This window comes from Mastigoproctus giganteus, chromosome 10, assembly GCF_048544385.1.
Source record: "Mastigoproctus giganteus isolate SK-2022 chromosome 10, ASM4854438v1, whole genome shotgun sequence".
Taxonomy (NCBI): domain Eukaryota; kingdom Metazoa; phylum Arthropoda; class Arachnida; order Uropygi; family Thelyphonidae; genus Mastigoproctus; species Mastigoproctus giganteus.
In genome coordinates this window covers 78737956-79314671 of record NC_143584.1, presented here as the reverse complement: position 1 = coordinate 79314671, position 576716 = coordinate 78737956, and the positions used below count along the sequence as shown (strand labels likewise).

General features: G+C 37.2%; 4 protein-coding genes across 4 annotated transcripts in view; 2 read left to right on the top strand and 2 right to left on the bottom strand.

Annotated features, from left to right (window-relative positions):
• Positions 1-41420: 41420 nt before the first annotated feature.
• On the bottom strand, positions 41421-51383 carry Clp (Cleavage and polyadenylation specificity factor subunit 4). Its single transcript, XM_090383348.1, has 2 exons — positions 50451-51383; positions 41421-41528 (listed from the first exon to the last, which is right to left on the bottom strand). Exons 1-2 carry the CDS (start codon positions 51290-51292, stop codon positions 41501-41503), a joined length of 870 nt encoding a protein of 289 aa, XP_090239474.1. The 5' UTR covers positions 51293-51383; the 3' UTR covers positions 41421-41500.
• Positions 51384-65899: 14516 nt separating this feature from the next.
• LOC150079107 (transmembrane protein 208) lies at positions 65900-130040 on the top strand. The gene is made up of 6 exons (XM_090383125.1): positions 65900-66000; positions 88151-88249; positions 109112-109171; positions 117963-118099; positions 123552-123636; positions 129804-130040. The coding sequence occupies exons 1-6, from the start codon at positions 65995-65997 to the stop codon at positions 129924-129926; spliced, it is 510 nt and encodes a 169-aa protein (XP_090239251.1). The 5' UTR covers positions 65900-65994; the 3' UTR covers positions 129927-130040.
• A 39033-nt stretch (positions 130041-169073) lies between these two features.
• On the top strand, positions 169074-510767 carry LOC150079106 (sodium-dependent neutral amino acid transporter B(0)AT3-like). The gene is made up of 12 exons (XM_090383850.1): positions 169074-169257; positions 289053-289124; positions 328173-328556; positions 328780-329087; positions 353690-353851; positions 374019-374129; positions 394308-394509; positions 419135-419316; positions 439645-439846; positions 462434-462593; positions 488483-488645; positions 510231-510767. Exons 3-12 carry the CDS (start codon positions 328208-328210, stop codon positions 510486-510488), a joined length of 2097 nt encoding a protein of 698 aa, XP_090239976.1. The 5' UTR covers positions 169074-169257; positions 289053-289124; positions 328173-328207; the 3' UTR covers positions 510489-510767.
• Positions 510768-532431: 21664 nt separating this feature from the next.
• The window catches only part of Cog7 (conserved oligomeric Golgi complex subunit 7), a 335222-nt gene continuing 290937 nt past the window's right edge, over positions 532432-576716 (bottom strand). The window contains exons 21-24 of the mRNA XM_090382401.1: positions 575561-575644; positions 558576-558690; positions 552058-552189; positions 532432-532631 (exon numbers count right to left, since the gene is read on the bottom strand). Coding sequence (XP_090238527.1) covers positions 532468-532631; positions 552058-552189; positions 558576-558690; positions 575561-575644 — 495 coding nt within the window. The 3' untranslated portion in view covers positions 532432-532467. The remainder of the gene's footprint in view (positions 532632-552057; positions 552190-558575; positions 558691-575560; positions 575645-576716) is intronic.

The following is a 576716-nucleotide window of genomic DNA, read 5'->3' as shown; positions in this document are numbered from 1 at the left end:
ATGGATATTGATTGTTGGAACAAACTTTCACCTGGTGGGCTGGAAATCAATACTTCGAAAAAATTTAACTAGACAAATTATGCTGATTTTTTTTTTTAATTTTTGGTTGGCGCTGTATAAGCTTGCTTCCTCACATCATTTGCCATTACTACTAATTGGTACTTTCAGCACTAATTGTTCTATTCTTAGCATCGATAGCTGTATTTCAAACCATGATTCTCATGCTTTGTTAGGGTGTTTCAATGGATGATCAACATGTTATTTTTAAATGCTTATGAAGTTATATATAATTGCAATTTTAGATCGAAATACAAGAACGTACAAAATAATGGATACCTAATATTAAATTAATTTTTGTAATGGCTGTACGACGTATTTATGAACTGCAGTGATTTTTTTCTTGCAAGTAGTACTGTGAAATACGATAAAAGCTAAGATAAGTTTAGGTGATATAAAAAAGTTACATGAAGAAAATGACACAACTTAAATTCCAAATAATTTGAATTGTTGGTGCACATTTAGCAGACATGGTGACTAAACTGCGTTATTTAAATGCATCCAGGGTAACTGTATCAAAAGTGATGCCTGCGTTCACTAAATATGTAAAAACAAAATCTGATACAACAAATTGTGACGGAAAATTGAAACTGACAGAAAGACTACTGGACACCAAAAAGGATAACATAAAACTACTACCGCCTCAAAAATAAGTGCAGAACTTAATGTGAGTCTCAGCAACCCAGCTTCTAGCAAAACATTTCAGCAAGAACTTCAAGCTGAAATTTATGGAGATGCCAATACCAAACCACTCGTTACTGATGGCAATGCCAGAAACAGGATACAATGGCGCAAGGAGCAAAAAACTGGATACTTAGAAACATATTTTCAGACAAATCATCCACACCTGGCTTCAGGCAGTTTATGTTTTGCAAAGGAAACAATATCCTGGTGGTCTTTTTCCAACCATCAAGCATGGAAGAACAAATTAGTGCGTGATTATCTTGATATTTTGAGTGACCACGTTTGTCCCATGGTGCAAACATTGTTCCCACAATGAAATTTCATGATAATGCAATATATACAGCAATGTCCAATCTTGGTTTGAGAAGTATGAAACTGAGGCTAAGCACTTCCCTTAGCCTGCATTCACCAACTTAAATGTTGCTGAGCCACTGTAGGTATATTTGGAGAGGAAATCACCTTCATTAAAAGGAGCTTGAAACATTCCTCCATGAGGAATGACATACTTTTGCCTTGTAAAAAATTCAAAACTGTCATAACAAAAGGAATTTGATGCTTGTTTAAATTTCAAGATTTTTGAAAGAAATTTTTGCCGTTCCTGCTGCTCCTGCCCACCTGGCTACGGAGGCACCTTAATTTCATGTGAAGAATATCTTTTATTGTAATCAAGGTTTGTCCACCAGGCAAAACACAATTAAATCAGAACATGTCTTACACACTATATACTCTTATATTCTACACACATACTTTTGCCTTGTAAAAAATTCAAAACTGTCATAACAAAAGGAATTTGATGCTTGTTTAAATTTCAAGATTTTTGAAAGAAATTTTTGCCGTTCCTGCTGCTCCTGCCCACCTGGCTACGGAGGCACCTTAATTTCATGTGAAGAATATCTTTTATTGTAATCAAGGTTTGTCCACCAGGCAAAACACAATTAAATCAGAACATGTCTTACACACTATATACTCTTATATTCTACACACATACTTTTGCCTTGTAAAAAATTCAAAACTGTCATAACAAAAGGAATTTGATGCTTGTTTAAATTTCAAGATTTTTGAAAGAAATTTTTGCCGTTCCCCCCCCCCATATCTTTACAGGATAAACCTAAAACACAATTCTGATGTATCCATTAGTACTAGTAACACCAGAGATAAACTGATCTATAATTTATGTATCCCTTTTGATAAATGGAACAAAGAAACAAATCTAGATGTTAAGATTTACTGGCAACTTAGTAACCAGAAGAAATGTTGAACTAGCAGTTAACTTAAAAAGGAAAATAAATACAACCAGCAGAAAATATACATTACTTTGAATGTCCAGATGAGAACATACATGATTATGCATAGAAGTGTGCCCTCGTGGGCAGCACAATTCGTAGGATCACCGTCCTCCCAAAACCAGGGGGAAAAGACCTTTGTTCAAATCCTGTCAATGACTTAAGGAATTTTTATGGGCATTTTTCAAAATGTGGCTGAGTTAGTCGGTTTCAGCCGAGGGTAGCATGGTTTTTTTCTCCCAGAAATTCTGGTTTTCTGTCTAGCAGAGAGAAAATCAACGCAAGAACACACACAATTTACAGAAAATACAAACGGAGCAACATGGTCTTAGTTGCCGATGTTCCTAAAACCCTTCTACTGCATAAAAGGTTCACATGAAGATACATTATTCCATGTTCTACTTTGGCTCATTCCATTTTGGGGAGAACTTGTTTGTTTTGTTTTTGACGCATCTGTGGCCATAATGCATCGGCTTCTGTGGCCATAATGCACCTCCAAAAGTTTTTGCATTTTACTCTGATCCAAGCCCGAGGCAGGATTCGAACCCGCGACCTTTGGGTTGCCAGACAGGCACTTTACCCACCTGGCTAGCCCTGTCAGCTTCCATTTTGGAGAAATAAGCTGTCTGCACGACACATTGCCATTTGCCTTAGTCGCTAATGCGCCAATAAAACCCAAGCAACAACAACAACCAAGCCATTTGCCACATCTGTAGAAATCTGAGATCGGTTCCGATGGAGGTTCTTTAGATCTCTTCAATTGGAGTATATTTAGCCAAACTCAGGTGTGGAAACCAGCATTTGAACACAGGTACAACCAATAAAACTACATGGCCCATATTAGAATGCACCCAACATAGTGAAGTGGGAGATGACCACAAAAGCAAACAAAGTAGGATATTTTTAAAAAATTTCAAGTCATTCAGCCTTGGTGAAACATTTTGGGTGAAAGTTCCACAATTTTAACAACGGTAAAACATTAAGTATAAGGTACAGTTTGGAAATGCTATAACTAAAACTACATATCCTGTTGCTTTAGTGAACAAGAAGTGGCCAATGCTAGGATCAGTAGCCAAAAGTAGGAGATTTCTACAAACAGAAACAGAGGTGCTTCTCTACCTACGGTCATGGTTAGCTGGTAACCCTACTGTGAATGATACAATGCTGTTCAAGAAAATCATCTTCATAAAAGAAGAAAACTATATCCACCCTTGGCTAGAGGTAGTCTTCCTTCCCTATTATCAGTAAGAATTAAGTGCTAACTTTCTTAAAATTTGGCACATAACACTAGTGAGCTGATAGAGATGTCTTATGTTACAGAAATACCATCCAACAGCTGTTAGAAATGTCTTTTGACATCACAGAACAAGCAACAGTTCCAGAAACAATAAGATCATAGAACACCATTCCTTCCTCCACAAATAGGCATATTGATAGGCCTTTTGCTGGGTCAGAAATGAAAGCTGCAGAAAAGGCTGGCAGCCACTTCTAAATGGAATCCAACTAACAGCCACTGTATTTTAAAATTACAACCACTATTGATACAACTGTAACGATACCTAATCACAGAATATACACGAAGCTCTTTGCATTCTTTACTGTGGACTGTATAACAAATAGTTTGCATGGTGGCTCACTGGACAAAATGTATTATGAACCCTATAGATATGTTATTACAACAAAGTCCATTTTGAGCTACATGTTAAAAAGAGACTGAAAAAAACCATATTACACAATATTCAAATCTACCTACAAATTCTTATTATAAGCTCTTCAGAGCAGTTATTTACAAATATAAATTTCAAGCTATCTCATTTCAAGAATGGTAATATTCTTTATTTTAGCAGTATTCCCTACATGTATGTAATATGCTCTTCTAACCAAACTGATCATGCCAATAAACTGTACTGTATATGTATAAACCCCTTTATTGCCAAAACTAAATAAATGAAAATTACATGAGATATTCCACTATACTGACAATCCAGCAGAATCTACAATGTAAAAAAGAATTAAAAACCATCACTGAGAACATTAAAGCACTTTCACAATAAGTAGTTAAACAATGCATTAAATAATCAACTGCAAAAGAATGGCAATGGTTTTTGAAAATGAACAGTAAAGGAAATTAAAGTGTAAGTTCACATTGCTTTCATTTTATAGGTTAAAGGAGTGCTTTTCAAACTGATTTTGATCACGACACATTATTTAAGTGCCATTTTTACTGTTCATTTTTGAAAATGAACAGTAAAGGAAATTAAAGTGTAAGTTCACATTGCTTTCATTTTATAGGTTAAAGGAGTGCTTTTCAAACTGATTTTGATCACGACACATTATTTAAGTGCCAAAAATAATTTAACACCCCACCCAGAATTTTGAAATTATTCAACATCTCACTGTTTTTATATTTTATCTGTAAGTTAATGTATGCAGCTTTGTTTTGGGCTATAAACATGCAAACAAGAACAATAAAGAGAGAAACTCTGTGGAATTAAACACAAGGTTAACTACAGACATCTGAAATTGACATAAATTATTAGCTTTCAGAGAGAATGTGTCCAAAATGCACTGGCTGTGAAGTATGAAGCACAAGAAAAAAAAGAAGTCAAATTTTCAATGCATTAATCAATACTTGTATCTTAATCAATCAGTTACACTAACATATGCAGTGAACTGAAGTCAGAGTAAAAACAATACTGATCATGATTCCAAAATTTGAAACACTCTTCAGGACACAATGCAATAACGAGAGGTTTCAACAATAACCACTTTGGAAGGCTCTGCATTAAGTTACATAATAAATAAGTCTAAAGGAAGTTTTATAACCAGCACCCATAAATTAACTTGTAGAAATACCCAGAAGCAGTAAAAATAGAATGAGTCCCTTGCCAGCCCTACAAACTAAGCATAAGTAGAATTCCTTTTAACAAATTCAATATCTTACTGTTATACCTCTTAAATAAAGAAAGCACAAATTTTGAAATAAACAGAGTAGTTGATAATTACAGTAATTTTCAAGGTGTATCTTAGTAACACAACTACACAGATTCTGAAGTAAATTACAAACCTATACAAAAATACCAACACACACACACACAGTTTCCTGCACATAACTTTCAGTTATGTCCTAGAACTCGGTTTTGGTTTCTAAACATTTTTGCATTACTAGATCTGTTAGTTAAAGGAACAAAAAAAAAAAAAAAAAAAAAAAAAAAAACACTACTAATATAGCATGTAAAATGCCTCAAATTATTTAATTATTGCTGCTTATGTAACCAAATATAAAATTTTAAAAAATCCAACAAAATTAAAACAAGAAAAAAATAAAATAATAATTCCAATTAAAAGAAATCCAACACAAATATAACATGCAACATTTCTTAAAATGTCAAATCATATGCAAAATTCAGACATTTCTTTGACATCCCCACTGTTTTTATATTTTATCTAAAAATTTTTTTGATTTTTATATTTTATCTAAAAATCAAAAAAAAGAGCAGACTAAACGCTTTGCTTTTTTTGATTTTTCAATTTTCTCTTTTATCCTAATGTAATCTTTAGTTCTATTAGTAATGTAACCACCCTCATCCTTTCACTTTAAGCAGGCATTTTAACAGGAAATATTTTTACTTATCTAGCCAGGGGATGGGATGGCTTTTGCAGTGCTTTAAATGTATGCTTTTTTTGTTCATCTTCCTTTGGTGGTTGTTATTATGATTTATAAAGTACATAATAATAATCTAATACTAAATAATAATTTTTATCATCTTCATTAGGAATCATTCACTAAAATGGCTGGCTTCCTGCTGAAAAGGTGCCAATTACTACTGAAAACCCCACCTGGAAAGTGGAAAAAAAAATGTTCATAATCTGTTAATTATGCTCAGACAACTAAATGGGTAAGCTGTTTTTTTTTTTTTTTTAATGAAACCCTAAACATGAAAGGTAGAACCTATAGCTTTTTTTTTTTTTTTTTTTTTAGTTGTTGGCACATCAGCTTCTATGGCCATAATGCACCAAAGTTTTTGCAATTTACTGTGATCCAAGCCCAAGGCGGGAATTGAACTCGCAACCTTTGGGTTGAGAACCTATAGTACTTAGTATGTTTGTGGGCTGACCGTTAAGATATTGTTCACATCAGACATGAATTTTTGTAGATCGCAATTTTCAAGAAACAAAAAACAAAAATTTTCACATGTAGTGAAGACAGGTTGTTGCAGAAAACAGAAATTGAAGGAATAAACAAGGAAGAAGAAGAAAAGCTGATTTTGTTAGTTTGAAGTTGGATAGTAAAAGGTTTGGTTTGGTTTAAAATTTTAATGGCGCATTAGCAGCAGTGGCTATTATGCACCAAGAAAAGCAGTAAAAGGATGCTGACTGGATGAAGCATGTGTTCAGACCAGTTTGAAGAGAGAGCAGGAATTATAGAAGCCAATTCAGAAGAATAGTGCCCAAGGAAGTATCTAAAGAAAAGGTATGCAGCAGAAACAGAATGTCTATGAGAGAATCTCTTAAGAGATGGGTCATTAACTAACTTAACTGCCCTTTGAATGGAATCAAGAAGGCAGAGAGGTTACAGGAGCACTGTTCCAGATGTAGGAACAACATTCCACAGTAGAGTACATTTGAGATTTGTATAGAGTGAGTAGCTGCTTAGAAGAAAAATTAACACTGAGAGCAAAAGGAAAAACGTTTTTTTTTTTGATGCAGAGGAAGCAATATTTGTGATATGCTTATGCCAAGAGAGATTAGAAATCAGCATAATCCCTAACAGAGATATGTGATCTTGTTTAGAAATCTGAGTGTCATCTAAGATAAGCATAGATTCCTTTTGGTGAGATACAAGACTTGACTGAGGTTTAGAAGGACTGAAATTAACTAAGTCAACTTTGCACCATTGGAGAATTACCTGGAGATCAGCATTTAAGGAACTAGTAGTGGATATTCAAGAAGTCAAAGTTATCTGTGCATAACACGGTTTCTCAAACTGGAAAGTGAAATGCAATGTACTATCATTGGCAAAATTATGGAAAGGATTTCCAGTCAATGGAAGAAAGCCATTAACATACAAGAGGAAAAGAGTGTGAGAAAGAACCTGAACCTTGGGAATCACCAGCATTTGTGGAGACATTAAAAGACAGAGAGCCATCTACCATCACCCACACTGAGTGATTAGAAAACATTCAGCAATCCATAAGACTGAAGTTCATTTAGAAGACCTTTATGTAAAACACAATCAAGAACCGTTGAAATGTCAAGAGCAACTGCTTGAATTTCACCAAACTTTTCCACTGGATTTGTCCATAGATGGGTAACATAAGCCAAGATATCACAAGTGGATCGACACTGACGGAATTCATATTGGCAATCACTGATTAGATGGACAATAGTTTAGGAGTTGGCAGTTAATGGATTTCTCCACTATTTTAGAAAGAGGAGAAGTGCAATGGGGCATTCATTTGATGAGAGGGATTTGTCAACCTTTTTAGGAACTGGCTGGTTATCAGCAAATTTCCAAGCAGAAGGAAAAACATCAGTGGAATAAGAAATTGATTACCAGAACAAACTTCCATCTGTCGTTGTGGAAATTGATAGCTTACATAAATTCAAGGAAAAACTGGACACACTTTGAGTGAATGGATGGGTGAAATGAGAAGAGTGGTTTTTTTGTTGTTTTTTTTTTGGCTGATACTGTATAAGCTTGCTTTCTTGCATCATATGCCTCTATTAATACCAATATACTATAATGCTAACTGTAAAAATGCAACATAGAACAGTAGTAAGCTCAAGAGCACAGGTTTTGAGAACAAGTAAAGAATATAATCACGACCTGGCTCTTTCTTGGCATCAAGACTGTTCAAATTCTTCTGACATCCTTTTGACAGAACACAAGGGCACTGAATGGAGAGTAATGGGAATCGTAGGAGGTGGTTTATCACAAACTACAATACAAGACTTAGAAGAGAAGTAGGGTGCAAGTAGGTCAGCTTTGTCTTTAGCTGAGGTGGCAATAGAAATCTGGGTTTCACAGAGATATGAGTACAGATGAGCAAAAGCTGTGGTTAATATCTTTGGCAAGAGACTAGAATGTTCAACTACTGTTTTAATAATAAGCAAGTTTTCTACTCTTAGCATGTTCAAAATCTAGTTTGGACTGATTAATAACTGCTTTACAATTGTTGCAAGCTTTGGTTCCTTAATATATATGTGTGTATGTAAATATACATAGAAACTGTACATATGCACTACTACTATATGCAATAATTACTGAACATGTGTAATTTACTAAGTAATCTTACTATGCCATGCAATCAATGCAAAATGTAATCTTCATTTTCTTGCTTAAAACTATAGTATATATTCTGAATTAGATTATGCTATACTGTATTTGTAGAATTACATTAAATGTTCAGACTTTTCTTTTGTTCTTTTGCTGATTTTGTGAACTATCAATAAAACATCCACTTTTCTCATTCTCCTGGGGTTGCTATAAAGAGCTTCGACTGTAGTTTCAATTCATTAAATGCACTTTTTTTAACAATTTATAATTATAAATTAAAATCGAATAGAGCAGTGATGGTTTCTGTTGTGATCAGCTTCAATTCTTACCATGCAGATTGTATTTTTTAACATCACACTTTCTATTATCTGCTGTAAACTCTAATCAATTCGGCCATAGAATTTAAGTTAACTCATGAAATTCTCTAACATGAGGATTAAAGTGATATTTATTTATTTTGTGAAATATTAAATATTAAACAAAGGGTTAATTTTTCTCCCTCCTTGCAATTAACTATAAAATGCAAATTATATAATATCCAAAGGTTTCCGTGAAGTGAATCTGCATATCCTATTTTCATGGTCTAAACTGCTGTGTGTGCAAACTGGTGAATAACATATTTTAGAAGGGTCACAAAAAAAAGTAATACTTTTTATATTAATATAAATCAATTTTTTTATTATTGGCTTTCATATTTAGCAAAATGACCATTGTCTGCAAAAAAGAAAAAAAATAAAAATACACAACCTCACACAAATCAAATGTAATGGCAATAAATATGAAATAAGGATCTAAATAAGTATACCAGTTAATTTGTGAGTTTTGACAAATATAACTATCATTTTAGGACAGCAGCACAAGTGTTAAAATGTTAAGTAATTGAAATGCTCAATGATCAAGGGTGAAATTCAGGATCACTTAGATAGAAATGGAATTCTGAAGGATACTCAGCATGGTTTTATAAAGAGAAAATCATGCTCAACTAATCTGGTAAACTATTTTGACTGGTTCACTCAAGAGCTAGACTTAGGGAATAATTTCAACATTGTTTATTTGAATTTCAGCAAAGTGTTTGACTCAGTCCCACATAGGCAGTTACTTTATAAGCTGGAACAGGTTGGAATCACAGGGAAAATCCTTAGATGGATAGTAGAATCACTTCAGGGCAGGAGGCAGACGGTTGTGATAAATGGTTATTCCTCAGACTGGGTTGATGCAAGAAGTTGGGTTCCCCAAGGATCAGTATTAGGACCATTGTTGTTTTTGATTTTTATAAATGACATTGATGAAGAGATAGAGGGTGTAAAGATTGGTAGAGTAGTTAATGATTGCCGCCAAGCAGAGCTTCTTCAGAATGACCTATAGACTTCAGAGATGGTCAGAAAAATGGCAGGTATGCTTTAATCCAAAGTGTAAGGTATTGCACCTGGGAAACAGTAACCCCAAAACAACTTATACACTTGGTAGAGTTGAACAAAAGCCGGTAGCGGAGGAAAGGGGCTTGGGTATTATGATACAGTCAGATATGAAGTTCTCCGAGCATTGTAGACTGGTTGCAAGGAGGTCCTATGGTGTCCTATCGATGATTTATTGAACAATCGCTAGTAGAGATAAGGATGTCATAATCCCATTATATAAGGCTATTGTTAGGCCAAACTTGGAATACTGTGTTCAAGTATGGAGATCGCACCTAAAGAAAGATATTGTTCTTCTTGGAAGGGTCCAAAGGCAGTTAACTAACTCGCCTGGTGAGATTAGCAAAAGGGCTTCCATATGAAGAAAGACTTCGAATATGTGGGTTGCAGAGCTTGGAAACTAGGCACCTTAGAGGAGACTTGATTGAGGTGTTTAAGGCTCTGAGGGGCATAAGCAAAATGAACAAGGACGAAATTTTCACGGTTATAAATGATTCTAGAACTAGGGACCATAATTTCAAGTTGGGGTGGGGGGGAGTTGTTTAGACTGGATTGCAGCAAGTTTTATTTTAGCCAGCGAGTTACCTACATGGGTGGTAGAGGCTGACAGTCTGGGAAAATTCAAAGGTCAGCTGGATAATTTCCTTTTCTCTTATTAATTTTTATTATTTTTTTTTTTTTAATTTTCTTCTTATTATTATTTTGTTTTTATTCTTATTATTTTATTTTATGTATTTTTTGTTATTTTCTTTTATTATTATTTTTTTTTTTTGGCTGGTGCCACGTAAGCCATAGGCTTCCTTGCACCATGTGGTCATTACTAATACTAATGTGCAGAATTCTTGACTGCATTCAAAATCTGTTTCATTTTCCATTAATTTATGGGAGAATATTCTCCTGGAAAATACAATAATATCCCACGTAGCACAAGGACCACACTTCAGGAAATGCACTATACAACTGTTTGTGAACAAGGTAAGCCACCTCACCAAGAACCAAATACAGACTATGCATTCAGGTGATCGACAAAGGGTCAATGCTTAGAGAACTGATGGACATGCATTTTATTTTTAATGTATACACACATCATAGTAAAATATTTATAGAATATTATGAGTATCTCATAAAATGAGCTATGCCTATGTTCTTATAACGTAAAATGGTGGTGCGATGACACTGATTTATAAACATATGACAAAATTGGCTTAATGTTTCGTTCAAGAGATGCATGATGAGAAAGTTCTCCATTTTGAATTATCAATTAGTTTTTAATCTTGCTTTTGAACAACAAACATATCACAACCTTCTAAGAAAGCCTTCCTCTTTTACATAAATTAATTGTTGTGTCAAATAAAATGAAATGTAATAAGAACTTCTTTCTAATGTGAAATGTCTATCCTGTGCACCATAAGTTTCCTTGAAGTATATACTGTTTAATAATAAATTCATTTTTATTGGGTTTTTTTGTTTAATTACTGACATCATAACAGTATTGTTCCTACTATTTTTCATTACAAATGTATAGTATATCAGCTGCATTATGAGTTAAGTACACTTTTGGTGTGCTAGACTAGGAACCTAATCATTATTTATAATATTGTTTCTATAGGAAATTGATCCTGCCTTACAAACAAACTTTTAGAACAAACCATAAGGCGAGAAGTTCTGTATTAAGAGTTATATATTAAAAAATGAGCCCTTTTCTGTAATGGCTTTCTACTTTTTTTTTTTTAAATAAAATTTTAAAAATACTTCATCTGGCTGTACTTTAAAAAAATAGAAATTAATGGCAGTTATTTATAATGCCAAAAAATTTTAATAGCAAAATCATAAGCCACATAAGCATTCAAATAACATCAATCACTGTTCCTAGAATTGGCATTTGTAAAAAAGTAACTCTTAAGGAATTTATATAAAATGCCACTGCAGAAAATGCACTTGACTAAAAACAATAATACCAATACTTTTACAAACCAAATAGAAAACAAAATTGATATTCTGGAAGAAACCACTGTCTAGAACTTATCACTCTTGAAGAATTCTGTTTATCACCTGACAAACAAAAACTTCTTTATTCTACTGTCTGCAGAATATTGATCTTCATCCAGTTCAAAAAAAGACATGTGATGCTATTACTATCTATGTGAAAGATTCACCTGTTATAGTTAAAGTAGAAGTATGTTCCAAGTGCATTTGAAGTATGCTAGCTTACAGTTATATGCAATGAAATCATTTTTTTCACTACATTTAACTAAGTTCATTATTTTTGAAATTCTAACTCAACAGATTGCATGGATTTTAACAGTGATAGCACTTAATAAAATTTAAATATGCGGGGACTTCAGTTTCCTGGCTTAATCTACAGCAGTGGTTCTCAACCACAAATGTATCATGGACTGGTGGAGTTTATTTTTCTGACATGGAAAGGTAAAATAATTGTAATTATAACTGTAGTAGTAATAATAATGGCAATAAAAATTTTGCAACCTGGCAACCTTGAGGTCATTGTGACAACCTCAAGGCCCATGGTCCTTGAGGTAGTCACAGATTCTCCCAGATATGCCAGACAAGCTGTACTTGCTACCTGAGAGATTAAAACGCTGATGGAACTGATATTCGGGTGACACTCAAGTCAAGTGGACCCAATTTCGGCGAAGTCCGGACTGTCTGTGACAGCCAAATCCTCTGCTTTCACCTTCACGATGGGGGGACTGTTAGTAATCCTGGGTATAACCTCCATGCACAAGTACATGGTGGGTGACCACCCTGGTGTGAAGTAATGTAAGCAGGGGGTCAAGGTGTGGCATCCACACCACATGGAGGAATGCTGCCCCTCTGTGTTACCAGGCAGTACTAGGTGGTAGATGACTCTCATCAACTGGTGCAATACCACCACTTTGCTTATTTGAGGCTTGAAGGGGTGGAACCCATGTATAGTCTCCAGAGCTAAGTTGAAGTCAACTCTTCCCCATCTCTTCCATCATGCAGTATGAGTGATGACTTTTGAGGTTATGATGAACATCTGGTGAGATCCAATATTCCTTACATTTCGAGGGTACAACTCTAAAACGGTGTTCGCAGGCTGGCCGCTAGTTAGTACACCGGAACGAACCTATTGGTAACTCACTAGGAGGCTTCCAGATCAGTTAGTGTATAATCTTGCTACCTCTACTCTGCCAGATAGTGACTGGAGGGAGTCCGAGTAATGTGCATGCTGGAGAGCATTGTCGAGACCACGTTATGTTAAGGATCTGGGTACATTCTTACCATGTGTACGCCATATCCAAAAATTTCATTACTTCATACAGCACGTCCCACCCACTTTTTCTTACTATTGAATACACCATGAATTGTCAAACTAATAGAGCAAGCTTATCTGCGAAAAGAACTAAACCTCCCAAACACTTCCTAAATTCATTTCACAAATATATGAGGTCTCAATTCTAATCTCAACCATGTCCATTTCCACTTGCAGTCTGCCAAACCCCATATACTTTTTCTGACAGAATCTCAGTTATCGGTTGATTCGACTACTGCTTATCTCAGTTGCCCAAATTATTTGTTGTATGATTCCTTTCGCCTCAAAGGTGGTACACCTGTGCATATGTCCGTTCTGATATTCCCTGTCAAACACTTGGTAATTTGGAATCTCCTCTTTTCGATCTTCTCCGGCTTAAAATCTCTCTACTTCATTGTGTCAAATTCATCTGTTGTCTCTACCATTCTCCCAACTCCACTAATCACTTGGAGCTCTTTGACTTCCTCTCTTTGCAACTTGACTTTCTCCAGTCCAACTTTCCTAACAATGAGGCAATTTTTCTTGGCGATTTTAATGTTCACAACTCCGTTTTCTGTTTTCTTGTCACACCGACCCAGCTGGTCAAAATGCTGAGGCTTTTGCAATTACTAATGACCTTGCACAGATTGTTCATTTACCTACAAGAATATCGGACAATCCTAAACATACAGCCAACACGCTTGATCTTTTTCTCACAAACAACCCTTCTAAGTACATGGGTCAAAGAGAGAGAGAGAGATCCTTCAGGCATCTCAGATCACAACTTGTTGATTGTCTCTTTTCCAATGGAGCCTTTATCTCATGCCTACTCCCAACCTCGTATTGTTTGGCATTACAAGAATGCAAAATGGGATGACCTGCGAGATTTATTTTCTTCTTTTCCTTGGTCGGATTACTGTTTCAAAACTTCTCATGTCAACGTTTGCTCAGATCGTGGCAGTGAAATTATTCTTGCAGGGGAATGGAATCCTTTATCCCACACTCCACTTTAATATCTCGTCCTTTATCTAAACCTTGGTTTTCCAATAAATGTGCTAAGGCTGTTCAAGAGAAGAATGTTGCATACCGTAATTGGCTAGTTTCTAATTATTCAGTTTCATTTTCTGCCTACACCAAAGCTCGCAACAATTGTAAAGCAATTATTAATCAGTCCAAACTACAGTTTGAACAGGCTAAGGGTAGAAAACTTGCTTCTTGCCTAATGGTAGCCGAGCATTCAGGTCTCTTGACAAATCTATTGGCCGCAACTTTTGCCCATCTCTTCTCCCACCTCTGTCCAAACCAGATGGTTCTGTTGTCACTTCAGCAAAGGATAAAGCTGACCTGCTAGATTCCCATTTTTCTTCCAACTCGTATTAATGATCTTGGTAAAATACCTCCCACCATTCCCAACACTCTCCATTCAATGCCTCCTGTTGTCTTCTGTCAAAAGGATATCAAAAGGATTTTGACGAATCTTGATGCTAAGAAAGCTCTAGATCCTGATGATATTTCTCCACTTGTTCTCAAAACCTGTGCTCCTGAACTTACTCCTATTCTTTGCCACCTTTTTTCACTTTCTTATTCCACAGGTGTTTTTCCTTCTGCTTGGAAATTTGCTCATATCCAGCCAGTTCCTAAAAAGGGTGACAAATCCCTCCCATCCAATTATCATCCCATTGCAATTACTTCTACTCTTTCTAAAGTAATGGAGAAATCAATTAACTGCCAACTCTTAAACTACCTAGAAACCTTCCGTCTGATCAACGATCACCAGTATGGATTCCGTCAGTGTCGATCCACTGGTGATATTCTGGCTTATGTTACCCATTTATGGACTAATTCAATGGAAAGGTTCGGTGAAACACAAGTAGTTGCTCTTGACATCTCAAAGGCTTTTGATCGTGTTTGGCATAAAGGTCTTCTAAACAAGCTTCCATCTTATGGTTTGTCAACTGTTTTTAGTAATTGGTTATCCAGTTTTCTCTCTGATCGCTCACTGAGGGTGATGGTAGATGGCTCTCTGTCTTCTAACTTCTCCACTAATGCGGTGTCCCCCAAGGTTCAGTTCTTTCCCCCACTCTTTTCCTCTTGTATATCAATGACCTTCTTCCATTGACTGGAAATCCTATCCATAGTTTTGCCGATGATAGCACATTGCATTCAACTTTCCATTTAGAGAAACCTTGTCCTGCTCAATCAGCTTCAACTTCTCGAAAATCTGCTACCAATTCCTTAAATGCCGATCTTCAGGTAATTCTCCAGTGGGGCAAGGACAACTTAGTTGATTTCAACCCTTCTAAAACTCAATCTTGTCTTATATCTCGCAAAAAAGGATTCTTCTGCTCCTATGCTTATCTTTAGTGACACTCCGATTTTTAGGCAAAATGATATATCTTTCGGGGATTACCCTGACTTCTAATCTCTCTTGGCACAAGCACATTACAAATATTGCTTCCTCTGCATCTAAAAAACTTGGTTTTCTCTTTCGCTCTCGGCGTTACATTTCTTCCAAACAGCTGCTCACTCTGTACAAATCGCAAATTCGCCCTACCATGGAATATTGTTCCCACATCTGGGGTAGTCCCCCAAAACCTCTCTCAGGCTTCTTGATTCCATTCAGAAGTGGGTAGTTAGGTTAATTAATGATTCATCTCTAACAGAGTCTCTCCTCTCGCTGTCTCATAGACGTACTGTGTCTGCTGCATGCCTCTTTTACAGATATTTCCATGGGCACTGTCCTTCTGAATCGGGTTCTATAATTCCCGCTCTCTCTTTCAAAACAGTCCGAACCAGTGCTGCCACCAGCCAACATCCATTTACTGTCCAACTTCAAACTCACAGAACCAACTTTTCATCTTCCTCATTTAATCATTCAGCTGCCATTTTCCGGAACAACCTTCCTTCATATGTATTTCCTGAAAATTACAGTCTACAGAAGTTCAAGTCTGATGTCAACAAATATCTTCTTTAGTCTTCCCAACTTCCAACCCAAGCACGGTACTAAGTACTATAGGTTCTAATACCTCTCGTGTTTGGGGTCTACATAAAAAAAAAAAAAAAAAAAACCTGAGAAAACTTCTCTAGCTTATCCATTTAACAGATCAATTTAGTATTTTTTTTCTTGAACCTTACTGTTGTAGATTCCAACAAGATTCTGGATCAAATTTTTTTTTTTTTTTTTTAATGCATGCTGCAAAGTTGATCTTCAACTTTTTTTTTGGTTTCAGTTCAGAGCACTCACCTACCTGTAACTAAAACTATTATCTTTGATATATCTGTTAAATTTACATATTCAAAATCAGTGAAAGATAATTCATATTCTTTCTTTCATAGGAGAAAGACAATAAGTATGTAAAACTATTAAAAAACGGTCAATTGGGCATTTAAAGTATTTTGTTTATATTTAGAGATCAACTAATTTAGAGATAGAGATTCAGATATATTCACTTCTTGTGTCAAGTGATCTCTAGAGAATACTTCATCATCAAAAGTGATTATAAGATAACAATATTCACATACAAGGGCTATTCAATAAAGAATGGTCATAATTTTTTTTTTCATAACATACCTTTGTTAATCATCCATATTTTGATGGTCCCTTTTTAACGTAGTCCCCATTTGTTGAAATGCACTTACTCCAATATTTCTGCCATTATTCAAAAACATGGCAGAAGCCAATTTTGGAGAATTGCCTCCGATGTCTTCACTACTTCTGATGACTGAAAACATTTTCCTTGCAGCTCCTTTAATTTTGGAAAAAATCAAAAAAAAAAATCACAGAGTGCAAGGTCAGGGCTGTAAGGCAGATGAGGAACACATTTAACATTAATGCTGGTTAAGTACTCAATGACAATATGAGCAATGTGAGATCTCGCATCGTCATGATGTAGCATTCACTCATGTGTGCAGTTCTGGTCATTTGCGATGAATGTGAGCCCACAAAGTGTGCAGTACAATATAGTCCTGTAGTAAGGCCCTGTAACAGTCATATAACATGGCACAACATGCTGGTAAACCATTTCTTGAATGTCAAAAAAAAAAAAAAAAAAAAAAAAGATGACCATAACCTTTCCACCTTTTCTGCCAGAAGCCACAGCTTTTGCTTTTTTTAGTGTTGGCAATAACACAGGTTTTTTGCTTACTGGTTGAAATGATGAAGCCATTATCATCTTTTGCAGAACCTCACCATCTTCAGTAACCATCCATTGCAACTCCTAACAAGCATCCATGCAAACTTGCTGTTGCTCAGGTGTGAGTAGTCTCAGAACCCAGCATGCATAAGCACATGTCATATTCAAATGGTCATGGAGAATACCATGTACTTCCTACTGATATTCTCAACATCTCTGCCAGTTGTCTTACTGTTATACGATGATCTCTAATGATTACCGAGGCAGTTTTTATGGTTTCTGTGGCGACAGCAGTGGTTGGAGCTCCGGAGCCGCTGATTTTTGTAATTGAATCACATCCATCTTTCAACATTCTAAACTGTCTGCTGTTGTTGTTATTTGGTTTTTTAGGAGCATTAGCAACTAAGGCCATATTGCTCCGGGACATGCGGTGGTCATTCCCTGACCTTTCCGCATCCTCTGTATTTGGTGGTCTAAACTGTCTGCAAGCTGTGCTATATATGGAAGCATAGATTCACCATATGGTACTCTGAAATGGAAACAAAATTTCAGAGTACCACACTATTTCTCGCATGTCATGTTTGAACGGGTATAAACTTGAAAAATTTGACAAACTGCCAAAGTCACATGTGCAAAAGTCAATTGTGCAGTTGCTATGTGATACAGCCTGCTTTGGTCAAATTCCACAGCTCACAAATAGCAAGTGGTATGGTTTTTCATGAAAAATTGATCGTCCTTTGTGTATTTGGTGGTCAAATAATCTTTCACAACTCTTTAATCCTCTAGCAAGCATGCCAAATTCAAATCCATCAGCAGGTGCTGGTGAATTTTATATACCATTGGGGGGGGGGGGGGGAGAAAGCCAGAAGCAGTATAAAGTGGGAAACTAAATTTTATTCTTTCTAACATTAAATTGTATAATAAAAAAAATTCCAAAGTCACCAAATCTCACAGGATAGCAAAGTGATAAATACATAAAAAAAAAAACTCCAAACTCCACAAGAAAATAACATAGAAACAGGTGTTTTGATATTCATCTCTAATATTATATACATACAGTCTGTCCTCCTATAGCACGATAGTTGTGTTCCTAGAAACCCTCGTGCAATGCAAAATCATGCAATATAAACAACAGGCTCTATGGGAAAAGTGGGGTTATGTGCCGACCACCCAAGATTGAACACACATTTGGAACCAAACACAATAAATAATCGGGTAATTTTAATCGTTATAAAATACGTAAGTATTTTATAACGATTAAAATACATAATAAAAAATATAATATATTTTTTTATTATAATATAATAAATAATAAAAAATATTTTTATTATTTATTATATTATAATAAAGTATTTTTAGTATTTTTAATACTAAAAAAGTATTTTTTACGAATAAAATACGTATTTTATTCGTAAAAAATTTATTATATTAAATAAAATAGTCGTAATAAAATACTTACGTATTATAAAATACGTAAGTATAAATTATAATACATAAGTCGTAATAAAATGCTTACGTATTTAATTACGACTATTACGTAATAAAATATTGCTAACGCTTTTGCTTCTATCGTAAGCAAACTTGTTTTTTGTTTGATTTTCTATCAAAACAGATGACAGCCGTTCCATCTCTTCCAATTCTTGTTTGTTGTTTGTTTGTTATTTGGTTTTTAGGAACATTAGCAACTAAGGCCATATTGCTCCGGGATATGCAGTGGTCATTCCCTGACCTTTCCACATCCTCCGTATTTGGTGGTGACGGGCTAGAACCCCGGTCTAATCAAGAAGCGTGTGCTACGCACTGCTGCTCCTTCCCACCTGGCTACGGAGGCGCTTCCAATTCTTGTGTCTTAATCTAATGGTTTTTAATTACACTTTGAATTGTTCCTGCTATGAAAGTTGTTTTTATTTTCTCCGCATTCTTTCTAATTCTCTGCATTGCCTCATTTAGGTCTGTAGCACGTGCAATATCACATGGTCTTTCATTTCGCTCAAAGCGTTTCACAATTTCATATTTCTTCTCTATAGACAGAGGGGGACTGGCCATAAGCCTTACCGGGGAAACCCCGGTGGGCCAGAGGCCAGTGTGATTTTGGCCATAAACCGTAGTATGAGGCCACTATAAATTTTCCCGGGTAAGAATTTTTGACCCAGTCCGCCTCTGTTTATCGATATTGCTTTTTTTTTTCTCTCTCTGAATCTGCAGTGTCTTCACCAGGACGCTTCCTTTTCAGACCTTTTAAGTATTTTACTAATTTTTAGGGAATAAAGTACAATTACAAAACGAGGAGGCACGCTTAAACATAAACAAAGCTGCGTGCGTATAGCAACTGAATAAACAACACCGTAAAGGCCGAGATACACTATTAACACCCCACATTTTACTAAAGCACATTTCTGGGGGTTACTACCATAAAACAATAAAAACAATTTCCAGTTTCGTTTCTGCTAGTGGAATCTGTTATAAACTGGTAGTAAACTCCATCTAATTGCATTTGCGATTATATCGATAGCTGGAATTGTGTTGATTTTTACGTTATTATGGTGAAATGTGTTTCCCCTTCTCTGATATAAAAAACCATAAATACATTTTCTGAATCTTCTTCATTCCTATCGTGTTGCGTTCGGTTGGGGTGATTCCGCGTTCAACTGCCATTTCTTGTAAACACAAAGGCGAATCGTGCATAAGCGAATTCGGTTCGTGTTATATAAGATAACGTTCCCCTATTTATAAATCGTGTATGATCGAATTCGTGTAATGTAAACACGTGTTATACGAGGACCGACTGTACATACAAAGTTTGCAATTTCTTTTTACTATTTATAATTTATATAAATCGTGATGACATTAAATTCACTTTATTAAATTGTAATATCTGTATATATCTAAATAAAATTCTAAACTCATGTTGTTCATTTTGCTCTTTTTCCTCTTTCCTCCTTTTTTGGCTGAATTGCACCAATTTCAAATGCATAAAAGCTCTATCCCTTCTGGTTATAAAAACACCACCACAAAAATAATGCAAAGCTGTTTACCAATTTCTGAATCCTGATCTTTGTATTCTGTTAAGTCCATGACTTGGAATTCTTTGCCACCACAATTTGGATAAATGAAATCGCACCCTATTATTAGATTTCTGAATTGGCATTTGTAATTGACTCACTCTTTTCCAAGTCAGTCTGAACACATGCTGCATTTAGTCTGTATCCATTCACTAACTCTAAACTCAGAGAACCAACTTTTCCTCATTTAACTCCTTTACTTCTGTTCTCAGGCACCTCCGTAGCCAGGTGGGAAGGAGCAGCAGTGTGTAGCACACGCTTCTTGATTAGACCGGGGTTCAAGCCCGTCACCACCAAATACGGAGGATGCGGAAAGGTCAAGGGAATGACCACCGCATATTCCCAGAGCAATATGGCCTTAGTTGCTAATGCTCCTAAAAACCAAACAACGAACAAACTTCTGTTCTCTGGGACAACCTTTGTTCATATGCATTTTCTGAAAGACGGGGGTAATTGTTAGTCTGGCATGAAAATTTCTTAGCAGTGCAGACAGACTACTATAACAGCTAATCGGAGTTCTGCTAATGACATACAGGAATTTTTTCAGCAGGGTCAAAGAGGAAATTATCCCATTGTATAAGGCAATGGCTTGGCTGCATCTTGATTACTAAACACGGGCCTGGTACTATCATTTTAAGAAAGATGAAATGGGTGCAGAGAACAGCAACACGATTATTCAAGGACACAAAAAGGGTAATCTTATCACGAAAGACTTCAGTTTTGAAGCTGTTAAGGCTTTAAATGGGTTGAGTAAACTAAATGCTGATGCACTCTTACTGTTCCTTAGACAACACATATAAGAGGACATAAAATAAAAAAAGGATGACCAGAGGACAGATGTGCAAAAATTGGCTTCCAGCCAGAGAGTAACTGATTGTTGGAACAAACTTCTATCTGGTGTTGTGGAAGTGGGCAGTTTAAATAAATTTAAGGAAGAATTAGGCAAATTACTAGATGAGGTGGGCGTATTTTTTTGTTTTTTTTTTGTTGATACTGTATAAACTTGCTATTTTATATCATTTACCGTTATTACTAATGTCAACAAACATCTTTTGTCTTCTAGGCTTCAACCCATGCATGTTACTAAGTAGTATAGATTCTAATACCTTTCGTTTTTGGGGGGTTCTTTAAAAAAAAAAAAAAAAGCAAGCACAAATGGCGGTATGCCAAATAAAGGGATTAAAATTTTAATCTGCACATAACTGGCATAATGCCCAAATGCAATACTCCACTCCATAACAAACAGCATCTTGGAATGCAAACAAGGCATATCACAAGGGATCTAATTGTGGTGTAAACAATGAGAAGGTGGAGCAAAGTGAATGACAGTGGAAATTTCACACTGTAATGAATTACAAAAATCCAGAGTGCATCAATATAAACTCTTTGGAAAAATAATAAACCAGACCTCAGGATGTTTGTATTTGGTCAGTGTGTTGTCAACTATTGGAATAAACTGCCTTTTAAACTTACCACAGACTGTAAATGGCGGTTATATTTACAAAAAAAAAAAAAAAAAAAAATAGATCAGTACTCACTGAGAGTATAAAATAAGATAGATACAGGTTGTATACATGAGGATTTTCCCCAATCCAACAGATATATCATGCATTTGCAAACATTGCTAACACGAATCAAATAAAAAAATACTGCATTTCTATATTGCAATGCATTATACTGTGTATGGTGTACCCTACATAGAAAAAAAAAGTTACATATGGTACATGGAAAAGTATTAAACATATTATATCATGGCCTGTGTAACTGTTGATAGCTACAGTGATGCTTCTCTCAAGTTCTTCACATCAATTATCAAGGGAAGCTTTATGTTTAATCCTTAACATAATCCCATGAAAAGAAGTCCAATGGCATAAAATCCAGTGAGTGAGCTAACTGCAGAACTGAACCTATACATCCTACCTGTAAATCTAGAAAGGGGAAATCCAAACAGCCCTGAACATCCTTATGAAAGTGAGAAGGTGCACTACCTTACTGGAAGATCACAATGTTACTGGATCAAATAATTCACCAAAACATCCTGATACACATTTCTGAAACTTGTGGTACAAAACATGTTAACTTTCTCACTACCCCACTATGTTCTGGTTTACCTTACCTGTGACATGGAACACAGTTTGAATAATGAGGGGTTGTTTGAATAAATTTAAAGAAGAATTAAAAATTATTATTATTTGGAATAAACAGATGTGGTGGTAGTGTTTTTATTATTTTTATTTTTTGGCTGATGCTGTGTAAATTTACTTCATCACATCATTTACTGCTACTACATGCACTCGTCAGTAAACACAAGATATTTAAACAGCGCTTCATCTTCTGCCATCTAATCTTATCATCAGCTGTAGCGTAATGTACCATCTGCAACTAATATGGTTTTAGATGTAATTGCTTATGCAACACTCTCCACACTGTTTTTCACAGTACACCAGATTTTGGCATTTCTTTCATCCAAAAACAGCATTGCACTCTTTCTATAGCAGCACCACAGCAACCAATAACAACCAAACATGAAAAATCAGACTTTAATTCTATTCATACTAGTCAGCACGGTGACTGTAGTCACATTTACAAACATCTAAAGTTACAAAGCTACTTTTTAATTTACCCTGCATCATAAAAGTACTATTATTTCTCCTCAAAATATAATGTATATGGTTGGTCAACCAAGGGCAAAAGTTTCACCATGCTGCATCACTTTAGTCCCACTGTCAAGTTTCTTTAAGTCTCTGATGGGCATGAAAATTTGCTACTCACTGAAAGAAGCACCTTGGGATCAGGTATGCCATTTTATAACCTTAAAATTGGCATGAAAAAATTTTAAACTGCTCACTATTTTTGGTGCCACTTTTTATCTTCAATCTATTATAAACACAGTTGTGAATCAGCCGTATTTTAAATTAAACCCCCTTTTCTGTGCTTTAGGCAGGTGCTATAAACATGCTTTTTCACATATTAAAAAACACCTGAATTTGGGCTTTAGCGAGCAAAATTTGAAAGAAATCAAAACAATTGTATTAGTGGCTCATCACTGTGAGATGTAAACAGCTAGCGTCAACCTTTGACCTATGCATCTCTCCCAGGACTTCTGTTAGGAGATGCATGAGTCAACGGTGTGATCATAGCATGCTTCAGTAATTGGACAGGAAAGATTGATCTAATTTTAAACTCTTGTTTTTCAAAACAAGATAATTAATATGCATGAATGGCTTAAAAAAGGCTTGGTTTTTATTAAGGTAAAAAAATTTCTTCAATAAAACAATTAATGATACTTCAGAAATTTATAAATTGGCATTGATGTCACTCATACAGATTTTGTTTAAATTGGGAAGAAAAAAAAAAAAAAAAAAAAAAACAGCTCTGGCATACTTTATCCAGAGGCACTCTGATAACAGGGTTAACAATACAATCTTTTTTCACATGGATAATGACCTCTATTTGCTTTTGAAAAATTACCTCAATCCCCTGGACAACTTGCTTTTTTTTTTGGCAGTATATTTAAGGGAAAACTCAAGCTAACCACATGATATTATTTTATCACAGAATAATCTCAAAATAATATACTTTTTTTCTTCTCCATGTCAAATACAAATGAATGAAAGTTAAGTCAAAACAAGCCAATGTAAAAACTGTTTAGAATATCTGGTGAATATTCTAAACCCATTTTCTTAAAATTAGCCAGCCAATGTGAGGATGGCACTGATAAAAATCAGTCAGATTTCACATTAGGATTATGAAGAATAATTTTTGTTATGCAAGAATATTTCTAAGGCACACTGCATTTTTAACAATATTAAGTTGTTCGTCTTAAGAGAGGTTTGATTACGAACAATAATAAAAAAATTTAATGTAAATACATTAAAAGATTAGCCATACTTAGCAGTACTTCTAACATAACAAAGTAGAGTGTATCCTAGTTCATTTCATAAAGAATTTAGAGGCTAAATGAGTCCATTTAGAGGCTAAATGGACTCATTTAGCCTCTAAATTCTCAACTGTCAGTTTCTTCTTGACTCTTAGTTCATATAGGATGGTGATTCTTTCTAGTATCTCCCCCCCCACCCACCTCTCACGAATAGAATGTTGTTGTTTTTTTTTTTTTTTTTAGGAGCATTAGCAACTAAGGCCATATTGCTCCGGGAATATACGGTTGTCATTCCCTGACCTTTCCTCCACATCCTCCATATTTGGTGGTGACAGGCTCGAACCCCGGTCTAATCAAGAAGCATGTGCTACGCACTGCTGCTCCTTCCCACCTGGCTACGGAGGGGCCGAATGTTGTTGGTAGCCTAATCTACAAACAGAGAACTTTAATTCTCAAAATCATTTCTTCATTACTTTGCAGGCTGGAAACCCACATCAAAAGTCCAAAAAAACAATATTAATCAGAACTGTAATTAGTGTTATCTGAATTTTTGGTATCAAAAAATAAACTATATTACATGAACCAGTATTATAGAGCCAAGTGTACTGGTGAATACTGTACAGTGCCAATTTAAGAGAGAAGAATCCTCTCATCAAATTACCGATTTTAGTAAGCCAAATGTAGCGGATTTGAGACTTGGTTATTAGATATTCTTCTGTTAGTTAATACAAGTACTGAGCAAAACATTCAAAGTAAAGGTTTTATAAAAAATGTATATTTTTTATACTCTACAAGCAATGAATGTATGAGTATAGAGAAACAAATGCTTTTCAAAAATTAATACAAACAACAAATTAAACTAGAACCAATTTATTTATCCACTCTTTACAGATCTTCAGACAAGTATTTCATAAGAAAGAACTGCTGAAATGCAAGATGAAAATAAGTTAGGCCAGTAGATTCTCTACTAGTTCCTATTCCATTCTCTGTCTGAAAACCTGAATAGAACAGATAAAGAAATTAGTTATAGTATAACAAGTACTATAATAATAACTCTTGTGAACAAAATACATGCAACAATTATAAGAAAATGTGAAAACAAATATTAAGTATATTTAAAAATATATATACTAATTACATTTATTAAGATCTAAATTAAAATAAACAGCAAATTTAAGATGAAATTAAATTTAAAAAATCAGTATATGGTTGAAATAAATGAAAAGTTGCTATTTAAATCCACTCACCTAACAGACTTTGCACTTGACTGCAAAGCTTACCAATATCATAAACTGGACTTTTCCAACGCACTATTATTTTTCTTTTTATCTGAAATGGCACTTAAAACTGATGAAAAATCTTTTACATTATTGTACTATGATGGAGAAATTTTGCAAGACTTTCTTTTATGAAGTAGATAATCAACATAAAAAACAAGTGTTCCATTAGCTAGCTATGGAAAGGTGGTTCAAAGCATATATACAACCAGTTGCATTAAAAAAAATCAACTTCTTCAAAAAATGCTTCATGTAGCCCACAAAAGTAAAAAATAAGAAAAATGTTCATTCATTTAACAGAACAAATGCAAACCTGAATGCATTTTAACATTTTCATAAGCAATAATGAAGATTACGAAAAAAAAAAAAAAAAAAAATATATATATATATGGTAATACATGAAATATTATTCCTAAAACTCTCAAGAACTAAATGCTGAACTCAACATAAGGTAATTGATACCCCCATCCATTCTACTTCCCTTAAGCAAAAAATTATGAACTTATAATATTCAAGCATAAGGAGACTGAAATTTCAAATCAGTTTAAAGACAATTCTACTTGATATCCTTAGCCTCTTTACTAATACCAATTAGACCATTTCACAATCAACATCAAAATTAATGTGCAGATACACTCAGTAATCACTGAATTATGACCACCCCATCCATAAGACTTTGATATATAGCTGGCAGTATAAAAGGCTGAACAGCTTCATATGCCAGAGCAGTGGTAATTTGAATCTAGTAATGTAAGTCAAAGTAACAATTATGGGACATAGTAAAGATATCATGAAGTTTTAAAATGGCATGCCTGCAGGAGCTCATGCACTGGGTGCCTCCATATAAGAAATGGCAAGTCTTGTCAGTTGCTCACGGCCCAAGCCACCTTCTGTCAACAAAACTGTAAAGGATTACACCAAGGTGGACGCTCATGGTGAGCAAAGGGTTCAGCATCAGGTCAGTGTGCAACAGTTGACATTGCAATACAATATGGGGAATGCAAAAACAATATCCCAAATGATGATGCATTGCACACTCCAATATATAGGGGTTCCTTGGCAGATGACCCAAAAGACACCCTCTCCTCACTACTGATCACTGTCAACAGTGAATTCTGTGGTGCCAACAACATGCTGGTTTAGCACTGGAGAACTGGAAACGAGTGTGCTGGTTAGGCAAATCCAATTACATGGTACAATATGCTGACAGACACCTTCATATGTGGCACAAGCAACGCAAGTTCATAGATCCATCTTGCAGAGTGCTGACTATCCAGGCATGTGGCAGTGGTTGTTTAATATGGGGCATGTTTTGCTGGCAAGAACTAGGACCCTTGGTACATATGGACCAATGTTTCACTGGTGAGGTCTATCAGCAGCTCTTAGGAGACCATGAAATGGTTCATGGTCTCCTAAGAAACGCTAGTAAAAAATGCACCCTGCCAAGCTGCATTTTTTCAAACAGAAATGGGATCTTCCAAGAGGATAATGCACCTTGTCATCAGGTCTGCACTGGCACGAGTGATTTGAGGAACACAATATAGATATCATCCAGACCGGGCTCCAAATTCACCTGACTGTACTCCAATTGAACACTTGTGGGATGTTTTGGAATGGGAGGTGAGGCATACGGACACAACCACCATCTATTCCAATACTGTGGAAAAGCCTTGCAGGCAGCATGGCTACCGATTGCTACAGACATCTAGTGGAGTCAGTGCCTTGGCAAATAGCTGACTTTTATCTGTGTGAACGGTGATCCAACACAGTATTAGATAGGTTGTCACAATTCAATGACCACTGAGTGTACATATATATACATACAGGATGTTTCGTAATATGTGGACTGTACTTTCAGGGCTGATTTGGGACCTGAAAAAATGAAAAAGTTTATATAAACATATGCCTGAAACTGCATTGTTTCTGAGCTAGACCCGTTTCTGTTGCATAAATTATCCAGTAAAAAATGCCTGTTGGTCTCTGTGTAGGAAAATCACATTACCACTGCATTGGTAGGTAAGTACCGTATTTTCCGGCTTATAAGACGCGGTTTTTTTCGCGAAGAAATACTCAGCAAATCACCCTCCGTCTTATATGATCAATGTCAGATTAGACCTAAAGACTACCGGCAATGCATTTTCGATGACACAGTGCCGGTAAACTGAGTTCTGAAAACTTCCCTTTGAAATTCACACCAATTTTACTTAAGATTTATCTGTTTAAATATATTTTTTAAATTACCAGTGGTTACAATCTATGGCAACAATACATACCAGTAATCTTTTTTTCGTGGAAAATTTGTTGAAATCTGCATGATATGAATCTCACAATCAGATGTAAGTAAAAACTTGTTTCATTTTCCCACGTGTTTTCTTCCTCTATAATATGATCTTGCGCTTTTATGGTATTCCTCTATGATCTTGCGCTTTTATGGTATGGCAGGCTAATTAGACTGGATCGGGATTTTTCAATTCCAAGCATCTTTTACGAAGAGAAAGTGACGCCCGTATTTGTCTTAGGGTGAGTAAGAATTTCTGTTACGTTACTTCTGCCACCTTTTTTCAGAAACAAACATTTCATTATTGGTTGAACATTTACCCAAGCATATACCATTATTTTGAGAAAAATATATTACATTTAATTTTATTATTATTATTATATTGGAGAAATATTTATTTTTTTATTATTTTTTCCAAAATATGTGGCCAAAACTAGGGTGTGTCTTATAAGCCGGAAAATACGGTAGGTGTAAAAGGTGATTACATTCCAGCATGCATAATCTGAATTTATTTTGAAATTATTTACTAGTTTTTGTAATTATAACCACTTACCATTAAAAACAGTTATAGTATTATTTTTTCTTAAAGCATTTAAGTTTCCACAAAAACTTCAGTTTTAAGTGATAGTGTGCATTTGAAATGAGAATAGAAGCTTTATTCAAACAAAGCTTTATGCAAACTTTATGCTTTATGCAAAGAAATGAAAACATGCATTTTGTGTATGGACTTGCTGAATGTAACATAGCCAATGCAAGATGCCTGTATGCAGAAGTTTCCAAATCATCACCTGTAGATAAGACCTTTCAGAGAAAAGATGAGCTGACTGCTTTAGAGAAAACAGATCATTCAACAACTATGTTTCATATGGTGACAGACCAATCAGCACCACAACTGTTAGGTTGGAGGAGAAGGTCCTGAATCACATGGATATAAATCCACATGACATCACCTGAAGGATGACAGCAGCAGCAGTGACCACATAACTGTGCAAAGAATTTTACCGAAATAACAACTTTATCCTTATCACATTCAAAGATTACAAGGCCTCACTGAAGCTTATTTCTTACCAAGAGAAGCACTTATGATTCTCATTTTCTAAGCTTTGTGTTGGTTTTTTATGAGGCTATTTTTGCAAGAAATGGTGTGATCAATTTCACACTACTTGTGAGTGAGCATAACAGAATCTGCATGCCATCCTCTAGTTAAGACCCAAGCAACTATTTGGTATTAATATGTGGGCAGAAATTATTGCAACTGCTGAACTGGTCCTTTTGTTTTAACTGGAATATTAACCAGAAAAATCTTATTTTGACTTTTTGAAGAATGCACTATTTCCTGTCCAACATTGCATGTGGGTTTTAATCAAGTCGCCAGAGACTATTTTTATGAGCATTTCCAATAAATGGATATGTTGTGAAGGTGCCACTGCATTGTCTTCTTTCTCCCCAAACTATTTTTACGCATAGGATCAATTGAAATCAATTTTTTACATAACACCCACCACATTAAAATGCTTTGCCAATGTTTAGAACAAGGATGCTAGAAAATCTGAATAATACCTAGATTTGAATGTATCATGTAGTCCACAGTGAGATGTGTTGAGGTGTGTATCCAAGCACAAAGGCAGTCATTTTGGGCACGTCTTTTACAGGCAAAGCAGATAACTGCTGGAAGACAAAAAGACTCAGAAACAAAGTAATTTCAGTAATATGTTTATATAAACTTATTTCACTGTTTTCAGGTCCTAAATCAATCCCAAATGTATAGCTCACCCTAGGAAATACCTTGCATACACAAGGGGCAGTTACTTACAGCAGAGCGCATCTTCTCAGTAGAAATATGCTGATGTATAGAAAAAAACATGATTCAACAACTGTAAGTCACGTCCACAAATGTACAAATGGGTAAATCATTACTATAAAGGAAGAAAAGATCTGAAGGATGGCTGTTACCCAAGTCAAATTCACACAAGTGTCACAGAAAAAATGCTGTTTTGGTACACAGTATTATCAAGTTACAGATAACAGCTGATGATGAAGGTAAAGAGCTGGATATCAGTCAAGGGTCTGTCTGCATCACCACCATCAGTAACTTGTAACAACCAAAAACTTTTATGAGCAGAATATATAAAAAAAAAAAAAAAAAAAAAAATTAAAAAAAAAACAGGTGTACAAATGGCAAAATTGCCAAAACTGTGGATAACTGTTTATGTACTTTTTAGTGTTTAGATTTTTTTTAGTTGTTGGTTAAAATTTTTTTTTTTTCGCCCCATGAAGCTTGGCCATGCATTTTTTGTTTATACTCCACAGACACAGATGATTCCTATTAAAATGAACCAAGGTCAATCTTGCTAAGCTATCTGTTTAGGCTGTTTTTCATCTGGATTTTTTTTTTCTTCAAAAATGGGTTTAAAACTGGACAAAAGTATTATTGTTGTGGCCTAATCAATCAGTTTTTTCCAATGGGAAAGTTTCTCTTCTTATTTAGCCTAAAAATGTCACTTCTGTCTTCTTAAATGAAGATAAACCAATTTTATATGAAAGAGGAAAAAAAAAATAATGAAACAAAGAATGGTTGTATGATGTTTGTCCTTCAGTATGTACATTCAGCTGTGAATGGCTGGAAATTTTCATGTCTCCTCATGCTACAACCATTATTATTTGTTTTTGTAAAAAAGGTAAACTCAGTTTGTTTCTAAAGCATCTCATCATCTCTCTTCTGTTCCTCTTGGATTCAAGAGGAACTGAAGAGATGATGAACAGCATCATAAAGGTATTAAATTACATATTAGCTAAAGAATGTTCAAAACATTATTTTCCCTATGCTTAAGCTGTTATAAAAAGGTGAAGTAGGAAGGGAACTATCAATACAAAATACTGATTATACTTTTATTAGTTATATTTGATTATATTAAATAGGATTATTAATTTAAAACAATAATACAAAAGAGTTAAAATAGTAGAAATCTAAGAATACTTATTTTATATGAGTATTCCCATGTGAGAATTGACATTGCTATTTCAATTTACATATTGACTTCCACAGAGAATTGTAAAATGCAATGTGAACTTGAGGATTCTCTAACTCTGCTAACAATCTCATTGAGAGATAGAGAGAGAGAGAGAGAGAGAGAGAGAGAGAGAGAGAGAGAGAAAGAGAGAGAGAGAGAGAGAGAGAGAGAGAGAAAGTGTGTGTTTATCACAAACATCTGTCTCTTCAAAATGACTAATCAAATGGACATAGTTGCAAACATTTTGACTTTCACAAAGCTGGGGATCGGGTAACTGAAAACGGAGATTTTTTGGAAAAAAACAGGAGGCTTTTAAAGTCCACACTGCACTAGAAATTAAGTTTCACTGACAACTACACAATTCATATTGAAAATAGCCATTGATTTTTTTACCAATACAGTGTGCTTTCAAAAATTAACCTTTTTTTACCAGTATAGCAGGCTTTCAAACTAGGAATTTTCTTTGTGGATTTCTGTTTGGAGTTTCTGCTAGACACTGACTGATTATGATTGCTTCAAGAAAGATCCTATTGCAGACTTAGCCCTCTTCAGAGTTGAGTTAAAGTTTAACTTACAACAATGGTACTGCTGTTTTAACTTGGCTATTAAGTGCATTTCTAAAGCTTCACCAGAAAGAGAAGATCTAAACTTAAGTTTATTGTTTTCTCCCTGGCTGAATATTCTCTCATGCTCAGCACTACTATGAAGCACTCAAGAATTACTTTGGATAATTTGTAATATTTCAAGCTTCCTTGTGCACATGCCAGTTCCCCAACCAAGAACTACTGTACATCAATTCCTTCTTTCATAAAAGCATTTTGTAATTTGTTATGGCAATAGATGCCATAACAAATTGGTAGAATTGATAACAATTTATGAACAATACTATTTCTTTATCTTCAGTGATACAGAGGTATTGGAAAGCTCATATTTTTTTCTTTTCTTTGTTTATTCATTTCAACTTGGTTCAAAACATTTGCTCAGTAAATAGTGCTACTGGATGAAGAATTGGTTCTCCAAATTTATATTTAAGTTAAATAATATTATAATTACATTAATTTAACTTAATGCTAAATAACATTATTTCAGAAATGTACTGACAGAAGGCATAATCCCTGGGCCATAACATATGCATTTTTATGTGGGAAAAAAATAGCAGAATAAATTTGCTTTTTTATGGCTAAATGAATAATTATTGGAAAACTGTTCTCGGGTACTTTTCATGACCATATTTGCAGAATTTTTATAATTTTTTTTATTTAATGTAGTTTTAATATTTTGTACGAAGGGAAAAAGATGGAAAAAAATGTCACAATGGTACAATGGTAAGATGAAGGGATCAAACAGAGTCAAAAGAGAGAGTCATAAACCTCAAAAGTTTGGCAGCTATCAATGATGAATTGTAGGGTTAACAGGCATTTCTTGTTTGGAAAGGTTTCTTGGAATGCACAACAGCACTTCCTTTAAGAATGAAATTTTAAAATAAGTTCCACAATGAATATATGCTATTCTTGGCTACAATTTGAAATACTCCATTTCAAATTAAAATGGCAATAACAATCAGCATATAAATGCAGGACTGTTTTCGAGGCTTAACTGCACTCCTAGTAGAAGAGTGACTCACTTCACATATTTCACAGTTAAAATTTTCAAATTTTTTAACTCCTAAATACAAGATTTCATTTTAAATGAACAATCCTGTATATTGATATTTGCCTCATAAGAATATTACACATTTCTCTCTAAAATATTGATCATATTTCTTTCATTTACTCTTGCTCATGAGAATGTTCCCATGCACACCTATCTCTTACTTTTATTCCTACATTAACTCAAAAGAATGCAAGGGTTCAAGCATTGGTACACTTTTTTCTACATTCTTAGCAGAAATATCTTAATAGATATTAAGATATTTCTGCTAATAATTCTGCTTAGCAGAAATATCTTAATAGATATTTCTGCTAAGAACAAAATATCACTACAATGACAGAAAATATCCAGGAAATATATTATAGCTAGGAAACATATTTGGAAAGTTACTACTGTACATAAAAATTTATAATTTATTCCTTCTAAAATGACAAATACAAAAAATTTAAAGCAACCACAAAGCTAGAATGACAATATCAATATGAAATAATTATCCTGATATGTCACTTTCCTCCTTTTTAAGTCTAAATTAACGGTTTGGAAGAAATATGAATGCCTCAATGCTGGAAAATAAAACTTTCTCTTGCACAATGTGCAAGATTTGCCACTACCACTATGAAACTGAATGAAAAAGGAATGGAAATAACTTAATGTGATGGAGAGAAAATGATTGAGAGCTCTTGTTGCCATCAGGGATGGACCAAAGTATTTCAGCAGCCCCAGCATAAAGATTTTTCGCATCCTTTACTAAAGATTTTTATATTTTTTTGCCTCATCATTCTGTTTTTGGCACCCCGGGCAAGTGCCCTGCTAGCCCATACTTTAATCCGGCACTGGATGCCATAACAACTGAAAGGAAATGTTTCCATCTGCAGGCTATGCCCTAAGAAATTAAGAAAAACTAGATAATGTAAAATGTCCAGTCTGCGCACAGGCATTTTCTGGAATTTTTGTGTAGATATCACAAAAATTGTAGTAATTTTTGTGATATCTACACATATAATTTTTTTCTTTTGGTGTCAGATAAAATTAGATTAGCTATGGTCGAATAACATATGCAGATTGACAGCCTGAGCACGTATGCTTCCCCAAAAAATGAAAAGTACAGTGATAACTACCGTGATGCTTGTACTAACCACCTCAAGGTTGTGGAGTACAAAGAGAAATATTATATTATTATTTAGTGATAGAAAATTGGTGATTTAAACACTATTATAAGCAAATTTCTTTTACAATAATTTTTCTGAAGAAACCTAAGTGGCCAGATTCAGAAACCAGTAAAGAGATAGTGGTTGAATATCCAACAATTTCCGACTGCACAAACTTGGAAGGGCTGAATGATGCACAAGATTCTTTAACAGGTTGAATATGGTATTGACATTTCATCATGAATAAAAATTGTTCATAAAAAAAAAAAAAAAAAAAATTTTACTTATGAAAAAGTTTAAGGCAATAACAACCAGTTTTTACTGGAAGTTGAAGAAATATACAAGAAAGAAGGAATGTTGGTTCTGTGAGTTTGAAATTGAACAATAAAAGGACGCTGACCAGTTGCCACCCATGTTCAGATTAGTTTGGAAGAGAATAGGGAATTATAAGAGATAGGTCAATAAATAACCTAACTGCCCTCTTTTGAATAATCTAAAAGAAGACCATTCAAAGTCTAGAAGCCTGAGAGAGGTTATCTGGACACTACCCCATATGTGGGAACAACATTCTAGGGTAGGGCAGATTTGAAATTTGTAGAGTAAGTAGCTGTTGAACAGAAAAGTAATGTCGAGAGTGAAAGAGAAAACCCAGTTTTTTTAGATGCGGAGGAAGCAATATTTGCGATATGCTTATGCAGAGAGAGAGAGAGAGAGAGAGAGAGAGATTAGTTGTCAAGGTAATCCCTAATAGAGATATATGATCCCGAAGAGAGTTATACTGTGTTGTGTATTTATACCATATAAACGCTTTTTAACATTATTAAGCAGAACTCATTGTCATTTTAATAATAATAATATTAAGTAACTTATACTATTCATGAACTGATTGTTGTTTGTTTTTAGGAATATCAGTGACTTAGACCATATTGCAGCATCGTTGTGTGTTACGTCTGGAAAAGTGTGTTCACAGGCTGATTTGCAAGTTTGGTGAGCTGAAAAATCTGGACTAACTTGTGGGGAAAAATCCTTAGTTCCTCCACCAAAGATTGGCTAACTACAGCCCTAATTGAAGAAGCCTTCAGAAATTCCACCTGTCATTGATGGGACTCAAACCCAGACCTCTTTAAATGAGCAAAAAGTGGCAAAGCTACTACACTAACACAAAGGACCATGAACTGATTAAACGACTTGATAGTAATAATAAATTGCAAGATGCTCTATACCACAGAATTTTAAAGTTTAGTTTATTGTCAGGCTAAAATAAAAAGATCAATATATGTTACTAAACCAATTGGCTATGTTTCCAAATTCTAATTTCATCATGAAATTCTTTTGTTAAGCTAAAGATCTGTTATCCCCACAACAAATACTAAGACCATTTTAGTCTTCAATATTTATCATGGAGGTTACAGGGAGCATTACTATTGTTGCTGGCTGGCACCCAACTCCCTGTAATATTATGGCTTAGAATTAGGTAACTCCTTATGTAAGTTAATATGCAGTGCATTATAAAGAACAACAAATATGACTTAGTGAAGAAACAAAGTTTCTGGAATGCCTTTATAGCAATTGCTAATACGCTTGTTTTGCAACTACAAACAAGCTCATTGGAAGCAGTCACATCAATGCTAAGAATGTTTCTAGTTCCCCATCCCAAAAGACAGAAACTGTGAACAACAATTGCTTTGATATTTGTTCTGATTTTTCTCATCAGTTGACAGTGGAAACAACTTTTTTTAGATAAAGAATTTCAGTAAAGAAGTTATTACTGGGATTGAAATATAGTGCTTTCAAAAGAATCCTGAGAATGCAATGGAAAGAATAATTATTCCTTAAGACTGAAAAAACCACACAGCCTGAGAGCCCAAATAAAGACAATGTTATGCTAATTTTTTTTTTAAATTATTATAAGAGTTTCATTACACAAGGTCACAAACAGAAAACCAGCATTATTGCGTGGAAATATGAAAAAGCTACGCATCTAGTTGTCAGAAAATTTGGTCTGGCATGTGGATCTTACACCACATTAATGCTCCTACTTGTGAAATTTCTGGGAAAAATAATAATAATAATAATAATAAATTAAAAAAAAATAAAAAAAACATCACAAATCTGAACTGTTCAATCTTACTCACCAGATTTGGACCCTCATGATTGCCTGGCTTTTCCAAAAACTGAAAACTGCTTTGCAGACTTGCACATTCAAAAAAAAATGTGACAATGTATTTTTCCAAGGGATTCCAACAGTGGCTACACCGTTAGGATAAGTGTAATATTGCTCACGGAAATTACTTTGAGTTACAGCCATTCCCCTGTAAGAATATATATATGATGCTTCTACAGGAATTTTGTGGAAAATTAATACTGTCATACCTCATAAGGTGTTGATTCTTTATGACAAAAAATTAATCTTGGTTGCAGCAATTCTGCTTGAACCAAAATAAACAATCTTTATACTAGAAAATATAAATGCAGAAAATAGAATACAGAAAACAAGAGGAAGCTAAAGGATATTTTATATAGCAATACGACAGCTCTAAACAGATGTAATGGCATACAAATAACTAAAATCTGATTCAGATTTATTTGTGAAAGTAAAGTGAAATAATTCTGATATTAATCTGTCCAAGCTAATAGGTGCATTCTTCACAATCAACCAAAATACTCACGAATAAATTTAACTACTGTTGCCCCACCCTCATGATAGCCCAGAAGCTTGAAATTAACAAAAAGGCAGTTTGAAAAATTTTGGTGGAAAAATTGGCAAGAGAAAGATAGTGGCTAAGTGGTACCATGACTTCTGAAAAACAAACAGAAAGGGAGGAAAGATGACTGAATGTGTGCAAAGATTTTTTGAACAAACTGAAGATGACAACTTTATGCAAGTGACAACAACAGGGGATGAAACTTGGTGCTACCAATACAACCCTGAAACTAAACATCTGTCAATGTAGTGGCAAATAGCACACTTGCCCAGTAAAAGCAAGACAAAGCCACAAAGAGCAAAGTCAAAAATCAAAACCATGTTGATCTGTTTCTTGACGTTAGTGGCAATGTTCATGTGGAATTAGTGGCAAGGAAAAACTGAATCACACATTTTACGTGGAGGTTTAAAAAAGTTAGACAATGCTATGAAAATGAAATGAAACGATCTGTGGAGAAAAATCATTCCTGGATTCTTCATCATGATGGAGAAACCAGGAATGATTTTCCCCATACATCTCCCACTCATGTTTCAATCTGCATAACCACATTTTTTTGCAAAGAAACAAATCATCATGATGGACCATCTGCCCTATTCCCCTGATCTAACCCCAACTTCTGGATGTTCCTTAAATTGAAAACTTTTCAATTTAGGAAACACCCAGGGAACTTTTCTAATATGTAAATGTTTTTCACATTAGAAATACATTTTTTGAGTTGTCCCAAAATTTAACTGCCTGCCCTTGTACTTTACCAGTACATGGAAGGCTAAACCTTAGGCTAAACATGAACAGAATCACCTCATATCAACTTAAGTGTATAAACACCAAGGAAACTAAACATCAGAAAATGAAAAGTCACACCCCATCATTGGAAAACTCTGACTTAAAGTTCGATGGCAGGTATACACCAGGACAGGTAGTGTTGTGCATTTCTGCTAAACACCTTTGGCTAACAAGCAGCTACAGCCATTTTTGCAAGTGTTTTTCTACTTGGCCCTACACCTATCCTAGTTCTACCAAGTAGCTCCAAAGTCAGCTCTCAATGGTGCTTTTGCAATTTTCTCTCGCTATCCGTTAACACATTCTGGAGTCATTAATGACTGCACTGCCTTCCACTGGTGTATGGTGTTTCCAAAACTTTAATTTGGATGTCTCACTTTTTTCTGCATTTGGCAACAGTTATCCCACTACATAACCTACTGTCTCACTAATTGTCCTGTTCCATCTAATTGCCATTGAGTGTACATGCTTTTAATATCTTATTTTTAATTTGCACTTCACCTAGAATTATTTTGGAAGTTATGATCCTAATTCACATTAAATAGTATTATTAAAAATTAAGTCTATTGATTTAACTTTTAAAGAGAAACTAGGAATCAAATTTCAGGCAGTATCCTCCATTAACAACAGATGTCCCATTTGTTGGAAATCTAAGGTTGGAAGTCTAATGTACTAAATGATTTTTTTTTTTTTTTTTTAATTTAGAATGGCATAGTAGCAATCACTTCAACAGCAACATGAGATTTAGTTGTAGGCATGTAACAGGCAAAGACAAAGTCATCAAATTAATCATTAGATGAGAGATACCCTCACCATGAATTTCATCTATCTGGGGGATTTCATTTCATATTTCATTAATATTCAAAATAGTGAAACAGAATGGAATATAACAATTTTTCTGCTCATCTGAACTTTTCACTGTACTGACATTTCACTGTATTAAGATGACAAATACCTTCAAGACTAGCTTTAAAATAGCCTTCAATTGTAGAAATTCTGGAATAGAAATACAACTAACATATAACAAGTATGAGGGTTGTCCAAGAAGTAAAGTAACAAACAATTGTAAGAAGACTTAACCATACCATTATGAAACCTTTTGATATTCAATATACATAGCTGCATTGTTTTGCAACGTATTCACCTTGCTTATGCTTCTAACAGAAACCCTTTTAAAATTATTTCTTTTTAATTTAGAAATAAATCAAATCCTCTCATGTACGTTTCCCAACCAATATTCTCTAAATGATTATGAAATATTTTGTTTTCATTTCAATACACTTTGAATTACAAAAGTTTTTTTTTTTTTGAAATGCCAGCAAGAGCTATCAGATCTTGCCAGAGTTTTGATTTCATCAGCTTCATAGAAAACAAATGCAGACAGCTGTCAAACTGTGGTGGCGGCCAAATGTCACACAAGCATCTGTTTCAATTTCAATATTCTGCAATTGAGTTCAGCAATCATAATAATTATTTAATGTCAACAGAACACAGTTCATCATTCAAATTCAGTAAAAAAAAAAAAAAAAAAAAGAAAAAAAAAAAAGGCAATTTTTTTTATAATAAAAACAAAAACCATATCTTGCCGATACCATACAAGCAAATTCGGTTCATTTAGTGCATGAATGATGGAAGGTTAAAGCACTTGTCCCATTGTGAGACGATTCATCTATACTCTTCCAGAAAGTCTGAAGCTCAACCCTTAAAGCCAATGTGCATTTCACACTGAATGTGCACATCAGTGCCAAAGTGTCCGCAGATAGATACTGCTGTAAAGACACAAATGACCAATCGTGAATTCCTTACACCAAAAACAGGCCTGTTTCTTTTATATCACATTCTTTCCACAGATAGACCATAAGTTCTCAGCAACCAGGTTTAGTCCCTTTTGCAAGCAGAAATCAAATTACGGAATACATTTATGCGATGAGTCATGTCACTGTCATTTTTCTTTAACTGCAATTAAACGGTGAAAAACATGCAATTTCTATAAGTTTTCAGAAACATTATATTCATACCTTGATTGTCATGTAATTTCATAATGGATGATTAGGTTTCCTCACTTACACTTGTTACCTTACTTTTTAGATCACAGTTGTATTAATTAATCATGATTAATGTACTGAAACCTACTTCAGAAACCTGCCTGTGCATATTTTATGTATGCATAAGCATTTGCATAAATGAATTATAGTTTGTTTATTAATCAAAAGAAGACCTGTGAAATTTAATTATTTTGCCGATTTTCCACTGCCACTATCAATAACCTACTATATATAGAAGTCGTTTTCCCATTTTAAAACAGTGGGAAGGGGGGGATAAACACCCTAAGACTGAGGCAGTCTGGAGGGTGTACCCATAAGAAAATTTCAGCCGCAGAAACACTCACGAACTCCAATAATATGCTTTTAATAATGAGAAAAACTAATCAATACATCGTTATCGACTTCTACTGCCGCTACTGATAACACACACCGCCTTTCTACCAAGAATGTAGGGAGAAACTGCGGTAGCGGGAAACCAGTTTGTCCAGTAAGTTTCCCAAAGTTCTCATGTTGGCTTTCTTTACTTTCGCCGAATAAAGTTTCTAGTGGGTTTGTAATACTTCTAATACATATGACCATGCTTCTGAGAGAAACTTGGGCAAAATCCAAAAGGTTAGTACACTAGTATAATTATCACTGTAAAGAAGCCTGCAATGTGAGGACCCATTGCACAGCCCAAAGGGAAGACCAGAAAATAATTTGAAACTGTTATGAAACCCCTTTTAGAATTTTGTGAAGCGAAAATAAAAAAAAAAAAAAAAAAAAAACACGAGGATGCACTTCTACATGAGCACACTGTCAAATGGAAGTCGAAGTCCAACTACCGTAGATCACTGAACATGTCAACAAATGCAATTACCTACTATTTTCACTTGACAACCTGGATGAATTGCAAATATAATTAAATCCTCTTGTGTTTATTTCAGTGGCAAGCCACACATTTCGTCAGTGTAATTGTAATCAATCATTATATATGGCAATGGGGATTTGAAGAACAAAAAACATGAACTGTGATGTTTCTGAAAGTTCAAAAGTAAATGTCTGTTATAGCATAATGTGTAGAGGATTATTCCTGAGCCATTTTTGTTTTTTTTTGTAGAAAGCTCTAAGTAGATCAGTTTATTTGGACACGTTAAGAGTCTAATGCCCTTAAACTGAATACCACCCCCAATCCTTGACAATTCAGCAGTCACCTTATCTTCTGATTGCCACCATGCAACTTTGAAACAGATTGATCCCACAATCACTTGTCAAAATAGCAATTTTTTTACTATGAAGTTACAACTCACCTGTCTAGAAACCAAGTGGTGTACTGAGCTCACATTACCAAGAGGTGTGCTAAACTGGGTAAAAAAAAAAACCCTTACAGGTTATGCTTTTTAAACATTAAACTATACATGTATATCTTCCTACCTATAACTACAGGCATACAAAGCTGACCCAATAACTGGATAATGTTTCATAGTTGTTCGTTTTAGAACTGTCATACCAAATTGAAAGAAAATATGCTAGGAATAAATTCAAAGTACAATTATATGAGGAATAACATATGAATATTACATGCTGCATATTCTCCATTTTTTTTAATTTCATAACATAATTATATAATTTTAATATATATTCCATTTTAAGTGAAATATACATTTAAAAAAATTATGTAATTATATTTAACTATTGTTTTTCTTTGCACAAATTCTGAAAATTGTTAAAAAACATCTTATTCCACTCATAATATAAAGAGATTTCAATGCAACACAGAAGCTCAAAAAGTAAAACTAAATGAATTTTTGCTATTTCTTACTACAAGATAATTCATATTTATTGTTTCACATGCCACTGAATATTTTATTAGTTATCATAATGTGAATAAAAATAATACTTACCTATACCAGCCAATTAAAGATTTAAAAATATCAACTTAAAAGCAAATTATTACTTACCTGTTTCCATTATTGAAAAGTATAGCAATTTTATTATCTGTTGATCTGCACACAATCATATTAAAACAAGTATTTGATTACAGAACCACTCACATAGTACAGTTTGTTTTAATGGCTATAGGCTTGGATATAACAACATACTATCCAGTTGTCTGTGTGGTGTAGTTTCTTTTAGAAAACATTCTGTAGAATGCACTTCAAAGAACAGGGTTCTGAACAGTATTGTGTTATGCTGAATTTGTCATTTTTTATGAGTAACTTACAATCTTTATCTTCAGAAAAAAATCCATCCAAATCACAAAAGAAACATGCAAATATGAGGTTACATCCATTCTTTTTCTTTTTTTTTTTTTGGTAAATATTTTGTGTGTTTAATACAAGTGATAAATATAGAGGCCTACAAATTTTTGAGCAAATAAAATGGTATATATACATGCATGCATGACTACACATTCATAGTATACCATACACAAATTCAAATCAGTCAGTTATTTGCCTGTATACAATTATCCCTAATAAACATTAAAGTTGTAAAGCCCCCAATGTTCTTTATTATATCATAATACATGTATCATAGATGATAATTTACAAAGGTTCAGGTCTGGACATGAACTGGTGGGTAACTGCAATACATAAAAACATAAATAAACATTAATAATGGAAAGATGAACAAATTATTATCAAATATGGATGTCATATGAAATGAAATAAATAGCAAGTTTTTCCTGTGATTTAAAATGAATATTTCAATATGCTAGCATCAATAATTATTTTTACACTAATAATATCAATTATCAGAAATATGGGATATTCATAATGAAATAAACTGCCTTCTGATTAAATTATCTTGCATTTTTCAACAATTCTTTATTTCTAAAGCAATACAGAATAAGACTGCTTGCAGTTTGACTTGATTATGACAGAAATTGTAGACTTGTAGCACAAAATGAGTAGCCTAAATCATGTCAAATGCATGCTTATCCAATCTGTACTACCTTAACAAAGAATAAAATGTAATTTTTTTTTCAATATAATTTAATTAAACTTTTATGTAAATCTGAAATTTACATTAATATAAATATAAAATTAATATAAAATTAATTTTTTTAAAATAATTATACTTTGTTTTTTACAAATTTAATCATATATTTTTTTTTAAATTTAATTCAGCAGCAGACTTGCTGTCAAGCCTACCTCAACATAACAAATTAAATTTATATATTACAATACTCACACCTATTAGCATTTAAGGAATGTGAATTTTAATATGCTTCCAACAAATATTCAATTTTCATCTGCATCAGTAATTTTTTTTTTTTTTATATACTTATATATACTTCTTATACTTTTTAATGATATACACTTCGAATATCATTTATAAATGCCACAAATAAATCACCTGCATCTCATCTTGATCACTTTCCAGCAAAAGTGATCAAGATGAGATTGAAAAAGCTTACTATTAATGCCTCTCATTTTCTTTAGAATAGGTGTTTTGGAATCCAACTATGACCATTCAATCGCTTGCATGTTGCCTCCTGTAACTGGATCCACAATTTTCTTGATGGTTCACCGTAAAATTGCGGTAACCCGTGACATTTAGACTGCTATACACAGGCCATTCATTGGAATGAATCACTGAACCAGATTCACATTCCCATTTAATGATGGGAATCAAGGTGCCTCTGTCATGCCGTTGCACATAAAAATATCGACAGTCTTGCTTGAAACCAAAAACCCAAAGCCCATCAATTCTTGGTCCATAGTGCCTGTTGTTTTGTACTACTGCATACTTTTGTACTACTACCTTCAGAGAGAGGAGCTTAGTCACCATTTAGCATGCTCTGTTCCAACCATCTTACCTCATGCATTGTGAGAAATAGTGGCTCCACACACTTCTCTGCAGATGTTATACCAGTCAGTTATAGTGTGCTATGTCCGTGGCTATTTCGAGTACTAAAAAGAACACCAGTTCTAAAATTTCGCACAAACTCAGACTGCAGTGTAATTTGTTGTTCATGTCTGTTTAATGGAAGAATGCATTGCCTTTCCAGACAGAACATGAAGTTTGGCACACTTTTACACGGACAACAAAGTATAGACCTATATTCTCCACCTCTGTTGTGTTTTCTTTTTTTCTTGCACAATGCTACCACATTGATGACAAGGCTATAAGTTTTGGGGTATGTCCAGAAGATGGTGTTCACACTGAAATGCATTGCAGTGCCTTCTGTCAAGGTGACACTTCAGAAATGTTTCAACAGCACTGCATAGGGTAAAATTTTTAGACTTCTATTCTCGAACTTCAGGTTTCTTATTTTTAACTGAAGGTAGACCACACATTATAGTGTAAATGTCGTATCAAAAATCATTCAGCACATAATTTTTCAGTTTTTATCATAATACTGCACTACATAAAATTAGAGTAGCTAATATTTAGTCTTTATTAAAAATCAATTAGCACATAATTTTGTGTTTTTATCACATTCATATTTTTCATATTTATTCATATATCATATTTTTAGCATCCACTATCTGGTAGATGCGGTAGACCACACGTTATAGTAGCACCAATTTTAGTTATTATTTCCTTAAATATATCAAAGGAAATCAATGTTTTTTGTTCTTCTCTAACTTGTCTTTGTTAAACCAATGTTTCTAGTTAATCACACAACTTAAATTGACCGAATCCAGATATTTGTTTTCAGACAAAAAAAACAATAAATAAATCAAAAATAATAAAATTTGCCGAACAATACCATAAATTAATCTTCCTGCATTAAGATGTACAATCTAATATTAAAACATCAAAAGTAGCATACAACACATACAAAGTATCTAATTAAGAGTTTCTACAAATGGTTACATTCCAAACAGGAATGTAACAATTTGTAGAAACAAATTTATCCCAAAGATTAAATAAAAACAAAGAAAAAAAATTAAATTCCTAAAAAGTTATGATAACAAATGATCTAAATGTCCAAAATACCACATCTTAAAAAATATTTTAGACGTAAATCCAAATCGAAGGTGTATTCAAGTAATTATGCCCTTAATCAAGAAAGAAATCTTAAATGCACACAGGCTTGATTTATTTAAAAGCATATAAATCATTAACATAATGGAATTTACATAAAATTGTAATTAATAATGGACTTTTACCCTAAATTTGCTTGGTACTTTCCCTTAATTTTAGGTTCATTATTTTAAATTCTTTATAAATCATTATGATTATGCATTTTGAAACATTTTATATATACTCTGCGACTGTAACTAAATATCTAGTGATATAACTAAACAAAATAACCTGCTCTACATACAAAATGAACAAATAAATTTGCAATAAAAGCAATATTTCATAAATACTCAGTATCACTAATTCATTCTTAATGTATGCTAAAAAAAGACATTGCAATCATTTGGTCATCCAGCAAACTTTTGGAAAATGTGAGCAAATTGAAGCTAGAAAACTATTTAGAAGAATAAAAAAATGTTGAAAAAAGAGAGAGAAAACAAATGCAAAATACTAGCTCACAAGTTACTAGCACCCAAATTTTAATTTTCTTGGTACTGACATTGTGAAGAAAAGTTTGTTTCTGACAGTTAATTTTACTGAAAAAATGAAGATATCTTGTTAATAAAATAGATAAAGAATATCATACCACAAATTCGAGGTTTTTTTCTCAATTCTTTGAAAAACAGCATTAAACACTATTTTATCTGAGTGAATGCCTACTCACCTCATTTGCATGTATACATAAACATGGAATCTTTTGAAAGCTATTAAATGTAAGGAGTGGTGGCTAAGCAGATTTAAAATTAAATACAAACACCAATGACAAATGTGAGCAACCAGTAGAAACTGAAAAAGATCTTTAAAAATGAGTGGAAGATAACAAATATTATTATTTTTTTTAATTAAAAAAAAACTCAATTCAACAATAAAAGCAGACTAGTAGCGAGTACTGTATACATAGAGGCAAAAAATTACACACACAGCTGGACGTTGATTTTCGTTAAACTGGCAGATAGTGCTTCCCCACATTTACTAAACATAAATATTTATTTTATATTGGTTAAAATATTTTAATAATATAGAAAATGCTTACAAGTTAGTGTAAATGCATCAGATCTCTTTGCAGCTAACTACTAAATAGTTATAAAATTGGCATCATTATGTATATCTCATATTATGAATACCTTCACAAACTGTCACTGTCATTTGGTTTTTAGGAGCATTAACAACTAAGGCCATATTGCTCCAGGAATAATGCGGTGGTCATTCCCTCACCTTTCCGCATCCTCCGTATTTGGTGGTCACGGGTTCGAACCCCGGTCTAATCAAGAAGTATGTGCTACACACTGCTGCTCCTGCCCACCTGGCTATGGAGGCACTTTACCTTCACAAAGAGTTGCCATGATATTGCACTACCTCGAATAACTCTTCATAGGAGAAGACTATTATTACTTATTCTCAGCGGATGCCACCACCCAGACAGCACCGTTTTGGAGCTGATTGGCTTCTTTTTGGTGGGTGTGCAGGCACCCTGGTGTTGCAATGATGGCAAGGTAGTTGAAGTATAACTACACAATATGAGAGATGCCTGATGGTGTGTAGTAATTTGAATTACATCGCATTTTAGGGCAAAAGCCTCAAGTTGCATAATGAGTTAACATGCTTACTAGTTAGTGCAAATGCATCATATAGAAAATTTAATTACCAGCTAATAAGAAGGCAAAATTTCCTTTTGTTTAGCAATACATGTTAAAACTAAACTGCAAAGTATTTTTATTTTTTTAAAACCAACGCTATAACTATTTTTTTGAAATACTATACCATAAGTCATGTATACAGCTTCTGCTGATTTTATTATATAAATTGATTTATAACACAGGGCCTGGATCATCTCTAGGCCCTTTGCCACCACTAGACAAGGAATGAAAATGCAACCTTTTTGCTTTATACACATTATGTGTATAAATTGCTTTATACACATAATGCAATCGCAAGGTGTCCTTACAATAAAGTATACAAATATCAAAATAGATTCTAAACGTTTAAAGGAAACAGGTCACAGTAATTATTTACAAAGGTTTTCTTAAGAATATTCTGCCACTGAGAAGGACATTTAGTGAAGTTCATGCAACATTTCTCCAATCAAAAACAATACATCTTTTGATTGTTGCAACTGCTAGCCTTCTGACTTACGTTGCTGAGTGGCAGAAAAGAAATAGAGGGGCAGGGTTTTCATGTGCAACTTTTATCCTGGTGACTGATGCCTCTATTTATAAAACCTATTCTAGAAATTAATTTAAAATTTTGTTTTAATATTATTGACTTTATATAAAAAAGATTCACTATTTTCATGAATAACAGCAGATGTGACTGTTTTCATTCAGTTTATCTTCAAAATTACATAATTTGTTTAGGGCAATAGCCTCAGGTTACGAAGAAGTTATCTAACGTATAGGTTTGTGCTATAGCATCATATTTATACATAGCCAACTACTAAGTACAGTAGTTACAAAATTGGCATCATTTAAGTATATCTTATATTGTGAATGCCTTCACAATGAGTTGCCGTGGTATTGCACTACCTCGAATAAGTAATGCTTCTCTAATAGAGAAGACTACTGTTACTTATTCCCAGCAGATACCACCACCCAGGTGGCACCGTTTCAGAGCTTGTTAGCTCTTCATCAGTGGGTGGGCAGGCAGGTACCCTGGTGTTGCAATGATGACAATCCAGTTGCGAAGTATAACTCCACAGTATGAGAGATCCCTGATGGTGTACAGTAATGGAAAATTACACAATTTGTTTAGGGAAATGGCCTCAGGTTACGAAGTTAACTAACACATAGGTTTGTGCTATAGCATCATGTTTATACGTAGCCAACTACTAAGTAGTTACAAAATTGACGTCACTTAAGTATATCTCATATTGTGAATGCCTTCATGAGTTGCCATGATATTGCAAACTATCTGGAATAAGTAGCACTTCTCTAATAGAGAAGACTACTGTTACTTACTCTTGGCAGATACCAGTGCAGTTATTGAGGAGGACTGGTAGTTGTTGGTGCATAGGCTTCTGTGGCCATAATGCACCTCCCAAGGTTTTTGCAGTACTTTGATCCAAGCCCAAGGCGGGAATCGAACCCGCGACCTTTGGGTTGCCAGGCAGGAACTTTACCCACCTGGCTAGCCCGGTCGGCCAGTGCAGTTATACTTTGCAACTGGATTGTCATCATTGCAACGCCAAGGGTACCTGCCCACCCACAGATGAAGAGCAAATAAGTCTGAAACAGTGTCATCTGGGTGGTGGTATCTGCTGAGAATAAGTAACAGTAGTCTTCTCTATTAGAGAAGCGTTACTCATCCGAGCTATCGCATTACCATTGCAACTTGTTGTGAAGGCATTCACAATATGAGATATACTTAAATGATGCCAATTTTGTAACTACTAAGTAGTTGGCTACGTATAAACATGACGCTATAGCACAAACCTATTCGTTAATCTTCAAAATTACATATTTTAGGTATGGCAATTAATTGTGGCCTCCATATACTGTAGTGTGTTTATATACAGGGTGGCCGGGCTAAAGGTATCCAAAAATACATACATATATCTCAGCTCTATACGGTGTATTAAAATAATTTTTTTGTTATTATACAGAGTAACTCACCAAGTTTTTATGAAGGTTGATAAAAGTTCAATGTGGGCACCTTTTGCAGCTTGGCAGATGTCAAAATGATAATCGAGCTCTTGCCAAGTGTTTTCCAGCATCTGAGGCATTATTAGAGCAACTACTTCAATGATATGCCCAAATCCCAAACTGTTCTCTGGTACACAGTCTTTAATAAAGCCCCATGCAAAAAAGTCCAATGGAGTCATATCCAGAGATCTATGCAGCCAGGCAGTTGGGCTTCCTTGTCCGATCCAACATCCAGGAAGCGTCTTGTTCAAAGTGGTAACATCTCGATGGAAGTGTGGTGGAGCACCATCTTGCTGAATCCTTAAACCTGGGGGGAATCTGTGGAACAGCAAAGATCTGCAGCATGTTGAGTAAAGTGTGTCCCATCACTGTGGGGTCTATGAAAAAAAAAATGGACTGATGATGCCATTTTTGTACACTCCTAACCAGGCAACAGCCATTCTTATGCCATTTTTGCGGATGCGTGACTACTGGTGGCGCACCTGCACTAGTGACCTTGACAGTGTGACGAAACAAATCTTGGAGAGATTTCCTATCAACTGTACTTTCATTTGAGAAAATATAATGAGTGGTTCTCGCATTATAAGCTGTCATTTTTGGATACCTCTAGCCCAGACACCCTGTACTTGAACTGTATTATATCAAGTCATCTACTGTACTTTAAAAATGGCTAAAACATAAATTGAAATGCTACTCAATACTGATCAAGGAAAAAGGTAATACTTAAAAACTGAAGATAAGTATTGTAATCATATACCAGTCTGGTAACAAAATAAACTAAAGAAATCAATTTTTGACATAAAAAAGTAATAATAAAATAAATAAGGAGTAAGTTTTTACAATTTGCTTATGAACAAATAGATTATCTGGACTGGACATGACCCTATTAGTTTAGATAATCAACATCCGAATGTGTGTGTGTGTGTGTGTATATATATTATTTAATAAGCAACTGCAGTAGTAGTAGTAGTAATTTGAACATAACATTTGAAATTTCAGCTGTACTTTTTGTTAAATAAATTTCTTTGTTAAACATTTATGCATTAACTATAGAATTCTAATGATTTCTACATACATAATGCTACAGAAATTATCAATGGCAAGCAGGTTCACATAAAACATTACATGCCTCTTTTAAAATGATTTTATTTCAAACAATGTAATTAATACTGCTTCTTCATTTGAGTGATACATCTAAATCACAGTAAACCTTGGAATCCCTTCCCTACCAGAATTGTTTAAAAAAAAAAAAAAAAAAGCTAAGAAAACCCTAACAAAATTTAATAAGTATATATTATGTTAATTTTTCTTTTATTTAAATAATAAAGAACGTACTATTTAAAGAAAACAAGAATGTGCATTACATCCCAAGTGGAATTTCTGATGTACACGGCAAAAGCAGAAAAAGTTTGTTTAATTTAGTTTTTATAGCCTGCTCAGACACTAATTTATTCAATGGTGTTTTTAACAAAATCCTCAAGAGAGAAGGTATGGCACTATATAATAGTAACTGCAATGTATTCAAAAAGAAAACAATCAAATTAACAAAGATCTGGCTAGATCTTTGTTAATTTGATTAATTTGATTATTTAAATGTTAATTTGATTATTTAAACAGAGACCCATGAAAATACTTGCATTAAAAAAAAGTACTCCCATTCACATTAACACCTGACAAAGAGCAATTATACTCAAAAATGGAAAAATATATGGTACAGTTACTTCAATATTGTGCAAAGAATACTGAATTATGGTAGTAATGAACTACTACACATGTTGAAAATTTAAATAAAAGAAATGTGCCTCAAAAAGAATTTATATGAACTTAAAAAAAAAAAAACCCTGTAAATATGAAATTTTATCATCAAAAGAAAAAATACATGCCACTAAGTGGAATTCTTAAGCACTAAGTTTTATAATTAAGAAATAAGAGAATGGGTTGGGGCAGATTATCAAAGCTAGTTTCTTCAAAACAATTTAAATTTTGTAACATTAATCTCATTTTATCTATTCATTGCAATGTTTACATGCATTTGAGTTCTTTAAAAAATAAAATGTCCATCTCCTAACAGCATAAATCAACTGAGCAGTTTGCAAAATGGAAAATTAGCAGATTTAAAATTCCAATAAATAAATTTCAATTATGCTTCCTTTGTAACCGAAATAACTTTCAGTAATATTAAAATATTCAACTACATGGCTACCGATCTCTGTTTCAAAAGCCTTAATACAATTAGTTTGCACTTAATATAATAATCAACTATAAACACAATTTCCATATTTCAGAATGCATGAAAATTTCTTCACTATACAGTTTAGCATTACTGACCACTTTTAAATTCAAATGTGCTCTAATTAAATATAATAAAAATTTAGCCGTATTTTTCATTACTATGCCAACCAGTAAGTCAGCTGTAATAAAAGAATTTGTTCTATCTTCTCCACTAAAATCCACAAAAAGAAAACAAGATGCACACTATTTTCCACACCAAATGTTTTAAAAATACATTAATTGAGAGGGGGGGGGGCAAGCCTAACTTTTCAAACTAAACAAAACTTCTAAATTTAAATAAGGTACTATTATACTTGTAAATTATAAATGCAAAAAAAGTTAAGCATCCTTTCTCACAAATAAAATCAATATGTTTAATATTATAAGATTCCTATGTGAGTAATTATGAAAACCTAACAATGATGCTGGTGATGATGATAATGACCATTTTGATGACCACTTGTCTTTCTCTGCAAGAAAGGCAAACTTTATTCATAAAAATATTAATTTTTGAAATTTTTAAGTTAATGTAGTGTTTGCCAAATTAAAATTATCCTTACTGTGGAACAAGAGGTGGTGGATTTGAATGAAGTGCACTGCTAAGAAATGCTAAATGTCCTTTTGGACATTTATTTGCATAATGCCCCTTTTCTCCGCATTTGTAGCAGGTGACCTGTTCCAACGGACGGAACCCAGATTTCAAGTCCTGAATTGCCAACTGGTTAGCTTGTGCTTGAATATTATGGATTACTTGCAGTCGATTGTGATGTTGCTCATCTCGTAATTCTGCAGGCATCTTCTGGCACGCTGCTGCCTTATGGCCAGGTTCGCCACAGTAATGGCAGACTATTGTAGCTTTTTTAGCTTGCTGGTTTGGATCCTGAATAGGCAAATCAAATTTAGGGTGCATAAATTTACAATCAGGACCATCCAAACAAAATCCACATACATAATTAACACAGATAACCCGTCTTGTATGTCGATGTCTACAATTTGGTCCATGTCTGCAAAATCCTCTATCATACCACGGGCAGTCCTTAATTTTAGCCTCTGGATCAATGTGTAAAAATGGACATTCCTTGTTACTGCAAGCATTAAAACGGGAATAAAAGTAGCATTCGGGCATCTTAGTCATATCGTACTCGTGAAGAAACTCACACTGATCGCCTTTCTTGCACAGGCCTCTCAACCAATGCTTACACACTACTGTTCGATCACCTTTAACATGACGAAAAGGACAAGCTGCACCTTTACTACACATTCCTTGTAAGAAAAACTCGCAAATCGCGGCTCCAGATTTGTCCATGCCGGGGAAAGGTAAAGGAAGAGCGCCAAGCTGCTGCTCTAACGAATACTCAATGTCAAATTTCATATCTTCGGCGTTTGCCACTATCTCCTCCATTTCGAGCACGTGTTTATATGTATAGGTATATATAAATACAGACTAGGAAGAACAAACACACAAAAATGCTTACTGCGAGTCCCTTGACATTTGAGGCATTATATAAAACTAACAATGAGGAACACTACAACCACCAGATAACGCAAAACACGAACCCTAACTGTAGAATACGCGGATTGAAGCCAGTTGTAGAAGATGAATGCCACCTGGTGCCGTAAAAATGTTAATATTTTATGAAAATAACTTCTGCAATAAGTCAGTTTTTAATGAAAAGACACTTTCTTAAGATTTAAAAACACAGAACTCCACCTGATATAATTTGTTATTAGATTATTTATCTAATAACAAATTAGATAAAAGTAGAAGGGAATCACTAAGAAAGAAAAAAATGATGATATACAGCTCAGCCCATACTCACCAAATAGGCACATCAGCAACTTTGGCCATATTGCTCTGTATATAATATGTCTGTAAATTACTTGTGTTCTGTGGTCGATTTACTGTTCACCAGACGTTGTGAAAAAGACCCATCAAAATTCCTCACATCATTAGTCCTCTGGTCTTTTTCATCTGGTGCGCAGAGGATGGTGATTACACTAGCTATGCTTCCCACAACAGTTTTCTTATAATATAGTGCCCCTGCTTCTATAGCAATTCAGTCCCCTGCTATCTCCCAAGGACTATGATTCTTAAATTAGTGGAAAATGAAAAATAAACCTGTGGTAATTATGCAGTAAGTTATGAAGTTCTCTGAGCAGTGCAGACAGGCTCAAAGCCCAGCTTATGGTGTTTTGTAAATAATATATAGGAACTTTGCTAGCAGAGATAAGAAGGTAATTGTCCCTTTGTACAAGGCCATGGTTAGGCTGCATATTCAATACTGTATACAGGTCTAGAGGCCTCATTATAGGAAGGATCTAGCTCTGCCAGAATCAAATTGGCAACGGTAACAAAAGGATGCTCTTACCAATGAAGGCTATAATTCTGCAAATTCAGCGTATGGAGACTAGGCACCTGCAAAGAGAACTTATTGATGTGTTTAAAGCCTTGAATGGATTGAGTAATCTCAATGATGATGATGGCATTATTCCTCTTGCTGAGACTACAAACATGAGGGGAAAAAATTCAAATTGAGGAAAGATAGATAGATGTGCAGAAGTTTGCCTTCAGCCAGCAGGTGGTTGATTGTTGGAACAAACTTCCATTTGTTGTTGTTCGGGTAGTTTGAATAAATTCAAGAAAAAACTAAATAAATTTTAATGGTGATGGACGGTAGTAGCGGGTATTTTATTTTATTTTATTTATTATTTTTTTTATTTATTAGTTGATGCTCTATAAGCTTGCACATTGAATCCTTTGCCACTAGAAAATACTAATACTATTTGTTTTTGTCGTTGTATTAGGCTTTTAGGAGTTGTCATATAGTAGGGTTTTAAGAACATATGACTAAAGCCATATTACTCTGTGCATACTGTCTGTCAATTGCGTGTATTTTGCACTTGATTTTCTGTTTGCTGGACGAAAAATCCGAGTTTCGGGGGGGGGGGGAGAACCATGCTACGCTCGCCTGAAGCCACTAATTCAGCCACGTAGTGAAAAAAAAAAGGCGCATACAAATTCCTCCCATCATCGACGGGACTCGAACTCAGGTGGGGGAGACAGTGGTTCTGCCAACTGTGCTACTCGCGAGGGCCACTAGTTGGGGATAAGCAGTGGTGAGCTATAGTGGGCTCGCATGGACTCGTGAGAGCCCATTGTTATCATTATTATTATTTTTTTTTTTTTTAACATTTTCGAGCTCATTGTTGAGACGATCATTTATTTTACAAATGAAATCCTGAATGCAATTATTGAGTATCCGAAGCCGTAACTACGGTGGGACGAGCGGGGAACCATCCTTAGCATTCGATCGGTTATGTATTTTAAAATAGCTTCATTTTTGATTTAATTACAGTCAGACCTCTGTTCAACGAACTTCTTTATAGCGAATTTTTTGATTGCCCTTGGTAATTACATTTAAAATAGTTTCCGTTGAACGAAGAAAATTTCCATGTAACGAACGCATTAGGAGAGACAACTGTGTATGCACCGTTCTCACCTTTGGCCTTTAGGCAATTTAGGTAATTAGAAAGCGCGAAAGTGATTACCGTGTCACAATGTTAGTGGTGTCCCTAAAACCTGCAGCCATATGCCGAAAAATCGTGCTCGTCAATCTGCTTTCCATAGTACTCTCAGGATTAAGCAGATTCCCGACACGGATTATAGCCTCGGGTCAAGCTGTGTTGTGGTTCCCCTTTACTCCGACAAATGGGCGTATGTTTTTTCGGAGAAGTTGTTGTTGTTATTTGGTTTTTAGGAGCATTAGCAACTAAGGTCATATTGTTCCGGGATATGCGGTGGTCATTCCTGACCTTTCCGCATTCTCCGTATTTGGTGGTGACGGGCTCGAACCCCGGTCTAATCAAGAAACGTGTGCTACGCGCTGCTGCTCCTTCCCATCTGGCTACGGAGGCGCCAATTTCGGAGAAGTGAGTGATCCACGCTTTCCAGTAAATTTCTCCTGTCTATGTTTACATGGTCACAGTAGCTGAATATCCGAGTGATTCCAACATTTTGCACAATATTCAAAGAACTAGTGACAAACTGACAGTAGCAACGTAGAGGGGGGGGAGGGGTTGAGTCAACTAAAATATTACATGAACTTTGCGAAGAAGAAATGTTGATATTTTGAAACTTCGTCAAGGCTTTCACTGTGTAGGAAATGTTCTAAAATATAATGGTATAGGGGCAATAATAAAAATAAAAAAAAAAAAAACTGTATGAATTATATCACCAATCTCCAAAAAACCTGCGCGAATTAAGGATGATTGCTAAAGAACTTGATGTGGAAACTATAAAGATCGGTCATGTGTTTGGGCCACGATGAGAAGCTTGTTGCTGGCGGATGGCAATTGCGGGTTGAAGGAATTATCCCGCTTTGTGTCAAACATTTTGAATCAAAAGTTAAATATTTGGGATTATTAAACTGACTTTTCAATGTGGAATTTCTTAACGATTTAGTACTAATGATCGACATCCTGCAGCACAGAGTAGTAAGATATCTTACTACCCTGTGTCCTGCAGGAGCTCTCTTACCTTTCAGAAGCTTTATAGAATCACTGTGGTAAAAGCAGATAAATTAATTATTCGAACTATCAATGCTATTGCTAATTTGAAAAATTCTGAAGGAAATTATGAAGCTAAAATTGAGAGCATGTTGAAGTGGAAAGAATTTGGAGGAATCAAAATCGAAAGTAAAAAAAATTACCTCGTGACAAGTTATTAAATGCATTGTTTTATCCTTAAAGAATAAGTTAGTAATGCAAAAGAGCGATTTTAAATTAAATAATGATTCCACTGACGATGAGGAACTGAAAGAAATTTTAAACATATGCTACTCGGAATCGTGGAATATGAAAGAACTTTCGTCTCGGTGGCCAGACAGTGAAAACCGGATAAGAAATTTTTCGGTTTTCAAAGAAATTTTAAACTTTTCTGATAAAATATGAAATAAAAATTTATGATTTTAGAGGTTTTGTCAAAGACCTCTAAAATCATTAATTTTGACACCTCTAAAAAAGTTTATATTTAAAATCGAGTGAAATTCCCTCTTTAATTAAGAAAGCCAGAAAAAAGATATTTTTTTCTGGTTTCAAAGATATTTCTGAGCCAGCTTTCAGCGTAATGAATAATATTGATTAATGCTTGAATAGAGTTGACAATTAGAGACGTTGCAGATTATTATGATCTAAATGGAAAACCATTGCTTCAATTTGATCTGGATCGTTACTCATCAAATCATCGCTCAGCTATTGAGCAGATCGACAACAAATATTAATAAAGAAGTAAATTGTATGCGGAAATTTTTAGAATAAATTTTTTCTTGAATATTTGTATAATAATTTTTTTTCATGTAATATTTGTTTTTATATTGTGGGATGCTTTCTGATAGTTTTTATGTTATTTGTGATATGGGAAATATTTTATGTTATTTTTTATTCGCAATATTAGAATTTTATCATGAAAAAAATATATCCATTATATTTCCCTAGTTGTTTAAAAAAAAGACGAATAAAAAAGTTGCGTATGTGCCGGGCACGCGCGGTAGATGATTTATGTGAAACATCCTTCGCATTTCTTTTAGGTGTTTTGATTTGTTTATTGATTACGAAATAAAAGAGCTTTTGCATTGTAAATATTTTATTGAACATTCGCAAATTTTCATGATTTCTGGAAGACAAGATACAATGGATTTATGATAACTAAAGTAAGAGATGTATACTTGCGAGTGCAAGCATACATCTAAATGTCTGTAGAAAACAGCGTCGATTGAAGTACCGATTTTGTAGTTGAAACGACATAAGCAGCTGTTAGGGGCACCTAACAATGAATGGAATGTAACGAAATTGCGAGACGAAAAAAATAAATTGTTGACAAATATTTGTATTGTTACAGTCATACGATAAACACTTATATTCTCGCAGTCATGTGACAAATAGTTGTATTGTTGTAATCATACCTACTGCAGTAGTAACTTCAGAAAGTATGATTGTGACGTCATACTATTCAAAAATTCTAAAAATAACTCCAGATTCTGTCGTATCCAGATATCATTGTAAGGGGAGGCATGACGACCAGGCTTTTACGTTTTTTTTTTTTAGATAGACCTTATACACATACACTTATACGCATGGTTAAGGGGGTAACAAGCCACCCCCCCCCGAATCCGCTCCTGACTCGAGATATCATCATACTGGCAGTCACGAAAAATGCCTCACTCGCACTAATCGCACTACTAGAAGTGTAAGCGTGGGAAGCGTCTCTGGTGGAAACCGCCGATAAAATTACTCGGTAGAAAGTCTGAAAAACTGCGAGCCCATCGTTAAAATATTCACAGCTCACCACTGGGGGTAAGGATATATAAGAGTAAAGGAGACAGCTAAGGGAGTGGTGGGAACTGCCAAAATGGCCCTCCTGCACATGATCCTATCATTAAGAAGGGATTAGCAGTGGACTGAAAACCAGAGCAACTTCAATCCCACGCTGTAAATACACCATCAGTAAGAGGTCAGAATTGTGGTGTAATTAATGTAGAAATGGTTCCTAGGTTGCATCTATGAGTGACCAGCCGGTTTAATGAGGAGGTGAAGCTGCAGTTGCAAGAAGATGTCTGCGTCTCTGAAATAAACTGGTGGCATAGTTCGGGAGGGCAGTAACCGTTTCTTCGCTGCTTACCAGAAAATTAGCATTAGTATTAGCATAGGCATATGACGCAAGAAAGCAAGCTTATATAGCATCAGGCAAAAAAAAAAAAAAACCTTCCCATTTCACCCATCCGATCACTCCAAATGGTTGTTTAGTTCAGCCTTAAATTTATTTAAGCCATCAACTTCCACAACAACAGATGGAAGTCTATTCCAGCAATCAACTACCCGCTGGCTAAAGGAAAACCTCCACACATCTATTCTAGAACTGTCTTTCCTCAATTTGAATCTTAATACCCCTTCAGGTTCTTAATCTGAGCAAGCGGGAGTATCCCATCAGCATTGAGCCTGCTCAAACCATTCAAGGCCTTATACATCTCAATCAGATCACCTTGCAGGTGCCTGGTCTCCAGATGCTGCAACCTTTCTTCGTAAGAGCACCCCTCTGTTCCTCTCACCAACCTTGTTGCTCTTCTCTGTACTCGTTCTAGCAACTCTAAATCCTTCCTAAAATGAGTCCACCAGACCTGTACGCAGATAATCAGGTTCCCAAAAAATTTGGGCTGGTTGTACGGGGACACAATCGCAATCGTTGAAGGCGTGAACTCGTCTTTGCGTTATTAGAGGAAGGGTAAGATGTAAATGAATAAAGTCTTGGTGGTTATAAGTGAAGTATAATTTTATTTATCAAAGGCCGATGATAGGAGAAGTAAGATACATATGGCATAGTATTTTCATCGATGTTTCTTACAAAGGTTCAAGCTATACAAGTGTTCCCCAGAGTAGTGGGCGATGTAGAAATGTACTTCAAGTTAAAGCTTTGAATTTTTCTTTTCCTTCGAAATTTTTTCGACATTATGAAAATTTTCTTCAACTCAGCACACTACAAATCGACACCAATTTCAACGTCCTATTTCTTTGCAATCCACAGTTACACTGCCCAAAGAGAATGGCACATATACAACGTTACAGGTTGCCAGACGTACCCCTTTTGGAATTATAATAAAATTTCCAAGATACCCCTTTTTTAACATTTGAAATGGAGAATTAGAAAAAAGCAGAAATCATAAAACAACCTGTTGAGATGATTATTTAGGAAGAAAGAATTAACTGATGATAAAGTTGTTGTTGAAATGGACCCTTAATTAAAGACTCGAAAAACGACATTCTATCCTATTTACAAAGAGTATATTTATATTATGCTTACTTTGTAACCTTTTACATTCTACTTGACTTCTTTTTTATTTCGTTGTAATGGTTTAAGGCTCAGGCAACAAACTTTTTTTATTTAAAATTCCCAATATCAATATCGATTTGCTGTATGAAGAATATGTTCTGTTGAAATCATTCCGTAGAAATATTGAGACAAAAGACCACAAAAATACCATAGATGTTTGGATAAAAATTTTAAATGCGTATGAAGTACGTAATAGAGAAAAAATATATTAATTTTGCCTCACTCAAATGCAATGAGTGAGCGAGTATTTAGCTCAGTGTTTAACGCATGGAAAAAGGATAGAAATAAATTAGACCTAAAGAATGTTGAAGGAGAACTGTTGGTGAAAACAAACCACAATATGTCATGCAAAGGATTTTAGGCAAATGCACTAAAAAATGAAAAACTGTTAAAGAAAATTCGCTCAAATGAAAAGTATTGCTAGGTAAATGTTTTCTTTTTGATAAAATAAATCAGGTTTATTGAATGTGTATTGTAAACAGTTATGTAAAATATTTGATGTTTAATATTTATAAAAAGTTTCCTTTAGTGTTTATAATTCTTGTAATACAATTTTCCGAATTAAACGAATTAAAGCACGGGCTATAATTCGGTTAATTTTATTAAACTTTGACTAATTTTGCATTCCACGAACTTTTAAAAATCAACAAAATATAGAAATAAAATGGTTGTTATAAAAATTGTTCGGTTTTCTTAAGATATAATGCGAGTACCCCTAAACGAGGAATGAATACCCCAAACATAAGCATAAGTATCCCGAGATCAAATTTTTAATCTGATCACCCTACGTTACAGTGACGCTTCTTCTCCGACCGACTTCACAGTTTATTTTCTCTTAGTCGGCACCATGATAACGGTTAAAATGAATTTTCTGTAAAGAACTTCACAGGGTTAAGGCGAAAACTCACTATATCACCCCGCGCGAGCTCACATTTTACTAAAGCACATTTCTGGAGGTCACTACCAAAAAACAATAAATACAATTTGTACTTTCCCTGTTATTGGGCTTTTCTGTTCGTACATCTAATTATAAATGGTAGTAAACTCATCTTATTGCAATTGCGAAAATGCCGATAACTGCAATTCTGTGGATTTTTACGTTATTATGGTGAAATGTGTGCCCCCTTCACTGAAATCTTCAGTCATATAAAAAAACCATAAATAAATTGTAAGAATCTTCTCTTCTTTCCTATTTTTTTGCTTGTTGCTCCGTATCTCATTTGTGCGTGCCGTGATCGAAAAAAAAATTGAGTGAAAAACAATTTACGTAAGTCCGAAATTGCGTAAGAGGGGTCTAATTGTATCGAAAAATGTTCAGCAACGTACGTAAAAAATATGGCGATAGATAAAAAACGAAAAAACTTACCACGTACTACTCGCGTGTCCAATACGATGCTTCCATTTATTTTTTGCGATGTCGATATTAAATCTAATAGCATCCCTTTATTTTTTACGATGTTGCGTATGGTTTGGTTACCAACCTTATAATGGTTCATCATTAAAGATTTAACGAATGCACCGTTTTCAAACTTTTGAATAATTTCAAGTTTTTGTTTAACTGAAAGCGCAACTCCTTTGCGTTTACCCATCATTTTCGCAATTTCTAAACAAAAAAAAAAAAAAAAAAAATTTCGACATCCCTGACATAAAGGTTGACGTAGGTTTATGTATATTGGACAGTCGCATGAGAACGAGTCCATTCTTCAGTGTCGCCGCACAGGCATTTGTCGTCGTTAGTCAGGCCTAGTTCTTTGAGCTTGGTGTTGATCAATCCATGGCCCGTGATAAGGTATGTAGTTTCAAGGTTCGGTGTGAACAAGGTCAGAGTGCGTTTAGAAAGGTGTGTGATATCTTGAAAGAATTTCTTGGTAATCATTCCTTTAGATTCCTGGGTCCACCTCGTCTGACAAAGTTTGTGTAGTTAATCCCAGAGTCGTTTCCGCTCCAGCTTGATGTCTTAATCTATTCTTGTAGCAATTCCTTGAAATTCTTTGTTATTTTTTAAATAATGGGGAAAGGCATTGAACGAAAAACGCGCAACTCGGGTTTTTCGTCCAGAAAAACAATCGACCATAGAACACACGCAATTTATAGACATAATACACAATGCACAGCAGATGAATTTAATTATTCGGATAGCCTAAAAATAATAGTTTGGTTTAGTTTTTTTTTACTCCCCTTGAAGCCGCAATCACTTCTGGTGACCGTGGCCATGGACAATTGTTATATGTGAACGGCCAGCCGTTCCATTGTTTTCCTTCTATCAGCTTGATGAGATATGGATGCTCGCCATTGGCCCAGGACTGTTGCTATGTCCACAATTCTTCCAATCTTGGAACACCATAACTGCAGCACTTCGCGAACAGTACGACATTCTCAGTTTCCGTAATATTGTCACCTTCAACCGGTACCTGACAATGATCCCTTTTTCCAGGTCCATCAGATCACCTCCTTTGTCCATGTCGATAAAATACTTCTTATGGAATCCATGGCACGAACCTGCGTATCACATTTACCGGTTCTCATCGCGACACATGCACCACCAGGCCGGGAGAACGGCTGATTGCTAACAGACTAGACAGTGTATTTTGTAGTTATTATTAATGTTTTTAAAGTTATGTGCAGTGAATTATAACTCACTCCACTTTATGTCAGCCAGAAATGCATACATTTAGTGTTAACTAATTGGATTTTTGGTGAGTCAACAAGTTAGCAATACAATATGGCTTAAGTTGCTGTACAGAATGGTGCTATGTAACGCATATTGCACCATTTGTGCATTATGTTTGTGTTCACGGGCAGCTTTGCATGTCGTGCAAACTGTAAAACCTAGAATAACTCATAGGGAAAATCCATACTTCAACCTAGGATCGACTAACTACATCTGAGATGGTTAAACAGGATCACTATGCAGCCATTTACAATCTCAAGAGCCATTTTATATGCCAACTTGGATGTCACGCCTTGGTCTCACATAACTGTCACCAAGAACATTCTCACGCTTGCAAAACTGCTGACCGGGAGACTCGACTCGCCGAAAACTGACTAGCGTTACTAGAGGCATATGATGCAAGAAAGCAAGCTTAAGCAGCATCAGCCAAAAAAAAAAACCGCTCCCATTTCACCCCTCCGTTCATTCCAAATACCTGTCCAGCTGAGCCTTAAATTTATTTAGGCTATCAACTTCCACAAGGTATGGAAGTCTGTTCCATCAACCAACTACCTGCTGGCTAAAGGCAAATTTCCGCACATCTATCCTACATCTGTCTTTCTTCAAATTGAATTTATGCCCTCCCAGGTGATTATTCTGAGCAAAAGGAAAAATCCCATCAGCATTGAGCATGCTCAAACCATTCAAGGCTTTATACACCTCTATCAGATCACCTCGCCGGTGCCTAGTCTCCAGACACAGTAATTTGCAAAATTTAAGCCTTTCTTCGTAAGAGCAACACTTTGTTCTATTCACTAATCTTGTTGCCCTTCTCTGTACTCGTTCCAGCAGCTCTACATCCTTCTTGAAATGAGACCTCCAGACCTGTATACAGTACTCAAGGTGTAGCCTGACCATTGCCTTATACAAGGGAATAATCACCTCCTTATCCCTGCTAGAAAAATTCCTGTATATCATTGACAAGACACCATGAGCTACTCTTGCAGCCCGTCTGCACTACTCAGAGAACTTCATATCTGCCTGCACAATTACCCCCAGGTCCTTTTCATTCTCGACCACTGTCAGTGTAGTACCACAGAGTTAATACGTTGCTCTGGGGTTGCTGTTTCCCATGTGTAGTACTTTACATTTGTCAATGTTAAACTTCATTTGCCACCTCTCAGCCCATCTGCGCAACCTTTCCAGATCCTGTTGCAGCAGCATAGCGTCACTAGTGTCCTTAACAACCCTGCCAACTTGGCCATTAAGCTTGATATACCATCATCAACATTATTTATAAATACAGAAAACAACAATGGACCCAACACTGAATCCTGAGAGACTCCACTAATAACATTAGTCCACGATGAGCAGTGTCCATTGATTACCACTCTCTGTTTTCTCCCCTTTATTCATAGCAGCAATTTGTCTCCAATGCCCCACTGCTCCAATTTGCGCAGAAGTCTTCCATGTGCAACAGTATCAAAAGCCTTTCTATGATCCAAGTATATAATATCAAAGTTATTCCCTGCTGACTCGGCCCCGTATGACGCAAAGGTGTGCGAATAGGACACCATCCCCTCCACTCAGTAGCGAGCTCACACAGCTGGGAAGCCTTCAGCGATTTTTTCCTTTTAACACCATTAAGATCTACAACGATCTTCAAGCAGACCCAGAAAAGCTTTGCACACTGAAATGTTTCAAAATGCATTACTCCACCTATAAATGTTGAGTAAAGCTCCCAGATGAAAACAAAAGAGAATGCAGGAAATGAAGAATGAACTGGTCGGGACTGTTTATGCTCTTGTTATGTTTACATTATACGTCTTATCTTTCTGTGAACTCGCTGTAAATAGTGGTGTAGATGTGAACATTCTTTAATTCCTTGTAAAATTACAAATTATGCTTGTGCTCTCTTTCTATCTGCCGGTCATGTAAAATAAGGCAATGATATGTATAATATAATTAATTAGACAATGTATATTTTGTATAATTACGATATGTATAAATTATAAATGGATAATTATGTATATAACTTATATTTGTATATATGAATGTGCACCCCCCGGTTAATAGCCGTAAGCAGGTGGCTCTTGGGAGAAAATAAAGATAATAATAATAATCTCCGATAGAAGACGCCTTTAGGAATTCACCCAGTCTCTGACAAGACTCTATCCCAGACCACCTGAGTGGAAAGTGGAAAAACCAGTTCTTTTTTCCGCAGGCTTTCCAGTTGTAGTGTGCTTGCTGGACAACCTTCGTCATATAACGATTAAGACAATCAATTCATACGATTAATCAACCTTCAATGTGCTAAAAAAAAGGTTACCTGGCCAGTTCTATCACTAATATTAGCATTTTAGGAAACTTGGGTTTCATATGATCGGCTAGTGCTTATAATAGGACAAAGTCTTGTGTCCTGAAGACAAGACTGCGTTGTGATTTCCACTAAGGGGTCCTCCCAGATGATTGGACTCCAGAACGGCCGCAAATAGTGGTTCTTTTCTATGAATAATTCTGTGGGTAGTGTGTGGCAAGAGAATGACTACGAGGCAAAAGTGAACAAACAGAACACGGTTTATTGAATATATTTTACAGGATAATGGGAATCATTCACTTAATGACTCACAGTAAGAGAAAGGGAGATCACACTACTTTTCTACAAATTACAATGTGTAGGTTACATGTGTTTAATTCGGTTCGTGGTCTTCATGTGGCCCTTGGTAGACAATTGCTCATACTCAAAGGGATCGGCAGGCGTCTCGCTGTCCGAATATTTATGTACCTGTGTAGAGTTGACCTGTAAGTATGACAATGACTGATAGTACCATACTCAATAGTGTGTAGTATTGACAATGCATTCTAGTACCTATGCACAACAAGATAGACACTTATTAGGATGTGTGTCTTGGAGGAGAGATGTATGTAGGTGATGACAATGCAGAGGGAGGGGTAGGTTTTATTGTTGGACAATTCTATTTAATTTGCTATTAAGATGCGGGCGAACTTACCAGAAAAACTCCTGGGCGACTTGAGGGGGTTCGAGGATTTTCTAGAGCGGTCAATCGAGAGCGATTTCAGATCTTCTCTTTCCTTTACCACTTTTTCTGCTTCTTCGACAACTCCTTAACAACCGTCAGCACAATCGCCAAGCCAGCAACGACTCCCCTTTCCTTTTCCTATTCAACTTAGGTCCCCCCCCCCTTTTTTTTTGGATTTAGAATCCTCGTATTTGTCAAAAGGCTACTTTTGTGGGGAAAAGAAATCACAGGTTCTCTTGTCGCCGAGATCTGACACAATTAAAAAGGAATTTGAGAGGAGAAAGAGAAACTTGAAATCTGCATGGGGTGGCATTTTAAGAGGTAATCACTAGATCTTAAGTCTGTTCATTTCTACGAATTACCAGACAACAATCACCCCGTAGTTATCAAGTTCAGATTTCACCCCAAAGGTATGTTCCTTACCTGGCATTACTCTGATTTCTCCGCTAAGAATCACAGGCTTTCCCATCGTTTTCATGAAATCTAAATCCATGACGTTTATTCAACTCGATCGAGTGACGATCTCTTGCTGTGAATTAACCGAACTCATGACGGTGGGATAGCGTCTCAACTGCTGCTTTCTGTAGCCCAACGTCAAGGGGCGCCTGCTACAGCAGACAAAAATAGCCTTCTTCAGAAAAGGGATCGTTATTCTCCAAACACAGTAGTGGCAAAAACATAGGGTGACATGGAGAGGTTACTGCTTCTCAAAGGCAAGCCAAAAGGTAAAAATGAAGGCAATTTTACATCTTTCATGGACCTCTGTGGCCTTGGTCATATAATGTAGGTATTTAGCGGTGTGTTCACTTGAAATAAACACGAGGTTCGCTTAATAAGTGATATTTATTAATCTATTTAAAATGGACTTACTCAGGTCGGCCAACTAAGGGCGAGTACCCACCACAGGGTGAATTAACACAACGGTACCCCTACTAGTTTAAAATATAATTTTCAGATTGCATTTTGCTGTCCTGCTTTTGAATCGAAGCTTTTGAATGAGCCACATAAAAGCATTTTCGCCTAGAACCCCAAAGTGTGAAGTGCTCCACTGCAGACGAGTTCCTTGCGTGTAGCAGAGTTGGTAGACTCTGCTACACCCAAGGTGTATTGCTAAAAAAAATTGTACTGGAACGCTCGTCGTAAAAAAAATAGTACCGGAACCCTCGTTCTCCAGAAGACTATGATAACGCCACATCGACTGTACAGTAACTGAATCAGACTTGAGACTCACGGTTCATAGAACCAGTTCTAGCGTTCAGCTGATGGCGAATCAAAATGCAGTGTTCGCACGCATCACAGTATATATCTCATTCGTTGGATCTCTTTATCTAACACATTGTCCTTTAGTAAGAAACGTTCGAGTTTCATTACGAAATTTATATTTTTGTTTTTAAATAAAATTTTAAAGAAATCTATTAATTTTAAAGATTACTATTAATATGTGTTTTTAGTAGCAATGGGTAAAATAGATATTTCTCCCTCTCCTTTGATTATACCATTGTTTCATAATATTAGGTGTATAAATTTAATGATTTTCTATTATGACATATAGAAAAAGTACCGGAACGTCGTTTCTGCCAGAATACACTGCTGGTAGAATCCCCACACCCGATGGAAAAGACCTAAGTTCGAGTTCCGTTGATGACTTGAGGAATTATAATGGACCTTTTCGCAACGTGGCTGAGTTAGTCGGTCTTAGGTGATGGTTTTTCTCCCAGAAACTCGGGTTTTTCGTCCAGCAAACAGAAAATCGACCACAGAACACACGCTGTTGTCGTACGGTTTTAAGATATTCAGAGACTAAGGCCATATTGCTCCGTGTATATTATCTGTAAATTGCACTGTTCTGAGGTCGATTCCTGACTAATTCAGCCACGCCTTGCTCCATTCCTCGCCTCACTAATTCAGAAACGTTGTTAAAATGGCCCATAAAACTTTCTCCCGTCATCGATGGGACTCGAACTCAGTCTCTCACAGGAGACTGAGTTCGAGGTCTTTTCTCCCCTGTTTTGGGGGAGGATAACAGGTCTTTTCTCCCCTGTTTTCGGAGGGTTTAACAGCGATCCTACCAGCTGTGCTACACACGCGGATCAGAACACGCAATTTGCAAAAGTATATCTCCCTGTATGACCTTAGTCGTTAATACTCCTAAAACTCCACTACAACAACAGACGAATTGAAAATTATTAGTTTTATATCCTTTTTCCTTAAATATTAATAATGTTAAATTATTAACAAAATTTAACAAAATTTAAACGAATAACATTGACAGAACAAAATAAAGAAAAGAGAAGCTTGCAGATGTCGCGCTGGCACGAGAACCGTGTGTTACAGGTGATTTTCAAAATTTTCGTTTCGTGGATCATGAAATTGTTAGCTCACATTACATGATAGCAATTCCGGAATTCATTTCAATTTTAATATCTGACTGCTATATATATATATATTTTTTTTTTGTTTTGTTTTTTCGGGCGAACTTTGTCTTATACAGACGTGACATTTTATAAAGTCCTTATCCGAACAGACTTGAAATGCCGGTAAGTAGACCTTATTAAATAATGTTTATCTTCTTTTAATATTTCTTTTTGTCCTGCAGTTTCTGCTTAACCTTTCTCCCATTCCGTACACGTGTTGGATTGATTTAAGCTAATGTTTTTTAGTTACAGGAAGGAAACAGATCGTTCTTAACACGTGTCCAGTGCAAAGCTATTTCAGAACTGTACGTGAGCTGGCAGCATCTTTAATTGATTTTGTTTTTAAAGTGGTTTACTAAATTTATTTTGCAGCGATGGTTTCATAATTTGATTGCCATATAATTTTGGTTCCCTTAACATAAGTTGATTTATTACCAAAATGTCTCTGTACTTTAAGAATTGGTGTTCCCTGCACCTATGATGTACGCCTTGAGCTGGCCCCATCTGTTTGTTAGAGTTGAGGTATAATTTCAGCACATGGTCTGTGACTTGTAGAAATTGCACAAGACATAATTTTGTTCAGTGGAAGCTCAGTGGTTACTGAAGGCGCCTCCGTAGCCAAGTGGGAAGGAGCAGCAGTGCGTAGCACTCGCTTTTTTATTAGACCGGGGTTCGAGCCAGTCACCACCAAATACGGAGGATGTGGAAAGGTCAGGGAATGATCACCGCATATCCCGGAGCAATATGGCCTTAGTTGCTAATGCTCCTAAAAACCAAATAACAACAAAAATAACAGTGGTTACTGTATAGCAACATAAGTTGAGGGGCAGATTTATACTTAGGTGCATGAGGCTCTAGCTGTGGGGCATAAATCAAAGAAGATATGGGAAGTGTTTCAGAGGATTCACCCCTCTTGCGAACATGCTTGTAATGGGAAGGCCAACCTGTTCCCTTTGCACTTCAGTTTCCTGACAGTTTAAATCTGTCACTGCATAAGAATTGGATATCAGCATTATTTGTGAAACTTAATACAGAACACTTCATACTAGAAGTGAATCATTACATTGTGGTTTGTGTAATAACTAGCAGAACTACATGATTGCATTGGTAAAGTTAGGTTTACTGACTTTAATTGGATTGAGCTGCCATTTTCAGTTCACAATATTTGTATTGGTGGGCAATGGTGGATGGGAAGCTATGGAATTGGGGTTGAGCATAAAGCCTGCCCAAGGATGTACAGAACATTTGCTGAAAATCTGATGTTTATCCAACTTTTTTGTTTGAAGTGAAGTGTGAAAACTACCTAAGTACATATCTAAAATTACATATATAAAAGAAGTATATGAAAGCATAACACTTCCTTTTATGAAAGACACCTCAGTTTAACATTACTAACTCAACATAAGAGTAAAACAGTTTAAAAATAGATACAAATATGAAATATGAATGCTTTCAAGCATCATTTACTACACTGATCCAGAAATAGGATTAATGAATCAAGTACCTCCTGTATTGCAAATAAAGTAGGATTTAATTGAAAAAGGATGGCTGCAGAAAAGATCTATGAAAATTTGCTTTCAGCCAGAGAGTAATTGATTGTTAGAATAAACTGCTATTTAGTGTTGTGAAAAATGTAGTTGGAATAAATAAATTTAAGGAAGAAATAAACATATTGTTAGATGGGATGGACAGATGTGTTGTGGGTACATTTTTTTTTTTTTTTTTTTTTTTGGCTTATGCTGTATAAACTTGCCTCATTTGGCAGTTCCACCACTATTACTACTTAGCCAGATGGGTAAAGTGCCTGCCTGGCAACCCAAAGGTCGCGGGTTCAAATCCCGCCTTGGGGTTTGGATCAAAGTACTGCAAAAACCTTGGGAAGTGCATTATGGCCACAGAAGCCGATGTGCCAACAACTACAAAAAAAAAAAAAAACTATTACTACTAATAATAATAATGTGATTGGGAACTGGGATTTGTGTGATTCTACCTCTTGAGGCGCTAGAGAATAGGGTGAATGTGTTAACCCAGTTTATTATTAGGTACATTAGCAACTTAGACCATATTGCTCTACCGAGTGTTATGCATATACAAGCAGGATTTTTTTGCCTGCCAAAAAAAGCATTCTAGAATTTAAAAAATTTAAAAATCATATATTTAAAACAAAAACATAATTATTTTAAAATAATTATTTATAGTTAGTAATGCTGTTGGTACATTGGCTTAGAGTTAAGCTAGATGCACAGCTTGACTTTGTTAAAGCTCATCTGTTGAAGCATACACCAGTCAATGCTTAATTAATAAATAAAATGCTTAATAAATGCCAATCACAATGCTTAACAAACCCACAGCTTATTCAGAGCCATCATGCAGCCTTAGGTATGAACAGCAATAACAGAAATTGTAATAAGAAATATGATAATGCTTTTACTGTGGAAATCTTTATAAAAATGTTTTGAATAATAAATAAATAAATTAATTTTGTCCAATTTACTATACTTAAATTTAGTAACTTGATGTCAAATCAGTGCTTATAATGCTATTATTTAAAAGCATCACAGGGAATGAGAACGTGTACATTTATTGTGTAAATGCAATATTATTGAAGTATCAAATAAAACGAAAGGTGACAAACACACTGCAACAAAGAAGTGAGAGGCAAAAGTAACAAGCAGCCAAAATGATAAAAATTATTTTATTGAAATCTTGGGAAAAAAAAAATCATTCAAAACTGTTTAAGACCTTTTAAAAATCTCCCAAATTTGAAACTTGGTGCATTTGGCACCATAATTTTCTAAAAATTTTCTGGAGAGGAACTCCCAGATCCACCCACCCTCCTTTTCCTAGAGGGGACTTCCTCAGCATTGAGTAATTTTTTTTTTACAAACAAAAAACAAAAAACTCTGTAGTGGGGGAGCAATATGTTGTGCCAGCTAAAAAAATCCTGAATAACTCGTGAGGTGAACATCCCTACTCTTTCTGCTTGAGATCAGCTAACTACAGCCTCAACTGAAGACACTTTTAGAAAGTCCTCCAGTCATTGATAGGATTTTTAACTCAGACCTCTCCAGATTAGTCACAAGTAATGAAACTACTATACTGTCATGGAGGACCTGAACTTAGTAGCATAAGGTTTGGTCCAAATGTCACTACAAACATTCTAAGTCCTGAAATTTTGAAATGGATTGGAGTGGCTGATTCAGATATATAGAAGTGACTCTGAGCCAAAGGAACAAGGGGATATAGAATTGAGGTGGGATATTAAGTATTCCCAGCAACCCCCAGAAGTTTAATGTTGATTTAATTTTTCATTCTTCAGTGCCTGAACGTCTGAAAAAACAAATTATTTTTGTGGTATGATAAAAAAAAAAAGTTCTAAAACTTCATTTATTATAAAAGAAGCAGTTTAGGTTGAGGGTCAGAATGATGAGTAAGTATAGGAGAGCATTAGCATTTAGCATTTGTAGAGGCACATGATGCAAGAAAGCAAGCTTATGAAGCATCAGCCAAAAAAAAAAAAAAAAAAAAAACCCACTCCCATTTCACCCCTCCGTTCATTCCAAATACCTGTCTAGCTGAGCCTTAAATTTATTTAGGCTATCAACTTCCATAAAAAAGGTGACAGTCTGTTCCACATCAACTACCCGCTGGCTAAAGGCAAACTTCCGCACATCTATCCTACAATTATCTTTCCTCAATTTGAATCTGTGCCCTCTCAGGTTCTTAATCTGAGGAAGAATCCCATCAGCATTGAGCATGCTCAAACCATTCAAGGATTTATACACCTCAATCAGATCACCTCGCAGGTGCCTAGTCTCCAGACACTGTAATTTGCAAAACTTAAGCCTTTCTTCGTAAGAGCACCCCTTTGTTCCATTCACTAATCTTGTTGCCCTTCTCTGTACTCGTTCCAGCAGCTCTACATCCTTCTTGAAATGAGGCCTCCAGACCTGTATACAGTACTCTAGGTGTGGCCTGACCATTGCCTTATACAATGGAATAATCACCTCCTTATCCCTGCTGGAAAAATTCCTGTATATCATTGACAATACTCCATGAGCTACTCTTGCAGCCCGTCTGCACTGCTCAGAGAACTTCATATCTGCCTGCACAACCACCCCCAAGTCCCTTTCATTCTCTACCACTGTCAGTGTAGTACCACAGAGTTGATACGTTGCTCTGGGGTTGCTGTTTCCCATGTGTAGTACTTTACATTTGTCAATGTTAAACTTCATTTGCCACCTCTCAGCCCATCTGCTCAACCTTTCCAGATCCTGTTGCAGCAGCATAGTGTCAGTAGTGTCCTTGATAACCCTGCCAACCTTTGTATCGTCTGCAAACTTGGACATTAAGCTTGATATACCATCATCAATATCATTTATAAATACAGAAAACAATAATGGACCCAACACTGAGCCCTGAGGGACTCCACTAATAACATTAGTCCACGATGAGCAGTGTCCATTGATTACCACTCTCTGTCTTCTCCCCCTCAACCACCCCTTTATCCATAGCAGCAATTTGCCTCCAATGTCACACTGCTCCAATTTGTGTAGCAGTCTTCCATGTGCAACAGTATCAAAAGCCTTTCTTCGTAAGAGCAACCCTTTGTTTCATTCACTAATCTTGTTGCCCTTCACTGTACTCATTCCAACAGTTCTACATCCTTCTTAAAATGAGGCCTCAAGACCTGTATACAGTACTCAAGGTGTGGCCTTACCATTGCCTTATACAAGGGGATAATCACCTCCTTATCCCTGCTAGAAAAATTCCTGTATATCATTGACAAGACACCATGAGCTACTCCTGCAGACAGTCTGCACCACTCAGAAAACTTCATATCTGCCTGCACAATTACTCCCATGTTCTTTTTGTTCTCTACCACTGTCAGTGTAGTACCACAGAGTTGATACATTACTCTGGGGTTACTGCTTCCCATATGTAGTACTTTGTATTTGTCAATGTTAAACTTCATTTGCCATCTCTCAGCCCATCTGCTCAACTTTCCTAGATACTGTTGCAGCAGTGTACTGTCATTAGTGTCCTTAACAACCCTTCCAACCTTCATATCGTCTGCAAACTTGGACATTAAGCTTGATATAACATCATCAATATCATTTATAAATACAGAAAACAGCAATGGACCCAACACTGAACCCTGAGGGACCCACTAATAACATTAATCCATGATGAGCAATGACCATTGATTACCACCGCTGTCTTCTCCCACTCAACCATCCCTTTATCTATAGCAGCAATTTGCCTGCAATGCCACACTGCTCCAATTTGTTCAGCAGTCTTCCATGTGCAACAGTATCAAAAGCCTTTCTAAGATCTAAATATATGATATCAAAGTTATTTCCTGCATCCAGTTCCTTTGTGACCACATCATAGTATCCAATCAAATTGGTCAGGCAAGACTTTCCCTTAACAAAACCATGCTATGTCCGAGCTATAACTGAAATCTTGTCTAGATGGTCCTGCAGTACTTCTTTTACCAGTGCCTACATTAATTTTCCTGGAACAGAAGTTAAACTAACAGTTCTATAATTACTTGTGTCGCCCTTTTGATGGAAGAATCCCATCAGCATTGAGCATGCTCAAACCATTCAAGGATTTATACACCTCAATCAGATCACCTCGTAGGTGCCTAGTCTCCAGACCTAGCCCCTCCCTAAATAAGTCCTCATGTGTGAATGTAGATGCAAAATACTCATTTAGTTTGTTATCCATCTGAGCAGGATCATCAACAGTTGAACCATCAATATCCAGTGGACCAATCTGATTCACCCCTTTCCTTCTAGAGTTTAGATAGATAAAGAACTCTTTGCTGTTTTTCTTTGCATCCTTTGCCAAAGATTTCTCATAATCTGCCTTTGCCTGCCTAATCTCCTTTGTGCCTTGGTTACAGACCAGCTTATATCTATCATAAGCTTCCATGTCACCCATTAATTTATATGTATCACATGCATTTTTCTTCTCTGCCATATGTCTCATTAGTTCATCTGACATCCATTTAGGCCTAAACCTTGAACAATATTTCTTAGTTGGTATGTAAAGTCTAGTAGCTTCCAAGATTAATTCTTTGAATGCTTCCCATTTTGAATTTGTTGTTGGTAACATCATCAGTTGGTCCCACCGTATAGAATTTAAATACTCTCACAGACCACCGTAGTCGCTTTTATGAAAGCAAAAACCCTTCCCTTTACCCCTGATGGTAGTTCTCTTTGAGTAAATCCCACTTCAGCACACTGTGATCACTGCCACCTAGTGGTTCCTTTATGTGCAGATTCTTAATGCATGAATAATCACTACTGATAATCAGATCAAGAGTATTACTCCCTCTAGTTGTCTCCCGAACATGCTGATGTAGAAAACAATCATCCAATAAATCCACAGAAGCGTTGCTAGTGTATGAGTGACCAACCCACAAATTCCAGTCAATATCTGGGAAATTAAAATCCCCCATTATAAGACTCTCTGATATACTGGCCCACTATTTCCCTGTACAGTTTCTTATTATACTCATCAGAGTCATTAGGCCTATAACACACTCCTACTCTCAATTTTTATCTTCCAATGCTTATGTCACACCAAACTGACTCGACACTGCACTGTCCAGCGATGTCGACTGGCTTCACTTCCTTGGATTTTATGTGTTTCTTAACTAATAGCATAACCCCTCCTCCCTTCCTATCCTGTCTATCCTTCCTGTACACATTGTACTCCCCAAATTCCAGTTCTGCATTCCTTATATCTGTGTGACACCATGTCTCTGATATCCCAACAATATCTGCCTTTGATGTTTTGAGCAATACCTCAAATTGATCAAATTTATTTACCAAACTCCTAGCATTGGTGTAAACGAAGTATACATGCACCTGTTCCTATTCTTAGCTACCCTAACACAACTCGTGTTTATTTATACTGCAATGACTCCCAGCAGTCTCTGAAATACCCTGCATCTTGTTTTCCAGGCTACTGCTTATTCCAATAGGAGCAGTGCAAGAATCACTTTCACCTCTGTCAGTGGCTACTGTTAATCTATTAGTCCTTATATCTCCCCAAGCTAGCAGATTTCCGACCCACCTATGCCTCGATAGCATCAGCAAATATTCTTGCACCCTTTCTATTTAAGTGTATCCCATCCCTGTAGAAGCAGTCTCTCCTGTTAACAAATATAGACCAGGCTGAAAAAAATTCTACCCCTTGAGCCTTGCACAATCCTTCCAGGGCCGAATTGATCGACAAGGCTCTCATCATATTGTGTCTGGGCAGAATTGCAGACACTTTCAAATTCAACCCTAATTCACGGCTTTTTTCCAACAGTAACCTGTACTTGTTAAGTAATTCCACCAGTCTCCTTCTCTTAATATCATTAGTGCCAACATGTACAACATCACCTTTTGTGCCCTTAAAAGATGATATCTGCTCTACAAAGTTATCAACCTTTGCCCCCTGGAAGACATACCCTGGTCCTGTTCCACCTATCCTTTTTACATACCATGTTCCCCATTTCCCTGACAATAGTCATCAACAACTACTAGTTCCTGTGGAACCAGCACATTCTGCCTTAGGGGGTTGCCGCTGTGTTGCACGATGATCAAGTGCAAGCTCTGGTGTTGATGTGGGCAGCTGAGAGCTTGATGGGCCCCTCAGTTTAGACCCTTCGAGGACACCTGTCCTTCAAGCTCTCATATAGGCCCATAACAACACTGAGTTGTTGCCTCATTTCCTCACACTCCTTACATTGCGCACCCACAAAGACATCCCCTTGGCAAATCATGTCCCATACCTGATTGCTCCACAAACATCAAGCAAGCAGTGCATTTTAAAAGGCTGTGATTCAGAGGGCAACTGCCCCCCATATTCTCCTCCTCAGCCACAGCACTCCCATTAACTTGAGCCTTTTGCTTTGCTGCTCTGGTCTGAGTCATGATTTCGATTCAATTTCAATAAAATTTCAATTCCAGTACAAAATTATAACCCTAAACTTGTATCCCAACGCAGTTATAACATTATATCTATATATTTTTTTCATTATCAAGTATTATCTCAGAGTTCCAATATAATTTCCATATCAAGTTATGTATTAATTAATTGTTATGTTTGTAAAATCTAAGTCGTTATATGTATTTAGTTAAAAAGTACAATTTAATTGACAGTGAAGTTTAACAGAATTAATAAATTTTACTGATTAATTGATAATATTAAATACTATACTAATCTAACGCTATCTAGTTCGGGATATAATGCTGTATCGTATAACAATGGTGGCAAGTTACGAACAGTAAATCTATGGACACTTAAGTATTAACTTCCAAAATCTTGCTGTCTGAATTCAGAATAAACCAAGGATCTTGACTAGGTCTATAAGCTACTTATAGAAAATAATTTAATATAACAATTAGTCAATTAAGCGGCTAAATATAGCTAAAAAACTTTCCGTTCGTCGGAGCTGCAAAACTTTAAAAGATGTAGATTGGATACCCTTACCGATACTAAGTAATAACCTACAAAATCTCTAAGTTAAAATTTAAACTAAGTATTGTAACTAGGAATATAAAGCTACTCTAGAAAATAAGTTAATATGCCAATTTAAGTTAATAAAACAGAAAAAACTTCTCTAGGGATAAAAAAATTATTGATTCAAGTTGCATCCTGCTTTATCATCAGTAATGAGTGGCTCATGTTGAAATATAAACAGATCTTAGGCCTGTGTGGCAATTGTAATGGATACAAAAGCAGAGCAGGTGTATATGCATCAAGTTTTTCTGAAGAATGGGAAATATAGAGTGGAAATCCTTCCAGTGTTAAAAACTGCATTTAGTGATGCTTATTTTAGAAGGGCTGTTATGTAACAGTTGACAAAATGTTTCTAAAATAGCTGAGAATTTGTTGAAGATGACCAACATACAGGTTATTCTTCAACTTCAAGCTGTGATGAAATGGTGTGAAGTGTGCTGTAATGTGTGAAAAAATTTGTTCCAACTGTTGATTAACCATCTGAGGAATTTCTGATGAACTGGAAATATCCCATGAATAATATCAGACGATCTTAACTGAAAATGCATCAAGTAACAGCAAAATTTGTTCAAAGTTAGGAGGAAATACGATTTTTTGAATGATGATTGAAAGGCTCACTCTAACAGAACTATGTAAGAAGTTGAAAGGGTGAAGCGGAACCAGATTGCATTGTTACTGGTGATGAAACATGTGTAAACAAATTAACCCCAAAACAAAATCCAGCTACTCCATTTGAAGCTTGAAACTTATCCCACCCCAAACCCATCTCATCTCATGAAAAGTTTGAGGTTTGGTTAAATATGAAAAAAACAACATGCTTCCCCTGAAGCCTGAACAAAGCATTAAGGGAATTGCTCATTTTGAATTTCTTCAGCCGTCAGTAAACTTAAAAGATTTGTTGCAGGATCATCTTGAGGAATGCAGTATACAGAAATCACAACATGGACATATTAAGAGGAAAGCTTTTCTGACCAACCTGATTAATTACTATAAACCATTAACAAAGGAACTGAATAAAAAAAATAATTTTAACATCAAATCCTTATATCTCAGTAAAGGTGTAGACACTTCTAAATGAGAGACTGCTGTACAAATGGGAGCAGTTTGCCAGTTAACACAAGTTACTGCTATGAATAAAGGATTGTTGAGTGGCAGAATATAGAGAGGGTTGATATAAATGGGCACTGCTCTTCTTGGACTGATGTTATTAGTGGAATCCCTCAGGGTTCAGTGCTGATCCTTACGTATGGATTAATGATATTTATGATGGCATATCAAGCTTATTGTATAAGTTTGCAGATGATACAGAGGGTGGTTAATGATAGTTTGTTTGTTTTGTTTATTATTTGGTTTTTAGTAGCATTAGCAACTAAGGCCATATTGCTCCGGGGATATGGGGTGGTTATTTCCTGACCTTTCCGCATCCTCCATATTTGGTGGTCCCGGGCTCGAACCCCGGTCTAATCAAGAAGCATGTGCTATGGTTAATGACAGGAATCAAGGCATACTACTACAGTAAGACTTTAAAAGAATTGAAAAAATGGGCTGAGAGGTGACAGTTGCTATTTAACTGGTAAATGTAGTAGTAAAATATCTAAAAGAAATGCAAAGGATGTTTTGCATAAAACCTTCTACTGTGCATACTTGGCAGACGCACGACTTTTTTTATTCTTTTTTTTTTTTTTTTTACAACTAGGGAAATATAATGGATACATTTTCTCATGATAAAATTTTAATATTGGGAATAAAAAAATAACATGAAATATTTCCCATATCACAAATAACAAAAACTATGACAAAACATTCCACAATATAAAAAATATTACATGAAAAAAAAATTATTACACAATATTCAAGAAAAATTTATTCTAAAAATTGCCATATACAATTTTTTTATTAATATTTGTTGTCGAGCTTTGCTCAATATCTGAGCAGTGATTACAGAGGAATGATTTGACATAATGCTCTGGATCAAATTGAAGCAGTAGTTTTCCATTTAGATGTATGATTATCATAATCTGCAATGTGTTTAATTGTCAACACTATTCATTCATTCACACAATATTATTCATTGCGCTGGAAGCTTGCTCAGCTTCAGCACTGCTAATGGCAATGGTTTCAAAGATATTTTTGGCTTTCTTAATTGAAAAAGGAATTTCACTCGATTTTAAAGATAAACTGTCTTTGACAAACTCTCTAAAATCATTAATTTTTATTTCATATATTATCAGAAAACAAATTCCTTGTTCAGTTTTCACCGTCTTGCCGCCGAGACGAAAGTTCTTTCATATTCCACGATTTCCGGTAGCATATGTTTAAAATTTCTTTCAATGATATCATTATTTTCTTTATTTGATTTAACTTCTGATTCAAAATGTTTGCACAATGCAGGATAATTCCTTAACCCACAATTGCCATCTGCAAGCTACAAGCTGCTCATTGTAGCCCGAACACACGACCAAATCTTTATAGTTTCCACATCAAGTTCTTTAGCAATCATCCCCGATTCGTGCTGGTTTTTTGGAGATTGGCAATATAATGCATGCAGTTTTTCTTTATTTTTTTTATTATTGCCTGCATGCCATTATATTTTAGAACATTTTCTGTACAGTGAAAGCCTCGACAAAATTTCAAAATCTGCCAACATTTCATCTTTGTAAAGTTTATATATTTTAGTTGCCTCAATCCCCCACTCCCCCTCTACGTTGCTACTGTCACTAGTTCTTTGAATATTGTGCAAAATATAGGAATCACGCGAATATTCAGCTACTGTGACCACATACACATAGACAGGAGAAATTTACTGGAAGGCGTAGATCCTCTTGTGGAGTATAGGGGAACCCCAACACAGGTTGACCAGAGGCTATTATCCATGTTGGGAATCTTCTTAATCCTCTGACATATTGACTAGTGTGACTTTTCGGTATATGACTGTATAGGTTTTAGGGTTTAGCATAGGTTTCATTAACATTGTGAAACGGTAATCCCTTTCACCCTTAATTTGCGCTTTCTAATTGCCTAAAGACCAGAGGTAAGAGCAATGCATACAAAGTTGTCTCTCGTAATCCATCGTTATATGAAAATTTTCTTTGTTCAACGGAAACTATTTTAAATATAATTACCAAGAGGAATTTTAAAAAATTTGCTATAAAGAAATTGGTTAAACAGAGGTCCGACTGTAATTAAATCAAAAATGAAGCAATTTTAAAATACATAACTGATCGATTGCACCATTAAAATGCTGGGGATGGGGCCCCGCTTACCCCACCGTAGTTTCGGCTCTGGGTACTCAATAATTGCATTCAGGATTTCATTTGTAAAATAAATAATCGTCTCAACAATGGGCTCGCAAATTTTCAAAAAAATAACAATGGGCTCTCGCAAGCCCACCATAACTCACCACTGGGTAGTACTCTTACCATTAAAGATTTCATTTATACAAATTGGAGACTAACACCTGCTGGGACACTTGATTCAAGTGTTTAGGGTTCTAAATGGACTGAGTAAACTAAATGCTGATGGCACTCGTTCTTAGACAACACACATAAGAGGACAAATTCAAATCAAAAAAGGATGGTTGCAGAAAATTTTTAGTGAATCCTCGCTGAAAATTTTCTTTCAGTAGAAAGATTGTTGAAACAAATTTTCATCTGGTGCTATAGACATCAGTAGTTTAAACAAATTTTAAGAAGAATTAGACAAATTATTAGAGGGGATGGACAGATAAAGGTGGGTAGTTTTTGATGTTAAAAACGTTTTTACCAGCATTATTTGGAAAAAAGCGTTACGTTACCTAGAAATTGTCACGAAACCTGATGCGCATGCGTTGCACTTGTTGCATCACTGCAGCAACAAGTACAGCGCATATGCCCAAAAAACCTCAATTGTACGCAACAAGTTGCAGTGACACAACAAGTACAATTGAGCAGTGACGTCCCACATTATACTGTTATATCAGCATAATCATTAATACACAAGTGACTGTGCCAAAATCTACAGTCCAGCATTGGAAGGAATATCATGAAAGAAAGGGAAGTTGGACAGAAATGTGAATCCAGATGAAATTCAACAAGTGTTTCATTATGCCTGGGAGTTCTCAAACTACACCCAAAAAAACTTGAGCTGAAATAATGAAATTCAACCACAAAGTTCTATGCCTGATACTTATCAGGAATCTTAAACTCCAGCTGAAACTCTGTGGCTGAATTTCATTATTGTGCACGAAAAAAAGCGAAATTGGAAATGGCTAATAATGAGATTCCTGATTACATCCCTATAGTGTCTACACAAACTGGCAGTGAGTTTGAAAAACTAGTGTACAAAAACCCATTTGGATTTAGTTGTAATGTTTGTGATCGTTTATGGTTTTAATTAGATTTGAAACCATTTTCAACAACTTCATACGAATTACTTGAAAATGTATTTCATTTACGAGAAATGAGTACTTTCATGACGTGTAATACATGTCATACTTCATTAAAAGAGGGACGGATACCAACTATGGCCACATCAAATGGATTTATATATCCAACATATCCTACTCATTTGTCTCCACTGGATGTTGTAACTGAGCATTTGATATCACCACGATTACCCTTCATGCAAATTCGTCGTTAAGCTATGAACATGGACAATATGGGATCGTTGGACAAGTAATAAATGTACCAGTTAACATAAATACGATGGTTCATCAGTTACATAGAGAATTAGATGACAATTATACCATTAATGTACATATAAAACAAAGACTCATACATAAATCATCATATCTACAAGGATGTGTGCAGAAGAAAATAGTGAAAATATCGTTACAGTATTTGATAAATTCACCTTTGTATAAATTCTACAGGATGATATGTGTGGATGATGATAGTGAACAGGAACAATCAGATGAAATTGTGGAACCTGTCAACAATGATGATGAACTATTGTTAATTCAACAACAAACATTATTATGGTCTGAAGATAAATATTTATGTATAGCACTGGGTCAGAAATCATCTCCAACAAGTTTCATATTCGATATACATATAGAAGAACTTTCTTTTCCAGCTATATATTTGGGACATGCACGAAAATTTAAAAATGGATTGAAAATTACTCCTTTTATGATGGCATCGAGTGAAATTCGTAGATCTGATCATTATGGAGTAACTCCCCAACATTTGCTATATGTGGCAATGAAAATTATGCGAATGCGTACTGCAGAAAATTTGCAAATTGCATTTAGATCGTTAGGAATAACAGCTAACATTACTCGTTCTATATTGGAATCGAAAGAATTTATAAACAAGTCATTAGATTGCTGCAGAATTACGGCATTCACTAAAATTTCATTAATTAGTACAAGTTGTTCGGGCGCCTCCGTAGCCAGGTGGGCAGGAGCAGCAGTGCTTAGCACACACTTCTTGATTAGACCGTGGTTCGAGCCCGTGACCACCAAATACGGAGGATGCAGAAAGGTTAGGGAATGACTACCACATATCCCCGGAGCAATATGGCCTTAGTTGTTAATGCTCCAAAAAACCAAATAACAAGTTGTTCGACAGCGTGATAGTACATTTTCTAAAATTCTTCCAAAAATGGGCAATGGAGAAGCGTTATTACCAGATGAACTTAAAATTATAGAATCGAGATTTGTTACCAAAGAAGATGCTACTAATTTATGTCCGCAAGGGATTCAACTATTTTAAAGAAATAGTGATGTAAATGCCTATAATACAAATGCTTTAGTTGCAGATGAAACCCATGAAGTGGTTGCACAAGATTTATACCACGGATATCATTCTGAAGAACAATTAACAAGTATGCGAAATAAAATTCATAAAATGTCAGTGACTGAAACTGCAGGACTTTCATACATTCCATATATTAAAAGGAAAACCGTACATGATTACTACAAATATAGATGTGGTCGATGGATTGGTAAACAGTGCAATCGATACTCTAGTACATTTCGAATTCGAGGACAACGAAACAGTTAAACGAATGGATGAAATTTTCTGAGTCAAAAACAGGACATAACCTTCAATCTCGTTATAAACAATATGTGAAAGATACACATTTATCTAGTTAATCTGTACCTATTATAAAACGATTCCATTCAAGAACAATAGGAAATTAACATGTTGACGTACACAATTTCCTTTAGTTTGTGCTTTGACTATACATAAATCTCAAGGATGGACCTTCAACAAAGTTGTATATAATTATGAGAAAGGTCATCAACAGCAACTTGTATATGTGGCGTTATCCCAAGTGACCTTATTGTAAGGTTTATATATTACAAATCCCCATGACTATTTCACCACGGCAAAGCTGCTAGTAATATAGAACTTCGTGCTGAACTATATCGCTTGAAAAATAATAAGCTACCATCTCTACAGAATGAACTGCAAGATTTCATACAAAGTGGTATATCTATATCGTCAATGAACGTACAAAGTTTACGGGCCCATGTTCGAGATAGCAAAAAGGACACAATCTTACAGCAATCCAAAATATTGATATTAAGTGAAACATGGTTGGATAATAATGAACATATATTACTTAAACCATTCCAATGTGACTCTATTTAAAAGGTTGGATGTTTGTAGTGGTGATTTTTGCGATATATCAACGTGAAGGTTCAACTATCATCAGTACATCACATATCTTTGTACAACATAATAGCAGCAATGTGACAATGGTATCAGATGAAATTGGAGAAATTTGTGGATCTTTGTGCAAATTCAATAGTGAATCTATTTTCATTGTTGCCATATACATCACTCCAGGGATGTCGTTATATATAGTTAAAAAATTTATAAACAATAATTTTATGCCATATTCCATTGAAGGTGCAAAATTATTGGAAGAGCCACTGGATCGTATACTTATAGTTCTCGCTGGTGATTTCAGTCTAGGATTAAATTCTGAGGCTGGAAAGAAGTTTTGTAAATTTATGAAAGATGTCTTCAATTTAGATATCAAGTCAAATACTTTAGTAAATACTACATGTAATGGAACAACAATCGATAAAGTATTCACTCAGGAATTAAAATCATTTGAGTGTCAAAATTATATATAATTTCAGTTACCATAGACCGATAATTTTACTGTTATTATAATATATTTTATACGAATTATTTCATTGTACACTAGTACAATGAACGGTCAGAGGAGTTCACAAGATAGACAGAATACATAAACAGCACCATATTTAGCAGTCACGGGATTGAACCCAGGTCATTCAAGGCACGTGTACTTATGCACCTGCATGCATGACCACTCAGCTGCGGCGGCCTCTTTACTGTACCAGTTTCATAATGAGTTCCTGCAGTAAAGATGTTTTTAACAGCTGCCGCTGTCACACTATCAGTCTGAGTAGAGCGGCAACAACTCATTATGTTCCTGGTACATAATTTTTATTTTATTTTTGACTGCTGCTGTATAAGCTTGTATAAGGTATGTTCATGTCAGACAGCACCTAAGCTTGTATTATTTGGTTGGTTGGTGTCGTGTCCATTTGAAGTCAAATTGAACCATGCGCTGATATCACTGCTTTAGCTAAGTCCACGATCTTTTCGTTATAAAGTTCTCCCTGAAAAGGGGATTCGTCCATGCTTTGCAAAGTCGCCTGAATTGCAGGACAGCTGAAGATGTGTTCCGGAGTAAGCTGTTCTTTCGGACAGTTTCTGCAAAGTTTATAAGTTCTGGTACCATCCGCACTAATTTTCATACCTGCCATGTGTCGAGTTCTCAGTCTGGCAATGGTCTTAGTGATGTTCCTATTTGCATTAATCTCGCAGATTTGGTGATCAGTTTCTATATGTTTCTGTCTGAGTCTGTGTCTGGCGATGGCATTAGCATCATCTAGAGTTATGGTTTTTGAGGTGTTGTGATTTAAGTTTCTTGCCTCTTTTGCCAGTTTATCGGCCGCCTCATTTCCTTCTATACCCACATGCGCAGGCATCCACTGTAGTGTGCAGCTCTTTCCCAATTGATGAACTGTCTCCAAATGTCGGTGAATGTCCTGTGTGAGTCCTGTGCGTCCATGTTTTATTGCCAGCAGGGCCGCTCTTGAGTCGCAGAAGATTACAAGCCCTCTGGCTCTGTCTATGTCTCTTAGTGAAATATAACTATTTAGGGCCTCAAGGATTGCCCTTAGCTCACATGTAAAGTTAGAGGCGATGCTGCCTGCACCTATGCTTTGTTGCATTTTTGTAGTATTTGTCAGGGTGGTGTGTATGCCTGCTCCGCCCTTGAGGATAGTCTCGTCAGAGGATCCATCGGTATACATCTGTACTGTCACGCCTCGAATAAGTCTCAATTGTTTTGATTCCTATAGCTTTGACAATGGTCTCAATTTCTTTTTTTGTACAGTGTTCCATGAGATCCAAATTTATTGTGGTATTTTGGGGGATGCAAGATGGTAAGGTAGGCTCTTGAAGTATGTCATATTTTGTGAGTTCAAGATCAAGACTTTCTCTGATTTCCTTATCGTATTTCATGGTAGATGACCTTTTGAGTCTTGACCTGCAGTTCCAATTTATAAAGGTCCTACGGGAGATACGATCAATGTCTCTGCTGTTAGCCTTATTAGTGAATTTAATTGTGTGATATCTTCTTCTTTGATTGAGTGTCTGAAGGCCGCATTCCCGCTCTGCTTTGGTGTTGTTCGTAGACGAAACAGCCCCGATGATTATTTTGGCTGCTCTTGCTTGGATCCTGTCCAGTTTTCCAAGTGCAGACTCAGAAGCATGCGCCCATATTGGTGCTGCATATTCCAAATTAGCCCTGATAAGTGAGGTATAAGTTGTTTTAAGTGTTTTCGGATTTGCTCCCCAGTTCGTACCACATAAGCTTTTTAGGATGTTTAACTTCTTCAGTGCTCTGTTGGAGCTGTTTTCAATGTGTTTGGTGAAACGTAGTTCTGTGTCGAGGGTTATACCCAGATATTTTGGGTTATCCATTTTTGAAGTGGGCACGCCGTCTATAGCGATAGCTGGGTTAAAGTTCTTTCTGCGGCTTCTGTCTGTGGTAAAAACTGTGTGGTTAGTTTTATGGGGATTTATCTGTAATTTCAGTTCTCTTGCCCAGTCCACAATTCCTTTTAGTGATCTGTTTATGGATATTTCTGATTTTGCCATGTCTCTGCTGGTATGCCATATTGCTATGTCATCTGCATAGCATGCAATCTTGTATTATTTGCTACTTCTAATACAATGCCAGTGTTATTATAAAGAGGTGCTGATTTGATTCAGAGAAAATGGTAGGAGGAAACAACCAGCCATTTAGAAATGCTTAGCTACCAACTTTTGACTTTCAAAAAGCTGGTCAGGCAATTGTAAGTAGGAGAAAATCAGGTTTTTTTGCAAAAAGGATACTCTGTTACAAAAAAAAAAAAAAAAAAAGAAAGGAAAATAGGATACTTTTCAAGAATGCAGGAGATTTTTTGTAATGGTTGCTTTATATTAAAATACAGCCATAGATTGTTTGCTAGTTGAGCATTCTGGCAAAAGTTCCAAAGCTGTTGGAACTTTTGTCCATCTCTATTCCCACCTGTCAAAACTGGATTGCCACTTCAACCAAATATAAAGCTGACCTACTAGCATCCTACTTTTCTTCCAACTCATCTAATGATGATCTTGGTAAACCACGTCCTACCATTCCCAGTACACTATATTCAATGCTTCCTGTGGTCTTCCATCAAAAGGATGTCAGAAGGATTTTGAACAATCTTGATGCAAAGGAGCTCCAGGTCCTGATGGTATTTCTCCACTTGTTCTCAAAACCTGTGCTCTTGAACTTCTGTTCTGTGTTGCCTTTTTATCATTGCACTTACTTCTACTCTTTCTAAAGTAATGGAGAAATCATTTAACCACCAACTCAAACTATCTAGAAACCTTCCATCTGGTCAGTGATTGTCAGTATGGATTCTGTTAGTGTCGATCCACTAGTGATATTCTGGCACATGTTACCCATCTATGAACAAATTCAATGGAACATTTGGAAAAGTGAAACTGAAGCAGTTGCTCTTGATATTTCAAAATTTCAATGGCTTTTGATTGTGTTTGGCATAAAGGTCTTATAAATAAGTTTCCATCTTATGGTTTGTCAAATTGTGTTGCCCCGAAAATCTGTTTTCTTCCTGCTTAAAAATGCCTGATCTCTAGTTTTTTGAGAGCCAAATGTTGGCAGCTGTGCATTGAATCATTTATAACATTAGTTTATAAATATGAAATAAATATAAATCAGTAATAAATACAAAATAAAAAAAAATCGTTGACTTCTATTTTTTATTATTATTTTTTTTTTCCAGTTTACTGTGGCAGTGCCATGGCTCAATGGTACTTCATAACCAGCTGCTACTGATCTAGATACATCCATATTATGTTTTAATTATCATATTCACCACCAAAGTCAGACTGGCTGTTCTATAGTTATTCGTTTTGTGCTTAGAACCACCTTTATGAATTGGAGATATATTGGTACTTCTACAATCCAAAGAAATAATGTCCTCATAATTCATTAGCAAGGAGTAGCCAGGTTATATGGTGCCTGGGGATAATGCAATATATTTATGCCCCTAAATAAATAAATAGTGCCATCTGATTCTCTCATAGCACTCCAGTAGACTTTCAACAAGACAGAGCAACACCGCACACTTAGTGTGGCCATTTTGAGGAGATGTTTCCTGAGCACTTAGTTTCAAAGTTTTGTGACATCCACTGGCTGTCAAGATCTCTTGACCTGACTACCACTGACGTTTTTGTTTTTTTTTTTTGGGGGGGGGGAATATCTAATGGCTAAAGTTAATGAAAAAGACCACTCTTAATTCAAGAACTAAGGACTGGATTAGAGAAGAAATTGGAAAAATTTATATAAATTTGTTACAGCGAGTAATGCATAGTTTTGTGCAAAGCCTACAACAATGTATTAAATGTGCCAGAGGTCATTTGGAATGTTATTTTTAAAACTTAAAATTTGATCTAAACTGCACTTGTTAATTTTATTATTTCCTTAAATAAAGATTCTCAATTTATATCTCATCTTTTAACAAAATTTACCAAAAAACGTCCAATCCTACTGGATTGGACGTTTTTTGAATTGAATTGAATCCTACAGGTCTGGAAGTATTATGTTAAGGATTTTGGAACAGATGCAAAGAAGAGAACAAGATTAGGCAATAATATAAAGGGTACTCTTACATAAGACCTCAGTTCTGCAAATTGCAGCACCACCTGTAAGGAGACCTGATTGAAGTGGTTTGAAGCTTTAAATGGATTGACTAAACTATGCTGATGGTATTCTTATTCTTCTCAGACAACATGCATAAGGGGACATACATTTCAATTGAAAAAGGATCGTTGGACCGAACTTCCATCTGGTGTTGTGGAACTGAGTAGTTTGAATAAATTTAAGAAAGAATTAGAGAAACTGTAAGATGGAAAGATGAGATGGGGTAGTTTTTTTTTTTTTTTTTTTCTGGTAGATATCGAATAAGCCTGCTTCCTTGCATCATTTTAAAATACTAATACTAATTTCAATGTTTGTTTTTGTAAGCAGCATTAATTAACTATATTGACTCTTTTGTGAACTCATAAAAGAGTCTACATATATATTTACAGGGTCTTTTCTTTTTCTACTAAAAAAAAAAAAAAAAAAAAAGTTCAGAAAAAATTTTTACAATTGAAACTGTAATTGCACAAAACAATTTGTTGCAGAAGGGGAGAAATTAATAAAAAAATAAAGCACTTTTTGAACATCATGAACAATTGAAATAATTTTTAGATAATAATTTTAAAAGTTTAATGTATTTAGTGAAGGCATTCATAATTATCCACCTTATGTCATATATCACTGTTTTAAATTACTGAATACACCAGAAATATAGGCATGGATTGGAAGAACAGAAGAATGATTAGATTATCCAGGGAACAAAAAACAATAGTTAGTTTAGGACATGGTGATACTGACAGTGATAAGAAGTGGTGTGCGATGGATTTTTCTCTCCCCAACTTCCTTTAATACATATGTGGAAGAAATGTTTAAAAAGGCATTTGATAAAGACAATATGGATGAGGGAGAATTGTATGGGGTGAAGATGGAGGAAAGGTTATTGAGAGTGTTACATTTGCAGATAATATGGAACTGATGGCAGATTCTAGAAATTGATTAATAGGCTAAAGGAAAGTTGTGATAGCTGGAAGATTAGGAATTGGTTTACAGAAAATATTGGTGCAGTGTTCGGTATGGAGTGTGGTACTAAATGGAGCAGAGGTATGGACATTTTTAGAAGATTTGAAAATTTTTAAATGTGGCTATGGAGGTGGATGGAAAAGATAAAGATGGGTTGATAAAGAAAGAAATGAGGTTTTCAGAAGGATGGGTGAGAAGAGATATCTGGCTGAAATAATCAGAAGATGAAAGAGAAATTGGATTGGACATGTGTTGCAAGGTGAGAGATTGATGGAGGGAAAAGTTGAGAGAAAGAGGCTCGGAAGGAAGATTAAGGAAAAATTAATTGAGAGGGGATGGTGGATGTGGAGAGATGAAGAGGATGGTTGAGGATAGGGAGATATGGTTGTTGAATGTTGTCAGTGGATCTGCCCTTTGGCAGAACACTGACATCATATATCATGTTGAGGGTTTAGTGTCAAACAACATTAACTACAAAATCATTTGTAGTAAATGTTTTTGTAATTAACCAAGAAAAAGTCATTTGATATTTTCTTGGTTAACTGGAAATGTGCTTATAGTCCAAACTAACTTGTAAAGTACTAGAGGGATACAGCTGTGTGACATGATATGCATTGTTATTCATTAAAGTAAAATTAAAATTGTCTCAAAACAAAAATTAAATTTTGTAGTTAATGTTGACACTAAACCCTTGATGTGAGACATTAATTTTTTCAAATTATCATTAATGCTCTAGAATGTAGGTCTCTTACATTCCATTTATAAGATAACTATATATTTTAGCTGGACTGCAATAGACCTGCAATTCTAGATGTTAAAAATGTTGTGAATTCCAGTTTCTAAAAGTTGGCAAGTGGGTCATTGTAACTGATTTCATATGTGCCAATACCTTGCTAACAGTGGGCCATGTATTGTTTGTAGTGGCTTATGAATTAAATTGTGCAAAATACATATCAATGAAAACATATGGCTGTAAGCAGACACCTAGTGATATCACACATGTAACCACCACTTTCCATAAATTTGTTCAGCTGTCATGTTTTCTATAATGAAAAACAAAACTGGTTAATCAGAATTCATAATTAAATCAGATGACAAACAGAACTGCAGAATTGGATCAACATTTAGAAAAACTAATAAACAAGCTAATGAAATGTAGTTAATAAAAAATAGCTTTGTACCATCTAAGCAAATTATGAATAATGGAAATCATTTTCTCAAGTTAAAAAAAAAAAAAGCTATTTCATAATTCAAATTATATCACTGTTTCTCTTTTTTTGTACATTTCTTGCCAGTTTTATCATTTTTCTTGATTCTGTTATTTTATTCTTCTTACTCCTTGGGACAGTCATCCTTAATATTTCCCTACTAAGGACTACTTTATATATTTCTTATCCATTTGTTTATTGCATTATAGCATGTATTGATGTTGCTTTATAACAATTGGCATGTGTTACTTTTTATTATTATTACTGTTATATTGCAAAAAAAAGTCATAAGTAATGGTGTTTAATTTCTGAAGTGTTTTAAAGTGTCTAACAATAATTTATGGAATTTCTTTTAGCCTCAAAAGAAAAAGCAAGCTACAAAAGGACAAAAGCAGATTGTTGAAGGGAATAAGGAAACACTAAAATTCTATGGTACCATGGCAGTTGGAGCAGAGGTAAAAAAAAAAAAAAAGCTACATGAATATTGTAAATATTATGTTTATTTCTATTTTTTTTTCCCCTCAACAGAAATTATCCTTTAAAATGGAAATTTAATCAATCAGTTGATTGAGAGTTAAGTATCCTTGGTATGAGAAGCAAAGGAAGGAAAGTTTCCAAGGAAGCTTTGCTTCTCACAAACACCCTTTTTTGTTTTAATTATAAAAATTGGCAACATGATGCAAGGAAGCAAAGCATCCTTGCATCATGTTGCCAATACTAATACTATTTATTATTTCTTGGAGAGAAGTGCTAAAAGGAAGGGAAGACTGCAGGAGTTTCAAAATATTCACAATACAATTCAAAATATGTCAAGAAAATATTAAAACATACATATCCATATGACTTTCACATGGCAAAAGAATTTGACAAGTTTGGACAGCCAGCAGGAAATTTTTTTTTGTTAAGGGGGCAACATTCAGAACCTTCGCAGTATATCTAAAGTTATGCTGCATTTCAAAGGGCAAACAAAGATATCAGCAGAGGTGTATTGCTAAAAAAAAAAAAAAAAAAAAAAGTACTGGAACGCTCATTCTCCAGAAGACTATGATAATGCCACATTGACTGTACAGTAACTGAATCAGACTTCAGACTCACAGTTCATAGAACAACCCAGTTCTAGCATTCAACTCATGGTGAATCAGAATGCAGCGTTCGGATGCATCACAATATATCTCATTCGTTGGATTTCTGTATCTAACACATTGTGTTTTAGTAAGAAGCATTCAAGTTTCATTGCGAAATTTATATTTTTGTTTTTAAATAAATTTTTAAAGAACTCTATTAATTTTAAAGATTACTATTAATATATATTTTTAGTAGCAATGGGTAAAATAGATATTTCACCCTCCCCTTTGATTATGCCATTGTTTCCTAATATTAGGTGTATAAATTTAATGATTTTCTATTATGATATTTAGAAAAATACCGGAACGTCATTCCGGTGCGTTCCGGCCCGAATACACCACTGGATATCAGGGTCCAGCTCAGAAAAAAGAAAGGCATAGGAAGAATGAAAAGAGGAAATCAGATTCTGGATGTGGATGATGATCCTATAGAAAAAATGTAAATAAAAAAATTTTTCCAGCAGCTAGCTAGAAAATTACTGTTATGTCATCATACAGTGAGCAACTAGTTTTAATACTGAAATCCTGGTCCAAGTCATGAGGAACATTTGATGTCGACATTTCTTCCTCCTAATTCAGACAATGCAGTCTGTCTGTACTTGTTTCCTTAGTGTTATGGCTACTTTTGATAAAATGAAGTTAATTCTTTAAACAACAACTCCATAAATTCCCTGTTTAAGAATGCATTAGATAGTATCTCCATAAAATCTCTCTAAATGGAACTAAGAGAATTATTCTCAAATTGTAAAGCTCCATGTTGATAAACGCAGTCCATTGCTTGAACCTTGATTGTTGTGTATATTAAAGGTTTTCAATAAATTATCTACCTAAGGTACTTACCATAGTTATATTTCAATGATTCATGATTTATCATGTTCCTACATATCTCAACTTGAATCATACTAATTTTGATCCCACTATGTTTTTAGGTTGTGCTGCTGTAACAGAAAGGAGGAAGACAGCTGTATCAAATTATGGATTTGCTGAAATTGGAGCATCGTTCAGTCATCAAGTTTCTCACTAAAGAAGGAAATGGGCTAAAGGCCATTCATGAAAGTTGGCTGTGTATGGCAACAATGCAGCTTCAAAGTAACAGGCGAAATTCTGATCAAAACAATTCAAGTGAGGTAGAGACTCCATCGAAGATGATCTACATCCAGGAAGGCCTGTGACAGCGACCACTCCAGAATTATGTCAATGGTGTCCCAAATTTCTAGCGAATGTGACATATCAGAGGGAGCAGCTATAACCATCCTCCATGAACATTTGGGAATGACTAAAGTCAGTGCAAGGTGGGTCACCAGATTTCTGACCCTTGTGCAGAAGCAATCTAGAGTATGATGTGAGAATTTAGAGCTTTATGGAAGGGATCCTGAAACTTTCATCTCCAGAATTGTTATGGGTGATGAAACATAGGTTCATAGGATACCGAGACCAAGCAAGGCTCAATGCGATAGAAGTACAAGGGTTCTCCCCCACCAAAAAAAAAATTTGTACACAACCTTCATCTGGCAAGATTATGGCCACCATTTTTTGGGATGCTTAAGGAATTTTGTTCATTCACTACTTGGAACACAAGCTGACAGTCACTGGGGGATCATATGCATACCTACTGTACAACCTAAGGGATGTCATACAGGAAAAATACAATGGAAAACTTTCCAGAGGTGTGCTGCTTGTTCGTGACAATGCACCAATGTACAGGTCACATGCTTTTGCTGCTGCTGCTTTGAGAGACTGTGACTTTACAGAACTTCCACCCTTCCACTTACAGGCTGGATCTGGTCCCCCGGGACTATTTCCTGTTTTGACACCTCAAGAAAAATATATGTGTACATAGCTTTGCTGATCATAATGAACTGAAGTCTACTGTTTCTGCATTCTTTGATGGACAGGACAAAGAATTTTATTTGTCTGGTATTTCATTGCCAACAAAATGGAACAAGTGTATTGATTTCAGGGAAGCTATGTTGAAAAAAAAAAAAAAAAAAAAAAAAAACTTGCCTCTATCTCATTTCCTTCATAGGTAAGTAGATAATTTATTGAATACCCTTCAGAAGTCACTGAGAGATGAGAAGGAAGTAAAATGAATGAGGATGAAATTTTAACTGTTTTAAATGATTTTAGAGCTGGATGGCATAAATTCAACTTATGGGGGAAGAAGTTTAGAGTGGATTGCACGAAAGTTTTCTTTTAGCCAGCAAGTTGATTACTGGAATAAGTTTCATCCATGGATGATTGAGGCTGACAGCTTATGGAAATTCAAAGGTCAGCTGATAGATGCATACATCTGGAGGGAGTCAAATAGTTATTTTATTATTATTATTAATTAATTAATTATTATTTTTATTTATTTTTTTTTTTGGCTATTGCAGCAGAAGCCTCAGGCTTTCTTGCACCATTTGGCTGATATAAAAAACTTCATTGAAAGCAGTTAAAAAAAAATAAAAAAAAAACTAGAACAAAATTTAGATCATTCCTGTTCAGTAAAATATTAAAGTCCAATTTTGTGGTGAAATGCAGAACATTGAGAATTCTTTGCTGTGAAAATATTTTGGTGTATATTTCCTGAAATCATCAAAGAAAGTTACTTTTACTTCTTTAAAGTGTTTCTCTTAACAGGATTCATCAAAGAAAGAAAACTTATAATTGAAATGTTTTGGCAGGTATTGATATACAGGGCCGTGCAAATGGGAGGTGCATTGGATGCGGCACCCTAGGTTCCCCGATCTAGGTGGCCCCAATCAAGGGATCCATCGAAGTCTCAACATAATGAACGAGGCCCCTTAACCCTTTTTGCATTTTGGCCCCAAGTACCTTTGCATGGCCCTATTAATATATTACATAATTGTGACATAATTATGATGTGATATTATAATTGGTCTCTTAAATTATCTTTTAATACTAACAAAGGTTTTTTTTAAGCAGCATTAATTATTCATATTGGCCTTCTTAAACAAAGAAGGAAACATGCACATCACCTAAAAATTAATTTTAAGAAGCACTACAAAGAGTTATATGTTGCATGGCAGCCAGTGCATTTGCGATCAGCAAAAAAAGTCCTAACAAAAAGCTAAGGAGAAAATGCAAACTTTAGAATTGAAAGAATAGGGAGCAGGTTAAGAAGGTGTTGTTCTGAGTCACAAATATTTTGTTTTTCAGGAAGAAAATAGTAAAATTTGGCTTTACAAACGGACAACCGTGAAAATTTCAGCAAGTATTTGTTTCTTGTAACACTGGATCGGATTGAACTTGGGAAGAACTGTTTCAGTTCCTTCCTGGGTTAAGATCTTTACAAAACAGGAAATTCAATAGGTTTACCCAGGCCTAAATCTTACATTCCTGCTTGACAAGATACGGGAGCATCAACTCCAAGCTGTTTGCTCTCAGGCTCTCTGACACTCATAATTGCTCCTGTGGCCTCCCAGAAACAGTCTCTCATATAATCTTTGATTGTCATCTCTACCTGGACATTAGAAAACTGCATCTGGAAAAAAATATTTACAACTTGGAAGAAGCACTATAGCTGGTCTCCAGTAAAGAGACCTTCATGGCATTTGCCAATTTTGCAGACAAGGTTTTCAAGAGAAGACACAGGATACTGCACTCAACACCCAACTGAAGAAACCTGCTACCACCTTCACCCACTGTCCATCTACTTTGTGGGGATGCCCCAACTCTAACTCCCTATCTACCAACTTTACCTGTCACCTATTCCCACTCCCATACCCCACTTCTCCCTTCTGTAACCCATGCTCCTTTCAGGAATTTTGGGGGGCTCCTCACCGGAGGAACCTTTTCCTGGATGTACCATCAATGCACTATGGTGTGCCTTCCCATGGCTAGGGATGGGAGGCAGGGGCCAGTGAACAAACTCATTCTATGCCCCATGCCTGTGAAGATGCCAGAAGCTAGCAAACAACACTCAACAGAACAAACACACCGCTCTACCCACACTTACCTACCACACTGCTGGCATTGGCACATGCCTCATACAGACATTACAGCGGCTAATGGGAGGGGGGGGGAACCCTGGAGACCGCCATGAAAAAACACATTTGACATTTTTTATCACTGATTAGTGGTGATTCTATAGAACTAAATATGAATAAAAACAGATGTAACAAAATAAAACAAACAAAAAAAAAATTGAAAACAGGACCGCTTAGTGTACATATGCACCACCCTCCAAGCATTATGGCTTACAGAACTGTGGATGCGGTGTTGGTATGCAAATACTGAAGTTTCTAATCTTAAAATAGACAAAATCAGAAAAATAAAAAAGATAAGAAAGCAGAATGGAACTTTTATTATAATGAACTCAGAATAACAAATTTTTATTCTTAAAACCATGGTTATATTGTACTCACCTGTATGGATCATATTGTTTGATAAAGTAGTGTTAGGGTAGCCGGAGGTCTGGATTCTTTGGATTTCTTGATGTCCTGACCAATTAATAACCTAAATACATTACCATACATGCACAGGGTTATTACTTAATAACTCATTCCATTGGCAGTACAGTCCTCGCTGACAATAGTGGTTTTGCTACTTCCAACTCGTTTGGAGAGGTCTGGGTTCGAGTCCCTTCAATGAATGAGAAATTTCTAAAAACTGATTCAATCTAGGCTGTAGTTAGCCTAGAATGAATAGATCTTGATTGACTAACTCATGGAAAAGCCCTTCCTCTGGTGGAGGAGTGGGGTTTTCCTTGAGTTATTTCGGGATTTTCAGCCAAACACAACATGAAAATCAGCTGTGAACGCATACTTGTATAGACAATTTACAATGAAGCAATATACTCACTACTTGGCTGAGGTAGCCAAGTAATGAGTATCGTTGTCGTACTACTTTTTTCATTACTGATTGACGTATGGGTTCCCCGCAGCAGTAGTAAGTCTTTGATTATAATATTGCTAAGTTTTTCATTGATCATCACTCACAGTAAAAAAATATTAAAACTAAAATAAATATAATAAAATATTTCGTACCTTACCAGTTATCCCTTCAAAATAATTGCCTCTAGTTTGCACACACTGTTCTATACGTTTCTTCCAAACACAGAAACATTTCTTGAAGTCAGCTTCTATAAACACTTTTAAGACTACGGTCGTTTTTTTCTGAATGTGTTCAAATATATGAAAAATTAGTTCTCTTAAGTAAACTTTTCAGTTTAGGGAAGAAAAAAAGTCACTGGGGGCTAGGTCTGGTGAGTAGGGTGCATGTTTTCACACAGGGATTTGTTTTTTTGCTAGAAACATGTGAACAGAGAGTGCATATATGCTGGAGCATTGTCTTGATGGAGCATCCAACCATCCTTTCACAATTCAGGTCTCTTCCTTTGAATTTTTTCACACAGCCCTGTCAACTTCGAAGAAAGAGACTTGAATTGGGGTCTCTTCTTTGAAGTTGACAACTGCCACTCCTTGTCTCAACCTTCGAAGTTGATTGACAGTCTGATTTCGTGAGACCTGACTGACAGTCTGATTTCGTGAGATGTATTCAACCATAATAATTCTTTTAATATCAAAGAAAACAAGACACATGGTTTTCATTTTTGATTTTGACATTCTTGCTTTTTTTGGTATGAGGGATTGTTCTGTCTTCCACTGCATTGATTGTTTTTTAATTTCTGGGCCGTACTGGAACAGCCAACTTTCATCGAAAGTAATAACAGTACTCAAAGTCTGGATCTTCTGCAGTTTTTTTTCAAAACATCTTCACAACTTGGAGTTTCCTCATTCTTTGATTTTCATTCAAAATTTTTGGCACCACAATCGTGGCACACACTTTTCCCATGCCTAAATTTTCAGTTAAAATTTGTCTGTTTCTTTGTCCATATTGAGTTCTGATGCAGTCATTCTAATGCTTAAACGACAGTCACGTCTAATCATTGTCCTTACCCACTCCACATTTTCATTAGTTTTTGCAGACACTGGACAGCCTGGTCGTTCATATTCTTTTCAGTTGTATTTTCATTAGTTTTGATAAAAATCCTGCAAAAACATGAGGTAATGAAAATCTTGTCTCACTCCAAAGCGAATGAACGTGTTGGAACATGACTTAGCAGACAACTAGTGGAGAAAGGTCAACTGCTGTTCCTTTGTTTCACAGGTGTACTTGGTATGTAGTAGCTGAGGATGCAGCTGGTAATTTAATAGCCACCTTATATACTAAAATGACTGCTGCCTCTCTAACTGTAGTTTGTAAACCTCCTTACATGGCTACAATCAGTGACAAATCCTACACGTAATCTCCTGTGTCACATCAAAGTAAAACAAAACAAGTCATCATCAGGAAGCACTGACGTTTCTACATCTCAAGTAACTGTTTCTGAGCTTCCGGCCGAAAGTTATTATCCCCTCCCGAATGAAGTTAGAGCTAAATCTCAAATACTCAAGCAAAAATACAACATGACTATAATCCCGCATATTTTCACATCCAGACTTGGCCCTGACATCAAACCTAAAATTCTTGCATCCAACTCAATAAAAAATCTAATCAAATTAAAACTGAAAATACTGAATAATCCACCTTAATTAAGAAAGAATGTGGGTTAAACATGAATGTTTGCTCCTTGAAAACACGAAATCCAGCCCAATCTTCATATTTTATTTTATTTTTATTTATTTATTTTTTGCTGGCTCCCAGGGGTATGGGCAACCTGGGAGCGGGATTGCTGGCACCCACCAGTATTGCACTACATCCAGCGGGTGTGGAACTTTAGTGTGCTGAGCACTAACAGTGAATAATAGAGCTGGACCTGGGTGTATCATTCCTCAAGCTAGGGACAGGCATTAGGCAGCAGCTGCCCATGTGTTGCTCCCTAATGTGAAGAGGGAGCAATACTAACACACGTACATCAACACTTTTTTCAGGCTGTTTAGCAGAGGTGAACAATTGTGCCGTCCTAGGTGAACAAGGTATGCCTAGGAGCCACTCTGACTCAAGAACATACAAAAAAAAAAAAAACAATTACATTTGCGGAGTTGAACTGTTCCGATGCACCTCTCCATAAGAGCAAACATTTACATTTGTTATGATTTATGCACTTAAAAGCCATGGCTAATCAGAAACTTGCTTCTGGAAAAATCTTTTTTTTTTTAATAATAATAATAATTTATTTATCCCTATTTTATGTTACACTTTTTTGGGAGATAACAGCAAAAAGGGAGGGAGAACACATAAGTCAATGGCTTTTTAGGGGGTGTTCCCTTAAAAAAAAATTATGAATATACAAATATACAATTGAAAAATATATAGTTCTGAAATTGTACAGGTAATGTTCAACAAAAAATACATAAATAAATTGGAGTTTTTTTTGTACATTTCTTTATAGAAGACTTCGAAAAGCATCGCTATTTATAATATCATTGTGAACATTTTTACAATTAAATGAGGAGAGAAAAGAAAAACGATGAGATGTCTGCACACAAATTTACAAACTATTTGCCAACTGCTTCCTTTAACGTTTGTACATTATTTCCATGTTGGTGTTTTTAAAATCCAGGAGTTGAGTGGAAGGTAATTTGAATCAGACATCCCTGGTGATGTGTTCAATTAGTAGTTTCTTGAATTGGTTTAGTGAAGTGACATTTTTGCAGCAAGTTTGTTCCAGGTTTTAGCACCTCTGTATTTTATACTTTTCTGACCTATGGCTTTTCTGAAAAGCGAAATCTTCAATTTGGCTTCATTTCTTAGATTGTATGATATTTCTTCTTCATCTATGGTTATGAAAAAGATCTGAAGAGAGGGGGAAAACTCTGGTGTCTTTAATGTATTGTAAACAAAGACCACCTCAGCTTTCTGTAGCAGTTGGTAGATGCTGAGGACTCTTACTTCCTTGTATCTCAAACTAACTGATGCGTTCCAGGGAAGACCAAAATTGAACGAATGCATCGATTGACAATTCTTGCAAGGTTTTGCAGAGGCGCAACATATACTATTTTAGATAACCTGTTGTGTTTTAGATAACAAATAGGATATCTAAAATACTAAGAGATGAAAATCTCAATCTATCCCCCTTTTCTTAAATTACCTCAATATCCAAATAGGAGATCTTTTTTCAATTTCTGGGATAAAATCAGATAAATTAAAATTACATTAAATTAAAAACACCAAATTTAAATAAATAAATAACCTAAAATGCCTCAATATACTTCCCATACATGAACCCTCCAACCGTACTGGAACACGTCGACATCAACCAGCCCCAGGCATCAGATAACCCATGCACTAAAGAAGACTTCTCATTAAAATGGACATGTGTGTGCATGTCCATATCAATATGGACATGCAGCACTGAATTTAACCTGGTTTTCAGCATACGTAAATGTGCATGTTCATGGGCCCGCGCATGTTCATACTTATATGTACTTACTGATCATGCACATGTTCGTGTGCATATGTGCATGTCATACGTGAGAACAGACATGAAGTAGTATCGACTACGAATAGGCCATATGCACCTGACATCTTTATCTTCTTGCAGGCCACCGCAGTGCACAGGGTGTAACACTCAGCTCGCTGTCCAGCATGTACAAGATCGACAAGCTATGTTTACCTCATTTTTCTCGACAAACAAATACGTAATTAAAGTAAAATTTGCATAAGTAATGAATGCTTATGAATTCTCATACTGTCCCACCTTGGATGTATCACATACTGTTGGCGACCACATCGTTGGGGGAACACACCTTACCCCATACTGCAAATTCATGTCTCACTGAGAACCCAGCACGCAGAGTACACACCAATCTACACAGATGGATTTAGAACGGATTCTTGCTAGCCATCAGTAGCTACTGCATTCAATGGGAAATATTTCCCAACACTTCCCATTAGATGCAGTAGCTACACTGCAGAACTCTATGCTATCTACATAGCATTAAATTTCACCTTCTCAACAAATATTTTGCACAGTGCTATCCAAGCTGTACAGCAGAATAAAAATCATTGTAACCCCTCGCTCGTACACATTTGGAATACCATGACCAAGTTAAATAAGAACAAACAACAAATTCTCTTTTGTTGGATCCCTGGTCACACTGTAATTGCTGGAAATGAACCTGCTGACCTAGCTGCCAAAACTGCTACAGATCCTGTAGATCAACCAGTTAGAATAGCACTCTCTGATTTCAAGTTAATTATAAAGAAGCAAAGTCTTGAACAATGGCAACACGTCTGGCAGCGGAGCAATATGGCCTTAGTTGCCAATGCTCCTAAAAACCAAATAACAACAACAACAACAACAACGTCTGGCAGAAGCTGTGTCTGTAAATGTTTGACCACGTTTCACAATGAAATCGTACGTCACGCTCTATCTAAGCATTGTATAATAGTGAGTTAATTCAGATGATTAAATCGAAGGACTTCTGTAGAAAGAAGTGCAAGTAATCAGGCGATAAACAATATTATGAAATATTCAGTCAGCTCCATAAAAAAGTAAAAACACTCATGAAGTAATTAAATTACATTAATATAAACAGGCTTAAAATAATTACATTGAGGCAATTTAGGATAGTCTAAGAATTCAGAGATATTTAGAAACTTCACGAGACAAGTGCAAAGTGTGTTAGTTGTCTGATGGCACCAGGGGTTCTCACATCTCTGCGTTGTGTACTGTTTATGTAGCACAGAACTCTGCGAAGGCCAGAGATTTAAAAAGTGTGTGGGGAGTAGATGTATGTGTAGTGTTGTGTACCGTTGTTCTTCTGACCATTTAGCCATTGGGCACTTGTTGGGTCCCACCGTTACTGCACTTGGCCCCGGGAAGGCAGGTCAAGTACCTAGCAGGTTTTATTTTTGTGCTCTGGCAGGCCCTGCCACCTAGTTTCCGAAGATTTCAGTGGCAAGGGCCTATGTGAAAAAAAAAAGGAGGGTTAACGCTAGAATATAAAAGGCAGAGAGAGGTTTATATATAAGTTCAGTTTAAATTTGGATGTTATTAATTGATAGTTGTGTGGGATGTACACTGCGAGTTTGGCACTAATAATATTAAGAGTAGGAGACCGGCAGAATTACTTAACAAGTACAGGTCACTGTTGAACAAAAGCCGAGAATTAGGGTTGAATTTGAAAGTGTCTGCAATTCTGCCCAGACACGATAGGAGGGAGTATATGATGAGAGCCTTGTCGATCAACTCGGCCCTGGAAAGATTGTGCAAGGCTCAAAGGGTAAAATTTTTTTCAGCCTGGACTGTACTTGTTAACAGGAGAGATTGCTTCTACAGGGATGGGATACACTTAAATAGAAAGGGTGCAAGAATATTTGCTGATGCTATCGAGGCAGTGTTAGGTGGGTCGGAAAACTGCTAGCTTGGGGGGAGACAAAGACCAATAGATTGACAGTAGCCACTGGCAGAGGCGAAAGAGATTCTTGCACTGCTTCTATTAGAATGAGCAGAAGCCTGAAAAACAAGATGCATGGTATTTCAGAGACTGCTGGGAGCCATTGCGGTACAAGTAAACACATGGGTTGTGTTAGGGTAGCTAAGAATAGAAACAGGTGCAGGTATACTTGCGTGTACACCAATGCTAGGAGTTTAGTAAATAAATTTGATGAATTTGAGGTATTGCTCAAAACATCGAAGGCAGATATTGTTGGGATATCAGAGACGTGGTGTCACACAGATATAAGGGATGCAGAACTGCAATTTGGGGAGTACAACGTCTACAGAAAGGATAGACAGGATAGGAAGAGGGGAGGGGTTATGCTATTAGTTAAGAAACACATAAAAACCAAGGAAGTGAAGCCAGTCGACATCGCTGGACAGTGCAGTGTTGAGTCAATTTGGTGTGACATAAACATTGGGAGATCAAAATTGAGAGTAGGAGTGTGCTATAGGCCTAATGACTCTGATGAGTATAATAAGGAACTGTACAGGGAAATATAGTGGGCCAGTAAATCAGAAAGTCTTATAATGGGAGATTTTAATTTCCCAGATATTGACTGGAATTTGGGGGCTGGTTACTCACACACTAGCAGGGCTTTTGTGGATTTATTGGATGATTGTTTTCTACATCAGCATGTTCGGGAGGCAACTAGAGGGAGTAATACTCTTGATTTGATTATCAGCAGTGATTCTTCATGCATTAAGAATCTGCAGATAAATGAACCACTAGGTGGCAGTGATCACAGTGTGCTGAAGTGGGATTTACTCAAAGAGGTAACTACCATTAGGGGTAAAGGGGCCGACCGGGCTAGCCGAGTGGGTAAAGTACTTGCCCGGCAACCCAAAGGTCGCGGGTTCGATTCCCGCCTCGGGCTTGGATCACTGTACTGCAAAAACCTTTGGAGGTGCAATATGGCCACAGAAGCCGATGCGCCAACAACTACCAAATCAAAAAAAAAAAAAAAAAAAAAAAAGGGGTAAAGGGAAGGGTTATTGCTTCCGTAAAGGCGACTACGATGGGCTGAGACAGTATTTAAATTCTATACAGTGGGACCAACTGATGATGTTACCAACAGCAAATTCAAAATGGGAAGCATTCAAAGAACTTATTTTGGAAGCTACTAGGCTTTACATACCAACTAAGAAATATTGTTCAAGGTTTAGGCCAAAATGGATGTCAGATGAACTAATGAGGCATATGGCAGAGAAGAAAAATGCATGGGATACATACAAATTAACACATGACACAGAAGCCTATGATAGATACAAGTTGATATGCAACCAAGTTACAAAGGAGGTTAGGCAGGCGAAGGCAGATTACGAGAAATCCTTGGCAAGGGATGCAAAGAAAAACAGCAAAGAGTTCTTTACTTATGTAAACTCTAGAAGGAAGGGGATGAATCAGATTGGTCCACTTGATATTGATGGGTCAAGTGTTGATGATCCTGCTCAGGCAGCTAACAAACTAAATGAATATTTTGCATCGACATTCACACATGAGGAGTTATTCAGCGAGGGGAATGCCAGAGGTGTATTCAACTCTAGCAGTAAGCTACAGAATCTTGAAATAACTGGGAGTAAAGTGGAGGAGAAACTGTTGAAGATAAACACAAGAAAGGCACCCGGGGTGGATGGGATCTATCCAGTTATATTAAAGGAGGCAGCAAAGGAAGTAAGCAAACCCTTAGCCATAATTATGAGAGCTTCCTTGGACTCAGGGGAGGTACCCATAGACTGGAAATGTGCAAATGTGACCCCAATTCACAAAGGAGGATCAAAGGCTGTCACAAGTAATTATAGACCTGTGAGCTTAACTTCTGTTCCAGGAAAATTAATGGAGGCACTGGTTAAAGAAGCACTGCAGGATCATTTAGACAAGACTTCAGTTATAGCTCAGACACAGCATGGTTTTGTTAAGGGAAAGTCTTGCCTGACCAACTTGATTGGATACTATGATGCAGTCACAAAAGAACTGGATGCAGGGAATAACTTTGATATTATATACTTGGATCTTAGAAAGGCTTTTGATACTGTTGCACATGGAAGACTGCTACACAAATTGGAGCAGTGTGACATTGGAGGCAAATTGCTGCTATGGATAAAGGGGTGGTTGAGGGGGAGAAGACAGAGAGTGGTAATCAATGGACACTGCTCATCGTGGACTGATGTTATTAGTGGAGTCCCTCAGGGCTCAGTGTTGGGTCCATTATTGTTTTCTGTATTTATAAATGATATTGATGATGGTATATCGGGCTTAATGTCCAAGTTTGCAGACGATACAAAGGTTGGCAGGGTTGTCAAGGACACTACTGACACTATGCTGCTGCAACAGGATCTGGAAAGGTTGAGCAGATGGGCTGAGAGGTGGCAAATGAAGTTTAACATTGACAAATGTAAAGTACTACACATGGGAAACAGCAACCCCAGAGCAACGTATCAACTCTGTGGTACTACACTGACAGTGGTAGAAAATGAAAGGGACTTGGGGGTGGTTGTGCAGGCAGATATGAAGTTCTCTGAGCAGTGCAGACGGGCTGCAAGAGTAGCTCATGGAGTATTGTCAATGATATACAGGAATTTTTCCAGCAGGGATAAGGAGGTGATTATTCCATTGTATAAGGCGATGGTCAGGCCACACCTAGAGTACTGTATACAGATCTGGAGGCCTCATTTCAAGAAGGATGTAGAGCTGCTGGAACGAGTACAGAGAAGGGCAACAAGATTAGTGAATGGAACAAAGGGGTGCTCTTACGAAGAAAGGCTTAAGTTTTGCAAATTACAGTGTCTGGAGACTAGGCACCACCGAGGTGATCTGATAGAGGTGTATAAAGCCTTGAATGATTTAAGCATGCTCAATGCTGATGGGATCCTTCCTCTAGCTCAGAAAAATCACCTGAGAGGGCATAAATTCAAATTGAGGAAAGACAGATGTAGGATAGACGTGCGGAAATTTGCCTTTAGCCAGCGGGTGGTTGGTTGGTGGAACAGACTTCCATCCCTTGTGGTGGAGGTTGATAGCCTAAATAAGTTTAAGGCTCAGCTGGACAGGTATTTTGAACGAACAGAGGGGTGAAGTGGAAGTGGGTTTTTTTTTTTTTTTTTTGCTGATGCTGCATAAGCTTGCTTTCTTGCATCAAATGCCTCTACTAATGCTAATGCTAGAGTAAGGGGGAGACTGAAGGCTGGGGGGGAAAGACAGAGGTATGGGGCAACAGAGGGCAACCCCAGAAAGTCAGTGAGGCAGGCCCATGCCTCACCAGGTGGAAGAAGGGGCGGCAGGGGGGGATGAGACAGGAACCTATCTCCTCCTCCCCGACTGGGGAGGAGAGTAAAAGAAAACCAGGCTAGAGTGCTTGGTTTGATTGCCAAAATGACTTGTGGTAGAGAAGCTGCTGGTGTCATCAATGTCTGAGTTTGGAGTCTTACATGGGATCAGGTCCCGGATGATCTTGCCTGCAGATACAGTTGCAGATATCACCCTGATGGAACTTGGATGAAGGAAGTGAATTTCAGTTCAACTGAGCTTCAATGAGGTTATCAGTTGATGCTACTGGAGAGGGGTGCCCAGAATCTGTCTCAAGTTATTGGTCTTGGTGGTTTAAAAGGCTCCTTAATGTTCTTCGTCTGTTGAAGACACCCTGTGCAGAAGTGGTGAAGTATTTATAATTGTCATGTGTATGAATTAATATATGTTCTTGGTCCTTTGGCATAGTAATAATCTTTGTGATCAGAATAGATCTCAAGTCTTCATAGAGGACAGTCATACATTATATGGTGCCAAGTTTCGTCAGTGCCACAGTGGCAGTGTGGATCATCTGCGATGCCCAGAGACGTTAATTTTTCTTGTATCGATCCATGGCGTGTGAGGAGGTATGTTATGTACAGGCCAGGGGAAAACCAGCTTGGGGCTTTTGGGAACGTGAACGTTTCTTCAGGGATGAATTTCTTTGTAATTGCTCTCTTAGTGGATGTTGTCCATTTGTCCTGTCAGGCCTGCTGCAGGTGAGCGAGAAGGTGCCTTTTCTCTGTCTTGCGATTGATTGCTGGGTTGGTGGTGAATCTAATGGTGGTAGTGGAGATTCCTTTGGACATATGATACATGCCACATCTAATTATTTCAAGGTCCAGAGGGAGGACTCCAGTGAGGACTTGGAGAGCAGGAGTGCTCACTGTGCAGCAGGCTCTGGTGATGGTAAGTAGTATTGCTTTTTGAATGGTGGCTAATTTCTTCTGATTTGTAACAATAGTTGCCTGGTGAAACCAGACCCCTGCAGCATATGAGATGGCTGGAATAAAGAAATAGAAAGGGTGCAAGAATATTTGCTGATGCTATCAAGGCAATGTTAGGCAGGTCAGAAAACTGCTAGCTTGGGGGGGGGGGATTCACAGACTAATTAACAGTAGCCACAGGCAGAAGTGGAAATGATTCTTGCGCCGCTTCTATTGGAATGAGCAGCAGCCCAGAAAGCTGGGAGTCATGAAACAAGTAAATACATGGGCTGTGTTAGAGTAACTAAGAGTAAGAACAGGTGTATGTACACCAATGCTAGGAGTAAAGTAAATAAATTTGATGAATTGAAGTGCTGGTCAAGACATCAAAGGCGAATACTATTGGGATATCGACGTGGTGCCACACAGATATAAGGAATGCAGAATTGGAATTTGGGGAGTACAATGTGTACAGTAAAGGACAGAAAGGGAGGAAGGGTTATGCTGTAAGTTAAGAAATACATAAAATTTAAGGGAGTGCATCTAGTTGACATAGATGGACAGTGCAATGTTGAGTCAGTTTGGTGTGACATAAGCACTGGGAAAGCAAAAATGAAGGTAGGAGTTTGTTATAGGCCTAATGAATCTGATGAGTAAAATGAACAATTATACAGAGAAATAGTGGGCCAGTAAATCAGAGTGTCTTATAATGGGGATTTTAACTTCCCAGATATTGACTGGAACTTGTGGATTGGTCACTTGCACACTAGCAAGGCTTTTGTGGATTTATTGGATAATTGTTTTCTACAGCAGCATGTTAGAAAGCAACCAGAGAGAGTAGCACTCTTGATCTGATTATCAGCAGTGATTATTCATGAATTAAGAATTTACAGATAAAGGAACTGCTAGGTGACAGTGATCACAGTGTACTTGAATGCTTCCCAAATTCAAAATGGGAAGCATTCAAGGAAATAATCTTGGAAGCTACTAGGCTTTTTGTTCAGCTAAGAAATATTGTTCTAGGTTTAAGCTCAAATGGATGTCACATGAACTTGTTTTTGTTATTTGGTTTTTAGGAGCATTAGCAACTAAGGCCATATTGCTCCGGGGATATGCGGTGGTCATTCCCTGACCTTTCCACATCCTCCGTATTTGGTGGGCACGGTTTTGAACCCCAGCCTAATCAAGAAGCGTGTGCTACGCACTGCTGCTCCTGCCCACCTGGCTATGGAGGCACCTGTCACATGAACTAATGAGACTCGTGGCAGAGAGGAAAAATGCATGGGATGCATATAAATTATCAGTAAACACAGAAGCCTGTGGTATATATAAGCTAGTCTGTAATCAAGTCACAAAGGAGGTTAGGCAAACAAAGGCAGATTATGAGAAATCTTTGGCAATGGATGCAGAGAAAAACAGCAAAAATTGTTTACTTATATAAACTCTAAAAGAAAGGGGATGAATCAGATTGGTCCACTTGATATCAATGGTTTGACTGTAGATGATCATTCTCAGATAGCTGCCAAACTAAATGAGTATTTTGCATCTACATTCACACAAGGAGTTATTTTTAGAACCTCAACATTCTGTGTCAGGAAAAAAAAAAAACATGCATGCATGCTGTCAAGAGTCAATTACAAGAAGCAATAACCAGGATAAGTTCATTAGCATATTTCATGGTTTTTAACTTTGCCTTTAAAAAAACAAGTGTATCCTTTTTGCTGCCAACCAATATCAGTACACACTAGCATAAGATTTTTAGGATTTCCAAGTTCTCTCAGAAACTAAGCCAAAAGCCTTACTTTATTATTATAGAGCCTTAATAACCTCAGCTATGGTACACTAGTGTATAGATCAGCTAGACCAGTGCCTTCTGCTGGCTTAACCTCATTTATCGTATTGCAGTGTGTGTTGTCTTAGGATCACTTCTCCAATACATAATCTGTATGCTAAACCATATAAACCACTTATCTTTATCAAAATATAACTTATATTATGCTTTGCATGTAAAATTAGGTCTGTGCCTGAACATCTAAACTGGCAGATAGTTTTCACTCCTCAGTATATCTTATACCAAACCACCCTGCTGTTAATAAACACTTAGACATCAGATTCAAATAACTGTTAGCAGACTTAAATCTGAATTTTGATAACATTGCAAATATCCCTCCACTTTGCCTTACTCCTCGGAGCATGGCTCCACTTCTACGTAATTTATCCATAAATGGAAGATGTGTGTACTACATAAAGAATATTTCTTGCAACCATACCATACCAAGTTGTTATGGATCAGTTCTCCAACTATGTTGCAGTACATACAAATGGATCAGAGTAGTAAAAACACAGAGCTACAAGGCTCAATAGCTTCTATGTTATTTCAATATATTTAAAAGAGTAAGAGGTTACCTCAGTATTTTGTGTAGAATGTTTCCAGTCAATGCTCTCCAAATATAACAAATAAAATAAAATAAAATAAATGGATAAAATAACTTAATGAATTCTTTCACTCATAGAAATACGACCGATTCAACACGCAATGGAATAAAAGCCGAGAGTCCCCATCCGACCCCGAAACACATCAAACTAACTCAGCAAGACCATGAGTGTGAGAAAGAAAGTGTGAAAAGACATTTCATTAACTTATTTTATCCGTTTATTTTATTCATTACATTTGGAGAGCATTGACTGGAAGTATTCTACGCAAAATATTTGAGGTAATCTCTTACTCTTTTAAATATACAAATGGATCAAAAAGTGATGCCCATGTTGGAATAGATCAAAGAATGACATCCATATTAGATGCTGCCTCAGTTTTCCCAAACACCCCATTAGCCTATCAATTGCCATATGAGATTATATTTTCTACTGAATTAACAACAATTCAGGTGGCCCTGAATTATATTGAGTCCTCTGGCATCCAAAAGAAGATAATTTTCTCATACTCATTAAATGCACTCCAAGCCCTGAAGAACACCATGAGCTGTTGTTGTTATTTTGTTTTTAGGAGTATTAGCAACTAAGGCCATATTGCTTTGGGGATATGCGGTGGTCATTCTCTGACTTTTCGCATCCTCCGTATCTGGTGGTCATGGGCTCGAACCCCGGTCTAATCAAGAAGCATGTGCTATGCTTCTTGATTAGACCGGGGCGCTGCTGCTCCTGCCCACCTGGCTACGGAGGCACCACACCATGAGCACCAACCACTTAGTTTCAGAGGAGATAGCTTTTTTTTTTTTTATAGGAGCATTAGCAACTTAGCATTACCACCTCATATCCCCGGAGCAACTATTGCTCCGGGGATATGAGGTGGTCATTCCCTGACCTTTCCACATCCTCCATATTTGGTGGTCACGGGCTTGAACCCCGGTTTAATCAAGAAGCCGTGTGCTACACACTGCTGCTCCTGCCCACCTGGCTATGGTGGCGCCGTAACTGAACTTGGGAGAAGCACATACTTGGGGTCTCAGGACATATGGGAAAGATGGAGCCCAATGAATTAGCTGATAATGTTGTGAATGCTGCACTTTCATCAACTTGTGACAAGTGGAAAGTTCTATTTTAAGACTATACACCAATGATCTGAAAAAAATGAATATCTCAGTGGCAATTAATTTGTTAAAATTAGCATAATAACAAGCTTTGAAGTACCAAACAAACCTTTGAGCAATGGCTTTTAAGCTTCAGATCAAATCATCAAAAGAAGGTAATATTAGCTTGTCTGCACAAAGTTGCAAAAATGCTATGCATGCTTACCTTCTAAGAGTGGAGAATCTTTCCCCTCTCTCTGGTATTATCACTGTAAACACAGTGCTTATAGTCAGATCATCTTCTTGTCAAATGCATAAAATATGCAAAAGAAAGTCAGTCTTCTCACTCCAGCCATAAGTAAAGTCCCACTTACAGTTACCTATTTCTTGTTTTCATTGTCAGTAATTAGTTTAATTTTTATCATTAGAATATCACTGAAAGTAGTTCTCTAGCTACCTTAGGAAGAAATGAAGCCAATCCTTCTATAGCTATTTGGGACTACTGGAAAGATTTTAGCATCCTGACAACCATAGAAGGCATTAAAGCATTCTAGGGTGAATCAAAATGCTCTGAAGTCAAAATGGCCATGGTTTCTTTAAATAAACAATTGGAAGAAACCATGGCCAGAATATGTCAGTGGTTTTTTTCAAGGGTTTCCCAGTGTGAGAGGAGAGGTACAGAGCATTGTTGGGCTGGCTAAGACTGTTAAGGACAATTTAAATATGAAGTGGAGGAACTGTTAGTATCACAATCCAAGATTTAATCAGATTTGTTCAAAGGAAAAAGAACATTATGAAAAAAGAGAATGCAGAACAACAGTTACTGGCTAAGCAAACAGTAGATTTTTAAAATGATTAGTTAAATTATTGTATGTATTACTCTTATGGAATAAAGCCAAACTGTAACCAGAAAAATTGTAGCTGTCATTATTACCTTATAAAGCATTGTATAAATAAATTAAAAATAAGGCTTCCAATCAAAATGCTTGATGCAAGTTTTTTCCCCTCAACTGCATCAAGCTCTGTTGAATCTACCTTCTTGGTACATATAGCTTTGAAAGCTAATGTTCCACATAAATGCCAAGATAGAACAGACAAACAGACCTAGTGTATTAATCCCAGTCTTTTTTTTTTTTTTTTTTTTTAGATTATTGGTAAGTGAGACACAAAGTATTTATATGCATAACTTAAATTGCTACTTTTTCTCATTACTGTTGTTTTCGTATTGTGTTTTTCCGTTTTTAAACATTACTGGAAATGTACCCCTCCACTATGCACCCAGCAAGCACAGCAAAAAAAAGTTATACAAGTAGGTGTGGCATTGTAACGCTTAATGTTTTGGGAGGAAAAAGACATAGTTAAACACAGCGCATATAAACACTACAGTGTTTATATGTATGTGTTTAAAATGGTGTACTTAATTTATTTTCTTTATTATGACACTATATTGGATAAAAAGAAAAAATATCATTAGAAATAGCAGCCTTATTATCCAACAGAATTATTTCCTGTATCTCTCACTTCCAACCCATATTATTTCAGACTGAGTAAAACTGAAATAGAAACCAAAGCTGTATTGAGAAAACTATATGTGGATTGATGCACAGCGCATTTTGCATATAACTGGATTTTTTTATAGATAGCTTTCCAATTAAAAAAATAATCAGTGATGCAGATTAAAATTGGAAAGATGGAAAGTGTCAGACAACATGATGGAATACAGCAACCCCACATAGATGAAAATAGCATAAGATTCAAGGGTCTTTAGAATTGGAGATCTTCAAATAAAAACATGTATATTATGAAAAAAAGCTGGAAAAAATAAACTGTACTTGCACAGTATAATATTGTTTAATCATTATTTTGATTCTCTTGTGAATTCACTTATGCTAGAGCATAGGACAAATTGTTTCAAATATAGTAGAAACAAGAACATATGAGAAAAGTGATTCTTTCCTTTTAGTTAATAAATTTAAATATAGTTCTCTTGAGGAAATATAAAATTTGTAGATCTTAACAGCATTGGATTCAGAACTTGTTGCTTTTATGTTGGATATTCATTAGGTGCTGTATCTTCTTGTCATGGTAATACTTTTCTGGGATGACTATACACTGTTGTATCTGGTAAGTATGGCACTTAATATGGTTATTAAACATTCGATCACATTATGTTAATAACAATGTGTAATGATTTAATTAAAATTAAGTTGAACAACTTTTCAAATAGTTTTTTTTTTTTTTTTTTACATATATAAATTATAAAAATTTTTCATAGTTCGTTTTACTAAACATTAATTATGCTGAGTGCAGTAGTGCTTGTTTTGGTTGGAAAATTAACTTTTCCTAAAAGACAATCCAAAAAATATTAAAGAAAAAACTCATAAATGTCAAAAACAAATTTATTTACATGCATTCATATTTATAAAATATACTACACTATGGGAAAATTTAGCATAAAAATTAATATATACTTATTTTTTGGAAAAGGTAAGCAATCAAGTTTGCGATTTCCATTTGTTAGGCTTCCTGTGATTGGTGCTACTTAAATTTTAGAAGCATATTATCAGCAAGAGTGGGTCTGCTTGTTCCACATAGTATTAGCATTGCCATATAGTGAAAGAAAGCCACAGGCTTTAACTGCACCTGTAAAAAATAAATAATAAAATAAAGTAGCTATGTTTTTTCCTCCTCACACGAGTTACTGTAGCTAACCTTTGAATTTATCCAAACTGTCATCCTTAACTGATGGAGGTAACATATCCCTCCATCAGTTGTAGTTAACTTACTGGTTGGTTAAAAGTAAACTTGCTATAATCAAGTCTGTACCTCATAAATTGAATTTATGGCACATATTTCTGGAATCATTTGTAATAGAATGAAGACATTTTGATTTATTTCACTATTCCCTCTCAAGGCTTTACAGACCTTAATCTTGGTCTCCTGTAAGGTGCCTAATTGCCAAGCTCTGTATATTAGTCTGTTCTCTTACTGGTGCCATTTTGCAGATCTCACAAATCACATTCTTCGTCCTTGGACACTTTTTGAGAAGTTGAATGGCTTTTTGGATGCAAGTCTTCACACTTGGAATTGATATTCCAAATGCAGTCTTCAATTGCCTTATATGGATTTTGATCTCCTTATCTCTCTATACCAGCTAATGTTTGAGACACTATGGGCATTTCTTGCTGCTTCTCTGTTTTTATGAATATCATAACTCTCAAATCCCTTTCTTTCTCTACTATTTTTAATTTAAGTCCAAGTGTATAAGTTATTTTGGGGTTGCTATTCCACAAGTGTAAAACCTAGCATTTTGCTGCATTAAAACTTAGTTACCACTTTTCTGACCATCCTTGAATGCACTACTTGGAACTGATCATTAATCACTCTTCCAGTCTTCATGTCATCTGCAAATATTGATATCATATTCTCTGTTCCTTTGCCAACGTCATTTATGAAAATCAGAAACAACAGGGACCACTGTTTTCAGAAGAGTGATTATTATTTGCAGCCCTTTGCCTCCTTGCTCTGCATCCACCCTATGATCCACCTTAGAATCTTACCCATGATAACTAATAAGGTGTTAGTTCAGTGGTGTGCTGGTAAATTTTTAACAACTGGCTCACTAAAAAAGCCTTTGCCAACGTCATTTATGAAAATCAGAAACAACAGAGACCACTGTTTTCAGAAGAGTGATTATTATTTGCAGCCCTTTGCCTCCTTGCTCTGCATCCACCCTATGATCCACCTTAGAATCTTACCCATGATAACTAATAAGGTGTTAGTTCAGTGGTGTGCTGGTAAATTTTTAACAACTGGCTCACTAAAAAAAACAAGACCAAGAATATGTGTGTATATTTATTGCAAGTTTTACTGATTTACAACGGGAATACAAAAAATTTCAAACAATAGTAAAATATTCATTTTTTGACATTAAAAATGTTTTTACTGGTGTTATTCGAAAAATTTTGTAATGAAAAACTGTCATGTGAAAAGCGTTACCAGAGTGACAGAAGGGCTGATGTCATGAATTATTGTAACTTGTATTGTTGCAATCATACTTGTATGATGGCAACAAAAATTTATCTTCTGCTGGACCAAATTTAATGAAATTTTGCATGGAGCTTCATCTTGGCTCTATACTGGAGGGAAAACTTTCAATCCTCCGAAAATTGCAGTAGTTTTTTTCCAGGATAGTGGAAACTATGAACATGTGAACAAGGAAATTTTCTCACTTAATAAATGGGACAATGTGGATGTATAACATATCGTTGGAATGCTAAGGAATTTAGAAACAGAAATATTAAGATTTTAAGATACAAAATTGGAATATCATTGGTTTGGCTGAAACAAGAAGAAGAAATGAATCACTTATAAGTTTATCAAGTGGAAATCTGCTGTACACCAATGGAAACAGTGAAAGGGGTGAAGGTGGAGTTGGGTTTCTGGTCCATAAAGATTTTAAAAACAACATTTCGGAATTCAAAAGCACATCACCAAGGGTGTCAAGACTAATACTCAAGATTTCTAAGAGGTACAAGCTAAAGGTTATAATGATTTATGCACCAACATCGAGCCATGATGATGAAGAGGTTGAAGAAATGTACACCGAAATTGAGTCTTCTAGATGAGCAGAAAACCCACTACACTATTATTATGGGGGACTTCAATGCTAAGGTTGTAAAAAGACAAAACAGCGCAGAAAGGGGAACTATAGGAAATTTTGGAATTGGTGAAAGAAATGAAAGAGGCGAAAGACTTGTGGAATTTGCAGAATCTCAAGGACTGTCAGTAATGAACACTTTTTTCAAGAAAAGGGTAAACAGAAAGTGGACATGGAAGAGTCCAAATGGATTAACAACTAATGAAATAGACTTCATCCTCACTAACAGAAGATATATTGTGAATGATGTTAAAGTCCTGAATAAGGTAAATGTTGGAAGTGATCACAGAATGGTAAGATGTACACTTGATATAGATGTAGGAAAGGAAAAAACTGACTCGAGTAAATAATACAAAGGTCTTTGAGATAACAGAAGAGGAGAAAAAGCAGTATGTACTGGAACTTAAGAACAAGTTTGAGCTTCTGCAGACTGCTCAGGACCAAGATATCGACGAGGAATATTACAACTTTCTGAACGTGATAAAGCCCAAGAAACCTATAGGGAAAAAGAAATCCAAAGAAGAAAAAATTAGTCAAGAAACACTTATCATGATGAACTGAAGACGACAAATGAAGAGCAATTTATCTAATTTCAAACTTAATTTTCCTCCCATATCATATAGCTTCTCTATATCATTATTCTTGACTAGTGGTTCCTTTAGCTACATATTCTTAATGCATGAAAAGTTACTGTTGGTAATCAGATCAGGAGTATTGCTTTCTCTTATTACCTCTCTAACATGCTGCTGTAGAAAACAGTTATCCAATAAATCCAGAAAATTTTTGCTACTGTGAGTGACCAACCCACAGGTTCCACCCACTATCTTGGAAGTTAGTCCCTTATTATAAAGCATTCTGATCTACTGGCCCACTCTACTTGCCTGGTTATTCATTATGTTCATCGCAGTTATTTAGCCTGTAGCGGACTCCTATTTTCATCTTCCCAGTGCTTACACCACATCAAACTGACTCAACATCACCCTGAACACTCATATCATTTCAGTGTTACTGCCTTAGATTTTATGTAGTTCTTAACCAAGAGTATTACTCCCCCCCCCCTCTCCTGTCCTGCCTGTCCACCATAGTGTGGGTTAGGACTGCCTGCATACAAAGTTCTTCCTGTACACATTGTACTTACCATATTTAAATTCTGCATCACTTTTGTCTGAGTTGGCACTCTTTCCAATACCTCTACTATTGTCTACATTTGTTGACTTACCAGTACTTCAAATTCACCACGTGCGTTTACTGTACTTCTGGAATTAGGTTACAAGAATTATACATGCACCCGTTTTTTCTTTTAGTAACTCTAACACAGCCAATATATTTGCTTGTTCAATGATGATCTCTAGCAGGCTTTGTTACCTCTGACACCTCACTTTTCAGGCTGCTGTATGTCCCAATGAAAACAGTGCAAGAATCACTTTCACCTCTACTTTTGGCTGCTGTTAATCTATTGGTCATTTTAGGATGAATGTAGATCTGCTGCAATGGGTTGAAGTGAACACAAAGGTGCTCTTACCAAGAATGATTTCACTTATGCAAATTGCAGTGCCTGGAGACTAGGCACCTGTGAGGAGATCTGATTGGATTGAGATGTTCAAGTCCTTGGATAAATTAGAGTTAGCTCAATGTCGATGGCATGCTTCCTTTTGCTGAGACTACATACATGAATGGGCATAAATTCAAAATGAGGATGGATGGTTGCAGGATAGATGTGTGGAAGTTTGCCTTCAGCCAAGCAGATAGTTGAGAATAAACCTCTATCTGATTTTGTGGAATTGGGTAGTTTGAATAAATTTAAGGAAGAACTAGACAAGTTCTTGGAGATGGATAGCACCCCCCCCCCCCTTTCTGGCTGACACTCATATGCCACTACTAATACACACATGCGTACATTGCTGGCAAAGTGTAGAGTCAGGCATTATGTAGAATGCCTGGCAAAATATGAAATAAACTTTTTTTTTTTTTTTTTTTTTTTATATATATTATATTTAGTATTATAACATTCATTTTGGTAGTGAGAGATATGGGTGGGGTTAGTATTTTCCTGCGATTCAGTTACACACAGGGCTGCTATTCAAAATATTTAACAGCTGGTATGGTATTACATATATATAAAACAAAAATTAAAATATGTTTCTATGGAATGTACATATGGAAATTTCCCTTTTATTCTCTAAATAAACTAAACAATATATATTTTAAAACTGCTTACCAATTGATATAAATCATAGCATAAATCTCTGATCAAATCATTCTAATAATTTCAAAATTATTTGTTGATTTTTAGAAATTGGTGTGATCTTTTGTTTGACGTAGTTGTCACTGGCTAAATGATGCCCCTGTCTGAGCCATGATAGGGAACCACATCAAACTCTTTCTACAATTTCCCCATTAAATTGTGGAAGAAGTTTGCACCACAGTTCACTGACACTTCCTTCCAAGCTGCATTGATGTCATTAGTGCCCTTCAAAATGTCAAATGAGCGCCAATAATTCTTGATAGTTTTGTCTAACCTGTCTGAAACTCACACCATTTCCATGAAAGTTTGGCAGAGGTAATAGGCTTTCAAGGTTGCTATTATCCCCTGGTCAATTGATTGAAAAATTGAAGTGGTGTTTGGTGGCTTCATTGACGTCCAGAGATTCCAATTTCATCAAGGTTTGCAGGATGGTCAAGCAGATTGTCCAAAAGAAGAAGAGCTTTGGCTGGTAATTCATTCTCTTGACAAAAACAGAGGATAATAGGGCAAAAATGGTTTGTGTACCAATCCAAGATTTGTGTCATCCAAACCCTCCTGTTCCATTTCCAGTAGACTGGCAACATGGCTTTGTTTAGGCCCTTCAGAGCACATGGTGTCTATGCATGGTACACCAACATTGGTTTTAATTTTAAAGTGCCAGAGACATTTGTGCCCAGCAGAAATGTTAGTCGGTATTTTGCAGCCTTGAAACCTGCTGCTGCCGTCACAAACCTTCATGGGCAATGAAGGTTTGTGATGGCAGTTTCCTCCAATAAAGCTCGGTCTCATCAACATTAAAAATGAAATCAGGAGGATAATTATCCTCCTCTACTATGCAGGAAATGCTGCAGCTGCATCAGCATCTGCACTTGTTACTTAATTTCACACAGCGGCACTTACTTCGAAATTTAAATCACAAGAACCATCCTTTGCTACCTAAAAATGTCTCGTCACCACACTCTTTTTTTCTTAAGATCTTCAAAAATTGACTTTGCCTTAACACTAATAACAGCTTGAGTCAATGGAATGTTTTTTTTGATTTAAGTCATCCACCCACAATGACAATAATATCCCCATTTTTTTAAAAAAGTTTACTACTGCTATAATTCACTTGCGCCGCACTTATTGTCGTATCATATTGCATTGACTGTTTTATTTTATCTGCGTTTTTTATTATGGTACTCACAGTCGATGGATGCAATTTCTTACTTCTACACATTAGAACTTGTCTAACCATCTTCCATTCTATGAATTACCTCCATCTTTTTTTCCATCGTGATAGATCTACGTGACTTTTTAGTGACATTTTCACATTCACTTGGATTTACTCCACTTTTCTTACTAGACATGATGGCTCTTATTTTATTAATTTAATAAATTTTTAATTCAAACTCACAAATTGACACTGTAGAATAGTTGCCCAACAACAGTACACCAACAAGCAAACCGAGTGTTCTTTTCCTATCCTCGGCCACCTCATCCCTGATTGGCTTAGATGGGGATAGCTCCCATCTCTGACTATGCTGTTTCTTTACATCATCTGGTATTTATAGTTATGCATTTTTTATAGTTTTTTGATATTATTTGTCTTCTGGTTTTAAAATCACTATTGTGAATCATCACAAAACAAACCAGCGTAAACAGAGGGCTACCTGTACACATAAAATATATACTAAATATACATATAAAGTGACTTTTTACTTTATGCGCATTTAAATAACACAAATTTAAAATAACACATGGCAACCATATTTGCAGAAAGTTCCACGAGAGGGGGAGACATACCCAAACAGATATTTAATTCCGATGAAACAAGTTTATATTGGAAAAAAAATGCCTGATCGCAGTTATATTTCCATTGCTGAAAAGACTGCGCCTGGCTTTAAGGCAGCGAAAGATCAGTTAACACTTCTATTTGGTGCTAATATGGAGGGTCATGAACTGAAACTTGTTATTGTTATTTGGTTTTTTTTAGGAGCATTAGCAACTAAGGCCATATTGCTCCAGGATATGCGGTGGTCATTCCCTGACCTTTCCGCATCCTCCGTATTTGGTGGTGACGGGCTCGAACCCCGGTCTAATCAAGAAGCATGTGCTACGCACTGTTGCTCCTTCCCACCTGGCTATGGAGGTGCCAACTGAAACTTGTGTGCATTTACCACTATCAAAACCGTTGTGTCCTTAGAAGTTACAACTGGTCGTACACACCTGTGTATTGGTGCTCAAACTCTAAAGGGTGAATGACTCCTGTTATTTTCAGAAGCTATCTTGGATGTCAGTTACAACCAGAATTGGAAGTGTAATGCAGGGCAGAAGGAATTCTGTTCAACATCTTACTTATTCTTGATAATGCCACAAGCCATCCACCCAGTATTGTTGATGTCTGTTCCAATATTAAGATTGTTTTTTTCCCCGAAAATACAACTTCAGTACTCCAGCCAATGGACCAATATGTGATTAAATCTTTTAAAGCTCAGTATTTAAAGTGCACTCTGGTGACTCTCCATGAACAGATGAGCATGCAGAAATATTGGTGCACCTTCAATATAAAAGATGCTTTAAAATTCATTGATGCTGCATGGCATGAAGTTCCACATAACTGTATTCAAAGTTTGTGGCAACAGTTTCCCAGACCTGTGCAACTCCTTCAAAGGCTCTGATACCAATGAAGCTTATGCACAAACTAAACATAACTGCGTGAAACTTGCTAAAAAGATAAGGTTCAATGAAGTGGAGTCAACTGATGTTGATGATTTAATTGATTCACAGGAGCAGTATCGTATTCAAGAAGGGGAGGCAGCAGTGAGCGAAAACCCAGAGGTCAAAGAACAAAGACTGAGAATGAAAGGAATATTAAAAGCATAATCTTATAGATGGTCTAAATCTGTTAGCTGATGTAGATTCTAATCTTGAACCAAGCTCTGAAGTGCAATGTAAAGTTATGCTAGAACTTGGTTGCTACTGAGTTGTTGCATGAGAAGAGGCAACATGCAAAGCAACTAACTCTAGATTCCTTTTTCAAGCACTCAAGGGAGGGAGCAGTCAAGTGAACCATCCATCTCCCAGATTATCGTAACCCCCCCCAACCTATTGGGTTCAAATCCAAGGGAACGGAATCTGACCATGACAACTCCTCTCATCAGTCTGCCTAAGGTCACCCTCCACCCCACTTTCTCTCTCTCTCTCTCTCTCTCTCTCTCTTTCTCAATTGTTGTTTGTGTTGTACTGTATATATTGGTTATAATGACATTTTCTTATTCTACAAAAAAAAAAAAAAAAAAAAAAAAATCAATAAAGATGAATGATTTCCTTTGGTTGCTCGTAATTTTCTTTAGTGCCCAGTCTTCCAACCAAAGAAAACAAATGGTATGTACCGGTAGGGGTAACTTAGCTAGATGCGAGAGTTACTATATAATAATAGTTACTCTCCGTAGCCGAGTGGGCAGGAGCGGGAGTGCAGTAGCACACACTCTTTGAGTAGACCAGGGTTCAAGCCCCTGACTGCTGAATACGGTCGATCTGCCAACCCGCACTGGACCAGCGTGGCAGATTATGGTCCATTTCCCTCAGCATGAATTGTTGAGGAGGCTTCCATCCTGCAGTGGGTTGATAATGGCTGCACTTTACTTTTTTACTTAATAGTTACTATATGCAATAATAGGCCTATTATTGCCTTTTTATGGTGATTATTTACATTTTGCATGAATTTAAATTGTGCAAGACGTTCTGGAATGTAATCCTCAAGTAAATTAAGTCACTGTATTTAGCTTATATTTTCTCCTTATAAGTCAAATAGAAATGGGCAATTATTTTCTTGATTTCCTCATTCTCATTTTTCTATTACCATGGAATTTGTAGATTTTTTTTTTTTTTTTTAAATTAGATAATAGTAATATATAACTTAAATTAAGCATAAGAACATTTATTGCAGTTGACTCAAAGATTTACTTTATTTCAACTTATGCTGTTTAAACTTTGGATTGCTGATTTTTTTTCACTAATACTTTTAGTGCCTCACCGTGTTTACAGTGGCAGTTCATGCTGGAAGCTTACAGTGCATGTCTTATATGGCAAAAGCAACATATTCAGATGATGGAACACTCATCGATGGAGGAATTGATTTGAATATGGAGTCAGGATTTGCTGAGTAAGCAAAATTCACACCATTGAATTTTTCAATTACTAAAATAAAGGGATTAGCAAAGATCCTCATGATATTGAGTGCCCTGTCAAAAACTGCATTAGAAGCCCTGTGTTAGAATTTAATATGTTAAATGGGTTCTTATTTTCAATTCTTGCTTACATTCAAGGATGTTATTCTTTAAAGTTTACCTTATTTTACACGCTTTAGTTTATGTTATGCACCTTGCAGCAGCTGTGATCAGTGAAGACAGATGACAGCTGCTGCTTATCAGACAACCTAGACATCTGTAGGTTGTCTGATAAGTACAATATATAATCAAAACATTTTAGGACTAACCCCAAGATGATACTGCTTCAGCTAATGTAAAATTCCTCTGCGGGTAGTAGTAAATAAATACAAACTGCTGTGAATCATTTACCATTTATTTTAAATGATATATATATATTTTTATTTTCTTGAAATGGCTGATTTAAAGAACAGTGTAGGTGCATCACGTTGTTTCAAACTAGGCAAAATCGCAGTGAAACCTATAACCTTTTAAAACTTGATTTTGGAAAAGTAATAATGAACAGAATTCAAAATTTTTGAGTAGTTTTAAGGTTGTAAGTGGAATGAATTCTGTTGAGAACACTGAATGTGGAAATAATAGAAATTGAAGAATTTGTTTACAAATACAACATCTAACAAACTCTGACTTAAGAGGTGGGGATCTCTTTTGGCATTTTTGATGCCAAATTTGAACATGAAATGGATTACCACCAAATTTAAATTATTGTGTATGTCAGTGCTTTCAAGAAACACGTCAGAGATATTTGCAATTCCTGTCATTAGAGGTGACAAAATATGGATTCATTGGAATGATCTTGAAATAAAGCAAGAGTCTTTATAGTGGAAGAGCTAAAAGTCACCGTGCCCAAAGAAGACCAGATAACTTCGTTTTTTTTTTTATGGAATTGTATATCGGGAATTAGCTACAAACTGATTTCAACAATTTTGCAAAGATGTTTTGTGGTGCATAAAGTCACTATGCTTTGACTGTGTAGAAATGCCCAGGGGAAAACTAAGTGGCTCCCCCTCCTCTACACTTTCCGTACTACTCTCCAGTCCAAGCCCACACGAGTTTTTTCCAAAACTGAAGTTGACACTGAGGCGAAGAGATTCGACAGAATTATCAGTCCATAATCAGACTACACTTGCAGAGTCAAAACATAAGACATCTATGAATAGCAAAATTACTGGACATGCAGTACAAAGTCAGAGGAAAACTCCTGTAAAGGTGACAACATGAAATAGCATCTAAATGTAGAAAGTACAGAGAAAAACACAGTCCAGAAACATTTTTGGTCACACCTCATAATTTCTATTTAAAGTTAAACTGTATAGAACACTAAAAATAGTTTGTACATTGGTTTATAGTATATTTAATATTACTTTTCATAACAGATCAGATATTAGCACATGCTTCTGTATTTTCCAGGTGTCTTTGCAAACGAAATGATTATGCACAGACAACAGATTTTCGCATGAAATTGGAACATTGCAAAAAATGGTTTCGATATTTTTTTCTAGTTCCTTAAGAGCCTTTGAAATTCAGCCAGAAGGATTTGTAAATCTCCTGGCCCAGTGTGAAGGAAAGAAATCACAAGGTTCCAGACTTGTAAGCTATTTACTGTAGTTACATGCTATTTTAACTACCTTCCAGAAAGTGATTGTTCAGCCATTCATAGACACCTAATGGAAAATGTAGTCTCCATTCTGTACAAATCATTTCTTCACTGCTCTCCCATTTGAAATGGCTAGAAAAGATCATAAGGAAACTGGTTTACTAACTGGCCTACAGGAAGGTTTCATAAAATACTATTGTTTACTATGTTTGTTGGATGGTCAAGCTATAGAAAAACATATTGTGCATCAGTGGGAAAACAGGGAGGAGGAGGAATTTTATCAATAGGAGTAATATAAAATATGTTCTACTGTTTTAACCAAAAAGGTTCTTCTTCCACCTTTGCATATTATGAAATTATTAAATTTGGATAATCCAAACTTTAACATAAAATTTGGATTAATGAAGAATTCTGTTAAAATTCTAGATAAAGAATTAAGTGGATTTTGCTACCTAAGGGAAATGTTTAGCAGTTGCAAAACTGAAAGAAAGAATAAAGGAATGATATATTTGAAACAAAGGTACAAGATACTGAACTAGTAGCTTGTCAATCGTTTAAAGCAGTTTTGATGGATTTCTTGGAAGGAAGAAAGAAGATACTTATGAATCTGTGATGTCAGTGCAATGTTATGAAGACATAGGCTGCTAAATGTTCTTTGAAAATTCATTTTCTTCATTCCCATTTCAATTTTTTTTCCTCAAAATTTGGGAGATATGAGTGAGCAAAAGGAAATGCTTTCATCAGGAAGTATCCACCATGGAAAAGTAAGACCAAGGTCACTGCCATTATATGAGATTATCACTGATTTCTTAAGAGGGAAAGTAAAATGGAATATAAGAAAAACTCTGAATGGCATACATACATACATTCTATTTCTAAGGAAATAGAATGTTTGATTAAAATATTTTAAAATGAATAAGACTCATTTTTAAGATATTATATGTGTATATTTATGATATTTAAAATTGGTCATCCAGTAAGTTACTAAAGTTTCAGTTTATTTTTCAATAGGGATGGGATAGAGACATGATTTTGATGTCTTTTGAATCAGTGGATCAATTTCCAATAGAATCTGCAAATTTTTCCCATCAGCTAGGTTATCCTTCGATAACCTAGCTGATGAATTGAACAGATACTTCACATTGATAGACCCTTTATAGTGAGAAGAGGCTGTGCAAGTGATGCTAAACAGTATGAAGTTAGCAATATTGAAATTATAGATGATTGTTTATTAGGAAAACTTTCAAGCCTAAAGAGAAGTAATGCTCAGAGTTCGCATGTATTGAACCATGCATTGAACCATCAAGGTTAATATGAGAACATGGCTAAGGTAAAGAAAGCCAACACGAGAACCACGGAAAACTTTGAGAAAACCTACCAGTAATGTCATTTCCCACTACTGCAGCTTCTCCCTGCATTCTCGGTAAACAGATGGTGCATGTTATTGGCAGTAGAAGTCGATAACAATGTATTGATTAGTTTTATCTCATTATTAAAAGCAGATTATTGGAGTTCATGAGTGGGCTGAAATTCACTTATGGATACACCCTCTGGACTGCCTCAATCTTAGGGTGTTTATTCCCTCCCTTCCCGCTGTTTTAAAATAGGAAAGCGACTTCTACTGCAACTACTGATAACACGCACCGTCTGTAGAAGGCGTTTTCCTATAAAGACTTGAGGCAGTCTGGAGGGTGTACCCATAAGTAAATTTCAGCCGCGAAGGCATTACACTCATGAACTCCAATAATCTGCTTTTAATAATGAGAAAAAACTAATCAATACATCATTATCAATTTCTACTGCGACTACCGATAACATGCACCATCTGTTTACCAAGAATGCAGGGAGAAACTGTGGTAGCAGGAAACAAGGTTTGTCTGTTAAGTAGTTCCGAAATTTGCTGTGGTTCTCATGTTGGCTTTCTTTACCTTTGCCGAGAACATCATTGGACTTGGGAGAGATTCCTTTGGATTAGAGAAGTGTCATTGCATCACCAATAAGTAAAGATGTTCCTAAGCAAAGTAAAGTAGGTAACTTAGACAGAAATATGTAATTCTGAAGGATATACAATGTGGGTTTGTTAAGGATAAATCATGTTTGATTAACCTGGTTAGCTACTTTAGCAGATTTACTTATGAGCTGGATGTAGAAAATAATTTTTACACTAAATCTGTTACATAAAATCCAAATTGTTAATTTTGATTTTAGGAAACAGATTTAGTCCCTCGTGAGAGGTTACTGCATAAGCTGGAAAATTGCATTAATCTAGAGAATAATTGATTGTTGGAATTAACTTCCTCCTAAGTGTTGTTGAAGTGTATAGTTTTAATAAATTTAAAGAAAATTTGGACAAGTTATTACATGGAATAGCATTAAATTAGGTGTTTCTGTTTTTTTTAAACTGGTGTTCTCTATGCTTTGCTTCTTTGCATCATTTTGTTAATATTAATATTTGCTCCTTCTATTTCCATTCTTTAACACATCATTTATTCCAAAAATTTACGCTATTCAAGAATTCAAATATAATACTAATTAATTTTTGATTTCTACTCTCCGGTATTAGTGAGAGTACTATAAGCATAACACCTTTTCCTGCATTTGGAACTACAGCCAGGCCTCTCATAACAAGAGTTCAATTAACACATTTTTCAGTTACTGCTATTTGAAAAAAATTATACCACTTTTCACTTTACATGATACAAATTTCCACTTAATATGATATTTTTTTTATGTGATAGTTGAAAAAGATTTGAATCATATGCTAAGCTTACCGTGCATCGGACAGGCAATAAACAAGCGTTTGCCCGCCTCAGTGTGTTCCATCAACCATCAGAAGATGTGTTCCTTGTTTGTATCCTGCTAATAAAGTCACTTGCAGACTTGTATTTAAAAATTAATTTTTAAATTAAAAAAATAAATTTTAATTTTTAAATGAGCCAGATGAAAATGTTACCTCAAAGGAGATAATGGTAAAAGAACTAGATGAAATCTTTATTATCACAGAAAACCTGAAACCTTTTGTTTGAGGTTCTCTGCGATATTTATTTTGCTTCCGTCTAGAGAAGTTTGTTGTTGGCTATCGGAAATTGATTGATGAAAAAAAGAAAGCCAACAACGTTCAGATGACCCTGTTCAAATATTTTCATAACAAATTTTTTCTTCATTGTGTATTTTATGCCAGCGGTTCCCAAACTTTCTCAGTTCATAGCGCCCTTAGTGTCTCAGTAATTTTTTCACGACACCCCTTGGCCAAAACAAATACCTAACAGTTCTGTTTATTAAGTACAGTAGTTAGGTCCAAACAACTTAATAAGAAATGTTGAAACCGTGAACTACCACAAGTAGTTCGCGTGGTGTCTGACAGATGTTGAGTATCGCTGTGTTTCCCTCAAATTTAAAGTATTCCGTGGTTGCACAGTTTGGGAACAGCTGTTTATGCAATAAACATTTAATTCTATAATTATTTTTATTATTTTTTACTTGGTATACAGTTAAAAAGTTATTTAAAAAGTATTTTTAAAATTCTTTAATGGACATTCCCAAAGTTCAAGGACTAATTATAATTTTTCCTATTGATTATTATATTTGATTAACATGTTTCAGTTTTGTGCGATGTGCTCATAGGTTGAATTAATCACGTTAATCGAGGCCAGCTTGTATCATGAACAGAAATATCTACATAAAATATTTATATCACAAATAGAATTATTTATATTTCAAAAATGTGCATAAAATCTAATTAATTTTTCTGTTTCCTGCACAACTTTATTTATTTTTTGATTTTATTTCAGGAATTTAAAGGATCTTATTATATTGACAGCTGCAGTTCAATTGTTATCTCTCATATCCAATTATTTTTGGTTGTTTTGGTTTTTGGTAAGTTTCTGTTTTTCTAATTCATAATCCTAATATATTCAGAAAAATATTGATATAATGTAACTGTTCACAAATTTTTGAAAGCATGTTCATCCTCTTTTAGTTATAAAAAATAAAGTGAAAATTAATTATCCATAATCAGTGCCCTTAATATTTCTGCAATTTATTCTGTATATGAGGTACATCCAAAACATTCCCAAAATTTTACTTTTAAAGTTTAATGAGTGAATAGTTGGACTTACTGACCTAATCACCTTCCCTCTGAACACACACTTGCTCCATTGGTCTTCCCAAGCTTTGAAATATTCTTTAAAAACCATGTTTTTTTAGCACACATAGTATTGCATTGCCATTTTCGTTGATGTCGTCCACTGAGGTTGTCACAGACATTCTCTCAGATATGCCAGACAAGCTGTACTTACTACCTGGGAGTCTAAAACGCTGATGGAACTGATATTCGGGTGACACTCAAGTCAAGTGGACCCAATTTCGGTGAAGTCCGGACGGTCTGTGACAGCCAAATCCTCTGCTTGCACCTTAACGATGGTGGGACTGTTAGTAATCCTGGGTATAAGCTCCATGCACAAGTACATGGCTGGTGACCACTCAGGTGTGAACCAACGTAAGCAGGGGTCGAGGTGTGGCGCCCACACCACATGGAGGAATGCTGCCCCTCTATGTTACCAGGCAGTACTAGGTGGTAGATGATTCTCATTAGCCGGTGCAATACCACCTCTTTGCTTATTGGAGGCTTGAAGTGGTGGAACCCATGTTTAGTCTCTAGAGCTAAGTTCCGGTCAACCCTTCCCTATCTCTTCTATCATGCAGTATGATTGATGATTTTTGAGGTTATGATGAACATCATGGTGAGATCCAATATTCCTTACATTTCGAGAGTACAGCTCTAAAACGGTGTTTGCAGACCAGCCGCTAGTTAGTACACCGAACCGAACCTATTGGTAACTCTCTAGGAGGCTTCCGGATCACCTAGTTTATAATCTTGCTACCTCTACTCTGCCAGATAGTGACTGGAGGGAGTCAGGGTAGTGTGTATGCGGGGAGCATTGTCGAGGCCACGTTATGTCAAGGATCTGGGTATATTCTTACCATGTGTATGCCATATCCAAAAATTTCATTACTTCATACAGCTTGTCCCACCCACTTTTTCTTACTATTGAATACACCATGAATTGTCAAACTAATAGAGCGAGCTTATCTGCAAAAAGATCTAAACCTCCCAAACACTTCCTAATTCATTTCACAAATATATGTGGTCTCAATTCTAATCTCAACGATGTCCATTTCCACTTGCAGTCTGTCAAACCCCATGTACTTTTTCTGACAGAATCTCAGTTATCGGTTGATTCAACTACTGCTCATCTCAGATACCCAAATTATTCGCTGTATGATTCCTTTCGCCTCAAAGGTGGTACTTGTGCATATGTCCGTTCTGATATTCCCTGCCAGAGACTTGGCAATTTTGAATCTCCTCTCTTTGATCTTCTCTGACTTAAAATCTCTCTACCTCATTGTGTCAAATTCATCTGTTGTCTCTACCATTCTCCCAACTCCACTAATCACTTGGAGCTCTTTGACTTCCTCTCTTTGCAACTCGACTTTCTCCAGTCCAACTTTCCTAACAGTGAGGTAATTTTCCTTGGTGATTTTAATGTTCACAACTCCAGCTGGCTTCGGTTTTCTAGTCACAACAACCCAGCTCGTCAAGATGCTGAGGCTTTTGCAATTACTAACGACCTTGCACAGATTGCTCGTTTACCTACAAGAATACTGGACAATCCTAATCATACAGCCAGCACGCTTGATCTTTTTCTCACAAACAACCCCTCTAAGTACACAGTCGAAGTGAGAGATCCTTTAGGCACTTCAGATCACAACTTGGTGATTGTCTCTTCTCCAATGGAGCCTCTATCTAATGGCTATTCCCAACCCCATGTTGTTTGGCATTACAAGAATGCAAAACGGGATGACCTGCAAGATTTTTCTTCTTCTTTTCCTTGGTCGGATTTTTGTTTCAAAACTTCTGATGTCAACGTTTGCTCAGATCGTGTCAGTGAAATTATTCTTGCAGGAATGGAATCCTTTATCCCACACTCCACTTTGAAATCTCATCTTTTATCTAAACCTTGGTTTTCCAATAAAAGAAAGGCTGTTCAACAGAAGAACATTGCATATTGTAATTGGCTTGTTTCTAATTCTTCAGTTTCATTTTCTGCCTACACCAAAGCTTGCAACAATTGTAAAGCAGTTATTAATCAGTCAAAACTGGAGTTTGAATAGGCTAAAAGTAGAAAACTTGCTTCTTGCCCTAATGGTAGCCGAGCATTCTGGTCTCTTGCCAAAGCTATTGGCCGCAACTTTTGCCCATTTCTGCTCCCACCTCTGTCCAAACCAGATGGTTCTGTTGTCACTTCAGCCAAGGATAAAGCTGACTTGCTAGCATCCCATTTTTCTTCCAACTCATGTATTAATGATCTTATTATTATTATTATTATTATTATTAGCTATATAGTGCAAGGAAGCCTGAGGCTTATGCTGCACCAGCCAAAAAAAAAAAAAAAAAAAAAAAAAAATTCCCAAGTTACCCTGAGAGAGAGAGAGAGAGAGAGAGAGAGAGAAGTAGAAGGGCATTAGCATTAGTAGAGGCATTTGATGCAAGAAAGCGAGCTTATGCAGCATCAGCCAAAAAAATAAAAATAAATAAATAAATAAAAATAAAAAATAAATAAAAAATAATTAAATAAAAAATAACCACTTCCACTTCACCCCTCTGTTCATTCGAAATACCTGTCCAGCTGAGCCTTAAACTTATTCAGACTATCAACCTCCACGATAAGGGATGGAAGTCTGTTCCACCAACCAACCACCCGCTGGCTAAAGGCAAATTTCCTCACGTCTATCCTACATCTGTCTTTTCTCAATTTGAATTTATGCCCTCTCAGGTGATTACTCTGAGCAAGAGGAAGAATCCCATCAGCATTGAGCATGCTCAAACCATTCAAGGCTTTATACACCTCTATCAGATCACTTTGCCGGTGCCTAGTCTCCAGACACTGTAATTTGCAAAACTTAAGCCTTTCTTCGTAAGAGCACCCCTTTGTTCCATTCACTAATCTTGTTGCCCTTCTCTGTACTCGTTCCAGCATCTCTACATCCTTCTTGAAATGAGGCCTCCAGACCTGTATACAGTACTCTAGGTGTGGTCTGACCATTGCCTTATACAAGGGAATAATCACCTCCTTATCCCTGCTAGAAAAATTCCTATATATCATCGACAATACACCATGAGCTACTCTTGCTGCCCGTCTGCACTGCTCAGAAAACTTCATATCTGCCTGCACAACCACCCCCAGGTCCCTTTCATTCTCTACCACTGTCAGTGTAGTAGCACAGAGTTGATATGTTTCTCTGGGTTTGCTGTTTCCCATATCTTGGTAAAACACCTCCCACCATTCCCAACACGCTCCATTCAATGCCTCCTGTGGTCTTCCGTCAAAAGGATGTCAGAAGGATTTTGACGAATCTTGATGCTAAGAAAGCTCCAGGTCCCGATGGTATTTCTCCACTTGTTCTCAAAACCTGTGCTCCTGAACTTACTCCTATTCTTTGCCACCTTTTTTCACTTTCTTATTCCAAAGGTGTTTTTCCTTCTGCTTGGAAATTTGCTATTATCCAGTCAGTTCCTGAAAAGGGTGACAAATCCCTCCCATCCAATTATCATCCCATTGCAATTACTTCTACTCTTTCTAAAGTAATGGAGAAATCAATTAACCGCCAACTCTTAAACTACCTAGAAACCTTCCGTCTGATCAACGATCGCCAGTATGGATTCTGTTAGTGTCGATCCACTGGTGATATTCTGGCTTATGTTACTCATTTATGGACTAATTCAATGGAAAGGTTTGGTGAAACACAAGTAGTTGCTCTTGACATCTCAAAGGCTTTTGATCGTGTTTGGCATAAAGGTCTTCTAAACAAGCTTCCATCTTATTGTTTGTCAACTGTTTTTTGTAATTGGTTATCCAGTTCTCTCTCTGATTGCTCAGTGAGGGTGATGGTAGATGGCTCTCTGTCTTCTAACTTCTCCACTAATGCCGGTGTCCCCAGAGGTTCAGTTCTTTCCCCCACTCTTTTCCTCTTGTATATTAATGACCTTCTTCCATTGACTGGAAATCCATAGTTTTGCTGATGATAGCACATTGAGAGAGAGAGAGAGAGAGAGAGAGAGAGAGAGAGAGAGAGAGAGAGAGAGAGAGAGATAATCTTTATTACCCTTCACGGCCATAAAGCCAGGGCTTACAGTTTCCCAAACTTCCGGGAAAATTGAACAATTATTTACAAAAAGGTAATTTTACAAAGAAAACATTATAATACAAAGGAGAGAACTCCTTATGAGAGTTAATCTGATTGAGCTGGCTTAACATCGAGATAAGAGCACCAGCTCAATCAGACAGGAACAGATGCAAGGTACACATCAGTCATTGCTGATTAGTCCTACTCGTCATAATTTTTTTCCGGTAAGTCCGGTCAGCAGCGAATTTGTTGAGGTCGGCGTCCAGTGCCTGGGTTTGCTTGAGCATCTGCTGAGGAAGGAACCTGTCCGAGAGATGGAGTCTTGCTGAATGCGAGTAGAGCTCGGGATTGGCCCTAAGGGCAGCAGGGGGGATCCTCCAGCCACAGGTATCCCAGAATGAAGGTGTTGCCATTATGCCTGTTATCATCTTGACTGTTGCTAGGAGGCGTTGGTCGTCGACTAAGGTGGGAAGCCGTGGAATTCCGAGAGAGTTGGCAAGCTGCGTGGTACGAATCTGAGCTGGAAGGTTGTGCTTCCTGTTGGCCCACTTTAGGAGCCAGAATTCTGTGGCAAAGAGTGGTTTCTTTATTGACGGTGCCGCTGACACCCAAATTTCAGCAGCATAGAGTAAAGGTGGAAAGATAACTGTTCTTATGTACCTCACAGTTATCTTTTTATCTGTGATATGAAGGAGATGTTGTTTTGCTATCCACCGGAGTCTTGAAGCACGTGTGATTGCATTCCACTTTCCATTTTGAGAAACCTTGCCCTGCTCAATCAGCTTTAACTTCTCAAAAATCTCGCTACCGATTCCTTAAATGCCAATCTTCAGGTAATTCTCCAGTGGGGCAAAGACAACTTAGTTGATTTCAACCTTTCTAAAACTCAGTCTTGTCTTATATCTCGCAAAAAGGATTCTTCTGCTCCTATGCTTATCTTTAGTGACACTCCGATTTCTAGGCAAAATGATATCTCTCTTTTGGGGATTACCCTGACTTCTAATCTCTCTTGGCACAAGCACATTACAAATATTGCTTCCTCGGCATCTAAAAAACTTGATTTTCTCTTTCGCTCTCGGCGTTACTTTTCTTCCAAACACTGCTCACTCTGTATCTGCCCTGCCATGGAATATTGTTCCCACATCTGGGGTGGTACCCCCAAAACCTCTCTCAGGCTTCTTGATTCCATTCAGAAGAGGGCAGTTAGGTTAATTAATGATTAATCTCTAACAGAGTCTCTCCACTCACTGTCTCATAGGCGTACTGTTTCTGCTGCATGCCTGTTCTACAGATACTTCCATGGGAACTGTTCTTCTGAATCGGGTTCTAGAATTCCCGCTCTCTCTTTCAAAACAGTCTGAACTAGTGCTGCCACCAGCCAACATCCATTTACTGTCCAATTTCAAATTCACAGAACCAACTTTTCATCTTCCTCATTTATTCATTCAACTGCCGTTTACTGGAACAACCTTCCTTCATACGTATTTCCTGAAAATTACAGTCTACAGAAGTTCAAGTCCAATGTCAACAAATATCTTCTTTCGTCTTCTCAACCTCCAACCCAAGCACGGTACTAAGTACTATAGGTTTTAATACCTCTCTTGTTTGGGGTTTAAAAAAAAAAAAAAAAAAAAAAAAAAAAAAACTGTAGCAAAACTGCCCTAAAGATGCATTTTCAGTTTAGGGAACAGCCAGAAGTCAGGCTGTGTAAGGCCATTATGTTGCCATTCTGGCTAATCATATCTACTGATGACGTAGCACTTGTTTTTTAGTGATATTGTTTTCATAATTACTTATTTCCATCAGTTACCTTAGTATTATATATTTTATTCTAATTTAGGTTCTTATATTTTCAGGCTCCTGCTCGAACTTTTTATTTATTATGGGTAAATATCCTATCTCCATGGATATTTCAACCCCCTCCTGAAGTTGACGAGAAGAAACAAAAGAAGATGGAGAGGAAGGCAAGGAGACATTAATTTTGTAATAATGTACATTATAGTTCATGATATAAATTTTCAAAAACAAGAATTTTGTGGTAATAGTAAAGTTTTTAATGTATTGCATCACATGGTGGGGATAATAAAGATTGGTGAGGCAGATCAGTTTGAATTAAACAGTTAGGATATTGAAGGTTGTTGATACATTGATAGTGATTGGTGAAAATATTATATTGGAATCTAACTCCAAATTTGGATAGTTTGGATTGTCTTTATACCGATCTTATTGTTACCGTAAGACTGTTGAATTTTTATCTAGAATTTGAAACTGTAAAAATATATTTATTATAGAGAATGAAGTAGATAAATACCACAAACCCAGTTATTCTGAGGGTACTTGAACTTTTTGCTCTCTCATTACTGACAGTGAGCCTATCAGTTGTGTAGGTTTGTTAGGTTGTTTACTTAGCCCTTAGGTTGGTAATGTACATAGTTGTAAAGCAGCAAAAATTTCTTTGTAGTGTCATGTAATTCTTAATCTTAGAATAAAGGCTAAAAGTCTGCTCCATGTAGCTCTGTAGCTATCAGAGTGACTGCTTGCACTGCCAAATATCAGCTAGCTTCACTCTGTATATTGTGCTAATTTGTTAATTGATTAATACATTCACAATATGGTTAATATAATCATTTATACCTAGTGAACATTTACATGCACTTTTAATTACTCTGTGATAAGGATTTCCTTCCTCTGTATATAACAAATGATTAAAATTATCTGAAAATTATAAAATACTCTAAAATGCATACAGGTAAAATTTATTTTTATTCAGACGAATCGTAATAAAAATTTATTGAAAGATGTTATATGAAGCTGTTTGTTCAAGTAATGTAATGCTAGAATTTATTGAAGATTCACATTTAATCATATTAATATTTTGAATGCTCAAATGTTTCCATGCAAAATTTTACCATGTTTTGTTGTTAAGAATGTTAATGTGATTCAGGATTTTTCTTAATTTATTGTATTTAATTAAACATTTGAGTTACTATTACAATGTTAAGAATTGTTGATGATGTGACTTGGAGCATAAGTGGGAACAGAAGTACTAGATTATGAAAGGTTTTAAATTCATAACATGGGAGAGGGGGAAAATGTAAAATTGAAACTGAATCTATTATAGTAATATGATTTTTTTTTTTTTCCTGTTCAGGGGAAATGAAGACTTTATTTTTTGATGACTTCATTCAAAAGGTAAAGAAACAACCAAAGTAATGTATAATTAATAAATAAAAATGTTTCTCGACTGGATCAGTTCACATGGTGGCAGAATAATAAAATTATGATATATTAAAGAAAAATTAAAAACACCTTGGGTATTATACTGGCTTGTGATATTGACTGAATATTTTCCCCAAACATCTTGCATATTTGGTCTAATATGTTAGTTTATAATTATCTGTTTTTTTATGCATACTTGTCAGCTCTTATGATTTGGTCAAACAATTTTCCTCTGATTAAGTGTGATAAGTTTGGTTTTCTTGCAGTTATTAATCAAGTGTGTTATTTTTCAAATATGCAGATATAGGCTTGTTTGTTTTTGTGTTTTTTCTGTCTTTCTCTCTCTTCAATTATGGACCTATCGAATTAATCTCTCTCACACACACGCACACACACACACACACACACACACACACACACACACACACACACACACACACACACACACACACACACACACACACACTTAAAGCTGACATTAGTTGGCTTTGCTTGCATATCATTCTCACTCTCATATGAGTTAAGTATGCATTTATAACATAGGTGAAAAGAAAAAAAAAATCCAGATTTCATATATTGTATGTTTTGAAAGGTATTTTAGTTGTAATATGTATTTTTTTGGAAATAATATTGTGGAATTTAGTGCACCACTTTTGTTACTGGATAGTTTGTTCTGTGCTGTGTATTGTAGTGTTTTTTTTTTTTTTTTTTTTTAAGATGGTTAAGTTAGTTTAAATGTTTTATTTATTTATTTTTTTTTAGAGAGAGAGAATTTGTTTGAAAGAACATTAGGTTACTTTGAATTTGTTGAACAATGTGACTGCACTGTGGTAGTTGATTTGCATTATAGTTAACTTTGACCAGGTTGTGAAATGTCAAGTTTTTGCATTAGCCATTACTGCAATTTAGGGGAATTAAAGGGGGGGGGGTAAATGAATAAATAAAATGAAGGAAAGTTTATCACATTTTGCAGTGACATGATTTACCCACTGTAGAGTATGATATGCATTAATTAGGAAAAGTCTTTCAAGTTGCAGTTTCGTAACGTTAGCATCTAATATCTGCTCATAGTATAATCTTTTGCATTAATTTTTTTATTTTTGTCCTCTCCTTTTTCTCATTATATATATGAGGTCAGCGTTTTTACTGTTTTGGCATGAAATTTTTATGACCGGATGCCCTTCCTGACACCAACCCTCACCCTTTATCCGGGCTGGGGATATGCAGTGGTCATTTCCCTGACCTTCCTCATCCTCTGTATTTGGTGGTTACGGGCTCGACCCCCCCCCCCCCCCCCGGTCTAATCAGGAAGCATGTGCTATGCATTGCTGCTCCTGCCCATGGGGGGCAACCATTCTTTTGCATTAATACTTGCACTTATTAAAACGTTAGGAAATTAAATGCAATTTTTTAAATTTATTTGCACAACATTTTTACCAATATTAATATCTTAAACATCTGTCTTGGAATGAAGATTTCTTTTTCATGTGAAACAGACTGACTTATTTGATTTCATGTTAGGGAAATGATGTGATCTTGCACAACTGTTTGCAGTTAACTGTTTGTTAACTGCAAACAGTTGTGTGGAGTAAAATGGTTTATATTTCACAATCAACATAATCAGCTGAAACAGGGAGCAAGCTGAACCATGTGATGTTATATAAATTAAGTAACTTAATGTGAAATGTTTCAAAGTCATGACATACAGATCTACTAAATAAAGAATGAGGCACGTTAACCATTATATTGAGAACAAAATTGTTTAATACAACTAGGAAGACAAATGAGTGATAAACGTGTAGAATTAAACTAAAGATTTTTTTTTTCCTACATCCCTTATTTAACGCAAATGGAGTTATACACAAGATTTATTAAGGAAACGACGACCACTGCTGTTATAGTTTGCAGGTGCGTGTGTACCAGGTATCAGAGAATGAAGTTTGAGCAAATCTGAGAGGGTGTCACATGGTATGGTTTCTGCTGTGGATTGAGTAGATCTCTGGAATTGCTGTTCAGACAAACTTCAGGACATGGTAGAAATCAACCTGAAATTGTGAAGAAAGCTGGAAGGCTGTCTATTAGGGCAGAGAGGGCTGGCTCAAATTACATTCTTATTGGTTAAATGGGAATGCTTTATTTTCTGTGACAGAATATGGTCCCTAAAGATGTTGATTGTGGTGGGGTCAGTATTTAGACTATGAATCCTCTTAATTCACATGCCTTGGTACTGAAGGAGTCCTTTTTTTTATGGTCTTTTGTATGTCTCTGTGAAGACTTCTAAGGTATCTATTGCAGAGAATAGAGGTGTACTACAGATATTCTACATGTACGGTCTCTAAACCAGCTGTATAGGATTGGCAAGTTCTGTCCACCCTGACTTGTTAGACCATCACCTTGGTGTTCTATGGAGCACTGATAACAACAATAAATCTATCAAATTCCTACTTTAGGGCAGCAGTTGTAGCATGTAAGCCGATTCATGCTGTGATTTCCTTCTTCCTCCTTTCCAAACTTTGTCTATAAATTGTTTGAGAGAGGAGGAGACTTTCATAAACAAATGTTTCAAAGCATGAGAACTTGGGAAGTAGTTCTGGATATTTTGTTAGTTTTGCTGTCCTCAGTACCTTAATACTTGATAACAGGTACAAACAGGGCCTATGTAGCCAATGGTCAAGCATCAGTAGAGTACATGTTTGTGTTGAACGCAGTTCATATCCTCCTGAATTGCCAAATATGGTATATGATAATATGCGTGTCATATAATGAATAATTGTAAACTTCTCTGATCTATGTGGTCATGTTGGAGTGTAACACCCCCCCCCCCACCCAAATGCCTCAAAAGTTTGTCTGGACAAACCCTCAAGTCAACTCCAACACCCCCAGTTCACCAACAATGGATACTTGTATTGGTTCATGAGGACTCTCAGCTACCATCACTATAATATAGCTGGCTGGTATTGGTGATGATAACATGTGGAGAGCTAGTTCAGTAACCCCCTTACCATACCTACATAACAAATTTGGTACCATGGAGAGTTTGTGAATCTGAACAAGTTTGTGGATCATCGGTTGATGGTGAATAATGTCCAAACTTATTACTGTTTTCCTAGACTGGAGTTGGGCATTGCTGGTACTCTTGAGGAGTAGGAGTTGTGGGGGTGGATGGAGAAAGGTGGTGGTGTGGACTTGTACCAGCCAATTGGAAATGCTCCTTCCTGCTGCTCTTTTTCATTGATGATGGGGTGGACAAATGGAGGAACACCTCTCTGTGTGCTGTAATGCTTCCAGAGATGAAGGGGGGTTATTTTTAAAGTTAATCCATTTTTTTGTTGAGAAGTATTCATGGAACAGGTGGAATCCCTACATGAGTGTTGACCTTTTGCAGGATAGTATTAGTCTTCTACATTAATGTGCAGTCAATTGCTATGCAAACAAATTTGTATGTATGAATGGCCTTCACTGTCTCTGGAGCTCCAATTTCTGTCTTTGTGAAGTATCTAGCACGTATTGTATCTTAGGGTAGTTTGGTGTAAGATCTTGCAAATTTTTATCAGCATCAATGCCTAAATCCCATCATCACTAGAAAAGAGCACCCAGTGTAGAGTATCATCAGTTGGCTGCAAAAAACCTCATCACCTCCATCCACATAGCCCTCAAGAAGACTAGGATGTCCTCCACAAACTCAGACATTCATCTCTAACCAGGGAAGACATTGGTAGCTTTTACTTATGTGGGGCTCAGAAGTAAAGTGAATTGACCCTATTTACATAATTTTTTTCATATACAGTAAACTTACATAAATCTGTCAAATAATCTAGCATTGTTCTATGCAATATTTGATCCATTTTAAATCCATATATGAATATCTAAATATTTCTATAATATTATTTTATTCAATTTGCATGTCATACAGCATATCATATTTTTGTTCCAAAAGTAGGTAGTAGAGTAGCTTATACACCTGGGTGCTGTTCTGCATATCACACTAGTCAGTAATCCAACATGGCAAGTATTACTTTTATTGGTGAAATATTTGTTTATTCAGCATAATTTCTACATTCTACTATGAATGTAAAATGAGTGTAGGACCAAATTTATACTTAGACAAGTTAGATAGTTACTAAGACCAGTAGTTTGGCATGGTCTGTGACAACCCCTGCATCCCTAGGATTTCTTCTATTAATTTCATTATATTTAGAAAAATAAAAAAGTACCCTTTCTTAAATTTTTTTTCCTAGACTTCCTCTGTAGGAGCCCACATATGGATATTTTGTCTAGGACCCACAAATTTATAAGTGTGCCCCTTGCAGGGAGAGATGGCAAGAAAAAAAACTCTTATGAGAGTATGTCATTTCATCAACAATCTATTATATTAAGGTGTAAAACAAGACTTAATGAAGTTTGGTCCTACTTCTGATACTAAAAAGACATTAGACAAAAAAGCAGAAAACTTAAATGTGGTTTTGTATGAATAGTTTAAGCTCAAACCTTCAGAAGGTACTTGAATCTGTGGTCCCTTGCTAATAGACTTTTTGGCCATTGACTTTTTTTTTTTTTTTTAGCATAATTCAGTGTTTATATAAGTTTTTATTGTTTGGAGACAGTGATTAATTTTGGTTGATAATGACTTGGGACAATTCATATGCAGAACATCAGATTATAGGTGTAACTCTCCTGTATTCAGGTTTTTCATTTTTCTGGTTCTATTAAGGTGCTAATGGAACCAGAAAGACATGATACTTAAAGCACTATAAGAAAGTTTACTGTATTTAAGGGAGGTTCAAAGACTTTTTTTCTGCACAATAGTGTTTATATAGTTTCAAACAATGTTTTATTGTTTGAAAAATTAATGAATAATTTTGATTTATTGAGATCTGGGATAATTTGTAGGCAGAATATCAGACTATAAATATAACCCATAATTGCTCTTTATCCAGATATTTTTCATCCCCATTAAGGTCCCAATTATGTTTGAAAAACAAAAGAAGTTTACTGTATTTATGCAGAAAATTGAATAGCTAACATTTCTGTGAAATTCTCACAAAAGTGGTATTTGCTGGAAATAAATTGCAAGAGGAGGAACATATACATACCTTACCAAGCCTTAAGCTTATTCACTGGTACATGTGACATTATACTTAACTTCTATTAGTTTCTTGGATCAGCCAAAGAAATTAATAGAACTAAATATGCAATTTTTTTCAAATTGCACATAAAGTTGATCCAAATGATTATTAGTTGAATGTATTCATTTCAACTTCTATTTATAACTCTGAAAGAAACAGATACACAATTTTCAAAAATCTCAATGGATACTTTTATAAATTGGCACAGGCAATGGGAATCATGATATTTTTTTTATTACAAGCAAGCTTTGAAATAATTTTCAAATTATCTCTGCATTCAGTTTCCATCCTGGGGGTGCTTTGGTCCCTCTGGTGACAGACTGACTTTGATTGTCAAAGCCTATATCATTTTATACAAATAGCATTACCAAAAGGATGAATCCTCTATTTGTTGAAAATTCAGGGTACTTTTGTGACCATTGTTTCAGGACTTACTTGTGTCTTATCAAACATAGCCTGTTAGTGACTCTTGGATAATGTGTTACATCTAAGTGAGTAGCCAAGCAGTGTGTGTGTGTGTGTGTGTGTGTGCGCGCACGTGTGTGAAAAACTGAGTCAATCACATAAAGGCTATGAGTACTTTAACTCACAATACTAGACTGTTTGCCCAACATAGCAAACTGGTAAAGTTTTTAGGGTTTTTATGTCATTGAAATAACCTGAGATTTATATGCGTTTTTGCATTCAGTTTCTTTCTTGGAGATGTTTGGTATTTTTAGTGATAAAGCTGACCTTTGGTTCTCATGGCTTGGGCTAATGTGAGCCTCAGCCTTAACATCTTTGTCATGAGAGGAGCTAAAGCATCCTCAAGATAGAAATTGAATGCAGTTCAAAGTTTACAAATGGAAAAGATAATGCTATAACTCTTAAACAGTTTCGAAGCCAGATGTTCCAATCAAATGCCTTTTAATATAATTTCTTTTATCCCATGACTGTCCATAGTGATATGCACACCCACTGGATATAATTGTTTTGAATTATTGAATGAATTACTAAGATTTCAAATTAATCTAATACAATGTAATCTTAAGCTCTAAAATCACCTAAAGTGGTCATCTAGGGGAACCATTCTTTTCAACTTTTGATTTGGTCCATTACTTCTGAAATAATTTGTAATAAAATTTCATTACAATTGGCCTCTCCAATTGTAATGATGATCCAAAGAATTTAGGTTAGTCTATGTAAGTTAGGTATTCACAGGTTAGTTAACGAACTTAATCTAATAGACATGTTTGAAATTAAGATTGTGTGGGGGAATTTATCTCTAGGTAAAGCAAGAGAGATGCTATGATTGAGCCAAATAATTCCATTCAGCAAGAGTTGGTAGTTGGCTCATTTCACTGCTATGTGTGACAGGTGTTTTCTAGCATTACATTCCATTCTCATTCCCACCCGAATCCCAGACTCATCCGTACCACAATCCTTGATCTCACCTGAATCACCACATTATATACTGCTACTTCCATCAGCACTCAGACATTTCCATTTAATCAAACTATACCTAAGGGCCCCCTGAGCCGCAGCTCATCTGCCACTTACATCATAATTGTTAAATTTATTACAACCTTAACATTGGTCATTTTTAATTAACAATTACAATAGTCTAATTTGACTAAACAGATCTAAAACAAGACAGAACAACCTTTAGCCTCGTGGTGGGGACGGCGTCTCCGCCCCCACCACAAGTTACCGTCCCCACCACGAGGAGGTAGGTTGCCCTATCCAGGAAACCATATTTGACAATCCGTCAAACAAATAATAATAAAATCGATCTATTACTTTATATAACATACAGCTCAAAATAACTCCACCATTCTTATACAACATCACATGAGTCCGATCCCTGTGTACCACAACCTCAGCGTCAACTATAACCGACGACCCCCGGTCACCACCGGGAGGAGCCATACATCCGTCTTAGGAAAACATCTCATGCTGCTTGCATTACATTTCAGTTCGACGTTTTAAAATGTCGACAGCACGCAGTTAATCAGGACACGCCCGATCATTTGCGGCATGTGCAGAGGGCAATTTCCTTTTCAGACAATTAACACATTGCGGTGTATCCACATGCTTACTGCAAGACTTAAATGTATGGCTCTCCTGCCACAGTGACCGCAGAACTCGTCTGCTTTACAGTGCTGGGCCACATGGCCATACGCCATACATTTAAAACATTGCGTCGGATTCCCATTTTACGGACTCGATGCAAACTCCACTTCAAGAACACTCTAGAACAATTTACCAATTGTCTTCTTATACGTGGGGAAACTTCCACCAAGAAATTGTATCCTGTAGAGTTTCTTGCTTTGTTCCTTGCCAAAACTTTTATTTCTGAAAGTACTTGATCTTTGCTAACACACTCATCAGCCAAGTTCTTTCCCCAAAGTTCATTCTTTAAAATATCTTGACTGACCTCTGGGTCTACGTCAAAAATCACAAATCTCGGTAATCGTTGAAGGGTCTTCTCAACCTCCAACTCGAGATTTTAAACTTCTGGACAGTTTTTGATCTTGTTAACATCAGATTCCGACGCCGCCTCGATAATTACTCGCTTATCTCTTATTGGACGAACCGACACGATCTTCACATCTGTTAAAACAGGGGCAACTCGGCCCATTAGCTCAGTCTTAACTTGATCACTTGTCTGGTATTTATCCGATTTCGCCTTCAATATAATAGTATTACTCTTGGACTGTACCTTCTGGGAACCAACGGCTTCTGCATACGTTTTTTGACTAGATACTTTTTCTTGTCTAAAAGTTTCTAACTTCACCTTTAATATCTGATTCTCAAACATCAAGGTATGTACCACATCCGCCATCTTATCCCAGTATCCCATAACTATATCAACGTCTTGGCCAGTTGCTTCCGGAACAATTGCAATAAGGAGCCTCAATTTACTTCTCAGGCAACTCAATTCTTCCAATCCAATCAGTTCAGAAGAAAGGTCTATATCCTGATCAGTCTGGGACTCCTTCTCTCGAAACTTCCATCTAGGACTCGCCTTGACAGGAGTTCTTTGAGGTGATTCCTTCGGAATCTCTACCTCAATCTCTTCTTCCAAAATTGCCTCAAGTTCTTCAACAAGAGGCGCTGGAACTTTCTTTTTAGCTTTTGGCATTATTATCAGCCAATAATATAATCTAGACAAAGAATTTAGCACACGAAATTTCAAACTCAGACAGTCTAGCCACTCAAGATCTCGTCAACCTCTCTGGGACAACCATAATTATTATTAGCCATATGGTGCAATGGAGCCTGAGGCTTATGCTGAACCAGCCAAAAAAAAATTCCCGAGTTACCCTGAGAGAGAGAGAGAGAGAGAGAGAGAGAGAGTGTGTGTGTCGGAAGTAGAAAGGAATCACCAAGAAAGAGAAGAATGATGATTTCCAGCTCAGCACCCTGGGTGTGCCAAGCTCATACTCACCAGATCAACCAAGAATTCCCTCTTCAGGGTACCTTGAAGAGGGAATTCTTGGTTGATGGGATATAGCATTGGCTTTATTCCCATTGATGAAATTCTTCATGAATAAGTTAGAAACTTCTGTCTTAGAATCATCCTTCCTTAAAATTGTGAGCCAGATATATACAGGAAGTCTTCATAAAACCGTAACCAAAGCAAATTCAGTGCCAATATTAACTCCAAAAGGGAGTTAATATTGGCACTGAATCTAGAATCTAACTAACTCCAATCACTCATTCCTCATAAGAGAGCCTTATGAGGTATGAGTGATTGGAGGAGCCAAAATAGAAAACTCCAACTGTATCTGTAACATTTTTCTGAAGTACACATCAGGCAGACTGTGCTAGCTTCATTATCATATCAAAGAACACCATGGTGATGCTTAACTTGGCAAAACTGATATCACAATCTGTCACAGGAATATACAAAGTATTTGTATATGCTTGGGAATCTGCCATAGGAAAAAAAAGAAAAATGTTCTTTATTAGATCATTTCCATCCCAAAAAATCAAGACTAATTGCAGCCTAAACACTGTTCTCACCATAATAATTGGCTTTATGAACTTTTTTGAATCAAAGAAGATGCAGCATTCCTCTATTGTTGGTGTAAACAACTGTGTTTGTGCTATATACATGGCCTTTCATTTTGTCTCACAGACCCAACAGCAGTTTTTTTTATTTGTAATTTGCATATGCCATCCTCAGTGAGGAAATATATGCTCTATGATGTGTATTCCTTCTTTAAATAATGCAGTTCTAATAGTAATATTAACCTGCTTTGTTCTCAGCATAGTAGTAGTATCCTGAATTACTTAAGTTAGATTTATGAAATAATTCCTATTATTTCTAATGTCAAAAATCATTTATATTTCTCCCAAACTATTCCTGGTTATAAATATGTGGTGAAGATAAGAATAGTGACATTTTGGAATTTGCAAGCTGCAAACAATGTACATTGGACTAAAGCTACAACAATCATGACTGGCTTAATAAAAAGTGTAGTAGCTAAGACAGTTGTATTTCCTTTTTCAATGGTTAATTCAAACATGTTTGCTGATTTATGTTCTAGTGTTAATTCACTTTCATATACCTGCTTTTTAGAAAATAATGAGTATCACATTAAACAATGAGTAAAAAAAAATTGAGAAATAAAATGAAAAATAAAATTATACTTGTCCAGTCAGTCAGAAATACCCAATCTAAAAACACACTTATGTTGAAGATTGTAAATCCTTAAGGGCTGTAATAAAATGGGAGAAAAACTGGAGATAAATAATAATAAAATAAAAATAGATATTTCAATTATCATATTAGCAGTATATGAATAATGTTAGATTTGTGGAATAGGTATGTTGTTATATATCCACAGTAAATAAATCTTGAGACTTTTTTTGTCTTTACCTGACCCAATATTAAAAAAAAAAAAAAATCAAATTGTTATTTTAATGGTACCTGAACTTGTCACTCATATCATTGTGTAGCATATATTTGTCTGTAGAAGTATGTTTGTTGGTCAATTTTAATGTTATAAAGGCTGAAAATCTCAGAATAACTTGCAGGGGAGGCCCTGAGGCTGACTAACTACGGCTTCAAGTGAAGAGGACTTAAGAATTTCTCTAATCATCAACAGAAATAGAACCCAGATGCCTCCAAACTTCTGGCAGACAGCAGTGTATTGTGCTGACTAACTTACTGCAGAGGGCAGTATTTCGAGACATCGGGTTATATATATAAATAATCACTATGGTGCTTTTATTACAGCATTCATTCAGCAAGACATTCCACTGTGTAAGTCTCATTTAAAAACTGCAACTATCGAAAATTTAGGTTACAGTATGTCAGCTTTCAGCTGTATTCAATTCTGGCTTCTTGGTTGATTCTGTCATCATCCCAACTGTTGCTAGGGAAGAAAAATCAATGGTATATTTTCATCTGTCACTTTCAACCAATGCTTTCATAATAATGTATCATTTTGCTAATGCTTTACTCTTCTTTTACCCAAAAGATGAGTAATACTTTGAATATCTCCATGTTTGAAGAAGATATTCAGGCTGCACTCAGCAAATATATAATCATTATTAATAAATTGTTTGGGTTTATAAATTTTTGCATTTTGACAGTTCCTGCTATACATCCTAAGTTGAATTTCCTGTAGCTTGCTTTTTTTTTTTTTTTTTAATATATATGGTTATTTAATAGCAGAGGATGTAAACATACTGTTTAACTATAAGCTTAGGTAATGTAAGATTGCAAATGTTGGCTCCATGCCAGGGCCATTCCATAAATTTCTTTGTAAACCCAAAGTGCTTGTGTGATATACACAAACTTATTTACTTGTATTTTGTATATCATTATTGTACTTCTACTTTTGCTATATACGTCCTAATTGATTATTTTTATCACATAATTTGAGTTTGGTTGTTTAAATAATTTGGATGAAAATTTACTGTAACCTTTAGAGAAATTTACTCTCACAGGATGATCTCTAAAGAAAATTCAGAAATGTAAAAGAACTGTGCACATGTCCATGTATTGAATGCCAGAGTAATGATTGTTTATATGTTCAGACATTAACTTTTATGGCAATACGAACCCAAATTAATCATTACTGTGACACTCAACAGAATTACCATTTTTTTATACCACATTAATGTGAAATGATACTCTGTTTATATGATCTTAAAAAATGGTTATTTTAAAACTGAACTGACCAAAATATTAAAGGGAACATGGATGAGGAAGAAACTTGTCTATCACTTTCAACTCAGGTACATAAGCTGTGTTTCACTCCTCCCAGGTATTTTCTTTTAATTGTTATTTTTAATGCATGTTGATATTTAATTTATTGTATTTTGCTGATCTTTTAATTAATCAGCTCAGTTACTAAGTATATTCATTCAGAAATACTGTTAACAAAATTTACTTAATAAAGCAGATTTTTAATTTTTATTATACTGATTAAAACATGTGAAACTGTTAACTGATTGAAAATTAGATATTCTATGGAAGCATTTTTTTTTAATGAATCTTACAATAAGTCTTATCTGGAAACTATATTGTACTTTTAATTTCTATTAAAACATTGTGATTCAAAGTTATTCCACAATTTCTGCATTTTCATCTTTCCTCACTAAACTGGTGCCCATGTACAAAAGTAAACATTTATTTATTCATCTTTATTAACCAATAGCATCTCCTAAGCTAACATATTTCAAGTAACTGGGACTTTTCTTTGCCTTCTTGTGTGTGTGTGTGTGTGTGTGTGTGTGTGTGTGTGTGTGTGTGTGTGTGTGTGTGTGTGTGTGTGTGTGTGTGTACTTCATCACTTGTTTGATTTTGATGGATGAATTTTGAACTGTTTCATATATTTAATGTATACTACTCCACATATGTTTTCTGTCAACTGCCTAAATAATGATTTAAATATAACAAATATTTTGTACTATTTAAATTTAAAAAAAAAAATTAAGTACCTTTAAAATTATATTTAAACATATACAGGCATTAAATATAATAAATCATGATTTATTTGCTATAGAGCTTAATAGAGAAAATTATGTTAAAGCAGAAGAGGGTTTTACAATAATGTGTAAGAACAGTCTTGCCCCTATTAAAAATTCATCATTAATGAAATGGAAAATGAATGTGCCAGATGATTACAGATGCATCTGCTAAGGAAACATCTGTTTTCTGTTAAACTGAGGAAGTGGGTCATTCAAGCTGCAACTGCTTTTTAAAAATGTTACCTTATTGCTTGCCAAATATAAATACAGTTTTGGCCTTCATTTTACTTAAAAAAATACTTGTGTGATAAAAGAAGTAGATTTATTAGTTATTTTCATAATTTTATACTTTTTAACATAATAATATACGGTGCTGCCCAAAATCACGACATACTGATTGTATTTAAAAAAAAAACAGAGTTATCTCAGAAACTGTTTTTGCCATAAAAAGTGTTTTTCATGTAATCAAAACAGCCACTAAAAACATTAAAATTTTATTTGTAGGTATATTGCAGTTATGCAAACAGTATTTTTTCTTCAATTTTAATCTGTGATTTTGATATCATTAAACTGTAATTATTGTCAGTAATGTGGTTTTTGTGAACTGGTTGTATACTGTTGGTATGTATGTATATATATATATATATATATATATATACATACCAACATATGCAACTTATAATCAAACATTTAAGTATAATAAGAAAAAAAATGAGATTTTTTCCTTATACCCCATTCAAAATACATTAGAATATTTTGAATGGGGTATAAGGAAAAAATGGTCATGCCTAATGTACTTGTCAAAGAAATTCATGAAAGTACAGCTATCAACAAATACCTGTATAATTACAGTTTTAGTTATACCAATGATATTTATGACAAATGTTATGCAGCTGCCAAAATACATTACTCTAAATTTTCACATTTCAGCTGTACCTATAATTATTGCTGAAATGCACTATACAAATTAGACTTGAGAAACTGGTAATTTTTTAAGTTGAATTTTTACCAATTTAAAATTTATAATAAAGTAAAATTAACTGTCATTTTTATTTGATGATCTTATTGTAAAATTGTTTGTGTAACAGAAAACATAATCTTCAAATTGAGAGAGATAATAGTGAGTTTTCGCGTTAACCCTGTGAAGTTCTTTGCGGAAAATTTCATTTTGACCGTTATCGTGGTGCTGACTAAGAGAATAAGTGACAGTGGTACTAGTAAGTCTATCAAGAAAATGAAAGCGATCGAGTTGTATCAGAAAATTAAAATAAAAAGGATGTATGAAAATGGTCAAACATTAACAAATATTGCGCGGAATTCAGATTTGTCAGTGGCAATGGTGAACGCAAAGGAGAAAGACAGAATACGAGAAACGGTAAAGCAATCGGCACCAACAAGGTCAACTATAATAACCAAGGCTGTGAAATACAAATCAGTTTTTACGGTACAAAAACATGCATTTTTTTCTTCCTTTTATGTTTTTTTATGTGCCACTCTGGCTACTTCACCGCTGTCCCCAGATAAAGTTTTTAATTGAACTAATTAAAAATATATAACTATTTTTCTTCATTCTTCTGAGGATATTATGTGGTTTTTGTAATTTTGGCATATCAGGGATATAATAGCAATATTTTTTTTAGTGATTCCAGAGTTACATAAAACTCGATTTACGTAAGAAGTCCGAGAACGTATCTCTTACATATGTTGGGAACTTACTGTATTTTTGGATTATCCGGGAATTTTTTTTTTTTTTACTATCCCAGAAAATCTATTATACAGGAATTTTTTTTTTACAATCCTGGAAAATCAAGAGGCTGCTATATATGGTTTACTTATATATTTAATTAATTTAACATTATTAAATATGTAAATACATTTAAATATATACAGAGCTGGCTTTACATTAGCAACACCCACTTGTGTAGGAAAGGCTCATATTTGCGAACGGCTGAGATTGATTGTTGAAGGGTTTTAGGTGCACCAGCAACTTAGACCATATTACGCCCTATATAATGTGTCTGTTAATTGTGTATTCTCTAGTCTATTTGCAGTTTGCTTGACAAAAAGCCCAAGTGTCCGGGAAAAAAAACATTCCACCCTCGCATGACTAACTCGTCCACATTGTGAAAAGACCCATAAAACATCCTCGCTGCATTAACAAGAATTAAATAAATGGAGAATGAATAAATAAAAAAAGAAAATAATACATATATACACACACAGTTTCCCGTTTGAGTAGCTCTGGACTGAATTCGAAAGGAAGTACACGAACTTTCCCGAAATGCCGCCAAATTTCTTTAATATTTGGTAACTTGGTATTGCAAGGTTTTCAGTTTAATTGAGACATTTTAATAAAGAAATTAATCTATCATGTGATATATTGTGTGGCACCATTAACTTTCTCAAATGATAAATAATCACGTAGCGTGCCTCTTCCAATTAGGATGGTTATAATAACCGTCCTTATTAACTGGAATGACTATATCAAATGATGTTTCAGTTGGGTTTTAGGAGCGTCGGCAACTATGGCCATGAGATAAAGGTTGAGTACAGTTATAAATTTGTCCAATGCTCCTTTCTGTTGGTTGGCAACTTGCTTGTGTCTTTTTTCAGCCCCTGATAGATGGCGTTTCATTTTTCTAGCTACAATTGGTAGCCTACCAATGAAAAGAAAAATATAAAATTTAATAGTCTGAATGATTAGAATATTAGAGAAGAGATTTTTCGTTATAGTGCAATAAGTTAATGATTAATTAAAATTAAAAAATTATTCATAAACTACAAGAATCCAGGTGCTGATGTAACGAATTAATTTTATCTTAATATAATTTCAACAATATACGCGTATATCAGTAAGTCTGCACTGCAGGAGAACCTTTGTAAGTACAAAGTAGCAAATACGATTCTATTGCTCTGATGAGCGGTAGTGCAGTCGCGTGTGGCCTATGCAATGTAGTAATGAAATAATGAAAATAAGCGAATATAAACATACTATCAGGTTTTACCACTGATTGTAAACTTGTACATAATTAAAATTGCACATATGAAACCAAACTTGGTGTCATTAGAAAAAAGTGTAAAGTTGCCTGCCGTTAAATCCGCCTCTGAGGTCCAGGTAGATGTTACACAAGTGCATTACATGGTGACAGTCCTCAAGTTCTTTGCATTAGGCATCATTTATAAGCCCAAAGTCCTGAAGTCGCTTTTTGAATGACCCATGTCCTGTAAGAAGAAAGGTAGTATGTACATTAGGGAAGAACCAGTCAAGTCATTGTTTGTTGAGGTGGGAGATGCTAGGTAGAAATAGCTTGGTAATACTGCCTTTGGCTGAATCATCCCAACAAATTTTCCAGAGGGAGACAAGTTCCTGTCAAGTACACCAAAGTTCTTTTAGATGTACATCAAAAAGAGTTTTTATCCCGAGGAATTTGGCTTCTTTGTTCTTTCTGATAGTATGTGAAGGCCGCTTGGAGGTCAAGGGGGATACAGCCTGCCAATACTTGTAGTGCTGCTGTCTTTTTTTTTTTTTTTTTTTTATGTAAACCCCAAACACGAGAGGTATTAGAACCTATAGTACTTAGTACCGTGCTTGGGTTTGAGGTTGGCAAGACGAAAGAAAATATTTGTTGACATTGGACTTGAACTTCTGTAGACTGTAATTTTCAGGAAATACGTATGAAGGAAGGTTTCAGAAAACGGCAGTTGAATGAATAAACGAGGAAGATGAAAAGTTGGTTCTGTGAGTTTGAAGTTGGACAGTAAATGGCTGGTGGCGGCACGTGTTCAGACTGTTTTGAAAGAGAGAGCGGGAAATATAGAAACCAATTCAGAAGGACAGTGCCCATGGAAGTATCTGTAGAAAAGGCATGCAGCAGAAACAGTACATCTATGAGAATGCGAGTGGAGAGACTCTGTTAGAGATGAATCATTAATTAACCTAACTGCCCTCTTCTGAATGGAATCAAGAAGCCTGAGAGAGGTTTTGGGGGCACCTCCCCAGATGTGGGAACAATATTCCATGGCAGGGTGGATTTGCGATTTATACAGAGTGAGCAGCTGTTTGGAAGAAAAGTAACGCCGAGAGCGAAAGAGAAAACCAAGTTTTTTAGATGCAGAGGAAGCAATATTTGTAATGTGCTTGTGCCAAGAGAGATTAGAAGTCAGGGTAATCCCCAAAAGAGCAAAAGAGATATATCATTTTGCCTAGAAATCGGAGTGTCACTAAAGATAAGCATAGGAGCAGAAGAATCCTTTTTGCGAGATATAAGACAAGACTGAGTTTTAGAAGGGTTGAAATCAACTAAGTTGTCTTTGCCCCACTGGAGAATTACCTGAAGATCGGCATTTAAGGAATTGGTAGCAGATTTTCGAGAAATTGATGCTGATTGAGCAGGACAAGGTTTCTCAAAATGGAAAGTGGAATGCAATGTGCTATCATCAGCAAAACTATGGATAGGATTTCCAGTCAATGGAAGAAGGTCAATATACAAGAGGAAAAGAGTGGGGGAAAGAACTGAACCTTGGAAGACACCGGCATTAGTGGAGAAGTTAGAAGACAGAGAGCCATCTACCATCACCCTCCGTGAGCGATCAGAGAGAAAACTGGATAACAAATGACTAAAAACAGTTGGTAAAACATAAGATGGAAGCTTGTTTAGAAAACCTTTGTGCCAAACACGATCAAAAGCCTTTGAGATGTCAAGAGTAATTACTTGTGTTTCACCGAACCTTTCCATTGAATTAGTCCATAAATGGGTAACATAAACCAGAATATCACCAGTGGATCGACACTGACGGAATCCATACTGGCGATCGTTGATCAGACGGAAGGTTTCTAGGTAGTTTAAGAGTTGGCGGTAAATTGATTTCTCCATTACTTTAGAAAGAGGAGAAGTAATTGCAATGGGACGATAATTGGATGGGAGGGATTTGTCACCCTTTTTAGGAAATGGCTGGATATGAGCAAATTTCCAAGCAGAAGGAAAAACACCTTTGGAATAAGAAAGTGAAAAAAGGCGGCAAAGAATAGGAGTAAGTTCAGGAGCACAAGTTTTGAGAACAAGTGGAGAAATACCATCGGGCCTGGAGCTTTCTTAGCATCAAGATTCGTCAAAATCCTTTTGACGGAAGACCACAGGAGGCATTGAATGGAGCGTTTTGGGAATGGTGGGAGGTGTTTTACCAAGATCATTAATACATGAATTGGAAGAAAAATGGGATGCTAGCAGGTCAGCTTTATGCTTGGCTGAAGTGACAACAGAACCATTTGGTTTGGACAGAGGTGGGAGTAGAGATGGGCAAAAGTTGCGGCCAATAGCTTTGGCAAGGGACCAGAATGCTCGGCTACCATTAGGGCAAGAAGCAAGTTTTCTACTCTTGGCCTGTTCAAACTCTAGTTTGGACTGATTAATAACTGCTTTACAATTGTTGCGAGCTTTGGTGTAGGCAGAAAATGAAACTGAAGAATTAGAAACAAGCCAATTACGATATGCAACATTCTTCTCTTGAACAGCCTTAGCACATTTATTGGAAAACCAAGGTTTAGGTAAAGGACGAGATTTTAAAGTGGAGTGTGGGATAAAGGATTCCATTCCTGCAAGAATAATTTCACTGACACGATCTGAGCAAACGTTGACATGAGAAGTTTTGAAACAGTAATCCGACCAAGGAAAAGAAGAAAAGATGTCTCGAAGGTCATCCCATTTTGCATTCTTGTTATTCCAAACAACACGAGGTTGGGAATACCCATGAGATAAAGGTTCAGTACAGTTATAAATTTGTCCAATGCTTTTTTCTGTTGGTTGGCAACTTGCTCGTGTCTTTTTTTTAATTTGTCTTTTTTCAGCCCCTGATAGATGGCGTTTCATTTTTCTAGCTACCATTGGTAGCCTACCAATGAAAAGAAAAATATAAAATTTAATAGTATGAATGATTAGAATACTAGAGAAGAGATTTTGTTATAGTGCAATAGATTAATGATTAATTAAAATTCAAAAATTATTCATAAACTACGAAAATCCAGGCGCTGATGTAACAACAGGAATTAATTTTATCTTAATATAATTTCAACAATATACGCGTATATCAGTAAGTCTGCACTGCAGGAGAACCTTTGCAAGTACAAAGTAGTAAATACGATTCTACTGCTCCGATGAGCGGTAGCGCAGCCGCCCGTGGCCTATGCAGCGTAGTAATGAAATAATGAAAATAAGCGAATATAAACATACTATCAGGTTTTACCGCCGATTGTAAACTTGTACATAATTAAAATTGCACATATGAAACCAAACTTGGTGTCATTAGAAAAAAGCGTAAAGTTGGGGTTTTATGGGGCCCAGGGCGCGCGCCCGCCGTTAAATCCGCCTCTGAGGTCCAGGTAGATGTTACACAAGTGCATTACATGGTGACAGTCCTCAAGTTCTTCGCATTAGGCATCATTTATAAGCCCAAAGTCCTGAAGTCGCTTTTTGAATGACCCATGTCCTGTAAGAAGAAAGGTAGTATGTACATTAGGGAAGAACCAGTCAAGTCATTGTTTGTTGAGGTGGGAGATGCTAGGTAGAAATAGCTTGGTAATACTGCCTTTGGCTGAATCATCCCAAAAAATTTTCCAGAGGGAGACAAGTTCCTGTCAAGTACACCAAAGTTCTTTTAGATGTACATCAAAAAGAGTTTTTATCCCGAGGAATTTGGCTTCTTTGTTCTTTCTGATAGCATGTGAAGGCCGCTTGTAGGTCAAGAGGGATATAGCCTGCCAATACTTGTAGTGCTGCTGTTGATGTCGTTCTACATGCTCAAGTCATTTGTAATAACATCAACCGTTGTATCTGCAGGATTAGGTTTCTAGTACTGATGATAGAACCATATGGCAGCACCATATGTTACGATCGGTATAAAGACAGCTGAATAAAGAAGGTGGGGTGCACTTAAGGCCCCAGTCTTTGCATATTTGTAATTTGTCGCCTTCTCTTTCATGAACTTTAGATGTGTCATGAAAGTCCCTCGATCATCTAGGGTAACATGTAAATATTTGAACGATCGTTGATTCTTGAGTGCCTCTCCTTTATAAGGAATAGTTAGTGGCCTGTTGATGTCAAAACGTCCTTTGAGAAGTAGCGTTCTACTATCTATCGGTGTAGATTTACAGCTTATTCTCTTCAGCACAAATCGACAGGGCATTCAAGACGGTGTTGGCTCTGGTCTCAACAGCTGCACGAGTAGGACCTATAGTATCCCAGCAAAATGTTCTCCACACTTCAACATTGCTGCCAAAGTCTTTTTTGTTCACAACAGGAATGCAAATCTCATCGCCTCTTGTTGTCGGAACACGCTTACCTTCCGTCGGCACTCGTTCTACAATTGCGCCTTCTTCCATTCCCCCGCTTTCCAACTGCGGTGTTTGCAGGAATCATGGGAGATGTACCCACTGTCAATGACATACAGTGACTAGATGTCGAGTCGGCCATCTGCTCTAATATCCTCTATATAATGAAAAACTGGTGCTCATACGACTTGCTCTTCTTCCTATGGGTGCTGGTAATAATACATTTAGTTTAGTACACGTATAGTTGGGGCTCCCTCGTCGTGGTGTGGACGGGTACTAGGAAGCAACCTTTCTGGTAGCTAAGTGGCTAAGTCTGCATGAGTAAGGGATGAATTTTATTCTGCTGGATAGCTTGATTACACTAATGGAATCTGTATAACACTGTGCAATATATTTCTTGAAAATGTAAAATTTAAGGCTATGTGGATAGCACAGAGTTCTGTAGTATAGCTGCTATATTCAATAGTGAGTTTCGTTATTTGAAACAGTTTTTCAAAATGCAATAGTATGTATCGATCGGCTCCTCGTGTTTTGACAGATATTACTCTTAAGACTTTAAGGCAAGTAATCCAGAGTTCTTTTATATGTTCTGGTTTGGTGGTTTTTGACCAAAAACCACACCAAGAAAGCAGACACTAGAAATCACTGGGATAATTTGATTTTCTAGGTCTGGATGTAGGTTATGCTTCTTACAGAAGTGTATCCCGACAGTCTTTTAGGGTGAGAGGCAAAAATCATTGTTTTGGAACCATTTAGCAACTTTGTTGATAGTACCTTTCAACTATCTTTCTAGCCTTCGCATATTAGGGGAATGGCAGGAGATACTAAAGTCATCGGCATACAGGGTAGGAGACACTGTTTGTGGTAGGCCCTGTGTTATTGAATTCATTATGTTAAATAGGGTGGCACTTAGTACTGAATCTTCTTCCTGGATAAAATTTGAAGATAACTGGTTGTCGTCTCTAACTTGAAATAAGCGGTGATGTAGGAAGTTTCTGATAAACTGTGGCAGGTGTCTGCGTAGTTCTAAGTCACAGGTTTCGCATATATACCATAGCTATGTCAAAGGCTTTTTATATGTCAAATAGAACCATAACATGGTGTTCTTTTCGTACAAAAGCGTAGCGGATGTTTATTTCTGCCCTTATCAGTAGGTCAAGAGTGGATCTGTATTAACAGAAACCGCACTGCACAGGGCTAAGGAGGTTACTGTGAACTAGAAACCAGGTGGCATTAATAATTTTTTCCAGGACCTTGCTCATACAGCTCATGAGTGTAATTGGTCGGTGATGAAGCGGATTTGTAGGATCTTTTCCTGGTTTTGGAAATTCCAAAATATAAACATGACGCTTTTTGTCCGGAAGGTATTTTTGTTGATTTTTCTGTTGTAGAGTAACAGTTTCTTAGTGCTAGTTCAGTAAGTTGTACTTCATGATATGTATTCCAGCTGGTACTGCTGCACTGAGTTTGGCGGTGGCTAGAGCATGGTGGAATACTGATATTGTGAAGGGGAGATTGAATGGAGCACTAGATGCTGATTCGAAGTTGTTGCTCAACCTATGTCTGCACGGTAGCACAGTGGTATCGTCACCGTCCTCCCCACACCGGGTGGAAAACGCCCGGGTTCGAATCCCGTCGATGACGCGAGGAACTTTAGTCGGCTTTTTTCACTCCGTGGCTGAGTTAGTCGGTCTCAGGCGTAGATAGCAAAGTTTTTCCCCACAGAAACTGAGGTTTTTTCGTCCAGCAAACAGGCAAATCGACCAGAGAACACACACAATTTACAGACAAAATAAATATGGGTAGAGGTATTCATTTACAGGGGACCCTAATATCATAATTTTTCTCAACATGTACCTTGTGTACCTGAAAATGAGGTAGGTAAGATGTCGTAGCTGAGATTTTCATAAACGATTTTCCCAATGTATTCGCTGGTTTTGTAACATCACAACCGTTAACAGCAAGTATGGGGAAAGTTGAGTGGATATTTTGAGTACATACGTTGTATTTTGGCCCATATCGTTTGCATTTTTCTAGTTCTTGTAATTGTGGAGGCGAAACGCCTCCATGATTCCCTTTTGCTAATCTGCCTAATACATTTTATTTTTTTTTCAGAGCCTGTTTAAAGCGGATGAGACTTCACTGTTCACAGTTGTTGGGAACTTCCTGAAAATGTTCCATGCTCTGTGTGTTTTTTTTTTTTTTTTTTTTTTGTTTTATCTAAGCTGCATTCATTATTCCTCCACACTTTTAAAAAGCGCTGATATATTTTTTTTGGAATCGTTTGGTCCGCTCCTGTAGTATTTGGTTAGATTCTGAATCCGAGTTTATGAATGTTTGTTGGACCTGCTTTTCTTCCAGTATTGGAAGCTGCTTGTATATATCCCATTTTGCTTTGAAAAAGTTCCATTTGGCAGTTCGGTTAGAAAAGTGGGGAATGCTTGCATCAATGCGTCATATCACTGGGTAATGGCCACTACCCAGCGGATTGCTACGAACAGTCCATCCAAATAAAGGATATATGACTGCTTAGCATAGAGAGACATCAACAGCTGAAGTATAGCTTGTGCGCGCCATTATTGATAATAATTAAATTGTGCTGGTCAAGTAATTTTTCAATAATTTGTCCATGTTTTTACTTCCCCATAACGGATGGCGACTGTTGAAGTTCCCTAGGATGAAGTAGGCTTTAGCAAGTTGTACCATTAATTCTTCTAGGTCGGCGTAGCGTATATTTTGATTTGGGGGCAAGTCTAGTGAGACAATAGTTAAGTCAAAGTTAATATTGACTCGTGTTGCAATTGTCTCAAGGTTTATTTTTAGTGGGATTGGTTTGGAGGGTATCTGAGTATTGGTGATCAACACAAAACACTTCCTGTGCTTCTTGTGCTTATTATTCGGGTTGTATGCAACACAATCTTGCCGATGAATTATGTAGTTCCGGAGGAAAACAGTTATATGTGGGGTTAGATCGGTTTCCTGCAGGCAGAAAGCGTTAAGGGCATATTGAGAGAGGTCTTCGATGTCATTTATATTACTACGATATCCTCTATAGTTCCACTGCAGGAATGTAAGCATTATTTTAGGTTCAGTAGAACCCTCGATTTGTTTTCGGGAGGGGGGGGGGGTCAAGGCTTGTTTCGCTCAAATTTACCTTTTCCCTTCTTCGGAAAGGTATGGTTTTTCCCATGTCCATCTCCTCGTCAGTGAATAGTTCTAGTACCTGCTCATCTTGGTATGAGCTACCTTCTAAGTCCATGCAATCTGGTTTGCATCAGAATAAGTAAGTACTGCAGTTTTTTTCTGTGGCGTGGCATCTGGTTGTACAGTAATCCGCGTATTTATAGATTTATATTGTTTACTTGTCGTTTGGTTTCTTGGTACAGTGGTCAATACTGACCTTGCCCACTCAGATAGCGATTCGCTTGGTAGTATGGTTACTGTTTGGGTTGAAAATGATTTGTCTTTTGGTTACTTGGGCATAGGTTGGTTTATTAATATTCGGGGCTTGTTAGGATCTTGGTAGGTCTTCTTGGTAGGTGACATTGCGTTCAATTTTTATCGCTGTATAATTTTTTCACGTTTCTAAAAAACTATTATAAACTATTATATTAGGGTCACCTAATATATATTATTATAATAGGATCTTCCAATTTCCCTTCACTGTATCAAGAGGCATTCTGTATGCAAATATGAAGTGGACAGTTTATTGCTTGAAAGTTTATTGTTATCAGGACAAATATTCATATCCTGGCCAAGTTACTGACAGGCAGATATGATGCTCCAATCCTACCAGGCATCGTCTCGCACCCGCGAAGTCTAAGGCAATCATGCAGTCTGCAAATCAAACTACTTCGCTCTAACCTAATCTCATTGAAAAGCTTTAACATGATGGTCCCGCTTAATACAATAGAAATCCTGAACCGGTTCCAAGTAAACTGCGAAAAATTATGCTCCAATAAGACCTACAGAACGACTATCTTCAAACAAACAACTGAGTTACAACAGTACTAACTAGAACCCATAGTCTTTCATGCGTTGCAAATAAAAATGGGGAAGCCTGCCCCCCTTCCCCGTTGGAGGAATCCCAATGCGCAGTTCTCAAAATCCCTGCTGTGGTTTCGGAGCTAGTTTTGGAGGTTGACTGCTTAGTGACAATACTTTTGTTTCTCAGTGTTATTCTGCCATCAAGCAGTTCGTGCGAGAAGAGTGTTAGGCTTTACACGTTGTGGATATTCCTCTTTGAGACACCCAGCACGGACCTTTTTTATTTTTAAACTGTCAATTTTTTGTAAATTTATTCTCTGAGTTGTAATTTTTTTTTATCCCTTCTAGCTTGCACGCTGTACAAAGGGCGATTGTAACTAGCAATCAATTGAATAAATAAATAAATAGTGTATAACAGACCACGTGATGGATTCAACTTTTCCAGCCACTTTTCAGCAGACATCTGGAGACTTTTAGATGCAATGAAATCAGTTCAAAAACTGATTTCATTTAAGTTAAGTAATTGTGGAAATTTAATGATATTATAAAGCATTAGCGTCAAAAGTGTTAATAATAAAATGACCCGTTCGGAAATCCCACGAGAGGTGTCCAAGTTAGTTTCGCTACTGTTCTCGGCTTTTGCTCTTGGGAACTTCCATGCACTCAAACCAGCTTCGAATACACGCAATCTACATATATGATATTCTGACGCCAGATGGCCTAGGATACCTTGGTCCATATTTAAAAACCGAGTATAGGAAGAAGCTATTAATTTCGGTCTTCTGTGTCAAACACACGCCGGGAGCCAAAGTTGTTTTTGGCACTTGGTACGTTGTTCATATTCCTATCGGGTGCGATCAGATTTTTATACGAGCATTTCTGTTTATGCTCTAAGACGACTACATAAGGTCAGAAAACTTCACAAGATAGAGCGAATACAAGAATTATACTGTATTTAGCAGTCACGTAGACTTGAACCACAGTCAAAGCGCATGCACTTTTATACCCTCGCTCTTGACCACTCAGTTACGAAGACTACATTACTTTTGATATATTATTATAAAACGTATAATAATATATTAAAAGTAATGTGGGCGTAAACGTTTGATATATTACTATCAAGCGTCTTATACCGGGGCGTTCCTAAGATATGTGGTGCCCGGGTGCCAATTGAAATTTGGATTTGGCGCCCCTTTTTCAAATTTTCTTCATATGTGTATGTAAGTTTCAGATTTTCAGGCGCCCCTTGAACGTTGCCGCTAGGGTGCAGTGCACCCTTTTCACCCTCGACACGGCTCGCCCCTGGGCTTATACCTTAAACGCAGGTGAAATAAATGTTAATAAATGAAGGGAAAACTAAAATTTCCAAGGAAAAAAGTGTTTTTAACAATAAAACAAGTTAGCTGATGTATGCAATGCGTTAGTAAACAGTAATAATTCGTGATTTATTAACAAAATAATTTCAACCCATTGACATTAAAATCGTTACAAAGATTCCTAAAATATTCTACGTCAGCATTGAAATTTTGAAATGGCTCAGTGCACCTGTTCCAAATTTAGCAATATTTCTGTAGGGGGAACTGGGGATTGAATGCTACGCTACGAAATGGAAATTGAACTTAGAACATCCCAGGGGCTAACAGAATATACGTTGAAAATTTGGAAGCAATCCACTTTTTTCTTGTCGATTAAAGCATAAACATACTTTCATTTATGCCGATTTTTGCAGGGGTGGGGTGGGAGGAACGATGGTTGTAAAATCGTAACTAGACCTAAAATTTTCCCTAAGACTACAGCATGTAGGTTGAAAATTTGACCTCTATCTAACTTTTCGTTCTAGAATAATACGCGAAATATACTTTCATTTATATGAACAGATTTCTGTCGTCTGGGAGGGGCAGAAGAGGCTATTACTATTAGTAACGGCTGTATGGTGCAAGGAAGCCTAAGGCTTATGATGCACCAGCCAAAAAAAAAAAAAAGGTAAAATAATAATAAAAATAAAATAAATATTTAATAATCAAAGAAAGGTAAATAGACAACCTATGCATTTCCCTCCTCCCGTGAATATCCCCAAACTGTCAGCCTCAACCACCCATGCAAGTAACTTATTCCAGTAATTTATAACTCGCTGGCTAAAATAAAACTTCCTGCATTCCAGTTTAAACTTCTCCCCCCGTAACTTGAATTTATGGCCGCTAGTTCTAGAATCATTTATAACCATGAAAATTTCGTCCTCATTCATTTTACTTTTGCCGATCAGAGCCTTAAATACCCCAATCAAATCTCCTTTAAGGTGCCTAGTTTCCAAGCTGTGCAACCCACATTCGAAGTCTTTCCTCATATGGAAGCCCTTTTGCCGATCTAACCAGGCGAGTTACCCGTCTTAGGACCCTTTCAAGAAGCTCGATGTCTTTCTTTAGGTCGGTCTCCATACTTGAACACAGTATTCCAAGTGTGGTCTAACAATGGCCTTATAATGGGATTATGACGTCCTTAGCTCTACTAGCAACTGTCTACAATGCTCGGAGAACTTCATGTCTGACCGTATCATAACTCCCAAGTCCCTTTCTTCCACTACTGACTTTAGTTCAACTCCACCAAGTGTATAAGTTATTTTGGGGTTACTGTTCCCCAGGCGTAAGACCTTACACTTTGCTGGATTAAAGTATAGCTGCCATTTTTCTGACCATCCGTGAAGTCTATCTAGTTCATTCTGAAGAAGCTCTGGTTGACGGTGATCATTAACTACTCTACCAATTTTTACGTCATCTGCAAATTTAGACATCACGCCCTCTATCCCTTCATCGATGTTATTTAAGAAAATCAAAAACAACGGTGGTCCCAGTACTGATCCTTGGGAACCCCACTTCGTACATTAACCCAATCTAAGGAATAACCGTTTTTCACAACCATCTACCCTGAAGCCATCCATCTAAGGATTTTCCCTGTGATTTCAACCTGTTCCAGTTTATCGTGCGTTACATTTCAACCCCAGGAGCCTTACTCGCCTGTAGGCCCAAAGGTTTTTTTTTTTTCATTAAATAATCATGTGAAATGATTGATCTTAAAAGCTTTTCCACGGATCAAAGAAACATAGGCTGAAAATATGATATCGATTGAACGTTTTCTTTTTAAGTAATGTCTAAACATTTGATAACATACAAAGGGTACTAGGAATGTTTTGCAATATGACGCAACAATGAATCACAGGAAGCTGCTTGTTGCTGCATGTTGAGACATGTTCATACGTGCATAGTAGCCGGCGCGCCAAGTCGATGGGCTCAGTTATTCATTAGTAGTGAGAGTGTAAAGTGCTTGCGATGGCATCGTGGTCACGAAATGAGATAAGGACAGTTTTGCGGTATAATTTCGTGCGTGGTTTAACCATAGACCAGTGCTTAGAAGAAATGACTCTTGCACTAGATGATGATTGTCCACATTGTACAACGATATTCAGGTGGTATAGAGAATTCCAAAGGGGAAATTTCACTCTGGAGGATTCTGAGAGGCCGGGAAGGCCACGAACATCAGTTACGGAGGAAAACGTTACTGCTGTGAGGAAAATGCTTGACGAAAACAGGCGAGTGACCTACCAACAGATAGAGGATACTTTGGGCCTAAATGCACCAGCAATTCGTTCGATTCTGCAAGATCATTTGCACGTGAAGAAACTTTGTTCTCTCTGGATGCCGCATCAACTGACTGAAGAGCAGATGACACGACGTGTGACTTGGTGCCGGGAGATGTTAAAAAAGTTTGATAAGGGACAATCTCGGTATGTGAACAACATCGTGACAGGTGACGAGACTTGGCTATACTATTACGATCTGCCGACCACGGCTCAAAACAAAGTTTGGGTCTTTGATGATGACGACACACCCGTAATTGTCAGAAAATTCCGATCTGTAAAGAAGAAAATGATAGCAGTATTTTTCAAATCGAGTGGAATTGTGGAACGTGTTGTTTTGGACACGCAGAAGACAGTCACAGCTAAGTGGTATACTGAACAATGCCTGCCTAAAGTCATTGGATCTATGAAGAACCTGCGGCCAAAGTCAAGAATGGACACCTGGTACCTCCATCACGATAATGCTGCAGCTCACCGCGCCAAAGCCTGCACCGAATATTTGACCACGACAGGACTGAAACTTCTCGAGCACCCTCCCTACAGTCCAGACCTTGCTCCCTGCGACTTTGCACTGTTCCCGCATGTGAAAATGAAGCTAAAAGGGAGGCGGTTTTCCAGTGATGAGGACCTTCTACGGGCTTGGGACAACGAGTGTGCGTTACTCCCTAGTGAAACTTGGCAGAACTGGTTTAAAGATTGGTTTCGGAGGATGGAGAGGTGTATTGAATGTAGAGGAAATTACATTGAAAAAATTAAATAAACAAAGCTGTATTGCAAAACTTTCCTAGTACCCTTTGTACGTACTTCCATTACAAGTTAGGTAATGTACGCAATGCGTTACATTTCAGATGCATTCTATTTTTTTTTTTTTTTCTTAGAATTAATTGATTTTTTTAGCTTTTTCTGTGGTGAATTGAAGTGAAAAGTTAATTATTATTCTTCTTATTATTATCAGTTTATTAGCCACAAGAAATCGTGGATCATCCCGGGACGGCAATGTGCCAGGAGAGTGATAACTAACTAAATATAGTTAGTTATCTTCTTATCAGTTAATTACTAAAATTATAACTTTAAAGAACACTTAATAAAATATTGATTTATTCTTGAAACTTAACCATTCAGTTTAATTACAACTGTCCTATTAATATTAAGTATACAGTATTTAGTAGTTCATTCCTTGTTCCGTGTTTTTTTACGTACAGTTAACAAATAACGCACTGATTTCTATTAATGTTTCCTTTTTTTTAAGGAAATTATTTTGGTCTTTGTTTTATTAAATTGTTTTCTTTTATTTTTAGTTCTTATTTTACTGCTATACTTCCACCTTTTGGTCTGCGTACTTTGCAAGTTCACATACAAAAAACTTAAAACAAATGAAAACCTCAAGTTCTGTGCCATAAAAATACATCAGTGTTGGAAGAGCAGCGTATATGAAGTTACTATAATATCGAAGCATTTTGCAAAAGCCTTCAGTCCAAAACTATGCCAAAAAAAAAGCCATGCCCAAACCACCCGACAGCCTCAATCGTGCTTTATACAAATAGTTGAAACAGCACTCACTTTCTTATTCCATATGATGAAAACGAGTTTCGGGAGATTCGTCGCCCTAGAGAATCCTTTTCACTTCTTCACAGGGCTGCCCTTAATGCTGTACGCTGTTTTCCGAAATGAAAGGTTTATGAGGGGGGGGGGAGAGGACGCAGATCATCAGTGTACCTTGTAGATGTAATACTTTATGTACAGTGCAACTATTGCTCTAGATTCCCGATCCTTTGGCGCAGTTTCTGTTTTTCCTGGACAAAACAATAACTGTTTAAGGATTCCTTGTTGTGAAAATACGTGGTTCCTTGGTAGATATTTACCTCTGGCGTGGCTAACCGCTTTCCACTTGAGCAAAATGTTTCAGACAGAGGTCTCAAGAACGATGAAAAGCTCTGAAATTCGCCATAAGGCATCTTTCCATCTGAAAAGTTCAAATTCGCCGAGCTCATTTTCGCTTGATGTTTATTGTAAATGACACCTCTACTTTTCTGCAGCTTCACTTATATATCCTCGCTATACATTACAATATTTATGTAATCAACAATTTGAATAAAATGTACAAATTCGTTAATGCCCCAATACTTTTGGTATACACGTGCACACTGCTGAGGTTCTGATATACTTAAATAAATTAAAAAGTAGGATTTTCATTAAAGTACATTCATTCCCCCCCCTAATCATTGTCTCCAATTAACCGTCATAATTGGAAGTGATATTTAGGTTTGATGATGTACCAAGATATTTAGTGATAGAGGAACCATATTTTCATATTTTTTATAAAAATAAAAAATATAGTTTTCACTGTCTAACGGCCCCAGGGGTTCGCCATTTACGCAAATAAAAAATATAAGCATAAAAAGGTTCATTGTCTAACGGCGCCAGGGGTCCCCCCTCCTCATTTCCGCGTTGTGTATACAACGCGGAGATGGAGAGGGGGGGAACTCTCTGCTTTCGTGTCGCAGTACTCTGTGAAGGCCAGAGGTTTCAAAAAGTATAAAATGTATGTTAGTGTTGTGTAGTGCCATGTTATGTTGTTTCTCTGACCATTTACCCGTTGGGCCTCTGGTGGGACCCCGTTGCCCATCCTTAGCCACGGAGGCAGGTTAGGCAGTAGAGTGATCGCTTTTACTCTGGCAGGCCCTGCCACCTAGTTTCCGAAGATTTCAGTGGCAAGGGCCTATAAGTTAAAAAAAAAAATGAGCAGTAAGTTGGAGTATTATTGAAGACAGAAGGAGGGGGGAACAGTTAAAAGTATGGGAATGATAGGGAAGGCAATCCCAAGAAAGTCACTAGGGAAAAGCCTCACCAGATGAAAGAGAGGAGGAAAGGGGGTATAAATAAAGATACCAAACTAGGCAGCATGGTTCAGATCGCCAAAAGGCGCTGGGAGAAAAGCTGCAGGTTGTCACTGTTGGCAATTTTTAGTCCATTCTAGGAAATGTCAAGTCCGGTAGTGTTGTCAAACTTGGGACGTAGGCATGCCTGGTTGATTTCTTCAGGTTCCTTGGTCAGGTTCCATAGCTTTGTTGATGCGAGGCAGGAACCTCCCTCGCATCGACAAAGTATCTTGTCGTTGGTGTTCCATAACGCGTGCTTTTTTCCATCTCTTTGCGGGCTCAATTGCGTGTCTCGAGAATGCCGTGGTGATCCCTTTTGAGAGACAGCACAACAAGCCGAATCTATTTCCATGTCTAGCTGGAGGGCCCCCGCCAGCACCTGGAGCGCCTCAGTTCTGACCGTTTTGCAAGCTGTCCGTTCTACTCACATTGAGTAGAACGGACAGCTGGATCGAGTCGAGGATTCTTTTGTTAGTAGTCATTGTTGTTTTGTGGTACCATATGGCGGCAGCATATGATCGCTGGAAGGAATGTGGTCTTAGTGTAGAGTGATAGGGTCCATTTATTCAGATCTCAGTTCCTGGGCGCGACCCGAGCAACCATGGCTGAATAATTCCTAATTTATATTCCAAGCTGTTTAAGGTGGGGCTGGAATGTCAGTTTATTGTCAAAGATGATGCCTAGGTACTTCATCTGGGTAGCAAATCTGATTGTAGTTCTATTTATTTTAATCGGCGGCCTCCTGACATCAAGGGTTCCCTTGAGCAGAATGGACTTAGCTGGTGATATCTATAGAAAGCTGTCTGCAGCCCATATCTGAAGGACTGATGGGGCATTGTTTGCTAGATTTTCAAGCTGGACCCTGGAGTCCGCAGTCACTGTGAGGGCGAAAATGTTTGAGATCGTGCTTCCCTTAGATCTGTATGCATGAACTCAAAAGACAATATTCCAGAACAGGAGGCCAAGAACAGACCCCTGCGGGGATCCTCTGTAAACTGGTCAGGTGATTTGTTGGTGTGGAGCTATTACTTCAATTGTACGGTGCGATAGGTAGGTTTTGATGGCGTTGAAAAGATTTATTGGTATCTGCGCCTATCGGAGTCTAGCCAGGACGCTCGGCCACCAGAAGGATTCGAACGCCCCGGCAAAGTCCACCGTGATGACAAGGAAATATTTGCTCTGACATCGCCTGCAGCGATGAGGAGCTTTCTCATGGCATCAATGATTGACATGCCCGGTTTAAAACCATACTCATACTAATTTGTGGCACCTAAGATGGCTGCAGTATAATGGTATTGTCTTTGATGGAAAAGTCTTTCAAATAGTTTGCTCATAATTGCCAAGAGGGCTATTGGTCGGTTCTTTTTGGATTTTTTAAGAATTAGTTTTAAATTGGCTTCCTTGGGGAAGTACCCTGAGTCCAGGGAATATATAGTTGGAGCAGGAGATTCGGAGCCGGCTCAATAACCCATTTGATGATCTCCGGCTCTAGCATATCTTTGCCTGGACATTTTTTGGATCTTATCATTGCTGCGGCCCTTTTCAGCTCATCCAGTGTGAAAGGGAGTTCCCGATTATCGGTTGCAAAGTTATCATTCTGCTGACTGATGCTGTGCTGGTGTTCAGAGATTGGAGATGCCGTTCCCTTGAATATGGTATCAAGAATATTATTTATTGACTGTCCCCATTTGTTGTTAACAGTCCTTGTGGGGTTTTGGTGGTCGAGAGAACCCCGCCCCTGGGGAGTTTGTTGGTGGTAACTTTATAAACCACCGCCCAGGTGCAGAATTACTGATTGTTGAGACAAGATGTTCCCAAGCCTTCTTTTTACTTTTCCGTATCTTATCAGGGTACAGGTTTCTTAACGGTCCTGTAGCGTTGTCTTAGTGCCTCAACTTCATTTTCCGACCAGGTCCTGTGGGCACGCTGGAATTCTTTTCTCCTTCTGTTAACTTCTCTTCGTAAATCTTGGATTTCCCTGGTTCACCACAGAACCGCACCAGGAGTAGGGTTTTTCCCCTCTCGATCGCAGTTTGACTGGCATTTGTTATGAGTCCTGTCTCTTTTTGCCGGAGGACATCAAGATTGGTTTCCATTTCCAGTTCTAGCTGCCTGCAGCTGACGGCCGCGGCGAAGGAGTCAGCGAACAGGTCCCAGTTCGCCTTATTGATTGCGAACCTATTTGAGAGTTGTCTGACAACCGGAGTCCTTGTCAATTGGAGATTTGAAAAGTAACGACCCAATGATCTGACGTGGTCCAAGAGTTTCGACCCTCTAGCCAACGGTATGTGCAACCAAAGGTATGTTGGTGAAAGCGAGGGAGACGTCAATCGTCGCCTCCCACAGGTTGTTACAAAATGTTGGCATCTGATGTGGTTGGTTTAGGATTGAGAGTCTTGTTTCCGAGAGGAAGCTGTCTATTATGGGTTCCCCTCGTGTCATGTGTTGCACTATGCCATGCAAGCGAACTGCAGTTGACAATTCTCGGTTCCTTAAGAAATGTTTTATCGACTATACAAAAGTGACAGCATCGGGATTAATTTCAACAGTAATATCTCATTCAATGCAAGCGAGTTAAAAATGAAACTAATACAATGCAATCAGTCCTTCCCTCTCCAACTTGCTGAAACATCTCTCAGAAAATTGTTTCTGCGTCAAGGAGGGTAAAATAGCACATACCGAGCGATAAATAAGAGCGCAACTTCTATAAATTTGAATAAAAACTTAACGGCACTTAAATTTTCGGAACGATATATTTTCTATTCTGATATAAAATATTTATCTGATCTTAAAATAGTATGCTAGCAACAGCTGAAATAATCTCTAATCGTGGGAAATGAGAGCGTAAATAGAAACGAGAATATGAGAAGGTTTAGCTGAATTAAGGTGGTAGGACTAATTAGTAACAGAGAATGGAAATTATGGTGAAAAGATATAAATAGACGAATCTGACCAAGAAAAATTTCTTAATGGGGTTAGATCTCTGGAGGCCCAACTTCTTACACATATATATGTAATATAAACTTATGTAGTAAACTTATGTAGTAAATATGATGCTTTATTGCATTTAATTTTACTTTAGTAAAGAGAGCATTTTTGCAATGCCTAATACAAGTGTTATAAAGTGTGTTGCCCCTTGAGATTAGCTTTCGGGTATGGCACATGTGCTTTACGATTGTGCTAGCTTTTCGATCTTGTTGTTTTTAATTCAATATGAGAAAATTATTTACAGTAATTTAGTTTTAAATTATTTTTATTATTCCAAAAATGGTATCCTTCGTGAGTTGTGCAGTGTTTAACAACTGTGATTTTAGATATCTACAGTAATTGTGAAAATTCAGTAAATCATGATTGTCCGTCGAGGTTTCTACAACATTGTAATGTTTTTAAACTAAACCTGCCGTAATCATCACTCAAGGTAGTAGTTAGCCAATCTCAGAAGAGGAAGGAGTTTCACCGTGAGTTATTTCAGATTTTTCAGTCCGCACAATATGAAAACCGACCCTGAACACACACTTCTGCAGACATAATACACACAATGTATATTTGGCCTTAGATGATAAAGCTCTATATAAACAATAAAAATAGTGACTACTGAAACGTGAGTTAGCTGTAATTACTGTAGCAATCCAGCTTTAGGTGTGGCTACACCAGGCTTTGAAAAAATTTACATCCTAAACGCCTTTATCTTGTATGTGTTTGGTTCTGCACCAAGAGGTGATATCAGCCGTCATAGTGAATCGCTAGCTTATTCGCAATATTCCATCCCCAAGAGTCAACCAGTTCCACGGGCCGGGAGTACACGAATGAAAAAAAGGCACGAGTAACATGAACATCAAATTCCTCTAGGAGCAGAGCTTTAAGGCCGCATCGCAACGCCTCTAAAACATTTTATCGTCCAAGACGTGGTCCAAGAGTTTCGACCCTCTAGCCGACCCTCTAGCCTGCATTCATGTTAATCTGTGAAGCAACGTTTGTCAAAGAGATCAGTAACCCCACTTCCTAGCCGATCGGTGTTGTCCTCCGACAGTTCTACCCAAGCCGCAGAATTAGGAGAAACACCGCGGAGCCCACATCATATTCTCAGCTGAATGGAAGCTGACTCGAGACCTAGGTTCAAAATTTTACATTTCACGTAGTCGTCATGCTTCTTAGGCCATACTTATTGTTTTATTTATTGTTATTTTGTTTTTTTTAGGAGCATTAGCAACTAAGGCCATATTGCTCGGGGGATATGCGGCGGTCATTCTCTGACCTTTCCGCATCCTCCGTATTTGGTGGTGACGGGCTCGAACCCCGGTCTAATCAAGAAGCGTGTGCTACGCACTGCTGCTCCTTCCCACCTGGCTACGGAGGCGCCTCTTAGGCCATACGGAGAACAAGAAAGTGGGTTGTATCATCGTAGTTGACAATACTTCCATATCAATCCACAGCGAAAATTCCGAGAGCAAGCAAAACAAACTATGCTGTCCGATCCCAATGAGACAGCTATGACCTCATGAGGTTTTCCCTATCTCGAGGCCCAAAAATTTAATTAAAGTACTTCACTCCGACAGTGTAACTTTTATGTATCAGAACGTTGGGAGCTTAAGAAATAAAATGGAGACTACTGAGAAAATCCTGTTATCGGGCAAGTTAGAGAACTTAACTATATCTGAAACATGGCTTGAGTATGATCAACAGAATATAGTGATAGCCACGCCAGCATGCTATGGGGAAGTGGTATTGCTATGTTCTTCAAAGAGGCACCTTTCAAACTGATCAACACTAAATCCAGCGATTCACCGAATTTCGTAGCCCTATCCATCACACTGGCTCAGAAACGCATCCACAATAGATATCTGCTTAAAGTATATCACCCCTGTCCCCACTATTGATATCATTACTAAAACAGTCAACTGAACTATAAACCACTTGCGCCTCTCAACTTACGATATCATCATCAGGGATTTCAACCTCACTCCACAGCTCACGGCCCACAAGGAGGTTCTTGTGGACCGCCTGAAGTCAGAAAATGTACAGCTCATCAACCAATGACCTACCAGAGGATAAAACTATCTTGATTTGTTATTTTCCTACTTAACATGTATGACTGGAGAATCACTTGAGAAGCATTATGAATCGGATCACCAACCTATCTGTACAACATTAATTATACCTACTCGGGACTCGCCTGCCTCAAGAAACGTTGAAACCTCCGTCATCATCACATAAGTTCCTTAACAGCCAAAAATGCCTGCAAGCTGCCGCCCTTATACCTTGGCATGTTCTTGAAACGAGTGACCTCTCGCTTGCTATAACACTACTAACAGGCTGGGTCGACACCATTGCACAATATGCCTCCTAAAAGATCAGGATTCCGTCTCACTCAATAGCTTGGTGGAATCGAGAGGTACACGTGGCTTTTCTATTAGAGCAGTAGTTGCACCAGATTTGTAGAAATATTCAACAGGTTTCCAACGGATATTTCTTACTCAAGAGCACAAGCGCAATTTAACAGGGAGAAACCAAGAGCAATAAAAGCACACCTTGGCGCCCAACTTCAAGAAGGGCAAATCCAATATAACTTCAGAGCCCAAAGCTTTCCTGGTCAAGTGTGCCCAGCGCAACAGCTAGGGCATATCACTAGATTCAATACGCCTGCAGGACAGCGAAGCCCTCTTCTTCTTCCGATCACAAATCACAACAAGACATCCTGCGTTCCATCACCATCTCTACACACCAGTTGACAGCAGCGATAAATTCGCTTCCAGCGACTGCCATTTCTGGGGCCGACCTAGTGCCACAATTTATGATAAAATGCCATATACCGTTCATTCTCCAGCCATCTTCAACGAAATTCTGACCACAAGTACCTATCCTCAAGTGTGGCACAGATACCTCATCAGGCCATATCCAAAAGCTCGAAACACCACTCACCCACGCAATTTCGGCCGACATATATACCCTTAACGCTCTTAAAAACCTGGGAAAAATTATGCTGCCAATCTTAACGAATTGGAGATAAGCAGCCACAGATCTACTACACATTCGAAACTGGCAATAGTGAGGAACCTCCTTGCAATCACACGTACAATGTTGTCTGTTTTTGAACAACACGAGGAACTCGCTATCACGTACTTAGATATTGAAGCTATCTTTGATGCCATTAACGTATCGACACTTCTTTACTTACTTGAATCCCATTATCTAATCCAGGGTAATATCCTCTGGTTCAGAGGATATGCATGAGTCCTCAATGACAGGGTACTACAAGTTAATGACCATGGATAATCGCACAAGAAAACAATATCTGCTAGTGTTCCACAAAGAGGAGGAGTCCTCTTGGTCTTGTTATTTACAGCCATTATTTCACCTCTTTTCCATGACATCATTTATTATTATTATTATTAGCAATATGGTGCAAGAAAGCCTGAGGCTTATGCTGCACCAGCCAAAAAAAAAAAAAAAAAAAAAACCCTTATGAACACCTGAACACCGCCTCATATATCAAACAATATAGACTATCAACTAACCCACAAAAAACAAAACTAATGTTCTTTTTTATTAAACTAACTCCAACAGTAATAGCTCTAATGCTCGATGGAACCGTAATATCAGCCACTGTTATCCATTTCAGATTTGATAACAGTATTTGAACAGTATCAAAACTTCGCTTTTAGGCTCACGCAGACAAGCTTACGTCCAGAGCAGCCACTCTTCGATGGTCAGTTAAACAACGCTTAATTTATGTTAAGGATCCTCAAATAAATAGGAACTACATTAGCACAGTAATCCATACTCCACTCATTTATGGGAATCAGCAGCTACCACAATTAAGAAGCAAATCCTTGCTCCAGAATTCTGATTCCTTAAATAGGCCAACACAGGACAGAACTACAACCTATCTACTTAAGTGGGGATGTAGCAACTACCTGATATTATTGAATTACAGCGACTGGTAGCCATAAAATGATCACAGACCAAATCTCAACATCGTCCATTTGGAATTCATGTTACTGACGAAAACGCAGGCCATAATTTGGTTAATACCGATGCTCTGTGCGAACCATCGTAAACTTTATCTCTCGCTACAACTAAAGTCAAATGCTAACTGAAGTTCAGCACCTCGATGCTGACTTTTATTAGTGGAAAACTTGAGTAAGTTTTCCTGTAGGAAAGAAGTCTTAACAGACAGCTCGCAGAATACAAGTCAATAAGAGCAACTCTGTGTTCCCTTTTGTATCTGCAAAGCTCTGAGTGTTATTTTTAAATGCCGAAAACAAAACAGCGATACCAGTGCCTCTTGCCATGCTATTGTAATATGGATAAAAATTCTCCTCAATGTGCCATTCTGCGGTAAACTAAACATTCAGTACTGGATAGCACTTTGCCTTTATCTGAAGAGTGCCAAAAATGACCTACGCTAAAAAGACTGTTATTTTTCCTCATGAATTATCTCTCTCTCTCTCTCTCATTTAAAACATCACATCATAATTAGAAACATTTCAGAATACTAAAATCATCAGTTGAAAAGCGATCAAGATCAGATGAGGTAGTTCCGGTTGATAATTCTTAAAAATTAAAAGCTGCAGCGAATCTCGCACTGATTTCGGAGGCCAGAATTTTATGTAGTAAAAATAATTGACGAATATTCTACATAAGACATTTCATCAAAACAAATGAAATTTTAATATCTGCTTTCCACTCGACAAAATGAATATCAGTATTCTCACTGTGATTACACGAACGGATACAGTTACGTCTAAATCTAATTAGTCTTCCTTCCTCCAGATGGCAGTAAAGTCACTCAAATTCAACAGTGATATAAATGTGAAGCATCCAGTTCTTTAAGTGAAGTCAAAACATCCAGCCGTGCTTTCCAGCCTCTTTCAAAGAATTCGGCATGCCTTTTCTTTTTCTTTCATCCCTCCCCTTTTCCCTCCCGTCCTCAGTTCTTCACGGTTCTCTGAAACACTAGAACTGCTGACGTCACTACAGCACGTGATCTGCGTTATCGAACCTGCTTTAGGCTCCGTAACTGGAGTACAGAGAGCTAGTTCGTCCTGTATCAACTTGGGCTGTAGATGTGCTTTTAACACCGCAAGTGGTTGTTAGAAAAGTGTTTTATTGGGCAACAGTTGGGTAGTGTACAACGCGTTACTTTTAAATTGCGCCGCGGAGTAGCCCTTCAGAGTAAGTGTACTTTTTTTTTTTAAATTTTTAATCCGTTATTTATTACAGATGCAGCTGATGGAATCCTAAAGATTACGGTGTAATCTTATAAAGTAAGAAATAATTTTCAGTTCATCAAAATCAAACTATACCGTGAAGTTTGATATAAAATATTAAAATAAAATCTTTGTTTCTTCATCTAAGAAAAGTATTCATTATGCTGTTTTACGTAAAAAAAAAAAATAAAGAATTTATGATTTTTTGCATCTTAAAATAGTCGTCATATTTTCCATTGCTTTTTATTGAATACGCCAATTTAAAAATTCTAATTAAAATTGGCGCAGTACTCTTCATAGTAGATATAATGCAAAATGAATTCATAGATAAGCAAAAAGGTTTCATAGATGCTACGCCCGAGCACTATATAAGTTCGAAATTATTATGCTACAGATCAAATTTAATGTTTCAGAGAAATACTGAAGTACTCGAAATCAAGAATACAAGCTGAAGTACTCGGAAACATCGACTTGAAAATAATTCATTATTTCCATCAATGCAACAAACATTTTTTAAATCAGTTGCAAGAATGAATGATTAGAGAGACATTCTAAAAATATGCAGCGCATTTATTAATTAATGCATTTAGAAAATTCGTTTCAAAAATGGCCTCTCATAGGTATTGGAAGAGCCGACGTGCGCATGTCTGAACAACAAGAAAAGCATTATGACAGCATTATTTATGGAAGAGTTTGTTTAAGGCGAATATGTAATAAAAGATAAAGGTAGATGAAGCGTTAAACAGTCTAATTAAGTTTCCTTACGCTTTATAACAGATGTGCTCATCTACAAGTTAAAAAAAAACTTGGTTAAATAAATTAGGACAAATTAATGCTGAAATTGTAACTTCACCATTTTATGTCTATAATTCATTAATGAATTATAGACATAAAAGTTTCGATAAAATGTGTAAATACATTTTACATTTTCGAGCTTTTTTTGTCATTCGTTTATGAGTTGACTTTATATAGCTCACGTAGTGTCTAGAGTTCGATACGCATAAACATTCAGTGGTAAGCTTTGCAAAATGTTTGGATTCAGAATCCAATTTGGTTGATATTTAAAAATTAAATTCCGTCTTGAATCTGCGTTAGTGGCTGGTGTGATCTTTGAAAATAGAGGATAATGTATTATGACCTTTTTTGGAAGGTGACACGAATGCCCGGATCTAGCTTTATTGGTGATTCCGCGAGTGGTGACATCCGATTGGTGGAGAAACTAACTTGCCACAGAATAATATCCAAATTACTTTACCGTTTGGAAGCGTCGTAAAATAAAGAATTTTTAAAGGTTATCTTCATCTGCCCACTTGGTATATTAATTTCTATTAATAAAAAGATTTTGATGAGAATGGACTTGGACGCAAATATCCAAAACGAAAGATTTTCTTAAATAACCGAAATAAGAAATTAAACCAAATAGACTAATACTGATAAAATTACAACAAAAATTGTACTATAATATTAACAATAAATATTTTATTATGTGAATACAAGTGGAAGATTCGCTAGCGGTAGGGAAAATAAATACCTATAAAATAATCACTATTAATCACAGTAGCTGCGAAGAGTGGATTACGAGAAGAGTCTTCAGAAAAGATAACAAATATATATCTTCGCGGTCTTAATGGTCACCTGAATAATTTGTCTTTTCTTCTTTTTCCAACTGTCTTCATTTCATTTCCTTCACATTTTCCATATATTTTTTTCTGATTTTTCTTTTCTTTTTTCTGTCTGATTTGTTTTAATATTTTATCTTATGTGCACTTTGAAATTTATCGCTGTTTATATCGTTTTACCTTCCCATCTTAATTTTCATGTTCTCCATCTTTCCTCTTATGATTCTTACTGAAATTTAGCATCTTTATATATTCCATTTAAAAATTCTTGTTTTGTTTTCTCAATATTTCTATTCCCTCTCTAATTATTCGCACTTCTCTTCTGTTTCCTTTTAATACTCTCCCTTTTTATAACGCCTTCTGCCCACATTTTTTCCATAATGTCAAGTGGCTTTCGCCTTATGTATGCTGTCTTTTTCTAGGGAAAATATAATGGATAGATGGAGGGTAATGATCTCTTTAAGTAGTTTATGCCAACAAAAGTATATCTTTTGATGTTTCTATTTTATTGCATTTAGTTAAAGGGTTTGATTCATTTGTAAATACAGCAGAATCTCATAAATCCAGCACATGCTGAATTTTTGAAAATTCAGCATGTGCTGAATTCAAAATTGAAGGTTATGTATACAGATTAAGTATTCAGGGATTGTTCTTTATTTTTTTATTAGATAATAGCTATGATACCAATAATCTCCACAAAAAGATAGTCGCAAGCATTAAGCCAAAATTCCAACGACTATCGCTATTTCTCAGATAAGTTTTTCAGCAAAATCGAATCAACTAAATACATATTGCTGTGCTGTGAACTAGATTGAACGTCTCACAAAATTAATACGTTGAGAATAGATACGGGAGGCGGTCAAAATGTTCTGAGAACGGAGTATAAAAGATATATAGTAGGCACAAAATTCTGTTTTATATTTTTCGGTGTATTCACCCCGAAGTTATCAATTATTGTACTTAACTGCAAAGAGTTTTTAATCTTTCAACAAAAATTCTTTAGGCTTAGCATCAAACTAGGCTTCCACGGCTACTTTTGGCTCTTCATCTCTGGACTGCACGGGGATTTTATTGTTCAAAGCCACATTCATAATTTTAGCCTGTGCAACCCGGGTTTTGTGCATGGTGTGTGCACTGTTATGGAGAAACAAAATCCGATGTCCCAAACTTCTTCGGTTCCCGAATTGGCGCTTTTAGCTTTGGCATAAGGATGGAACAATATTCCCCTGTTATTGTGGTTTTAGTTGTAAAGTAATTAATTCACAATAGCCCTTGTGTGTCCCAGAAAACCTTTTTCAGCTGTTGGTTGGGTTCAAAACGTTTTCGATGGTGATCTCTTGTACGTCCACTGCATGCATTCTAATTTGGATTCAGCATCATAAAATATTGCTCAGTTTCATTATCACTTACAAAAAGATAAAAACCCATCTGGATTAGCAAGAATTAATTTTAAATTATTCTCTTTTTATGATTCTACGCGCTAATGTCTGTCATGAATGTAAAGTTTTCTAGGAACTCAACTTGCATACATTCCAAATGCTCACGTGTTATTGTTAAAATGCTTCCATGAGAAATGGTAGATACTTTTTCCAAGTTCAGATACTAATTCTTCTGTTTTCTAAATTTTTTTCTTCAATGATGGCAACCGTTTCAGAAATGGTTGCTTCAGATGGCCGACTAGACCTTGGATCATCCTCACCTGACATCCGTCCTCTTTTTAACTCTCTGGACTATCTTGCTATAGCAACGTTACTGACCTTTGATACTTCCCCATTCACTCTAGTCATTCTTTCATGGATTTCTATAGTATTTGTGCCCTTTTTGGTCAAATATTTGATTAATGAAGGATTTGCTGGATATTGATTCTTCTTCCACCTACCAAAATTTAAAAAAAAATTAATTTATGCAAAATTAAGTCCTTTATTCATAAGTGAATAATTTATGCAAAATGTAAATATCGTTTAGTTTTCTTAATTTATTTTGTCAATGTTATTTTCTGTTTATTCCTAGTTTATCTGTTGCTAACTAATTTCTGTAAGCCGTTTATCGCACTGCCATATCTTCTAGACTTAATTTTATATTGCAAACTTGAAAATGAGTATAGACTTATAAAACTCGTCTTTCATTCTCCAAATGAATGACTATGTTAAAAACTTGCGGCTTTTGAGATCTTGACGGATACTGGAAATAACTTATGTTACAAGTGGTTATCACATATCACGGGGGATGCTAAAACCATAATATGTTGAAGATCGTTATAAAAGGCAGAATAACAGACAAGTATGGTTTTGGTATCACGCTACATTTTCGTGACGTTTCTATTGAATGCTTTCAGAAGTACTTTTTTTTATCTCGATATCTAATGATAACAAATACAATTTTTGACTTTAACAATGGCCATAAAGAGTCAGATTCTTTAGTCTCAAAATGAAAGATGAGTAGAGCTTTTTATAAATAGTGTATACCCTAATTTCTGGTTATCGTACGAATTCACAATAGGAAATAATTTTATAAATAGGAAAAAAATATGATTTTTAGCTTAAATTTTTATATGCTATCCTAATTTTCAATTTTACTAGGTTAAAAAAAAAGTCTGTGGTCATTATTTTCGCAGGTGATAAAACGACACAAAATACCAGAAGCAAAATTCAAATTTTAAACGATAGCAAATAGCGAAGTAGAGCGAGCAAAAATAAGATCTTCTTTTCGCTCTTTGTTCCCTTCTGCTCAGGTTTTTATTTTGTTTCATTGTTCTGCTCCAAACATTCTCTTTTTATGCAACTGATTTTATTTCGATATCATATAATGTTTCATTATTTTTCTCTCTCGCTCTCCTAACCTAATCCAGCCCACAAGCATAAGGGAACAGAAAAATAACCTTAATGTGTTTTTAATTCAATTTTATCTTGCAATTGGGAATACAAGACTCTGAACACGAGTTCTCTGACAGGCAATATCATTTATTTCATAAGTGAATAATTACAGGATGTCCTATACTTAATATCGTAACCCCCCCCCCCCGGCTAAAACTAATGCAAAAAATCGTTCTTTGCTTCTGTCAGAAGGTTTGAGCATCTTGTTAATATCTACGAACAAATCACATGATAACTGAATAACAGGTATAAGGAATCTCTTTCCAAAGGGCAGCAATACTCCTGATTATTTCCGGCAATCTAAACAGTTTGTCCATTCTTATACGTTCCATAATGAAACATTATAAAGATAGAGAAAGATTCTCATCTCACCTTTCTGTAGTACCTGAACATTGTTTAATTTTTAAAAATCTGGGAATAAATTTAAAATTAGGCTAACTCTTGCTTATGCAGAGATACAAAACATGATTATTAAAGAAATTCTATCAGCATTCAAAAGAATTCGGAGATAAAAATACAACAAAGCAAAAGAAACAGGGCAAAGGAGAATGTGTTTAAGGCTTTGAGAGGCATCAGTAAAATGAATGAGGTCGAAATTTTCAAGATTATAAATGATGCTACAACTAAGGGACATAAATTCAAGTTACGGGGGGAAATGTTTAGATTGGACTGCAGGAAGTTTTTTATTTTAGCTAGAGGCTGACAGTTTGGGGAAATTCAAAGGTCATCTGGATAGTACCTTCTGGTCAGGGAAGCGCATAGGATGATAGGTTTAATTTCTTTTTCTTTTATTAATTATTAATTAATAAATTTTTTTATCATTGTTTTATTGTTTTTTTGGCTGGTGCAGCATAAGCCATAGGCTTTCTTGCACCATGCGGCCATTACTAATACTAATACTTGATTTATTTGACATGTTGTATATGTATTTGATTAAAATATTCATAACACCTAACTTCTCTGATAACAAAGCAAACTCATATATACGATAATAAATAATAATTTAAAGAATGAAGGAAGAAGAAAATAATTAAAAAAAAAACAACAAACGCCAAACCTGAAACCCATATTAAATATATATATATATATATATATACACACAGTGTATTTATAGTAAAGATGGTATTTATATCTTGAAAAGACGAGAGAGATGAATAAGAAAGCAATAATGCGGATACCTGCAAATTAAGCAAGATAACAGATTAAATAATTAAAGACATAAAGAGGTAATTTAAGTGAAAATTTAAATAAAGCTAAGTGCACTAAAGAATAAAACAACTAAATAAATGAGCATAATAAGTCAGGTTGCTGTTCTTTGTGCGCCAGAGTATGCAGACTATGAAGCGCCAATGTATTGTGACTGTAAATTGCACGTATGCTATGTTTATTTGATTTGTATGTTTTGCTGGATGAAAAACTCGAATTTTCGGGACGTGACACCACAAAACCTCCAGACTAACCCTGGTTAGTATGTGGAAAAGCTTATAAAAATGCCTCCCAATTTAATGCAATTCTGACCGAGGGCCATTTCCATATGTGAGCTTTTCACATATTTTCCGGGGAAACCTTGCTGTCCTAGCCTGACACCAACTAACTCAGCCACAGTGTGAAAAAGGCCCATAACAGTTCTTCGCGTCATTGACGAGATTCGAGCCCAAACCTTTTCCACATGGTGTGGGAAGGACAGAGATTATAACAACTATACTACCCAAGGGAACCTTCTTTACCGCACTATTATACCCTACGTATAGTACGGTGGGAGTGGATTGTTGCTGTTGTTTTGAGTTTTAGGAGCATCATCAACTTAGACCATATTTCACTATTGTGCAGTATGTTCTAGGTTGCTAAGTGTGTTTTTATAAGAGTGTTCACTGCTTATATGCATGCTGCTGTGTGGGCTGAAAAACCCAGAATACATCACAAGGTAACTTTGCTCCCTCTGTGGTCGGCGAACACTTAACAGACCTCATAAAAGGTCAGTAAACCATTTTTTTTTTCTAAGTGAAGGCTAGTTTTGCTTATTTTTATAACAAACATATGTCCAGTGAATGTCTGTCTGAACCACGCTAATAATACTAACCATAATGATACAGAGTACTTCTTTTGTTTTATTATGGAGAATTTTTCTGCTACTGCTTTTCCAGCGGCATCACTGTTTGCTTCTTGACCAATTTGTACAGCTTAGAAATGCAGAAAAAGCTAAGTAAAATGGGACTTAAAGCGTTTTAAAGTGGTATGGAAATTTGAAAGAAGCTTCTAGAAAGTGGAAGACTTTTCTATTGGCTGTCTGATTGTACCTCGGAGGCTCTCGCGTATATGTAGGTCGTAGAGAATAGCCGAATGAATAATCTATTAAACATTTTTTTTTGGTTGACTGATTAGAGGAAACGAACGTTGCTTTGCTTCAATGCAGGTTACACATTTTGAGCTTTGTAGCTTCAACGTGATGACAAACTTAATTTTCAATTGAAAATCACTCTAAGAGTGATTGAACTGCAGAGATTTTGATGTGAAATAGTAGTAATAGTAGTGGCATGTGATGCAAGAAAGCATGTGTATGAGCTTATGCAGCATCAGCCAAAAAAAAAAAAAAAAAAAAAAAAATCACACCATTCCCTCCAAATGCCTGTCCAGTTCCTCCTTAAATTTATTCAACCTATCAACCTCCACAACGACAGATGGAATTTTGTTCCAGGAATTAACCACCCGCTGGCTAAAGGCAAATTTCCGCACATCTATTCTACATCTGTCCTTTCTTAATTTGAATTTGTGCCCCCTTAGGTTCGTAATCTGAACAAGTGGAAGGATCCCATCAGAATTCTGCGTGCTCAACCCATTCAAGGCCTTATACACCTCAATCAGATCACCGCGCAGGTGCCTAGTTTCCAGTCACTGCAATTTGCAGAACTTAAGCCTCTCTTGGTAAGAGGATCCCTTCATTCCCCTCGCCAATCTTGTTGCCCTTCTCTATACACGCTCAAGTAAATCTACATCCTTCCTAAAATGAGGCCTCCAGACCTGTACGCGGTACTCAAGGCGTGGCCTGACCATTGCCTTATACAGAGGGACAATCACCTCCTTTTCCCTCCTAGCAAAATTCCTATATATCATTGACAAAACCCCATGATCTGCCCTTGCAGCCTGTCTGTATTGCTCAGAAAATTTCATATCTGACTGCACAATTACTCCCAGGGCTTTTTCGTTTTCTACCACCTTAAGTATAGTACCACACATTTGGTACGTTTCTCTGGGGTTACTTCTACCCATATGCAGTACTTTGCATTTGTCAAGGTTAAACTTCAGTTGCCACTTCTTAGCCCATCTGCCCAAATTATCTAGATCCTGTTGCAGTAGCACACTGTCATTAACAACCCTGCCAACCTTTGTATCATCTGCAAACTTCGACATTAAGCCTGATATACCTTCATCAATATCACTGATAAATATACCAAACAACAGTGGACCTAACACCGAACCCTGTGGGACACGACTAATAACATTAGTCCACGAAGAGCAGCACCCATTGATTACCACCCTCTGTCTTCTCCCACTCAACCATCCTTTTATCCATTGTAGCAACTTACCCTTAATACCATTCTGCTCCAATTTGTACAATAGTCTTCCATGCGCAACAGTGTCAAAAGCTTTCCTGAAATCCAAATATATGATATCAAAATTATTTTTTGCATCCAGTTCCTTTGTAACCACATCATAATATCCAATCAAATTTGTCAAACAAGACTTTCCCTTAACAAACCCATGCTGTGTCTGAATTATTGCTGCAGTCTTGTCTAGATGATCCTGCAATGTATCTTTAACCAGTGACTCCATTATTTTACCCGGAACAGAAGTTAAACTAACTGATCTGTAATTACTCGTGTCACCGTTCGATCCCCCTTTGTGAATTGGGGATACATTTGCACATCTCCAGTCCGTGGGGACCTCCCCTGAGTCCAAGGATGCTCTCATAATTATGGCTAAGGGTTTGCTTAGTTGTTTTGCCGTCTCCTTTAATATAACTGGATAGATCCCATCCACCCCAGGTGCTTTTCTTATGTTTAACTTCAACAATTTCTCCTCCACTTTGCTTTCAGTTATTACAAAATCATTAAGCACCCTGCTACAATTTTATAACCTTCTGCCATTTTCAAACCTTAATAATTCCTCACGTGTGAATGTAGATGCAAAATACTCATTCAGTTTGTTTGCTATCTGAGCAGGATCATCAACAGTCGAACCATCGATATCAAGTGGACCAATCAGATTCATCCCCTTCCTTTTAGAGTTTATATAAGTAAAGAAATCCTTGCTGTTTTTCTTAGCATCTTTTGCCAAGGATTTCTCGTAATCTGCCTTCGCCTGCCTAACCTCCTTTGTGACCTGATTACAGACTAGCTTATATCTGCCATAGGCTTCTGAGAATATAATATGATTTGAATTCTGCTTTAGGGAGAATATTATGGTATACATGATGTTTCCTGCTGATTGTAGACTATGAGCACAGTTTTATTCACTATCTGACAGATTACCAAAAACCGCCTTATAATTACTACGCATCAAGAATTTTCAGAAAATGCATTACAATATTTGTGGTATGACAACCAGCTGATATATAGAATACATTACGAATAGTATTTTCTAATGAACGAACTGTCTAGGTATTTTAACTATTAATTTATCATAAGTTTATTATTATCATATTATTTCTCCCTTATTGGGGGGATCCACCGGTGAGAGATACTGATACCAAGTGCACATGGTGGTTGTTATGTCTGGTGTGTCGAAGAACTGTACTATGGTACAGGTCGTCTCTGGGAGACCTATTGCTGCTATGCTGTAATGTAGCATCTTTGGTACCATACCGGTTTTTTAGACGATAATTAGGATGGTTGTTACTTGTTATGCCACATCTCTTTGATCTCCTGTCTTAAGTCCATGTACTTCCTGATCTTTTTCACGTAGGTGCTCTGGTAGTTTCCAGTGTTGGGCACCACTGTGTCGACCAGAAAGGTAGGATTTTCCTCTTGTCGATAAGAGTTATATCCGATCTCTTTATTTTTAATTTTTTTGATGTGGTTGAGTCAGCAAATCGCCGACCAATGAATCATACAATTGGTCACAATATGCTGATGCCGCATAGCCGTAGTCCCTCTGGTGCTTAACACACAGAGCTAAATTTGCATTAATTAAACCACTTACTTCGGTACAGAACACAAGAGATTTCCCTGCAGTAGAAGAGAATGTTTTTTTTCTCTGTATGTACCAAGAAAATGAAGTGCCAGGTGCCAACAGATTCTTTCCACTCAAGCCTAAAAAAATGTGCCGAATTCTTCGTTCGGAGTTTCGTAGCAGTTTCATCCAGTTCAGCTTGAATTAAAGTTGTTCGGATTTTTATTTTTTAACGTTGTTTCACCTTCATTACTACCTTCATATTCAGTGTGCTTACTTGGAGGAACAATCAGAGTCTGTGCTGAAAGTATCAAAATTCTGGAGGACAGGCCAAATGACTGACAGCAGATTTAGATATTATATTGCGACTTTGTTCTAGGTGCTGTATATGGTAATACTGCACGTGCAAAATTGGAAACCCGATGTGTGGTGTCTGTGTTTACACCCACGCCATAGGCACACGAAATGCTAGGTACCTTTGCCCTCCATTAACCCATTGTTTCACATTTTCAACATCTGAATGACAGATATAATGTGGTGCCCATGATTGCATTGGTCATCAGTGCTAACATTAAAATAAGCGCGATACGCTTTCTAATAAATTTTAGTGATTCTTTGACTCATATTTGGTGATGTAAAGTTTTCCACGGTGTCTCAGAACCAAACAGTTCTTTTGTTACGCTTGTGGTGTTGATACACAAGTACGCAGCATTTATCTAAAATATATAATAATAATACCACATTACCTCAACAATAATACCAAGATACAAGAAAACCGGCGAAATACAGGCTGATCACCTGTCTCCCAATGATGTTCAAGATCCTGACCAGCTACATAACCAAGAAGATATCAGACTACTTGGAGAGTCAGAACATCATGACCGAACAGCAGAATGGATGCAAGCGGATGACCAAAGGATGCAAAGAGAAATTAACCATTAATGCCACAGTTATAAAACAAGCCTACAAGAAGCGCACCTGTACATCGATTACCGCAAGGCCTTCGACTCCGTGCCTCATAGCTGGCTAACAGAGACGCTGAAGAACTACAAAATCAATCCGACAGTGATAAGCTTCCTAAAAGTAGCCAATGCGAAATGGAGTACCACCATCAAGGTCTAGAACAACAAAACCAGTTCGATCCCTATCAGGAGCGGTATCTTTCAGAGATGCCCTGGGCCCACTGTGGTGTCTAGCACTCAACCCGTTATCTACCATGCTCAACAACAGCAAGTATGGATATAACTTCAAAGAAATAATGAAAAACCTCAGAAGCCTAATGTATATGGATGAGGTCAAGCTCTACGCGAGAACTGAAAAGCAACTCAATCACCGAAGAAGTCAAACAATGACATCAGGATGTAATTTGGATTAGACAAATGCAAGACCCACGGAATTGCATCAGGGAAAATTAGTCAGTCAAAACTACAATATGCAGACTGATAAAGATATCGGAGCACGACAAGGAGAGAGACTTACAAATACGCAGGGATGATGCAGGCTAAGCATTTAGAGCAAGGAAATCAAAGCCTGCCTGACCGAAAAATAACATCAGAGACTCAGACGAATGATTAAAGCAGAGCTAAACGGAAGGAACACATAAATCCATAAACACCTATGCAGTTCCGGTGCTAAAATACCCATTAGGAATCATAGATTGGAATACTGACGAACAATTGGACAATGACGAACAAGAGCCACCAACACCACCCAAAGTCAGCTCGGAAGGAAGGGACTTCATAGACCTCATCGAGCAACAAAAGACAGCGATAGCTAACGTGAAGGGTAACTTCCAAGAAAAACACAGCACCACTCTACCAGGCCATAAGTTCTTCAAATCATTGATGGGATTCAAACCCAGGCCTTCTCACGAATTATGGAAGGATGGTATTTATAACCACTCTGCTGTCTGCGAGGATCCACTCTTCTACCCGCGATTACATACAGTAAGAAACCCATCGGAATGGAGATCCTACATTCAAAGCTACAATTAAAGGGGGAAAAGGAAAATTAAAGGGAACTTACCAGTCTGAAATTCTTGTTACAAAAGGTGAGATACTGTAATCATGAGTGGATAAACTGTGGTGATTTGAAAATGCTATCCATACTTCTTGGAAAACAGTCGTTTACAAAACTCCTTTATTTACAGTGAGAATGGAACAACTGGAATAATGCTGATTATTGAATTAGAAAGGCGTGACCAGAAAATATTAATCGCACCCCGGGAAGGAATCAAAAATGTCATCAATGCGCAATATCTCTCCAAGCAAAGTACTTCAGCCACCGTTTCATATGAGTAAAACTAGGCCTAAAGAAACATTTCGTATTAGGGTTACCCTACAGGCGGAATTCGACCTTTTCCAAAAGGCTTGTTTAAAATATCAATTATAACCACTGCACGACCGCTAGGACGGGATTAAAGAATGTTTATTAAAGTCATAGACAAAGAGGGAGGCTGTTTCAGTGTAGCGTTTGAAAATTTCCTGCGATAAATGTTAAACTTCAGGTTAAGTGTGTTTTCAACAGACCACGTATCAAATGGCTGTTGCAAGACGATAATCTCACATTTTAAGCGTTTGTAAATCAATGGACCGAAAGAAGATTATTAACAACATCCTTACTAATTTTAAAATAACTAAGTTGCAATATGAAGGGTCAATTTCTGCACGACCATCTTGAATATTTTTTTATATTAGGGTTATACGAGGAATCAAATTCATCAACTCATGTGTATTCTGTTCATAAATTGCTTGTGTGAACTTCAGGGAAGAAAAAAAAACCTGTGCCGCTAAATGAATCTGAAACTGGAGCATTTGAAGTTGTATAGCAATTTTTGAGAGGCTAAGAGAAGGTGACTTTTACACTGACAGCAATTTCCGAAATTTGAATCTTAGTTGATTCCGGAATACTCTTTCAGTGTTCGAAAAATTCCAACTCGATGAATTCTTACTTCAAAGGATGAAGAGTAGGAAATCTGAACCTTGGTGAAACCTTTCACCAAGATTCAGATTCATGGTAAAAAGATGCCAAGGTAAATGGAATGAGACAATTATGGCAGACTAGTGTCAGTTTTTGAAAAGCGCATTTTATCCATTGGCATAAAAAAACTTCTGTGGCAGGTATATAATGTGTCCTGCCGCTAGTATAGTGTAAATTGACAAGCGGTCATTAGCTCTTCCCCAACCCCGCATGAAATAGTCGAATGGGCTGTTTTAACAACCATAGCGAACCAACCGTCGGCCTCTTTCTCTCTCTTGGCGGTGGCAATCTGGCAGTATGACAGCTTCGCCAGGGAATCAAGATTCCCTGGCGAAGATCCTTATGAGACCTTATGAGATCAGAAAGTATTGAAATAGGCTACCATAACGATATTCCCGATTTTAAACAAATAACAGAAACAACTTCGTTTTTTTTTTGTTTAGAAACTAAACTACTTCTAGTGGTAACTCGTGAATAACGAAGTTGGTTCTATCCCAAGTTATTGTTTCTGTGGGTTTGTCGTGGTGGAAGGGATTCTGTGGCCAAATTGTGCCTATTACCTTCAATGAAATGATGCGCCAATAAGCACATAACAGAGTTGGTAAAATGATTATACGGTATAATTAAATTATTTATTAAATAATGTAATAATTTAAGTATAATTAAATTAATAATTCAATCATTTACTCAGATGATTATCCCCTATGAGATAGAGTAATGTAATAAGTTCACGTGTGGTGGAAATGCAGCCGAATGTTACAGTTCTATGTGCTTGACATGGTCAAGGAGGAAATGTTTCACTGTCAGTGTAGAACGACAATGGGTACAAAACAGATCACCTCCCATCAGCAGATAACGGAGACTAGATGCGTAAGCTGGTTATAACATGTGCAAAGTCAAGCAAGGATGGTTTCTTCATATTTAATTATCCTGAAACTAGGCTTCCACTGATGAAATGTTCGTTTAATTTGTAGATGTTTATTACAAGTGTATCCCAACCACATGAACGTCCATCCCATCGATCTTTGGAAACATTATATAACTGAATTATCAGCTAAATTTGTGTTTGACGAATTTTTGTCGCAGTATCAACATAGAACGCCGGTATCCAACAAAAACGGCACTCACGAATATGAAATTGGATTAGTGCGAACCGATCGTGGCGATGCCTTTTTAGAGCAGTCGCCACTTAGGGAGTCAATATTATATTATTGGCTCAGTTCAGTCTGTTTTAGTGCCATTGGAGGCTGCATGCACTTCAACGTGGTGTGTGTATATTACATTCATTTAAGAGTAAGACGGGAGTGGACGTAAGTAATCAGACATAGGAGCATCCCCAACTGTATATATTTTAGATTCATTGATGTATAATTAGAGACAAGGCGCAACGTAGTCTAAAAATGACTGGACGATAGTTAGGTAAGGGTGAAGTAGAGAAGTCCACCTTTTCTGAATAGGTGGTCTCTCTCTGTGCCATCAGTAATTTTAATTCAATAGTCATCCATGGCTTCTTAAATCTTATTTTATCCAAGATTTGTTAAAATCTTGGAGGCCTCAAAAATATTCGTATAATTATAATTAGGTTCCTTAAACTTGTTACCTTGAGTTAGTAATAATTTGGAGAAGTTTGTTTGTATAGGAATTCATGTCGAGTGTAATGCTATCTCAAAGAACTCAAAAAATGACAAAATTTGATACGAAGAGTGGTTGATATCAAAGGACTTGTTTTGTTTTTCCTGAAGTTGTAGATCAGCTGTTTAAGGACGTTTTTTTCATGGTCCAGAAAATATTATTATATTAGTGTAATGGCAAGAGAGAGAGGTACTCTTAAGAATGTAGAATCCGACATGAAAATTTAAAGTTTAGAGTTCCATGACTTAGGCAAGAGGCTATACGTCTGTCAGCCATTTTCTGTCTGATTATTATAAATGATATGTTCAAATCCAGTACTATTTCGTACTCTACAATATTACTACTTTATTAGTTTCAAACCAGAAATTAGAGTTCTTGAAGCTAATACGTCGATCTGATCATGATTTTAAATAATAATTACAATACATATACTAAAGCAGGAATCTGGGAATTTACCATTAACCGTCGTTGTTGTTATTAATAACAAACAACAACAACTACTACTACTTCACGCACCTGGTAGCAGTACCCGTCGTGGGTTATTAAAAAAAAAACAGTAAGCAGAAGAAAGATTTATAATAATAATAGGTAAAAATCTTACCTGGAGAAGAAGTAATTTACAGGATGGTTTTAAACCTACAAAATGAATACATAATAATAAATTAGTTAATAGCATTAAAAAACAAAGTTATTATTTATAACCACTTAAATAGAAACAAGCTCTCTTCAAACAGAAAGCAACTATTCTTCTAAATTAGGTGAAATAGCATCACAGCACGAATACTTTACAATCGGGTTACGGATTGATTATTAATTGACTTGGAATCAACATAAATTTTCCCTCTTTCGTTTTATCATATTAAAACACTTTTTCACTAATTACTGATAGAATAATGTATTTTTCGCTTAATGATTCTGGAAAAATCATGCTCTAAATATATGAGCTAAAGCTGAATTGAAGTTGATGAAATACTTTTTACAAAGAATATTTGCTCTTGGCACAGAAGTATGGACAGTTTATAAACTAGAGTTCTTGAAGGTAATACGTCAATCTATATGGTTTTCCAACTCATAAAAAACGTTGGTTGACTGGGAAGGAGGTTTAGAAAATTTATTTTATTAAAAGACTTCATTTCTTGATAAAAAAGCAATGCACTTATTTGTTAAGTCATTTCTATAAAACATTAAATAAACAGGACGTGTGTGTGTGTGTCATAAACAAGATATCGTTTAGACCAAACTTCTCTGTTATGGCTGAAATCCTTAAGGACCTTTCTCCAACTTTTAGTGAAGATAAATGACTTTATTATTTTATATTTCTTGGTTGAAGTTATAACTCTCTATTTAAAATAAGGTGTTTTTTCCACCTAGTTTTTCATTGTTTATTTGTGAGGAAACGTAGAAAGTATTTCAATTTGTAATTTTTATGTGTCAATGTTAATGTATAGAAAAAATAAATAAAACATAATAATATTATTATAAAATTAATATTATTATCTCGAAATCTTCCATCTTGTCAATGATCGCTTTATAGATTCCGTCAGTGTCGATCCATTGGCGAGACATTGGTTAATATTACTTTTCTTGGGACTAATTCGATTGAAAAGCTTGGTGAAACTCACGCAATTTCGTTTGAAATTTCTAGGATTTTTATGGAGCTTACTAAAATCCATAAGTTCCCATCTTAAGGATTTCCATCTATTTTTTGCAATTGGGCAAACAGGTTTCTCTCTGACCAATCGCTGTGCGTAATGGTAGATGTGAGTCTCTACCTTCTGACTTCTCAATTAAGGTCGTACCCCACCTCAAGGTTCTTTTCATTCTCCCGCTCATTTCCTCTTCTATATTAATGATCTTCCATTTACTGGACATACTCTTCATAGTTCTGCTGATGGATAGCACATTATATTTCACCTTCATGTTGAGAAACCCTGCTCTGCACAGACAACTTCATCTTCTGGAATATCCATCACCATTTCCTTAAATGCTGATCTCTAGGCAATTCCCTAATGGTGAAAAGAAAACTTAGTTAATTTCAATTCTTCTAAATCTCAGTCCTGTCTTATTTCTTATTTGGAAGAAGTATTATATTTAATGAATGTCCATAGGCAGGGCCGTACACAAAAATTGACAAGGGGACGTAGGGTTATAACCTATTAATTAGGGTCATCAAATCTCTCAGTTTAGCATGCTATGACATTTATGCCACCGTCAGAGAATACTAATTATCCAATATAAGAAAAATCCTTAAGAGAGTATACAAATAAGAAATATGTCAGAACTTTTGTTTATTTTATTTATTTTTGTTTGTTTCTCGGTCTGAAATTAATGCATGAACCTTGAGGAAATGAGGAATGCTTCGTATGAAATGGCAAACTCCTGAATGCTGCGGAACACTGTGTGATCGCCAAATTTGAAAGATCTGGATGCTTAGATGGTTAATTTTTTTTTAGTTCAGTCTCCTGAAATAGGTCTTCTCATCGGTTTTTATTTCTGGAACACAGAAAGCACAAAAATGTTCGACAAACTATGTGTGTTAAACAATCAATGAATTATTTATTCACAACGATACAGATAGATTGCTGAAGACATTTTCTCTATTCCTTAAAAAATAAATTCCTGTACAAAGGACCCAGGTATATAAGACTGCTTTGTGAGTTTACTCTTAGCTGTCTGCAATGCTTGATTTATTCTAAACGACTTTTGTCATTTCTGATCGACAAAAACAAAGCAAAAATGTCCGGGCTTAATATAAAAGCGTAATAAGACAGACGATCTGTACGGAGCGACGAGCTACCGCGCGTGAATAATATCGCGCCTGAGCGCAGTACTTAATGACACGCACTGAGTGCCGAGTGACGACAGTGTATGCTCTCCCATGAGGATCGAGTTACAAAGAGCAGAATGTCGAATGCTGTAGTTGGGCTTTGGTGATAATTCTACATGAGTCAGGAACGAGGAGAATAAGAACTGCCTTGGAATTTGTTGTCGGTCTGCTCCTCTGAGACTTAATATAAACAGCAATGAGTGGCTGCCTCCTTAAAGAACAATAATCCGCTTTTGATGCAAAAGTTATTCTCCTGTTAGGATGTGATGTTTTGGATGCTGAGACAGTTCCGTGCAGATGTTACTTTCTTGATATAATCGTATAAGTAAAATAAAGGCAGATAATCAATGTATGGAAATGTACGTGTACTGAATCTCGAATGACACAATCAGGACGGACGAGCCGGCCGTTGCCAGGGGCTTAGTGTTAGGACACCATTCAGATGTGGGCATAGTTCCTCCAGTGTCACTATAATATTGGCCTGAACCATATGCTTCATCCATCCTCACGCTGTGAATCACCACCGTAATTATTTTGCATATTTCAAACCTTGCTGTGAACTTCGAAGTACGGTGGTGGCTGTGGTAAATGGTTAAATCTACTTTTCTACAACCAAAAGGCTGGGTTCTCGCATTCAGTACGAAGACGCTTTAGAGTCTGTAGAGGTTTTTCCTGATATATATATATATACACAATGGTAAGAATCTATTACGTACGCTGATACTCTCGTGGGCAGCACAGTCGATAAGTGGGCGAAAAAGCCTGGGTTCGAATCCCGTCAGTAACAAGAGGCATTTTTGTCGGCTTCTTTTCACAAGATGGCCAAGTTAGTCGGCCTCAGGCGAGGGGCACATGGTTGTTTTCGTCCCAGAAACTCGAATTTAGTCCAGCAAAACGATTGAAATATACACCCAGTTACAGACACAATATATATGGACGCCTCATAGCCTACGTTGCTTTGGCGTTTAACACACACCTAACATAACCTGTCCTGAACATATTAGGTTCGCTCTCTTCCTGATTTCATTTTTCTTTGGCTTTTGGCCTTTTCCCGTCTATTATGGCTGTTCGAATTTCTTTTCTACGCATTTCAAATTTATTACTCTTTTAATACTGCATATTATTTATCCATCTGTACTGTCGCGCTCATTATTTGTAGCCAACTTTCATTATGTCGATCAAAACCTAAGGAAATTTCGTACTTTTTCAAGAAACTTAACTTTTTTTCACATTTATTTTAATTCTTTTTTCTCTAATAATCATTCCATCTCTGAAATTGTAAGACATTTGTTTTTTTAATTTTCTTATTAAGAATAATATTTCTTTGACGTTACGATATCCTATATTACTCCAGTTCTTGCTTTTGATTTCTACGAGTATTTTAATCTAACAATTGGTAATAGAGATTAATAAAGTTGAAAACCGAGAATGGAAACAATAATATATTCAGTTTAAGTACATTTGCCAGAAAACTAAAAGAAAATTCTAAAAATTTTCCACAATTGAGAGCATCATCTAAAGCACATAAATTCATATTTTTTTTGAACGCGGAATTCTTATTCTAAAGAACATGTTTGAATTTTAAATTAATTCCATTTATAAGGATTATTTACAGATTTGTTATGCCCTTTGAAAAAACAGTATTATTTGAATGCACAAAGAGAGAAACCGAGTGTTTGGATTACGATAAAAAGTATTCTTAATTTAGCTCCTTTTCTTCTTCAAAACCAAAGTGGGATTATTTTCTTTCCTCAAGGGCGCTTCCTGAAGAAGTGTGTGCGCGTGTGTAAATATATATCGAAGATTTCACAGTAACTGTCAACTGAATGAAGATAAATGAGTGGCTGTGATAGGCTGGCTGTTAAAACCAGCTTCGGTCACTGCTATGGAACCAAAGGGAAAAACGAAATACAGAGATACCGATTTCACTGCATCGCTGAATCAAGAAAAATACTAGTGCGGGCTGTCGACGCTGTTACTGATTGCGATTCTCTTTCTATATATAAACTTTCTGGAAAGTTGGCTGATAATTCTAGTGAACATTACAAAAGAAACGCTAGTATCCCTTCTTTCCTTTTTTTTCTTCCTTTTCTAGAGTTGAAGGGAAAATATTTGTATGATGGTAATGCTAGAGTGGTACAGTTTGAAGAGCAAAGTATTTAGAGGTCGTAGAGTCTTTTGTTATTTGCTAAGAGACACGAGTTTTAAGAATGAGCTGATTTAGAATGAACGCCGAGGAAATCAAGGCCATCAGTCGTAGAAATATCTTGCTGGTGAACTGCGTGTATTTTATGATTGTGTGATGACGTGTGTCCGCTTCCACACCGCGCAAAAGAAATCAAGAGAAGGAAAAACGAGATAATGCACGGATAAAAAAAAGGAAGTGAAAGGAGAATCGAAAAAAAGACGTTTTCGACTCTGATCTTTGTGATTTTCTGTCTGCTTATTATACACACATACCCCTACAGGCTAGCTTAAAAACAGTCAAGCACCACCATGTTACAATTAATTTCAGAGTAAAGCCTGTATATGGATTTCAATCCGCAGCCACCATTTTTGCATATTATCAGCACGCAATATCCTTACGCGTAGTCTCCTGATTTTAAAAATTTCACTGGCACCAGAAGCCCCAAAGTCTAGTTAAAGTAGCAAAGTCCCTATACCAAAGTGATGATATCATTATCCTTGCAAGGCTGGCCACCCCTGTGATCTAGCTTTACGTCAAACGAGCCTGAAATTGAGAAAAGCTGCTTTTAAGGGGTAGCTGTAAAAAACATTCACTAGAATTAGCTGCTATATTATATAGGAACAATGAATCTTTCTTTCTTTTTTTAAAATGCTTCATTTCTAGTTGTATTTGCATAGCAGTTAACGATTTCAGAGTATTAAAATTACTGCCAACGACTAATCAAGTACACGCAGAATGCAATTATTGTACTCCCAACATTGACTCAAATCAATAAAATGTCATTTACTTCTTCTACCAACTAGCGACAATGCCGGTTACTATCCCATATTAAAAATAATACCATTAATAAAAATTAATTTAAACAACCTTGTTATAAAAATATTAGTCGGCTTTCGTTCAGAAAGATTACTTCTAGTCCACATAACAAACGCATAATTTATAGCAGTTTATTAAAGTAAAATAGATTTAAACTTTAGTCTGGATACTCAAAATATTTTTTAAATAATAAAAATGTAAACTTAGATAACTAATGTGAGTAGACCAGCTAAGACAATAACCAATCCAAAGACCAAGGTACTGATGCTTAGATACAATATCAAAGTGAATTCATTTGCAGACATCCAAGCTTCGGAGGAATTTAATTCCTGGGAGAAATTACGTAATTTCATGTGGAGGTCTCATTAACATTAGTTCTGTTTTTTGGTTATTCAAAAGTAACCGATTGTCACGTGCCCATGATTATAAATTTTCTGTTTTTATAAGCTTATTGTGCAAAGACCTTTCCCAATTATGCAACTTAAAATATTAACTGCATATACTTTAGTAGAAACATCTTTAATAACAAGAAACGGATCATTCATAGAATGTTAAGAAGGGTAGAACACGAATGGGTCCCCTGATTGAGGGATACCCTTTTTTACTTTAAATATATTGTTTAATTGATCAAGTATATTGACAGTGATCTTTCTGTTGTCCAGGTAACAATTTAGAAGATTGTATATGTTACTCCTAAATTCCATATTGATATATCTTTTTCAATAATCGTTCGCAGATCAAATGCCTTACTTAGGTCTATAAATAACAGTAGTACGTTATCGTTCGGATGAAGACTACATTCTATCATTAACTCAACAAGCAGAGTACTCCTGTTCTTTTGGTATGAATATATATCGGGATTAATTAAATTATTCAATTAAATTAATTAACAAAGTTGTTTCTTATTTAAGTGAAAAATTTGTTATGCTCTGAATTCCAGATAACTGTTCTGTAATGTCAAATTCTGCATTGTTTCCCTGCATGAATATGAATAACTGGACAGTGACTTTTTTTTCACTGGTTTCATCAAGAGAAAGCTAAAATTTAGCGAAAGAATGGAATTTGGTTTTTAAACACGAAAATGTAAAGTCAATGTTTTTACTTTTTCTTGTGATTTACAGGATGATGGCGGAGAACTTTACAAAAAAACTCTCCATCTAGACTCCTACGGCAGGCAGTTTATTTCAGTGACTTACAACACGCTACGCGAAGTAAACTTCATGAGATCAAGCCTATTGTTTTTACCTATTTCCTACAATTTATATAATCACTGTCCTCCCCAAAACATGGAAAAGGTCTGGGGTAGAATCCCTTCACTGACACAAGGAATTTTCATGGGCTTTTTTCACAATGTGGCTGAATTAGTCGGTCTCAAAGCGAGCACAGAAATGTCTTTTTCTCTCCTGTAATTCAGGTTTTTCGTCCAGGAAGCTGCCAAGTTGACCACATGACAATTTACAGACATAATATACTGCCGCCTTAGTTGCTTCTGTGCTTAACACTAACACCCCTAGTGTCTTATATACTTCATTCAGATCGCCTACTCCTTAAGTTGTCTGATCGCCAAAGTTTGCAGTCCACACTTTCTAAGCCGTTCTTCACATGGACATCGATTAGCACCTCTCACCAATCTGGTTGTCCTTCCTTGAAAGGGCAACAAGATTGGATCCATTCAAGAAGCTTTGTCTTTCTTCAGATGTAGCCTCCAGATCTGGAAACAATATCCTAAATGTAGTCTCACCATTGTCTTATACGAAGGAACAATGACATTCTTTTTCCTACTTGCGAAGGTCCTATGCATCAACGAAAGGACACCATGTGCCTTCCTATCCGCTTGTTTACACTGCATGGTAAATTTCATATCTGACTGTACCATAACCTCTAAATCTTAGGGTTATGGTACAATCAGATACTCCTGATATTGAAGCCTCAAATATCAGAACATAATCGTAGGTTTACCCCAGGTTCCAGTCGTCCAGTTTTAATATTAGCATTTGTATTATAATGGCTAAATGATGCAAGGAAGTAAACTTTCTGCACTGACAAAAAAAAAGAGGAAAAATTCTAGGGCTATTATTTCTAGGTATGGGTACGAACTTTTTGATACCCCCTCGTATTTTTTGTATACATTGGGATCTAGAAAGCTTTGACAGAATCGCGTCTAAGAAACCTATTGCTCTTGGTGCAGTATAAAATGGAAACAAGCAAAAAGTCGCCATATATTAAGATCATTAAATATTCGGTTACTGAAATCCTACAAACACTGTAATTATTCTTCTTGCTAATCACTTTATCAAAGTAACTGAAATGAAAGAGGAAAACTAAACAAAAGCATCACACTTTGCATTTTATTCTACAGAATGCACATATAAATTTTTACATCTTTATAAATAAAGGAGAGGAAGAATTTCATTGTGGTAATAAGAAGGAATGCCATTTCTCCGTGCATGAGTAATTAAGGCAAGAGTAATTAAAAACTAAAAGATTGATGGAAAGTGGGAAAAAATCGAAAGAAAGCATTATACGAATGAGCCAGCCAGCGAAGTAGGTGTAATTGTAAATTATGAAACGAGACTACTCCTGATATCGATAGTAATGCAAGCAATTTCTGTTATGAATGCAGGAAGATGGAGATAAAGAACAAATGGACACTGAAATAAGAAATACCATCACGAAAAGAGTGAATGAAAGGAAAAGGTCGTTTAAGCATAAAGGACTGCAGAGAATTTATTTGTAGAAATAAAGAATAGCATTCCTCCATACAAAGAGAGGCAATCTTCAAGAAGTGAATAATCTTACTTAGCGTAAGCGATAAATGAAAAACGAGAAACAGTGTAAACTACTTAAGCCAATTCGTCTCTAAACAAGTTAAAAGCCATGAGCCCAGACTCTAAAGTCATTGACGTTTGTTGCCGGGCGCGTGGACTGCCTGGCTGCAGACGTGTGGAATGCGAGCACGTATAGATTAGTTGGGTCCCTAAAACTCGGGACTGACGACGTGTAACTGGTTCTTGATGGACACATTAGCATCGATCCAGAGGGCTGGCAGGGTCGGTGAGTCGTCTAGCGCCTTTGTGTTGATGGGAAGGTGAGAGGCACGTGATAGCAAGCAGAAACAGTGACCTCTGCAGCCTGCTCCGCCTTCATTACTTTCTTGACTCCGCCCAAAGAGCGCTGAGGACCGTTGGCTCAATGTAAGGATGTTGAAAATGATTCGATCGTTCATTCTTGATGACTCTCCTTTTAATATAAAACTCACTTGATAGTGTTTAACGTAACGATTCTCAAGGTTGGTCGCCTTCTCCTTTGCTAGGTATAGAGTGGTGCATAGAACCAAAATGACTCTGCACAGTACTGACGCATATAACAATTGTGCATTTTCATTGAAATTGTAAACAAAATATGAAATTTTGTGTAATGCAAGCTAATTGGGTTGTTGCTTTACTCAATGGTACTTATAATATACGTATGTTCTACTGTAGTTATACTCTTATTTTCATTTTAATGTCTAATTAGCTATTAGGAATAGAGAATTTCATTTGGCTTGCGTTATTTAGAATTAGTGGCAAGGAGCTAAGGTAATGAGGCAACGAATATATGGTGTATTATTTGGTCAGTTTTCCTGTTTTTTGGAATGAAAAACCCGAGTTTGGAGGAGAATAGTTATCTAGCCCTCGCCAACTGCGTAAAGGAAACTGATCTTCCCGCCACAAAATTGATCGGAGGCCCCTCAAAAGTGATTGAGGAGCCCCGATCATTTTATATTTCAGTATAGTTCAATTAAAATAAAGATGTTTTATTTCTATGAAATTTATGACACTATTCGACTCCCCACCATAGGTAGGGCACCGCTGCAATGTGGGGTCTGCGGGTCTTCTGCTACTGATCCTTGATATAAATCGACTAACTTGTCCATGGTGTAAAAGAGCTCCTGAAAATTCTTTTAGTCTTATGGAGAGTCTGCGCAGTAGCACAGTGGTATCATCACCATCCTCCACATACCGGGTGGAAGAGGCCCGGGTTAAAATCCCGTCGATGACGCGAGGAACTAACTTTAGCGGGCTTTTTTCACTCCTTGGTTAAGTTAGTCAATCTCAGGCGTAGATAGCAAGGTTTTTTCCCACAGAAACTGAAGTTTTTCCTCCAGCAAAAACTGGAAAATTTACCAGGAAACACAAGCAATTTACAGGCACAATTACGGGTTTATGTATTAAATTACGGGTAACCCTAATAATAATAATAGCCTTGACGAGATCCGAACCCAGGTGTTTTTACACAGTTTGGAAGAACAGCGATGGTAAACATGAAGCTAGGGATGGAGAAAGCGGATTAGGTTGTTCAGAATATTTGCATAAACAACCAAGGCCACACAGGGAATCGATATATCGTGTCCATAAATTACCTGCAGAAACCGAAACACTCACCCTTAAAAAAGAAAGCTTTCCCCGTTATTTTACAACTTCCGACGGCGATGGGAATCGAACCCAGGCCTTTGCCACAGATTATGAGAAAGCATTAACATTTCTTCGATAGAGGGGTATTTCTTATAATAAATAGTAATAGCCATATAGTGCAAGAAAGTCACAGGCTTTTGCTACACTGACAAAAAAACAAAAAAAAAAACACCGAAGTAGATAAGAAAATGCAAATCATATGCTACCCTCCTCATACAGGTAACTATCCGGTTGACCTTTGAATTTGTTCAGACTGCCAGCCACGAGGGCAACTTGTTCCAGCAATCAAGGACTTACTGCCTAAAAGAAAACTTCCCACAATCTAATCTAAACCTCAACCCCTGTAATTTGAATTTATGACCCTTGTTCTGGAATTCCTAATAACTGAGAATTCCACCTTCATTCATTTTACTAGTCCCTCTCACATCCTTATAAACCTCAGTCATATCACCTCTAAGGTTGCCAAGCTCTGTAGCCCATATGATCGACCTGCCGATCTCACTATTTGAGTTGTCCGTATTTGGACCCTTTCAATAAGCTCGATGTCTTTTTTTCACATGGTCTCCATATTTGAACACAGTATTCCAAATGTGGTTTATTCCACAAGTGCCTTATAAGTTGGGATTATGACCTCCCATCCCTACAGGATAACGTTAGATAAATCATCGAGAGGACACAATGGGCTTCCCTGGTTGCCTGTTTATACTTTTCAGAAAACTTCATATCGGTCCGTACTGTAACTCCCAGATCCCTTTTCTCCTCCACTGTTTTTAATTGAACCCCCACCAACTGTATAATTTATTTGTGGATTGCTATTCCCATAGTATAAGACCTCACATTAAGCAGCATTAAAACGTAGCTGCCATTTCTCTGACCATCTCTGAAATCTGTTCAAGTCATCCTGAAGGAAGGTGCTTGACACCGATCATTAACAAGTCTGCCAATCTTTACGTCATCTGCAAATTTTGACATCACGCCTACTATCCATTCGTCGATATCGTTTATGATAATGAGAAACAACAGTGGTCCAAGAATCACAACCCTCTGCCTGCAACCACTCAGCAATCCCAACCTGTTTAAGCTTATATAGTAACCGCTCATGAAGGACCGTGTTAAATGCTTTAATATAATCCAAATAAACTTGTAGAAATACTTCGTTAAATCCAGTTCATGAGTGTAAAAATAGCATACTAAGTTAGTTAAGCATGATTTACACTTAACAAAGCCATGTTGTTGTTGTCCTTCAGAATGTCATATCTATTTAAATGTCCCTGGATGCACTCTTATTCATTGCCTCTAAGATTTTTCCTACTATTGAAGTCAGATTAACCGGTCTGTAGTTACCAACTTCAAACTTAGAACTGCTTTTATGTATTGGAGATACATTGGAAATTCTTCAATCCAAAGGAATCTCCCCCGAGTCCAAAGAGGCTCTCATAATTAACCTCAATGGTTCGATACACTCCCTCGTGCTCTCCCTCAAACCTACAGGTATATACCATCAATTCCAGGCGCCTTACTTGCCCTTATTCTCTGTTTTGTTTCTAATAAACAATTATCTGTAATTATGAGGCTAATTTCAGCCTCACTCGCACAGCCTCTTCTGAGTATGAAGGGTCTTTCGTCAGTAAAGACCAATGAAGTACCTATTCAACATCAGCTGAGTTATCTAAGACTTTCCCCACACCCAGTGATTAGCTTTCTTTTTTGTTGTATTCACATACATGAAAAATTCCTTGTCCCCATTCTTTGCTCTCTTAGCCAATGCTTGCTTGACCTTATTTTGTGGTAATATTGCAGATCAACTTGTACCTGTTGTAGGCTTCAGTACTTTTCATCGCTCTGTAACTGTCCCGTGTTATCTATTTGACCAGCCAGCTCTGCAGTCATCCATTTCAGCATCCCTTCTCCTCTGATATTTTTTAATTGTATATATATGCGTTCATGGCTTCTGCTATTTTTGCTTTAAATGTATTCCATAATTCAAATGTATTCGCAATCCGTCGGCAATCCGCCCAATTCAAATGCCAAATAGTGTCTTAAACTCTCCAAGTCCTCTCTTCTGAAGTTAAAACCCACGCCTTTACTTGTAACTACTGCAACACCTTTCTTCATCTTCCAACTGACGATTACATGATCACTTCCTGACAATTATTCCTGTACTTTAAGTCCTGTGATGTTACCTGATTCGTTAGTAATGATGAAGTCAAGAATATTCTCACCCCTAATATTTTTTCTAACATGCTGCTACAAATAATAATCATCTAGTTTATTTTAAAACGTTTTTAGTTTTTACCCATGGTGAGGTTTCCTCCCACTTATTCCAATCAATCTGGTGCAGATTAAAGTCATCCATAATAAGACATTCACGCTTGCTTGCCCATTCCATGCGCACGTAAAGACTCGTCGTATTCTTCACAACCTTCTGGTCTGTAGATTACTCCCTGTAGAGGGAAACAACTGAAAGACAAATGAAACAAAAGGTGGGTTCGGGAAATCCTCTGGAAAATGTGGAGATGAAAATACAGGCATACCATTACAAAATGAAATAGGAGAGGTGATTTGGACCAGCTTAGACAAATGAGTATTCAGAGACTGAGGAGCGGGGAAAAGTTTATAAATCTTTATGATGACTTGTTTTCAGTAGCGCTGACAGAGACAGGGTCTTCAAGATTAATTTTGCATTCTGTCACTATACTTTTTTCCTTCTCCTACTGTTCCATTCCATTGTAATTAGAAGCTAAATGTATTATACGAGACTCATAAAATATCAGCTATTTCAGTAAAACAATATGTCAGGAATTTCTTTTAAATTAAGTTGCCAGGTAATCCACATTTTTTCTAAACGGCAGTTGCAACCTTGTACAAATATTTTTTATTCCCTGAAAGACGAGCACTTTATTGTGCATATCTAACTAGATATTCACAGCTTCCACCACAAGATTATTGCCGTGAAATCAAAGTGCCCATTTTCAGTTTTAAGTATCCGAAAAAGATAAGACTCCGATTAATCCAGATTAGGCTATAAGAAAGATCCGCTATAATTTCAAATCCGAGTTTTACAATGTCAGTAACTTTATAAATAATAATTTATTTCCAAAAATACAGGCAAGCCCTTTACGGCATAGTGATAGAGGCAGAAATTTATACATGCAGTAAACAAGAACAATATAAGAACCAAGGTGAGCGGGAGGGTTAGGCACATCAGCGACTGAGGCCATATTGCACCGTGTATATTGTCTGTGAATTACGTGTGTTCTGTGATTGATTTTTTGTGTGCTAGACGAAAAACCGAGTTTCTGGGAGAATAAACCATGCCTGAGACCAACTAACTCAGCCACCTTGTAAAAAAAGGCCCATAAAAATTCCTCACATCATCGACGGGATTCGAAATCAGGACTTTTCCAGAAGGACGGCGAGTCTACCAACTGTGCTATCCACGAAGACAAGAACGGTGAATTAATAACAATCTTTGGAATCTGGACCTTTGTTGTATTTGGAGAAATTATTTTCATAAGCATTTAGTTGCTGTTGTTATTATTGAGTTTTAGGAGCATCAGCAACAAAGGCCGCATTGCTCGGTATATACTGTCTAATTGTATGTAAATTGTATGTTCTGTGGTCGGCTTTGTGTTTGCTGGATGAAAAACCCGAGTTTCCGGGAGAAAAACCATGCTACCTTTGCCTGAGACCGACTAGCTCATCAGCCACGTTGCGAAAAAGGCCTATCAAAATTCGTCTCGTCATCGATGGGACTCGAACCCAGGTCTTTTCCACCCGGTGTGGAAGGATGGCGATTCTACCAACTGTGCTACCCACGAGGGCACATACAGTTGCATGTTTAGATAACTTCTATTCTAGATCGCTTAGAATAGCGAAGTTGAAAATGTCCGTTAACGAACGACTTAAGGTTAGTGTGAAGTTCCAAACCTTCAGACAGACTGAGGTACAGGCTGCAACACTGCTAGCTGGCGCTGGCAATTGAAGTTCAAGTGACACTTCTCTGGCAGGACTTGGAGTAATGAGGTGTTGCTGCAATATGCAATTCTGGATCAGAGCGACGACTTGATTTCTATTGACTTTGCTAGCGATAAACGTGTGACAGCAGATTCTGCGCTGATGAATCAGTTTGCAATACGGAGTTGGAGCCTGTCCATTTGTTAGACTTTGTTGAATTTAGAGATGTAGAACGTGATCCTTGAATTGTTTGGATGGAGCTGCAGTGACTGTGATGTTGGGAGAAGCAGCCACTTCTGAGACATTAGTAAATATTTGTTATTGCTACAACTAATACTTTATATTAATCACTTGCATTCAGGTTCTGAAGGTTTTAATTAGACGTTACTGGGTAAAAGTTGGCCGTTATTGCATATTATAGTATGCTGAATATTTGTACTTTTAACTGCGTGATTTAACTGCTTGATTTATGAAGTTACATCTAATTACTTGCAGGTGAGGATTAATGTTTAAAAGGTAACCTAATTTATGAAGTAAACACAGTCTGCTAGTTTTGTTTTTTATTGTGTTTTTTCCTGCACGAAACGCACCATCTTGGCCCCATGCTCTGCGTACTCTTTCATGAACAATTTTGTATGTGATGAATAGTGTCAATAGGATAATATTCCCAGTGTTCACTACAGCAGTTTACTTGAGGCTAACGAACTAACAATTATTTTTCGAAAAGATTCTCTCTCTCTCTCTCTCACCATAACCCTTTAAAGTTTTATTCCATAAAACTTTAAAGGGTTATGGTGAGAGAGAGAGATTTATAGCACATATTATATGTGCTATAAATTAGTTCTAATTTAAAATTATGACATAAGAAAAGCAGTATTTTTCACTGCGTTTTTCATACATGCAGCTTTTATAATCTGTCCTCAACCACGGGACTGAGTTCGCGTGCCCTATCAACAAAATGCAGCTCATTAATTGATTCCTTTACGTTACGGATAACACCGAAAAGTTGACCTTAAAGAGTAAAATGGAATGATTAAAATTAATCCTGGTGGGGGTGGTACATGCCAAACGCGCGCACCATTTCCGAGCCAGTAAAAGTATCGATTAGTGGGACCGTAAAATTTCTATGGTGGTGGCAGTGTGTAACTGGTCCTTCATCGACACATTAGCATCGATTTTACTACGTGTCGGGAAGCGGCGAAACGTTTACTATCCCAGAGAGAGTCATAAAGTAGCAAAAAGTCACGAATATCATCTATATCAGCCGTAACCGAGGAAATACGGTGTTGTATATATGAAACCCTTGTGCAGAAATGGTAAAATGGTCATTGATATTTATATGCACTGAGAGAGGGAGGTAGACGTATGTGCGTGTGTAACACAACAAATGCGAAGAGCGAGAATTATGAAGAGGAGATTTAATTGATAAATATTGTAATGTCGTGCAAAATGCAAAACGAATATATGCACACGATATTCAACTGATATTATCAGAACAAACTGTAGTTGGGACAAACAATAGAAAATCATTTGCAGTATTCTGTATGTGGAACCAACTTTTTTTTTTTTTTTTTTTATAGAAGTGCCATGCGTCAAGTGCTTAAAAGTAAACTCTTCTGACGACTTCTGGCTTCAATCCAATTTACTAATTCTTGTTAAGTTAAATGGAAATTAAGCGATTTATTTGAATGCTAATTAAGAACTTAATAAAGTAAAAGAGTTCACAAGATAGATGGATAGAATATAAGAACATATTCAAGATAATTCGGATATGGTTATGTTAGATTAGTGTGTGTTAAAAGTCAAAGCAAATAAAGTTGTGTGGCGTCAGTATATTGTGTTTAGCAGTATTTATCATATATATGTATTATTATTTACCAGTTACATGTATTTACCAGAATAAAAACCGTGCAACGCTTGTCTGAAACCGACTAACTCAGCTATGTTGTGAAAAAGAGCCCACAAAAATTATTCACTTTGACGAGATTCGAACTGAGATCTTTTCCATCAAGTAAGTGCGCAATGACTGATTATAAGTACCGTGCTAACCTAACCCTACGTGTCGGGAAGCGGCGAAACGTTTACTATCCCAGAGAGAGTCATAAGGGACCCTAATTCAGAAGTTTAAATAGAGAAAAATTTAATAATAAAGGAAAAAAATTCTTTTGAACATGGAATTTGAAAATGTTTTCTTGTTGAGTTAAAGCTTTTTGAAATTTTGCTTATCAAATAACTAAGCATTCAAACGCAGTTTTATTTATTACAATTCTTGAAGGAAGTGTTTCTCATTTCGCCAGCGCCAATATTTTAAGAACCTTTAACTCAAGGTGTATCCGACTCTATTTATAGGTAGCTTTTATTACTTAATAGTAACACGTGCCCAAAGTTTGGGAGGAAATCTCTCAATCGCTCTATATGTATAGATTGGTTTCTTAGTCACTGAATGAAGTATGAAGTATATATGAAGTCACTAAATGAAGTATATATCGCATCAACAGTGGAAATATTCGACTGCACCTTCACCAACAGAAAATGCTTTTAATGAATACTACAGTTCTTGCAAACAAAAAATGGCAATTAGTGAAATGAATTGTCATTTTTGTTTGTAAGAATGCATATACACAAATCATGGAATGGTGAGATATTGTTGAGGATGAAATTGTAGATGGAATGTCAGCTGTCATTCAATAATAGATTTAATCCCCACGATTGCAGTATAGGACTCAATGATGCCCATTGGCACAAAAGATCACCTGCAAACTAAACTCCCGGAATGACTGCAAGAGTTGGAGAGTAGTAGTAGTGGAAAATGATGCAAGAAAGCAAGATTATATGGCATCAGCCAAAAAAAAAAAAAAAAAAAAACCCGCTTCACCCATCCATACTCTCCAAGCATTTGTCTAGTTCTTATTTGAATTTATCCAAACCAGTGGTTGATTGTTGGAACAGGCTTCCGTGGAAGCCTGTTCCAACGATCAACCACCTGCTGGCTGAAGGCAAGTTTCCGCACATCTACCTGCAATCATCCTTCCTCAACTTAAATTTATGCCCCTCATTTTTGTATATTCTCAGCAAGAGGAAGAATGCCATTCACATTCAGCTTACTCAATCTATTCAAGACCTTCAATCACATTACACTGTAGGTGGCTAGCCTCCAGAAGCTGCAATTTGCAGAAGTGAAGCCTTTCCAGGTAAAGGAAACATTTTATTCCCGTCACCAATGAGCTGTTCAGGCATTCTGCCTGGACAGCTCACTGAAATTCTCTGAGCATGTCTGCTCAGAGAATTTCAAGTCTGACAGCACAATTACCCCAGGTCTTTTTCATTTTTCAGTACCCTATATGATAAGTTACTCTGGGTTATTGCTACCCATACGCAGCAACTTGCATTTGTCAATGTTAAACTTCAACTGCCATTTCTCGGCCCACTAACCCAATTTTCCTAGACCTTGATTCAGTACCTCACCCTGATTACTGTCGTTTACCACCCTGCCAACCTTTGTATCAAACTGCAAGCTCTGAAATCAAGCCTGATATACATCATAAATAAATACAGAAAACAATGGGCTAAGCACCGAACCCTCTGTTACTCCACTAATAACATTAGTCCACGAAGAGCAGTGTATTTGTAATCAGTCTGACTTTTCCTCACCCAACCACCCCTTTATCCATAGCAGTAATTATTCCTTAGTGCCACATTACTTCAGTTTGTATCAAAAAAGCAACAGTATATCAAAAGCCTTCCTGAAATCCAAGTATATAATATAAAAATTATTTTTTGCATCCAGTTTCTTGGTCACTGCATCATAGTAACTAATAAAATTGGTTAGACAAGACTTCCACCCTAACAAATCCGCGTTGTGACTGCAGTAAAATTGCATTCCTGTCCAGATGGCCCTTTTATTACCTCTTTAACCAATGACTCTATTATTATTTTCCCTTTAATTGATGTCAAGCTAACAAGTCTGTAATTACTCATGTCACCTTTTGAACCCCCCCATATGAATTGGGTACATGCCATGTGGACCTCCCCCTGAATCCACGGATGCTCTCATAATTATAACTAAAGTCTTGCTGACCTCCTTTGCTGCCTCTCTTAATGTGATTGGATAGATATCCCATCTAACCCAGGTGCCTTTTTATGTTCAGCTTCAACAGTTCCTCCTCCATTTTCCTTTCAGTTATCACCAAGTCATTTAGCTCCCTATACGTCTCTGAAGAGCATTCCAGACATGGTCTACAGGACTTTTCTTGAGAGGTTAGGCTGATCACGGCATTCAGGTATTGGAACTCATCTCCAGACAGTAGTAAACCGGTCTAGTGCGATGGCCGAGCATTATGGTTCTATAAGATGAAACTGTTTTTTTATGCTAACTGCATAAGGTCTCTCTCTCTCTCTCTCTCTCTCTCTCTCTCTCTCTCTCTCTCTCTCTGTGTGTGTGTGTGTTGTTTGAATAAGAGTATATGTCACGAATCACTTTGTAAAGGAAATCTGGGTTTCGTTAGTAAAAAATAAACACTGCTATTGGTTTTTGGTTTATATAAAACGCTGTATACACCAATTCTGGTGCTCTCTTCGGTAAAATGGAATGAATGACATACTCATTATAGGTTGTATTACATAGAGGCCGCGTCTCATGCACCAAAAATGTTCCTGTAGTGGCTGTGAAGTTATTTGAGACTATCATCAACCGGTTATGTCAAGAGTCGAAGTTGTCTTCATTCAAGGTTATTTTCCTGTCTACCTCCACCAGTTCTACTACCAGCCTCTGAATTTTGGAACCTTCTCAAGAGTACGTGTAGAGCTGCATGATCAAAATTATTTTCTGATTACACCTGAATGACAATCCTTCCAATGCTTCTCCAACGCCAAGGAATTTTATGGGCCTTTTTCAAAACGTGGTTGAGTTAGTCGTTCTCAGGCAAGGAAAGTGTGGTTTTTCCTCCCAGAAATTTGGTCTTTTCATCCAGCAAATCGACCACAGAATCATGCGATTTAGAGACAATTTATACGGAGCAATACGGCGTTAGTTGCTGATGTGTCTAAAACTCTACAATTACAGCCTTTTCCAACACATGCAGTCAGGTAATTCCTTTCAAACATTCTTAATCCATTTGCAACTATGATGTGACTATTTGGATCGCCAAACAAGTAATAAACTCGTTTTCCTTCCTGCTCCCTTTTAAAGTGAGATTGATTGATAGGTCACGTCAGGTTACATCACCGTGGAGTCAAGAGTCAATCCACGTCAATTTGCATGGTGTATGTGAAATCAGTGCCACATTTTAGATATGTAAGTATGTTGCTTGGCAAATACATTTTGGAAATTGGTGTATATGAGAGATGACTGGCTTTGCATAAACTATTCGCATAACAACTGAAATAGTAAAGTAATTAAAACACTTTTCGTGGCAATCTTCAGTTTTTCCAGTCAAATATAAACTTTTAGCAATTCCTAAAAGTTTATATTTGACGTTATCAGTTCTCCAGATACCTTTAATTGGCAATGACCTATCGTTCCACAGAATTTCATTCCGGCTTTTCTGTCATGGCTATTCTCGATCTGGTGTTGTTTAGTAAGGGCTTGCATAAAACCGAGGAATTTCAAAACCGAGTTTAACCGAAGTTTACTCTTAAAACCGGTTTTAAAACCGATTTTCTCAGACTTAGGGAAAATAATTAAAAGCTTATAACACAAGTATTTATTTTATCTTGGGTAGATTGTACAAATCGTAATCAAATCTTTTAAAAAAAAATCTATCACCTCTTATAGTACAAATGTAAAAAAAATAAAAAAATTAAAATACTCCAAAAAAGTAACCAGCTTGAGATTATACAAAATTACAAATTGTATTCAAATCCTTTGAATAAAAACTATCTTCTCGTATAGTAAACAAAAAAATAATAAGTCCTATAATAATAATAATAATAAATAAATAAAAATGTGAAAAAAACCATCTTGGGGAAATTACTTTACTATTTATTGCTCAGCTTTTTTCTGAAAATGATCCTTTAAAAAACACAGTATATTAAGCATTTTTCCTGATAGACTTGACCTTATTTGTGTTAAAGAGACCAGTGATCGAAAACACTCTCTCAGATTGGACACTTGTTGGTTTAATGGTCAGCAGTGCTCTATAAACTTTCTCCAGCTTTTCACTTCTACAGCTAGTTGCCTCCAAAATTTTAAATTCTTTGCTGATTTCCAATTCACTCGGATATTTTGAAGGCTCTTCAGTTAATCTCTTTATTACACTATCATACTCTCGCACGAGTGTATCTCCAACATCGGAACTAGACGAGTCTTTGTTTTCTTCTAAAAGAACAGTTCGTTTATTTTCAGTTTCTTCATTCAACGCTAAGACTCCTTCGGAATGTTTTGCAAATAATCTCTGATAAATCTCTTCAGCATGCTTTTTCAAAACTTGCTTACTTGGAAAATCAAAAGTTCTTGAACCTGAATCTTCTTTCCTAAACTTTTTTGGATTGTGTAGATAGCTCAACAAAGCCACATTTGGCAATTTCGTCTTGCATTGTAACGCTGCAAAAGGCTTTGGTGAAACTTTAAAGCAAATGGGTTTTCTGCTGTATCAAGCTTAGCAAGCAGAAATTCTATTGAAGACTCTGCTTTAATTAAGTCTGTATCTTCTGAGGTTATAGCCTTCAGAATCATTTCAACTGGTCGCAAAGTTTCACTTAGCAATTCAAGTGTTTTCCAGTCATCGTCAGACACAGCTTCAGTTGACAGTGCTGCACATAGAGCATTTGGAATGCAATTTTTCAATTTCAAAAATCTCTCAATCATATAGGATGTGCTATCCCATCTAGTCTTGAAATCTAATATAAGTTTATATTCTTTCCCATTAAATTTTGCTTTAACAAAATTTTGTAATATGTCATTTTTGGTAGGCGATTTTCGAAAAAGCTTGCAAATTTTTCTGACTTTGTTAATAGTTTGTGCAATATTGGCCATTGGATTGAAGAAATAAATGAGCTCATCGGTAAAGTCGGTTAGATAAAGCATGCCTTGCTGTCTTTCTTCAACTTCTTCATCATCACTACTTTCTTCATTATTTTCATTGTCTTTGGGAGACTCAGAGACTGTGGCACCATAATTGATTGCTTTTTCATAAAGTACATCTATAACTGACAGATGTATACAATGGGCTTTACATTGTTGATGATTAGGCGTAATTTGCTTGCCAAACTTAATCATCATTGCTGCTCCATCGGTGGTGCAGGCAAAAATATCCTCATCCAAGTTCAAACCAAATTCCTTCAAGTGTCCATTCACAATTTGCTCAGTTCTTCTGCTATCAAGTGAACCATTAATCTCAATAAGACCTAACGACCAATGATTGTCTTTTGAATGCACATTTATATTCATATACCTTTTATTTTGTATAGACGTATATTCGTCTAGACTCTAGAGTCAATGAATACCGTGCACCCAAAACCAATGAATTTTTGAAATGCTGAATGAGTTCTTCTTTCTTAGTTTTTTTAATAATTCAGAACCATATTTTTAATTCCATTCACTGGTGGTAATTTATCGTATTTATTTCTCTGAAGGTGAAGGCTTGATTGTATAAACTCACTCTTGGCAATTGAATTAAAAGAAAATCCATCTAAAGCAGCTAATTTTGAAATCTCTTCTTCCATAGATTTTTTAACGATAAAGTTTGCTAATGTTCTTACCATTTTTACGGGAGGTTCACTGTTATCTTGTTTAATGTCAATCTGATGCATTTTCTTTAAATGCAACATCAAAGATGATGTAGATCCTCCAGACGACTTCATTATCTTCTGACATTTCGAACATTGTGCTTCATCTTTGCTTTTTCGAGCAAAATAATTCCATACATTTGATTTCATCTTAGACATATTAAGAGTGATAAATATTAATTAGTAGGAATTTATATCACCGACAATTTTAAATAAAAATACTGAAGATAACAAAGGCACAGTACTATGCGTCACTCCCGCAAGCACTGAATGAAGAGTCTAAACGAGGCAAGTTTCAAAATTTTCACGAAAGAAATTTTTTATTTATTTACTAGCAATTTTTTTTTCCCCAATTAAATCTATTGTATTTTCAAAATTACATAAAAGCTAAATTTGGTGAAGCTGCTTTTTGGAAAACATTTGATCGCAAATTTAATAGGAATAAAGAAGCAAAAAACTTTCTACGATTGAAATTTGATGCAATATTCAGCGAATCTGTTTCTAGTGGGTAAGGCGCGTTCCATAACTTGCCTGGCGAACGAGATAGATGGAACGGAGAAATGTTGAGCATTTTCTTTTACGCTATCGCTCCGACTCACTCAGTCGTAAATGAGTACACCTGCATCGTGCCATGATACAGGTGGGAAGATAAAAGGTATTCCATCCTAGATTTGGGCCGCTTGCCCATGAGATTCGTTCCCAAACATAAAATAAAATAAAATAAAATAAAAAACATGTTTAAAACATAAAGCAGTTGAACGATCCAGACAAACGAACAAACAAAAGAAAATGTGCGTAACAAGAAACTATATTCGAGGGCTAACTAAGAAAATATTCGAATCCGGTTTTAGAAGCTCGGTTTCGGTTTTAACAACTCAATATGAAAACCGATTTAACCGGTTTTATAAAACCGGTTTGCAAGCCCTAGTTTGAACGTATTATTTTCCTCCAACTCCACCTCAATTATCTCGGTAAACGTCTTCCTATCTACTGAACATCTCAATGAATTTTTCTTTCAGTTTATTGCCAGAAAGGGAATGGAAAACCTCTTGACTAGTTCTACTAGCAGCTGTCTCAAAGTCCTCGCAACATTCAAACACCTTCTTCTGAAGAAACACTGTGTTGTGCCTCTCCTCACACTCCATTATTCCATTGGTTTTCTTTTCTGCATGAAAATTTGTCCATAACCAGATTACAAAGAAGGGAGTCATATCTCTGTCATTAAATTATCGTCGTATTGTTCTGACGTCCATTATTTCCTTTCTACAGTAATGAAGAAAGATATTAACTGCTGCCTCCTACACTATCTTATCCACCATCTGATTAATGACTGGTAATATGGATTCTGCCAGCGTCGATCCTTGGTACAAGGGAATTTCTTCGTTTATATCACTCTTATTTGAATTCGTTGTAAAAAAAACATGAATAAAGCACTTTCTGTACGATTTAAAAGGTAAAATATCCAAAGCCAAATTTAATTCGGTTTTAGAAAGCAGTTTTCTGAACGAGCTTTCATCTTCTTGATGACCCTTATATATGGGTGGCAACTGCACGTTTCTTTATGTTCAAAATAAAATTATTAATTGTGTGCAAGAGGACGATACCTGATTATTCATATGTACAGATTAAATGAAAACTAACTACACTGTTATACCAAGTGAATGTATTTTAAAATGCTGTTATTGAAGTGTTACCACATCAATATACAGTACTCTTAAAACATTGACAACGTTTCAAGGTTCTACTAAACCCAGTCTTCATGCTTATCGCGGAACACAAGAGAAATTACGTAAAATTTTATATAGTATTATACAAGGGCTTTCACGTAAAGTATTGTAATAAGAGTAAAAGTGAAAAAAATAAGAATGTAATTAAATAAAATGATTAATAACAAATCAGTAAACGTTTAGGCAGGTTACAGTATGTTACTTTTAGTGAAAAAAATTACATGGACTTATTTAATATCCATATATGTAAAAATATGAATATTAAATAAGTTTAACGTTCCAAATTTTAATGTCTATAATTAGCCAGAAAAATATGTTAAATCCTTGACAACTGTTTATAAAATCCGTAAAATGTTTTTTTCTGTACATTAAAGGTGCTTTTACAGTAGCACAAAGTGTTCGCCAGGCACGGTGGTTACCATAACCGTCGTACCAATAGGTGAGAACGCTTAAGTTCGAATCCCGATCAAAGGTAAGAGGAACTTTCAAAACGTGGCTGAGTTAGTCGGTCTCATGCGAGAGTTGCATGGTTTTTACCTCCCAACAACTCGGAGTTTTCTTCAATGACATCTTAGCCTTAGTTGCTTTGGCGCTTAATTTAAACCTAACCTAATCTAACAAAAATACAGAACAAATTATTTTTCTGCGTAGGATCATACAAACAATAGCTCACGCCGATGATTTAGCTGTTCTTGTTCACGGGAATTCCAGTGGGGATTTAGAAACAATATTCTCTCCAGACTATCTAACTGGTGCACTCAAAATAGGCTCACAGTTTCAGAGACGAAAACAAAATGATGATCTTTAAGCGAAGACTAAATTATGGCAGTTCTCCAGTGATAAAATATCGAGGAAAATCATTTCTTTAGTGTCCATACAGCACGCACATCAATGTTTAGTGCCCACACAAATATTTAGGATTTCTTCTAGATGACAGTCTAGCATTCTCTTCATATTGACAGCATACCTCTAAAGAGATTCAGAACTTGACGTCATTGCTCTTCAGAATATCTAGGAATGAATGGAGACGGAAAAACGATGTTTTTCGTATCGCACTCTCTTTATCCCAATTCTACCGTATGCCTCCTTTATTTGATTTCAAAGGGCCAGCCTTCCTGCTGTAAAATCTCAACTGGAAATTATACAAAGATCTTTTCGCTTGGTCTTGTTTACGCACATGTTGTACAGTCTCTACACCGGCCCTAAAAGGTATTGCAATCACCTTACCAGCTGACTTTCATGTTATTTATAAAGGTCTCTGCTATTAGGAAAAGGATATTTATTACCTTCTTAAATAGAAATGTCGAGCTAACTGGTGACCCAAAGAAAGAAAAGGAGAAATGCAGAATCTAATCACCAACTGTTGGCAATCCAGGCAGTCTTTGTCTACCAAAGATATTGTTCGTAAGTCGTTTATTCATGACATAACATTTATTCCAACACTGTACAGAAATGGCTCTTTCCCCGTCCCCGAAGGTCTTCCGCAACAAGACAAGGATCACGGAATACGAAGCTAATACAGCTTAATCTAACCTTTACAGATTCTTGCTTATGCGATGGCACCAAGGATGGCAACACACGATTATTCTTGCCCAATATATAAAGACCTTCGGAAACAAATCTTATCTATGTCTCAGCATTTTGCTCCTGGAAATGAACATGATTATTTTTTTTCCATTTTTATTTTATTTCATTTTATTTATTTATTTTTATTTGTTGCAGGTACTACCGGTTTGGTTTCTCAGTGGTACAGGATCTAATGGCATCCACTTAAACTGCTTTTTTCCTCCATTGTATGCAGGATTCTTGTCTTGTCACTTTTTTTGACAGTACTCAAATTGTTGTGCCCGCCTCCTCGTGGCATGGAGGGGTACTAGGGAGTAGCCTTCTTGGTGATCGCTGTTCCCTAGTAGCTAAGTGGCCAGAAACAACAAAACAAGATACTTTTTCACAACTGATATTCAGAAAATAAAAATTGCAAAGTAAAAATTTTTTTCGAAGAATTAAGTAAAATACACTACTTGACATAATTAACAGAACAAAATGTTTTTCATGAATATTTTATTGTGAACAGTGTCGCCGAATGCGAATATTTGTTATAATAATGGGCATCCTGGCAAGCAAACTCCCAATATCCAGAAATTGATCTACCATCTTACAGAGTCGCACATAATGCAAATTATTTATGCCTATACACACACAGGTTGCAACCACATCACTTCATTCCCATTTTTTTGGCTCGCTCAATGGCATAGCCACATCGTCGCTGTTTAGATGATTCTTTGAGATGGCAGGCTGTTGGACAACTTGAAACCAGGCGGTCGCAGGCGAAGATGGCACATTGGCTTAATGAGTCACTCAGTATCGTCTCGGGAATATTTCAGGAGTCAGGAACCATTACAAGAAGAGCTGGCCAAGAGTGCCCGACGGCTACGTAAACCAGAACAGACCACTATCTGGCTCTAACAGCAAAATGGATGTCCTGTCATCAACTCTCTTGAGGTTGCTGCAGCCACAGGTGAAAACATTTCCAACCGGACTGTGCTAAGAAGGCTCAATTCAAGTAGTCTCTACTCAAGGAAGCCAGTGGCTTGTATCCCATTAACCCCCAACCACCGCAAAGCTCGTCGAAAGTGGTGCCATGAACATGCGACAGACCCCTGACAAATGGGGTACAGTTCTGTTCTCTGATGAGTCCCGTTTTGGCCCACAAACAGATTATAGACATCATTTTATCTGGAGACAACGAGGAATGCGATACCATCCCTCCAACGGCAGAGAAAGTGACTCTTACCTTGGAGGCGGTCTTCTCGTGTGGGACGGAATAATGATCAAAGACCCCCCCTTTCATGTATATGCGACTTTTTAGGGTCGCGGTTGGCCTAGATAACGCCGCTGCACATAGACCTCAAGTGGTGGAAGAATATCTTGAAACTGAAGATATCCAACGACTGCTGTGAACAGCACGACCAGACTTAAATCCGAACTAACATTTGTGGAACGCCCTTGGGTGTAGAATTTCACACTGAAAGCCAACTCGTCAGTCAGCTAAGGTCTGCGTTGGTGGAAGAATGGGATTTGTTGTCCCAGGCTCTTATAGACACCCTTATATCGAGCATGGTTCAAAATTATCAGGTCTGTTTCGCCGTTGGAGGGGGATCATATGTCGTACTGATATTATGTATCTATATTTTCGAGCATTTTGTATTGGCTTGTGTAATGTGACCTTATTTGATAATACTTATACAACTCGTATGTCCCTTATACTTGTCCAAAGCGTTTCTCACTGTCTGCTCATTTCTTCATTATGGTACACCACCAAATCAAATTATGTCCCTCTTAATTGCAAGCTGCACGAATTACACCACGTTTTCTACCTACGTGTTTTGTTAATTTTGTCGAGCAGCGTAATTTAAAACCTGGCGATTGACAGACTGATATACGAGAATCTAATTATATATACACATAATTCCATGGAATGTAATTATATGTACGTATATATAATTACATAATTATATTTGTTGTTTTTTTATGGGGGTTTAATGGGGCATAAGCTGCTTTGGCTATAATGCGCCTAAACATAATTACATATATATACGTAATTATATATACATATATAATGAATTTGGTGCTGACATATTTATTAGATCCAGGAACAATAATTCATGGTGCTCTTCATCGAAACCAGGTATAGTCTTTAAAATGATTCACGGTGTACTTTCATCTGAAGGAAACAGAGAACCAGATTCAATTCCGCAACATCATGGAAAGAGACTTACTTCGGGTGTGGGTGCAAATAAAATAAGGAGAAAAAGAATGAAAGAAAGGGAAATATAAGTGTTAGTATTGTGCATCGACATGTTGCCAGGAACATAAAGTAAAATAAGTGGAAGTAAATTAAAGGACAGTAAGAAAGGTACTGAAAAATTCGGATAAAAATAAAACAAAAAAAATATAGAAATTAAGGAGAAATGAAAAAAATAAATAATGTGGAAAAAATAAGCACCAAAAACATTGAATATTTTAAATAAAAGGCAAATACATACTATATATTAAAATGCCAATACGAAACAAATTTATACCGACGCCCTCATGTTAACGCCGAAGCCAAATAACGTGAAATATTCAAGAATGATAGATGAAACTGTCCACAGCAAAACAAATGAAAAACCAAAAAGAGAGAACAGACAACCATTGAGTCTGAAAGTCACACAAGACAACAGTCGTGGAAATTACTGCATTTCGATCATTAAACTGCGTGGACTTGTATGAATTATTATACAAGTTCATGCAGCGAACAGCACTGACAAACTAATGCCAGCTCGTTGATAAAATAGACCCGCAGAACGGTGGCCCTAAATGCAGGAAAGAAATAAACATAAGAAAGCGCACTTACACAACGCCAATCCAAATCGTCAAAAAGAAGTGAAGTCTAGACAAGTAGGAAAAAGGTTTATGTGGGATTGTGGACTTTTAACGATTTGGAACTAAATGGTCGTCTGTTCTCTATTTTTGGTTTTTCATTTATTTTTGTTAGTTTAATGTATCATTCTTATTTCACATTTGGTCTCGGTAGGATGTTGAAACGGATATGATAATCATAAAAAAAAAAAAAAACATTACTGACACTCGTTATTCTGTTTTATTATTACCCACAAAATTAATCATTCTCTTATATTATTAACCTTCTGTACTGTTGCAATGTTTAATCTGCTGATTAAACATTGCATTTCTGGCAGTTCCATAGATTTAGCTTATGTGCATTGTATATGCATGAAACATCAATTTCTATTGCATCGGTAAGAACTTCGGTTCTCTACGGAACTTAAGCATAATAAATTGAGAACAGGTGTCATTCCTATTCACAAAATATGATTGCAATGTATTTACTGGGATTTACTTACAGATATGACTACCATCAACGGTAAAGGAAAGAGTTTTGCTTTCGTAAAGGAGAGTACAGTAGTCTCGGACGTTCTTACATTCTATACGGTAAGAATGATGTTACCAACCACAAATTTTAAATGGGAAACATTCAGAGATGTAATCATAGAATCTAATAAGCATTTCGCACCAGCTAAGAAATATTGTTCCTTAAACGTCATATGATCTAATGAGACACGTGGAAGAGAAGAAAAATGCATATAAATTATCTGGTAATACAGAAGCTTATGGTAGATATAAACTAGTCTGCAATCACCTCACAAAGGAGGTTAAACAAGACAAGGTAGATTATGAGAAATCTTTGGCAAAGGATGCAAAGAAAAACAGCAAAGAATTCTTTACTTATGTAAACACTAGAAGGAAGGGGATGAAACAAATTCGTCCACTTGATATTGATGGTTCAATTGTAGATGATTTTGTTCAGTTTGCTGACAATCTGAAGGCGTATAGGAGTATTTTGCGTCTACATTCGCACATGAGGAATTCTTTAGGGAAGGGATTGCTGGAAGTTTATCAAACTAACAGAGCTAAATGATTTTGTAATAACTGAGAGGAAAGTGGAAGAGAGAGATTGTTGAAGTTAAACATAAAAAAAGGGCACAGGAGGTGAGGGGATCTATCCAATTATATTAAAAGAGGCAGCAAAGCAGGTAAGCAAAACCTTAGCCATGATTATGAGAGAATCTTTGGAATCGGGGAAGGTCCTTGTGGAGTGGAGACCTACGAATTTTTCACAAAGGGAGGATAAAGGGCGACATGAGTAATTGCAGATCTGTTAGCCTAACATCTGTTCCAGGGAAAATAACAGGGTCATTGGTTAAAGAAGTGATGCAGAACCATCTAGACAGGTGTCAGTTATACTTCAGTCACAGCATGGGTTCGTTAAGGGTAGATCTTGTCTGACTAATTTCATTGGATACTATGATGCAGTGACAAAGGAAATGGATACAAAAAGATATATTTTTATATCGTATACTTGGACATCAAAAAAGTTTCTGATACTGTTGTACATAAAATACTGCTGCATAAATTGGAGCAGTGTACCATTAGGGCCAAGCTACTGCTATGGGTAAAGGGATGGTTGAGTGGGAGAAGTGAGAGAGTGGTTTTCAATCGATACTCTCTTCGGGAATAAGTTATTAGTGGAGTAATACAGGATTCATTGCTTGGCCCTTTGTTTTCTGTATTTATTTATGATATTGATGAGGGTATATGAAGCTTAATGTATAAGTTTGCAAATAATACAAAGGTTGGGTGATGAATGACAGTAATGAAGGTATGCTGCTGCAGCAAGATCTAGAAAAATTAGCAGATGGGCTGAGAAATGGCAATTGAAGTTTAATATTGACAAATGCAAGGACTGCATATGGATAGCAGTAAGCCCAGAGTAATTTGTTATTATTTGTTTGTTATTTGGTTTTTAGGAGCATTAGCAACTAAGGCCATATTGCTCCGGGAATATGCGGTGGTCATTCCCTGACCTTTCCGCATCCTCCGTATTTGGTGGTGACGGGATCGCCCAGAGTAACATACCAACTGTGATACTACAATCAGGATAGTAGACTGCATAATTACACTCAGAGTAATTGTGATATGAAGTTTGAACAGCTTCAAGCAAGAACTTGAAAAACTACTGGAGGGATTGAATTGGTGAAATGTTTTTTTTTTTCTTTGGCCGATGCTCTCTTGCCATTATACTAATGACTGGTTATAAGATCAATTTTAAAATAGGAAAACGCCCTGGAAAAAAAAATAAATCTACACCAAACTGTAAACTAAACTAAACTAAAAAATTGTGAAGGTTGTTCTGTTGTAACGTATATTTGTTTGTGTGGAAATTTCATTTTATAAACAGAAAGGTCTAGCCTGCGTCATTAAGCTATTTGTATTCAGGAGATTTCTTAAACCACACAAAAGTCGATCTTTCCAATTACACTTTCAACGAAGCTACGGTGCCCAAATGGTCAATCTCAAACATGGAGTAACGGACGCTATGCATTTAAATCCACGTTATTTGAATGTGCAGCGGCAGTCATTAATTCTTAAAAATTAATGAAATATTAATGTGTTTATAAAGAATTAAAAGCCTACCTTTTTATTCCTAAAGACAGGGAAAAAAAACAAATGAAAACTAAAATAAAACTAATCGTTGTAACATTAATCAAGGAAACAAGGATCCTAGAAAAAACGTCCACGCAAAGGAAAAATAAAACCATCCATACACTCATAAGTGGATACTTATCTGATTAATAGTTACTTTGTGAGAAACTAATTGTTTACACTGAAAATTCACAACTGTCTTCTCAACCAGCAGAGAAATTACAAGTGTCAAATGCAGCCTTTGTTTGTGCTCATTATTTTTTTTTAAAAAAGCAAAAATGTAAAAGAAATATATCGATTACTTGTGAAAATCGTACATAATGAAATCCGGATTTTAATTTTGTAATTTTTGTTTTGAAATAGTTAAAAATGAGAACTTTAGAAATATTTATAAATCGTAGTCATAGTAGCTGTCACATGGCGAAAGCATAATGCTACTGCCAGAAAGGAGAACGTTAATTTACTTTCCTGATATAAAGACAATCCTTCATCGTTAGACTTGTGGTTAAAACTTGAGGAATGCGGAAAATGTAACTTGGGAATACTGAAGTTAAGAAATGTGGAAAATGCACTTAATTCTAGAAATTTGTAAAAATATGGGGTGGTTGTATCTCAAATAAGCAGAGAGAGAAGGTCAAAAAGGGCAGTTTTCAGGGAAAAAAATCCTAAATATCCATCATTGAGGGTGCTTTTTTGTTTAGTTATCTCTTAATTCGGTGTTGAGTAAGACGTTAAAGGAACGTCGTAGAATAAAGATGGCGCCCTGTGATTTCTGATCGAAGAGAATCGATCGGGAGGTGTTTGGCGTCAGCGAGTCGACTCAGTCTTATGAGAAGGAAGGTCCTTGATAGGCAAGAAGAAAATGCCCTTTCGTGAAGTCACTCCGCCCACATAAGGTTCTTAGCTCCGCCTTCAGTCACGTGACGTCCAGAAACATTTCGAAAGGAAAGGATAACATGTTCAGGTAAATCTTACAAGAAGAGAGAGATGAGTCATTAACAAAAGGAGAAATAATGTACTCTACACGCAGATTAACTTCAAAATAATAATATGAAATCCAACAACTAGAAATCAAATTGAGAAATAGATGTATTGTCCCAATAATTACTCAGAAACATTGAAATTCTGGAACTGGAATATAAGAGATTATTCATAGAATAAACAAGAAATAATGATTTACAACACTTGTCAAACAAAGCGGGGTTCATTCCTGTAACTAATCAACCATTTGCGCAGGCTTAACCATCTACGTGTGAAATTATCTATCGATTGGTCGCCCCCCCCCCTCCACCTTTGATTTGAAATTTAATCCTGCGACTTCGTTAACTGCACCACTAAATCCAAGGGCTGCTCTTAGAATCTCATATTTAAGATTAAGATTTGCCCTCGTAGAATCCACTTCAACTTTTCCGTGTGTCACGTCGTTTACCGAAGTATTTTAAGCTTCGGCAGATCACTACCAGTGGCTCCATATGTGCTGGCAAGTAAAGAGCATCCCCTGATCAACGTGACACTGATGTATGCCACACACAGCAACACTGAGATACACACAATTAAAGTGCAAAGCGTGTCCCATCGGTGCGGTCATTTACGAGCTCTGCGTCAGTATCACTTAGCTTGAAAGCCCCGATAAAAGCCTTGATGGAAGCCGATCGATTTGTGCCTCAAAATGCACTATATCAAGCTATCTTGGTTTCCTAAGACTTAGTCGCCCCCAGATATTGATCCACAATATCCTAGCTATTGATCCACCACAGTCAGAGGTGGATAGTTATGACAGTCAGAGCACCGGACCTCCCTATCTGCCGCACAGTATGCGTAACGGGGTGAACTCATTGACAGTCAAGAGAGCGAAGATTTTTTTATGCTAAGCATCACCATAAAGAAAACAGTTTCCAATCTACGACTTTTACGACGTCGCGTTCAACTTGTACATGTAGACCTCACAGCTAGCATAATGATTTACGATCACTATTCTTCACCACCTTCTGGAAAAAAGGTCTGGATCCGAATCCTGTTGAAACATGAAGAACTTTTTTTTTTTTGACTTTCTTCCCTGCGTGTCCAAGTAAATTCGATCATATTCGAGGATGAACTTTTTTTTTTATCTTCTCCTACAAACTGGACTTTTATGTATACACGAACGCAAGTTACAAAAGCATATACTCATGCTTCATGGCTTCAGTTACCTCTGTGGAAAAAAACTAAAAAAAAGTAATATATTTAAATATAGTATATACAGTATTACATGGGCCGTCTATGATCCACTGATTAGTGCTCTCGATCTCGTAAGGAGGTTACGGGTTCGAGCCCTAGGCTACTACAAAAAATGCATGGTCCATCCAGTACTGTGGTATTGAAAATCTGACTACCCTTAATAATTCTAAATGTGAGCAGTCACATATTGAATTGTTAACTCTTGTGGTCTGGCCGTATAGAGAATAAATGGAATAATAAATATTTGGAACGTTGCAATGGTATTTTCTTATTTTTTATAGACTTTTGCACATGACTGAGGCTTCGAGAGGTCATTACATCTTGTCTGTAAACATTATAATAATACAGTCAGTTTTTCTGGATGAAAACACCACGCATCACTCGCCCGAGACGGCTGAACTTGGCAATGGCATGGAACATGTCTATACAAGTTCTCATCACGACGAATACAGGCATTTTTTTCAACAGGATTCATAAGGATTCCGACTGTAAAAGACAGAGCTTTCATTTCTTCATGACCAACCGTTCGGTAATACACCACAGGATGGGTTAATCCGGAATTGTGCGCGCAACAATTCAAATATTAACGTCTTTTGAGGTGTTCTAGTCTCCACGTGTAGCAGCCTTTCCACGATAATCAACAAAATCCTTATCATGCCAAAAGGGTGCAAACTTGACACATGACTGATAATCCTCCGCGATAAATCATTTATCAACGTTGGCTTTATGGTTTTGGCATCGTTTTTTCAGTAGAAACTTTTACCACGCTCAGCCAATTTTCTCATACGAATTTCTTGTGGTTCTTGTCCTTCAGCAGTTAAAAACATATGCCTCTTCTGTTTGAAATGCTATACGAAAAAATTACACATAACTTCAAGAGCAAAGGAAACAAAACAAATCTTGATATTAATCAACGTGTCGGTTTAAGCGTACGCGGGTCTGTTTCCTCCACCATGCTGAGAACTGACACCCTTCAGACAGGTTTAAATTGAACAATATGAACTTCGTAATATGAACTAACCAACTAATACTCTAATTTGTTGCCAAAACAGCTCCCAAAGAACATCTTCTAAAACTGCCCTATGAAAAATGATGGCCATTAGGAACAGAATATTCCATACGAGTCTAGGCACATTATATAAAACAATGGATATGTATATACGAGGGTGGTTCAAATATTTCGTGTTTTGACTAGTCAGGATTAAGATATTAGTTTTACATCTTATATGCAGCTAATATACAGGATGAGTCATGTGTATTTACTTTAACTCTTTCACAAAGTCCAAATTTTTTAGTGGGTATGTGCGTTCGTTGCAGGCACCTTTTCAAATTGTTTAGAAATACTGAACGATTAGATAAAGGAGGAGGAATTGTAATACTGGAACTCTTCTCCAAATACGGAAATATGATTCTTAGGTTATCCGTAGAGAACGGCTAAAACATTTTTGCTCTGCTTAAATGTTTTGGCCTTTCAATTAAGAGATATTTGAGTCTGAATGTTCTGGATTCTCCTAGAAATGGTAGCTAACATTCTCTCATAACTACACAAAACGGTGGGAGAGTTGTTGAAACTGTGCTCAAAAGTCAAAACAGTACCTATTATCGATTTGAAATTGTCTCTCAAACTTGAAATAATTTTAAAAGACTCGATATCGCGAGTCTTTTAAAATTATATCCGCTTCCAAAATTATACCATTCCCTAAATAGTGATAATCTTAAGAATGGAATGGAATCTGCTATGACTTTTATCCAAAATAAAAGCGAGAACGATGATTTTCCAGAAAATCATTTGGACCGAACATTAGCATTAATCATTATAACTGTGTTTATTGGAAAGATGATAAACATGTACAAACTGGAGAGATCACTACACAACGGCAGTGACATACCCATTTTGATTTTGTTTTTTCTACTTAATCAATGATGTATAAAGCAGTTTTATAAAAGCGTTAAATGACTTGTGCCCACCCCGTAGATCTTGATAGGACTATGCGTCAAATTATGACTGATCTACTTTCTTTCTTTTATAAGGACATTTGTGTGAAACTTATCAATAAAAGCAAGTTCCGCGACCACGGTAAAAAAAAATATATATATATATATCCCTCTATGTTACGAGAAAAAAAAATCCGAATGGAATGTTCAAAGGGTTTTTTTTTTATAACATGAGGGAATTTTTATTGATTTATCACAAGTGATGAAATGCGGATTCATCACTTTGGCAAAGAGCCGACAAAACAGATTTAGAAGCACGGATAATCTCAGCTTCCAAGGAAATTTCACATCACTGCCTCTGCATACAGTCATGCGAGACAAATTCAGCTGAGGTAACTGCACTTCATGATTTTCTCTCTCGAGGAAAGGACTACAAGGAGTGCAGCCTGTAACGAGAGGTTCACTTTAACTAACACTTCTTTAATGTGGCGTTGGTCTATAGTCATTTAGGGCAGAAAGCCTCAAGCTATGATGCAGTTAGTGCATAGAACCATGGCGCACACAACTAATACCAGTTCTAAGCAAGCCGAAGTTTGGAAAAAAAGCATCATTATATTGCGTCTCGTGTTATGAATCACTTCACAGCGAGTTGCCTCACTCGTAAACTTTAAATAAGTAATACTTTCCCTCTAAGAAGTATTACTTATTCTCGGTGAAGCGCTGTGACCCAGATGGCACTGGTCCAGCGATAGTAGTCTCCTTATGGTGGGTGAGCAGGTGCCCCGTCTGAAAGAGATGACAACCCAATTGCTACCTAACCAAACGATATGAGAGATGCCAAGAGGCGTGGGAAATATCAAACCATAGTGATTTAAGAGGGAAAGCCTTAAGCGGTGGAAATTGTGTATAACTACAGTACAGTTAGTGCATACTATCATGTCCTAATAATCTGATGAGTTTAACTGCGCTTACCACAGCAAGTAAACTCACGAGATGTGAGCCGTATTCAACCACCGATATGCAAGTTATGTTACATATGAAAATTGTAAACTTTAGAACAGTTTAAACTGCAATGATAAATGTATTTTTTTCTACATTTTCTTGAATATGATATAGGCCTAAGCACATGCACAGTATAAGGACATAGTTATACATATAAGCATTTTGAATGTTCTCGTAGATACATTGATGATCAAAGAGACAGTTTAGCAATTCTTTAATATATTCCATCCGTTTTATTATAATGTTATATAATAAAAAGTATCTAGGATAAACAATCTATTATTATTCTTGAAATTATGACTCAACTACTGCTAGTCATCTTTTAAGCTCGCATTCAGATCTCTTAGCTCCTATACCAAATGGAACGAAGTGCCTCCTATTTACATACGTGAATCAGAAAAGGAGGAGGGGTGGGCGATGCGGAGTAATCTTTAGAATATCGCTTCAAAATCCGTGTTACGCTTAGAGCTCCACTTCATGAATGATTAATGCTATTATCCGACTCTTCGCGTTTGATGTCAGATTTTCGCTTCCAGCATGTTGAGACCAAACTAACCTGAATAATTCAGACATTCCATCAGATTGCATAAAAGCATAGGAACATCAGGGATTTACCATAACAGAAATGGAGCTAGTTAGCTGAATACCAATCTAAAGAGAAAGATGCTACTTAATACATCGCAAGGAAAAAAAAAATGATAAAGAATTACATAAGTGTTTTTATAACAACTTATGCAAAAGTATAAGCAATATAAGACAAAATCAATAATGGGGGGAGGTTACTCACGATTCCAAATTTAGTCTACGTGATTATCTTGAAGTATTAGCTAATAATGATAAAATAATGCAATAAATCCACATTAGTTTGAAGAAAACAGTACTTCGAATACTCGTAACAATCTGTTAGGCGTTTTGGATGTCAACCTTCATACATTTTTCGTCTATTTTGTTTTAAAAATAAACATTACTGTGATGTTGTATCTAAAGAATCAGCAAACATAACTGCATCACTTGAAATGAAAACAATGATTTGTTTGAGCACCCACATCAGCAAACTATAATCAAAAGTTAAGTTGCAATTATATATATATATATATATATATATATTTAAATAACGTTTAAAATAGTTGGAAACTGAATCTTTCATGATAAAAATAAAATAAAAAAGGTACAACAAACACCAGAGGCAGCAAAACGCATATTCCTCTACATGATGCTTGAAATATAACCATACAAATAAATTAGAATGAGAGTAAAAAAAATAAATAATAAATAAAATAATGTATGGCAAGACAAGAGCGAAAAAGTCGAAATTAAACTTAAGAATCAAACGAAACAGGGAGGGAAGAGAGGGGAAGTTTCTGCTGCAAAATATTGCAGCAGAAAATCTAAGATAATTTAGAACATCTAATTATAAGAATAATACATTAAATTTTGAAAGCCAATTAAAATAGAAATTTAACGGCGCCCCCTCTGACGGGCACCAGGTCCAAATTTATGTGAAATATCCCCAACAGAGATCTAGACCACTACAGTAAAATAAAACAAAAATAAACCAAAAAATAGACTGACCATTATGCCCCATCTCGACAGAGGACCACAAGGCCAATAATGGTCAGGGAATCGCTCCATTTCGATCGCTAGACAAATTGCCGCAAAGGCGAGTCGATCGGAAGATCAGTCCACCACCCGATCCATAGATCGAACCGCCAATGCAGAGGATTCACCGCTATTCAAATCCTCTGCATTTGCGGTTCGATCTATGGATCGGGTGGTGGACTGATCTTCCGATCGACTCGCCTTTGCGGCGATTTGAGGCGTCATATCTTTCACTTGTTTTCTGCTTCCACTTTTACGTTGTTCATTTCCCTCAACTGCAGCTCACGCTCTACTTCGAGTAAGCTGTCCAGCCCCCCTGCGGTTGGTCATCCATTGTTTACCTCTTTCCCTCTGTAGCCTCTCTTACAAAGATGAATGCGCCCCTACATCAAACAAGCCTCGCTAAGCGCCTTTCTACATGTTCACTCTCTTGGCCCAAAGTTAGTTTAAATTTCAGAATTTATTACAACAAACAATAATGACTTAAATTTTCACCATAAATTTAATAAAAAAAACATCACGTAAGATATGTATCCTACAAGCCATCTACCATTACACGCAGTGAGCGGTCAGAAAGAAAATAGAATACCTAATTACAAAAATCAGTGGGAAAATCATAAGATGGAAGCTTATTTATGCCAAACACGACCAATAGCTTTTGAAATTAAGATCAGCTATTTGAGTTTCACTTTTACCTAACTTTTCCATTGAATTGGTCCATAAATGGGTAACAGGATATCATCAGTGGATCTACACTGACGGAATCCATACTGGCTCACTGATCAAATGGAAGGTTTCTTGATAGTTTAAGATTTGGCGGTTAATTGATTTCTCCATTACTTTAGAAAGAGTGGAAGTGCAATAGAACGATAATTGGATGAGAAGAATCTGTCACCCTTTACAGGAACTGGCTGGATATGAGCAAATTTCCAAGCAGAAGGGAAAACTCCTTTGGAATAAGAAAGTGAAAAATGAACAGGACAGGAGTAAGTTCAGGAGCAGAGATTTTAAGAACAAGGAGAAATACCATCAGGACCTGGAGTTTTCTTAGCATCACGTTCGTCAAAATCCTTCTCACATCCTTTTTTTCCTCTGACATAGGAGTTTAACGATAATAAAAAAAATTGTTTTACCGTTTTACAGGAATCACGATTAGTAACCTATTTTCATGAAACAAATATCTTTCGTATCAAAAAAAGTAACTGACATCATCTTGCCCGTACCCCTCTAATAATTTGATTAATTAGAGGGGACTGACAGATGATGTCGGTAGTCTTCCCCCACCCCGGCAAATGATGCAAGGAAGTTGTATAAGCTTGCTTCCTGGCATCATTTTCCACTACTGATACTCGGAAACAGATTTTTTAAAAATAATAGCATGTCTGTAGGAGCTTTTTTTATCATGCCGATATGCTTCTACTCATGCTAGAGTGTATCTATTAACTGTTTTAGTCGTTACAATAAATATCTATACTATATTGTAACACAAAATCTGTTCAACCAAAGAATGTCTACCACAATTATCAGAAGGTTGTGAGGGTCCTAATTTTTTCACAACTAATTTCTCGAAATTTGGTAAACAAACAAACAATTTTTATGAAACCACATCGGTGGCAACGCTGTATTCCTTCACTCGAAGATGGATGTTTGTGCAAGATGAACTTGTTTGGAACAGTGTTTAGATGAGTTTGTTTAGATGAACAGTGTTTGCATTTTGGACGAGTCAGTTTGTTTGGATCAGTGTTTGCATTTTGGATGAGTCAATTTGTTAGGATCAGTGTTTGCATTTTGGATGAGTCAATTTGTTTGGATCAGTGTTTGCATTTGGACGAGTCAATTTGTTTGTAATAGTATGAGTTTTTTTGGATAAGTTTGTTTAGATTAGTTTGTTTCGATGAATTTGTTTGGACAGTATTTAGATGAGTTTGTTTAGACCAGGCCTGGCCAACCCAAATCGTTCTGCGGGCCACCTTGACGAACTACAATTTTTTGCGGCCACACATAAAATAAAACAACCTTTTTAAAAATAAAATGCCATAAAAATCTTTTATTCATTCATTTGTATTATACATCTACATCAATGAGATATTTGATTTTCTTTGCGATCACTCAATTTTTTAAAATATACTTCAATGTTGATAGTTGCACATTTTAATTGATTTTACAGATTTTCTTCTTTTATTGAAGCTCGAGATTTACTTTTAATAAATTTCATTTTTGAAAAGGAAGTTTCACAAACGTATGTGGATCTAAAAGGTGTTCACTTAACTTGGGATACTTTTCAGCTGTCACATACGTGTTGTAAGTTGATTTTTGATGTCGTGGCGTTAATGTGTTTTAATTCGTTGTCGCACTTAAATTAATTACTTCCATCTGCAAAGTTTCCGGTTCGAAGAAGGGAAGGAGTGGTGAGGATTCGGGGAAGTATAGCTGGTCTAGTATTATATTTCTCGTTATTTATCGTGCCTAGTGCAGCTAGTGAATGATTTCCCACTAATGTAGTGAGTATTATAAAAATCATCTGGCGGGCCACAAATTGGCCAAACCTGGCTTAGAAGAACGTTTGTTTAGATGCGTTTTTTTGGACGGATTGGTTTAGAACAGTGTTTGTATTTTGATGAGTTCGTTCGTGACAAATCATTATGACATATCCCTGTCTGAATGTTTGTTTATATTAGAAAAATAAGTTTTTTCAAATAAATAAATTTCACAATTAGCAATCCATTTTCAAGAAACAGACAAAAAAAAAAGGACGTTCTTTACTGCTAAGTGAAGGATCACGTGCAGATTTTAATCTGCATCTATTGCTTTCACCTAAAAAAAAAATCAGTAAGAAGACTTACATCATAAACGGGTATATCTTATTCAAGTTCACAAAGATCCATTTTAAAAGCGAAGCCACCCTCGATCTTATTCATGTAATAAAGAAAAAATATTGCGTTATTTTCGCTGATTTCGCTTCATTATTGGTTCGAATGGAACTGGCATTTTGAACGGTGTTTTTTTGTTTTTCAAATGATTGAGCTTAGTACCACTCAAAAATGCAGGTATGGAGTAATTCAATCCTCATGAAACGCAATTCATCCTCAAAAAATTTGGGTGTGATGTGTTGTGTCCCTTTGCTGACATTTCAGAGAATGGTAAGTGTCCATCACTACTTATTGCCGAGCAATCGGACCTCTCTTTTTCGAGAACACACTTGACGGAAACATCGAGATTCAATAAACCAGTTTATTGGATACTCGACAGTGACGAAAGTTATTGTTGGTTTCAGCAAGATGGAACGACTCGCCACACAACCAATGAAAGTGGCAATACTGAGTTTTTCAGAGACACAATATCTAAAAATTTGTGGCTCCCAAGAGCCTCAAGCTCTAACGTCGCCGAGTTATTATTTGCAGGCTTGTTAATTAAGGGAAAATGTATAAAAATAATCCACATAAAATTGAGGAGCTGAAAGTCAAACCGCCCACACACACACGTTGAAAAATTACAAAGCGTATCATCGAATATGATTAAGAGTCCGTATTTATTATAATTTTTATAGTTATTGTGTCATTATAGCTAATATAACCGCTAGATTACATAATCTGATAGTTAAAGAATTAAATCAATTTTAATTACTAATATTGGATTGCGCGAATTTTGTTTCAGTTACCTAACCCTGTTAAGGTTATTGGAAATAAAGGTTTGCTACTTCTTTGTATGCCGACACAAATGAAAAGATAGAGAGAGCATAGCTGTAGTTGTTTATTATATTGAAACTTCAACAGTGAAAGTTTCTTTGGTAGATTGGTTACCTTGCTGGATCTTTGAACTTATACAAACTAAACATGTCTTGTGCAAAAGCAAGGTGAGTATAGCCATGACACTTGTTTTATAACAAAATGAAACAGGAGGAACATTCAATCGGAATACGAAATCTAAAATATCCCAAAAAGCCAGTTTTTTTTTTAAATATTTTATAATTAATTCAAATACAGAAAAGGAATCAACTTCCTTCAAACTGTTTAATAATATAATACTGTAATTTTAAAAATAAACAGATACAAATAGAGAGATCCGAAAGGGACCCTTAGGTTTTGACTCACTGGGATGCCGTCCGACTCAGTCCCAGGTCAACTTTTTAAAATACGTAGTTTACGTATTTTACCGATCTTGCTTATTTTATTTTTTAATATTTAAATCCATTAATAAATTAACAGTAGTTAAGCACGCTAAAATCTAATCACGTTATCCTTGGAACACTACTTTTAATCTGGGCTACCTAATCTGTTTTGACGAGCATTTGCTTTTAGCTTTTGACAATGCTTGACTAATAAATGCTGTCACTCTCAAGTAACACCTTTTCAATAAACAGCGGGCTCACAAAAGTGTCAGGACCTGGACAACTCTTCTGCACTATATTAATTAAAACTGCAAGCATGAATAGTTAAGTTACTGCAACCATCTCTTGTATTTCTTCTGCATCACACACACGTGTGTAAATAAAGGAATTATTTGTAATAAAATCCAGAAAAGATAACTTGGAAATCAGTTGTTGATTTTACATTATGCGATTTACAACATAAATTTGTCTTACTAATAAAAACTTCTCTAACAACGTTTGTCTTTTGCTTCTCCTACTGGTAGAAAGAATTTTCTCTTAAAATCTTTCGTTTTGCTTTTTAAGATCGTGTTGACAAGGTAGATTTACAGACTAGTTCGTTCGTTCACTCACTCAATCTCACAGGAGAGGAACGCAGCCGTATTATTTAAAAAAAAAAAGCGAAACAATTTGAATCACTTCTGCTGACTGCCACCATTTGTCGGTCTAAAGGAACCTCGAACAGATTTACTGTGTGAAGCTCGTAACTTTGTCATGTGAAGAGCTTGGTTCAGATGGCGGCGAGAAGGCAGCTTCTATTGACTTATCTACCCCACGTATGCGAGCTGTCGCGTGTTTTACTCCACTCCTCCATCGTTTATTCCCTGATCCCACAGGGATAACGTTAAGCCAGACGAGTAACCCTGCAAAAAAGTGAATCTTTTTCCTCCGCCCTTGCAACATATTGGAAATGCGAATTTAAAAGAGGCCCAGAGATGAAACTGCTGGCTGAGCGAAAAATCTATCAAAAACGTAGTGGAAGTTCCTTATTAAGTACTTCGATTTTTTTTAAAAGAAGTTTCCGCACTCAATAAAAATACGAAATAGTAAAATAAATTAAAAAAACAAACAAACTAACCAATGTTCCATCTGAAGGCAGCTCATTATAATGGATTGCAGATTAGTGTTAAAGACACTCAACAACATAAGTTCCGTTTTCCATTAACCTACGTTACGGCTTTGCTTTGCAAACTGAAGTCATTAATGTAGCTTAACTGGTCTTAAGAGCTCAGTGGCAGCTGCAGTAATACAGAAATCACTTAATCTAGCTCTGCACGTGTTTCTTTCTTTTTTTTTTCTTCTCTCCCATCTGGGAATTTTTAATTATTTTTTTAAAAATCATAACTGGGTGTGCAACGTAAATATGTCATTATCTACAGTTTGAAAAAAAAGAAAAATCATTGCTGCATGATTATTTTATTTTATATCATCGAGTATGCAGTCACCACCACTAGTGACAACGTCTTTTTTCATTGCCCATTTTGTTGGGGAAACTTATGTATGAAAAGAAATATGCCGTATTACATACATGTTGCTGAAGCGCTAGATACTGTTTTGTTTTTTTTTTGTTTTTTTTTTTTTTGCAATGCAGAGACTAGAGTAATTAATGGGCAATATGGTGGATGGCTGTAGAGAAAAGAATAACTCTCGGTTCAAGCCCTACATAAAAAAAAAGGTAGTTTCTTTTTTTGGAAGAGCTGTTTTTGTTATCAATTTACTAAATATATGAATAATGAATTGTTGCTATTTGTATATTATGTATCCCATCATATCCTTGAAGTATGACTTGCATTAAATTTTTATTCAAACCAGGAGGGAAAAAGTGAAGCACTTCACAAAAGTTGAATAAATATTAAGCTGAGGTGAGAAAAAGTGAAAGGTGCAGTAAATTGAAAAGAATTACAGGAACCATTACAAGAAGGCCAAGGTCGCCCGAGGGCTAAGTCAACCGGAACAGACCGCTATATGGCTCTAACAGCAAGACGGGTGTACTGTACTGTCATCAACTGTCTCTTGGCGTTGGTACGGCAGCAGGTGAAAACATTTCCAAGCGAACTGTGTCAGGAAGGTTCAATTCAAGTGGACTCTACGTAAGGAAGCCAGTATTTTGTATCCCATTAACCCCAAACCACCGCAGAGCTAGTCGAAACTAGTCCCATGAACATGTGACTTGGAGTCCTGACAAGTGGGTACAGTTCTGTTCTCTGATGAGTTCCGTTTTAGCCTACATCCAGATTCTAGACGTTATTTCATCTTGAGACAACGAGGACTGCGACACCATCCCTCCAACATCAGAGAAAGGGACACTAACGGTGGAGGTGGTGTCCTCGTTTGGGGCGGAATAATGATCAATGGCCGCATCCCTCTTCGTGTTTTTGATAGGTGTATCGTAACTGCGCAGAGATACCGAGACCAGATATCCTCGAACCCTATGTGCGACTTTTTAGGTGTGCAGTTGGTATAGATTTTATTTTCATGCACGACAACGCCAATGCACAGAGCTCAAGTGGTGTAGGAATATCTTGAAACGGAAGATATCCAACGACTGCTGTGGCCAGCACACGATTACAGACTTAAATCCAATGGAACATGTGTGAGACGCCCTTGGGCGTCGCATTCCGCGTCGACAGCCAACTCCTCGGTCACTTGGTGAGCTAAGGTCTGGGCTGGTGAAAGAATTGGATTTGTTGCCACAGAATCTTATAGACATCCTTATATCGAGCATGGTTCACCGCTGTCAGGTTTGTTTAGCTGTTGGAGAGGGGGGGGGGAAATCATACGCCGTACTGATGCCCTGTGACTATATTTCTGAGTCTCTTGTATCGACATCTGTAATGTGATCTTTTTAGTAATTCTTATAATAATAATAATAATAATAATAATAATAATAATTTATTTATCCCTATTTTATGTTACACTTTTTAGGGGATAACAGCAAAAAGGGAAGGATAACACATAAGCCAATGGCTTTTTAGGGGGTGTTCCCTTAAAAAATGATGAATATACAAATATACAACTGAAAAACTGTACAGGTAATGTTCAACAGGAAAGACATAAATAAATTGGAGTGTTTTGTACATTCCTTTACAGAAGACTTCGAAAAGCATCACTACTTATAATATATAATTGTGAACATTTTTACGATTAAATGAGGAGAGAAAAGAAAAATGATGAGATACATGCACAGAAATTTACAAACTATTTTTGCCAACTGCTTCCTTTAAGATTTGTACATTATTTCCATGTTGGTGTTTTTAAAATCCAGGAGTTGAGTGGAAGGTAATTTGAATCAGACATCCCCGGTGATGTGTTCAATTAGTAGTTTCTTGAATTGATTTAGTGAAGTAACATTTTTGATTTTTGCAGGAAGTTCGTTCCAGGTTTTAGCACCTCTGTATTTTATGCTTTTCTGAACTATGGCTTTTCTGAAAAGCGGAATCTTCAGGTTGGCTTCATTAAAGAAAGGAATACTTGTCTGAGAAGAGAAGGAGACACCCAGGCAGAGGCCCTGGCGAGTATTCCCGCTAGTGACGAAGTTTTCTTTCGAAGTTTTCATTTGTTTTGCCCAACTTCGCTTATCATCTAGCCAGATTCCGAGAAACTTTGTTTCATTCACCCTTTCAAGTTGTTTTTCTTTGTATGTTACGTCTAAATCAATATTTAGTGGTTTGTTTTTCGTTCTAAACAGAGAAAATTGACATTCTCCTTGAAGACTACCTTACCGATCGGCCGTTTGTCGTAAGAACAAATCAGTCATACTACGACATCTGTCATTTCTCCAGGGGAGTACCTCAAGGCTCACTTCTTGGACCTATCCTATTTGTTCTTTACATCGATGAATTTCTCTCTTCTTCCATCTTCTCACCTAATAGCGTATGCCGATGGTCTTTATCTATGATTAGGATGGAAATATCATCGGCATACGCTATTAGGTGAGAAGATGGAAGAAGAGAGAAATTCATCGATGTAAAGAACAAATAGGATAGGTCCAAGAAGTGAGCCTTGAGGTACTCCCCTGGAGAAATGACAGATGTCGTAGTATGACTGATTTGTTCTTACGACAAACGGCCGATCGGTAAGGTAGTCTTCAAGGAGAATGTCAATTTTCTCTCTCAAGCCAAGGTTATTGAGTTTAAGTAGAATAGTATGGTTTATGCAATCAAAAGCTTTATATAAGTCAAGAAACAGTGCTAAAGAATAGTGACCCTTTTCAAGACTATCAATGATCCTTGAGCAGAAGTCAACAATTGCATGATCAGTGGATCTTTTAGAGCGATAAGCACACTGTTGTTGATGGATGAGCTGATTTTCTTCATGAAAACCCATGAGTCTGCTATGAAGAATTTTTTTCGAATAATTTTGCAAAAACTGAGAGTAGAGCTATTGGGCGAAAGTTGATGGAGTTACAACGGTTTCCCTTTGGAACAGGGATGATTATTGGTTTTTCAATTCGAGAAGGGAATTTACCAGATTGAAAGGAGAGATTGAATATATACTTCAGTGGCGTAAGAATTGAGCTAAGGACCTTTTTCAGCAGAGACGGAGATATTTCATCAAAGCCAGGGGCTCCCTTTTCTTTCAATTGATTCCCTGCCTCTAAAATCTCTTAATCGGAGAGAGAAAAAAAGTTTCTGATTGAGTATTTGGTAGATTCTCTCATTTCATTGTCTCTGGAGTCAAGTTCGTCTTGAAAGAGGTTATTCACACTTGAAATAAAGTGGTTACAGAAGGCAGTAGCTTTTAGCTCGTCATCTGAAATGAGTGCCTCGTTTTCAACTACATCTCCAACGTAGTTCCATGATTTCAGTTTCCTTCCCGGTAATAGTTTGTTCAAAACTGTCCATTTTTTCTTGCTTGTTATGATACCTGTAAGTTGAGAACTATAGTATTTTCTTTTCTCTGATCGAATACAATCAGTGACTTTGTTTCTGTACGTTGTGTATTTAATTTTATCTGCCTCGATTCCTGTTGCTCTAGCAATTCTTGCAAGGTTGTCTCTTTTCTTTAACATATTACAATTCTTGTTTGAGATGAACGGGCATATTTTCCCTCTTGTCTTGGTGGCCTTTTTATTCCCTTGGCTCCTGATATATGACACGTATTTTTCATAGCTATTTAGGACATGCTTAAAAAAGCAGTTAGTTGCAATTTCAGGATCACTTGTAGCAAGCACTCCATCCCACGTTGACTGCTGCAGGTCGTGACAAAGCTGATTGAGAGTCTGGAGTGACAGATTTGAAAGTGTGCATGATCTCTGCTTCATTTATATCATTTTCGATTACCATTAAGATGGGACGATGATCCGAAATAGTTGTATCAAGTATTGCATACGTGAGAGAGCATTCCCCAATTGCGAAGTCAAGAAGGAAATTGTGGGACTCTCCCATTCTAGTCGGGATATCTCCATCAGTAAGAACAGAGAAACCATTTGAAGTAATGATATACGACATATACGACCTCTATAAATGTCTTTTATACCTGTCCGAAGTTTCTATCTTGCTGTCTCCTCATTTCATTGTTATTCTATGGCACACCACCATACCAAATTTTGTCCCGTTTCATCTCAAGCTGCACGAGTTCACCACGTTTTCATTGTATTGTGTTAATTTTGTCGAGTAGTAGATGACCATAGATGCTAATGTGATATGTAAATAACCGTAACGTACATATCGAAAATTGCTGTATGCGCTAAATTGTCGCGTACAGCGAATTGACACAAGCCAAACTGTCTTCTATCACACTGTCATAGGCACCGAACTGCTGCGATCTCCCCTTCAGTAGAAATAATCGAGTACCGATCGGTCGTTTCTGGTAAGGTAAATTAAAAATATACCTCTTAATTCGGAAGGCGTGTGTGGGCTAAGGATATAAAAAGAATATTCAACCACTTCTCAACGATTTATAGCGGAATGGCATTGCCTATCTGTTTACTCTATGATAGACAGACATTTTAGAATTAGGACAAGAGTCGTCAGCTGGTTTCAGACAAGGTTAACGTAAGATTACAATAGGCGATGAAAACTAAACAAGGAAGACAATTCACAAACTAAATAATTCACTGAGTTCAGAGAGAACAACGTTAAATATTTACTCATTTAAAATACTCAGTCCCAAATGCATTTTAAGTTACGCAATATACGTGATTTTCCTTGAAAAAAGTCAAAACAAATGCCGACTTCACCTCTAGTATGCTGAAGTTTAATTGAAAAGCTAATTATTCATGACTTTTAGTATGTTCGATGGTTGTTTAACACTCAGGCTTCCTTTTTTTTATGCTGGCTTTTCGTTTTTCACAGATTTTTTTTTTTTTACATCGTTGTTCTTTCTTACCTAAAAGAAATAAATACAATGGCAGAGCTGAAGAAGCCTTGAGAGTTTAATTAATTCGGATTTCGATGGATACACTCATGGGTTGACAAAATTCGTGTTAAGAGTGGCACTAGTTAAAAAGGTGCGATGAGCCACTATTTTCGAAATAGTCGCCCGAGAAAAGGTTGATGCGTTTATTTAACCTTCTCTACAAAGAAAGACTTGTGTATAAGTTTAAGATAATCATGCAGTATGAAGTGCAAGTTAGTGATTTTAATTTTACTAAATAAATTCAAATCAACACCCGTTATTTTTAAGCTAGTTCTTTTAAACTACAGACATGACCTAAGAGATTTTCACAGTAAATTTCACCTCGCTTCACAGCTTAAACATTCCTCAATTTCTTGTTGAATCAAACAGTTCCGATTCATAGGTTACCCAAATTAATTTAATTACTGCTGAGCGATCAGCATTAAGTAATGCAGTTTTACCTGTTCCAATTTGAATTCCAACCTGTGAACTGTGTGTTATGTGCTGTGTAGTTTTTCAGTGTTTTTGTGTTGACCACTTCCAGGGTAATAATTGTAAAATCTGTACTTTATAATGGGCTGAATGATTTGATTTATGCATTTTAAAAAAACATTTCTGCACGTATATGCTGAAATGTTTTAGTATAACAATGTGTACTTAAGTTGAGCAGAAGCATGCCTATTAATAAATATCTAAAATTTAATGCATCTGGAACTCCCAATTGAATGTGTGGGAACGCTCCAACTAGATGGGATCACTTGATACAGCTCCTCTTGTCTCAATTCCAGAATAACGTTCTCTAAGGTATCCACATATCTCTCTCCATTTATAAATAAAACATCCATTCCTGGATACTACATTACCTCTCGTTCTTACCCATCGTGGTTTGTCAATTAGGCGGTGTGGGTGTTCTTCGCGCAACACAAGAGTTAACCCCTAGTTGGTAGCCATGAAGGGTGTTGTGTACAGCGTGTGCCTTGTGTATACAATAAAGAGTTTATGTATTAGAGTATTAGCAGCTTCATTAAGATAAAACAGGTGTTCGCAGGACCATGAAACACAATCTAACCATTGTTGGTCATATTTGCATTGGGCTACAAAGCGATGGCGAAATTCAAACGCCTTCTGGGTGGGTGGCAAAAATTCTTTAACTGCTTTGAGGGCAGGTATCTTGGATATCTGCCAATGTCAGGACAACTCTCTGGCAACGGATTTTACCACAGGCAAAGTTAAGAAAAATTTGTTTATAGCTCTGCATATCTCACGATTTCTACCTGTATATCAAGTGACTGCTTTTTCGTTTTTAATCTCTAATGCAACCAGGCTGTTTAAATTTCGATATATAATATTCTTCAAGGATTAAATTGTGAGCTCATTGATTAAAAATCATAGTTAAAATTTTTCGAGCTGTATGTTGTGTAGTCCAGGGGCCGGAAAATAGTAGATCACGGTCGACTGGTCGAGCGCGAAGCATATTTTGGTCAATCATTACGCAAAGAAATAAAAATATACAACGTGCTTAAGTAAAAAGCAACCCAAGAATTCTAAAGGCTAAATAATATAATAAATCTTTCGTTAAGAGTTATATTAAGCGCTTTTTACTACTTGTTCTTAAATTTTTTACAGTCAAATATCCCAAATGCCAGAAATACAAGTTTAATTTTGATTTTTAAGTTTATTTCAAGTTTATGTTGCACGTAAACGTAATGAATTTCTTTTTTTTTAATAATAATTTTATAAATAGCGTTTTTTTATAATAATTCTACAAATAACGTTTTTTTTTTAAATTAAGTAACAGATAGATGGAGATACACTTGTTAATAAATTGTGAGAGGTCCATCTCGAGATCATGTTTATCTTTAAAGTAGCTCATATGATGGAATATGTTAACTTCTGGTATAGTTTACTTTTATCTGCGATCCGGGTTTGGCGTGCTAACTTGAATGACAGATAGTACACGCACCTATGTACACGCGTTATAATTAAAATAATTAAAACTACATTAAATAAGTAAAGCATGGAACAAGTTGCCTACCTCGGGTGGAGAAACACGAAATACTGTAGTAGAAATATTTGACAGCAGAACAAAAGATCGTCAACACAATCAAGAAGGTAATCCTTAAATTGCGTGTGCAGTATCAGTTAATTACATTCAATATGGCCTCACGCAATAGTTTTCTATTAACTTTAATAAATAATAGAACTTGACGTGATTATCAACTGTAAAGCAAGTTTAGTTGCAACAGTTCAGTACAGTGCAAGCTTGAGCGGCCATTTTGTCGACATGAAGTCATTAATTACTGCCACCAAACAGTACCATTTTAAAGGAGGAATGGAACGTTCATTGTCGACCAATTACTGTCTCTCTTCTAGAACAATATGAATTATCATTCTGTATCAGGAAGTTGTGACCATAGCTTCAACGAAACAGTAACACTATGGCATATTTAAATTTTGGGTTCACAAGGGATTAAATAAGCATCTATCTTAGGAAATATAGTCTGATCACAAAATGTAGGAATTATTGTTCCCTGTCAGAATTACGGAACGTAATTACAGCAATGGACCATACTAAGTGGAATTTCATATATCACGTACTTTCCATTAAAATGTTTTAAACCTTAACTGTTCATTAGTAACAAAATCAGTGCGACCCTTTTAAAATAAGGATCATATAAAAATGTATACCGTTAGGAAGTTATTAAACCTCAAGTCCGAGGTTCCAAACCTTTTCATAATCAAGGATGGATCATATCATTATTATTGCCTACTAATTACTTTTTCCCACTTTTACTGAGTTTATAACTTGGTCTCACACAATTATGCTGTTTCTTGTGCGAAGGGACAGCAGAACAAGGAAGGGGTCCCATTATATTGTTATGAATTGGTCATCTCTATATGGACATTCCTTGACAGAAGGAATGTCCATATGGTGGACGTCCACCACAAGTTAATATCAAATTAGGCTTAATGAAAAACTTCGAGGACTGAACAAAGAAGCACGTAGTTTCCAATGTATGAAACAACAATTTCATAGACATCAACGCCAAGATAAAAGCGAAAAAATTCATTGGTCCACAAATCAAGAAGTTAATTACTGAATTTTTTTTTGACAACGTCCTCCATATACACGATGAAGCTACATGGAATGCCTTCAAGGCACTTTATTAAAAGTTTAGGAAATTAAATATCAGCAAACTATGTGAAGCTCCTGAAAGCGTATAAAGGACTCGATTGTAATATGAGTTTAAGCGTTCAGTTCTATATACGCATCTTAATTTTCCCCAAGGACAATTCTTGAACAGAAAATGGTGTAAAGAAGAGGGGAATGTAAACTTGCTTGTCGATAACTTCAGGGAATGAGTATGAAAGCGGAAATCAGGGCTCAAAACATTTTAAGCTCATAAAAATTCACGCTTTTTTTTAAAGTTCGTTGAATGATTTGTTAATAAACTAGCACATCAAAAATGTTAATTTTTCTCAAAAACTAGAAGGCGTCAGCAAACCTTTAAGGCCATTTTCGTGTTTAGCAATACGATACGAGCATATTTTATTATGAGATTACTTCACATAACTATATTCTTGTTATCAAACTTTAATTTCTTTCTTTATTATCTAGTACAGACTTGATAATTGATACCCAAAGTTGGATCCGAAACGTTGTCATTCGTTATCAAATTAGCACAGTATATTAGCTATAATGGGTGTGGCTTTTCCTCCACCTTTTCGCTTTTAGTAAACTAATTTATTTGTATTTCTCAAAGTAGAGTACGGTGTTATTTTATTATTTTGTATTTTATTAAGTTCAATTCAGCTTTTAAATGTTGTGCGTGGAAATTTAATGGATGTATTCTTCAAATACTTCTTGTGAGAGCGCCCATATGGAATTTTGTGTGAAAATAAATAAATAACCTGGGCGCTGAGTACCCGCAGGTCAGCAAGCCATTTGAGTGGTCTTTAGAGCTCTTGAGAGAAGAAATACATCACATTTCTATCGTAAAAAAATGATCAAAAATACAAACAATCGTTTTCAGTGCGTTTTACTTCGTGGTTAGGCAACTCGGAGATTTAGCTGAAATCACGTAATTGCTAGCGGAAATGTTTTAGTAAAGTAACCCGATCGATCCTAGTTTAGTCGATGAATTCGTAAGGCTGCCTGCATTACATTGAATTACTTATCGCACATGCCAGGTTAAGATTTACAAGTAATGGAAATGTCCTGTTACCAAAAATATTCCATTGTAAACCCCCCTCCCCTGGCAAAGTACAGCTTTGTTTATTATGGCGATGTTCTTGCGTATTCTGTGACGTCAAACGGATGGTTCTCTGGCGCTGACGTCTTGGAAACAATCAGTTTGTGAGCTCCACACAAAATGTCAATAGTTGGAGGAAAAGAGTGGGCAGAATAGTGGCTTGCGCCACAGTCGCCCCTCTCTCTCTCTTTCGTGCACTCTGCAGAAATCTTGACAGGTCTTAGCAAAAACATCAGGACGTAAACACTCCTAACTACGATAAAATAATCTTAATCGAATCCTTCTTTATATATCAGCTACTCAAAGTTGTGCTGAAGGATTATATAATAATCTGAGGAAAACGTTTAGATATGGATTATTAGTCTGTAGTGGCTTATGTATCCAACTTAGGATTTAAAGATGTTTACAAAAGACTACAGCCATCATTGGTCCCGTAAGTGTTATCTTAATACTATTTGCTGATATAATCGTCATATTTTACTGCACTTTTCGTTTTTGTACGTTGAAGGAAGGTTAATTTTACTCAAATACCAAAATCCACTTCGAATTATACTAAAACGTTGGACATCTACATTCTACGGAAAGAATGAAAAATTTGATAATTTTTCCCTTGTGGGACTAAACATGAATAAAGGATGAACTATGAATTATTATCATGATACGAATATTGTAGAATAATTTAAACAATGTAATCTTGAAAACTAAAATTTAAAATTGTAAACTAAAAAATTGTATTACAGTTAGCGTATTAAAGATTAAATGTTTTTCATTCTTTATTTTATTTTCCTTACATTGCTCAGATTTAACTTTTGCTGCCTTGGAAATTATGAATTAATATAGCGGAGGAAGATTTATAACAATTTTTTTTTCAGTATTGAGAACATTAATAGAAAAATAATTACTTATAATTATATTATTAGCTAATTAATAATTAGTTATATTATATGTAATTATTATGAATAATTAGATCCGGGGATAGTGTCTGTAACTCCGAAGTACTACTGAGAAAGAGCCAATGGGTATACCAATATAATTAGTAAAAGAAAGGATATAAATTTTGTATCACCAGTAGGATGAATAAGTCAGATTATTCAATGAATAAATAATTAAAGATATAAGTAGATAATTATTCCTCGGATAGAAAAATATGACTGTAGTCCCGTGACTTGAATTATAATATACCACACCATGGCAATGATATAACTTCAGCTGATATCATTATGCCATTTATTGACCGATATAAAAATAGCTCTTTTAAGATATTGAGAAAGAAACTAGGATGGAAATTTGTTGCTTATCAATGTGTCTTTAAAATCTAAGAGATTCTGTTATATCTTAGTACACAAATTTTGATTGAACTGCAACATTGAGGAATAATATATCACAGTGTATTATTTTTGTATATACTGGATACTCTTTATAATGTGCATTATAAACCAGTCAGATTATTGTGTGAGATGAAAAAGGTTTTTAGCAAGAAATAGAACTATTTATTCACATTATTAAAAATAATTCTGGTAGTGATGTCCAAATTATGAACAGTAATATTAAGAAAAGATTCTAATTTCTTGTGGGATAATTTTACATAATTTTTACAGGACATTACAAATTTAAAACCAAATTTAAAACTACAGGATTTGTGTATTTAAGTATTTTTTGTACGTAAGGAAAATTAGTATTATGTTTTTGATAATGTGGATCAAAAAAAATTAATAGTGTTAGAATTAGAAGATACTCGCTTGTAGGTGGAGCAATTATCATGCTCATTCAATAAGGTACTGGTGTGAATTTTCTTGCAAATTATAACAATTGTTGTCAGCTTTATCAGTGGAAGTTATGAAAAGTTTATATTGTAGGTCTGCAGTTATTTAATTGGAACATATTGAATTGTTTAGCAAGTTTACTATCATCAAATAATCTGTAGAACTACTCTAATAATAAAGCATCATAAGAGAGAAAAATCCACATACAGAAAGCTTCCATGGGAGTTTTACTTGTAAGCCAATTTTGGGAAAAATTGTAAGAGGTTCATGGCAACACCAAAGCTCGCAACAATTGTAAAGCAGTTATTAATCAGTCCCAACTAGATTTTGAACAGGCTAAGAGTAGAAAACTTGTTTCTTGCCCTAATGGTAGCCGAGCATTCTGGTCTCTTGCCAAAGCTATTGGCCGCAACTTTTGCCCATCTCAGCTCCAACTTCTGTCAAAACCAGATGGTTCTGTTGTCATTTCTGCCAAGGATAAAGCTGACCTGCTAGCATCCCATTTTTTTCCGACTCGTGTATTAATGATCTTGGTAAAAACACCTCTCACCATTACCAACACGCACCATTCAATGCCTCCTGTAGTCTTCCGGCAAAAGGATGGCAGAAAGATTTTGACGAATCTTGATGCTAAGAAAGCTACAAGTCCTGATGGTATTTCTCCACTTGTTCTCAAAACCTGTGCTCCTGAACCTACTCCTGTTCTTTGTCGCCTTTTTTTCACTTTCTTATTCCAAAGGTGTTTTTTTTTTCTGATTGGAAATTTGCTCATATCCAGTCAGTTCCTAAAAAGGATGACAAATTCCTCCCATCCAATTATCGTCCCATTGCCATTACTTCTACTCTTTCTAAAGTAATGGAGAAATCAATTAACCGCCAACTCGTTAAACTACCTAGAAACCTTCCGTCTGATCAACGATTGGCAGTATGGATTCCGTCAGTGTCGATCCACTGGTGATGTTCTGTCTTATGTTACCCATTTATGCACTAATTCAATGGAAAAGTTCGGTGAAACACAAGCAGTTGCTCTTGACATCTCAAAGGATTTCGATCGTGTTTGGCATAAAGGTCTTCTAAACAAGCTTCTATCTTATGGGCGCCTCCGTAGCCAGGTGGGAAGGAGCAGCAGTGCGTAGCACACGCTTCTTGATTAGACCGGGGTTCGAGCCTGTCACCACCAAATACGGAGCATGCGGAAAGGTCAGGGAATGACCACCGCACCGGAACAATATGGCCTTAGTTGCTAATGCGCCTAAAAACCAAATAACAACAACAACAACTATCTTATGGTTTGCCAACTGCTTTTTGTAATTGGTTATCCAGTTTTCTCTCTGATCGCTCACTGAGGTTGATGGCTCTGTCTTCTAACTTCTCCACTAATGCTGGTGTCCCCCAAGGTTCAGTTCTTTCCCCCACTCTTTTCCTCTTGTATATTAATGATCTCCTTCAATTGGCTGGAAATCTTATCCATAGTGTTTCCGACGATAGCACATTGCATTCCACTTTCCAGTTTGAGAACCTCGCCCCCACTCAATCAGCTCCAACTTCTCGAATATCCACAGCCAATTCCTTAAATGCCGATCTCCAGGTAATTCTCCAGTGGGTCAAAGACAACTTAGTTTATTTCAATTCTACTAAAACTCAGTCCTGTCTTATATCTCGCAAAAAGGAATCTTCAGCTCCTATGCTTATCTGTGGTGACACTCCGATTTCTAGGCAAAATGATACATTTCTTTTGGGGATTATCCTGACTTCTAATCTCTCTTGACACAAGCGCATTACAAATATTGCGTCCTCTGCATCTAAAAAAAATTTCTCTTTCGTTCTCGGCGTTACTTTTCTTTTAAACAGTTGTTCACTCTGTACAAATCGCAGATCCGCCCTACCATGGAATATTGTTCCCACATCTGGGGGAGGTTCCCCCAAAACCTCTCTCAGGCTTCTAGATTCCATTCAGAAGAGGACAGTTGGTTAATTAATGACTCATCTCAGATACTTCCATTTGCACTGTTCTTCTGAATTAGCTTCTATAATTCCCGCTTTTTCTTTCAAAACTGTCCGAACGCGTGCAGCCACCAGCTAACATCCATTTACTGTCCAACTTCAAACTCACAGAACCAACTTTTCATCTTCCTCGTTTATTCATTCAACTGCCGTTTTCTGGAACAACCTTCCTTCACAAGTATTTCTTGAAAATTACAGTCTACAGAAGTTCAAGTCTTACTGAATTCTGTATACACAGATCATTCTAATAATGTGTTTATTAACTATAATAACAATTTATAGCATTGGTTTCGAAGATTTATGATATTCTTATATGATAACAAAAATCTATCTATATATAAATGTCACATTTCTATCATATAAGCTGTCTTATATAATAGCAAAGCTAATATAAATGAGTGTTTATTAACGTACGTAATGTTAATGTCACATCCCAGATATTCTGGGATGAGACAATAACATTTAGCACCGCTGTCACTATCAATGAGGTTACAAGCAACCTGCTTGTAATCGGAAATTTTACCCCTGTAGGCTGAATATATTCGTGCAGTATGCTTATATTGGAGTTACTAATGGGTAAAGCATATTTAAATTTATTAATTATCTGTCCAAAATCGATATTTTCCGTAGCTTCATTTTGTAATTTAAATATAAATTAGTTAATATAAAAGCAATGTTCCTGGATTTGAGTTTAAAAATATCATTTAGTAAATGCTTTAGTTGTTGATTCGTAAATGCTAGCTTAAATAATATATATATAAATATATATATGCCAAAAAGTTAAAGTTTAGCTAAAAACTGTTTGAAAATAAAGGAATACACTACCAAAAACAGATGGGTAAAGTACGTTAGCACAGTATATGATGTGTATCTCCGTTTTATTCAGCAGTACATCCCCTGTGTTAAAAATAACTCTGGCGAAACAGCTTTCAATTATCACTGATATGTTCTTTGCCACAGGCAGGTCTATAATAGCCGGAACTCAGTCATGTCTCATCTCTCTCCCCTTTTCTTTCAGCCCACAATACCCATCAGCCTCCCATCCAACATTCCAATTCTTCTTCTTCGCTTTTGGTCTTTTACTCATCTCATTCTCTTCAATTATCTTTTAGCAAACTTTCTTCCCCTCAGTACATACCGAATCCAATTTGCCATTTTTATAGCCTAATTCATACTTCGATTTTCTCCTACCCTCCTCAATATTCCTCATTCACCCCTCATCCACACCCATATCTCAAAAGCTTCAATTCTTTCAATATACTTTTTTAGCCCGTCATACAGCATTTCTCAGCCCCCATAAAGCAAGTTACCCATTTAAACATTTACTCCATAAAAACATTTCATTAACCCCCTTCCTTAACCCAGAATTCATTTTCCATGTTTCTTCTTCTCTATCGCTATCTTATCCATTGTATTTCTAGTGTAAAGATTGAAACCGAAAGCAACGTCTTCTCAATGAAAAAATTTCATGCGTTTCGCTTTGGTTTTTATGTGATTTTTTTTTATATCAACATGAAAGTCGGCTTCTGAACACGCATTGTATAGATATCAAATTATGAAATATACGAACTAGTACACTGTGATCAAAGTAGTGAATGAGCCAAAAAAAACTGATCTCTAAGCAACAAGTCTTGTAATATCAATTTAATATTTCGAGGTCAGTTGCCTCAAAAATTAGGTGTGCCAGAATTTTTTTTAAATTGAAATATTATAAACTGGTATGGATGAGAAAGAGTGCCAACCTTACTAGCAAGTGATGGGCAACGTGCCAAGCAACGAATGTTTGTTTCCTTTGCTTTTCTTTTTATCTCTAAGCCATTATAATTAAAGATTATTCGTTGTTCTAACCGGTGGACAATTTTTTTTTCTTTTGTTTTTCACCGAGTCTTCTTGAATTAAAAGATTTGAAGTGCAGGAGGAGGCCAGAATCAACATAATTTATGCACAATATTTCATTAACATTGTTAAATTGATTTTCAAGGTGCCAGTAATGCGCATCATTTCGAAGGAGCAAGACCAATTAAAATATGCTAATTTTAAATCCCTCCTACAATATAATTGCTGAACTATGTATGCATCAGCTTTGTTTCAATTGAATTAGTCAGGATTATGGAAAATATCGATATAATAAAATTCTTTAAATAGATGTACTGATGGCAAGAATGTCTTAAATTGACGGAAATTCAAACAGGAAGTAAAATTCCTGCTATTCCTGCTAATCATAAAGAACATGAAAAGGCCGACCCTTATGTGTTTGCACACCAATTCCAGGAGCGTAGATAATAAATTTGATGCACTGATGCCACATTCAAAATCGACAAATGGAAACATCATAGGAATATCATAAAAATCGTAATGTTCTATATGGAGATTTTCAATACGGCAAATAAAATACTGTATGTGTAAAGGAGGAATAGACTAGACAGAAGGGAAGGAGGAGGAAGAGAAATAATTCTTTTAATTACCAAGCATATCGATTCAAGACAAGCGCACTGAGTGGTCACTCTATTAGGTAGTACACTTATCTAATAGCAATATGGACTTAACGCGGTGACGAAGTACCACAGGGATGATTAAATGGCTGCAGACCTCTATACAGAGTTTGTTCTACCTCATCCCACAAGTGCTCAACTGGATTGAAATCTAGTGAATGGGAAGCCACTGCAATAGGTTGAATTCACTCTCGTGTTCCTGGAACTTGTTTTCCAATTTATTCTAGCTTTATGGTGACGCATTATCCAGTTGGAAGAACCTATACACATATGGATACACTGCAGCTGTGAAGGGAAGTGCCTGTTAGGAAACCCGCTGCTCCACTAGTATCATGAGATCCAAAGCGTACCACAAAAAACAAAAACACGCTCCCCACATGACACTTCTACCACCAGCCTGCATTTTTAGCACCTGGTAAGGCAGGTCCATGGAATTATGCTGTTATCGCCATATTGTGGTCCTCCAATCAGCATGAAATAGTAGGAACCTAAATTAGACAGACTACGCAACGTTTTTCCAATCCTACAATATCCAGTGTTGGTATTCCTAAGTTGACTATAACAGCACCTTCTTATTTTATTTATTTATTTTATTTTTTTGCTGACAAGAGTGGAACCGGTTTGGTAGATGTGATAGTCCATCCGTGACAAAATATGGCAATCTGTGCGTTCTTGAATAACTCTTGGTCACCACTGCTATATACTGTTATTTGACTTATTGAAGCTTTTCTGTAACCCTGCACAAGTGTTGTTAGCCTCCGTTAACCTATCGCATCAACGGGCTGTTTCTTTCGGACCGCAGGATCGCTGTTTGCTAGATGTTTTTCGATTATTGGATTGGACCAATCTTGATACACGCAACACGCACATAGTCTTACGTGAAAACCACAACAGCGGTGGAGTTCCGAGACACTCATACCGGCAAGTCTGGCACCGATGGTATGAGTTCAATGTTCAAAGTCACTTAAACCTTTCATCTTGTCCAATTCTCATACTGATTTGCGCATATACAGCATTCCTACGTATCTTCCCACTTGAAAAAAAAAATAAACTGATGGCCTTAATGGCAGAGAAGAAAGATATATGGGATAATTATAAATTATCAGCAGTACATTAATCTTACATTAAACATAAATTAGCGCGTAATAAAGTTACGCTAAGGGTTAGGCACGTAAAGCAGATTATGAAAAGACTAAGAAACAAAGAACAGTACAGTGGATTTATTTGTTTATGTTAAGGACTCTCTGCCCTTAACATAGACAAAAATTCTCATAAAATACTGTTGAGGATACCAGTGGTCTAGCTAACACCAATTGGGAGCTGAATGACTTTTTTTATAACTAAGTAGGAGCCAAAAGCGAAATTATTTGCAATTAAAAGAACACGGCACAAGGAGCTGATGGAATTTATCCAGTTATACTGAAGCAGCAGCAGCAAAAGATTCTATTAAAGCTCTAGTTGTTAAAATTGAAAGCATCCTCTGATTCAGGCGATGTCTCCATATACTGCAGATGTGCAAACGTCTCCCCTAGTTACAGAAGTGACTCAAAGGATTAAATGCGCAACCATAGACCTCTCAGTTTGGCTTTTGTGCCGGGAAACATTACGAAGTCCATGGTTAAGGATACAATACAAAATCATCCAGACAGATATGGAACTTCAGGGCATCGTAGCTTGGCTTTATATAGTTGGATCATCATTAATCTAATTGAATGAGGTAGTCGGTAAGGAACTGAGTAGAATAAATAACTTTTACATCATTTACACGATTTTGGTATAGTTTTGGAATTTGAATACAGTCCCACATGAACGATCGATTTTTGTATGAAATGAAGCAATGTGACATTAAGGGAAAAGTTATTACTATGGAAAATGTGTATTTAAGTAGTAGGAGAAAGCGAATAGTTATAAACGATCACTGTCCTTCATAGAAATCTATTAGTAAGATACCAGAGGATTCGGCTCGTGGCTCATTATTTCTAATATTGATGTAGGTATTTCAAATTTAATGTTTAAGTTTGCTGATGATTCATAGGTGGATAGGTTGGTTAAGAATAGTAATCATTGCATGATGTATGAGCTGAGAACAGTCAATGAAAAGTCTTGCACTTGAGAAACAGTAATTCCAGAGTAACCTACCACTTTGGCACGACCAAACTCAACTTATTATATAATAAAGGATTTGGGCTTAACTGTAGAACCTGATATAAAATTCTGAACAATGCTAAGAGATTAAGTGGTTTTGTCAATGGTACATACAGGAATTTTGCGAGTAGAGATAAAGAGGTGGTTATTTCATTATATAAAGAAATATTTACGTCTTGAATATTGCATACAGGTCTGGAGACCCCATTTTAGAAAAGTTGTGGATCTGTTGGAAAGGGCACAGAGTGCAACGACATTGGTGAAGGGGCACAAAGGGTGTTCTTATCAAGAGAGAGACTTGTGTTTGTAAGCTTTGTGTTTGAAAACTTCTGGGTACCTGAACAAGGGGACATACATTGAGAGGAGATAACTGTAGATTAGATGTCCGAAAATTTTCTTTTAGTCAAAGAGCAACTATTGGAAAAAACTTCCTCTTGTTCTTTTTGGGGGTTGGCAGTTGATCTAAATTTAAAGTGGGATTGAATAAATACTTGAAATAAATGAATAAATGGAAGAAGTTGACACCTGTTAATTTTTTAAGTTTAATTTAAATTTTATTTGTATTGTTTTGTTTATATTTTGGCTGTTGCTACATAAGTTTGCTTCCTTTCGCTATTGTGTCGATAAGCATTATTAGCTAATACTTTTCTAGTAGATTCCTGCCTCTTTATAGATTGTTTTTCTCCCTCTGTCTAATTAATATGAGAATACTAGATAGTTATTTTAATATACATTCCAATGATTGTTTCCTGGCGCTACATATTATACTCTGAATGAATTTTCTTAAATAAAACAAACTCTAAAAACTGTGTTACATTACAGCAAAGACAGCAAATATAGGGAAGATATTTGTGCTATAAACATAAAATAAAATTTTGGGAATTTTAAGGAGACGGAAACGCACGCAAAAATTCATTACTTAAGTTTAAAATAAGTAAGAATGTTTCTAACTTTGTTAGATAGTGCTTTGCGAATTTACGTGTAATTATATTGGGATCATGTCGACTTAATAATTAAAAAGTATTGTCAAGAAAACCTATCATTCTCTGAAGACTTCACTTAAAGGTCACATTCACCAGAACGTTCGTTTGCACAGCTCGTGGACTTAAAACATTCATGCATTTTTAGCCAGTATAGAGACAAATAAGACTTTTCACAGGACAGGCCTGCATGCAAAAAAAAACTACACGGAGATTCTGCTAGGAAAAACAGGTTACAAACAACGCACTGTTCTCAGTAAACCAGTGGAAATGGTATGGAAATTCAGATGAGAAACTGTTTTGCACTCGCTTTAATCACCACTTCCTACTCCGCACTCCTTAGTTTAAAAGGGCTGTAATTTAGCTGAAGAAAACATTATCCTATCATATATGCATAAGACTTTTGCATTTAAACTCGTAGAAGCCTCAGTCAAAAAGTTAGGCTTGTCAAACACCTTACAAACACGCACTCGTGTAAAAGCACCTAACAGTTGCTGTAAAGTTCGTCATCGATGGAATTCGAACCGAGATCTTTCTATCCACCAACCCAGAAAAATGATGGTAGATATGAATTGTTTTATTTTTAAAAGCCATTTATGTGATCCAGAATCAGTAAATCTGTTATATAAATTTATTGCGCCGACGACTAATAAAAATTCTCATATTAGGGACACCCGAGAACAACCTCATCGACCCAAGTGTATTATGTCCATAAGTTGCGGAAAGCAGAAAGAATTCAACAAATTCATTCTGCGTCGAATGTTGCCATTTCTGTATAGAACTATATTTCACGTGGTTTTACTTCTAGCCCCAGAAAACTATTTTATGAGATTAGACTTTAGATTTTACATAAATTATTTTATACTTTCCAAGGATTATCATAAATTAGTCATGTGCTTATGGCTTATTTTATTTATTCACAGTATGAGGAGGTTTCATAATTGATTCCAGTATATATAAAACATTTAAGTGATTATGTTATTGCATGTTTCCAAAATGAATCTCGCTAAATTATCTTTATAAATTAGTTTTTAAAATAATTACAAATACATTAAAAGAATGCTCTGTAATCGCTATTCGCTCAAGTATCGGATAGAAATCCGACATCTGTTCCTCTGAAAGTTTGATAAAGCGATGGCTGGTTACTTTTAATCGGTTGCGATATACATTGGTTGTATATAAATTTTAATTGGTTTGATATAAAACATTTAAGCCAGTTCAGTTAAAAAGTGACTTATGAATAAAGCACGAGCCGTGTTAAACTGTACAAGGTATTCTGTGCTCACCATTAAATACCGTAAGTTTTCTGACAGTAGCAGCAGGAGCAGCTCCAAGGATTGTATGTTCAGTGTTCAGATTGGCACCTTGCCAGCAACTTCGATCGCAGTTTATTCTTAGTTGCATCCGGGACATAATCCGTGAAATACTTTCCAAATATGGAGGTTTTTTCCTCGCTCTCTCTTTTTTTTTTTTTTTTTTTTTTTCTTACTCGGAGCTTTTATCGACTGCTATCCGTGCAATCAATAAAATGTGAAATGTCTTTCTGCACTTGGACATATAATATGAACATAATTCAGGATTACAAAGATCGATATTAAATGTGAATGCTTGAAATGTACGGTTCTTTCATATTAGAAAAGTTCCGTGTTCTTACCAAAGAGTTTGTAGAATTTAAAACTAGTCAAGGTGTCCGCTACTCACGGGTCACACTTATAAAATCCTGAAACACTAAGATAGCTGAACGAGTCAACCCACCAACTTGTCTAACTAATATTTCTTTCATTTATTTTTTTAAATTTGTCGACAGACATTTATAAAAAAAAAAAACTCAGACGAAAACAGTAAATCAGACACCGTGCTCGCTAAGTTTGATCAAAGGTCATAAAAGTCAATGCAATCTGCCAAAATGGATACTTCAGACTTTGCAAGGTCATTTCAAGGATGCCAAAAAAAAGCACGTTGCAGAAAACTTTAGAAGCTAACTTGCAACTGTCAGTTATATTATACACAAGTCCTGCATAATACACTGACCTACCAATTTATTATAAAATCCATAATTCCGATACCCACATGCCACCCGTAATTCATTAGTCAGATCGTATAAGATATGCAAAATTCCTCGGCCGATTAATTAAAGGTGTGAGAGAGAGAGAGATCAGTTAATAAATATTATTCGATTAAAAGGTGAACCATGGAAAAGTACAGCGCCATCAGCTACCTCACAAGAACCATTGACCATAGGTACTCTTGCAGCGGAAGCATCTTTACAAGCAATATCCGGAGTTCACTCGTGTGACTTACGTTCACGCAGAGTGTGTCCTGAGCCTTCAGTGAGCGGCTACCTTGAAACATAGCTAGCAACGACAAGAACAAGTACAACCGAAAGATGTTTCGCAACCGTAACCGCAGATGTCTGGTCAGCCATATGTGCAAAAATCGGAAAAATAACATCGCAGACGATTACCAAAACCTTCAGTACTTTCAATGCAGAAAGCTCTGAATAACTGGTCTATATACCAGTTGATATTAATCACCGTTCTTTCCCATACCGGGTGTAAAAGGCCTGAGTTCGAAACCCGTCAGTGACGCGGGGAATTTTTATGGGTTTTTCCACATGGCTGACTTTAGTCTCTAGCAAAGGTTTCTGCCAAAAATAAACTGTTGCATAAGCGGGCAGTAGATGACCGAAACAGTGGTTAAAATGAGCGGACAGTAAGCAAATTTCGATCATGAAGCAAGAGAGCTCTCATCTGTTGTACGTGGTAGTTAAAATAATTGTGTTGGAGGAGAGATCTCGTGTAATGGAATAGGTCTATTAATATGTTTGAAAAGTCTATAAATTAATTCCTTATATTTCGGAAATTTATCTTAAATCTCATCTCCTTTGGGGTAAAATATATCAGTGTAGGGTGTTTCGTTGCACCCCAAAGGTGATAGCCACTTTCAGGATGGTTTAAAATTGTTTAATTACACCAGATGCTCTTTGGCCGCTGTTGAATCTATGCCACATAGAATTAAAGCTGTAATGTTAGCACTTGTAGGACCTACAATACAGTGATTCGCTTTGTAATAATTTCACAGGTAAGTATATAATAAGTAAGAAATGAAAAGGCAAATTAAAATCCAAAAATATCATATTCAGCTATGATTTGAAATACTGAAAGAGGTTTGAAGCAGATTTGTTGTGGCGCATATTCCTTGGATTATATTATGCAAGTGGAAAGACCTATGGCCGATTCGATTAGGAATCAGTGGATTATTGTTTGGAAGAGTTTTAGTAATCAGCAACCAATCCAACTTCCGTATTATTAATTATGGGAATGGATTTAGGCAAATAAGTTTATTAGCTAGGACAGGAAAATAAAATTGTCTGCTTATCTCTAAGTGACTGTTGTATGAAAAAAAAAGTTCTAAAACGTAAAAAGCTAAATTTTCCTCCTTTTAAAAATTTGAAACTATAAGATGTAAAGAACAGGGAATATATTCAAATGTTTTGCTCATACTTCGGCACGATTATAGGTATGTGGAATTTAAACCTAATTTGATAAGAACATTATCATTAATCGTATTTAGCAGTCATGTGAACTCTAACTACGGTCAATTCAATGAACTGTTGCACAACTGCACTGACCACTCACCTACTTCACCCCTAATAGTATTATTCAAAATCCATATAGGCCTATTAGTATTATCATAATACTAATGTATCGTGCGCGGTGAGACAGATGATATTAAAGCATGGATGTTTAATTAAAAACAAGAAATTCATTAAAAGAAAAATCAGCTGACATCCAAAGTTATACTTCAAAGTATTAAATCAGACCATAATATTATCTGCTAGAACTGTTGAAGTTTAAAGAAAAAAATGCAAACTCGCCTCTCTAAGAAGGAAATTGGTCACTCACATCTCCGTCCTCCTACATCCCAGCATGCTTCGGTAGTCATAGGTGCCTCCTTACAGAGCGAGTAGTAGTAGCATGTGATGCAAGAAAGCAAGTGTATGAGCTTATGCAGCATCAGCCAAAAAAAAAAAAAAACACCATTCCTTCCAAATGCCTGTCTAGTTTCTCCTTAAAATTGGTTTAACCTATCAACTTTCATAACGACAGATGGAAGTTTGTTCCAGTAATTAACCACCCGCTGGCTAAAGGCAAATTTCCGCACATCTATTCTACATCTGTCTTTTCTTAATTTGAATTTATGCCCCCTTAGGTTCGTAATCTGAACAAGTGGAAGGATCCCATCAGAATTCTGCGTGCTCAACCCATTCAAGGCCTTATACACCTCAATCAGATCACCGCGCAGGTGCCTAGTCTCCAGCCACTGCAATTTGCAGAACTTAAGCCTCTCTTGGTATGAGAATCCCTTCATTCCCTCACCAATCTTGTTGAGCTTCTCTGTACACACTCAAGCAAATCTACATCCTTCCTAAAATGAGGCCTCCAGGCGTGGCCTGACCATTGCCTTATACAGAGGGACAATCACCTCCTTTTCCCTGCTAGCAAAATTCCTATATATCATTGACACAACCCCATGACCTGCCCTGGCAGCCTGTCTGCATTGCTCAGAAAACTTCACATCTGACTGCACAATTATTCCCAGGTCTTTTTCATTTTCTACCACCTTAAGTGTAGTACCACACAGTTGGTACGTTTCTCTGGGGTTACTTCTACCCATATGCAGTACTTTGCATTTGTCAAGGTTAAACTTCAGTTGCCACTTCTTAACCCATCTGCCCAAATTTTCTAGATCCAGTTGCAGTAGCACACTGCCATTACTGTCATTAGCAACCCTGCCAACCTTTGTATCATCTGCAAACTTCGACACTAAGCCTGATATACCTTCATCAATATCATTGATAAATATACAAAACAACAGTGAACCCAACACCGAACCGTGTGGGACTCCACTAATAACATTAGTCCACGAAGAGCAGCACCCATTGATTACCACCCTCTGTCTTCTCCCACTCAACCATCCTTTTATCCATTGTAGCAACTTACCCTTAAAACCATTCTGCTCCAATTTGTACAATAGTCTTCCATGCGCAACAGTGTCAAAAGCTTTCCTGAAATCCAAATATATGATATCAAAATTATTTTTTGCATCCAGTTCCTTTGTAACCACATCATAATATCCAATCAAATTTGTCAGACAAGACTTTCCCTTAACAAACCCATGCTGTGTCTGAATTATTGCTGCAGTCTTGTCTAGATGATTCTGCAATGCATCTTTAACCAGTGACTCCATTATTTTACCCGGAACAGAAGTTAAACTAACTAGTCTGTAATTACTCGTGTCACCCTTCGATCCCCCTTTGTGAATTGGGGATACATTTGCACATCTCCAGTCCGTGGGGACCTCCCCTGTGTCCAAGGATGCTCTCATAATTATGGCTAAGGGTTCATACTTCAACAATTTCTCCTCCACTTTGCTCTCAGTTATTACAAAATCATTAAGCACCCTGCTACAATTTGATAACCTTCTGCCATTTTCAAACCTTAATAACTCCTCATGTGTGAATGTAGATGCAAAATACTCATTCAGTTTGTTTTCTATCTGAGCAGGATCATCAACAGTCGAACCATCGATGTCAAATGGACCAATCAGATTCATCCCCTTCCTTTTAGAGTTTATATAAGTAAAGAAATCCTTGCTGTTTTTCTTAGCACCTTTTGCCAAAGATTTCTCGTAATCTGCCTTCGCCTGTCTAACCTCCTTTGTGACCTGATTACAGACAAGCTTATATATTCCATAGGCTTCTGAGTCGTTTGATAATTTATATCCATCCCATGCATTTTTCTTCTCCGTTACGAGTCTCATTAGTTCATTTGACAACCATTTAGGCCTAAACCTTGAACAATATTTCTTAATAGTTATGAAACTTTTGGTAGCTTCCACAATTAATTCCTTGAACAGTAAATTCCCACTTAGAATTTACTGTTGGTAACATCGTCAGTTGATCCCACTGTACAGAATTTAAAAACTGTCGGAGACCACTGGACTTACCTTTAAGAAGCAAAAACCCTTTCCTTTACCCCTGATGGTAATTATATCTTTAAATAAAATTACCATTAAATAGGAATGTATCCTCATATTTGAAATCCTGCCAAGCGCTACAGCAGATTATTTCGGACTGGTATCAACTGCTGACAAAGTAAATAATATGAAATATTTATTTACTTTAAAATAAAAAAGGTATTTTCTATTAATTCAAAAAAGAAACATCACATTACGCGTCACTTTTGGGCAGACAACTTCCAAATTGTCCAAGAACTACGGATTTTGGGCAGAGGGCATAAAACATGCAAACAGAAGATTGAAATTATAAACACTTTCAACCACACAGTCTCGGTAATAATTTATTTCTTCCACTACTTTAAAAGGCTGTGAAGGAGAGTTATATTATTGAAATAAACGCAGTCGTGTACCCGAAATATACAGTAGCATGAGCTGCACTGAAAGACGTAAACCATTCTGCTCTAAAGGATTTCCTGCAACGTGCAAAGAATACAACATACGAAGCCAAGCAGGACGACAAAGGCTATCGGCTACTCAGTGAAAACGGTTGTGCCAATCTTATTACGGGGAAACTAACGCTATTATCACAACTTTCCACCACTTGCAGAAATCTTTAGATCGCATTTCGGAGAAAAAAATATCTGTAGCATTGCAGGAATCTGACCCCGCACGGCAATATAAAACTACTACATTTTAAAAAATATGTCGTTTGGAAATATATTCTGATAATTATAAAAGATTTATCGTTCCAAGATCAAACATTTAATCAAATAACAATAATAACTAGGAGGCTTCACCTCCTGCTCGCTGCACTCGCTTCTTTTGATGAAATAAAATAAAATACTTACAGAAGCTTTCGACACTGTGTGTCTCTTCCTCAGCTATGAATACATAAAACGTTACATATGGAAATCAAGAATGGTACCGCGTGGTCATGCTAGATAAAGCGCGAGCACGAGGTTCATCTAGCATGATCACGGTCTAGCTTGCTTTACGACAGTAAAACAAGCTTCTGTTAGGTATTTTAGTATTTGTTACGTATTACCACGTAACCCGCATCCCTCTTCTCCCATTGGCTGAATAAATATCACTAGGAGGAACATTTTAATGTATAGAAAAAAAAATGATAATATTAAAAATATCCTACTTTAAAATAACGCAGCACATCTATTGTTTTCAGTTTTGGGACAATGAAAATACATTTGTTTTGGTCGTCCTAAAACTGATTTCGACATTTTAAAATCAAATTTCTGAAAAGATATTTTAAATAAAAAATAATTTTTGGGCTCTTTTAAATTTGAAAAAAAAATCCATTGTATTTTATTAGTTTGTTTTTCTTTCCATATTTAGATAGATATACATCTAGCTAAATCTAAGAAACATTATTTGTTACACCGCAATACACATTTCCCTTCTGAAACTAGAACAGATACCCAACATATTCTCGTTTATACATATCAAATATATTCACAGTTAGTGCAAAGATATCAAAATTAAGAAAAATACAAAATTTATGAAAAACTCTTTTAAGATGAAATACGTTTTAAATTTGACGATTTCTGTTAAATATCACGACAAGCAATGGTAATCGGCGATGTCCAAAAATTCGGGAAACGCAACAATTATTTGAAGGTAGTGATGGGCCATTACACACTTAAATGATGCTGATATACAAAATAAATCAAGTTTATTCATCAGCAAGTGAAACGTGCAACCATTAATGTAGCAGTAAAATTAATACGGGGGAGATTATAGGTTATCTTAACATTTGTTATGCTTCGTGTTTCTTAATAACTATGCCAAACTATGTATATAAAGTGCTTAGCATCATAGTGCTTAGCTTTAGTGCATAAAGTGCTTAGCTTTAGCCCTAAATGCGCCTTAGTCTAACTATGCCAAATTAACGACTTAACAACCTGCTATCTTTAATAAGATAGCATGCTATTAAGATACATTAATATGTAGAAAGCGCCCCATATGCAATTATTATAAGATTTTATAACAGTTTTAGTTTAATTCTTAGTAATTAGATTAATCGGCTGCACAATACTTTAATCGATATTTTAACATTTTAAACAATTTTAATTGAAATTAAATTGAAAATAATTTCAATTCTTACGGTAACATTTCCAAAGTCATTCGGAATCAGTTCTGCTGATTCCGAATGACTCCATTCTCTCCACTTATCACACAGATTTAATTGGTTTTGTCTCTAGTTCACTGATTGGTCATCGTTAAATGAAATGCTTTGATAAAATATAATTATAATTTATTACTGTAAGCAGCTTGTAAATGAGCAGCTGTATTTGGATTGGAGAAATAATCAATTATCGGTTATAGCTGCTTTATTGTTCACTGCGTAGTTGGGTGGATTTTCGTACTTCTAGGACTTTAATTATCCGAGGTGGATGCGAGAACCCAGAATAATAATTTCAGTTTCGGATACGATAATCCTAAAGAGTTCCGGGTTTATTTATTGATGTAGAGTATTTATTACTTACTGTACCTGCAATAAAAAGCACTTACGTACAAAGTAAATTTCCCAAGTTTTATTAAACAAGATGAATAAAAAAAAAAGAATATGTAATGGGTTCTAAATTAAATATGTAATTGCCCTTTCTTGCGATATTTAATAAAATTGTTCAAAAACAATTTTAAATACTGATCGATATACGATTCTGAAAAAGCTTTACTTTATTTCAGTGGTTTTCAACGGGGTGCCGCGGCATCCTAGCGTGCCGCAACAACATTCCAGGGGTGCCACGTAATTTGGGTTTAAGTTACTTAACTGATTATTATTTTTTATTTAAGTATTTATTTCATTATAAAAAAGGTACATCCTTATAATTATTAGAGAGAATTCTGATCAAACAGGCAGAAAATTGAGTAGGGGTGCCGGAAAATAAAATGAATTAATTAAGCGTGCCATTAAAACAGAGCATTCCAGTTATTGCACTTGCCAAAATTTTTTTCAGAACGTTATGACGGGCATTGCCGATAATAATTTCGTGTATATTCGTAAATATAACAGTTAATTTTAATGATTAGGTGGCCATTTATTATTAAATTAAGTTAATCATGTTCTTTAGGAAAACGGTAACAAAAAATTTACAAATACGATACATGTTTCAGGAAATTGCATTCTTTTTAATCGTTTACTTGCGTTATTCAATCGAGGTTTCTCCCCTTTCTGTAGTTAAGCCATATAGTCACGCAATAAAGATAAGGCCAATGAACTGATCGTTAGATGGATTTTGTTATGAAAGACGACATAGTTATACGTGTTCAGTGCTAATTCACATCGTTGGTCACTGAACATAATCTGTCATGTTTCCAAAGAACATAAATTATGTTCAATGATCATAATTTGTCATAATTTCCAAGCAGTTAATCACAACGATCAATTGCTTTCGGGTTAAACAGGGAAGCAAAAAAATATCTGGATGTATTAGAGAAAAAAAAAAAAAAAACAGTAACCGTAGTTTGTGAAAATGGACTCTAGAGAAAAAAAAAAAAGAGCAAAACTATTTCTGAAAAAGTAAAATTTGTAACACTGTTGTTTTAGAAGTTATTGCCGTTTGGGAATTTTTGCGCATGGGCTATTTCCAGTTCATACTCAAGTTCACGTGAATTATGTACACTTGTGCTCACGGGAGAACTGCACGTTGTAATAGGTATAAAAATCCTGAATTCAAATATAAATAAACAAGTTCTAATAACTAATTACGTCTGAATTAACGCAGTGTTTCAGCATAAAATTCTGTAATAAATAAATTTAAGGTATATACTGTATGTGTATATACAGTATTTAATTAAATCTATTAATCAACTCATTACATTAGAAAATGCCAATGACTGTTCGTAGTTTCAAGCCCACTTTTATACAAAAACTTTATTTAAAAGTGGGCAATGTACAGAGAAAAAGAAGTGAACTTAATATGTCGTCCTCAAGGAATTATTGAGAATCGAGGCTTAATGAAAAGGTATTAGCGATGATCAACATTTTATTAAATTTTGCTAAACGTGGAATACATACTATATATATAATAATCGGAGTTTATATTCCTTGTATTTATTCCGAGGTATAATATATATCTTCTAATATATACCGTGGAGCGGAAAATAATTTGAAGTTCCTTTATTTTCGGGGAGGAACATTATGTCAATTTTTTGAGTAATGAAAGGGACTTTCAAAATGACAGGAGATTATATTATCAAGATTTCTTTACGGATAAAGACAAACGTTCTGTGTGTAAGAGCATGTTCCTTCATGCGTGTCTGTCAATTTCTCTCTCTCTCCGTCCCCCCTCTTCAGCTGCAGGACTTCTTGCTTTGTGTACATAATTAGATTCACTCAAATTTGAAACTCGAGCGTATCTGACAGTAGTTGCCAAATTGCAGCGAATTTGTAAAGAGGCAGGACGACACATTTCCTAAAGCCTTCATTTACAGGACCAGAAGCACTAATTATGTTAAGGGTCTTTCATTTTTGAAAGTGCCTTAACATAATTATTTTATTTATTTTTATCTCATATTATATTTTTAAAAACATTAGAACACTCCTTCTGTCACCTTACTATGGGATAAATCATGACAATGTTTGGAAAAGCTCTCAGAGAGGCCTAGTTCTTTTTGAACAAGTGAGAGGGTCTCTCATTACTAAGGGAAATTATTGTATTGAGGCGGGTCGTGTATCACTAAGAAAATATTCTAGATAAGATGTGTATCATGTACCCCATATGATTAATGGCGTAAATTGATTATAAAGACAAACATGGTTAATCTCCAAGACTATTTGGGAACAGAAACACTAATTAACAGGGAAAAAACTGTAGAAAATCATCAATACAATTGGCGTTGCTTGGCAAGGTGCAATTTTGCTACCTGAGTACCACAAGATTCTCTAATAATCTTGATTTGAAATATTAGGGTATCTTGATACGGAAGTGCACCTGCCAAGCAACACCCTAATCATAGTAATAATTTCCAGCGTTCGTTTTTTTGATAGTTACTTGTAGTGTTTCTTTATCTAAAGTAATGGCTTAACTTATTGTTAGCTATACTATAACTAAATAAACGCTTTAGATCCTGTTCATAACATTCGCAGCAGTATATTTTTAATTTTTCCAATCTTGGGTGTTTCCCCCCCCCCCCCATTTTGGACAGTACGTGTATTGGCCCACCTCCTCGCAGTGTGGACGGGTACTGGGGAGCAGCCTTCTTGGTGATCGCTGCTGCCAGTAGCAAAGCAGGCAGAAACAACTAAACATATACACTGCACAAACGTAACAATGCACCAATTTCTGGCCGTTTTACAGAGTTCTATTTACAGAGTGAAACTAGCGTTCAGTGGCTGCTCTACATAAGATACGTCATATGTCCACAACCTTGTTCACTCGAAGTAATTGGAAACTAAAAACAAATTGTCATTGGAAACTACTAGAATAAACCCTGACTTTAATCTTCCTTGGCATAAGCGGACCCATAAAGGCTGCTTTTTCTACATCGAAAGAAACTTGGCTTTTACTTTTGCTCTAAGAGTTACCTTTCTTCCAAAGGGATCTAAATCTCTCTCTCTCTCTCTCTCTCTCTCTCTCTCTCTCTCTCTCTCTCTCTCTCTCTCACTCTCTCACACATATACAAATGTATATAAAATCACAATACTATTTCCACATATGGAGTGATGGTTCAAGAACCTCTCTTAAAATCTATCCAAAATGGAATCAGACTAATTAACGGTCATTTAATCTCAATTGCAAACTTGCTCCACTTCTTATCGCACAGCTTCAGTTTCTTCTGCTACATGCTTTTATACAGATATTTCGGACACTGTTCTTCTGAATTAGCACCTATAATTCCATCTATTTCTCCCTACCCTAAACCGTGCATGAGCTAGACAACATACATTTGTAGTCCCACTTCAATCTCCTCGATCCAACTTTTCTTAATTATTATCCCTTCTACTTCTGTTCGCATGATCAACCTCCTTTCTTGCTTGTGCACTATGATTTCTTAAAATTACAATGTACAGCAATTCAATTCGAAAGTCCACAAGTATGAGGAACTTCTGTCTTATCAAACCGCAAAGTTACTGCAAACTAGATTACTATAGGTTCCAGTAACTTTCAAGTTTGAAGTTTCCATAAAAAAAATAATAATTTGGCTGTTATTATTCTTGTATTTTCGTCAAGGGAATAGTTTCCCGAAAAACGTGTCTAGAAAACAGAATTCGTTACGAAGGGCTTCTTTTCCAAAGGTTAACAGAAGTCTTCAAAAGTTGACACAAACATTGTCACATTAGCAACGTTCATGAATGCGACAATAACGGATATACAATGTGTTGGGTGCTGTTACAGCAACAACGAACATCATAACAATATGACATCCAGGGAAAATTTGCCCATAGTATCCCTTGTCCCATTAAACCTTCACTCCAACAACATTAGGCCCTCCACAATATTAAAATTATAGTTAATTACGCTGGCCACCATATGGCCAACATCTACCTAAACTACCACAGTCACTGGGGATAGGCTGTGCTTCTGTAGTTCCCATTTGGGCTTCCATCATTCTATGAACGAAGTGACTGAAGAGTAGTGGGCAGCACATGCCCAGATCTGAGTGGCGTATGTACAGGATGCCATGTGATATAGAGATAATTTAGAGTAGTTGAAAATAGCCTTGCGGGGAGAAACCATCTTTTCATAAACTGCATCAGTTTGAAGGCAGAAATACTGTTTAGCATGGAACGTTATATCCTCATGAACGGATACATTGGAAATATAGTTGACAACTTATGGCAGTTTATGCTTGTGTTGGCTAGTGAAAAAAGAAAAGGTTAATGGTGCAGAAATTTAAGGATTTATGATTATTGGTCAAAATGAGAGCAATATTCGACTAGTTTCTGATGACTCCGATCGTGTTTTCAGTAATGGATATGGAATCATCGTTAAGAAGTGGAGGTTAGAAGTTTTAGATATCAAATAACTGATGAGCACCGATGTGCGTAAAATCTAAAGTACAATCACAAAACCCGAATAGACTTTTAAATACAAATAAGAATAGAACTAAATAAACTCATGGACCAAAACGATCACTCTCCAAACCCGTAAACTTTGTTGTACGAAACTTGTTATATCACGCAAATTGGGAAGTAGATAAAAAAAAAACAGTTTTCGGAACATTTGTATTTCGCGTTTATTACTCGCACCTATTTCAAGATAACATCATTGTGAAAATGTAATAAAGATGCAGTCAGGATGATTCCTTGATAAGATGTGAGGTAGAGAGTAAGAGGAAGAATGGAAGCAAGACAAAATCAAACCAAAGTAGCTAGGTAGCTGAATGTGACAGCATTATGAAAGAACTGTGGAACGTACGTACCAAACTCATTTCAAAGGAGTAAGGTGTCTCTCATGGGCCACTCCAAGGCCGAATCCCGTCAATGACGCAAGAAACGTATAGGGTTTTTCCCACTCCGCGAGTGAATTAGTCGGTCTTATTTGTGTGGTTAGCAAGATCCCATCCCCCACAGCTGGAAACTCCGGTTTTTCGTCTAGCAAAACAGGCAAACCGACCAGAGAAATCACGCAATTCATGAACATTATACACATGGGCATATACGTTAGTTCTTGGGTGGCCGTAATAAGACAGTTTTAGTTCGAGACCGTTCTCGCGTTACCTCCAAGCAAAATGACTTATCTGGCCCTAAGTGCGAAGCGTGATGGCTAATTCACAACACGGAAGCTTGATTCAGAGCTTGCTGGAAATACTTGTATCTAGGCATACCATTTATAGATTTCAAGTGAAGAGTCTCTTTACAAGACGGTAGCTGTCTATAAACAAAAGAAGTAGTTTTAATTGGTGTTGACAGCATGTCTATTGGATCGAAGGTAATGGGCAGTGACACTCTTCACTGACAAGTCGAGTCTTTAATCGGATTATAGGCGCTTTCTTCTGGAGGAAACGTAGAGTCAGATTCGATTTCCCTAACGTGTTAAAAAACATGTGTTTGAGTTGGCGTGGTGTGGGCTGTAATCACTGTCTGTGGCTGTAAAGATCTCCACGAAATACGTTTAAGCCTGTAAGTTACAGAGATAATATCCTTATGTTTCCTTTTTCAGGAAAATTATTCTAGGCTTCCTTTTAATTAACGGTAATGCATGCTCCTACTGAACAAATTCAGAGGGTGAGTAAGACCAGTATGAAATAGAACACGCCTGGAATGATGTAAGCAGGAAAGTGCCAGTCACACGTCTTCCTCCAGAAACCTGAGTTTGCATTCGGCTTTTAGGCAATAATTGAAAGGGATATAGCTAGCACTAGATAAGTCTCGTAGTATCATGAGAAATCAAGATTACCCCTGTATTGCTACTCGCATAGATCACACACTTTATTTTATGATTTTTCTTTCAGATTACCCAGATTGTGCATTATTACGACAAATTAAATTCTCACTAAAGTTGTCCTAATCTAATAAAGCGTTTTTGATTTATTTATATCCTTGTGTTTTCTTTATTACTCTTGAGCTCGACGGTTGGTAGACGTTCTACATTTTACGCTGGTTAAGTGCTTTTTATTCAATAAAAGGAATAGTAAACTGGGTAGACAGACCACATGATAAACAGTTTACCATTGGATCAAAAATACCATTAACGATATAGTGTGTGGAAAATAAATTATAGATTATTAAAATGAATAGTAGAATACAGGCTAAAGCTTCATCTCTATTCAGGTTGCTGTCTTTAAGATTTTAAGCAAACTGAAATAATTAATAAATACTTCTTTCTTTTCTTTTGTGGATACGCCACATACAATTTCTTTGTAATACAAGCCAGGAACACTGTTTTCATTTGGTGACTGGTAGGGCACTTTGCATTCTCCTTTTCTTGGAGTGATTCCCGAAATGTTGAGAGCGAAGAATTTGAAATGATATGATGCTACGAAACACTTCCTTAAACATCTGAATTTTTTTGTAATAATTCTTTTAGTGGATATATAAAAGCAAAAAACCTGTTTCCAAACCTGTAAATTTCAAAAATCCAAAAACTCTAGATTGCGAAACCAATCCTATTTTGCTTAACTACACTTAACATTGCCTTTCAAAGCTCGACAATTACTACTGAATGAGAATAACCATCAGTATAAATGCCTGACTGAGACGTGACTAGAATAAGTTAAAAAAAGTTGCAGAAACATTGGCTAGCATCATCGCTTTTTAACTGTCTACTTCTGATAACCCCCTTTTTTTTGAGGGAACATTCCCCTCAACCTCAGTAAGGTGCTGGGGAAAAATATTACAGCATGTCGCGATACCCCATCAGGTCAAGTATTACCATGAGAATAAGGCCCATAGAACCAGACATAATCACGCCAAATGCTTTTAATTTATCTTAGTAAATTAAAAACTGCAGACTAAAATTGTACTTTGAGTCAACCATTAAAAACATAACTATTGAAATTGAGCGCTACTACTCCAGTTCATCAATAAAACATGAAAAAGGTGCTAAAGTGTCAATTTCCATGAGTCTCTACTCGACTATGTGGAGTGAAAACGGCCCTCCTGATGACAGGATACTTAGAAACATACGTTGTACCATTCGTAAATCAAGAAATTAGCGGCTTATTCTTTTCCTCTTTCACAAAAGCATAATATATTCGTATTAAAATTCATGACAAATCTTGTCACGTTGTAGTAGTAGCCTTTTATAAATATAAATGCAGTATTTCTGTAAACAAACTGTTTTTGTGAGATATACGAATTTTTCTTCCATTTTGCGGATTATCCGAGCAAATCTATTTTTTCCCAATCGGGCTATTAAATATAGACTCCGGATGATCGGGAGTCTATATTTAATAGCCTGATATAAGAAAAACATCGTAGGAAGCTAATACTCAACTCTTGAAAACAAGACTAAAGCAATACCGAGTAATTCTTTATTGGTATAGAATACAACCATGATGAGTGCACGCAGTGATTTCCCGATCTCTCGTGAAAAATGATAGACAGCAACCACTAAGGACGCAGCTTGAAGCCATTGATTTTCCCCTCACCCCCTAACGTTGCAAGATACATTGCTATCCTGATACCATGTAACTTGTTTTTGATCGACATATTAGTATCGATCGTGCCAACACCCTATCCCTGACTCCTGGCTTTCTACTACGACCACCCTCCTCCTCCCACACTCGGGGAGAGATGACAGCCTACAAAGACAAAAGGACGCTGACGTCTGTTCCGCCTACGTATGAAGACCGGGAGCGTTGCTCTCACCGAGGTATTTGATGTGTGCGCTCTTTCCATGTTTAAACCTTATTGCCATGGAGCACATATTGACCTACACCAGCGCTTTAGCATGAAATCCCCACTAGACCTTACTCCCCGCCCCAACCAACCATACAGCCAGCCGGCGCGACTGTTATCTGTAGGATTATGTTGGGTAAGGATTTACTACATTTAAGTCTAAAAACACTCTTTTTATTTCTTTTTCTCTCTTCTAATGTTCATCTTCTTATCTATCTTGATTAATCCATTTCTATATTCTTAGCTCTCTCGTTTTCTATCATTTTCCACCTCTCTCTTCACTCGCTGTGGGCAAATTATTCGGTGAGAGTCGTATGCATTTCTTTCTGGAAAGAAGTTTTTCATCTTCAACCGACCTAACCGACAATCGTATACAGTCAGTTTACAAACACAATATACTGGCGTTTCATAGAAGTAATTGGTTTGGCTGAAACCCTAAGCAGCCCGCTTCCCTCTCTCTAATTTTGCATTAATCTTCTTATTTCCCCTTTTTTGATCTTCATTTTCTAGCAAAATCGGTCTGCGGACAGAGAGAAAAAACAATCTTCTGGCGTTATTAAAGTGTCAAATGCCTTTTAATCATCTGCAAATTCAGCGGTCAATTCCAAAGCGTCTTACGTCACAGAGAGATAGAATAATATATGTTCCGTTTGTAAAGGAAATTGAAAAGAGAACGAGTGGCTCACTAGGTAGGTTTACAGTAATCATTCTTCCTTTCTTACCCTGTAAGAAGATCGATTTGCACATCCCAGTCAAACATTACAGGCTTCGAAAGTTTCCACTAGCTTGATCTTGTACAAACACTTTTCGTCCGTTTTCTGATTTCGAAGTGTTAGGCAATAGCCACGCTCCGCCGATTATAAAATGATTGGTTCGCCTGCTGTGATTGCAGCGCAGGATCCAATGAACTAAGAGCGTTACCATCGCTGCATATTTTGCACTAAAAGAACCAATTAAACTCCTTGATCCAGTTATCCATTTTAGACTTTCAGCAAATATTACGCTAACTTCGTCTTGATGACGACATCGTAGTCCGAAATTCATAAGCAATGATATTAACGCTTTTAACTCTATATACAGCATAATGTAAGAAATCTAGATAGGCATTTAAGATCTAACTTTCATTAATACGTAACACTTCTATCATCTATTATACATTGTCAAAACCGTTCTTAAAATATGTTTATTCACAATATTTACCACAAGTTTTCCATCTACAAAGATAAATCATACACCATTCTAAAAGTCTCAACCAGGAATCGAGTTTATGATATTAACCAGAATTTAAAGAGTTAATTTTTAAATACGAAATTAAGTAATTGATGCGTTTATGCAAATCAGAATATTATTAGGGCCTCAAATACCTGTTGAACTGATAGTGTAATGGACAGATCAAATACGTACGAGTTTTTATTATTCTAGATATGCGAGATCAACTCCAGACGTCAGATTTTTTCCTAACCATTCCTTGATTCTTTTGGCTAAAAAATTGAACAAAACCTAACAAACGTAATATTCAGTTCTTCAGCTACAGTACATTAATAGTATATGTCATATGTATGAAAAGTAAATAATAAATACCGAATTTCTATTGGTCTGATTTTTAACTAAATTTAACTCAAATATTCCTAGAAAGACGAAACCTAAAATTTCACGAAAAAGCCATCCATTGGGAGCCGAATTATTCTGTATGTGACGAAACAAAAATAATAATTGCCAAATTTCTATAGTTCGATTTTAAATAAATTTGGAGTGGTTCGATAAATCTTTTTAAAAGGCCCAAATCTAAAATATCACGAAAATTTGTCCACTGGGAGCCGAGTGGACAAATTTTCAATTCAGTTCAATTTCAGATACGTTAAGTTAAAGACTATCAGTAACTAATTCACAATAACAAATGAATATTTTGCAACATTGCTTAATACAGTTGAATGATCTATCAGTATTATCTGGTATTATTTTAAACGTATGGAATCAAATGGCAGATGTTCACTAATAATGATTAGACCTCATGTAATCGCTTGAGTGAACTGACTGTGGTTCAAAGCCATTGCGGGGAGCACAATTCCCCACACCAGATTGAAGAGGACGGGTTCGAATCCCGTCAACAATGCACGGAATTTTTATGGGCTTTTTTCCCAAAATGACTGAGGTAGTTGGTCACAGGCCAGGAGAGGATTGCATGGTTCTTTCTCCCAGAAACTCTGGTTTCGTCCCGCAAACAGACAAATATCCACAGAACAATGCCATTTACAAACACAATGTACAGAGGTGGACAAACTAACGGAAACGCCTGATACGAAAGTAGTAGTAGTTTTGTAATAGCTGACATATTTATGAACTTGCAATAGTGATTTTTTTTTGTTTTTTTCTTGCATGTAGTACTTACTGTAAAGGAACGACTATAAAAGTTGACGTTTATTTAGGAGTGATATAAAAAGATACATGCAAAAAATGACGGACCTGTATGAATCCCAAAGAGGTTAATTGTTGGCATATGTTTAGAAGGGGCATCGGTGACTAAAACTTCTGATTTGTTTAATATATCCAGAGCAACTGTATCGAAAAAAAAAAAAATCAAATTATTATATTAGGGTCATCCGTAATTGATTACATGTCCCCAATATGTATTTATGTATTTTGTCTGGTCAAATTTCTTCTTGGTCAAATCCGTGTTGCGTGTGTTCTCTGGTCGATTTGCCTGTTCTACTGGACGAAAAAACCCCAGTTTCTGGGGGGGGGGAGACCTTGCTATCTAGGCCTGAGACCAACTGTATCGAAAGTGAAAGTGTATTTAGGGTCAAACGGCAGCAGGAGTTCCTCCCCATCTCCGCGTAATTTACATTGTGTGGTGATACAGTTCGCTGTAAAGGCCAGAGATTTAACTGTTTGGACCTTGAGGTGTGTGGTGTCGTGTATCGTTGTTCTAGCCATTTAGCCGCCAGACCTATGCTGACGCCCGATGTTGTCCCACTTTCGCGCCGTGGAGGCAGACCATGTACACCAGTATTTTTAAATAAGTACTCTGGTAGGTCCTGCCACTTAATTTCCAGAGATTTCAGTGGCTAGGACCTAAAAAAAAATTTCACGCTTGTTTGTACGTTTAGCACATACATATTGTATTTTTCCTGATTTGGTGGGGGGGGGATGCGTTGGAGATTTTAGTGGCCGAGGAGTGGGCGAAATAATTTAGACAAGTTAAAATATTGGTGTAGGTCGTGCGCTGTCGTGCAGATAGAGAGAGGAGTGGAGACTGAAGGCTGGGGGGGATAGTTCGGAAGGACTGGGGTCAATAGAGTAGACGACTTCAGCACACGTCAGTGGAGCATGCCCATGCCCCACTAGAGGGAAAGAGTAGGGTGGCGAGGAGACAAGGGACTGTCACCCCCCGCCAGGGAAGCGAGCCGGCACAGATCGCCAAAAGGCTCAGCAGCAGTCAATTCCATGGTTGTCACTTCCAGGTGTTTGGTCCAGTCCGTGGTGTCACACAGCAGTAGTGTGGCTGCTTCTTGGTCAAATCCGTGTTGTCAGAACCGGGTGTTTGGTCCAGTCAGTGGTTATCGGATAGTAGCAGTGTGTCTACTTTGTTGGTCTAGTACCTTGGGTTAAGTCCGTGAATTTAGTAAGTGGTTGTCATAGCCGGGTGTTCGGTTCAGTCCGGTCGGTGTTATCCACCCTGGGATGTGGTCCCGTCCTAAGTTGTTTTAATTCAGTCAGTTGAGATTCCGTCCATGGACATTATGTGGTGATTTTCATGGTCAGGCTTGGTAAATTGCAGTAGTATCTGATGATGTCAAGTTGTGGTTTCATTGGAAGAAGAGGCGAAATAAAGGTTTACGTTAATCATGGTTGCTGTGGCACGGGAAAGGTCCGTCTTCGGTCAGAGAGGTCCTGCGCATATTTTGTGAGGCGCATATTTTGCGCATATTTTTGCCTTGTAACTGTTCTCCTCTTCCAGTACACGGTCCTCCTGGTTTTCTAATACGTATTGAATATCAGTAGTAAAGCGGCATCGAAGGTCATCATAAAGATGGCAGTTATGCGTAAAATATTCCCACGTCTATTATTTCACAGTGGAAAATGGGGGGTCGCTGAGTCCGAAGTTCGACAGTTTGAATCTGATGGCGCTGTGTCCAGTAAGCAGGTACGTAATTGACAGCCATGAAGAGAACCAGTTTGGATATTCCGGGTAGACGGCCAACGAAAATTCGTGACGGAAAATTCGTGCCCTGTTAGCACGAATTTTCGTGTTACTTGTCCTTTACTTGAGTTCTCCCAGCGTCTCTGCCAGGTTGATTGAAGATGTAAGGTGAGTCTCTTCTCTATTTTCGGGTCATTGGTTAGATCTATTGTAACATTTGGACAAGTGTCAGTTTTGCCTTTGGAGAAATTATAGAGGAGACCACAGCGAACTATCTCCAGGTCCAGGGGGAGGGCACCCATAAGGACCTGGAGCGCGTGAGTGCTGACTGTGTTACATGCTCGGGAGATCGTGAGCAGGATGTATCTCTGGACGGTTTCAAGCTTTCTTCTATTTGTTGAGGTTTTCGCTTTTTTGTACCGTACTCCCAACGCATACATGACAACTGACAGGAAGGTGGTTTTGTGGAAGAAGGCTAGGGATTTTTCCTCAGACCCCAGTCCTTACAGGTGATTCTTTACGAAGAGAGAGAGAGATGTAACTTCTGATTTTATTCCGGAGAGTGAAGGATAAGTTCCTATCAACGATGACACCAAGGTGCTTTAGTTCTGTTGTGAGCTTGATAGTGGTTCCCGTACTTTAATCTGGGGGGGGGTCCTGATATCTAGGGGCCCACCGAAGTAGGATCGAGCTTGTTTTTGTTGAAGATATTTTTAGATTATTTCTATCGAAGCTATTTCGTATTGAAAAAAAAAAAAAAAAAAAAATCAAATTATCATTTTAAGGTTGCCCGTAATTAAATACATTAACCCGTATTTGTGTCTGTAAATTGCGTATGTTCTATGGTTGATTTGCCTGTTTTGCTGGACGAAAAAACCCCAGCTACTGGGGAGAAAAACCTTGCTATCTACGCCTGAGACCAACTAACTCAACCACGGAGTGAAAAAAGCCCATTAAAGTTCCTCGCGTCATCGACGGGATTCGAACCCAGGCCTTTTCCACACGGTGTGGGGAGGATGGTGACGATACCACTGTGCTACCGCGCAGACATATCGTATTGAAAGTGTAAAGTGTATTGATGTCTAACGACACCAGGGGTTTCCCCCATCTCCGCGATCATCGTATTGAAAGTGATGTCTGCATTTCCGAAGTATGGAAAAGCAAAATCTGATAGGGCGAATTGTGGCAGAAAATCGAAACTGACTGCAAGGGTACGCCGGACACTGAAAAGGGTTGTAGCCGAAAACATAAAACTCCGACCTCACAAATAACTGCAGAACTTAACTTGAGTTTCAGCAATCCATTTTCTAGCAAAACAGTTCAGTGAGAACTTAATAAAGCTGAAATTTATTTGCCAGGGAGAAAATTAGATCGCGTTATAGAGCAGATATCTTTTAAGGGCACGAAAGGTGATATTGTTGTACACGTTGACACTAATGATATTAAGAGTAAGATATCTAAGGACTTATTTAACAAGTACAGGGCAATGTTGGGAGGGGGGGAGTAGCGAGTTATGATTAAAAGTGTCTGCGATCCTGCCCAGATACGGGAGGAGGCAGTACAAATTGAGAGCTTTGTCAACCAATTCGGCCCTAGAGATTGTGCAAAGCTCATGGGGTAGAATTTTTCTCAGCATGGTCTGGATTTGTTAACAGGCAAGACTGATTTACAGGGACAGGATACACTTAAATAGAAGGGAATGCAAGAATATTCGCCGATACTATCTAGACTGAATTAGGTTGGTCGGAAAACTGATATATCTTTGTTGGGGGCATACACAGACTAGTAGATTAATTAGAGATGCAGGCAAAGGTGAAAGTTATTCTTGCACTGCTTCCATTCGAAAATGCAGCAACCTGGAGAGAAAAGAACCGGGGATTTCAAGCCTTGCTGTAGGTCATGATGGAACAAGAAAATACATGGGCTGCGTTAGGGTAACTAAGAATAAGAACTGGTGCATGTATACTTGCATGTACCCTAATGCTAGAAGAACAGTAAATAAATTTTATGAATTAGAAGTACTGATTAAGTCATCAAGACACGGTAACTATCCGAGTCAACACCACATCTCCGACATCCCCACAGTTAGGGAGCACAATCTGTACAGAAAGGCATTATGCTCTTAGTTAAAATATATATTAAATCTAAGTTAATGATCCAGTTGACAGTTGATATGGGTGGCTAGTGCAATGTTGAGTCAGTTGGTGTGACAGAAGCACTGGGAAAACAAAAATGAGTAGCAGCCTGCTATAGGTGGCCAAAGGATGGGTATAACAAAGAACTATACAGAGAAATAGTGGGCCAGTAAATCGGAATGTCTTATAATGGGGGATTTTAACGTTTCAGATATTGATTGGAATTTGTGGGTTGGTCACTTTCACACCAACAAGACTTTTGTGAATTTATTGGATGACTTTTCCACTGCAGAGAGGAAGCAATACTTTAGAGAGGAAGCAATACAACAAGAGAGGAAGCAATACTTTTGATCGGATTATCAGTAACGATTCTTCTTTCATTAAGAATCTGCAGGTAAAACACTCACTGTCGCCCAATGGGTGCTTATTTAAAAACATAACTACCTAACTTGTAAAAGTGAAGGGTTTTTCTTCTAAGGTGACAGTGGCCTCAAACAGTTTTTCGATTCTCTGCAGTGGGACCATCTGATGATATTACTAACAGTGAATTCTAAATGGGAAGCAATCCTAGAAGCTACTAGGCTTTTCATACCAACTAAGAAACTGTTCAATGCTTAGACCTAAACAGATGTCAGATGAACTTATGAGACTTATGGCAAACACAAAAAAATTACATGGGATGCATAGAAATTATCAGGTGATACAGAAGTCTATGGCAGTTATAAACTAGTCTGTAATCAAGTCACAAAGGAGGTTAGGCAAAATTAAGGCAGATTACGCGAAATCTCTGGCAAAGTACCAAGAAAAGCAGCAAAATTTCGTTATTATATTAACTGAAGAAATAAAGGGTTGAATCACATTGGTCCACTTGATGGCGATGGTTTAATTTTAATGATTCTCCTCAGTTTGCTGATAAAGTGAATAGGTATTTTGCATCAACATTCATACATGAGAAATTTTAGGGATGGGGATAGCAGTAGCTTATCAAATCCTAACATGGAGCTAAATGATTTTGTCATAATTGAGAGTGAGAGGAAAGTTTGGAAGAACAATTGTTGAAGTTTAACATAAAAAATAACTTTTGGTGGATGGAATCTATCAAATTATATCGAGGGAGGCAGAAAATGAGGTAAGCAAACCCATATCCATAATTATGAGAGCATCGTTTTTGCTTTCCTAAATCTAATAGGGATAGTATGAGGATAACAGAGATCTTTATCCCATACCATATTTCACACGGTGCCATCTGGGTGGTGGTATCCTCTGAGAATAAGTAACAGTAGTCTTCTCCACTGGTGAAGTGTTACTTATTCGAGGTAGTACAATACCATGGCAACTCGTTGTGAAGGCATTCACAACATGAGATATAAACGATGCCAACTGAATTAATTTAACTACTTTGGTAGATGTGTTAAAATGATGCTTTTGCACTAACCTATATGTACTGTATCAATATTAATTGTTAACAGTGCTTAACTTCTGTACTTCTTTATTAATCTTTGCGACAAGTAAAAAACAAGCTGAAAATGACAAAGCAAGTGGAAACTCTCCTGTGATTATTAAAAAAATTCCTTAAAATTATACATTTAAACGTTTGTCTTTGGTGGTCTGTGTGATTATTTTGAACAGCAGATCGCCGCCCATCACCGGTGGAATCTCTCACCAACGCCCTTCGCTGTCATCGCCCAGATTTTGTCTGAAAACAAAAAAAAAAAAAAAAAAAAGGCAGGTGAGCGTGCAAGTAATGAAACGTGATTGACATCAGTCATAACATTTTTCCAAATTCAATCAACTTGTCAACTATTTCTGTGAAATTTTTTACCCTTAAGGTTATCAAGAAAGCCATTCATTCAAGAAAAAAATTATCTCCAGGGAATTAGCTCACCATCAGTCACTTCGCCTTCCAATCCTTGCGAAGCCAACATCTGCCTTACTTGCTGCCAAATAAATACGCCACCTTTTTTTGCATCGGACAATTTTGGACACAGATTGTATATGCTTTGATAAGGCATATACCTTTGTCAGTGCTCTAAAAATTGTTTGATCAATCCCAGCGTGATATGGAATGTTGGAACCAAGGGATTAATTTTAGGGAAGCTGCAGCTGACGCCACTTCGTTCGCGACAGGCTTTAACTCAGTTTTGGCTAGTGTTGATCTACTGCCCTGCTATCCCAAAGGCAGAGAAAGAAAGGGAACTTACTTAAACCACCTTTCAAACACAGAAAGAACCCCAGAAGAACCCCACATCTTGAATCCGTCCCATATGCAGCCCATTTGTACTGGTCTTACTTGATCTTCTCTGATACATTTTTATCTGTAGTCTTCTTTAATATGAATAGAGTACACAACAGAAATCGATAGGCGTACGCTCCCATTGATTGTCTTGGGAATTGTCACAATCCAATCTTCTGGATCGTGACTAATTACAATTTCTTCATCAGTTCAAAATAGCACGGAGATTTTACAACTATGTACACTGACATCGTTTTCTGTACGTGTAAGTCTTGCACCTGAAAACCAGGTTTAAAAGGCCTGGAACCGAATACTATCACTTACGGCAGATATATTTTGGGCATTTTTCACAGCCGGTCTAAAATGAGATTTAGATGTTTTTTCTCCCGAAATCGTGCTTTTCGTCCAGGTAATAGGCAAATTGACTATAGAATGCACGAAATTTACAGGTACAGTATGCTGACCCCTCTATAGCTTTAGTTTCTTTGGACACACAATATCCAGTGGATTCCGCTCTTTTAAACGAGTCTTCAGGAGTTCTGCAATGGTTCTTGGATAGATCTACGTCTTCCAATTCTTACTATTTAAGTAACGTGGGGTTTTTTACTTGAACAGGCTTTTCAGGTGCAATCCCAGTTATCCTGTTCCCAGATTCAACACCAAATTCTGAAGACTTTTCTGGAGGATGGATTGGGAAGGAACCGGCAGGTCTCCATCCACTAAGCGGGAAAGGAGCAATAAAGGATGGTATGATGATACGATGGGACACACTACAGTTTTTCTATTCGTAGATTTTTTTTTAAACTTTAATATATTCACTGTACAAAATTAGGAGTCGTCATGGTTCGTGGGCTCTCCACATATTCGAGGCATAACAAAAGACATACACTTACGACCACCACGAAACTATCCCTTTAATGCTGTCCCTCAACTAACACAAAAAAAATGAAGTGCCCGCAACCCGTTTTGATCACCATCCGGTCCAGTGTGTTATATGCAGGTAACATATAACACACTGGACCGATTAACTATTATCTTTGAAACAACTGTCTGTTGATTGCATTGTTTTGGAATGTGTGTACTCTTTTGGAATCTACGTGATTTTTACAAAAGCGTCAATCCTCCCCTCCTCCTTACTGCCATATCTGTCTTTTCTGTACATATTCTCACTGTACTCTATTTAGGGTAATATGTTTTTCCCCCTCCAATTAAAGTCATGCTCTAATTGGAGGGGAAAATGGTCTAATACAAGGAATAAGTGGTCTAATACAAGTAAGTTCAGAACGCAAAACTTGGTCGGAAGACAAGACAGAACTCAATATGAAATTCGGAAACGCAGCCACTTATTTTAAATATTGGGAATGATGAGGGGAAAGGTTGTGATAAACTACTGCTGTTTAAAATACAACGATTTTAGACAACGTTTGAAATTGCTGCTAAATGCAACGAGTGGTACTTCAGAGGTGTGAACTGCTACCTGATTAAGATAAATAGTTTAAAGGAATTTGAAACAGCAAACTAAAAATTGGAAATAAAATTCACATGGAAAAGACTCATGCAAAATTAGTTTGCTTGAATTGTTTTCGGTTATAGGATATTGTCTATATTTAAGCTCGTAATTTTAGTTAAATCTGGCTTCATTGCTGATAATAGCAAACCAGAATATCCAGCAAATTCTCACGTTTGGAAATTTTCAAAGTGGCTTATGCTCAGTGAACAATTTGCCAATGAAGTTCCTTAAAAACTTGTATTATTTTTCTTAGTAAGTGTCGGTGTTTACTTATGGGCGGTGAAAGGGAGGACTTTCTAGAGCTATTTAACAGCAGTAGCGTATAACTTGGCAGGATCCCATACCACCGCGTTTCCCTGGGTTCTAGCTTTTGCTTATAAGTGTGGTGGCCGTTTTTCCATTTTGTAGTTTTAAATTTCTTTAATTGCGCGAATGCAGGTTGCGATTAGCACCCCTCAAGTAATGTAAGGTACGTTGATGAAATTTTTCTCGGAAAAACTTCTCTACCTTTTGCGCTCTGAAAAAGAGAGAGAGAGAGAGAGATATATTCCTGGGTATGGGAACTGCTGGCATCCATTGCTATTACACTTTCTCCAGTGGATGCGGGGATTCTTTGTGGTATTCACCACCGTATGTGATTATAGAAGACTATTGCACCCATAGGACTTGCGCTTATTCCTATGGGTGCTAGAAATATTACATTTAGTTTAGTACTTGTATTATATGTCCACGCCACGAGGAGGCGGGCCCAAGTACTGGGAAGCGGACTTCCTGGTGATCGCTGCTTCCTGGCAGCAAAGCGGCCAGAAACAGCTAAACAACACAACGCACATACTGCCGCAAACTTAACACTACACTCATTTCTGGCCATTATACAGAGTCTTGAAATTTCTGGCCATTGTACAGAGTCATCACAGAGAACCATGGTGGAGATGACCTAACGTTTAGGGGCCGCCTTGCGCAAGACACAACACATATCCACACAGCTCAGTTTACGTTCCGGCAGTAGCTCAGTTGGCAGAATGTAGAATGCGCTCAGTTCTGTTATGAAAGGTCTCTTATCATCACTTACAATACTTTACAAAAAGAAATGGATAACTGCTATTTGTTTTATGATATATCTTCCGATATGTATCTGTTTTAGGGAATAATAGATAAAAAAAAAACAGAATAAACATAAAAAGTTTATTCTTCCCCGAAGAATAAGTGCAAAAGCGAAAAGAAAGTAGAGAAGGGATATGGTTATATCCAAGGATTCAGATAAGAAGTGCCACCTCCGTGGGCAGGAGCAGCAGTGCGTAGCACACGCTTCTTGATTAGACCGGGGTTAGAGCCCGTGACCACCAAATACGGAGGATGCGGAAAGGTCAGGGAATGACCACAGCAAATGGTCTTAGTTGTTAATGCTCCTAAAAAAAACAATCAGATAAGAGAACGAAACACGAAATCTATGTAGTATTTGAAAAGAAATAGAAACATAGGCACGTTTAAAATATTTCTAATATTAATTTCATTGACTCAGAAAATATGGCCACACTAGATGGATATTGTCTCGGGGCAATATCAACATCTGAAGGATGTAGGACAGCCTGTATTAGCTGTTTTGTCACACTAGTGATGAGCTAGCTGGCTTTTCTAAAGCTACTGCGACGACTCAGCCGAATTGTTACTTCGTGGTGAACGGTCGAATGCTATCCACCACAGTCCATGAATAATTCACATTGAGGGGTTGTCAAACGCATTAATGTAGAAGGAGCGTGCAGAATACACGAGCCTTCACAGTTGGGAGTTTCGGCTAATGGCATTAATCACACCCGACTCCGTGAGATGCGACAAGTCAGCAGCAGGAAATCCATTTTGAAACATCGCTACCATCTTTGCATGATGGTTTTCTCGTTTTACTTGTTTATTTCTGTCAGTAGAACGTTATTAGCCAGGTGGAGCTTATTAAGGTTTTTAATTTAAGGAACATGGCAATATTAGACAAACAAAAATCAGGACTGCGCTAGTCTACTCATGTTTCGCTCAAATTTATTTATTCCATCACTAAATAGTTAAGAGAATCTCAAATGTATTTTTATCAGAAATAATTGTAATTGATTTAATCTCGAAAATACTTTAACCAATGCCAGAGCCCAACCGCGAATTTCTAGCTCTACACAAACCCACATATGCAGCCCCTTCGTCCCCACCCTTGAAAGAGTACTGATATAGATTGTAAATACCTGAAACATTCGTCTTATATAAAATATTCATTTTTTGTAGCTTAAAGTGACCCACCTCTTAATTTAATTTCTCCCCTTTGTTATACGCGATTGTATTAATAACAAAGTTTATGTTTGAAAGATACCGACATTTTTTTTAAGCTGATTATTTCACTTAATTAAACATGAACGGACCAAATTATGAAGAATTAAATTTTAAAAAAAGCAGTAGTTAATGAAGAGAAAAAAAAAAAAAAAAAAAACTTTAGTTATAATTTGTAGCTATTTTTTATAAATAAATTTCTGAATCGGTACAATATAATTTAAAAAAATAATTATTTTTTATCGTGTCCAAAGAGACTGAATAATTTAAACTGAAATTAAGTTTTACAGGTATACCTTCTCTTGTTTTACATAATATAAACGTAAAGAACAAAAACAAACAGCTAACGCTAAAAACTGCACAGCAATCTTCATCTAACTTTAGTAAAAAATCACAGAAAACGAAGCAGCTAGCAAAAGTTAGGTGTTTCTTTGCAGCGTATGAGAGGGTCAGTTTACTGACAAAAGACGCAATTTGCCCTCGTGGGTAGCACAGTTGGTAGAATCGTCTGCCCTCTCCACACCAGGCTTAAAAAAACTGAGTTCGAATCCCGTCAATGACAACAACGAAAAATTTTTGGTAGTGAAAATTCAAAATGAATATGCTGAATCGGACTTTAATTGGTGACATTTATCACAAGAGTGTTAAAGTCACATTTTCGAATTTGGTAGTGTGCTTATGCCGCTTCTTTTGTTTTTTGATCGAGTAAAATCAAACATTTTTTGACACACTCTCTCTCTCTCCCTACACACACACGCATTCACACAACGTGAGTGCCTGTGCCGTTTTTGGTACAAAAGAGTACGTCACTGGTATTTCTATCATCTAATTGCTCAGTGTGGATCAATACGATGAAGGCAGACTCACTCACCACAAACTATGATAAAAAGACGTCGTGGATGTGAAGAATACATCGATCGCCTCTACTCAACCACTTGCACGCACTACGCTTTTAGAACCCTAATGGTAATATCAGCAACCAGAACCGTGACAGATATGGAACAGCCTCGGAGCCATTTCAGGTCATTTGAAGATAATTACATTAATGGGATTGGCTTGAACTTTAGTCCAAAAGACAGCACATCACGATGTAGAACGCACTGCACTTTGGTGTTGGCTTGCTGTAGATTGATAGAACACTTTTTCGATTCGACTAGGAATAAAAGACTGGCGTGTTTTAAATGCAGTGTCATTTTGTGTAGACGCTGATTAAAATCTGCGTTACTAAATAAAGATAGAATTGAAAATACAACAGTTTCTATGAAGCTGCACGTTTATAAAAGATAAGGCGAACGAAAATGCGACTTTCCTCCATGTTCTACTATGCATATGCTGTTCTGAAAAGCGTATTTCTGTAAAGAGAAGTAGTGTACTGATATTTAGAGAAATAAGAAAGCAGATTTTCTCACTGGATAGTGTTGTAACCATTAGTTTTATATTAGGCAGGACAGGGTTAGTTTAAATCAGTACTCGTTGTCATATCTAAAAGGAAAGTAGGAAGTTCTGTTAGACAGCGCTCATAGATTTTTTTTGAATGAAAACAGGAAACTGGACGAATTTATGGCGATGAATCGACATCACTGTCACAAGTATATAAGTGGTGTAATGTTACTTTTATGGTGTTAAACCCTTTTAAGCAGAGCCAAGGTAAATTATTGCAATAGTCTATTCGGACCATATTTCAAACACACGAAATTAGAAAAAATATGGCGAGGAATAATTCGTACAATAGTATCCATTGAGAAAACAACAACGAGTGCAGGGATATATTATAGCCCAAACGGTTGTAACAAGTATAACGAAAAACTGTACAGACAAACAGAGCTGAACACCAATTAGAATGTCTTATGGAGGATTTTAACTTTACCGATATTGAGTGGAACTTTTGGATTGGCAGTTCACTCAGAAGTGGAACATTGCAGGATCAGAATTTTCTGAAAGGAAACTGGAAAAGAAATTATTGCAACTAGAAGTAAAAATGCACCCGAGACTGATCCAATTATGTCAAAAGAAAATAATGATCAAAGATTTAGCTAAATGCGATGAGAGTTTCTTTGGATTCAGGGGAAGACTTTACTGACTGGAGACGAACAAATATCTCTCCTAAGTTTGACTTCAGTTACAGGAAAAATAATGGAGTCAGCAGTGAAAATAAATAAAGATCGTGTCGATAGGAATGGATTTATAAGATAGTGACCGAATTTATTTGTTAAAGCGAGCTCATGCTTGACCAACCTAATTAGCTACTATTAAGTCATCACAAAGAAACTGGTTACAAAAAAATTGACATCATATGCTTAAATTTCATTAAAGATTTTGATTCTGTTTCACATGAACGATTGCTATATAAATTAGAGCAATGTGGCATTTCGAATAAGTTACTACTATGGGATAGTCAAGTGGCAGGAGACAGTACTGTCGTTATAAGTGCTATTACTCTTCATGGACTAATGTGATAGCGGGATATCACATAGGTTCAGCCCCCTTACTGTTTTTACATTTATAAATGATACTGATATCCTAGGTATAACGAGTTCAATGACTTAAGTTTATGATGGTACAAATGTGGGCAGGATGGTTGATGATATCAATCAGGGTATGCTACTTCAAGATCTAGACAGATGGCTGAAACAATTCATGCAAAAGTATGACTGCATTTGAGTAGCTGTAATCCCAGAATAGTATACCATCTGAGTAACACCAAAGTCAACGTGATAAGGAAGGGACTGGATGGTAATTGTCCAGTCCGATATGGTGTTCTCTGACTAGTGTTGACATACTGCTTAAGACACTTTATAGGCTTCTTGCCAATTTATCGAAACTTGGACAACAGGGACAAAGAGGTGATTATCCTTTTATATAATGCAATGAGCCATATCTGCAATACTGCATACAGATCTGAAATCTCATTTTAGAAAAGACGTATTTAGGGTAAAGAGAAGAGCAACAAGTTTAGCCGGAGAACAGAAGAGGTATTCTTACCAATAAAGAATAATTCTGTCAATTGGAGCGTCTGGAGACTAGGCGTTTGCGTAGAACCTATTTAAAGTGATTACTGGTTATAAAAGGGTTGAATAAATTAAATAGCGATAGCGTCTTTTCTGTTTCTCAAAGGATACAGAATGTGATATTAATATAAATTGAAAAAAGTTTTGTTGCAAAATAAATGTACCGAAATTTGCTTTCAACCAGAGGATGATTGTCATAATAAACTCTTACTCAGTGCTGTGAAAATAGGTAGTTTGAATAAATTTAAAGGACTGGACAAAGTGTAAGAAGAAAGCCAAAAACAGTTGGAGAAAGTTTTATTTTTTATGGCTAATGGCATATAACCTTTTCCTTGAATCATTTTGTCAATAGTAAATATTATAAACACTCTTTAACAATTATTACAAGTTCTTTCATTAGCTTATGATCCTTTTTTGAACGAACAATTGTTTTTAAATATGAAACAACCCATTTATTATTGAATTCTAATTCGGTACACAGAGTTATCACAAAATAAGTAAGTCCATAAAATTTTTAAAGATTTTAAAATCAGATTATTTTGAACACAATATTTTAAAAAATATTGTGGTCAAAATGGATATGAATGTAAAACTTTTTCCTATGCACACTGTTTAATGAAGTCACCGCATAAGGGAGCTTCTAACATGTAGTACATATATAGCGAACCAAACTAGGACAGGCTCAGTATGTTATCTGGTTCCGTGAAACCAAATTGACTACAGCTGTGCAACATTGATTTAAAAAAAAATTCATCTACGAAATAGACAAACCGAATACAGTATATAAAACAGGTAATTTACACACACAATATACTGACGCGTTTTGGCCTTCGTTGCCTCGCCCCAAATGAAACTGGCTAACAGACCTGTAGAAAGATTGATTGGTCATAGAAAGCCTCTCCCTACAGCTCCTTTGGCAGCTAATCTTGATGATATGAACAATTTTATTACCATTAAATCTACTTGTTGAACAAAAAATGATTTTGTGCCTGCATGACAATTGACTCCTGGGACATACGGATACAAAAAATATATACAGAAATCATTCACATTAATTCTTTCTTTTAGCTCTTCAATACTGTATGCGCGATAAAAGTACCTGACTTTTAAAGTGTCCCATAAAAAGTCACATGTGACAGATACAGAAACCTTGGAAACCACGAAATCTCACTATTCGTGGATATGTGGTTATGAAAAACAGTCGTATGGTATCCACTGGGATGAGTACCCTGGTGATATGAGACACGTCGCACGATCTTGTTTAAACCAACTGGCCTCTAAGTTCAGGAAGCCTATAAGTTCAGTAAAAAAAAAAATTACGATTATTAGCTACCTGACGTCAGTTGTTATCCATTATCATCTCCAACAAAATATTGGCCGATAATGCCGTGAGATAAAACTGCACGCTACACTGTAACCCAGTCACTGTGCGATAATCACTGGAGGAATTGGCAAGAGTTCGCTTTTTCCCAAAACTGTTTAGATGAAAGTAGGTTCATCAGCCATCCATAGATTGTGAATCTTCATCACGATCCATTTGAGTTAGAATTTCTTGACAAAAAGTTTTGAGAGTAAGGAGATCGCGAGGCTAACTCTTCAAATACCTATTACCTTATAGAGATAGAAATTTATGTCTTGGTACAATATTCGTCGTATACTCCTATTGGATAAGTCCACGATAATGCATGCCGACGTGCAGAACGCTTTGGACTCAGAGCGGTTCTGACAGCTGCGATGTTTTCTGGTATACGGACACTTCTCATTCTACATAGCTTCTTTTCGTGAGTAGAACCAGTTTCTTCTAAATCACTTAACCATGTTTTGATGACATGAACAGACGGTACAGGATCTCGGCTCGTATGCATGAAGTGAACGCGAAATAAACGTCGAGCGACCCTGTAATTGTCGTTGTTTTTGTAAAATACCTTGACGGCAAAAGCACGTTGTGCACCATTCTACTGTTCCATGATTACTAAGTGACATAATGTGGACAAGAGAATGTCGGGTGACGCAATCCTCTCCACCACACGGGTACCCAGAAAACCGCTTACCTGCCCCACCCTATACATCACTGCATGTAATGCGCTAAATTAAAATTCTAAGTATAGTAGAAATTTTTCCATCATTAACATGATCAGTAAAGTTCCATTATTGTGTACAAAGCCTTGTCAGAAAAATCCTATTCAGTGAGCTTTACGTTCGTATTTGCATTGTGATGACTGTAGTAAGTTCATTTTGTGTATCGGCTGTATGACTACGCACCTCACAGTATCGAACCCATAAACTTTTCAAACCATGTGTTAAACGACTAGTGCCAGTTTTATTACCGGGAAAGAACACTTTATTTAATGTCCCATTTAAAGTTGCAGTATGCAGTTATAGGGACGAGTCTATTTGGTGACAGCTAACATTGCTTTCCAAGCATTACTCAAAGCCCTGATATAAATCTCTTGCCAGAATGTGGTTTACTCGTTCTAAATGAGATATCTGGAATCTAGTTAGCGGAAACAGTTAACTTAATGGCAAAGGTAGTTAATTCTACATTTGGATGTTACCATACAAAATATCTGAGCAAGATACTGAAGTTAGTGTTTCTAACTAACAAGCAATGAAAGGAAACTAAAGTTATTTAAACACTTGTTGTAAATATTAAATAAAATATTTTTGGTTGGTCTCTCTTAAAGTTGCAATATACGCTTAGAAGGACAAGTCTATTTTGAAAAGACTACATTTACAGATTGTGCTAAGGTTATAAGGCATCGGTATATCGTTTTAAATTGCGCGTGCACTTTAGAGTTCCTCGAAAAACAGAGCATTCGAGAGAAGAAAAAAAAACCACGTAGTCTTGCCGGACACTTATCAACTCACTTACTTCACTATGAAAAAAAAAGGTCATAAAATTCCACTTGCCTACAATTGTATAAAGAACTTTTCCACACATTGAGAAAAAAATGATTTTTATGTTTCTGACTAACCCCATGTGTACACACTACACACAAAGAACTAAAGATTAATTGATTTTCCATCCATGAAATGAGTATGGGTGGACAAAGAATAAGAATTTATCCATTAAAATAAACAACTAATTTTTAAATATATAACTTAAATGCTAATGTGTTGGAAAAGGCTATATTTTACGACACCCTCAGCTCTGACCTTTTCTTTTATTTCTACTTGTTTTAACACATGAAGAAACACTTCCGAAGTAGCTAGTGTTCTTTCAAGCAATGCTAATATCCACATAACATGGCAAAGCGGTTTCTAAAGTCCGAACCTTTATTTTATAGGGATATGAGTCTCGGTACCAGGGTTAAAATAGACTTAAGATAACTACACCAAGATTATGGGATGTTAGTTTACACCTTCGCTCAAAACCTTTACTTCATCTACTATAGATGACCTTTCTGGTGTCTTGCATACCAAAGAATGTCAGGCCTGTTAAATAAAGATGTTGCGCATTCATTATATGAGTGAGAGATAATTTAGATGAATCTTATCTCAACATTGAAATAAGATTCATCTAAATATTCATCGCAGCAGCATAATTCCGACTAACAGCATATATTTCCACTGTTTCACATTGAAGAATGAATTATTGATGTACTGCCTCTGCTAAAAGTACAATACGGATCCCTGAATTAATGGAAGGGTCTTCACTTGGCCTTTAATATCAAATGCGTTTTCTATTTCCATTGCGGTCTCAATAGCCAACGAATTTACAAGTATTTAATTCACAGATTGGACAGCAGTGTGAATTAAATACCTGTAAATAATATTAAGAATAATTTGTTGCATGCAGCTTCCTCGTATAGCTGTTAAAAGAAGCTACACGCATTCCACATATAGCTGTTAACACCCGTTTCATGCCTGTCACGCAAAAAGCATGAAACACGAGTACTTTCATATTATTTATTTAATTAAGTTTGTTTATGTAACTCACCGATGAATAGCCATATATCGGCTAAGAAGGTGAAGACTGCACGTTATTTTACATCTTACAGTAGATTGCTAATATTAGTACCCTCTTCTTTCAAATGGGTGCTAATTTAATTCATTATAACCAGAGAACTTATCGGTCTCTTATATTGAAGAAGTAGATTAATTTTTATAATATTGTTACTCTAAATTCTATTTAAGTTTTATTTCCAATTTTATGTAGTTGTGAATATACGTCGACCGTTTTCAGAGAAGTTTGAGCAGTTATGAAGATTCTCTCAACAAAAGAACTTCAAGGATAAGGGATAGTGACGTTTGAATCACCATATTTATATATTTCGTATCACCACACAGATTTTCATAGACAAGGTTTAGTGAATCTCGCAGTTGTAAGATGTTTGTAGGGAACATACCGTTGATGGGTATATTTAGGCCAGAGAACCGGATGTTGTCCGTCTTTGACAGCTATCGGAGTTGAGATTTATCTACAAAGTGGTGTAGATCTGGTGTATCCATTGGCCAAGAAAGGAGTTGAGCACTGTTAGAATGTTTCCATGTGGTGATGCTGAGTGTTGCAAAAAGAACCAAGGCATTTCCTAATGTAGGATTGGGAAGCGGGTGACCACTTGGAAAATGCATACAAAATGACCCGGGTAAGGCATCTTACATACTGGACCAGCAGCTTTGTGTTTATTATTATACTTAGCAACTCTTGTAGATTGTACTATAATGCTGCAATGGCCTTTGTAACAGAGCAATGATTTTGAAATGTAAAACTATAACGATATTTGTTACAGATATGTACTGTTTGTAAAATAAGAGAATTTTTATAGAACAGGTAAATATTTAAAAAAGAGCAAAATGTTTTCAGTGATACTGATCTCTCACATTGTAAGAAAACGGATACCACATCCTGGATACCATATTAATAAGATCGCATGAATTTTTATTGGGTAAGGTGTTACAAATTATTTGAGAAAATATTCAGGAGAATGTGATAGTCTCACTGTCTGAATACAAAAGCACCATATGGTGACATTGATCCTTCACGATAGAAAGGTACTCTAGCGCTGACACTTTCTCTTTGATGAAAAATGAGACGTGGATCCAATCCATAATATGAGATTGTTTCCACACCATAACTCCATCACCTATAGGTTTACAATTTCAAGTTTCCAAAGTGTGTTGTTTGAGTAGCTAAAAAATTAGAAGCTCAAATTTGTCGAAAAACAGGACCCTTCCCCAGCAGTTGTCATATTTCACATGCCGGCCTTGCAACTCCTATAAATTCCAGGGTCTACGAATTATTTTTATAAAATCTCCACGTACCAGTGCATAAGGAGTTGTGAGTTCTAACTTTTCGAAATTTGAACAAAAATTAAATTAAATAAAACAAACAGCATCATTTAAAACAGATTGATCATCTCCTAATAAGCATACTATTTAGAAGCTGCTTATTTAAATTTGTGTCACAACTTCAAACTTAAGAGGCAAACTTTAATACCAAATATGGAGTGCTGAATTTGAAAACTGCAATACAAAATTTGCCACACATTTCAAAATACAAGTATAATTTAAAATGTGGAGAATTATTATTATAATATTTCTCTAGTACAGTGAGGCTCTCTCTCATGATGAAAGTAAAAATACAAACATTAAATGGCCTTCTTTATATTACAAAGAGATGTTGCTTATGAACAGGCAGCAAGCTTTATATACGAGATATGGAAATAGTTTCCGGACTCGTGCAATAAAAATAACGCAAAGTAAAGGAGCTCAGAATTTTTTTATTTTATTGAAAGTATCACCATCTAATTGAATGCACTTAATACGCCGTTTTAAAAGTTTCTGAAAAAGAGTCAGCGAAGGCGTCTAAAGGGATGATGTTCAGTTCGGCGGTTAAGTTTTTCTTTATATCTTCAACATCCTGAAATCTCTTTCCTTTGAGGGCAGTTTTCACTTTGGGAAAGAGGAAGAAGCCCGCTAGTATTCTCCCTGCTCTCCCGCTATATCGGAATAGCAGGGAGAATGGTTGATTTGTATAATACCATGTTTCATCAGAAATGTCTTCACAACAAGTGCGGAATGAGCGGAGGTGCTATCGTGCAACTGCAACAAGAACCAGCTGCCTTTCTCTCGAAATTTCTGCCTCGCCCAGGAAATGTGCTTCAATAGTCTTTGAAGCACCTGTATGTAGAAAGTAGCATCGACTCTCTCCCCTCTTCGGGTACAAATTCCTTGTGAATCAAATTCAGTTTGTCGAAAAACATGATCAGCGTCATCTTGATCCTGGACCTCTGTAAACGAAACTTTTTGGGCCTTGGTGATGATTTTGAAGTCCGCTATATGCTCTAAAGCTTCGTCTCTAAGTTATACTGAAATAAAAAACACTCATTGCCAGTGAAAATAGAATCGAGGAAATTAGGATTGTCTTGACAAAGTCTGGATGAAGTTTTCGCATGATGACACTCTTCGTTGCTTCCTCATCTAAGGCTGTACACCACAAATTTTGCATAGACCTTCCTTTTCTCTAAATCTTCATGCAGAATTTGAAGAATCGCCTCCTCATTCATATCCAACTCAACTCATCTGAGGGTATTACGACGATCTCTTGCCAGAATTTCCCACTTTTGCAACTGTCCTTATTCCGAGAGTTGACTGACACCCACTTCTTGGATCATCGCGATCATCCTTAAGTGTCTTTGTACCGCTTATACCATTCAAACATACCAGTATGACTTAACGTTTCATCGCCATAAACAGTTTTTTAACATTTTAACAAACGTATGAAAATACGTTTCTTCTGCGGATTTTCCTAGTTTAAAGCAAAATTTCATATTCGTTTGTTGCTCTTGCAAAATCGTGACACGGAAAGTTAACGTTACTATCGAAACTGATTGTTACTTGCAACCTGCCAGCCTACTGGACAATCTATGTACTACCATCTGTTAGAAGTTTGGACCACAACATACCATTTCCGCTTGTTTTCAAATTCATCGAACATGACCGCAACAACACCAATCTGGAAACTTTATTACCACCCTCGTATACTGATAAAGTTAGAATTTCACGTAAAATTAATTACAGTGTGATTAATAACCTGGCACATATAAATACATAATCTTTATTTCATTTGTTTGCTATAATTAAGCATGATTACAGCAGAGGCAAATTGATCGTTCACAGCCTGAGACGCTAGGGATTTAAGAGACGTTTAAAATCAGGAACTTATACAGATGGTTGAAATATGATATATAAGTAGGCTAAGCATTCACTTAAATTTAGTGCAGAAATTAAATGAAATAAAGTAAAGAAAGTAAATAATTATTAAAAAGGGTTAAGAACATAAACATTAAAGTCTAGTAGTATACAAATTTCAGTTTTTCATATTTTAACCGAGTATGGTCAAGTATGAAATCAGCGATTCATCAGAGTACATTACAATCCGTTTATGGATAAGATGCGGATCTTCAGGCTAGTCAGACTCATCTCACAGGAGGAAGCAAATGTGTTCATCATGAACGACTGAGATAAGTTGAGATTAGATATTGCAATCCATGGTTTTGAGTGACTGTTCGTCTCCTGCACAAAGAGAAAACAGATAGATCTGCTCTGCTATCTGACGTCTTTAATTGCGTGCATAGCCAATGTTTGAAGATCAGCATTTTGTTCTTCCACTTGAGCTGGTATGAACCTATTGCTCATCTTGAGGTTATTCAATCGTGGTTAGAGGTTGGGCGTTACTCGTGAGTCATGTGCAAGTAGGTACATGACGGATGCAGAAGTCGTCTGTTTGGGGAGGAGATTACACCTATCAAGAGTTTCGATGGTTATAGTGAATCGTCTGGTGGAAACTGCGATAGGTAGCCTTGTTTACTGTTGTTCAGCCATCTGGTTAAAATGGCATACAGGTATCAGGAGTATTTACTACCTTGGGAAGGATGTTTGCGCACTTTACGTATTCTAGAATACTTCGATTAGAATTAGAACCTATAGAAAACTATGAATATGGAAAAGATGCGATAATTGAAGTTGAACACGAAACAAATATATTAAACCTTTTACACTACCCAATAGTGAGAACGAGGATATGCGACAGTATTTAGCTAAATGGCCATGAGGAGTGGTACGAGTAGTTTACACCAAATAATTGGTATACAACCTTGATTTATTTTCGTGACAGCCTTTTATTTCGATATCTACAGACACCCAGATATGCGTGGCTCTTCTCTCACTGGCAGCGACAATGTCAATTACTGATACTAACTACTTGACCAGCACCGAAGCAAGATCTAACTCTAATGTTTCGTGTCTGATTCCAAGTGATGCTACTTATCATTGATGGCGGGGTCGCTAGACAACCACCAGGTATTCCCGTATCGATCGTTATTGCCGATGCACTTAGCACAAATCACTAGCTAAACGGTGATGGTATGAGGCAAACAGCTTTCAGAAGCAGTGGCTATACCATCAGTCATTCTACTTGCTTCGCTTGGCTCGAGTCTTACCACTATGCCCTTCTCTGGACTTATAGGATCATTTATTATGAGTAATCACATATTCAATATCTTCTACAAAAGGTACTGTAAAGTGATGGCCGTTATCACCATGTAATATGTGAAGATGAGATGATCATATGTTTCTATAATGGGAGTCACATTTATAGCACTATAACCAGCTCGCTTACTGTGTTATGGCCCACAGCCACAATGACAATGGAAGAATCTGGTCATAGCTAAAAACTAACTCTGTGTTGATCCGATTCGATTTTCCGAAAGTGTATAACATTATTATACGTTTCTTTCCGTCAACGATGAACTTATTTCGTGAGAATTGTGTTGCATGGCTCTGGGTATATGAATTCATTGTGTTAAGCATACTTTCTTAATGCATACTCTGCATATACAAGGATTTTAATCCTAAAATTTATCGTAATATGCCTGTTATCTATTGAAATAAAGAGTGTTGAACGACCAGCAATTGTTAAGATTGCTTCTAGAAACGAATGTATTAGGGTCACCCAAGAATTATCTTATGTGCCCATTTGATGGATTTTCCAGTTTTGCTGGAAGAAAACCGAGGGGAGGGGACCTTACTATCCACGCCTGAGACACACTAATCATAAAATTAAGACCCATTAAAGTTAATGGGTCTTAATTTTATGATTAGTGTGTCTCCGGGATTCGAACCCGGGTGTTTTGCACCCGGTGATTAAAATAAAACTGTCATATTATGGCCATTCGAGAATCAACTCATTTGTTTATGCGTACTATGTCCATAAACTGCCTATAATCTCTGATCGGTTTGCCTTTTTTTCTGGACGAAAAATCTGAGTTCCCGGGAGGAAGGTGGACTTGCCATCTACGCCCGAAACCGACTAATACCCTCAGATGAGTTTGTCACAGAGAGAAAAAAAGCCCATAACAGTTCGCGTCATTGACGGGATTCGAACTCGGACCTTATCCACCCACGGTGTGGGGAAGACCGTGATAATAACCGCTGTTTTACCGGGCAGACTGGCGGGAGGTATTGAGCGTCTTTTTTCCTTTATAATTATATAGGGTTGGGCTGGTTTATTTAAAATTTGCACCGAGACTGCTAAAGCCATCAGACATCGGTATATCGTATTTGAAAACTTCCGATTTAAAAAACAAGTTTCCGATAGAAAAAGCCATGCAATCCTCGGCCAACTCAGCAATGTTGTGAAAAAACTCATTTTCAGTGTAAAATGTCATATCGATATAGATCCGAGCCTCAACGGTTACAGAGCTATGGGTATTCGAAATGTAATATGTACGAGACATCGACGTGTTTATGCCAATATACAATAGCAGCAGCACGTGAACTAACACAGAGTGCAGACAGGTCAAGCTCTTCGTAACAGACGTGACAAAATATGCCAATTTCGTTTCCCAATTAACAAAAAATAGATATGCATTTTGTGGGCGGGTTTTGAAGTAGTAATGCCAAGGCTAATATTGAGGAATATCAGCAGCAATTTCTGAAGCGAAGAATCCCAGTTCGAAGAGTGTTAATTCATCAAATTTTGTGAAAAACTGGATCATCACCAAGGTTTCGCTGACGTCCACTACAACGGAATAGGGGTTCGTGCATGAACATCTACAGAATTAAACAATAAAGCATTTTACGTATACCATATATAACTAATTCAAAGTCTTAAACCTGCAGACATCGGTAAGCGGTTGGAATTCTGCAGCTGGTTAGCTGCATGTCCATTTGCATAGCTACTTTTTGTTCAACGAGGACACGTTGTAAAGGCTTCGACCACGTACTGTTCCTTACCGGTACAACGTTTGATAGGCAACATTTATGTAGGATTTTTTCAAAATCAACTGACGCCAGATGTACTACCAGCGTGATGGAGCAACCAAGCATTTTAGATGTCATACGAAATCTGAATGAACGGTTCCCCACCGCACCAGGCCGATATATCACAACAGTACACTGAATTGGCCACCTCATTCATCGGATCTCCACTCCTTAGATTATTATATATAAGATGACATGAAACGCATCGACTATGAACGAAGGTCAAGAGATGAGCTAATTCAGTGAATTTCAAATTCCGCAAGACACTTTCATAATGCGGAGGTTCTTCGGAAACTTAGACATTCCCTAACACAAGCCAAGCTGTGCATCCAAACTGATGGTAACCATTTTAAACAGTCACTAAGTACGATGAGTGGTCAAAAAGTTCAAAGAATGGAGTATAGGTACAAAAATCCTGCTTTTAGGCGCATTAGCATATATGTATAATGCGCCTATTGTCTTCGTGTCAGCCCGTCCATTGGATAGATCTTCATGAAATTTTATATTTAGACCTTCTGGAAAGATTTGTTGACGATTACCAAATTTAATTAAAATCGGACCAATAGAAATCTATCCAACAGTCATTGTTTCTTTCTCCGTCTGTTCGCATGTTAACTCAACGGCTATTTCATGAAAATTCAGTGAATGGATTTTCACGAAATTTTATATTTCGGTCTTTAAAAAAAAAATTGTCAAGCCATTCTAAATTTCATTAACAATGTTTATTCATACATATCACATAGTCTATCCATAAACAGTATACGAGGGTTTAGTGTCAAACAACATTAACTACAGAACCACTTCGGCGTTTGACACATCTATAAAATGTGCCAAAAAAGATAAACTGCAAAGTTTCCTTGTGATAGATAGCTGCATTGGTTTCCTTTCCCTTCTCTGTATTTCTAAATAAAAAAAGAGTTTGGTGAAAAGCGTTTTCGCCATAGTATCCAGGCGGTGTCTATTATCCATATTTCAATAGCTTCCTTTTATATATCAATCAATGATTCTATTGTGAATTTCGCGTAATGTCTTCAAAATCTTCTTAAGATTTTCTTTAAGCTGTTATTACCGTGACGAAACTAATTAAACTAAACTACTCTTAAAAACTGAACATGTTTAAAAATACAAAAAACAATAGTGGAAGAATGAGAACTAACCTACAAAGGATATGACTTGTAAGGAGTATCCATATTATTTGTAATTCATCTTTTTTCTTGCTTATTCGTAAAATCCTGCTAGATTTTCTGAAGGAATGTTATATACTATTTGCAGTTAATAATAATATATATTTTTTAACTGTTAATTTTTATAATAATAAGGTGGGATATCCAAGAACAAAGAATGACTTAAAAAAGAGAATATAAATAGAAAGGGGGTAATCTCTTGTTGCTTAAGAGAGGGGAGGAATAAAACGATAAAATGGAACAAAGGTGGAAAGAATAATTTTGGGAACCATTTCAGATCCTTTGCTAATAAGAACAGTAACGACTGAGATGTATCTTCTGTGTAAGGGAAACATTTAATGATACTCTCGTGAGGATAATGATATTTACTATTGAATTCTCTAAATGTAGGTAGCTACTTGCAAACACGTTACGAAAAGGTCACAAGGGAGAGCGAACTACCATCAGATGTAATCTCCTTCCAAACACGAAGTTAAAGGTATTTTAACGCTACTGCACAATTTTAACAGAAAACTTAACTGAAGCGTCACGAATGGAATTGATAACGACTTGCGTGTTATATTAGCATGCTTAGATTAATTCTGAATGTGACGTCAAATATAACAAATGCTCTCACGTGCGTGACAGAGAGAGAGAGAGAGAGAGAGAGAGAGAGAGAGAGAGAGAGAGAGAGAGAGAGAGTGTGGGTTGTGCGCGCGAGATCATTGATAATACATATAACTAAAAATTTCAATAACTAATTGAATTCTTGGCTTTCTTCTTTCAGATCCAACAATGCTGAAGTAAAATTGAGCCAAAGTAACTTCATCCGACTATCAGGTGTCGCCTTGTCCTATAGGTAATATTTCTTTTTCTTTTAAGTTGGCCTAGAGATAATTAGAAGAGGGTTGTAATTTTGGAAAAATTTGCAGGAAGCTGTTTAACATGGGTATTGTTATTGAGTACTGTTTACAACGTACTAAACCATTTATAACATATTTTTCCATCTGAAATTAAAGTGACTGATATACAGTATATCAGAATTAAAAACAAAATGGCTGTCATCCAGTTGTCATGAAAGGACGCTAGCTCAGTTAAAATTAGAAAATGAATACCTACTATATCGCAATTTTATGGATTTTCTACTACGGCGATTGTCTGTAATACACTTTTACTTCCTTCTACTGAAAAGTGGTACTGGCATTTATTGAAATTTTCATTTTCCGTCGTATTCAAGAGCAGAAAATACAAATTAGCATCAGCAAAGCCACATGATGCAAGAAAGCAAGCTTATATAGCATCAGCAAAAAAAAAAGAACTTGTCATTTCACCCATCCACTCGCTCCAAATTTTTGCCTAGTTCAGCCTTAACTATTTCAGCTATCAACTTCTACAACGACAGATGGAAGTCTGTTCCAGCAATCAACTACCCGCTGGCTAAAGGCAAACTTCCGCATATCCATCCTACAACTGTCTTTCCCCAATTTGAATTTATGCCCTTTAAGGCGATTATTCTGAGCGAGAAGAAGAATCCCATCAGCATTCTCATCATCAGCCTAGGCTCCAGACACTGTAATTTGCAAAACTTAAGCCTTTGTTCCATTCACTGATCTTGTTGCCCATCTCTATACTAGTTCCAACAGCTCTACATCCTTCTTAAAATGAGGCCTCCAGACCTGTATAAAGTACTCGAGGTGGCCTGACCATTGCTTTATACAAGATGATAATCACTTCCTTATCTCTGCTACAAAAATTCCTGTATATCATTGACAAGATCTGATTGAAGTGTATAAGGCCTTGAATGGGTTGAGCACGCTGAATTCTGATGGGATCCTTCCACTTGTTCAGATTACGAACCTAAGGGGACATAAATTCAAATTAAGAAAAGACAGATGTAGAACAGATGTGCGGAAATTTGCCTTTAGCCAGTGGGTGGTTAATTGCTGGAACAAACTTCCATCTGTCGTTGTGGAAGTTGACAGGTTAAATAAATTTAAGGAGGAACTGGACAGGCATTTGGAGGGAATGGTATGATTTTTTTTTTTTTTTTTGGCTGATGCTGCATAAGCTTATACACTTGCTTTCTTGCATCACATGCCACTACTATTACTAAGACACCATGAGCTACTCTTGCAGACCGTCTGCACTGCTCAGAAAAAAACTTCATATCTGCCTGCACAATTACCCCCAGGTCCTTTTCACTCTCTACCACTGTCAGTGTAGTACCACACAGTTGATACGTTACTCTGGGGTTACTGCTTCCCATATGCAGTATTTTACATTTGTTAATGTTAAACTTCAGTTGCCACCTCTCAGCCCAACTTTTCTAGATCCTGTTGCAGCAGCGTAATGTCATTAGTAAATAAATAAATAAATAAGATCTTTATTGTACAGTTCACCGGTACACGCAGGTACCACGACCATACAATACCCTTCACGGCACCATGCCAGAGGTTAACAAACGGCAGAGATAATAAAGAAATTGTAAAGATTAATTATAAGCAAATTATATAATAAAAAAAAAAAAAGTACTCATAGCAGATAACATTGACTTGAAAGGAAAACTAATACAAAATAACAAAAATAACAAATTGTGATAACAAAAGCTTTTCCTCAAGTCCAGTTTTCTGAGAGTCTCTTGCCCCGCCATTACGATCTGAGATCAGTTGGTAGTTCTGGAGACCACGTGCAGATCTAGGATGATCCGTCTATACTTTTTATCATCTATGATTTTAAATAAGTCAGCATCCAGGGATTGAACCAGGTGGAGCTTCTGATAAGGCAGGAACCGATCTTTCAAATGTAGTCTCGAAGGAAGAGCAAGAAGCTTGGGAGTGGAGCGGAGACCTGGTTGGGGAATCCGCCAGCACACGGTGTCCCAAACGTTGGGTGCTGAGACTCTCCCGGCAATCATTTTTACGGTGAAGATGAGTCTTCTCTCGTGCATTAATGCTGAAAACCTGGTTAAATTCAGCGCGTTGGCCATCGGTGTTGTGCGCTGCTGTGGTGGGAGATGACACTTCCAGGTTGCCCACTTCAGGAGCCAGTATTCAGCGGCTTTTAATGGTTTAATTGTGGTGTCTGCAGCTGAGCCCCACAACTCTACTCCATACAGTACACTTCCAAAAATCATCATCCTGATGTACATTTTTATCAGGTTGCTGTTGTGAATGTGTAGCAAGTGCTGCTTGGCAACCCACCGTTTCTTGTTGAATTTAGCACAGAGTTCTTCTATATGGTGATGGAATCGTAATTTTCTGTCGAAGATTACACCCAGATCTCTTTGCTTTTCAACGCAGGGGATCGGGACTCCGTCAATCGCAGGCTGAATTATGGTTGGTATGGGTTTAAGAGAGAATACCATGATGGCAGATTTCTCAGGGTTCACTTGCAGGTCAAAATTCTTGAGGTATTGCTGTACTTCTGATAAGGTCTTGTTGATGGTTACTGTGGCGTTTTTGGCTTCATCGGTAAAATTTATTTTTGTGAAGATCTTTAAATCATCTGCATATGATATCATATCTGTTCTATTGTGTATTAGTGGGTAGATGATAGCAGTGAAAAGAATTCCGGACAGGACTCCTCCTTGTGGAACGCCTGCATGTATTTGTCTAGTATACCTTTGTTTTCCTATGTACATTTGGATGATTCTATTCTGAAGAAAGGATGTCAGAAACTTCAATACTGGGCCTGTGATGTGATAGTAATTTCGAAGGAGTTTGAGCAAGGCTGGGATGTGAACACTATCGAACGCAGCTTGTAAATCAAGATATGTGATTGCCATTTCTTCTTTCTCCTCAAATGATCCAAGGATAGTGTCATTAACAACCCTGCCGACCTACGTATAGTCCGCAAACTTGGACATTAAGCCTGATATACCATCATCAATATCATTGATGAATACAGAAAACAACAATGAACCCAACACTGAACCCTGGGGGGAATCCACTAATAACATTAGTCCACGAAGAGCGGTGTCCATTGATTACCATTCTATCTTCTCCCACTCAACCATCTTTATCCATAGCAGCAATTTGCCTCCAATGCCACACTGTTGTTCCAATTTGTGCAGCGGTCTTCCATGTGCAACAGTATCAAAAGCCTTTCTAAGATCCAAATATATGATATCAAAAATTATTCTTTGCATCCAGTTCCTTTGTGACTGCATCATAGTATCTAATCAAATTGGCCACATAAGACTTCCCCCCCCCTTAACAAACCCATGTATGTGTCCGAGCTATAATTGAAGTCTTGTCTAGATGATCCTGCAATGCTTCTTTAACCAGTGCCTCCAGTAATTTCCTTGGAACAGAAGTTAAACTAACAGGTCTGTAATTACCTATCCCCCTTTGAATCTCCTTTGAGGATTGGGGTCACATTTGAACATCTACAGTCCATGGGTACCTCCCCTGAATTCAAGGAAGCTCTCATAATTATGACTAAGGGTTTTTCTTAGTTCCTTTGCTGCCTCCTTTAATATAACTGGATAGATTCCATCCACCCCAGGTGCCTTTCTTATGTTTATCTTCAACAATTTCTCCTCCACTTTACTCTGTTATTACAATATTATCTAGCTTACTGCCAGAGTTTAATACACTTCTGGCATTCCCCTCCCTAAATAACTCCTCATGTGTGAATGTAGATGCAAAATACTCAGTTTATTAGCTACCTGAGCAGGTTCATCAACAGTTGAACCATCGATATCAAGTGGACCAATCTGATTCATCCCCTTCCTTCTAGAGTTTACATAAGTAAAGAACTCTTTGCTGTTTTTCTTTGCATCCTTTGCCAAAGATTTCTCGTAATCTGCCTTCGCCTGCCTAATCTCCTTTGTGACTTGGTTACAGACCAGCTTATATCTATCATAGGCTTCCATGTCACCCATTAATTTATATGTATCCCATGCATTTTTCTTCTCTGCCATATGTCTCATTAGTTCATCTGACATCCATTTAGGCCTAAACCTTGAACAATATTTCTTTGTTGGTATGAAAAGCCTAGTAGCCTCCAAGATTAATTCTTTGAATGCTTCCCAATTTTTAAAATTTGCTGTTGGTAACATCAGTTGGTCGCACGGTATAGAATTTAAATACTGTCTCAGACCACCGTAGTCACCTTTACGAAAGCAAAAACCCTTCCCTTTACCCTTGATGGTAGTTACCTCTGAGTAAATCCCACTTCAGCACACTGAGCACTGCCACCTATGGTTCCTTTATCTGCAGATTCTTAATTCATGAAGAACCACTAATAATCAGATCAAGAGTATTACTCTTCTAGTTGCCTCCCGAACATGTTGCTGTAGAAAACAATCATCCAATAAATCGACAAAAGCCTTGCTAGTGTGTGAGTGACCAACCCACAAATTCAAGTCAATCTCTGGGAAATTAAAATCCCCATTATAAGACACTGATTTACTGGCCCACTATTTCTCTGCACAATTGCTCATTATACCCATCAGATTCATTAGTCCTATAACACAAACCTACTCTCATTTTTCCTTTGCCAGTGCTTATTTCACACCAAACAGACTCAACATGGCATTTTCCCCCAACATGAATTGGATGCACTTCTTTAGATTTGTGTGTTTCTTAATGAACAGCATAACCTCTCCTCCCTTCCTGTCATGTCTAACCTTTCTGTACACATTGTACTCCCCAAATTCCAATTCTGCACTGCTTATATCTTTGACACCACGCCTCTGCCTTTGATGTCTTGACTAGCACTTCAAGTTCATCAAATTTATTAACTATACGCCTAGCATTGGTGTACACACAAGTATACCTGCACCTGTTTTTACTCTTAGTTACCCTAACACAGCCTATGTATTTATTTGTTCCACTATGACTCCCAGCAGTCTCTGAAATACTCTGCAACATGTACAACAATATCACCCTTTGTGCCCTTAAAAGATGATATCTGCTCTATAACGTCATCAACCTGGTAAATGATGTTGAAGATCGTGAATATGGTTTATAATGCGAAAAACCTTGTTTCTGTATTTTCTAAAAATTAGAAAATTAAAATCCTTTGTTTTAATTTTTTTGGCAATTCAGATATAAACCCGACGTTTATTATATGTGCACAATTTGAATGATTCACTTCTTGATTTCTTCAAGAAGGATGGGGGAATGCAAAGGCATCTCGACCATCTCGCATAAAATTTAAGTTGTAAGATGTATGGGTGAGAGCTTGAATCAGAAATGGTGAGAGTGGAGAAAGCATTAGAAATGAAGCTAAAATTATATTCCGCAATTGAGCCTGAAGACAATTCTTTTGAAGGGGCCTATTCATAAAGGTTTTCTCCCTCTGAAAAGATCTGCAGGTCAGTTTGCTTGTTTTGCTGGAACGAAAAACTCGGATTTTCCAAAATAAAAAAAAAGAAAGAAAACAAATTGTAGACAAAAGTCCACAAAATTTCCTTGCGTCACTGATGGGATTTGAACCCGAGCCTTTTCCTTCCAGTGTGGGGAGTTCAGTGATTATAGTCCTTGTGCTACCTGCGAGGTTTGCAACTTTACTAAGAACTGACCAAAAAATCGAGAATCTCCGATCTAATAGCAATTGAAGCTAAGATTCACTGACCGCCATACTGATGTAAAAACACTAAGCTAACTCAGAACAACTAACAATTGGATACTGCGAATATGTAAAGGCTAATTTTTATTATTTTTAGTTTCATTTGGAGGAACTGTATAAAAAAAAAGGATACAAACTACTCAGCCTTACCCACCACTTTCCTATGGTTACCATATATGTTTGAGTATTTGTCCCACCATGATATTAAGGAATTTAACCCGACCTAAAAGAATTCTCAATTATCACATTTAGCCAAGAAATTACAACGTGCTGGGCGTCGCCATTAATTGCAAATCTTTCCAGCTCAGTGTTCCTTCAAGGGCCCGAAAAAGTGGAAATCACTTGGTACGAGGTCGGAACTGTGTGGAAAATCTAGAATTTTTCAGTCATAGCATTGTAATGACTCATGGGTGTTGCTCGCAGTATCTTGTCATTAACAACAACGCTGTACCACATTTGTTTCTACGACATGATGTTTGGCCCGTACATATCCACTCAGTCGGCAATGATTTCCCGCCGATCTGATGTCCTTTACATACGACAGTCAGATCACTCTGCGCACATCTACGTTTAACCATGTTTCCAGTAGTCCTGTCATCCTGCAACTGATAGTGCGACGGTACCACGCGCATGTGGTGCAATCTCGTGGTCGTATGACGAAACAGAAGATGTATTCATTCCTTTTATCTGACAAAACCCGCCGGGAAAACACTATTTGTATGTGCGCGCGACGTGTTGCTATCCTTATTTTGTGAAACACTCTGCTATTATAATTAACCTTAACAGCCAAAGCACAGAGACTGCACTTTGCGCTTCCTAACAGGCCTCCTTTAAAAGTAGCTCTACCTCATTACACCTCGCTGCTGTGCGCAGCTTTAAATCAGATACATTGACGAATTGCAGTATACGTTTCCATGGTAACCATTACCTAGCACAGTGAGGGCGTTAGTAGCGTCTAGTCGAGCTAAAATTGTTTGCATAAACTAAACAGAATGATATGCACTGTAAACACGGATACATTTAGTAAATGTGTGTGTCTCTGTCAGTTTGAATGCTGTGAACGTCATAGTACATGTTTCCATGACACTTGTTCTCTCTTCCGCTTCTGAAAAGTGTTTGATGGCTTCCGTATCACAGGTGCAGAGATACAAATAATCAACCCCTTGTACGTAAGTAAATTTGCTGTCGCTTTTTCATGGCTCTGCGAATTACCGAGAGTTTCTGATCGTAATTTGTGGCTAATTCTTTATTTTTTTTAAAATTGCGGTGGCTGTGCAACTATGGCGTGTATAATTTAGCATATTTGGTAGAAAATTTTAATGAGATTTTAACTATAAAATGTCGCAATGTATTTTTCAGCGTATTATTTGGGATTAAACATCTGAAGGAATTTAACATCCGCATAACATAACGGCACGTTCTAAAAGCAAAATGCGGCCTATTTATATAAATAATAAGTCGAACCTCCCAAATGAGATAATTCATTATCCAACTCCACCCCATTTTCCAGCTACTATTGGGAAAATGGGCAAATTCGGAAAACTACCAAAAATGGAAAATTTTGTTCTTGATTGAATATTCCCCAAAGTAGTTCTTGGTGAAGTCCACACCCTGCCAATTGTACAGGATGGCGATTTAACTTCAGAGACGGAAGTTTTTGCCTTATTTCAGCCACATTAGGAAATCTAATTGCTATTGTCTAATTCATATTCTTGAACAAGGTTAGCGACTCATTGATAATAAGCGTAAGCTGATTATTCAGTTTCTAAATTTAACAATGCACTAATCACGTTTACACTTTCAGATTCTCATTTGTAAACAGGAGTGTGTTAAGCGCCAAAGAAACTAAGGCTATGAGTTGTCAGTACATTATGACCGTTCTTCCGTCTGTTTGTTACTTGCAGGAATAAAAACAGTTTCCTGAAAAACAAGTTTCCTACCATATTCCTCTTAAAGAAAAATTAATAAGTTCAGATGATTTCGGACTTTCGAAACGTATAAACAGGGCTTTATCTACTGTGAAAAAGATTGCATTTTCAAAAGCTAACAACGCTGGTACTTTGGTGAAGTGATTATGATTTTTTGGAAGGGGAAATAATTTTACTTTTACAGTGTTATACACTGAGTGGCCTCTTTTTTAGCGAATAAGTCTCCCTTTAGTCCTCAGAACATAGACTCTTCGTGGAATGAACTCAACGAAGTATCCAATGCGTGGCAGAATGATGATGGTTTACGTTCACCCAGTTTCTTTCCACAGTTGTTGAAAATTGGATGGTTACGTATCTCGACTCCAAATATATCGATCCACCTCATCGTTCAAAACATTTAAGTTGGTGACTGAGAAAACCATCCGAGATAGGATGAATTCACCATCATGGTTCAGGAACCGCCAGTATTTGTACAATTCTGGCCTTGTGAAATGGCTCATCATCTTGTTGGAAAACCCATTCGCAGATGGATACAATGCAGCCATGGAGGGATGCATCTGATCGGAAACAATTTCTGTATAACCTGTGGAGTCCAAACGCTACTTCACTGGTGTCAAGCGGGTCAATGTTCCACGAAAACATTCCCCAGCCGGCCAATGCAGCAAAAGCCTGTGGCTTCCTTGCTATTGCTGTCTATTACTCTGCACAAAAGTCTTGTTAGTCTTCGTTGACTTTCCTTCAAACAAACCCCTCACAGAAATGTGTTCCTTCTAAGAGATTATGTGGAAAAATGACTTATGTTTCACTTCTGTATCTTTTATAAGAAATAAACTTGGAGACATATCATATCGAACGCACCTCGTACTACGCTCTGCCGGGAAAACATTAAAAATTTGCACTTAATACTAGCAGTCATAATCAAAAATTTGTGTTAATTCATCGCCGACGACAGCGTCTCTTTTGCACCTGGTGGCGATTGATTTTTATGCTAATTTTCCATGCCATCCTCTTCTGCATGTTTGGACCACACCCATGATAACTTATGTTCCATTAACTGAAATAGATATTGCTAAAGAGCCATAAGTAGTCAGGTGCCACTGCAGAATTACGAGTTACGCGATCGAATCCATGTGTACCACAAAATAAGGTAACTCCAGTTAAATCTTAATTCCTGTAACTATATGGCTGTCCTGGAATATAAAATATAAATTTTATTTTATTTGTCATTTAGGGTACTTGCCCTAAATTTACTCGATTTTATTTATAGTTTAATTACGATAGTCTTGCATATTATAGTGTAGGTTATTTTTTGCTCCTTAACCTCAGCCAACAACACCAATCTGCGACTTTTAATGCCGTGAATGATATATATATATATATATATATATACACTTTAAGAAAAGTCAGAAATAAGTGCTAATTTTATTCGCACTAAAGCTATTTTTTAAATAAAAAACCTGGAAGGGAGTGATTTTTAATGCATATTGTAAATTAATCATATTAATGCGGTTTACGATGTTTTTAAAGTAATATAAATGTAATTTATTACCTTTTCTCAGCTACCGTATTGTACATTAACAATAACGAATGTGAATAACGTGAGGAGAACTCTCAATGTTTTCTCTCTATATATATCATTACGGCCGTATTGATTTTTTTCCAGAGGATCTCACCAAGCGTGACCCTCCGTTCCCCTTACGTGCCACCTTTAGTAATGCTTGCTGCGAATGGACTGGTGAAAGTTGACTCGCGCAACAAGTGTAGCGTGCATTCAGCAACTAAATATCAGTCGGGTTTCATGTATTATTGTGCACGTAGACAGAAAGTAGTACACGCTCTGGGTTAAAAGAGATATGATTGTTCAACTGCAACGAGAAATAGAACTGGATGTTGGTACAAATGTTTATTCGAGTAATATGGAAAACAGCTATTCCCGAACTGACAAGAATACGCAAACTACATTAGTCACATATCTTTCAGTTCTTGTTTGTTGGATTTTTAAGCGCTTCAGCATCACAGGTTGTATATTGTGCAAGTTCCTGGTAGACGAGTAACAATCCCGTAAATACATTTGTGAAAGATATGGCGTGGGGATTAATAATTAAAACTGGATTAAATTAATTAAAAACGCTGTACTCTGCGTTTTAAAGGTAACAGTTTGTTTATTAACTCTGTAATGTTGAGAAACACTACATCCAGAGCATTCGATATACTAAACTAACTGATTATTAACAGACAACGATTGTAAATCCACGTTGAGATTCTCTTATTGTCTACAAAGCAAAATAATAATAATAAAAAGAAGAGAATATTGCTACAATAATATGATGAAAATAAATAAAATTAAAATAAACAAATGTGAAGCATAGGAAAAACCAGTGCTTAACAAACTACCAATGCTTCTTGGAGCTTTGTTAAATAGAGTAGAGAAAGAAAGCAACCTGGAACCCAAAGGCTCCAAGTTGGCATTTGGGTTCTAGGTTCCATTTGTATTAGCATTTTGCGTTCCAGGTTAGCAAATAATTTTATTCCAGTATTCTAGTTAATTTATCTCAGGGCTATTCTGGAACCCAAAGGTTCCATTTTATATTCATATAAAACCCTATGGCAAACTGACAAATTAGAGATAAAAATCAAAATTATGTTCGAACCTGCTAGAAGTCACGAAATCTGCTCGCTTGCTTGTTCCTGATACCATGCTTGGAGGGGCAGCTTCCTTTTTATAAGTATGATCACGAGATTTGTAGGTGATGGGAGCAATTTACATGTGGCACCAGTCGGTCACTTGTGTATGGCACACTCCTACTTGGAATATATGTCGTAATTTATATTTCGATTTTCTTCTCCACCGATGGTATGTGAATTGCTTAAATTTTAATTTCCAATGTATTACAACAAGAGCATTCGAAATTAAAGAGGTGGGACTCACTTTTTAGTAATTAATTGCCCGTTTAAGTCATATATAAACTTATGGCAAGATTCTTAAAAAAAATATTAGAATGCTGTAAAAAGATAACAGCAGTATAATTCATTTATTTATTATTAAAAGATGCATACCAGGACTGGAGCCCGCAATAAACGTACAAGTATGTACAGTATTTACAGAAAGATGGCCAAATATTTACATAAAGTGCAATTCATCCAGCAAATACAGTAACAAAAAATCCAACAAATACAGACCAGAACACAAAAGAAGAAATAGCAATAAGAACTAGAATTATATGACAGGAATGCGGAATAAAGAATGGCGTATACCGATGTGTTAGATTGGAGTTCGCTGAAGAAAAGATTAGCCACGAGTTTTGAAAAAAAAAAAAAAACATTAACTACGGTATGTTGGATAGAAAAGGAATACAGTGGTAATTCTTATAATCAGAAATCCAAACAATGTCAATTAATACCAATGACGTCTGCAAAAATCGATCCAGTGCGCCACCTGCAAGAAACATAACTGGCCCTGAACTAGGTTACCGCGTATTGACAGTAGGACTGATGGTTTCATCGGTGCTTCTACTTCTCTACTTTTCTTCTCAAACTGCCTACTCGCTTTTGACCTTTTCATCCAATGGGAAGCAATATACCATCTGTATCAATCAGCCTCGATTATATTGGTTATTGCGACTCCATTGTTAACTGCTTCACTAAAATGAAGAGTAGACGCGTGCCGTGAGGAACTAATCAGCTACTAAAGTACCATGATTAAACTCTGGACCGAAGACATCTCGAAGATATGTTTCGTAAGAAGCCAAAGAAGTTTCTATTTAGGATTGTGTAGAACAATAGTTTGTCAAAAGAGTTTGGTAATTTATATACAGCGCAATTAATAAAGAAAAAGTGGCGAGTTCAGAATATTTTAACCCCTTTTGGGATTAAAATATTCAATATAAGCATACAGTAACTTCTAAAATTGCTTTCTTTTCAGCATGAAAGCGTTTTTAATTCTTAGAGGAGATGGAAGGAGATTATGGTTATAGTAATTTGATACGCTAAAAGTAGTCATTCATTAGATGGTGGGCGGCTCGCATATGTATACACACTCGCCTAAAAGTTCGGAATCACGTTAGGACCAACTTGTTTACCAATTTTTATTAAAATATTTTCTATTATGTATAAAAATCAAAAAGACTGAAATAATATTTAAGAAATTTCTAGAATATACGAGAATGTTCCAGAAAGGTGTAGAATACTCCCGAATGTGATAGAACACTGTAGAAGATTATTTAAAAACGTTGTAGATGGTTCCAAAAAGTGGGATTATTGTTTCAATATTATAGAAGATTGTAGATGATTCTAAAGTGTTTTACAACAATACAAATTGAGGAGAAAAAGATGTAACTTATAAAATAGAACACAAGAAATTCAGTGTTTGATGTAAGTTTTGCGTTTCGTGATAAACATGGCAAGAAATAAGGAAGCGAATGTTGAAAAAAAGAAATACTATTAATAACGCTGTATAAAGAAAGTTATTCCATGAGAATTATTGGCAAAAAACTAGGTGTTTCATTTAAAGGAGTACAAACTACCATTCGACGAGTCAAGGAGCGGCAGTATAAAGAACAAACCAAGAGCAGAACGACCGCGAGTAACTATGAAAACATAAGACCATAACACTGATTTCTAAACGAAATCGACGACTAAGTACACCTGAAATCTGAGCAGTGTTCAACAGAAACAGAGGTTCCCATGTCTACATCCACTATAAAATTATCTTAAACAATCTGGAGTTCATGGTCGTGTAGCGGTCCGAAAACCCTTAGTAAAACCGAAAGAGCCAGTAATATTGGATATTAGCATTAGTAGAGGCATACGATGCAAGAAAGCAAGCTTATGCAGCATCAGTCAAAAAAAAAACCCTCCATTCGTTCCAAATGCCTGTCCAACTCAGCCTTAAATTTATTTAGGCTATCAACTCCCACAACAAAAGATGGAAGTCTGTTCTACCAATCAACCACCCGCTGGCCAAAGGCAAATTTCATCACGTCTATCCTACAACTGTCTTTCCTCAATTTGAATCAATACCCCTCAGGTTCTTTATCTGAGCAAGAAGAATCCCATCAGTATTCAGCTCGCTCAACCCATTTTTGGCATTCAGTTCCTTTGTGATCACATCATAATATCCAATCAAATTGGTCAGACAAGACCTCATGCTCTGTCTTAACTATTACTGCAGTCTTGTCTAGATGATCCTGCAATGCTTCTTTAACCAGTGACTCCATTATTTTACTCAGAACACAAGTTAAACTAACAGGTTTAACTGGTGTTCACCTGTGTCACCTTTTGAAACCCCCATTGTGAATTGGTGATACATTTGCACACCTCCAGTCCATGCGGACCTCCCCTGAGTCCAAGGAAGCTCTCAAAATTATGGCTAAGGGTTTGCTTACTTCCTTTGCTGCCTCCTTTAATATAACTGGATAGATCCCGTCCACCCCAGGTTCCTTTCTTATGTTTAAATTCCACAATTTCTCCTCCACTTTACTCTCAGTTATTATAAGATTATAGCTTACTGCCAGAGTTTAATACACCTCTGTCATTCCCCTCATTGAATAACTCCTCATGTGTGAATGCAGATGCAAAATACTCATTCAGTTTATCAGCTACCTGAGCATGATCATCAATAGTCAACCCATCTATGTTAAGTGGTCCAATCTGATTCATCCCTTTCCTTCTAGACTTTAGAGTTTATATAAGTAAAGAAATCTTTGCTGTTTTTCTTTGCATCCTTTGCCAAAGATTTTTCATAATCTGCCTTCGCTTGCCTAACCTCCTTTCTGACTTGATTACAGACAAGCTTATCTCTGCCATAGGCTTCTGTGTCACCTGATACTTATATGCATCCCATACATTTTTCTTCTCTGCCACGAGCCTCATTAATTCTTCTGACATCCATTTACGCCTGAATCTTGAACAGTATTTCTTATTTGGAATGAAAAGCCTAGTAGCCTCCAAGATTAAGTCCCTGACGGCTCTTCCCATTTAGAATCCAACGTTGGTAACATCATCAGTTGATCCCACTGTACAGAATTTAAAAACTGTCTGAGACCTCTGTAGTCACCTTTATGAAAGCAAAAGTCCTTCCCTTTAGCCTTGATGGTAGTTACATCTTTAAGTAATTTTCATATCAGTACACTGTGATCACTGTTACTCAGTGGTTCCTTCATCTGCAAATTCTTAATACATGAATGATCACTGCTGATAATCAGATCAAGAGTATTAATCCCTCTGGCTGCCCCTCGAACATGTTGCTGTAGAAAATAGTCATCCAATAAATCCATAAAAAACTTGCTAGTGTGCAAGTGACCAAACCGCAAGTTCTAGCACTATCTGGAAAGTTAAAATCCCCCATTGTTTTTCCCCGAAAATTTTCACTGATACCAAAAACAATTTTGTTGGTTGAGGAGTTTTCCATTAGATTTATTAATATTAGCAGTGGCAAATGATGCAAGGAAGCAAGTTTATACAGCATCAGCCAAAAAAAAAAAAAAAAAAACACTTCCAACATCACTTACACTAATAAATTGACTAGTTTCTACTCCTTAAATTTATTAAACTACCCAATTCCACAACACCAGATGGGAAATTTGTTCCAACAATCAACTACCCGAAATAAAATATTCTCACATCTATCCTGCAACCACTCTTCCTCCATTTAAATTTATGCCGCTTCCTGGTGCTCAGCAGGAAGGATCTCCTGCATTTTACCTTACTCAATTCATTCAAAGCCTTCAACACCTTAATCAGATCGTCTCATAGGCGACTATTTTTCAGACTGCAATTTGCAGAAATGAAGTTTTTCGTGGTAAAAGTACTATTTTTCCTCCTCAGTCTCCTTGCTCTGTTCTGCTCTTGGTAAAATGGAGATTCCAGACTTGCATGCAGTTATCAAGGTGTGGCCTAATCATTGCTTTATACAGTGGGATAACCATTTCCTTAACTCTGCTGGAAATATTCCTGTATGTCGTTAACAAAACCCCATTTTTATTTTTACTTTAATAAATCTTACTCGTGTAAGTGTAAGATTTATTAAAGTTTCCTTTTTAAAGGTGTCTGGAAATCCTAATTGTGGAGTTTTATTAAACAGAAAGCAACATTACAGCTGAGGAGGAACTGGAGCCGTTCAAGGTACATTTAGCAGCGCTATGTTAATTTTCAAATTGCGCAAATACTTTGGGGTTTCGACTATTGAGTAGTCACTTTTCATTTACGCTAATAACATTTAATTTATGAGAAAGGATACCGGGACTTTCGAAACACTATGCAATACACACAAAAAAAAAAAGAATGGCGCAAAAAGTAATTTCCACTGAAGGATATCTCCAAAGTGGGATTTATTTGTTTCCGAGTCATATTTCACCGCCAGTTATTTGTACAGAAATGTTTGCAGATTTCTCGAGTTGTCATTGAAAGAGAAAAAAAAAATTAATCAATTACTTGTAGGGGAATTCATGAAACTACCTGGGCAGAATCTTTCCCATAGTATAAAAAAAACTCAGTTGCTATGCTCAAATTTCATACAGCTCATCCATTTTTAAAATAAAACCAGTTCAACATACAGTAGGTATTTCATTAAACACACACACCAGTGCACTTATAATAGTACACTGTATGTATATAACACTTAAAGAGTACTACGCTAAAATGTATTAAAATACAAAATGAGAAATAATAAAAGATCTTTGTTATTATACGCGTTAATAACTAAGCGTTAAAAACTTGAATGTCTTGATCTTTAGCTAGTTTCAAGATAATGTATTACTTTTAAGGCCCAGAACAGAACCTCCCCACGCACAAAGACTGTATAATATAGTGTAGGCCACAAGTCAACTACAACTTTCGGGATTAGCCTGTATCATACGCAGAGATGCTGTCTCAATCCACTTGGAATCTAATACATGTATATTAATCGTCATGCTGGATCGTAACTAATTCTGAGACTGGGTTGGTCAGCGTTCTGATTAGTTTGTTATCCGCAGAGGGGGATTCAATTGGCGAGGTGAGTAATTAGAAATATATATATGTCTGACTTCTGTACTGGGGAAAATAACGAAGTTTTATAGGAAAGATGTCATGCAAGGTTTGACAAGAACATATTGTATGGCCGTTACAAAGGACCTGGATGGAAGAACAATTTTGATATAGTTTACTTAGATTTTGGTTAAGCTTTTGACAACTTCTACATGTACGACTGTCGTATAAACTGGAGCAATATGCATTAGGAACAAGTTACCGTGGATAAAGGAACAGCAGTTAAGTAGCAGAGGATAAAGAGCAGTTATAAATAATCAGTGCTCTTCATAGGCTAACGTTATGGATGGATTTTTACGTTATGTGGTGTTGGGCCCCCTTGCCTTTTTTTCTATCAAGTTTGTCTGCTGGTAATACAAAGGTGGGTAGGATGATTAATGATATTAATAAACGTATGTTACTTTAAGAAGATCTAGATAAACTGCTCGACTCTAGATCTTCGAAGATATGGACTTGTATCCCGGAAACTGGGATTTTCCCATCCCACAAAATATAACGATCTACATCAGAATACAGACAGTTAATATACAAAAGGCTTTTCGGCTGAAAACAAATAATTTATCTGGAGTTATGTTCCAAAAATGTAGTGAGGGCTCTTAAATTCTTGTTAGATTGCAAAATTCATACACTAATCTTCATAGGCTAACGTTATGGATGGATTTTTACGTTTCGTACGCAAGAAAAGGCTAAAATGATACAGTTGTGTATATGCGTAAGTTTGATGAAAAAAAAAAAAAACCTGTTTACAATACATTAAACCTTATATTTAGTAAATGCAACAGTTATTTATAATATAATAATATAATAAATAAACAGATACACCGAGAATTATTTTTTCTTTACACTCTATGAAATTTAAACCATAAACACATAAGAAAACAATCCTCCCGCCTCCCTTTAACGAGCCAATAACCTTCGCATTTGGTACACCCATCAATACACCGGACAATTCCTATAACGCTGTTATCACATTTGATTGTTTCATATTTGAAAGAGAAAAGTAAGATTTTATTGTAAGCGGAAATAAAAATCATAACTTCCCTAAGAACAATGAATTATAATTAATATTGTGACCAAAGTCTCTGATGTACACGCAATCCTTGTTCCAGTTTCCTTCCTATCCCACATTTTCTATAAAAAGAATTATTACACAGTTAGGCGTTTTATTTCAAACGTATTTCTGGATCGAAATTAAGTTCACCTATCATTAATGAGAAGTTGAAATTAATAAATTTTCAAAATTTCTAAAGAACGATGTGTACATATTATTTATTAACGTTTTGATAATAAAATCAGTCTTCCGAGCAGAAGCGAAACTACATTGATTTAATCAGTCTGAACGACTTGCATTACCACTGAAGTTACACAGTCTGTTCTCAAACTATAATAGTTGGATGGGCTCTTTTGCTGCCTTAAAGGAACTGGAATTACATAATCTACCCCAAGGTCCTTAATTGCCTTCAGGATGAAAGGTTGTGGTAGACAGTCTCGTAAAATTTGCACCTGTTGGAAATAGTAGAAGTGCAGTTGATACAATATTTATGGATTACTCTGCCCGTAAAATTAGTGATAACTGAACAATATCCTTCAAATACTTCAGAGCGTGCATCAACAAAGTATATTCTCTGCCATTTTGTTAGTCATAATTTCTTAATTTCATCGGTTTTTCGCCAATTTTTGTAGCATGAAGAAATTGGACCAACTATATTTCTGTTTATTTGTTTAACTATAAACGAGCTGACGAACATGATTAAAAATGCTGGAATAACCAGCTTTAAATAAAAAAAATTGCACTTTGTTCCACTTTCACAGTAGCTTAGAATAAATTAACTGATATTGGTACTGACTGAACGTTTCAGAGCTCTGACTCCTCCGTCAGTACAAAACATAGAAACCTTATTTACTTACAATCAATGGTGCTATCAAGAGCATAAAAAAAAAGAAGTGACCAAGGTCATTAGACATCAGTTTACTGTACATCACTCAATGATACTGAATTATGACTTCCTACCTAATACCGCGTTGTGCCACCGTTCTCACCGATAACAGCAGCTACTCGCCTAGGCACCGACTCCACTAAATGTCTAAAGACATTGTAGGGATCTGCAGCAGCCGTACCGCCTGCAAGGCTTTCAACAGCGTCGGAATAGATGATGGTTGGGTATTCATACTCTTCACTTCTCGTTCTAAAACATCCTACAGATGTTCAATTCAACTGAGGTCACGCGCATTTAGAGGCTAGTCAAGATGGGTATATAGACACTGTATTCCTCGAATCACTCGTGCACAGTGAGGGCCGATGACACGGCCCATTATCGTCTTGGATGATACCGTTCCTGCACAAAAAAGCAACATGACAGGGTGTATTTGGTCTCCTAAGAGCTGCCAGTAGACCTCAACAGTGAAACTTGAGTCCATACGCACCAGGGGGTCATAGCTCTTGCCAGCAAAACATTCGCCATATTAAGCAAACGGGGAGGTTCTTCCGATCAGCGCAATCGGACTCATCCGATCAGCGCAATCGTTTCAGTCCTCCAGTGTCCAATCAGCGCTCAGGAAATTAAGTGGCAGGACCTGCCAGAGTAACTTAAGTCAAGTGGGTTCCTGGTCTGCTTCCACGGGGAGAAAGTGGGGCAACGTTGGGCCTCAGCAGGGGTTCAGCGGCTAAATGACCAGATGAACAACGGTACACGACATCACACAAATGCAATTCACACACACTTTTAAATCTCTGGCTTTTCCAGTCAACTGGTTCACCCACAATGAAAACTACGCGGAGATGGGGACACCCCTGGTGCCGTTTTACCCTAAATACACTTTGACTTCATTATCTGGTCCTTGAGGTTGTCACAGACATTCTCTCAGATATGCCAGACAAGCTGTTCTTGCTACCTGGGAGTCTAAAACGCTGATGGAACTGATATTCGGGTGACACTCAAGTCAAAGTGGACCCAATTTCGGCGAAGTCCGGACGGTTTATGACAGCCAAATCCTCTGCTTGCACCTTCACGATGGTGGGACTGTTAGTAATCCTGGGTATAACCTTCATGCACAAGTGCATGGTGGGTGACCACCCAGGTGTGAACCAACGTAAGCAGGGGTCGAGGTGTGGCGCCCACACCACATGGAGGAACGCCGCCCCTCTATGTTACCAGGCAGTACTAGGTGGTAGATGACTCTCATCAACCGGTGAAATACCACCACTTTGCTTATTGGAGGCTTGAAGTGGTGGAACCCTTGTTTAGGCTCTACAGCTAAGTTCCGGCCAACCCTTCCCTATCTCTTCCATCATGCAGTATGATTGATGATTTTTGAGGTTATGAGGAATGTCGTGGCGAGATCCAATATTCTTTACATTTCGAGGGTACAGCTCTAAAACGGTGTTCGCAGGCCGGCCGCTAGTTAGTACACCGGACTGAACCTATTGGTAACTCTCTAGGAAGCTTCCGGATCAGCTAGTGTATAATCTTGCTACCTCTACTCTGCCAGATAGTGACTGGAGGGAGTCCGAGTAGTGTGCATGCGGGGAGCATTGTCGAGGCCACGTTATGTCAAGGATCTGGGTATATTCTTACCACATGTACGCCATATCCAAAAATTTCATTACTTCATACAGCATGTCCCACCCACTTTTTCTTACTATTCAATACACCATGAATTGTCAAAATAATAGAGCAAGCTTATCTGCGAAAAGATCTAAACCTCCCAAGGACTTCCTAATTCATTTCACAAATATACGTGGTCTCAATTCTAATCTCAACGATGTCCATTTCCACTTGCAGTCTTCCAAACCCCATGTACTTTTTCTGACTGAATCTCAGTTATCAGTTGATTCAACTACTGCTCATCTCAGATGTCCAAATTATTTGCTGTATGATTCCTTTCGCCTCAAAGGTGGTACTTGTGCATATGTCCGTTCTGATATTCCCTGTCAGAGACTTGGCAATTTGGAATCTCCTCTCTTTGATCTTCTCTGGCTTAAAATCTCTCTACCTCAGTGTAAAATTCATCTGTTGTCTCTACCGTTCTCCCAACTCCACTAATCACTTGGAGCTCTTTGACTTCCTCTCTTTGCAACTTGACTTTCTCCAGTACAACTTTCCTAACAGTGAGGTAATTTTCCTTGGTGATTTTAACGTTCACAACTCCAGCTGGCTTCCGTTTTCTAGTCACACCGACCCAGCAGGTTGAGTTGCTGAGGCTTTTGCAATTACTAATGACCTAGCACAGATTGTTCATTTACCTACAAGAATACCGGACAATCCTAATCATACAGCCAATACGCTTGATCTTTTTCTCACAAACAACCCTTCTAAGTACAAGGTTGAAGTGACAGGTCCTTTAGGCACTTCAGATCACAACTTGGTGATTGCCTCTTCTCCAATGGAACCTTTATCTCACGGCTATTCCCAACCTCGTATTGTTTGGCATTACAAGAATGCAAAATGGGATGACCTGCGAGACTTCTTTTCTTCTTTTCCTTGGTCTGATTACTGTTTCAAAACTTCTGATGTCAAAGTTTGCTCAGATCGTGTCAGCGAAATTATTCTTGCAGGAATGGAATCCTTTATCCCACACTCCACTTTAAAATCTCGTCCTTTATCTAAACCTTGGTTTTCCAATAAATGTGCTAAGGCTGTCCAAGAGAAGAACGTTGCATATTGTAATTGGCTTGTTTCTAATTCTTCAGTTTCATTTTCTGCCTACACCAAAGCTCGCAACAATTGTAAAGCAGTTATTAATCAGTCCAAACTAGAGTTTGAACAGGCTAAGAGTAGAAAACTTGCTTCTTGCCCTAATGGTAGCCGAGCATTCTGGTCTCTTGCCAAAGCTATTGGCCGCAACTTTTGCCCATCTCTGGTCCCACCTCTGTCCAAACCAGATGGTTCTGTTGTCACTTCAGCCAAGGATAAAGCTGACCTGCTAGCATCCCATTTTTCTTTGAGCGCATGTATTAATGATCTTGGTAAAACACCTCCCATCATTCCTAACACGCTCCGTTCAATGCCTCCTGTGTTCTTCCGTCAAAAGGATATCAGAAGGATTTTGATGAATCTTGATGCTAAGAAAGCTTCAGGTCCTGATGGTATTTCTCCACTTGTTCTCAAAACCTGTGCTCCTGAACTTACTCCTATTCTTTGCCGCCTTTTTTCACTTTCTTATTCCAAAGGTGTTTTTCCTTCTTCTTGGAAATTTGCTCATATCCAGCCAGTTCCTAAAAAGGGTGACAAATCCCTCCCATCCAATTATCGTCCCATTGCAATTACTTCTACTCTTTCTAAAGTAATGGAGAAATCAATTAACCGCCAACTCTTAAACTACCTGGAAACCTTCCGTCTGATCAACGATCGCCAGTATGGATTCCGTCAGTGTCGATCCACTGGTGATATTCTGGCTTATGTTACCCATTTATGGACTAATTCAATGGAAAAGTTCGGTGAAACACAAGTAGTTGCTCTTGACATCTCAAAGGCTTTTGATCGTGTTTGGCATAAAGGTCTTCTAAACAAGCTTCCATCTTATGGTTTGCCAACTGTTTTTAGTAATTGGTTATCCAGTTTTCTCTCTGATCGCTCACTGAGGGTGATGGTAGATGGCTCTCTGTCTTCTAACTTCTTCACTAATGCTGGTGTCCCCCAAGGTTCAGTTCTTTCCCCCACTCTTTTCCTCTTGTATATCAATGACCTTCTTCCATTGACTGGAAATCCTATCCACAGTTTTGCCGATGATAGCACATTGCATTCAACTTTACATTTTGAGAAACCTTGTCCAGCTCAATCAGCTTCAAGTTCTCGAAAATCTGCTGCCAATTCCTTAAATGCCGATCTTCAGGTAATTCTCCAGTGGGGCAAAGACAACTTAGTTGATTTCAACCCTTCTAAAACTCAATCTTGTCTTATATCTCGCAAAAAGGATTCTTCTGCTCCTATGCTTATCTTTGGTGACACTCCAATTTCTAGCCAAAATGATATATCTCTTTTGGGGATTACCCTGACTTCTAATCTCTCTTGGCACAAGCACATTACAAATATTGCTTCCTCTGCATCTAAAAAACTTGGTTTTCTCTTTGGCTCTCGGCGTTACTTTTCTTCCAAACAGCTGCTCACTCTGTATAAATCGCAAATCCGCCCTGCCATGGAATATTGTTCCCACATCTGGGGTGGTGCCCCCAAAACCTCTCTCAGGCTTCTTGATTCCATTCAGAAGAGGGCAGTTAGGTTAATTAATGATTCATCTCTAACAGAGTCTCTCCACTCGCTGTCTCATAGACGTACTGTTTCTGCTGCATGCCTCTTCTACAGATACTTCCATGGGCACTGTTCTTCTGAATTGGCTTCTATAATTCCCGCTCTCTCTTTCAAAACAGTCCGAACACGTGCCGCCACCAGCCAACATCCATTTACTGTCAAACTTCAAACCCACAGAACCAACTTTTCATCTTCCTCATTAATTCATTCAACTGCCGTTTTCTGGAACAACCTTCCTTCATAAGTATTTCCTGAAAATTACAGTCTACCGAAGTTAAAGTCCAATGTCAACAAATATCTTCTTTCGTCTTCTCAACCTCCAACCCAAGCACGGTACTAAGTACTTTGGTTATAATACCTCTCATGTTTGGGGTTCTCATAAAAAAAAAAAAAAAAAAAAAAAAATCGTATCGTCAAAATTTACCGAGCCAAACACCAAAAATTTTAATCATAAATCACATAACTTACGTATCTATATTCTTTTCGGCTAAACCCAACCCTTCTCTCTCTCTCGCTCTCCTGAAATCTCAGGAAACTAAGTGACATGACCTTACCTGACCTGCCTTCCCGAGACATAATGTGGTGGACCCCACCAGCTAAAAGGTCAGATAAACAACGGTACACAACACTACACTCTACAATACCCATACACCTAAATCTCTGGCTTCTACAGTGTTCTATATCACACGACAATACATACTACGCGGAGATGGGAGAAACCCCTGGTACCGTTAGACCCTAAACACACTATCGTATCCAGGTATTATCGTAAATGGGGACATGACGACCAGGTTTTTGAATTTTTTTTTTTAAATAGACATAGGAACACTTATACACGTGCATGCATGGTAAAAGGGGCATATGCCCCTCAGCCCTCCCCTGAATACGCCCATGGTCGACACTATAGCGAGGATGTCTCTTGGGTCGTCTGCTGTGGATCCCCATACGTATGTCTGAGTGTGCGGCGCATCGTTATTTGGGATATCGTTCTGTATTTCCCATATTGTACTGTGATGTCAGCTGTCGCACTGTGTCCTGCCATTGAACCCGTACAATGCATTCTCTCTTCACTCACCTTGCATAATATGTTGGAGGTGGTTTGATGCGTTCGATACTATTCTTTGTACATTTTAACCACGGTGACCCGTGAGCAACCGAAAGGCGTATCGTTTCGATATGGAAGCACCCTACGCACGGATTTCCACAATCACTCACTTTTAAAACTCCGTGATATCGTTACAGTCCCATAATTGCTACTTTATCACTGACTTGCACGAACAGGTGCAAATTACTACTGCTCTAGCGTGCGACGCTGCTAAGTTTTTATGCTGCGAGATATTCAGCATAGTCCATTGCTGATGGGGTGGTCACAATTCAATGATCACTGAGTATAAGTTGCGTATATTCATTTGCCAGATGAAAACCCGAGTTTCTTGGAGGACAGGCCACATAACTCTCGTTCGAGATCAATTACCTTGTCAACGGTGTGAGGGAAAAAAAAAATTCGAATATTCCTCTGATTTTAACGGGACCAGAACACATGCCTTTATGACATTGTGGAAAGCTGTATCTCGGCATGGAACTGTTTAAAGATCCATGTTCAAATAAACTTTTGTTTTCTACCGGGAATAAGCCTCTTAATTGTCACTTAGCTAAGGAACGTCATGGTGTTGAGCACAACTTGACTATTATTTCGGCTAGAAATACTGAAGATTTCTCTATTGGTCAAATCTTTTCCCAAAGCCCCCCCCCTCCCACTCTTACAATGTGTGTGTGTGAGAGAGCGAGAGTGGGGGGGGATAATGCGGATGTTTTTATATATAGCCTGACTACGCAAGGAGAATCACCCGCTGTATTGGTTGTTTCAGTCACAGTCAGCGGTACAGAGTGCGAACCGAACTGGTATGGTCGTCTTTTCCCACCGCCTGGAAGAAGGCTCACTTTCAATCATGCTTCAGTACCCCAGTGTGGTAACCACGGCAACGGACAACGTTTGGTGAGGTCCTCTATTATACGGAACAGTGATATGCATTTCGGATATTGCAACATCGCGAGTGGACAGATATATCGAAGTGGAATGATTGACGCCCACACGCACGCATGCACAGCATGGAAAAATGTTATTCAGTTGAGCACACTTTGACATGGTATTCGTTCATTGTCCGACTACTGCTAGCGAAGCGAAATCCTATTTATTGGGATCTACTTCATATCTTCTCAACCGTCAAAATGACCTAATTCTCAGTCCTTTTAAAACTGGATGTATGGCTAGCCCAGTCAACACTGTTTATATACTCTAGCGTTTCTGAAAAGTAATGATACACTGGTATATATTTTGCAGAATATTCACATAGATCTCTGACAATCTATAATCTCATTAGATCTAAATATCTTCAAAGCAGTTTTATATTACAAGCTCTTTTAAGTATTAGTATTTTTAATGCATTTATTTACTTTAAGTTGATACAATCCTGAAAGCCAAGTGGTCAGTCAGTCAATTATTTTGCATTTAGTTTGGACATTGCTTTTACAATACAAAAGTGTTTGGACTGGTGGCGGCTTATGACAGGGGCTTTTAACCTTTTTCAGCTAGGACCACATTCAAAGTTTGGTAGTTAGCTTCGAGAATCATAGAGCCAATCAATGTAGTGCATTGTGCCGCAGTTATTGGTTCTTTGTGCCACGTCGGGTGCTGACATCTTCACTGTGTTGATGCGTAGTCATCTTGCATTGAACGACTACGTGTCCCACATAAGGCTCTGTCCCCAACAAGTTCTAATTACGCTCAATGCATGCCGATATCTTCAACTTGCATTATCAGGCTGCTACAGCTCATTATACCGCACTGATACTTTGGTATTGTAACTCCAAATCGCACTAGATGACCAAGCAAACAGGAGATTGCTTGGTCATCTAATGCAATTTCAAGGTCAGGATAGTTCCTGATGCTGTACTCACGTTCCTAACTTGGTCTTGGCTCACAATCTCAACTTTGGTCTATACTATGGATTGTACTCAATCTCAACCTTGGACTATATCATTGACTGACTTTTTATGACCCTATCACCGTAAGAGATGGAGTGAATCTTCTTTCTGTTCTGAAGCGCACAGAATAATGAGTAGACGGTCTGCCTCCACAGGGCAGGAACTAAAACTAGTGAGGTGTATATTCTTGCCGCACTGGGCTAAGAGGCCAATCATTTAACAGAGACAACACAACTCAAACCACACTAGGCAGACATGTTCACCGCTTCACTTATCGGCGGGGTTGCCACAGTCTGGCTCAGAAGCTCCTTCACACAAGAAATTAAAAAAAAAAAAAAAAAAAAAAATTACAAAAAGTTAAGTGTGCTAAAGTTATTAAAATATAATTAACATTTAGGAAATTATTTGAAAAAATAGTAATATTAAAATATGATTAGTTTATTAGTTAATAGTAGAGTTTTATAAAATAAGTTTTTCAAAAGCACAAATATTAGAACAGCGCAAAATTAAAACAATTATCAGTATATTAATTGAACCTTAATTTGGCACAAGCTTTGAAAGTTCTTCAAACTATGGTCCTGTACTTGAAAGGCTGCATCTAAGTCATTTGCTGGCTCTCAAGAACGGCTTAATGCCGTTCTTGAGGGTCAGCAGTGCTTGAAATTTCATCAGACAAATCTTCGAAGTCAATGTTAAATAGGCTGCGCACTCAGCTATATTTATTCACATCCTACGGGATGTGGCGGTCGAAATCAAGGGTTAGTTCTTTTAAATGTTCTATGGTAACATTTTTAAGACAGAAAAATCAGCATTTCATCATCCAGAAAGCAGTAATCGTGGGAAATAGCAACCTGGTTTTCTTTCAGCTTTCATTTGAAAGTTAACTTCTCTATTATTATCAGTCCGACCACTATCTAATTACAACCTTGCACCGAAATATTCAACTTATTGATTTCAGGAACTATATCTGAAAGACACGTTAGTTTTAATATCCACTTGAAATTTCAGAAACCTTAGATACAGGATATGATTTTAAGACAAAAAAGGTTTCTAATCTCATTGAGTAATGCCACAAGTCATTGAAAAAAAGCTTCCTAAATGCTTGTATTCTGAGCTAATACTGAGCATCTGGGTATATAACCTGTTGTTTAACGACCTCGCTTTTATAATATTCGCAACTGAATGATCTCTTTCATCACAATATCTAATTCCACTGACAGCCTTCTGGAAGCATGATTCTCCCGATGGAGGAGACAATGAAATTTTCACCGGCAGATCAACTTTCTTCAACTCTGACACAGAAACCTTGGAGTGTTACAAATATTGCGAGTGCACAAATTGAAACTATAATTCCAGATAAGACCTTCTTCATTAAAAAAAGTACTTTTTAAAAAAATCTTTCCCTGTTATAGTAGTAGTAGTCAGTGGCCGGCAAAATAGAAATTCTTCAATATCTGTTAGCACTGGAGAACGTACATATGCTATTAGCTGTGCATCGTCGGTTACGCCAGTTTCATGCAGCTACTCTAAACTGCCCACTTGTTTTTATAGTCGCCGCAATCACTTGCTGTTTGATATCATTCGACATGAATGATTTATACATTTATACGAATGGTGTCATTCAACAGCGATATCTGTTCGATTTTCTTGGAAAACTAATCCTCACATGTCATGAGCACCGAGTTTATAGCTGCCGGTTTCACCAGTTACCTGCCAATGGCGTGTGGTTCTTTGGCTTTGCAATGTGAAGCAGCGTGATAAAAAGCCAGAGTTGCCTGTTGCACAGAACACAGTTCTAATGTCTGAGGTATTGAGTCGTTGTCGTTTAATTTGTTGTTCTTTCCTTGGAAAAGACCAAAGCGTCTTTTCCAAGTAAAGAAGTCACTTTAAAAGTAAAGAAGTGTTTAGCTTCCAGATGTGTCGCTATCTTGTTTTGCTTCAGTGATTCATTACTCAATACCTCACCACGATCGCATACTGTTGCTTAACTGTTCTACGCTCAGTGATAGATGTGAAACCCATGACTTAAAACTAACTCTTCTGTACGTATGCATTATATACATATATATCTGATTTATTGTGCGTTGCGGCCTCAGCCAACCTCAGGAAATCCAGTAAGTATTTACAGAATCATACAGATAAAAGCCAGTAAAAAAGAATATAGTGTGGGGGGGGGATTTGTTTAACCTGTATGAATGCCTATATTCTGTTTAAACTTTTACTCTATTCTCGTTTCCTTACCCCACATTCCGCATTCTGACTTGTGTACCTCACAGAAGAATCGGGTTCGTATGTATATTTATTCTTTCCTGTCAGAATCTTGACAATTGTTGTATTAAGTAAAATTCCTCCTTCGGACTAGGCTTGTGTATTCAAATTGACTACAGTAGTTACAACTTCATTATAGGCTATATACAATTCTTTATTACATATATATATACATGAAATGAAGTTAAAGATAATTATGCACATTATATGGTAAGATAATACAATATATATGGTACATTAAATGAACTGTTCCGTTATATTAATTGATATTCATATACATTATTTAGTTAGAACAAGAATACTTAACACTTTCCATGAATCTCCATTATTATAGCTTCTCTAATGTATAACCATTGAGGGATCACACTCAATTCCTTATTCGACATTCTTATACAATTTAATTTATAGATGCACTAAACACAAAACCTTTTCTCTGGCTTAGTTACCATAATACAATTGGAATCACCTTATATGCTAGTATTTATCCTAATTATCTGTTTTATACCTGCACTGAACACAAAACCTTTTCTGTCTTAGTCGCCATAATACATTTCGATCATGTTATATGCTAGTATTCACCTTAATTATTTCTTTGATTTAACCCGTCTAATATAGCTATTTTACATCCGTTCATTCATATTTAATTTGACTATCTCCTTCTATTTCTCTGTTCATTACTATGTTCTAATAACAATACTCAACTCATTTACATCTTAGGGCATATTAATCATATGACCTTCCTCTTTAATTTTCTTATTAACTCCTTATAGTCCTAATAATCTATAGTGTGCTTATTCTAACTTGGCACTTACTTCTGTATTCTGGCGGGATGTTTTCGTAAGGGCCTTCTACTTCTTTCTCATCCAGACCTATATCTTCCGCCATCCAGAGCTATTTCTTACTGCTCTCCAGGGCTGCTACTCTGCTTTTCAAGACTGCTGCTTTCTCCCTCCCAGGGCTGCTACTCTCTGCTTTTCAAGACTATTTCTGGATATTATCGCCTTCCTCGGTGAACTTAGTCATTATGTAAATCATCTTCTTTCATTCTTACTGTTTAACGAACTCCCTTTAACTACCCCTTACACGTTCATCCCTTTTTCTCACGCCCTTACATTTTCGATAAACTCACTTCGATTCTCTCCTCGTCTTCGACTCTCCCTCCTCACTATATTTCCACTCAACTAGTTCTCTCCTTCATTTCCACTCGACTCTTTCTTTTTTGTTCACGAACCTTACACTTCCCTTCAAGTTTGGCACGCCTCCCAAGGACTCGAACCAGTCCTCCCCTCTGTTTAAATTTACGTTCCTTTCCATTTGCCAACACAATTCTCCCAAGCTGTCTCCACAGCGCGCAAACCAACCCTTTTCTCGAACTTTTTTTTTTTTCTCTCACAGGCAGTATGACCCTTTCATGTCCACCGGCAACCTCCACAAACACTCTTTTTCGTTTCACACCTTTCTCTCTAAAAGTATCAGAAAACTCAAATATCAGTCAGCCTGATGACGGTTTTATTTTAAGGCGAACACCGGACGGCCACTCACTTCCTGTTTTGGTTCTAACGGTCATAGATCAAAGGAGGCGCTTCATATAATCCTGTTTCACGTCCTATTGTTCTTCCTTAAGCAACCCCTTCACACCCGTTCTCAAATGACACCCCTTTACTTAGTCCTACTGTCCCTGTTTGCTCTCGCATTATTTGAATTACCGGTACTTGTTTACCCCTTTGCTACTATAATTCTCACGTTTAAAGTATCCCATCACCAAATCTAGCGTTCTTCAAATTTTAACATTACTTCTAGCAAAACAATTATTTTTATTTTAAAATTTGTAAGATTTTACATCTTACAATAGTTTCTGATCAGGGATGTATTAAAAACAAATAACCTTAGAGCATATAAATTGGAGCAGATGAAGGTATATCAGGCTTAATGTCGAAGTTTGCAGATGATACAAAGGTTGGCAAAGTTGTTAATGACAGTAATGGCAGTGTGCTACTGCAACAGGATCTAGATAATTTGGGCAGATGGGCTAAGAAGTGGCAACTGAAGTTTAACCTTGACAAATGCAAAGTACTGCATATGGGTAGAAGTAACCCCAGAGAAACGTACCAACTGTGTGACTTAAGGTGGTAGAAAATGAAAAAGACCTGGGAATAATTGTGCTGTCAGATATGAAGTTTTCTGAGCAATGCAGACAGGCTGCCAGGGCAGGTCATGGGATTTTGTCAATGATATATAGGAATTTTTCTAGCAGAGAAAAGGAGGTGATTGTTCCTCTGTATAAGGCAATGGTCAGGCCACGCCTTGAGTACTGCGTGCAGGTCTGGAGGCCTCATTTTAGGAAGGATGTAGATTTGCTTGAGCGTGTACAGAGAAGGGCAACAAGATTGGTGAGGGGAATGAAGGGATCCTCTTACCAAGAGAGGCTTAAGTTCTGCAAATTGCACTGGCTGGAGACTAGGCACCTGCGCGGTGATCTGATTGAGGTATATAAGGCCTTGAATGGGTTGAGCACGCTGAATTCTGATGGGATCCTTCCACTTGTTCAGATTACGAACCTAAGGGGGGCATAAATTCAAATTAAGAAAAGACAGATGTAGAATAGCTGTGCGGAAATTTGCCTTTAGCCAGCGGGGTGGTTAATTGCTGGAACAAACTTCCATCTGTCGTTGTGGAAGTTGATAGGTTGAATAAATTTAAGGAGGAACTGGACAGGCATTTGGAGGAAATGGTGTGATTTTTTTTTTTTTTTTTTTTTTGGCTGATGCTGCATAAGCTCATACACTTGCTTTCTTGCATCACATGCCACTGCTACTACTATAGTCCAAGTAAGATCCGAGCACTTAAGTCCGTTAATGTATAAATAACTTTATATTTAGTTAGTATAAAGCTTCAATCTGTAAAAAAATAAGTATATTTAGTTTTATTACATTTAATTATTATAAAGCTTCAATCTGCAAATAGTTACTTAACTTTGTATATTAACAAGTATATCTTTTCTAGGTTTTAGCTTCTCCCCCTCCTCCCGTTTTGTCTGAAACCCGGCCTCACAAGTAAACGTTTGTGTAATTATAAAAGGGGCTCCATAAAGGACCCGAAAAGTAGCCTATAAAGTTTTAGTAATTTGAGCACTGGATGTAGGACCATTTATATTCTAGCACGATTCAGTAAAACAAAAATTTCGTTCCCAACACACGGTTTTAAGTGTTTCCTTATTTAAGATACTATAAAATGAAATAATTCAATTTATGTGGAGAAAAACGCAAGTTTTTTTTCTTGCAAACTATATAAGCTCGTCGAAACTGTAGCAGCAGTAAAGGAATATTTTTTATGAAATTCGGAAAAGAATTATCTTTAAATGATCAAATATGAAAATGAATGCATCAAAGCCACATAAAATAGCAATAATTTTAGAATTTAGTATATTCTCTAATAAACTGTACAAACCTTTACAACTTCAGAAAATGTACTATCGGCTTCCTTCCAGGATCTCAATTAAACATTCTCAGACTCAAGGAAAGAGATTTCTTCAAATAAAGAAACAAATTAACGTGTACACTAAAAGAAACTAGTAGAGTTATTTACATTTTATGAATAACTAAATAATTTAAATCAAAGTAAGTTGGTAAACAAAATTTAAGAGCCTTCGGCACCACACAAATTTCGAAATACTTCAAAATTCATTTGTATCCTCCAAGTGAAATGCGTTTAATTTTTATGCAATTGATAGCAACTAGAATCGGTCACAACTCTTTTCAGTTCTAAAGAAACTACTGAGAAACTACTTTTCTGAATTTCAGTGAGAGTGGGTTTTTTTCATTTAGCTGTGACTTAAATTTTATTTAATCTTATAATTTTCATCTCACTAATCATGACCGAGTTATTATTTAAATAAAGTATTTCAGAAGTTAACTTGTTTACATTTACATATGTTGCTAGTAGAAAATTTTTATTTTGTGAGAAAACACGCAAGTAAGAAAGAATTCTCTTGTAGAATTTTACTTAGCGTATTAAACAGTATAGTTCATATATATATATATATATATATATATATATATATATAAATAATGGTTAAAAGTTAAGATGTAATAAAATAAAATAAGAAAAAATAAAAAATATATTAATTTACGCTCTACAGTTTTTGCCATACTACTGGCCTACGTTTTATTTTGAATTATCGGATATATATTTGTCTTAAATTTTATTCAAAAGATTATGGATTCATCTACAAAACGTTAGTCACAAAATTCCAAACGATGTAGTGACTAATGGCGAAATTGCCAGCGGTGATTCTCCAGAGAGTTGAGGCATTTTTCTTGCAAACTTGCTGTTGCACGTATGGCTAGCTGATGGAGAGTAAGTTTTGTGCAAGATGTCTAGAGCGTGAAAAACTGAATTCAAAGTTCTACATGCTGTCAGGCGTGACTGAGTCTCTGAGAAGGAAGTTGACATGAGAATTCTACATAATGTCAGGCGTGAGAAAGCGAGTTGGTGTGCTTGAGCAAAATTCGTTTTGCTAAAATCACAGATTCAAGTATCTGAATGCTCTGTCGGGAGATGTACTTCCGAATCCGGCTTCCGTAATGGATCAACCAGTACAGAATGCCCCTTGGTTACACAAGAGGTATCTTTAAGTACTCAATTATAAGGGATATCAAGAACATATTCTGGATATATCAGATGGCATTTAACCAGAGTATGCCTACCGGATGCAAAAATGACCAAAAAACAAATTTATCAGCTCTGTCAGCATTCAGGGCAGACCACTGCAAGTTGAGTCCCTCAGGGTTCGGTGTTTGGCCCTTCATGTTTCTAATTTTCATAAATAATAATGATGAGAGTAGCTTCGTGGGAAGCTATTGATGTGATTTGAAGGTGGAAAGAGTGGTGAACAATTCGAACTTGTCCATGTCGCTTCAAAAGAGGCTTGCATCGGTTGCATATATGATCTAGGCCTGATGTAGCCCAGTGGTCAGGAGCGAGAGTGCATAGCACGCGTTCCTTGAGTGGACCGGGGTTCAAGCCCGTGACTACTAAATACGATAAATATTTGTATTGACGATTTATTGTAAACTCTACTGACCTGGTTGTCGTGCCGGAGTATAAACAGAAAATTTATTTATTTATCTGAAAAATAACCAAAGTTTAATGTTTTTAAATGTAAGATTACGCATTTGGGGAACAAATTTTTGGAGTCTTGTATAAGCTAGAGGGAAAAAGGAGCTAAAACTGGTTCAAGACGAGACCTTTAAGGCCTTAGGTGTTACGATTCAATGGGCATGAAAATTTCCATGTAGTGTAGACAGGTGGCTAGGCGGTGTCGTGTTCATGATTTATAGGGCCTTTGCCAGTAGGGAGAAGGACGTCTTTATCCCTATATACCATAGCCTACTAGAGTCTAGGCCGTGCCACGAAGACAGCGCCACCGATTCTAACATCACTGAAAGAGGGTGTTTGTTGACGTTTAAATAGCGATTCTCGATCAAATTTATAAACTTTCAATTAGTTTTGGCAGTAATCCATTTTAACTTGTAAGAGTCATCATCATCATCAGCCATTTTCAATCCACTGCAGGATGAAGGCCTCTCCAGCAACTTTCCAGTTCCTTCTGTTTTGAGCACTGGCCATCCATTTACTACTCAAAAACTCATGAATTTCATCTATCCATCTCCGCCTTTGTCTTCCAGGTTTTCTTCTAGCTACTCTTGGGTACCATTCTGTTATTTTCTTAGTCCATCTGTCATCATGTCTTCGAGCTATGTGTCCTGCCCAAGACCATTTTAGTTCTTTAGTTTTGATAAGAATATCCTTTACTTGAGTTTGCTGCCTAATCCATGTGTTTCTCTTCTTATCTAACAGTCTGATTCCCAATATAATTCGTTCCATTCTTCGCTGTGTAGTTCTTAGCTTCTCTTCCATTCTTTTGGTGAGTGCCCAAGTTTCACTTCCATAAGTCATGGTGGGGAGTATACATTGATTCATTATTTTACGTTTCAGACAAACTGGGATATTGCTCTTCAGTATGTGACTATATTTCCTGAATGCTATCCATCCAAAATTTATTCTTCTCTTGACTTCCAGCCATTTATCATTATTACAGCTAATAACTTGTCCCAGATAAGTATGACTCCACCTTTTCAATTACTGCTCCTTCAATCATTATTTCCCTTTCCGTGGCATACTTGTTCATCATTACTTTTGTTTTAGCCATACATATTCATCTTTAGTCCAAAATCCTTACTAACTGTGCATAACTGATTAAGATTTTCCTCTAATTCTTTGGGATCGTGGCTTATGACCACAATGTCATCTGCAAATCGTAAATGGTTTAGGTACTCTCCGTTCACATTGACTCCTTTCTGCGACCAATCTAATCTTCTGAAAGCTTCCTCAAAGGCAGCAGTAAACAGCTTCGGAGATATTGTGTCTCCTTGTCGAACTACGTTCTCGATTTTAAATTTGCTACTGTCTTTGTCTAGTCTAATAAAGGATGTAGCACTCTCATATATTTTCTTCAAAATCATAATATATGGAGTATCTATGCCTTGTCTTTCCAGTGCCCGAAACATTGCCTTATGCTGTATGGAGTCAAATGCCTTTTCATAATCCACAAATGCCAGGCATAATGGTGTTTTATATTCATTTGCCTTCTCCATTAGCTGTGATATTACGTGAAGGTGATCCATAGTTGAGAATCCTGTCCTAAAGCCAGCTTGCTCTTTCGGTTGATTCTCATCAAGTATTCTTTCTAATCTGTTAGTAATGACCCTTGTGAACAACTTGTAGATATGGGATAACAAGCTAATTGGTCTATAATTTCCAATTTCTGATTTATCTCCTTTCTTATGCAGCAAAACTATGATTGCATTATTCCACTGCTTCGGCATCACACCTTTTCTAATGCACTTTGTGAAGAGCCTTGCCAGTTTTTGTGTTATGTCTCTTCCTCCCAATTTTAACAACTCTACAGTAACTTCATCTTCCCCCGGGGCTTTCCGATTCTTCAATGCATATTCTACCTCATCAGGAAGAATATCGGGTATGTCGTATGTGTTGCTACTTTGCAATCCATCTTCCCCACTGCTGGTATCATTCCCTCGCTCCTTGTATAATTCTCTATAGTAGTCTTCTGCTATTTGAATTATGCCTTCTCTGCTATTTATGAGTACACCATCGCTATTCTTCAGTTTCAGTATCATTTGTCTTTCTGTATTACTGCTCATGGCTGCTGATTTAAATCCTTTGTTTTCCCTTAATGCTTGTTCTACTTTTCTTGTGTTAAATCTTCTTATGTCCTCTCTGAGTCTCTTTCTAATGGCTTTGCATAACTCAGTATACTCAATGTTCTCCCTGTCAGTGTTTTTCTTGCTCTTCATTTGTCGTCTTTGGTTCATCATGACAAGTGTTTCTTGACTAATTTTTTCTTCTTTGGATTTCTGTTTCCCTATAGGTTTCTTGGGCTTTATCACTTTCAGAAAGTTGTAATATTCCTCGTCGATATCTTGGTCCTGAGCAGTCTGCAGAAGCTCAAACTTGTTCTTAAGTTCCAGTACATACTGCTTTTTCTCCTCCTCTGTTATTTCAAAGACCTTTGTATTATTTACTCGAGTCAGTTTTTTTCCTTTCCTTTATCTATATCAAGTGTACATCTTACCATTCTGTGATCACTTCCAACATTTACCTTATTCAGGACGGTAACATCATTCACAATATATCTTCTGTTAGTGAGGATGAAGTCGATTTCATTAGTTGTTAATCCATTTGGACTCTTCCATGTCCACTTTCTGTTCACCCTTTTCTTGAAAAAAACAGGGTTCGTTACTGACAATCCTCGAGATTCTGCAAATCCCACAAGTCTTTCACCTCTTATTTCTTTCACCAATTCCAAAATTTCCTATAGTTCCTCTTTCTGCGCTGTTTTGCCTTTTTCCAACCTTAGCATTGAAGTCCCCCATAATAATAGTGTAGTGGGTTTTCTGCTCATCTAGAAGACTCTCAATTTCAGTGTACATTTCTTCAACCTCTTCATCATCATGGCTCGATGTTGGTGCATAAATCATTATAATCTTTAGCTTGTACCTCTTAGAAATCTTGAGTATTAGTCTTGACACCCTTGGTGATGTACTTTTGAATTCCAAAATGTTGTTTTTAAAATCTTTATGGACCAGAAACCCAACTCCACCTTCACTCATTTCACTATTTCCATTGGTGTACAGCAGATTTCCACTTGATAAACTTATAAGTGATTCATTTCTTCTTCTTGTTTCAGCCAAACCGATGATATTCCAATTCACATTTTCTAATTCCTTTTCCAGCTCTAATATCCTGTCTTCACCGATGAGTGATCGTACGTTATAACAGGCCAAGTTCAATTTCCGTGCATGGCAGCCTGGTTGTACCCAGAGATTCTTAGCACCCTCTGCTTCCACTCTGATCCTCTCGCTGCCGTAAGAGGGAGAGTGAAAGCTGCTGGGGACTGAGGGCCATCTGTATTGTTGTGCTCTCATTGCTGGAGGGTTTGGTCTTTTCCTCTTCACGCTGACCAGGCGTCTTGAAGAGAACCACTCTACACGTTCGTTGCCACCTAAGTGACGTAACAGGGCTTACCATCGAGAAGGTGTGCATGAGTGGATTTTAGGGAGGCAGGCCAACCGGACTTCTCCTAAATCTTCTGTAATAGAGAGATATTGGATCCATCAGTGTTTTAGGCTGAGTGTCTGATAACACACAGGATACCTGTTCCCCTCTAAGCCCCTTGTAAGTGTACGTATTCCAAAGTCAAATTTAACTTCAATATCGATGTAGTGTAATAATGATGAAGTGTGGATTGATTTTATTTAATTGGAACGAGTCTTTAAAGTAACGCCTACTAATGCCATCATCTTCATTTTGTGCCACAGCCTGTATGCTTTGCTCTTTGCAAGACGATGGTTAGATCGCATTTGCAACATCGTATTGCCTGGAGACCGCACCAAAGAAAAAGGCAGAGGGTTCAAAGAGGGTTCTAAGAAAGTGTGGACTGAAAATTAACAATAATTACCTAAGGGGAGATCCGATTGAGCTATTTAAAAAGCTGAAGGGGTTGAGTAAAACGAATAAGAAATGTTGTTCCTCGTAAGAGAGACAAGAACCTGGAAGCAACCTTGTGGGAATAATAGTAATATTATGAATATTCTGGTTTTATTATTTATTTTATTTTGGCTGATGCAACGAAAAAAGTCCTCTTCCTTGAATCAATTAGCCTTTATAATACTAAATATTAAACAAATAAATAGGGTTAATGGTGATCTAAAAGCTATTAACTCAATTCTTCTGCCACTGCCATGCTAGCATAGTGCATACGTTTTTCTGTTTATACTCCGGGACGTCAGAAGAACGTAATTGTAATTTGAACGTAATTGTAAACTCCTCTAGTAACCTTCATCTGTATCGGAATATGAAAAAAAGATTTAAAAAACTTGATAATATCCACTGGTAAATGTTTATTTTTAACCTATACCATTAATAAAAGAGCACTTTCTTCAAAAACAAGAGCTACCTTGCAGCATGACCAGACTTTGTGGAATGGATAAAATTAAATATGGAAACATGCAATTTTGACATCTGCAATGAAGATATGCAAAGCAAATTTAAAGAATTCAATTCTTATAAACACGCAAATAGCGTTCAACATGAAATGCATCCTAATCAAGCCCTGCTAATCAACCAACTTGTAAACAAGAATACAGTTCAGAAAATTATTAACAAACTACGAATTGATAGTAGTGAAGGCCCTGACGGCATCCCTAGTTTTATTATTAAATTGTCCAGTGCATTCATCATTGATTCTCTAGTTCATATTATTTCCAGTTGCATCTCCCAGCCATTCCTTCCAAGACTATGGAAGACTTTTAGAATTACCCTGATTCCAAAACAGGCTAGTAGTAATAACAATATAAGCTCATCGTCCAATTGCTGTATCGTCAATAATCGCTAAGATTATTGATAAGATCATGCTGCCATATCTTCGGGATGCGATCTTCGCTAATGCACCCGACAACATGCATTTTGGTCCTACAAGGCGCTCTACAACAACAAGCCTAGCTGACACCATTGTGCGCATCCAAACTGCGTTTCAGGACAAAGCACAATGCGATGTCTTTTACTTAGACATCAAAGGTGCTTTCGACAACATTGATCACAAGAAAGCCATCGAAATACTGAAAAATCATTTCCTGATTGACACAATGGTTATATCCTATCTTCAGTACAGCCTAAATCATAGAAATCTCATCTTCTCCACTAATACTGATAATATTCTCGTCACAACTGCAACAGGCGTTCCTCAAGGAGGTGTTCTCTCCAGTGTTATATTTTCAGCATCTCTACAACCACTCTTACAAGAAAATCCAAATCTGCTGGCTTATACCGATGATTTAAAAAGTTGTTTATTATTTCCAAATCCTGTGATGACATTTCCAAGGTTAGCCATGATGCGAATTTACAGATGTGCGGAATCAGGAATCATCAAGTATCTGAAGAATCTCAATCTGACTATAAATACAAACAAATCTGCTCAAATAACTTATTCCTTACAGAAACAACCAAACCGCATAGAAATTAAAATTGCAAATGTTTCAATTCCCAACGTATTTTCTCACAAAAACCTAGGAGTTGTTTTTGACAAAAATCTTTCATTTAATTCTCACTATGTATATGTTGCTAAAAAAATTCAAAAATCAAGATGGCTGATCAAACAAGAAACAGCGGATAATCAAGATAGAAAAGCAGTCATTAACCATGTTCAGAGATGCATTTTTCCCATTCTGTCCTATGCCTCCGAAATCTGGTCTGGTGCTCCTCAAGTTACCGTAAAAAAATTCCTTGCGCTAGAGTATTGGGTTCTTAGATGGCTGAACAATAAACTTCGTTTTCCCCGTACAATATCCAGGCAACAGCTTTATAAAAACTTAAAAACAAAGCCTCTTCACAACAGATGATCAACGAGTCTGGAGTCATGCTTCTTGCAAAGTTAATTACTTCTGCATCCAGTTCACCAAACCTAGTCACCATAATAGCTCCCACCAACAGAGAAAACTCAAGAAACCAACAACAATTCAAATCCAAACTCTCCAGACTAAAACAAATGGACAGGATGTTCCCCAATGCATCTCTTCACCTCATAAATTATCACAACATTGATTGTAAGAGGTTGCTCAAATCTGAAGCCTACAGGAGTCTCATTTCCAAACAAATTATGAGAAATACAAACAACTGCCTGCCTGCAACCCAATAACTACATCCGAGAGCCAAATCTGATGTTCTGCAATATATATTTTTGATCATTATAATTCATATTCGTTGTTAATGTATATATAGAAAATATGCTATGTATTTTATATATATATATATATTTGTCTCCTTTGTACTGAATTTATGCCCCTAGCCTAGTGCTGTGAGGCTTGCTGTAGTTGCAATAAATGAAAATTTATTTATTTATTATTTATTTATTTAACCTATCATTAAAGACACTGGCAACTATTGACCGTGTCATTATTTCGGCATGCGTTAAAGAGCATTTTAACTGCTTTATCAGTAATCATGTGCTCTTACTATTCATCTTTATTACATTTTCAAGGGTATGATATAAATGAATAAGGAATTTGAGGAATTTAGTGTTAAATTACGTTAATATAAAGTAGATGAATGAAAATACAGTAATGTATTTTTTTTTACGTTCTTTTCATCCATCTGCGTTCCTTTCACTTTAATTTTCTTTTCATTCATCTTGCTAATAAGCAGTAATGAAATAATTACTCTTATTGGCTCTAATTGTAAAATAAGGTGTATTTTTCGTTATTTTTTATATAACTGTTTTATCTTTTAATAAAACTATAGGCATCTTCATCAAACTGACTGTCTAACCGTCAACAATGCAGAATATAATGAGAAAACAAGTGTCAAAAGGCGAGAGCCTTCCTGACAGCGACAAAATGGAACTGCGAGAGATGGAAGGTCCACTCATCGTTGAAAATGGAAATGTGAACTACGGTTACGGCAGCACCAACATCGCTTTCGAGGGTGACGTTAGTCCTCGGTCCCAGAGCCGTGTGACACTTGATATGGCATCCGCTGAGGACAAGGGTGAATTCCGGCCACAAACGGGCGATCAGAGGGAATCATGGGATAGCAAGCTTCAGTTCATCTTAGCAACAATAGGATATGCTGTAGGACTTGGAAATGTGTGGAGATTTCCGTATTTAGCACAAAAAAATGGGGGCGGTAAGTAAATATGATTTTCTACAACATATGTTCATAATGTTTGCTTAACCATTATGTTAACAATTATTAATCAAATTTTAGGGCAGAAAGCCTCAAACTATAGGGTCAGTTAATAATTATTAAAATCCTATTTACAAGTAACTAGCATATATCACAATAATATTAAAACATACTTGTATATGTGGTATACGGTTAACTTAACTGAGTGCATTTATATTTTCAGGAGCATTCCTTATTCCTTATTTCATCATGTTGGCTGTTGAAGGTATCCCCGTGTTCTATATGGAGCTGGCTGTAGGACAAAGACTACGAAAAGGTGCTATAGGAGCCTGGAACCTAGTATCTCCCTATACTGGTGGTATTGGTATCACTAGCGGAGTAGTGTCTTTTAACGTAGCACTTTATTATAATACCATTATCGCCTGGTGTCTCTATTACTTCTCCCAAAGCCTTCAGAGTCCTCTTCCATGGTCAGAATGTCCTAAGGAACACCTTCCAAATGGTTCACTCGTGATAGTTTCCGAATGTGAGGTAAGTCCAATTGTCGTTGGATGTAATTAGATCAATTAATTCAAGGCTACTTCACATTCCACTTGAATTATTATTAAGTACATCCTCCTTGGTATTCTTCAGATAATGGTATATCTATTTGAGCATAGTAGTTTAACTTTAATTTCATATAAAAGATTAATATAGAATCGAATTAAACAAGGCAATTCAATCTAAAGAGGCACTTTTGTCAATAAAGCATTATAACTGAAATGCCATATGAGTAAAGCCAATTAGATTCCTGAGTACGTCTTGTTCCCCTATTGTATTCTCTCCTCCCAGCAAACTCTCATCGCCTCCATCCCGGTTCTCTACTCACCTCTTGTCAACACTTCCAAACCACCCGATACCCTTAAATCGATTTATTCCCTCATCCTCCTGCTACTCTTCCTGATTATCTCTTCCTATCAATCAGCTCTCCCCACTCAGTCTATCAATGGAGCAAAATACTCCCAAACCCCCTAAAAGAGGCTGTCATTTCCTATAGCTTTAATACTCTTCCTCTCATCCCATAAAATGTTAGCTGCAGATCTCAAACGGAATCCCTAATCTTCTTCTGATCTTAGCGAAGTAGATTTTAAAGAATCCAAAACACTTAAAGTGATGCCGTAGTTTCATAATGAGTGTCTTACAAATATTCAACTAAACACAGATGCATAATTAGTTATCATAAATAAAAAACAAATGCAAAAGATTACATTTGGATGCCAAAAGAAAACTGCATAATTTTCTGAAATCAGTTGAAACTTATCAGGGATCTCTCTCTCTCTCTCTCTCTCTCTCTCGTGTGTGTGTGTGTGTGTGTGTGTGCTCACTCTGAATTGGGATAAATTGAGTAGCAGTTGATATCATAACGGCACAGACACACCGAGCTGGTAACGCAGAGAGGTAATGCTTTCTTCATTAAATAATTGAATACATTAGTGGTCGAAAATACGAATATAATCATAAGTATATCGTATTTAAATAAAGTAAATTAAATAATAAAATTAACGTCTATTAAAAGTATGACAAATTCCAAAAAAAAGACAAAAATATGAATTAAAATATACTCGGGAATAGTAAATGATCAAGAAGCACATTGATCACACTTTCTTTTTTTTTTTTTTTTTGCTTTTTTTGAAATGAAACTTCTTTAGGCGCGCTCCAGGCAGTTTTCAGATTGGAGTAACTTGCGTTCATGTATTGACAAAAAACACAACAAAAATGCGACCATTGCCATAAGTAAAAGCATTACTGTCCCTCTGAACATCTCCCCAGAAATGTTAGAAGTAAATTTGGAAGAAGAGTCATGGAAGTTGATACTGCAAATGAAAAACGATGAAGAGTCCTCGAAGCCAAGTCGTAAACGAAAAGCGAAGCCAAAACCGACTGCAAGAAGTACTCCATCAAATCGTTCAACACGTAGCTGGCGTAGTACACAGCCAGAGCAGCAACAGGATTTTAAGAAACACCGAAGCATCCACGCACAGTTTAAATGTACATTTCTGGATAATGATTTCGGTTCAGCCTGTTCCGTGTGTGATCGGCTTTGATTCAAGAACGAGATGAGGATGGTAGCAGCTCGAGATCACGCTCTTTTTCAAACAGCGTTTCCAAATGAGGATGCAAGTCAAATTGCGGCCTGTAACAGCTGTTGTGGCTCTGTCAAGAACAAAGTGATTCCGGCTCTATCGAAGTAAAATGGTTTTAAATATCATCCGATGCCACAGCACTTTCCGAAACTAGATTTGTTAACGGAACGTCTCATATCTCCGAAGCTCCCATTCATACAGCCAGGTGATAAATGTTCGCCTAAAAAAAGAAGTTTCACTTAACTTCTGCTATGCGTGCTCGGCGCACACTTTTTTTTTTTTTAATCTAAGGCGACGTACTTTTAATCTGGTTAAAAGTATGATATGACTATATACTTTTTTTCCTCCTTCGCCCAGGGATAGCCACCCCTCATGCTCTCTATTGGTACACTCCTTGCAACGTTGCGCTCTTTTTAGTTGAAAGAGTAAAACGTAAAAAAAAAAAAAAAAAAAAGCAAAGTGATTATGATTGTCTAGCTGTGATAAAAAGAAGGCAAACCCAACGGCACTCAACCAAAACCGATAGTGCAGCACGCCGGAAGCTATTTGGAAAAACAAATATCTTCACAATACGTTTCGTATCGCGACGGAACAGCTGTCGTTATTCACTACTTATCTTCAGAAAAATCAGAACGTCTGTTTTCACTGAAAGCTTACACTATACTGTATTATAAACTAACCTATTACGCCATCTGGTGCTGAACACAAACGAAATATTTCTAGATCATGAAATTAGTTATGAATATATTATAAAATGTGGTTAATTCTGAGGCGAGAACACAAAAAAAAAAAAAAAAAAATTATGAAATCCCATGTTTGGTAAGAATGATTATTTTATTACCTTCATTTTCTTCAACCCTGCTAGGTCGAAGAAAATAAAGTATCCAACTTAACCATTCTGTATAGTTCGCCTTGAATCTATCTTTCCTACAGGAAGGGAAATTTCAAGGAAAGCTGAAGCATTTAGGAGAGAAGAACTGTCCGTCAATTATCTCCTTTGACTTGTTACTGTAAAAGTTTATTCTTATTACTGGGATGTTATTCTTGACCCTCAAAACTTCTCTTCTGGTGCAATTATCTTAACCTTGAAATTATCATTCTTGAAAAGTTTAAAGCGCTGGTCAATTCATCTTGCAGATGCCACAATCTTGTCCACAGCTATCCACCATTCCGAATCTTCGAAATGTCTATCTTACATTCTTCAAAAACAGCAAACCTAATCAGGTGCATTTTTCGCATTAAATTAAAAATGCGAAGCGAGTTGTTTGTGATGAACACTTATGATTAGCCTGATTTGCATGCTCAGGAACTTAAAGCCGTATAATAAAAAAATAAAATTTCTGTTTATACTCCGGGACCACCAGAGGAGTTCACAAGATAGACAGAATACCAGAAACAGCACCGTATTTAGCAGTCACGGGCTTGAACCCCGGTCACTCACGGCAAGTGTACTTATGCATCCGCGCGCCTGACCACTCGCTACGGCGGTCTACATGTTATTCTTCATCCTTCTGTCTTCTGGTGCAGTTATCTTAACCTTGAGATTATCATTCTTGAAAAGTTTGAAGCGCAGGTCACTTCATCTTGCAGTTGTCTTGCCACAATCTTGCCTAATGTCATTTTCAGATTTATTATCATATATCATTTTCGGATTTATTATGCTAAATACAGTAGGTCATCAAAGTACGTGTATAGGTTTACACAACTGTGTTTATAATATATAAAAATAAATTTTTATTGTAACTTAACTTGAATACAATTGTATATTTTAGTACAGTTAGGTATCCCCAATACATGAATTAGAAACAATTAACAACCAGAAACTAGGACTGAAAAGAAGTTAGAAATAAATACCGGAACTATAATCTAGCCCATGATCATAAGCCACTTAAAAAATATTTTATTTTATAATATAACACAAAAAATGTTAAACGACTATATTTCTAAAATACCAGAATTTATAACATCTTAATTTAATATGTAAAAATAACAATTACAGCAATGGCTTCTAGTTACGAAAATGAATATAATTTAGGTATATTCAAAATGCTTTAATTTTCGTCCTAACTTTTGTATGTGCTTAATTATAAATATGTGCGATCCTCAGGGTTTTATAAATGGAAAGGGACTAAAGCAGTGTTCAGGGGAACCATTAACCTTAAATCAGCAGGTAACAGTGAAAAGTATCCACACTTTTGACCATAAAGGGGAAGAAGAGCTATAGCCCCATTCATACCATACTTGGGATCGCCCCTGATTGTTAATGCATAATATTAGGTAAGTATATTCTGCTTGAAGGATATAGAGATAAATGTCAAAAATCAAAGTGTCTCAAATAAACTTTATTTAATTTAAGAAAAAGTATTATAAACCACAATACTAGAGTTTCTCCGTTCACTTAATGAAATACAAATGACACTCTCATCCGCCAAATAAAAGTAAATTTTAACTTCTAAACATATGGATACAGGGTCTTTTCATGTTGTGCCAGCTGGAAAGCCCAGAATATCTTGTGAGAACCTTACTTCCAGATGAGATCGGCTAATTACAGCCCCGATGGAGGATTTTAGAAATTTCGCCAATAGTTCTATTGGGAAGGAATCAGACTTCTCCAAAAGAATGGTAGAATGCGATGTATCGGGCAGACTAAGCTACCAGATAACGTAAGAAAAGCTGATGAAAATTAAATTAATTAAAAAATAAATAAATTTTTACTACATGCTTATATACTTGTTACACAGAATAAACACAAAACGCGCCATGCAGTACTATTTTAAATTGTATTTAATTATTTCATTCAATCTATGAAGATCGTCTTCCACCAAACTATGCTATAAAAAAAAAAAAGCTTGACGAGCGCTAGTGGTGTTAAACCACCGGTAAATACGTACAGGTGCATACGAAAACAATTATGCAGATAGAATTTTTGCACAAGCTTCCTGATAAGAATACAGTATATTTAGGCCTTCATTAATAACAGAGAGGATTGCGCCAGAGTAAATTATTTTAAAAAACAGAGTGAAGCCTAACTGACATTAAATTTTTGTTGTGTGTGTATTGAGAAGAGTTATGTAATCAAACATTTTTGTTATGATTGTTTTCTTAAATACTTTTAACCAGCAACTTTATCCATATAGAACACTAACCGCATAATATCCACATTTACTTATAAAACCGGATGTGACAAAATAAGAGATTCGGTGTTTTAGTTCCAATAGTTAAAGATTATTGCATGCTGTGCAGTCATCTTGATCAACGTCTAATAAAACAGAGAAGTACTTCTTACGGAATACGTGTGTAACATAAATTTTCACATAATTAATAAATAAAACGGAGCTGTTCGAAAAAAACAAATTTAGCGTTCCATTTCATCAGGAAACCTAATTCAAAAAAGGGGACCTCTAATAAAATATGTATATTAAGAGCATGCATCCATATATAACTCTATGGTATCTCTCAATAATACGGGAATGCTGACGTCATAGAACTTGCACAACTGCTTGTGGGTGGTTATGTTGGCCCACAGGACAAACTGTGGTTGTGAGATTTAGTCCACAAAGAACAGTACGTACACAGTTATGACATGTGTAATTCTGAATCTGCCAGTCGTAAGAATTACGGAATAGTTATCACTGTCATATATTTTCTAATTTTGCCAATACGAAGTGAAAAGGATTACGGTTATAGTCATTCTCGTATCTACATCACGAACACCTTTCAAACATTTCAGGAAAAATCAATGTAGAAAAATAAAAGATAAGCTATGAACTGCTTTCATTCTCAAAAGTAGACTTGATGTGCTTTAGAATAATACACTAATGTACACATATAAATAAAAGTAATATCCAACCCAAGCAACAGAAATTCATACTTTCTACTAAAGTCATCGAACTAAGGAAAATCCTTCCAATCGACAGGGACTGACAACCGAATACCACGCCGTTCAAACCTATGCAAAACATTATTTCGAGACACCTAAAACATGCGAAGGAGCGTCAGAACGAATTAAAATATGTAAATGAACCAAACCATCATTTTTGCGGGATATTAATCCTTTTCATACCAAAATAGAATCTTACCGTGAATTTGAAAATGACCCGCACAAGAAATCACCATTAATTTCAATACACACAAAGCCGCCTTCATCAGACAGGAAGACACTTATCATTAGATCGTTCAAAGGAAACTAGTAAGTGGAAGGAGCATAACTCCAAAACAATCCAGGGACTAAGAGTGAAAGAAAAATCAGTCATAGAAAGTGCTGACCTTTAACTAGGAAGTGTATCTGCAACCGAGAGTCTCTACGGAGAAAAAATAATAATAATATATACTGTACACATAATTGAATTATCAAATGAACATGTACATGCTTTGTTTTTACCCCGAAGGAGATGCCCACTGTCAAGTTAATGAGACTATCCGTCGAACTAGATTTATCCTTGAATTGTTCGATGAATATGATGATGAATTAAATCATCTTCGTTAGTCTCGCCCAATCTAATCTCCCTTGAACATTTGCGCAAAGGCCACACTGGTAAGGTAATTGAAGAGACTAGAAAAATTATTGTTAGAACAATTGCTTAAACTCACACCTACCTTTCGGCAACTAGTTGAATCCTTCCACGTTGAATTAAAGTTCTACAAGATTTTTATGTTCTTTTCCTGATAAGTTGGCTGAGCAGTGTACATCTAAACTTTTGCTCAACATGAGCGCGTTTCAGAAAAGATTCATATTTCCTGGTAAAACTAAGTGAAAATTAAAACCCGACATTTAATAGTCGGTTTCTAGCAACCAGTCGGGAAGAAACGTAGTTGCCACCAACAAGCACGCACTTTCAATACACACCTATCGGTGACCAGTCTCAGATATCACTGTTATCATGAAGTAAATACACTGAGTGAACTGAAATCATGGGATACCTACTTAGTAATGGGTAGGCCCACATTTCGCCCAGATAAGTGCAGTCACACGGCGAGGCATTGAGTCTACTAGTTCACGAAAGCGTTACACAGGGCCTTTCCACAGCATCCCAAAGATGCTCCACAGGGTTCATTATCCAGTGAACAGGGAGGCCATTCCATGGTGGCGAAATCTGCGAAATTTTCTTCGAACCATATCTCTGTGCGGAGGCGCATCGTCCTGCTGGAAAAGACCATTGACCTGTGGGTGCACGCTGACCATGAAAGGATGCAAATAGTCTGTAAGGATGGACACAACCTAGACCGTTCAGAGATGCGTCTAGATGTACCAGAGGTTCCAAAGTGTGCCAGTCTAACACGCTCCAGACCATTACTGATCGTCCACCTGCTTGAACAGTTCCTTGTTGACATGACGGGTGTATAGCTTCGTGCGGTTTGCGCCAGATACGCATCCCCCCGTCTGCTCCAAATAACTGGAAACGAGACTCATCTGACCAGAAGATCGTCTCCAATCATTCAAGGTCCAGTGCCGATGTTCTTTCGCCCAGTCGAGTCGTAGACTCCTGTGTCGTGGTGTTAGCAATGGACTCTGGTGGGTTGGCGGATCCCATAACCTACTGCGGCTAATGATCGCCTGATGGTCTTAGTGGAGACTTTCTGACACCTCCCTCGTTGAAGTCGGCGGTGATTTGTGCCACTGTCGCGTTGGCTGAAACAATGAGCCATGTCGACGGCCACGTTCCCTCACCACCTTTCTAAAAATAAAAAAAAAAAAATTGCAGAAGCCTTCTGCCCCTACTGTAGTGCTACTTTAAACATTTGTTCTTTGCCAATTTCTCCCTCTTTTTAATAATCATTATGCCTGGTCGCGCAAGCCAACAAACTTGTGATTGTGCCGTAAAAATAAAGTTTTTTTCATCTGTAATGGCCCCTGCAAAAGAACCCTGGGGGAGTGCTGTTCTGGAAGATCTACGATTCCAAAGATAAGTTCCACGGCTCGAGCTAGATACTACTGCAGCCAGTGCAAAAGCAGCATATCAAGTGCTGGAAAAAACAACGCAGAAAGACAGCACAACAACTGATCAAATCTCTCCCACTCCTGCGGACTTATCTGTAGAGGAGCTACGATTAGGCGAAACCCACTGCCCAGAAAAGGGAAAGAGAAGTAGTCGTGAACCCAATGATTCACAATAATTGACTCGCTCCCACCCGGCCGTGACTGAAAAGACCAGCAAAAAGGTGAACAAAGATGCAAATAGAGAAACAAACAAAGTGCCAGAACCAGCTGCAAACCCGAACCCCACTCTACCCCCCTCTAACTGGAACCACAGTTGACCAAATTATGGCTATCAGAGGTCCAGCTGCTGTATTACTGCTGCTATCCGCACTGACCTCATTACCATATTCAGTAAGATGGAGACGGTGATTTTAAACCTCTACATCGAATACGAAAAACTGCAAGCGAAATAGAAGGTTCGCCCTCAGAAAGGGGGAAAACAAATGCAACAACGCCACCCCCTTTTTTTTTTTATGTGAACCCCAAACACGAGGTATTAGAACCTATAGTACTTAGTACCGTGCTTGGGTTGGAGGTTGAGAAGACGAAAGAAGATATTTCTTAACATTGGACTTGACCTTCTGTAGACTAATTTTCAGGAAATACGTATGAAGGAATTAAGGTTGTTCCAGAAAACGGCAGTTGAATGAATAAACGAGGAACATGAAAAGTTCGTTCTGTGAGTTTGAAGTAAATGGATGTTCGCTTGTGGTGGCAGCACGTGTTCGGACTGTTTTGAAAGAGAGAGCAGGAATTATAGAAGCCAATGCAAAAGAACAGTGCCCATGGAAGTATCTGTAGAAGAGGCATGCAACAGAAACAGTACGTCTATGAGGCAGCGAGTGGAGAGAGACTGTTAGAGATGAATCATTAATTAACCTCTTCTGAATGCAAGAAACCTGAGAGCGGTTTTGTGGGCACCACCCCAGATGTGGGAACAATATTCCATGGCAAGGTGGATTTGCGATTTACACAGAGTGAGCAGCTCTTTCGAAGAAAAGTAACGGCGAGAGCGAAAGAGGAAACCAAGTTTTTTAGATGCAGAGGAAGCAATATTTGTAATGTACTTGTGCCAAGAGAGATTAGAAGTCAGGGTAATCCCCAAAAGGCCGACCTGGCTAGCCGCGTGGGTAAAGTGCCTACCTGGCAAACCAGAGGTCGAAGGTTCGAATCCCGCCTCGGGCTTGGATCAAAGTACTGCAAAAACCTTGGGGAGGTGCATTATGACCACGGAAGCCGATGAGCCAACAACTACAAAAAAAATAAATAATCCCCAAAAGAGATATCATTTTGCCTAGAAATCGGAGTATCACTAAAGATAAGCATAGGAGGAGAAGAATCCTTTCTGCGAGAAATAAGACAAGACTGAGTTTTAGAAGGGTTTAAATCAACTAAGTTGTCTCAACTTCTCGAAAATCTGCTACCAATTCCTTAAATGCCGATCTTCAGGTAATTCTCTAGTGGAGCAAAGACATTAGTGGAGAAGTTAGAAGACAGAGAGCCACCTACCATCCCCCTCAGTGAGCGATCAGAGAGAAAACTGGATAACCAATTACTAAAAACAATTGGCAAACCAACTGTTTTTAGTAATTGGTTGGCAAACCAATTAAAATTGGTTTTAGTAATTGGCAAACAGTTGGCAAACAGATGGAAGCTTGTTTAGAAGACCTTTATGCCAAACACGGTCGAAAGCCTTTGAGATATCAAGAGCATCTCAGACAACCCTGGCGGAGGCCAGGGTTGTCTGAGCTTCCTGATAACTATAATAAATTTGTTTTCGTTGAGAAGTATGCCATGAGAGATGGAGGAGGCTGAGTGTTAAGAGTCATCAATAAAAAAGATCAAGATCTTCATTCGGTGCTTAGTATGTTTCACTTACAAGGTGCATTTGAAAAAATCGTATCTCAATTATGAAAGGATAGTGATACTCTGTTTAAAAATTTCTGTACTTAATGTATAGCACTTCAAACAGTAACAGTTTCATTAATGTCGGTTTTTTTTTTGTTTCGTGTTTTTTTTTAACTACTGGTCCTGAAGTCAAAGTTGTGTGAATGAGGAAAGATTTAAAAAAAAAAAAAAAAAAAATATATATATATATATATATATATATATATATATATATATATATATATATACTAAATAGATACGTTATAGTGTAAAGTTAATATCTTTAAAGTTTGAAAATCCATATAGCCATAGTCCTGCCATATCTCCAGTATACATGAAAACCAAAATATAAATCATATTAAGTAAATTAATAAAATAATAAAATAATAAGCCCAACACAGGAAAATTATTTTGCAAGGAACTTTGTCGAGGGCTAAACCCTTACAAAATAACCAACCCATGCTAGACTGAGCCATCGGTTTCTGTTATCATCTGCCTGTATACTAACGCCAAAATAATATAATAGTGGAAATGTGGAATAATTTAGTATAACATTAACGTAAGATTTGAGACAAATGTAAGTCTAGAATGCCAAAACAACAAGTGTCGTACCGTAATACATAACAACAATTTATAAATGATACAGGCTGGATGATATTTAGCCCGACCGATCGCTACCACATTATAAGCATAACTGAGTAATTATTAAAATTTTTGCTGAACACAATTTAGCATAAAATTTTGCAGAAAATAGCTAATAAAGCTAACCGAAGGAGAACGGAAAAATGTATAGTAGAGCAATAGTACCTCACTCCCCCTCGAATTACTCTAATAGTTCGCGAGGTATGAAAAATAAGGCAAGAGGAAAGCTAAAAGCAAAAAGAAAGAAAAGGTCAATTTATCGATAGTACATCGGATATTAACCGGGAGCGTAACTTCCCGACCCTAAAAGTAGGGATCCTGGTTAGGTAGTAAAGTCCTGTAAAAATATATCAATCGAATAAAAAGAAAAAGAAGAAAAAGAAAAAGGAAAAAACGGAATGGCTAATTCCTAATAAAGTTTACTTTAAGTAGGACATAAATAATGTCAGATAAAGTCAAATTGTCAGTAATGCTAAGAGAACGAAAGACGGAACCTGTCAGATAAGGTCGGATTGTCAGTAATGCTTAGAGAACAAAAGAGGGGACATGGTAAAAACCCCGTAAGGAATCTACCAAGCATACTTTACCGTAGCCCAAGGCGGGAAAAACAAAACGCCTGCAGCAACCTCACTAGACTTATATAACTACAAAGCGTCATGCGCCACCTAAGATTTGTCAAGAATTAGCCGGTGTTTTTTGGATGAACAAAAGCATAATAGCGCCCTCTATAATAGAGAAAACAAAACCAATAATACTCAGATGTAGAAGAGAAATCCTAGTATAATATAGAATTCATTCCTACTGTAAAGAACCCATATAGGTACCACTTTTCTAAGGCGTAAGCTATATATAGCGAGTTCAAAACAGCAGTCCCTAGTATGTACATGTATATACAAAGGCTAATTAGTACACCACTCGCTATATCTATACCCTATATTAAAAAACAATAATGATTACATTAAGACCACGGCAATATCCAAAATGTATATAACAGTTTAATAAACTGCCTGCCTAATATTTTCGATAATTTCCAACTGGTTTAAATTATCGTGGTACTTTTTTAGTGCTATGGATAAAGCAGTACTCATATGTTTCAAAATGAAATTATATGGGAAACCGTTATCCAATAATTTATGCTTAAGATCGATAAGCGCATATATAACATCACTTTTATTATTACAAATATATACTCTTCTGATAGTTTGTGTCACTATAATGTTTTTAAGTATACGTACAGAGATATTAGTACCCCAACGGGTTAAGTCTATAGTTTTGAAATTGAATTCTTTGCGTTTGTCAAATAGCTTGGTAGATAGTGTATTATTATTAATCTGAATATCTATGTCCAGATATGCTACTTTAAAAGGGTCACCGTTGTTAGTGACTTCTAGAACCAACTCCTGCGGGTAGTGTTTAACCGCTTCTGTAAGAAAGCTAGTATTGTTGAACACAATTAGGTCATCAATATATCTGAACATATGGATATCTTTAACAAAGTTGTTTTCAAAATGATGCAGATATAAGTTGGCGATGAGACACGAGCTACTCGCCCCCATGGCAATGCCAGCATGCTGTATGAAAATATTACTACCATTATAAATATAGCTGTTGGAAATACAAAGATTAATCAAGTTATCCCAATAATTACGTTGGCAGGGTAAAATTTGGCTATATTCTGTAAAATAATTATTTAACACCAATTTTAGACTATCATGTGGGATGCTAGTAAATAAATTTTTGAAATCATATGTATTTATATGTTTGATGCTATTCATATTGTTCTTTATAAAGGTTAAAATAGGTCTATTGTTATTAATAATTCTGGAGGAATCTATAGCCTTGAAAATCATGCTGAGCAATTCAACTAGCTTACTATGTGGGACTTTTGAGTAGCTATTTCTACAAGATGTAATAAATCTGAAACTAATAGGCGATTTGTGAAACTTGGGAATACCATACAAATACGGAAAATTAGTATTATAGTTACTAATTTTTAACCTTTTTTGTATAGCCAGTAGCTTTTTGGTAATAGTACCAAGGTTACAGTTAGATTTAGTATATGTAGCACTGCTATGTAGTTCATTGTATAATAGTGTGGCATAGAATTTTTTGCAGATGAAACTGTAATTATTAGCGGCCTTATCTATAGTTGTTATGATAAATATATCCTGTAACTCCTTTAAATGTCGTTTGATTAACTGCATATTATATCTTTTGCTATCTCTAATGGTATGATGCTTCCTATGTAAAAGCATACTAAATATATGTTGTTTAAAATCGCTATTAGTAAGAACTAGCCAATTATAGAAGGCCTCTAGTGGTAAATTAAACTTATAGGCCAATTTAAGGCAAAAATGCATAAGGTCAGAATGTATTAGTTTGGTTATAAGATTAGCATTAAGGCTAGTGTTAGGTCTGTATTTAAAACCGTAGGAAAGAACAGATCTCAATTCCTGGTGAGGAACCAGGTTAAGATTACCAGTAATTACATGCCCATGATGTAAGTCAACGAAATCATGGTATTGTGGTAAGTGGCAGTAGCAAATAGCATCCTGGTAGACATTATCTAAGTTGCAGGCTAGCTGCTTATAATTACAAGCAGTAAGCCCAAAAGGTTTATTGTAACTAAACCTAGTTACTATATTCCTATTACTGAGTGGAAAACTGCTAACATGTTTATTTAATATCTCCTTTAACGGTAAGTAGTCAAATATAATGTTACTGAATTTAATATTGATATAGATGTTATGGATAACAGGTTTATTACATAGACGATATTTAAAAATATCCCTAAGTAAGTGGTCAAGATGCTGGTTACGATGTGAATATGTCTGGTTAATTTTTTCTAAGGCTTTTAACTTGCTATGCTTGAGGCCGAATAAGATATCATGTATGAGTTTAATATTTATAACATTTTTATCCCAAGTATCCAGCATGTCGGTAAATTTTCCTAAAGTATGCTTAGTGCGCATTTGAATGCCAGTACCAGTATTGTTAAAAACTTTGTTTCTCATCTTACTACGTGGCAATTTAGGCTGGGATCTATTAGCCATATGAAAAAGTTTATAAACACAAGTATCTAAACTACCAATATTATAATTACGTCCATTAAACAAACTATTGAGACCATAAGGGTACAGGGTTTTATATTTAAGAATATTGCAGTTTTCACGTTGTAATCTAATGCTGTGTCTATGTTCAATATCTAATATAGTAATAGAAATATTATCGAAACTATGTGTTTGGAAGTGCTGCAGTTCAATGTCATTTTTATTAACAAAATTATTAATATGGGATCTGTGCCCATTAATTCTAATATGTAATTCACCTCCTGTTTGTCCAATATACTTAGCCATACACGTATTACATGTAATTAGGTAAATAGCTCCCCTAGAATGGCAGAAAACCGGATCATAGGTATTATGGGAGACATGTTTAATGTTCATGGCCGGGCAAGTTTGACATCTCATATTGTTGCATTTGTTGAATTTTAAGTATAGCTCCGATGCAAAAGTCCTCGTGTCCAAATGTAAGTTATTGTCTATAGTATCATTAACCGGGCGGTTACTTGGTAAGCCTAATACATTAGATGCAACATGGCTATTTTGGTTACTTATCGGATCACTCATAGCCATAGTAGAATACCCATGAGTGATCCGATAAGTAACCAAAATAGCCATGTTGCATCTAATGTATTAGGCTTACCAAGTAACCGCCCGGTTAATGATACTATAGACAATAACTTACATTTGGACACGAGGACTTTTGCATCGGAGCTATACTTAAAATTCAACAAATGCAACAATATGAGATGTCAAACTTGCCCGGCCATGAACATTAAACATGTCTCCCATAATACCTATGATCCGGTTTTCTGCCATTCTAGGGGAGCTATTTACCTAATTACATGTAATACGTGTATGGCTAAGTATATTGGACAAACAGGAGGTGAATTACATATTAGAATTAATGGGCACAGATCCCATATTAATAATTTTGTTAATAAAAATGACATTGAACTGCAGCACTTCCAAACACATAGTTTCGATAATATTTCTATTACTATATTAGATATTGAACATAGACACAGCATTAGATTACAACGTGAAAACTGCAATATTCTTAAATATAAAACCCTGTACCCTTATGGTCTCAATAGTTTGTTTAATGGACGTAATTATAATATTGGTAGTTTAGATACTTGTGTTTATAAACTTTTTCATATGGCTAATAGATCCCAGCCTAAATTGCCACGTAGTAAGATGAGAAACAAAGTTTTTAACAATACTGGTACTGGCATTCAAATGCGCACTAAGCATACTTTAGGAAAATTTACCGACATGCTGGATACTTGGGATAAAAATGTTATAAATATTAAACTCATACATGATATCTTATTCGGCCTCAAGCATAGCAAGTTAAAAGCCTTAGAAAAAATTAACCAGACATATTCACATCGTAACCAGCATCTTGACCACTTACTTAGGGATATTTTTAAATATCGTCTATGTAATAAACCTGTTATCCATAACATCTATATCAATATTAAATTCAGTAACATTATATTTGACTACTTACCGTTAAAGGAGATATTAAATAAACATGTTAGCAGTTTTCCACTCAGTAATAGGAATATAGTAACTAGGTTTAGTTACAATAAACCTTTTGGGCTTACTGCTTGTAATTATAAGCAGCTAGCCTGCAACTTAGATAATGTCTACCAGGATGCTATTTGCTACTGCCACTTACCACAATACCATGATTTCGTTGACTTACATCATGGGCATGTAATTACTGGTAATCTTAACCTGGTTCCTCACCAGGAATTGAGATCTGTTCTTTCCTACGGTTTTAAATACAGACCTAACACTAGCCTTAATGCTAATCTTATAACCAAACTAATACATTCTGACCTTATGCATTTTTGCCTTAAATTGGCCTATAAGTTTAATTTACCACTAGAGGCCTTCTATAATTGGCTAGTTCTTACTAATAGCGATTTTAAACAACATATATTTAGTATGCTTTTACATAGGAAGCATCATACCATTAGAGATAGCAAAAGATATAATATGCAGTTAATCAAACGACATTTAAAGGAGTTACAGGATATATTTATCATAACAACTATAGATAAGGCCGCTAATAATTACAGTTTCATCTGCAAAAAATTCTATGCCACACTATTATACAATGAACTACATAGCAGTGCTACATATACTAAATCTAACTGTAACCTTGGTACTATTACCAAAAAGCTACTGGCTATACAAAAAAGGTTAAAAATTAGTAACTATAATACTAATTTTCCGTATTTGTATGGTATTCCCAAGTTTCACAAATCGCCTATTAGTTTCAGATTTATTACATCTTGTAGAAATAGCTACTCAAAAGTCCCACATAGTAAGCTAGTTGAATTGCTCAGCATGATTTTCAAGGCTATAGATTCCTCCAGAATTATTAATAACAATAGACCTATTTTAACCTTTATAAAGAACAATATGAATAGCATCAAACATATAAATACATATGATTTCAAAAATTTATTTACTAGCATCCCACATGATAGTCTAAAATTGGTGTTAAATAATTATTTTACAGAATATAGCCAAATTTTACCCTGCCAACGTAATTATTGGGATAACTTGATTAATCTTTGTATTTCCAACAGCTATATTTATAATGGTAGTAATATTTTCATACAGCATGCTGGCATTGCCATGGGGGCGAGTAGCTCGTGTCTCATCGCCAACTTATATCTGCATCATTTTGAAAACAACTTTGTTAAAGATATCCATATGTTCAGATATATTGATGACCTAATTGTGTTCAACAATACTAGCTTTCTTACAGAAGCGGTTAAACACTACCCGCAGGAGTTGGTTCTAGAAGTCACTAACAACGGTGACCCTTTTAAAGTAGCATATCTGGACATAGATATTCAGATTAATAATAATACACTATCTACCAAGCTATTTGACAAACGCAAAGAATTCAATTTCAAAACTATAGACTTAACCCGTTGGGGTACTAATATCTCTGTACGTATACTTAAAAACATTATAGTGACACAAACTATCAGAAGAGTATATATTTGTAATAATAAAAGTGATGTTATATATGCGCTTATCGATCTTAAGCATAAATTATTGGATAACGGTTTCCCATATAATTTCATTTTGAAACATATGAGTACTGCTTTATCCATAGCACTAAAAAAGTACCACGATAATTTAAACCAGTTGGAAATTATCGAAAATATTAGGCAGGCAGTTTATTAAACTGTTATATACATTTTGGATATTGCCGTGGTCTTAATGTAATCATTATTGTTTTTTAATATAGGGTATAGATATAGCGAGTGGTGTACTAATTAGCCTTTGTATATACATGTACATACTAGGGACTGCTGTTTTGAACTCGCTATATATAGCTTACGCCTTAGAAAAGTGGTACCTATATGGGTTCTTTACAGTAGGAATGAATTCTATATTATACTAGGATTTCTCTTCTACATCTGAGTATTATTGGTTTTGTTTTCTCTATTATAGAGGGCGCTATTATGCTTGTTCATCCAAAAAACACCGGCTAATTCTTGACAAATCTTAGGTGGCGCATGACGCTTTGTAGTTATATAAGTCTAGTGAGGTTGCTGCAGGCGTTTTGTTTTTCCCGCCTTGGGCTACGGTAAAGTATGCTTGGTAGATTCCTTACGGGGTTTTTACCATGTCCCCTCTTTTGTTCTCTAAGCATTACTGACAATCCGACCTTATCTGACAGGTTCCGTCTTTCGTTCTCTTAGCATTACTGACAATTTGACTTTATCTGACATTATTTATGTCCTACTTAAAGTAAACTTTATTAGGAATTAGCCATTCCGTTTTTTCCTTTTTCTTTTTCTTCTTTTTCTTTTTATTCGATTGATATATTTTTACAGGACTTTACTACCTAACCAGGATCCCTACTTTTAGGGTCGGGAAGTTACGCTCCCGGTTAATATCCGATGTACTATCGATAAATTGACCTTTTCTTTCTTTTTGCTTTTAGCTTTCCTCTTGCCTTATTTTTCATACCTCGCGAACTATTAGAGTAATTCGAGGGGGAGTGAGGTACTATTGCTCTACTATACATTTTTCCGTTCTCCTTCGGTTAGCTTTATTAGCTATTTTCTGCAAAATTTTATGCTAAATTGTGTTCAGCAAAAATTTTAATAATTACTCAGTTATGCTTATAATGTGGTAGCGATCGGTCGGGCTAAATATCATCCAGCCTGTATCATTTATAAATTGTTGTTATGTATTACGGTACGACACTTGTTGTTTTGGCATTCTAGACTTACATTTGTCTCAAATCTTACGTTAATGTTATACTAAATTATTCCACATTTCCACTATTATATTATTTTGGCGTTAGTATACAGGCAGATGATAACAGAAACCGATGGCTCAGTCTAGCATGGGTTGGTTATTTTGTAAGGGTTTAGCCCTCGACAAAGTTCCTTGCAAAATAATTTTCCTGTGTTGGGCTTATTATTTTATTATTTTATTAATTTACTTAATATGATTTATATTTTGGTTTTCATGTATACTGGAGATATGGCAGGACTATGGCTATATGGATTTTCAAACTTTAAAGATATTAACTTTACACTATAACGTATCTATTTAGTATATACATAACGTCCGATGTAATGTTCGATCGTTTGATGGCATTAATTGGGTGTTCTATATATTACACTTTAACTATAATTTTACATCTTTACAACCTAAACTCAGTAATTTTATGGATGCTATATATATATATATATATATATATATATATATATATATATATATCAGTCACAGTGCAGTCATTCAAAGGTAATTTACGACATATATGGTTAAAACATTGGAGGAGGAGGCCCCTTCCTATTCCATTGTTAATTAGTATTAGTATTAGTAACGGCCGCATGGTGCAAGAAAGCCTATGGCTTATGCTGCACCAGCCAAAAAAAAAAAAAAAAATCCGAACAAAACAATGATAAAAACAAAAAAAAAAAAAGTAATAATAAATAAATAACTAAATAATAATAATTAATAAATAAAAAAAAATAATAAAAAGGAAATTAAACCTATCATCCTATGTGCTTCCCTTACCCAAAAGTACTATCCAGATGACCTTTGAATTTCCCCAAACTGTCGGCCTCTACCACCCATGAAGGCAACTTATTCCAGTAATTTATAACTCGCTGGCTAAAATAGAACTTCCTGCAATCCAATCTAAACATTTCCCCCCGTAACTTGAATTTATGTCCCCTAGTTCTAGCATCATTTATAATCTTGAAAATTTTGTCCTCATTCATTTTACTGATGCCTCTCAGAGCCTTAAACACCTCAATCAAATCTCCTCTAAGGTGTCTAGTTTCCAAACTCTGCAACCCACATATTCGAAGTCTTTCTTCATAAGGACGCCCTTTTGCCGATCTCACCAGGCGAGTTACCCTTCTTTGCACCCTTTCAAGAAGCTCGATGTCTTTCTTCAGGTGCGGTCTCCATACTTGAACACAGTATTCCAAGTGTGGTCTAACATAAGCCTTATATAATGGGATTATCACGTCCCTATCTCTACTTGCAAAAGTTCGATAGATCATCGATAGGACACCATGGGCCTTCCTTGCAACCTGTTTACAATGCTCAGAGAATTTCATGTCTGACCGTATCGTAACACCCAAGTCCCTTTCCTCCAGTACTGGCTTTAGTTGAACTCCACCAAGTGAATAAGTTTTTTTGGGATTACTGTTTCCCAGGTGTAATACCTTACACTTTGTTGGATTAAAGCACAGCTGCCATTTTTCTGACCATTCCTGAAGTCTATCTAGGTCTCTCTGAAGAAGCTCAGCTTGACAGTGATCATTAACTACTCTCCCAATTTTAACATCATCTGCAAATTTAGACATCACGCCCTCTATCCCTTCATCAATGTCGTTTATGAAAATTAAAAACAACAGTGGTCCTAATACTGATCCTTGGGGAACCCCACTTCTTACATCAACCCAATCTGAGGAATAGCCATTTATCACAACCCTCTGCCTCCTGCCCTGAAGCCATCCTTCTATCCATCTAAGGATTTTCCCAGTGATTCCAACCTGTTCCAGCTTATAAAGCAACCGCTCATGTGGGACTGAGTCAAAAGCTTTGCTGAAATCTAAATAAACAATGTCGAAATTATTCCCTAAATCCAGCTCGTGAGTGACCCTTTCGAAATAGCGAACCAGATTTGTTAAACATGATTTTCCCTTTACGAAACCATGCTGAGTATCCTTGAGAATTTCAATTCGATCCAAATGATCCTGAATTCCACCCTTGATCATTGCCTCCATGATTTTCCCTACTACTGAAGTCAAGACTGACAGGTCGATAATTTCCAACTTCACTTTTAGAGCCACCCTTATGTATGGGAGATACATTTGCACTTTTCCAATCCAAGGGAATCTCCCCAGAGTCTAATGATGCTCGCATAATTAGCCTCAATGGTTCAATGCACTCGCTTGCTGCCTCTCTTAAGATTATAGGATATATTCCATCAACTCCAGGAGCCTTACTGGTCTGTAGGCTCGAAAGTTTTTTCATTAAATAATCTTGCGAAATTTCAATATCACTAATTACATATTTTTTAACTTCGCTCCCACAATTTCCCTTTGCCACAAAAGGCTTTTCATTTGTAAATATCGATGCAAAATAACTGTTGAGTTCATCTGCAACGGCAGCTGGTGTATTTATTACTATCCCCTTTCCCTTACATAAAGGTCCGATCTGGTTTGTCCTGCTCTTCTTGGCATTTATATATGTGAAGAATTCTTTATCCCCCCTCTTTGCTCTGTTTGCTAGTGATTTCTCATAAACTGCCTTTGCCTGTCGAACCTTTTCTGTGGCTCTATTACACATCACCTTGTAGCTGTTATAGGCTTCAGTACTTTTTATTGTTCTGTAACCTTTCCATGCCACCTTTTTCTGCTCAAGTAATGCGGCAACTTCACTAGTCATCCAACTTGGAACCCTCCTCGTGGAGTATTTTTTTAATGGTGTATACGCATTCAAGGCATCTGTGATTAATGTTTTAAAAGCGTACCACAGTTCAATTGTATTCATTCTCTGCGCGATATCTACCCAGTTAATAGAGGCCATGTAGTACCTTAAGGCATCGTAATTTCCTTTTCTGAAATTAAAACCCATTCCTTTGCCTTTTACTTCTGCTACCTCTCTCGTCATCATCCACCGTAGAACTCCGTGATCACTTCCTGCTACTGGTTCCTCTACTGTCAGCCCTGTTATGTCATCTGATTCATGTGTGATGATGAGGTCTAGGATATTCTTTTCTCTAGTATTTTCCCTGACATGTTGATACAAATAACAGTCATCTAGTTGATTTAAAAATTTTGTTCCCCATGTCGAGTTTCCTTCCCATTTACTCCAATCAATTAGAGGCAGATTGAAATCACCCATAATAAGGCATTGACGCTTACTTGCCCATTCCATTTGCATGTAGAGGCTTTTGTCATAATCTTCACAATCACCTGGTCTGTAGATTACTCCTACTCGCATTATACCTTTGTTTCCAACTATCTCACACCATACAGACTCTATACTAGCATGTGAGACGTCTGAATCCGGGAAAGCTATCGTCGCACTCAGGCTGCTTCTGATAAGAAGCATTACCCCACCACCCCTTCTATCTAACCTATCCTTCCTAAATACATTATACAAGCCGTACTGAAACTCATCATCCCCAATTTCCGGGTGGCACCACGTCTCTGTAAGCCCTATTATGTCCGCGTTACTTGTTTTAACCAGCAGTTCGAATTCGCTCATTTTATTGACGACACTTCTAACGTTACTGTATAAACAATTAAGATTTACTGTTCTTGTACATTTAACAACCCTAACACAACCCTTGAAGTTTTTTAGGCTCTCTTCCCTGGCATTAATGGGCAGCAGAATTTAAAAGAGGAAGGGAGAAATGACCCATTTGGAAGACCTGCAACGTCCATCACTCTACTAGTTGTTGACAATGTGCATGAGCTAGTAACGAATGATTGACGAGTGACAGTTCGGTACACTGCCAGCGTCTTGGGTATCTCATTTGGACATGTGTACCATATAATAACAGCGGTTCTCGCTATGAAAAAGGTGTCAGCATGATGGATCCTCTTAGTTGTTGACAGCAGATCAAAACGGCACAAGGGTTGTCATATCAAGTAAACATTTGTATCGTTTTTAAGCAGAAGCAACAAAGTTTTACAAGGTTTGTGACCACGAATGGGATTCATCAGTCCATCAGTCTCAGTTAGAGACAAAGGAGCATTCCAAACAATGGAAACAGCTCTTCTCTCCCTCCAAAGAAAGCTAAGTCGATTCCTTTTGCTGGCAAGGCAATGCCATCGGTTTTTCGGGATGTTGATTAAGTATTGCTAGTTCATTACCTTCAGAAAAGCCAGAGAGTCACAGGGTCATATTATGCTGAACTTGTGAGGCGTTTGCTTGAAAATATCGAAGATAAACGATGAAGAAAACACAGCAAAGGAGTCTTATTCTACCAGGACAACGCGCCTGCTCACAAGTCTGTAATTTCCATGGTTAAATTAGAAGAGTGCGGTTTTGAAATCTTAGACCATCCCTCATATTCACTAGATGAAGCACCATAAGACTTCCACATATTTCCTAATTTGAAAAAATTCCTGGCTGTCATCCATTTTCCCTTCGACAGCGACGTCATTGGGGCAGTGGACGGATTCTTGGAGGCCCAAGAGAAAAATCTTTCTTCGCAGCTGGCATCAATGCATTGAAGCATCAGCGAGAAAAGTATATCGACTCCAAAGGGGACTATGTTGAAAAGTAACATGTTACTAGATTCTTCAAATAAACTCTTCATATTCAGGCTATGAACTTTTCGAACGTCCCTCGCATGGTATTCCCCTTCTCTAGAGCATACCCTAGTACTTTTCTTCATGCTGGCTATTAATACCTTCTGTGTTCGCTCGTTATCTCAGATGTCATGTTAATCAACAGTCAGTGATGGCAGACATGCTTATGCCATGCTTTCTCACCCATAACAGTACTCAAAGGCAAAGGTTATTTGATATTTTGCTAACGTGCCCATCGGCTGGACATTACCTGTAAACTAGTGTATATTGCTTAGTATATTGCCTAGTGTTTATTAAAATACTTGTCGATCATTTAGCCGCCACTGGGCCATAGAGAGACGTCTATTAGAGGTTTTTATATCTGGTGGAGAAGTCTGAATGTTAGGTCTTGACGTGAAATTGTAAGAGTTGGTTTTTTTTGTCTCCATCGTTTTAATAATTAAACGATAAAGACAAAAATAACAGTGCTAACACTTTAGAAGAGAATTTTAAGGTTACAAAAGAAGAAATATACCAGATAAAAGAGCTACCTAGAAAGTGAGTCAATGAAATAAGCAACATTTTGATAATTAATCCTCGTTCGCCCAGATTTAGGCGAGGCACATCGGATGAGAGTAAAGCTCAGTGCGGCCAGAAAAAAAAAAAAAAAAACTGCAGTCACCGGAAGACATCAGAAACGGCTCTTCACAGGTGGCAAATGAATAGAAAATGTCTGTCTCGTGAACGTGAGGAGAGGTCTAGGATTGTAGTTGTGCAGGTGATCAAGTGGCCGGTATAGGTTCGGGAACGTGATGCTCTTTATAAAAATAATTAAAGCGGTTTAAACGTGGTTTAAATTGCAGTTCTCTTAATGGCAATAACCCGTAAAGTTAACGACTCGAATAAAGTCATGATTACGGAGAGGTCAAGGAGTTAAATTTGGCCTGCGAAGAGAACGGACAGTTTCTGTAGAAAATATAAAAGTGTGCAGTTTCATAAAAAAAACCAAACGTGTGATTTAGATATTGTACGAGTGAGTTAATAGAAAGAGAGGATAACGGGACACGCGCAAAGAAGAGCTACCAAGGTATGAATAAAGTGAAAAAAGGTCGTACTCCATGCAGTTATCTGACGGCACCTACTAATCACAGGATCATCGAGCCAGTAGCTCGGGAGGAGAAGAGTTAATCCCAGGATCAAAAAGGAATCACAAAAGAATACCACAGCAGAATTCTGAAGAAGAACCCACATCGGCGGCAAGAGGAAGGCAACGAGAAAAAACAAAGGGGGAGGAGAGGTGATCATCTGATATAGCAAGAAGTAGAACAGTAAGAGAATTTAATTCTCTCACTATGAGGTCAGGAAGTTAAAAAATAATAATAATAAATAATAAAACAAAATTCATAACTGTTTAAAGTATCTTCGACATTGGCGGTAAAGAAGGAAATAATAGTAACTTTCTTCATAGTGATTAATGAATTTATTTAAGTTCCACAGCTCGCAAAGAAAACATGTGGTTAATTTAGTTGATGAGCGTGCCAATGCTGATTTTTTTAAAAAAAAAATGTACTAGGTTAGTTATTTTATATTGGCTGTGTAGACCGCACTAGAACTGATAGTAAAATTTTCCACTTTATGTTGAGCCATAAAGAATGGCTAACAAGTCAGATTTTGAATTATAGAATACAAAACTGAATATAGAGAATTCTTGTGTAGGTAATTGTAATAACCAATAAAAATGCATAATTAATACACTTAATATAAAAAACAAAAACTTGTTTCAGAATCTGTAGTAACCCTATTAAAGCAAGACTGGAAATAGGAGTGAATGAGCAAGTTCTATGCTTTGGGTGAAGTCACGAGCAAAGCCAAGTGTTAATACACATGTATTTAGTATTAGCTATTAAAGAGTTTATCTAGCTAATTTTATTTATTTTTTGTTGTTGGTTTGTTAAACAATGTTTTGCTTTAAATAAATGTGTAGTTCTTCTGAAACCTATATTTGAAAGAAAAAATTCAACAAACAAAACCAGCTCTCAGATCCTGAGATTCTACTTTTAGTCAATGCAGTCATGGGGCGTAATAGTGCTCGATGAGACGCGCGCTGTTAACAAGAAAAATAAAAAAAATCGAGTAGCAATCCTTGTCAGAACTGAGAGTTGGGTACAAAAAAAAAATTATATATATTCTGCAACTGACGATCAAACCAGGCCCAAAGAAATAAAACCACAAAGTCTCACTAAATTTATAGACCTTTACGTACCAAAGCTTCGCTTGTGCGAGTACCAGTTCATATAAATGTCGTGTAAATTTAACCATCGTATCACGTATGTTCACACAATCCCAGTAAATTTTTTTTAATACAACATTACTAAATATTTAACCATTATATAAGAAAACAGAGTGCTCATTGCACCTTCATATTATGTCTTGTATATTTTAATGTATATTTGTATATTCTACTCCTTGTGCTGCGATTGAGATTCTTTCTCTCTCCAATTTAAAATGCACGTGAGTTGTCAAATTTCTTTTGAAATTATTCTATAATTTAAATTAACAAGCAATAAATTTGCTTAATGCGTTGCTGTAATTATTATCATTATTTTTATTTTTTTTATTTTTTCAGAAAAGCACAGCAACTCAATACTTTTGGTATCGAAAAACGCTGGATATTAGCAGTTCTATCGAGCGACCGGAAAGATTCAACTGGAAAATTGCACTCTGTCTTCTAGCTGCTTGGATACTGTGTTATCTTTGCATGAGTAAAGGCATTGCTTCCTCAGGAAAGGTGAACATTCCAATTTTCTACATTGTATTACATGTTCTTGTTCGTACTTAAAAAAAAAAAAAAAAAAAAAAAACTATCCGATATGTGTTCAAGGTGGTTAAGCAGTTTACCCACTTTTAAAAAAAACTAGAAAAATGACTTTTTTTGCATTGTAATCTGTGAACGCGAGAATTTTTTTTTTTTTTTTAATAATAAAATTTGACCACCAGAATGTAAGTGATTTATTCACTCTGAAAAGCAAATTAGTTTTGATGTTCGTTATAAAAGGAACAACTTGGAAACGCAGATTCCAGTGTTTTCGCGTCGTGGTCTTATTTTTCGTCATCATGATATAGACAAAAGCATAAAGCCGTTGCCCTAACTTAAGTAACAAATCCAGTCAAGTTAGTTTTTTAAATGTTGTCTAAAGATAAAGCAGTTTTAATTAAACCAGGAATTGTGAATTTCCACCCTTTAAGCCTATTAAGATAGAAAAATGTCCCGAGACACCTTTATTCTAGAAGAATTCTAGTAAATATCTTTTATAGATATTTATAAAGCATCTCTCGAAGATGATGTTGTAGGGTTTTAGGCTCATCAGCAACTTAGGCCATATTGCGTTGTACATAATATGTCTGTAAATTGGGCGTGTTCTGTTGTCTATTTGCTGTTTGCCGGACTGGACGAAAAACCCGACTTACCATAGAAAAACCATGTTGCCTTCGACTGAGATTGTGTAACTCGGCCACACGTTGTGAAATAGACCCATAAAAATTCTTCAAGACATCGATTCAATTACAATACAAAAAATACCTTTTTGTATTGTAATTAGTATATGTGGGAACTGAATTTTAATTAGGAAATTTTAATATTAGGAAATATTATTGATCAGCGGTTGTTCTCGTAGGTAAAAATTTTAATGAAATTATAAAATAAAATTTACTGTGACTTAAATCAAAACGTGTATAATTTATATTAGCAATTACATTTCAGCTGAAGAATAAACAAATATGGTTAGCTTGGGGTGTTTACTCTTTGTCTATCTATTTGGTTGCTTAAATTTTTACATGAAAATTAATCTGGTCCAGTTTAAGATGATAATGAAAATATGTAAAACCAAGGTCACATATATTGGACTTCTTAACTCCCTCGTAATCAGCCTGCACATCATCGGTGCTCAGTGCTCTATTACAGAGAGATGTGGTTATCCCGCTAGAACACGTATGTTTCCACGTAAGGGACATTTTTTGTGCATTAACTTTTTCCATAATGACAGGCGCTTTTGAGGAGTTTAGAATGTCTGACAACCTTTTTTAAAAGCGTAGCGAAGAGTGCTTCCAGCTACCTGATAGACTCAAACTAGACGATTACATCTACTAATTTGATGTAATTTATTTCCAGGTTAACATGATTAAAAGGCATCTTCGCTATGGACAAGCTAATCCACAAACATTTCGCCTACGTGAAAATATCTCTAACAAAATACTTTTGTTGGCCCTAATGTCTCCACATTATTTTGCCTAGCATGCATGCCTTGTAAAAAAATCAAAAAGATTTTAAAAAATAGAAAAAACAAGATCTGGGGAACCCACACTGTTTAGTGAACAAAATGAACTCCATAACCAAGAAGACAAAAGAAAAATTCAAAACAAACTGATGAGAGGCGAACTGTAGCAAGAAGCTGGAACTTAATTAAAACGTAACCATCTGCGTGATACAAAGATGAATATTAACGGAGAATAATAACCTCCAACTTCAAATTTTAACGGATGGGATGGAGACTTAAACAGTCTGAAAGCGATGCAAGCTCTGAGCCTTGTACAAGTAAGAACAAAGGCAACTCATAAGCATATTATTAAAAAGAAGAACCAGAAAAATGTCACATTAAATCGAGCGGACTCTCATACAGTCTGATAGAGACTTGACCAAAGAAGAAGGTGTGGGTGGGGAAAAGGCGATCGAACAAGCACACTACAAGGTAACTCATGATGTACAGTATATAGTAAACTCAATGCTTCCACAATGAACACCTCTCATAATATAAATCAACTATCTTTGTTTTGCTTATATACTATTTTTCAACGTGTAACATTTTTTATTTGTAGCATCCATTTACTTTGAAAAACATTTTTTATTTGTAGCATCCATTTACTTTGAAAAACACTTGGCACACCCAGGATCCTGAGCTGGATTTTCTCTCTTCCAAATAAAGATTTATTTATTTCTTCTCCCTCTGAAGGCATAAAAATGAATATACACTGAATACATTAATGTACAATAGTGTTTACTTAACGTTTATATTTTTGGCTTAATTTAATCGTATGCTATATGTTTTATCATTTTATAAATAGTTTGTACATTTTTTGAAATAATATAACATACCCTCTAGTCAGAGGCTGTTAAATGGGGCTTTCGAAAGAGAAATAAACAAATAATAATAAGCAATCAGGAACATTTCCCTCAGTCAACAAAAGGTATCCCCCCCCCCCGAATGGTGGGAGTTTGTTGAAATGGTGAAACTTACTTGTATGTAAACAAGTTAGTTAATGTATGCAATACGTTACATTTAAGGCATATTCAATTTTTATTTCTTAAATTAACTGATTTTTTTTATGGAATTAATAGAAGTGAAGAGTGAATGGCTAATTATCTTGTTACCAGTTAATTACTAATTAATCAATAATAATAAGATTCTTTATTGACATAAATCGTTATTGGCATTAGTGATTCTTTACACAGAAAGCCAGAGGCATCTTACAATACATTGTCTATACAAGTGAACAAACAAACATACAGAGTTAAGCGACATTGAGAAGTTACGTAACTATTAAGAAATATTGTTCAAGATTTAGGCCTAAATGGTTGTCAAATGAACTAATGAGACTCGTGGCAGAGAAGAAAAATGAGTGGGATGCATATAAATTATTAGGCGACACAGAAACCTATGGCAGATATAAGCTAGTCTGTAATCAAGTCACAAAGGACATTAGGGCAACCGAAGGCAGATTACGAGAAATCTTTGGCAAAGGATGCTAAGAAAAACAGCAAGGATTTCTTTACTTATATGAACTCTAAAAGGAAGGGGATGAATCTGATTGGTCAACTTGATATCGGTGGTTCGACTGTTGATGATCCTGCTCAGATAGCAAATAAACTGAATGAGTATTTTTCATCTACATTCACACATGAGGATTTATTAAGGTTTTAAAATGGCAGAAGGTTATCAAATTGTAGGGGGATACTTAATGATTTTCTAATAACTGAAAGCAAAGTGGAGGAGAAATTGTTGAAGTTAAACGTAAGAAAGGAACCTGGGGTGGATGGAATCTATCCAGTTATATTAAATGAGGCAGCAAAGGAACTAAGCAAACCCTTAGCCATAATTATGAGAGCATACTTGGAATCAGGGGAGGTCCGCACGGACTGGAGATGTGCAAATGTATTCCCAATTCACAGAGGAGAATCGAAGGGTGACACGAGCAATTACAGACCAGTTAGTTTAACTTCTGTTCCGGGTAAAATAATGGAGTCACTGGTTAAAGATTCATTGCAGGATTATGTAGACAAGACTTCAGCAATAATTCAGACACAGAATGGGTTTGTTAAGGGAAAGTCTTGTCTGACAAATTTGATTGGATATTATGATGTGGTTACAAAGGAACTGGATGAAAAAATAAATTTGATATCATATACTTTGATTTCAGGAAAGCTTTTGACACTGTTGCGCACTGTACAAATTGGAGCAGAATGGTATTAAGGGTAAGTTGCTACAATGGATAAAAGGGTGATTGAGTGGGTGAAGACAGAGGGTGGTAATCAATGGGCGCTGCTCTTCGTGGACTAATGTTATTAGTGATGTCCCACAGGGTTCGGTGTTGGGCCCACTGTTGTTTTGTATATTTATCAATGATATTGATGAAGGTATATCAGGCTTAGTGTCGAAGTCTGCAAATGATACAAAGGTTGGCAGGGTTGTTAATGACAGTAATGGCAGTGTGCTACTGCAACAGGATCTAGAAAATTCGGGCAGATCGGCTGAGAAGTGGCAAATGAAGTTTAACATTGACAAATGCAAAGTACTGCATATGGATAGAAGTAACCCCAGAGAAACATACCAACCGTGTGGTGCTATATTTAGAGTTGTAGAAAATGAAAGACCTGGGAGTAATTGTGCAGTCAGATATGAAGTTTTCTGAGCAATGCAGACAGACTGCAAGAGCAGGTCATGGGGTTTTGTCAACGATATACAGGAATTTTGCTAGCAGGGAAAAGGCGGTGATTATCCCTTTGTATAAAGCAATGGTCAGGCCTCGCCTTGAGGTCTGGAGGCCTCATTTTAGGAAGGATGTAGATTTGCTTGAGCGTGTACAGAGAAGCGCAACAAGATTGGTGAGGAGAATGAAGGGATCCTCTTACTATGAGAGGCTTAAGTTCTTAAAATTGCAGCGGCTGGAGACTAGGCACCTGCGAGGTGATCTGATTGAGGTGTATAAGGCCTTAAATGGGTTGAGCACGCTGAATTCTGATGGGATTCTTCCACTTGATCAGATTACGAACCTAAGGGAACATAAATTCAATTGAGGAAAGACAGTTGTACAATAGATCTGCGGAAATTTGCCTTTAGCCAGCGGGTGGTTAATTGCTGGAACAAACTTCCATCTGTCGTTGTGGAACTTGATAGGTTAAATAAATAAATTCAAGGGAGAACTGTACAAACATTTAGAGGGAATGGTTGTGTGAATTTTTTTTTTTTTTTTGGTTGATGCTACATAAGCTCATCCGCTTGCTTTCTTGCATCACATGCCACTATTACATAAAATAATGAATAAAGATTAAAAAAAAGAAAAAGTAATAGTAATTAAAACGAAAAAGGACTGCAAGTTGAGCACAACATAAAATGACATCGGCTAACCAGGACCGGCACTTACATAATTGTCCTTTACAAACAGAAAGATAGGCAAGATGACATCGCGCTATGCCTTATCAGTAGACAACAGATCGATGTCGATGTTGAGCGAGTTAAGTGTCCAGAGTCACATTTGGGAAATGTCTCATGAAATTCTGTATTCTCTGGAGCCTTGAGCACAAGGAAGGGGTACTGCGGAGATGTCTTCTTAGAAAACGCCAAACAACCGTGCTCCAGATGTTGATGTGATCGTGATTAGATGAGCATAGATAAAGGAATGCTTTTATTTTTAACACTTGAGTTCCATGGACTGTGGACGTGTATTGCAGGTTGGAGCAGAGTGCAGATTTAGATGGCATGTAGATTTGTTGAGACCACAAGTTGGCCCCACTTTCAGCATCCAGAATTAGAGGTCCCATAGTTTCCTGGGCTGATGAGTGGTGCGGCAGACCAAACTTCCACGGCACAGGCCAGCACACTACTGAAGTAAGTTGCGAGGTATTTCCTGATTATTTGTTTATTGTGAGTTTTGCACAGATATATTTTCACTCCCCAGAAGGCTCCCAAGGATTTGGAATACTGAGCTTGTATTTGTTATTTATAGGTGAGGTTCGCATCAAGAATTACTCCTAGGAATTTGACATTCTGTGGGAGTCAGAACATTTCCTGCCAATTCTGGACGTAGAGAAGATGCCGTATCAGCAGCAGTCATCAGACTTGGAATAAAGATGAGATAGCTTGACTTCTCTGGATTAACTGACAGGCTAAAAAATTAGACATTCTTACAAAATGTATTTTGGTAGCTGTTTCCAGTTTCAGAGGTTTGTCTTGCTTATGAATTTTAAGCAAAATTTATGATTTTGCTTAAAGAAAAATCACCAACACGGCGTTCGCATGGCAAGTAGCTTACAATATCATCCGCATACGATAGGAACGCTGGAATCCATAAGTCAACGAATATTGCTGCAAATAGCAAGGCTGAGAGAGAACCACATTGTGGGATCTCTACCTCCACTCTTTTACAGGCGCCTCCGTAGCCAGGTGGGAAGGAGCAGCAGTGCGTAGCACACGCTTCTTGATTAGACCGGGGTTCGAGCCCGTCACCACCAAATACGGAGGATGCGGAAAGGTCAGGGAATGACCACCGCATATCCCGGAGCAATATGGCCTTAGTTGCTAATGCTCCTAAAAACCAAATAACAATAACTCTTTTACAGTTTGGAATGTCATTACCTGTGAAGTGAAGCTATCTCCTAGATAGCCGATTATTGAGGATCTCGAGTATATTTCCGGATATCCTGTAGAATATTTCAAGTAAGGCAAGAAGGGGGTGTGATTTGGACTGGGTCGAAAGCAGATTATGTCCAGAAAAAATGGTATGAAGATCTGCATTGCCATTCCAGGCGTGAAGTATTTTCTGTGATAAGGACTATAGGCAGGTTACAGTTGATTGTTTTAACATCACTCCACATACCTCAACTTAATATTCATTCAGTTTTGTAATACTTTAATCACATGTAAAATTCAAAACATTTTTCAAGATCTGCGATTTCACAAATTTAACTGTATAATTAATATAATATATATAAACTATATATATATATATATATATATATATATATATATATATATATATGAAAATAATAACAAATAATTGCACTTTCTATTTGATCGATTTTAATGAAATTTGGAATGGCTGACAAATATTTCTAAAAGATCGAAATATAAAATTTCATGAAAATTCGTCTGAGTCCAGTCATCAAATGTGGAGGAAAAGAGACTGACGGACAGACACTGTGAAGACAACAGACGCCGAAAGTCGTCGATTCTTTCTTCAAAACCTAAGAAATCTTGATAAAAAACTTTATTCTTTGAATCCCCTACTTATCCAAGTGATTTCATCTGTACTACAGAAGTGCAAGTTGGTGAGGGAATCAATTTGATCTGCTACGATTGACTACCAAGAAAAATCACACGGTAGTTAGGAGAAAAGACTGCGTTTCCATCTTCTCTAAGAACTCATTAAATACACAAATTTCTCAAAAAACTTGAATACCTCAATTTTACATTTGCCATTCTTGCTTTCAGTAAGAATGCAAATGATTCGTTATTCACTCCGTGTACCTATCAACAGGATAGTAAAGATGTAAAATTATCCATAAGATGAGGTCCTCTTTCAGCCAAAGAGGTTCCCATCTCATGGATAATTTTATATCTACTCCGAAATCCAAAGAACCAATTTAGAGGATTTTAAGTGTTATTAGGTTGTATTTATTGCTGATTTTCTAAATGAATTGTCTTCTCCGTATTTATAAAACTAATATTATAAATGATAAAATGTTACATAATATATAGTCAGAAGGAACCGATGTGCCACTCTAAAACTGGCTTTCATTGATTGCCGATAACAAATAACCGACGCATGTGCACAGCAACGCTTTAAAACTGTCTAACGGCACGAAGGATGATGGATGGACTAGCAGAGCAGGAGACGCAGTAGTCTCGCGTGCTACTAATAAATATATGATAATAAAAGTATTTTTAGTTGCTACATACAAATGATAAATTTGAAATTAAATGATTCTGAAGAACGCTAAGGTAAAAAAAAAGGTAAGTAAATAAAGAATTTCTAAATTTTGGCACTACCAGTTGAAATTACCAGCGGCCGCTATTGTTTTTCACTAACTTTCGGGAGTTGTTTAATCAGACCTTTTTATTTGGGATTATTGTTTGATGATGTCGCTCGTTCTTCGAGTTTAGTATAAAAAAGGCTTGGTAAAATAAACTAAAAAATATGAGTATTCAATATCCTTTGTGAACTTAAAAGGTTCGCTTGAAAAACAAATTGAATACTGAAAGCGAACCACTCACAGTTCATTTCTATACTCCTAATAATAAAATCACTTATATTCACCCAATAATAAAATATGACTACAGGAACAACGCCGTTAAAAAAAAAAAAAAAAAAAAAAAATCACACAATGAAATAATTATATTTAACAAAACATTGTAAATCTAGAAATATATTTTTCATCTGTGTTCTGAAAGAATCCCGCTTTCTCACAAATTGTGCTTAAGAAAATGATTAAAAGATAAAAAATGGCAGCTCTTATATGCTAATTGAAGCCTTTAGAAAGAACTCTAATAGTTCCAGGCCTGGGCTTTCATTAATCTTGTCACAAATGAGGATCGATGCTCTATGCGCTTTATCTATCAGCTCTCCACTTCTGTTAAGTAATTGTTCCTGTAGGGTAACAAATAAAAGCATCAAGTGGCTTCGGTGAAACTTGGGGAAAACACTGGATACAGTAACAATCCAGTAAGCAGGAACAGAAAAAGGAAACAAAAAAAACCGACGTGAATTAGCGAGGGGGTTCAAGAAAGGTTTGTATTCACCCAGAAGTAGTTTTCATAGAAATATGAATTTTTCTTTGTTTGATACCTTGAAATCTCTAGAGCAACCACACAAACTGATTTCGGTCTGACAATTCAGTTTTTTTTTCTTTACAGCGCTGAATGAACTGAAGTGTCATAATGGATAAACTGGAATACAGATCAGTGATTCGGTTCCTCTTTCTGCAAATAAAAAAGCACCCAAAACGATCCACGAAGAAATGATCGCTATTCGTGGAGAAGCCTGCCGAGGTTACACTGTTGTTGCACACTCGTATAAATAATTCAAATATGGAAGAAGTACAGTGCATGTTGAAGAAATCGCAGGACTCCCACGCAGGATGTAACAGAATAGAGTTGAAAAAATTGGGGCATTAATCCTAAATAATCGCAGTACTTGGCCGCAGGGCTCCTAAGTTACCCGCCAACCACTACTGGGAGGTGAGCCAGGCTGTCCATCATTCTCTGGCAGGTCTCCGCCACGGTCACTTAAACTTCCTAGACTGAGTCAAAAAAAAAAAAAAAAAAAAAAAAAGCGTGAGAGCAAGGCTGATAGAGAAAAGGGTGGGAATCAAAGCGGGGAGGAAGATGGAAAGGAAGGGCCCTCTAGATGAGGGAGGCAAGAAAGGAACGAAGGGCTGGACATCACTGCTCAGAAAAGCCCACACACCAGAAAAAGTAAAAGTTTGTAGGACAGCGAACCCTTCTGAGAGGAGCGCAGTTTGGCATCCCACACCCGAAGGTATCAGCGAAACCTGATGCACATTACGGTATACAGGTGCATGTCATCCTACATCCTCAGAAAAGTCCACACACCAGGGAAAGTAAAAGTTTGCAGGACAGAGAACCCTACTGAGAGGAGCGCCATTGTCATCCCACACCCGAAGGTGTCAGCGGCACCTTCGGGTGTGGGATCCACTTTCCGGTATACAGGTGCAAGTCATTCTACACCTAAGGATGTCAGTAGCACCTGACCCACCCTATGGTGAGCAGGTGCATAGTTGTCCCACACCCGAAAGTATCGGAGAAAATTCCTACCCTTGTGAGGGTTTGCAAGATAGGTTGTTCCTACTCAGGAATGGGAAGGAAGTGTCACTCTGCCCTCTAGAGAGGTGCCAGCAAGAACCTACCCCAAGTGGGGTATGCAGATGAGACTGCTAGCATACGAAATCTGGGGTTTCAATCCCAACTGGAGTAAATTCCATTGTATTTGTAAGAGGAGATCTAGAGTCTTTAAGCACCCAGAGGTTGGTGATAGGGGTTTTACCTGGTGTGAGATATAGCAGACTTAAGTATCGCTTTGTGAAATTTGTTCGCCTAAGTTGAATGACTGAGTGTGCGGACTCCGAAAGAGTTGCGTAGTGATGTTCATCCTGGAAATATATTCATGATGGCGTGGAAGATATTGAATTTTTGTCATCATCCTGAGTCGGAATTCCTCATACAGTGGACAGATATACATAATGTAGTCCCACGTTTCAAATTCGCCGCAGTCACAGTTTGGGTTTTGCTGAATGTCAAGTGCTGATAGTTTATGATTGAACTGGTCATAACCCATGAGAAGGAAGGCCACTTGCAGTCCTAGCAAGAACCAGATGGTGGCGGGGGGAGGCTATTGAAGGCCGCTGCAGGTAAAATTTTTTTGGTTACTGCACCCTTAGTGGTGACATCCCAGGAGTCTTGCCAAATGGGCTGCAGGTTTTCAGCATCTCTCTCTCTCTCTCTCTCTCTCTCTCTCTCTCTCTCTCTCTCTCTTGGCGCCGCCGTAGCCAGGTGGGCAGGAGCAGCAGTGCGTGCACACGCTTCTTGATTAGACCGGGGTTCGAGCCCGTGACCACCAAATACGGAGGATGCGGAAAGGTCAGGGAATGACCACCACATATCCCCGGAGCAATATGGCCTTAGTTGCTAATGCTCCTAAAACCCAAAAAATAACAATAACGCTCTCTCTCGGTAATTATTCGTGTCTAATTGAATCCCCAGGATTTCCATTTGTATTCCTTTAAGCGACGGTTTAGCCCACTCTTGATCACCCCCAAGTAGATGGGTAGATAACTGGCTAGGACTTAGAAAGCTAGTGTACTCACAGTGCAGCAAGCCCAGGTAACTGAATAACATTGCTCTCTGGATGAAGTTTAGTTTGTTTATTACGGAGTAGTGTAACTCTAGTGAACCAAACCGGTTCCATAACAAACGATAAGATGACTTTGTACAGAAGGGCTAGTGCCTTTCCTTGGAGGCCCCAGTCCGCATGACAGGTTCTAGTTATCATTGCGGTGTATTTACGTTATTTTTGAAGAGAGGTGAACAAAGTGAGGGTGGAAAGTTAGTCTGTTGTCTATAATAATACTCAAGTACTTAACTTCTGAGTAGAGCCTGATGGGAGTGTTAGCTACTTTCATACCAGGTGGTCTTGTTATTTGAAGATTACCCTTGAGAAGGATCGATTTGGTTTTTTCTCCAGATATTTGAAGCCTGTGTGTGTGATGGCTCAGTCACGTAGAATCCGAAGAACATGGTTTTCACGAGTTTCTGTTGATTTCTGGTGTTAGCTAGGACGACCATGGCCAAGTCGTCCGCAAAACCGAGGGACTTAACACACTCTAGGTCCTCACCAAGAAACTCGTCCAGGACAATGGACCAAAAAAATGGCCCAAGGACGAAAAGCAAGGCTTTAAGGTGGTTCAGATAAGAACTCATGCACTCGTACAGATTTCCTGGAACTCTAGCGTGACTAAGCTTCCTCAGAATACTAGGCAACCACAGCCTATCAAAAGCGTCTGCTAAATCAACCACAATGGCTAGTAAGTATTTAGTTTCTTTTGCGTTGTAATTAGATGTTTATTTTATTAACATATTATGGAAAGCGGTGCAACAAGCATGGATGGAAATACCTGGGGAACTCTTTCGTGAACTAATGGACTCAATGCCTTCCCGTGTGACTGCCCGTATCCGGGCCAAAGATGAGTCTACCCGTTTGTAGGTAGGTATCCCATGTTTCTGTCCACTCAGTGTAGTTTATAATATCACTCAACGTGTAGCAATGTTTATAACAGTTCGTCGTGTTACAGTCGCCGAAGAAATTTCCGGGAACGATAACAGCAGAAATTTACATTTGACCACGTGTACGACTTCATTTACCCGCATGTAGCAGCTGCATTCAAACTATGTAAATTGGAGGGTAGCGACAAGAGCTGTTTTTCCGCTGTGGCCTACCCGCTCCGTGTGGGATCGTTTGGTCTGAGCAGAAAGAACCTTCCACCCTACAACTGTCTTACTCATCCGATTGTAGGGGCCAAAAATATATATCATAGACGTAGAGTGTTAGTTGTCAGACGTTCCCCCCCATTGACAGTTAAGCGGGATAGCTAGCATAATGATATTTATATCTGTTCATACCTCCTTGGTTCAATCTCCCTCCTCTCTGGATGCGCTTCTTAATGAAATCGTAGTATCCCTATATATACACAAGGTCTAATTCTATTATTAATATAATTATTACAATAATAATAATAATAATACCGCTATACTTCACTGGATTTTTTTTTTTAATGCATACCGGTTAACAACATACAGTGAGCTTCACCAATGAAGTCACAAATATTGATTATTACAAAAAATAAAAAAGAAAGAAAAGAAAACGAAAAAATAAAGCCCTTCCCCTAAAAGGCCGAAGAGATGCAGATAGTTCTGTGAGCGCCAAAAATCGTAGTGAATAGACCTCTATGCTAACCGCCATAGTGCATTATGAATAGAGCTGTTTGTGGTCTTGGACGTAGATATTGGTAGACATATTACCCAAATACTGCCTGAACAGTTCCACAGAAAATGCATGCCTCATTGTTACTTGTACTGGTTTATCGACCGAAACAAAATATATATATATATATATATATATATATATATATATATATATATAGAGAGAGAGAGAGAGAGAGAGAGACAGTGAAGAGAGACTAACTTTGGAACTTGTACTATTTCCTATTTTTTATTCATTGTTAATTTATAATGATTATTTAGAAGTAACTCAAAATTTCTATTTTGCCCCAAGTGCACGAATACTTAGTTACGGATCTACCTGTTAGCCTTTACTAATGCAGTTATTTTGACTCTGAATACACGTTAATGGCACCTTATTACTTTTTTCCTGATAAATAACGTCACGCGAGTTCACTTCTGAATTCATTTTATACATATAATACTCAATTCATTTCAAAAATATTAATTACCTTACAGTAATTAATACTTAAATTACTGTAAACTGTAATATAAGCATAATGAAGCAACACACAGGATATAGTCATAATGATGCAGATAAATTTCCATACTGGCTACTATAATTTCACAAATACTGTTTAGAATTATAAACAGCATGTTCCGTACGTGCGCTCTCTCGCCCGCACGTTCTCTTTCTCCTGGAAGTATACAGAGACAATGATTTAAGTTGGCATGCTATTCGATAGTAATAAGTAACGTTTGTCCTATAAAATAACAAGAAAAAGTCACAAATCATTCCCACTTACTTGCCTAAGTTGAGCTTCAGTGTTCTAATCGCGCCCTTTTCCAACAGCCGATATCCAATACAGAATAATAACTTTGTTATTTTTACCACCCACAAACATTCGCAACTGATACACAAATTACTTATCGTCTGCTCACCATTTTATTCCACTGCCACAGCGTCCTCTTAACTTCAATACCATGCATCACGTGATTAATGATAAATAAATATTGTACTATATTTATTTGAATTCTTTTGCAATGGTGATTGAGGTAATCGTTATTTTAATATTGTGAAGGTTTCCTAGTAAAGGGTGAAATTCGTGCAATAAATATTGTGGATGAGTAAGATAATCAGATCCGTTTTCTGGAATTATCCAGATTTTTAGTAATATCTTTTTCCCTCCTATGCCTTCGCAAGGAGGGAAAAGGATATCATTGCCCCTTGTATAAGACGACAATGATTAGACTACATTTAGAATATTGTGGTGGTCAGGTGACTACACTTGAAAAGATAATAGAACCTCTAGAAAGGGTTCAAAGGGGGAAAACCAGATTTTGATAGTAACTGATGTCCATATGAAGAACGACTAAAAATGTGCGGGCACCACAGGGTTGGCAGCTACACATCTGAGGGAGGAACTAATTGAGTTATATAAGACCTGAAAGAAAACTGCAAAATGAACGAGGGAAGTATATTTTCACTGGTAGATGAAGCACGAATTAGAGGTCACAAAAATAAAATTGTGAAGAGTACCAGAACTATAGACTTTATGAAGTTTACCTTTGACAAGCTTGTTGCAAGTTGTGAATAAATTGTCTGCCGTGATGTTGAGGCGAAGAGTTTGGTAAAATTCTAAACGAAACTGGATAGCCCTGTTTGGCGAGGATGAAAGTATGAGTGACTGAAATTGTTTTCTTTTTTCTTTTTTTTTTTTTTTTTAATTTTACAGTCTGCACGGATAGCACAGTGGTATCGTCACCGTCCTCCCCACACCGGGTGGAAAAAGCCCGGGTTCGAATCCCGTCGATGACGCGCGGAACTTTAATGGACTTTTTTCACTCCGTGGCTGAGTTAGTCGGTCTCAGGCATAGATAGCAAGGTTTTCTCCCCAGAAACTGGGGTTTTCGTCCAGCAAAACAGACAATCGACCATAGAACACACGCAATTAACAGACATAAGAACAGCAAGGCAGATGAATTAGTTATTCGGGTGGCCTAATAGGATTTCCCCACCCCCAGAAATCTGCTTCCTTGCATCATTTAACAATAATAATTAAATTAATACGTTCACCATGCGAGCATACTCTATACAGTAACCAAGTCGGAAACTGATATGACGATGCACAGCACCAAACGGCAACGAGTGGTCGGAACGATTCCGAACAGTTCAGGTCAGCGAACAGTCGACCAGAGACGGACCATCGTCACAAAGAACCTGATAACTCTTCCAATCTTAGAAAAAATGAAGTAGCATGTGAGTGACCATCTACAAAAAAAGAACAAATTATACGGAAAACACCGAATCGGAACTAGAAGAGGAAGAGCAAGAAGTACAACTGGAAAAAGTCGAAATAGGAACAGAAGAGGTTGCGACATCCAGAATAGACGACGATTGGAAAAAGGCCTTAGCAGAATTCGACGGAATGAATCCCACAAAGACCAATACCATACCGAAGCAAAGAGAAAGAAATCTTTATTGCAACACAGAGATTTTAAATTTGGTAGGACAAATAAAGATTTATTTAAGATAGTGATGTACGTCGTAGTGCAGTTGCAATTGACCCGTCACGGCACAGTGGCCAGGGGTTAGCAGTGTAATGTAAACACAAAGTTGCTTGAATAAACCCAAAAAAGAAAAAAGTATAATAATAATGAATAAGTTAAAGAAAGTACAGCAGAGGCCTGACGTAGCCCAGTGGTCAGGAGCGAGAGTGCATAGCATGCGTTTCTTGAGTGGACCGGGGTTCAAGCCCGTGACTACTAAATACGATAAATATTTGTATTGACGATTTATTGTAAACTCTACTGACTTGGGTGTCGTGCCGGACTATAAACAGAAAATTTATTTATTTTTTATTAAAGAAATAGAGAAATGAATTGGGTATACTAAACATTAACTGAGTGTACAGAACATTAGTCACAAAATTCATAACATAAGAATATACTGTACAGTACATCGAATCTTTTAATTTTTCACCTGTAACAAATGTAATTATATACTTTGAATTGAGTAAGCGAATACATTGATTGGGACTGAGGTTATAATAGTGGTGGCCTTGGCAACCCACTACGGAGTATTCTTTTTCTATATTGTGGATTCTGACTAAACTACACTAGTGTTTAAAGAAAGTGCATCACCTAGTAATTTCACATTTCTGACCCTTTTTCGCAATGGTATGTTACATTAATGACTAGCATCACAAATAGAAATATAAACAAAAGATATTTATTAATAGTTAAGGCAAAGCTAAGTAATATTTGACAGGTGCTCTCAAAATATTCCAAAATGAGCATTTGCAACCTTTATACAACAGTTATGGTAAACACGACAATTATGACTGAAATGTTATCAGAAGCCCTTAATTTGCTTCAGTTTATCATTTTAAATGGAAAACAAAATGAAGTTTACTAGGTGCAAACTAATATTTAGTTGAACCGCCTCTGGTCCTGATGACAGCAGCACACCATCGAGACATCGACAAGATCTATTTCTGAAGATAATCAACTGATAGTTCGTGGTTCCAAGCACGAATTATGGCTTCCTGAAATTGGTTTCTTTCTGGCAACTGCAGATTCCACACGATGCCAACAGTTCTCTATAGAATTCAGGTCCAGGCTGTTTCCTGGCCAGCTAAAAGTTGTAATGGACCGTTCTTCCAACCATTTTTTTCACCTGTAACAAATGTAAACACGTGACTGTTGGACCTCTAATGCAGAAATGTAGCTAAAGTAACTACACAATTTACACCCGATGACAAGGAGCAGAATTTTCCTGAAAGATGCAGTTACTTGGCAGGTTGAAATAGTCTCTAATGGTTGGCAGCAATTTGCCTTCCAATACAACCAGGTATCCAGTGGCATTTACGGAACCTTTCATAAATTGCAGGTGACCTACTCCGCTATACAAAATGCAACCCAATCTGGATGGTATTCTTCACCATGTCTACGGCGAATCGTTTGTCTCCCATCAGGGCCATGCAGATTGAATTTCTTCTCATCTTAGAAAATAACTAACTTCCACTATTCGGGGATCCATTTGACATGCTCAAAGGCTATTGCAGCGAGGAAGAAGGCAACATGGTCTGACTTTGTCAGAGAATCTGGTAAGACGAATCCGTGGGGGCCTAGTCTACAAGATCATGCAGGACAAAACCTACACCTCGGACATCTTCAGCACAGTGATTATAGACTCCCGGAAGACTTCCAATTGGCAGGACTCAGCCAATCACATCCTTGATAAGCTATTTCCACCAGACAACACTGCTCAGGATTTGTCTGAACATACTACTATTCGTACAGCAAACAAAAATTATGAATCAGATGAAACCACAGAACCTTTCACCTTGGAAGAATTATCAACAGTTCTCTAAAATATTAACATCCAAAAATGTCCAGGATTAGATCTCATCGAATACAGTTTCATCCTCCGTCTCCACAAGCTTCGGCCGGAGTATATACTCTAACTATACAACAAATGTCTTCAGGAGGGATATTTTCCTGTGGACTGGAAGATCTCGCTACTAAGACTCATTAAGAAGCTGAACAAAAACCCTATTGACCCGCGCTCTCACGTCCAATTGCGATACTTGTAAACTTTGGCAAAATACTTGAGCGGCTAATGGCACTTAGTACCACAGATCTCTTTGAAGCACGGAATCTGCCCTTCCCCTTGCCAGTATGGATTCACTTCAGGACGATTCTGTGAGAGGCTCTCTTCGATCTAGTTCTGCACATAGAAAACTCTGAAGCAAATTTTGAACTTGCTATCTTCATTGACTTCGAGGGCGAGTTTGACACTGTCTGGTGGGGCAGTGCTCTGGCACGCCTCTGGTCTGCCTCCTGTTCCAGCCATCTCTATAAACTTTTCCAAAGCTACTTTTCAGATAGAACAGCAATTCTAAAGTCAAAATATCATCATGTCTCCAGGCCATTCGCCAGGGGTGCCCTCAGGGCTCAGTCCTGGGACCTCCAGTGTGGCACATGATCCTGCAGGACTTGCTTTCCCACTCCTTTGCCAATACCAAGATTGTTGCTTTTGCGGACGACCTCGCGATCGTAGTGACCGGCCGCTCTCGCAAAGCCATAGAAGACAACGCTAATCGGGCCTTTGACGATCTCTCTTCCTGGGCCGCCCTAAATAAACTATGGATAAATCCAAGCAAGACCAAAATGATGCTCTTTAAAAATAAGCTGGACCTCAGGAGGCCTTCGCAAGTTAAAGTCTCTGGGGCACAACTCCCCATTGTCAAACAGACCACTGTGCTAGGGGTGGTTCTTGATCATAAATTAATCTTTCACCCCCAACTCATCCATCACACACCAAGGTGAAAAACTTTTCATGCTCAATCATCAGAATCACCAGGAACGAATGGGGCGCTGTCCAAGCGGTCGCTTCAGGTGTACTTTATAGTACAGCTGAAGCTGTAAAGCCGTTTTCCTGCAGCATGGTATCGTATGCTGCAGATGCATGGTTCCACCGAGCTAGATTGGTAAAAATGATAGGAAAATTAGGCTCTATACAACGGACAATGCTTCTGGCTACCCATAGGGAATTCAGGACAGTATCCACTGCTACTATCCAGGTCTTAGCTGGGACCCTTCCACTGTACCTGTATGTAACCTTCCGTGACCTGACCTTCAGAATCAACAAGAAAATTCCGACCAAGATCTTGGTCATTGAGCTAAACCTGGACACTGACCCTAAGGCAGAGAGAACACGCTGTTATAATGATATGATAAACATCTGGCAGACAAGATGAGACACTTCCACCACGGGAGGAGTTACAAGGATTTTCCTGCCGGATGTGACTTTCTCCTCCTCTAAGTCAGCGCAGAAGTGATTCTGTCTAACCCTTGAGACATCATTCCTAGTCACTAGGCATGTCTCATTGAACGGGAAGCTTTTTCAACTCGGAATAATACCCATAGACGTTTGCTACTGCGGGACCAAGGAGAATTGGTTCCACCTTCTCCTCGAGTTCGCTCTCTACGAGGACCTGAGGCAAGACCTAGCAAATACCATCCCCATCACTGAAATCCAACTGGACATTCTGCTACAGACACCAGAGAACCTGGCTGCCTTCCAGACCTTCTCGACGCAAGTATTCACGCGCGGGAAAACCTCCTACAGAATAACTCAGGCTACGAATGGGGGATCCTCAGACAGCAGTTTAAAAATTTTATTTTACTAATCTAAAATTTTTTAATTATCTATATTTGTTTTTATTTTGTTAATTTTTTAATTATATATATTTTTTTGTTTTATTTATTTATTATTTTATTTATTTTTTTAAAAATGTTCTCATTTTTTCTTCGCGCTCTGCACTCTCGTACCTTTTTTCTTCCTCCCCCGCTCTCCACTAGTGTAGCTTCTCTCTCTCTCTCTCTCTCTTTTTTTTTTTTTTTCATTACACCACGGGATTTTTTTTCCCTCTATTTCTTTTCTTTCTCTTCCTCTGGAATGGTCCCCCAGAGGAACCTGGCCCACCTTTTGACAACATCAGGTGAGCCAGAGTCTCTTTTGAGACAGTACGTGTTTTACTGGGACCGGCCCGCCTTCCCGTAATGTGGACGATTACCCAGAATCATCTTTCCTGGTGACTGATGCTTCTGGGTAGCCAAGCGGCCAGACACAATATAACATACACATAATACACGCAAACATAAGCCACACACATATCTGGCCAATTTGTAGTGATACTGTTCTTTATAGAGATACGAGTCGGAGTTGAACAGACGTTCTAGGTGCCGCCCTTTACAAAAACTCCTCCACACATTTGACATGCTCCTTACACCAAATTAATCGGGCCTTTTTCTTTTTTTGTGTGAGGAGAGGCTTCTTCTTAGGACGACGGGCTACAAGTCCATTTGTGAAAAGGCGTCTTCTGACTGTTACTGCACTTCTACCACTCCTGTATGTTCTTCCCGTTCTCTTTTCAGCTCAGACGAAGAAGCTTTACGGTTTTTAAGGCATAAACGCTTCAAAACGCGGTCCTGTTTTGGCGTAGAGACTCGTTTGCGTACGGTTCCTTTTTTTCCTATCACTAGAACCAGTATTCTTGAGTTTGGAAAGAAATCTACTCACTGTCGACTGATTACAGACGCTCTATAAGCAGTATGACGGGAAGAACATCCTTCCTCGCGCAAAGCAACAATAGCACTCTTTCTTCGTGGCGTCAACTGCACGTAACTCGCCATCCTGACACAAGCAAGGAATGACTGCAACTCTTGCAGAGCGTGTTAATATAACTGAAGGTAACAGCTGATGCAATATTACGTCATCACCTACGCGTGTCAATCTTATCTGATGCAGTCTGTAAGAAATACTGCCATATACTTACGTTATTCGGACAAAAATTACAATTTTAAGGGGTGATGCTCTTCTCCGAGACAGAAGAATCCATGCTCACTTTCCAAGAACAGGTAATCAACACAGGAAATACATCGCCAAGCACCCCAGAGTGATAAATGACACTTGTCGATAATGCCACCTGACCCCAGAAACAATCTAGCATTTAATCACGGGTTGCTGGGCGATTACCCAGACGGAGTACACAAATAGCCACGACGAGATCATCAGAAGCTAGTACAAAAATACCAGCTGATCAAAGAAGATTTACTGTTACAAGTATGAACCGCAGGCCGTACCAGACACCCCTAATCACAAACTATACTGGTACCGCACATTAATAACAGACAAGACGACCTCGTGCAACAGAATAGATATAACCTACATCGAGAGGAAGGAAAGTGCTACCTATCTAATTAACACAGCGGTGCCCAACACCAGCAACCTCCAAAAAACTTGAGAGGAAATGAACAAGAAGTACATAGAGCTAAGACAGGAAGTCAAAGAAATGTGACATACGGAACAAGTAATGACCATCCCGATCACCCGGTCAACCACAGGCATGGTGCTAAAGAGCTTCCATAAGAACCCAGCAGTAACAGGACTCCCAGAGAACACTTACGTGGAACTCCAGAAAGCCGCTATCCTGAAAACCTGTAATATAGGAAGACAGTTCTTCGACCAACAGTAAGAATAATTGATAATTTAAATTACTAATATATTCAAATTCTATGTTAAATAACATTACTGTATTTCTGATTTTCATTACAGATGGTCAAAAATAACAGTAACTTATAATTTCTGACTTGTCATTGTAGGTGGTCTACGTAACTGCGACCTTCCCTTATCTAGTTCTTATTATTTTCTTCTTTCGTGGAATCACGTTAACAGGTGCCAAAGATGGTCTTCTTCATCTGTTTACACCCAAGGTAAATAATTATTTCTTTGACTCAAAACAATGAATATATTTGATTACTTTTGGAATTATGCAATCATTCTAAAAATATTAAAATGAAACCAAAAATTAAAAAAATTAAATCAGAATTTTTTTCCTTCACTAGCTCGAATTTTATTAAAATCCATTAATAGTTTTCAAATCATTTATTCAAATCAAAACAAATAAAAGTTAATTCAAATCATTAATTTCATTTTAATATTTTCAGTTAGGTCTTAACTGTGTTTTAAATGCCAAAGTAACTAAATTAAGGCTATGAGGCATCAATATACTGTATATTCTCTGTAATTGCATGCGTTCTTTGGAGGGTTTTGCTGGACTTAAGTTTCCGTGATGGAGAAAACTATTCAACCCTTATCTTAGACAAACTAACTTAGCCAGGTGGCAATAAAAGCCCCAAAAATTTCCTTTCATCATTGGCGGGATTCAAACCCGGGCTGTTTCCATCTGGTATAGGAGGACCAAAGACCAAACTATTATATTAGGGTCACCCGGTAAGTTATGTGAGGAGGACAAATACGGGTTAATGTATTAAATTACGGGTAACCCTAATATAATAATTTAATTCAATTTAATATAGCCATGTGTATTGTGTCTGTAAATTTCGTGTGTTCTCTGTTCGATTTGCCTGTTTTGCTGGACGAAAAACCCGGGTTCCGAGGAAAAAACCTTGCTATCTACACCTGAGACTAACTCAGCCATGGAGTGAAAAAAGCCCATAAAAATTCCTCGCGTCATCGACGGGATTCGAACCAGGGCCTTTTCCACCCGGTGTGGGGAGGACGGTGACGATACCACTGTGCTACCCTCGCAGACTGGTGCCATCGTGAAGGTCTCCAGAACTGACTGGGATCTCTCGCGTCGAACCATGCAGGTTTGCTACAAGCCGTCTTCCTCTCTATGGCAACTTATGCCATTGGCGCATGGTTCCGCAGGGCAAAAATAGTTAAATTTCAAGCAAAACTAGCTAGTTTACAGAAAACTTATGCTCCTTAGTATGCAGAACTGTATCTACACCGGCATTACAAGTTATCGGTGGCACGTTGCCCTTGGATCTATACCTAATATACAGAGGTCTCTGCTTTTGCATTAAGAGACAGATTCCAACTGAATTTTTCCAACAGATTCCATTGATCCTCAAACATGCGAAAAGCGTGAAAGAACTAGGTGTTAGAACGAACTTTTAAATATATGATTTTAATTTTTTTGCTTGACTTCCAGCAAGAAAATTAAAACCTGGTTCTCTGTGGATCTGCACACTTCTTATTTATTAACAGGACATGGATCGCTAAATGAGAAGTTATACAAATTTAGGTTATCCCTAACTGATCTCTGTGCTTGTGGTAGAATTGAAAATTGGAAACACGTCCTCTATGAGTGTCAACTATACAACAACATAAGAGATGATTTATCTAAGTCAGTTGAAAATTTCTCTCCAGGTCAAGAGTCTCTCTTGTTCAAAACGTTAACGCTTTTCATGCGCTCCAACTGTTTGTCTATGATGTCTTTGCTAGAAGACTATCTCTAACTTCTGACTTAAATAGTGCAACTTCTGTTCCCGTGGACACTTCAACAACATCTATAGCTCCAACTGTATCTACAACAACTATGGCTTCATCGACCACTGCTGCACTTACTTCCTCATCAGAAATCAGTGCGTTACCTGAAACTGTAAACTCGGGCTGCAACAACAACTACACTTGTATGAGGTCTTCTGTACCACCCTGCCCATCTTCTATCTTCTGAGGAGGGACAATTTCCTACCATAAAATACGCTGTCAAGTTCGACACTCAGCTTGGCTCCATGCCTAGAGAAAAAAAATTATGTAGAGGAAAAATTTATGTATTATACAGGGTGATCCAAAACTCAGAAAACAATTAAAGAATCGGTATTTCAGTGAATTTTTGACATATGGTAACGAGATTAGCGCAGAAATGCATAGAATTACGTGGGGTTTTTTCCGAAAGAATGTCAAAATTATTTCCAACTATGTCCAGGTGGCGCTTGATAGTAAATGTTCAATGTGGCGGCCTTCGTTGTCGAGCACTGCCTGAAGACGAGTTGTAAGAATATTGAAAATCTTACGTTATGGTCAGCATGAAACAGCATTTCTGGAGATATCATTGATACCTGCTGTCGTATAGAGTCTTTTAGCATTGCCAATGATGTTGGGTGATCTCTGTAAACCCGTGACTTCAGGTAGACCCATAACCAAAAGTCGCAGGGCGTCACGTCTGGAGACCTTGGTAGCCATTCATGCTGAAAGTGACGGCTTATCACTCGATTCTCTCCAAACGCTGAGAGTAACAATTGTTTCACAGGAGAAGCAATATGGGGTGATGCTCCATCTTGCATGAATGTCACAACATTCAAAGCTTGCATTTCCCCAAGGATAGGGATAACGCAGTTTCGTAACAGGTCAGCATAACACTGATCGGTGACAGTTTCAAAACCAGAGCCACTGATTTCCTGAATGAAAAATGGCCATCCGTCCACAAAATATGTGACTGGATGTCAGATGTTTTGTGGACGGATGAAGCCCTTTTACTCTCTATGGCACTGTAATCCACATCACATCGTTACTTATGACTGATGTAATGAAGTTTCCGTCCAAGCTAGAGGGTTTTCCGTCGCCAAATTCTGCAATTGTGTGTGTTTACAGTGCCATTGAGAGTGAAATGGGCTTAACCGTCCACAAAACATCTGACAGCCAGTTGTCACGTTCTTCTATTCGCTGAAAGAATAATAAAGCAAATGCTTCCCGCTTTGCAAAATCGGGACGAATAAGTTCTTGAATTTTGTACGGATATCTAAGGAGGACTAATCTTAGTGCTCTCCACACACTCCCATGTGGGACGCCAGTTCGACGTGAAACTTCACGAGAGCTTGCTTCTCCATTTGATGATGATGCCATTAGAGTATTATAAGCTTTGGCTTACTAGTAAGAAAAAAAAAATATATATATATAATTATACATATATATTTAACATCTTCTTCCCTTAGATTGATTCAGTAAACATTTAAATAACACGCCAACATTCAATTAAAATAGGATCAGGTATTCATCATCATCATCACCCATTTTCAATCCACTGCAGGATGAAGGCCTCTCCAGCAACTTTCCAGTTCCTTCTGTTTTGTGTAATGGCCACCCATTTACTACCCACAAACTCGTGAATTTCATCTATCCATCTCCGCTGTTGTCTTCCAGGTTTTCTTCTAGCTCCTCTTGGGTACCATTCTGTTATTTTCTTAGTTCGTTAGTTTTGATAAGAATGTCCTTTACTTGAGATTTCTGCCTAATCCATGTGTTTCTCTTCTTATCTAAGAGTCTAATTCCCAATATAATTCGTTCCATTCTTCGCTATGTAGTTCTCAGCTTCTCTTCCATTCTTTTGGTGAGTGCCCAAGTTTCACTTCCATAAGTCATGGTGGGGAGTATACATTGATTCATTATTTTACGTTTCAGTAAAACTGGGATATTGCTCCTCAGTATGTTACTATCTTTCCTGAATGCTATCCATCCAAAATTTATTCTTCTCTTGACTTCCAGCCATTTATCATTATTACAGCTAATAACTTGTCCCAGATAAGTACATGACTCCACCTTTTCAATTACTGCTCCTTCAATCATTATTTTCCTTTCTGTGGCATACTTGTTCATCGTTACTTTTGCTTTAGCCATGTTCATCTTTAGTCCAAAATCCTTACTAACTCTACATAACTGATTAAGATTTTCCTCTAATTCTTTGGGATCGTGGCTTATGACCACAATGTCACTGCAAATCGTAAATGGTTCAGTTACTGTCCATTCACATTGACCCCTTTCTGCGACCAGTCAAATCTTCTGAAAGCTTCCTCAAGGGCAGCAATAAACAAATTTGGAGATATTGTGTCTCCTTGTCGAACTCCTTTCTCAATTTTAAATTTGCTACTGTCTTTGTTTAGTCTAATAAAGGAGGTAGCGTTCTCATATATTTTCTTCAAAATCATAATATATGGGTATCTATGACTTGTCTTTCAGTGCCCGAAACATTGATTTATGCTGTATGGAGTCAAATTCCTTTTCATAATCCACAAATGCCAGGCATAATGGTGTTTTATATTAATTTGCTTTCTCCATTAGCTATGACATTACGTGAATGTGATCCATAGTTGAGAATCCTGTCTTAAAGCCAGCTTGCTCTCTCGGTTGATTCTCATCAAGTATTCTTTCTAATCTGTTAGTCATTACTTACTAGTAAGAAAAAAAATATATATATATATATAATTATACATATATATTTAACATCTTCTTCCCTTAGATTGATTCAGTAAACATTTAAATAACACGCCAACATTCAATTAAAATAGGATCAGGTATTCATCATCATCATCACCCATTTTCAATCCACTGCAGGATGAAGGCCTCTCCAGCAACTTTCCAGATTAGAAAGAATACTTGATAGATGTGGGATAACAAGCTTATATAGATTATAGATGTGGGATAACAAGCTAATTGGTCTATAATTTCCAATTTATCTTCTTTCTTATGCAGCAAAACTATGATTGCATTGTTCCACTCCTTAGGCTGAGTCACACCTTTTCTAATGTGTTTTGTGAAGGGTCTTGCAGGTTTTTGTGCCATGTCTCTTTCTCTCAATTTTAAAAACTCTACAGTAACTTCGTCTTCCCCCGGGGCTTTCTGATTCTTCACTTTCTTCAACGCATGTTCTACCTCATCATGAAGAATATCGAGTATGTTGTATGTGTTACTCATTTTCGATCCATCTTCGCCACTGCTGGCATCATTCCTTCGCTCCTTGTATAATTCTCTATAGTAGTCTTCTGCTATTTGAATTATGCTTTCTCTGCTATTTATAAGTACAGTACACCATCGCTATTCTTCAGTTTAAATATCATTTATCTTTCTGTATTACTGCTCATGGCTGCTGATTTAAGTCCTTTGTTTTCCCTTAATGCTTGTTCTACTTTTCTTGTGTTAAATTTTCTCATGTCCTGTTATGTTCTTATGTTAAATCTTCTGAGTCTCTTTCTAATGGCTTTGCATAACTCAATTTTCTCTTTGTCAGTGTTTATCTTGCTCTTCATTTATTGCCTTCGGTTCATCATAACAAGTGTTTCTTGACTAATTTTTTTTTATTTGGATTCCTTTTTCTCTATAGGTTTCTTGGGCTTTATCACTTTCAGAAATTTGTAATATTCCTTGTCGATATCTTGGTCCTGGGCAGTCTGCAGAAGCTCAAACTTGTTCTTAAGTTCCAGTACATACTGCTTTTTCTCATCTTCTGTTATCTCAAAGACCGTATTCTTTACTCGAGTCAGTTTTTTTTCCTTTCTTTTCTTCTGAGAAATATCAAGTGTGCATCTTACCATTCTATGATCACTTCCAAAATTTACCTTATTCAGGACGGTAACATAATTTACGATATATCTTCTGTTAGTGAGGATGAAATCGATTTCATTAGTTGTTAATCCATTTGGACTCTTCCATGTCCACTTTATGTTCACCCTTTTCTTGAAAAAAAGTGTTCGTTACTGACAATCCTCGAGATACTACAAACCCCACGTCTTTCACCTCTTTCACCAATTCCAAAATTTCCTATCCCTTTCTGCGCTGTTTTGTCTTTTTCCAACCTTAGCATTGAAGTCCCCCATAATGATAGTGTAGTGGGTTTGCTGCTCATCTAGAAGACTCAATTTCGGTGTACATTTCTTCAACCTCTTCATCGTGATGGCTCGATGTTAGTGCATAAATCATAATAAAAACTTTAGCTTGTACCTCTTAGAAATCCTGAGTAGTAGTCTTGACACCCTTGATGATGTACTTTTGAATTCCAAATGTTGGTTTTTATATCTTTATGGACCAGAAAGCCAACTCCACCTTCGCTCCTTTCACTGTTTCCATTGGTGTACAACATATTTCCACTTGATAAACTTAAGTGATTCATTTCTTCTTCTTGTTTCAGCCAAACCGATGATATTCCAATTCACATTTTCTAATTCCTTTTCCAGCTCTAATATCCTGTCGTCACCGATGAGCATCTCACGTTGTAACAGGCCAAGTTCAGTTTCCGTGCATGGCAGCCTGGTCGTACCCAGAGATTCTTAGCACCCTCTGCTTCCACTCTGATCCTCTCGCTGCCGTAAGAGGGATGGCGGGTGAAAGCCGCTGGGGACTGAGGGTCATTTGTTTCGTCGTGCTGTGATGTGCTGGAGGGTTTGAACTTTTCCTCTTCACGCTGACCAGTAGTCTTGAAGAGAATCACTCTACACGTTCGTTGCCACCTAAGTGACGCAACGCCAGTTTTTGACTGGTGACGTTGCCACAGGTGAAATTGCACTACATCAGCGAAATAAATTTTATCAAAAATTTCAATACTGCCACAATAAGTTAACACAAGGCTTACCATCGAGAAGGTGTGCATGAGTGGATTTTAGGGAGGCAAGGCCAACCGGACTTCTCCTAAATCTTCTGTAATAGAAAGATATTGGATCCATCAGTGTTTTAGACTGAGTATCTGATAATACACAGAATACCTTTTTCCCTCTAAGCCCCCTCTAAGGATTAGGTATTAATGGTTCAGGAACGTACTTAAGGGCGAAGCAAATTTCGCAGAAGGACGGTGAACTTCAACCTACAGAAGGTCAGGTAAGAATTCAGCGAAAAGGACCGAGCCAGGAGAAGTATACGGAGAAACGGGCTGAAAGAGCTTAGGAGGTCAAGGGCGAAGGAATTTATCGGGGATTATATTAAAATAAGGCGGGAGAGACTTTAAAACCAAATGGAGTATATAAAAGATTTTAGTTGGCGGGAAAGAAAGAGTAAGTTGGTTGTTTAGTGAGTGAGTTGGGCGGCGAGTTTTTTTGGAGAAAGTATAGTAGCGATGTTAAGAGACGAGTGGTAGTAGTTTACAGGGAAATATGTCTAAAAGGGTATAAATCAGAAAAGTCTAACAGGAATAGGAACAGTATAGGCAAGGAGGGAGGGAATATTGAGGGGAGTCCGAATAGTTGAATGTAGGATACTCGAAGGATGACGAAAACCAGATAGTCCGTTAACACAGGATTTCGATCTGATAGTAAAAAGTGGGAAGAGGAAGTACAGAACAAAGGAATCCCGAAAATCAAATCGGGATTCCTTTGGGAAATTGCCCTAAAACCTCGGAGCTGGCCCAACCTGGAGAAGGGGACAATTAATTGTAAGTACTCTTTATCATTATTATACCTAGTCCAAGATATAGTTCGGGAGAGAAGTAACGTAATATTGGAACTAAAGAGAATGACAAAATAAGGCCTCTGTATTCCTATCTTAGAATGACTTGAATAACCTGTACGATTGAAGTATAACACCCAACTGATGTCCTTAAACTGAGAACTGTAATTATTCCTCGCGGTAAATAAGAATTAGTATAAACTTTGGTAACTGTGCATCCCTGTGGAGGTTGCTTGTACGGGACAATTAGTTGTGAATTTAATCCTTATTATTAATTACAATAATGTATGTACATAAGTTTGAACCCTTAAATTAAACAATGTTGCATTTATCTATGTGTATATGTCAGTTTGTCTCACTCTATTCTAGCTAGCCCAAAATCCCTGGACTTGTATATGCAGTCAGAGGCCCAAGGGTAACATATAGTTACCTAAATAAAATAACAGTAGGTGGTAAATATATATATATAAATTAATTAAATAAATATATATAGTACAGTAAAAAGACATACCCCTACAGTATCCATGTCTTCCGCAACTGCAGCCGCAGTTGTAGCACATGTTGATCATCTTCCACTTCGTGGACGATCTTGTAACGAACCAGTTGTCTCAAATTTCTTAATCATCATCAGTTGCCTCAAATTTCTTAATCATCATCAGTTGCAGATTCAGAGTTAAGATAATAACATTTCACCAACGGTGCTTTATCCGGTACCGTAATGACAACATGACCACTTAGCTTCCTTTCTTTTTCTTTCCCAAATGTTCACTAAACTGCTTACCTGTTGTTCTTGCAGTGCCTTTATAACAGACACTTTCGCGACGTCATTCATGGTACAGCGCCACTTGGTGAGCATATTTGGAACTAATTTTGATATTCTTTCGGGAAAAAAACTCAGGTAATTCTATGCATTTCTGCGCTAAGCTCGCTACCAAACGTCAAAAATTCACTGAAATACCGATTCTTTAATTGTTTACTGACTTTTGGATCACCTTGTATATAGACTCGGTGATCTATTTAGAGTAAAGTGCACAAACTATCCTGTGGCTCCCTACTCACATGATGTTCCCCTTTTGTATATACAGGGTGTTTCAGTTAAACGTTTCAGAACTTCTAAGAGGGGTAGGGTACATCCTGACAACTCGAAATCATATAGCAATGTGGGGTCGGAAATGCTTTCCTGAAGCGGTGTTGTACACAGAAGCACCATAAAGAAAAGAGACCGTAAGTGAGAAATCGTTTTAATAATACATGAAAAGAAGCAAAAGGTACATGGATTAAAGTAAGTTTTCGAAGTTTCTTCCACGGGCTACAATGCACGCCTCACATCTCCGACGCATGGACATCCGAACATTCTGGAATACTCCAGGCGAATTTCGAATTTCTTCGGCAGCTACTGCGATTCTTGCAACCAGCTCCTCAGCATTGTCAACAGGGGTGTCATAAACTAGCGATTTCATATGACCCCAGAAATAAAAATCAAGACATGATAGGTCGGGTGACCGAGCAGGCCAACGCACGGGACCACCACGTCCGATCCACTGTTGATCAAATGTGACATCCAGGTAGTTACGAACATCTCCGCTATAATGGGCAGGGGCTCCATCGTGTTGGAACCACATTGTGTGTTGCGTCGATGCAGAAATCTGTTCATCTCTCAAAAGTTGTGGCAATACTTGCTGCAGAAAGATCAAGTAGATAGGTCCGGTTAGACGACACGGTAACAGGTAAGGTCCGATGAGGTGATCTCCCATAATACCGGCCCATACATTGACCGAAAGTCGAATCTGTGCTGCACGACGTCGTATTGCATGCGGGTTCTCGACCGCCCAGATATGGTCGTTATGCGTGTTGAAAATTCCTTCCCTTGTGAAGGATGCCTCATCGGAAAACAACACTTCAGCATTTTCCAAGGTACCACTGTGCGAAAGCAATACGAGGTGCATAATCCTCCGGTTGCTGTGTCTGGACACGCTGCCTGGAGTATTCCAGAATGTTCGGATGTCCATGCGTCGGAGATGTGAGGCGTGCATTGTAGCCCGTGGAAGAAACTTCGAACACTTACGTTAATCCATGTACCTTTTGCTTCTTTTCATGTATTATTAAAACGATTTCTCACTTACGGTCTCTTTTCTTTATGGTGTTTCTGTGTACAACACCGCTTCAGGAAAGCATTTCCGACCCCACATTGCTATATGATTTCGAGTTGTCAGGATGTACCCTACCCCTCTTAGAAGTTCTGAAACGTTTAACTGAAACACCCTGTATTTACACGTACGACTATGTGTACTTAATCTTGTATATGTATTATATGTGAACGTTTTTTTATTCAATAATGGTTTTTTTTCGTCCTCTAAAATTCTGAGGACTTTTATAAGATGTAAGTCTGTGGGACACGTTTTGTTCCACGGGTCAAGGTCAAGATTTATGTAGCTGTATAGATTTAGCTGTCTAGAGTTTAGTTTATAAACTTCACTGGGGCCAACAAATCTTGTAGGCAGTATCATCCCAGAAGGGATGATTCAGTATCATCCCTTCTGGGATGATACTGAATCTTGTTAATATTTATGATAATTGGCCCTTTTGCTGTCTATTATATTGCATTGGTGTTCGTATATGATTTGGATATGCGAACTATAATTTTATATGTCCTCGAATCTTGGAGCTCTACCATTATGTATTATTACCTTTTGTGCTCATTGTCTATGTCTAGACAAAACAGCGTGTTGTTTATAAGTTTGTTTACACTAATTAGTGAAATGTTCTTGCTTAGTACTATGTATATTCTATGGATTTTTTTTTTCTCCTAGCTACTTGGTTTTCGTCTTGCGGCCGGCTTTGCTCTCGTTCTTGGCTCGCACTTTTTTGCATGGCCTTTGACAAAGCTCTGTATCGGCACTGTGAAACGGGGCGAAGATGAACTCACGTCCCAGTTGCTGCCGAAACAATATATATAAATTGTTTGCAACCAGGCATATCCCATCATCGCTTCAGTGTATCTATCTCTGAATGAGTTCTTTTAGCATGATAATGTGCAGGCCACTTCAGTGCATATTACTTCAGTAGCCTCTGCAGTCAACAAGAGCTTAATCAAAGAGCTCTTGAGATTGAGGAGGAAATCTCAGTCTCAACTGAGATGAGATGAAATCAGCTGTTGGAAGGCGAGATCAGCAAACGTCCAGTTTGCAACAACTGTGGCAAGCAGCTGAATGAACATGGACCAGCTTCCATGTGAACACTTTTGATCGCTCTTTGAGTCAACATGGACCAGCATCCATATGACACTTTTAACCGATCGAGAACCCTTTCCCCGACGAATCCAGACTGTTCTGGGGGATAAAGGGAGCTCTGCTCGATCTTGGGTTTTGTACTTACAAAGTGGCCACTCGGTGTATGTTTAAAACAATAACGATAGAAATGAAACTTATTGTAATCTTAGCTACTTAGCTATACACACACTTCGTTGACATTGAAATTTCAGCACCCTAAAAGAACAGGAGTAAAGAGCAGATACTCAGAATAATCATAGTCAAGGAACACAAGATAAAATTTGCAGACACTAATACAGTATGAACACATTTAAGGACACAAAATTATGCTTACAATGGATAGATCAATACGATGTAAATCTAACCACCGTTGCGGATACATTAAACCAAGCTCATGCTTCTGGGCATCGAGTTGTATACTGGTGTCGAATAGCATCCTGAAGTATTTCTCACCAATCCCCTTGCTGTATATATTAACGACATACAAGATTGTATGCAATATGTTGACTTAAAAGTGCTCTCACACGCAGATGACTTGAAAATATACAAAACCATCAAAACAACACAAGACTGTGAATCACTGGAAAATGGACTAGACACCATCACTCGATGGATCACAAACAATGGCCTAACACTAAACTTAAACAAATGCTGCATCATGTCTGTCGCAAACTATCACAAAAAACACAAGATTAATTATCCCTATAAAGCTAATAATCATGAGCTATTGAGAATACATGAGGTTTCAAATTTGGGAGTATGGTTTTCTGACAAGGGAAACTTCAACACACATGTAAATAAAACTACAGCTAAGGCCTCCAAATCCCTTGGACTGCTTAAAAGAATCTGCTTCGATTTCACCAACGTACAGCTCATAAAAACAGCTTGTATAATGATGATCAACCCAATTCTAGAATATGCCTCACAAATCTGGAATCCTCACACCAAAATTCTTATAAAACAACTGGAACGTATTCAGAAATCCATAGTCAGATCCCTGGTGTACAAATCTAAGTTGGAATTGAACACAAAATCCTACGATGAATGGTGCATTCACTTCGGGATTGTACCACTCTACCAAAGAAGAGCTGCGGCAGACTGCAAATTCCTAATGCATCTCGTGGCTGGAAAGTTGGATGCCCCCGAGCTGCTCTACCTCATCAACTTCAGCTGTCCTCCAAGAACCTTGAGAAGACAAAACATGCTGGCACAAGAGCCATTCAGAACTGATCAACTCAGATTCCATTACTTCAACAGAACTGCAAAATTGCTAAATGAATCCAACATTGATATCCTAAATGAAAACATTAATATCAAAAAAGAGCTACAAAGGTTTTACAATCAAACTACTAGAGAATGAAAATAAATGACTAATTTAATAATAATAACAATAATAATACTATAAAGATAGGTATACTTAGCTTTAACAAAAAAAAATATATATATATATTTTTTTTTTTTTAATTTTTTTTTCAATTAACAAAGATAAGAAATAACGATTAGGGGGAAAAAATAGGGATAACAATACAAATAATAACACAAATCAATTAATGCAACTACTTAATGTGAACTATCAAGAAAAGAAAACAACAAAATGCTTAGAAATACAAATTTCTCTGTTACCACAGCTTTGCTCAAATGGAAATCGCTTGTAACTTATGATATGCATTGTATATGTTGTAAATTGACCTTGTATAGTGAAATTGTATATTGAGACCTGACATTGTGTACAGATTGTAAATAGAATTATTACTGTATTGCTACTGTCATATTCCTCCTCTGTAAGGCTTCGGCTGTTTTGGAGTAATAAAAAAATAATAATAAATAAATAATCTTGACGTAATTATGAAGAACTTTCTTATGATACCTGAAACCGAAATAAAGGCAGGGCTTTATTTCGGGTTAACACAGTCACCTCTAGTGACTTGCTCTTTAGAAATTCCACTATCAGAAAAGTTCCTGTCCCATAGTTCTTTTAATAAGTGATCACTTGTCACTGCTTTGTCCAAGAATATAATTTTTGGTCATCTCCTGAGAGGCCTCTCGACCTCCAGACCCATCTCCTCCATCTGGAGGCTTTGGGTTATTTTCTTTATATCTGCATCGGTGGCGGCTTCAAGAGCCACACACCTACCCCTGATCGGCCTGATTCCAATAACCTCGGTGTCAGGAAGAACTGGTTATATGATCTTCGTTACTTCTGTCTTGATCTGGTTACTAAACGTAAATCTCTCAGATTTCACTTTAATTATTGCAGTTTTGGTTTTAGATCTGTCCTCTATCTGAGGTCGGACAGCATCAACAGAATAGATCTACCTGCTCGTTGTGCTTTAAAGTCTTATTTTGTTATCACTCCTTGGACAACATCTTCAAGGTCATCCCATAATGTCTTTATATCTTTAATGACTTGTCGAGGTAAGGTGTACTTAGTGTTAGTGTCAGACGGCACCAGGGGTTTCCCCATCTCCATATAGTTTTCATTGTGGGTGTACCAGTTTGCTGGATATGCCAGAGTTTTTGTTGTTATATGGTTTTTAGGAGCATTAGCAACTAAGGCCATATTGCTCTGGGGATATGCGGTGGTCATTCACTGACCTTTCCGCATCCTCCGTATTTGGTGGTCACGGGCTTGAACCCCGGTCTAATCAAGAAGCGTGTGCTACACACTTCTGCTCTTGCCCACCTGGCTACGGAGGCGCCCTGGAAATGCCAGAGGTTTAAAAGTGTATGGATATTGTATATGTGTCGTGTCATGTACCGTTGTTCATCTGGTCGTTTAGCCGCTGGACCCCTGCTGAGGCCCAACGTTTCTCCACCTTCGCCCCGTGGAGGCAGGCCAGAACCCAGTAGTTTTAATTTCACTCTGGCAGGTCCTGCCACCTAATTTCCTGAGATTTCAGTGGCTAGGACCTAAAAAAAAAAAATACGCGCACACTCTTTTATATTATATGCACGTACATACAGACAGATCCATATATATGCGATACATATATCCATCGATATATGAACACTGAAGGCTGGGGGGGTTAAGGTAGAAATATGGGGATGATAGTGTAGGCAACCACAGAAGTCAGTGAGGCAGGCCCATGCCTCACCAGGAGAAAGTAGGGGGCGCCGGGGGGACTGTCCCACCACTGGCGCATGGGGAGGGGGTGGAAAGGCACCAGGCAAGGGAGCCCGGTGCGATCGCCAACAGGCGTCTCCAGGAAAACTATATAATGACCCTGCTGGTGATGTCCAATCTGGTGTCATGTCCGAGTTGTCATCCGTGGGACCGGGGTCCCGTCCATGTTAGTCCTTTACCTTAGTGTGGTTTATTTTCAAGATTATAAATGATGCTAGAACTAGGGGACATAAATTCAAGTTACGCGGGGAAATGTTTAGATTGGACTGCAGGAAGTTTTATTTTAGCCAGCGAGTTATAAATTACTGGAATAAGTTGCCTTCATGGGTGGTAGAGGCCGACAGTTTGGGGAAATTCAAAGGTCATCTGGATAGTACTTTCGGGTAAGGGAAGCGCATAGGATGATAGGATTAATTTCCTTTTTATTTAATTTTTAATTTCATTTTATTATTTTTATTTATTTATTAATTATTATTATTTATTTATTTATTTAATTTTTGTTTTTATCATTGTTTTGTTCGGATTTTTTTTTTTTTTTTTTTTTTTGGCTGGTGCAGCATAAGCCATAGGCTTTCTTGCACCATACGGCCGTTACTAATACTAATACTAATTTCCTAAGCCTTTCAGTTCTCAGGAATGTGTCTTGTTCACATAGCGAACCCCACCAGCTGGGTCGTCTAAGTTTGGTAGTCATCTTCATTTGTCATTCATGGGACATGAGTCCTGTCCATGTTAGTCTTCTTTGGTATAGTTTGTTTCCTAAGTTTTCTAATTCTTGGGGGTCAAGGTAAAGTGTAAAGTGTGTTTAGGGTCAAACGGCACCAAGGGTTTCCCCCATCTCCGCATAGTGGTGAACCAGTTGACTGGAAAAGTCAGAGATTTAAAAGTGTATGGATATTGTACATGTGTAGTGTTGTGTACCTTTGTTCTTCTGGTCGTTTAGCCGCCAGACCCCTACTGAGGCCCGACGTTGCCCTGCTTTCGCCCCATGGAGGCAGACCAGGTACCCACTAGTATATAGTTCACTCTGGCAGGTCCTGCCACCTAATTTCCTGAGATTTTAATTTAGATTGGTGACTTTAGATTGTGTGGGGCATGTTCACGCTGTCAGATAGAGTAGGGAGAAGGCTGAAGACTGGTGTAGGGAGAAGTGTCCAGTGAGAAGGTAGGTGACATGGAAACCAGGGCAGAGCCATGACGGATATAATTTGGGTATACTCGTTGCAAGTTCGGGAGGAACCTTCGAGTGACGTCTCCTTTGTCAGACATCGTCCAGCGTTGTTGCCGTATTGATGTTAGTAGGTTTGCAGCCTGTACTTCTCAACTTTACAATTATTTTCCGGGTCCGTGGTGTGGTCCTGGAAGTTTGTGGCTTTGCCACGTCTGAGTAGAGACTGTCTTGCATGCTAGGGTGAGTGTCAATAGGATGGGTCTATGTATAATATCCAGTAGTCTGCGGTTTACCACTGTTGAGGCTTTGTGGAACGAGATTGCAGAGAATGCCGAGACATCTCGGCATTCTCTGCAATCTCGTTGCATTTTGAAGTCGGATCCTGCGAGACAGAAGCCTGTTAACTGCATCACACACGCGTTATTTTGAACTCCACGCTCAATTTCCGCTCGATTGGTCCCTTATTTTAATCATTTGTATATGTCTACGCAACTCATCCACTTGCTTATTTGCATGTACTTACGATCATTCCTTCTAGGTGCTGTAATTTCAATGTAATTAAGTTAGACTGTGTAATTATATTTATAATGATAATTGAAATAAAACTAAAAATATACCGCGAAAATAAACCTGTGGAACGCGCCACCATTCCACCTCCACTATCAGAGCATACATGTTCTGCTCGTGGAGGTGAAGGTTCTGCTCGTACATGTATTTATGCTCTTCTCATGGAGGTGAAGGTTCTGCTCGTACATGTATTTATGTTCTTCTCGTGGGGAGGGGGAGGGAAGCCTTTCAGAATAGTTTTGGAGGACTCGAAGATCACTCTTTATTCACTTTGTTTCATTCTGTTCACTTCCGTGACCTTTATTCAAAACTATTTTTCCAATAGAGAAAAGGATTTTAGCTTGCAGGGGTAATTGGAGAGTAGAGAATTTTAGCTTGCAGGGGTAATTGGAGAGTAGAGAATTTTAGCTTGCAGGCTTGCAGACACAGCAAAATTTTAAAAATCCCGCTTCTGTCACGTATCATTTGACTCGTTTTGTGTGAGCTGTTGTGGTTTCGCATAAATTTTCATGCTGATAAAATCACTATGGCCATGTACATGCATATAAATGGCCATAGTATATCACCAGTAATATAAAAATTGAGAAGTGCACTCTTCCTACAGTCATGTTGACATTGTTTTGGGATTTGAACAGGCCTCATCTGGAACTTTATCTGGAAAGGGAACCACTGTCAATAGTGAAAGATATTGTGCCATGTTGGAAGAGAAACTTAAAAAAATTATTAATTGAAAATGCAGGGTTTTCTGTTAAAAATTGTCCTGTTGCAACAGAACTCAACCCATTCAGCCACTAAATCGTGAAGTTATTCAAACATTTTATTTTGAACTTCTTTCTCACCTCAATATAGTCGACTTCACCCCTCAAACTTTCACCTTTTTTTTTTGGTCCTCTAAAAAAAAAAAATACTTGGACGTAAATTTTCAAAGGATGGTGAAATCAAAGCAGTAGCCAACTAAAATCATTTTCTCTATAACAGCTTACTCTATAACAGCAGCATCTAAGGTTAATTGCTCCTTGCATCCTTTGCTCAGCCGCTTGCATCCTTTCTGCTGTTCAGCCATTATGTTCTGGCTCTCCAAGTGGTCTGATATCTTCCTGGTTATGCAGCCGGTCAGAATCTTGTAAATTGTTGGGAGGCAGGCGATTGGCCTGTATTTCGACAGGTTTCTTGTATCTTCGTCTTTAGGCTTCAGATATGTGATTCCTTGAGTGAGAAACTTCGGGATTGTCTCTGGGTGCCTTATCATTTGGGTGAACTGCTCTGCTAGGTGCTTGTGTGCTCAAGTGAGGGCTTTGTACCAGTAGTTGTGGACATTATCTGTTTCTGGAGTTCGCCAGTTGTAAGAGTTCTTGATCGTCTGTTTTACTTCTTCCCGAATCTACCACTCTCTCATCTCTTGTACGTCCTTCGTTTACTTGCGTTCTAGTTCTATCCAGGCGGCTCGACTGTTATGTCTTACTTCCCTGCTCCATAAAGTAAAAGTAAAAAAAAAGTAAAGTGCAGCCATTATCAACCCACTGCAGAGTGGAAGCCTCCTCAACAATTCACGCTGAGGGAAATGGACCATAATCTGCCACGCTGGTCCAGTGCGGGTTGGCAGATCGACCGTATTCAGCAGTCAGGGGCTTGAACTCCGGTCTACTCAAAGAGCGTGTGCTACTGCATCCCGCTCCTGACCACTTGGCTACGGATAGGTTGCCCCAAAACTCCTCAATCGTCTTCTGCTCGGGTGGTCCATTCCCTTCTTTCCAGTCTTCTTCGAGACTCCTGTAAAAGGCTCTTTGATCCTCATCGAAGATTCGGTTTTTTATTATCCCCTGGGAGCTCTCTTTGTATCGGCGTAGTCACTTGTTGAGTGCGAGGAGGTTCTGCTTCGGTGTATCCAAGTACTTTCCTGTTCTCTGATTTTTTGTCTCATGTTTTCTGTAGACGCTGTCTCTCTTGAGGATGCTCTTCACTTTTCCAATCAATTTATTACTCCTATTACCCCGTTGGTACTGGGTCAATCAGCCTACTTTGACTCTTAATTATTCTATCTGTCTTCTTTCCCAAGCTGGCGGGTCCTTCTGTTTTCAGTTGTTCTGTTGCTGGTCTCTCGTTTCTCTTCCATTAATCCTACTGGCTACTGTGGCAGCACAATACACGGCTATGTGGATGGCATCCAATGTTGCACCATTGTTGTCGAGGTAATGTAGTATTATTTGCCGATTGAGGTGGTCTGTGACTCTCCACAAGGTTCTATTGGGCCTCTGCTTCGGTATCACGTGGGTATTTGTGGGGTCCATTCCTTTAAATTCTGTTAGGGCCTTCTTCCACTCGTCCTCTATTCTGCATATCATGACCTCGTCTCTTTCCACTTCAGCTGCTGTGGGTTGTATTTCTTCTTTCTCTTCCTCATCTGGTTCCATATTGACCAGAGGAGGAATAGAAAGAAGAATTACATTAATTGATCGCTCAGGTACTGCTCAGTTTTTTTACAAGATTGCAGAAGCTATCAGGTTCTTCGTGACGATGGTCCTTCTCTGGGTCGCTATTCGCAGTTCTCTGACCTGAATATCCAGGAATCGTTACAGCCTCTTGGTATGTAGTTTCACCCTGTACGTTGACATATCGGTCTCCTCCATTATTTCTTAGTATGCTTTCATGATGTACGTATTCATTTCGATGCTCCACTTCGTGAATTGGCGATTTCTTCCTTCCTGAGTGGTCGTTAGCACAGGAAGCACTTCCAATTGGTGAGGCTGGATGGTCTTGCCCTTCTCTTAGAGTAGCCATATGGAGGACAGCGCCACTCGCCCCACTGTCTTCCTCGGAAGACCTTCTCTGATTTTTCACGCAAGTGACTTTATCCTGTGCCACAATCGATGCAGTACGATTAATAATTCTCTGCGACATCATCCATCTACTAAACTTAAAAAAAACTATTATATTTAGGACACCCGAATAATTAAATTAATCTACCATGCTGTGTCTTATGTCTGTTAATTGCGTGTGTTCTATAGTCGATTTGTCTGTTTGCTGGACGAAACACCTTGCTAGCTACACCTGAGACCAACTAACTCATCCACGGATTGAAAAAAGTCCATAAAAGTTCCTCGCGTCATCGACGGGATTCGAACCCGGGCCTCGTCCACCCAGTGTGGGGATGACGATAACGATACCACTGTGCTAACGCACAGACTTCATCCAAGGTGGACCTGTTTAGCTTCGGCTTATGTCCAGTGGAGGTTCTCTGGAGTGACACCAGATGGCGCCACAATCTGCCGTAGCCGCCATTCCGGTCTTGAAGTACATAGGTCCATTGGAGCAACTTTGATGATGTTTATTTCTTTATTAATTTTTATTACTATTTATTTATTATTATTCTAATTTTATTACTAATATTATTATGCCAGTCTCCTAGCGTGATGGAGCCGCGCTCGCTTCTGCCAAGGCGGGGCTCGAACTCGGGTCCATCGGGCTCCCGTAACCACTGGGCCATCGCCTCATCCCCCCCACCCTTATTATTATTTCTCCCTGACTGGGGTTTCACCTGGTACCGGTTTTTGTTACCAAGTATACAGGGTGGTTGTTGTTGTCTGGTGTTACTATTTGTCGAGGAACTCTCTGACTATATTCCAGGTGTTCAGGATTGTGACGTTTGGAGTTCCTTGTAGGTGTTCGCTGGGAGACCTATTGCTGCTAGGCTGTTATGTAGTGTCCTTGACACCATACCTGTGGATGACACGATGATCGGGATGTTCGTAACTTGTTGCATATGCCACATCTTTGATCTCCTGTCTGAGGTTCGTGTACTTCTTGATTTTTTCCCCATGGGTTTACTGCAAGTTGCCAGTGTTGGGTACCGCTATGTCAATGAGATAGGTAGCCTTTTCCTTCTTGTCCACAAGGGTTATGTCCGGTCTGTTGTGTGGGATTGCCTTATCCGTTATTATGGCGCGGTTCCAGTACAGTTTGTGAATTCAGGTCTCTAGTACTGGGTGATCACTTGACATCCTGCAGTCATGTGTTCCCTGTCACCTTAAATTAATCAAATTCCATATTATGGTCTATAACCTCTTCTGCCAGATACTCATTTCCAGGCACAGACAAGTTAATTTTCATATTCGAGAAATATGGTAGCATTCTTTACTCATCCTTCACACGTGGTACTACTGAGTCAAAACATAATATACTTTCGTGCCAAAATTTATTGACTTATAATCAATGATTTTGTTAACCAATGCTCTTTTTCAGTTACACAGTAACTTCTGCCCATTAATGAATTATCCTTAAACTCTACACATCTACCTGGTCCCTAGTTCAAAAAATTTACTAATTCCGCCTACGAGCAATTAGCTGAATAGTTGCTAAAAATACTAGAAAACGTTTGTCCGCTTAGTAAAGAAAAGAAAACTAAATATGAAACTTAAGAAAACTCTAAAGAGGTGGTCATTATAAATCTCGATATCTTCCACTGTAAGTAACCAACCTCAATAAAATAAGTGTGAATACAAGATTTTTGAAATATTCCCGTTTAAGTGTGCAACATTTTAAGAGTGATGAATTCTAGATAATCAGTTTTCCCTAGGGATTTATCCTTAAAACTCAAATAGTGGCCAGCAAACCGTATTCATTTATTTTATTTTAGTTCCACACATAATCAGGAAATTCAAATACAATGTACGAGAATGAGAGCGATCATCTATCAACTTCGTTCCCGTAAGCAATGCAAACTAAACTGATAGTACGGTCGAGTATTAGCCAGTATAATCAGACTCTTGAATGTGTTAAAAATTAATTTCTTTTCTGTTGTTTTCAGTGGGAAAAGTTAGCTGATCCCGTGGTGTGGTTAGAAGCTGGAACCCAGATCTTCTTCTCCCTCGGTTTGGCGTTTGGTGGTCTTATAGCTTTCTCTTCCTACAACCCGGTCCATAACAATTGTTTCCGTGATGCTATACTGGTTTCTATAACTAACTGTGGCACGTCGATGTTTGCTGGAATAGTCGTATTTTCAATTCTTGGTAAGCATGCAGAATTAAAAAAAAAAAAAAAAAAAAAAAAAAGAGAGAGAAAATGCTCGATCAAGTATAATGTAATTTATGGAGTTTTAGAAATTTGATGTAAAATTCCGTTATTTTGTTTAAAATAAACAATCAGTATTATCAAAGATACATTTACAAACGTGTTCAAAGAAAGAAAATGAATGATTTCAGCAGGTACAGTAGACAAACGATTATTATCTGCGGCGACTGGGAAATACATTTTTCAAATGAACCCCGGTAATCCAGAAAATGAAAGAAATGAAAGAAACGGTAATGAAAGAAAAACTCGTAAATGTAACAAAACGTAAATTTATTTAGATGGTATTCATATTTATAAAAGCGTATAATAGCCTGTGAAGACCCACATAAAATTTAACATGTATAAAAATATTATTTTGAAAAAGGAAAACAAATTTGCTATTCGGATAGCTTTCCTATCGAAATTTCAAAGTATTATTATTATTATTATTAGCCATATGGTGCAAGGAAGCTTGAGATTTATGCCAAAAAAAAAAAAAAAAAATTCTGAATTACCCTGAGAGAGAGAGAGAGAGAGAGAGAGCGAGTCAGAAGTAGAAGGGAATCACCAAGAAAGAGAAGAATGATGATATCCAGCTCAGGACCCTGGTATTATCACAAGCATCTACTTGAATCCATCAATATTTTTAATATTGAAAAGCTTCAGAAATTGAAAAGGTCATTATTAATATTAATAATGTTCTTACCAAATTCATATTGTTCTTATCAAATAAGGATCTGACAGGTGCCTCACGAAAAGAATCTTCACATAAAAATTGTTCATACAAAGTTAATGACTGAAACGTCCTCTAGCTTCTTAACAACAGTTTTACTGGAATAACTTCTGCAAAGAAATTATAGATTTTTTGCATGGTAACATGAATTTACGTCTTTGTGCCTCGCGACCGTCCTTAAAACATTTTGTTGTTTGAAAGTCGCGCTGCACCTCCCAGGTGCTTCCCTCAAAAAATATGCATTCTGTATATACAGGGTGTCTCAAAAATATTGGTACAAACGTTTAGGGGAGGTACGTAACATCTAAAGGAATGTGAATCGCATAGGAACCCATAACCGGAAACGTCACGGGAAACCAGTAGCAGAAGCACAAGAATCAGAAATGACACAAGACAGTAATTAGTGGCAAACATTTATTTGACATAATATTAACAATGGAGTACGAAATGGATGCATTTCATGATGTTACAACTGATGCTCGAAGGTTCCACCATGAGACCCGATGCATGCGCGACACCGACGCAACATGGATTGGCGGACTCGATCGAACACACCTGAAGTTTCTTTGACAGTAGCAGCAGCGCAGACAAATCTCGCCACGAGATCCATTTCCGTCTCCACAGGCGATTCATACACGATAGTTTTGAGGCCCCCCACATTTTTTTTCATTCATTTATTAATTACACACAATATAGTCTCAACATTATGTACATAAAAGTATATACATGATTTATATACAAGATATATTTACATATAATTATATGCTCTGACAAACATTAAACTCCGTGTGTGTGTGTGTGTGTGTGCGTGCAAGTGTGTTCTTATTCAGGGTAGCTCCCAGGCATAAGCCCAAATCTACCTTGAGAACTTGGGAATATATAGTCTTTACAAAGCATTCCTTAAAAAGTATGTTAAATTACCTGAGTCTGATTTTACTGTAGCGCTATTCGCACTTGAAATCCCGCATCCACTGGAGGTAGTGAAATACCAGTGAGTGCCAGCAATCCTGCGCCCTGGGTTGCCCATACCAGGGAGCCAGCAGGGAAAAAAAATAAATAAATAAAAAAAAAATAATAATAATATATATATATATATATATAAAATAAAACAACAATAATATTCAATAGTCTGGATGGCACAACTATAAACTTCAAAAATCACAGCTCAACTGAATATTTCCTCAGTTGCTGTTTCACATGCACTGGAACCTCCAAAACCAATAACGGTACTATCCAGCAATCTCCAACTGTATACCATGGATAATAGAACCTTTAGACCACCAGACCCGACGCAATGAATCTGATCCAGCACGGCAGAATTCAGAATGGAGTATTCATGATCACAGTACAAAAGACAACTAACCAGAGCACCAGACCCAACACCATGAATCGGGTCCAGCACCCCAGCTGCTAGCCAGATGTAGAAACAAATAGTGAAACTCCATGAAGACAATTAAGACACTAGGTTTGCCTCCCAAGAAAGGGTCTGAGAACAGTTCTTCTTGCAAAAACAGCAGCTGAAAACTCCTGAAATAAATTAAAACAGTCACGGTTTGGAATAAGCAAATCACTGTATCAAATGATAAGTCAGGAATATGCGCCATCAAAATCCGCCTTTGGTCTTCATACTCCCGACATAAAAAAATTACATGCATCCAAGTCTCCTGCTCGCCACATGTACAGAAAGGATCTGTCTCCAACCCTCTCTCATATAATTTGGCCCTAAGTGAGCCGTGTCCTGTTAACAAATAAGAAGTGTACATACAAGGCGTAAACCAAGATGCCACGGTTTTTGCCAATGCATAGTTCACCTGGGGAATATATTTCCTCGTCACAGCTCCAACATCACCACTTTCCCATCTGGTCTGCCATAAATCCATTAATTTGTTCCATATTCGTTGTTTTTCTTCTTTAATATTATTCTCCAAATCGATTGTAATATCCAAAAACGTTATTGATGTACCCTTTTTCAATTTGTACAAAAACCCTCTGTAGACAATAAATAAATCCAATGGCATGGTACCAGCAATTACCTGTAGGGCGTTTGTAGACGCTGTTCTAGGTACTTTCAATAAAGTTAATAACATAGAGCGCTGAAGCGATAAAAGTTTCGATCGAATCCTAGTTTTAGTTACCACAGAAAACCAAACAACAGCCGCATATGCCACTATCTGGAGAAAAATAATCTTATAATACAATGACAACACCCTCTTATTCAATCCCCACTCCTTACGAGAAATCTTAGCAATGGAGCCTGTAAAGTGTCTTACTTTTACATTTAGGTGTGAAACATGTAGGAAAAAGGAAAGTTTGTCATCTATGATTAATCCCAAATATTTAGTTTTAGCAACACAAGGAATTTGAACTCCAGCTGATTTCAACTGTAAATGGAGAGTCTAATATTGACGTAACTGTGACATCTCTTCGTATGTGCGATTCTAGTTTGAATTGGGAAGTCAATTCTGGTTTAGTAAATAATGATCACCGTGCAATTTCATTTGATCTCTGTTTCGAAGTAAGGGAAAAGAGCTTCGCTACGAGTTGTCTAGATTTTCTATGGACCGTGTTAACTGGAACAATTTTAAAAATTATTTGACTACAGTTTTCGATAGTGATAATTGTGAGATACCTGGAGAGAGTTTAAATGATATGACAGCTTATGAATATGTAAACTATGTACAGTATCATATTTTCCAGGCTTGTGTGCACTCCACAAGGAGAAAAAGGACTAAAAAGTTGTCTGTGCCGTGGTGGACTCCTGCTTTGTCTGCTCCGAGGTCTCAGGTATGCCAGGCTAGGAAAGTATACCAAAGAAATAGACAGCTCTATCTCTCTAGTGTTGATGTGGAATCATTTAAAAATGCTTATAAAGAGAAGAAAGGCCTTTCATAAGGCTATTGCTGAGAGCAAGAGAACTTGGCAAAATTTGGTTAATGAAGTTGGTAACAGAGATCCCTGGGGTCTCGTGTATAAAATTTCTCGTAATAAGTTGCTTTGTGGAGAAATATACAACACTGTATTGAACAATAATGATGAGACATCTGATTGGTTTTCTACTGTGGAAACAATTGTTAGAAGACTATTTCCTCAGGATCTTCCTCAAGATGATTCACCTGAACAAACGGAGATATGCCGGATGAACTCTGAGTTTACAGGAGCAGGTGACGCTGAAGCTGAACTCTTCAGTTTGGTGGAGTTGGGTGCAGCAGTAGCTAAATTGAACGTTAAGAAATGTCCAGGTTTGGACTTAATTGAAAATCAAGTAATCATTAAGTTTTATGATTACTTTCCTCAAATAATGTTAATTTTGTTTAATAAATGTTTCACTGAAGGTACTTTTCCAAGACCGTGGAAGATGGCACTGCTAAAGATATTGCATAAGCCTGGTAAGCCCAGGACTGATCCGAGAGCATAGAGACCAATTTCTCTTTTGGCCAACATGGGTAAGGTTTATGAAAGGTTACTTGCTCCCAGAATTTCTGCGATGTTAGAGGATAAGCATCTGTGTTCTGCTGAACAGCATGGATTTAAGAAGAGACACTCTACAAAGGACGCCATAACATCTCTTTTAAAGTACATTAAGGATTCTTCTGAGAAGTATGTTCTTATGGTCTTTATAGACTTTGAAGGAGCATTTGATTCGGTATGGTGGGAAAGTGCCCTTCGATCTCTAGTGCTTGCAGAGTGTAATAGTTATATATTTAACACTATAAGGTCATACTTTCAGGACAGATTTATTACTGTGCGTGCACGTCATCTGTCATAAAGTGCCAGTGTCTCGAGAGGCTGTCCTCAAGGTTCGGTTTTGGGACCTCTCTTTTGGAATGCAGTTTTAGATCAGTGGCTTGTTAAGGAGAGTACAGAGTTTGCTAAGATAGCTTATACTGATGACCTTGTGATTGGAGTTTCTGGGCGCTCCAGACTTATACTGGAAAGAAAAATACAGTCAGTTTAGATGATTTAATGCAGTGGGCCAATTTGAACAAATTGAAGATCTCTGCAAGTAAGACCTGTTTTATGGTTTTTAAGAAACAATTTGATTACGGCAGACCTCCAAGAGTTCTTTTAGGTGGAGTTCAAATTCCTTATTTTGCTAAAACAAAGATTTGGGATTAATCATAGATGACAAACTTTCCTTTTTCCTACATGTTTCACACCTAAATGTAAAAGTAAGACACTTTACAGGCTCCATTGCTAGAATTTCTCGTAAGGAGTGGGGATTGAATAAGAGGGTGTTGTCATTGTATTATAAGACTTTTTCTCCAGATAGTGGCATATGCGGCTGTTGTTTGGTTTTCTGTGGTAACTAAAACTAGGATTCGATCGAAACTTTAATCGCTTCAGCGCTCTATGTTATTAACTTTATTGAAAGTACCTAGAACAGCGTCTACAAACGCCCTACAGGTAATTGCTGGTACCATGCCATTGGATTTATTTATTGTCTACAGAGGGTTTTTGTACAAATTGAAAAAGGGGTACTTCAATAACGTTTTTAGATATTACAATCGATTTAGAGAATAATATTAAAGAAGAAAAACAACGAATATGGAACAAATTAATGGATTTATGGCAGACCAGATGGGAAAGTGGTGATGTTGGAGCTGTGACGAGGAAATATATTCCCCAGGTGAACTATGCATTGACAAAAACCGTGGCATCTTGGTTTACGCCTTCTATGTACACCTCTTATTTGTTAACAGGACACGGCTCACTTAGGGCCAAATTATATGAGAGAGAGGGTTGGAGACAGATCCTTTCTGTACATGTGGCGAGCAGGAGACTTGGATGCATGTAATTTTTTTATGTCGGGAGTATGAAGACCAAAGGCGGATTTTGATGGCGCATATTCCTGACTTATCATTTGATACAGTACATTTGCTTATTCCAAACCGTAACTGATTTAATTTATTTCAGGAGTTTTAAGCTGCTGTTTTTGCAAAAAGAACTGTTCTCAGAGCCTTTCTTGAGAGGCAAACCTAGTGTCTTAATTGTCTTCATGGAGTTTCATTATTTGTTTCTACAGCTGGGATGCTGAACCTGATTCATGGTGTTGGGTCTGGTGCTCTGGTTAGTTGTCTTTTGTGCTGCGATCATGAATACTCCATTCTGGATTCTGCCGTGCTGGATCAGATTCATTGCGTCGGGTCTGGTGGTCTAAAGGTTCTATTATCCATGGCGTACAGTTGGAGATTGCTGGATAGTACCGTTATTGGTTTTGGAGGTTCCAGTGCATGTGAAACAGCAACTGAGGAAATATTCAGTTGAACTGTGATTTTTGAAGTTTATAGTTGTGCCATCCAGACTATTGAATATTATTGTTTTATTATATATATATATATATATATTATTTTTTTATTTTTTATTTTTTTTTCCCTGCTGGCTCCCTGGTATGGGCAACCAGGGGCGTGGGATTGCTGGCACTCACTGGTATTGCACTACCTCCAGTGGGTGCGGGATTCAAGTGCGAATAGCGCTACAGTAAAATCAGACTCAGGTAATTTAACATACTTTTAAGGACTGCTTTGTAAAGACTATATATTCCCAAGTTCTCAAGGTAGATTTGGGCTTATCCCTGGGAGCTACCCTGAATAAGAACACACTTGCACACACACACAAGAGTTTAATGTTTGTCAGAGCATATAATTATATGTAAATATATCTTGTATATAAATCATGTATATACTTTTATGTACATAACTTTGAGACTATATTGTGTGTAATTAATAAATGAATGAATGAAATGAACTCCTTACTTTTCCTATGAAGGAAAAGCCCGAACCTTGAACCGCCTGTTGTTTTTCTCTCTGCTGTAATATTGACAAACAACCCAATTTAACTAAACTAAACCTCCCCCACAGAAAGAAATCAAGACTCGATAAATCAGGTGAGCGTGGGGGCCAGGCAAATGTTCACGAACACACCTTCCATAATGGACAGGCGCCCCGTCATGTTGAAACCAAATTTTGCGTCTCACATTTGCTGGAACATCGTCAAGTAACCCTGGTAGAACTTGTTCAAGAAAGATCCGATATTTAGCGGAGTTCATGCGCAATGGTAACAGGTATGGGCGGACTAAGCAGTCACCGACCATACCTGCCCACGCATTTATTGCGAAGCGATGTTGTGCCGCATGGGGGCGCACACCATGTGGGTTGTAGTGAGCCCACACATGAGCATTGTGCTGATTGATTAAGCCTTCCCGAGTGAAATAAGCCTCATCCGTGAACAAAATATAGGCTGGAAAATTCAAGTCTTGAACAATTTCTTGGAGAAACCACTGCGCAAAAGCCACAAGTGCAGGATGATCTTGGGGGAGCAGTAACTGAACCCTTTGGATATGAAAGGGGTGTAAGGAATCGTCGTGCCAGACACGATGTACCCTGCAACGAGACACTCCTAAGGCAGAGGCAACGGTACGTGTGCTGGTAGTAGGATTATTCTGGATGGCATTCAACACACTTTCTTCCATAGCGGGAATTCGCGCCGAACGTGCTCTGTCCGCACTACTCCTGTTACCTCTAAATAACCCATAATCGCACAAATTTTGATGTACACGCGCAAACAAACGGTGGGCCGGTACGTGTTTGTCTGGCAAGCGTTCTCCATAAATTCATTGCCCTCTGCTAATCCATACACTAGGTGCATGTCTTCCAGCTCACAGTTCGTATATCGATGCATGCTCTTCGTGCGGCGACTACTGCTTGAATGAGTAAACCAGAAATTTTCCCTCTCGCGAACTGATGAACAGCGCCGTGTACCGAACTACGGTGACGTTTCCGGTTATGGGTTCCTATGCGATTCACATTCCTTTAGATGTTACCTACCTCCCCTAAACATTTGTACCTATATTTTTGAGCCATCCTGTATATATATGTATGTATGTATGTCTGGGTGGTGCATTTTTATGCCGTATATGTGTGTGGTGCATTTTTATTATTTTTTTTAATGTTTAGATTCATATAAGCAATATATAAGCAAAATGTATAATTTCGAATGTATAATTTTAAAATTTCACGGTTATGGCTTTTCTAAACTGTAGAATGGAAGAAACTAATACTTTCATGTTTATATTTTATTTTTGTAATGTTTTGAGAAGAAATAAAAACTTTTGTTTTATCGTAAATTATGTGTAAAAAATCATGTTTATAAATTCAAATTTTTAATTTTTTAAAAATAAAAACTTGCATATAACAATTAATTTAATCCATTAGTAAGCGGTCAGGAATTGGTATACTGAAAACAGAATTCCAGGAAAAAAAAAAAAAAAAAAAGGAGAAAAAAAAAGAGTTTTTCCAGAAATAAAAAAGTTTCCTTGCAACTATGATTGCTACGATTTGAGCGCGACCACCGCCACGTCAAGCACGGCGTTCTTTTGGAAGCATTTTTTTGTCAACTAAAGCTATGAAGGGTCGATAGATTCTGTCCACAAAATGGATATGTTTCATAATTGATTTGCTTGTTTTGCTAGATGGCAAACCTGAGTTTTGTGATTAGGGCGTAAATAAAACTTCTAAAAGAAATTTTAAGGACACTTTTATACTTTTAATAAAAGTGTAAAAGTTCATGGGATTCGAATCTAGGCCTTTTAAGAACAGCAATCGTAACCATTGTGATAACCTCAATAGTCGGATGGGTAAAGTACCTGACTGGCAATCCGAAGGTAGCGGGTTCGATTCCCACCTCGGGCTTGGATATCATGATGGTGCCGCACTATCCGGTTAAATCTTAAAGCCACGATACACGAAGGAAGCAGGAAAAAACTGGTTCTTTCGTGTATTGCTCACATCATACGATAAAAAAAAAACTGGAGTACTTGTTCTCAGAGCCGGAACTAGGCAATTGCCTTGGGCAAAAGTGTTATAAGTACGACCCCCATTATATGTAGGTAGTCAATCTTCAGTAGCGTAGCTAGGGTCGCCGACGCCCGGGGAAAACATGCTTTCCTGGTGTCCCTGAATCTCGGCGACTGAGGAGAATCCCCAGACTAAGCCTCTGCAATCTTTATGAATTTATAAAAATTACTATTGCAACGGTCTACAATTTGCATAATTTATTAATAAAATAATATATAACAAAACAAAAATATCAAAGAAAAAACATACAACTACAAAGAAATTAAAAAACCAGATTGTTTATATATCTAGTATAAAATCATAGAAACAAAATCTTGCGAAATATAGTACTTTAACATAATAACATAAATTAAAAATTAAAATATTTTAGATAAGATTCTATTAGACAATCCTCATTAACGAATTGGAGAAGTTCTAAAGTGGTTACAGATTTTATATCCTGCAGAATTGATAAAACATGATTTTTCAAATACTGTATCTGTTGAAATATCAACAGATATTTGAAAAATTTTGTTCTTCCTCTAGTGCTAATCACTGGAGGACAAACCAAAAAGCTCAAGAGGTGGGAAGTCACAAAACGGACAATACTTTACAGAAGTTTATAATTGGGGTTTCTGTGTTATTTTCGAGATTTGTAAAGCACTGTTCTGCCCTGGTATTTTTTTCTGTAAGTGATTATAAATCCCGAATTTATAATTTCACTCTCACAAAAATTTCTGGAATCATAAGTTGCAGTACAAAGATAATGCAGTATTTCTTTTAATAAAATTTTTATTTTTATTTTAAACGAAGAACACAAGTTGACCAGAAGCTATTATCCGTCATGAATACCCTTAATCTTTTGATTGGAAATCTATAGAAAGTAGTTGACTAGAATGACTTCTCAGTATGTGGGATAGGTGGCTGCATACGTTTTATGTTCCACTTACATTTTGGAACGGTAATCCCTTAAACCCTTAATTTTCACTTTCTAATTGCTTAAATTGCCTAAAGGCCAGAGGTGGAAACAAAGCATAAAAAGAAAAAATGTTTCCTTTTTTTAATTACCAAAAGGAATTTAAAAAAAAATTCACCGTAAAGAAGTTTGTTAAATACAGGTCCGACTGTAATTAATCAAAAGCGAAGCAATTTTAAAATATATAACTGGTCGAATGCATCGTTAAAATGCTGCAACTGGGGCTGATACCCCACTCACCCCACCCAAGTTCAGGGTCTGGTTGTTCTGGAAGTAATACGAATTGAATGAATATAAGGATAACCCACAATTCTGATCTGTTTAATCCCTCCCAACATCTAAAGGTGTCTATTTCATTAAAGTAAAGCTCAAAGTTCCTCAACAATGTAATTCTGTTCTTGGCAAAACTGTTAGAAACCTTTGTTCAGTATGCAGTAGGGCTACCTTATTATTATTATTATTGGCCATACGGTGCAAGGAAGCTCAGGACCTTGGGTGTGCCAAGCCCATACTCACCAGATGTGAGCCTCTAGGATTGATTTTCTCCCTAATTACAGCCCATACTCATTACATGGATTCCACTAGGTGTCAGAGAGAGAGCCTAGCTGCAGCTTTGACCATTCCTCCATCAGGATATTTGTCAGCTGATGTATTGTGGCTGGCAGAGAATTGTAAAATCGAACTGCCCTTTCCAATATATTCCAAGAATTTCTCAATGGAGTGATCTGAAGAATTAAGCTGCCTAGGTAGACGTTGCAAGTCTTGGGAATGTTCCCCAAACCATTCAGATAAACACAATTTTTGTGCAGTAGATAATATGATGCAAAATATTTTTACGGACCCTTTTCACAACGTGGTTGAGTAAGTCACTCTTGGGCGAGTGTAGCATGGTATTTTCTCCCGGATACTTGGGGGAAACATACTGTCTAAGTTGCTAATGGGCCTAAAACCCTCGAAATGAATACAAAAATGAAGCGCTGCAGAGTGAAGTTGGTCCAATATAACAGAAAAATATTTGACGTAACATGCAGGGCCGCTGCAAGTGGATAGGCGAGATAAGAGTTGCTTAAGGGCTGCAGTCCAGTTGGGCGCCAAAACATTTTTTGACATATACAAGTCATATACACTGTTTAACAAACTTCTTTATAGCGAAATTTCCTGTTTAGTGATATTTTTTGAATTCCTCTTGGTAATTACATTTAAAATAGTTTCTGTAAACCAAAAAAAATTTCCATATTACAAACGGATTACGAGACACTTAGTAAATTTTAGACATACTAAAATTTTATCATAAACATAACTAAAAAATCTACTCTCATCAGTAAAGAATACTTTAAGTAAAGATTTTGTGGTTGTAACCTTTAGAAATAGTGTTGGTTCTTAAGTTTGGCACACCAGTGTAGTTCTGACTCTTGTTTTCTTTCTCTCTCTCTCTCTCTCTCTCTCTCTCTCTCTCTCTCTCTCTCTCAGGGTAATTCAGAATTTTTTTTTTTGGCTGGTGCAGCATAAGCCTCAGGCTTCCTTGCACCATATAGCTAATAATAATAATAATAATAATACAGTGGCCACACATTGGCTAAAATGTAGCCTAGAAGGAGATTAAGATGACAGTCATGTGTGCCAGTTGCAATAAATATTAATAAATACAGAATTTTATGTACACACTACTGGGTTCAGGCATGTAATAATAAAAGGTTTCAGTACAGTGAGACAAGTGCACTGATCTCATTGTACTGAAACCTGCTATAATTACCCACAATTTTATATACAGTAGTGTATATATATATATATATATATATATATATAAATTCTTTATTTATTAATGTTTATTGTAACTGGAACACATGACTGTCATCTTAATAAATAAATTTTCTGTTTATACTCCGGGATGACCAAATGGTCAGAGGAGTTCACAAGATAGACAGAATACAAGAAACAGCACCGTATTCAGCAGCCACGGGCTTGAACTCCTGTTACTCAAGGCATGTGTACTTATGCACCCACGTGCCTGACCACTAGGCTACGGTGGCCTTCTAGGCTGCATTTTAGCCAAGCCTGGCTATTATATTTTAAAATATTACTTATTTGATCTTAACTCCATAAATCTACATCTGGTCACTCTGACTAACCTCAACTCTTGTTTTAGGTTTTGATTTAATGAACTGAACTCCTTTTGACTTCGGTTTTAATTTTTATTTAATTCTTTTACTTTATTTATTTATTATTTTAGGCCTGGCAGCCTATGAAACGAACCCTGCACATTTAGGTGCTAGCCAGACCCACTAATATATATATATTTTTTTGTATACTAGGTGGTAGATGACTTTCATCAACCGGTGAAATACCAGCACTTTGCTTATTGGAGGCTTGAAGTGGTGAAACCCATGTTTAGTCTCTAGAGCAAAGTTTCCGGCACCCCCTTCCCCCCATACTTCTCCTTCAACCCATGCACGGTACTAATTACTATAGGTTTTGATACCTTTCGCATTTGGGGTTTTCATAAAAAAAAATACTACACAAAAATAAAAAGAATCTGGAATCAATGGAAAATATGGAAGAATTATCTGTGACTAAATTTTGACTGCCTTATTACTGAGTTAGTTATTATCTTTACAAAAGTAATATAGCATTCTTTCATATATACTTCATTTATTTCATATATACAGCATTCTTTTATATATACATGCACTGTGCTGCCACTTTATTAGGTACACCCCTGCTGTGCACACAAATGGTTTGTCCCACAATGTTGCAAGTCACATGCATCAAATAAATGCAGCAGAACAACCTTTCTAGTATCAGTTAAGTGTACAAACCATAGCAAGAATGGGGAAAAGGAGTGATCTAACGGACTTCGAATGTGGCATAGTAGCAGGTGCAAGACGTGCTGGACAAAGCATCTCTGAAACAGCAGTTCTTCTGAACTTTTCACGCACCACAGTTTCAAGGGTGTATGGAGAATAGTGCAATGAACAGAAAACATCCTCTCAACGGCACTCCTGTGGAAGAAAATCGCTTGTTGATGAGGGCGGTCAGAGGAGGAGGAGGAGGATGGCTAGAATTGTGCAAGCAAACAGACAGGCCACAACGTTGCACATCACATCAGAATACAACCTTGGTGCGCAGAGCAAAATATCGCAATGGACCATTAGTCGCACTTTGTCACGAATGGGCTACAACAGCCGATGGCCACATTGTGTGCCTTTGTTATCAATGAAGAACAAGAGAGGACACCTCCTGTGGGTACAGCAACACCAGTACTGGACTATTGAGGATTGGAAAACAGTTGCTTGGTCTGATGAGTCAAAGAGAGAGGATGAGTCAAAGAACAAGAGAGGACACCTCCTGTGGGTACAGCAACACCAGTACTGGACTATTGAGGATTGGAAAACAGTTGCTTGGTCTGATGAGTCAAAGTTCCTGGTGCATTATGTTGATGGAAGGCTCAGAATTTGGCAAAAAAAAATGAATCCATGGACCGTCATGTCTAATGACTACTGTGCAAGGTGGTGGGGGCAGTGTTATGGTGTGGGGAATGTTTTCTTGGCACACGTTGGGTCCATTGATACCCACAGATTCACGTCTGAATGCCACATCGTACCTAAACATTGTTGCTGACCAAGTGCATTCGTTCATGTTGACAGTTTATCCTTAGTCAGATGGTTACTTCCAGCAGGATAATGCGCCAGTGCACAAAGCCCAAATCACTATGGAATGTTTCCAAGAACATGACAATGACTTTTATTTGCTGCAGTGGCCTGCTCAGTCCCTGGATCTCAATCCTATTGAACATCTTTGGAATGAGCTGGAAAGGGCTGTTTGCTGCAGGCCCACACCTCCATCGAATCTCAAGGAACCGTGTGACACACTCATGTCTGCATGGCACTCCATTCCTCCACAACATTTTCAGCATCTTGTTCAATCCATGCCTAGAGAATTCAGGCTGTTTTGAAGGCTAAAGGAGGCTCAACACACTACTAGGTAGGTGTACCTAATAAAGTGGCTGCACAGTGTGTATATATATATATAGTAGTAATATAAAACTTTAAAGAAGCAAAATAAGCAGAACAAGGAAAATAACAAAGTTATTGTATGTCTAATGCTCCAAAACGTGCAGTGCAGCAATAAAGGAAGCAAAAGGAAATAAATAATGTGCGGTTTGTAGAATAAATAAAGTGTCTGTGAAAATGGAAATGAAAAGTATACATGGTGCCTGAACTAAGAGAAGTTTAAAGGATAGTCGAAAGTGGAAGTACAGTAGAGGTTAAACAGGTGAAAGAATTTGAAATTCTTTTCAAATTCTTTTGAAACCCAGTTTATTTATGTACTAGGTTTCACCTGTTTACTTCACTTCCACTATCCCTTAAACTTCTCTTAGTTCAGGCACCATGTGTACTTTTCATCCTCATTTTCACAGATACTTTATTTATTTTATAAACCACATATATGTATATATAAATGAATATTAAATGTAACCCATTAAAGGTAATGTTTAAAAAGTTATATAGCATTAGCATTAGTAGAGGCATTTGATGCAAGAAAGCAAGCTTATGCAGCATCAGCCAAAAAAAAAAAAAAAAAAAAACCCACTTCCACTTCACCCCTCAGTTCGTTCAAAATACCTGTCCAGCTGAGCCTTAAACTTATTTAGGCTATCAACCTCCACCACAAGGTATGGAAGTCTGTTCCACCAACCAACCACCCGCTGGCTAAAGGCAAATTTCCGCACGTCTATCCTACATCTGTCTTTCCTCAATTTGAATTTATGCCCTCTCAGGTGATTTTTCTGAGCTAGAGGAAGAATCCCATCAGCATTGAGCATGCTTAAACCATTCAAGGCTTTATACGCCTCTATCAGATCACCTCGCTGGTGCCTAGTCTCCAGACACTGTAATTTGCAAAACTTAAGCCTTTCTTCGTAAGAGCACCCCTTTGTTCCATTCACTAATCTTGTTGCCCTTCTCTGTACTCGTTCCAGCAGCTCTACATCCTTCTTGAAATGAGGCCTCCAGACCTGTATACAGTACTCTAGGTGTGGCCTGACCATTGCCTTATACAATGGAATAATCACCTCCTTATCCCTGCTGGAAAAATTCCTGTATATCATTGACAATACTCCATCAGCTACTCTTGCAGCCCGTCTGCACTGCTCAGAGAACTTCATATCTGCCTGCACAACCACCCCCAAGTCCCTTTCATTCTCTATCACTGTCAGTGTAGTACCACAGAGTTGATACGTTGCTCTGGGGTTGCTGTTTCCCATGTGTAGTACTTTACATTTGTCAATGTTAAACTTCATTTGCCACCTCTCAGCCCATCTGCTCAACCTTTCCAGAGACTGTTGCAGCAGCATAGTGTCAGTAGTGTCCTTGATAACCCTGCCAACCTTTGTATCGTCTGCAAACTGGGACATTAAGCTTGATATACCATCATCAATATCATTTATAAATACAGAAAACAATAATGGACCCAACACTGAGCCCTGAGGGACTCCACTAATAACATTAGTCCACGATGAGCAGTGTCCATTGATTACCACTCTCTGTCTTCTCCCCCTCAACCACCCCTTTATCCATAGCAGCAATTTGCCTCCAATGTCACACTGCTCCAATTTGTGTAGCAGTCTTCCATGTGCAACAGTATCAAAAGCCTTTCTAAGATCCAAGTATATAATATCAAAGTTATTCCCTGCATCCAGTTCTTTTGTGACTGCATCATAGTATCCAATCAAGTTGGTAAGGCAAGACTTCCCCTTAACAAATCCATGCTGTGTCTGAGCTATAACTGAAGTCTTGTCTAAATGATCCTGCAGTGCTTCTTTAACCAGTGCCTCCCTTAATTTTCCTGGAACAGAAGTTAAGCTCACAGGTCTATAATTACTTGTGTCAGCCTTTGATCCTCCTTTGTGAATTGGGGTCACATTTGCACATTTCCAGTCTATGGGCACCTCCCCTGAGTCCAAGGAAGCTCTCATAATTATGGCTAAGGGTTTGCTTACTTCCTTTGCTGCCTCCTTTAATATAACTGGATAGATCCCATCCACCCCGGGTGCCTTTCTTGTGTTTATCTTCAACAGTTTCTCCTCCACTTTACTCCCAGTTATTTCAAGATTCTGTAGCTTACTGCTAGAGTTGAATACACCTCTGGCATTCCCCTTGCTGAATAACTCCTCATGTGTGAATGTCGATGCAAAATATTCATTTAGTTTGTTAGCTACCTGAGCAGGATCATCAACAGTTGATCCATCAATATCAAGTGGACCAATCTGATTCATCCCCTTCCTTCTAGAGTTTACATAGAAGGAAGTTTTGCTGTTTTTCTTTGCATCCCTTGCCAAGGATTTCTCGTAATGTGCCTTCGCCTGCCTAAACTCCTTTGTAACTTGGTTGCATATCAACTTGTATCTATCATAGGCTTCTGTGTCATGTGTTAATTGGTAAGTATCCCATTCATTTTTCTTCTCTGCCATATGCCTCATTAGTTCATCTGACATCCATTTTGGCCTAAACCTTGAACAATATTTCTTAGTTGGTATGTAAAGCCTAGTAGCTTCCAAGATAAGTTCTTTGAATGCTTCCCATTTTGAATTTGCTGTTGGTAACATCATCAGTTGGTCCCACTGTATAGAATTTAAATACTGTCTCAGTCCATCGTAGTCGCCTTTACGGAAGCAATATCCCTTCCCTTTACCCCTAATGGTAGTTACCTCTTTGAGTAAATCCCACTTCAGCACACTGTGATCACTGCCACCTAGTGGTTCATTTATCTGCAGATTCTTAATGCATGAAGAATCACTGCTGATAATCAAATCAAGAGTATTACTCCCTCTAGTTGCCTCCCGAACATGCTGATGTAGAAAACAATCATCCAATAAATCCACAAAAGCCCTGCTAGTGCGTGAGTAACCAGCCCCAAATTCCAGTCAATATCTGGGAAATTAAAATCTCCCATTATAAGACTCTCTAATTTACTGGCCCACTCTATTTCCCTGTACAGTTCCTTATTATACTCATCAGAGTCATTAGGCCTATAGCACACTCCTACTCTCAATTTTGATCTCCCAATGCTTATGTCACACCAAACTGACTCAACACTGCACTGTCCAGTGATGTCGACTGGCTTCACTTCCTTGGTTTTTATGTGTTTCTTAACTAATAGCATAACCCCTCCCCCCTTCCTATCCTGTCTATCCTTATATAGGAAAAAAAGGTATTCACTTGATGAAATGGTTTCAGTAAATGAAAGATTAATAAGTCAGGTATGACAGATGCACTTAAAAGTGCAAAGCAGAATTACAGGATGCAAGAGTATATATAAGTTGTATTTATATAGTGAATAAAGTATGCATAAATCAATGTGAAAGTTACACAAAGTGCCAGTAACTAGAAGGGTGAGGATAGTTGAAAAATAATTGTAGTAAATATGTGAAATGTGAAACATTGTTAATATCCTAAAAGTTATGATGAATTAAGAAAATTATGGACTGAATTACTAAGCCAATAGAAGGTGGGAGAACTGTAAAGTAAAGCAAACTACCAAAAATAAAAATAAAGGTAAAAAGTGGTACAGCTGTGATAAGATATGGGGGGAACATATTTAGATAATGGTTGAATATAGGTAAGGCAAATGTGCCTGATCTGATGTCAGCTGAAATAAATATTGATACATGATGACAGCTGTACCACTTTCTACTTTTAGTTTTGTTTTATTGGTATTTTGCTGTACTAAATTTACTTTACAGTTCTCCCACCTTCTATTGGCTTAGAATTCAGCCCATATGTTTCTTAATTCATCATAACTTTTAGAATATTAACCTTCTTTCACCTTTCACATATCTACTACACTTCTTTTTCAACTATCCTCACCCTTCTAGTTACTGGCATTTTGTGTAACTTTCATACTTTATTCAATATATTAATACAAACTTATATATATATATATATATATATATATATATATATAAAGGCAAGTTGATTTAAGTCATAAACTTAAAAGCAAGACTAAAGACTTATATGTCTAGTACAAGCAGCAAAACTAAATAAATTAATAATAGTAATAATAAAGCAGTGTGTCACAGTCTTTAATACAATCCTTGATTTCATAAACTGTAAAGATGATATGACATATATTCCATGCTGTTACTGATAGATAAGCTAATACAAATATTAGTATCTTTCTTACAACTCTAGCATCAAAATTCAAATAATTTTGATACTGATACAGATAAAGACTGAAACATGCTTGTGACTCTCTTGTAGACAGTTCACTAGACTAAAACAAGTGGGAGCTGTCATCTAGAAATATCTAGATTTAAATTACTTAACTATTCGATAAATCATTACTTCGATTAATATCAATACATTATTCATATTAATTAATGTAATAGGTTATGAATTAGTGATTAATTATCTATTAACAGTAGGTTCAGATATTTCCCAGTTGTATCAATTATTACAATAAAGTACCTTAAATTTTCTTTCAGAAATTGGTGGAATTGCACTCCAGCTTTGTTACAAAAGAAATACTTCTTTCTGTCCACAATATCAGTAGAGAACTACACAGATAATTATAGTTATAATAACAATAACAGCAATGTAAAGCAAACTTGCTACGCTCCATTAACACTAATCAAATCCAAATACAGTAACGGCTTTATTAGCATTGGGCATGCGCGTTAGTACTTGCTGGGCTTTGATGGCTGTGTTAGTTCCATGTTCATACGATGCTGGCACTGGGAATATGGTCACGTGATTCAATGGATTTGAAATAAGCATATGCAGTGGGCCACATAATAATAATAACATTTAGATTTTGACTAATCTCTTTTTTATATATATTTAAAATTTGTCATGACGTGATCGACTGGTAGATCACAATCAACTTGTTGGCCACCCTTGCTCTATTCTAATGCACAAGTCACTTTAAATTCTTATGGTCTTGTTCTTGAAGTACTGACTTTCTGACACAATTCTTCTTTTTACTGATTCTCTTTTCGTCTTTCACTCATTGTACAGTATACTTTTGAGATGGTTACTTTCGACACACCCATGGTTTCCTTTGCTTTACCAATTGTGACTCCTGCTAAATGTGCTCCAGTAAAACCAAGGAAAACGTACAGTATTTATCAGATTCTAGGGGACATATGATTATACCATGTGAAAAGTAACATTTGAATACTGTACGTTTAATTATATGTTGATGGTGTTTGCAAAAGGGTTCTGATTTTTTGGCTAGTGAGTGTATAATCCACTTCTTGAGATAATTAATTCCACAAACTTTCAGTGACCTCTAAAATATGTTTATGATAGATACAGAATCTGACATTAAAATATTTTATCTCAAGGATCAGAAGGAAAAACAGGAAATGTAATAATGAGGATAATCAGATGAAACAAGTAAAGTATAAAAACAAATAAATAAATACAGTATTCTGTTTATACTCCAGGACGACCACACAGTCGGAGAAATTAACAAGGTAGAGAGAATACAAGAAACAGCACCATATTTAGCAGTCACAAGCTCAAACCCCGGTCATTCAAGGCATAACAGATGGGCAGTGTACTTATGCCTCCTCATGCCTGACCACTCTATTACTTTACATTTCAGGGACGTTCTTTATTATTATAAAATTTATTGAATTATTTTAATTTTCTGAGCTTAACAGAAATAAAAGGAAAGTAACTAATTCATAAATAATATATAAAAAAGCAATTATTAACTGCACTGCACATACCTCACAATGGAATATTAACTCAGCTCTTCTTGCTGTGTATTATATACATTAGTCCACGAAGAGCAGCATCCAATGATTACCACTCTCTGTCTTCTCCCACTCAATCTCCCTTTTATCCATTGTAGCAACTTACCCTTAATATCACATAGATGTTCAGAAATTTGTCTTTAGCCAGCTGGTGGTTGATTACTGGAACAAGCTTCCATCTGTTGCTGTGGAAGTCGACAGCCTAAATAAATTCAAGGCTGAACTAGACAAACTTTTGGAGTGAATGGATGGGTGAAACAGGAAGGGTTTTTTTTTTTTAGCTGATGCGATATAAGCTTACTTTCTTGCATCATATGCCTCTACTAATGATAAAATCTAAAAGGAAGTGGATGAATCATATTGATTCATATCTTTCATCAATCATATTGATGAATCCACTTGATATTGATGATTTGATTGTTGATGATCCTGCTCAGGTAGTTGACAAATTGAATGAGTATTTTGCATCTACATTCACACGAGTTATTTAGGGATGGAAATGCCATAAGTCTATCAAATTCTAACAGGGAGGAAAGAATTTTGTCATAACTGAGAGCAAAGTGGAGAAGAAATTGTTGAAGTTGAACATAAGAATGGGGTGAATGGGATCTATAGAGTTATATTAAAGGAGACAGCAAAGAAAATAAGCAAGCCATAATTATGAAAGCTTCCTTGGACTCAGGGGAGGTCCATATGGACTGGAGAAGTGCAAATGTATCCCAATTCACAAAGGGGGATCAAAGGGTGACACGAGCAATTACAGACCTGTTAGTGTAACTTCTGTTGCATGGAAAATATTCTGTTGCAGTCACTGGTTAAAGAAGCACTGCAGGATCATCTATACAAGACTGCAGTTATAGTTCAGACACAGAATGGGTTTGTTAAGGGCAAGTCTTGTCTGCCAAATTTGATTGGATACTATGATGTGTCACAAAGGAACTGGATGAAAAAAATAATTTTAATATCATATACTGTACTTGGATTTTAGGAAAGCATTTGATACTGTTGCACGTTATTATTATTAGCCATATGGTATAAGGACGTCTGCACCAGCCAAGAAAAGTGAGTTACCGAGAGTGAGAGTGAGAGTGAGAGAGAGAGAGAGAGAGAGAGAGAGAGAGAGAGAGAGAGAGAATTTTTTTGTTGTTGTTTTTTTGGTTTTTAGGAGCATTAGCAACTAAGGCCATAATATTGCTCCGGGATATGCGTTGGTCATTCCCTGACCTTTCTGCATCCTCCGTATTTGGTGGTGACAGGCCCAAATCTCGGTCTAATCAAGAAGCGTGTTCTACGCACTGCTGCTCCTTCCCACCTGGCTATGGAGGTGCCTGAGAGAGAGAGAGAGAGAGAGAGAAGTAGAAGGAAATCACCAAGAAAGAGAAGAATGATGATATCCAGCTCAGGACCCTGTGTGTGCCAAGCCCATACTCACCAGATGCCAGATGTGAGCTCCTGCGGTTATGGAAGACTACTATACAAATGGGAGAAGTATTGCATTAAGGGCAAGTTGCTACTATGGATAAAGGGATGGTTGAGTGGGAGAAGACAGAGAGTGGTAATCAATGGAGACTGCTGTTCTTGGACTAATATTAATAGTGGAGTCCCTCAGGGTTTGGTGTTGGGCCCTTGTTGTTTTCTGTATCTATCATTGATGTTGATTGAAGTATATTATTATTATTATTATTAGCCATATGGTGCAAGGAAGACTGAGGCTTATGCTGCACCAGCCAAAAAAAAAATTCCCAAGTTACCTTGAGTGAGAGAGAGGGAGTCAGAAGTAGAAAGGAATCACCAAGAAAGAGAATGATGATATCCAGCTCAGGACCCTGGGCTTGCCAAACTCATGCTCACCAGATGTGAGCCCCTGGGGTTATCAGGGTTAATGTCCAAGTTTGTAGACGATAGAATCTTGAAAAGTTGAACAGATGGGCTGAGAGGTGGCAACTGAAGTTTAACATTGACAAATGTAAAGTACTGCATATGGGTAGCAGTAACCCCAGAGTAATGTACCAGTTGTGTGGTGGTACTACACTCAGGGTAGTTGAGAATGAAAAGGACCTGGGGGTAATTGTGTAGTCAGATATGAAGTTTTCTGAGCAGTGCAGACAGGCAGTAAGAGTAGCTCATGGTGTCTTGTCAATGATATACAAGAATTCTGTTAGCAGGGATAAGGAGATAATTGCCCCTTGTATAAGGCAATCATCAGGTCACATCTTGCAACATCCAGACCTGCATACAGGTCTGAAGGTCTTGTTTTAGGAAGGATGTAGAGCTGCTGAACGAGTACAGAGAATGGCAATGAGATTGGTGAATGAGACAAAGGGTTGCTTTTACCAAGAAAGGTTTTAAGATCTGCAAATTGCAGCATTTGGAGACTAGGCACTTGTGAAGTTTTTTTTGGTAGTTGTTGGCACATCGGCTTCTGTGGCCATAATGCACCTCCCAAGGTTTTTGCAGTACTTTGATACAAGCCCGAGGCGGGATTCGAACCCGCGACCTTTGGGTTGCCAAGCAGGCATTTCACCCACCCGGCTAGCCCGGTCGGCACTTGTGAAGTGATCTAACTGAGGTGTATAAGGCTTTGAATGGTTTCAGCAAGCTGAATGCTGATGGGATTCTTCCTCTTGCTCAGATGATCTGAGAGGACATAAATTCAAATAGAGGAAAGTAAATTGTAGAATAGATGTGCAGAAATTTGCCTTTAGCCAGGTGATAGATGGAACAAAGTTCCATCTGTCGTAGTTGAGGTCAACAACTTAAAGAAATTCAAGGTAGAACTGGACAATCATTTGGAGTGAATAGATGGGTGAAATGGGAAGGGGTTTTTTTGGCTGATGCTATATAAGCTTGCTTCCTACATCATAAACCTCTTGCTAACTTTTTTTGCACTCAGGATGCATTTGTTAAGAGGAATAAACCAACCCAATCTATCTTGCCTGTCATCCTTCTTAAATACATTTTGCATACTGTTGTGAACTCATCCTCTGCCATTTCTGGATGGCACCATAAATAGAGTATGATGAGTTCAACACTCCTGAAACTGCTGCAGATATAGTATTTTTAGTCTTAACCATGTTCATAAATAGTAAAAGATACTGTTGAATGCAGGGGCAGGGCCACGCCAAGCTATATGGCTGCCCTGGTGCAAACTTCTTATTCTGTCCCTACCCCAACGGGTCATTTTTCTTATATTAATTTTTGTTTTGAGAATTTAAAAAAAATGTATTTCCAAAATAATATATAATATGATACATGAAGTAAATATGTTAAAAATAAAATAAAACTCTATATAAACTTAAAATAAAAATCTAAATAATAAAAATAATAATAATAAATCAATAACAAAACATTATATAAATTTAACTTGTCTTGCTTTGGTTGTAGCAAAATCAGTCATAATATTTTTTATATCTAAAGGATCACAAATATCACTTTCTATAAATATTATTGCTAAATTTTTTAATCTTTTTTGATTCATTGATGAATGGAGGTTATTTTTTATTAAATTTAATTTCGAAAAAGAGCGCTTACCACTAGCTACTGATATGGGCATTGCTAACATTATTCTTAATGATATAAATATATCAGGAAGTAGAGTGATTAAATTATTTTTGAATATAAAACTTAAAATTTCTTGTGGAGTCTGATTCATGGATATAAAATTTTGGAAAATTTGTATTTCATTTGTAAGATCATCAGCAACAATATCTTTTGAACATTCTTCATTGGTGGCATCTGATAACTGTAATTTGAAATCTGAACAATGTTTTAAAATTTCATCTTTTTTGACATTTTACTTATCTCGCTAAAACACTAAATTAAAATTGTTATTATAAACCTCGAGCTGTTCAAAACGCTCATCTATTGTGTTTCTTGTAGTATCTAAAATGGTGAAAAAGAAGTTTATTTTAAAATTATCTTTTGCTGTTGGCACAAATTCATTTCCAGATTCATAATCAAATAATTTTTTATGTTTCCTTCCAATTCTTAAGTTTTCTTTCAGAAAATCAGTGTCAATGTCTAATGAGTTAGCAATTTTTGCTGTGTTTTCAAGTACATGTACTAAGTGCTCATCTGTTCTAAAGTTTATAATTGTTTCCTTTAATTTTTTTAAATGTGTTAGTGATGTTAATATATCTGATTGTGTATTTTGTAATAATTTGCTTACAAAATTTACATTAGATAAATTGTCAAACCAAATAATAGTAGAGCACATGAATTTAAAAGATCTAATTTTATTTGACAATTACTGATGTTTTGTTTTTAAATCGAATTTATTATCACAATCTGAATATATTTCATAAAGGGCATCATCAATTTGTTGTAGATTGTATACTACAGGTTTTATAGCATCAATTCGACTTTCCCAACACGTGTCTGATAAAGGTTTCAGCGAAAGATTTGAAACTTTGTTTTTTAATACTGCCCACAGTTTAGTACTACTAGAAAAAAAATTATAAAGTTCTTGTATAACTCCAAAAAAATCAGTTGTCTTAAAAGATATTTTTGCCATATTATTCACCATTGAATTCAAAGTATGAGTACAAGGTATGAAAAAGGCTCGGGGGGGGGGGGGGGGTTTATATCTAAAATTTTTTCCTGAAGACTGTTATGTTTTCCTTTCATACTATTAATATAAAATATGACAAAACACATTCTTCGATACACTGAATGTTTAGTTTTTGTCATCTCTTTTAGTGTTTACAGAACATTGATCTTTACCACCTCTTAGTCTCTGCCACCCTGGTGTGGTACACCACTTGCACCACCAGGTTCACACATCTCTGTATAGGGGTATATCTAAATCACAAAGCTTCATGCTCTGGATGAGTATATTATCACCACAGACAAAAAACTCTTAAGAAACCACTAGGCTAATCTGATGTTATGATGAATATAATGAGATTTAACTATGAGGTTATCACTTATAGTACAGTTTAATTTTCTGAAATTGAGTTAGTTCTCCAATAAAGAAAATTTTTACACTACTCGAATACTCCTATCTCATCAAGTTCAAGCACCTATTGATGCCTCAGGAGGAAGTTAGTAGGTTGACCATAAGGTCATATATAATAGAATATGTCTTTAAGTTTTATCCTAATGCATTCATTACAGCATTTTAATTGCAAGTTATATCCACATTTTTTTAAATGTTATAATAAGTAGAATCTGCTATGTACAGTATTTATATTTTATGCAGGCATGATACTTTTAGAGTACTTTTTTTTATTTTTAGGAAAGATTATTTGTGTCTTTGAACTAAAAATGAATTATTAATTCCCAGGTTTTAAAGCACACTTGACTCACAAACGTTGTCTTGGAGAAAGAAATGAATTAGAACAGTTCCTGAACACTACAGATATACCTGTTACATTACCTCCTGAATTAGCAGCAAGAATATTAAACAGAACTGGTCCTTTGACCTTTGACTTTCCTGAGTGTGATTTAAAAACTGAGTTAGAAAAGGTGGGAAATTTTTAAGAAATTTCAATTAATGTTGTACAGTTTACTTAAGAGATAATATGTGTAAAATTCTTTCATTTATAATTAAACGATTATAACCTAGCACTGGACATAAATTACATTCCAGGGCAAAAATATATATGATATACTTTCAGGTGGCAGTTTACAAGTTTGCAGTCAGCCAGAACCCAGCACGTAGGTATTCCCATTTGCATGTAGAATTCCAGGCAGAGATGTCATCATAGTGATGTGGCTTGGTTAGGATATATAATGCTTGCAACTGTGTAGCTAAGTGGATGCTTTGTTAAACATACTGTGTGGCTTTTTGTGTACATTCACATGAAAGAAAGAAGAAAGAAATAATTATGAATATAATTATTTATTTTTAAATTTAAAAATATTACCTATAATAACAGTTATAGGTAATGATTTTTGAAACTAGAATAAAGAAAAAAACCAAAGGAATTTATGATTTATTTATTATTATTTTTATTATTTTTTATGAAAACCGCAAAAATGAAAGGTATTAGAACCAATAGTACTTATTACCATGCATGGGCTGAAGGTTGAGAAGATGAAAGAAGACACTTGTTGATATCAAACTTGGATTTCTGTACATTGTAATTATCAGCAAATACATGTGAAAGGAGGTTACTCCAGAAAATGAATGTTCAAGGGTTAAATGAGGTAAAAGAAATTTGATCTGTGAGTTTGAAGTTGGATAGTAAATGGATGTTGACTGGTTCCAGCAAGAGTTTATAGTGGTTTGGATGAGAGAGGAGGAATTATGGAAGCCAGTTCAGAAGAACATGGACGTATGATTGTTTTCTGATTAATGATTGTTTTCTACATCAGCATGTTCGGGAGGCAACTAGAGGGAGTAATACTCTTGATTTGATTATCAGCAGTGACTCTTCATGCATTAAGAATCTGCAGATAAACGAACCACTAGATGGCAGTGATCACAGTGTGCTGAAGTGGGATTTACTCAAAGAGGTAACTACCATTAGGGGTAAAGGGAAGGGTTATTGCTTCCGTAAAGGCGACTACGATGGACTGAGACAGTATTTAAATTCTATACAGTGGGACCAACTGATGATGTTACCAACAGCAAATTCAAAATGGGAAGCATTCAAAGAACTTATCTTGGAAGCTACTAGGCTTTACATACCAACTAAGAAATATTGTTCAAGGTTTAGGCCAAAATGGATGGCAGATGAACTAATGAGGCATATGGCAGAGAAGAAAAATGCATGGGATACTTACAAATTAACACATGACACAGAAGCCTATGATAGATACAAATTGATATGCAACCAAGTTACAAAGGAGGTTAGGCAGGCGAAGGCAGATTACGAGAAATCCTTGGCAAGGGATGCAAAGAAAAACAGCAAAGAGTTCTTTACTTATGTTAACTCTAGAAGGAAGGGGATGAATCAGATTGGTCCACTTGATATTGATGGGCCAACTGTTGATGATCCTGCTCAGGTAGCTAACAAACTAAATGAATATTTTGCATCGACATTCACACATGAGGAGTTATTCAGCAAGGGGAATGCCAGAGGTGTATTCAACTCTAGCAGTAAGCTACAGAATCTTGAAATAACTGGGAGTAAAGTGGAGGAGAAACTGTTGAAGATAAACACAAGAAAGGCACCCGGGGTGGATGGGATCTATCCAGTTATATTAAAGGAGGCAGCAAAGGAAGTAAGCAAACCCTTAGCCATAATTATGAGAGCTTCCTTGGACTCAGGGGAGGTACCCATAGACTAGAAATGTGCAAATGTGACCCCAATTCACAAAGGAGGATCAAAGGCTGACACAAGTAATTATAGACCTGTGAGCTTAACTTCTGTTCCAGGAAAATTAATGGAGGCACTGGTTAAAGAAGCACTGCAGGATCATTTAGACAAGACTTCAGTTATAGCTCAGACACAGCATGGTTTTGTTAAGGGGAAGTCTTGCCTGACCAACTTGATTGGATACTATGATGCAGTCACAAAAGAACTGGATGCAGGGAATAACTTTGATATTATATACTTGGATCTTAGAAAGGCTTTTGATACTGTTGCACATGGAAGACTGCTACACAAATTGGAGCAGTGTGACATTGGAGGCAAATTGCTGCTATGGATAAAAGGGTGGTTGAGGGGGAGAAGACAGAGAGTAAAGAGAGAAGACAGAGAGACAAACAATAATGGACACTGCTCATCGTGGACTAATGTTATTAGTGGAGTCCCTCAGGGCTCAGTGTTGGGTCCATTATTGTTTTCTGTATTTATAAATGATATTGATGATGGTACATCAAGCTTAATGTCCAAGTTTGCAGATGATACAAAGGTTGGCAGGGTTGTCAAGGACACTACTGACACTATGCTGCTGCAACAGGATCTGGAAAGGTTGAGCAGATGGGCTGAGAGGTGGCAAATGAAGTTTAACATTGACAAATGTAAAGTACTACACATGGGAAACAGCAACCCCAGAGCAACGTATCAACTCTGTGGTACTACACTGACAGTGGTAGAGAATGAAAGGGACTTGGGGGTGGTTGTGCAGGCAGATATGAAGTTCTCTGAGCAGTGCAGACGGGCTGCAAGAGTAGCTCATGGAGTATTGTCAATGATATACAGGAATTTTTCCAGCAGGGATAAGGGGGTGATTATTCCATTGTATAAGGCAATGGTCAGGCCACACCTAGAGTACTGTATACAGGTCTGGAGGCCTAATTTCAAGAAGGATGTAGAGCTGCTGGAACGAGTACAGAGAAGGGCAACAAGATTAGTGAATGGAACAAAGGGGTGCTCTTACGAAGAAAGGCTTAAGTTTTGCAAATTACAGTGTCTGGAGACTAGGCACCAGCGAGGTGATCTGATAGAGGTGTATAAAGCCTTGAATGGTTTGAGCATGCTCAATGCTGATGGGATTCTTCCTCTAGCTCAGAATAATCACCTGAGAGGGCATAAATTCAAATTGAGGAAAGACAGATGTAGGATAGACGTGCGGAAGTTTGCCTTTAGCCAGCGGGTGGTTGGTTGGTGGAACAGACTTCCATCCCTTGTGGTGGAGGTTGATAGCCTAAATAAGTTTAAGGCTCAGCTGGACAGGTATTTGGAACGAACAGAGGGGTGAAGTGGAAGTGGGTTTTTTTTTTTTTTTTTTTTTTGGCTGATGCTGCATAAGCTTGCTTTCTTGCATCAAATGCCTCTACTAATGCTAAATGCTAAAATGCTAAATGTATCTATATAAAAGGCTTGCAGCAGAAATAGAACATCTATAAGGGAGAGAGTAGAGAGACTTTGTAAGAGAAGGGTCATTGATTAACCTAAGTTCCCTAGGACAGATTTAGATTTATACAGATTTAGCAGCTGTTTAAAAGAAATGTAACATAGAGAACAAAAGAGAGAAACCTAATTTTTTTAGATGCAAAGGAAGCAATATTTGTGACGTGCTTCTTCCAAGAGAGAGTAAAAGTCACGGTAATCCAGTGGTGTGCTGGCGGCGGCTTGTGTGAGCTGATTGTTAAATTTTCAAGAATTTTGCAAACCAGTTGTTAAATTGACAATGGCTATAAACTGTACAGCAGTATGCAAGTCAGTCCACAATGACTAGCAGCATTTGAGTGATAAGCTTATATATTGAAGCAGTATAGCCTGGTTCTGATTGTTGCTGACTACCCTGCCAACCTTTAAGTTATCAGCTAACTTTGACAACTTCCTCACTATTCTTCCTCACTAATAGATTAACAGTAGCCACTGACAGAGGTGAAAGTGATTCTTGCACTGCTTCTATTGAAATGAGCAGAAGCCTGAAAAACAAGATGCAGGTTATTTCAGAGACTGCTGGGAGTCATTGCGGTACAAGTAAACACATGGGTTGTGTTAGGGTAGCCAAGAATAGAAACAGGTGCATGTATACCTGCGTGCACACCAATGCTAGGAGTTTGGTAAATAAATTTTATGAATTTGAGGTATTGCTCAAAACATCAAAGGCAGATATTGTTGGGATATCAGAGACGTGGTGTCACACAGATATAAGGAATGCGGAACTGGAATTTTGGGAATACAATGTGTATAGAAAGGATAGACAGGACAGGAGGGGAGGAGGGGTTATGCTATTAGTTAAGAAACACATAAAGTCCAAGGAAGTGAAGCCAGTCGACATCGATGGACAGGGCAGTGTCGAGTCAGTTTGGTGTGACATAAGCATAGGGAAATCAAAATTGAGAGTAGGAGTGTGCTATAGGCCTAATGACTCTGATGAGTATAATAAGATATTGTACAGGGAAATAGAGTGGGCCAGTAAATGTGGATAGCAAAACAGCATCTCCTTCATATCACAGATAAAAAGATAACCGTGAGGTACATAAGAACAGTTATCTTTCCACCTTTACTCTATGCTGCTGAAATTTGGGCGTCAGCGGCACCGTCAATAAAGAAACCACTCTTTGCCACAGAATTCTGGCTCCTAAAGTGGGCCAACAGGAAGCACAACCTTCCAGCTCTGATTCGTACCACACAGCTTGCCAACTCTCTCGGAATTCCACGGCTTCCCACCTTAATCGATGACCAACGCCTCCTAGCAACAGTCAAGATGATAACAGGCATAATGGCAACACCTTCATTCTGGGATACCTGTGGCTGGAGGATCCCCCCTGCTGCCCTTAGGGCCAATCCCGAGCTCTACTCGCATTCAGCACGACTCCATCTCTCGGACAGGTTCCTTCCTCAGCAGATGCTCAAGCAAACCCAGGCACTGGACGCCGACCTGAACAAATTCGCTGCTGACCGGACTTACCGGAAAAAAAATTATGACGAGTAGGACTAATCAGCAATGACTGATGTATACCTTGCACCAGTTCCTGTCTGATTGAGCTGGTGCTCTTATCTCGATGTTAAGCCAGCTCAAGCAGATTTAACTCTCGTAAGGAGTTCTCTCCTTTGTATTATAATATGTTTTCTTTGTAAAATTACCTTTTTGTAAATAATTGTTCAATTTTCCCAAGTTTGGGAAACTGTAAGCCCCTGGCTTTATGGCCGTGAAGGGTAATAAAAGATTATCTCTCTCTCTCTCTCTCTCTCTCTAAATCAGAGAGTCTTATAATGGGGGATTTTAATTTCCCAGATATTGACTGGAATTTGTGGGTTGGTCACTCACACACTAGCAAGGCTTTTGTGGATTTATTGGATGATTGTTTTCTACATCAGCATGTTCGTGAGGCAACAAGAGGGAGAAATACTCTTGATCTGATTATCAGTAGTGATTCTTCGTGCATTAATAATCTGCAGATAAATGAACCACTAGGTGGCAGTGATCACAGTGTGTTGAAGTGGGATTTACTCAAGGAGGTAACTACCATCAGAGGTAAAGGGAAGGGTTTTTGTTTTCGTAAAGGTGACTATGATGGTCTGAGACAGTATTTAAATTCTATACAGTAGGACCAACTGATGATGTTACCAACAGCAAACTCAAAATGGGAAGCATTCAAGGAACTAATCTTGGAGGCTACCAGGCTTTACATACCAACTAAGAAATATTGTTCAAGGTTTAGGCCTAAATGGTTGTCAGATGAACTAATGAGACATGAGGTAGAGAAGAAAAATGCATGAGATACATACAAATTAATGGGTGACATGGAAGTCTATGATAGATATAAGTTGGTCTGTAACCAAGTCACAAAGGAGATTAGGCAGGCAAAGGCAGACTACGAAAAATCCTTGGCAAAGGATGCAAAGAAAAACAGAAAAGAGTTCTTTACCTATTTAAACTCAAGAAGGAAAGGGATGAATCAGATTGGTCCACTGGATATTGATGGTTCAACAGTTGAGGATCCTGCTCAGGTGGCTAACAATCTAAACGAGTATTTTGCATCTACATTCACGCATGAGGAGTTATTCAGGAATTAGAATGATGTAGGTAAAGTAAACATTGGCAGTGAGCTGGATGATTTTGTAATAACTGAGAGGAAAGTGGAGGAGAGGTAGTTGAGGATAAACATAAAAAAGGCACCTGGGGTGGATGGGATCTATCCAGTTATATTAAAGGAGGCAGCAAAGGAAGTAAGGAAACCCCTAGCCATAATTATGAGAGCTTCTTTGGACTCAGGGGAGGTACCCATAGATTGGAGATGTGCAAATGTAACCCCAATTCACAAAGGAGGATCAAAGGCTGACACAAGTAATTATAGACCTGTTAGTTTAACTTCTGTTCCAGGTAAATTAATGGAGGCACTGGTTAAAGAAGCACTGCAGGATCATCTAGACAAGAATTCAGTTATAGCTCAAACACAGCATGGTTTTGTTAAGGGCAGGTCTTGCCTGACCAATTTGATTGGATACTATGATGTAGTCACAAAAGAACTGGATGCAGGGAATAACTTTGATATTATATATTTGGATCTTAGAAAGGCTTTTGATACTGTTGCACAAATTGGAGCAGTGTGGCATTGGAGGCAAATTGCTGCTATGGATAAGGGGATGGTTAGTGGCAGAAGACAGAGAGTGGTAATCAATGGACACTGCTCAACGTGGACTAATGTTATTAGTGGAGTTCCTCAGGGTTCAGTGTTGGGTTCGTTGTTGTTTTCGGTGTTTATGAATGATATTGATGATGGGATATCAAGTTTAATGTCCAAGTTTGCAGATGATACAAAGGTCGGCAGGGTTGTTAAGGACACCACTGACGCTATGCTGCTGCAACAGTATCTGGAAAGGTTGAACAGATGGGCTGAGAGGTGGCAAATGAAGTTTAACATTGACAAATGTAAAGTACTACATATGGGAAACAGTAACCCCAGAGCAACGTATCAACTCTGGGGTACTACACTGACAGTGGTGGAGAATGAAAAGGACCTGGGGGTAATTGTGCAGGCAGATATGAAGTTCTCTGAGCAGTGGAGATGAGCTGCAAGGGTAGCTCATGGTGTCTTGCCAATGGGATTCTTCATCTTGCTCAGAATAATCAGCTCAGAGGGCATAAATTCAAATTGAGGAAGGACGGATGTCGGATAGATGTGCGGAAATTTGCCTTTGGCCAGCGGGTGGTTGGTTGGTGGAACCGACTTCCATCACTTGTTGTTGAAGTTGATAGCCTAAACAAATTTAATGCTCAACTGGACAGGTATTTCGAGCGAACAGAGGGGTGAAATGGGAGTGGTGTGTTTTTTTTTTTTTTTTTTTTGGCTGATGCTGAATAAGCTTGCTTTCTTGCATCATATGCCTCTACTAATGCTAATGCTAATGCTAATTCCCCCACTATCATTTAAGAAGATGTGAACCAGGAGAGTTCTAAGCAATGATCCCTTAGGGACCCTATTTGCTACTCCAGTCCACTCTGAAGACATTTATGACAACTCTTTGTCTTGTCTTCTCAACCAACCCCTAATTCACTGATGGATATTTCCTGTTATCCCAGCCCTCGAATTTGTACAATAACCTCACATGAAGAGCCATAACAACCGCTTTACTAAAATTCAAATTATTACTTAATTCAATTTTATGGATGAATAATTTTTTTAATCTACAAACTTTTGTTACAATCAAGTGAAGAAGTGGGGTATTGTTTGAATGCAAGTATTTTAAAAGTTTGAGAAAATAATGTTACACTGCATTATGTATTTCTGTCTTTCCTGCCCATACTGTTTCTCCTATGACAGTGACAGAGTTTGGGTTTAGGCTTTTTAGAAATAACTACATTTATCCACGAGTCAACTTAAACTAATATTGTTTTTAATGAAATATTATGTGGACAGTTTCAAACCTATTCTGGTCACTCATTAGATAACTGATAGTGTCAATTATGACATGAGACTTTGGATTGTACAGTGGACTGTACAGCACTGTGAATAACAATGCTGTAAACATACAAAATTACATGCGGAGGGATAACATTAGCAGTTACTATAGACAAAATACCACAGGGCATTAAAAGATAGCATCTTAGAAATAGATAGAGCAACTGAGATAATCCAAGCTATACATAAATGTTAATTCAGAAATTAATATAACAATAATGATTAAATAAATAATGACATAAATTGAAATTTAAAATTAAACTAAAAATAATTTTCCTAATCTCAATGAAAATGGAATACTGAAAGGCACGTTCTTTACTTGACTTCATTGGACCTACACAGATGAATAACAGATTCACCTACTGGATGATGTTAGTAATTTAAAAATGATATTAGTTACTTTATCATTATCAGCCATATGGTGCAAGGAAGCCTGAGACTTTTGCTGCACCAAGCAAAAAAAAAAAAAAAAAAAATCTGAGTTACACTAAGAGAGAGAGAGAGAGAGAGAGAGAGAGAGAGAGAGAGAGAGAGAGAGAGAGAGAGAGAGAGAGAGAGAGAGAAGGAAATCACCAAGAAAGAGAAGAATGATGATATCCAGCTCAGGATCCTGGGTGTGCCAAGCCCATACTCACCAGATGTGAGCCCTGGAGTTAGGTTGACTTGTGGATAAATGTAGAACGTAGGGACCCCTAAACCCCAACAGAGGGGTTATTTAAGAGCTTAAGCCCAAGCTCTATCATCATTGTCATAGGCATGAAAGTGTGGTCCCTAAGTAGTAAAGATAGAAATACATAATGCAGTTATTATTACTACTAGCCATACAGTGCAAGGAAGCCTGAGGCTTATGCTGCACCAGCTAAAAAAAAAAAATTTCCGAGTTACTCTGAGAGAGAGAGAGAGAGAGAGAGAGAGAGAGAGAGAGAGAGAGAGAGAAGTAGAAAGGAATCACCAAGAAAGAGAAGAATGATGATATCCAGCTCAGGACCCTAGGTGTGCCAAGTCCATACTTACCAGATGTGATCCCCTGGGGATGAATATTTAATGCAGTGTTATTTTTCTCAAACTAACTTTTGTTAATGCAGTTAAAATTTTTGAAATAAATAAAAATTTTTAATTTCTCATTTTTAAGTGAACTGTTTAATTTTCATTTAACTTAATTTTATTGTAAATCGGTGTTAATTACATTTCCCCAGGGGATAAGGGTGGACTACTTGCTGTATTCAATTTTCATTGAAATTAGGAAAAATATTTTTAGTTTATTTTTAAATTTCAATTCACTCAACTGTTTCCTCATTATTGTTATATTTCTGTATAAGCTTTCCTAAATTTATATTTATAGGCTGTGTTATCTTAATTGCTATTTTTTGGCACAATTTATCTCTATCTGCTTTTAGAGTACCATCTTTCAGTGCTCTCTGCGGTGTTTTGTTTGTGGTAACTGCTAGGTTAATCACTCCAGATATAATGTTGCATGTTTTATAGCACTGTTATTCACATTGAATTTCATGACACAGTTCAATTCGAAGTCTTCTGTTATGTGTTCTTTAAATTTTCACCCCTCCTTTCTATTGATGCAAATTTTTTTTTTATGACTATAGGCATATATTTTGTTCATCTAGTTTAAACTGAATTATTGGGGTTCTGTAACATGTATCTTGGGTGGCATTGTGATGTCACTACAATTACAATACCAACACCAAAGCAAGCTGTAATCCCCTAAATATCCTCCAGTAACTCTGTTAATAGAAATATGGTAATTATAGTAATTATTTCCCAAACCATTAAGTGATGATAAATGATTGCATTGCTTTGATAATAATATATAATTTGTGTTCATTCCTATCAGTGCATTACATAGTATCTACGTTGTCTTGGAAAAGTTATGTCAGATAAGGTATTTTAATTTATTACTCAGCCAAAAATTTCACCAATAAATTTTTTTAGCATTAGCATTAGTAGAGGCATTTGATGCAAGAAAGCAAGCTTATGCAGCATCAGCCAAAAAAAAAAAAAAATAATAAATAAAAAATAACCACTTCCAATTCACCCCTCTGTTCTTTCGAAATACCTGTCCAGCTGAGCCTTAAACTTATTTAGGCTATCAACTTCCACCACAAGGGATGGAAGTCTGTTCCATCAACCAACCACCCGCTGGCTAAAGGCAAATTTCCTCACGTGTATCCTACATCTGTCTTTCTTCAATTTGAATTTATGCCCTCTCAGGTGATTATTCTGTGCAAGAGGAAGAATCCCATCAGCATTGCGCATGCTCAAACCATTCAAGGCTTTATACACCTCTATCAGATCACCTCGCTGGTGCCTAGTCTCCAGACACTATAATTTGCAAAACTTAAGCCTTTCTTCGTAAGACAAACCCTTTGTTCCATTCACTAATCTTGTTGCCCTTCTCTGTACTCGTTCCAGCATCTCTACATCCTTCTTGAAATGAGGCCTCCAGACCTGTATACAGTACTCTAGGTATGTCCATTGCCTTATACAAGGGAATAATCACCTCATTATCCCTGCTAGAAAGATTGCTATATATAATTGACAATACACCATGAGCTACTCTTGCAGCCCGTCTGCACTGCTCAGAGAACCTCATATCTGCCTGCACAACCCCCCCCCCCAGGTCCCTTTCATTCTCTACCACTGTCAGTGTAGTACCACAGAGTTGATACGTTGCTCTGGGGTTGCTGTTTCCCATATGTAGTACTTTACATTTGTCAAGGTTAAACTTCATTTGCCACCTCTCAGCCCATCTGCTCAACCTTTCCAGATCCTGTTGCAGTAGCATTGTGTCAGTAGTGTCCTTGAAAACCCTGCCAACCTGCGTATCGTCTGCAAACTTAGACATTAAGCTTCATATACCATCATCAATATCATTTATAAAAACAGATAACAATAATGGACCCAATACTGAACCCTGAGGGACTCCACTAATAACATTAGTCCACGATGAGCAGTGTCCATTGATTACCACTCTCTGTCTTCTCCCCCTCAACCACCCCTTTATCCATAGCAGCAATTGACTGAGACTGACTGAGACTAGCCTGGACCCGACCAAGAATAACTTCTACATCCAATTTGTGCAGCAGTCTTCCATGTGCAACGGTATCAAAAGCCTTTCTAAGATCCAAGTATATAATATCAAAGTTATTCCCTGCATCCAGTTCTTTTGTGACTGCATCATAGTATCCAATCATATTGGTCAGGCAAGACTTCCCCTTAACAAAACCATGCTGTGTCTGAGCTATAACTGAAGTCTTGTCTAAATGATCCTGCAGTGCTTCTTTAACCAGTGCCTCCATTAATTTTCCTGGAACAGAAGTTAAGCTCACAGGTCTATAATTACCCTTTAATCTTCCTTTGTGAATTGGGGTCACATTTGCACATCTCCAGTCCATGGGTACTTCCCCTGAGTCCAAGGAAGCTCTCATAATTATGGCTAAGGGTTTTCTTATTTCCTTTGCTGCCTCTTTTAATATAACTGGATAGATCCATCCACCCCAAGTGCCTTTCTTGTGTTTATCTTCAACAATTTCTCCTCCACTTTACTCTCAGTTATTACAAGATTCTCTAGCTTACTGCCAGTGTTGAATACACCTCTGGCATTCCCCTCGCTGAATAACTCCTCATGTGTGAATGTCAATGCAAAATATTCATTTAGTTTGTTAGCTACCTGAGCAGGATCATCAACAGTTCACCCATTGATATCAAGTGGACCAATCTGATTTATCCCCTTCCTTCTAGAGTTTACATAAGTAAAGAACTCTTTGCTGTTTTTCTTTGCATCCCTTGCCAAAGATTTCTCGTAATCTGCCTTCACCTGCCTAACCTCCTTTGTAACTTGGTTACAGATCAACTTGTATCTATCATAGGCTTCTGTGTCATGTGTTAATTTGTATGTATCCCATGCATTTTTCTTCTCTGCCATATGTCTCATTAGTTCATCTGACATCCACTGAGGCCTAAACCTTGAACAATATTTCTTAGTTGGTATGTAAAGCCTAGTAGCTTCCAAGATCGGAAGCTACTAGGCTTCCGAACCCATATCGGACCGCCTGGCAGTCCTTACTGTCAAGGGCACCATCAAGACCCATATTATCTCCGCCTATGCGCCAACTGAGACTAGCCTGGACCCGACCAAGAATGACTTCTACAACCAGCTCCAACATACGCTGGATTCAATTCCGCAGACAGAAGTGATCATCCTCGCAGGGGACTTTAATGCCCATATTGGCATGGACAGATCTGGTTGGGAAACAACAATGGGCAAGTTTGGCCATGGGAAGATCAATGACAACGGCTTACGTTTGTTGTCCTTTGCCGCATCTAACAACCTGATCATTGGAAACAGCCATTTCCAGCACCCTCAAAAACATCAACTTACATGGCGAAATCCATCTGGCAAGGACTCAGCAATCCTGGACTACATTTTGATCAATGCCAGATTTCGCTCATCACTCATGGACGTTCGTGCCATGAGGGGACCTGATTGCGGATCTGATCACTACCTCATCCGGGCTAAGGTGCAGCTCAAATTACGGCATGCAAAAAGATCATCTCGGTCAGCCAAGCTGGACTGGAGGCAGCTAATGAATGCTGCCAACAAACAGGCATATCAGATCGCCCTATCCAACCGCTTCGAGATGCTGGCCGTGCCCGAGGATATAAATGAAGAAGAAAAGCAGATCTCTGATGCCATCCTGGAATGTGCCAAGCCCCTATGTCCACCTGCCCGACGTCGAACGCAACCATGGATATCAGACGAGTGCCTCGACCTCGTGGACAAACGGAAACAGGCAAAGTTGGTCGACTTTGAACGGTACCGGCAGCTAAACCGAGAAGTCTGACAAAGAATGACAGCAGAAAGAGAAGCATACTGGAACCAAGCGGCAGACGATCTTGAAGTGGCGGCATCCAAAAACGAGTACCGCACTCTCTACCGCACCCTCAGATGTCTGAGTAGAAAGACCAAATTGACTAGTGACAACATCAAGAATGCTGATGGGACCTTCGTGCGATCACCATCCGAACACCTGCAACGGTGGAGTGAATTCTTCAAAGCTTTGTATAATCACGACCCACCTCAGGGACCGCCAGCAACAGCACTCTCGATCGACCCCCCTGAGGTCTCCATGGTCGATGTTGAGCCTACAGTAGAAGAAGTGAAAGCAGCCATACAATCCCTGAAGAATGGCAGGGCACCAGGAGTGGACCAAGTCACCACAGAAGCGATCAAAGCCGGGGGAGATGTACTGCTTCGCCGACTACACTCACTCCTCAAAACCATCTGGTGCACTGAACAAATTCCGTTAACATGGAGGAAAGTCATTATCGTACCGATCCACAAGAAAGGTGATAACCGGTACTGCAAGAACTACCGTGGCATCAGCCTCCTTTCCATCATCGGAAAGGTCTTTATGAAGATCATCCAGTCAAGACTGCAAAAACATCGTGAGCAAACCAGTCGAGAAGAACAGGCAGGATTTAGACCCGGGCGAGGATGCTGTGATCAAATCTTTGCCATTCGTCAGCTGATGGAGGAGAGGATCCGGTGTGGACAGCGAACCGTCATTGTTTTCATTGACTTTAAGTCTGCTTTCGACTGTGTCCACCGGCCTGCCTTATGGAAACTACTAGAGGTTGAACACGTACCTCGAAAAGTCATCACACTCCTCCAAACTGCATACAACGGTTTAACCAGCCAGGTGCGCATCCAGAACGATTTATCTGAGGAATTTACCATTCAAACTGGAGTCCGCCAAGGGGATGTAGCCTCCCCGTTGCTTTTCAACATCGTGATCGACGCCATTATGAGGCAAGCATTCAGAAACAGACAGGGCATACAATATGACAAGGATCACTATGTGACTGACCTGATGTTTGCTGATGATAGTGCTATCCTTGCCGGTAACGACGCTGAAGCCACGGACATCCTCTACGACATTGCCCGCATTGCCCGGCCATACGGTTTGAAGATCAATGCTGGTAAGACAAAGGCCCTGACAACAGATGGGTCGCAAGCCACCATCTATCTCGAAGGCGTCCAGATCGAGCAAGTGCAGGACTTTAAATACCTTGGGTCGCTGGTCCAGGAGAAGAAAGTTGCATCCACCATGGAAATCCACAGCAGAATTGGACAGGCGGCCACTGCGTTCGCCTCGCTCAAATGGTGTCTGTGGAAGAGGACCAACATTTCCACAAAGACTAAAATCCGACTCTTCCGGACTTTGATCCTGCCCATTCTTCTTTACGGATCGGAAACATGGATTTGTCTCAAGTTAGATTTGAACAAACTTGAGGTATTCCAAATGCGATGCCTGCGGCAGATCTTGGGCATCTCTCTTCGCGACCGCATCACTAATGATACCATCCGCGCCAGATGCCAACAGCAACCAACCATTTCCGACAAATCCAGAAGCGAAGGCTCAGATGGTTTGGCCACGTATGTAGAATGGGCACGAACAGAATACCATCCACACTCCTTTGGAGACAACGACCCACCCAATGGAGCATCCAACGGACCGCGTCTAGGAAAACGTGGGCCAAGCAAGTGGAAGATGACTTGAAGAGCCGACGTCTCGACCTTAACCAGGCCAGGACTGAAGCCACGGATCGTAAGGTATGGAAGAACATCACAGAGCAAGTCCGAAACCCTGCGGCACCTACAGCAGCATACTGGTTGCGTGGCCAACCGCCTCCCCCAGCTGCCAGCTAAGGACCAAAGAAGAAGAAGAAGAAGCTTCCAAGATAAGTTCTTTGAATGCTTTCCATTTTGAATTTGCTGTTGGTAACATCATCAGTTGGTCCCACTGTATAGAATTTAAATACTGTCTCAGTCCATCGTAGTCGCCTTTACGAAAGCAATAACCTTTACCCCTAATGGTAGTTACCTCTTTGAGTAAATCCCACTTCAGCACACTGTAATCACTGCCACCTAGTGGTTCATTTACCTGCAGATTCTTAATGCATGAAGAATCACTACTGATAATCAAATCAAGAGTATTACTCCCTCTGGTTGCCTCCCGAACATGCTGATGTAGAAAACAATCATTCAATAAATCCACAAAAGCCTTGCTAGTGTGTGAGTGACCAACCCACAAATTCCAGTCAATATCTGGGAAATTAAAATCCCCCATTATAAGACTCTCTGATTTACTGGGCCACTCTGTTTCCCTGTACAGTTTCTTATTATACTCATCAGAGTCATTAGGCCTATAGCACACTCCTACTCTCAATTTTGATCTCCCAATGCTTATGTCACACCAAACTGACTCGACATCGCTGGACAGTGCAGTCCAGCGATGTCGACTGGCTTCACTTCCTTGGATTTTATGTATTTCTTAACTAATAGCATAACCCTTTCTCCCTTCCTATCCTGTCTATCCTTTCTATAGACATTGTACACCCCAAATTCCAGTTCTGCCTTCCTTATATCTGTGTGACACCACGTCTCTGGAATCCCCACAATATCTGACTTTGATGTTTTGAGCAATACCTCAAATTCATCAAATTTATTTACTAAACTCCTAGCATTGGTGTACACGCAAGTATACATGCATCTGTTCTTTTTCTTAGCTACCCTAACACAACCCACGTGTTTCCTTGTATCCCAATGATTCCCAGCAGTCTCTGAAATATCCTGCATCTTATTTTTCAGGCTGCGGCTCATTCCAATACAAGCAGTGCAAGAATCACTTTCACCTCTGCCAGTGGCTACTGTTAATCTATTAGTCCTTGTATCCCCCCCCAATCTAGCAGTTTTCCGACCCACCTAACACTGCCTCGATAGCATCAGCAAACATTCTTGCACCCTTTCTATTTAAGTGTATCCCATCCCTGTAGAAACAGTCTCTCCTGTTAACAAGTACAGACCAGGCTGAAAAAAATTCTACCCCTTGAGCCTTGCACAATCTTTCCAGGGACGAAATGATCAACAGGGCTCTCATCATATACTCCCTCCTATCGTGTCTGATCAGAATTGCAGACACTTTCAAATTCAACCCTAATTCATGGCTTTTTTTCAACAGTGACCTGTACTTGTTAAATAATTCCGCTGGTCTCCTACTCTTAATATCATTAGTGCCAACGTGTACAACTATATCACCTTTTGTGCCCTTAAAAGATGATATCCGCTCTACAAAGTCATCAACCTTTGCCCCTGGCAGACATACCCTGGTCCTGTTCCAACTATCCTTTTTACAAAGCATGTTTACCCGTTTCCCTGACAATAGAGTCACTGACAACTACTAGTTCCTTTGGGACCAGCGCATTCTGCCTTGGGGCCTGCCTCTGTGTTGCGTGATGACCAAGTGCAAGCTCTGGCATTGGTGTGGGCAGCTGAGAGCTTGATGGGCGCTCACTTTTAATCCTTCGAGGGCATCCACCCTGTCCTTCAAGCTCTCATATAAGCCCATAACAACGCTGAGTTGTCGCCTGATTTCCTTACACTCCTTGCATCGCGCGCACACAAAGACATCCCCCATGGCAGTATCATGTCCCTGCTCCACAAACATCAAGCAAGTAGTGCATTTTAATAGGCTGTGATTCAGAGGGCAACCCCCCCCCCCCAGTTCTCCTCTGAGCCACAGCACTCCCATTAGCTTGAGCCTTTTGCTTTGCTGCTCTGGTCTGAGTCATGATTTCGATTTAATTTTAATAAAATTTCAATGTCAGTACAAAATTAAAACCCTAAACTTGTATCCCAACACAGTTATAACGCTATATTTATGTTTCAGTATCGAGTGCTATCTACAAAATCCCTTTATATAACTTCCGTATCAAGTTAAGTATTAATTATTTATTTTTTACTAATTATTTATGTTACGTAACCTAAGTCGTTATATGTATAGTTAAAAGTACAATTTAATTGACAATGAAGTTCAACAAGATTAATTATATGATTAATTGACAATATTATGTACTATACTATATTAAGCTCATGCTATCTAGTTCGAGATATTTTGTATCGTGTAACAATGGCGGCAATTTACGAATGGTTAAACACATGGATTTGATACCCTTTCTGATACTAAGTAATACCTACAAAATCTCTATCTAAGTTACTTTAAACTAAGTATCGTAAATAGGAATATAAAGCTACTCTAGAAAATAAGTTAATATGCCAATTTAAGCTAATAAAACAGAAAATAAATCAGAAAAAACTTCTCTGTTCCAGGAGCGGCAAAAATCTGTCCGTACAGGCTACTCTCGTTCCCAAAAAACTTTCTTTGAATGTGCAGAAAAGTTGTCCCATCATTCAAGTTTAACAACCCCATGTAACATGATTCTCTTAATCCCCTACATCGACTACTAATTTCTATCATGATAAATAATATATGAAACTATATGATTTTCTAAGTAATGCATAAATGATAATAAAGGATAAAGGGAAGGGGACCTAAATCCCAACAAAGGTGGGACTTCTAACTCAATCCAGGCAAGGAGAATTCCTCCTCTTCCTTGCTGTCCTTTTACCAAAAATTAATTCTCGCACCTTGGCTCCTTGAACTCTGATTGGTCCTGGCCAACAGTACAGAATCATGCACTTTATGCATGTTACACACTATACCCAATTCCATACACGTGTTAAAGGTCATCCCTCACGATATATGCAAATGATAAAAAGTCATAACAAAAATGGATATCAGATGAACTGAATGATGGATGATTGAGAAGTTGCATACCATTTTGTTACAGAAGATTAGAGAAATTTTAATTTCTTTTTTAATAAAATTAAACTGAAACCAAAACAGTGTAAGTATGTAAATCTACTGTCGTTTGATATTTGCATCATCAGTGAAACTGATGATGCAAAACTATCAGTGACTGATAGATACCATCAAAAACTGGTTCAGTACTAAAGAAATTCATTATTCATTATTCAAGGGCACACTGGGACTTAACCTTGCATAGATATTCAATACTCATTATAACCAATGTAACAGAAAACACTAACACCAGAGGATTCTAAAGCTTTACACCTTACATCCCCCTTTAAATTTTTCAAACATTTCATGACCCCCACCCTCCTGCAACAAGTGCATATAAACAGATTTAACATAAAATTTAGCTATGAACATAGTTATTTTTAAAAATTACTATATACTTCAATATATTTAATCTCAAAAATTAAAATAAAATTTGTTTCATACTTGGATTAGTTGGATGGATGTGGCCTCTCAAAACATAACTTGTCATAGTGAGGTTGGGGTTTTGAAATGTCCACTCCAAGGTTGAAATTCTCTGTGTGATAACTTAATTATGCCAACCAAGCAAAGGATTAAAAAATAAAGTTGCATATTTTGTTGAAAAAGTGCTTCATGCAAATGCTCCCTCCCAAAATTTTACCCTACTTTGACTTGACTGTGGGTCCAAGAAGTTATTCTCTCTTACATTGTTTTTCTCTTCAGCCTACATGTCATCATTTTATTCATCCTAATACAGTAAACTATTTAAAATCTGACACCTCAGGAATTGAGATGTATCATATTTTCTGGATTTTTGAGAAACATACTCAATGGTGAAGGAGTTTTTGCCAAAGCACATTTCATTGAATATTAACACAAAACTGAAGAACACATTTATATCTGTAAATGTTTATATTGACTAAAAGATAGTACTAGTGGTTTAAAATGCATATAACAGTTCAATTTGTTAAATGTGAACAAATGACAATAAACATGGACACAGAAAATGTCAGAATTTCAATGGATGTACTTCACATAAAATATACTTTTATGTGAATAAATATTGGAATAAGAAAAATTAACTGTTCTTCTTAAGAATAATTATTATAATGAGACAGTCTTTATCCATTTACATGGCATTTTGCTTTTAATAATGTACTGTGGAGAAATTCAATCAATTTCTTGCACATAATAACAAAGGTCGCTAAGTTTCATTTTTGCTACCATTGTAACTATAGCAGAGAGAGAAACAGATGGTCAAAGTTATTCACTTGGCCTTCCTTTCTGTAGTATCAGAACAGAGTGGGATGCTAAGTGAGTGACCCTAACTACCTGTTTTGTTTTGCTCCCTAGTTTATCCATACTCATGATGAGTTGTATGACTATTATAATGGTGGCAGAAAACCTTAGTTGGTGAAATTGTTAATTTTTTGTGTGCATCAGTAAGTCAACATTTATGGAAGAGATCAATCATATAGTAACCATATAATGAAGCATACATTTTTCTAGTTATGCTCACACTAGACATTTTCAATCTATCTTTGCCCTCAGCTGGCTGGTGCAGCTTGAGGCTTATGCTGCACCAGCCAAAAAAAAAAAAAAAAAATTTCTGAATTACTCTCTCTCTCTCTCTCCCTCTCTCAGGGTAATTCAGAAATTTATTTTTTTTTTTTTTGGCTGGTGCAGCATAAGCCTCAAGCTTCCTTGCACCATACGGCTAATAATAATAATAATAATAATAATAATAATAATAATAACATCACGCAAGCACTGTATAACCAGCCACATAGCTGTAATCTGTGGGCCAGTGAATGCTAAGTTACAAAGATTACTGAATAAGAGACAGCACTGAAGGAGAGAAATTCCAAGTTTTAAGTATTCAAACTATATCACCTCAGAGAAATTATAAGATGTTTGCAGAACTACCTTATTCTTTCACATATTTTTGTGGCCAGCTGGATTAATTTGCACAGCAGAACAAATTTGTCTTTGTAATGATTTGTGCTGGTATTACACTGCTTCCAAACAGATATTTTTCCAAAGGTTAATTGCCATTTGTTTAAAAGATAAGACTGCTATGAGAGTGTGTTTCAGGAAAACAGTCTCTAGTAATAACTCACACAACACATATAGCTTTAGCTATATTACAATTTTGAAAACTAATTTTGTATACCTCATGGTAGCTCACATTGAATAACTTTTTTATAACTGTTTCTCTTGTGCATCTCCTGATTTAATTCTTGTGGCATTTGGTTATTTCCGGAAGTGTAAATGATTCTACGAAGGTAAGGAAAAAGTTTGGGCACTGCATGCCATAGTGGTAGAATTGAAATGTGCTTTGCTTCCCCTGGAATTTGGTATCATAATAAAAATTAGTGATCACCACTTTCTGAATGCTGACTTAATTTGTAATCATAAATCACAAATGTCAAATTTTGTTCTACATTGTAAAACTGCCAAAAAATCCCTGAATTCTTAAAAGCTTTTGAGCAGAGGTTCAAAGATATTTTGTGGCTGTTTTAAAGCAGGACAAAGTTTGTTCACCATATATTATTTCAAATTAATCTGTAAAGATATTATTAAAATCTTCAGTGTTTAATTTGATTCCCAGCATATTAATGCAGAAACAAAACAACAACAACAACAACAACAAATATAATATTAACAAAAGAGGTCGCACAGATTAAAATAATGGATATCTTTAAATTTTATCAAACATTATTAAAATATTAGTCTCACTCTTTACAGATCATGCTTTGAAGTTCAATGTTTTGGAAAAATACATTTTGAAAATACCTCCATTTCTTCTTCTACCACTCTAGCGTACAAATTCTCATCTTTCAGAGTGCCTCTGGAACAGGTCTAGCATTCATCGCTTTTACAGAAGCCATCAATCAGTTTCCTGGTGCTCCCTTCTGGTCTGTCCTCTTCTTCCTGATGCTCTTCACATTGGGTATTGATTCACAGTTTGGGACTCTAGAAGGCGTGATTACTTCAATAGTTGACATGAAGTTATTTCCTAACTTGAGGAAAGAACTTCTAACAGGTAACAGAGTCATAACTTAAGAAGATTTGTTTTATTTTCTGTTTGTGGAAAATGTCTGATATTGAATTTTATAATAACAAATGTTAAATCTGCATTTTTTAAAAAGCATGTGTGTATTGAATTAGTATTGATTCACAGTTTGGGACTCTAGAAGGCGTGATTACTTCAATAGTTGACATGAAGTTATTTCCTAACTTGAGGAAAGAACTTCTAACAGGTAACAGAGTCATAACTTAAGAAGATTTGTTTTATTTTCTGTTTGTGGAAAATGTCTGATATTGAATTTTATAATAACAAATGTTAAATCTGCATTTTTTAAAAAGCATGTGTGTATTGAATTAAGATGTTTCTCTTTATATTTAAAATTCATCTGATGCTTATTGTTAATAGTAGTAGTAGTGGCATGTGATGCAAGAAAGCAAGTGTATGAGCTTATGCAGCATCCAAAAAAAAAAAAAAAAAAAAATCACACCATTCCCTCCAAATGCCTGTCCAGTTCCTCCTTAAATTTATTCAACCTATCAACTTCCACAACGACAGATGGAAGTTTGTTCCAGCAATTAACCACCCGCTGGCTAAAGGCAAATTTCCGCACATCTATTCTACATCTTTCTTTTCTTAATTTGAATTTATGCCCCCATAGGTTCGTAATCTGAACAAGTGGAAGGATCCCATCAGAATTCAGCATGCTCAACCCATTCAAGGCCTTATACACCTCAATCAGATCACTGTGCAGGTGCCTAGTTTCCAGCTACTGCAATTTGCAGAACTTAAGACTCTCTTGGTAAGAGGATCCCTTCATTCCCCTCACCAATCTTGTTGCCCTTCTCTGTACACACTCAAGTAAATCTACATCCTTCCTAAAATGAGGCCTCCAGACCTGTACGCAGTACTCAAGGCGTGGCCTGACCATTGCCTTATACAGAGGGACAATCACCTCCTTTTCCCTGCTAGCAAAATTCCTATATATCATTGGCAAAACCCCATGACCTGCCCTGGCAGCCTGTGTGCATTGCTCAGAAAACTTCATATCTGACTGCACAATTACTCCCAGGTCTTTTTCATTTTCTACCACCTTAAGTGTAGTACCACACAGTTGGTACATTTCTTTGGGGTTACTTCTACCCATATGCAGTACTTTGTATTTGTCAAGGTTAAACTTCAGTTGCCACTTCTTAACCCATCTGCCCAAATTATCTAGATCCTATTGCAGTAGCACACTTCCATTACTGTCATTAACAACCTTGCCAACTTTTGTATCATCTGCAAACTTTGACATTAAGCCTGATATACCTTCATCAATATCATTGATAAATTTACAAATACAATTGAAAAATATACAAAAAAAACAACAACAGTGGACCCAACACCGAACCCTGTGGGACTCCACTAATAACATTAGTCCACGAAGAGCAGCACCCATTGATTACCACCCTCTGTCTTCTCCCACTTAACCATCCTTTTATCCATTGTAGCAACTTACCCTTAATACATTCTGCTCCAATTTGTACAATAGTCTCCATGCGCAACAGTGTCAAAAGCTTTCCTGAAATCCAAATATATAATATCAAAATTATTTTTTGCATCCAGTTCCTTTGTAACCACATCATAATATCCTATCAAATTTGTCAGACAAGACTTTCCCTTAACAAACCCATGCTGTGTCTGAATTATTGCTGCAGTCTTGTCTAGATGATCCTGCAATGCATCTTTAACCAGTGACTCTATTTTATCCGGAACAGAAGTTAAACAAACTGGTCTGTAATTACTCATGTCACCCTTTGATCCCCTTTGTGAATTGGGGATACATTTGCACATCTCCAGTCCGTGGGAACCTCCCCTGAGTCCGAGGATGCTCTCATAATTATGGTTAAGGGTTTGCTTAGTTGCTTTGGAATGAAATGATACAAGTACGTAATCTTATACAGCATCAGCCAAAAACATCAAGTAAATACTTCCCATATCACCTGTCCATCCTTCTTAACAGTTTGTCTAGTTCTTCCTTGAATTTATTTAAACTACCTGATTCTGTAACACCAGATGGAAGTTAGCTCCAATAATCAACTACCTTCTGGATGAAGGCAAATTTATTCACAATTTATCTTTTTTGAGGAATGAATGAATGAAAAGGTTAGTGAGTCAGTTTGTCTCTTTGTAGACCTAAGGTTCTTATGAATGAAGAAAATAGAATGAAAAGAAGAAAACTTTCCATTTATGCTTCATTAAGTGATCTTCATTTTATACTCTCTAAATTTTCATTTCAGTTTGTGGCAGATTTAGCTACACATTGTCTCACTGGTATTCCAGGTTTTCCACTTCTGAAATATTTTCTTGTTTTCATTCTATTTTCTTCATTCATGAGAATGAAGAAAATTCATTTCACTTCTGAGTGTTATAAAAGGGCTTTATATAAGGCCAGGGTATTCAAAGTATATGTCATTCAACTTGAAAAGCATAGTTATTTTTTTATTTAAAGAATGTGATATTGGAAATTACATAATTTGTTTCACTACTGCAGCCTTGTCAATTTAGAGTACCACTTGCTTCAGGAAACTTTCTCATGGCCACTGCTTTGGCAGCCACAAGAAAGTTAGTTGTATATCACATATCAAGTCTTAAGTTAAAAAAAAACCATATGCTTGTAAAGTTTGAATAAAGTGATTGTCATTTGTGATTAGGAAGCAATGACATATCATGGAGGAGTCTGATTATCAACAACCTGTCCATTCATATGAGTATCATAGTGTGAATTTGATTGACATTGCTTTGGGAAACAACAGCAAAGTTTGTCATGGTTTATTTACACAGCTGTATTAATTATTATTATTAATATGATTTAATCACATTAAAGCAACACTATCTTTCTTTTCTTTTTTTTTTTTTTTGTAACTTAAGTCTTTGAATATGATGTTCAAGAAAGTATTTCAAAGATACTATATTGCCAACATTTCTTTGCTACTCCATATGAACATTTTTTTATCTTTGTACAGTCATTGATCATTGCACTTTACTGCCAGTGGAGCTGTACAGTATTAGATTTCAAACCATCAGAACTTAAAAAAATATATATAAAAAAAAGACAGGAAACAAGGGTTGGTTTCCATTGTTATCAGATTTAAGAGTTTCTGTGGATAAAAATATTAAATATGGTATAATATTCTAATAGTAGAACAATACAAGTAAGCAAAGCTTATAAGGCATATGCCATAAATAAGCCTTCTAATTCTACAAGGCCTGGCAGTAGATTTCTCAAAGGCCATCAGCCCTTTGACTAAAAGAAAATTTCTCTGTTTTCAGCCTGCAATTATTTTTGCTTAAATTGAATTAACATCACCTTATCTGCATTTTCTTAGACTCTGAAAATGGGTTCACAGTGACCTATGATCAGACACCTATGATCTTGAGCAGATCATAGGTGTCTGGTCTTCAGACTTTATACCCAGCATAATACCCTTCTGTAAGAAGGGTATTATGCTGGGTATGTTGTACCCTTCATGTACAACTAGTCTTGTTGCCTTCCTTTGTACCCTTTCAAACAGACCAATATCTTTGCTAAAATAAACTTTCCAGGCCTGAACAATAGTATTGAAGATTACTAATATCAATACAAGGTGTGGCAATAAAGTTCCCAGACTGGTGCTGTTGTGGTCATGTTCGATTAGTTTGAAAATAAATGGACGTGGTGTGTCATAGTTCAAACTTCCTCCAACAGATGGTGGTACAGACATTGTCCAGTAGCCTGACTGGTTGCAAGTAACACCAGATTTGTTAATGGTGTTAATGTTTCATGTCATGATTTTGCACTGGAGCAGTGAACAAATATAAAATTTTTCTTTAAACTAGGAAAATCTGAAACAGAAATATGTGAAATGTTAAAAACTGTTTATGGTGATAAAATTTTAAGTTGTACCAGTTGTCGTTTGTTTGTTTGGTTTTTAGGAGCATCAGCAACTAAGGCCATATTGCTCTGGGGATATACGGTGGTCATTCCCTGACCTTTCTGCATCCTCCGTATTTGGTGGTCATGGGCTCGAACCCTGGTCTAATCAAGAAGCGTGTGCTATGCACTGCTGCTCCTGCCCACCTGGCTACGGAGGCACCAGTGTGTGTGAATGAAACTTAGTGGTTCAAAGATGGATGAGGTTGTTTGCAATGATCCGAGTAGGTGTATAGTGTAGTTTGACTAGGGCCACCAGGGGTTCCCCCAACTCCGCAATTGGTACTTTGAGATATATACAGTACTCTGAAAAGGCCAGTTAGTGTGATTTAGTGTGTGTTTGTGAAGTGTTAGTGTAAGTTGTGTTGGTATGTTGCTCATCCAGCCTCTTAGCCTAAGGGCCTGTGGAAACCACCAACCCCTAGTTACTATCCTTTGCCACTGGAAGGTGGGCCAGGTCAGTAGGAAAAAAGACTCTGCGAACCCCGAGGCCATCTGAGTGATGGTGGGCTAGCTACAAGGCGAAAGTGGAATTTTGGAGTCCACTTGTTGGGGAATAAAGATATAGGGAAAGGGATCCCTGTTGTAGTGAAAAGAAGGGGAAATAGAGTGGAGGTAGGGGAGGAAGTAGAAGTAAAGAGGTGAATGTGGGTGTAAGCATCCACCTTAGGAATTTGATTAGCAGGTAGACAGGGAAGGGGAGGATCCGGGAGGCAATCTCCCTTGGGGGAGAGGGAAATAAAAGTCTTGGGTAAAGCCCACGAGATTGCTATATGGACATCAATATTCCACACCCTTGAGAAGAGGTGTCAGCAGCATTCAGACACAGGGTAAAAACTAACATCCTGGTTCTAGGAATGCATGGGCCAGCAAGGGAGATCTCCAGGCCTATGGGATATTCTGCAGCTTCTGCCTGCAGTAGTACCCCAGTTGTTTCATATATGATAATAAAGCAGGGGCCACACCAGTAAGATGCTCAGAACTACTGAACAATTAATTCTAGACAACAGGCATGAGGCCCCTGGCGGTCTGACACCAGATGACCAGTGGTACTTACTATTCTCACCAGCCAAGTGGGGGGTTGTCTGTGTCCTGATATAGATCATTATTGTCCTTTATTTATGGGGTATACAAGGTTCATCTATCTCTGAGTTCCTCTGTGATCCCATCAAATTAGTTCTTCCAGGGTATTCTGGCAGACATCCCATGCTGTGACAGCATCAGCATCCTACACCCAATGGTGTCAGCACTCTAGTTTAGTCAGAATGGTCCTTTGTTTAGACAGGTAGCTCGTAGTATTGAGGTGCCTTGGTATATCCAACACCAAGCATGGTGCCATAAGTGGCTCATACAGATCTACTCCAGGATTAGATCCACAGGTGGTCCAGTTAAGGTAGTTATTTAGACAGGAGCGCTTAAGTAGGCTTCTCCAGAGTCTTGGACTCTTTGGGTCCCATTCATAATTATTCGCCGAGTTGTGAATACCACCTGTGCGTATTCAGTGAGTGCTTTGTAATAATACTCCTGTGTGAAAAAGGTGCTCATGACTGTCTGGCAGGCCATGTATCTTTGAAATTAAGCAACATCTGTGATCCTCATAATCTGGGCAGTGATACATAACGTGTTTGCACGTTTTACTTTTGCTACAGTTACATGTAGGACAGTAATTCCCAGAGAGGTCAGTTTATCCTCGAAGAATCCATGCCCTGTGATAAGGAACGTTGCATACGTGCCTGGGGAAAACCACGACAAAGCCTTGGGGCTTTTCAATTTTATCTACAAGGTGCTAACCAAACGTTCCCGAAATTTGAATGTTGCATGGGAACTATGTCTAGTTCCCATGTCCCGGACCTGTGGCGCTAGGTAACACTGCATGCATTCTTTGTGAATCAGTATGCCACGGCATCAGGCTGGATAGAGTCATTGAATATTAATGCGCAGTTCTTTGGCAATGTGTTTCCCGTAGTTTGCGATTGTTGCGATGGCTGATGTGAGAGAGCAACGTGCTTGCATCAAGTTTTGTTTCCTTTTAACTATAACGCAGCAGAAACCCATAAAAAGCTTTTGGTGACAATTCTTTCAGCCAGATGTAAAACTACTACAACTGGTTTAACCATTTTAAAAATGGCCAGAATGTCGGTTGACGCCGCCGTTCGCTCTGGGCATCCATCATCGAGCACCACCCCGGAAAATGTTGCAAAAGTTCAAGTGGCAATCCGTGAAGACCATCCACAACATTTATAGAGTTGTAGGACTATTGTATGGCATGTGTCAGCGGATTTTGTCAGATGAGTTGAACATGAGAAGGACTGCGGCCAAGTTTCTGCCATGGTTATTGAGTGTGAAGACCAAAAGCAACATCACATGGAAGTTTACAGAGATCTTTAAGAACGGGCCAGGAGTGATCAAACTTCCTTTCTATGGTCGTCACTGGTGACAAGAGTTGGGTGTATGGGTATGACCCAGAAGCCAAGCAACAATCATCCCAGTGGAAGAGTCCATCTTTGCCCTAACCGAAGAAAGCCCGACAAGTGAGGAGCAATGTGAAGTCCATGCTGATCTATTTTTTGGACATTGACGGGATTATCCATAAGGAATTCGTCCCTCCTGGCTAGACCGTCAATGCAAAGTTCTACTGTGACATCCTGAGGTGGTTGGGGGAAGCTGTCAGGAGGAAACATCTAGAGAAGTGGTACACAAAGAACTAGGTCCTTCATCATGGCGACACACTGGCCCACACATCCCTTGCTGTGGCGCAGTTTATGGCATCAAACAACATGACAATTGTCCCCCTTATTCGCCAGACTAACCCCCCCTGTGACTTTTTCCTCTTCCCAAGAATGAAAATCAAGAAAAAAGAAGGGTCGAAGATTTGACAGCGCAGAGAATATCCAAATCAAATCGCAGGTGGTGCTGAACACTATGATGAAGAAAGACTTTCAGGACACATTCAGATCATGGTAGAAGCGCTGGGATTAGTGTTTATGCTCTCAAGGGACTACTTCGAAGGTGATGGTGGCGAATAAGACCCAGGGTGAGTCTAATTTATTTTATAAATACATTTCAGGAACTTTTGGGTAGCACCTCATACGGAAAAGGCACCTGGTTATCACACCTTTGGTGCTTTCATCTCAGTGTACCTGCCATATTCTTTAGTCCATGATACGCTTCCTTTCTTGCTTGATATCTCTATCAGTATCAACACTTACATTAAGGATGGTTGTGGCAGTACCTTTCTTATGTAGATACATTATACCACATCTAATCACCTCTTGGCCAAGGAGCAGAACTTCTGCCAGGACTTGTAGGGCAGGATTGAAAAAGAGAACTAGTGTTCTCTTTTTAGATCCCCAGTCAGTTCTGGTTATTCTGGCTATCATGTGGGAATAGTTTCTGACCTTTTGAGCCAGTGTAGATAGAAAGTTAGTTTAGTGTCAAAGCTGACACTCAAATATTTTAGCTCAGTAATCAGTGCAATGGTTGTACCATTTACCGTTATGCCAGGGCGTCTTCATAAGGTACCTTTCAGAAGCACTGACTTAGTCTTTTCACTTGAAATAGAGTTTATGGGTGTGAGCCCAACATTGTAGCTTGTCTAAGGCATGGTTTGCCTTAGACAAGGCAAGCCCTGCTGTCTGCTTTTACTACTAGCATAATGTCATCTGCATAGGCAATACTGTCTACTAGACCTATGTCCATTGACAGAAATTCGTCAAGCAATACAGACCAAAAGAAGGGTCCAAGGATGGAGCCTTGGAGGCATCCTCTTGTTACATACTGTGAAATTTCCTAGTACCTGGTCCTTATCATGATAACCCTATTATTGAGATAATATTTAATGCATCTGTACAAGTTTAGGGGAAGATTAGCATGGCACAGATGTGCTATGCCACCATAGCACACCAAACGCAGGCCATCATAGTGCATCAAATGCTTGAAGTCTATGGAAATGGCCAATATGTATTTCGGCTGGGCAGAATGTGCAGCATTGGTAAGGTACCTCATTGGATCCTCAGTGCATGAACCTGCATTAAAGCCAAATTGCCTGTCAGATATATCCAATATATCTATAATCAATGCTAAATCATCTATGAAGAATCTGTTGTAAAGATGGGAGGCAATTCCTGAATACTGTTTATGTAAAGAAAAATATTTGTACAAAGCTGGATAAGTGCACCAAGTATTGCTCTTAAGCTACATCATAAGCTACAAGTAGTCCATCTTGGTCCAAAAATTCAACCAATCTTTGTAATTTCTAGTCCAAGTTCAATCATGACTAGGAATAGAATAGCTGAGGGTACGTGTTTGCCAGTGTGAAATGGGCAGAACATGGATGATGTAGTGACCAAAAGTAGCATAGCTTGCATGGCATTCAGTGTGAAACGGCCTTTAGGGATCGGTTCAGCGGAGTTTGGAAATTATAGGAACAGGTTGGTGCAAACCAGCTGAATCCCACCACTGCTTGTATCCAAATGAGAGCAAATCCACAACAAAAATGGCCAAAATCAGTAGTGATGCAGGAGCTGATTGAAAGCATGTCTGAACACCTCGACATTCACGCAACAAACCCACAAGAAGTGGGTGCCCATCATCCTCTTGAAACGAGGACAGAATTGCAAAAGTTTGGGAAATTGTGGTTGTTGTTGTTGTTGTTGTTGTGGGGGTTTTCTGGCGCATAAGCTGCTTTGGCTATAATGCGCCTATTCCTTTATTGTCATAAAATATGAGAATTTCTTGTCACGTCAGAAAAGGAGAAATCAGAAATGTGTAAAAAGTCCAATTTTCTTCAGAAAGTTAAAAAATTCAGGAATATTTGCATTGTCACCAATGACATTCTCTAGGGTTATTGGTTTCCGAAGGTTAACCAAAGATAGTAGGGTTGTATTTCTGTCTTGATTATAGTGTGGGCATTCAATGAGAATGTGTTTCACAGTCAAATTTAGAGAACAATGTGGACACTGTGGTGGATCATCTCCTGTGAGTAAATGAAGGTGAGTCAAATGTGTATGGCCTATTCTTGATCTTGAAAGAAGTACTTCTTCTCGTCTTGATGAACGGACATTGGAACGCCAAATTCTAGGATCCTGTTTAAATTGAAAAAGTTTGTTATTTGTTTGAGAGTGCCAGAGTGCTGTCCATTCTGTTAGGCATGCACCACAAATGATTTGTGGATAGTCTGATGCTGGAACAGGTATATTGGTTAAATTTAAGGTAGATGGATTTTTTGCAGCTTTATCAGCCAGTTCATTACCAGAAATTCCAGAATGTGCCGGAATCCAGCAGAAGGTGATCAGTTGGTGGCGCTCTTCAATCTGCAGTAATAATCTTCTAATTTCATTTAGAAAAGGGTGAACTTTATCTGAGGAGTTAGATAATGCCATAATTGAGCTGAGGGAGTCAGTGTAAATAACAAATTTTAATGAGCAGTCAGAACAGAGATTTTCTAAGGCTAGTTTAATTGCATATAATTCTGCTGAGATCTTCTCAGCATCCTGCTGAAATAGTAGTATTTAGGAACACTGCTGCTGCTCCAACGTTTGAGTTAGATTTAGAGCCATCTGTATAAATTGGAGAATAGTCAAAATATCTGTGAGTGTGAATTGCATGAAGTTGTTTCACATTTGATGCTTGAAGAACATTTTTTCCCCACTGGCAAAGGTAAGTGTCACAGGTGGGTAGAGGAGTACAAGTCCATGGTGGTTGAGCGCATGTTACTACTTCTTGCACAGAATGAATGGGAACATTCCAAACCGGCATCAGTTCAAGAAGGCGAAGACCAGCTGGTTTTACTATGCTAGGCTTAATTCTGTAGAGATTTTCTAATGGTGGATTGAATAAGTATGACTGAATTGGATGTGAGGCACAGCTTTGTATTTTAACGGCATATTTCAGTAGCAGTGTTTTCCTATGTAGAGTTAAAGGGGGCTCATGTGCATCGATGTAGATGCTATGTGCTGGTGATGTTCTGAAAGCCCCAAGTGCAGTCCTCAAGGCGCTGTGCTGAACTGGATCAAGCCAGCGCAAAGCACTTGCTCTGGCAGAATCATAGACAGGCGCACCATAATCGAGATGGGATCGGATTAATGCCCTGTATAACCGAAGTAAGGAGGTGCGATCTGCACCCCATGTTAGGGCGGATAAAGTTCTGAGTATATTTAACTTTTTTAAACAGGAAGTACGTATATTTTTAATATGGTCTAAGAAATTTAATTTGTTGTCAAGGATTAATCCTAGAAATCTGATGTTAGTAGTGACTGGGATGGAGACGTTGGAAATTTGAAGTTCAGGATCCAGATGGAGTATGCGTTGTCTACAAAAATGGATAGCAACTGTTTTCTGTTGTGAGAGCCGATAGCCATTAAGGTTGGCCCATTGTTGTATTGTATTCAGTGATATCTGAAGCTGCCTTTCAATAGATCTCATGCTTTGGGAATGACAGGAAATGGAAAGGTCATCTGTGTAAAGATATGATTCAACTGTGTTTGGAAGCTGTTTAGTGATGGAATCAATTCTAAGAGCAAAGAGAGTGGCACTCAGTACAGATCCCTGAGGAACACCTTCTTCCTGAATGAAAGTTGTAGAGAGGTCGTTTTGGTATTTTACTTGAAATGATCTAATGTATAAAAAGTTCTGAACAAATATGGGAAGAGTGCCCCGTAGACCGAGAGAATAAAGATCACTAAGTATGCCATGTCGCCAGGTGGTGTCAAAAGCCTTCTGTATATCTATAGAAACCAATACCAGATGCTCGTGTTTAACAAAAGCATTGCAAATGGCAAATTCAGCCTTGATCATGAGATCTAAGCATGATCTGTTTTGTTGAAAGCCATGCTGACTATTGCTCATTAGATGTTGAGACTCTATGATCCAGACGAGTCTACTGTGGACAATTTTTTCAAGGATTTTGCTGAGGCAGCTGGACAGAGATATTGGTCTATAGTTATGGGGATTGGTTGGATCTTTTTCCAGGCTTCAGGAACGCCAAAACAATAGAGTGGTGCCAAGAAGCTGGATAAATTTTTTCTAAAAAAATACGGTTGTAAAAGACCAGGAGGAGGCGCAAAGCTTTGTCATCAAGATGTTGCAGCATGACATAATAGATGCCATCTGGTCCGGTGGCACCATTACGAGCTGTTTTAATGGCATGCAATAGTCCAGAATATTGCAGATGTTTGTTATATGTTAGAATGAGGGCAGTTTGGAAGTTAATAGAATACTGTTCTCGACTGTTTTAATTTCGTTGGAAAGATGTAGTATAAGCTGATGTTGCTGAGATCTCAGCAAAAGTATTGCCCAAAGCATTAGCTATATCCGAGGGACTAGATAAATCTCGCCCATTCCAGGAGAGGACTGGAGAAGGTATGGTAGGAAACTTACCAGAAAGCTGTCTAATTTTTTTCCAAATTAATTTGCTGTCAGTGTTTCTGCTAATTGTTGATGCAAAACGGGTCCAGGATTCTTTTTTGGCTTGCCTCTGTATGAAACGTGCTTTTGCCCTTTCTTTCTTATAATTTATCAGATTTGCTGTGATTGGATATTGCCGAAACAAGTTCCACGCTTTATTTTTTGCCTTTTTTGCTTTGGTGCATTACTCATTCCACCAATAATTATAGTGCTTATGGCCCGGTGGATTTGATAATGGTATTGTATCTTTAGCCATGTTTAAGAGATGCGACGTGATGTAATCTGTCACATCATCAATGAGATGGATTTTTTTCTTATCAAAAGAGATTGATAACTGAAATTTTGCCCAGTTTGCTCTTGTAAATTTCCATTTCCTGCAGGCTTTAGTTAAAGGAGTCTGTGCTATCAATACCTTGCATACGATTGGGAAGTGATCACTGGCCATAGGATCATTTATAACATACCACTCTATGGTCGGGACCAGTACTGGAGAACAAATGGAAAGATCTTTTGCTGAAGTATGTCCAGTTGGGAGCTGAATGTGAGTGTGTGTGCCAGTATTCAGTATGGCTAGGTTTAGTGCCTCTAAAAGGCTTTCAATGAGTCGACCTTGTCTATCTAATTTAGTAGCGCCCCATAGTGGGTGGTGACCATTAAAGTCCCCTAAAATACAGAAAGGTGGAGGTATCTGTATGATGAGGTCTTCAAGTTCTTTTAAACAGTATGTATGTATGGTTTGGCTGCAAGTAGATTGACACAAGTGTTAATGAAATATGGAGTGTTATACGAACATTAACAGCTTCTATTTCAGTTTGAAGTGGGATATGCTTTGTTGGGATCTTTGAATTTATCAGAATTGCAACACCACCATGGGCAGTATTTGCTGTATTACGATCTCTTCGATAAAGGCAATAGTTCTTTATCGAAGGAGAAATTTGTGAAGTTAAGTAAGTTTCTTGGAGACAAAGAGCAACTGGCGAATACCGATTAATCAGATCATGGATATCGTCTGTGTTGCAACGAAAGCCTCTACAGTTCCATTGCAAAATACAAGGCATTATTTGTGTTTAACTGATGGAGCTGTATCTGACTGCTTTTTGAAGGTGACTGGCTTATGACGTTCTAATTTTGATTTATCTTTTTTGGAGAAAACTGGCCGACCAGTGTCCATTTCTTCTTCTTCAGCGTGAATTTCTAAAATTGGATCTCCCTGTATAGATGTGTTATCTGTATCCATGGTTGTGTCCTGGGTATTTTTCATTGCATTTGAGTTTGTAATATTGGATGTAGTAGTACTCATTGGAGGAGGAGATGTTGCTGGTATTGTCAGAGGAGTATTATTTGCCTGGTCTGTGACTTTGGATTGTTGTTTACGTACGCTTGGTTGTTTCTCAGAGAGGACTGTTCTAGCCCAATCAGAAATTGATTTATTAGTAGAAATGGTGACATCTGTTTGGGTGGAGACTGTTTCATATTTTTTTACTGCATTGGCATAGGTTAAATTTTTGGTTATAGTAGGCGTAACTTGTTTTCTTGCTTCTTGGTAGCTGACTTTATTCTCAACCTTATATTTTACTATTTTTTTCTCTGTTTTCCATTTGTCACAAGTTTTGGAATATGCAGGATGGTCACCTTTGCAGTTAGCGCACATCATTTTTGTAGCCGAACAGTCATTTTGATTGTGTTCTGAGGACCCACAATTGGGGCAGACTGGAACTCCTCTGCATACAGTTTGCAAATGGCCATACTTTTGGCATTTGTAACATCGTAAAGGATTGGGAATATATGGGCGAATGCGGCATAGTAAATAACCTGCTTTTACAGAGGTGGGTAAGTCAGGGGTATTGAACGTGAGAATAATGTTTCTGGTAGGTGTAAGTTGATTGTCTTTTTTAGTCATTATGCGCTTTGCTTCAATGACACTTTGTCCCTGCAGCTCTTGGGTTATTTCTTCCTCGCTGACATTTAGAAGATCCCAACTGGATATCACACCCTTGGAAGAATTTAGGGTTGCGTGAGGAGATATTTTTACTGGGATACCAGCAAAATTACTAAGTTGTAAAAGTTTCTCCGAATGTCTGCGGTTATTAGTTTCCACTAATAGGTCTCCTGATTGCAGTCTCTTAACAGTCTTAGGAGATCCTGCAATACTTTCCAGATGTTTTTGAATCACAAAGGGAGACAGTTTACTCATAGGTTGACTAGAGAGGGAGTGGAATATTAGAAACGGTGATGATTTTGAAACTGATAGGTTGCTCCATCCTGTCAGTTTTCAGTCTTTTGGTGTTATTACCTAAATCGAGATTTGTGCCACGGTCATTGTAATTTTCTGTCCTGGAGCTCGAAGGCTCTAATGGTGGATAAGTATTTTTATCCGTGTTAGCTCCTTTTGGCCCTGGAGGTTTTTCTTTACCTCCCAGGTTACCGGCCCCGCCACGGGGAGGCAGGAGCAGTGCCACGAGGTGACCAAGCGGCTGTTAGTTGAGTTAGTACTAAAGGAAAAAGAAACAGAAAGGTGTCTTTCCTTTCTGGGCCTTTGCCTACTACTTATAGAGCGAAAGAACTACTGAAATATAAAATTAAATGAAGAAAACGCTATTCAGAAATAAACAGAATATGTATCGGCAAAAGCTCTTTAGATAGTTCACTTGTATAAACGCACTGAAATTGCTTGGCCACGGAACGCTTGGCACCCAGGGCTGGAAATTGTGGCAAGAATCATTGCTTGATCCTCAAAATGATATGTGATGAGTTGGATATGATTAACGAGACGATTCATCAAATTCTGCATGAAGAGAAAAGGAAAGTCTCTGCAACATTTACGCCTCACAAATGAGTAGAAGAAACAAAGAGTGCCATCATGCAAAGACTTCATTCAGACTTGTCAAGACAATCCCAATTTCCTCGACTGTATTGTCACTGGAGATGAGTGTTGGTTGTTTCAGTACGACCCAGAGACGAAGTGTCAGAACATGCAGTGGACTTCAAAATCATCACCAAGGCCCACAAAGTTTCATTTACAGAAGTCAAGGATCAAGATGATGCTGAACATGTGTTTTGGCAAACAGGGTGTGATTCACAAGGAAATTGTACCGGAAGGGAGAGAGAGAGAGAGAGAGAGAGAGAGAGAGAGAGAGAGAGAGAGAGAGAGAGAGAGAGAGAGAGAGAGTCAATGTTGTGTTTTACGTATAGGTGCTTCGAAGACTGTTGTAGCACATTTCCTGGGTGAGGCCACAATTTCAAGAGGGGGGGAGCTGATTCTTGTTGCATGACAATGCCTCTACCCATTCTGGACTTGTGGTGAAGACATTTCTAATGAAATGTGGCATTGTACAGATCAACCATACACCCTCCTCTTCCAATCTAGCAACAGCAGACTTCTTGCTCTTTTCCAAGGTGAAAACTGCCATCAAAGGGAAAAGATTTCAGGATGTTGAGGACATAAACAAAACATACTTCACTTACAAACTGAACATTACCTCTTTGAATACCACTGACTCTCTTCAGAAACTTTTAGAATTGTGTAATAAGTGTATTCAATCAGGTGGTAATTACTTTGATTAAAAACAAAACCATTTTTGAGCTCCTTCGCCCTGTGTTCTTTTTATTGCTCCACTCCAAGAACTTTATTGCCATACCTTGTATATATTACAGCATTTATTGAACTGAATACCAAGGGAATCATATGACTTATTAAATTTAATAAGAATATAGGTATTCAAAGTAAAAATATACCTACAGAGCCATAAGCCAAGTATTTAGGTAACCTAAGTTGGACTTCATTGTTATATCCTATAATTAAACATATAAATTATAATAAAATACAATAAAATAATAATAAAAATGAAATGATGAAGAAGCAAATTACTGATAAACTAAAAATTTTATTACTACTAATAATTTTTATTAGTGAAAATTATTATTGAAAATTAATTATGTAGTGAAAAGGAAAGGCTTTTGCCAAATTAAGGTGAATATGAGGAAGAATAAGGATAGCAATAGACCTCAATTTCCCTCAAATTACTCTTAATAGATTTTGAGGTATAAAAAATTTTAGAGTCAGCAAGCAGAAAGCAAAGAAAAAGCATATTATATAGGTGGGTAGATGACTTTCATCAACCGGTGAAATACCACTACTTTGCTTATTGGAGGCTTGAAGTGGTGAAACCCATGTTTAGTCTCTAGAGCAAAGTTTCCAGCATCCCCCTCCCCCATACTTCTCCTTCAACCCATGCACGGTAATAAGTACTAGAGGTTTTGATACCTTTCGTGTTTGGAGTTTTCATAAAAAAAAAAAAAAAAAAAAAACTTTGGATTTTACCAGGAGCGTAACTGCAGGTCCCTTTAGTAGGGATCCTAGTATTACAGTAGCTAGTGATATTTGAAGTAATTTAGAAATTATAGAATACCAGATGTACTCTATAATTATATATTAATATATAATATAGATGTACTATATTAATAATAGTACAGAGGATGGGCTGCCTCTGCAAGGGGGGGATCTATTAAGAGTAATAACAGCATTATTACTCCTATGAGGTTAGCTGTAGTATTTAATTGAAAATATAATACTAGTGCAGATTAAGTGTTATAAGATTGTTACATACATTGTCAATTTTTATTTAATAATGCTGCACAAAACTAATATTAGAACTGCACATTTGGATTTTAGAGCTGCAAATATAAAATAACCCTTGCTTCTCTATTATGGAAGCATTACTTATTTTGAAGTATAACCAGATAGATCACTTTTTTGTGAAGGTATAATGAAATAATAAGGTATAATGAAGATGTAATGAAATAATGCCACTATAAATCTTTGGTTAATTTACTGTGTATAGCCACGATGCATTTGTACTAAATTATATATGTTTGTAAATTTTATTGCAGTCTCAGGCTTTAGCCCTGAATTTTTATGAAGTATTAAACTACAAGTTTGGCTCAGGTTTCGAAAGTTTAAGAAGCACTACTCTATGTTATTAGCAACAAAAATATTACAATCCTCTATTCTTTGGCTATAAGAGATATGTCCACAAACCAGAAAACAGTGATTTTCATGGATAGGCTGTGTGTATCACCATGAATAGACTATTAGCAATTGAGTCTCATGGTCTGACAAATAGTAATAATAATAGTATTTGTCATATAGTACAAGGAAGCAAAAGGCTTTTGCTGCAATGGGGAAAAAAAAAATTCAACGAGGCAGATAAGAAAACACAAATTATATACTTTCTTCCTCACACAAGTAAGTATCCAGTAGACCTTTGAATTTATTCAAACTGTCAGCCTCAACTACCTGCAAGGGAAACTTGTTCTAGCTATCAATGACTTGCTGGCTAAAATAAAACTTCCTACAATCTAATTTAAACCTCAAGCCCTGTAATTTGTATTTATGATCACTAGTACTGAAACTGTTTAGAAGACAGTGTTAATTGTAATGCAGCTCTATAGGTTTCCCCCAACTCCATGTCTAGCAAAGTGATGAATACATACTCTGTAAAGGCCAGATTTATGTAGGTTAGTGCATGCTTGTGCAGTGTTATTTTTTTTTTTTTTTTTTGGTAGTTGTTGGTGCATAGGCTTCTGTGGCCATAATGCACCTCCCAAGGTTTTTACAGTACTTTGATCCAAGCCTGAGGCGGGAATCGGACCCACGACTTTGGGTTGCGGTCACTTTACCCACCTGGCTAGTCCGGTCGGCCTTGCAGTGTTAGTATGGGTTATGTTGATTGTGTTGTTCATCTGGTCTCTTAGCCTAGCGGCTTCTGTTTAGACACAAAAACCTCTAGTACACCATCTAGTACACCATCCACAAGGAGGCGGGCTGGGCAGTAGGGAGTGTGAAGCATTGGCGGGGCAAACCTTGAGGTAGCCAAAGCTACAGGCAGGGGAGAGCCCAGTAAAAAAAAAAAAAAAAAAAAAAAAAAAAGTGAAATTTAGGAAGGAGTAATGAGGAGACAGGAAATAGGAGGATAAAGTGGTAGAAGGATAGGGGGGGGGGCAGTAGTGAAGGTGATCACCTGATTGAAAGGGAGGCCAACCAAGGGGGCCCCAGGATAGTATGCTTATCCTGCTCCAAGGGCAGGAGATAAAAGTTGACAGTAGGGTGACCCACCAGGAGAAGGGGGGTAGGGGAAGGAGAGAACAACCACCCCAGTTGGTAGGAATGAAAGCTTATAGAGAAAGAGATCCCCACGTTGAAGTGCCTGTAGGGATCTCTGTTCCATACTGGCCAGGGGTCTAGCTCTGCTGGCCACTGTCAGCACCCCACACCATGCCAGCTAAGGAGCTATGGCATGGTGTCTGCTTGGATGGGATGGGGGGCCATAGGGCCATATGTCTATTAGTCTTTCCAGTGAGGGGGTTTGGGGGAGGCACGATTTATTACACTCAATCACTCAGCTTTCATTCCTACTATTTTGTGATTTTTTTCCTTGCTTCAATCTTCTTTCACACATACCGGGGAGGAGGGGAATGCAATGGTATGTAGTGTACTTAAGTTACGATAGGTATACATAGATTTTGGTTGTTGATTTTTGTTATTGAAGCTTTTGTATTCATGGCCAGTGACACTTGTGCAGTGGCCACAGACAGGTGTTTTCTGGCTGCAGTCTCTGGCAGTGTGACTATACTTATGGCAATTAAAACATCTCTACAGAGAAATGTTCCCTGAACTTATGACTGGTCCAGCCAGGACAGATCCTCTGTTGTCCTTTTAGTGAGGTCTAGATCCTAGATAAAATTTCTGCTATGATGTTTAGCTGTCTGTTTTTTCTACTTGTAGTCCCTCTTTTTAACCGAAACTCTTGTGAAAATTCCTCTATTGTCATGATTTGTTGAAAATTCTTGTAGTAGATGTCTGTCATAAGTTTCCACTCGGGGGGTGTTGACTCCATTTCGTCAAATATGATTATATTGGGGTTTTCCCCTTTAGGTTTCTCCGGCTTCAGGACTAATTTTTGTACATCTCGGTGAGTTTCTATCTTAAGCATATCTTCCTTGCTTGCCACTTCTATTAGGGCATCATGCTTGCTTTTATTTCTCTTAAGTGAGGTTTGAGCTTAGGGATGACTGGGTCTTTCACAGCCTCACTGCTTTTAATGGAAGAGTCACTTTTTGCTTTCAAAATGATATTATTAGCCTCTTTGTTAGTCACTTGCTTGGTTTGAGAGATGTCATTTTTACGGCTAGCCTTTGTTGCCTGAGCATAATCAGTGTGTTCATATTTTTATAATTGTTCTTCTCTTCTGTAATAACCTCTTATTTTGACTTTAAGACTGTTTTCTGTGTTGATTTCTATTAACCTTTTCTAGAATTGACCAACAATTAACAATCTGGAATTTTATAGCAGACGTGATTCTGTTTGTCTGCTTGTGCATGTATTCCTCTAGGAATAGTTTTACTTCCTTTGCCTATTTAACTGGGTCTGTTATGTCGGTTGAGTTGTCTAATTTCTAAATTGTCTTAATTGTTTAGAACAGTGAAAATTCCACCTTCATTCATTTTACTAATCCCTCTCAGAGCCTTATAAACCTCAATGAGGTCACCTCTGAGGTGCCTCGTCACTAAGCTCTGTAGCCCACATAATCAGAGTTTTTCCACATATGGTTGTCCTTCCACTGATCTCACCATTTGAGATGCCCATCTTTGGACCCTTTCAAGAAGCTCAATGTCTTTTTTCAGATGAGGTCTCCATACTTGAACACAGTATTCCAAATGTGGTCTTATAATTGCTTTATACAGAGGATTATAACCCCTCTATTTTTACAGGATAGCATTTGATAAATCACTTGATAGGACACCATGGGCTTTCCTGGCTGCCCGTTCACAACGTTCAGAAATCTCTGTCCAGGGTTCAACATGTTCTAATGTAGACACTTGTATTTCAGTGAGTTGGGCTGTTTTAACGCATGGGTGCACCTGGCCGATGCTAGGGGCCTCAGTCTACTGGGGGCCTCACCTGTTGATCTTAAATAATTTTTTAAAGACCCTTTTAAAGATCCCATATGTTACGTTATGGTCGAAAGCACCGCAAACATGGAACATAATGATATATGAATAATGTTTTTGGCTTTCTTTAAATAGTTTAAAGTTCAGAAAATATTAATATTTAGAAAAATAATTAACACATTTAATTCTCGCTTATGATTATAAATTAATAATATATATATAAAATTATATATTATATACGGTGTCTCAAAAATATTGGTACAAACGTTTAGGGGAGGTAGGTAACATCTAAAGGAATGTAAATCACATAGGAACCCATAACCGGAAACGTCACTGTAGTTCGGTAGACGGCGCTGTTATCAGTTTGCGAGAGGGAAAATTTCTGGTTTACTCATTTAAGCAGTAGTCGCCGCATGAAGAGCATGCATCGATATATGAACTGTGAGCTGGCAGACATGCACCTAGTGTATGGATTAGCAGAGAGCAATGGACGAGCTGCTCAATGAATTTATGGAGAACGCTTCCCAGACAGACATGTACCGGACCACCATTTGTTTGCACGTGTGCATCAAAATTTGTGCAATTATGGGTCATTTATAGGTAATAGGAGTGGTGTGGGCAGACCACGTTCGACACGAACTCCCGCCATGGAAGAAAGTGTGTTGAATGCTGTCCAGAATAATCCTACTACCAGCACACATGCCGTTGCCTTTGCCTTAGAAGTGTCTTGCAGTGTACAGTGTGTCTAGCAAGACGATTCCTTACACCCCTTTTATCTCCAAAGGGTTCAGTTACTGCTCCCCCAAGATCATCCTGCACATGTGGCTTTTGCACAGTGGTTTCTCCAAGAAAGTGTTCAAGACTTGAATTTTCCAGCCTATGTTTTGGTCACGGATGAGGCTTATTTCACTCGGGCAGGCTTATTCAATCAGCACAATGCTCATGTGTGGGCTCACAACAACTGACAGGGTGTGTGCCCCATGCGGCACAACATCGCTTCGCAATAAATGTGTGGGCAGGTATGGTCGGTGACTGCTTAGTCAGCCCATACCTGTTACCATCCCACATGAACTCCGCTAAATATCAGATCTTTCTTGAACAAGTTCTACCAGGGTTACTTGACGATGTTCCAGCAAATGTGAGACGCAACATTTGGTTTCAACATGACGGGGGGGCCTGCCCATTATGGAAGGTATGTACGTGACCATTTGAACAGGCATTTTGAGCGTCGATGGATTGGCCGTGGTGGACCCGTTGCCTGGCCCCCATGCTCACCTGATTTATCGAGCCTTGATTTCTTTCTGTGGGGGCCCTCAAATCTATCGTGTATGAATCGCCTGTGGAGACGGAAATGGATCTCATGGTGAGACTCGTCTGCGCTGCTGCTGCTACTATCAAAGAAACTCCAGGTGTGTTCGACCGTGTCCTCCAATCCATGCTGCGTCAGTGTCACGCATGCATTGCGTCTCATGGTGGAACCTTCGAGCATCTGTTGTAACATCATGAAATGCATCCATCTTGTACTCCATTGTTAATATTATGTCAAATAAATGTTTGCCACTAATTACTGTCTTGTGTCATTTCTGCTTCTTGTGCCTCTGCTACTACTTTCCCGTAACATTTCCGGTTATGGGTTCCTATGCGATTCACATTCCTTTAGATGTTACCTACCCTAAACGTTTGTACCAATATTTTTGAGACACCCTGTATATATTATAATGTTAGGAATGCGACTAAGAGAGACCCAGAAAAAAATTAAAACAAAATTTAAAGTGAATAGGGGCCACTTTTGGAAATTCACCAGGGGGGGGCCCCAAGAGTTCTTAAAATGGCCCTGTCAGTGAGTATAATATATCTAATATAGTATCTATTAAAACTCTATGTCTAGCAAGACTAGTTTCCAATATACACTATCCAGTCAAAATATTATAACGACCTCTGTGTTTTAGCAATCAGCCGTTCCTCCCTGCCTGATGGCACGTGTTATGGTGAGAACTGATAAACACAGGCAAGGAACATAGTTGAATGGACTTTGAAAGAGGGATGATCATTGGGTAGCAGTAAGGGTGGCAGTATAATGGAAACTGCAAATCTTATGGGCTGTTTGTGGAGTGCTGTGGCTAAGGTGTTCCAAGAGTGGACAAACAGTGGGCACTGCAGCAGGCACCAAGCTAATGGCAGGCACGTGTTCCTCTGTGATGAATGTAGGCTGTCCTGCCTTGTGCAAACCACTAGATGGAAAACAGTGGAACTGCTAACCATGAACTTTAACCAGGGGATAACAGTGGTATTTCCAAGACCATGATCCAATGAACCCTCCTCCTCCATATGAGCCTGCAGAGGTACCTGGTCAAGCTTTGCTTACAGCCACCCATCACCAATGATGCTTAAAGTCTGCACCTGAACAGCATCATTGGGGTTTGTTTGTTATTTGGTTTTTAGGAGCATTAGCAACTAAGGCCATATTGCTCCGGAAATATCCGGTGGTCATTCCCTGACCTTTCCGCATCCTCCGTATTTGGTGGTGACGGGCTCGAACCCCGGTCTAATCAAGAAGCGTGTGCTACGCACTGCTGCTCCTTCCCACCTGGCTATGGAGACGCCAGGTGGGAATCATTGGGAATGCCATATGGATGGTAGATGGATGGTACAGCAGAAAACTGGAGAAAAATCACTCTGAATCCTGATCTAACAGAAATAATGCAGGAGATGGTATTTTGGTATGGGGGATGTTTTCCTGGGAATCTCTTGATGCCCTCACATCCCTAGACCACATTTTGAATCCTGAAATCAGGATTGTTTTCCTAGATTGCACAGGTGTGTTCCAGCAGGATAATGTGCCCTGTGATGCTGCTGGCATTGTTTGAGAGTGATTAATCAAACACAAAAGTGACTTCCATGTGCTACCTTGGCCAAATGGATCAACATATCCAGCATTTTGATCGTCCATAATGGACTATCACAGATATATAGGATGCAATCCTGTGATGTGGTACAACATTACAGGATTGCATGATGCAATCCTGTACAGAGGCCTTCTAGAGTCTATGCCTCACCATGTGGGTGGTGACATTGGCAGCAAGAGGAGGACATTCCCACTATTAGGTAGGTGGTCATAATGTTTCTACTGGACAGTGCATATGCATATAAATTATTTCCTGATTTCTAAATATAACAGAAAATCAGAATTTGAGCCTCAGTTTCCCCCTTATGATTATGCTTCTCTGTTTTCTCTTTTATATAAATTCCATATAACAAACATCTTAAATTTTCACACAGCATATTTATTCTTCTAGGAATTATCTGCCTTGTCTGCTTCTTTCTTTCCTTGATCTTCTCACATGGAGCTGGGAACTACGTGTTTACGCTGTTTGATGACTTCAGTGGAAATTTTCCTCTGCTCATTGTTGCCTTGTTCGAGTGTATAGCAATATCTTATGTCTATGGGTTACGAAGGTAAAATGTATTTCATAATATGGATTAAATATTTAGCTCTTAATCTTATGTCATGAATATATAATTTATGTAAGATGAAGCATAAGATAGGTTCCTCAGAAACCTGTTCAGAGTGCAGCATTTAAGAATACTAGGAATCATTTTTCCTCATCACATATTTATTGTTTTTGGTTGTTGATGCATTAACATTTTATTGTGTCAGTGTATCATGTCTGTACAAGAGTGAGTGTGTTTTTGTGTTTGCAAGCCAATGTGCATGCTGTATTAGTAGAAAAAGCCAGAATAACTCATGGAGGGGACTTACTTCCATTGTTTCAGGTCGCTAACTATAGCCCTGTTGGCTGAAAGTTCCCTAATTCCTGATGGGATTATAACCTGGATCTCTCCAAATGAGTGACAAGAGGAAAAATTACCATATTGTCAGAATATAATGTCAATTAGTCACGTGATGTTTTTGAGAATATCAGTTTATGTGAGCTGTGGGAGGTCATAAATTTTAGCAGTTAGATTCCACTACAAATCCAAGTAGGATTGAGGATTGAAGAAGATGATAACCAGAGACCTCCTGCTTCTGGACATTAGGTAATCAGGATTCCTATTAATGCCTAGTGACATAATGAAATACAATGTCTGCATGCAGCCATTATGGACAAACATGAATGCATTAGCAGAGGCATATGATGCAACAAAGCAATTTATATAACATCATCCTGCAAAAAAACACAAATCCCTTCCCATTTCACTCATCCATTCACTCCAAAAGTTTGTCTAGTTCAGCCTTGAATTTATTTAAGCTGTCAACTGCCACAATGACAGATGGAAGCTTGTTCCAGCAATCAACCACACATCTATTCTGCAACTGTCTTACCTCAGTTTGAATTTATGCCCCCTCAGGTGCAGAATCTGAGCAAGAGGAAGAATCCCATCAGCACTGAGTTTGTTGCTCAAACCATTCAAGTACTTATACACTTCAATCAGATCACCTCGCAGATGCCTAGTCTCCAGACACTATAATTTGCAGAACTTAAGCCTATCTTGGTAATAGTAACCCTTTATTCCACCCACTAATCTCGTTGCCCTTCTCTGTACTCGTTCTAGTAGCTCAACATCTTTCCTAAAATGAGGCTTCCAGACCTGTATGCAGTACTCAAGGTGTGGCCTGACCATTGCCTTATACAAGGGGATAATTATCCCTGCTAGAAAAATTCCTATATATCATTGACAAGACCCCCCATGAGCTACTCTTGCAGCCTGTCTGCACTGATGAGAAAACTTCATATCTGACTGCACAATTAGGTCTTTTTCATTCTCCACTACACTGAGTTTAAGACTGCACAGTTGGTATGTTACTCTGGGGTTACTGCTACCCTTTGTTTTGTCAATGTTAACTTCAGTTGCCACCCCTCTCCGTAGCCGAGTGGTCAGGAGCGGGAGTGCAGTAGCACATGCTCTTTGAGTAGACCGGGGTTCAAGCCCCTGATTGCTGAATACGGTCGATCTACCAACATGCACTGGACCAGCGTGGCAGATTATGGTCCATTTCTCTCAGCATGAATTGTTGAGGAGGCTTCCATCCTGCAGTGGGTTGATAATGGCTGCACTTTACCTTTTTGCCACCTCTCAGCCCATCTGTTCAACTTTTCTAGATCTTATTGCAGTAGTGTACCATCCTCACTGTCATTAACAACCTTACCAACTTTCGTATTGTCTGCAAACTTGGACATAAACCTGATATACTTTCTTTCACCAATATCATTGATAAATGCAGAAAACAACAATGGGCCCAACACGGGATCCTGGGGAACTCCACTAATAACATTAGTCCATTAAGAGCAGTGTCCATTGATTACCACTCTCTGTCTTCTCCCACTCAACCATCCTTTTATCCATTGTAGCAACTTGCCCTTAATGCAGTGGTGGGATTCAGCCGGTTTGTACTGGTTCGGCAGAACCAATACCTAATTTTTTGTTGAGTTTGGCGAATCGGTTGTTAAAATGGCACTTGTGATCAGGGTTCTCTCTAAGGTGGGCAGCCACCCAATGTGGAAATCACAAATTTACATTCCTTCTTCTTTTTAAACGTTCATCTATGCAACAGCATATTCCAAGTGCCCGTAGTAATGTTCATTCCATCCATAGGTGAAAAAATTAGACATAATGATACTTGTAATATTTATTTATTCATTTCATAAAACTCATTATACCTTTGATGAAATATTACATTTTTATTCCTTTGCGTTTGTTACTTCAGTAAACAAACATATAATGTAGAGAGAAAAAGTGCCAAACAACCAGGGGGTGACACACTGCCATTTGTTTCAGCTTTGTGTTACGACCTAAATTCACATGAGATATTATGAGGGCGTTGGTGTTCCCCGATCAATAAAAACAATAGGAAGCTAGGACACAACGAACCAATAGAAATATAGATTTCAAGGGTTATCTCATCGCCCATTTTGGAAGCCGTGGAAGAATGTTCTTCCATTTTGGAATCCTTATGCCAGTGTGCACGTGGTAATTAAGACGTTTTTATCACAACTTTCCCGTGACAAACAGGTTTGTCGTACACATTATTCCATCATATTTAATCTGCATAGCCTATGCCATTTATTAATTCAGCAAGAAATTTTCATTTAGTATCAATAAAATTAAGAAAATGTATGTTCTGACTGATGTTTATCAATGGTATAAACGTTTTATAAAAGTTTATGATATGACCACACGTGGACAGAACCAGTAAAAATATTCGAATATATAGGCACATATCTGCTCCTGCTCTATAATATATTAAAATAAAACATTTTTAAAATTTTTTGCAGTAGCCCTTAAAAGGATGAAAAGGCAACAGAGTTTGACAAATTTTTTCAATAAGAAACCAAAATCAGAATTGGCCTTGGATGGTACAAAACAGTCACAAGCACAACCACTCCAACTTGAAGAAAGCAGCACGTCAATTATTGAAATAAAAAACGATAACAACTCCAAAATTGAAAATAATCTTCCTGTATGCTGGAGAGTGCAAAAATATAACAATTTTAAAGAAAAATATGATGGACTGGTAATTTTTAACAAAAAGTTAGGTTGCGAGTATTGTGAGTATACTCGCAACCTAACCTTTCATGTGTCAAAAGAATGGAAATGTTTTCAGATTAAGGCATCAGGGAAAAATAAAGAGGTACAACAAGCTTCTCTAAGGAAAAAAATGAAAGAACATTTTTCATCAAAAGCTCATAACATTTGTAAAGAGAACTTAAAACAATGTGAGCAGGATTCAATAACAAAAGTAATAGATACGATGAATGAAAAATATTTAAGTGCTACTTGTAGAGTATTTAATACAGTTTACAGCCTGGCAAAAAGATATAAACCATTTTCAGATATAGAAGATGAGATAGAAGTACAAATTAAAAATGGTTTAGATGTGGGAATAGGATTACATTCTGGTAAAACTGCTGTGAAAGTAGTTGATTTCATTGAAAAGGAAATTAAAAAAGAAATATTTAATAAAATTATTGAAAATAATCTGAAAATATGTTTGATTATTGATGAAGCTTCAACGATATCCTGCAAACCAGTTATTATACTTTTCTTAAGAGTTGAGAATTCAGTTACATCACCAACAATTTTCATTGAACTAGTTGAATTGGAAAAACAAGATGCAGAGACAATATGTTCTTCAGTTATGGAAAGTTCAAATAATGTTGGGCTTACTACCATGGGAGTCCCTCCCATGGTGGCTGGCAGCGGTGCATGCTGCGAAAGGCACATATTCTGGATACTAGGTAGGTTGTCATAATAATGTGACTGGACCCTGTACATCAGATATTTAAATAACTAAGACACCTACCTATAAATGTCTTAATAAAACATTAAAATAGCTATAGTGGCACTCACTGTGAACACTGCGGCAGACTTGACATCTTTAAAAAGGTCTTAGGTAAAATTTTCACCAATCAGTACAAGCAATTGGTAGTACAACTACATTCAATATCAGTTCTTACTTTAGATATTATACAGTCACTTTCTATTAACATCAATAATAGATCAAAGTACAACTCTGTTCAATATAAGTCAGAAACCAAAACTCCAAACCAAACCAGGCAAGGTTAGTAAGTCACATGCTGAAGACTCTGCAATAGGAATAAAGTCCAATTAGTTACGGTCCATTATAAAATCATGCATTAGAAGTTGATGGAACAATATCACTCAAATGCAGTCCTTTAGATTGGTTGGTTGGTTTGGTGTTTAATGGTGCATTGGCAACTGAGGCCATAATGCACCTGCAATCCTTGAGAGACAAACCAACAATAACTTAGACATCTAGCAGTTTTCAGGTCAATGTAGTACAGATCAGCACCACTGAGAAGCCTGTAGCAATGTGAAATAAGCACAAATCAATATATAGTATTTGTGATGCACAAATACTATGTGATGCACAAATCAATATAATATTTATTTGTGTTTCTGAACCATAAGACACAACATTGGATCTTACAAGTATATAATCTGATCTTGACAGTAAAACCACCATCTAATTTATGGGTGACAATTGAAACTTAAAAAGATAACAATTGACAGCCTTATATACATATATACACACGCAAACTGCAAGCAAACAGCAATTGCAACCCCATGCAAATTGATATGTTGCAATTTAATTTAATTATCAACTAAAGAACAGAAAGGACAAACAGTACAGAAGGGGGGTGCATTATGCTCTAAGTTAAGAAGAACAAAATCCAAATTAATGCATCCAATTGACATGGGTAACCAGTACAATTTCAAGTGAGTTTGGTGTGGCATAAGCACTGGGAAAGCAAAAATTAGAGTAGTAGTAGTAGTGTGCTATAGGCTTAATGGCTGTGATTAGTACATTGAACAACTATATGGAGAAATTAGTACAATGTGGGAAGAAGTAGGGCAAGGTGTATAATATTAAATAAGTAAGGCCGAACTAGATGGTAATCGTCTGTAATCCTTTTCAGAAAAGGTTTTTAGAAGGAAGTAAGGTTTATTTTTTTATTTTTCTGCAGAAATAAAGGAATAGTTTTAGTGAGATGTGTAAGACCTCACTCAGATATGCTAAGCAATAACCAGGGGTGGCCAACCTTTTCATGTGCCACAGATCATGTTGAAAATGTGTCGCTGTCCACTTAAGGGCATATCCATAGATTACCAGAATCAATACCCAACTCCCTCCCCCACAAATTCTGTTATGAGCCATCAAGCACTTTTCCTAACTACATAAAACATGAAGTAGTTAGTTATGATAAGCACCTATAATGAAAAACATAATAAAAAAATTCAAACAATTTTACATTTATAAAACAAATTTAATATAGGTTAATAAGTAAACGTTTATCCTTACAGAATTGATGTCTTGAGGAGGTCTGATACCTTATATACATTAAATTTATGATCAATAAGGTAAATATGCACGATGGGTTCCTGTCACATTGAAAGCTGGGTCATATGTTTTGGAAATAAAAGTGGAATTTAAAAAGAATATTTATTTTTAATTTTTTTACTTTTTTTTTCATATTAGTAGGTGTGCTACTAACAAGGACTGAATATCCTTGCAATACAATCTGATATTAAAAAAAAATCACTGCATGCATCCAGTATACCTTTGAACCATAAGATGCAGGAGAATTTTAGGCAACATTTTCCAAGAAAAAAGTGTGTTTTATGATTCGGCAATCTATGCCTGCACTGTTTGAAATTTTGCACAATTAACGATCTTTTAAAGTGGAAAATGGTAGAGACTGTGTCTAGTGTTTCTGTTTTATGTCTAAAAATTTTTTTTTTGTAATATTCTGCAGAATTAATTATATTTTTTTTGTTTTTTTTTAAAATAAAAAGTTTAAAACAAATGGAATGTTTTAAAATTTTAAATTTTTCATGAAAACTTAAAGAAAAAGAAAATTAAATGAACGTACATTATCTGACATGTATGTTCATTATGTATATGTTTATTATGTATATGAATATGTTTATTCAGTTATTGCTATTTTTAATAAAAATGAAGTTTCCGATAGTTATAAAAAATTACATATTTTTGTTAGCTTTTGGAACGTAATCCCCCTTTTTGTATTGGTTCTTAGTCCCGTATAACACGGTTTTGAACTACACAAGATTTTATAGGAACCTAACTGCCATGTTATACGAGGGTTACTACCTGTATTTGATTATGACCTCTCCATTATGCCCATCTCTAGTTAAAACACTTAATAATCACATACAGATGTCACCATTACTTTCATATTCACTCAAATGGTGGCATAAGCATATCTTTAATTGGCTTAGTAAGTGGGAATTATTTGAGAGAAGAAAATTAAGAATAAGTAAAGAAAATAGTTTGGTTGCCAAATAATCACTTTCCATCACCTCTTTTGCCTGAATAGTTTTTTAAGCAATAAACTTCTAAATGTTTCTTTAGGAAAGTTTACAATAGCATAAATATAAAGCCTGTGACAAATATTGACCCAAAGAATCACTCAACTTAATAACCGAATTTAAGACTGACTTCTCATGAAATATGAATTCTTCAGTAATGTTACTGGTCAGACTATCTCAAGTTCACTTATTTAATGTTAATGAAAAATAAATATAAGGCCCATGACCAAACATAGTTGATCCAATCAAACTAAGTTCTTACATTATTTATATATATCCTAATTTTTATTTTTAAATAAATACTTCTTGTCTCTTGCTCAGACTACACTCATGAGGGAGCATAAATTCAAATTGAGGAAGGGTGAGTGCTGAATAGGTGTGTGGAAGTTTGCCTTCAGCTATATGGTAGTTGATTGTTCGAACCAACTCCCATCTAGTGTTGTAGAGGTGAGTAGTTTGTGTAAATTCAAGGAAGATTCCAGCTGTGTAGAAAGTTTTCTCCTCGGCCTCCAGGAATGCATCCACTACAGCAGTGACATCACTGTCAGTAAGAAATGGATTTTAGATGTTATTTTCAAATTAGGAAATTGATGAAATTCCAATAGTGAAAGTCCTAGATATAGTGATTATGGGAGATGGTACAAGATCTCAAAGCTGCTTTCATGCAGTGCCACAGACTAGTGAGCAGGCACATCCTGGTAGAACAAGATGCACAAGTTCTGCAAAACATGCCCCTGTGGTTGTTTGGTCTTTCTGAAGGGTAATCCACTAGCATCACCTTGACAGCAGAAGGAATCAACTTGGCTTTCTTTGGCAAGGGAGAAGAGCTGTGTTTCAACTTTATTTGGACTGCTCCTTTGTCTGGCTGAAAGTGATGGAACAAGTACAGATTCATGGTAACATATCTTGAAAAGAAATTTGCCGCATCTTCTTGAAAATGTTCACTTCATTTGGTAACTCTTGTATATTTTTGATCAGCTGTCAACAACTTTGGGACTCATCATGCTGACATCTCTTTAATAGCAAGAACCTCTGCTAAAATGTGGTACACATGCAGAGGTGGACTGGCCATAAGACTTACCGGGGAAACCCTGGTGGGCCAGTGGCTGATGGAGGCTGGTGTGATTATTAATATTACACTCTGACCTCCAACACATTCTATTTGTTTTCCCCAGTAAGAATTTTTGACCCAGTCTGCCTCTGTACACATGTTCATATGAGATGACAGTATGCATGATCTGATAATGCTCATCAGACTGTCAACAACTTCTGGAGTGATAGATGCTGCTGATCTTCCAGAGCATGGGTCACATTCCAGGGTCTCCCACACTCATTTAAATTCTGCTGCAACTTCTTAACCACAGAATAGGAAGGGGTATCCTCCCCTGACGTTGTAACCGTATCTTCATGAATTGCCTTTGGTATTAGTCTCCTTTTACCCAAATTGGATGACTGTGCAGTGACAAATTTTATTCATCTTTCCTTATTTAAACAGTTTTGTTGACTTCAGGACTTGTAATTAAAAAAAGACGTTATTGAAACTGATGAAACTTTGTGAATTACTATTTGAAAGTATTATTCATGAAATACAGAAATTTTTAACAATGCACCACTACCCTTTTCTACTCTGTTCATAAACTTTTCAAATTTCTTTCATAATGATAAAATTTTGTATTTAAGAAAAGTATTCACTAGCATTTCTCTGGGAAGAATTTATCTTTATTTCTATATTCGGCTATTCACTTTCCTTCCTTTATTATCCTTCATGTGTATTTCTCTTCTTTCACCATTATATACTGATGTTTTTTTTAACCTTTGTGATCCTTTATTAATGATTATGATACTTGATAACAATCTCTTCATTGTTTTCACTGTTTTCTTCCCATCATCCTATATTGATACCTTTTCTTCCTTTTTCATCCTTTGCACCCATTTATTCCCCTCAACACTCTTGTTGCTCTTCTCTGTACTCGTTCCAGCAGCACTACATCTTTCTTAAAATGAGGCCTCCATACCTTTATGCACTGCTAAAGATGTGGCCTTACCAGTTACTTATACAATGGGATAATCACGCCCTTATCCCTCCTAGCAAAATTCCTGTATACCATTGACAAAACCTCATGAGCTGTCCAGGCAACCTGTCTGCATTGCTCAAAGAACGTCATATCTGATTGCACAATTACCCTCTTGGTCTTTTTCATTTTCCAGTACCCTGAGTGTAATACCACACGGTTGGTACGTTATTCTGGGGTTACTGATACCCAATACGCAGTACTTTGCATTTATCAATATTTTATGTGAGACATTATTATTATTATTATTATTATTATTATTATTATTATTAGCCATATGGTGCAAGGAAGCTTGAGGCTTACACTACACCAGCCAAAAAATTTTTCCAAGTTACCCTGAGAGAGAGAGAGAGAAGTAGAAAGGAATCACCAAGAAAGAGCAGAATTATGACATCCAGCTCAGGTCCCTGGATGTGTCAAGCCATACTTACCAGATGTGAGCCCCTGGGGTCACTATCAAAAGCTATGCTGAAATCTCAGTATATGTTGTTAAAATTAATTTTTTGCATCATTTCTTTTGTTACTGTGTTATTTCAAGGGTTTAGTGCCAAACAACATTAACTACAAAACCCTTTTGCAGTAAACGTTTTTGTAATTAACCAAGGAAAAAGTCATTTGAAAATTTCTTGGTTTACCAGAAATGTGCTTATAACCCAAGCTAACTTGTAAAATACTAGAGAGATACAGTTCTATAACATGATATGCACTGTTATTTGTATAAAGTAAAACTAAAGTTGTCTCAAAACAAAAATTCAATTTTGTAGTTAACATTGTTTGACACTAAACCCTCAATCATTTAACAAATACATTCCTGTCTAGATGGTCCTGAATTACTTCTTTAATCACTAACTCCATTATTTTTCCTAAAACAGAAGTCAAAGTAACAGGTCTGTAATCACATGTCACCCTTTGATCCTCTTTTATAAACTGGGGATACATTTGCACATCTTCAATGTACAGGGACCTCTTCTGAATGCAAGGATCATCTCATAACCATGGCTAAAGTTCTGCATTTCTCTCTCTCTCTCTCACTGCCTCCTTTAATATAATTGGATAGAACCTATATACCCGAGGGGCCTTATTTTATGTTTAATTTTAACAGTTTCTGCTCCACTTGCCCCTCAGTTATCACAAAATTATTAAGCTCCCTGTTAAAATCTGACACACTTCTGGCAGTCCCAAAAAATTCCTTCTGTGTGAATGTATATGCCAGATGCTTATTCACTATGTCAGCAACTTGAACAGGATAATCAATAGTTAAACTATTCAAATCTGGTTGTCCAAGGATGGTACACTTCACCACTTACTTATGTAAATGCTCCACTTATTCATGTAAACATCAGAAGGAAGGGGATGGTTTCCTTCCTTCTAATGTTTACATAAGTAAATAAGTCTTTGCTGCTTTTCTTTGCATACTTTGCCAGTGATTTCTTTTATTCTCTCTTAGCTTGCTTAACCTCCTTTGTGACTTGATTACAGACAAGTTTATGCATATCATAGGCTTCTACATCACCTTATAATTTATATGCATCGAGTGCACTTTTCTTTCTCACAAGTCTCATTGTTCCTCTGACATCCATTTAAGTTAAGTCTTGAACAGTATTCCTTAGTTGGTATAAAAAGCATCCCTGAACACAGTACCTTTAATGCAGTGCTATACCCTGAATGCATAAATGGTATTTCATCCCTGAATGCACTACCATTTAGAATTGCTATTGATAATTTCATTACTTGGTTATAATTTAAAAACTGTTTGAAACGCAATTGGCGTCACCTTTAAAAAGCAAAAGCTCTTCCCTTTGCCCTCAATTGTAGTTACATCTATAAGTAAAAATTACATCAACATATTGTGATCCCTGCCACCTAGTGGGTTTTTTATCTGCAGATTCTAAGTGCATGAAGGGTTTTTGCTGATAATCTGATCAAAGTATTGCGTTCTCTTTTTGCCTCTCTAATATGCTAGCATAGAAAATAATTATCCAATAAATCTGCAAAATTCTTGCTACTGTGTGAGTGACAGGATCCAGTTAATATCTGAAAAGTTAAAGTCATTATAAGACATTCTCATTTACTGGTCCACTATGTCTGTACACCTGTTCATTTTATGCATCACAATCATTAGGCCTATTTCACACTCTTACTCTCATTTTTGTTTTTCCAGTGATTATGTCACACCAAACTGGTTCAACATTGCACTGGCAACCTGGGTCCAATTGATGCAACTATGATTTTATGTGGCTCTTAACTAACACCATAATCTCTTCCCCTCACGTTCCCTTCTGTTCTTTCTGTATCTGTAGAAGAACAAGAGAAATTTACCTCAATATGATATGTAGAACACTTCCGTATGATGTTGTTGTTGTTTTTTTTTTAGGAGCATTAGCAACTAAGGCCATATTGCTCCGGGATATGCGGTGGTCATTCCCTGACCTTTCCGCATCCTCCATATTTGGTGGTGATGGGCTCGAACCCCGGTCTAATTAAGAAGCGTGTGCTACGCGCTGCTGCTCCTTCCCACCTGGCTACGGAGACGCCCGTATGATATCATACGGAAGTGTTCTACATATCATATTGAGGTAAATTTCTCTTATTCCTCTACAAATATCGATATCAATGTAGGACATATGAGCACCATAACTCTGTTATATACTAACAAAGTTCTTTCTGTATACATTGTACTCCCCATATTTAAAAATTCTGAATCTCTTATATCTGAGTGACACCATGGCCCTGATAAACTCCAATGCATTTGATGACTTGAACAGTACTTCAAATGCATCAGATTTGCTTACTATGTTCCTAGCATTAGTGTACATGTAAGTATGCATGCAGTTGTTGTTACTCTTAGTAATCCCAACACAGCTGATGTATTTGCTGATTCCATGAAGAACAAGCAAATCTCTGACACCTTGCTTTCCAGGCTGCTGCATGTTCCAAGAGAAGCAGTGCAAGAATCACTTTCACCTTTGCCTGCTGCTGTTAGTCTGTTAATCCCTCCAGTCTAGAAGTTTTATAACCATTCTAACACTGCCTTGACAGCGTCACCAAGTATTCTTGCACTCCTGCTATTTATGTGTATTCCATCCATGTAGAAACAGTCTCTCTTGTTAATATCCACAGACTACAATGAGAAAAATTCTACACCCATGAGCCTTGCATAATCCTCAAGACCCTCATGTACTCTCTCCTATTTTTGCAGAAACTTTCAATTTCATTTCTAACTCACAATTTTTTCTCAACATTGCTGCGTACTAAATCCTTAGATCTCCCACCAGACCTTAATATAATTATTATGTACATGTATAAGAATATTACTTTTTGTGCCCTTAAAAAGATGATAGCCACTCTATAATGTCATCACCATTACCTCCTGGCAGACATACCCAGGTTCTAATCTATTTGTCCATTTTGTGCAATATGATTCCTGTTTCTCTGACATCTGAGTCACTAACTTCAGCTACTTTCTATGGAACCATAGATCACCATTGCTTAGGATGCCTTTGTTGTATGATGCTTGTGCATGGGCTCAAGCTTTGTGCTGGAAATGAGAGCTTGATGGTTCCCACTCTTTTAATCCTTCAAGAGCATCAACCCCATTCATCAAATTCATAAAATCCCATCAAAAATGTCAAATTTGTGCTTAATCTCTTCATGATCTTTGAAACAACACAAAGGCCCTGTGTCTTTATCCCCTGTGTCTTTATCACATTCTGGTAAAGGTGCAAAGAGGTCACAAGTAACACATACCATGGTGTCAAAAGCTTTCCTGAAATCCAAACATAAATAATTTTGATATCATATATTTGGATTTCAGGAAAGCTTTTGACACTGTTGCACATGGAAGACTATTGTACAAATTGGAGCAGAATGGTATTAAGGGTAAGTTGCTACAATGGATAAAAGATGGTTGAGTGGGAGAAGACAGAGGGTGGTAATAAATGGGTGCTGCTCTACGTGGACTAATGTTATTAGTGGAGTCACACAGAGTTCGGTGTTAGGTCCACTGTTGTTTTGTATATTTATCAATGATATTGATGAAGGTATATCAGGCTTAGAGTCGAAGATTGCAGATGATACAAAGTTGGCAAGGTTGTTAATGACAGAATGGCAGTGTGCTACTTCAACAGGATCTAGAAAATTTGGGCAGATGGGCTAAGAAGTGGCAACTGAAGTTTAACCTTGACAAATGCAAAGTACTGCATTTGCCTTCAGAGAAACGTACCAACTGTGTGCTACTACATTTAAGGTGGTAGAAAATGAAAAAGACCTGGGAGTAATTGTGTAGTCAGATATGAAGTTTTCTGAGCAAAGCAGACAGACTGCCAGGGCAGGTCATGGGGTTTTGTCAATGATATATAGGAATTTTGCTAGCAGGGAAAAGGTGATTGTCCCTCTGTATAAGGCAATGGTCAGGCCACGCCTTGAGTACTGCATACAGGTCTGGAGGCCTCATTTTAGGAAGGATGTAGATTTGCTTGAGCATGTACAGAGGAGGGCAACAAGATTGGTGAGGGGAATGAAGGGATCCTGTTACCAAGAGAGAGAGAGAGAGAGAGAGAGAGAGAGAGAGAGAGAGAGAGAGAGAGAGAGAGAGAGAGAGAGAGGGGCTTAAGTTCTGCAAACAGCAGTGGCTGGAGACTAGGCACCTGCACGGTGATCTGATTGAGGTGTATAAGGCCTTGAATGGGTTGAGCACGCTGAATTCTGATGTGATCCTACCACTTGTTCAGATTAAGAACCTAAGGGGCATAAATTCAAATTAAGAAAAGACAGATGTAGAATAGATGTGCAGAAATTTGCCTTTAGCCAGTGTGTGGTTAATTGCTGGAACAAACTTCCATCTGTCATTGTGGAACTTGATAGGTTAAATAAATTTAAGGAGGAACTGGACAGGCATTTGGAGGGAATGGTGTGATTTTTTTTTTTTTTTTTTTTGGCTGATGCTGCATAAGCTCATACACTTGCTTTCTTGCATCACATGCCACTACTACTACTACATAACCCTGATTCACTGGAGAACTACCCCTGGAAATTCTCCCATGAACTAAATCATTTCCACTACTTTAGCCATTTGATTTAATTTAATTAAGCATATATTTATTGAATGAAATAATTTAAATATTTATTTGCTATCAGTGTAGTGAATGTATTTTTTAGATAAGAAGTACTGCATTTGTGTGAACTTGCTAAAGTTGTGGTTTTAAGTATTCCTAATTTTCATTTGATTTTAGTGTTTAGTTAGTGTTTACACATGTGTTGGGGCAATGGTCAAATAGTTATATGTCTCCCACAGTCAAAATCTTTCAGTTCTGTACCTTATAATGTATCCAATCTTTCTGTAAGTAAAACTGAATCAAGCATATATGGCAGTCTTCTTGACTGCTGCAGAAGACTGCCATTTCCTACAGTTTTGACTATTTTCTTACTTTGCTATCTTTACCGCCTGTAACCACTGTCAAGATCAGCATTGGGTGATAATCTCCCTATAGGGTAAAGCATCTCACAGCAAATGCCACAAAGTAAATAATCTGAGTGTTTAAATATTCATCATGTGAAGTTAGGCCTCACTGTACCCATGGCAACATGGATATAGTAGCACTCTGAAATCTGCAGGAAATGCTTACAATCCACTAACTGCAGGATCAAGTGCCCCTTTAGGCTTGATTTTTGTGAGCCCTGTTCACTTTTAAAAAGCTTAGCTTGCATCTCAGCCCAGAGACAAGGGAACAAAGTTAATGCCATTGAATCAAGGACATGAGATAGTATCTCCCCCTCCCTACCTCCATCTGGCTACTCCTCTGAAGTCAACCACATGTCACTGAATGCAAGTTTATATGACTCCGCCTCAGCACTCCTGCGCCGGGATGTCCAGTTGCAAACTGATCAGCACCAAGATCAGAATGAGGAATCCATATGTCAGAATTGTACCAAAGTGGGATTCAAGCTTGTCTTATTTGAGAATATTCTGAGAAAGCTCTGCATGGAGAATACATTCCTAAGAGAGTCACTACAGCGACTAGAAGACCTTCAGCATACTACTCACTGCTCTGTGTCCCCTTGATTTGCTGCTGGAATCCATCAGTAAGCCTACCCTGGATACTGCCCCCATTCCTATGCAGAATGAGCAACATTCGAGACTAACGGAATCTGACTCTGCAATGTGCTGCCACCCACCAGAGCCCCTACCTGCAATCACTTTGCCTTCATCCCCTATCCCAGAAGGCACGAAATCATGGGTGGTGAAATCTGCACCTATCAACAGTAATGTGCATCCCGACCCAGGCAAGAATAGTCTTAGAAAAGAGACATTTTCACCGAAGCAGATCAGAATCGCAACAGAGTCATCGGCCCTAACACACTTGAAATTAAAATCGTACAGTGCAGAGGCAGAAGGTCAAGGCCCTCAAACATTTTTATAAATTGATTGTGCCCAGAAACGATGGTGGAACAAATCACAATCCTTCTCAAGCAGAGTGACATTCCTGGTATCCTTCTCAAAGTCCACACCAAGCATCCCATGCCTCTTTCCGGATTAAGATTAATGGTCCTAATATGGATGAGTACCGAAACACAGCAATCTGGACTGCAGGTCTCCTGGTGATGCCATCATTTGGTGACCATAATAAAGAACCAGCTTAAGACCAGATGCGGGCACTGTGCCCCCCCTGAGCATACCTAAGCGGTGAACCAGACAGTCCCTCTCAACCTGCTGAGAAAAGAGCAGCAGACACTCTTGACTAAGTCCTGCAATTTCACCATGAGATAGCCATATACAAGTGCACATCACTAGTAGGCTGAATCCTAGCTGCAGGCAATGGGAATCCACCCTTTGTAGGGAAAGGAACCCAAGAAACCTAATCCAGATTAAGTTTACCAACAACAAACATGAAAACTTCATGCAGAACATCCAGAGGCTGAAGAACAAGATCAGTGCCCTGATTGATATAATTGTAAGTGTGGATTATGACTTTGTTATCCTCATTGAAACCTGGCTTCTTGAAAACATGAACATATATCACCTTTAACCACCCTCAGATATCAGTTAATTTGGGCAAACAGGAAAGATAAGAAAGAAGGCGGAGTCTTCTTTTAAATCTGTCAAAGACAAAAGCTCTCTCTTATCAAATATTGGGCATACCCTGGTAGCAATTTTGAGGCCGTTCTTGACTACCACCTAGTCGGTGGAATCCAGTTGCTAGTCTGCACAGTTTACCTACCTCCACCTGTTGCAGATCAATCCATTACTAACTTCTTTACTTGGCTCTTGACTTCAGTCAAGTGCAACCAGGGAGTGATAATTTTGGGAGACTTCAACCTGTCCTTGCTATTTGCATGGGAGCTCCTTGATGAGTTAATTTCGGATCTGTCGAATCTCAATATCCATTGTATCTATGTCCCACCTTCTCATGGAGAAGCCGCAGAGAATCTTTTCCAGCTATGGGAGTGTAGAAGCTTTAATCAGTTCTAATTTAGCATTTACCTCCAAGCATGCACCTCCATAGCCAGATGGGAAGGAGCAGCAGTGCGTAGCACACGGTTCTTGATTAGACCGGGGTTCGAGCCTGTCACCACCAAATACGGAGGAAGCAGAAAGGTCAGGGAATGACCACCGCATATTCCCGGAGCAATATGGCCTTAGTTGCTAATGCTCCTAAAAAAAAAAACCCAAATAACAACCTTCAACCACAGGCCAATTGAAGCTTCTCTTATCCTTGTGTCAAAAGAATGCTGTAACCAATCGAACCAGATTCAAAAGATCAGAAAGGCTGTCTATGATCCAAAATACCTAAAAATAGAAATGGCACTGGACCTCTTTAGGCTCTACCCTAGGAAACTATCAGTGAAATCAATACAGAGGAAGCTGCATTTTGGTTTCATAGATCGTTGTCTTTTATTGCAAGAGTGGCCATGTCAAGATTATGTGTCATCTGCCCACACTCAAAGCCATGGTGGTCCAGCACCCTAATGAACCAATTTAAGGAAAAGCAACAACTACATGCTCAATTCAAGAGGCTACCTTCAGGAAGGTCATACTCAGCTTACTCACTAGCCAGAAGTACCTTCCAGAAATTCAAGAAGCAGGCAATCAAATCGTACATGTAGAGGATATTCTGTGGACAACAATCCTGGTTGGTCAATCACATCTGGCAAACAGAATCATTAGACCTGGCCAAATGGTGTGACCATGGATCATGGAATGGTTCTTCAAAACAGACAGTGGAGCAGCAGGTTCCCCCTGGAACAGTACCCACTATAACTAACCTCACTAACTTGTCAATATGCAAAGAGGAGCTAATCAAGGCCATCAACACCCTGTCCAATAATAAAATGTTAGGAAGTAACTCTATTCCCACCTTTTGCCTAAAACTCGCCTCCTACTTCATCAGCGATGAGCTGAAGAAGTTGTAGAACAGAATATTACAACAGGGAGTTGTCCCAGTTCCAAAGGTGCAGAATCCCAGTTCAACTGCTGACTACAGGCCAATTTCTATTTCCTCTCCCTTTTTCAAATGCCTAGAGAAGTGCATTTTCAAAGTGGTTGCCAATCAGATCCTTTCCCAGCAACCTCAGCATACACATTATGCACTCTCACAAAGATCACCAATAACATGTGGCGCCTCCATAGCCAGGTGGGCAGGAGCAGCAGTGCGTAGCACATGCTTCTTGATTAAACCGGGGTTCGAGCCCATGACCACCAAATACAGAGGATGTGGAAAGGTCAAGGAATGACCACCGGAGCAATATAGCCTTAGTTGCTAATGCTCCTAAAAACAAACAAACAAACAACCAATAACATGTCTAGAGGCACTTAATTGGAAAACCCTTCAGGCCTGGGAACAAGGCTCTGTTCTTCATGCTGTGTTCCATCCAAAAGCTGCCTTTGACTCAGTACAGATTAATCCTCTAATGTGCCTCCTGGAGAGCTACTATAGTTTCACAGGTAATGTCTTGAAGCTCCTCAGAAATCTACTCACCAAGAGATTCCTTACCTTCCAGCAAGGGAATCACTGCATCACCAACAGGTGGAAGTCGGTATACCCCGAGGTGGATCATTGTCGGCACTGCTATTTTCGGCGAAGTTTCTACTGCTGAGATGGATGAAATACCTGAATTTATGGCCTATGCCACTGAAATCGTATGCTACCTATAAAGCCCTGCCAACACCTCATCAGACCTGGCAAATGATCTAGCGAATTTGGTTATCCTCAACAAATATCTGTCCTCCTTCTCTGAATGTGATGCCTTTTTTAGGCTTAAACTAAACCCTGAAAAATCAAAGAATATCATCTTCTCACCTAGAGCTAGGGTTGCCAGATTTCTATGACTGGATTAAAGGACACTCAAAAATAATTATTTTTGATTATAATCTGATTATTATTCTTATTATAATCAGATCAAGAGTATTACTTCTTCTTATTGCCTCTCTAACATGCTGCTGTAGAAAACAGTCATCCAATAAATCCATGAAAATCTTGCTAGTGTGTGAGTAACCAAGTTCCGAGTTCTGAAAACTCTACCCGAGATTTTCCAGCTCACAATTTTACAGATGTTGATTAAGTTGTTAGCAGCGGAGCACAGATTAAGTGCCATAGTGAGCTTCCACTCATATTCCACCCAGTGCTGGGCTGGGGTGTAGCTGATATTCTTGCAGAGCTGTGATTCTGATGTTGTTTAGGGTAGATGAGCCCAACTGTTGGCCCACTTAAGGACCCAGAATTCAAGACCCCAAAGTGTCTTCAGACTTCACATAGCAGTGGCAGACCAGACTTCAATACTATAACTGATGATAGAGCTGAAATGGTAGAGGAGAAATTTTCTGACTGTTCCTTTATTATGCAATTTACAAAGAGGGAGTTTCATGCCCCAGAAAACCTGTAACGCTTTTGAGCGCAGTCGCTAGATTTGTTCCTTATGCATTAGATTCTCGTCCATTATCACCCTGAAGAATTTAACTGAGTGAGCAGCATCAAGAACATGCTCCAAACTGGAGGCTCCAGCGAGGCTGATGGATTGAGGTCTGCTTGTGCTCTAGGTAGAGTTGCCAGACGTCTTTTATTTTAATAGAGTTGCCAGACATCTTTTATTTTAAAGGACAATCCTTTATTTTAGCCAAATTGTCCTTGTCCTTTACAGAAATGAGAAAGGATGCAATTTGCCATTTATTTTCATTTTTCAATTCCTGTGCGTACGCTTCGGACCTCACATGCGCAGGACACCCCAAACCAACAAAAAAATTACAGTTTCATTTCAAAGCTTTAACAGGGGATATGTTAAAAAAAAACCTCAAATGCAAAATCCGCCACTGAGAAATTAATCATAAAGAGATAATCTTAACCTATTCTAGCCTCTCCAGCTCATATATGTAGTTTCACGAACATCATGCACTTAACTTCATACTTCTCGATGAAATTATAAATTTTTGACAAAGAATAAAAACTTGCACCTGTGTGGCCAGGATCTTATTTTCACAAAAATCGTACAACTGGTAGATAATTAATATAATCATAGGTATTGGAAAAATCACTTTTTATAATACTGAGTTATATTGGCTTTGTTTAAACTGTTTTTCCTATAACTTCACAAGGAAACATTTATCTATTTCATTTATATGGTTATAGGCACCTACATATTTCATGATATATAAAAAATATTTGGAAACATTTTATTTTTTAGCCATCAAAAATGTAATTTCCCACAAAAAGGAAGAAGAGGCTTTGTTCTTATAACAAAAATTGGGAGCAAGAATACGAATGGCTAGCTTCAACAAATGATCCTCATGAGGTGAGATGTCTCCTATGCAGAAAGGTATTTAAAGTTGGTTATACGGACATGTGTTCAAGGTTTAGGCCTAAATGGATATCCGATGAACTAATGAGACATATGGCAGAGAAGAAAAATGCATGGGATACATATAAATTAATAGGTGACATGGAAGCCTATGATAGTTATAAGCTGGTCTGTTGCCGACCGGGCTAGCCGAGTGGGTAAAGTACCTGCCCGGCAACCCAAAAGTACCTGCCCGGCAACCCAAAGGTCGCGGGTTCGATTCCCGCCTCGGGCTTGGATCAAAGTACTGCAAAAACTTTGGGAGGTGCAATATGGCCACAGAAGCCGATGCGCCGTCAACTACCAAATCAAAAAAAAAAAAAAAAAAAAAAAAGCTGGTCTGTAACCAAGTCACAAAGGAGATTAGGCAGGCAAAGGCAGATTATGAGAAATCTTTGGCAAAGGATGCAAAGAAAAACAACAAAGAGTTCTTTACCTACGTAAACTCTAGAAGGAAAGGGATGAATCAGATTGGTCCACTGGATATTAATGGTTCAATTGTTGACGATCCTGCTCAGGTGGCTAACAAACTAAATGAGTATTTTGCATCTACATTCACACATGAGGAGTTATTCAGGGAGGAGAATGCCAGAGGTGAATTAAACTCTGGCAGTGAGCTAGATGATTTTGTAATAACTGAGAGGAAAGTGGAGGAGGAATTGTTGAAGATAAACATAAAAAAGGCACCTGGAGTGGATGGGATCTATCCAGTTATATTAAAATTCAAAAAACTAAAGGCAGCAAAGGAAGTAAGAAACCCTTAGGCATAATAATGTACTGTACTGTTTGTTTTTTGGAGCATTAGCAACTAAGGCCATATTGCTCCGGGATGTGCGGTGGTCATTCCCTGACCTTTCCGCATCCTCCTTATTTGCGGACGGGCTCGAACCCAGGTCTAATCAAGAAGCGTGTACTATGCACTACTGCTCCTTCTTCCCACCTGGCTACGAAGGAACCTGCCATAATAATGAGAGCTTCTTTGGACTCAGGGGAGGTATCCATGGACTGGATATGTGCAAATGTGACCTCAATTCACAAAGGATGATCAAAGGGCAACACAAGTAATTATAGACCTGTTAGTTTAACTTCTGTTCCAGGAAAATTAATGGAGGCATTGGTTAAAGAAGCATTGTAGGATCATCTAGACAAGTCTTCAGTTATAGCTCAAAAAACATCATGCTTTTGTTAAGGGAAAGTCTTGTCCGATCATTTTGATTGGATACTATGATGTGGTCATAAAGGAACTGGATTCAAGGAATAACTCTGATATCATATATTTGGATCTTGGAAAGGCTTTTGATATTGTCGCACATGGAGGACTGCTGAACAAATTGGAGCAGTGTGGCATTGGAGGCAAATTGCTGCTATGGATAAAGGGATGGTTGAGTGAGAGAAAACAGAGAGTGGTAATCAATGAACACTGCTCATCGTGGACTAATGTTATTAGTGGAGTCCCTCAGGGTTCAGTGTTCGGTCCATTGCTGTTTTCTGTATTTATAAATGATATTGATGATGATGGTATATCAAGCTTAATGTCTAAGTTTGTAGATGATACGGAGGTTGGCAGGGTTGTTAATGACACTAATGACAGTACACTGCTGCAACAGTATCTAGAAAAGTTGAGCAGATGGGCTGAGAGGTGACAAATGAAGTTTAACATTGACAAATGTAAAGTACCACATATGGGAAGCAGTAACCCCAGAGTAATGTATCAACTCTGTGGTACTATACTGACAGTGGTACAGAATGAAAAGGACCTGGGGGTAATTGTGTAGGCAGATATGAAGTTTTTTGAGCAGTGCAGATGGGCTGCAAGAGTAGCTCATAATGCCTTGTCAATGATATACAGGAATTTTTCTAGCAGGGATAAGGAGGTGATTATTCACTTGTATAAGGCAATGGTCAGGCCACACCTTGAGTACTGTATACAGTTCTGGAGGCCTCATTTTAAGAAGCATGTAGAGCTGTTGGAATGGGTACAGAGAAGGGCAACAAGATTAGTGAATGGAACAAAGGGTTGCTCTTACGAAGAAACACTTAAGTTTTTCAAATTACAGTGTCTGGAGACTAGGCAGCAGCGAGGTGATCTGATTGAGGTGTATACAGCCTTGAAGGGTTTGAGCATGCTCAATGCCGATGGAATTCTTCCTCTTTCTCAGAATAATCACCTGAGAGGGCATAAATTCAAATTGAGGAAAGACAGATGTAGGATAGACGTGAGGAAATTTGCCTTTAGCCAGCGGGTAGTTGGTTGGTGGAACAGACTTCCATCCTTTGTAGTGGAAGTTGATAGCCTAAATAAATTTAAGGCTGAGCTGGACAGGTATTTGGAACGAACGGAGAGGTGAAATGGGAGAGTTTTTTTTTTTTTTTGGCTGATGCTGCATAAGCTTGCTTTCTTGCATCGTATGCCTCTACTAATTCTAATGCATCTTAGCAGTTACTCAGCATAAAGACTCATGCTCATAAATCGGCAAATGCTTCAAATCTTATTGATAGGTTTCTTGTGAAAAAGAATACAAAAGAAGAGGATTTAGTTACTTCAGCTGAAATAACTCATATTTATCATTCAATTAAGCATCACCATTCTTATAACTCATTAAATTGTAGCATGAAATTGAACTCTAAACTTTTGAATGATTCAAAATTTGCATCAAAAATATCATGTGGAAGAACCAACCCCAGAAGCTCACATCTGGTGAGTATGGGCTTGGTACACCCAAGGTCCTGAGCTGGATATCATCATTCTTCTTTTTCTTGGTGATTCTCTCTCTCTCTCTCTCTCTCTCTCTCTCTCTCTCTCTCTCTCTCTCTCTCTCTCTCTCTCTCTCTCTCGGGGTAATTCAGAAAATTTTTTTTTGGCTGGTGCAACATAAGCCTCAGGCTTCCTTGCACCATAAAGCTAATAATAATAAATAATGATAATGATCTGCTGTCGTTGTAATTGTAATGTTTTAGTTAAAAAAGCGTTGCAAATTGTTTTGGATGATTTAAAACATCATGATCCACCATTATTTTTTTTGTTTACAGATTGTTGCTTCTAATAGAAAGAACATGAAAATGTTTCATTTGGCTATTCAGTACTTCAACAAAGAATATGGTCCTACACACTATTTCAATAAAGCTTTTGATACTGTAGCACATGAAAAACTGTTGTACAAATTGGAGCAGTGTGGCATTAAGGGCAAGTTGCTGCTATGGATAAAAAGATAGTTGAGTGGGAAAAGACAGAGTGGTAACCAGTGGACACTGCTCTTTGTGAATAAGGTTATTAGTGGTGTCCCCCCTAGGTTTGGTGTTGGGTCCATTGTTGTTTTCTATATTTATCAATGATATTGCTAAAGGCATAAATCAGGTTTAATGTTCAAGTTTGCAGATGATATAAAGGTTGGTAAGGTGATTAATGGCAGGGCTAAAGTTAGTGGCTACTGCCATTAACTTTACTGTGACAGGCTCCAGAAAAGTTAGGCAAATGGGCGGAGAAATGACAATTGAAGTTTAACATTGACAAATGAAAAGTACTGCACATGGGTAGCAGTAACCCTAGAGTAACGTACCAACTGTGTGTTACTACACTCAGGGTAGTACCATATAGGTCTTAGCAGTACAGACAGGCTGCCAGGCCAGCTCATGAGGTTTCATCAATGGTATACAGAAATGTTTCAGCAGGGATAATGAGGTGATTATTGTATTGTATAAGGCAGTGGTCAGGCTACACCTTGGGTACTGCATACAAGTCTGGAGGCCTCATTTTAGGAAGGATGTAGAGTTGCTGTAATGAATACAGAGAAGGGCAACAAGATTGGTGAGTGGAACAAAGGGTGCTCTTACCAAGACAGGCTTCAGTTCTGCAAATTGCAGCATCTGGAGACTAGGTATCTGCGAGGTGATCTGATTGAGGTGTTTAAGGCTTTGAATGGATTGAGCAAGCTCAGTGCTGATGAGATTCTTCTTTGTGTTCAGACTACACACATGAGGGGACACAAATTCAAATTAAGGAAGAATATGTTGCAGAATGGATTTATGGAAGTTTACCTATAGCAAGTGGGTGGTTGATTGCTGGAACAAACTTCCATCTGTTGCCATGGAAGTTGATAGATTAAACATATTCAAGGAAGAACCAGACAAACTATTGGAGGCAATGGATAGGTGAAATGGAAATTTTTTTTTTTTCTTTTTTGGCTGATGCTGCTTTTTTTTTGCATCATTTGTCACTAATAATGCTAACGACTTGTTTTTAAAATGTCTTCTGAAATATATATTCCTTGTTTCATGCTGTCAGATAATAGTTCGATCCTTCAGAACAGCCAGAAACTTCTGGTTGGTCTGCAATGAAAGATTCCTCTCCCTCCCCTCGTGCTCTTTCCATAAACCTAACATTAAAATTGTAATAGAGATAGTTAGGCTAATTATAACCGACTGCATGTTGATTCTGAATCTCATATATATTCACTGATAAATATGAGATTCAGAATCAACATGCAGGACCTGAATTGCGAGGCTACATAGTTTCGCCAACTTTGGTCAGTATGTTCTTAAAAATTTCAATAAATATTACATTTAGAAGAACCATGATATAAGAGATTAAACAATCACAACAAACAGAGACTGGAATATGTTGGTTGTTGTTGTTTGTTATTTGGTTTTTAGGAGCATTAGCAACTAAGGCTATATTGCTCCGGGGATATGCGGTGGTCATTCCCTGACCTTTCCGCATCCTCCGTATTTGGTGGGCACGGGCTCGAACCCCGGTCTAATCAAGAAGCGTGTGCTACGCACTGCTGCTCCTGTCCACCTGGCTATGGAGGCGCCTGGAATATGTTGAAAAACATACTTTAAAAAAATAATAATAAAAATGTGTTATCTCTTAGTGTTCTGCAAAAAAATTTTTGGGTTAAAATGTAGAAGCCAGAAGTCACATAACAATTTAATGCATTAAAAATGCAACTGCAAACCTTCACTGACTGATAATATGTTGGAAAACATAATTTTAATAAAATAATAAAAATGTGTGATCTTTCAGTGTTCTGTAAAAAATTTCTGGATTAAAATGTAGAAGCCAAAAGTCACATAACAGTTTAAAGCATTAAAAATGCAACTAAAATTTTTCACTAACCTATAATTTTTTTTCATTCATAATTGTTTACTTTTTTGATTGTATCAACTTTGATTAAAAATGAAATCGATTTTAGATAACAAGAAGGTAATCAATATGTAGGTAAGTTGTGTAAAGCATTGGTGGTCAGATCTGTATTTGGAAGGAAGTAATTTATCAAATAATGAAGGTTTTGTTTATCATAACCTACATTATATTGTTTTGTGGCAGTATTATTGTCACTGCTTATATAGGCACTTGAGTGCCCTGATGACAGCAGAACAGCAACAGAGAAATGTAAAAGATATTTCTTGGCTAAATGTCTAAGAGTATGAAGGAGTTTGTTTATGCATGGGTAATGCACACACACACACACACACACACAGGTACTACCAAGGTAGTTTTAATGCATCATTTTAATTATATCTCATATTGAGAATAACCTTCACAATGAGTTGCCATGGTATTCCACTACCTCAAATAAGTAACACTTCACATATGGAGAAGACTAATGTTACTTATTCTCAGCAGATATCACCACCACCACCACCCACACAACACAATTTCAAAGCTTATTGGCTTCTCATCGGTGGGTGGGCAGGTACCCTGTTGTTGCAATAGTGACAACCCAGTTATAAAGTATAACTCCACAATATGAGAGATGCTCGATGGCATGCGTGGTTTAATCTAAAAGATATTTCTTGGCTAAATGCCTAAGAGTATGAAGGAGTTTGTTGATGCATGGGTAATGCACACACATCATTTCTACTAACAAGGTCGTTTTAATGCATTGTTTTAATTATATCTCATATTGTGAAGGTATTCACAATATGAGATATAATTAAAATTAATTTGTTAATTCATAATGGGTTGTCACTATTGCAACAACAGGGTACCTGATCACCCACCAATGAGAAGCCAATAAGCTTTGAAACGGTACTGTCTCGGTGGTGACAGTATCCACTGAGAATAAGTAACATTAGTTTTCTCCACAGGAAGCATTACTTATTTGAGGTAGTGCAATACCATGGCAACTCATTGTGAAGGTATTCACAATATGAGATTATTATTATTATTATTATTATTATTATTATTATTAGCTATATGGTGCAAGGAAGCCTGAGGCTTATGCTGCACCAGCCAAAAAAAAATTCCTGAGTTACCCTGAGCGAGAGAGAGAGAGAGAGAGAGAGAGAATATCACCAAGGAAAAGAAGACTGATGATATCCAGCTCAGGATCCTGGGTATGCCAAGCCCATACTCACCAGATATGAGCCCCTGGGGTTATATAATTAAAAAGATAATTAAAACGACCTTAGTATTGGTAAAAATGATGTGTGTGCATTACCTATGCATAAACAAACTCCTTCAACAGAGAAATAGATTTCCTTTTATATATTTAACATTTTTAGTATCTTTTAATTGCAATATAATGAATGCATTCATCTCATTTATTAGTCTGTCATCTTGTAAAACATTTCAATGCAATATCTGAATAGGTTCAGTGATGACATTGAATTAATGACTGGGAATCGTCCTAGTTATTATTGGCAGTTCTGTTGGAGATATATTGCCCCCATCACCATGATAACCATTCTCACAACCAGTTTTGTGAAGATTGCAACAGAAGGAGGAGGCTATGAAGCATGGGACATTGATCTAGTAAGTAAGCCACTTAAATATGCATTTAAAAATTTTCTTCCCCAGATAGCATTTCACTGGTTTTTGCATTATACACACAAACACTCATGGGGAGTCACTTTTAGACTAAAACAGACAATATCCAAAACAGCAATTACTGTACCACTAAAAAGTTATGCACATTAATAAAAACTATGTATAGTTTTTATTATTATGCACATTAATAAAAAATAGGTATAAAAAAAAACATACATTTATGCATACCTAGATTTTAACTATTCGCTGTACGATTCCTTTCGCCTCAAAGGTGGTACTTGTGCATATGTCTGTTCCGATATTTCCTGTCAGAGACTTGGTAATTTGGAATCTCCCCTTTTCGATCTTCTCTGGCATAAAATCTCTCTACCTCATTGTGTCAAATTCATCTGTTGTCTCTACCATTCTCCCAACTCCACTAATCACTTGGAGCTCTCTGACTTCCTCTCCTTGCAACTTGATTTTCTCCAGTCCAACTTTCCTAACAGTGAGATAATTTTCCTTGGTGATTTTAATGTTCACAACTCCAGCTGGCTTCCATTATCTAGTCACACCGACCCAGTTGGTCGAGATGCTGAGGCGTTTGCAATTTCTAATGACCTTGCACAGATTGCTCATTTACCTACAAGAATACCAAACAATCCTAGATATACAGCCAACATGCTTGATCTTTTTCTCGCGAACAACCCTTCTAAGTACATGGTCGAAGTGAGTGGTCCTTTAGGCATGTCAGATTAAAACTTCGTGATTGTCTCTTCTCCAATGGAGCCTTAATCTCATGGCTATTCCCAACCTCGTATTGTTTGGCATTTCAAGAATACAAAATCTGATGACCTGCAATATTTCTTTTCTTCTTTTCCTCGGTCAGATTACTGTTTCAAAACTTCTGATGTCAACATTTACTCAGATCGTGTCAGTGAAATTATTCTTGCAGGAATGGAATCCTTTATTCCACACTCCACTTTAAAATCTCGTCCTTTATCTAAACCTTTGTTTTTTAATAAATATGCTAAGGTTCTTCAAGAGAAGAACGTTGCATATCGTAATTGGCTTGTTTCCAATTCTTCAGTTTCATTTTCTACCTACACCAAAGCTTGCAACAATTGTAAAACAGTTACTTTTCAGTCCAAACTAGATTTTGAACAGGCTAAGAGTAGAAAACTTGCTTCTTGCCCTAATCATAGCCGAGCATCTAGTCTCTTGCCAAAGCTATTGGCCTTAATTTTTGCCCATCTCTGCTCCAAAATCTGTCAAAACCAGATGGTTCTGTTGTCATTTCAGCCAAGGATAAAGCTGACCTGCAACCATTCCATTTTTCTTCCAACTCATGTATTAATGATCTTGGTAAAACACCTCCCACCATTCCCAACACACTCCATTCAATGCCTCCTGTGGTCTTCCGTCAAAAAGATGTCAGAAGGATTTTGACAAATCTTGATGCTAAGAAATCTCCAGGTCCTGATGGTATTTCTCCACTTATTCTCAAAACCTGTGCTCCTGAAATTACTCCTGTTCTTTGCTGCATTTTTTCACTTTCTTATTCCAAAGGTGTTTTTTTTTTTGCTTGGAAATTTGCTCATATCCAGTCAGTTCCTAAAAAGAGTGACAAATTCCTCCCATCCAATTATTGTCCCATTGCAATTACTTCTACTCTTTTTAAAGTAATGGAGAAATCAATTAACCACCAACTCTTAAACTACCTAGAAACCTTCCGTCTGATCAACGATCACCAGTATGTATAAGTTCTTTGAATGCTTCAAAATGGGAAGCATTCAAAGAACTTATCTTGGAAGCTACTAGGCTTTACATACCAACTAAGAAATATTGTTCAAGGTTTAGGCCTAAATGGATGTCACATGAACTAATGAGGCATATGGCAGAGAAGAAAAATGCATGGGATACTTACAAATTAACACATGACACGGAAGCCTATGATAGATACAAGTCGATATGCAACCAAGTTACAAAGGAGGTTAAGCAGGCGAAGGCAGATTACGAGAAATCCTTGGCAAGGGAGGCAAAGAAAAACAGCAAAGAGTTCTTTACTTATGTAAACTCTAGAAGGAAGGGGATGAATCAGATTGGTCCACTTGATATTGATGGGTCAACTGTTGATGATCCTGCTCAGGTAGCTAACAGACTAAATGAATATTTTGCATTGACATTCACACATGAGGAGTTATTCGGTGAGGGGAATGCCAGAGGTGTATTCAACTCTAGCAATAAGCTACAGAATCTTGAAATAACTGGGAGTAAAGTGGAGGAGAAATTGTTGAAGATAAACACAAGAAAGGCACCCGGGGTGGATGGGATCTATCCAGTTATATTAAAGGAGGCAGCAAAGGATGTAAGCAAACCCTTAGGCATAATTATGAGAGCTTCCTTGGACTCAGGGGAGGTACCCATAGACTGGAAATGTGCAAATGTGACCCCAATTCACAAAGGAGGAACAAAGGCTGACACAAGTAATTATAGACCTGTGAGCTTCACTTCTGTTCCAGGAAAATTAATGGAGGCACTGGATAAAGAAGCACTGCAGGATCATTTAGACAAGACTTCAGTTATAGCTCGGATACAGCATGGTTTTGTTAAGGGGAAGTCTTGCCTGATCAATTTGATTGGATACTATGATGCAGTCACAAAAGAACTGGATGCAGGGAATAGCTTTGATATTATATACTTGGATCTTAGAAAGGCTTTTGATACTGTTGCACATGGAAGACTGCTACACAAATTGGAGTAGTGTGACATTGGAGGCAAATTGCTGCTATGGATAAAGGGGTGGTTGAGGGGGAGAAGACAGAGAGTGGTAATCAATGGACGCTGCTCATCGTGGACGAATGTTATTAGTGGAGTCCCTCAGGGCTCAGTGTTGGGTCCATTATTGTTTTCTGTATTTATAAATGATACTGATGATGGTATATCAAGCTTAATGTCCAAGTTTGCAGACAATACAAAGGTTGGCAGGGTTGTCAAGGACACTACTGACACTATGCTGCTGCAACAAGATCTGGAAAGGTTGAGCAGATGGGCTGAGAGGTGGCAAATGAAGTTTAACCTTGACAAATGTAAAGTACTACACATGGGAAACAGCAACCCCAGAGCAACGTATCAACTCTGTGGTACTACACTGACAGTGGTAGAGAATGAAAGGGACTTGGGGGCGGTTGTGCAGGCAGATATGAAGTTCTCTGAGCAGTGCAGACGGGCTGCAAGAGTAGCTCATGGTGTCTTATCAATGATATAAGGAATTTTTATAGCAGGGATAAGGAGGTGATTATTCCCTTGTATAAGGCAATGGTCAGGCCACACCTTGAGTACTGTATACAGGTCTGGAGACCTCATTTCAAGAAGGATGTAGAGCTGCTGGAACGAGTACAGAGAAGGGCAACAAGATTAGTGAATGGAACAAAGGGGTGCTCTTACGAAGAAAGGCTTAAGTTTTGCAAATTACAGTGTCTGGAGATTAGGCACCAGCGAGGTAATCTGATAGAGGTGTATAAAGCCTTGAATGGTTTGAGCATGCTCAATGCTGATGGGATTCTTCCTCTAGCTCAGAATAATCACCTGAGAGGGCATAAATTCAAATTGAGGAAAGACAGATGTAGGATAGACGTGCGGAAATTTGCCTTTAGCCAGCGGGTGGTTGGTTGGTGGAACAGACTTCCATCCCTTATGGTGGAGGTTGATAGCCTAAATAAGTTTAAGGCTCAGCTGGACAGGTATTTTGAACGAACAGAGGGGTGAAGTGGAAGTGGGGTTTTTTTTTTTTTTTTTTTTGGCTGATGTTGCATAAGCTTGCTTTCTTGCATCAAATGCCTCTACTAATGATAATGCTAATGCTATGCTGTGCGTGTGAATCCACTGGTAATATTCTGGCTTATGTTACCCATTTATGGACAAATTCAATGGAAAAGTTCGGTGAAACACAAGCAGTTGCTCTTGACATCTCAAAGGCTTTCGATCATGTTTGGCAAAAGGTCCTCTAAACAAGCTTCCATCTTATGGTTTGCCAACTGTTTTTTGTAATTGGTTATCCAGTTTTCTCTCTGATCGCTCACTGAAGGTGATAGTAGATGGCTCTCTGTCTTCTAACTTCTCCACTAATGCTGGTGTCTCCCAAGGTTCAGTTCTTTCCAACGCTCTTATCCTCTTGTATATTAATGAGATTTTTCCATTGACTGGAAAGTCTATCCATAGTTTTGGTAATGATAGCACATTGCATTCCACTTTCTATTTTGAGAAACCTTGCCAAGCTCAATCAGCTTCAACTTCTCGAATATCCGCTACCAATTTCTTAAATGCCGATCTCCAGGTAATTCTCCAGTGGAGCAAAGACAACTCAGTTGATTTCAATCCTTTTAAAACTCAGTCTTGTCTTATATCTCACAAAAAGGATTCTTCTGCTCCTATGCTTATCTTTCGTGACACTCTGCTTTCTAGGCAAAATTATATATCTCTTTTGGGGATTACCCTGTCTTCTAATCTCTCTCTCTTGGCACAAACACATTACAAATATTGCTTCTTGGAAAGAAGCAATATTTGTAATATTGCTTCTTAAACGTAAAACTTCTTAAAAGTAACGCCAAGAGCAAAAGAGAAAACGTGGTTTTCTCTTTTGCTCTTGGCGTTACTTTTTTTCCAAACAGCTGTTTACTCTGTACAAATTACAAATCCGCCCTACCATGGAATATTGTTCCCACATCTGGGGCGGTGCCCCCAAAACCTCTCTCAGGCTTCTAGATTTCATTCAGAAGAGGGCAGTTAGGTTAGTTAATGACTCATCTCTAACAGAGTCTCTCCATTCTCTGTCTCATAGATGTACCATTTCTGCTGCATGCCTTTTCTACAGATATTTCCATGGTCACTGTTCTTCTGAATTGGCTTCTATAATTTCCTCTTTCACTTTCAAAACAGTGCAAACACGTGCTGCCACCAGCCAACATCCATTTACTGTCCAACTTCAAACTCACAGAACTAACTTTTCATGTTTCCTCGTTTATTCATTCAACTGCCATTTTCTGGAACAAACTTCCTTCATACATAATTCCTGAAAATTACAGTCTACAGAAGTTCAAGTCTAATGTCAACAAAAATCTTCTTTCATCTTCTCAACCTCCAACCCAAGCACGGTACTAAGTACTATGGGTCCTAATACCTGTTGCGTTTAGGGCTTTTATAAAAAAAAATACATCTCTGCTCTAAAAAAAAAAATAGGCTTGAATAACGCTCTAAAATAAAATAGGCTTGAATAACAGTATATTTTCACTAGGAAAAAACTACATATTCTTATAGAGATAATTAAAATGAACTTGCATGTTCTAAGATGTCAGAAGTTAAGATGTACCTTTTGTCAAAAAGAATTTAGTTTGTAAGTAGGGAAAGATCTTTCAACATCAACAGAGACAAACCAGAATTGAACTGGTGCCATCCAAGTACTTATTATCATTTTTGGCAATCAAATCCACTGATTGCCAGAAATGACATTCTTCTTTTCTTGTGGTTTAGTTCCACATTTTTCTGTTACTAATCATAAGTTGTTGCTAACAGTATGAATAGCAACTAAAGGAAAGTAAAGAAGCACCATGACTCAAGAATGTTGATAGCATTGGTTTAATGCTATCAACATTAAACCAATGCTATCAACATTCTTGATAGCATTGGTAGCATTGGTTTAATATTAGTCCTGTCATTACAAATCTTATTGATACTGTATTAAAGAAACTGGATGCAAAAAATAATTTTATCATCATATACTTACATCATACGTTGTGCTAACATTATGAATAGCAACTAAAGGATCAGGTAAAGAAGCACCATGACTCAAGAACGGTGATAGCATTGGTTTAATATTAATCACATCATGACAAATCTTACTGATACTGTATTAAAGGAACTGGATGCAAAAAATAATTTTACCATCATATACTTAGATTTCAGAAAAGCTTTTGATATTGCATTACATGAAAAATTGCTGTACAAATTGGATCAGTGTGGCATTAGGGGAAAAATACTAGTGTGAATAAAGAGAAGGTTGAAATGGGCAAAGACAGAGAGTGGTTATCGGTGGGTATTGCTCTTTGACTAATGTTATTAGTGGAGTCCACCAGGGTTCATTGTTAGGCTCATTATTATTTTCCTATTTATTAATGATATTGATCATGTCCGGTTTAATGTCTAAGTTTGCAGATGATGGAAACATTGATACAGTAGTTAATAACAGCAATCAGGGTTGATATAGCACCCATCCCAGAATAACATATCAGCTGTGTGGTACCACACTTAAGGTAGTAGAGAACAAAAGAAAACTGGGGTAATTGTTCAGTGATGCATGAAGTTCTCTGAACTGTGCAGACATGCTGTTGGGACAGCTCATGGGTTTTGTCATTGATATACAGGTTTTCCAGGAGGGATAGGACGGTAATTATTCCACAACATAAGATTTATTTTAGTAAGGTAAAGCCACACCTTGGGTATATACGAAAGCCATAATTATGAGAGCTTCCTTGGACTCAGGGGAGATCCCCATGGACCGCAGATGTACAAATGTGACCCCAATTCACAGAGGAGGATCAAAGGGTGAAACAAGTAATTACAGACGTGTTAGTTTAACTTCTGTTCTGGGGAAATTAATGGAGGCACTGGTTAAAGCAGCAGCAATGCAGGATCATCTAGACAAGACTTCAGTTATAATACGGACACAGCATGGGTTTCTTAAGGGAAATTCTTGTCTGACCAATTTGATTAGATACTATGATGTGGTCACAAAGGAACTGGATGCATAAAATAATTTTGATATCATGTACTTGAATCTTAGGAAAGCTTTTGATACTGTTGCACAGGAAAGACTACTGTACAGATTAGTATTATTATTAGCCATATGGTACAAGGAAGCCTGAGGCGTATGCTTCACCAGCCAAAAATAAAAATAAAAAATAAATAAATATTTCTGAATTACCGCAAAAGAGAGTCAGAAGTAGAAGGGAATCACCAAGAAAAAGAAGAATGATGATATCCAGCTTGGGACCCTGGGTGTGCCAAGCCCATATTCACCAGATGAGCCCCTGGGGTTGGAGCAGTATGGCATTAAGAGCAAATTGCTGCAATGGATAAAGGGATGGTTGAGTGCTAGAAGACAGAGTGGTAATCAATGGACACTGATTTTCATGGACTAATGTTATTAGTGGAGTCCTATAGGGTTCAGTGTTGAGTCCATTGTTGTTTTCTGTATTTATTAATGATATTGATGATGATATATCAAGCTTAATGTCTAAGTTCACAGACGATAAGAAGGTTAGGGATTGTTAATGACAGTAATCTACTACAACAGGATCTAAAAAAGTTAAGCAGATGTGCTGAGAGGTGGCAACTGAAGTTTGACACTGACAATTTAAAGTACTGCATATGGGTAGCAGTAACCCCAGAGTAACATATCAACTGTGGTACATATCAACCCAGGTTGGTAGAGAATGAAAAGGACCTGGGGTAATTGTGCAGGCAGATATGAAAATTTCTGAGCTGCACAGTCTGCAAGAGCAGCTCATGGTGTCTTATCACTGACACCATGAATTATACAGGAATTTTTTTAGCAGGGATAAGGAGGTGATTATCCCCTTGTATAAGGCAATGGTCAGGCCACACCTTGAGTACTGTATACATGGCTGGAGGCCTCATTTTAGGAAGGATGTAGAGCTGCTGGAATGAGTACAGAGAAGGGCCACAAGATTAGTGAATGGAACAAAGGGTTGCTCTTATGAAGAAAGGCTTAAGTTTTGCAAATGGTGTCTGGAGACTAGGCGCCTGCAAGGTGATCTGACTGAGGTGTATAAGGCTTTGAATGGTTTGAGCAAGCTCAGTGCTGATTGGATTCTTCCTTTTGCCCAGATTAATTACCTGAGGGGACACAAATTCAAATCGAGGATTTAGAATAGATGTGTGGAAATTTGCCTTTCAGCCAGCTGGAACAGGCAGCTAGTTTATTGCTGGAACAAACTTCCATCTGTCGCTGTAGAAGTTGACAACTTAAATAAATTCAAAGCAGAACTAGACAAACAATTTGGAGGGAATGGATGGATGAAATGGGAAGGATTTTTTTTTTTTTTTTTGTGGCTGATGGTGTATAAGCTTGCTTTCTTGCTTCATATGCCTCTACTAATGCTAATACAAGTCAGGAAGCCTCATTTTTGGATGGATGTGCATCTTAAAATGAGGTGCAGAGAAGAGCAATGAGATTAGTGAGGGAAACAAAGGGTAATCTTATCAAGAAAGACTTCAGTTCTGCAAATTGCAGCATCTGGAAATGAGGCACTTGCAAGTATGATTGAGCTGCTTGAGGCTTTGAAAGGATTGAGTAAGCTAAATGTTGAAGGCATATCCTTACTCTAGTTGTGACAAAAAACATAAAGGGCACAAATTTAAATTGAGGATGGATGAACAGATGTATAAAATTTGCTTTCAGCCAGAAAAAAAATTTGAAAAAATATCGATTTGATGTTGTGGAAGCGGATAGTCTGAATAAATTTAAGGAAGAATTGAACAAATTAGTAGATGGGATGGACAGGTGATCTGGGAAGGTTTTAATTTTTGGTTTGTTTCCTTGCATTATTTGCCAATATTGATACTAGTTTACGCTCTTATAACCTGGTTTAAGTAAATAAATCCATACACCCTCCCTTACAAGTAAAAATTTTTTTATAGTGATCCAGTGTCAAAGTTTTAAATTTATAGTGCTTTAGTGCAGGTATCAAGTAATTTCAGACAAGCTGAAGATATAAATTAAGCTAGTTTGTAGAATTTTTCATTTACTAAACAATACACTTATCCTATGCTGTGCTAATAGCTAACTGCACTTGCTGGACATCTGCTGGGAAGTGACAAGCAAAAATAAAGTTCGGCAAGGGATGCAAAGAAAAACAGCAAAGAGTTCTTTACTTATGTAAACTCTAGAAGGAAGGGGATGAATCAGATTGGTCCACTTGATATTGATGGGTCAAGTGTTGATGATCCTGCTCAGGTAGCTAACAAACTAAATGAATATTTTGCATCGACATTCACACATGAGGAGTTATTCAGCGAGGGGAATGCCAGAGGTGTATTCAACTCTAGCAGTAAGCTACAGAATCTTGAAATAACTGGGTGTAAAGTGGAGGAGAAACTGTTGAAGATAAACACAAGAAAGGCACCCGGGGTGGATGGGATCTATCCAGTTATATTAAAGGAGGCAGCAAAGGAAGTAAGCAAACCTTTAGCCATAATTATGAGAGCTTCCTTGGACTCAGGGGAGGTACCCATAGACTGGAAATGTGCAAATGTGACCCCAATTCACAAAGGAGGATCAAAGGCTGACACAAGTAATTATAGACCTGTGAGCTTCACTTCTGTTCCAGGAAAATTAATGGAGGCACTGGTTAAAGAAGCACTGCAGGATCATTTAGACAAGACTTCAGTTATAGCTCAGACACAGCATGGTTTTGTTAAGGGGAAGTCTTGCCTGACCAACTTGATTGGATACTATGATGCAGTCACAAAAGAACTGGATGCAGGGAATAACTTTGATATTATATACTTGGATCTTAGAAAGGCTTTTGATACTGTTGCACATGGAAGACTGCTACACAAATTGGAGCAGTGTGACATTGGAGGCAAATTGCTGCTATGGATAAAGGGGTGGTTGAGGGGGAGAAGACAGAGAGTGGTAATCAATGGACACTGCTCATCGTGGACTGATGTTATTAGTGGAGTCCCTCAGGGCTCAGTGTTTGGTCCATTATTGTTTTCTGTATTTATAAATGATATTGATGATGGTATATCGGGCTTAATGTCCAAGTTTGCAGACAATACAAAGGTTGGCAGGGTTGTCACGGACACTACTGACACTATGCTGCTGCAACAGGATCTGGAAAGGTTGAGCAGATGGGCTGAGAGGTGGCAAATGAAGTTTAACATTGATAAATGTAAAGTACTACACATGGGAAACAGCAACCCCAGAGCAACGTATCAACTCTGTGGTACTACACTGACAGTGGTAGAGAATGAAAGGGACTTGGGGGTGGTTGTGCAGGCAGATATGAAGTTCTCTGAGCAGTGCAGATGGGCTGCAAGAGTAGCTCATGGAGTATTGTCAATGATATACAGGAATTTTTCCAGCAGGGATAAGGAGGTGATTATTCCATTGTATAAGGCGATGGTCAGGCCACACCTAGAGTACTGTATACAGGTCTGGAGACCTCATTTCAAGAAGGATGTAGAGCTGTTGGAACGAGTACAGAGAAGGGCAACAAGATTAGTGAATGGAACAAAGGGGTGCTCTTACGAAGAAAGGCTTAAGTTTTGCAAATTACAGTGTCTGGAGACTAGGCACCAGCGAGGTGATCTGATAGAGGTGTATAAAGCCTTGAATGGTTTAAGCATGCTCAATGCTGATGGGATTCTTCCTCTAGCTCAGAAAAATCACCTGAGAGGGCATAAATTCAAATTGAGGAAAGACAGATGTAGGATAGACGTGCGGAAATTTGCCTTTAGCCAGCGGGTGGTTGGTTGGTGGAACAGACTTCCATCCCTTGTGGTGGAGGTTGATAGCCTAAATAAGTTTAAGGCTCAGCTGGACAGGTATTTTGAACGAACAGAGGGGTGAAGTGGAAGTGGGTTTTTTTTTTTTTTTTTTTTTTGGCTGATGCTGCATAAGCTTGCTTTCTTGCATCAAATGCCTCTACTAATGCTAATGCTAACTGTGTTCAGAAATGTTTGCCCGTTTTACTTTTCAAAATATATATAGTTATAAAACACCCAATTTAAAATAATAACAAAACAGATGTTTATTCTATGATGTTTACATGATCAATCAGTTAGCAAAGAAAACTTTGCCTTGCACATGTTTAGCAATTTTGATTTTTTTCTACAACTAGGATTTTTTTCGGCCTGGAGTTGAAATCCTCTTTAACTGATCTCCACAGTCAGATAAAACTTAACTACATCAATGTTTTACCTTATTAATTAGTAAGGCCACAAATGTATGGTTATGTTAAAAATTATTATACAGGGTGTCTCTAAAATATTGGCACAAACGTTTAGGGGAGGTAGGTAACATCTAAAGGAATGTGAATCACATAGGAACCCATAACCGGAAACGTCACGGGAAAGTAGTAGCAGAGGCACAAGAAGCAGAAATGACACATGACAGTAATTAGTGGCAAACATTTATTTGACATAATATTAACAATGGAGTACAAGATGGATGCATTTCATGATGTTACAACAGATGCTCGAAGGTTCCACCATGAGACGCAATGCATGCATGACACTGACGCAGCATGGATTGGAGGACACGGTCGAACACACCTGGAGTTTCTTTGACAATAGCAACAGTGCAGACGAATCTCGCCACGAGATCCATTTCCGTCTCCACAGGCAATTCATACACGATAGATTTGAGGGGCCCCCACAGAAAGAAATCAAGGCTCGATAAATCAGGTGAGCGTGGGGGGCCAGGCAATGGGTCCACCACAGTCAATCCATCGATGCCCAAAACGCCTGTTCAAATAGTCACAAACACACCTTCCATAATGGGCAGGCACCCCGTCATGTTGAAACCAAATGTTGCATCTCACATTTGCTGGAACATCATCAGGTAACCCTGGTAGAACTTGTTCAAGAAAGATCCGATATTTAGTGGAGTTCATGCGGGATTGTAACAGGTATGGGCCGACTAAGCAGTCGCCGACCATACATGCCCACACATTTATTGCGAAGTGATGTTGTGCCGCATGGGGGGGTGGGAACACCGTGTGGGTTGTCGTGAGCCCACACGAGCATTGTGCTGATTGAATAAACCTTCCCGAGTGAAATCAGCCTCATCCGTGAACAAAACATAGGCCGGAAATTTCAAGTCGTGAATACTTTCTCGGAGAAACCACTGCGCAAAAGCCACACGTGCAGGATGATCTTGGGGGAGCAGTAACTGAACCCTTTGGAGATAAAAGGGGTGTAAGGAATCGTCGTGCCAGGCATGCTGTACACTGCAATGAGTCACTCCTAAGGCAGAGGCAATGGCACGTGTGCTGGTAGTAGGATTATTCTTGACGGCATTCAACACACTTTCTTCTATGGTGGGAGTTCGTGTCGAACGTGGTCTGCCCGTACTACTCCTGTTACCTCTAAATGACCCATAATCGCACAAATTTTGATGCACATGTGCAAACAAATGGTGGTCCAGTACATGTTTGTCTGGGAAGCATTCTCCATAAATTCATTGAGGGGCTTATCCATTGCCCTCTGCTAATCCATACACTATGTGCATGTCTGCCAGCTCACAGTTCGTATATCGATGCATGCTCTTCGTGCGGCGACTACTGCGCCATCTACCGCCGTAGCCTAGTGGTCAGACTTGGGGGTGCATAAGTACACGTGCCTTGAGTGACTGGGGTTCAAGCCCGTGACTGCTGAATATGGTGCTGTTTCTTGTATTCTGTTATCTTGTGTGCTGTTTCTTGTATTCTGTGTATCTTGTCAACTCCTCTGACCGTTTGGTCGTCCCGGAGTATAAACAGAAAATTTATTTATTATTTATTACTGATTTACGGTGACATTTCCGGTTCTTATGCGATTCACATTCCATTAGATGTTACCTACCTCCCCTAAACGTTTGTACCAATATTTTTGAGACACCCTGTATAGGGTATTTAAACTGAAACACCACAGTTTAACTCATTTTGTGATATTTGGGTGGAAATTTCTGATTTTTTTGTTAAAATTGAACTATGTATTACCATATAGATTTTGCAATTTCTAAATTTAAAATTTTCCTAATTTTCCTAGTCAGTGGCTTATTTCTCAATGGGATAGTTATTCTCCATCTGCAGCTTAGCCTAAAAATATCTTCTGTGCATTTTCAAAATGAACTTAAGCTGATCTTATTGTAACAAAAAAAAAAAAAAAATTGCATACAGTGTTTGCTCTTCAGTATATGTGTTTCACTGTGTATAACATGAGGGTCATTTGAGTCACATCTCCCCATGCTACAGCTGTTCTGTTATTATTATATTTTTTATTCAAATAAAATTGGATTATGTTCATTTCAAAGCACACTGAAAACATTTTAAGCTAAACTAAGAGTTGGAAACAACTTTTCCATTGGAAAAAAAAAAATCCCAGCTGATTAGACAAAAATTAAATTTATAAATTTAATTTTTGCCTAATCATTAACACTGACCAATTTTAACACAAAGCATTAACACTGACCAATTTTAACACAAAGCATTAACACTGATCAATTTTAATATCAAATTCAATCATTTCAGCCCAAATACCAGAAAAAAACCTAAAAATAAGGTAGATAAACCAGTGTCTCTTAAACAGAATACCTTGTATACATGGATGGACCAGTCCAAGTGGCCAGGCTGTTTGTTTGTTTGTTATTTTGTTTTTAGGAGCATTAGCAACTAAGGCCATATTGCTCCATGGATATGCGGTGATCATTCCCTGACCTTTCCGCATCCTCCATATTTGGTGGTCACGGGCTCGAACCCCGGTCTAATCAAGAAGCGTGTGCTACGCACTGCTGCTCCTTCCCACCTGGCTATGGAGGCGCCTAGGTGGCCAGCAGTGTTCACCGTGGGGGGGGGGTCAACAACAAATTTGGGTCACCAACTAATAGTCATAATATGATGAGTGATTTGGATGGAACCAAAATTGTTGAAGGCCACAAGGGTCAAATCAAAACAGTCTAGCCCTGTTTCTATATATAAACTATATTGCAAAAAAAAACAAAAAAAAAAAACGCCACAATGGTTGCAAATGCTGTTCGCCCTTATAAAGTAATTCCTGGGATTTGGAGAAAAATTAATTGTATCTACCATCTAGGTGTCAGGAATAGGTAAAAAGCAACTGGATTCATACTGAAGAATACATTAGGTGGGTCAAGGCTTCATAACTTCCAATGGAAATTCACCATAAGAAATGATGACAACTTAGCAATAAAACTATTAGTTACATTGTAGAAAAACTGCAAGACACTCTAGATAACATAGTGGCTTATGTAATTACCAAATGTAAATGCCATGGTGCTACTACAGCTAGAAAATATTTAGATAAACCACAAAAATTGATGGAAAAAGATGGGATTACTCATAAGAAAAGGATGTAGATTCTGTCAGTCCTCATTCAAGTTTGCATAGATGAACACATACACACCCACCTCTAAGGAAACACTAAAAAGTCAGAATTGGCAGAACATGCATTGGAAGGCATTCATGCATATAGTGATAGGAACTTAATGGTAACAGGGATGAAAGAGAATTTGAAAAGAGAAAAATAAAAGAAGCCTCTTAAGAAATTTAGCCAGGTGGCATTAAACAAACAAGGGGAGAAATATAGGGAAACTGTGAAATAGGCTTTTCGACAACAAAATTAAGTATGGTTTAATGCAGCATGTTAGGGGTGCTAGGGAACAAGGGGCTGTGAGAATGCTCGATACTGGATATGACATGATGTCTGTAGTTAGAGAAAGGTCAATTTGCAATATTTGTTCTGGCTCGTTATGCATGTGATCAAGGAAGCAGTAAATGGTTTGTAATGTGATTCTCACTTATTAAAATTATTTATCATGATGTATAAAGTGTTAGAATAGTTTATTCCTTTAGATCTATTGGCAAGCAAAATGAAAATTGAAAAACCTCACATGCTTCAACAAATGCATGCAATTGGATGTCAGCATGTCAATAACAGGAGTGCCCTCTACATGAAATGTGAAGCATGTCAATAACAGGAGTGCCCTCTACATGAAATGTGAAGCATGCACTCAAACAGTTTGCTTCTAGTCAAGCTTCAATGTCACTAAGCCAGAAAGCATTATCAGAAAGCATTACCATCAGTAAAGCCAGCTTATTATCAATAACTGTATGTGATGGATGCATAATCGACATTCTACTATATTTATACAAAACTTTTATTGCATATAGAGAATTATATTTGAGAAAGCAGTAACAAAATTCAGAAACAACCAGGTTGTTGAAACAGACCAGGAGCAGCAGCAGCATGCTACTGTCATCCAATATTTAGGAGGTCTAAAGTAATAATTGTATATTTGTAATATGGTAATTTTCATAGTACAGTACTAGATAGTAGAGAACTGACTGCCCAGTGGTAGGGGTGGTAACTGAGTTATGAAGTCTAAAGATTTTTGGATAATCTGGGGCTTTGTTGTTGATTAAATGATTTTTAAATCAAGCGTTAATAAGTGTTGATAATGTGTCCTTAATATGGATGGGCCTATGGCTTAGGTAACATGTATTATGGAGGTATAAATACAATGTAAATGTATCTAGAAAAAGACGTTGCACAGATGTGGTGTTTCCCACTTTGTGCAACATGTTGACCCCTGACACCAAATGCTATGCCACTATCTAGAAAGAAGAACTAAACAACTTCAATATATCAGTGAAATAAAAAAATGATTATGAAGCATGTGCACACATTGGCTGTTTTTGGTCATATGCAGGGGCAGCTCGTTGCTAGGCAACATGGAACTGCAGCACCCCAGCTTTTTAAACCTAAATATATAGTCAACGGAGTTATATGAAATTTTGTGAAGAACAGTGCAATGCAATGAATATTTTTATTAACAGGTCCCGCATATAGTATACTCATCCCCAATAATCAAAAAATAAAAAATAATAATAAAAAAAAAAATAAATAAAATAATTCCTTTATTTAATACAAGTATTGAACAGAGCAACAATGAACAAACAGAGTAGCAACAATCAACACCAGTTTAATGGTTGAATGGCCTACCTCATGCCCTTGCACGGCTCACTGCACACACAACTCTGTGTCTGTTAAAATAATTTTTTATCTCTAAAGTTTCCATTCTATTTGTTGATAAAGGCACATTCAGCCTCAAAAGCTCCAAAGTATAATTAAAGATATTTTTACTGGATATATACATTATCATTATTTCATAATGGATTCCAGTACTATGGATTCCAGTACAACAAGCCCATTAATCCTCATATTAAACAGAGCCTGGGCCATCCAGGCCCAATCAGAGCCTAAGGCCTTTGGTTCATGGGAAAACAATTATTTCCAATAATCATTTCAATGTTTGAAAACCCACACTTAGGTATTTAACCCAACATAACTCATATCTACGTAATGAGGTTATTACTTATGTTATGTTGAAGAATGTAATGTGCAAATTTATTTTTCCAACAGTTTTCCAAACTTTCATTTTGTAAGTTGACTAACATATCAGACCAGAGTAGAAGGATGATTCTGAATTACTCATCTACCGTCAAAGTCATGGAGAGTCTAAAACATGAGGAGAAGATTCTGTTCCAATGCTCAGTAAGAAAATACTTTATGGATGAATGTAACTACTGAGGCACAAGTTCTCATTGTAAAATAAATATTTATATAAATGCTGAGGTAGCACAAATTTCATCATTTGGCAGTGCACCATTTGCAAATTTGAAATTTATTGTGGACAAAATTCTAGTACTTCTTGGTGTCATTAAAGATCAAGAAGTAATTGAAGCAATATATGTTTTGCTTCATCATTTCATTGTGATAACCTATCAGCTATTATAAAAGAAGAACTGATGTTCAGCGGTCCTTGGTTGGGGAACTGAAACGTGCACAAGAAACATAACCCATTATCATAAGTCATGCTTGACATTTTAACAACTCCTCATAGTAACATTGAGTGTGAGAGAATATTCAGCCAGGTTAGCAAAACAAGCACTGAGTTCAGATCTCTTTCTGATGAAGCTTTAGAAATACTCATAATAATAGCCATGCTGTCTAGTTTGGGCAACAGGCTATTATTATAAATGGAACTTTGTCAACATTTCTGAAGGCAATGTCTGCAACAGTAACTTTCTTGAAGCAATCAAAATCAGTTGATGTATAACAAAAACAGAAATTCATAGAGAGAGAAATATTAGGTTTTATTTGATTTGATTTATTAGCACATTAGCGTCTAAGACTATTATGCACTGAAATATTAGGTAAGTTAATGTTTTAAAGCATACTCTATTAGTAAACAATCCTATGGCTATATTTTAATATAAAATATGCATTTAATCAGTGAAATTTAATTTATAGTCAGAGTAGATGTTAAAAAACTTCTGTTTTCTTCCTTGCTTACAAATGCCTGATCTCCAGCTTTTTGAAAGTCAAAAGTTGGCAGCTATGTCACTGACAGAACCTATGAACTCACATGTGCAGACAGAACCCTGACAGGCATTCTCATATTGGACTATGCAGAGAACTTCATATTGGACTATGTCTTTTTCCTTATTCAACTCCCTCAAGTTAGGTGCTACCCAAATGGTATTCAATTCTGATTTTGGTTAAATTACTGCTACCCATACATAGTACAGTACCTTGAAGTGTATCAGTGTTACACCTCAATTGGCACCTCCGTAGCCAGGTGGGCAGGAGCAGCAGTGCCTAGCACATGCTTCTTGATTAGACCGGGGTTCGAGCCCATGAGCCACCAAATACGGAGGGTGCGGAAAGGTCAGGGAATGACCACCGCATATCTCCAGAGCAATATGGCCTTAGTTGCTAATGCTCCTAAATAACAACAACAACAACACCTCAATTGCCACTTCTCAGTTCATCGGCCTAATTTTACCAGGTGTTGTTGCAGTATAGCATATCCTGATTCCTGTCATTAAACACCTTGCCAACTTTCTATCATCTTATTGTTGATGAATAATGAAAACAACAGAAAGTCCACCATTGAATTATGAGGAACTTTAATGGAATTTTGAAACCTGATTTACAATGATTCCAAAAACTTACCATATAAGACTTGTCAATTATTTTATTGTTGATGGACACAGCTAGGGAATGAAACAAATATAATGGATGAGGATTAATAACTAAACCAAAAGTTGATAAATATACTTCAATACCTTAGAAATTTCTTGATTAATCTCTATTATGGAAGATAGAAAAACTACCACTGTCAGTCAGACATTAATGCCATATCATCAACCTAAGCAATGAAGTTTTTATTAGAGATGAGCACAATCATTATGACCAATAATAATCAATTATGGCATTTTCATAATTGATTATTTTGATTACACAGTGGAAGGATTTTATCTGATTTGATATATGTATATTTAGTTGTCAATTTGGCTACTACTATTATTGAAATAATTGATTTTTAACCATTTGATTATGCCCATCACTAGTTTATATGTATCATCGTAAAAAGAAGAAGAAGAATGGCTGAAAACAAAATATGAGAGAGAGCCATCTAGAGTATTTTGCAGCACCCCTACTCAATTTTCTGCCTGTTAGATCTGATTCTTTCTCTCTGTATATACAGGGTGTCTCAAAAATACACGGCATAACTTCAGGAATGAGTTCCTCATATGTAGACAATAAAAATATTTTATATCAACATAGTTCTGGAAATGCTTGGTTCCCGAGTTTTTAACCGGAATGTCTTATCTCCCGCAGGAGATTTCCTTCATCACAAGGTACTGACAGAATACTGACAGTGGTTTTCCATTCCGACCATGCACTTTATGTATGGTTTGGCGGATGGCAATGCTCTGGAGGCTCGTCATTTGTACCACGAAAGGTTCCCAGAACGAAGATGTCCAGACAGGAAAACGTTTGAATTTATCCATTGCTGCCTTTGTGAACATGGGAGTTTTACACCTGGTGTGGCAGGTTGTGAGACAATATGAAACATGCTAGGAATTTAGCATCGTCTTCGCGAGTCCATGAGATGTTGATGTGAGGCCTGTATTCAGGCAGAAGGTGCACATTTTAAACAATTACTATAAGGTGATGTTAACAGTTAAGTGTCATAGACAGACCTTCAAAACTCGGAAACCAAGCATTTCCGGAACTATGTTAATATAAAATATTTTTATTGTCTACATATGAGGAACTCATTCCTGAAGTTATGCAGTGTATTTTTGAGACACCCTGTATATATAATATTAAAAAATATATATGTTATATGATATTTATTACAATAATATAATTATAAAAATTACATTTCATAATACAAATTATATATAACAATATATAATTTTATTCTTTATATAGAGGTACTAAGTAAACATCAAATTATGTTGATGTTTGCTTAGTACTAATATAATGAATAATGAAATGAAAGTTTATAATGAAATATGTTTATTTCATTATAAAAACCTTTTTATAATGAAATAAACATATAAATTAAAAAATAATAATAAGTTTAAGTAACTTAAACCCAAATTACATGGCACCCCTGGAATGTTGTTGCCGCACCCCGGTTGAAAACCACTGATCTAGAGGAACACCTTGCATATCCATTGAATAAATTAGTGAGTCCTCTGTGGAAAAGAAAGATGAGTTTAGCAGGAGTAATTTAATTCTTTTATCAGTGAGTTTACCATTCATAAAATTTACCTCCCCCTGCAGTGAGTTTTAAAAAGCAGTGAGTTATCACAAAGGACATTAGGCGAGCAAAGGCAGATTACAAGAAATCTATGGCAAGATGGCAAGAAATGCAAAGAAAAACAGTAAAGACTTCTTTACTTATGTGAACTCTAGATGAAAGGGGATGAATCAGATTGGTCCACTTGACATTGACGGTTCAATTGTTGATGAGCCTACTGAGGTAGCTGACAAACTGAATGAGTATTTTGCATCTACATTCACACATGAAGAGGTCTGTAGGGAAGTGGAGGCCAGAAGGTTATCAACCTCTGGCAGGGAGCTAAATGATTTTGTAATAACTGACAGCAAAGTGGAGGTGAAATTGTTGAAATTGAACATAAGAAAGGCACCTGAGGTGGATGGGATCTATCCAGTTATATTAAAGGAAGCAGCAAAGGAAGTAAGCAAACCCTTAGCCATAATTATGAAAGCTTCCTTGGATTCAGGAGAGGTCCCCATGGACCGGAAATGTGCAAATGTGTCCCCAATTCACAAAGGGGATCAAAGGGTGACACAGGTAATTATAGACCTGTTAGTCTAATTTCTGTTCCAGGGAAAATAATGGAGTCACTGGTTAAGGAAGTGATGCAGGATCTAGACAAGACTGCAGTTATAGTTCAGACACAGCATTTTTTAAGGGGAAATCTTGTCTGAAAAATATGATTGGATACTATGATGTGGTACAAAGGAACTCGATGCAAAGAATAATTTTGATATCATATACTTGGATTTTAGAAAAGTTTTTGATACTGTGGCACAGGAAAGACTACTGTACAAATTGGAGCAGTAAGGCATTAAGGGCAAGTTGCTGCAATGGATAAAGGAATGGTTGAGTAGGAGAAGACAGAGAGTGGTTATCAATGGGCACTGCTCTTCACGGAATAATGTTATTAATGGAGTCCTCTAGGGTTCAGTGTTGGGCCCATTGTTGTTTTCTGTATTTATTAATATTGATGAAGGTATATCAGGGTTAATATCTAATGTTAATGTTTGCAGATGATACGAAGGTTGGAAGGGTTGTTAATGACAGTAATGATAGTACGCTACTGCAACAGGATCTGGAAAAGTTGAGCAGATGGGCTGAGAGGTGGCAACTGAAGTTTAACATTGACAAATGTAAAGTACTGCATATGGGTACCAGTAACTCCGGAGTAACATATCAATTTGGTGGTACTACACTCAGTGTACTGGAGACTGGACCTGGAGGTAAATGTGCTGTCAGATATAAAGTTTTCTGAGCAGTGCAAAAAAGGCTGCAAGAGTAGCTCATGGTATTTTGTCAATGATATACAGGAATTTTGCTAGCGGGGAAAATGGGTTGATTGTCCCCTTGTATAAAGCAATGGTCAGGCCACACCTTGAGAACTGTATACAGTTCTGGCGGCCTCATTTTAGGAAAGATGTCGAGCTGCTGGAACGAATACAGAGAAGGGCAACGAGATTGTTGAGTGGAACAAAGGGTTGATGTTATCAAGAAAGGCTTAAGTTCTGCAAATTGCAGCTTCTAGAGACTAGGCATCTGCAAGGTGATCTAATTAAGGTTTATAAGGCCTTGAATGAATTGAGCAAGCTCAATTTTAATGGGATTCTTCCTCTTGCTCAGATTACTCACTGAGGGGGCATAAATTCAAATATCAATTGTAGAATAGATGTGCAGAAATTCGCCTTTAGCCACCAGGTGGTTGATAGTTGGAACAAATTTCCATCTGTTGTAGTAGAGGTCTGCAGCTTAAATAAATTCAAGGCAGAACTGGATAAACATTTGGAGAAATGGATGAGTGAAATGGGAAAGGTTTTTTTTTTTTTTTTGGCTGATGCTATATCAGCTTGTTTTCTTGCATCATATACCTCTACTAATGCTAATCCAAATAATAAAAAAAAAATCTGTGGGGTGTTTTTTTTTTAATGAAATTTTGTAAAACTGAAAACTTTGTATATAAATACATTCCTATTTTGACTTTTTTTTTTATTGCCTAACATTAGTGTAAAATTATTGTAAAAAATTTGTTAAAAAATTTTAATTAAATGAAATACCATTTAATTTAGTTAGTTACAGATTTATTTAGTCAATATATGTTAATATTATGAATGATCAAATTAGTAACTATATAGTTCTTTCTTTAGGCAACCACAAGAAGAAAAGAATGGCCAAATTGGGCCAACATTCTAGCCGTCATTCTTATTCTCATGGCAGCAATTTGGATTCCATTAGTGGCCCTGCTACGGCTTTGCAGAATACGGATTCTACCTGATGAAGAACCATCTTGGTTTCCTGCAGACGAGTTAAGGGATTACTACGGTATCCCTCCCCATAAAGTTACAGATGTAGAAAAATTATTATTCTGTATGAAAGAAGAGGATGAGCCAATAGATGATGTGTGAATCATAAAATGATTTCCTAACATAGGTGAACATATTCTATTCTGCTCTCCTTTACTGTAATGGTTCGGGAATATGTATATAATTACCTTGTAAATATAAGTGTATTATTTAGGAAGAATTAACAGAAGTGTATGAAGTGTATAATGGTGGTTATGGTGAATAATTTAAAAAAAAAAGAACAATGGGTAAAATAAACTAGCATTTTACAGTCCTGGAAAAAATATATATATAAGATTTAATTTGAATGAAGTAGTTATGGGACAACGATTTATTTTAAATGTTTATCTGGTTTCATTTAAAAAAACATTTATTTCTAAAATAATGCAATATTAATAACAGAAAGTATTGAAATGCCAAAGCAATTTGCTAATTATTCACAAAATAATGAAAATTAATATAAACCTATACCTTGAAAAAATTATACTCACAATTCAGAGAATTAAATTTCTTACAAGTGCAAAAAATTATACAGCAAAAAAAATTATTTTGTTAGTTCAAATGTGAATAAATAATTCAACAATAAGATGATACCACATGTTAAAACAGCCTGTACTTAAATATTACATGTAAAAATTATCTTCTTACATATATCTAATAATAAAAAAAAAACTACAGAGAAAATTGTATATATGAGGTTACAAATAGTGTATATAGCATGATAAATATAATTTGTACATATAGAGAAATCATCCATCCTTTTAAATATGATTTTCCTCACTGCCAGAAGCCATATCTTAAATAAAAATATTAATTTTCTAAAGAAATTACATAGGTATTTACTATTTTAGAAAGTGTTGGAATAATAGTATTTTAATGAATTATTTCATCACACATTGGCACTCAGTCATTCTAAAATATTGTTGCATTAATGTAATCAATTAAGAGAAATTAATTTTTTTTTTTTAAAAATAAAATGTTAAATGTGTTTGAATATAGGACTCACTGAAAATTAATATATACCTATACTTGAAATATCCAATGTAGAAATAATGGAATTTGTTCGATATTTCTGATATTCTCAATAATGATTGCACTCCATTGTATTATTTTTTTAATGGAATTATTCATTTTTAATTGGGAATATCGAACAAAATATTATTACAATCAAATATTTTTAAACCTTACAATGTTTAAATGAAGTGTATAAATCTGTGAATAGGAAATTGTATAAATTTTTAGAAGCAACCATTTTATTTGTATTTAATTCACAATTGGGTGTTATGATGTAAGAGCAACAATTCAAGGATCACCACATGAAAGTTAACGAAGCTTGAGCCTTAGAGAATGTGAAGATCAATATATTCCCTTTTCTTGGGAACAATTAGAATTTACTACTTGTGATAGTATTTTATCTGAACTCTTTCGTAGCAAACAAAAGAAAAAAAAAAATTAATTTCTCTAGATATGTGAATGTCCAGTTATGAATGTATATATATTTGCGTGAATAAGTGATTATGCTTAATTTCATCTCAGGAGAGAGAGAGAGAGAGAGAGAGAGAGAGAGAGAGAGAGAGAGAGAGAGAGAGAGAGAGAGAGAGAGAGAGCACAAGCATCCATGTTGTAAGATGTCTTTGTGGTATAAAATCCAGTACAATAAATAAATCAGGTGAATAAATAGAAAATAATAGCATGGTTTCTATATTGATGTTTAGAAAAATCAGCACAACTAAGTAGTTTCTAAAGATTTTAATGTGGTGTTAACTAGGCCTAATAAAAATCAACACTTGGATATATAAGTAGGCTGCTTGCCCAATGTTTATTAGTAATGTACCATGTTATTACATATAATGATCAGTCATTATTATCTAAAATATAATAGATAATACATCATAATAAAAAAATATGTGGTGGTGGTAATTTTCCAAAAAGTGATTTTAATATATTTATCTATATTAATTAAATAATTACCTTAGCATAACATCTGAAGTATGAAAAATATTGACTGGAATCATGTTTGCTATTAATTTTGTATGAAATCTCTTTTATGCCAGATTTTATTTCCAGAAATATTTGAACATAATTATTTTTCTAAATGCAGTACACGCTATTTTAACCTCTAGAAGGTTAAATGAACCATCACATTGTAATAAGCATATGTCAATCATTCCCTAAACCTTTTATTATTACATTGTGGAGAGCATACAAGCTGTGAATGTTGTAAAGATGGAGATTTATGAATACAGCAGCAGCTCTAAAATAAAGATGTACTAAGCTTTTGCCAAGTAATATTTATTTAACTGTTAATATTTGAATGATAACAACACATTAAAGTATTCAACAATTAAAGGATTCATGTAACCTTCTTTTTCTTACCTAGATGCATGTGGGATAGATTAATTAGCATTAGCATTCGTAACGGCACATGATGCAAGAAAGCAAGCTTGTATAGCATCGGCCAAAAAAAAAAAAAAAAAGTCTGTGTCTAGTTCTTCCTTGAATTGAAATTATGTACCAGGTACATAATGAGTTGCTGCTGCTCTACTCCGAGACTGATATTGTCACTGATAATGTCACATTGGCAGCCGTTAAAAATGTCTTTAATGCAGGAACTCATTATGAAACTGGTACAGTATAATAAATAAAAAAAAGCATTGCTGCATTATTTTTATCGAAAAAATAATTTCAGTACAAAGAATGGAATTTTTCATTGTACTAGTGTATGATGAAATAATTCATATAAAATTTATTATAATAACACTTAAAATTATTGGTCTATGATAAATGAAATAAAATATATAATTTTGACACTCAAATAATTTTAATTCCCGAGTGAATACTCCATCGACTGTCATTCCATTATGTGTAGTATTTACTAAAGTATTTGACTTAATATCTAAACTGAAGACATTCATAAATTTACGAAACTTCTTTCCAGCCTCAGAATTTAATTTTAGATTGAAATCACCAGCGAGAACTATAGGTATATGATCCAGTGGCTCTTCCAATAATTTTGCACCTTCAATGGAATATAGCATCAAATTCTTGTTTATGGATTTTTGAATTATATCTAGCAACATGGAGTGATGTATATGGCAATGATGAAAAAGAGATTCACTGTTGAATTTGCATAAAGACCCACAAATGTCTCCAATTTCATCTGATACTGCTATTATGTTGTGCAACAGCAGTATCAGATGAAAGCAAACCTTCATGTTGATATATCGCAACATGAACATGTTGATATATCGCACTATGAACATCCGACCTTTTAAAGGTGCAAGGAAGCCTGAGGCTTATGCTGCACCAGCCAAAAAAAAAAAAAAAAAAAAAAAAAAAATTCTGAATTACCCTGAGAGAGAGAGAGAGAAAAAACAAGAGTCAGAAGTGGAAGGAAATCATCAAGAAAGAGAAGAATGATGATATTCAGCTTAGGACCCTGAGTGTGCCAAGCCCATACTCACCAGATGCGAGCCCCTGGGTAATGGAGCATTCTAGAGAAATACAAGCTTCCTCTCAAGAGATTCGTGGCTGAAACTACCAATGGTGCTCCAGCGATGGCAGGCAAAGTCAAAGGATTTGTATCAACATTAGAAGCAAAACTGAAGGACAAGTATCCAGACAAAAAAAATTGCAATCTTTCCAGTGCATTATTCATCAGCAGGTTCTGTGTTCAAAATACTGAAAATGGACTATGTGCCTCTATTCAGTCCTCTGGACTGTGAAATTCAGTCCAGAGGACTGAACCATGGCCAGTTTGCTCTCCTTCTTAAGGACTTGGAAAGTGAATTTGAAGGGTTGCCATACTACACAGAGGTTTGTTGGTTCTCTTGCCACAACATACTAAAGAGGTCTATTTTAGTTTGGGAAGAAATAATACTGTTCCTAGAAATGAAAAGATCAGGATGTATTTCTTCTGAAGGATCGGTCTTGGGCACAAGACCTGGCCTAGTAGATATTACAGGTCACCTAAACCATCTAATATCAAACTACATGGAGAGATCAGTTGGTAACAGCATGCATGATGCACTGGCTACTTTTTAAAAAAAAGTTGATTGTGTGGCAAAATAAATTAAAAGAGGGTACTCTGACTTACTTTTCTATGTGTGAATGGTTGAAAAATCAGAGTCAAAATTTAGCATTAGTAGAGGCATATGACACAAGAAAGCAAGCTTATGGAGCATCAGGCAAAAAAAAATAAAATAAATAAAATGAAATAAAAATAAAAGCTCCCATTTCACCCCTCCATTCGTTCCAAATACCTGTCCAGCTCAGCTTTAAATTTATTTAGGCTATCAACTTCTACAACAAAGGATGGAAGTCTGTTCCACCAACCAACTACCCACTGGCTAAAGGCAAATTCCTGCACATCTATCCTACATCTGTTTTTCCCCAATTTGAATTTATGCTCTCTCAGGTGATTATTCTGAGCAAGAGGAAGAATCCCATCGGCATTGAGCATGCTAACCCATTCAAGGCTTTATACACCTCTATCAGATCACCTCGCAGGTGCCTAGTCTCCAGACACTGTAATTTGCAAAACTTAAGCCTTTCTTCGTAAGAGCAACCCTTTGTTCCATTCACTAATCTTGTTACCCTTCTCTGTACTTGTTCCAACAGCTCTACATCCTTCTTAAAATGAGGCCTCCAGACTTGTAAACAGTACTCAAGGTGTGGACTGACCATTGACTTATACAAGGGGATAATCACCTCCTTATCCCTGCTAGAAAAATTCCTGTATATCGTTGACAAGACACAATGAGCTACTCTTGCAGACCGTCTGCACTGCTCAGAAAACTTCATATCTGCCTGCACAATTACCCCCAGGTCCTTTTCATTCTCTACCACTGTCAGTGTAGTACCACAGAGTTGATACGTTACTCTGGGGTTACTGCTTCCCATAGGTAGTACTTTACATTTGTCAATGTTAAACTTCATTTGCCACCTCTCAGCCCATCTGCTCAACTTTTCTAGATCCTGTTACAGCAGTGTACTGTCATTAGTGTCCTTAACAACCCTGCCAACTTTTGTATCGTCTGCAAACTTAGACATTAAGCTTGATATACCATCATCAACAATATCATTTATAAATACAGAAAACAACAATGGACTCAACACTGAATTCTGAGTGACTCCACTAATAACATTAGTCCATGATGAGCAGTGTCCATTGATTACCACTCTCTGTCTTCTCCCACTCAACCATCCCTTTATTCATAGCAGCAATTTGCCTCCAATGCCACACTGCTCCAATTTGTTCAGCAGTCTTCCATGTGCAACAGTATCAAAAGCCTTTCTAAGATCCAAATATATGATATCAAAGTTATTCCTTGCATCCAGTTCTTTTGTGACCACATCATAGTAGCCAATCAAATTGGTCAGGCAAGACTTTCCCTTAACAAAACCATACTGTGTCTGAGCTATAACTGAAGTCTTGTCTAGATGATCCTGCAGTGCTTCTTTAACCAGTGCCTCCATTAATTTTCCTGGAACAGAAGTTAAACTAACAGGTATATATAATTACTTGTGTCGCCCTTTGATCCTCCTTTGGGAATTGGGGTCACATTTGCTCATCTCCAGTCCATGGGTACCTCCCTTGAAGTTATACCTTTTCAAAATATTGTGACAGAATAGAAAAGATTAGAGATGAATTTGATAGGGGCTTTAAAGATTTCAAGGAGCACCAAGAAGATTTTTCTCTTTTCACAGGTCCATTTTCTTTTAATGTTGAGACAGCTCCCATTTCCCTACAAATGGAACTAATTGATCTGTAGAATGATTCAATTTTAAAAGAGAAATACCGAGAAGTTGGGATCCCAAAAATCTACTCGTATTTAGGGTAAAAATATCCAGAAATAAGAAAGTTGCTGCACAAATTCTATGTTACTTTGGGAGCAAATATTTATGTGAACAACTGTTTTCACATATGAAAGCTAACAAAAACAGCCCACAGATCAAGGCTAACTGACATCAATCTTTCTTACATAATGAAGGTTGTGTCTTCTCAATCTTTGACTTCAAATCTAGCAAAGCTGGTTACAAGCAAATGGAATCAAGTGTCTGTCAAAAAGGCTTAGATTACCTAATTTCATGTATATTCCCTCATTGAAATATTGTATTATCTGGAATAAACTTGCTTTTTCATTATTCATTCTGTTGTCTATTCAGACTTTTATTTCTTTTCAATTAGTTATTAATGCATTCTCAGCTGCGAGTATCAATCAGCAACAAGCAACAACTGAGCAACTGAAAAGAGTCTTTAGGCTTAGCAATGGCAAGGTTTGTAGGTTAGTGTGCGGTCCGCGTGAGGCACATTAATATGGGAAATGGCCTGCGGCCCAAATGAGTTTGACAACCCTGAAGTAGACCTTTGAATTTATTCAAATTATCAGCCTCAAATACCTGTGAGGGCAACTTGTTACAGCAATCAACGACATGTGGGCTAAAAGAAAACTTCCTACGATCTAATCTAAACCTCAACTCCTGTAAGCAGATCAGGCATTGATCCATGTGTGTGTGCGTGTGCGTGCGTGTGTGTGTGTGTGTGTGTGTAATGTGTGGTTTGTAGAATAAATAAAATATCTGTGAAAATAAATGGAAATTAAAAATCCACAAGGTGCCAGAACTAAGAGAAGTTTAAGGGATAGTAGAAAGTGGAAGTGAAGTAATGGTTAAACAGGTAAAAGAATTTGAAAAACCTAGTGCAAAAATGAACTGGGACTGAGGGAAAAAAAAATAATAAAAAAAAAAAAAAAAAAAAAATATATATATATATATATATATATATATATATATATATATATACACAAGTAAATAAATAAATATATAACACTATATTCCGATATGTGAGGGTAATTTTAGTCGAATCAGGGGATGGCAAATATGCATCAGGGGACTACTCCTGACCATGTATCAGGCACTGCGTTTCCAAACTTCAAAAGATGTTTTGAACATCTTTTCTCCCCTTCCCCTCCCCTAGAATTTACCATTCCCTACACCATTTGCTTGTCTATACTTTTTAATGCACTTCACATACATTTGTATTATATTCTACATCACAATTTTGTAAATTTGTATTTATTTTAATTTACAATTTTTACACTGCATAGGGACTACCTTGTCTACTAGTATTATGATAAAAGGCTGTATATTTGCCCCCCTTTTTCTAATACTACAGACAAGTTTGGAAACGCAGTGCCTGATACATGGTCGGGAGTAGTCCCCTGATGAATTTCCTGACTATGTATCATATTTTCATCTGCTATATTCAGATTATGCATATTTGCCATCCCCTGATTTGACCTGTTGCTAAAATTGTCCCCCCATATCTGAATATAGTGTTATTTATTTATTTACTTGTATATATATATATATACAGCAATATCCCACATAGCACTGACAATTGGTACCAAAACTGTTCTGTGTTATGTGAAACCACGCTGATTGAGGTATAATTATAATGGGTTTTAATTGAATGCATACCAGAGAAAGTCTATAAACAAATTATAATAAATCTATACACAATTTGCACTTAATAGCCAATTAAAAGGATTTGAAATAAAAAATATTGCAAAAATTTTATTAATGAAAAGGTAACAACATGAAAGGTGAGAAAAAGCTTTGTTTATTTAGTATTTCAAAAATAGTCTGGTGAAGTAGTCTCTTCTTTTTCTTGGCATACAAGTCTTTGTGGCATCGAATCCCATCTTGTAAAATTTGCCGTATCTTGATGCTATGTTCAACATCTGGATCTCAATTCATAATCACCTCTCAGGCCATGTCAATCCCCAAAAAAACTTTCTCCAATTCTTCTGTTGAAAATTATTTTGGTTCCACTTCAGAATTGTTTTCCCCTTCTCGAACAATTTCAAGGAGAGTTGCATCATCTGTCATTTGCATGAGAGTCGGTGCAGTTACGTACATTAGCAATGTCCAAAGTTTCGAATCCCAAGTCTCTTCCAATCTTCACAACATCTTCGGTGATTGTCTGAATTTGCGATTCAAAACCAGCGAAATCATTTGCCAAATGGGGCAAAACATGCTGCCAAACAGAACGCATGTTGGTGGCAGCGATTTCTAGCCAAGATGCAAATATAGTTTTGATCGTATTTAGAGGGGTAAAAAATAAATTGTGAAATGAAAAGCTATCACATCATCTTGTCAGGATGGAATTAAAAATATTGAACACTGTTGCACGTTGCTACTGACTGCCCGAAGGGAGATATTGGCACATGTGCAGGTGAGAAAATAGAGTTGGCACTGTAACATATATTTATGTGTACCTAGGCTATGACAATGCAGCATATATGTAAAGTAAGTGCCTAGGCTATTACCATTAGTAGAGACATATGATGCAAGAAAGCAAGCTTATGCAGCATTAGCCAGAAAAAAAAAAAAAAAAAAAACTTCCACTTCACCCCTCCATTCGTTTGAAATACCTGTACAGCTGAGCCTTAAATTTATTTAGGCTTTCAACTTCCACAACAAGGGATGGAAGTCTGTTCCGCCAACGAACTACCCGCTGGCTAAGGCAAATTTCCGCACATCTATCCTACATCTGTCTTTCCTCAATTTGAATTTATGCCCTCTCAGGTGATTATTCTGAGCGAGAGGCAGAATCCAATCAGCACTGAGCATGCTCAAACCATTCAAGGCTTTATACACCTCAATCAGATCACCTTGCCGGTGCCTAGTCTCCAGACACTGCAATTTGCAAAACTTAAGCCTTTCTTCGTAAGAGCAACCCTTTGTTCCATTTACTAACCTTGTTGCCCTTCTCTGTACTCGTTCCAGCAGCTCTACATCCTTCTTGAAATGAGGTCTCCAGACCTGTATACAGTACTCAAGGTGTGGCCTGACCATTGCCTTATACAAGGGAATAATCAACTCCTTATCCCTGCTATAAAAATTCCTTATATGATTGATAAGACACCATGAGCTACTCTTGCAGCCCGTCTGCACTGCTCAGAGAACTTCATATCTGCCTGCACAATTACCCCCAGGTCCTTTTCATTCTCTATCACTGTCAGTGTAGTACCATAGAGTTGATACGTTGCTCTGGGGTTGCTGTTTCCCATATGTAGTACTTTACGTTTGTCAATGTTAAACTTCATTTGCCACTTCTCAGCCCATCTGCTCAACCTTTCCAGATCCTGTTGCAGCAGCATAGTGTCAGTAGTGTCCTTGACAACCCTGCCAACCTTTGTATCATCTGCAAACTTGGACATTAAACTTGATATACCATCATCAATATGATTTATAAATACAGAAAACAATAATGGACCCAACACTGAACCCTGAGGGACTGCACTGATAACATTAGTCCAAGATGAGCAGTGTCCATTGATTACCACTCTCTGTCTTCTCCCACTCAACCATCCCTTTATTCATAGCAGCAATATGCCTCCAATGCCACACTGCTCCAATTTGTTCAGCAGTCTTCCATGTGCAACAGTATCAAAAGCCTTTCTAAGATCCAAATATATGATATCAAAGTTATTCCTTGCATCCAGTTCCTTTGTGACCACATCATAGTAGCCAATCAAATTGGTCAGGCAAGACTTTCCCTTAACAAAACCATGCTGTGTGTGAGCTATAACTGAAGTCTTGTCTAGATGATCCTGCAGTGCTTCTTTAACCAGTGCCTCCATTAATTTTCCTAGAACAGAAGTTAAACTCACAGGTCTATAATTACTTGTGTCAGCCTTTGATCCTCCTTTGTGAATTGGGTTCATATTTGCACATCTCCCGTCTATGGATACCTCCCCTGAGTCCAAGGAAGGTCTCATAATTATGGCTAAGGGTTTGCTTACTTCCTTTGCTGCCTCCTTTAATATAACTGGATAGATCCCATCCATCCCAGGTGCCTTTCTTGTGTTTATGTTCAACAATTTCTCCTCCACTTTACTCTCAGTTATTATAAGATTATCTAGCTTACTGCCAGAGTTGAATACACCTCTGGCATTCCCCTCCCTGAATAACTCCTCATGTGTGAATGTCGATGCAAAATATTCATTTAGTTTGTTAGCTACCTGAGTAGGATCATCAACAGTTGAACCATCGATATCAAGTGGACCGATCTGATTCATCCCCTTCCTTCTAGAGTTTACATAAGTAGAACTCTTTGCTGTTTTTCTTTGCATCCCTTGCCAAAGATTTCTCGTAATCTGCCTTCGCCTGCCTAACCTCCTTTGTAACTTGGTTACAGATCAACTTATATCTATCATAGGCTTCTGTGTCACGTGTTAATTTATATGTATCCCAAGCATTTTTCTTCTCTGCCATATGTCTCATTAGTTCATCTGACATCCATTTAGACCTAAACCTTGAACAATATTTCTTAGTTGGTATGTAAAGCCGAGTAGCTTCCAGGATAAGTTCTTTGAATGCTTCCCATTTTGAATTTGCTGTTGGTAACATCATCAGTTGGTCCCACTGTATAGAATTTAAATACTGTCTTAGACCATCGTAGTTGCCTTTAAGAAAGCAATAACCATTCCTTTTACTCCTGATGGTTGTTACCTCTTTGAGTAAATCCCACTTCAGCACACTGTGATCACTGCCACCTAATGGTTCCGCTATCTGCAGATTCTTAATGTATGAAGAATCACTACTGATAATCAAATCAAGAGTATTACTCCCTCTAATTGCCTCCCGAACATGCTGATATAGAAAACAATCATCCAATAAATCCACAAAAGCCTTGCTAGTGTGTGAGTGACCAACCCAGAAATTTCAGTCAATATCTGGGAAATGAATGTGTTTTAATATGTACAGTAAATATTTGACTTAAACTTAATTGAAAACCGTGTTATAGTGAAACCCGTGCTGTTTGAAGCCGTGCTAAGCAAGGTATTGCTGTATATATTTTTTTCCTCAGTCCCAGTTCATATTTGCACCAAGTTTTTCAAATTCTTTCACCTGTTTAACCACTACTTCACTTCCACTTTCTACTATCCCTTAAAGTTCTCTTAGTTCTGGTACCTTGTGGACTTTTCAATTCCATTTTCACAGACACTATTTATTCTACAAATCACACATTATTTATATCCTTTTGCTTCCTCTACTGCTGCACTGCACGTTTTGGAGCATTAGACATAATATAAGTTTTGTTATTTTCCTTTTTCAGCTTATTTTGCTTCTTATCTATTATATATTACTTCTATATATATATAGGATGATTCTTGAACACATTCAAGAATTTCAAAATTGAAAGTGAAATTTTCAATTTGAAAATTCACATTGAAAAAAAGTTGTGGAAACTGATTGTAGCTGTGGGAAGAGCCACTCAGTCAGCATGTCCAGATACATGATCCCTGTCACTGTGTTCTCCGCAAAAAAATATTTGAAAGTGTTTGATTATTTTTGAATCACCCTGTATGTGTTAAATAACAACAAAGTAAAAACAAGAAGGCAGGAAAATGGAAAAAAGAGAAAGTGGTCAAGTGCGGTCGAAGGCAGCAAATGATAAACCTATCCAGAGCATGGGCAATAAAATGGGGGAAATGAGGGAGATAGAGTAATAGAAGGGGGATAGAAGGGAACAAAAAAATTTATAATAACAGAGAAATAATTACAAAATTAATAAAACTGGAGTGTATGTGTGTGTGTATATATATACATATATATATGCACATGCACACACACACACACACACTCTCCACCTAAAAGTTTATAATCACAATGCATGATAGCAGTCTGTTAATTTTTTTGACATTAGCTATGACAATAAGGTTTAATATAAAAAAACAGCACACTACAAAGTATTTTAAGATTTTTTTATTAAGCACTGAAAAATTTACATTAAAAAATATTGAAATGATTAATATTAGTAACTACACCGATTTTTCATTAAAATATCCTCCACAAGATTTTATCACCGCATTATATAAATGTGGCATTCTGTCGATTAATTTTATAATAGTGTCTTGACTAACATATTCCAAGCAATCTACAAGGTTTCCTATAAATTTTGTGAAGATGGGCATACTTCAACTTGATGTTCTAGATAATCCTATAAAAGCTCTGTTGAGCTTTTATAGGAATGGGTAAGTCAGTTGAATGGGGTGGCCACACCATCATTTGCAAAACCCCTTCCTGTTCTTTAGTTGCTAGAAAGTTTTTATAGCCTTCTTTTCTTAAAATTCCTTCAATTCTGACAGTGTCACCCACTATAAAAAAACAGAAAACAACCCTAGATCATGATGTAACTGCCACCACCATGTTTGACTATAGGCACTAAACAATATGGCATCATTTTTTTCTTCAGCTGTTTGTCTCACACAAACCCTATGTGTGGATTCAAAAATTTCAAATTTGGATTTATCCACATCATGTTTTTCCACTCTTCAATTGGCCAATGTTGATGGCTCTTAGCCAGAGCCAACCGTTTCTTTCAATTTTCTGGTTTTAATAAAGGTTTTTGGACCACTACATGGCCAAGAATTCCTGATTATTTAAGACAAAGTTTTACAGTGGATGTAGACATGTGAGTTTCTCTGTTTATATTGAACTCAGCTGGGATTTCAGGTGCAGTAAGTCATTGATTGAATCTTGTGCTTCTGTTGTTACATGCAGTCGTCCTTATCAGTTTGTCCTCCTTTAAATGAAGCACCTAGTTTTTTTCCAGTACTTCTCACAGTACAGCTTTCTTTATACCATGAATTTCTTTATACATTCGGTGCTTTATTTCTTGCTATGTTTGTCATGAAACACACAAAATTTACACCAAACACTTTTTCTGAATGACAAGTGCTCGATATAAGTTTTAGACCTTGCTCTTCATTTTATATTATTGCAAAACACTCTAAAATCATCTACAATATTCTATAATATTGAAATAATATTCCCATTTTCTAGAATCATCTATGTTCTACCACATTCAGGAATCTGCTGCAACATTCTACCGTGTAAAGGAATCTGCTACAATGTTCTACCACATCCAGGAATCTTCTACACCTTTCTGGAATACTGTAGAATATTCTAGAAATTTCTTAAATATTATTTAAGTTTTTTGATTTTTATAAATATTAGAAAATATTTTAATAAAAATTGGTAAACAAGTTGGTGCTATTTTTATAAAAACTTTGAAAATTAAGAAAAATGAAATGTGATTAAAAAAATTAAACTTTTAAAATAAAAATAAAAATTATAAATTAAAAAGAATATTAATATATGTATTATTATTATTTATTTATTATTATTTTTTTTATCAGTGTGGCCTGCACTAGTAGGTTGAAAGAACCTATTTTGTAAAAATAGAATACAATTGAACAAAGGTAGTTCAAGAGTCTTTGTCAATTTCACTGAGGAGGAATTAGGGAAACTGCTAGTTTGGGGGAAGGAACAGGAGATAGTTTTTGTGAAGATGAATCAAATTAACACTTGCATACAATAAAGGTTTCTGTATGGGGCCTTAAAAGCTAGGGCTTTCTGATATTGGAAAGATTTGTTGAGGATATCACTGTTGGACACTTAGAAGTTATAGTATGACTTAAAGTACTGTTTTATTGGACTAAATTCAAAAAATAGCAAGGGCTTAATTTTTCAGTACTCACCTTGATCGATCTGCAATTGTTATGGTTTCAATGGCAAGAGGTGACTAGCTTTAAGGTGATTGGTTCTTGAATTAAGGGGGTAAATAGTAATTATGATGGAAATGGGATTAAAATATGCCCAAGTAGAAGTGCACTAACTCCGTCCTTGGTTGTCATTAAATTGGGTTTAATTGGGAATCTCTAAATAGTGGATAAGCCAAAAGTCATAACGAAGGTCTTTCTTTAAAAAACGTCTTCAGTTGGCAAGTTAAATGAAAAGGGAACGCGTACTGTATTTAAGAAGAATTTTGTAATCCCGTGATGCACTTTGTTACTTGCGGGAATCTCAGATTGGTGAGATTCCAAACTGGAGAAAGATTGAAGGGGAGTTTTGCATTTATAATATTTAGATCGGAGTGGTGATGAAACCATTCTATAATGAGGGCTTCGAATTGTAAAATTTTGTAACTGTTTTTTAATTTTAATATGGTAATAGCTGAGTCGACTAAGGGAGTATGGTTGTTGGAGTGGGCACGTAAGGTAAGTTCAGTGCTAGATTGTCCAGTTCTGAAGCTATTGTAGTAGTATGTTCTGGTATTGGATGATTGGGTTGATCTGAATTTGGTTGTGGTACTACCAATGTAACAGGCATTACAATTGTGTTGACATTTTATTAAATAAATAATATTATTCATTTCGCTTGTTGGATATTTATGTGTTTCTTTATATTTATTGAAAAGTGATCCAAGTTATAAGTGGAAAAAATAAGAGTGATGTCTGTACCTGCAAATATTCACCGAAATTGTGAACAATTTCGGCGAATATTTGCAGATAAAATATCAACACAATTGTAACGCCTGTTACATTGGTATAAATATTCTTGACAGGCAAGCATCATCAATCCATATAGGTGGCAACTACAAACTTTCCAACTTCAGTGGTGAGAAAAATCACAAAGATGATGATTAAGATACAGGGTAATCCAGATAGGAATGGCTTTACTTTCCAAAGGAATGTAGGATGATTTTTAAAGGGAAAACTTATTTACCTGACCTGATAAACTATTATAACAAGTTGGATAGGGGAAATAACTTTTATATTGTTTATGGCAATTTTAGCAAAGCATTTGACTCAGTGCCACATGAGAGAGAGACTGCTGTATAAGTGGAAATATATTGGAACCATAGGAAACATAAACAACATGCAAATTTAGACATTGGCAGAAATAAGAGATTCAAATAATTAAATTACTATTACTAATATATTTTAATAAAAGCAGAACACTCACTCTTCCAAAGAAAGGAAATGCTAATGACTGTGCCAATTACAGAACTACCTTACTGTCCCATGCATCCAAAATTATCTTGAATGTAGTGAAGAACAGGATCAAGAAAAGGATAGAAAAGGTCATCAATCAAGATCAGTTTGGCTTCAGAACTGGATGTGGGACAAGGGAGGTGCATCTAGCAATGAGAACAATTCTTGAAAGAAGAATGGAAATGAATAGAAGAACATACATTGCTTTTGTTGATATAAAAAAAGCCTTTGATAACGTAAATTGGAAGATGTTGTTCAGAGCCATGAAAAATCTTGGCGTGGACTGGAGAAACAGAAGGCTTATCCTGCATCTGTACAAGACACAACGTACTGAAATAAGATATTAATGGTACCATAAAGGAAGCAAAGATCAGGAGAGGTGTGAGGCAGGGTTGCTCTTTATCCCCGTACCTTTTCAACACGTTCATCAAGGAATCCATAACAAAAATGAAGCGGGAAGCAAAGAGTATCAAGATTAATGGCCAACAGATTCACTGCATCAGAGCAGGAGCTGTGTAAGATGTTGGAAAGGCTATCATTAAGGCTACAAGATTCACATCTATAGATAAATGCACAAAAGACTAAAATACTTGTCGTCACCAAGAATGATGAACAACCTCAAACAAACATCAAAATGGGGAACAGCAAAGTGAAACAGTTTTGTTATTTGGGGAATTTCATTACCCAGGAAAACCAGTGTGCTACAGAGATCAGAAGAATAATCACCCTTTCCAAGCAAGCTTTCAGAAACAAGCAAAATATTCTAACCAGCAGATACATCGACATGGAGACCAGGAAAAAAGTTTGCTAAATCATTCGTTTAGAGTGTGCTGCTGTATGGAAGTGAAACCTGGACATTATGCAAGCAAGATATCAAGAGACTGGAGGCATTGGAGATGTGGATCTGGAGGAAGATGTTCAGGATTAGCTGGACTGAGCGACGATCAAACAAATCTGTATTGAATGAGATGCAAGAAAAGTGGCAGCTACTCATGACTGCGACGAAACAACAATCTAAATTTTTAGGACACACTCTAAGACAACAAATTTTTAGTGAATATCTCAGAAGGAAAAATACTGGGAAAGAAACGAAGAGGATGACCAAGGAAGAAAATTTTGGAGAACCTAATAAGGAAAATGAACTTTAGGAGATATGAGGAAATGAAACGTTCAGCAGAAGACAGAGATGTATGGTTGCAGTGACAAAGCGAAGCCTTTAGAGTTTGATGATGATGATTACTAATATAACCCAAATGACAATGAATTATCACATATGGACAATCCAAGTGGTGCACATAAGAGTTCAAATTAAGCAGAAGCAGGAAGCGATCACAGAGTTCTACAGTGGACAATGAAGAGAGAGAGAGAGAGAGAGAGAGAGAGAGAGAGAGAGAGAGAGAGAGAGAAAGCAGTAATTAAAAGCAAAGGAATGGGTTATTATTTCAGGAAAGGAAATTACGATGCCTTAAGGTGCTACATGGCCTTTATTAACTAGGTAGATATCTCACGGAGAGGGAATACAATTGAATTATGTATTCAATTGTATTCAATGAAAGGTATTCAATTGAACAATTGAATACCTTTAAAACATTAATCAGAGAAGTCTTGAATGCTTATATACCACCATTAAAAAATACTCCCCGAGGAGGATTCCAAGTTGGATCATTAATGAAGTTGCCAAATTACTTAAGCAGAAAACAACGGCATGGAAAAGATAGAGCAATAAAAAGTCCTGAAGCCTATAACAGCTACAAATTGCAACAAGATACAGGGTATTTCACAGACTGCTGGGAATCACTGCAGTACAAGTAAACACATGGGTTGTGTTAGGGTAGCTAGGAATAGGAACAGGTGCATGTATACTAGTGTACACACCAATGCTAGGAGTTTGGTAAATAAATTTGATGAATTTGAGGTGTTCGTCAAACCATCAAAGGCAGATTTTGTTAGAATATCAGAGACGTGGTGTCACACAGATATAAGGAATGCAGAACTGGAATTTGGGGAGTGCAATGTGTACAGGAAGGATAGACAGGATAGGAAGGGAGGAGGGGGTTATGCTATTCGTTAAGAAACACATAAAATCCAAGGAAGAGCAGCCAGTCGACATCGCTGAACAGTACAGTGTCGAGTCAGTTTAGTGATAAGCACTGGGAGATCAAAATTGAGAGTAGCAATGTGGTATAGGCCTAACTTTGATGAGTATAATAAGAAACTGTACAGGGAAATAGAGTGGAACCAGTAAATCAGGGAGTCTTATAATGGGGGATTTAAATTTCCGGGATATTGACTGAAATTTGGGGGTTGGTCACTCACACACTAGCAAGGCTTTTTTTGGATTTATTGGATGATTGTTTTCTACATCAGCATGTTCAGGAGGCAACTAGAGGAAGTAATACTCTTGATCTCATTATCAGTAGTGATTCTTCGTGCATTAAGAATCTGCAGATAAAGGAACCACTAGGTGGCAGCGATCACAGTGTGCCAAAGTGGGATTTACTCAAAGTAACTACATCAGGGGTAAAGGGAAGGGTTTTTGCTTTTGTAAAGGCGACTACGGTGGTCTGAGACAGTATTTAAATTCTATACGGTGGGACCAACTGATGATGTTACCAACAACAAATTCAAAATGGGAGGCATTCATAGAATTAATCTTGGAAGCTAGTAGGCTTTTCATACCAACAAAGAAATATTGTTCAAGGTTTAGGCCTAAATGGATGTCAGATGAACTAATGAGACATGTAGCAGAGAAGAAAACTGCATGGAATACATATAAATTAATGGATGACATGTAAGCCTCTGATAGATATAAGCTGGTCTGTAACCAAGTCACAAAGGAGATTAGGCAGGCAAAGGCAGATTATGAAAAAAATCTTTGGCAAGGAAGTAAGCAAACCCTTAGCCATAATTATGAGAGCTTCCTTGGACTCAGGGGAGGTACCCACACACTGGAGATGTGCAAATGTAACCCCAATTCGCAAAGGAGGATCAAAGGCTGACACAAGTAATTATAGACCTGTGAGTTTAACTTCTGTTCCAGGAAAATTAATGGAAGCACTGGTTAAAGAAGCACTGCAGGATCATCTTGACAAGAATTCAGTTATAGCTCAGACACAGCATGGTTTTGTTAAGGGAAGGTCATGTCTGACCAATTTGATTGGATACTATGACGTAGTCACAAAAGAATTGGATGCAGGGAATAACTTTGATATTATATATTTGGATCTTAGAAAGGCTTTTGATACTGTTGCACATGGAAGACTGCTGCACAAATTGGAGCAGTGTGGCATTGGTGGCAAACTGCTGCTAGGATGGTTGAGGGGAAGAAGGCAGAGAGTGGTAATCAATGGACACTGCTCATCTTGGACTAATGTTATTGGTGGAGTCCCTCAGGGTTCAGTGTTGGGTCCATTGTTGTGTTCTGTATTTATAAATGATATTGATGATGGTATATCAAGCTTAATATCCAAGTTTGCAGATGATAGAAAGGTTGGCAGGGTTGTTAAGGACACTACCTGACAGTATGCTGCTGCAACAGGATCTGGAAAGGTTGAGCGGATGGGCTGAGAGGTGGCAAATTAAGTTTAACATTGACAAATGTAAAGTACTACATATGGGAAACAGTAACCCCAGAGCAACGTATCAACTCTGTGGTACTACACTGACAGTGGTAGAAATGAAAAGGACCTGGAGGTAATTGTGCATTCAGATATGAAGTTTTCTGAGCAATGCAGAGAGGCTGCAAGAGTAGCTCGTGGTGTCTTGTCAATGATATACAGGAATTTTTCTAGCAGGGATAAGGAGGTGATTATTCCCTTGTATAAGGCAATGGTCAGGCCAAACCTTGAGTACTGTATACAGGTCTGGAGGCCTCATTTCAAGAAGGATGTAGAGCTGCTGGAATGAGTACAGAGAAGGGCAACAAGATTAGTGAATGGAACAAAGGGTTTTCTTACGAAGAAAGGTTTAAGTTTTGCAAATTACAGTCTCTGGAAACTAGGCACCGGCGAGGTGACTGATAAAGGTGTATAAAGTCTTGAATGGTTTGAGCATGCTCAATCTTGATGGGGATTCTTCCTCTTGCTCAGAATAATCACCTGAGAGTAGGATAGATGTGTGAAAATTTGCCTTTTGTGAGCAGGTGGTTGGTTGGTGGAAAAGACTTCCATCCCTTGTTGTGGAAGTTGATAGCCTAAATAAATTTAAGGTTCTGCCGAACAGGTATTTCAAATGAACAGAGCAGTGAAATGGGAGTGTTTTTTTTTTTTTTTTTTTTTTTGGCTGATGCTGCATAAGCTTGCTTTCTTGCATCATATGTCTCTACTAATGCTAATAAAAATAATAAATAAATTTTCTGTTTATACTCTGGGACTACCAAATGGTCGGAGTTCACAAGATAGACACAATACAAGAAACAGCACCGTATTCAGCAGTCACGGGCTTGGACCCCGGTCACTCAAGGCACGTGTACTTATGTGCCCGCACGCCTAATTCTAATGCTAAAGTCATTCTTGGAATTTTAATAATTCTCAGCAGTATTCTCTGGTTGAATATTACTCTGAGTGTCCGAGAATATTTAACCACGTGAAGCACTGGAAATGTTCTTGACAGCTAAGGCAATAGATTTTGTTTATAACAGCCATTGTTATAAACAAAACTTTGACTTAACAGTTTTGGAGATGTGCAAAGTCTACTACAATATTTTTCTTGAAACTATCATAATCAACTGATGCCTATCAGGCGTTCCAAATAGAAGTATGTTAGATAAGCTAATGTTTAAAAGCGTGCTATATTGGTAAACAATCCCATTGCTGTATTTTAAAATAAAACTGTATTCTTTGAGTGAAAATTAATTTATAGTGTGCAGAGTAACTTCTGAAAAAGTTATATATATATATATATTTTTTTTTTATGAAAACCCCAAACACGAAAGGTATCAAAACCTATAGTACTTAGTACCGTGCATGGGTTGAAGGAGAAGTATGGGGGGGGGGGGGATGCCGGAAACTTTGCTCTAGAGAATAAACATGGGTTTCACCACTTCGAGCCTCCAATAGGCAAAGTGGTGGTATTTCACCGGTTGATGAAAGTCATCTACCACCTGCGATGAGCTAGTTATTAGTTTGGAAAAAGAAACAACATTCAACACAGATACAGCTTTATTCTGAAGAGAACCAATAAAGTCCACCAATAAAGTCCTACTATATATTATCTTTCATTTTTTTTTTTTACGTGTTTGCTTAAATTTTTCATTCCAAGAGTACATACACTGGTGTTCAAAGAAAGTTCATCACCCCTTAAAATTGTAATTGTCATCCAAATAATGTCATCCAAGTATATGGCAACATTTCTTAGAGATTGCATCAGATAAGATTGAAATTCATAGGTAATGATGTAATACTGCATCAGTTGTTACTTTCAGCTATACAGTTGAGTTGCAGTCATTCCTTGCTTGTGTCAGGATGGCGAGTTATGTGCAGTTGATGCCATGAAGAAAGAGTGCTATTAAGCAATAAAAGCCAACCTGTGACATATTTCTGAATATGAGAGACGCCAAAAAAGTGCAAGTTTCAAACTCATAGTAAGGGCTAAAGCCTCAATCTATAAAAATTTTAGGTTAATGTACACAATACTGCTATGCATAAGTTAGGTATAAGAATAATTGAGGTATAAGAATAAGACATGTTTGAAGGAGTTCAGAATATGGGATTTCTTTAATGATAACTTACATGCACAGTGTGTGCTTCAAACATTTTAGCTAGGTACTAACTTGATGCAAAGCATTTACTTTGCACATTAGTCTAAAATTTTCATAGCTTGAGATATTCAGCAGTATATATGTAGACCTATGTTTTGAAGATCACTTCAAACAATGTGTTCATTAAGGTAAGAATTTTCTTGAAATTTTTCTAGTATGTGCTGTCATCTTGTGTTTCCAACTAATTGTAGATAGTTTATAATATAGAACAAAAATAGTTTTGATAATCATAAGAGAAGATAGCACCTGTTGACATTAATTATCCAATTTTGGCTTAAAAAAGCTGAAAATGAAGAATTTCTATGAGTTCAGATCAAAATTTGATAAAACCAAATCAACTAATATATATATATATATGTGTGTGTGTGTAATGATTTTGATTTACTGCATCAAAAAACAACAATGGGTTTTTACGCTAGTGGTGGTAAATAAAGTCAAAATTAGAACACACTAAAGTTTTAAAGCATTTAGGTAAAAAGTTTTCATTTCACCAAAATTACTGTGTATGTGTGGGTGCACCCATATACAGCAAACTCACTGCTGAAAGGAGTAAAAACCATGCTTTTTCACTAAATCGTTGTGTTGAATGCTGGAATCAATGCTTCCTGATATAGTTTAATACAAAGGAAGAATTAAAAATTAGTGTACAAGATTATAAGATATAGAAAACAATTTATATTCATGATTAATTTACTGTCTTGGTTTACATTGTTTTGATTTAAAGAAATGTTTGTGTTCAAATATATATATGAGAACATTGTGACTTCCAATTCTTGTGAAAAATTATCAATTAGCTTTAACTAAAATTTTAAAACAAAAACCTCAAGGATATTTACTGAATGTAATTCAATGTAGCATATAACTAATTTATGTGCAAATAAGTAAAAATAAAAAAGAAGAAGAAACTAGCAAACTACTAGTGTGCAGTGTTATAAGACTGGCTACATGTCAGCCAAGTTTATCCACTGACAGTTTACGTGCTAAAAAATATTAGTTTTCTTGTAGTATCATAATAAAAGCAGAAAGTTAGAAATAATAATTGTGAATTTTTCCTTTTTTGCTACATTTAATTAAATTTTTACTATTTAAAATCAAATTTTAATGTATCATTTATATAAATAAAAGAAAATCAAGTCTGAAACAAAATTTTCATGAATTTTTAATAAAAATGGGAAAAGCTAAAATAAATGGATAGGCAAAAAATATCAAAATTCACCATTGGGGGAGTCACTGAAAATTTTAACACACTGTTTTACTAACTGTGCAATTAACAAAAATTATATTTCTTATTCTCAGTGATGCTTTCATTATAATGATATCATGTTATTACTGCCTTATTAATACTTCATTAACTTACATATTCACATTAGATATACAAAATAAATTTACTGGCCTTCTTTGATGACTAGGTAATTGATCACTACACTGATATTTATGAAATTCCTCTCATATTTTTTATAGCATTTATCATATATGCAGGTTTATCAATTGCAACAGTTGCAATTTCTTCTGGTTTAGCTTGAAGTAATGCCATTAAAGACTGAAGGGCATTTGATGGAGAGAGACCAAGATCATCTAGTATATCACAAAAATACCCTTTAAAAAAAAAAAAAAAAAATTTATTTTAAAAAAGCTACATTAGTATAAAGAAAGAGAAAAAACTACCATATCAGTATGACATATATACTACATTTATTTTAATTATAAAAAAACAAAACAAAACAAAAAAAAATACATTTTTTTCTGTTCCAGTCAATTTAGGTTTTAAGCTTGTATAAAATACTAAAAGGATTTAGCTGTGCTTCTTTTTAAATAACTTACTTCCATAATTCTGCTTGGTTTAATGCAGTTCAAAAAAAAAAAAAAAAGAAAAAAAATGGGTGAAACAAACTGAAAATTAAAAATAAAAATGAAGTCACATATTACCTGCTAAGTTATGCATGAGTCTCAACAGTAACTGGATCAAGAAAAAAAAAAAAATTAGCAGATGACATCAAAATTCATCTTTTTATTTTTAATTTTGGATTTACTTTACTCCTTTCTTCTCAACTGCATCAAACTTAGTAGAATTACAGAGGCAAGTTATTTAAAATGAAGCTAAATCTTTAGCATATTAGCAATTCATAACAAGGAACTTTTATCTTAGTAGTAGTATAAAATGAAAATTAACTAGAACTTTTAAAAAAATTACAATCTTTTAAAGTGTGTAGTTCTTATTTTAAGCAGACTACCAACCTAATGTACTAACATCAGTGATATCCAATGTTTATGATCAAAGTTTAGAGATGTGTACATGTACACCCAAACAATACATCACAAAAATTAACAGGGGGTTCATTAGCATTAGTAGAAGCATTTGATGCGAGAAAGCAAGCTTATACAGCATCAGCCAAAAAAAAAAAAAAAAAACCCTGCCCATTTCACCCATCCAATCATTCCAAATGCTTGTCTAGTTCTGCCTTGAATTTATATAAGCTGTTAACTTCCACAACGATAGATGGAAGTTTGTTCCTACAATCAACCACCCCACTGGCTAAAGACAAATTTCCGCACATGTATTCTACAATTGTCTTTGCTCAATTTGAATTTATGTTCTCTCAGGTGATTAATCTGGGCAAAAGGAAGAATCCAATCAGTACTGAGTTTGCTCAAACCATTCAAGGCCTTATACACCTCAATCAGATCCCCTCAGGTGCCTCTTCAGACACTGAAATTGGCAGAGCTTAGGCCTTTCTTCGTAAGAGCAACTTTTTGTTCCATTCACCAATCTCATTGCCCTTCTCTGTACTCATTCCAGCAGCTCTACATCCTTCTAAAATGAGGCCTCCAGACCTGTATACAGTACTCAATGTGTGGCCTGACCATTGTCTTATATAAGAGGATAATCACCTCCTTATCCCTGCTAGAAAAATTCCTGTAAATCATTGACAAGACACCACGAGCTACTCTTGCAAACTGTCTGCACTGCTCAGAAAACCTCATATCTGACTGAAAATTACACCCAGGTCTTTTTTCATTCTCCACTGCCCTGAGGTAATACCACACAGTTGATATGTCACTTTGGGGTTACTGCTCCCCATATGCAGTACCTTACATTTGTTAATGTTAAACTTCAGTTGCTACCTCCCAGCCCATCTGCTTAACTTTTCCAGATCCTGTTGCAGTAACTTACTGTCATTAGTGTCCTTAATAACCCTGCCAGCCTTCGTATCATCTGGAAACTTGGACATTAAATCTGATATACCTTCATCAATATCATTAATAAATATAGAAAAAAAAAACAATGGGCCCAACACCAAACCCTGGGGGTAAAACCACTAATAACCTTAGTCACAAAGAGAATTGTCCACTGATTACCACTCTCTGTCTTCCTCCACTCAACTATCTCTTTATCCATAGCAGCAACTTGCCCATAATGTCACACTGCTCCAATTTGTACAGCAGTTTTCATGTGCAACAGTATCAAAAGCTTTCCTGAAATCCAAGTATACAGTTTCAAAATTATTTTTTGCATCCAGTTCCTTTGTGGCCACATCATACTATCCAATCAAACTGGTCAGACAAGACTTATCCTTAACAGACCCATGCTGTGTCTGAACTATAACTGTCTTGTCTAGAGGTCCTGCATTACTTCTTTAACTAGAGATGCAGTCATGTAATCTGAAAAGCGTTATCAACAGTCACACCTAGTGGACCATTGTGATTTATTCCTCTCTTTGTACTGATATTGTAGGTGAATTCTGTTACTTTTCTTTGCATTCTTTGCCAGCAATGTATCATGTGCCTTGATTGCACAGAATAGTTAATTCCTTAAATACATAGAGTAAGCTTATCTGCAAAAATATCTAAACCTCCCAAACACTTCCTAGTTCATTTCACAAATATATGTGGTCTCATATTCTAAACTGAACGATGTCCATTTCCACTTGCAGTCTAACAAACCCCATGTACTTTTTCTGACAGAATATCAGTTATCGATTAATTCAACTACTGCTCATCACAGTTGCTCAAATTATTCGCTGTATGATTCCTTTTGCCAGATGAATTGTGTCAAATTCATTTGTTGTCTCTACCATTCTCCCAGCTCCACTAATCAGCTCTTTGGAGCTCTTTGACTTCCTCTCTTTGCAACTTGATTTTCTCCAGTCCAACTTTCCTAACAGTGAGATAATTTTCTTGGTGATTTTAATGTTCACAACTCCAGCTGGCTTCCGTTTTCTAGTCAAACCGACATAGTTGGTCGATATACTGAAGCTTTTGCAATTACTAATGACCTTGCACAGATTGCTCATTTACCTAAAAGAATACCGGACAATCCTAACCATAAAGCCAACACGCTTGATCTTTTTCTCACAAACGACCCTTCTAAGTATATGGTCAAAGTGAGTGGTCCTTTAAGCACCTCAGATCACAACTTGGTGATTGTCTCTTCTCCAATGCAGCCTTTATCTCATGGCTATTCCCAACCGCGTGTCGTTTGGCATCACAAGAATGCAAAATGGAATGACCTGCGAGATTTCTTTTCTTCTTTTCCTTGGTTGGATTACTGTTTCAAAACTTCTGATGTCAACGTTTGCTCAGATCTTGTCAGTGAAATTATTCTTGTAGGAATGGAATGCTTTATTCCACACTCCATTTTAAAATTTCATCCTTTACCTGAACCTTGGTTTTCCAATAAACATGGTAAGGCTGTTCAAGAGAAGAACGTTGCATATCGTAATTGGCTTTTTCCAATTCTTCAGTTTCATTTTCTACCTACACCAAAGCTCGCAACAATTGTAAAGTAGTAATTAATCAGTCCAAACTAGATTTTGAACAGGCTGAGTAGAAAACTTGCTTCTTTCCCTAATGGTAGCCGAGCATTCTGGTCTCTTGCCAAAGCTACTGGCTGCAACTTTTGCCTATCTCTGCTCGCACCTCTGTCAAAACCAGATGGTTCTGTTTTCACTTCAGCCAAGGATAAAGCTGATCTGCTAGCATCCCATTTTTCTTCCAACTCATGTATTAATGATCTTGGTAAAACACCTCCCACCATTCCCAACACACTCCATTCAATGCTTCCTGTGGTCTTCCATCAAAAGGATGTCAGAAGGATTTTGATGAATCTCGATGCTAAGAAAGCTCCAGGTCCTGATAGTATTTCTCCACTTGTTCTCAAAACCTGTGCCCCTGAACTTACTCCTGTTCTTTGCTGCCTTTTTTTTTCACTTTCTTATTCCAAAGGCGTTTTTCCTTCTGCTTAGAAATTTGCTCATATTCAGCCAGTTCCTAAAAAAGGGTGACAAGTCCCTCCCATCCAATTATCGTCCCATTGCAATTACTTCTACTCTTTCTAAAGTAATGGAGAAATCAATTACCTGTCAACTCTTAAACTACCTAGAGACCTTCTGTCTGATCAATGATCGCCAGTATAGATTCCGTCAGTGTCGATCCACTGGTGATATTCTGGCTTATGTTACCCAGTTATGGATAAATTCAATGGAAAAGTTTGGTGAAACACAAGCAGTTGCTCTTAACATCTCAAAGGCTTTCAATTGTGTTTGGCATAAAGTTCTTCTAAACAAGCTACCATCTTATGGTTTGCCAACTGTTTTTTGTAATTGGCTATCGAGTTTTCTCTCTGATCGCTCATTGAGGATGATGGTAGACAGCTCTCTGTCTTCTAACTTCTCCACTAATGCTGGTGTTCCCCAAGGTTCAGTTCTTTCCCCCACTCTTTTCTTCTTGTATATTAATGACATTCTTGCATTGACTGGAAATCCTATACATAGTTTTGCTGATGAATGCAAATTGCATTTCACTTTCCATTTTGAGAAAACTTGCCCTGCTCAATCAGCTTCAACTTCTCTAATATTTACTACCAATTCCTTAAATGCCAATCTCCAGGTAATTCTCCAGTAGGGCAAAGACAACTTAGTTGATTTCAATCCTTCTAAAACTCAGTCTTGTCTTATATCTCGCAAAAAGGATTCTTCTGCTCCTATGCTTATCTGTGACAATCCGATTTGTAGGCATGTTGATATATCTCTTTTGGGGATTACCCTGACTTCTAATCTCTCTTGGCACAACACATCAGAAATACTGCTTCCTCTGCATCTAAAAAACTTGGTTTTTTCTTTCGCTCTTGGCGTTACTTTTTTCAAAACAGCTGTTCACTCTGTACAAATCACAAATCCACCCTACCATGGAATATTGTTCCCACATCTGGGGCGTTGCCCTGAAAACCTCTCTCAGGCTTCTAGATTCCATTCAGAAGAGGACAATTAGGTTAATTAATGACTTCTCTCTAACAGAGTCTCTCCACTCGCTGTCTCATAAAAGTACTGTTTCTGCTGCATGCCTTTTCTACAGATACTTCCATGGGCACTGTTCTTTTGAATTGGCTTCTATTATTCCCGTAATATCTTTCAAAACAGTCCGAACACACCGCCATCCGCCAACATCCATTTACTGTCCAACTTCAAACTCACAGAACCAACTTTTCATCTTCCTTGTTTATTCATTCAACTGCTGTTTTCTGGAACAACCTTCCTTCGTATGTATTTGGTGAAAATTAAAGTCTACAGAAGTTCAAGTCTAATGTCAACATATATCTTCTTTCGTCTTCTCAACCTCAAAAAAAAAAGCAGGGTAACAAGTACTATAGGTTCTAATACCTCTCGTGTTTGGGGTTTTCATAAAAAAAAAAAAAAACAACAAGGGATACAGATATGCAACTCAAGTATTTTTATTCTATGCCACTACTCACATTAATACACTGTGATTACTGCTAGATAGTATTCCTTTATTTGGAGATTTCTAATGCTACTATGTTGGCAGCCCACAAGTTTTGGTCAATATATAAAAGGTTAGAATCCCATATTATAAGACATTCTGATTTACTGGTTAACTCTGTTTGTATAATCCAAATTTCCTAACAGTGAGGTAATTTTCCATGGTGATTTTAATGTTCACAACTCCAGCTGGCTTCTGTTTTCTAGTCACACTGATCCAGCTGGTTGAGATGCTGAGGCTTTTGCAATTTCTAATGACCTTGTACAGATTGTACATTTACCTAGAAGAATACCGGACAATCCTAACCACACAGCCAACACGCTTGATCTTTTTCTCACAAACAACACTTCTAAGTGCACGGACAAAGTGAGTGGTCCTTTAGTTATCTCAGATCTCAACTTGGTGATTGTCTCTTCTCCAATGGAGCCTTTATCTCATGGCTATTCCCAATCTCATATTGTTTGGCATTACAAGAATGCAAAATGACTGCGAGATTTCATTTCTTCTTTTCCTCGGTCGGACTACTGTTTCAAAACTTTTAATGTCAATGTTTGCTCTGATTGTGTCAGTGAAATTATTCTTGTAGGAATGGAATCCTTTATTCCAAACTCCACTTTAAAATCTCATCCTTTATCTAAACCTTGGTTTTCCAATAAATATGCTAAGGCTGTTCAAGAGAAGAACCTTGCATATTGTAATTGGCTTGTTTCCAATTCTTCAGTTTCATTTTCTACCTACACTAAAGCTCACGACAATTGTAAAGCAGTCATTAATCAGTCCAAACTAGATTTTGAACAGGCTAAGAGTAGAAAACTTGCTTCTTTCCCTAATGGTAGCCGAGCATTCTGGTCTCTTGCCAAAGCTATTGGCCGCAACTTTTGCCCATCTCTGCTCCCAACTCTATCAATGCCGACCGGGCTAGCCGGGTGGGTAAAGTGCCTGCCTGGTAACCCAAAGGTCGCGGGTTCGATTCCCGCCTCGGGCTTGGATCAAAGTACTGCAAAAAACCTTGGGAGGTGCATTATGGCCACAGAAGCCTATGTGCCAACAACTACCAAAAAAAAAAAAAAAACCCTCTGTCAAAACCAGATGGTTGTGTTGTAACTTCAGCCAAGGATAAAACTGACCTGCTAGCATCCCATTTTTCTTCCAACTCATGTATTAATGATCTTGGTAAAACACCTCCCACCATTCCCAACATGCTCCCATTCAATGCCTCCTGTGGTCTTCTGTCAAAAGGATGTCAGAAGGATTTTGACGAATCTCGACGCTAAGAAAGCTCCAGGTACTGATGGTATTTCTCCACTTGTTCTCAAAACCTGTACTCCTGAACTTATTCATGTTCTTTGCCACCTTTTTTTTTTTTTTTCACTTTCTTATTCCAAAGGTGTTTTTCCTTCTGCTTAGAAATTTGCTCATATCCAGCCAGTTCCTAAAAAGGGTGACAAATCCCTCCCATCCAATTATCGTCCCATTGCAATTACTTCTACTCTTTCTAAAGTAATTTAGAAATCAATTAACCGCCAACTCTTAAACTACCTAGAAACCTTCTGTCTGATCAATGATCGCAAGTATGGATTCCTTCAATGTTGATCCACTTGTGATATTCTGGCTTATGTTACCCATTTATAAACAAATTCAATGGAAAAGTTTGGTGAAACACAAGCAGTTGATCTTGACATCCCAAAGGCTTTCGATCGTGTTTAGCATAAAGGTCTTCTAAACAAGCTTCCATCTTTTGGTTGACACCTCCGTAGCCAGGAGCAGCAGTGCATAGCACACACTTCTTGATTAGACTGGAGTTCGAGCCTGTGACCACCAAACACGGAGCATGTGGAAAGGTCAGGGAATGACTACCCCATATCCCCCCTGCAGCATATGGCCTTAGTTGTTTATGCACCTAAAAACGAAATAACAACAACCATCTTATGGTCAACTTTTCCAGTTTTCTCTCTGATCACTCACTGAGGATGATAGTTGATGGCTCTCTGTCTTCTAACTTCTCCACTAATGCTGGTGTCCCCCCAAGGTTCAGTTCTTTCCCCCACTCTTATTCTCTTGTATATTAATGAGATTTTTCCATTGACTGGAAAGCCTATTCATAGTTTTGCCGATGATAGCACATTGCATTTCACTTTCCATTTTGAGAAACCTTGCCTCATTCAATCAGCTTCAACTTCTCGAATATCCGTTACCAATTCCTTAAATGCCAATCTCCGGGTAATTCTCCAGTGGAGCAAACACAACTTAGTTGATTTCAATCCTTGTAAAACTAAGTCCTGTCTTATATCTCGTAAAAGGATTCTTCTGCTCCTATGCTTATCTTTGGTGACACTCCTATTTCTAGGCAAAATAATATATCTCTTTTGGGGATTACCCTGACTTCTAATCTCTCTTTGCACAAGCACATTACAAATATTGCTTCCTTTGTATCTAAAAAACTTGGTTTTCTCTTTCACTCTCGGCATTACTTTTCTTCCAAACAGCTGTTTACTCTGTACAAATTGCAAATCCCCACTACCATGGAATATTGTTCCCACATCTGGGGCGGCACCCCCAAAACCTCTTTCAGGCTTCTAGATTCCATTCAGAAGAGGGCAGTTAGGTTAATTAATAACTCCTCTCTAACAGAGTCTCTCCACTTACTGTCTGTCTCATAGATGGACTGTTTCTGCTGCATGCCTTTTCTACAAATACTTCAATGGGTACTGTTCTTCTGAATTGGCTTCTATAATTCCTGCTCTCTCTTTCAAAACAGTCCGAACATGTGCCGCCACCAGCCAACATCCATTTACCGTCCAACTTCAAACTCAGAAAACCAACTTTTCATCTTCCTCATTTATTCATTCAACTGCCGTTTTCTGGCACAACCTTCCTTCATACGTATTTCCTGAAAATTACAGTCTACAGAAGTTCAAATCTAATGCTAACAAATATCTTCTTTCATCTTCTCAACCTCGAACCCAAGCATGGTACTAAGTACTACAGGGTCCAATAACTCTCGTATTTGGGGTTTTCATAAAAAAAGAAAAGAAAAAAAATGGTTTATTCATCACAGTCATTTGGCCTATAACACATTCCTACTCTCGTTTTTGTTTTCCAGTGCTGATGTCCATTGGTGAGTTATCGCAGGCTTGCGAGAGTCAATTGTTATCTTTTTGAAAATTCGTGAGCCCTTTGTTGAAAGGATCATTTAATTTAGAAATGAAATCCTGAAATCAATTATTGAGTATCCAGAGCAGGAACTATTGTGGGGCAAACAGAGCCCCATCCTCAACATTTTAATGGTGCAATTGACCAGTTATGTATTTAAAATTGCTTCATTTTTGATTTAATTACAGTTGTAGAGAAATTCGCTACACACAAATTCGTTAAACAGAACTGTACACAGAATTTTTTGAATTCCCCTTGGTAATTGAATTTAAAATAGTTTCCATAGAATGGACTAAGAGAGACTTAACTAACTTTGTACGCATTGTTCCCACCCCTTTAGGCAATTTAGGCAGTTAGAAAGTGTGAATTATGTGTTAAGGGGACTACCATTTAACTCTTAAGGGAGATGAAAGATTAAGGTATATTCCCGACACAGATAATTGCCTCTAGTCAACCTGTGTTGTTGTTGTTCCCTTTTACTCCGGAAAGCAGTCATGTTTTTCGCAGAAGTGAGTGATCCACGCTTTTCAGTAAATTTCTCCTATCTGTGTTTAATGGTCACAGTAACTGAATATCCAAGTGATTCCCACACTTTGGACAGTATTCAAAGAATAGTGACAGTAGCAACATAAAGGGGGGGGGGGGGGAATAAGAGCAACTAAGATATTAAATAAATTTCCAAAGATGAAATTTTAAAACTGCATTGAGGCCTTCACGGTGAAGATAATGTTCCAAAATATATTGGCATACGGGGAATAATTAAAAAAAAAAAAAACTGCATTATATCACCAATCTCACAAAATGCAGAGTGATTTGAGAATGATTGCTAAAGAGCTTGAAAATTATAACGGTCGGTTGTGTTTTCGAGCCAAAATGGGCAGCTTGTAGCTTTAGGACAGCAATTGTGGTTTGGCAGAATTATCCCACTTTGTGCAAACATTTTGAATAAACATTCGGGATTATTAAACTGACTTTTAAATCTAAAATTTCTTAACGATTTAGCGCTAATGATCAACATCCTGCAGGAGCTCTCTTACCTTTCAGAAGCTTTACAAAGTCACATCATCACTATAGTAAGAACAGTTAATTATTCAAACTATCAATGCTATTGCTAATTTGAAAAATTCTGTAGGAAATTATGAAGCTGAAATTGAGGGCATGTTGAAGTCAAAAGAATTTGAAGGAATCAAAATTGAAAGAAAGAACACATTTAAAATATTACCTCGTGACAAGTTATCCTTAATTAGTTATTAATGCAACAGAGTAATTTTAAATTAAATAAAGAAAATAATGATATCACTGATGATGAGGAATTGAAAGAAATTTTAAACATATACTACCAGAAATCGTGGAATATGGAAGAACTTTCGGCAAGAAACATGGCTCCAATGTCTCTTGCCCCATGGCAAGAGACATTGGAGCCATGGCATGTAAAATGAATAAGAAATTTAAGTTTTCTAATAAAATATGAAAAGAAAAATAATGATTTTAGAGGTTTTATCAGACAATTTATCTTTAAAATTGAGTGAAATTCCCTTTTCAATTAAAAATCCAGAAATACTTTGAAACCATTGCAAATTAGCAGTGTTGAAGCTTAGCAAGCTTACAGCCTAATGAATAATGTTGTAACAATAAAAAGAACGTGTTGGACAATTAAACACATTGCAGATATGATGACCATACATCTAAATGGAAAACCATTGCTTCAATTTGATCCAGATCGTTACGTCCAATCTTTCCTCCATAATCATCATTCAGCTATTGAGCATAGCAGAAGATCACAACAAATGTTATTGTGTGAAGTATGGCAATTTTTAGAATAAATTTTTCTTGAATATTTGCATAATAATTTTTTTCATGTAATCTGTGGTTTTTGTGTACCTTTTCTAGAATAGTTTGTTTTTTATGTAATATTCGTTTTTATATTGTTTAATGTTTTGTGATAGTTTTAATGTTATTTGTGATGTGGGAAATATTTTGTGTTATTTTTTATTTGCAATATTAAAATTTTATCATGAAAAGATGTATCCATTATAATTCCTTAGTTGTAAAAAAAATGAAGAATAAAAATAGTGGTGTATGTGGCGAGCATGCGAGGTAGGTGGTTTTATGTGAAACATCATTCGCGTTTCTTTTAGCTATTTTGATTTGTATCTATTCATTACAAAATAAAAGAGCTTTTTGTATTGCAAATATTTTATTGATCATTCACAAATTTCCATAATTTCTGGAAGACAAGATACAATGGATTTATGGTAACTAAAGTAAAAAAATTGCAATGTATCTAAATATCTCAGCATCAATTGAGGTACCCGATTTTGTTGGGGGCACCTAACAATGGAATGTAACAAAAATGCGAGACAAAAAAAGAAATTGTTGACAAATATTTGTATTGTTGCAGTCATATTTCCTGCAATACTAACTGCAGGAAGTATGATTGTGACGTCATACTATTCAAAAATTCTAAAAGGTCAGAACTTGAGATATCATACCAGTCACAAAAAATGCATCACCTGCTCTAATCACACTACTAGTGAGTGAGTGCTCGGTACAGACTAGTAGTGTGAGCATGGGAAGTGCCTCTGGCAGATGCCAAGGATGACATCACTTCCGTGACCGATTAGATTTACTCGGTAGGTACCCCCAAGGATGTTTCACATCAAAAAGTTGTCAAACTGCAAGCCCATTGTTAAAATATTCAAGCTCACCACTGCTTATGTCACACCAAATTAACTGAATATTACACTGGCCACCCAAATCGACTAGGTGCACTTCCTGACAAGGGCATAACTGCTTGGCCTCCTATCCTCTCTATACATATTGTACCATCTCCACAGATGCCAGAATTATGGCCAAAATTGTATCTACAAATTGTGGAGATGAGCAACTGCAACTGCTCATCTCTGATGACATGCATTGCATGGCCTTCTCTGAATTTGCTCAAAGCTTTTAAGACTAGGAGAAGCAAAACTGTGACCCCCCCCACTTAGACAGACACTCCTACCTAACTGTGACATTTACTGATAGTGACAAACCCAAATGTGACTGGTCTGTTAGAATGTGTTTCACACCCAGGAAAAATGTTCAAGTTAGAAATTGTATTATTTTACATGTCTGACCTCAATGCATAACTCCATGTGCATATTTTCATAAATATATATGTTATATGTTTTTATAACTAATTCAGGCATTATACTAACCATATAAATGAAATGGATCCATAGTGCTTATTTCAAGTGCTATTAGTTTGCTTATTTTTAAGAGCATGATTGTATGTATTGTGTGAATATTAATTTTTTGTATAATTATGTGTGCATGGTAATTTTGCTTTATTGGGGCTCTCTGTCTGTCCACATGCTGGACATGATGCAGAGCTCTAGTCTGTGTGTTTTAACATCTTGGTGTAGGTATGAGTAGTGAGTGGAAAATGTGTAAGGCAGTGTGTGCTTCTGGCAGCTCTCAACTGCATCTGCACTGTTGCACTTGATTGATATTGATTTGGCAAAATATATTCCCTTCTCCCTAATATGTAGAAACAAGTGTATGTTCTAATTAATTATTGTGGATTAAGTGTAAAAATTAATCATGTAAACAAAGTAATATCTGTGAATATATGTGTGTGTGAGAAAGTATAGGTATGGAAGACTGAACGTTTTGTTTGTGTTTATGCATATGTGTGTGTGTAAATCACTAAGTAATTATAGATATTGTTATTATTATTCTCATATGTATATCTCTGTTCAAGCACTGGGTGAGAATCATCATCATCATCATTATCAGCCATTTTCAATCCACTGCAGGCCTCTCCAGCAACTTTTCAGTTCTTTTTGTTTTGTGCAATGGCCATCCATATGCTGCCCATGAACTCTTGAATTTCATGTGTCCATCTCCATTATTGTCTTCCAGGTTTTCTTTTAACTCCTCTTGGGTACCATTCAGTTATTTTCTTAGTCCATCTGTCATCACATCTTTGAGCTATATGTACTGCCCAAGTCCATTTTAGTTCATTAGTTTTGATAAGAACGTCCTTTACTTGAGTTGGCTGCCTAATCCATGTGTTTCTCTTTATTCAACAGTCTGATTCCTAATACAGGGTGAGCATAAAGTCTTTCCCTGATTTCAAACATTTATTACACAAGAACTATGCTGGGTACAAACATACAGCTTTTTGAAAATTTTACCTCAACTTAAAAAGTTTTTTTTACCTCTTCAGTACACTTCTACATGTGCTCCGTTTGTTGCCTGGAGAACGTCTAGTCGATTCTCGATTTCTCTCCATGTTTTCTTCAACATCTCTTCAGTAACCATCTTGAAAGCATCTGTTATCCTCGCCTTTAAAATTTCAGTGTCACGAACTGAAGTCGAATACACATTGTCCTTAACACATCCCCATAAAAAGAAGTCAAGAGGGGTCTGGTGAATGGGCTAGCCATTGTGTTGGACCATCCCTCCCAATCCATCAGTTAGGAAACAGCATCCAGGAACTCACGAACAACTAAATTCCAGTATGGCAGTGCACCATCTTGTTGAAAAATTACCCATGGCTGAAACTCTTCTGAGGTGCAACGTATTGCTCCAACATGTCCAGGTAAACGTTCACTGAAATGGTGGGATCAGCAAAAAAAAAATGGTCCAAAAACCTTGTTGTGCATTACGTTACACCAAACATTCACTTTAGGGCTGTCCCTCTCTTTCTCAAAAACAACACTGGCTAAAAACAAAACTGGCTCAGGGGAGAATTGAGGGGGGGGGGCAGTTTCCCTTTGAATCAGCTTTTTAAATTGCACTGCTTGCTTGATGTTTGTGGACCAATCAGGTACGAGACATGATATTGCCAAGAGGATTGTCTTTGTGTGTGCACGATGTAAGGAGCGTGAGGAAAAAAGTAAAGTAAAGTGCAGCCATTATCAACCCACTGCAGGATGGAAGCCTCCTCAACAATTCATGTTGAGCGTGAGGAAATCAGGTGACAACTCAACATTGATATGAGCCTATATGAGAGCTTGAAGGACAAGGTGGCTGCCCTCAAAGGACCTAAATTGAGGGCCCATCAAGCTCTCAGCTGCCCACATCAATGAAGGATCTTGCACTTGATCATCACGCAACACAGTGGCAACCCCTAAGGCAGAATGCATTGGTCTAGTAGTTGTTGGTGACTCTATTGTCAAATGGGAAACATGGTATGTAAAAAGGATAGGTGGAACAGGACCAGGGTATGTCTGCCAGGGGCAAAGGTTGATGATGTTGTAGAGCAGATATCATCTTTTAAGGGCACAAAAGGTGATATTGTTGTACATGTTGGCACTAATGATATTAAGAGTAGGAGACTGGCAGAATAACTTAACAAGTACAGGTCACTGTTGAAAAAAAGCCATGAATTAGGGTTGAATTTGAAAGTGTCTGCAATTCTGCCCAGATACGATAGGTGAGAGTATGTGATGGGAACCTTGTCGATCAATTCGGCCCTGAAAAGATTGTACAAGGCTCAAGAGGTAGTAGAATTTTTTTTCAGCACGGTCTGTACTTGTTAACAGGAGAGACTGCTTCTACAGGGATGGGATACACTTAAATAGAAAGGATGCAAGAATATTTGATGATGCTATCAAGGCAGTGTTAGGTGGGTCGGAAAACTGTTAGCTTGGAGGGATACAAGGACTAATAGATTAACAGTAGCCAATGGCAGAGGTGAAAGTGATTCCTGCACTGCTTCTGTTGGAATGAGCAGCAGCCTGGAAAACAAGATGCAGGGTATTTCAGAGACAGCTGGGAGTTATTGTGGTACAAGTAAACACATGGGTTGTGTTAGGGTAGCTAAGAAAAAGAACAGGTGCATGTATACTTGCATTTACACCAATGCTAGGAGTTTAGTAAATAAATCTGATGAATTTGAGGTATTGCTCAAAACATCAAAGGCAGATATTGTGGGGATTTCAGAGACGTGGTTTCACACAGATATAAGCAATGCAGAACTGGAATTTGGGGAGTACAATGTCTACAGAAAGGATAGACGGGATAGGAAGGGAGGAGGGGTTATGCTATTAGTTAAAAAACACATAAAATCCAAGGAAGTGAAGCCAGTCGACATCGCTGGACAGTGCAGTGTCCAGTCAGTTTGGTGACATAAGCATTGGGAGATTAAAATTGAGCGTAGAAGTATGTTATAGGCCTAATGACTCTGAGGAGTATAATAAGAAACTGTACAGGGAAATAGAGTGGGCCAGTAAATCAGAAAGTCTTATAATGGGGGATTTTAATTTCCCAGATATTGACTAAAATTTGTAGGTTGGTGACTCACACACTAGCAAGGCTTTTGTGGATTTATTGAATGATTGTTTTCTACAGCAGCATGTTCGTGAGGCAACTAGAGGGAGTAACACTCTTGATCTGATTATTAGTGATTCTTCATGCATTAAGAATCTCCAGATAAAGGAACCACTAGGTGGCAGTGATCACAGTGTGCTGAAGTGGGATTTACTCAAAGAGATAACTACCATCAGGGGTAAAGGTAAGGGTTTTTGCTTTCGTAAAGGCGACTATGGTGGTCTCAGACAGTATTTAAATTCTATATGGTGGGACCAACTGATGATGTTACCAACAGCAAATTCAAAATGGGAAGCATTCAAAGAATTTATCTTGGAAGCTACTAGGCTTTACATACCAACTAAGAAATATTGTTCAAGGTTTAGGCCTAAATGGATGTCAGATAAACTAATGAGACATATGGCAGAGAAGAAAAATGCATGGGATACATATAAATTAACAGGTGACATGGAAGCCTATGATAGATATAAGCTAGTCTGTAACCAAGTCACAAAGGAGATTAGGCAGGCAAAGGCAGATTATTAGAAATCTTTGGCAAAGGATGCAAAGAAAAACAGCAAAGAGTTCTTTACTTATGTAAACTCTAGAAGGAAGGGGATGAATCAGATTGGTCCACTTGATATCGATGGTTCAACTGTTGATGATCCTGCTCAGGTAGCTAACAAACTAAATGAATATTTTGCATCGACATTCACATATAAGGAGTTATTCAGCGAGGGGAATGCCAGAGGTATATTCAACTCTGGCAGTAAGCTAGATAATCTTGTAATAACTGAGAGTAAAGTGGAGGAGAAATTGTTGAAGATAATCATAAAAAAGGCACCCGTAGTGGATGGGATCTATAGGAGGCAGCAAAGGAAGCAAGCAAACTCTTAGGCTTAATTATTAATTGTAATTAATCTCATAATTAATTGTATTAATTATGAGAGCTTCTCTGGACTCAGGGACTGGAGATGTGCAAATGTGACCCTAATTCACAAAGGAGGATCAAAGGGCGACAAAGTAATTATAGACCTTTTAGTTTAACTTCTGTTCCAGGAAAATTAATGGAGGCACTGGTTAAAGAAGCACTGCAGAATCATCATCTAGACAAGACTTCAGTTATAGGCTCGGACACAGCATGGTTTTATCAAGGGGAAGTCTTGTCTGACCAATCTGATTGGGTACTATGATGTGGTAACAAAGGAACTGGATGCAAGGAATAACTTTGATATCATATATTTGGATCTTAGAAAGGCTTTTGACACTGTTGCACATGAAGACTGCTGCACAAATTGGAGCAGTGTGGCATTGGAAGCAAATTGCTGCTATGGATAAAGGGATGGTTGAGTGGTAGAAGATAGAGAGTGGTAATCAATGGACACTGCTCATCGTGGACACTAATGTTATTAGTGGAGTCCCTCAGGGTTCAGTATTGGGTCCTTTATTGTTTTCTGTATTTATAAATGATATTGATGATGGTAGATCAAGCTTAATGTCCAAGTTTGCAGAAGACACGAAGGTTGGCAGGGTTGTTAAGGACACTAATGACAGTACACTGCTTCAACAGGATCTAGAAAAGTTGGGCAAATGCGCTGAGAGGTGGCAAATGAAGTTTAACATTGACAAATGTAAAGTACTACATATGGGAAGCAGTAACCCCAGAGTAACATATCAACTCTGTGGTACTACACTGGCAGTGGAAGAGTACGAAAAGGACTTGGGGGGTAATTGTGCAGGCAGATAATAAATTTTCTGAGCAGTGCAGTCGGTCTGCAAGAGTAGCTCATGGTGTCTTGTCAATGATATACAGGAATTTTTCTAGCAGGGATAGGGAGGTCATTACCCCCTTGTATAAGGCAATGGTCAGGCCACACCTTGAGTACTATATACAGGTCTGGAGGCCTCATTTTAAGAAGGATGTAGAGCTGTTGGAAAGAGTATATAGAAGGGCAACAAGATTACCGAATGGAACAAAAGGTTGCTCTTATGAAGAAAGGCTTAAATTTTGCAAATTACAGTGTCTGGAGACTAGGCACCTGCGAGGTGATCTGATTGAGTTGTATAAAGCCTTGAATGGTTTGAGCATGCTCAATGCTGATGGGATTCTTCCTCTTGCTCAGAATAATCACCTGAGAGCTGCATAAATTCAAATTGAGGAAAGAGAGATGTAGGATTGATATGCGGAAGTTTGCCTTTAGCCAGCAAGTAGTTGGTTGGTGGAACAGACTTCCATCCTCTGTTGTGGAAGTTGATAGCCTAAATAAATTTAAGGCTGAGCTGGACAGGAATTTGGAATGAATGGAGGGGTGAAATGGGAGCAATTTTTTTTTTTTTTTTTGGCTGATGCTGCATAAGCTTGCTTTCTTGTATCATATGCCTCTGCTAATGCTAACCCATGGGTTCTCTGACCCCCAAATATGGCCATTAATTCGATTTACCTTCCCCAAGGTGTGGAAGGTAACCTCATCAGAAAAACAAACATGCTTACGGTAATCATTGTTTTCATCAACTCACTGCAGAATTTCTGTAGTTAAGGCAGCACATCAGGGATGATCGTCTTGCTCCAAAGCTTGCACAAATTTCACTTTATATGCATAGAAAGGAAGCTGTTTGTGCAAAATTTTAACCACTGTCCTCTGAGGTATGTCAAGTTCCCTTGATGCATGACAAGCTGACTTCTGAGGACTGTGTTCAAAAGCTTCACACACGGCATCAACAGTCTCTTCACTCACACTAAGCTTACCAGTTCTTTTAAGGTCCCCAATACTGACAGTCTCTTTAAACTTGGCATACCAAACTCTGATGTTTTTAACATTTGGTGGTTCTTGCCCATTCTCTCTTCTAAAGTTTCGCTGAACTGTAACTGGCGATTTTGTTTCATGAAACCACAAAATACACTGAGCTTTCTCCTTTATCTATGCCATTTTGATACTGGCAATTGCAGCAACATATCCATTGTAGCGATTGCAGCGCTAAGTAGATCATCCACAGATTGTGCAACTGTACAGTGCAAAAAACTCTAAGCATTGGCCTTCGTTATGACACAAGGTGCAAGTTTCTATTTAGCACAGTTTTTAATTTATAATTTTTCTTAATCAGGGAAAGACTTTATGCTCACCCTGTATAATTCGTTCCCTTCTTCGCTGTGTAGTTTTCAGCTTCTCTTGCATTCTTTTGGTAAGTTCCTAAGTTTAACTTCCATAAGTCATGGTGGGGAGTACACACTGGTTCATTATTTTAAGTTTCAGACAAATTGGGATATTGCTCCTCAGTATGTGACTATATTTCCTGAATGTTATCCATCCGAAATTTACTCTTCTCTAGACTTCCAGCCATTTATTATTATTACGGCTAATGACTTGTCCAAGATAAATATATGAAACCACCTTTTCATTTTCTGCTCCTTCAATGATTATATCCATTCCTGTGGTATACTTGTTAATCATTATGTTTTGGTTTACCCATATTCATCTTTATTCTGATATCCTTACTAACTCTGCATAACTGATTAAGATTTTCCTCTAATTCTTCAGGATCATGGTTTATGATCCCAAAGTACCAGTTCAATCTTCTGAAAGCTTCTTCAAGGGCAGCAGTAAACAACTTCGGAAATATTGTCTCTCCTTGTCAAACTCCTTTCTTGATTTTAAATTTTCTACTGTCTTTGTCTAGTCTAATAAAGGATGTAGCATTCTCATATATTTTCTTCAAAATCATAATGTATGGTATGTCTATTCCTTGTCTTTCCAGTGCCCGAAATATTGCCTTATGCTGTATGGAGTCAGATGCCTTTTCATAATCCCCAAACACCAGCCATAATGGTGTTTTATATTCATTTGCTTTCTCCATTAGCTGTGATATTATGTGAAGGTGATCCATAGTTGAGAATCCTCTTCTAAAGCAGCTTGCTGTTTTGGTTGATTCTCATCAAGTATTCGTTCTAATCTGTTAGTAATGATCCTTGTGAACAACTTGTAGATGTGGGACAACATGCTAATTGGTCTATAATTTCCACTTTTTGATTTATCTCCTTTCCTATGTAGCAAAATTATGATTTCATTATTCCACTCCTTAGGCACCACACCTTTTCTAATGAATTTTGTGAAAATCTTGCCAGTTTCTGTGTCATGTCTCTGCCTCCTAATTTTAACAACTCTTCATTAACTTCATCTTCACCTGGGGCTTTTTGATTTTTCATTTTCTTCAATGCATGTTCTACCTCATCAGGAAGAATGTGTCATATGTGTTGCTGATTTCTGATCCATCTTCCCCACTGTCATCATGTCTTTGAGCTATGTTCCTTATATCATATATAATATTAACTGGCATTGCTAGTTAATTGTTTTACAGAACACTCTGAACTGCAGCTTAAATTAAATAAAATATGCCTTTGTATAAATGGAAACCTAAGTGAATGAATACATCTCTGTGGATCTGTGAATGAAAGGAATACTACACAAATTTAATAAATTTTCTCGTTTCTAAGTCAGATAATTTTAAAGATAAAATCAGAATGAAATAGAAAGTGAAATTTCAGATTATAAACTACATGCAACTGGGAACCCAGATCAGGAATAGTAGTTAAATAGCATTTTTTTTCTATAGAATTCTAGAATAAAATAAATGGTTAAATCTTAAAATATAGCTGTTAGATATAAATATAGCTGTTTAGATCTTAAAAAAAGATCTAAATGATAATCAGTTGAAAGAAATAACCAGAAACTATTTTATTATAATTTTTTTTTTTTTAATTCAACATTTACATACTGGAGATAAGCAAAATATTTCATACCTATATCTGTAGAAAGTTGTTTTCCTGCATGTGGGGTAAGGTTAGGAATCTTCAATATGCTCTCAATATATTTTTCCATTATACCTTGAGCCAAGCAGTCAAGCAAATAGTCTGCCACATGTTCTGAAGTTTCTAACAGGTGAAAATATTATTTAGCATTTTTTAATCTTAAAAATAATGTATTATGTACAACAAATAACTCCAGTGTTTGATTCCAACAAATAACTCCAGTATAAACTGAAAATAACTCCAGTGTTTGAACATTTATTATTTGAAAGTTTTAGTTCCTTGTTTTTCTAAGTGCAGTATAAGTTCAGTTATCTAACATCTATGTGGAATGGGGAAAGGGTAGGGTTACCTGATGCATGAATTTTGCAGTTGTATAAGGTTTATTCTTATAGATGCCTATAGTACACAATGAAATGCTTTAATGTGAAGTTAAACATCTTAGTTATAACAATATACACAATGGTGTCTTTATTTTCTTCAGCTTAATTTTAAAATGCTTCTTTTCAAACTTCTTATCACTGATTGTGCTTTTATATCATTTGTTAAACAGCCAATATTATACTCCATCAAAAATAAATTGATTTTCACCTTTTACTAGTGTTCTACAAATATCTAGTTTCTATTATGAGATCTGCATAACATATCTACATTTTTCAATATGTTCAATATTCAAATATGTTTACTCAAGTAACTGATATGTTAATGACAGGGCAAAAGATATACTTTGTTGCTGATGATGGCTAATCTTGGTGGTGGTATAGTAGTAGTAGTAGTGGCATGTGATGCAAGAAAGCAAGTGTATGAGCTTATGCAGCATCAACCAAAAAAAAAAAAAAATCACACCATTCCTTCCAAATGCCTGTCTAGTTTCTCCTTAAATTTATTTAATCTATCAACTTCCACAACAACAGATGGAAGTTTGTTCCAGCAATTAACCACCCGCTGGCTAAAGGCAAATTTCTGCACATCTATTCTACCTCTGTCCTTTCTCAATTTGAATTTATGCCCCCTTAGGTTCGTAATCTGAACAAGTGGAAGGATCCCATCAGAATTCAGCGTGCTTAACCCATTCAAGGCCTTATACACCTCAATCAGATCACTGCGCAGGTGCCTAGTCTTCAGCCACTGCAATTTGCAGAAATTAAGCCTCTCTTGGTAAGAGGATCCCTTCATTCCTCTCACCAATCTTGTTGCCCTTCTCTGTTTACTTGAGCGTGTACAGAGAAGGGCACGAATCTTGTTGCCCTTCTCTGTACACGCTCAAGTAAATCTACATCCTTCCTAAAATGAGGTTTCCAGACCTGTACGCAGTACTCATGGCATGGCCTGACCATTGCCTTATACAGTGGGACAATCACCTCCTTCTCCCTGCTAGCAAAATTCCTATATATCATTGACAAAACCCCATGACCTGCCCTGGCAGCCAGTCTGCATTGCTCAGAAAACTTCATATCTGACTGCACAATTACTCCCAGGTCTTTTTCATTTTCTACCACCTTAAGTGTAGTACCACACAGTTGGTACGTTTCTCTGGGGTTACTTCTACCCATATGCAGTACTTTGCATTTGTCAAGGTTAAACTTTAGTTGCCACTTCTTAGCCCATCTGCCCAAATTATCTAGATCCTGCTGCAGTAGCACGCTGCCATTACTGTCATTAACAACCCTGCCAACTTTTGTATCATCTGCAAACTTCGACATTAAGCCTGATATACCTTCATCAATATCATTGATAAATATACAAAACAACAGTGGACCTAACACCGAACCCTGTGGGACTCCACTAATAACATTAGTCCACGAAGAGCAGCACCCACTGATTACCACCCTCTGTCTTCTCCCACTTAACCATCCTTTTATCCATTGTAGCAACTTACCCTTAATACCATTCTGCTCCAATTTGTACAATAGTCTTCCATGCGCAACAGTGTCAAAAGCTTTCCTGAAATCCAAATATATGATATCAAAATTATTTTTTGCATCGAGTTCCTTTGTGACCTCATTGTAGTATCCAATCAAATTGGTCAGACAAGACTTCCTTTAACAAACCCATGCTGTGTCTGAATTATTGCTGCAGTCTTGTCTAGATGATCGTGCAATGCATCTTTAACCAGTGACTCCATTATTTTACCCGGAACAGAAGTTAAACTAACTGGTCTGTAATTACTCTACTTAGGGTTTGCTTAGTTGCTCTGCCGCCTCCTTTAATTTAATATATGTTTTAAGTATCACCTTCTGAATAATGTCAGCCAAAACAGAGGAATTTATATCTCCAGGTAAAGAACCCTGACCAGGAAAGTCAGAATTAATAGAGAAGTCAAATACAGGACAATCAACATTTTTTATCAAGAAGCAGATAAAATATGGTTGTAATGAAGTAGCTCTAGACCTGTACTGCTGAGAAATCTGAAAGGATATTGCACAATGGCCACTTAACGTCCAAGAAGGCTGGAGAGTCCAGCTCAAACAGGAGTTTGCAAAACTTGAATTTACCAGGGAGACATCAATATTTGTTTCACCTGAATGACTATAAAAGGTGAAACAAAGTTGTGATCTGTTTAAAATACTAAGGTATTTTAAACAGGTATTTTTACTTATAATAAAATCCTCAAGCAGCTGACCTCGAGAATTTAAGGAACTACTGTACAACACAGATGATCTAGCGTTGACATCAGAACAAATAACAACATCCTCCGCATTTATAAGATTTAATGCATCTAGTCCTCAAAGTCACTAGATGGTGGACAAGGATATTAGAAAGAAACTCAGCTCAGTTTATACTATACTAAAATAATGTATGCAAGTAGCATATTCACTACTACATAAACCATTTATAATTGTGATTTCCAGATGCTTATTCAAACCAACAATACAACCCTTGGGATCCAGTTTAAAAGGCTGGATGACTCTACTTGCCAAGGAAAAACTCAAGGCCCTTGAGTCCGTACTAAATTGCACATTAGTGCAATAGGGCTTCTGTATGGTTATTAGATCTATACAATTTTGCTCAGCCGAAAGCCTAATTTCATCCATAACTGCTCTGGATCTATACTCATTTATTTGCATTATGTTAAGTCTACAACGATCTGAAACAGAAGATCCAAAACCAGAATTCAAGTCAATATTGATAGAACATTCCAAAGATCCAGATTCCAGGGAAATTGATATTCATACTATGTACAAATGAATAAGAGATGTTACAATGCTCAAAATTCTCCTCAGAAAGAAAATTTACTTTATGTACAATTGAATGAGATCCACTACTCATCTGCAGTCCTTAATCTTGCAGTTTCTAAAGCTCTCAAATATTCAAGGCAGTTACTATCCCTAACTGAATGATGCCAATCCCACTTTCTTCTTTTACAATTTATGCAACTAGTTCTTCTTCTTCCTTATGAGGCCACTCCACAAACACATGGCCACTGCAAACACAATGACCACATGATGGAGATTCATGAGTACAGTACTGCATAGTAAGACCATAACCAAGACATAAGAAGCAGCGTATAATTATTGTAAAAGGTCTAAATTTGTGAGAACTCCAGGTCATATATATTCATTCAAGAGATGAAATGTGCTAATAAATTTTTGGGGTGAAACTTAAAACCCAATGGACATTAGCTGATACTCTAGCTTTAGTAGAAAATCGAAAAGAAGTCCCTTGTTTTATTTCCTCTAAAGTAAATCTACATTCAACCAAATTCTTCATATATAAATTCTCAATTATTTCATCTTATCCAAGATCCTTCAGAATGTCATACAGTAAAATTGAAGGGTTACCCTTTAAGCTCCCTGCAGAGCTTAAAGACTTTGAACCTGAAATAGACTGATCTCAGATTTAGAAGCTGTCTCAATCAACACTCCATGATTACGGACTAATCTAAGTGATTTAACCTTTACACTTTTAAAGTTTGATTGAAGGGTTTTGGTCACTAAATTTTTACTTCAACACTAGATTACAATCACAAGAATCAGAAGCTCTTAAGTATTATTATATTATTCCCCTGTTTACTTGAAATTGTTTTTTTAACAACATTGGCAAAAGATGTCTGCTGAGTTGTTAACAATTTATCTGTATCTTTAGGTAACTCATCTGATATGTGACCTTGTGCACTAAATTCCAAATTAGATTCTATTTGTCCCTGTGCTGATACAAAGGGAGAAATTCAGAAAAATTTTTCCAACAATTGGGCATGCTTATTTACTTCCTCATTAATTGATCTAAGCCTCTCAATATCTATTAGTAACACAGTAGCAACCATCTCCAAATTTGACCATTTGTCCATTATAATATCTCTGGCCTTTTTTGTAACTTTATTTGTTTCTCCTAATAAGAAATTCATTATATCTTTCCGGATTTTAGATATTTCTCTGTACATGAACAATGCATCCTGAACATCCCCCACTATCTCTGTCATGGTACCATTCTCGTTAGAAAAAATATTTCCGTCTCCACATGAAAATTCTTCTTGTTGCTCCACTAACAATTCTTTATCAGGAGTTTTCTGTGCCAAAATACTGCTCAAAGGCCTGGCCTGCTCATATTTATGTCCCTTTGAATACACAAATTCCCGCAGTTTACTAAATTCCATCACAGATTGAGGTACTTAGGAGGAAGTAACGGGGAATTGTCTTCCCCCCCTCTGATCCAGATGAAGATTTATCATCCCTTGTATTTTTCCCTTCCATTATATCAAAGCCGACCAGACTAGCCGGGTGGGTAAAGTGCCTGCCTGGCAACCCAAAGGTCGCGAGTTCGAATCCCGCCTCGGGCTTGGATATCACGATGGTGCCACACTATTCGGTTGGATCTCACGGCCATGATACATGAAGGAAGCAAGATAAAACTGGTTCCTTCGTGTATTGTTCACATCATACAATAAAAAAAAAAAAAAAATTATATCAAACTAAGCAATCCTTGTACCTCACTGTTAATTCCAACAACATTATTCTTATTAGTAATCTCAACAAATATAACTTTCAATTTCAATACTAATAACTGTCAACTCAAAAACAGCTGACACACTAGTATAAACCAATTAATTCTTCAGTATGAATAGGTTAGAATTACCAATTTAGGATTGCACCAACTGATCGTAAATTTACAGTCCACAGGTTTATCTTCAACCCTTATGTTTCTGTTAAAATTCTGGGAAAAGCCTACTGGTCTTAAAAAAAAATAATGTATTCTTCAATATAAAGTATTTACCAACCTTTTAAAGGCTGCAATGGCATAATGGCCATCATATTGGTGCTATTACTAGCACTAATGCTACATTCTAAATAAATCTTCCAATAAAATATATTCCAAACTAATATTTCTCCCTGAAAACTTTCCATGAGAAATTCTAGGCTATGTATCCTGCACCTAAAAATACCACACACATAAAACCAAAAATTCAATAATCCATGACTAAATTCAAGAGCACTGTAACACATACTATGCTGGCAGCCATTTTGAATACTCTTCAGGGATGGTCAGAAAAATGGCAGCTGTGCTTTAATCCAGCAAAGTGTAAGGTATTGCACCTGGGGAACAGTAACCCCAAAATAACTTATACACTTGGCAGAGTTGAACCAAAGCCGGTAGTGGAGGAAAGGGACTTGGGTGTTATGATACAGTCAGACATGAAGTTCTCCGAGCATTGTAGACAGGTTACAAAGAAGGCCCATGGTGTCCTATCAATGATTTATCAAACAATTGCTAGTAGAGATAAGGACATCATAATGCCATTATATGAGGCTATTGTTAGACCACAGTTGGTGCTGTCTCCATACTGTGTACAAGTATGGAGACAGCACCAAAAGAAAGACATTGTGCTTCTTGAAAGGGTCCAAAGATGGGTAACTCACCTGGTGAGACAGCAAAAGGGCATCCGTAAGAGGAAAGACTTTGAATATGTGGGTTGCAGAGCTTGGCAACTAGGCACCTTAGAGGAGCCTTGATTGAGGTGTTTAAGACTCTGAGAGGCATAAGCAAAATGAATAAGGATGAAATTTTCACAGTTATAAAGTATAGGCTGACAGTTTGGGGAAATTCAAAGGTTAGCTAGATAATAATTACCTACAGCAGGAGGGAAACACAGAGGTTGTGTATTTCCTTTTCTCTTATTAATTATTTTTTATTATTTTTTTTCTTATTATTATTTTATTTTATTTTTTTTGTTATTTTATTTTATTTATTATTTTATTTATTATTTTATTTATTTTTTTATTTATTTTGGCTGGTGCAGCATAAACCATAGGCTTCCTTGCACCATGTGGGCATAGCTAATATTGCTAATACTAATACTAAAAAGCTAAACTAGAGCTCCAAAATTATTAGTTTCATTTTTAAATTTATTTTAAATTTATGGTAGGTGTAGCTATAAATTACTTATTACAGACTGAAATTTTTTCAATTGCAGTGAATAGATTTTTAGAACTCTGCTTATGAAAATTTAAAAGAACACAAATCATGAGAAAAATGATGCTAGAAAATTCAGTTACTAAAATATTTAAAATTTTTACCATGTTGCATTCCATATGGCAATTGGGCAAATTTTAAGGCATTATACAAGGTGGGATTGTCTTGTAAAACGAATGGCTCTATGTGCTGTGGCAAAGTCATCATGTATTGACCAATCTACAGACAAAATAAAAAAAAGTAATGTTTTATGATCTATCTGTATAACTTTAGTACTGAAATACTTCAAGCTATTAAAATTATATAACTAATCTCCAAGTAATACAAAAGCATCGCATCATTTGTGTAAGTAGCCACAATGGTAAAACAAATTCAGTAATTTTGCCACATAGGAAAAAAAAAAAAAAAAAAGAGAGGGAACTGTCTATTGGAAATGAAAAACTGTGATCATTTTTTTTACAATGTCAGCAATACCAAGAGGAGAAAATGAATTAAATTCATTAAAATTTGGACCCAAAAGGCCTTAAGCTAAACAAAGACATCATTTATGTATGTATATATCATGAACATAGCCTTTATAGTCGAGTGGTCAGGAGTGGGAGTGCAGCAGCACATGCTCTTCGAGTGGATCGGGGTTCAGGCCCCTGACTGCTAAAGACGGTTGATCTGCCAACCTGCATTGGATCAGCATAGCAGATTATGCTCCATTTCCCTCAACATGAATTGTTGAGGAGGCTTCCATCCTGCAGTGAGTTGATAATGACTGCAGTTTATACCATGAATAAATGCCTTATTATAAATGAAGCAAATGTCCAGGTTGTATATATACATAGTTACATACATACATATATATATACACAGGTTGTCCGTAAATGATGTTTCCAATTTTGATATTTTTTATTCAGAATTACTTCAAACTACTCTCATGAAATACATACCAGCTGAAAGATCAATTGAATAAGTGTTTTTAAATTGGCACTTGACCGCCAGTTTTGCATTTTACCCACTATGCAGCACTATATTCACCAGAATGGCAAAAATGGAAAATGGGTCGGAGAAAGCGTTCTATGTGTTAGCATTTCATGCAACAAAATCTGGATTTCTTTTTGCGGGGTTATGTGAAAGACGATGTGTACATCCCTCCACTACCAACGACACTGCAGGAGCTGAAGGCTGTTGTTATTTTGATTTTAGGAGCATTAGCAACTAAGGCCATATTGCTCCGGGATATGCGGTGGTCATTCCCTGACCTCTCCGCATCCTCCGTATTTGGTGGTGACGGGCTCGAACCCCGGTCTAATCAAGAAGCGTGTGCTACGCACTGCTGCTCCTTCCCACCTGGCTACGGAGGTGCCATAGGAGCTGAAGGAATGGATCGCAGAGGCCTTTTGTAAAATTGATTGCGAAATAAAGAACAGCGTGTGGCAGGAGATTGAATATCGCTGTGATATCATTTGAGTTTCTCATGGTGCCCATATTGAACTTTACCAATGACTTTATGTACCTTCATAAAACTTATTGAATTGATCTTTCAGCTGGTATGTGTTTCATGAGCATAGTTTGAAGTAATTCTGAATAAAAAAATATCAAAATCAGAACCATCATTTACAGATACCCTGTATATACAGAGTGTCTCAAAAATATTGGTACAAACGTTTAGGGGAGGTAGGTAGCATCTAAAGGAATGTGAAACGTATAGGAACCCATAACCAGAAACGTCACGGAAAAATAGTAGCAGTGGCACAAGAAGCAGAAATGACTCAAGACAGTAATTAGTGGCAAACATTTATTTGACATAATATTAACAATGGAGTACGAGATGGATGCATTTCACGATGTTACAACAGATGCTCGAAGGTTCCACCATGAGACGCGATGCATGCATGACACCGAAACCATGGCGGACACAGTCGAACACACCTGGAGTTTCTTTGACAGTAGCAGCAGCGCAGATGAGTCTCGCCACGAGATCCATTTCCATCTCCACAGGCGATTCATACATGATAGATTTGAGGGCCCCCACAGAAAGAAATCAAGGCTCGATAAATCAGGTGAGCATAGGGGCCAGGCAATGGCCAATCCATCGACGCCCAAAACGCCTGTTCAAATGGTCACAAACACACCTTCCATAATGGGCAGGTGCCCCGTCATGTTGAAACCAAATGTTGCGTCTCACATTAGCATTAGCATTAGTAGAGGCATTTGATGCAAGAAAGCAAGCTTATGCAGCATCAGCCAAAAAAAAAAAAAAAAAAAAAACCCCACTTCCACTTCACCCCTCTGTTCGTTCAAAATACCTGTCCAGCTGAGCCTTAAACTTATTTAGGCTATCAACCTCCACCACAAGGGATGGCAGTCTGTTCCACCAACCAACCACCCGCTGGCTAAAGGCAAATTTCCGCACGTCTATCCTACATCTGTCTTTCCTCAATTTGAATTTATGCCCTCTCAGGTGATTTTTCTGAGCTAGAGGAAGAATCCCATCAGCATTGAACATGCTTAAACCATTCAAGGCTTTATACACCTCTATCAGATCACCTCGCTGGTGCCTAGTCTCCAGACACTGTAATTTGCAAAACTTAAGCCTTTCTTCGTAAGAGCACCCCTTTGTTCCATTTACTAATCTTGTTGCCCTTCTCTGTACTCGTTCCAGCAGCTCTACATCCTTCTTGAAATGAAGCCTCCAGACCTGTATACAGTACTCTAGGTGTGGCCTGACCATTGCCTTATACAATGGAATAATCACCTCCTTATCCCTGCTGGAAAAATTCCTGTATATCATTGACAATACTCCATGAGCTACTCTTGCAGCCCATCTGCACTGCTCAGAGAACTTCATATCTGCCTGCACAATCACCCCAAAGTCCCTTTCATTCTCTACCACTGTCAGTGTAGTACCACAGAGTTGATACGTTGCTCTGGGGTTGCTTTTTCCCATGTGTAGTACTTTACATTTGTCAATGTTAAACTTCATTTGCCACCTCTCAGCCCATCTGCTCAACCTTTCCAGATCCTGTTGCAGCAGCATAGTGTCAGTAGTGTCCTTGACAACCCTGCCAACCTTTGTATCATCTGCAAACTTGGACATTAAGCTTGATATACCATCATCAATATCATTTATAAATACAGAAAACAATAATGGACCCAACACTGAGCCCTGAGGGACTCCACTAATAACATTAGTCCACGATGAGCAGTGTCCATTGATTACCACTCTCTGTCTTCTCCCCCTCAACCACCCCTTTATCCATAGCAGCAATTTGCCTCCAATGTCACACTGCTCCAATTTGTGTAGCAGTCTTCCTGCTGGAACATTGTCAAGTAACCCTGGTAGAACTTGTTCAAGAAAGATCTGATATTTAGCGGAGTTCATGCGGAATGGTAACAGGTATGGGCTGACTAAGCAGTCACCGACCAGGCCTGCCCACGCATTTACTGGTGTGCGACAACCCACACATGAGAATTGTGCTGATTGAATAAGCCTTGCCAAGTGAAATAAGCCTCATCCGTGAACAAAACATAGTCTGGAAAATTCAAGCCTGGAACACTTTCTTGGAGAAACCACTGCACAAAAGCCACATGTGTAGGATGATCTTGGGGAAGCAGTAACTGAACCCTTTGGAGATGAAAGGGAATGTGAGTAATCTTCATGCCTGACACGCTGTACACTGCAACGAGACACTCCTAAGACAGATGCAACAGCACGTGTGCTGGTAGTAGGTTTATTCTGGACGGCATTCAACACACTTTCTTCCATGGCAGGAGTTTATGTCGAACGTGGTTTGCCTGCACTACTCCTTTTTACCTCTAAATGACCCATAATTGCACAAATTTTGATGCACACGTGCAAACAAATGGTGATCCGGTACATGTCTGTCTGGGAAACATTCTCCATAAATTCATTGAGCGGCTCGTCCATTGCCCTCTGCTAATCCATACACTAGGTGCATGTCTGCCAGCTCACAGTTCGTATATCGATGCATGCTCTTCGTGCGGCGACAACTGCTTGAATGAGTAAACCAGAAATTTTCCCTCTCGCGAACTGATGAACAGCGCCGTGTAACGACTTACGGTGATGTTTCCAGTTATGGGTTCCTATGCGATTCATATTCCTTTAGATGTTACCTACCTCCCCTAAATGTTTGTACCAATATTTTTGAGACACCCTGTATACCTACATACATACATTATAAATGAGGATAGATGCAGCCCAGTACATATACAACTCATGTTTTTTTATATGTATTTTATATATAAATTTATATATTTTATATATAATATATTATTTATAATGTTTATACATATATATAAAGGTTTCCTTAGACAAGTGGTCATGATTAGGAGTACAATAATATATGCTCTTTGAGTAGACCGGGGTTAAAGCCGACCCCCCCCCCCCCAACTGCTAAATATGATAAATCTGCCAAACTGTACTGCACTTGACCAGCATGGCAGATTATGGTCCATTTCCCTCAACTCGACTTGTTGAGGTGGCCTCCATCCAGCAGCAAATTGACAATGGCTGCAGATTTATTTATACTTATTTTATATATACACACACACACAGATAAAATATATTATAAAGTAATAGGGAGCAGCCCAGTACTAGGGGTTTAATTACACACACAATTTTCACAGATTTTCTCTCTTTAGGTGACACTATTCAATTAAAAAAATAAATAAAATATATAAATATAAAATCAATTTCTGGATAATTCACAGATAATAGTATTCCTAAAGTGAGCACAGGCTTGGACTTATGTTCACTTTAAGAACAATGCCTACAAGCCTTTGCAAATTAATGAAATGACTGATGTATTTAAAAAAAAAACAAAAAAAAAAAAAAAAAAGCCCAGTTCACTTAATCCCAGAAAAATGCTCAAGGAGGGCATGGGGTTTCAGTGCAGTGAATGCAGTGAAAATATCAAGCTGATCTCTTCAACTTATTGCCTCAGAGGAAAGAAAAAAAAAAGTGAAAAGCAGGTCTCTGTGTACTGAGGTGGAATATTTAAAATTGCTAACTGAGTACACTAAATTTTAATCACAAACAGAGAGCACAGATGAGTGGTGCATTCTTGGGATACAACTCCTTAGGTATAGATAGCAGGCAAGGTCAGTATTGTCATCAGGTTAAAAGTCAATAACATTAACCTAGAAGGTGTTTAGGGAAGATGTACCTCTTAAGATTTTTTGTTCATGAATTGGGATTACTTCAGTTCAGTTGTGATCAGTGTTGTGCAGTACTAGAAGCAATAGTAGTAATAATAACAGTAATAATAACGATGATGACGATGAACAGTGAACTGGAAATAAACAGCAAAGGAAAAGCTGTCATTAATCTGCAAGAGTTACAGTTACTGAGTTCACAAAATAAATCAGAAATTTATGAGATGGGTGCTATATCCGTACAAGATAAGGCGATAAGTGTTGTGATAAAAATAAAGGAAACTGAATAATAAATGAGAAAAGTCACAATTGCATTCCCAATGTAACAAAAATTAGATCAGTCACAAAATGTCCTAAGTGAGCAATAGAAGTACTGATGCCTGTAAATGAAATGAAGGAAGCACACACATGCGGTTATGAATTAGTCATCAACATTTGATCTTGTGCACACATCAATCTTGTGCTCTACAAGCGGCATCACAAACTGTCATGCTCAAAAGGTCACTAATCCCATCCTCCCACCTAGTTGCAGGTCCTTCCTCTGCTCCTCTTCCCCTTGATTTTTCCTTCCATTATATTCTTCAACAGAAAGTTAGTCCAAAAAATTTGAGTTTTCTTCTGTTGATGCTATGAAGAAGAATTTTAGGCCTGCCAATTTTATTCAATACTCACTCATGTGTTCTTCGATCCAAGTAAGAAATACGCAGCATTCTCCTGTAACAACACATTTCAAATGCCTCAATTTTTCAGATTCCATCCTTCACATACATATGTGGCAACTGGAAAAATTATTGATTCAATGATTCTCAGTTTCGTCTTTAGATCTTGATCTCTCCATAATTTCACCAGATCAGTGACCAATGTTTTAGCAATTACCTGTCTTCTCTTTACGTCATTTCAGCAGTTACCATTTTTAATTATTATTGATCTTAAGTAATCAAATTCATCAACTTCTTCAATATCTTGCCCATTAACCTTCACTTTGCTGGAACTGAGATCATCACCAATCACAATAATTTTAGCTTTAATCATATTCAGAAACACCTTTTTCTTACTTTCTTCATATACTCTCCTCAGAGTTCCTTTCAGATGATCCTTGGAATTGCAAATTGGCATAGTATCATCTGCATGAAGAAGATTGTTTATTTTTAATCCTCCAATTTTGATGTGTGCTTAAATCTTCCAAAGCTTCACACATGATATCGTTGGCATAAAGATTAAAAGGTGACGTGACAAAATGCAGCCCTGCCTGATACCTTCAGTGATTTTGAAAAAGTCTGGGTTTTCCATGTTAGTTCCTTTCCATGTAGCTTAATCAGCTGAATTATGTGGATTGGGAATCCCATATTAGTCATCATTTTCCAGAGTTTCTCATGCTGAACACAATCAAATGCTTTTGAATAATCTATAAAACACAAAATGGCTGCAACCTGGTTTCTCATTTCTTCTTCTATTTTCTTATTAAAAAGATGAAAATATTGTGGATTGAATTTGACTCCCTGTTTTCTATTGATAGCTGAAGCTCCAAACATTTTTATGAGAAAGGCTTCTTTGAATTTCCTTCTGTTGTACTGCTTATCTGTAGAAAGGATTGTCGTGTTCTTGAAATCCCAAGTGTCACCACATTGGAAAGCATGGAGGGCTGTGTCGGACTTTAGAACTCTTCCATATTGTACATCTTTTCTGTGCTCTTGGATTCTGCATTGTAGACATTTGTATGATTCTGCTATATATGTGCCTCCACACCTAAAATCAATTTTATAGGTAGGATCTCTAGGACTGTCAGGGTTGCTGGACTGTTGTTTTACGATCTGCGTGATGGAGGCTGAACTTTTGAAAAAGGTGACGATACCAAATTACTTGGCTTCTTTAGCTATTTTAGTGCTGATCGATGGTATGTACTGTATACATGTGGAGGTTCTTCTATCCTTGCTAGGTTGGGGCTGTGTGATGATCTTAGTGGTTTCTTTTATGGCTTTGTAGATAACATTTACAGGAAATCCATTCTTCATGGCAAGCCTGGTTATTGTTTGTAGGTCTTCTTGTAGATTATCTTCTTTACAAATTCTGTGAGCTCTATGGATGAAGGACTTTAGAACGCTGATTTTTGTTGGGAAAGGATGGCAGGATTTGTAGTTTAATATGATTCCAGTAGCAGTGGGCTTCCTGTAAACTTACATATGTAGTTCTGTGGATGTTTTGTGAACAGGATATTCAGGAAAGGAAGGTTGCTTGTTTTCTATTTCCATTTTAAATTTGATTTTTTGGAGGTGGTTGTTGAGAGCCTCAAAGAATTTATGTAGGTTTTCTGTACCATGGTTCCAGATAGCTATACAAATTTGTAATGTCATCTACGTACCTGCTCCAGATGTCATAAAAATTTTTCTGCCATGAGAGGGGAGGGCATTTCCCATGCTGAGGCCAGAAATCTGCATATAGAATCCCTGTTGAAAGCCCATATGGCTTTCCTAAAAGATCTATGAGATCTATTATTTCTGAGGTAGGTAGAGGTCTAGGGTATCCCAGAAGGATATAACTATCTATTGCTTGAAGGAGACATGTTTTGGCTTCTTCCAAGGGTATGGTTGTGAACATGGAGAACAACATCAAGATATAGTCACTGTTGCCTTCCACATTCTTAAGCCTGGAGATTAAATCCTGACTGTTTTTCAATGATCTCTGGTTCTTTGGAACTATCTGGGAGAGTTTAGCCTAATCTAGGATTAAAGTTTTTATCCTATAGCCCCGGATCTAGTATAAAAAAACCAGAGTAGGAGAGCAAAGGTCACCTCAGGAGTCCAACACAGAAGAACCCGGGATCTTCTGTGAATAGAATAGAAAATCTGGCACAATTCTATTGGCTATTAGAATTAATCCCTGACCTGTAATATTAACTGCTGGCAGTGTCTCTTGCCTGAATGCACATCAGCTTTCTGGGAGCATCAGCAAGAGGAGTCTGTCAGCAGGTAAGAATTTAATCTCTAATGTATTTGCTTAATTTAATATCTGGTTAAACCTTATCAACAAATCAAACTTCGAATTGTTTATTTGCGAATTATAATTATAATTGTAAAATCATAATATTGGTAAATGTAATGATGATAATGACAATTGTAATCATAATATTGATAACTGAAATTGTAATAATGGCAACTGTATCCAAATTTGTAACCCTTTCTATTTTTGATCCCCCAAAAGCATGGTCTGATGATGGGTATCGGTAAGATACCTGAAACATTACCTTAATGTATAGTAGTTTAAGCGAATAGCTTAATAAACTATTAATTTCACATGGTATTAAATGTAGTAATAATCTTAATGGAAAACAACCACATAAACGTCCTTCTCTAACTATACTGGGACTATCCTATTGGCTAATGGAGTTAATCTCTCTCCTATAAATTAACTCCTGGCAGCCCTCTTGCCTGTATGCACATCAAGTTTCTGGGAACGTCAGCAATAGCTGTCAGCAGGTAATTTAATCTTTTTGTATTACCTTAGATTTCCTGTTTTCTATTGTAACTACAATTTAAAACTTAAAACTTAATACTTTAATATCGTAAATTGCCAGTTATAATAGTATTATTGGTAAATTGTAACTGTAATATCCTAAAATATTCAAAATTGGAAACCTTTCTATTTTCTGTTCCACCAACAGCATTGTCTAATGATGGATATGGTTAAGATACCCGAAACATCTTGTATGGTTATGTAGGCAAACAGCCTAATAAACTATATCATTAATTTCATGTGGTATAAGAGTGGTATTAATGCAGTAATAATCTTAATGGAAAACAATCATGTATTGTTCTTCCCTAAATATATCTGATAGTCTCTTTTCCAATGGAGCCTTTCTCTCATGGCCATTCCCAACCTCATGTTGTCTGTTGTGTGTGCAGGGGTAGAATTTATCACACCGTGGTCTATGCTTGTTAACAGGAAAGACTATTACAGGGATGGGTGCAAGAATATTTGCTGATGCTATCGAGGCAAAGTTATATGGGTTGGAAAACTGCTAGCTTGGGGGAATGCATGGACTAATAGATTAACAATAGCCACTGGCAAAGGTGAAAGTGATTCTTGCAGTGCTTCTATTGAAATGCAACTGAGCAGCAGACTGGAAAGCAAGGCAATGGGGATTTTCAGGATTGCTGGAAGTCATAGTGGAACAAGTAAATACATGGGCTGTATTAGGGTAAGTAAGAGTAGAAACAGGTGCATGTATACTTGCATGTACACCAATGCTAGGAGTATAGTTAATAAATTTGATGAGCTTCAAGTACTAGTCAAGACATCAAAGGCAGATATTGTTGGGATATCAGAGACGTGGTGTCACACAGACATAAGCAGTGCAGAAATGGAATTTGAGGAGTACAATGTGTACAGAAAGGATAGACAGGACTTGAAAGGAGGAGGGGGTTATGCTGTTAGTTAAGAAACACATAAAATCTAAGGAAGTGCATCCAATTCATGTGGGTGGACAATGCAATGTTGAGTCCGTTTGCTGTGACATAAGCACTGGAAAAGGAAAAATGAGAGTAGGTGTGTGTTATAGGCATAATGAATCTGATGAGTATAATGAGCAATTGTGCAGAGAAATAGAGTGAGCAAATAAATCAATGTCTTATAATGGGGGATTTTAATTTCCCAGAGATTGACTGGAATTTGTGGGTTGGTCACTTACACACTAACGAGGCTTTTGTGGATTTATCGGATGATTGTTTTCTACAGTAGCAGCAGCATGTTCAGGACGCAACTAGAGGAAGTAATACTCTTGATCTGATTATCAGTAGTGATTCTTCATGCATTAGGAATCTGCAGATAAAGGAACCACTAGTTGGCTCTGATCACAGTGTGCTGAAGTGGGGTTTACTCAAAGAGGTAACTACCATCAGGGGTAAAGGGAAGGGTTTTTGCTTTCGTAAAGGTGACTACTGTGGTCTGTGGCAGTATTTAAATTCTATATGGTGGGACCAACTGATGATGTTACCAACAGTAAATTCAAAATGGGAAGGTTTCAAAGAATTAATCTTGGAAGCTACTACACTTTTCATACCAACCAATGAATATTGTTCAAGATTTAGGCCTAAATGAATGTCAGATGACTTAATTAGACATGTGGCAGAGAAAAGAGAAAAAAAAAATGCATGGGATACATCTAAATTAACAGGTGATACAGAACCTATGATAGATATAAGCTGGTCTGTAACCCAGTCACAACCAAGGTTAGGCAGGCAAAGGCAGATTACGAGAAATCTTTGGCAAAGGATGCAAAGAAAATCAGCATTCTTTACTTATGTAAACTCTAGAAGGAAGGGGATGAATCAGATTGGTCCACTTGATATCGATAGTTCAACTGTTGATGATCCTGCTCAGGTAACTAACAAACTAAATGAATATTTTGCATCTACGTTCACACATGAGGAGTTATTCAGAGAGGGAATGCCAGAGGTGAATTGAACTCTGGCAGTAAGCTAGACAATCTTGTAATAACTGAGAGTAAAAAGTGGAGGAGAAATTGTTAAAGATAAACATAAGAAAGTTACCTGGGATGGATGGAATCTATCCAGTTATATTAAAGGAGGCAGCAAAGGAAGTAAGCAAACCCTTAGCCATAATTATGAGAGCTTCCCTGGACTCAGGGGAGGTACCCATGGACTGGAAATGTGCAAATGTGCACACTGCCCCAATCCACAAAGGAGGATCAAAGGGAGACACAGGTAATTACAGACCTGTTAGCTTAACTTCTGTTCCAGGGAATTTAATGGAAGCACTGGTTAAAGAAGCATTGCAGGATCATCTAGACAAGACTTCAGTTATAGCTCAGACACAACATGGGTTTGTTAAGGGGAAGTCTTGTCTGACCAATTTGATTGACTAACAAGATATAGTTGCAAAGGAACTGGATGCAAAGAATAATTTTGATATCATATATTTGGATCTTAGAAAGGCTTTTGTTACTGTTTAACATGGAAGACTGCTGCACAAATTGGAGCAGTGTGGCATTGGAGGCAAATTGCTGCTATGGACAAAGGGATGGTTGAGTGGGAGAAAACAGAGAGTGGTAATCCATGGACCCTTCTCTTCATGGACTAATATTATTAGTGGAGTCCTCGAGGGTTCAGTGTTAGGTCCACTGTTGTTTTCTGTATTCATTAATGATTATTGATGATGGTATATCAGGCTTAATGTTCAAGTTTGCAGACAACACGAATGTCAGCAGGGTTGTTAATGACACTAATGACAGTACGCTGCATCAACAGGATCTAGAAAAGTTGAGCATATGAAGTTTAACATTGACAAATGTAAAGTACTGCATATGGTAAGCAGTAACCCCAGAGTAACATATCAGTCATTTGGTACTACACTGACAGTGGTAGAGAGTGAAAAGGACCTGGGGGTAATTGTGCAGGCAGATATGAAGTTTTCTGAGCAGATGGTCTGCAAGAGTAGCTCATAATGTCGTGTCAATGATATCCAGGAATTTTTCTAGTATAAGACAATGGTCAGCCGACACCTTGAGCTGTATACAGGTCTGGAGCCTCATTTTAAGAAGGATGTAGAGCTGTTGGAACGAGTACAGAGAAGGGCAACAAGATTAGTGAATGGAACAAAGGGTTGGTCTTACGAAGAAAGGCTTAAATTTTGCAAATTACAGTGTCTGGAGACTAGGCTCCTGCGATGTGATCTGATTGAGGTGTATAAAGCCTTGAATGGTTTGAGCATGCTCAATGCTGATGTGATTCTTCCTCTTGCTCAGAATAATAGCCTGAGAGGGCATAAATTCAAATTGAGGAAAGGCAGTTGTGGGATAGATGTGAGGAAGTTTGTCTTTAGCCAGCAGGTGGTTGATTGCTGGAACAAACTTCCATCTGTTGTTGTATAAGTTGATAGCTTAAAAAGATTCAAGGCAGAACTAGATAAACATTTGGAGTAAGTGGATGTGCGAGATGAGAAGGGTGTCTGTGTGTGTTTTTTTTTTTTTTTTGGCTAATGCTACATAACTTGGTTTCTTGCGTCATGTGCCCTTACTAATGCTAATCTGCAAGAATTTTCTTCTTTTCCTTGGCTGGGTTATTGTTTTAAATCTTCTGGTGTTAATGTTTGCTCAGAGTATGTCAGTGAAATTATTCTTGTAGGGATGAAATCTTTTATCAAAACCTTGGTTTTTGAATAAACTTGCTAAGGCTGTTCAAGATACGAATGTTGCATATCGCAACTGGCTTGCATCCAAATCTCCTGGTCCATTTTCTACTTATGCCATTCTCGCAAAAATTGTGTAGCAGTTATTAATCAGCCGAAACTAGATTTCGAATAGGCTAAGAGTAGGAAACCTTCTTCTCCAAATGGCAGTCAAGTATTCTTGTCTCTTGTCAAAGCTATTGGCTGCTATTTTGGCCCATCTCTACTCCCACCACTGCCTAAACAAGATGGTTCTATTGCTACCTCTCAGCTAAATATAAAGCTGATCTGGCAGCATCCTACTTTTCTTCTAACTCGTGTATTCATGATCTCGGTAAACCACCCTGTACCATTCCCAGTATACTCCATTCAATGCCACCTGTGGTCTTTGTCAAAAGGGTGTCAGAAGAATTTTTAACAATCTTAATGCCAAGAAAACACCAGGTCCTGATGTTATTTCTCCACTTGTTCTGAAAACTTGTGCTCCTGAGTTTACTCCTGTTCTTTGTCACCTTTTTTAAATTTTCTTATTCACCAGTGTTTTCCCTTCTGTTTTCGAAATTTTCTCATAGTCAACCAGTTCCTAAAAAGGGTGACAAATTCCCTCCTATCCGATTATTGTCCCATTGCACTTACTTTACTCTTTCTAAAGTAATGGAGAAATCCATCAACCACCAACTCCTAAACTATCTAGAAACCTTTCATCTGAGTATGGCTTCTATCAGTGATACACTGGATATACTGACTTAAGTTACCCATCTGTGGACAATTTCAATGGAAAAGTTTGGTGAAACTCAAGCAGTTGCTCTTGACATTTCAAAGGCTTTTGATCATATTTGGCATAAAGGTTTTCTAAATAGGCTTCCATCTTATGGTTTGCCAACAGTTTTTTGTAATTGGGTATCCAGTTTTATCTCTGACTGCTCACTGCAAGTGATTCTCCCACTCTTTATCTCTTGTATATCAATGACCTTTTTCCACTGATGAGAAATCCTATCCACAGTTTTGCTGATGCCAGCTCAATGCATTCCACCTTCCAGTTTGTTAAGCCTTGCTCTTCACAAACAGCTTCATCTCAAATATCTATTACCAATTCTTTAAATGCTGGTCTCCAGGTAATTCTCCAGTGGGGAAAAGATAACTTAATTGATTTCAATTCTTTTAAAACTCAGTCCTGTCTTATATTACTCTTTCTAAAACGATTATGTCAAAACGATTATTTCTAAAACGATTATGTCAAAAACGATTCTTCTTCTCGTATACTTATCTTTGATGACACTGAGATTTCTAAACAAGATCACATATCACTATTAAGGATTAATAGAGGGATAGAAGGATTACTCTGACTTATGATTTCTTTTCGCATATAAACAACACATCACAAATATTGCTTCCTCTGCATCTAAAAATCTTGACTTTCTATTTCACTCTTGATATTACTTTAATTAATGATCCATCTCTAACAAAGTCTTTCCACTCTCTTTCTCATAGATTTTTTGTTTCCATTGCATGCCTTTTCTACAGATACTTCCATGGGCATTGTTCTTCTGAATTGGCTTCTATAATTGCCACTGTCTCTCTCTTCAAAATCACTCTGGACATGTGACACAACCAGTCAGTATCTTTTTACTGTCCAACTTAAAACTCACAGAACCAATTTTTCTTTTCCTCATTTATTCCTTCAACTTCCATTTTTTGGAACCCCTCCCATTAAAAAAAAAAAAAAAGTGCTCAATAACCTCTTTTAATGCCTTTGCTGTTTCAATTTTTAGGCCTATCACAGCATGCACATTATCAATAAGTATCAGACAGTTTTTTTTAAGGAATCACATGTGCTTTCTGGTTGTTCAGAAGAAGATGCCAAATGCCCAGCATTGTATGAAGAATTCATATAACACTGGGTAGTCAGTGTCAAAAGCTACAGAAAACAGCTGGTGGGCTGACTCATTTTATTCTTGTTCTTTTCAAGTTTTGTGCATCATTTTTAATTAATAATATTTTTTCTATCATATAACTTGGTGAACAGCAACTCCAAAATAATATACACTTGGCTGGGTTGAACCAGAGGAAGTAGAGGAAAAAAGGATTTAGGAGTTACTATATGGTCAGACATGAAGTTATCCAAGCAGTGTAAATAAAAAAAATAAAAATAAATAAATAAATTTTCTGTTTATACTCAGGGACGACCAAACGGTCAGAGGAGTTCACAAGATTGACAGAATACAAGAAACAGCACCATATCCAGCATTCATGGGCTTGAACCCCGGTACTCAAGGCACGTGTACTTATGCACCCGTGCGCCTGACCACTAGGCTACGGCGGCCTTGTAGACAGGTGGCAAAGAAGATAATGGTTTCCTATTCTTGCTGGAGGATAGGAAGATCATAATCCCACTGTATACACAACAACTGTACGACCAGACTTGGAAAACTGGGTTCAAGTATACAGACTGCACCTAAAAAAAGACCTCCAGCTTCTTAAAAGTGTCAAAAGATGGGCACCTCACCTGGTGAGAGTGGCAAAAGGGTGTTCATATGAGGAAAGACAAAATATTTCCAAGTTATACAGTTAACCCTTGTATAACACGGTAGTTAGGTTCCTATAAAATCTCATGTAGTGCAAAACCATGTTATACGGGACTAAGAACTGGTACAAAAAGGGGGATTATGTTCCAAAAGCTAACAAAAATACATCATTTTTTATAACTATCGGAAGCTTAATTTTTATTAAAAATAGTAATAACTGAACTAACATCTTACAAACTATGATACATATATGTTAAATAATGTATGCTCATTTAATTTTCTTCCTCTTTATTGCTGCTAAGCTGTTGTTATTTGGTTTTTAGGAGCATTAGCAACTAAGGCCATATTGCCCCGGGAATATGCGGTGGTCATTCCCTGACCTTTCCGCATCCTCCGTATTTGGTGGTGACGGGCTCGAAGCCTGGTCTAATCAAGAAGCGTGCGCTATGCACTGCTGCTCCTTCCCACCTGGCTAGAGAGGTGCCTTGGCTGCTAAGCACAATCAAACGAAAATGTTTTCTCTGTTGCAGAATATCTTCACCTTTTGAATTTTCTTCTGCAGCATCTAGATTTTGCGTCTCTTCTGCTCTCTTTAAAAAATCAATAATCTGGGATTGTTTGCTTTTGCTTGATAGATCTTTGTAAATTTCATGGTATGGAATTAAGCATTTTTGAAGTGCCCTTTTGAACTTTGTGCTCCTTTCAGGCGAAAGATCTGCATTCAAAAAATAAGATTCTAATTGCTTGGCTAAGTTTACTTCCCATATGCTTTTTAATGTGAAATTTGGAACTTCACAATTTTCATCTGCACTCGCATCCTCTGAATTAATTTCATTTACCTCCGATGACATTTCCACCAAATCAGCTTTGCCAGCCTCTTTTTCTACCAGTAATTCTTGAATGTCTTCAGTAGTCTAATTATAGTGAGAGGTTTAGATTAAATTGCAAGTTTTCTTTTAGCCAACAAATTATTAATTAGTGGAATAAGTCACTTGGGTGATTGAGGCTGACAGTTTGGGGAATTTCAAAAGCCAGCTGAACAGACACTTATGTGAGGAGGGAGTCAAATTGGCAGTTTATTTTACTTATTATAATTTTTAAATAGCACACAGGTTAGTGTAATTGCATCATTTCTGTATGTACTAACTACTTAAGTACTTAAAAATTGGCATTATTAAGTATATCTCATATTGTGAATATCTTCACGAGTCTATTCTGTAATAAAATTTTTAAATTAATTATTATTATTAATTAATTAATATTTACTCATTATTATATATATATTTTTTGGCTGGTGCAACATAAGCTTGGTGCTTCTTTGCATCATATGGCAGTATTTATATCTAAAGTCCTCAGGAGTCCTGCAAAAGTCTTAGAATGATTCTTGAATAATAAGAATAATTATTAAGAGTCATTTTAAGTGTTATACAATCTTGTTATTTGTTATTGTTGTTATTTGGTTTTTAGTAGCATTAGCAACTAAGGCCATATTGCTCCGGAGATATGCGGTGGTCATTCCCTGACCTTTCCACATCCTCCGTATTTGGTGGGCATGGGCTTGAACCCCGGTCTAATCAAGAAGCGTGTGCTACGCACTGCCGCTCCTGCCCACCTGGCTACGGAGGCGCCATATACAATCTTGTAGCTTCTCAAATGTCTTGTACTCTCAGGACAGTTAAGAAGCTACAAGGGTTTAAAGATAGGGAATGGAAGGAGGGGTCAAGACCTCTTCTGCCTAAACTTCATTTTGCTAGAAAAAGTTAGTAATCAAAGAACGCAATAATGATGCTGTAATTAAGTTTGAAAATCCTGTCAAAAATTACTGATTTTTTTGAACCCTGCAGTATATAGTTAAGGAATTATGGCTAGGTTTAAGTTGCATTTGGCGCCTCTGTAGCCAGGTGGGCAGGAGCAGCAGTGCGTAGCACAAGCTTCTTGATTAGACCGGGGTTCAATCCCATGCCCACCAAATACGGAGAATGCGGATAGGTCAGGGAATGACCACCGCATATCCCCGGAGCAATATGGCCTTAGCTGCTAATGCTCCTAAAAAAAAAACCAAATAAATAATAAATAACAAGTTGCATTCTAGCAAAATTATAAATTAATTAGTAGTTGATTTATAGATATTGTTTTTATCAGCAAATTCAAATTCATATGTGCTATATGAATTTGACACACACACACACATACACACAATAAAAAAAAAAAATTACCTGTGTAATATATTCTTGTGGGGAGATGCTAAAAGTAGGCAAATCAGCAGTTAAAGCAGCACCAGAAGATGATGTACACCAGACCTAGAAACCCCAGAATACATAAATCTAAATTTAAAAATCATTACATAAGAAATAACTTATTGCAGCTTTTACATAACAAGTCCTTCTTTTAACATATATTTATAACCACCAAATACGGAGGATGCGGAAAGGTCAGGGAATGACCATCGCATATCCTGGAGCAATATGGCCTTAGTTGCTAATGCTCCTAAAAACCAAACAAATAAAACAAATATATTTATAGGTTTTGCCTAAAATAATTAAAATTTGTCTTAACTACCTTTTGGTGTAGAGGATATGCCATAAAAGTGTTACCACAGTTTCACACACATTCATATGAAGGGATATTTAATGTAAGCAAGTGGAACTTGATGCATTTTATAAACTACAGATGGAGTCTCAATGTAGAATGCACAGTGAAAAGAATGTCAAATAGGTGTCAAAGAGATTTCAACAGGCATTAGTGAAGTGTGCAATAAGGCGAGAAATCTATAATCAGTTAATCATGTGTCATCATGCCTTGGTGGTGTTCAGTTTATTTAGACAATGAACACTGAATGATGGTTACTACAGAAACTGGCATGTGGAATGCTAGTGTTGGAAATGGCACATGATTTGCAAGTACAGCAACTAGGACAAGCATATTCACATATTCGGCTGACAAGATTTTGTAGTCAGATAAAAAAAACAAAAAAAACATTTAAACTAATGTTTGAATTTTTAAAATGACATAAAATGGCTGTATAAAATGACAAAACTGTGTACAGTAATGCCCCGAAGTTACACGATGGGTGGGTCCGACAAAAATCGCTTAAGTCGAATTCGCGTAAGTCGGGGTACAACTTTGCATATAAATACATATAAAGTTTGTTTAATTGGGATTAGTGAAGTGTGGACTTCACTAATCCCAATTAATCCCACTAATCCCATGGACTAACAAAAACACTAGTTTAGAAGAAAAATATTTAATAAAATTTCAGTTATTTATACATATTAATACAAAATATGTATTAAAAAATAAATTAAAAATTAAAAAAGTTACGTAAAAAAGTTATTTCGATGTCGATGGTTTCATAAAATCTAACAAATTCGT

What these genes read in the sequence shown, in the direction of transcription:
- LOC150079106 (XM_090383850.1), top strand. Translation starts at nt 328,208, where the DNA reads ATGCAGAATATAATGAGAAAACAAGTGTCAAAAGGCGAGAGCCTTCCT. An exon ending in AGCACAAAAAAATGGGGGCG is followed by an intron (nt 328,557 to 328,779) that starts GTAAGTAAATAT and finishes TTATATTTTCAG; the next exon opens with GAGCATTCCTTATTCCTTAT. An exon ending in TGATAGTTTCCGAATGTGAG is followed by an intron (nt 329,088 to 353,689) that starts GTAAGTCCAATT and finishes TTATTTTTTCAG; the next exon opens with AAAAGCACAGCAACTCAATA.
- Clp (XM_090383348.1), bottom strand. Translation starts at nt 51,292, where the DNA reads ATGGAGGAGATAGTGGCAAACGCCGAAGATATGAAATTTGACATTGAG. An exon ending in CCACCACCTCTTGTTCCACA is followed by an intron (nt 41,529 to 50,450) that starts GTAAGGATAATT and finishes TATGTATTGCAG; the next exon opens with TTACCCACCAGTTCATGTCC.
- LOC150079107 (XM_090383125.1), top strand. An exon ending in ATGGAGTCAGGATTTGCTGA is followed by an intron (nt 118,100 to 123,551) that starts GTAAGCAAAATT and finishes ATTTTATTTCAG; the next exon opens with GAATTTAAAGGATCTTATTA. An exon ending in TTTGGTTGTTTTGGTTTTTG is followed by an intron (nt 123,637 to 129,803) that starts GTAAGTTTCTGT and finishes TTATATTTTCAG; the next exon opens with GCTCCTGCTCGAACTTTTTA.